At 39.5% G+C, this 576,716-nt stretch overlaps 6 protein-coding genes across 24 annotated transcripts; 1 reads left to right on the forward strand and 5 right to left on the reverse strand.

The window, feature by feature from the left end:
* Window positions 1–77,751: 77,751 nt before the first annotated feature.
* Window positions 77,752–93,558, reverse strand: GTF2A1L (general transcription factor IIA subunit 1 like). Its single transcript, XM_058164991.1, has 9 exons — window positions 93,438–93,558; window positions 90,352–90,453; window positions 89,061–89,178; window positions 87,791–87,858; window positions 86,334–86,430; window positions 83,260–83,825; window positions 82,608–82,895; window positions 79,793–79,882; window positions 77,752–77,951 (listed from the first exon to the last, which is right to left on the reverse strand). Exons 1-9 carry the CDS (start codon window positions 93,519–93,521, stop codon window positions 77,844–77,846), a joined length of 1,521 nt encoding a protein of 506 aa, XP_058020974.1. The 5' UTR covers window positions 93,522–93,558; the 3' UTR covers window positions 77,752–77,843.
* A 34,800-nt stretch (window positions 93,559–128,358) lies between these two features.
* Window positions 128,359–150,511, reverse strand: STON1 (stonin 1). Of its 9 annotated transcripts, XR_009152923.1 has the most exons (7): window positions 150,126–150,511; window positions 136,560–138,504; window positions 135,214–135,416; window positions 133,996–134,120; window positions 132,862–132,911; window positions 129,544–129,685; window positions 128,359–129,025 (listed from the first exon to the last, which is right to left on the reverse strand). XR_009152923.1 is itself a non-coding variant. In XM_058164988.1 (5 exons), exons 3-5 carry the CDS (start codon window positions 138,451–138,453, stop codon window positions 134,046–134,048), a joined length of 2,172 nt encoding a protein of 723 aa, XP_058020971.1. In that variant the 5' UTR covers window positions 138,454–138,504; window positions 139,069–139,178; window positions 150,126–150,511; the 3' UTR covers window positions 132,643–134,045. The 9 variants fall into 9 exon arrangements, 4 of the variants coding, with proteins under 4 accessions (XP_058020971.1, XP_058020973.1, XP_058020972.1 ...); XR_009152921.1 differs by having other exon boundaries at window positions 128,366–129,025; window positions 132,862–134,120; XR_009152925.1 differs by lacking the exons at window positions 128,359–129,025; window positions 129,544–129,685 and adding an exon at window positions 131,287–131,339.
* An 8,398-nt stretch (window positions 150,512–158,909) lies between these two features.
* PPP1R21 (protein phosphatase 1 regulatory subunit 21) lies at window positions 158,910–187,618 on the reverse strand. Of its 2 annotated transcripts, XM_058164985.1 has the most exons (22): window positions 187,484–187,618; window positions 186,124–186,192; window positions 185,112–185,258; window positions 184,843–184,944; window positions 183,309–183,473; window positions 182,037–182,095; window positions 179,963–180,057; window positions 179,638–179,690; window positions 178,566–178,715; window positions 176,573–176,674; window positions 176,400–176,488; window positions 174,879–175,015; window positions 174,102–174,194; window positions 173,473–173,600; window positions 172,282–172,434; window positions 169,222–169,314; window positions 167,450–167,698; window positions 166,503–166,538; window positions 165,851–165,967; window positions 162,850–162,948; window positions 162,134–162,262; window positions 158,910–160,424 (listed from the first exon to the last, which is right to left on the reverse strand). In XM_058164985.1, exons 1-22 carry the CDS (start codon window positions 187,541–187,543, stop codon window positions 160,395–160,397), a joined length of 2,355 nt encoding a protein of 784 aa, XP_058020968.1. In that variant the 5' UTR covers window positions 187,544–187,618; the 3' UTR covers window positions 158,910–160,394. The 2 variants fall into 2 exon arrangements, with proteins under 2 accessions (XP_058020968.1, XP_058020969.1); XM_058164986.1 differs by lacking the exon at window positions 178,566–178,715.
* Window positions 187,619–213,390: 25,772 nt separating this feature from the next.
* FOXN2 (forkhead box N2) lies at window positions 213,391–333,791 on the reverse strand. Of its 7 annotated transcripts, XM_058164998.1 has the most exons (7): window positions 333,334–333,791; window positions 274,431–274,500; window positions 251,738–252,288; window positions 234,558–234,682; window positions 224,367–224,431; window positions 223,574–223,642; window positions 213,391–220,996 (listed from the first exon to the last, which is right to left on the reverse strand). In XM_058164998.1, exons 3-7 carry the CDS (start codon window positions 252,272–252,274, stop codon window positions 220,470–220,472), a joined length of 1,323 nt encoding a protein of 440 aa, XP_058020981.1. In that variant the 5' UTR covers window positions 252,275–252,288; window positions 274,431–274,500; window positions 333,334–333,791; the 3' UTR covers window positions 213,391–220,469. The 7 variants fall into 7 exon arrangements, with proteins under 7 accessions (XP_058020981.1, XP_058020988.1, XP_058020983.1 ...); XM_058165005.1 differs by lacking the exon at window positions 274,431–274,500; XM_058165000.1 differs by lacking the exons at window positions 274,431–274,500; window positions 333,334–333,791 and adding an exon at window positions 268,645–268,761.
* Window positions 333,792–334,184: 393 nt separating this feature from the next.
* FBXO11 (F-box protein 11) lies at window positions 334,185–420,375 on the forward strand. 2 transcript variants are annotated; one of them, XM_058164997.1, is made up of 23 exons: window positions 334,185–334,710; window positions 393,498–393,625; window positions 393,826–393,907; window positions 396,635–396,776; window positions 398,121–398,250; window positions 401,351–401,434; window positions 401,521–401,653; window positions 405,028–405,134; window positions 405,227–405,338; window positions 405,946–406,052; window positions 406,140–406,277; window positions 410,452–410,669; window positions 411,244–411,329; window positions 411,411–411,505; window positions 412,646–412,768; window positions 412,845–412,930; window positions 415,279–415,355; window positions 415,445–415,588; window positions 416,316–416,426; window positions 417,520–417,627; window positions 418,701–418,809; window positions 418,899–418,997; window positions 419,083–420,375. In XM_058164997.1, exons 1-23 carry the CDS (start codon window positions 334,473–334,475, stop codon window positions 419,210–419,212), a joined length of 2,787 nt encoding a protein of 928 aa, XP_058020980.1. In that variant the 5' UTR covers window positions 334,185–334,472; the 3' UTR covers window positions 419,213–420,375. The 2 variants fall into 2 exon arrangements, with proteins under 2 accessions (XP_058020980.1, XP_058020979.1); XM_058164996.1 differs by having other exon boundaries at window positions 334,187–334,710; window positions 396,632–396,776.
* Window positions 420,343–448,208, reverse strand: MSH6 (mutS homolog 6). 3 transcript variants are annotated; one of them, XM_058164993.1, is made up of 10 exons: window positions 447,757–448,206; window positions 439,114–439,316; window positions 434,635–434,810; window positions 431,475–434,031; window positions 430,753–431,015; window positions 428,406–428,523; window positions 426,273–426,362; window positions 423,874–424,028; window positions 420,949–421,148; window positions 420,343–420,502 (listed from the first exon to the last, which is right to left on the reverse strand). In XM_058164993.1, exons 1-10 carry the CDS (start codon window positions 447,912–447,914, stop codon window positions 420,427–420,429), a joined length of 3,996 nt encoding a protein of 1,331 aa, XP_058020976.1. In that variant the 5' UTR covers window positions 447,915–448,206; the 3' UTR covers window positions 420,343–420,426. The 3 variants fall into 3 exon arrangements, with proteins under 3 accessions (XP_058020976.1, XP_058020977.1, XP_058020978.1); XM_058164994.1 differs by having other exon boundaries at window positions 431,475–434,028; window positions 447,757–448,205; XM_058164995.1 differs by lacking the exons at window positions 420,343–420,502; window positions 420,949–421,148; window positions 428,406–428,523 and having other exon boundaries at window positions 423,889–424,028; window positions 447,757–448,208.
* Between the last annotated feature and the right edge of the window lie 128,508 nt (window positions 448,209–576,716).

Raw genomic sequence — 576,716 nt, forward strand, 5'->3', positions numbered from 1 at the left:
ATCAGCTGAATCATGCCGGGCGTCTTCTTCAAACCCCCCCCAACATGGCCGCCGCCATTCGCTGCTCCAAAACCTCTCCGGCTCCGTACTCGGCAGCCGAGAGTTCAATGAGGCCCCGGGACCTCACTCTCGGCGGCCGAGATGATCGTAAATACGGGACCGGAGTGCAGGCAGCTAGGCAAGCGGCTGAACGGCATCACGGCCCAAGGACTTTCCGACCGCCGTCTCCATGAGTTTCAAAACGCCGCCCTAACCCGCATGCGCAGAAGAAGGAAGTTAAGGAAGCTGTAGGATGTAATATTTTATTACTTTATCAACATATACATGAGATCCAATGTGGTTTAGAGGTTAAAGTACTTAGCTTATTTCTAGCCCACCCATAGTCACAGGACTTGACAGACTGACTTTGGTCCCATCACTCTATTACCACAAATTATCTCATGGTAGAGAAAAAAGGAGGAGGGAAAATAGTATATAATATACAGCTGGCTCCACTAGTATGGATATGTCCAGAGAGCAGCACCTTCCACCATCACCAAGACTGCCTACCAACTAGAAGTTAATGGCCGGCAGGCATCCAAAACAGAGGTGGCAAGACACCATCAACAAAGATATGCAAGCCGTGAGCCTGGACTCTGGAGACATAGCTAAACCTGCAAAGTGGTGTTCAATGATCTTAACCGGCACCTGTGGAAATACATTAAGAGGAGGAGGAGGAGGAGGAGGAGGAGGAGGAGGAGGAGGAGGAGGAGGAGGAGGAGGAGGAGGAGGAGGAGGAGGAGGAGGAGGAGAAAAGAACAAGAACAAGAACAAGAAGAACAGCAACAACAACTACAACTACAACTACAACTACAACAATTACAACAACAACAACAACAACATACAATGAATTGAGCTCCTATGCAAAATAAAACGGGAGGTAAAATTAGATAAATAATAGATATTATGGATAGCCTGCAGTTAGCAAGGAGAGATTTTGTAGCAACTTAGGAAAACAGAATGAGACATGTATGAGCTTTTGTCAGCATCTTTGCTAAGCCTCCTTTTACTGCTTCCATTCTTCCTTGTTAACACTTGTAAAATTGCAAATGTTGCCTGAGGGCAAGACTGTAGAAGTAAAGAAGTAATGTTCTAATCTGATTGAATGCTCACTATTTCAGCCAACAGGGAAGGAGAGCTTAGAGTTACTCCTACCCTCCCTGTCTAGCTCTTTCTCTCTCTAGTGTATGTAAATGTACTCTGGTCGCTATAATATGATGCTGCAATGGAATCGGAAAGAAATAATAATAATAATAATAATAATAATAATAATAATAATAATAATAATAATAATAACAACAACAACAACAACAACAACAACAACAACAATAATAATAATAGATCTTGAACATGGCAATGATCCAGGGGTGGTGTGCCTCGCTCGCCCCCCCCCAACGCAGCCGGGCCCCTCTTATCTCCTGCCGGACGCTGATAGTACAGAAAAATGTCCTGGCATGCCTCCAGCCCCCAGCCCTGGCACCATGCCCAGACAAACCGAACAAACAAACCTCCCTCCGATAGCATGTGCACCTGAAGCCAGCCACAAGCTGGGATTACCAACAGCTGGAGACGAAACGATGCAATGGATAGATCCATGCTTCCGGAGAATGGAGAGGCGACGACAGCAAAAGGAAGGGAGGGGCAGGCCTGGATAAGTGCTGAGTCATGGAGCCACACCCCATGGCCTATATAAAGGATCTGCTTTCTGGCATTCTCTGAGTCAGGCAAGTCTAATCTGGATTGCTGAAGTCACACCTTGGATTCCTGCCTGCCCTGATAGGACTTTGGCAGAGCTGCAGAGGCACGCTTGATACGGACTTCCCCGACCCGGCCGTCAGAGGAGGAGTAGGACACAACAGGTGAAATCTAAAAATTTTCCCTACTGGTTCTGTGGGCATGGCTTAATTGGTGGGCATGGCTTGGTGGTCAGGTGACTGAATGAGTATGGCCAATAATAATAAATAATAAAAATAATAAAGTATACAAAACTTGGGAGCGCACTGGTCTACCGACTTTAAAAATAGAGCACTGGTCTACCAATTGCCTTTTTTTGGGAGGCACCGGTCTACCTTCTTTAAAAATAGAGGCACCGGTCTACTAGCCACCTACAGCGCTGATCAGCTGTAGTGCGGCCCTTTGAAGCGTCGCGGCTACCATTTAAGGCCGTTTGCAGATATATCACCATTGAGAGCTTCAGGGACAGAGAAGAAGAACAGCGAGGCGTGGGCGGTGGGGAGGGCAGGGATTTTTGCTACTGGTTCTCCGAACTACCCGCCCCAATCGCTACCGGATGACGCATTCCGGTCTGAACCGGGAGCATTTCACTCCTGGAATGATCTATTGTTCAAAAGTCTGAGATCCTTATTTTCCACTACTGCCACTGGAGCTGGATATTTTGGTAAAACCTTGGATTCCTGCCAAATCCAGTCTCAAACAGATTGAAATTACATCAACTTCTGTTGCAATGCCTATTGAAGCATCTTCTCCTTATAATTATAGGATTGGAAGGGACCTTAGAAATCTTATAATCCAACCCCTCACCCAAGGCTGGAGACCTTATTTCATCTTGGACAAATGGCTATCCAATCTTTTCTTGAAAATCTCTAGTGATGGCTCACCCACAACTCCATGAGGCAAGCTGTTCCATTGGTTAATTATTCTCAGTCAGTAAATATCTCCTTAGTTCGAGGTAGGATCTCTCTTTAGTAAATTTCCACCCATTGCTTCTGGTCCTGCCTTCAGATGCTTCACAGAATAAATCAGTGGTAGTCAACCCGGTCCCTACCGCCCACTAGTGGGCGTTCCAGCTTTCATGGTGGGCGGTAGGGGTTTTGTCCAATACTGAAGCACTTTCCTTTTTTTAATTTAATTGACTTTTTAAAAAAATTTCATAGCATTATTTAAAAACATTTTCATTAGGTTTTCATAAAATTCCCCATGACAATTTAAATTTCTGAAAATATACTATTTGTATTGTCCGCTCATAAGTTTAGTTCACGTTACGTAAGTGAAACTAAATGGCGCTACAGTGCGACTGCAAACAAAAGAGCCTCGTCCCAGAATAGCTCGTGCATCTCCCCCCACACCACCCAGCTGTAACAGACAAGCAGAGCTGGTAGCCGGCATTCCCGCCAAACCCAATCCATGACGCGCAAGAGGCATGCACAGACGACGATACACAGCACATTACTGTGGAACCGGTGGGTGGTTAGAAAATTTTACTACTAACAGAGATACAAAAGTGGGCAGTAGGTATAAAAAGGTTGACTACCCCTGGAATAAACCCTGTGGCTCCCGAGGACATGGACAGGTTGCTGGGTAGGCTGAATGCCACCACATGTTTACTGGACCCGTGTCCCTCCTGGTTGGTGCTGGCCGCACAGGATGTGACACGAGGCTGGCTCCAGGGGCTTACAAATGCTTCTTTGTTGGAGGGGGTCTTTCCGGCCGCCTTGAAAGAGGCGGTGGTGAGGCCTCTCCTCAAGAAGCCTTCCCTGGACCCAGCTGTGTTAGGTAATTATCGTCCGGTCTCCAACCTTCGCTTTGCGGCGAAGGTTGTAGAGAGTGTGGTGGCATGTCAGCTCCCCTGGTACCTGGAGGAAACCGTCTATCTGGACCCGTTCCAGTCCGGTTTCCGGCCCGGTTACAGCACCGAGACGGCTTTGGTTGCGTTGGTGGATCATCTCTGGAGGGCCAGGGATAGGGGTTATTCCTCTGCCTTGGTCCTATTAGACCTCTCAGCGGCTTTTGATACCATCGACCATGGTATCCTGCTGCACCGGTTGGAGGGATTGGGAGTGGGAGGCACCGTTTATCGGTGGTCCCCCCCCTATCCCCCCGATCGGTCGCAGACGGTGTTGACGGGGGGCAGAGGTCGGCCCCAAGACGCCTCACTTGTGGGGTGCCTCAGGGGTCGATTCTCTCGCCCCTCTTGTTCAACATCTATATGAAGCCGCTGGGTGAGATCATCAGTGGTTTCGGTGTGAGGTACCAGCTGTACGCTGACGACACTCAGCTGTACTTTTCCGCACCGGACCACCCCAACGAAGCAACCGAGGTGTTGTCCCGGTGTCTGGAAGCCATACGGGTCTGGATGGGGAGAAACAGGCTCAAGCGCAATCCCGCCAAGACGGAGTGGCTGTGGATGCCGGCATCCCGGCATAGTCAGCTGCAGCCTCGGCTGACTGTTGGGGCGAGTCATTGGCCCCAATGGAGAGGGTACGCAACTTGGGCGTTCTCCTGGATGGACGGCTGTCTTTGAAGATCACTTGACGGCCGCTCCAGGAGAGCCTTTACCAGGTCCGCCTGGTCCGCCAGTTGCGTCCCTTTCTGGACCGGGATGTCTTATGCACGGTCACTCATGCTCTCGTGACATCTCGCCTGGACTACTGCAATGCTCTCTACATGGGGCTTCCCTTGAGGAGCACCCGGAGACTCCAGGTAGTTCAGAATGCGGCTGCGCGGGTGATAGAGGGAGCCCCTCGTGGCTCCCATGTAACACCCTCCTGCGCAGACTGCACTGGCTACCTGTGGTTTTCCGGGTGCGCTTCAAGGTTTTGGTAATGATCTTCAAAGCGCTCCATGGCATAGGTCCGGGTTACTTACGGGACTGTCTACTGCCACCGAATGCCTCCCACCGGCCCGTGCGCCTCACAGGAGGGACTCCTCAGGGTGCCGTCGGCCAGGCAGTGCCGACTGGCGACGCCCAGGGGAAGGGCCTTTTCTGTGGGGGCTCCCACCCTCTGGAACGAGCTTCCCCCAGGACTTCGTCAACTTCCTGACCTTCGGACCTTCCGCCGCGAGCTTAAGACACATCTATTTATTTGCGCAGGACTGGACTAGATTTTTAAAAAAAATTTAAATTTTAAATGTCTAAATTTTAGATTTGGTTTTAAATTGGGTTTTATTGTTTATATGTCTATTTTAAATTTTGGCCTATATAATAGTTTTTTAGATGAATGTTTTACTTTGTATATTTATGTGTTTTTATATGGCTGTACACCGCCCTGAGTCCCTAGGGAGATAGGGCGGTATAAAAGTACAAATAAATAAATAAATAAATAAATAAAATAAATCACCCTTCTTTGTAGCAGCCTCTCAAGTACTGGAAGATAGCTATCATGTCACCCCTAATCTTTGTCTTCATTAGGCTAAACATTGATAATTTCATTAACCATTCATCATATAGTTTAGCCTCCAGACCCTTTATCATCTTTGTTGCTCTTCTCTACACACTTTCTGGGGCATCAGCATCTTTTTTGTATTGTATTGACCAGAACTGGACACAGTATTCCAAGTGATGTTTCACTAGTATAGTATAGAGTAGTACTATCACTTCGCATAAGGTTGATGCTATCCCTCTACTGATGCAGCCTAGGACTGCATTCAGGATTTTTTAGCAGCTGCAGCACACTGCTGATTCATAGTGACTCATAGCGGTGGTCCACTAGGATACCTAGATCCCTCTCACAGTTACTACTATTGGACCAGGAATCACCTGTGCATTTAGTTTTTCCTGCCTAAATACAGGACCTTACTTTGTCATCACTGAACTGCATCTTGTTGGATAATGCTCAGCGTTCAAGTCTGTCAAGATCATTCTGAACCTTCAGTCTATCTTCCAAAGTGTTGCCAATTCCCCCCATCTTGATATAATCTGCAAATTTGATGAGTTCCCCCTTGTTCCCACTCCCTTGAACCCGGAAAGGAGAATGAAAAGCCCTCTTCTTTCTAAGCTTAAAATAATCCGAATTGCTTAAAATGTATTAAGGCTGAGAGAGCAAAAGGCTGTCATTAGTTCATGGATGTCGACCATCCAAGAATAACTCTCATTACATTATTCATGTAAACCATCAAGTTTAGGGTTTTGAACATTCCCATCAATGTCCCTTCTTCCATTACTCCCAAACAACTAACTTTTACAAATTCTATTTCATTAATTTATTCAGATGTTAATAAAACTTCTTTGTACTTCGCATTCAATATTTTCCCCAACTCCCTGTAACTTGTTCCTAGTTCTCTTACAGGTTACTGATAGGACTTTTCCAGCCTGGTGTCTAATCTTAGTACTGACAAGTCTTGGCAACAATGCTGCCTTCATCTTGACTTCAGCTTTTAAATGAGATAGCATTAAATTGTCTTTTGGTGTTCCTTTTGTAAGCCATACTTGTATAAAGGCTTTGGCCAGACACCGCTTAAAATCTTTTCTCTCTCATTCTGTCTTTCATTGTCTTCCTGCATTTCTAGGCAGACACAAGGTTACATGTAGACATATCTCATTTTATTGTGTTTCGCTTTATCGCATTTGCAGATATTGTATTTTTCTTATAAGACCATCCACCAACAGAAAGATTATGACTTGCTGAAGGCCAAAATGATTAGCATTTTTTAGCAATAAAGTATATTTTAATTAAGGTATGTACGTTGGAGGTTTTGGACATAATGCTATTGCACTTTTAATAGATTACAGCATAATGTAAACATAACTTTTATAGGCACTGGGAAATCAAAAAAATTCTTATGGGTTACTTTATTGTGATATTCGCTTTATTGCAGTGATCTGGAACCGAACCTGTGATATCTTCAAGATATGCCTGTAAATTGCCTGTAAATAGTTTTATGGCAGAGAAGTATTGTTCCTGTCAATAGCGGTGTTCCCCAAGGCAGTGTTCTTGGACCAACACTCTTCATATTATACATTAATGATCTCTGTGACCATATTATAAGTAATTGTGTTCTATTTAACACTACCAACAATACCACTACTCTTCAAAAAGATCTTGACTTTGTGTCAGAATGGTCTAAAACTTGGCAATTCCAAATCTCAACCAGCAAATGCTCTGTCTTACACATTGGAAAAAAGAATCTAAACACTAAATACAAACTCGATGGACATTACCTTATTGATGACCCCCACCCTGTTAAAGACCTTGGAGTTTTCATATCCAATGATCTAAGTGCCAAAGCCCACTGCAACTACATCGCAAAAAAGGCTTTAAGAGTTGTAAACCTAATCTTATGTACTTCTTCTCCAGAAACACTACACTACTAACCAGAGCTTATAAAACATTTGCTAGACCAATTCTTGAATACAGCTCGCCTGTCTGGAACCCATACCACATTTCAGACATCAAAACAATTGAACGTGTCCAGAAATATTTTACAAAAAGCATTCTCCATTCCTCTGAATACAACAAAATACCTTATGCCACCAGATTTGAAATCTTGGGTTTAAAAAATTTAGAACTCCGCCGCCTTCGACAGGACCTGTGTTTAACTCATAGAATCATCTATTGCAATGTCCTTCCTGTTAAAGACTACCTCAGCTTCAATCACAACAATACAAGAGCAAACAATAGATTTAAACTTAATTATTTTATTTTTTTGTTTACATTTATATCCCGCCCTTCTCCGAAGACTCAGGATGGCTTACAGTGTATAAGGCAATAGTCTCATTCTATGTGTATATTTTTTACAAAGTCAACTTATTGCCCCCCCAACAATCTGGGTCCTCATTTTACCTACCTTATAAAGGATGGAAGGCTGAGTCAACCTTGGGCCGGGCTTGAACCTGCAGTAATTGCAGGCTACTGTGTTCTAATAACAGGCTCTAACAGCCTGAGCTATTCCGGCCCCTAATATTAACCGCTTCAATCTTGATTGTAGAAAATATGACTTCTGTAACAGAGTTATTAATACTTGGAACACACTACCTGACTCTGTGGTCTCTTCTCAAAATCCCCAAAGCTTTAACCAAAAACTGTCTACTATTGACCTCACCCCATTCCTAAGAGGTCTGTAAGGGGCGTGCATAAGAGCACAAACGTGCCTACCGTTCCTGCCCTATTGTTTCCTTTCATTATATCCAATTAATATAGTTATTACATACTTATGCTTATATATATATGCTTATATATTATATAGTTATTTTCATGCTTATGCTTATATATACTGTTGTGACAAAATAAATAAATAAAATTGGAAACTCAACATATGAAGAAGTGCTGGGTACAGCAACACAGAAATATATATCTCTCTCTCCCTCCCTCCTTCCCTTCCTCCCTCCTTCCCTCCCCCCACAATCCCTAATTTTAAGTGTGCATTCACTTTTTTTCTTCTGTATTTTTGGATCATTTATGGAGATGAAGCAATTTAAGATTTTTCATTAGATGTTAAGAGTCAGACTTTTCTTAATAAGAGACATAAATATTCTAAATAGCTGAGAAAATAGGGAGCAGATGTTTTATTGTCTTCAGTTAACAGTTATTCTAAAAAAGGAAAATAGCAATTTGGATGTTCTAAGACAGGAAATACCATCTTAATAGTTTTTTTTTAAGGTTGCCTTCTTAAATAAAGATATATTTTAAAATATTCAGGAGAATTCAGAATAAAACTGGTAAATATTTTATAAAACAGGCTCAATTTACCTTTATGGATATACAAACTGTATCAGCCTAAATATGCATTTTGTATGATTATCTGGAAAGAATAACCATGAGAAATGTGAAAATGAGAAGTCATTAATAATTGACTAGATCATCATCATTTTCAGTAAGTGATTATCTGATTTTCTCCATCCAAAATTTGTTGTACAATAAACCAAGATCACCAATGACTGTGATTTTATTGTCCAACTGCATACACTACAGCACTTTTTTTCTTATTCTCACAATTCATGTTTAAAGCTGAATTAAACTTTATTTTCATATTGTCAGGAAATTATTATTTGCCTAACTAGTTGGCCAGGCAATATATAAACTAACTATGTATGTTTATAGGAAGGCATGATATTGCTTTAAGGCTGTGCTGCATCATGCAAGCATCCTGATTGGTTGAGCTCTGTAGCCAATGTATAAAAGGACTAGTAAATTATGGCTTGTGGGAATCTACAGAGACGCTACAGTACTGTAACCTACTGACATGCTGCAACTGTATATGTGAGCTTTATGATCGTTGCTTAATCATAGCTAGTTACTGATTCCTCAAGATACTGACTGTTGTGTATTGAACTGTGTTTTGCTGAACTAAAAGAAGACCTTGTTTGTTTTACAAGTCTACATTGGTAAGAAGTCTGACTGACTGACTTTATATGTGTATGATCTGGAATTGTTTTTGGACTATGACTTTGCCTTTTCCCTAAAAGTAAAGGAATATCAAACCCCAGTTTGTCTGCAAGTGACTGTTATTGTATACAACCAGTCTCAGTCGTTTTCATGCATAGGGTTCTCTGCTCAACAGTCCACAAACTTAGTTGTGAACCCAGATTACTCTTAACACATATCACTAAATATTATGCAAATTATATACAGTAAATTGGTCTGACAGTTGAAATTTCTGAAGATAAAATCATTTTTTCTTCACAATGAAGTCTTAGTTGGTCAAAGTTTAGCAGGTTAATCATATGCCAATCATACTATTCCCTTTCAGTGTCCATCATCCTACCATATTCCCTTTCACAGCAAAGCTATGAAGATGTCACTAAATGTAGTGATACCAATCTTAAACCATCTGTGCTTCCACATTGTCCAAATTCTGCTTTGAATCTCCTCTTTTATTGTTCAAATTTCTCATCTTTTCCTTTTTGAGGAACTCCTCAATTGCCCCCAATCACAAATTTCTTGGTCTTCCTCTTCCTCTCAACTACAGCTATCGTGTGAGCAGATTATTTTCCTCAAGTGACTCCGCAAGGCTACAAATGTCACAATATCATACCAGAATTCGGGGAAAACAGCCTCTAAGAAAAGTGTGGCCTTTCTGCTGTAAAAAGCAAATACTAAGATTTCAATAGTAGGCAAACCCTTCCCTGCCTTAAAATGACCAAAAACTAATGACAGGTTATTTTATTAAAAATCCAAATATAAATTTAATGGAGCAGAAATCTTCCTTGCAAAATGGAGAGTAGAATAAATCAGGCTGACACTAATCTGTACATCCTGAACTAAGCGATCTGGTGACCTTTCATCTGTACAAAAGGCTTTTATAAAAAAAAATCTTACTGAGGAAAAACTCTGGAGAAAAAACAAAGAAAAAAGATAACGTATAATTAAAATGCTGATTTATTAAATAATTCAATCAAAAAAGCATAGAGAAAGAAAAGACATTCTGAAAATTATGGGAGATTGAAGATATAAGAAACAAAACATACAAGTAGAGTCAGAGTCTAACTGTATGGCCCCATTAACAAAATGTAGTTTCTATTGACAGAATGGAAGAAGACAAATATATGTCTCCCATGGCCCAAATCCTCTTCCACCCTCTTAATCGCCAAAGCAAAGACCACGTAAAGATCTTCAAGGTTGGAAGAAGGAGAGAAACTTCACTGCATGGTCACGGCTTCTCATGTAACATTTCACTTTTTGTAACACCAATGAAAATTGTTAAGTGAAATGTAAGTTAGGCAATCAAAATAATAAAATGTTAGGAAAATATTATCTAAGGAACAAGAAGAACAGTTAATACCAATGATATTTTTGATATTTTTGATATTATTATTATTATTATTATTATTATTATTATTATTATTATTATTATTATTATTATTATTATTAATCATCACACAGTCAGCCAGATGTTGTTGTTGTTGTTGTTCAGCAGTATCCACAAATTAAACAGATTAACAATTTGAGAAACTATATAAAGCAAACAAATTAAATATTTAAAAAAAGAGTTAAATTCTACCTAGACTGTTTTCCTTAAATTCTTTCAGATATTACAGCAATATTAAAGGTGTTCATTACTTTAGGATAGCTTTTCTATATTATTATTGAGGGAATGTAATAATTAGGTTTGACAATTGATTTGCTTTTTTTAAGAAATGTGAATGTTAATCACATCAGTTGTCACTTTTAAATAAAGGCATGCCTCTCCTTACTGTACCCATTGAAAGAAGTATTCTGAGAATTATTGTTCTCTTCCCCAGGAAAGAAGCTTGCATAGACCTTTTAGTGTGTTTAAAAGAATCTAAGATGGCTATTTTAAAGATTAAATGTTGATTAGGAGGGGGGATAGTCTTCTTTGCGAATATCTATAGAAATAAGGTATTAAGAGCAACTAATACGTGAATATCTGGCTGCAACTGCAAGAAAAGGTAATGATTTCAGAATGATAATTAAAAATATGAAATATTATAGTCATGTAGAAAATGAATTCTTATTTGCCAAAGGAGAGGAAATACCAGGAGAGTGTAAGTGTTGAGAAAGTTGATTTCATTTCTAACGTGTTAAATAACAGTTTCTAGGATGTTATTAACCCTTCTCAATTTTTTTCTTTTGTAAAAAGCAATTGTAATTTTCTTACGATCAGAAGGACAGAAGAAATTTAATAATTTTATTAAAACGCATAATGTTTGTGAACTACAATTCAGTCCCTCAGATATGAAATGACTAAAGTGATGTAGGCTTTATTTGAGAGGAAGCAAGGGGAAAGGAGAAGAAAGAGTGCTTACACAGACGCCGCCTACCAGTAAGACACATTACAAGTACTATATCAATTAGCACTGTATTGTATTGTATTGTATTAAAAACATTGCATTTGTTGAGAGCTTCTGAAATGGCCCAAAACTTTTGATGTATGTTTCTTCACCAATCACCATTCAGTGGTGCAAGTAAAGTTTCTTTGTTCCAAAACAGCTAGCTTATTTGAGTTTCCTGGGAGGTTAAAATATTCTAATATTATTTTGTTCTTGTTTTGAGTCCCAATGTCAAAATTTTGTCCATTAATTCTTTTACCCAAAGTGAAGTCCATTCCATTTCCCCTATATAGAATCTAGCCAGGTATTGCTATTGGATAATGGAAGCAATTATCACATGAGAGAAAGAATACACTATATGAGAAGGCCTCTATTTTTCAGTGTGAGGCCTCTATTTTTCAGTGTGTGGTTCTTGGGGTCTTTGGTGGTTAGATGGTTGTTATGGATGGGCCAGCCATCCCACAGCTGAGAAAGTAAAGTGTAATTCAGTTGTCCAGATTGTGGCTCATTAATAATGCACTTGAGTGGCCTGAGCTGTAAATTGTAGATGTAATCAACAGAATTCTGCCGTTCCTTTTTTGAAGTTTATCAAGGTCTTCCCTGGAAATGGAATTGACCATATTGATTTGACTATTAATTTACCTATTGATCTTCTTGGGTGAATAGATATCTCTAAACGCCTAGTTTAATTCCATCAGAAAGCATCTCTTTTGAGTGGGTCAGAATAAATGTGGTTCTAGCATAGAGCCTGCCTATACAGAATATATTTAATGATGTAATGGCATATGGGAATGACCATGGGAAACAGTGGGAAGAGTTAAATAAGAAGCAACATAGGAATGTGAGTGTACCAAAAATTCCAGGAGAGCCACTCCCTAGTTTCTAGGCTGTAAAGATAATGGGAGACAAATGTACTTTTAGACTTGTAAGATTCCATTAATGAAACATTACAATAATGTGAAGTAGTTCATCTGGGCATGCTTTCTGTCTGGACTACCTTACAAGGCTGTCATCATTTTTTCAAGTTTCAAATCTCAAAGATTGCATGCTTAAAAGTCTATGTATATGTTAAGTTCGGGAAGTAACGAGGCTGGAGGCTGGAGACTACCAGGGTAGTGACAACAGCTCTTTAATATATGGTGAACCCAGCCACCTGGCTGGGGAAAAACAACCCTTTATATACTGTTTAACCGGCGGCTTCAACCAATCAGCAACGTGCTTGTTTCCCGCCTAAATATTTAAAGATACATAACACTCCTCCCCTCCCAGAAAACACTTTACCACTATTTACATATTATTTACATGTTATTTTTCGACGTAGTCACGCAAATAACCTGGGCGTCTCCTAATTCTTTCAGACCTGCGGTTCAGTCCTGGTGGTGTTTTGAGCTGGTCGGAGGGGCTGTTTTCTCCTCCCAGCTCTTTCTCTAGGCCATCGGGCCCTGGATTATTGCAGACTTTTTTCTTGGCCATCCGCCTTGGATTACTTTTTGAATTTTCCTGCTGTTTCCTCGGGAACCTGATGGCGTCGCTGGACCTCCGGGACCTCAGCTAAGTCTTGCGCCTCCCGGTTATGGTCAGCTGTGGGTTCAAATAAGGAGTGGTCATGATCTGTCTCATTTAGCTCGGGTTGTTCAGCTATTCGCTTCCTTATCTGATCTATGTGGCGCCTCCATACTCGGTTGTCTTGTAACTCACCAAGTATGACTTTGGACCGTTGCTTTTATGATTTGCCCTGCGAGCCAACTTGGGCCGTCCCCATAGTTGCGGGCCCACACCGGTCGCCTATGCCCATTTCTCTGTTTTTCTAGTTCCCCTTGTAACCCTCTGGTGTGTAATGGGATTCAAACGGTCAAGTGGGCACCGGAGTTTCCGTCCCCATCAATAATTCGGCTGGGCTTCTGCCTGTAGCAGTGCTTGGGGTTCTGTGCTGAACGGCCAGAAAGAAATCTATCTTTGTTTGCCAGTCACCTGGCTTGAGCCTGACAATGCCTCCTTAGCGCCCGGACGGAACGCCTGCAAGGCCATTCGACGGGGTGGAAAGGCGCAGAGAGGGCATGTCGGATGCCCTCCTCTGCCAAGTATTCTCAAACTGGGCTGCCGTGAATTGCGGGCCGTTGTCGGACACCAGAGTGTCAGGCAACCCGTGGGTTGCGAATAGGTGGCGAGGGCTGCGATTACTGCCTCGGCCGTGGTGGATTTCATGAGTATGATCTCCAACCATTTAGAGAATGCATCGACAACCACTAGGAAGGTTTGGCCGTGGAAAGGGCCAGCAAAATCAATGTGGATTCTTGACCAGGGCCCTTGGGGTTTTCCCATTCCTGACTGGGGCCGTTGGGGTAGAGGTCTGGACTCTTGGCAAGCCTGGCATTTCCTACCCTCTCAGCAATCTCTGAGTCCATGAGTGGCCACCACACATAGCTTCTTGCTAGCCCCTTCATCCTTACGATCCCTGGGTGACCTCGTGGAGGAGGTCCAATACCTTTCCCTTAATTTATCCGGGATTACCACACGATCACCCCATAACAGGCACCCCTTGAGCCGAGAGCTCATCACGTTTTTACAAATTCCTTAAACCGTTGCCCGCAGCGGGCCACCCTCTTGTACCCAACCGAGTACAGTCCTTAACATAATGTCGGTATGATGCCCGAGCCACTTCCTTAGATGTGACTGGGCCAGAGTCCAAAGAGTCAATAGCAGGATGGGCGCCCGGAGTGGGGTCTTCGATCGCCCCTGGTAGTGGGCATCTGCTTAACGCGTCCGCATGCCCCACTTCTTTTCCTGGTCGATGCTGCAGCTTGTAAGAATAAGCGGCTAAGAAAATAGTCCATCGGGTCAAACGTGGCGAAAGTGCCACAGGCGTTGTGATCGCCAGCCAGTATTCCTAACAGCGGTCTGTTGTCAGTCACAATTTCAAAGTCTCGCCCAAAAACATATTCGTGAAATTTTTTCACCCCTGACACAATTGCTAGCGCTTCCTTATCTAACTGGCTATAGTTCCTCTCTGGGGAGGACATCGTTCTGGAGTAGAAGGCTATAGGGGCTTCTGTGCCGTTTGGAAGTCTGTGGCTGAGCACAGCCCCCACCCCGTAAGGGGAGGCATCGCAAACCAGCACTAGGGGCAATGAGCTATGATATTGGATGAGCAGGCTATCGCCGAGAGCAGGTTTTTACTGCTTGAAAGCCCTACTTTCCGACTTTCCCCAAGACCAAACAGTATTTTTCCTAGAAGCTTATGCAGCGGTTCAGCAACGGTCGCTTTGTTTTTAAAAGACCGCGTAAAATTCACTAGCCCCAGGAATGCCTGTAGCTCTGTTTTGTTTTTGGGCGCTGGAGCCTTTCTGATTGCCTTGACCTTGCTCTCAGTGGGTGAATTCCTTTCTTGTCTATCCGTAGCCCAAGAATTCGACGGATTCTACCCCTATCTGGCATTTGTTCACTTTAACCTTTAGTCCGCTGACCGGAAAATGCCCAGAACCTTTCTCAAACGCTCCCCAATTCCTCTCGTTTTCGCTGATATCAATACATCATCAAGTAGGGAACTACCCTGGGAGCCCTTGCAGAAGTCGTTCCATTAGGTTTTGGAACAGCCCTGGTGCCACACTCACCCCAAATTGTAATCGGGTACACTTGAAGGCCCCCTGTGAGTTACAATCGCTTGGGCTTCGCTGTGTTGGCGCTCACGGGCAGTTGTTGGTAGGCTTGAGCCAAGTCTAACTTTGCAAAGACTTGCCCTTGCCCCAAAGAGTGCAGCAAGTGTTGCACCACGGAACCGGGTAAGCGCTTTTCTGTAAGGCTTTGTTTAGCGTCGCCTTGTAGTCAGCGCAGATTCTAATTGACCCATCTGGTTTTACTGGGTGACGATTGGCGCCTCCCACTTTGCGTGATCGACTGGCACCAAAATCCCTGATTTATGAGCTTATCTAGCTCCTTGTCAATTTTAGGTTTAAGGGCAAAGGACTCTCCTTGCCTTTAACCTAATGGGAGCTACCTGGGGTCTAAGTTGAAGGAAATAGGGGTCCCTTGTACTTGCCCAGGCAGTCCTTGAAGACATCTTCGAACTCGCTCATGAGTATGTCTTTCAGGTTACAGTCACTTCTGTAGATGCCAGTCACCCCCATGCCCAGTGCACGAAACCAGTCTAGTCCCAACAACCAGGCAGGGTCCCTTCGACGATCGTGATGGGCAGGGTCTTCTTGTGTGGTCCGTACTCGACTCGGACGGAGGTGGTCCTCGAACAGGGATGCGATTCCCTGGTAGTCGTGGACTCGTAGCCGTTGTGTTTGCAGGTGGCGCTCGACTGATGGCAGTGACTTCGCCAAAGTGTCCCAGGACATGATGGTGATCGCTGACCCGTGTCCACTTCAGTCGGCACCGTACTCCTTCTATTTTGGGTTTGGTGAAGATCTTCTTCTCCACTCGGGTTGAGGCGCCTATGACCACAGTCGTTTGGTTGAATCCGCCTTTTTGTTTGAGCCAATCGCGGGTCGCCTTGCCGATCCGCGCCTGATTGGCCGATTTGAATTTTCGGCGGAAGGTTGGGGAGCTCGACAGACTTGAGCTAGGTGCCCTTCTTCTCGCACCGCCGACATGTTGCGTCCTTAAACTTGCAGCGTTGGCGCTGGTGTTGACCTCCGCAACTTCCGTGATTCGCCCCGGTCCTCTTTGCCGCTTTCGGTTCGGCAGACCCTTCCTCATCCTCACCGCCGGATTCGGTCTGGATCTCTTCTTGGTGCACCGCTGACTTTGTGCTCGCCTTTGGTGTGAGAGGCTTTTGCAGTGTCTCCGCCGCTTGGGTGGACATTTCATGCGCTCTGGCTTCGCCCAGAGCGCTGCCAGCCAGATTGCTTTTGATAGCAGCCGCCCGCAAACGCATGTCTCGACCCCTGATGAGTTGCTCCAGCAGCACCTCGTCCAGGTCTCGGTACCCACAGTCTTTGGAGGCTTTCCGCAGGGCGGCCATGTAGTCGCCGATGGATTCGCCCAGCTGTCGGCGCCTCCAAATTCAAAACGCCGCACGTATTTGGACGGCGTTGGCGCGAAATGGTTTTAGCAGGGTTTGCAGAGTTTGCCACGATACCGATTGTATCGGCGTTGGCTCTGCCAGGGCTTCCGCGATGTCGATGACCTCGGACCGCAGTGGCTCAAGAAGTATGCCCTTTGCGGTTGTCTGGAACTCCTTGCAGTTCGTTGGCTTCTAGAAAGCTTTCAAACGGGTCATACGCTCCCATTTCTCTAGCCGGGTCAAACGGTGCGGGCGGAGTGTAACTGGCCATCTCCGCTTTTCTGCCCTGTGTTTGCTGGGTTCGGTTCTTTCGTGCTTCAGCTCGGTTCTGGTGCTCCTTAGCCTCGAGATCCCACCTTCGTCGCCAGTGTTAAGTTCGGGAAGTAACGAGGCTGGAGACCAGGGTAGTGACAACAGCTCTTTAATATATGGTGAACCCAGCCACCTGGCTGGGGAAAAACAACCCTTTATATACTGTTTAACCGGCGGCTTCAACCAATCAGCAACGTGCTTGTTTCCCGCCTAAATATTTAAAGATACATAACAGTATATATTTCCTATATAATGTGGTCAATTATACTTATATAGTAAGTAAACTAACTATTTACTTAGTTTCTGTGTTGTATAGTTTTACCTTGACATCAATAGAAGTGGATTTGTTCTTTAGAAAGGCCAATGCTAAGGCTGAGAAGGGGTGAAAATTATTGCAATCTTGATGGAATTTGATAAGATCTTTTTTCATGGCTCCAGATAACAACAGTGTCATTAATAAAAGCATCGTTCTAAGCCAACCAAGATGTCAGCATATACTGGAGCCATTCATATACCCATGTTGATGCCATTGATTAGGATGGCACTGATTAAAGGCAAGGGTAATTTGGTTTGTAGCTATGGTTTTATGATTTGTTGTAAACCACCTAATCATTGTATAAGATAGGCAGCCATATAAATCCTGTAAATAAATAAATAAATATTATTTGTTGCCAACAGTGAAGTAATTGCAGGGAGTCCTTAACTTACAACCATTGATTTAGTGATTGTTCAAAGTTACAACAGCACTGAAAAACTGACTTATGACTGTTTTTCACACTTATGGCCATTGCAGCATCCCCATGGTAAGGTGATCAAAATTTGGATGCTTGGCAACTGGCATATATTTATGATGGGTGCAGTGTCTGCGGTCATGTGATCACTTTTTGTGACCTTCTGATAAGCAAAGTCAATGGGGAAGCCAGATTCACTTAACAACCGTGTTACTAATTTAACAACTATACTGATTCACTTAACAACTGTGACAAGAAAGGTTGTAAAAATGAGGCAAATCTTACTTAAGAACTGTCTTGCTTAGCAATGGAAATTTGGAGCTCAATTGTGGAAATAAGTTGAAGATACAAAGTCACATAAGTATGCTGTGTTGACATCAGTAATGTTCCTGATGGTTTGAAGTCATGTGTTATGAGAGGATGCTGGTGTATAATGTCTCAACATCCATAACAGTTAAAATTGTGTTGATGGGGCAGTTGCCAATGGAGTTCAGTCATCTTAGAAAATTTGTGGTATCTTTTATGCAGCTGGGAGTCCTGGTAATATAACCTGAATACAGAGTCATGGAACCTGATATTCTAACTGATATTGAATGTATGGAATATGAACCATTCCATTATCTTAGCCAATAGTTGAGACAATGGAATGGCTCATATTGCCATAGCACCATAACAGCACATCTGTAAAAGAATTTCCTGAGGATATGTAAGACTGTATCTACATGGAGATATACTAGGGGCCCTAACAAGCTGCTTTTACCTACATCTGAAATACATAAACTAGGTCATATTTTGCCATCTTCTTCAGACTGTATACTTCTGTTTTGTTATGGATGGACTTTATATTTCTCATAAGGATTGGTGAATGTTCATATGGGCAACCTCTTTTAACCAGTGAATATGTTTATACAAAGTAGTGGCATGTGAAATAAATAAAAGTATCTAATTTTTCTGAAGTTCTTATCTTTGGACAATGTTTTAAAATCAGCTTGGTCTAAAAATCTCATCTGTTTAATTTTCCATTCATTTCATTTTTTTAAAAATGCTCCTATTTAACAGATAAAGATTGTAAGCTTTATCCAATCAGTAACCAAATGAAATAATAAGGTATTAGTGGCATGTGTAATCATTTTTGTGCAAAATAAGAGCGAGCCATACATGGAGGTGAAAAGGAGGAGGATACCAGCCCAATTTTAAAATTAACTGAAGTTAAATGTAGGAAAAGGAAAAGCAACAAAATTAAACCTTGTGGCTCTTCCAACATTGTGGCAGATTCAGATGTGCTGTTTCCAACTGCTTATTATAATTTTTTTAACAAATACATAATCTTACTACTGGCTGCATTCATACTCTTAAGATAATTTTCAGAAGGTTATGCAAATACAGCAGAATGATTACTACTCAGCTGCAGAACTTCACTTGATTGTATCTGCTCTCAAACAATCAGGAAGAAGAGAAGAAAATTAATAAAATTGGCTGACACAAAACATCACATTTTGGACTCTATTCAGAAGTAACATTTTCAGCTCTGATGAACATTAGAAATCCATAACATAGATATAAAATCCTGATTAGCTTCTGAGTTTCAGATTCAAGCCCTGCCATCTTTAACTAAATTTATTTTTATTTTATTTTATTTTATTTATTTTGTCACAACAATATATATAAGTGTCATGCAAAAAATTTATATAGTATATAAACATATATATGAGTAAATATTAGGAGGTATAAGCATATTTATATATAGGAAGAAGAAAAGAAAAACAATAGGACAAAACAATAGGACTTTGTTTATTTAGACAATAAAACAAGAAAAACAATAGGACTTTGTTAATTTAGACAACAAAATAAACAAAGACACAAAGCTCAAATGTACAAGGTCAACCCAATTTCTTAATTCTGTCCACTTTGGACTGAACTGAATTTGTTTTATTGTCCAGCCTACTACTAGAATGCAGTTCTCAATAGGTTTCATGAAATATATACTTTAACCAAAAAAGTTTGTCCTCTCATAGCTTCCATAGTCTTCTTTTTCTTTTTTTTACAACTCTTGGAAGCCTACTCAGCACAGTTACTGAATAGTGATAGTTTCCTGCCATGATGAACCAAGAAAGAAATTCTCATGTAAGCTGTAAAACAAGCATAAAATCATTTCAAAATGAATAAATGCACTTAAACGTCCACCCAAATTGTCCCATGTATGTGCCACCCAGTCCTACTTACTTTGCACCTTTGCTATAACACATTGTAGCAACCTTCCCTCCCAGAATGTGAATTATGTTTCCTGGTCAGTAAAAGGTTTTTCATCCCAGAGTTAAAGGGTTTCAGTAACAAACCAAGTTCTTCACTTCTCCTATCGGATTAGGAAATCTCAAGAAATCAGAATTATTCCTCATTCCAACAGTGTTCATACTTCTTGTTTCAGATCATTTCTACACATTCCAATGCTATCCATCTCACCCTCCAAAACAGGCTAATGTGACTTGCATTCTACCATGTTTTTTTTAAAGCACCCAAAAACATTTAAATATCCTATTTCTGATACAATTTTTATATTCCAAGTGGAGAAATCCCGTCCTTGATTAATTTCCATTAAGTAATAGGTTATGGTTTCTATGTGTTCAGTTTTGCCATGGTTAATAATACAAATATGTTGTATATTCAAGGAATTATGAAATGGTGTTTATTAAATCTAATACTTTTCTTGATTTGTTTTAGTGCCTGCTCATTTCCCTGTGTTATTGTTTCAAATTCGCTGGGGATAATTTTAAACTAATATTCTCATCATATTGCAGAGAAACCATCATCAATAAGCAGCAAAAGGATGATTAAAATATCTCTCCACGTAAAACAAATGAAGTCAAAATTACTGTGGGGAATAAATTGCCCTTGCAAAGGCATAATGTCACTGCCATGTTTTAGGCAAGATTTGTTATTGAAAAACAAAACTGTCATAAGTCCTAAACAGGTACTGGTTGGAATAATTATATTGCTTTTTTTTAATTGTAAGTGTCTGATTTCCTCTCACTAAAATCTTCCAATTCCTCCACTAACTTTTTTTCTCTTCCACACCCCAAAGAATTGAGTTTAAAAGTCATCAAGCATTTTCAGCTCTTCCACACAGATTCTAGGGTGAGATTCTTGGGAAAACAAGTCCAAATCCAGAGCACAGGTTTGCTAGACTTGGTAGAGAAGGAATCCACATATTGCCTGACGGGTGATGATGAATATGCTTGCTGGCATCTTTAGCGCCTGAACTCTCCTACTGCCAAAGCCATAATGACCAGATGGCAAGGAAGAGAAGGCTCCCCAAACCAGAGCAAAAGGCCATGCCTATAGCAACTGAAAGTTGCCAACAAGAGCTGGACAAATCTGTCATTATCAGAGGTGGGTTTCAGCAGGTTCAGACCAGTTCTGGAGAACCGGTAGCGAAAATTTTGAGTAGTTCAGAGAAACGGTAGTAAAAATTCTGAGATGTGCTATGTTCTTCTTGCTTCAAATGCTCTATTATCATTCCAGTGCCGAAGAAGCCCATCATCAAGGAACTGAATGACTACAGACCAATTGCTCTAACATCTGTAGTCATGAAAACCTTTAAAAGGCTAGTGCTGTCCCACTTGAAAACCACCACGGATCCACTATTAGACACCCCCCCATCAATTTGCATATCGAGCAAATAGATAAACAGATGATGCTGTTAATATGGGTCTGCACTACATCCTACAACATCTTGAATCTCCAAAGACCTATGCAAGGGTCCTCTTTGTAGACTTTAGTTCAGCATTCAATACCATCATTCCAGACACTCTTCTAATTAAGCTAAACCAGCTAGAAGTACTTGAACACACTTGTAAGTGGATCATAAGCTTCCTAACAAACAGGAAGCAGCAGGTGAAGCTAAGCAGAATCACATTAGATATCTGTACAATTAGCACAGGGGCCCTCAAGGCTGTGTGCTCTCCCCACTTCTCTTCTCTCTATATACCAATGACTGCATCTCTAATGATCTATCTGTTAAACTACTGAAATTCGCAGATGACACAACAGTGATCGGTCTCATTCAAGACAATGATGAATCTGCATACAGACAGGAGGTTGAATGACTAGCCTCATGGTGTGACTGGAACAATCTGGAACTGAAAACTCAAAACCATAGAAATGGTGGTAGACTTTAGGAGAAATCCTTTCATACTTCCAGCTTACAATACTAAACAACACAGTATCAACAGTAGAGACCTTCAGTAGACCCCTTCAAATTTCTAGGTTCTACCATATCGCAAGATCTAAAATGCAAACTTAACATCAAAAGTGTCATCAAAAAAGCACAACAAAGAATGTTCTTTCTGCACCAACTCAGAATGCTCAAACTGCCCAAGGAGCTGCTGATCCAGTTCTACACAGGAATTATTGAGTCTGTCATCTGCACCTCTATAACTGTCTGGTTTGGTTCTGCAACCCAACAAGACAGACAGACTTCAGAGGATAATTAGAACTGCAGAAAAAACAATTGCTACCAACCTGCCTTCCATTGAAGACCTGTATACTGCATGAGTCAAAAAGAGGGCTGTGAAAATATTTACAGACCCCTCACATCCTGGACATAAACTGTTTCAACTCTTACCCTCAAAATGACACTATAGAGCACTGCACACCAGAACAACTAGACACAAGAACAGTTTTTTCCCAAATGCCATCACTCTGCTAAACAAATAATTCCCTCAACACTGTGAAGCTATTTACTAAGTCTGCACTACTATTAATCATCTCATCGTTCCCATCACCCATCTCCTTCCACTTATGACTGTATGACTGTAACTTTGTTGCTTGTATCCTTACAATTTATATTGACATTGTTTCCTGATTTGTACCCTATGACTATCATTAAGTGTTGTACCTTATGATTCTTGATGAACGTATCTTTTCTTTTATGTACACTGAGAGCATATGCACCAAGACAAATTCCTTGTGTGTCCAATCATACTTGGCCAATAAAAAATTCTATTCTATCTATTCTATAAGGAAAAACTGGAGTAGTAGGCTACTTGCAGTTTGAACTATAGGTTGCCCATCACATTAAATGAACCCACAATCTTTTTCAACTCTGCCATATCTTCTCTTTCTGCTCACCAGTCTCTAACCTCTTTTTTCTGCTTATGCCTGTTTGCTATTCTAAACAAATTTCATAACTCTGTTTTCGATCATTATCATAGTTTCCAGTGGAGAATGATTAGCATAAAGATGAGTTGTCTCTCCTGCAGTGGGAAATATAGTAAACCTTGTTTTTGATCACAGAATGTGGGGTCATGAGCCTCATCTGCTGCGGGACCAGGAAAAGTTAAAAGGAGCAGGGATAAGCCCCCCCCCCACCAGTCTCTCTTAAAAGTGCTTAAATAACTTTTCTTCTTGTAGGTCAAAATGAGCTAGCACTTTTCTGATCATTTCCTCAAGTAAGACAGTGATAATTACAGGTCTGCTCCACTTTTATCTTCCATTCCAAGAAAATAACACTTTGTAATATTCACTTATTTCATTCCAAATAATCACGCTTACTAATCACTAACGTCTAGCTATTTGCATGCCTATTTCAATTGCTCTAAATTGAATTTTGCCCCATTATGTGACATAAAAGCAACTCATAATGCATTCTTCCTTCCACCCCATCCTGCTCCATCCCAAATTACTTGAATATGTTTTCTTATGTCCTACATCATCAATTCTAAGCTAGCTAAAATGTTTTTATCACTTTTCTGCCATGGCTTCCCTATCCTTACCCCACTCTCCTGTTCAGTATCCACAGAATTTTCTAAATGCATGTTAATTGATTTTCCATTAAACTGTTACCCAGGTAATATCTTACGAAAGATTTTTTGGCAGCTCTGCTTAGCAGCACGGATACCAACAACCCAACGATTCACCATCATTGACCGCATTTGCCATCTTTGCGGATGCCTGGACGGTTTGCCGCACTTTTTGAGCGGCAATGTTATCGCCGGTTTGGATACGAACAGCTCTGGCAGGTGGAACTTTGACCTTAGTCGATGGGCGACATTATGGGCAGAATTCATCAGCCCAACTTTTATTTCATCTAACTGTTGCCCTACCGGCCTTTTGGCCGTTGTCTGTGACTGTTCCGGTCTCACCCATCGTCCGCAATACCATCTACTGACCGGGAACTTTTCCTCTCCCCGCTGTTATTTAGATCTTTATGCATGAAATATACGGCTGCCGAACTTCTTCAACTGCGAGGTTCCCCACCTCGCAGGAATGGCCATCTGGGTTATCGAGGCCGGCCTTAACGAGGGTCTGGGGACCGGGGGGGGTGGCATGGGGGGAAGAAGTGTTTGTGGGGTTTTGTGCATAGGTTTTTTAATAAGGGTTTTTTAAAGGGGGGGAGGAAAGTGAGGGGAGGGGGGGAGATCCCGTCGGGGAGGGTTGGTTCAGTCCCAGTCCCAGTTCACGGCGTTTTTTCATCTGGTTCGAGGAGGGGGTGAGGGGTTCGCCCAGAATTGGAAGTTGGTTCCATCTGTACGGTAAGTGGGAGGGGCAGATATGGCGGAAGCAAGGTCAGATTGCTGCTGGGAGCACGTGTTCGCTGTTTAAAAGCGATCGTGTGCTCCGGCCCCCTAGTCTTTGCCCGTTCCCCGGAAGGTCAGGATCCTCAGAGACCGGGCCTCCGGTTGATGTTGTGCAATGCCCGGTCCGTGGTTAACAAGGCCCCCCTGATTTGCGATCTTATCCAGGGGGAATCCACGGACTTTATGGGCATTACGGAGACCTGGCTGGGTGCAGAAGGGGGGGTGCCCCTAGTTGAACTGTGCCCGCCAGGTTTCCGAGCATTCCATCAGCCAAGGGCCCAGGGTAGGGGTGGAGGGTGGCGGTTGTAATGAGAGAGGTCTAGAGCCGAGAGACCACTGTTCCTCAGATAGCCGGCTGTGAATCCTTCTTGTGAAGTGGGGCCATAAGAATCAGATGGGTTTGTTGATCGCGTACCTGGCTCCTTGCTACGTGACTACAGCCCTGCCTGAGCTACTGGAGGTGCTTGCCGGGGTGGCTGTTGAGATCCCCAGACTTTTGGTCATGGGCGATTTCAATCTGCCATCGGCTGGCTTGTCATCAACAGTGGTTCAGGAGTTCCAGGCTTCCATGACGGCCTTGGACCTGATTCAAGTAACTGATGGCCCTACTCACACGGGGGGATCTGCGCTGGATCTGATTTATATCTCTGGACAGTGGTTTAATGATCTGGTAGTAAGAGATTTAGTGACAATACCGGTGTCATGGTCAGATCATTTTCTCCTCCGCCTAGACTTTCAGACCGCTACTCACCACTGCAGGGAGACGGAGCCAATGCGTTGGTTCCGTCCCAGGCGCCTGATGGACCCTGAGAGGTTCCAGACGGAGCTTGGGCCGTTCCCTGAGGATCTTACCCATGGCACGACTGAAGAACTAGCCGCGGCCTGGGAACAGGCCGCGGCTGGGGCTTTGGACCGTGTCGTGCCTTTGCGGCCTCTGACCCGGCGCAGATCTCGATTAGCTCCTTGGTTCTCTGAGGAGCTGAGAGAGGAACCGCCGGAGAAGACGCCTAGAGAGCACCTGGAGGACCAGCCGCTCCGAAGCTGATCGGACACTAGTTAGGTCCTTTTCAAAGACCTACCTAGTGGCACTGAGGGTGGCGAGGCGCCCCACGCCTCCTCATTGCGCCGGCAGATAACCGCCCGGCCGCCCTGTTTGGGTGACCCGTTCCCTTCTTCACCAGGGGACGGGATGACCCTTACAGGGACGTGCCGAGGAGTTTAGTGGTTATCTATACGATAAAATCGCTCAGCTCGGGATAGCTTGGACCAAGATTGCGATGATCCAGATGAGATGACTGAGGCTCGTCTTGTTGATGTGGTTTGGGATGAGTTTGATTCTGTGGCTCCGAGGACATGGACAGGTTGCTGGGGAGGCTGCATGCCACTACATGTTTACTGGACCCGTGCCCTCCTGGCTGGTGCTGGCCACTCAGGATGTGACACGAGGCTGGCTCGGGGTATTATAAATGCTTCTTTGATGGAGGGGTCTTTCCGCTGCCTTGAAAGAGGCGGTGGTGAGACCCTCCTCAAGAAGCCTTCCTGGACCCAGCTATTTTGGGTAATTATCGTCCAGTCTCCAACCTTCGCTTTGTTGCGAAGGTTGTAGAGAGTGTGGTGGCACGGCAGTTCCTCAGTACCTGGAGGAAGCTGTCTATCTAGACCTGCTCCAGTCCGGCTTCCGCCCGGTTATAGCACGGAGACAGCTTTGGTCGCGTTGGTGGATGACCTCTGGAGGGCCAGGGATAGGGGTTGTTCCTCTGCCCTGGTCCTGTTGGATCTCTCATCGGCTTTTGATACCATCGACCATGGTATCCTGCTGCGCCGGTTGGAGGGGTTGGGAGTGGGAGGCACCGTTTATCGGTGGTTCTCCTCCTACCTCCGACCGGTCGCAGTCGGTGTTGACAGGGGGCAGAGATCGCCGCGAGGCGCCTCACTTGTGGGGTGCCGCAGGGGTCGATTCTCTCGCCTCCTCCCTCATTGCGCCGGCAGATAACCGCCCGGCCGCCCTGTTTGGGTGACCCGTTCCCTTCTTCACCAGGGGACGGGATGACCTACAGGGACGTGCCGAGGAGTTTAGTGGTTATCTATACGATAAAATCGCTCAGCTCGGGATAGCTTGGACCAAGATTGCGATGATCCAGATGAGATGACTGAGGCTCGTCTTGTTGATGTGGTTTGGGATGAGTTTGATTCTGTGGCTCCGAGGACATGGACAGGTTGCTGGGAGGCTGCATGCCACTACATGTTTACTGGACCCGTGCCCTCCTGGCTGGTGCTGGCCACTCAGGATGTGACACGAGGCTGGCTCGGGGTATTATAAATGCTTCTTTGATGGAGGGGTCTTTCCGCTGCCTTGAAAGAGGCGGTGGTGAGACCCTCCTCAAGAAGCCTTCCTGGACCCAGCTATTTTGGGTAATTATCGTCCAGTCTCCAACCTTCGCTTTGTTGCGAAGGTTGTAGAGAGTGTGGTGGCACGGCAGTTCCTCAGTACCTGGAGGAAGCTGTCTATCTAGACCTGCTCCAGTCCGGCTTCCGGCCCGGTTATAGCACGGAGACAGCTTTGGTCGCGTTGGTGGATGACCTCTGGAGGGCCAGGGATAGGGGTTGTTCCTCTGCCCTGGTCCTGTTGGATCTCTCATCGGCTTTTGATACCATCGACCATGGTATCCTGCTGCGCCGGTTGGAGGGGTTGGGAGTGGGAGGCACCGTTTATCGGTGGTTCTCCTCCTACCTCCGACCGGTCGCAGTCGGTGTTGACAGGGGGCAGAGATCGCCGCGAGGCGCCTCACTTGTGGGGTGCCGCAGGGGTCGATTCTCTCGCCTCCTCCCTCATTGCGCCGGCAGATAACCGCCCGGCCGCCCTGTTTGGGTGACCCGTTCCCTTCTTCACCAGGGGACGGGATGACCTACAGGGACGTGCCGAGGAGTTTAGTGGTTATCTATACGATAAAATCGCTCAGCTCGGGATAGCTTGGACCAAGATTGCGATGATCCAGATGAGATGACTGAGGCTCGTCTTGTTGATGTGGTTTGGGATGAGTTTGATTCTGTGGCTCCGAGGACATGGACAGGTTGCTGGGAGGCTGCATGCCACTACATGTTTACTGGACCCGTGCCCTCCTGGCTGGTGCTGGCCACTCAGGATGTGACACGAGGCTGGCTCGGGGTATTATAAATGCTTCTTTGATGGAGGGGTCTTTCCGCTGCCTTGAAAGAGGCGGTGGTGAGACCCTCCTCAAGAAGCCTTCCTGGACCCAGCTATTTTGGGTAATTATCGTCCAGTCTCCAACCTTCGCTTTGTTGCGAAGGTTGTAGAGAGTGTGGTGGCACGGCAGTTCCTCAGTACCTGGAGGAAGCTGTCTATCTAGACCCGTTCCAGTCCGGCTTCCGGCCCGGTTATAGCACGGAGACAGCTTTGGTCGCGTTGGTGGATGACCTCTGGAGGGCCAGGGATAGGGGTTGTTCCTCTGCCCTGGTCCTGTTGGATCTCTCATCGGCTTTTGATACCATCGACCATGGTATCCTGCTGCGCCGGTTGGAGGGTTGGGAGTGGGAGGCACCGTTTATCGGTGGTTCTCCTCCTACCTCCGACCGGTCGCAGTCGGTGTTGACAGGGGGGCAGAGATCGGCCGCGAGGCGCCTCACTTGTGGGGTGCCGCAGGGGTCGATTCTCTCGCCTCTCCTGTTCAACATCTACATGAAGCCGTTGGGCGAGGTCATCAGTGGCTTTGGGGTGAGTTATCATCTGTACGCTGATGATACTCAGCTGTACTTTTCCACCCCAGGCCACCCCAGCGAAGCTGTCGAAGTGCTGTCCCGTTGTTTGGAGGCCGTACGGGTCTGGATGGGGAGAAACAGACTCAGACTCAATCCATCCAAGACGGAGTGGCTGTGGATGCCGGCATCCCGGTACAGTCAGCTGCAACCGCGGCTGACTGTTGGGGGCGAGTCACTGGCCCCAACGGAAAGAGTGCGCAACTTGGGCGTTCTCCTGGATGAACGGCTGTCGTTTGAAGATCACTTGACGGCCGTCTCCAGGAGAGCTTTTTACCAGGTTCGCCTGGTCCGCCAGTTGCGCCCCTTTCTTGACCGGGATGCCTTATGCACGGTCACTCATGCTCTCGTCACTTCTCGACTGGATTATTGCAATGCTCTCTACATGGGGCTACCTTTGAAGTGTACCCGGAGACTGCAGTTAGTCCAGAATGCAGCTGCGCGGGTGATTGAGGGAGCACCGCGTTGCTCCCGGGTAACACCTCTCCTGCGCAGTCTGCACTGGCTACCTGTGGTCTTCCGGGTGCGCTTCAAGGTTTTGGTTACCACCTTCAAAGCGCTCCATGGCTTAGGGCCCGGGTACTTACGGGACCGCCTGCTGTTTCCACATGCCTCCCACCGACCCGCACGCTCTCACAGAGAGGGTCTTCTCAGGGGGCCGTCCGCCAAGCAGTGTCGGCTGGCGGCCCCAGGGAAGGTCCTTCTCTGTGGGAGCACCTACTCTCTGGAACGAACTTCCCCCCGGTTTACGCCAATTGCCTGACCTTCGGACCTTCCGCCGGGAACTGAAAACTTATTTATTTATACAAGCAGGACTGGCCTGACTTTTTAAATTCTAAATTTAAATTTTAAACTTTTAATGGTAATTTTATTGGGTATTTTTATGGTCAATCGACGGTTTTAATCTGGCCTTTCATTGAATAAGCTTTTTAATGGTTATTTTAATATGTATATTTATTGTTTTAAATGAAGGCTGTACACCGCCCTGAGTCCTTCGGGAGAAGGGCGGTATAGAAGTTTGATAAATAAATAAATAAATAAATAAATAAATAAATAAATAAACGGTCAGCAGAAAATTTCAGTTTGTGCACATAAAGTCCTGAATTTCTTGATTCTGGTTTGTTCATGAGGACTATGTGAATGGATCATCACAGATCAAGTAATATTTAATTTCTGTCAGTACTTTTTGGTACCAACAAACTATGGCAATGTACAGCATAGATCTTAATACCAAGCATGTATTTAAAATACATCGAGAGGTCCAATACTGTATGCTCCAGCATGACAGAAAGTAAAACAGAGATATACCATATTTTTCAGAGAATAAGACACTGCAGACTATAAAACACACCTACCTTTTTGGGGGAGGAAAACAAGAAAAAAAACCTGCTTTTGGCCATTCTCCGCCAGAGAAACTGCTCTGCGCATACGTGCATCTGGAACCCCAGCTGTTCTTCCTCCTCACTCATATCAGTCTCCAAAGGTACCTGCCTCTCTGGTGGCTGGGAAATGTCAGATGGTCCTAGCTCAATCTCTGCATCCAAAGCCGAGCATCCATCAGAGCCTTCCCCAGACACCAGCACTGGTCCAATCTCCTCATCATCCAAGATTGCCACCAGCTCTGTTGTTAGCTGGCAGGCCACAACAAAGATGTCACACGTCTAGCAGTAACAAAAATTCCTTTACCTAAAATAAATTGCTTACACACACACACACACACACACACACACACACACACATATACACACACATGTAGAAAACTTGCCTTCAAGGGGAAAAAAACCATTCAAGCAGTTTTTAAAAAGGAGAGCTGAAAAGTCATCAAGCAAACGTTTCTCTTTGAAAGATTTGAAGTCCAGATTCAGAGGTTGGTGAGATAGAAAAAAATAGAAAATGGACAAGAGTGGTTTCAAATAGACCATAGTTGAAATAGAAATAAATATTTTGACATTACCATGTTCTGCAGCTGCTTTCAAAATTGAAAAGAATGTCCCAAGGCTGTTGAATGATCTAGTTATAATGAAGAAAGACACCCAGTTTGTTTAAGACCTTTGCTACATGTTTAGGAGACCCAAGTCATTTAGTTATCTTAGAAAATACAGAGTACAGGTTGACTTACTCCTTATTAGTGCATTCTTGGTCATCTTGATCAGTTCCTAGCCTCTTGGTTGGTTATAAAACTTATACAGTATAAACTTTCTGTTTCTGAAGTATGTTCAGTCCTTAATATCATCAGGAAAAATGAAGCCCAAGTGTTTGCTGTGTTATTCTTTCATTCTTCACTTCCTAGCCCTATGTATACTGTTTCTCTGCCTCACACTTTGTCTGTCTACACCAAGGTCCCCAAACTTGGCAGCTTTAAGACTTTTTTATTTATTTATTTATTTATTTCATTTTGTCACAACAGTATACATAAACATCGACATAAAACAACAACACATCATAAAAGAAATATATATATATAAGCAAAAGTATGCAACAACTATGTAGTTGCAGTGGGCTTTGGCACTTAGGTCATTTGATATGAAAACTCCAAGGTCTTTGACAGGGTGGGGGTCATCAGTAAGGTAATGTCCATCAAGCTTGTACTTGTTGTTAGGGTTCTTTTTTCCAATATGTAAGACTGAGCATTTGCTGGTTGAGATTTGGAGTTGCCAAGTTTTAGACCAAGCGGTTAGATGATCAAGGTCTTTTTGAAGGGTAGAAGTATTGTTAGTGGTGTTAAATAGTTTGACATCGTCAGAAAAGAGAATACAATGACTTGAGATAAGGTCACAGAGTTCATTTATGTATAGTATGAAGAGTGTTGGTCCAAGAACACTACCTTGGGGAGCGCTACTTTTGACAGGAACAGGATTTGAAAGAGCGTTGCCAATTTTGACCATTTGTTATCTGTTTGACAGGAAGGTATTTATCCAATTGTGAAGAGTTCCTGAAATGCCGTAGGATTTTAGTTTTAGGAGAAGTTTATCATGTACTACTGAGTCAAAAGCTTTGCAGAAGTCTATGTAGATTGCATCTATTGCTTTTCCTTGATCAAGGTTGGTAGTCCATATGTTTTTGCAGTGAAGAAGTTGTAAGTTACAAGACAATTTTTTTCTGAAACCAAATTGTTTATTAGAGAGAAGATTGTTTGTTTCAAGGTGGAGCATAATGGATTGGTTTATGATAGATTCCATTACCTTGCATGAGACACAACATAGAGAGATAGGTCTGTAATTTTCAACTAGGCTGGGATCTCCTTTTTTGAAGATAGGGATGACTGTGGCTAGTGACCAGAGTTTGGGAAGGGAACTAGTCGTGAAAGCTTTATTAAAGATTATGCTTAGGGGTTCTGCTATATTAATTGAAAGTTTTTTTAAGAAGTATGCACATAGTCCATCAGGTCCAATAGATAATGATGGTTTCAGGTTGCGAAGAGCTTTTTCAACATTATCTTCTGTGAAGTCTATATGTGTTAAGTCATTGTTAACATTTTTAGTATGATTGGGGAATGTCGGATATGAGCCATCGCTGTTTACAAAGACTGAGCCGAAGAATGTGTTAAAGAGGTTTGCTCTAACTGTTTCATCAGTACATTCTTTGCCGTTAGATTCTTTTAGTGGTGGAATGGATCTTGTTTCTTTAAGTTTATTGTTCACAAAATTATAAAAAGCACGATTGGAATTAGTGCGTAGAAGGTCTTCTTCTTGCTTGGTGTGGTAAATGTTACATTCAGTTTTTATTTGGTTGCAAATATTTCTGTAATGGTTTTTGAAGTTTGCTACATAGCCCTTTTTGTTTCTTCTCCAGAGGGATTTTTTTTTGGATAGAAGCTTTTTTATTGATATGTTTTTTTTAATTATTATTTTGGTGGTGATTTGTGGTACGTATATTTTGATGATTTTATTGATTTCAAATAGGAATACTTTATAGTGGTCTTCTGCAGTGATACAGGTTGAGAATAGATTTTGCCTGTCAAGAAATGAGAGATCATTGTTTATAAGGTCATAGTTGGCTTTTTTAAAATTGTAGTTTGGAGTACTATTGTTGAGACGATTTATGTGAGGGCATATATTTAGACAAAAGTCTATCATGCAGTGGTCACTGTTGGAAAAGGGTTATTTTATTTGTAGTCCATAAATTGAGTTCGTGTTATTACAAAAGATGAGGTCGAGGCAGTTCTTGAGTCTAGTATTGTTAGTTACTAGTTGCTCAAGACCTAGGTTTGTAACGGCGCTGTATAGTGTACTATGGATTGTTTCAGTTGTACATTCATTTGTTATCCAGTTTATAGAAGGTAGATTTAGGTCACCCAGGAAGATGAGAGGATATTGGCAAAAGGTAGCCCATGTTAGTAGTGAGGTTAATGTATTTGCATGAGCGATGTCATAGTCAGAGGTTCTGTAGCATTGTATGAATCTAAGTGTGGTGTTGGTGGACAGGTCACATACAATAGTTTCAGGAAGAGAAAGTTTATGTGCAACTTGAATATTGAATAGCATAGCTAAAATTAACATTCACTGTATTGCTAATTATATATGATACAATTTAAATTGTTGTTTGGAGTGCATTTTACATTGATCATAAATGTTAAATACCAGATGTGGAAATTTTATAAAAGTTTATTAAGTTTTGTTTATTACTGGCAATAGTGAACTCACAGGATAATAGTCATGGGATCTTAAATTTAAAATTGCATCATCTTTTCATACTGTCAAGAATGGATCTGGGGGGAAAAAATAGATATGGGACAAAATAAAAACAGTGAAGAAAACTGGAATGAAGACAGAATGAATGGAAGAAGGGGGAATATACAGTAAATCCTGTTTGAAAAACTATTAGAAAATGGATTAAATTCCCAGTAGTGTTAATGGAAAGTGGATATAAGGAAAGAGGACTTGAAAAGTGCTTGCAACAAAAGTTCCAAAATTATATCATTGAATGCCATAGAAGTTATTTGAAATTATACTAATGGGCAATGTGAAAAGAGAGGCTTGGTGGAATAATGAAATAAAGGAAACTGCTTGAGAGGAAAATGCACATAAGAAAATGATTGCTACAAAAAATGAGAATGAAGGTTATTTAGTAACACGTATAGTAGACCGAGAGGTTGCAGAGAATATGATATAGAGGAAATTTTGGTTAATCCCAATTAACCTCAATCCAATAGTAGAAGAGCGCCTTGAAGTTGCTTTATTGTACTATGATCACAGGATGTTCTCTCATAGATGAAGACAAACTTCACAACCAAGCAAGCATTTTTATCAAAAGAGCCGAGGTGGCACAGTGGTTAAAGTGCAGCACTGCAGGCTACTCTAGCTGACTGCTAGCTGCAGTTCAGCAGTTCAAATCCCACCAGGCTCAAGGTTGACTCAGCCTTCCATCCTTCTGAGGTCGGTAAAATGAGAACCCAGATTATTGGGGGCGATATGCTGACTCTGTAAGGGCTGTAAAAGCACTATAAAGCGGTATATAAGTCTAAGTGCTATTGCTAATTACCGATATCATATATATCTTCTTTTTCCATATCTAGATCAAACTTTAAACTGCCAGAATGAAGCCATCTTCTTAGCTTTGTCATTGGCTAAAATAAGTCATTATTATACATGATTCTGGTAGTAGTCGACATACCAGTAGATGGGCCAGGCTCTGTGTCTCTCCACATTCACATAGCATGTTGTTATCCTTTAAAAGTTTCTACTTGAGCATAACTGGTTTTACATTCAGGCCCTAAAACTCTCAACCTATTCAGGGTCCTCCAAGTAGTATAAAAAGGTCAGATCCTTTAGCCATATCTTCCTTTAATGTTATTTCTTGTTCAATGGTTTTCTTCCTCCTCAAGAATGTTTGTGCTTGCCATATATGTATAGAATAGAATAGAATAGAATTTTTATTGGCCAAGTGTGATTGGACACACAAGGAATTTGTCTTGGTGCATATGCTCTCAGTGTACATAAAAGAAAAGATACATTCATCAAGGTACAACATTTACAACACAATTGATGGTCAATATATCAATATAAATCATAAGGATTGCCAGCAACAAGTTATAGTCATACAGTCATAAATGGAAAGAGATTGGTGATGGGAACTATGAGAAGATTAATAGTAGTGCAGATTCAGTAAGTAGGATAACATTTATAATTATCATCTTCCTGCAGATTTTACATTATCTTATTCCAAACTTTATTATAGACAAACAGTTTTCAGATATGTTCAGTCTTGCCCTTGAACCTTCTAAGAAGGTTCACTGAAAGCTTTCTCTGGAAATCACTAATTAGCTTCTACATTCTAAAAATACACTTTAACATAGCTTTACTTGTATCTGTCAATATCTGGTGATTTGGGATTGCTGCCACAGTTAAAAAGTAAGAAAACAGATGTAAAATTTAAAAATTCAAATCAATTTTGAAGAATTAAAAAAAAAAACTAGTGAAAAGGACTAAGCAAGGAGATTCCAACAATAAAAATTGATGATACAGTTTTGGATGTACAATAACTGAAGTGAGATAATCCTAAAAGACATATAAATAGTTCATTTGGAAATGAAAGTGTTCTCTCTTGGAAATAAAATAGAAATGAATGTTAGAAAAATTAGCATCTAAGAAAGAATGATGATTCTGTCTGGATATTGAAAATAGAAAAGTTGAAGGTGTAAATAGTATAGCTGAATAATGTTAAAATATAAATATGGTTATGAAGTTACTGTGTAACGTGATTAACATATATGTGAAGACATCTGATTTGATAAGTGGAAGATAGTTGTTACTGTTCCTTTATACAAAGGAAAAGGTAACACAGATTAATACAAACATTGCCATGGGATGGTTTGTGACTATAAAGGTGCTTGGCAGAATTCAGACTAAAAGGGCTCAGGAGATTAAATGGGGAAGTTTTGGAAATGCAGTGCAGGGTGTGTAGAGCAGATGTTTACTCTTCAGCAGGTCATCTGCAAATGAGATAAAGGAAGTTTGTTGTAGATTCATTGGATTAGAGGAAGCATTGATAAAATACACTTGTCAATGAATATTTATTATATAATATCGAAAAAAGTTAACTGATGAAGTGATATGTTGGGCCTTGACCTTTGTACCTCAAGTTTTATTTATTTGTATTTTTTTTTATTGTCCTAGATTGAGAGCCATCCAGATAATAGACTTGGATTATGGGCCATTTTCTATGAATAGTAAATAGTTCAATATAGGTAGTCCTTTCTTAACAAACAGTGGCTTAATGACCATTCAAATTTATGATAGACCCCCAAATAGTTACTTATGACCTGTCCTTGCCACTGCCTCACACACACACACACCCCTTGCAATCACATGATCGCATCTCAGGTGCTTGGCAACTGACTGTCATTTAAGATCATTTGCTGCATTCCACAGTCATGTGATCACAATTTGCAGTTTTTTGTGGTTTTCGGCAAAAATGCCTACAATAAATTGGATTCACTTAACAACCACATGATTCACTTAATGACCATGGTGGCTCGCTTTATGACTGTTATAAAAATGTTGTAAAATCTAATCAGGTCAAGTGTTGGCCCACTTAACAATCACAAAAACATACAGTCGAAATTCTGGGCTCCATTGTGATTATTAAATGAGGACTACCTAAGCAGGACACAGAATTAAATCAAGGATGTGTGTTGTCTCTTTGGTTGTTTAATATGCATATGAGTGAATCTATAAAGAATGATTTGGGAGATGTTAGAGGCACCCTGTTTGAGGACATGAATGTATGTAGTTTTCTATATAAGCAATGTCACCTTCTGATTAAGACCAAAATTATTTCCAGAGAACATAATGTAAGCTATACAATGCAACAAGGAGATGGGTGTGAAAATTAATGTATCAAAGCCCATGATAGTTGTATTGGATGAGGAAAAAGAGTGAATGAAAGTTATAGATAAAAGGCAAATAATTAGAGCTTCAATTTGTGTGCCTTCATAGAAAGCGAGAAATTTTAAGACATGCAAATGCTATTAAAAAGGTGGGCAGTATGTGTGGTCTCTTCCAAGAAATTAATGTTCCTCAAAGGAAGCAAAAATGGCTGTGTACAAGAGTATGTTTCTTAATCTGTGGTATGAAAGTAAGAACTGGATATAAACATATAAGTGGATAAGTTAAAGAATGGGTTACTTAAGAAATATGTGTAATAAAACAGGAAGAGAAGGGATCAAGAGCAGTGGTGCTACCGGTTCGCCCTGGTTTGGGAGAACTGGTAGCGGCGGGAGGCTCTGCCCACCCGTCTGGACATCATCAAATACGTTCTGCGCATGTGCAGAAGCTTCTATGCATTCGCAGAAGTGGCACATGCACGAGTGAAGCAAGCACAAATGAGCAAACCAGTAGCAAAAGTAAGTGAAACCCACCATGGGTCAAGAGTGATTGGGTGCTGAAGGAATAGGGATTGAGTGCAAAAGTGAGTAGCCAATATAAGTACATTGAGATGATTTGGTCATATAGCAAGAAGAATAGGAACTGTATCACTTCTTGTAACATTTGTTTGTTTGTTTGTTTGGTTGGTTGGTTGGTTGGTTGTTGGAAACAAAAACGAGAACAAAAATAAGAGAGTAAAAATACAATAGGCACATTAGTGCATTTATGCACACCACCTCTACTTACACACAGTATATTTTCTTCCAAAGACCTGAACCATACAATTTTTAAAACTACAAATACCAGGGGATAAATATATTTAGGTTTGACAGTGTTCCAGATACAGTGAAAATATTAATTTTTTATCAAAATGTGTGAAGTTTGAATTTCTCTTAATCCTAACTGCCTTCGTGCTGGAACATAGCCAGAATTCCACAGAAGGTGAATCAAAGTGAAGACAGTTTGTAGTAGACAAGGATTGGAAGGTAGATTATGATCTATTTTGAGCATTCTGGTCAAAAATATCTCATGAATTAACACCAACACATGTTGAAGAGTAAGCAGTTAGATGAAAGCTAAAATAAACTCACACAAGGGTATCAATATGCAACATATGTAAATAAGAAAGCAGACTCAGTCGTGCAATAGCAAATGCTATCTTGACATTTTTAATCCCACTCCTGCTGCAGATGCTATGAATTCAAATTTTGCATTCTGAAGCATATTTTGCCAATTATTTTGTATTTGGCCGGGAGAATCCTTGAAGTTAAACCTTTTTCTATGTAAAACTTAACTATAATTCATTAAGCCAAATGCAGGCTCATTTAGAATTTAATATGTCATCTGATCTCCCTATTTATTCACTGCCATTGTACAGATGGAAAAATCACAGATCAGAAGGGGATGCTAACATACAATGCTTATCATCTTTCCTTTGAAGAAAAAAAATGACAAAGATTGACATCAATTATTAAAATTATTTTCACATACATCCTGCTGTGGGAAGCCACCCCTCCCATAAGAATGAAATAATTAAGGAAATATTAAAAAGGCAGAATATTATAGTTCCTTAGAGGAGAAATAGTGAAACATGCTCTTGGAGACAGAAAGCAGCCTCCAAATCTTTCTTAATAGCCACCAACAGATATTTTGTGCCCATTAAGAAAACTGGGCCATGCTATCTACAAAACAAAAGACCTTCAGCTCCAGGCTAATGGGATTAAGACATGACCCCTCAGGACACAATAGGTTCTACCATCTAGCAGCAGAGCTCACCACATTGCACAATCTCCTAAGGACATTGCATCAGTCAACCAAACTTAGCTCAGACAAGCATGACCCCTACAGGGTCCCACGGGAGTCTGACAATAGCCAATAGAATACATGTTCTTGCATAGGAACAAGAAGCTCAAGTTCAAAGCTCAAGAGAAGGTATAAAAACCCCTCACTCTCATCTCCATATGGTCAGCTACCCAGAAACACATGTGCTTGATCTGCTTCATCAATAAATGGACCCTCTTTCCAATCAGCCTCCAGCCTCCATTTTGTCTCCAGTGCCTTTTCCCAGCTTGGAACTGGACCTGGATATTTCTTCCAACACTGCCAACTTCTTGATCATTAGGCAGGAGGTAAAACCAACTAGAATACTGAAGACAAATGAAATTGCAACTCCTAGACCTCACTTTTCTTTTACCCCAGCTCCAGGCCATAATTTTCACACACGTATGTACAATACACACTCTCCTTCTTCCACTTGATATGGACTCTAGAATGGCATGTGCTGAGCCTCAGCAGGTTACCTGCTATTTTTTTCTAAAATATATCTGAAAAAGAAATCTACTTTAGAGACTCAGCAAAATAATTGAACTTGTTGTCAAGAAGTTTTGCAGAGTTTTTATTAGTTAGAGGAGTCCAATAAATGTTCATGGTTTGCCAAAAAATATTAGAGTTCTAAGAACTGAAGACAAGAGACTTTTGAACTACAGCAGATATGAGTATTGAGGGGTTTTTTTTTACATTGACTTTTCTTTAAGCCACATTTGGATTCATAGCCAGAAGAAATGTAGACATTAATATTATTTTATTTTTCCCACCACCCTTAATATTGGCTAAAAACAACTAATTTGATATTGGACTGATTTTAAAAGGCTACATTTCTGCCACTGGGAAATAGATTCTGCTCGAGGATAATGTTACTTTGGACTTTCCATATTCATTTATTTGACTTTCTATTTGAGATATTAAAAATAAAATTGTATTACTGTCTCTATTATTAGGGTATTGGAAGAAAAAAATCCTTCTTCTTCCCTTCCCTTCCCTTTTTATTTTTTATTTTTTATTTTATTTTTGCTTCTTCTCTGGCTTATTTTATCTTTTTCTGTAGTTAACGTATCTTATTCATGTTAACCACAGAAAAAGTTGAAATGTGAGGCAATTTTATTTGGATTATCCAGGGGATTCGGTAATGAGATGTATCATTCTGGCCTAAGTGAGTTAGGGTTCATGAGTGAGATGATATTTAAATATTGGGATTTACCATGAACAAATTCCTGAACATTTATTATATGGACTTTCTGGGAATCTCATAGTTAGTTAGCTTCAAATCCTATTGACTATATGGACAAATGCTTATCTTGACCTGTCTTGATGGCTCTTCCAAGTAATATTTTAGAACTCATTCATCCATCATCCATGGTCTTCAATATGTTCTATTTTCCTCATTCTTACCATACTTATTTTCTATTTTTCTATATTTTGTATATTTTATAGTCATTTGTCAGTCCACATCACTTGTCCAAGATATGAATTTCTGCTTGTTGATCATGTTGTAAAAGTGAGCAGTCAGTCTTTATGTGGTCCAGGATAGAGTCCTCAATTTCTCTCATGGTCCATGACACTTTTGATAACCACATCCAAAATCATAATGTGAAGGTATCTTTGCTTCAGTGTCCAAAAATTGTATTCATCCATTAACCTTGCAAAAAAATGTTTTCATTATATTCAGATTACTTTTATCAGTGAAATGTTCTCTTTCATGATCTTTTCTAAGTTTGTCATTGCCTTCTTCTCTAGGATTAATCTTTTCTTTACTTCTCCATTATATTATCCCTCTTTATCTATTTTTGACTCCAAGGAAACAAACTATATACCAGCTTCATTTCTTTGCCATAAACTATAAGTTCACAAAGCATGTAAGTTGACATTATCTTGCTCTTATCCTCTTAATATTTAACATTAGCCCAGATTTTCACATCTGTTTATTTTTTTGTAATGACTACTTCTAAGGCTTCTTTGGTTTGGGTTAAAAAAGTGGTACTGTCTGCATATTTTAGATTGCTAGTATTTGATTTTCAGTTTTAATTCCAGCTTTCATTTCTTCCAATCCTATTGTTTCTATATTTGCAATATAAGTTAAACACATGTGGGGACAATGTGGATCTTTATCTCACTCACCTCCCTATTTTCTGATTCTCCAAATTCAATTCTTACATCAGCTTCTTCTTCATTGGAAAATTCTTTAGGAGAAACAAACAGATGCCCTCTAAAGCCTATTAGTGTTAATATATTATCTACTAAAACTGAAAGTAGGTTTATGGTAGTAGTTAAAAGCACCAAACTAGAAAGTGGACAGTTGTGAATTCTACATACTGTAAGGCAGTGGTGAAATTCAATTTTTTTTACTACTGTTTCTGTGGGTGTGGCTTGGTGGGCATAGTATTGCTTGGTGGGCGTGGCAGGGGAAGCATACTGCAAAATCTCCATTCCCTCCCCACTCCTGGGGAAAGGATATTTCAAAATCACCATTCCCAATCCATTCTGGGGCCAGCCAGGGGTGGTATTTGCCGGTTCTCCGAACTATTCAAAATTTCCGCTACCGGTTCTCCGAACTACTCAAAATTTCCACTATTTGTTCTCCAGAACCTGTCAGAACTTGCTGGATTTCACCCCTGCTGTAAGGTCTAGAAAGCCACCCACAGACAAGAAGTAAATGGTGGGATTCAGTGTGGAAGAGGCAGTTAAATGTCTTTCCGCGGTTGGCTGCTGGTGGCAAGTATTGCGGAAACATTTTTCCAGCTGAGTCTGACACTCAGATCCACCCAAAATTTATGTTGCTAAGTGAGAATGTCAACTCTGAAGTGAACCTGGATGAAGCCATTTTGTGCTGCCTCATAGTTGCCACAAAGCCTGAGGAAGTGGTGGGTGGGGAAAAGTAGACAGCCATCTTACAGTCAAAATAAAAAGTTTTCCTGTGGGAACCAAGGTCATTGTAACATGTGGCTGGTGAAGGAGGAGAGGAGCCAGCCAACTATATTCATTGGACAATGTGACTGATGACACTGGGGAGGGGGGAAATTTTATTCTTTTAATTAGGTGAAAGCCATGGGAACTTTCAAAGTTGGTTTTCACTGACTGTGCCAATATGATGTATCCAATAAACATATTCTTTGAGGAATCTACCTACCTATATGATTATATATACCTATAATCTACCTATATGATGTTCTGATTTCAATGGGTGCGTTACTCGGAACACTGACAGAGGAATTTGTTGAGTTTTGCCCCATTTTATGACCTTTCTTGCCACATTGAAGAGAAGACTGTGATTATTTAGTCTCAAGTAAGTAATTACTTTATTCTGCTTCAGTTTTCAGAAAATAATTATATTACTCATGGTTCATTAACTGCTTTGAGCACACTACCTGTTTTTATTTAATTAGACCAAGTCATTAATTTACTTTCTCACCATTGTTGATTAACATTACTATCAGAAAAATGCTATGAGTTATACTTCAATAGATACTTTTAAAAAATAAGCTAACAACATTACAATGTGATCTATCGAGAATATAAACTGAAAATATGTTACTCAAATGCCATCACAGCATTCATTTTTCTACAATAGTATTTGTCCTATTGTAACCAGCAGCAGCTCTCTAAAATTTCAAGACTGAATTGTACATGACTGTTTACAGGTAGTCTTCAACATATGACCACAGTTAAGTCTGTTCTGTTCTGTTGTTAAGTGAGACAGTTGTTAAGTCAGTTTTGCCCCATTTTGTGACCTTCCTTGACACAGTTGTTAACTGAATCACTGCAATTGTTAAGTTAGTAACAAGGTTGTTAGTGAATCCGGCTTCTCCAAAGACTTTGCTTGTCAGAAGGGTGCAGAAGATTATCACATGATCCTAGGACACTGCAATGGTCATAAATATGAATCTGTTGCCAAGAGTCTGAATTTTGATCATGGGACCATGGGGATGCTGCAATGGTCATAAGTGTGAAAAATGATCATAAGTCACTTTTTTCCAGTGCTGTTGTAACTTTGAATGAACTGTTGGAAGTTGTGGACTACCTCTATTGTTTTATTATTTCATATATTTCTAATTTCTAATTATATTTCTAATTATTCAGAAATAAATTAAAAATCCACCTGAATGGATTACAATAAAATGATGATGATGATGATGATGATGTATTTTAATTTGAAAATTTGAAAACAACTGTGAGTCCTAATATGGATAAATTCTCAATTCAGAGAAGAACCCATCACAGGCATTCACAGAATTCAGCAGGTTCATCCAAATGACTAAATGAGCATTGTGACATAAGATCCACCCCTGATATATGCATCATAGCCCACTAAAAATGGTACAGAGCTTGCACTACAAGAACACAATGCCATTGACCCACCTGGGTGCCAGTGAGCTCTCTTTTGACTTTCTATTAAACAGCACCTTCCTGACAATCATTGAGAATCAAAAGTGCTAAAATGTGTAAATAGCATTTCAGAGCTGCATAAAAACTGAATTAGGAAGAAAGTCTAAATTAGTCTCCTGTCTTGCTTCTTTTCCAAACAAACACTAACCACGTTAAGCACTTCTGTTTAAATACACAATGAATATCATGCAAGGTAAATTGACTTGGAGACAATATTCTGGCTAGAAAGCATGTCTTTGTTGATGGATGTTCCAATTGTGATTTATTTTAAAGAAATACACAAAAGGAAAACTAGAGGACATCATGACACCCTCATTTCAGCTATGATTTTTTTTTAAACTGCTTTTCAACAAAAAGTCATATGCGTAAGGGAAATTAATTCTATAAAATGTGATTACATGCAGGATTACTATGAGCATTTCTCTAGATTTTGCTACGACATCGAAGGTTGGCATATTTTTAAATAATTACATACTTAGATATATAGATGTGTGTTGGTGTGTGTGTACACATGTAGACCGAATGTTCCATTTAGGCCACTCTCCCTAAGTCAACTCTACGTAATAGGCAGGATCAGGATTGTCCCTATGAGATGATCAAAAAAATCAAGATGAAGGCTGCAATGGTATCATCAAAGCTCAACCTATTTTTAGGTGTCATATGCATAAAAAAAATATAAGTGGACTTTCAATCACACTGGTGCAGTGGTTATCCTGATTCCTAACCATATTCTGCAGAGTTGCCTGGTAAGATATTTGAATTCTTTTTCGGTCTGGAAATACCCCAGGAAAAAGCACAGGAAAGTCCAACACTTCATGGATGTCAGGTCTGACTGAGGTTGCAAGTTTACTGAGCTGAATTGATGCACTTGGTGCTTTTTTCTACATAGCCAGGTCTTAAGTACAATGAGCTAAAGCTAAAAGAAACTCTAATTTTAGGTTTGCCCTTCATGTATGCTAGCAAGATAATCACATTAGAATGCAATTTACCTTTTTGTAAATGTTCCATCATTTTTTATCGAAATTAGCAAAAAACCAAATTACCCTTGGGTGCCTAATTCAGTACCTTGATAATGTTCAGGATTACAGTTCCTAAAATTATAAAGGGTTTATGAAGCCCTCAAAAAATAGACATTATCTAAATGTTCATAGCTGTATACCTTTCTTCTACATTAAGAAAATTTCTTAAATTAGCCATAAGCTTGTTATATTTTCATAACACTTCATGATACATGTAAGTGATAAGACAGTTACAAATGACAAGACAAAAAGGCTATGTATATACAGTAAATCTAGGACTTTGAAAATCTTTGTTGCTTTCCTTCCCTTTTTTAAATTTTGTAATAATATTGTAATAAAAATTGAAATATGGCAACTAAAATTATCCTCAATATTATAAATACACCATTAATTTGCATAAGCTATTACAATACTGAATACACTGATATCCCCATATTTTTATATAATATATTAAAAGTAATAGCTAGATATAAGGATTAGATGTTGAAAGATGGTGACACTATGAATGTTTTAATGATATTGCTATTGTTATTAGAATGGGGGATTAAAATGTTGAACAATTAAATAATGAAGGCCTACATTTTAATATAAATATGTAAAATAACATTACAATTATATATTATGATTTAAATAACAAATAATATTAATATTATCACTACTATTTGTATTTAAAGAAATGATACCCGGATGCCTCACTGTTCATGCATTGATATTGATGTACCATATTTAAAAAATAAAAAATATTGTATTTTTCAGAGTATAAGATGCATCTTTTGCCCCAAAAAAGAGGGTGAAAATCTGGGTGCGTCTTATACTCCAAACGTAGCCCTGTCAAAGGAAGATTTCAGAGGCTGAAAAAAGCATCAGAAACGAAGCTTCAGAAAAGAAGCCCCCAAACAGAGCTTCACAGGCTTTATTTCTGAAGCTGTTTCAGAGGCTTTCAGAGGCATAAAAAAAGGTTTTTCTGAAACAGAGTTTCAGAAGTTTCAGAGGCAGAAAAAAAAAGCAAGGTACAGAGCTCACAACCAAGGAACCTGTTGCTAAAATTCACCTCTGGAACAGCTGTTTGGGGGTATTCCGGGAGACCAATCTACCTGCCAATCAGCTTTTTTCTTATTTTCCACCCAAAAACTAAGGTGTGTCTTATACTCCGGTGTGTCTTATACTCCCAAAAATATGGTGTTTAAAAAAAGAAAGAAAGAAAGTGTTAAAAGCACATAGGAGATCAGATCTACAAGAAACCACCTTAAGATTTCACCAGTCCCCTGACACACTCAGGCCTGATGATAAAGCCAGATCTTGAGGGATTTCCAGAAAAAAAGGAGGGATGGAGATGACCTCACTTCAAGAGAGAGAATGTTCCCTAAGGAAGGCCACCATGGCAGAAAATGCCCTTCTACTCAGCTCACCCAGTGTTGGTCCCTGACAGGTAGGACTTGGAGTATGCCTACCAGACTGGTTCTAATGGGATGGGCAGATGTATTTGGGTGAAGTGGTTTCTTAAATAAATTTATGTATGCCAGACAATCCCAATGTATTACATTAGAAATGTTGTGGGATTCTCAATTTATTTTATTTATTTATTTATTTATTTATTATTCAAACTTATATACCGCCCTATCTCCCAAAGGACTCAGCGCGGTTTACAGGCATATAAAAACATCAATATACAAATTAAAATAATCATTAAAAAACTTATTATAATGCCCAATTATTAAAAAACAGAAATATAAATATTAAAATCAATTTAAAACCCCTCTCAATTTAAAATCTAAGCCAGTCCTGCACAGATGAATAAATGTGTCTTGAGCTCGCGACGGAAGGTTCGAAGATCCGGAAGTTGACGGAGTCCTGGGGGGAGTTCGTTCCAGAGGGCGGGAGCCCCCACAGAGAAGGCCCTTCCCCTGGGCGACGCCAGACGACACTGCCTAGCTGACGGCACCCTGAGGACTCCCTCTCTGTGAGAGCGCACGGGTCGGTGAGAGGTATCTGGTCGCAGTAGGCGGTCCCGTAGATAACCCGGCCCTATGCCATGGAGCGCTTTAAAGGTGGTTACCAAAACCTTGAAGCGCACCCGGAAGGCCACAGGCTATATAGTCCCAATAGATTTGGCCAAGCCAAATTGGGGAAAGTTAGTGTACGTAAAGATAATTTTTGAACAAACTCACATGTAAAAATAATGACCATTCATCCAAATCTCATCTTTAAATAATTATAACTCCATGTACAGGGCAAAATTCTAAACCCAGATTAAAATGGACTAGGGCGGTGAGCCATAAAAACTCCTTTTGGTTCTCTTTTGTCCTCTGTTGTAATACAGGAAATAATTGATTTATAACTCATACAGACCATTTGAATAAAGCCTCAGAACAGAAGTGCATTGCGCTGGGAAGGTTTCAGAGTTTACTTGCACTACTGTTCGAAGATATGGATTTTTTTATCTGTTCCATCTGCAAAATGTAATGAATTCGTGTTCCTCTTTATGAGAGCTGTCCTCCCAACTTAAATCTTCCTCAGGAAACCATTTCCTAGCATTTATTAGTCAGGCTACAGTGTCATAAATTAGTAGTATTAAGTCTGGATGTTTATACACATATATTTATACTGTATATGGGTTGGGGGTATACATGGAGATGCTAATCAAGGAAAATGCATTATAGATACAATTATTCTATACCACGGGTGTCAAACTCACCACGTTGCATTGCCATCACATGCCGTTTCATGATGTTTTTCCCATTTGCAGAGCTGGGTGGGCATGGCCTGCGTGTGACACATCCGGCCTGCAGGTTGCCAGCTTGACACTTTTGTTCTATACTATTGCATTACTATGAAACCAAAGAAAAATTGTTAACAAGCATATTGGATATGTAGTGAGAATATCTTAAGAAGACATACTTAGCATAACACCACAATCATGAGCTCAGTTTTGTTCTCAAAGTAATTTTTCACTCAGTATAAACTCATTGATTTCCATTATAATTTTCCAACCAAAGCAATTCCCAATAACTCACTGATCCCATGAACCAAATTACAATAATTGTAATAGTCATGCCAATTAAGGCTATACAATGAGGCAACTTAGGACCGGGATACCTTCGAGACCGCCTTCTGCCGCCGATTGCCTCCCAACGACCTGTGCGCTCCCACAGAGTGGGCCTCCTCAGGGTGCCGTCGACCAAACAATGCAGGTTGGCGACCCCCAGGGGGAGGGCCTTCTCTGTGGCGGCACCAGCCCTGTGGAACGAGCTTCCTCCGGGATTACGACAACTCCCCGACCTCCGGACCTTCAGACGGGAACTGAAGACTTTATTATTCCAGCGTGCGGGACTAGCCTAAGAACAAAATGTTTTAGTTAAATTTTAATGGGGGTTTTATTGGTTTTTATTGTTTTAGTGATCAGGCCAGGATAATATTTAGTTTTAACTGGGTTTTAATGGTTATTTATTATATTGAGTCCTACGGGAGATGGTGCGGTATATAAGTTTGATAAATGAATGAATGAATGAACTTCTTTCTCCTTCACTATAAACTGGAAGAAGCAATACTGGCAGCCACTAGTTGATTTCTCCAAAAAGGGGAAGGCGCAAGAATGAAATCTGCTCTGATATTACCCTTCCTGATCTCAATGGTCTTCCCCTCCCCTTCCCCCAAAACAGACCTATACAAGATTTTAATTTAATGTAATCAACTAGACTCAGTTTGACCTGCCAAAATATTATTGTTTATTCAAACACTGGGCCAAAGGTGCTTTTTCAAGAGGCAACTGGACTTTCTGGTTTTTTCTTTGAAGATGTTTCACTGCTTATCCAAGAAGATTCTTCAGCTCTGAGTTTCTTGGTTGAGAAGCAAAACGTATTCAAAGAAAAACCAGAAAGTCCAGCTGCCTCTTGAAAAAACTTCTTTGGGGCAACCATCACTTGGATGACTGAGAATCTCCATAGACATCTTTATTCAACAGGTATGTTATTTAAAGCAGGGCAAAGTAAGTAATTGTTGTTGTGTTTACTCACTACCAATACATCTTCCCCAAAATATATGTCAACGGAGATAGTCATGAAAGATGCTACATTCTTCATCCATTATATAAATCTTGCTTTCTGTCTCTCCTACATGTATACTGACCATTTTTTCCACACTCCTCCAAGCCTGCTCTATCCTTTTGTCACAACCTTTGCCAAAATCTTGTGACTGAGGAAAAGCTCAGAATGGCAATAGGAAGAAGAAAAAGACTGCAACAGTAGCAGGTCAAAATGATATTACCCCCCTGAGGTAAAAACTCATCCATTCAACAGTCCTACACAAAAAATACATTTAGAACAATTTACTGCTTTTATCTACAAAAAAGCTCATTTTATGAATCCTATTTATGAGCCAACTCCTTTGGAATCCCTAGGAATATGGGATATACCAGAGGTGGGTTTCAGCAGTTCTGACCAGTTCTGGAGAACCGGTAGCGGACATTTTGAGTAGTTCGGAGAACCGGTAGTAAAAATTCTTATAGGCCCCACCCCCATCTATTCTCTGCCTCCCAAGTCCCAGCTGATCAGGAAGAAATGGGGATTTTGCACTAACCGTCCCCTGGAGTGGGGAGGGAATGGAGATTTTACAGTATCCTTCCCCTGCCATGCCCTCCAAGCCATGCCATGCCCACCAAGCCACACCCACAGAACCGGTAGTAAAAAAATTTGAAACCCACCACTGGGATATACTATTCTTAACTATAAGTGCAAAATAATTTGAGAGGAGGATATCATAAGTCTAGCTTATTGAAGAAAAAGCGGGTGGAGATGTCAATGATAGGATTTGAAATATATACTTTCTAGTAGGATGTAGGTTTTGTGGATTGATTCACTCAAAGAATTGTAAAGGTATTGTGAGGCAGGATTCTCTTTGCAGAAACTATGGACATTTACCCTTAATAAAGTTTATTCTGTTAATGATGTGCTAAATAAGATAGCATGAATCTTTATCTTGATGCTGTGCTTCATATACCAGCAGTGATAGTGTCCATCATGATGTTCAACTTTGTGTGGCAGAGGCAATCAGCTACACTTCATGAAGTGCTGGAACAAGGCCAATTCACCTCAACTAAAAGCCTTGTCTCAAAGAAAGAAAGAAAAAAAACCCGATCATGATCACACCCATAAAATTGGGAGGTCACATAATAATTATGCTTCCAATAAGGTGCTTCATACAATCAATACAATTTATTATGCCTGTACACCGCCCTGAGTCCTTCGGGAGAAGGGCGGTATAAAAATCAAATAAAATAAATAAAATAAATAAATCAAAACTGAAAAAAACAGGTATGTTTTATAGACAGATTAACAGAATGACAGGGTTGAAAGGGACCTTCGAGGTCTTCTAGTCCAACCCACTGCTCAAGCACGAAACTGTAATCATTTCAGACAAATGGTTGTCCAATTTCTTCTTTAAAAAAACTCCAGTGTTGGAGCACCCACAAGGCAAGTTGTTCCATTGATTAATTGTTCTGTCAGGAAATTTCTCCTTAGTTCTAGGTTGCTTCTCTCCTTGATTAGTTTCCATCCATTGCTTCATGTCCTGCCTTCAGGTGCTTTGCAGAATAGGTTAACCCCCCTTTTCTTTGTGGTAGCCCCTTAGATTTATTTATTTATTTATTTATTATTTACATTTCTATACCGCCCTTCCCCGAAGACTCAGGGCGGTTTACAGCCAAGTTAAAAAGACATATACAAAAATTAAAACACAATATTTGAAATTTAAAAATCTGAAACCATAAGGCCGAATATTAAAATAACAAGAAATAAAACCACTATTGGATATTGGATATTGGAACACTGCTATCATGTCACCCCTAGTACTTCTTTTCAATAAACTGGACATACCCAATTACTGCAACCATTCTTCATATGTTTTAGCCTCCAGTCCCCTAGTCATCTTTGTTGCTCTTTCTGAATACAGGAATGAAAATTTTAAAAGCCATGATTAATGGCTGCATAACCAACACTTGGACATACCCAAAAGAGGGAAGCCCAACAATTATATAGTAAATGGTTCCTCTATCACAGTGTTTCTCAACCTTGGCAGTTTGAAGATCTGTGGACTTCAGCTCCCAGAATTCCTCAGCAAGTTATGGTGACTGGAAAATTTTGGGAGTTGAAGTCCACACATATAGCCAAGTTTGAGAAACACTGATAATTTCCCAACCATCATTTGGAATCTGTTTTCCTGTAACCTGAAACTGTTGTTTCATGTACAACATTCTGAAACAATGGAGAACATGTCCTGACATGTACAAAAACATCCTGGGGAAGTGAAGGCTGCTATTAAAAAGAAGATCATAGCTACAGACATGTGATCAAAGCTTGTCATTTTATTCATGTTTTATGTGATGAACGTAACCAAATAATACAGTTTGGTCTTTCTTATATTCTCCTCCCAAAGACACCCCTACTTCCTTACCAATCCTAAAGCTTTACTTGGCCCAATTATAGTTAACTGCATTTTCTACTTTTTCCTTTTTCTTATTTTTCATAAAATTGATTTTTAAATCACACGACTGATGCTTTTCTTTTCCACCCAACAGGAGATAAACTGCTGCTATCAGGTTCTGATAATCTCATCTCTCTTATAATCTGGTGTAAGGAGAGCAGCTTGGTCAATGAATTTGCTTCCTCCAGAACATCATTGGTGGCAGCAACACATAACTAGGGGCCGTGATAGCTCAGGCTGTAAAGAAGCCTGTTATTAGAACACAGCAGCCTGCAATTACTGCAGGTTCAAGCCCGGCCCAAGGTTGACTCAGCCTTCCATCCTTTATAAGGTAGGTAAAATGAGGACCCAGATTGTTGGGGGGGCAATAAGTTGACTTTGTAAAAATATACAAATAGAATGAGACTATTGCCTTATACACTGTAAGCCGCCCTGAGTCTTCGGAGAAGGGCGGAATATAAATGTAAACAAAAAAAAACTAAAAATCACAGCTTGCACCTGTGCAGGAAGAAGGCAGGACCAAAAGATGGAGGTGGGAAGGTCCACAACTTCTTATGCATCCACTTGTATTCATTGCTCTCCAGCCATTCTCTACAACAACCAATTTGAAGATGAAGGCCACGATAGGATGGTAAAAAGTTGGCAGAAGATTGGAAAATTCATTGTGTTAAAGCAGCTATTTCTCAGATAGGGCTGGGGTGGAAACTTTTTGTGAGTTAATGGCTGTGCTTGGCTATTGAATGCCTTGCCAGGAAATATTCTAAATGTGTGTATTTGATTTACATGTTATAAATGTTAAATATACTTTACTTAATATGATTGCTGTCTCAAATCATGCAGTCAATAATTTCCTCCTTAAAAGTAATACATTAGTATCTGCATTTGTTATTTTTTTGTTTCTCAAGTAGAATTGACCTTGTACAGTACATAACTGTACAGTACATAACAATTGCCCACCAAAATCTTCTGAAAAAGGTATTAAGATTGTTAAGTTCTGGAAGTAACGAGGCTGGAGACCAGGGTAGTGACAACAGCTCTTTAATATAGGGTGAACCCAGCAACAGGCTGGGGGAAAAACCTCTCCTTTTATACAGTTCTGCTGGAGGCTTCGTCCAATCAGCAACGTGCTGATTTCCCGCTCAAATATTTAAAGGTACAAACATGAATACATAACACTCCTCCCCTCCCAGAAAACACTTTGCCTCTATTTACATTTTATTTACATGTCCTTATTCGACGTAGTCACGCAAATAACCTGGGCGTCTCCTAGTTCTTTCAGACCTGCGCGGTTCAGTTCTGGGTGGTGTTTTGAGCTGGTCGGAGGGGCTGTTTTCTCCTCCCAGCTCTTTCTCTAGGCCAACGGGCCCTGGATTACTTGCAGACTCTTTTTCTTGGCCATCCGGCCTTGGATTACTTTTGTGATTTTCCCTGCCGATTCCCTCGGGAACCTGATGGCGTCGCTGGGCCTCTGGACCTCAGCTAAGTCTTGCGCCTCCGGGTTATGGTCAGCTGTGGGTTCAAATAAGGATTGGTCACTATCTGTCTCGTTTGGTTCGGGTTGCTCTGTTATTCGTTTCCTTATCTGATCTATGTGGCGCCTCCATACTCGGTTGTCTTGTAACTCGACCAAGTATGATTTTGGACCGGTCGCTTTTATGATTTGCCCTGCGAGCCAGCTTGGGCCGTCCCCATAGTTGCGGGCCCACACTCTGTCGCCTATACCCATTCCTCTTGTTTTTTCTATTTCCCCCTGGTAACCCTCTGGTGTGTAATGGGGATTCAAACGGTCAAGTGGGCACCGGAGCTTCCGACCCATCAAGAGTTCGGCTGGGCTTCTGCCTGTAGCAGTGCTTGGGGTTCTGTGCTGAATGGCCAGAAAGAAATCTAGCTTTGCTTGCCAGTCACCTGGCTTGAGCCTGGACAATGCCTCCTTAGCGCCCGGACGGAACGCCTGCAAGGCCATTCGGCGCAGGGTGGAAAGGCGCAGAGAGGGCATGGCGGATGCCCTCCTCTGCCAGGTATTCTTCAAACTGGGCTGCCGTGAATTGCGGGCCATTGTCGGACACCAGAGTGTCAGGCAACCCGTGGGTTGCGAATAGGTGGCGCAGGGCTGCGATTACTGCCTCGGCCGTAGTGGATTTCATAAGTATGATCTCCAACCATTTAGAGAATGCGTCGACAACCACTAGGAAGGTTTGGCCGTGGAAGGGCCAGCAAAATCAATGTGGATTCTTGACCAGGGCCCTTGGGGTTTTCCCATTCCTGACTGGGGCCGTTGGGGTAGAGGTCTGGACTCTTGGCAAGCCTGGCATTTCCCTACCCTCTCAGCAATTTCTGAATCCATGAGTGGCCACCACACATAGCTTCTTGCTAGCCCCTTCATCCTTACGATCCCTGGGTGACCTCGTGGAGGTCCAATACCTTTCCCTTAATTTATCCGGAATCACCACACGATCACCCCATAATAGGCACCCCTTGAGCCGAGAGCTCATCACGCTTTTAACAAATTCCTTAAACCTTTCGCCCGCGCAGCGGCCACCCTCTTGTACCCATCCGAGTACAGTCCTTATCACAATGTCCCGGTATGATGCCCGAGCCACCTCCTTAGAGGTGACTGGGCCTGAGTCCAAAGAGTCAATCAGCAGGACAGGCGTCCCCGGGGTGGGGTCTTCGATCGCCTCTGGTAGTGGGCATCTGCTTAAAGCGTCCGCATGCCCCACTTCTTTTCCTGGCCGATGCTGCAGCTTGTACGAATAAGCGGCTAAGAAAATAGTCCATCGAGTCAATCGTGGCGAAAGTGCCACAGGCGTTGGGCGGTCTCCTGCCAGTATTCCTAACAGCGGTCTGTGGTCAGTCACAATTTCAAAATCCCGCCCAAATACATATTCGTGGAATTTCTTCACCCTGACACAATGGCTAGTGCTTGTTTATCTAACTGACTATAGTTCCTTTCTGGGGGGGACATTGTTCTAGAGTAGAAGGCTATAGGGGCTTCTGTGCCGTTTGGAAGTCTGTGGCTGAGCACAGCCCCCACCCCGTAAGGGGAGGCATCGCAAACCAGCACTAGGGGCAATGAGTTATGATATTGGATGAGCAGGCTATCGCTTGAGAGCAGGTTTTCACTGTTTCAAAAGCCCTACTTTCCGACTTTCCCCAAGACCAAACAGTATTTTTCCTAGAAGTTTGTGCAGCGGTTCAGCAACGGTCGCTTTGTTTTTAAAAACCGCGTAAAATTCACTAGCCCCAGGAATGCCTGCAGCTCTGCTTTGTTTTTGGGCGCTGGAGCCTTTCTGATTGCCTTGACTTTGCTCTCAGTGGGGTGAATTCCTTCTTGTCTATCCGTAGCCCAAGAATCGACGGATTCGACCCCTATCTGGCATTTGTTTGCTTTTACCTTTAGTCCGCTGTCCGGAAAATGCCCAGAACCTTTCTTAATCGCTCCCCAATTCCTCCATGTTTTCCGCTGATATTAAGACATCATCAGTAGGGAACTACCCTGGGAGCCCTTGCAGAAGTCGTTCCATTAAGTTTTGGAACAGCCCTGGTGCCACACTCACCCCAAATTGCAATCGGGTGCACTTGAAGGCCCCTGTGAGTTACAATCGCTTGGGCTTCGGCTGTGTTGGCGCTCACGGGCAGTTGTTGGTAGGCTTGGGCCAAGTCTAACTTTGCAAAGACTTGCCCTTGCCCCAAAGAGTGCAGTAAGTGTTGCACCACGGAACCGGTAAGCGCTTTTCTGTAAGGCTTTGTTTAGCGTCGCCTTGTAGTCAGCGCAAATTCTAATTGACCCATCTGGTTTTATGGGTGTGACGATTGGCGCCTCCCACTTTGCGTGATCGACTGGCACCAAAATCCCTGATTTATGAGCTTATCTAGCTCCTTGTCAATTTTGGTTTTAGGGCAAAGGACTCTCCTCGCCTTTAGCCTAATGGGAGCTACCTGGGGGTCTAAGTTGAAGGAAATAGGGGTCCCCTTGTACTTGCCCAGGCAGTCCTTGAAGACATCTTCGAACTCGTTAAAGAGAATGTCTTTCAGGTTACAGTCACTTCTGTAGATGCCAGTCACTCCCATGCCCAGGGCACGAAACCAGTCTAGTCCCAACAGACTGGGCAGAGTCCTTCGACGATCGTGATGGGCAGGGTCTTCTTGTGAGGTCCGTACTCGACTCGGACGGAGGTGGTCCTCGAACAGGGATGCGATTCCCTGGTAGTCGTGGACTCGTAGCGTTGGGATTGCAGGTGGCGCCGCGACTGACGGCAGTGACTTCACCAAAGTGTCCCAGGACATGATGGTGATCGCTGATCCCGTGTCCACTTTGAGTCGGCACCTTACTCCCTCTATTTTGGTTTGGTGAAGATCTTCTTCTCCACTGGGTTGAGGCGCGCCTATAACTACAGTCGTTTGGTTGAATCGCGCTTTTTGTTTGAGCCAATCGCGGTCGCCTTTGCCGATCCGCTCTGATTGGCCGATTTGAATTTTCGGCGGAAGGTTGGGCGCTCGACAGACTTGAGCTAGGTGCCCTTCTTCCACACCGCCGACATGTTGCGTCCTTAAACTTGCAGCGTTGGCGCTGGTGTTGACCTCCGCAGCTTCCGTGATTCGCCTCGGTCCTCTTTGTCGCGCTTTCTCGGTTCGGCAGACCCTTCCTCATCCTCACCGCCGGATTCGGTCTGAATCTCCTCCTGGTGCACTGGAGCCGGCTTTGTGCTCGCCTTTGGTGGGAGGCTTTGCAGTCTCCGCCGCTTGGGTGGACATTTCATGTGCTCTGGCTTCGCCCAGAGCGTTGGCCAGCGTTAGGTTGCTCTTTGCTAGCAGCCGCCGCAAACGGATGTCTTTGACCTCGGATGAGTTGCTCGAGCAGCACCTCGCCCAGGTCTCGTATCCGCAGTCCTTGGACGCTTCTTAGGGCGGCCATGTAGTCACCGGCGGATTCGCCTCCATCTGCCTTCGCCTCCAATTCAAACCGCCGCACGATTTGGACGGTGTGGTGCGTGGTTCTTTAATAGGGTTTGCAGAGTTGGCCACGATACCGATTGTATCGGCGTTGGCTCTGCCAGGGCTTCCGCAATATCGATGACCTCCGGACCACAGTGGCTTAAGAAATAAGCCCTTTTGCGGTTATCTGGAACTCCCTGCAGTTCGTTGGCTTCTAGAAAGCTTTCGAAACGGGTCATATACGTTCCCCATTTCTCTCTGGCTGGGTCAAGCAGTGCGGGCGGTGTAACTGGCCATCTCCGCTTTTCTGCCCTGGTTTGCTGGGTTCGGGTCTATCGTGCTTCAGCTCGGTTCTGGTTCTCCTTAGCCTCGATATCCCACCTTCGTCGCCAATGTTAAGTTCTGGAAGTAACGAGGCTGGAGACCAGGGTAGTGACAACAGCTCTTTAATATAGGGTGAACCCAGCAACAGGCTGGGGGAAAAACCTCTCCTTTTATACAGTTCTGCTGGAGGCTTCGTCCAATCAGCAACGTGCTGATTTCCCGCTCAAATATTTAAAGGTACAAACATGAATACATAACAAAGATTCTCTGTTCCATTAGCCTGTTATCCCCACTTCTTCATTGCTAATGAAAAGACCTAATGCTGTATTTCACTCTACTTCCCAAGGTTGAGTCTGCTTTTAGATACTTTAAAATTGCTAAGATGCTGTTTTTGTACAATCCGCTCACATCAGAAGGTACACATTGTTTTGTTACTGCACTAAACAGAATGCTATATTTGCTGATAATTCCAATCCTTTTGGGTACATGTTCCCTCAAAAGGATATCCTGGTCAGCAAATGTTGTCTGTAACTTTAACTCTTGTCTTGTAGTTTTTGCCTGCCCATTCAATACAGAATGGCATTCCTGATGAAGTACCCCTTAATTAGACAATTCTTGTTTCCTACATGAAGAAGCATTAATTACTGGCTCTAGTTAGATTTTTTTTTCCTTGAAGAACAGCACTATTTGCTGCTTTGAAAAGAAAAGCAACAATGAGATAAAACCCAATTAAAGTCTTCCTGCTACTGGTGAGAAATAGTAGCTGCCTGATTAAGGGGCAATTTATTACTATTGTCATATAGTGTGGAAGAGAAACTAGAATACAGTTTAATTGAACGCCTGAAGAAGGAAGCTTTTAATTAAAGGCAGAATAGCACTTTGCCAGTAGCTATTGCACAGTATGGTATTAGAGATCTTGAGGTAGAATGGAATGAAACAAAAACATCCAGGTTATGAACATTTTAAAATGTGTTAGGTGTAAGCCACCTTTTTTTGGTCAAAAGTAAATCAATGATTATCAGCCATCAAGTTAGTCTAAACCAGGAAACAAAAACCAAGAATACTAATACTACCTTAATTGTAAAGTTATAATAACAGAATCTTCTCTTGTGGTCAGTTACAATAAACCAGAGGTCTTCAGACTTTGCAGCTTTAAGACTTGTGGACTTCAACTCCCAGAATTCTCTGGGACTTGACATCCACAAGTCTTAAAGCTGCCAAGTTTGAAGACCTCTGCAATAAACAGATGCCTTATTTTAAATATTTCAAATATTACCACATCCTTGCTTATCAAGATCTTTCCTAATTATATAATCACTGATATTAGACCCTTCCTAATTATATAATCACTGATATTAGACCCCAGGCCACCCCAACGAAGCTATCGAAGTACTGTCCCGGTGTCTGGAAGCTGTACGGGTCTGGATGGGGAGAAACAGACTCAAGCTCAATCCCTCCAAGACGGAGTGGCTGTGGATGCCGGCACCCTGGTACAGTCAGCTGCAGCTGCAGCTGACTGTTGGGGGCAAATCATTGGCCCCGATGGAAAGGGTGCGCAACTTGGGCGTTCTCCTGGATGGACGGCTGTCGTTTGAAGATCACTTGACGGCCGTCTCCAGGAGAGCTTTTTATCAGGTTCGCCTGATCTGCCAGTTGCGCCCCTTCCTTGACCGGGATGCCCTATGCACAGTCACTCATGCTCTTGTTACCTCTCGCTTGGATTATTGCAATGCTCTCTACATGGGGCTCCCCTTGAAGAGCACTGGAGACTCTAGTTAGTTCAGAATGCAGCTGCGCGGGTGATAGAGGGAGCCGCACGTGGCTCCCATGTAACACCACTCCTGCGCGGGCTGCACTGGCTGCCTGTGGTCTCTCAGGTGCACTTCAAGGTTTTGGTTACTACCTTTAAAGCGCTCCATGGCTTAGGGCCAGGGTACTTACGGGACCGCCTACTGCTACCGAACGCCTCCCACCGACCCGTACGCTCACACAGAGAGGGACTTCTCAGGGTGCCGTCCACCAAGCAATGTCGGCTGGCGGCCCCCAGGGGAAGGTCCTTCTCTGTGGGGGCTCCTACCCTCTGGAATGAACTTCCCCCTGGACTGCGTCAACTGCCTGACCTTCAGACCTTTCGCCGCAAGCTGAAGACGTATTTGTTTATTCGCGCAGGACTGGCTTAGGAATTTTAAATTTTAGATAGTTTTAAATTTTAATATTTATATTTGATACAAATTTTATGGGGTTTTTAATGGTATAAATGTTTTAAATTCGGCCAAATATATAATAAGTTTTTTAACCATTGTTTTTATCTGTATATTGTTTTATTGTGGCTGTGAACCGCCCTGAGTCCTTCGGGCGGTATAAAAGTCTAATAAATACTAATACTAATACTTCTATGTGTTCCTCACCTTCATAAGGCAAGCAAGTAATAATTAATTAGTAAGAGGTATCCTTTCTCTGGAGCAACAGACTGGTTATGCAACTGGCTTGGTAAATATAACAACTATTCACCACAATGAAGCTAGCTGATTTATTCTGCTATTTGCACATCTCTCACACAGTGATATATAGTGAAGAAAAAAGAAGTATCCAGCTTAAGGTCCATAAAGACAGCAGCCTTCATTGTATTCTCCCATACCAGCCATTCCTTGTCCCTTACCCTCAAAATTCCTGATCCCTCAAGAACTGATATTGTGAAGCAAATCTCCCATCTCTGATGTGCAAAATGTAGATACTAGTAAATGGCAGCAGATTTTTTTTTTAAATTGTGTATCTTTGCTGTTGTATCCAATGGTCATCTGGATTTTTACAACTGAAGTCTCAAGCCTAATAGAAGTTGCTCTAGAAAAGTGGTGCAGAAAAACAGAGCAAGTGTGGGGAAGTTGCCAGAGCTTCTGTGGCTATCATCTGCTCTTTTTCTCCTACTCCTAAATCAGCTATCACTTCCTGGATGGTAGAACTCTATCAACATAGCACGAATTAGAGGATTTAGGTAAATTAAGAAATGAGGGATAGGACTGACTTGCTGCTATTGGGAAGAAACAGCTGTGTGACCTTTCCCTCCTGTTTCCATTAACCATTTGTCTGAAAGGATATAAGGTGTTGTGCCTAAGCAGGGGGTTAGACTAGAAGACCTCCAAGGTCCCTTCCAACTCTGTTATTCTGTTTCTGTTCTTCTTTCTGCCTTCAGTTGCTACAGCTTTGGTGGGCTTCACACCTAGTTTCTTTCACCATTGAGAACCCCATCTGAGGCCCAAGAGTTTTACTTAAATCCTATTCACTCATAATTATAGTTTTGCATTATATTCAATACTGGCCTTACATGGAATATGTCCAAAAATAATCTTGGAAGGGTATTCTTCCATGTCCCTCCTTTTTTTGAATTATGAAGAAAATAAAGTAAATAAATGTAGATGACAAGCAAGAATAGCAACTAATTCCACATATCCTGGCAGTATCAGAAATTGTGTTTCAAGGAGCTCCTTCAGCTTCTTAAATGGCTAAATTAATTCATATTTCACTGCCAAAAGATTAATCCAGAATATTTGGAAGTGAGTTGCATTAACTTCCATGGAATTAGCATCTGGAGTTGCTCTGGATAGCAAGATGGACAGTATATATTAATTTAATCAATAAATTTAATAATTAAATCTGAATGAAGTATGCCAAGGAATGCAGCTGAAATGAGATTAACTCTTATTTGCTCAGTGGCCACAGAATCTCTCATCGAACTATAGATCCCATGATGTTTGTATTTTGTATATTATAAAGTTTACTAAAAATACCAAATAAGATAGACAACTGAGAGAAAGAGAGTAAAGAAACAAAAAAGTAGTGACTTCTGACCTTTTTCAATGCAGTAAGATACCCCCAAAAAAATCACAATCTCAACTTTTTGCTTTACATTTGAAAATATTCCAGGCTATTTCCATAATAAAATCATCCTAATTATCAAAACCTAAAATCAAAGTTTCATTTTTTTTTCAGTTTTGAGCAAAATGTCCAGAAGCAGTTTCCAAATACAAACAGAACTCGATAAATTCTTCTTTTTCAGAAGCAGTCTTCTTCACCATCTTCGCTAACACATCACCACAGGATGTTCACTGTTTTAATGTTGATGCTCATTCTAATTTCCTTGTTGCCAGTTACCAACAGGGTAAGACCAGTTAGTTCATTGCCTTTGCACAATATTGAATAAGCGAGGCATAAATAGTGTCAGAACCTTGCTACTTTTCACATGGGGAAGAAGTTTAGAAAGTCTTTACTCACATCTTGAACTATGCTACTTACAGCACAGTGGAAGGCAATCAGCAAAGGTTTATTTTTCATATAAGAAAAATGGGTTTAAAGAATCCATTTATTAAATAAGTGATATCACCACATAAGAACAATATAACAAGATAAATAGCCTTTAGTCAGTGTATAGGTTCATAGAGTAGTAAGCAAACCCATTTTTAGTTCTTTGGAATTGCTCATTTCAAAATAATAGTCCTGGTTTGGTAGTGTGGTTATGATAGGATTTGGGAATAAAAATCCAAGATCCTGTTTGAAAGAAGGAATAAGAAGATATGTTGGCTTACCATGCTTAGTGACTAGCTGAGTGGTATCTCTCCATCCACCTCCAAAAACTTACATATGTTATTTACACCACTGTCCCTGCTCAAAATTATTGGCTAAAGTTGGGCAGGGGAATTTTTCAATGAGAGCTTCCAAATGGAACAAGGTATGACACCTCTCATCTACAAAGGACAGTTGGTAGGGCATATCTTTGTCCTACAGATAACAGCACTTTCATACTGACTAAAATGCCTAGGATTTCAAAGGAAAAATAAAATCAATCCCGAAAGAACATGCTAAATGGAATTATATAGGACATCCATCAGATTAGTACAGCAGTAATGGGAGAAAGAGGGGAGGAGAGAAATATACCAAGCAGAACATAGAGAAAGCATTACAGTTCACAACCACTGCAAGGTCAGAAAAAAGTTAATTTCTGAACATATTAAAATAGAGTGGGTGATTTTTAAAAAAAAAAAAATTGGGGAAGAGGGGCCAAGAGAATGTAATGGGTGAAACTCAGAAGTATTGTAAAAGTTTTATATGGTCCTTTTGTTAAGACTACCCTGAGCAATTTATGACCCATCAAATGAAACACAGCTCACAGGTGGGTTCAGGAATCTCTGCCTGAAGTGCTCTGGGACAGCCATCTCGAACCTTTTTGGCTCTGCAGCTCGGCGGAGCAGCAGGGGAGGGGGGGGGATTGGTTTCGTATGTGCAACCTAATCCCACACATGCATAAATAAAGCTTTGTAAGCTTACTTGTCGCTTGCACAGCCCGGTTCCAAATGGGCTGCAGACCAGTACCAGTCTGTGGCCGGGGATTGGGGACCCCTGCTCTAGAAGGCTGTTGATCTAGATTCAGCTTGATAATCCACAAGTATTCAGGCTGGAGTTTGAAAAACAAAGCTCTAAATTTAAAGTATTTTTGGAACTTACAGTAGGAATATATTGTAGCTATCTCAATGGTAAGGGCAGTTTGATAGTGACACCAATTGTCTAGATCAGGGATGTCAAACTCCCGGATGCATCATACACTGGCCAGGCCCATACACAGTTTAGATCAGGCCCAAAGTCTGATCTATACAGCACATTTAAGTGCCTACAAAAATGTTATTCATTCAATATTCTTACAATTTGAAATTTTACCACCAGGACACAGAGGGATGCGTGGTTTATATTGTTAGAAAATGAAAGCAACAGATTTGTGCACATGAAACTACAAGAAAAAATATTGGGCATAGGACATTGGCTAGAACCACCCAGAATAAATGGCTCACATTATTTTTCTTGAGCAATTACAAGTTAAACTCATAATCATAGAAGAAGAAAAGGGTTTTTTTGTCCTGCAATACAATTTAAATGGTCATGTGGGGAGGGAGCGGAGAATCTAGAAAATTGTCTTATCAGCAAATACTTTTCTGAAGAAATTGGGAGTACCTTATATTAAGGGCCTCAGAATGCCAGTGGTTAGATCAGCATACAGTTATATTTCACTGCAAATAACCTAAAAAAAGTCATACAGTTTTTTTAACTATCAATCCATTTTCTACCCCCTCCCCCTCCCTTCCCCTTCCTCCCCCCACCCCCCAGGACTTCCGAGAACCGAGTACAGGGTATAAAACTAACAACAAAAATTAAAATCTAGCACAAATCATAATCCATAGTCGTTCCTTAAAACCTCTACTCCCCTTCCAAAGACAAAGAAGATACTTTTCTTCCACTCCATTATATATCAGACCATTCCACTCCTAGAATTCTCCAAAGTTTCCAATTGAGTTAGTGTTTATTCTTGAATAAAGTACGTAGTTTTTAATATCCAACCTTCATCAATCAATATCAAAACAACGTTCCATCTTCCAATATTCACCAAGGTTTCTTCTAAAATGTCTTTCTTCCTTAGCAGTCTCTCAAAAATAGTTCATATTTCCAACTTAGTTTCTTTAATTTTTCTGTCCAACCTTCAGGGTAAGCAATAGTCCATCTTTTCACATCTTTAACATTTATATATACAACAAATAATATTACAAATATCCAAAGTGTCAATTGTAATAATTAAAATCTTCACTTTACCTTACTTATGTCAAATAACATTGTTAAAATTACACCTATATCATCCACAATATATCTATTATAACAATTACATTCTAATTAACATTACATCCATCTCTTAAATATAATATTTAATCCAAATTCCTAAATTTTACTATCTATCCTCCAAAATTAAACAATATTCCATCTTCCTATTCCTTTATACCTTTAATATATCATATAGTACCCCTAAAATTACACATTTATATCCACAATAAATCATTTACAAAATTAACCATAATCATATTTAATAAAGTTAAACATTCTCCTCCCTTCTTCTATCTTACACATTTTCAACCATCTATTCACCATTCAACTTAACATCTGTTAACAAAGAATTCCCAATCTTTAATACATTAGTATAAAAATCTCGTGCTTTACAAATTGTATTGAGAAAATACTTTTCTTCCTTTATAATTCAGTGTTAAACCTGCTGGAACCTCCCATCTAAAATATATCTGATGTTTCTTAAGCTCATCCACCAGAAAGGCAAATTCTTTTCTCTTTCTTAACATTTTAGGAGGAATTTCCTTCATCATTATTATATCTTGTCCTAATATTTGAAATTTATTTTTATAAAATGCTTGCAAAATTCCATACCTAATCCTCTTATTTGTAAAATAAATAACCACATCTCTCGGTAAACACTTCTGCCTTGCCCACCAGGAATTAACACGATAAAATTTTTCAATATTAACTTCAAAATCTTCTGGTTCCATTCCCTCTATCTGGGCAAAGGCCTGAATAAAAATCTCTTTCAAATTTTCCTCTTTAAATTCTCTTAAACCCCTTACCCTTATAGCATATTCCATTAATTTATATTGTAATATAACCCTTTCTTCCTCTGCCTTATCAGCCTTAACCTGAATATCATCTATTTTATTTTCTAAATTCAAATTAATTTGAACTTCATCTATTTTCCTTTGCAAATCTAAATTAATTTGGTTAAATTCATTCAGTCTTTCTTCTGAAGATGATTGAAGATGTATAATTAATGTAAGATCGGACCTGCCTGGTTACTACTTTAGAATGAAGGGAAAGAAGGAGTAGAAGAGAGAAGGAGGAAAGAGAAGAGGAGGAGGAGGAAAGGAAGGAAGGAAGAGGGGAAGAGGGAGAAGAAAGGAATAGGGAGGAAAGAGGAGAGGATGTAGATAAGAGAGGGGGAGGATGGTTATGGAAAGTAGAAGAAGGTAAAGAAGGAGAGTAAAAGGAAAAGGAAGGGGGTGGTGACCAGGCAGATCCGATTAATTGTATATGAGGGTACATTAAATATGTTATTGGATATGTTATTGGATAAGAATGTCAAAATAAAACTTTTTAAAACAAAAACAAAAAAAAAGTCATACAGTTATGACTGTATGACTATAACTTGTTGCTGGCAATCCTTATGATTTATATTGATATATTGACCATCAATTGTGTTGTAAATGTTGTATCTTGATGAACGTATCTTTTCTTTTATGTACGCTGAGAGCATATGCACCAAGACAAATTCCTTGTGTGTCCAATCACACTTGGCCAATAAAAAATTCTATTCCATTCTATTCTATTTTAAAATATGTAATACATATACTTATATACCTAACACATTGGTATTTCTCTTGATTTCCTGGTATTTTCAAAACTGCTTAGTGGGAGATTTATTATCTGACTGATTGGAGTCCAACTATTGGAAGAGTTGGAAGAAATTCCAGGATTATGTCTTTAGGTTTTTACCAGAACATTTACGGTACCTCTATAACAATGAGCTCTTCCTGTTCTGCAGCATCCTTAGCACTAATTGGCTAGCAAGTTGGGGAGCAAAATAGCTACTTTCAGAGTCATTCTATCCCCTCCTGCCAACAAATGGTTCAGGGACAGATCAAATGGTGAAGTATCCTTCTGTGGATACTGTCCACCAACAGGAGATCCGTGCTGAAAACCCCTAGAAATCTTAGGAGACATACTAACAATCTTCTTGGTTTGCAATGGATACCTAATGTAATGATTTTCCTTCCACTTTTCAATAATGGAAGGAGGAGGAGATCCAGTCTTTTCACCTCTGTCCTCCAGTAAACCAGCAGGACTTTGTAAATGGCGAACCATAGGGATTAAGTTTAAACAATTATCCCCATTAGGTGCAGTTTCTGGAAAAATATTTAAAATAAAGGGAAGGTGTAAGACTGGACAAGCAGGTGGGATCAAAAAATAATTTTTTGAAGAGGGGTGAACCATGTCTTCCTTGAAAGGTAGCGGAAATGTCCCCTCCTGTAGTAAAGAATTTACCTAGGCCTTAACCCTCCTGGCAGTCACCTTCCTACAGGCTTTCATCAGCCAGGAGGGACAAGGATCTGACAGGTGGCTGCACTGACAGCACTGAGAACCCTGTCCACTTCATCAGGTCCAACAAGGACAAATTGTTTCAAGATAACCAGGTAAGACCTTTCCCCAGGCATGGGTTTCAACTGGAAATGAATCAGAACTACCTCATCAGGTGTTCCCTAAATTCCTCTGCAGAGTCCTAAAGATGAACACCCAAGCCCTCCAGTCCCAGGAGGGACCAGGTAATCCTGAACAGGGCCACCAGGCGACAGTCTGCAGATGCAATAAGGGTAGAGAAATAATGGTATTTTGCTGCTCTTACTTTCCACTTACTGCCAAGGTAAATGTTAATAGCAGCTCTTTGTTCATCCCTTTTTTTCCTCCAGTGGTGTTCTAGGTGACTCTTAGCCATTTTCAAACCCATAGCTCCACAAACCACAGGAATTGTCGGGAGTGATGGGTCAAGAGATGCTGCATAGGTGCAATCCTATCTAATGTTTCTGGTGCCCTTCAGTTCCGAGACATAACCAGAGCTTTGGCAGGACCATTCAGCAAAGCCTGCAAGATATCCCACAGCTCCCTCCGGAAGATATGTAGGTCCATTAGTCATCACCGCTCAAATGGGTCTGGCTTCCCTGCAGAGGAGGGCAGCATAAAAGAATCTGTGACACATTGTGATCTGACAATGACAGGGGGGATAATGATAGATCCCTTCTCTGCAGACAAGAAGATCCTATATGGCATGTGATCCCTGTCCTGAGTTGGGCTACAGATTATTTGGCCCACAGGTCACTTCCAAAGTCAAACCCAGGATGGCAGATTGAAGTCCCTCAGGACCACAAATCTGGGGAACTCCACTGCCACTTCCAGCAGCTTAGGTAGAGAGGTTGTACGCAGCAAATTGTTGTGAGTGTACCTACTTTTATTGAACATTAATACAAACAATAATAAACCAATGCCTATCACTTAATTAAAACTATGCTATTTAACAATGCACAAAAAATACGTTTTTTGAAGCATGACTTTTAGCTTCCTTGTTAAAAATACAAATACTTGCAGATAAAAGACATATAGTACAGTACACTCCAAGATAACACCTCAAGTCAGGAGAGAAAAACTCTGGCTGAGTGTCAAAAGGCATTACCCAAAAATCTACAATCACCAATCCAGTTCATGGACCATACAACTTGATTAAAAATGTCATATCCGGGTTACAGGTTTCCCATCCCTCAATTACATATGATTGTGACATGGAAATATTTGTGATCAGTTGAAAAATAATAAGGGATGTGTCTGTCAGAAAAAGGAAAAGATATTATTTCTTTTGATGAACAGAACATTACTCAAAAAACACATTGGAAAGTTTCATTTTCCACTTATCTGCCACCATTCCAGAAGAAAAAGAAACACAGAAATGTAAGTACTTTGTAAAAATGAATATAGACAATTAATACATCATGGAAAAAGATACATAATAAAAATGCCTTTATCTGGATAATTATATCTATTATTTTATCTACAGGGTGCATATTTGGTAAAATCCAAACATATTTTATTTGGATTAACTGATAATTAAGACTGGAAGTAAACTGGAAGGAATGACATGTCAAAATTAACCCCAGATATAACTAGCATATGGTCAGGTTCTTGCTTGCACTACAAGAACAAATAGCCTTGGTCTCATGACCTGTGTATCTTAACCATTAGGTCTATAGGGTATCATCCACAAGGTAAAAGAAAGCTCTTATACTTTTAAATCAAAATAGTCCAAAGTGAAAAGAGGTATATGCCAGATGTCTTAGAATGAAGGTTAGTGTAAGAAGAGGAACCCACCAACCAGCAAAGATAGAAACATCAATTTAAGCTCTGTCATCAAATGCAAAGTTGAAAGATGAGTTAGAATTGTTTCCACTGCTACCTGAATCTGAAGAAGATATTGCTTCATGAGAGGTTAAGTCTGAAGCAAGCCAATGAATGCATTCATGTTCATTAACAACTAGATCCAGTGGTGGGTTTCAAAAAATTTTACTACTGGTTCTGTGGATGTAGCTTGGTGGGCGCAGCATGGGTTGGTGGGCATGGTAGGGGAAGGATACTGTAAAATCTCTATTCCCTCCCCAATCCAGGGGAAGGTTACTACAAAATCCCCATTTCCTCCCAATCAGCTGGGACTTGGGAGGCAGAGAATAGATGGGGGCAGACCAGTCAGAGTTTTTACTACTGGTTCTCTGAACTACTCAAAATTTCTGCTACAGGTTCTCCAGAACTGGTCACAACCTGCTGAAACCCACCTCTGAGTGGCTCATAATTGGATTTTCTAAGGTCACAAAAACACCCAGCACCTATCCCAAAGCCCCAACAGAATTGATCCCTTGCTATTCCAAGGATTTCTTTTTTTGCTTCTGTACAGTTTTTTCCCAGGTGGCTTGTAAAGCAAAATTATATGAAAGATATTATTCTTAAAATTATCAGTCATTAAAATATATGTAAGAAATTAAAAAGCCAGCATTAAGGATAAAAATTGTAATAAAAAGGTCTTCTAAAATGGCCTATAACAGGGGTCTCCAACCTTGGTCCCTTTAAGACTTGTGGACTTCAGCAAAGCTGGCTGAGGAACTCTGGGAGTTGACGTCCACAAGTCTTAAAGGGACCAAGGTTGGAGACCCCTGGCCTATAATACTAAAAGACTATTGGCAGGAAGAAAATTCAGCAAAGTGAGATCTTCTACTCCAAAGAAAATCCTAGCAAACTGAAGATCAGTTGTGCTTTATGCATGACCAAGATGGCAACTGGCAATTCTGAGGCTGCGGAGTGTTCCCAGAGCCACCAATTTTGAAATCCTCAGGGGCCATCATAATGGTGCAAACCACCAAGCAAAAGAAGTGATTTTTCCACAACCACTTTATAAAACATATTTGTTATGAATATATGTATACCCTTAACCATTGCTTCTTTAATCCAATCCTTGTTTTCCATCCCAAACAGCAAAATCCCTGTCCTTCCCAGTTTGGTAACTTAACGCATTAGTAACCAATCTATCAGTCAATTATCAGTATTATCTCTGGAATATTGATGGTTATTGACAGAACTAAGTACCTAAAAGGTAAAAATCCCCCCTCCCAAAACCTACAGCCACTGCTAGAACTTTTCTGTTTTATGTATTTCACTGCAATTTACACTTCAAACTGCTCCATCACTACTTTTTAAAGCAGAAATAGGTGTGGGTATTTGCCTGTCTCCTGACTCAGCATTTATCTATTTAAGCCCAGCTGGACCTGAAGGTTTGCACATTATGTTAACTCATAAAATCCTTTGGTTTGGCCTTGCATGTTTTGGGAACTTGGCCAATTGTGGCTAAATTCAGTAAACATGATAAATTAATTCATACCTTCACCCAAGGTGTTAACACAGCTTAAGAGTAGTTTGATTGGAGAAAAGTAGTTTGCCAATTAAGCTCTTGTTTTGCATCCAAACAAATCCCAACTTCAGTCCACAAGATCTCCAAGTTGCCATCTGAATCCTGGAGAAAAATCATACTGCTCTAGCTCAACCATTGCTCTGACTAGACAGTTCCCCCCAAAAAATTAAAAGCTCTGCTCCATGAAAACCTTTAACTGCATATCAAATTCTCCATGAAAAGCTTCAACTGCATATCAAATTTTCAATCCCGGTCCCATCTCTTGGAAAGTCTAGGAACTTGTCCCATCCTCCATGACCATTGCATTCTTGGCTGAGGTTTGAAAATCAATGATTTATGGAGGATTGAGTGTCCCCCAAATCTGGTTACTTTTTTAGGCCAGTTGGAAATCTTAAACAAACTTCAACTTAAGTATTTTTCTATTTATTAAAAGAAAATACTGCCTACCATTTTGCAGGCTGGAAATAATAAATAAACACTTTTCTTTTTGAGAACTTGTTGGAGTTGAGGTGTTATCCCTAGGGAAATTCCTGCAATTTTTATTTCCTTGTCTTTTTCTCATTATATTATATTATTGAAAGAAATCTCTAAATGATTATACTTCAGACACATGAAGAATGATGCATTTTATATTTACCTACATTGATCACAATTCCCTTTTCTCTCTTTTGGCTCAGGTTTTTAATTTAGATGCTGCACAAGCAATTTAAAAGGTCTATTATCCTGAGAACGATTGGAAAGCATTTGGCAACAGTGAAAAACAGAAAACTTAGATGCTGTCAGGATGCCGTCAGGAAGCTCTATATCTATATTGGGTATATGTGTGTTTCTATACATAAAACAAGAGTATTCTTTTTAAAATAATTTTATTGAATTTTTTTAAAAAGTAATAAAAAACAAGACAAACTAAACACAGGAAGGAAAAGAAAACTGAATCTATATATATAAAAGCGAAATCCACTCACTCATCATGAAATCTCCAGAACGGTAAACCCTACAAACTTGAAATTTGGCATGTACGTTCCTCTTGGCTTCTAGGTCCTCACTAAGAAATGATTTTTCAAAGACCTTGGAGTTTTCATATCTAATGATCTAAGTGCCAAAGCCCACTGCAACTACATAGCAAAAAAAGCTCTAAGAGTTGTTAACCTAATCTTACGTAGCTTCTTTTCCAAAAACACCACACTACTGACCAGAGCATATAAAACATTTGCTAGGCCAATTCTTGATTACAGCTCACCTGTCTGGAACCCATACCACATTTTTGACATCAATACAGTTGAGCGTGTCCAGAGGTATTTTACGAGAAGAGTTCTCCACTCCTCCGTAACCAACAAAATACCTTATCCCACCAGACTTGAAATCCTGGGTTTAGAAAACTTGGAACTCCGTCGCCTTCGACAGGACCTGGGTTTAGCTCATAGAATCATCTATTGTAATGTCCTTCCTGTTAAAGACTACTTCAGTTTCAACTGCAATAATACAAGAGCTACCAATAGATTTAAATTTAATGTCAACCGCTCCAATTTGGATTGCAGAAAATATGATTTCTGTAACAGAATTAGTTTGGTAATCTTATTTCTCTGGAATCCATTGGATGTAGGAATAAGATTACCAAACTAATCTTATTTCTCTGGAATCTATTGGATGTAGAAATAAGATTACCAAACTAATCCAAAAAGAACCCCCCAGTAAAACCCAAGACAGAGAACAAGAAAACGGCACAGCCCTCCTCCCATATATAAAAGGCACCACAGACAGAATCAGCAAGATCCTCCACAAACATAACATCAAGACAGCATTCTGCACAAACCAAAAAATATCCACCATCCTAAGAAACCCCAAAGACAAAATTGAGTTAGAAAATCAAGGAGTATATGAAATCCCATGCACCGCCTGCCCCACCACATACATTGGACAAACCAACAGAAGAATAAGTGCACGCATTGAAGAACACAAGAACTCAGTCAAAAAAGAGGAACCAACTTCTTCCCTGGTCCAACACCTTAAAGCCACAGGACACGATATTGACTTTAAAAAGACCAGAACTATCGCCAAAACTGAACACTTTAACAACAGAGAAGCCATCGAGATAGAAAAACGCCCACACAGCATGAACAAACGAGATGATACCTCCCGCCTACCAGCCATTTGGAAACCCGCCCTTATTGACAAACGAGTCCTTAACACGAGGAATGACACCAGACCCACACTCACGAGGTCCACACAGGATGTCACCACCACACATCCACCCAGAAAGCAGACCCAAACCCACACTGATCAGGAAGCACGACCAAGGACCAGAAGCCAGACCGCAGCTGCAACATTAGCCATTTCAAACCCCTCCAATCCATACATGCAGCAGACTGACACCCACTATGAAGATGTAGCACGACCACGAACACGAAGCCAAACAGCAGCAGTGCAGCTCACCAGCTCAAATCCCCCTGCAACTCAGACTAATCTGAGCACAACCAAGCCCCCACCCAAACAGGACACACCCCCAGCCAATCAGAGCACAAAAAAAACCCCATCCAATCAGAGCACAGCCAAGCTCCCACCCAATCAGTTCAAACCCCCACTAGCAGTTAAAAAGGAAGAAACAGCTGCAATCACACATTGCTCCCAGAAGCACGAAGCTGAAGCCTGAAGATGACAAATGAGACTTCGTCGAAATGTCGCCAAGACACTTCCAATTTTATGCGGGAAAAAACCCGAATAACCAAAGACCTACATATAACTGCCACTTGCCTCACATTCCGTTACCTCAGGTCAAACTGGCAGACATTCCACTCCTTCATTCAGGAGCGGTCTGGGGTTCCTTACAGTACTAAACGTCCCTACCTGACCAAAATGTCTATGCCTTTCACCTATGGAACTGCTTCTGAACTCAAGGCAGTGAGAGAGATATTCCATTACATGTTTCAATCACTGACCACCACTGAGCCAATGGATTGTCAACCGAATTTCTCCTGCCCCAACTCACTTCTTACACTGACCTCCTCAGTTCAGACGAATCTGTTCCTTCTACTCCAGTTAAAGGGAAAAGACTGTCTTTCTGCTGCTTCATCTTTTGGAGCCAGAGAGCTGAAGGAGGGAAATTTTATGCCAACATTCAAAGTGCAGGGGCAAGTCTACCACAGGATAGGGAGTATCATGGCGGGGCCACTGCAGCAGCCTTCATTTGTCCAAATATACTTTGTTGGTAATGATGACAATGAGAGTCTGTCAAGACCATGAGGATGCTACAATGGCCGTAAGTGTGAAAAATGGTCATAAGTAGCAAAGCACAGGTATCCAGCTAGTACAGAATTAAAAGAAGAGGCAGGAATCTTTGTTAAAATCAAGCTATACTAAAGATCATTCTCCTCTTCTCCATGCAGCAGTAAAATATACGGAAAAGTCTCACATTGGAGAATATGTGTACATCTGTATCAAGGGAGGTGTATATATAGAATATGAACCTTTTCCAAGGGCTGTCAATGAATTGTTGATATTGTGCAAAGAGAACAATGGGCCGTGGGTGGCTCAGGCTGTAAGATAGCCTGTTATTAAACACAGCTGCTTGCAATTACTGCAGGCTCAAGTCCCACCAGGCCCAAGGTTGACTCAGCCTTCCATCCTTTATAAGGTAGGTAAAATGAGGACCCAGATTGTTGGGGGGGCAATAAGTTGACTTTGTATATAAATATACAAATAGGATGAGACTATTGCCTTACACAATGTAAGCCGCCCTGAGTCTTCGGAGAAGGGCGGGATATAAATGTAAATTTTTTAAAAAATGGGACTAAAAGGCAATCAGATTACAGGTAAGCAAATCAAAGGGTAAGTTCTTATTTTTCATTTTTAAAACAATATGACTAGAACTACTAGAATAAAACTAGCCTTTGTTCAGTTCATCATCTCTTGACCCTACTTGCTTGATGGACTTCTGGACCAATGTTTGGGAATGAGATGACTTTGAGTATCCTGATGGGAGTCCTGAGAAATATTCAACACCATTAATCATGGTAGCCTTCTAGCATCCTGGAATTTTGTTCTACCTGATAGTGTGAAACTAAAGATAAATGTGCCACTTCATCCAGTATACTGTGATATGGAGAATGTATGTGTTGTTTCATGGCTTATTCCTGACACACACTGCCCAAGCTAAACTTTGTCATGGCCCCATCAGATCCCGGTTCAGAGGAAGAGAAGTTGGGAACCAGGACCATCAGATAGGGATGGCACATGGCCCCTGGAATGTCTGAAGAGTCCAGGGGCTGAGGACAATGATGTCCCAGGCCCCTCTGTCATTGGGGGGAATTGGTCAGCAAGATGGGGAGCTGCCTCTCCTCACAGACACAGGGGAGAATCAGCTGCAGATAGGCAGTGATGAGAGGAAGCAGATCCCCTCTGATGAGGAATAGCTACCTCCCACTATCAATCTGAGAGAGGAGCAGAAGTTCAAAGGAAGTCTGCAAGGCTGCTGACAAGGAGGCTGCCCCACCCCCCACCCCCCTCACAAGGAACACCTGGCTTGATCTTATTTAATCAGAGGTGAGGTGTCTTTGTTGGGAACAATTGTTGTGCCTTGCCACACAATTGTGGTACAACTTACCCAGTCTTGGGGTGGGGAGGAAGCTTTGGATCGTATTTCTACCCTGGGCTCTGAATCTTGCTTGTGGACTCTGAATCTTGCTTGTGGACTCTGAACCTTGCCTTGTGGATCCTGAACCTTGTTTAGACTTATGGACCTTACCTTGTAGGCTTGCACCTTGCTTTTGGGGGAAGACTATGGACTTCCTCCCTGCCCTGTGAATTCAATAGGTCAGTAGTCTTTATTGTCATTGTACATCATGTATATAATGAAATTGGTTTAGCCTCTACTGGTGCAATCCATAACAAAAAAAAATACAATACAACAAGAATAGTATAGAGAATAATCCTTATACAAGTACTTGGGGGGGGAAAACTAGTCATAAGTTTCCATATTTTATTTATTTATTTTTGTCAATCATATATATATATAAGATAACAGGTAAAAGTATAAACATAATTTGGATACATGAAAAGAGTAAGTAAAAAGGAATATTAGGACAGGGATGGTAGGCACGCAGGTGCACTTATGCACGCCCCTTACAGACCTCTTAGGAATGGGGTGAGGTCAACAGTAGACAGTTTAAGCTTAAAGTTTTGGGGGTTTGGGGAAGAAACTACAGAGTCAGGTAGTGCATTCCAAGCATTGACCACTCTGTTACTGAAGTCATATTTTCTGCGATCAAGTTTGGAATGTTTACCTTGAGTTTGTATCTATTATTTGCTCGTGTATTGTTGTGGTTGAAGCTGAAGTAGTCACTGACAGGTAGGACACTGTGATAGATAATTTTATGTACTATCAGACTGAAGTCTGCATAGTTCTAAATTGTCTAAGCCCAAAATTTGGAGCCTGATGGCATAAGGTATTTTATTGCAAGCAGAGGAGTGGAGGAGTCTTCTTGTGAAATATCTCTGGACTCTCTCAATTCTATTTATGTACAATATGCAGTGCAGGTTCCAGACAGATGAGCTATATTCAAGAATTGGTTTTGTATGCTCTAGTTAGTAGTGCAATATTACCAGAGAAGAAGCTATGCAAGATTAGGTTAACAACTGTTAGTGCCTTTTGGCAATGTTGTTACAGTGGGCTCTGGCACTTAGATCTTTAGAAATGAGTACTCCAAGGTCCTTGACAGAGCGAGGGTCATCTATAAGGTCATGTCCATCTAATTTGTATTTTATGTTTTGATTTTTTTTTTTTGCCAATGTGCAAGACAAAGCATTTGTTGGTCGAGATTTGAAATTGCCACTTGTTAGACCAATCTGACACATAGTCAAGGTCTTTTTGAAGGGTAGTTGCATTGTCTGTAGTGTTGAATAGTTTAACATCATCAGCGAACACAGTTGCTTTTAATATGATCGCAAAGGTCATTTAGGTCAAGTACGAAGAGTGTTGGACCTAAAACACTGCCTTGGGGAACACTATTATTAACAGGTACAGGATTTGATAGAGCACTTCCTATTTTGACCACTTGTTGCCTATTTGACAGGAAGGCAGCTATGTAGGAGTCCAGAAATGCCACAGAATTTTAGTTTTAGAAGTAATTTGTCATGTACCACCGAATCAAAAGCTTTACAGAAGTTGATGTAAACTGCATTGCTTTGCCCTGATTGAGATGTGTAGTCCATATGTTTTTGCAATGTAGTAGTTGTAGATTACAGGATAATTTTTTTCTGAAACCGAATTGTTTGATAGAAAGTAGGTGGTTTGTCTCTAGGTGGAGGGTAATAGATTGGTTAATAATTGATTCCATGACTTTGCAGGTGACGCAACATAAAGAGATTGGTCTGTAATTGGAATGTACGTAGAATGATTGTGATTGTGTTTAGGAGGTAGAAGCTGTTTTTAAACCTGTTTGTCTGGCTTGCTATACTTTGGGGTCTTCTGCCAGAAATGGTGTTAGGGAGCAACCAAAGGTTTCTTATACCGAATTAATCACTCTATGTAGTGCCTTCCTGTCCACAGCTGTTAAACCGTATAGCGTACCATACTGTTATACAGTACGTGAGGACACTTTCTATCGTGGACCAATAAAAAGAAGTCATCAGCTGTTGTTCCACCTGAATTGGCTCTGGTTTTTTATTGTGGGACTATGTTGCACTGACTGTGGGTGGCTGCTTTTTGGAAAGTTTGGGGTGGAACTTTAGCGACTGTTGTAGGGCATTTGTCATGGGATACCACAGCAATAAATGACTTTATTGAAGCCTGCATCTGCCTAGGTGCCATGGTCATAACAGGCTTCCACTGTGGTTTGTATTTCTACTCAAACCCATTAAGTTGCAAGAGCAGGTAAAAAGAGAACAAATTAGGAACTGATAAAACCCACAAATGTTTTGCCCATATGTAAGATAAACATTGACTTGTTTCTGGCTTTTTCAATATACTATGGCACAGTATGATCATAGCTTAACAGTCAGTAAAGTTTGATAGTGTTTCTCATGCCCTTTTAGATCTATTCTTCAAACTGCTACTTAAATTGATGCTTTCCAATGAACTGCAAAAGTAGCATCCATGTATAAGAATGAAACTCCAACATTTGCAAATACTGTAAAATGATAAGGCCCCTTCATTGAAGGTATATTCATCGTTTATACTTTCTATAATATTTAATGATGGCTCATTGTGATTGGCTTATACTGTGGTTGATATTGGGACTCTTGGGACTGAGTTAAAGTGATTGGCCCAGCCAGCTTTCATGCCTAAGGGAAGACTAGAAACTGGCTCAGATGAGCACCTTAACCACTACATACTGGCTCTCTCATTCTCATATATACACATACAAATACATGCATGCATGTATGAATGAAAAAGCACTTAAAAAACTCAATGAGGACTTGATATACTGACTGTGGAATTATAGCTGATCTTCTTGGAAGAAGATACGGAAAACTGGGAGTAAAGGCAGGGAAAATAGAGCAGAACTTGTGGTCTTTTGCTATAGCTAGACCCCTATACTGGGAGCTCTCTGCTGGTAATAGTTTGTTGGGGGTTCCATTGTATATCCACAAACAAACCAAAAAGATAAGCTAATTTCTGTTCATTTCTCATCTAAGGAAACTAATATATCGCAGAGCTGTTCCAGAATTTGTCAACTGGAGGAATACGTAACAAGATATCTATTTCTTACAGAAATTCTAATAAAAATATAGATCTCAGTTTGTCATTTAAAAACCAAATGTGATTTGTGTTTCTAACACATCCTTCTTGTTGCCAAGCCTCAAGCTTTCTTTGTGAAATACATGTATAATCTCATTACAGTGTTATTACACTTTCAGTTTTGATTAGGAATTTTTCAGTTCAGTCGGTCTGCAAGCCTGCAAACATGCTTGTGGAAGAAATTAGCAAGCAATTTCTTTCAAATCCACAATGATGCATTGCACCAATACACTCTCAGTTTATAACTATAGAAAACGGGAAATTAGCAAGACACTTTGCATGGATTTGCTGGAGAATGAATCGACACTTCTGTAGATAACATAATGGAACATGTCCTTAATGCATGAATACAAATGCCTTTAAAACGTAAATCAGAGTTAATTATGCTTCCATTGATTTGTTAACTGGGAACTTAAAAAGTTTTAATGCCACAGTTAAAAAACTGCCAATAAGATCTGACTTTGGTTTGTGACAACCTGCTGCAACAGCAGAATGATGATACATTTGAATGCTTTGCAACTGTCCAACATAAAACATATTTGTGCTGCAACTTGAGAATATAAAAGTTCTATAGGAAAAGATCAGAAGTTCTGCTTTCAAAATTTTAAGAAAAGCTTTTTCTACTTAAATCACTGGTGCATCCCAGTTCAAAATAGGCCACCCTTACTTGGATTCAACCTTTGCATCAAACTATGATATTTTCTTAACCATGGTTTTGTAATTGAGTCACAATTATGCTAATATGTGACCTTAGACTGCCAGAAACCTTACATAGTTTTAGACAGGGCATTTCCAGTCCTACCTAAGGATGTCAAGCACTGAAATTGAATGTAGACTTATGAATTCTGTATCTCGGCAGAAATCATTTGGTTTCTATCATTCTGTGGTAGAGACCAATTCTTGGTGTTATCACCCTCTTTTATTCACCACTAAGCAGCTGCATCTGAATTAGACCATTCAAAAGTCATAGAAACTTTAGCATTCTTGCTCTGAATGGTACAGCTTTATGATGCATGTTCTCTCCCCTCCAGGCAGAGCCTTAATCTCATCATTTTTGCCACAATCTGTCTTCTTTTTTTTAACCATACCCTGCAGAAGCCCCTACTTCCCTCTCTTTCTTGTATTTCTCTACTAGCACATTTACTGGATTTTCCACAACAACGTTTCTCAACCTTGGCAACTGGCTGGGGAATTCTGGAATTTGAGGTCCATACCTGTTAAAGTTGCTGAAGAAACATGGATACAAAAATGAGTGCAAGGCATGAAAGGAATACATTGGCATGGTTTGTTTGTATAGAAAAGAGTGAATAAATGACTGAATTGCAAAACTAATATATGGAGTAAGAGTCAATAGGTCAAGAGGGAAAGAGTGAGAGAGCTTTTCTTGTATGGAGCTGAACTCTATACATTTTAAAGTTGTTAAGGTCAGGAAATACTCACTTAGAGCTCAGCTGTTTCCTATTGATCTTCCATCTTAGTTGTAACCAGATCTAATCTTGCTTAACTTCCAAGCCCAGACAAAGTCAGCTAAGAGCTACTATTTGCTGAGTTATCCCAACTGGTCTATGGGTCTAACTGTTCGAATATGGAAAGTAGTAATCCACAGTATTTTTGAACATGAAGTAAGCATTTTATCTTTGCACCAAACAATACAGATTTATAGCTACACTAAAAATGCTACTAATTTGCCCACACAGACCTATCATTTAATGCCCCAAATTTTAAAAAACAGTATTTTTCCAAAGGGAATTGCATTTATTCTGTGCTGCATCCACAATCACCGTCTATTACTTACGTAGCTTACTACGACAACTGGTCTTTTCAGCTTTGCTCCCTGTACTTCTTACCAACTAAAAAATTTGTTTACACAAAAACTGGTGATGGCTATCAACTTAAAAGTCTTCAGATGGGAGTTATGACTTTACTTTAAATGGAGCTGGGTATTACTGATGGTCACAGAACTATCTCCCAGCAATTAAGCAGATAATCATTTTAGTTCAGGGTCTATGCCATCTGAAAGTAGATTGTCTATGCTGCTTATGATGGAAGAAGCATGAAAAGTACACTTTTAAATAGCCATATATAGTATACATTACATATCTTGGGGGTGGGGTAGTGTATTTTAAAACAATATGTTTTGCCTACAATTATAAATGTGACCAATTTTTCTGTCCCACCCTCAACTGTAAATCACATTTTTAAAAAAAATGAAGGATAAATAATGAAAGATGACTATGGAATCCAAGTTCAGCCTTGTTTGACTCCGAAACTCATCAGCACAAAAGATACATGTCTGGAGTGGTATATGAAGCTGGATCACACCAGCTGTGAGAGCCGACTAATATTTTTGGAAATTTTACAAGCTGATTGAACCCAATGCTGAGCCCAGACACCCAGTGCACTATCGTCAGCTTGGCGGTTAACAGCAGCAATTGAGCTGGAAGAGCTAATAGTTAAATAGCTATCAGCACACTATTCCCATCTCTTTTTATGAGCACTCCAAGAGTCTCTGGTGAGCCACTGCAAGAAACAAAATACTTGCCTCAGACTGGCCTTGGCAGCAGGGGTATTCTTGTGTTTTTATGTGTCACCTCAATGTCCAGAGAGACATTGTCAAAGTTGCTATTTCTTGTCTTTGCCCGCTATGATTTACTAGATATGTTTTCCATTTTTGTGTCTTCAAAATGTTTTCAGTTTTTTAATATTGATTTCAATTGCTGTAAGCCCACCTGAGTGACTTATGTGCGTTTGGAGGAAGGAATAAGGGGAAGTGTGTATGTGTGTGAGAGGGAGGGAAGGTGGGAGGGAGAGTATTTACTGATTCATACAAATTAAATGGAGCTTGAACAATACACACATTAACTGTCAACACTGGATTTTTTTATAGTCACATACTTTGTTCATGTGAATTTTTTTCAGAACACAAAAAGTTCAATATTTCCTTACTGAATTTTACAAAACAGTTTTTAAAAATACTGCAGATATTTCTAAAACTTTCACCATTCTGCATCTCCAATGGCTTTGGAGAAAATGTAGTCCTTTCCCCCAAAGCACATCACACCATCTTTCAAGTAGAATTTCCATCTGTTCTTACTTCGCTGAACCTAATGAAAGACAAAGTATCAGCTCCCTCAGTCATGGCTCCAAAAACAATTGCATCCTGGTGATTAGAAAGTCCACTAAAAGAAAAGATACTTTCTTTTATAAGCGATGAGAAAGAAAGTTACAGTCTAATATTAGAACCAAAACCAGGGGGCGGGGAGTCAACAATGCAAATCTTACAGTAATTTAGAAGCAAGAAAAACACTGCAGGAAGAAACCTCCTGTTAGAATTCAAGTCATGATACCTTCTGGGATACTCTGTTAATAAATCCTCCACTTTGGTCCCTGATTATGCTCATTTAGGCTTATGGGGATGAGAAAACCCTCAAACTTTTTCACTAGGTGGCAAATCTTACAGTTCCTCTCAATTTGCTTCTCTCTCTCTCTCTCTCTCTCTCTCTCTCACACACACACACACACACACACACACACACACACACACACAATGTAAGGGACAGCACTTGTATGATTTTCACAACAGGACCTTGAAAGGTGCTGAGAAATCACATTAAAGATCCTTTCTGCCTTTCTCACAATCATCAAGCTAATATTTTCAAGATCTGGGCAACTGAAAAAAGTGTGAGATCAGTTTACCTAGGTGGTGTGCACAGATTTGTTTGAACATTACATGGGCCTTTATGAGTTACTCTTTTCCTCTCTTACTTAATCAGAATTGTCCCAAGCAAGCTTTTGGAAATAAGCCTTGCCAGCTCTGAAGCAGAGAGAAATGAAGCACCGACACCTGTTCAAACACCTGTTCATCTCCGTTATGCCAAGATCTGTTTTCCATTTATCTAATTTTTAGATTAAATTTTTTTTTATCTCCCCAGCCCCATATTATTAAAAATGTAGTGTGTCTAAAGGCACAGGCTCATGATAACCAGTTATCTAGCATTATGGGAAAAATTCACACTTAGGATGATTAGATTTCTTAATGAATCAAAAGGTCCAATTCTTTTAAAGAATGGCAACATTTAACCACATGGTTCTACTCAGTTTTCATTCTGTTTGCATGGCTTTCTGAAACCTCGCAAGCATATGAGAGATTTCAGCTGCACAATTCCATAAAAAGACAACATACGACTGAAGAGGTCATCATTCACCATAGGTTTGTTGTCACATTTTTTGTTGTAATCTTTCACTAGCTCATGGGCATGGGGATTAATAAGCATGCTATTCAATTATATAAATATAAGAGGGGATTCATATTAAAGCGGAATTAAGCAAACATGTTATTTGGTTACTTCTGTGCAGGGATGAAATCCAGCAGGTTCTGACAGGTTCTGGAGAACCGGTAGCGGAAATTTTGAGCAGTTCAGAGAACGGGTAGTGGAAATTTTGAGTAGTTTGGAGAACCAGCAAATACCACTTCTAGCTGGCCCCAGATGGGGAGAATGGAGATTTTGCAGTATCCTTCCCTGGAGTGGGGAGGGAATAGGGATTTTGCAACATCCTTCCTGTGGAGTGAGGTGGGAATGGAGATTTTGCAGTACCCTTCCCCTATCACACCCACCAAGCCACACCCACTAAGTCACAACACACCCACCAAGTCACGTCCACAGAACCATTAGTAAAAAAAATGGATTTCACCACTGCTTCTGTGTCAGTTCTTGTATACAACATATATTTGGACACAGAACCCCCAGAATTTTTAACTACATGCCTAAAAATATAAATGTATTAGGGGCCTGCCCCAATCTGACACTATGGAACTAGGTAAAAATATCTGTATCTTCTCAAATTTCTCATCACCATGCAATAAGTACTCCTGACATATTTGATATTAAGGAAGGCTGACTTGAAGTCTCAGAGGTCATTTAAAAAGAAAAATACTTAAACATACCTTGTCATATTGGCACACAATTATATTATCAGTGTCAAAAACATCAGGTGTTTCTTGTTCACTAACATCATCACCGGAATTTAAAGGATCCTGCAAAGAAACAAACACCCCAGAAGTTTAATCTAAAGAATTTTGACTAACATTTAGCTATTTTATTAAAATAGGCTGCACCTAACCGTCATTATAGTACTGTATACTATATACTGTAACACTATATATACTGCGGTACAGGAATAGAGAGCGTTATTATATAGGGCAGTGATGGCTAACTTTTCTGGATCGAGTGCCCAAAGCACACACATGTGTGAATGCGTGCGTGTGCGCCTGAACCCCCCAAATACAATGGGTGTGTGGCCCCCATGCATGCCAGCACGCCCCCCGCACACACCACACACCATGCGCCCCCTGCCCCCACACATGTGCATGCGTCCCCCCTCGCACACACCCCTCCCCCTACATATGCATAGCAGAGACCCAAAGACCAGCTGGATGGTGGGAGGCGAGCGCGCATGCGCGGCAGAGCTGAATTAGGGCAATCGCTCATGTGCCATCAGAGAGGGTGCTGCTATAGATTCGCCATCACAGATATAGCGTATTTTCAGTTCTTGCCTCTACAATAAGGATCAAACAAATTCACGGAGCTCTTTTGTCCACTTTGGTACCTGATGCAGGATCTGCAAAGCAGGGTACAGCTCAGACAGCATCACAAATGGTTGACAGACTCTACAAATGTACCTGGTGCCAAATAGAATATATTGCTTCCTCAAGGGCTCTGTTGTGCTTTTTCAAGTAAAAATTCAGGAAACTGCCCTGCATCAGTACTATACCTATAGCAGCTATGTTGCAACTTGCACCTTGCTGATGGCACATTTCTGAACATTGTATCTTTTCTTTCAACTTTACAGATATTAAACAGAGCTCTCAGACAAATACACTTCCCAAAAAGAGCTGCTGTCTGCTTTCTTTCTATAAAAAAAGAACATTCTGGAGGTTTAGCAATAAATGACTTCAGATTACTTTTTCTGCTAATACAGTTCAGCTTTCCTCACTTTCATCCTTCAAAAGATGTGTGTCCTGTCTCAATTACTTCTCCACTCCCCTTTTTTGCCTTCTGGAAGGTAAATTCTGCAAACTTCTTTTTTATTAACCAGACTTTTGCACATTTTCCCAATTAAACACTTTTCAGCACTAATACTCAATATTTTAAAAAAGAAAATGCAAAATTGTTTTGGTGGAACCAGGACAGGGAGCAGCTTCGGGATTTGCAGGGACCGAATTAATTTATGTTGTACACACACAATTGCCAGAAGTAATAAGAAACAAGTTATTTCCAGGAAGTTGCAAATCTAACTAAGAGAGCATTCAAGGTCCCTTCCAACTCTCTTGCTGTTACTGTTATACAATGAGTTAGTGTCTTGCCCAGAGATGAACACTGCAAATTTATAATCCCCCCTCAAACTAGATGATGTATAAACAATACCTGTAGATTCCCCATCATTATAACACAGGTAGTTAACTTATGACCACAACTGAGCCCAAAATTTGTTGCCCAAAATTAATGTCTCGGTTAGTTTTGCTCCATTTTATGACCTTCCTTGCCATAGTTGTTGAGTGAATTACTGCAGTTGTTATGTTAGTAACATAGTTGTTAAGTAAATCTGGCTTCCCCATTGACTTTGCTTGTCGTAAGGTCACAAAAGGTGATCACATGACCTTGGGACACTGTAGCCATTATAAATATGAGTCATATTTATGAGCCAAACATCTGAATTTTAATCACATGACTATGGGGATACTTCAATGGTCATAAGTTATGAAAAATTGTCATAAGTCACTTTTTTCAGTGCTGTTGTAACTTTGATTAGTCACTAAACAAACTGTTGTAAGTCGAGGACTATCTGCACACTACCTACACTACATGTGTATCCAATTGTGAGTGTTAATTTTGAGCAGGGAGAGCTGTGTTCTCCTCAAGTCCTTCTAGGGAACCTTGAAGGAATTATATGAATTTAATCTTCAGAATGGATGCTTTAAGATGTGACCTGATACCACGTTCAAATACTAATGAAGAACTTCACACAGATGACCTGGCAAACTAGTGTTCTATTGCTACAGAGAAAAGGCAACAATCTAGTGCTGGACTCCAACACCCATTAAGGCCCAACCAATATGGTCAATCAAGGGACCATGGAAATTATAGTCAAAAATATCTGGAGGGCTCCAGGAACTAATAGGTTTAGATTACAGAAAAGGAGATCTACACTTAACATTAAGAATGATGCCCTATTCCAGAGATGGCAAACCTTTTTGGAGCTGAGTGAGTCACAACCCAGAAGAGGAGCTGCCCAGGGCACATGCGCGCACCTGAAAATGAACTTGCAGTTTTCGACATGCACATGTCCGCTGGCCAGCTAGTCTTCTGGGTTTCTGGCATGCATGCACACATGATGATCAGCTGGCTGGCACACATGATCACACAGGAAAATGGAAGACCAGTTCTTCCAGTTTCTGGCACTGCTGCACACACAAAGGCCAGCTGATTGTTAAGTGCATATGCGTGCCAGAAACCCTGAAGAAGAACAGGCAATGCCATACGTACCAGGCGACATGGCTCTATGTGCCATAGGTTCGCCATCACAGCCCTAGTGGAAAAGAACACCTTCATTAGAGATCTTTATAGCAGAGGTAAGGATTTAGTAATCTATCAATGGAGGAGCTGGATAGCTCTAAAAGTCCACTCTAATCTGTTTTCTTAATGCAAATTAAGACTATGCTGCCAAAGTGAAAGCAAATCATTGTAAACATTAAGTTTTACCTCTTCAACAATATCAACTGAGGATTCATCAGCATCACTGGTACTGTTGAGAGACTGATTGTCTGAAGTGCTATTTTCACCTTCCTCCTCTTCCTCCTCATCCAAGACTTTTAAATCTTCAGCATCAATTATACCCACAAGCTCCTCATCTTCTCCATCTCTTGGACTTTCTATTTCTGCTTTGGGTGAGAGATCACTTGTCCCATCTAGTTGAATGATTTCTTCAAGGTCATTAGAAATATTTTTCTGGGCCAGCAGATCTGATTCCATTTGTACACTGGTATCTAACTAAAAGAAGTGGGGATCTGAAAAGCTACGGAGAAGCACGCAGTCAAGAGATAACTTCTTTTTTAAAATTCCTGACCCCACAACACATTAAAAATATCAAGACTGTTCAACTTTAGTAAAATCAATAGGTGTTTTGCTATTGCTTTTAAATGGGGATGGATGGATGGATGGTTTTATTTTTATTCATTTATTAAATTTATATGCCGCCCATCTCCCTCTGCAAAGCAACTCTGTGATGAAGCTCATTCCACATTTCTATTCAAGCTGTGCATAAATACATTCTTAAAATTATATCTACAAGCTGTCTTCAAGTAGTTATATTAAAAATCCTTTAAAATAAAATTTTAAAAAGCAGCAGAGTTACCTCTTCAACGAAAGAGAGACTGGTTTCATCAGAGAGAAGGGCAGGGTCATCCAAGTCATTGCCCATAATTATCAGCTCAATTATATCATCAGGTTCCGGAGGCTGATCAACATTCACAGACAATTGACCCTCACCAGAAGAAACGCCTTCTCTTACTTCTCTGGACCTGGGGTTTTCTACTCCAGATGACTTTGCAACAGGGACAGTCGTAACGGCTATCTGGGGAGTCTGTAAAGAACTTGAAGACTGCAGGCTTACCAGGGTCCCTATTGCAACTTCCCCCTGACTTCTGGTGACTTCTAGTGTGGCAGCAGAAGCCCCAAGCAAGTCTTTATCCCCCATCTTTAGGTGCTGGGGCACAGGCGACTTGGAGGTCAGCAAGCTACCATTGCTGGTTTCTTGAAGAGAAGACATATTTGCCTGTATAATACTGACTGGGGTTGGCTGAGACATCAAGGATTGCTTCCCAACTTGCTGAAATATTTGTTGAAGTGGATTCTGAATGGCAGTTCCTCCCCCAGTAGCTTGAGTGACAACCACAGGCATGTTAACTTTATACAAGTGCCCTACAAGAAGAAGAAGAAAAAACAGAAATTGTGGACTATGCAGCATTTTTGGATTTAATCCATAAAGTTCAAAGCATGCCCACCAACTTTTTAAAATAGCAGGTCTTTTTCCAAGACAATGTGTCAGCTACTCAGATTCAGGGAAAGACAGGTCTCCTTCAGAAAAAGTGCACTCCAGCACCTTTCAAGAATAGAACCTGAAACGCTGCACAGCCCTAATGAAATCACCTGGCCTAATGAAATTCTCTGGCAGCCAACCAGAATGTCCAATGTTTCTTTGTTTTATTCCATTTACTGTATGGCCACCTATCGTGGAAGCAAAAACGACTGAACAAATATGCAACTCTTTTGCCACTCAGACAGTTACCTCCCTCCAACCACTATTGATCAACAGTTAATTCAACTCTGTAAAGAAGCAGAAAAGGATATACAAGCAGGGATAGTTCCAGGGAGATGGAGTAAAGTGCTCCTCCAAACTAATAGTTTGCCCCCACTCCTCTGCTGAAATTAAAATGATTCTTTAATGCTGTAAAGACAAATATGGAACAAAGCTCATGTTCCGAAAAATGCATATTGCCCCTTCTGCATTCCCCATCCCATGGATTAGTTTCCATTGCAACACTACTGTACACAGACCAGTCTCTTTGCATTTGAAGGCTGCTCATCACATTATCACTGTATTTCATATACAGAGAGAAAGAGTGCATGCCAGCATAGTAGCCAAATGGATAATTTTGGCCCAGTCACTTGTTCAGTCAGCCCTACACCAATGAAGAAGCTTTCATCCTGCAGTGGACCAATTCAGGCTAATAAAGTTACATACAATTACATGCCCACAAATATTATTTCTTAGTTTGGCTACAGAGGAAGGAGAAAGAGAAGACGAATGATCCTTCTATCTGTTTTTGGATAAGTGAAAGATTGTACATTCCCCCTTCAACGAATATTCCCTTCCTTGTTTCTCACATTAGTCTTCCCCAGATTAGCGACCTATAGATGAGCTGAAATTCAGAATCTGCATCACCATGGATTCTAAAAACCTTTCTTCACTTGCACATAACTACAGCACAAATATGACACTGCCTTCATCCCATCCTCTGCCAATACGTGAAAAAGTTTTAATTCATGTTCTTGATATCAAAGTATTTGTGTCCCCCTTATTCTTACACTGCCACAATAAAATATTTTAGGCTTCATCTAGGCCAAAACAGAAAAATACTCCAACACCTCTCCATCAGTAAACAGCACTCAGATCAGCATAGATTAACTCCAAGGTTAATTTCAGACCCACAATCAAGTAAACAATAGCCCCAATCAAGAAACTGACAAAGAGCCATCAATAAACAGCCCAACCAAAGAATCTCTAAAACCGCCCCATCCACACAGACAAGCACGTCACCAGAATATAAACTGACAGCAAACAACATTCCTTACTAGCACTGATAATGTTACCTATTTAGGGTAATGAAACATCTGCAAGAAAACAAGCAAGCTCAGAGAGTACCAGGATCCGTCATTTCAACCCTGAGCTACAAATATTCCCCTTTATTGATTTTAGGCTTTGCTCCCCTTCTTTGCAAGGAAGTCAAAGAAGGGAAAAGAGGCAATAGAAGAATGGGGACAGAAAATTTCATTCCAGACTTGCTGTCTCAAGGGTGTTGGCTGGACAGCTAGCACTTCAACTTAGCACTGGGGAAGTATTTTACAATATATCCAGAGGGGGCCATGTTATAGAAAGTTCTCCTATATGATTTTCCATTGCCTTAAATGCTCTCTAAAGCAGGGGTATCAAACTTGCATTGTCACGGTGTCATCACATGATGTATTGCGATTTTTCCCCCTTCACTAAACTGGATGTGGACGTGGCCAGCCATGACGTATCCAGCCCATGGGCCGCAAGTTTGACACCCCGGTATCCAAACTACCTTTCTATTAAGCCAGAATGCACTCCCCCTCTTATCTATTGCTTCATGTTGTCCTTTTGAATTTACGACTGTAGAAAACACACTGGCCAGGATAGAGTTGCTTTCCAGCATGCAAGCTTCTTTAATTAAAATATCAGCACCAGCAATAGTCTATCAAATCATTATTATTATTTCTCCCCCGTACACACACTTGTCCACACTGCAGTTTTCCCTCTCTTCAAAGAATTGGGAAAGCTGAAGATTTTCATAAGGTGGGAGAATTTCTTAAAACGAGCACTTGAATTACAAAATTCATTAAAAGGGAACCAGAACAAATAATTAGGCATTACATTTGCAGAAGATTCAATTATTAACACTAACACTTCACTATTTCCCGGTTGCATTTGCTTGGTAAATTGTTGTTGTTGCTGCTGTTGTCATGCTTGCTGCATAAATTGTGCTCAAGGCCAATGTTTCTCAACCTCAGGACATTAAAATGGGTTGACTTCAACACCCAGAATTCCCCCAACCAGCATGAAGTCCACCCATCTTAAAAATCCTGAGGCAGAGAAACACTGATGAAGGCTATACCATTAACTCTTACCAGAGGTTGTCTGAAGAGTCACACCAGAGGGTATTTGGATAGGATAGGTAAGGCCAGAAGGCAGAGAAAGGACGGCCCCACTAGATTGGGAAGACTCCTAGATAAAAGAAAGCTTATCAGGAAAAACCATTCAATTACTATGTCCAAAGTTGTAGTATCTTACCTCAGAGCAGCCCATGTACTGTTTCATTAACATAAATTATGCTTTATCTCGTGTGGCAGGAAATCATGTTCAGTTCTTCTTTGGTGTTATATAGACTTCCTACCTCTTTTGGAGTTCCTTTTCTTATCACTGTAAGAACTAAAACCATCCAGGAGGTTCAATCCTGAAAGAGGAGGTTAATTCTGTATTTCTACACTCTGGCTATGTTTCTGTGAAAAACACTTTTTTTCTCTCTCACTCACTCATTCTCACTCTCCCTCTCTCTCTTTCAAGTGCTTCACCACACTCATGATGTTTTATGGGGAGTCTCATTTGTAATTCATTCATATTTTCTCACAGTTTCTACCATCCTTTTTCTTCGTAGAAAAATAATTCTGCTAACCCTCCACAGGAGTGTGTTAAAGTGCAAACTGTTAAAGTGCAAACAGTTTTATGCCAACAAATATACAGTTGAGCAAGATATTTTGATCTACAGGTTGGTGATCGGTGTATAACTCTTTACCCATGAGAAGTGCAAGATAGTGCATAATTACCAATTATCCTTATGCAAGCAATATTTCACTTAAAATTTTATGATGAAAAACAAAGTCATACATAAAAAGAGAAATACCAAATGAATGTGAAATGAAAGGCAGAGGAAAACAAAATCACATTATTACCAATTAATAACAGAGCAAGAAAATACCATAATGAGATTTAACTTTGTTTTATTGATTTCAGCCAGGCCTTTGACTATGTGAATCATTCGAGAATATGGAATATATTAAAGCTATGCAGGTAATTATGACCACAATTAGACCAGACTTTGTTGTTGAGCAAAGCAGTGGTTAACCAAGATGTCATGTGACCACTTCACTCAACAACTGCAATCCCAGCACTCTCGGTTGTGGTTGTTGAGTGATCTTGTAGCTGTTTAAGCAGACAATCTGCCAGGTAAGGAGAGCAGGGTAGTGTTTCAGGATAGTGGAGAAGGTCCTGGAAAGCCCTGCAGACACCGCATAGAATTTGGGGGGTGCTGAGGACAAGACTCTCCACTTTGGTGCTGAAAATCCTCCCTGAGGTGAACAGACTTGTCCACAGCACTCCCACAACTCGTGTATGGCCTGCATCAGGTCTCCCAGAGCTGCCTCCAGTCTCCTGGAGCACCCCATACTTACCTGGGGCTTTGCCCAATTTTGGCAGACGGTATTTTCCAGCACAGAGCACAGAGAATTATGTCTCCATCCATGGCTGAATTTACATTTTCGCCTTTTTTGAAATGCTAAAATTGTATGGAAATAACAAAGTTACATACTAGTTCAGCTGCTATTGCTGGTGTTGTACCGTTAGTGAACTGATGCATTCCTCTGCCTGTAGTAACACCTAAAGGGATATTATTTAAATAAAAGATTAAACATCATTAAACAATTGAATTTTTCTTGAATTGCCCTTTCATGATGTGAATTTGTAGCCTTTCCCAGCAACATTTATCTATTAACCAAATTTAAGTTGCTGCCCATCTCAATGCCCACTATTGATAATTCTAAGAACTGAATCACACACATTTAGAGATTGCCCACATAAGAAAGAGCTGCTCTTGAATGTATAAAATGCACATTTTATATACCCTTGGTGCATGCATTATAAACAAGACAGACTGACATTAGAATTTGTACTTATTGTTAAAAGAGAAAAAGCCCAGAAAAGTTTAATTTATTTGTCACACTTGACCAACATTAGAATGAGACCACTCATTGTAACTATGCTTCGTTATAAAAAGTTACTATAGGTTAAGAAGATAATGAGCCAGGTTTCCTAATTTCCCATATCATGCTGGTATTTATGATTTGGTTACTCTATTCCACAGGCAGGAGGAGTCAGCAGAAGTAAACAAGTAGTAAGCAAGGAAGACTTCAAAATTCAAGCTTAATCTGATGTGCAAATACAGCCATTATGAGTAGTTGAAAAAGGAAACACTTTCACAGAATTATTTTGCCACTAGGTTCTGGCTATATTTTTATATCTACCAGAGCATTTCTGTCCAATTCAAAATAGATCAGCTGGTCATATTCTACAGGCCAAATGCGGCTTCCAGTACCACCTTAGCCAAAATCATTGCATTGAAATTCAGTGCCAAATTTGCTTTTTTTTTTCCTTTAAAAGAAATAACTTTCCAAATATTATGTTCTACTTATCTTAATGTACATTTTTTAAATAAAATAACCCTTAAAACTCCAAACATAGAAAGCCTAAAATGGTCAGCCCCACCCCTATCAGGAACGGCACATTCCCTGCAGCCCTCCAAGCTCAAACATTTTGTTGAAGGGAAAGGTAGCTCTGCCTCCCCCCCAAAAAAACCCAAAAATTCTCCATGTTAGCAATTAGCAATGAGTTTGATTCCCATAATTTCCCCTTAAGAGACAGAGAATGATGTTGAACTTTGCCTGAAAAAGGCAAATTATTCTCTATCGCTTTCTACTCATCCCACAGCAGAAGTTGCAGGAGCTGAATTGATATCCATGCTTTTATACTGAGCAATGATTCCTCTCTAAGACAGTCTTTGCTGAAAGAAATCAGTCATCAACCTGTAGTCTGCAGGGCTTGGAAGCTGGACGGAAGATGCAAGGTGAACTGGGGCAAAACATGATTGTGGCGGAAGAAACCTTCAGTTGCTTTAGACTGCATCACTTTCATTTCCCAGCGCTGCAAGAAAAAAAAATTAAAACACAGAGACAAAAATGAAAAAAAAAGACCATCCACTTTAAAGTGCAGTGAATTTTCTTCTTTTTTCATATAATTTGTATTAAGAATGTTAAAAATGAGATAAAAATTAACAATAACCAATATAAAGTGAAGAAAAGAAATAAAGGAAAAAAGAAAACAATGAAAAAGCAAAAAGTGTTTTTATATCTTTTTTTCTAATCATCAAATCTATAAATCATAAATACTTTTTTTTTTCTGTTTCATGCAAAATGTATGTAAGGGGAAAATCTTATAGATATTATGGGAGGCAGGCAGTCACTCAAGAAACCACAGCATAAACCATGTAGGGACATAAAGGTAATAAGCAGACCTTGAATCACACTAATCTTTGCTTAGTGTTCACAATTGAGACCAGCAACACCATCACTAAATACTGCAGGCACAAAACAAAAAATCATGTAACTCCAATGTGCTTATAATCTCATTCCCATTCAGTAGTTAAATAAGATACCATGTGACCCCAACTTGAAATTTTATTGTCAGCTTTTCCAATGACTTTGCTTGTTGGAAGCTAGTTGTGATATGTTCAGATGGTGATCACGGGGACATGGGATGCTGAAACATTCTTAAATGTGAGAATTGATCACAAAGCTTTTTTTTTTACACTGTAGTAACTTTGAAAGTTTGTTAAACTTTCAAAGTTTAACTAAGTGAGGATTACCTCTATGGGGGCATACCACTCATGCCACTGCACTCTGGATCAGTGGAAGCTTCTGAGTGGCCTTCAAGAGCAACGCCATGAAAGCACATTGCAATAGTCACACCACTAGAGTTTGAATGAAGGGCACCCAATTTAGGAAAGGTGCAATTGGCGCACCAGATGAAGTTGTACAAAGGCCTTCCTGGCCACAGCTGACACCTGTTTTTCAAGCCTAGGAAGACCTTCAAACTGCATCCCAACCCTGAAAGGAAAGTGGCATCCCATCCAAGGTCAGAAATGGAATACCCAAGATCTGGGCAACTCAAATATTTTCAAATGTTCAACATGGACAAAACCAGTGGTAATTGAAGAAATGGGCACATCTACCAAGAACAGATGTGTGATTTACTTATTACCAACTAGAAAGGATAAAAAAGATAAGATAGGCAGGAGAAATGGAGTTATCAACAAACCCGCTTGAGCTCCTTCAGAATTTGTTCATCTACACCTTCTTCCAGAAAAACATCTCGGACTCCTTCAATCACATCATCAATGACCGATTTGTAGAATTTAGGCTGCACAACACATAAATTGCAGAACAAGAGGTAAGAGGGGAGCTGCTTTTGGGTCCTATATTCGATTTAGATAATACATCTAAGGAATAAGCACTGAGTGCAGAAAACAGAGAAACTCAGAATGTTGTCTTTTGTTAAAAATAAATGGATCAAGAATAAATGGGTGCTGAATGGAAATTGAATACAAAAATTCAGTGACCAGGACAATGGTCTAAATGAATAGTGCTATGTATAAATTGTTTTAGCAAGCTTTTTTTAAAATCTCAGGCCTTTAATTCTTTTTGGCTTCGTATTTAGCTTCGTAGACTGCATAATTATCCCCAAAAGGGAATAGTATATAATATAGTAATAATATATAATATATTATAGTAATAATATATAATACAGGAAAGATTCACACCCTGGTCACCACTTCTTTATCCTCCTACCATCGGGAAGGAGATATAGAAGCATAGCCAGCAGCACAAACAGGGTGAAGAGCAGTTTTTATCCGTGGGTTGTCAGACTCCTGAATGTGAAATAACATCATAACTACGTAGTACGATGGACTTGCAGGGCCAGTGCAACATGTAACATGTTCACACTGGTGCAATAGGACTGGGGGTTGTTAATATGATTGATTAGGTTAGGAATTTTCTGCCTTCACTGTGAGTTGTATTGTGTTGGGGGGGGTGCACTGAGGGAGCTCAACCAATCTCATTGTACATATGTTGTGCACTGACCATAAAGATTTGAAATTTGAAATTGACATATATGCATACAACACAATGATGCCCAGTCCCAAAGAATACACACAGTCATCTAAAGAGAAGTTCCATAAGAGAATATTAAAACTCAGGTCTCAGATTTCCTACCTGTCCCATCCCCAATTGTGATGATAACAGAGAAGACAGAACAGTTAATGTTCATCTTTTGATTGTCCTCAAAATATATCAGTGCAAATGCTGGCTTGCTAGTGCAATTCACTCAGAAAAAGAGGGAACAAGCTGAATCATGCACAGGCTGAAGTTTTAAACATTCCACCTGGCCTTATTGTATAATATGTTGTTTATCCTGTCAACAAAAGCCACACCCTCCTTAAAATATTAAGTGGGGGGGAAATCCTTTATTTTTTCCTTTCTCAAAAATGTTTCTTTAAAGTAATTGCATTATCCAAAATGAGGGGATGAGCAACAATCACCTTCCTTTTAAAGATGATCCTTTAAAGATCCTCATCAAAACCGGCATCTGAGGTGCAGAAAGGAGTTCTTGCCAAAATTCTCAATAATTCTCAGAGCAAACAGCAGGAAGAAAAGGGATCAGGAAGTGCTCAGCAGCTTTTCTTTTTTGACCAAGAAGCCAGAGAATCTTGAGTTGGCAAAATACTTTTATCTACCCTTTTCTTTCTTTCTAGAATGTGGTGCACAAATGTACACAAATGGTTTGTCCATGCTCATTTATATACACACTTCTCTTTAATATCTTCCCTGGATCCTAGATCTTTTACATTAGACAGTAAATGTTTAGGGATTTTTTTGAATGGGATGAACTACATATTAATGCCACAATAAATGAATTCTGGCATTTTATGTTAACTGTATTGCAGTTTTTAAAATTGTTCTGAAATGCAGCGCAAATCTGGACTGATTCTGTTTTGCATTTAGATCCAAACTATATTCAATTTAGATCAGAGTCATTGTGAAAGATAGCAAATTAATTTAAACATAGGCTTAGTTTGATTCCTTTAAGTACTACTCATAAAGCAGTCCTTCCGTTAACTAAAGCTTTCCAGCTACATTTCTTCTGGGTTTTTTATCATTTATTATTTGGGTGAACAGAAATACAAGGCAGGCACTAAATTATACACACACAACCTCAAACAAGTAATTTGAAGCAGATGACCTTTTAAAGAAACAATGAGCATTTTTGTGAACAGCAGGTATCTGTCTGAACTCTAGATTTACTGAATTAAAATACAAAACACTTCAGATTACCTGTTCCATGTTATTTTGGAACTGTGATAGTCTGAAGGTCAGAAGTACCAGCTGAAAATTTCAAATTTGAATTCAGCACTAAATTGTGAGGTGTTTTAAGGTAAATCATTATGGCTCAGCATACTTTGTTATAATTAGTGAAATAATGTGGCATGAAATTCTTTGATGCTCAAAACACAAAGTAAATTACATTAAATATTATTCCTCTTGTTTGACTTTCAGAATTGCTATCTAACCTAGTCAATTAAGAAGATGGCTACCCTTCAGATCAATTCTAAGAGGATTACCCTGTTATATATTTCCAAGGATATTGTTTCAAAACTCATTCTACACTTATCCCCAAACTACTTGCAAGTGATGGATGGGACTGATTTACTTCTGAATTGCAGGCCACCTGCAGCATCATTATGTGGAGATTAGATTACTCCTACTCTGATTACTCAGAGTAGGAGCCCTTGAATCAAGATCTAATACAGTTCTTTATCCTACTCAAGGGAACTTCACAGGCAGCCACTACTACTTATAGTCACCTAGGCATTCCATAATCTTACTATGTAAATAGGAATCTAGAGGCCAACTGCCCAAGTCAGAATCACTGTTGCTTATAGCCTATCTATCCCGTCACAGCCTTCTCAAACCAACTGGGCTGTGTTTCATCCTCCTGTTTTACTTAACCTGTTCAGGGATTTAGTCCTTCCTCTTCAGCAAGATGGGTTTTCCTCCCACTCACTTACCAAGGCCAGGTAAAGGATAGCAGATATATTTGCTAGTATGTTCCGTTTAGTATTAATCTTAGTTGCGATAGATTAGCCTACCAATTTAGCCCTATTTTGTACCTCCAGAAAAAGGGTTTACTCTATTCAATAGCCAGAAGACGAGTCAACGCAGCCTCCCTCTGCACTGAGCAGACCCTCCGGGGGATGGGGTCGGTTCAACCTGGGCTGCCTTTCAATCCTCTTTTTATGTTTTCCTTCTTTCAATTCTCCCCACACACACTTCTTTCACCCTCACCACAGGGTTGCCGTGAGCCATCGCTTCTCGCTCTCTCCTCTCCCTTTCTCTTGCAGCACCTCCGGCCTCCGCCGGTGGCTCCATGGGGCGCTTAAGCCGCCGCCGGGGCTCCCAACGCTCGTCCTCGCGCGCGCCCCCTGGCGGTTCCCCAGGCAACAGCCACGCCACGCCTCGCCGAAGTCTGGCGTTTTCGCGAGTAGCAAAGGAGAACTTTTCGGGGGGAAAAGTAAAGCGAGATTCAGCGAGATCCCGAAAGGAGGATCCCTGACGTGAGAATCCAATGAAAGAACAATAGACAAACATTAACTACGTTAGAGGAAAAAGGGGCGACGAGGGAAAGGCTTTAGAACAGTTGGTAGTATCAAGTTATCTCCTTCCTTTCTGCGAAGTAAAATGAGTGGCTGCATCGTCTTTGAACATATTCTGAGTGCATTGACCCGAGAGGCGACTGTCCAGGATGGATTATTTGCCCGAGATAATTTTTGGGAGTCCTACCCTAGGTATAAAGTGCCATAGTTATCTTCCTTCTCAATAGTGTATGAAATGTTGCTTTTAGATCAATTTGGAGAACAGTATTTTTTTAAAACAAGTGGCTAAAGAGGTACACAGGTGCACCTTTACCTCCATTGGGAAAGCTTCACCTGGCCAACAACCACTTTTTAGGCTAGTTTGTTGCGGAAACCCAGCTGATGTGGATCATTCATGGTTCAAGGTGTCATTGTGTCAATACAGTGGGACAAGAATAAGCCACACGCTTGTGATGGTTTTCCTGGGAGGCTGGGAATCTGAACTGAATATTTTGCATTCATCTTCTGTCCCTCTTTACTGTCATCTAGTGTCATCTGGATTTTGGCAGCCTATGTACGCTAGTCCTAATTGTTTTGGAGTTGTCAACCTGCACAATTTTGCTCAACTACAATTCCCAGCATTCCTGACTACAAAGGTTGGGCAGTTAAATCTTGGACCTCAGCAGCAGCTGGAACCTCACCTGTCACCCCCTCCTGTAAGGCATAAACTAGAAGAAATTGGGGGAGGAAATTTCTGTAAATTTTTGGAGATTTTGTAACTCTTCTGGAGAGATAGCTTTTCTTGAGATAGTAGAAACTAAAACAGCACTAATTTTGTTGTTCCCATCCTGGGACATAAACTGTTTCAACTCCTACCCTCAAAATGACGCTATAGAGCACTGCACACCGGAACAAATAGACACAAGAACAGTTTGTTCCCGAAGGCCATCACTCTGCTAAACAAATAATTCCATCAACACTGTCAAACTATTTACTGAATCTGCACTACTATTAATCTTCTCATAGTTCCCATCACCAATCTCTTTCCATTTATGACTGTATGACTATAACTTGTTGCTGGCAATCTTATGATTTATATTGATATATTGACCATCAATTGTGTTGTAAATGTTGTACCTTGATGAACGTATCTTTTCTTTTATGTACACTGAGAGCATATGCACCAAGACAAATTCCTTGTGTGTCCAATCACACTTGGCCAATAAAAATTCTATTCTATTCTATTCTATTCTATTGATCTGAGCAGCCTCAGCCTGGATTTCCAACATACCAGGCATACAAAGAAAAAAGAAAAGGTGTGCTTACTGCCTTTCGCCCTTCTCAATAGGAGGGAGGACCACTCTCCAATCACAGCATGTGGACCCACTAAGGGAACATTTAAAGGGATAAACCCTGTTCACTGATTTAGCCACATCACAACTCAATTTTCCTGCACTTGGGATAGCTAGTGGTTAACGAAAGGCTCTTCTCCCTGCTCCCATCCCAACCTTTGGGATTAGAGATTTGGGGAATTGAAGAGAGGTGGATCTCCCTCTTTCACCTGACTAATAATGGGGGAGGCTGCCTAGTACCTGGGTTGGTTCCTGGGTCTTTCAAAACCAAACTTCCAAATCAATTGGCTTGCAGCTCTGGCAATAAAGGAATTGGCCCACACCTGAAAGCATAGGAGCCAGAGGGAAAGACATGTCCCGGCCAACAGTCACTGATCCATAGGGAGTCACATGCTGCACAGAATGGTCAATGAAGCGCATCAAACTTTATCCACAGCAAAAGCTGTGTTGGAATAAGGGGGAAACCACTAAAGCCACAATAGTCAAAGATAATCTCTTAAATAACAATGTTATAAAAAAGAAGCTTGCCCAGACATTTGTACCATGGTTAAGAGCAACAAGGAATGATTGCTGGAAGTTGTTCCCTGTCCTGCCTGGATATGCCAAGCATTCAAAGTAACTTTCAATGCACTGTGTCTGCTGTGTGAGTTGCAACACTTTTGTTATATTTTCTGTAAGTGAATATCCTGAATGTCCTGAAGAGCATCACTGAGGTACTTTAATGAATCATACTTTTTTCTGTGAATGTATCGGATCCTGTTTTAAAGTATGTTAAAATACTTTAACACTTTTTATGATAATAAATTCCAGTTACACATTATGTTTCCTGGTGCAAATTTTTGACTGACCTGCAGTCGTTTTCAAAGCATGAAGAGAAGAATTGTTTCATCACAGTCCAGGTGAAGCAATCCAAAGTAACTCTGGGTTCTCACCTGGTTGCTACAGAGGGAAATACGGGATTGAAGCAGGTCAAACCTACCTGCTCTTTTGAAAGACTAGTTCCTTTGACTGCCTCTTCTGCTGTACCCTGGTGTTTATAAGGCTTGTCTAGTATATACAAAACTTCTACCAGAATGTATTTTCTTCCTCTGCTTTCTTTTTTCCCTTTCTTCTTAGACTAAACCAGGGATGAAATCCAGCAGGTTCTGACAGGTTCTGGAGAATCAGTAGCTGAAATTTTGAGTAGTTTGAAGAACCAGCAAATACCACCTCTGGCTGGCCCCAGAGTGGGGTGGGAATGGGGATTTTGCAGTATCCTTCCCCTGGAGTGGGGAAGGAATGGAGATTTTGCAATATCCTTCCCCTGGAGTGGGGTGGGAATGGGGATTTTGCAGTATCCTTCCCCTGGAGTAGGGAGGGAATGGAGATTTTGCAATATCCTTCCCCTGGAGTGGGGTGGGAATGGGGATTTTGCAGTATCCTTCCCCTGGAGTGGAGTGGGAATGGAGATTTTGCAGTATCCTTCCCCTGTCATGCCCACCAAGCCACGCCCATCAAGCCACGCCCACAGAACCGGTAGTAAAAAAAATTGGATTTCACCACTGGACTAAACCCTAATGAATTATCTTATGTGTGCTTGTACCACTACATGTTCTAAACTATAAGCCACTCTGTGAATTGATTGAATAAATTAATCAATAATGTTTTCAATAAGGATTGTGGGTGTGAATGCAACAGAAATAACACCCTGATTTCAAAAATAAAAACTGAAAATCACTCTGAATAGACTAAACCTGTGATAATGAACCTATGGGCATGCGTGCCGTTGCCAGCTGCTCTTCTGGTTTCCCCTGCATGCATATGTGCCAGCCAGCTGATATTCGCATGTGCCGGAAACCCGGAAACCCGAAGACCAGTTGACCGGTGCGCATGCACCTCCTCCTCTTTGTGGCAGCCTCTCAAATACTAGAATACTGCTTTCAAATATCCCCCCTCGTCCTTCTTTTCTCTAGACTAGCCAAACCCAAATCCTGCAACCGTTCTTCATATTTTAGCCTCCAGACCTTTAATCATCTTAGTTATTCTTCTTTGTACTTTTTCCAAAGTCTCAACATATTGTTTGTAATACGGTGACTAAAACTGGATGGAGTATTCCAGGTGTGGCCTTACCAAGGCTTTATAATGTGGGATTTTATAAATTTACTTTATAAAGGTTGAGGAGATCGGCCACGAAAGCTCATTTGATAACATTGGGCCAGTCACTATAGGTAGTCCTCAACTTACAACAGTTTAGTGCAGGGGTCTCCAATCTTAGCAACTTTAAGACTTGTGGACTCCAACTCCCAGAGCTGGCTGAGGAATTGTGGGAGTTGAAGTCCACAAGTCTTAAAGTTGCCAAGGTTGGAGACCCTTGGTTTAGTGACTGTTTGAAGTTACAACAGCACTGAAAACAGTGACTTGTTACCATGTTTCACACTTATGGCCATTGCATCCCCATAGTCATGTGATTTACATTCAGATGTTTGACAACTGGTTCATATTTTTGACTGTTGCAGTGTCCCAGGGTCATATGAACACGTTTTGTGACTGTCTGACGAGCAAAGTCAATGGAGAAGCCAGATTCACTTAACAATGCTGTTACTATTTTAGCAACTGCAATCTCTCACTTAGCAACTTAAGTTTGGGCTCAATCATGGTCGTAAGTCAAGGACTACCTGCATCTCTCCACCCCAAGATTAACTTCAGAGGACTACATTGGTATGGTGATAAACTTGGAGAAAGCACTGCAAGGCACACCCCCCCAAAGGAAAGGCACAATATAAATGTAATAACTAACCTAATTTTATCAAAGATGATGATTACAAGAATTTGGATGCGACGCTCATCTGAGAGTTGCCTTGAAACAGCTTGTGTAGCTATTTAACACATCGCCCTCCAGATACGTTGTACTTCAGCAACCTTGATTCCTAGCCAATGACAAATACCATGTGAAATACATCCATCAAACAGATTGCAAGAAGCAGCTTCAGTCAGGTTTCCTGCAATTGACCTGGGTTTCTTTCTTTGTTTTGTTTTGTTTTGTTTTTGTTTACTGGCTTCATTCTTTCATGTTATCTAAATCTGGGTCTGGATGGGGAGAAACAGGCTCAAGCTTAATCCCTCCAAGACGGAGTGGCTGTGGATGCCGGCATCCCGATTCAGTCAGCTGCAGCCGCAGCTGGCTGTCGGAGGCGAGTCATTGGCCCCAAGGATAGGGTGCGCAACTTAGGTGTCCTCCTGGATGATCGGCTGTCGTTTGAAGATCATTTGACGGCCGTCTCCAGGAGGGCCTTCCACCAGGTTCGCCTGGTTCGGCAGTTGCGCCCCTTCCTTGATCGGGATGCCTTATGCACAGTCACTCATGCGCTCGTTACCTCTCGCTTGGATTACTGTAATGCTCTCTACATGGGGCTCCCCTTGAAGTGCACTCGGAGGCTTCAGTTAGTCCAGAATGCAGCTGCGCGGGTGATAGAGGGAGCTACGCGTAGCTCCCATGTAACACCGCTCCTGCGCAGACTGCACTGGCTGCCTGTGGCCTTTCGAGTGCACTTTAAGGTGTTGGTTACGACCTTTAAAGCGCTCCATGGCTTAGGACCTGGGTACTTACGGGACCGCCTGCTGTTACCACACGCCTCCCACCGACCCGTACGCTCCCATAGAGAGGGACTTCTCAGGGTGCCGTCCGCCAAACAATGCCGGCTGGCGGCCCCCAGGGGAAGGGCCTTCTCTGTGGGGGCTCCCACACTCTGGAACGAGCTTCCCCCAGGTTTACGTCAAATACCTGACCTTCGGACATTCCGTTGTGAACTGAAGACACATCTCTTTATCCGCGCGGGGCTGGCTTAAATTGGATTTTTTTTTTTTTTTTTTGTTCAAAAAGTTTTTATTAGTCAAAAAAGGTTTATACAAATACATATCAGGTATGGTAAATTTTCATTTTTCTTATCTAAAATAAGAATTTTACTCAAATTTTTTAACACATACAACAGCCATAAGGCAAGCAGGTGACACGAAGTAGCAAAGTTTGCAAATTTTAAATACGTAATAAAGAAGAGTCAAGAATAAACAGAATATCGTACAAAAGAGAATAAGGAAAACCAACACAATCCCAAATATCTTTATCACTTCCTAGTTTTGGATCTCAGAACTCTGGGTTCAGCCTGACCCAACTCCAGGGCCGCAACAGCGCAGCCGCTCAGCCCCATGATCTATAACCTCCCTTCTTCAATTCCTGGGTCATCTGATTCCAGGAAGGCTTTGTGTTCCTCCACATAGGCCGTAGCCTCCGCAATTGTACTGATTTTTTCGTAATGCCCTCCCGGAAAATCATCAATCCTCTGGCATCAGCCATCTGAAGCCCACTCCTTCTGGTACAATTTGCTTGACAAAAATAATATTTCTTTCTTTTTCACGTACCTGTCTGGGAATCTGCCTCAGAATGGCTATCTCCTGCCCCTGTAAATCAGTGCCCCACTCCTATGTTTTCTAAGAATTTCATCTCTCGTCTCTCTTCTCACAAATTTGACATGAACCTCTCTGGGAACTGCATGCGTGCGTGCATATTGCGAATTAACTCTATAAACTCGATCCACATCCCAATTCATGAAATCAACACTTCTCCCAAGAAATTCTCCCAACAATTTAGTCACAACATCTCTCAAGTCTTCTTGGTCCACTTCTTCCAAATTTTGAAACCTAAGGAAATAAGACATTTTATCCATCTGTAGTCCAAGCACAGCATTGCCTGTCGTCTCCTCTCTTTTCTGCACTGCCCGCATTTCACCCTCCAGACCTTCCACTTTCTGCTTGTTTTCTGCTGAGACTTGTTGAGTATCCTTTAAATCCTTTTGGATAGTCACAATTTCTTCTCTTATTTCCGTTTGGCCTCTTTGCAAATCATCCAGTTTCTTGTCCATATTGGATAACTTTTCCAGAATTCTCTCCATCTCTCCAGCAGTTGGTCTCTGACCTTTGCCATTTGAAAAAAAAGAATCAAAATCCTCAGGCAAGCACAGTATCCTTGTAATTTCCTCCGGATCCACCAGGGGCACTCACAGGAGCAACGAGTCCAGAGTACAGTTAGTCAACCAGGAAAACCAAGGGAAGTGATGTCATCAAAATTCTCATAGTGAAGGCGGAAGCTGGGCGCCACCACTGTTCCCCAGAAGGAGGGGGCCTCAAACCTTCCCTCCTAAATTTCTCCATCACCTCTTCTCCAGAGCTCCACAAAACCGGTAATCTTCTTATTTTAAGTTCTCCTCTCTCCAAAATAACTCGTGCTCCTTCCAACCGCAGGGAGAAAACCCCCGCACTCCGGGCACTCCACTCACGTTTACCGATATTCCTTCCTTCTCCTCCTCAATTCTACTCCGTGCCCTGTTCACCACCAGGCTGCTGCAGTTATAAATCCAATGCCCGGTGTCACGGGCACAGCGCCCAGGCGACGACCAAAATAATGGCCGCGGCCTGTGGCCTCCGAACCCCGCCAAGCCTAGGACGCGCCAGCATCGGTCCCCACAGTCCTGTATGTCGGCTGGGAGACCCCTGGCGAGCCGTCCGTACGGCAGGTGTCCTTTTCGGAACACCTGGCCCCTGAGGGCCTCGGCGGCGGCCGGATTCGGGCGCTGGAGGCAGGAGAAACCTTCCAGACGTCCGTTGCCACTGGATACCGGAAGTCGTCTCTCAAATTGGATTTTTTTAATGTGAAATTTTATTAATTTTTAAACGGGGTTTTTAGTTTACGGTAATTTTAATTTCAGGCTAATTTAAATAAGTTTTTTAAATGGTATTTTAACCTGTATATTGTATTGTTGGTTTTATCTTGCCTGTACACCGCCCTGAGTCCTTCGGGAGAAGGGCGGTATAAAAATCAAATAAATAATAATAATAATAATAATAATAATAATAATAATCTTAAATTTCTTTTAACTTCTGCAATTTTTCAGACCTTTTAAGCTACTGTGTTTAGTTATCTCTTATTATTTGGTATTGATTGACTCATTTGTTATTCAGCCTTGTTTTGAACTGACCAACTGCATGGGTTTTTTAATGTTATCCACTCTGGAAGCATTTTATACTCAAGGGTCAGGACAGAACATCAGCTTTCTGGTTCCTCCCCCCCCACCCCCCAAGAATCAGTCAGCACCCTGTGAACTGCTAAATTATTTAACAGTGGACTCTTCGTGGAATTCTTTATAAGTCCCCACACACATTCTGTAAAATTATGCAATGTTTTAGATTTCTTTAAACCTGCATAAGCTCTCTCTTTCCGAGGCCCAGGGGCGGGGCATAAGCAAGAACACTCATAATCCAAATATCATGTCACCCTTCATGTAGACCCTGACTGCTTGTGAGCTTCTCAAAATCATCTTGTTGGACTAATGTGAGGAACAGATGTTCCATTTATCAATCTTTATCAGAGTCTATTGCAGCAAAACTCCTGTTTTCCTGTTAAAAAGTGAAATATGCTTGCACAAAACTCCTGCATTGTCAGGGCTCATTAGCAAGAAGCAATCAAGTGTCATTTCTTTCTTTTTTTTAAGACAGTCATTTCTTTACTTGGCATAGGTATTTCCTGCCACATCTGCCACTTCCTCATAATTGGAGGTGCAATGCTGCCATCTGCCAGCTGAAGAGAATTGTGTATAATTTCAGTGCATAGCACAAGCCTCGGTTTAGTTGTTGATTTCAGCTAACCAAATCTGAAAAATAAGTTTTGTTTTTTTAATCATGTAATTGCATAGCTGGCTTGTGCCCTGAGGCAACAGTAATAAGAACAGTACAACAAATTGAACCAGTGGGACAGTGGAAGGCCAGTCTTTCTGTGAAGCAGTTCTGCATTGTAGCCACATTTTCTAGATGATACTGTCCAGAATCAAATTGGATGGTGTTGCTGGTTAATTCTGGTAAAGCGTGTACTTTACATCAGTAGCCATAACCATAAGCCACAGTGCCACTGTTTTAGAATGCAGTATGGCAGATTGACTTTGCTCACCGCCAGGAGTTTGATCCTAACTGGCTCAAGGTTGACTCAGCCTTCCATCCTTCCGAGTCAGTAAAATGAGGACCCAGATTGTTGGGGTCAATATGCCAACTCTGTAAACCACTTAGTGAGTACTATACAGCACTGTGAAGCAGTATATAAGGCTAACTGCTGTTGCTGTTGCTCTACAAAGTTGAGAATACACATTGGTCCAAGCTGTGGTTTTATTTAATCATGGTTTATTGAATTAATTATGGTGGTTGATTTCACACAATTCATCATAAATTTACAACATTTACAAAATACAGTGGACAGTTTCACCTAATATCCTAAGCCACAATGAAACAATACTATATAATTTAGTATAAATCTTGTAGCACGAAACAAAACATACTAACTAAAAGATTCACCAGCTGCTATTATGAATACTGTAAACTATAATACCTAGGACCTCAGGAGAATATTTCTTTTTCTTTTTTACATGCTGCAAGAAAAGCATCCATCTCAAGGATAACCTCTAAGTCAACAACAGAGCACAAAATTGTGCAAACATGTTGGACAAATATGCCTTCTATGGCATTCTACAGATTCTTCCCCTGCTTTTTTTGATTGGCAAAATCCAACTTTCCTCAGCTTAGAGGTCCCTCCAATATAGCAGGTACCTGGTTAAATAATAGATCAGAAACTACCATGTTGGGGGAGCCTAGAGTTCACGTTTCCAAATGATACTTCAGGGCAGTGGTGGAATTCAAATTTTTTTACTACGGGTTCTGTAGTGGGTGTGGCTTGGTGGGCATGGCAGGGGAAGGATACTGCAAAATTTCCATTCTCTCCCCACTCTAGGGGAAGGATACTGCAAAATCTTCATTCCCTCCCCACTCCTGGGGGAAGGATATTGCAAAATCTCTATTCTCACCCCACTCTGGGGCCAGCCAGAGGTGGCATTTGCCAGTTCTCCAAACTACTCAAATTTTCCACTACCAGTTCTCCTGAACCGGTCAGAACCTGCTGAATAACATCCCTACTTCAGGGGCAACCTTGTTTAATCATAGCATGAAAGTTATTTGCCAAGCTTTCTTCTGTTAAATACGAAAAAGAGAAATTCCTTCAACATACAGAGTCACAGAAGTTATAACTAGCTTATTTGTACAAAATACTAATCTTGGTAGGTTTGCTTTTGGTAGATTTTGTAATTGTAATTCAAAGGTGTAGCATATACTAATCCAGTCTATTTGATTAGTTTATGGCTTAATTTACTATGAAAATATAGATATTGGGTCAATTTAGGTATCTGGTTAAATAATGCAATGGTAGACTGCACAGGGAAAAACTGCTTTAAGAAAGTATCTCATTGTTGAGATCAGAGCTCAGAAGTGAGGATATCTTGCAAGGATCTCTCCCACCATAGGAATGAATCTTTGTAAGTTTCAAGTTCCAAATTCTAGCAATCTCTTTGCAGCAAACATACATTCAATCTTTAGAGACCAGTAAACAGAACTATATTTGCACAACATACTGAACCACAAAATAGCCATTTTTAACCTAGGCTTCACGTAGACCCAACCCTTATTGTTAGTTTATGGCTCAGGGTATTATGCAAATTCCACATTGGATCAAGTAGGCCAAGCTTCAGAAAGCCAAACAGAATGCTGCCTCTGTACAAAATGGTTTTAAGTCAACAGCTCAAATATTTAGCCTGCAATCCAGTATTATTTACTTGGGGATCAACTTTATTAAACTTAAGGGGGTTTATTTCTGACTAGACACACAGCACTGAGAGACAGTATAAGCAAGAGAGCAGACTGTTTCTTATTAGTTTGGTTAACAGTTAATTAAGCAAGAAGCAAGAATGAATTGTTCCTTACTTAACTACTGTATGAGGCTGAAGTTAAAAGGTTGAAAGTAAGAATGGGATTCAGAGTGAGAAGCTTTACACATTGGTCACATCCAGGGGCTGTTCGTTTTTAATTATTTCTTGTTTACACTGTGCTTGAGAGCTAAAGATGATTTATATTTAGTGTCAGGTTTTGTTTTTAAAACGATAAATATTGCTGTTTTTGAGAGCTGTGATCCATTTAAAAAATGTAATTCTGATAGATAGCTGATGCCATCTTCTGTTTTAAAGAAGTACTGCTATAAAGTAAAATGAAGCAGCTGATTATTAAAGAAAGCCATGCCTTGCATTGCAGATTCAAAACAATTCAATCTAAGTAATTTGCACAGCCCTAAAAAAATATCTAAAAACTTAAATCAAGAGAAAACATGATATGATCTCAGCCTGTTGTCCCTCCAGTTGCGGCCCTCTTCCAAAAATGTTTCAATGTAGCCTCAAAGATTGTATATCACTCATACAGTGTAACTCTGTTACAATCTGCAGCAGTGGTTTTTTTCAAACTAGGCAACTTTTAAGATATATGGACTTTAACCCTCAGAAGGTTGAAAGGACTAAATTAAGGTTCCTCCCTGGGGAATTCTGGGAGTTGAAGTCCACACATGCTACATTTGAAAACAGTGATCTACAGTAATTAACATTCCCTAACTAGTCACAATTTTTACTGTTGCCAAACTGTACTTTAATGCCAACGCTTAAATAGCAGATTAGAAACACACTTTTTTTTTTTATTTGCATTTATATCCCGCCCTTCTCCGAAGACTCAGGGCGGCTTACACTATGTTAAGCAATAGTCTTCATCCATTTGTATATTATATACAAAGTCAACTTGTAACCATTAAGAGTTATTAGTTTGTGGCTACTGAAATAATTGTTTTTCATGCTTTGATTTATATTGCTATGAACCATAGTGATGCAGTGGTTTGAATGCAGTATTTTGATTCTGCCAGAAGTTTGATTCTGAATGACTCAAGGTTGATTCAGCCTTCCATCCTTCCAAGGTCAGTAAAATGAGAACTCAAGATTGTTATGTCCAATAAATTGACTTTGTAAACTGCTTAGAAAGGGCTATAAAGCACTATGAAGTGGTACATAAGTGTAAGTGCTATTGCTATTGTTTTATTTTGTTGGTCCCTTTAAGCCAGCATTGACTCTTGGCTATCAAATCTTATCAAATCCTATATCTATTAACAGTGGTGTCCCCCAAGGCAGCGTTTTAGGACCAACACTCTTTATACTTTACATAAATGACCTTTGCAACAATATTACAAGCAACTGTTTTTTCTTCGCTGATGATGTAAAACTATTTAAAACCACCAATAATGATGCTACCCTTCAAAAAGACCTTGACTATGTATCTGAATGGTCAAAAAATTGGCAACTCCAAATCTCAACCAACAAATGCTCTGTCTTACACATTGGCAAAAAAAAAAAAAATCAGAACACAAAATATAAGCTAGGTCCATATGACCTTGTAGATGATCCTCACTCTGTCAAGGACCTTGGAGTACTCATATCTAATGATCTAAGCACCAGAGCTCACTGTAACAACATTAAGGCATTAAGAGTTGTTAACCAAATCTTACATAGCTTCTTCTCTAGAAATACTATACTGCTAACCAGAGCATACAAAACATTTGCTAGACCAATTCTTGAATACAGCTCATCTGTCTGGAACCCACACTGCATATCGGACATTAATACAATTGAATGAGTTCAGAGATATTTCACAAGAAGAGTCCTCCACTCCTCTACTCACAACAAAATACCTTATGCCATCAGACTTGAAATTTTGGGCTTAGATAATTTAGAACTACGCCGCCTTCAATCCGACCTAAGCATAGCATATAAAATTATCTGCTATAATGTCCTACGTGTCAATGATTACTTCAACTTCAACCACAACACACGAGCACACAACAGATACAAACTTAAGGTAAACCATTCCAAACTCGATTGCAGAAAATACAACTTCAGCAATAGAGTGATCAATGTCTGGAATGCACTACCAGACTCTGTGGTTTCTTCCCCCAAAACTTTAACCTTACCCCATTCCTAAGAGATCTGTAAGGGGCGTGCATAAGCGCATCAATGTGCCTACCGTCCCTGTACTAATGTTCCCTTTTATTCCTATCCATTTCATGTATTCATATTCATGTTTTATACTTATATATGTTATCAAATACATTCTTAACTAAATAAAAATAAAAATTAAAAAAATGCCCAGACTAATCCATGCAGTTTTCTTGGCAATATCTTTTTGAAGTGGTTTGCCATTGCATTCTTCCTAGGATTGAAAGGGAATGACTAACCCAAGATCATCCAATTAGTTTTGTGACTAAGGGAGAATTAGAACTCATTGCCTCTTGGTTTCTAGGTTGATGTCCTAACCAGTACACCAGACTTGTTCTCACATTATCATGGTAACATGCTCTTAATTCTACTTTATTTTCTTGTACCTATAGTATACCTATTCAGTGGAGTTTTCTGAATATTATTCAAGAATATTCCCATAGAAACAGTAATTACTCCAAAATAAGAGGTGGCCAGGTGGGGCTTTCCTGAACCAGGAGGTTTTGCTCCTGGTAACTCCTGCTTTAGTTGCCTTCCAATCAGACAGTTGCAACAGATTGTATATGAGGCTGCATGAAGACCATCCAGAAACATTAGTTTGTCCAGAATGAAGCAGTTATGCCTGAAGCTTCTTATGCCCATGTGACACTATCCTATTTGAGCTGCATTGGTTCCCAATAGGCTTCTGGGTATGATCCAAAGTGCTGGTTATAAGCCCTATATGGCATAGGACCAGATTACCTCCTCCTGTTCCAAACATTCTCAGGGGAAGTCCATGCTCCAAGTTCCCTCTTTTAAACATTGCTGTCTCATGGGAACTAGGAAGTATGCCTGTTGAGTGGTTGACCCTGTTCTCTGGAATGATCTCCCCATATAAGATGAACCGAAACTCTGCTTGTCACTAGAAAAAATATTAAGACCTAGTATTTCCCCCAAAATGTTTAGGTCCAATTGAGTGGAGTCTTAGTTTAGTTTAGTTTAGTTTAGTTTAGTTTAGTTTAGTTTAGTTTAGAATAGAATAGAATAGAATAGAATAGAATAGAATAGAATAGAATAGAATAGAATAGAATAGAATAGAATAGAATAGAATAGAATAGAATAGTTGGAAGGGACCTTGGAGGTCTTCTAGTCCAACCGCCTGCTTAGGTAGGAAACCCTACACCACTTCAGACAAATGGTTATCCAACATCTTCTTAAAAACTTCCAATGTTGGAGCATTTACAACTTCTGGAGGCAAGTTGTCCCATTGATTAATTGTTCTAACTATCAGGAAATTCCTCCTTAGTTCTAGGTTGCTTTTCTCCTTCATTAGTTTCCATCCATTGCTTCTTGTCCTACTCTCAGGTGATTTGGAGCAGGGGTTCCCAACGTTTTAGACCTCAGGGACCACCAAGTTCATAATTTTAAATCCCGCGGACCACTAATACGAATCCAGTGTGCTGCTTGCTGAAGTGCCTAGACTTCCATTGATGGTATGGGGTCCTTCAGGCACTCTCTCCTCCATCTCTCTCTCTCTCTCTCTTTCTCTCCCTCCCCCCTCTCTCCCCCTCTCTCTTTCTCTCTCTCTCCCACTCATTCTCTCTCATTCTCTCTCATCTCTCTTTCTCTCTCTCTCTCCCCCACTCTCTCTCATTCTGATTCTCTCTCTCTCTCTCTGATTCTCTCTTTCATTCTTTTGCTCTCTCTCATTCTCTCTCTTTCAGTCTCTCTTTCTGTCTCTCATTCTCTCTCATTCTGATTCTCTCTCATTCTCTCTCTGATTCTCTCTGTCTCTTTCTCTCTCATTCTATCTCTCATTCTGTCCCTCATTGTGTCTCTTTCTCTCTCTCTCATTCTCTCTTTCATTCTCTCTCTGATTCTGTCTCTCTCTGATTCTCTTTGTCTCTCTCATCTCATGGGCCAGCCAGTGTCTTGGGGCTGAGAGGAAGTCAAGCATCTCCCTGAGAGACTGAGGTGCATGGAGCACCAACAAGGGGACTCAGAGTGGTAAATGCAACTGGTCTGGGTAGCAGCTGGATTTTGCTCTCCATTGCGGACACCAGATTGGCCTCCTGCAAGCTTTTGTCCCTTGAGGAGCACTCACTGAAGTGGCATGGGAAACTTCAGCCAGGCTCCTCGAGAGACGAGAGCTTTCAGGTGGCCAATCTGGCATCCGCAATGGAGAGCAAAATCCAGCTGCTCCCCGGACCAGTTGCCATTTACTGCTCCAAGTCCCAAGCAGAAGGAGATCAGGGCTGCTTTGCACAAATATACCGAGGCGGAATGCTGATGAGGCACAAGTGCAAGTAGTGCTTCACTCCCACAGCTTCCAGCCATTGCAATCGCTGCTTCAGCCTGCTTGCGCTGCCCCCTCCCCCGCCACGGCAACAGCACCATTATTTCATTCTGGACAGAGAGGGCTGCGCTCCTTTTTGCGTATTGCACATACCATCCCAGGGCAGAAATTTCCAGCCCCGCCACGGCCAGTCCCATATTCCAGAGCTGTAGTAATCACACTCACAAGACTGGCCCATTGGTTATCCCGGAGCAGCTCCTCCACCAGGGTGCACCGGCAAAAATACGAAGATTTCTCCATGGACCACAAAATTTTCTCGTGGACCACTGGTTGGTGACCTCTGCTTTGGATAATAGTTTTCCTCTTCTTTGTGGCAGCCCCTGAGATATTGAGGGTGAAAACAGCCACCCCAGGCTCCAGAGACCCTCTGGAACTTCCCTTCTCTGTTCTCAGTTCTCTGAAACTGGCCCTTCCTGAACTTCAGTGCGCGCCTGGGAGGGACGGGGTGGGGTGGGCGGGTCCAAACAGGAGTGGGATTTGGGGGTTCTCCGAACTGCACACAATCTTAGCTAGAACCCCTGTGAACCCCCAGCAGCCCACCCCTGCTTATGACCATTTTTCACAGTTACAGCCTTTGCAGCATCCCTGTGATCCTGTAATCAAAATTCAGATGGTTGGCAGCTGGTTCATATTTATGACCTACTGTGTCCCAAGGTCATGTGATCACTTTTTGTGACCGTCTGACAAGCAAAGCCAATGAGAAACCTGGATACACTTAACGACCGGGTTACTAACTTATCAACTGCAGTGATTCACTTAACAGTTGCAAGAAAAGTCGTAAAATGGGGCAAAACTCACTTAACAAATGTCTCACTTAACAACAGAAATTTGGGGTTTAATTGTGGTCATAAGTCGAGGACCACGTGTACTGTGATTGAAAACTCAAGAAATAGAAAGGGAACACCAGCTTTTGCATTTAAAGTTAATGGCAATTCAATCTAGATCAGGGGTCTCCAACCTTGGCAACTTTAAGCCTGGAGGACTTCAACTCCCAGAATTCCCCAGCCAGCTTTGCTAGATTTTAGCAAACTGGATGTTAAGTTCCTCTAGCTATTTCAATCAGCAGGAATCAACTCAGTGATTGCCATTATATATGTGAGGTGTCCAAGCTTTGGACATGTTTCTCTACCATTGACTGCTGACCATTCAGTTCTCAAGAGGGAAGGTTGCCCTAACTTTACTTCATTTGTATCAATTAATTTAAATTTTCTTCTCATAGTCTTTAGTTTTTTGCATACTGAATCCTGTCAGAATGACACAGTATGCAATGCAGCAAGAAACCGGAATAGAAAGATTATAGTCTTTATGCAGGATTGAATGTAAACATGCAATCTTACAGTTGCAGATGTCAGCAATAAGCATTCGTTGTGCCAGGTTTGTCAATCAGCACACAATATGCATTCACCAATCATGGTATCGACAAATAAAGGCAGAATAGTTTTTGATAAACACACTGCAGGAAAGCTAACTTCTGCCAAATGAAATCATGTCTCGATAAAGAATCAGAGGAGGAGGGAAATTGCTGATAATTCCTCATGTGATTCAAAATGTAAATATAAGACTTGGTTTTATTTTGCTCCTGGGTTCCAAGTGGTACAGTTTCATTTTTGAAAACAGGATATTAAAATCTATGGGAGGCAACAGATAATCTATTTACCCGCTATTTGAAATGTTTATATCCTATCTTTCTGCTATGAATGTAATATGTTCCCCAATAGCCACATTATTTAATTGTCAATACATTTAGGTATTCCTTGTTTAGCAATCATAATTAGCACTCTATTGCTAAGCCCCAGTTACTAAGTTGTTGTGTCTTGCCTGCTCTCACCGCAGCCGGGGTCTGCTTATCTGCTTCCGAACGCTGAAGAATGTCCTCCCGGCCCCAGCCCTGGCTCCATGCCCAGACAGGCTGAGGAGGGGGCATCTCCCGGCCCCAGCCCTGGCTCCATGCCCAAGCAGGCTGCAGAGGAGGGAGCACCCCCCCGGCCCCAGCCCTGGCTCCATGCCCAAGCAGGCTGCAGAGGAGGGAGCATCCCCCGGCCCCAGCCCTGGCTCCATGCCCAGGCAAACGGAGCAGCTAGACCCCTCCCCCTCCTCCACAGCATGTGAGCCTGAGGAAAGTTTATTTCCAACAGCTGCTGATTGGTGTGACCCTCGCATCAGAAGACTGGATAGGCGGAGGCAACAGAAGGAAGGGAGGGGCAGGCCTTAATGAGTGCTGAGTCATGGAGCCACACCCCATGGCCTATATAAAGGATCTGCTTTCTGGCAGTCTCTGAGTCAGGCAAAGTCGAACTTATCTTGCTGAAGTCACTTTCTGGTCTCCTGCCTGCTCTGAGGACTTTGCTAGGACTTTGGGCAGAGCTGCAGAGGCAAGCCTGATTCGGATTTCCCTGACCCGGCCGTCAGCGGAGGAGTGGGACACGACATAAGCATTACAGAACGGAACAGAATAACAGAGTTGGAAGCGACCTTGGAGGTCTCCTAGTCCAACCCCCTGCTTAGGCAGGAAACTCTACACTACTTCAGTGTTGCAGCATTCACAACTTCTGGAGGCAAGTTGTTCCACTGATTAATTGTTGTAACTGTCAGGAAATTTCTCCTTAGTTCTAGGCTGTTTCTCTCCTTGATAAGTTTCCACTCATTGCTTCTTGTCCTATCCTCAGGTGCTTTGGAGAATAGTTTGACTCCCTCTTCTTTGTGGCAACCCCTGAGATATTGGAACACTGCTATCATGTCTCCTCTAGTCCTTCTTTTCATTAAACTAGACATACTGAGTTCCTGCAACCATTCTTCATATGTTTTAGCCTCCATTCCCCTAATCATCTTTGTTGCTCTTCTCTGCACTCTTTCTAGAGTCTCAGCATCTTTTTTACATTGTAGCGACCGAAACTGGATACAGTATTCTAAGTGTGGCCTTACCAAGGCATTATAAAGTGGTATTAATAGTTCACGTGATCTTGATTCTCTCTATTTATGCAGCCTAGAACTGTGTTGGCTTTTGTTTGGCAGCTGCTGCACACTGCTGGCTCATATTTAAATGGTTGTCCACTAGGACTCCAAGATCCCTATCACAGTTACTATTACTGAGAGAGGTACCACATATACTGTACCTGTGTATTTTGTTTTTGTAGCCTAAATGTAGAACGTTACTTTTTTCACTGTTGAATTTCATTTTGTTAGATAGCGCCCAATGTTCAAGTCCATCAAGATTCTTCTGTATCTTAAGCCTATCTTCCGGAGTGTTGGCTATTCCTGCTACCTTGGTATCATCTGCAAATTTGATGAGTTCTCCATCTATCCCCTTGTCCAAATCATTGATGAAGATGTTGAAGAGTACTGGGCCTAAAACAGAGCCCTGGGGTACCCCACTGCATACTTCCCTCCATGTAGATGCAGTTCCATTGAAGACTGCACCTTGAGTGCGGCTGGTCAGTCAGTTACGAATCTATCTGGTGGTGATGCTGTTTAACCCACATTTTTCTATTTTATCTAGTAGTAGGTTATGGTCTACTTTATCAAATGTTTTACTGAAGTCCAAGTAAATTATATCAACAACATTCCTTTGGTCCACTAATTTTGTCACTTTGTCAAAAATGCAATAAGATTAGTCTGGCATAATCTGTTTTTGACAAACCTATGTTGGTTATTACTCTGTTTGCTTTTAGGTGTTCACTGATTCATTCCTTGATTATCTTTTCCAAAATCTTCCCTGGTATTGAGGTCAGGCTGATAGGTCTGTAGTTTCCTGGATCTGGAAAAATCCCATGACTGTGATGGACTTACTATGTCACTTCCCAGTTGGTTGTTAAGGGAGTCACCATAACATTAAATGAAACATCTTATGATTGTGACTTGCCATTTTACTTCCACATTCTCCATTAATTTTGCTTGTTGCAAGCCATTTGTTCAGCTACCGTTCAAAATTATAACAGTGCTGAATGAATTGTACTTATAATTGGTTCTTGGAGTTTCACCAATCACAGCATCCTCGTGTTCCTTGCTGGCTTCTCACAAACAAAGTCAATGGGGAAGCAGATCAAAAGTTGAATGAGGTCCTTATTTAATAACCCACACAGTCCTTGCTTAAAAACAGCAACTAGGACTGCTGGAATTGCCATCACTAAATGAGGCAGTCACATGATATCATGCTTTATGATCACCTCACTTAGTGGCATAAATTCCAGCCCAAATTGCTCTTGTAACCCAAGGACTACTTTAAATGTAAAAGGTTTAAAGAAGTTAAATTAGAGTTACATGTATATAAAATCACCCAAAAAAATGTTATAACAACAGTAATGCATAGGAGGGATGTGGTGGCTCAGTGGCTAAGATTCTGAGCTTGTTGATTGAAAGGTTGGCAGCTTAGCGGTTCGAATCTCTAGTGCCGCGTAATGTTTAGTTTAGTTTAGTTTTATTAGATTTTTATACCGCCCTTCTCCCGAAGGACTCAGGGCGGTGTACAGCCGAAATAAAATACAGAGTATATACAATTAAAAGAAATTAAAAGAAACTATTAATAAATGGCCGATAATTTAAAAATTTAAAAAATTTACAAATGTTTAAAATCTCTAAAACCCCAATTTAAAATCACTATTTATGAAAGTCCTGCTTGAATAAATAAGTATGTTTTTAGCTCACGACGGAAGGTCCGAAGATCAGGAACTTGACGTAAGCCAGGGGGGAGTTCGTTCCAGAGCGTCGGTGCTCCCACAGAGAAGGCCCTACCCCTGGGAGCCGCCAGCCGACATTGTTTGGCGGACGGCACCCTGAGAAGGCCCTCTCTGTGAGAGCGTACGGGTCGATGGGAGGCATACGGTAACAGCAGGCGGTCTCGTAAGTACCCGGGTCCTAAGCCATGGAGCGCTTTAAAGGTGGTAACCAGGATCTTGAAGCGCACCCGAAAGACCACAGGAAGCCAGTGCAAGCTACGGGGCAGAGGTGTTACGTGGGAGCCTCGAGCGGCTCCCATTACCACTCGCGCAGCTGCATTCTGACTAACTGCAGCCTCCGGTGCACCTCAAGGGCAGCCCCATGTAGAGAGCATTGCAATAATCCAGCCGAGACGTAACCAGAGCGTGAGTGACCGTGCATAAGGCATCCCGGTCAAGGAAGGGACGAACTGGCGAACCAAGCGAACTTGGTAAAGCCCTCCTGGTGACGGCTGCCAGATGTTCCTCAAAGGACAGCCGCCATCCAGGAGGACGCCCAAGTTGCGAACCACCTCCTTTGGGGCCACTAACTGCTCAACAGTCAGCTGCGGATGCAGCTGACTGTACCGGGTGCCGGAATCCACAGCCACTCCGTCTTGGAGGGATTGAGCTTGAGTCTGTTTCTCCCCATCCAGACCCGACGGCTTCCAGGCACCGGGACAGCACTTCGACCGCCTGCTGGGGTGGTCCGGGTGGAAAAGTACAGCTGAGTGTCATCAGCGACAGATGATAACTCACCCGAACCCACTGATGACCTCGCCCAGCGGCTTCATGTAGATGTTGAACAGGGTAGGCGAGAGAATCGACCCTGGGGTACCCCACAAGTGAGGCCCTCGAGGACGACCTCTGCCCCCCTGTCAACACCGACTGCGACCGGTCAGAGAGATAGGAGGAGAACCACCGATAAACGGTGCCTCCCACTCCCAATCCCTCCAACCGGCGCAGCAGGATACCATGGTCGATGGTATCAAAAGCCGCTGAAAGATCTAATAGGACCAAGGCAGAGGAACAGCCCCTGTCCCTGGCCCTCCAGAGGTCATCCACCAACGCGACCAAAGCCGTCTCCGTGCTATAACCGGGCCGGAAGCCGGACTGGAACGGGTCTAGATAGACAGCTTCCTCCAGGTGCGGGGGAAGCTGCCATGCAACCACACTCTCTACAACCTTCGCAAAAAAGCGAAGGTTGGAGACTGGACGATAATTTCCCAAAATAGCTGGGTCCAGGGAAGGCTTCTTCAGGAGAGGTCTCACCACCGCCTCCTTCAAGGCGGCGGGGAAAACCCCTTCAACTAAAGAAGCATTTATAATCCCTGAACCAGCCTCGTGTCACTTCCTGAGCAGCCAGTACTAACCAGGAAGGACACGGGTCCAGTAAACACGTGGTCGCATGCAACCTCCCCAGCAACCTGTCCACGCCTCGGAGCCACAGAATCAAACTCATCCCAAATAACCTCAACAAGACGAGTCTCTGTCACCTCAGCTGAATCATCGCAATCATGGTCCAAACCATCACGGTTGAACGATTTTATCGTATAGATAACCGTTAAACTCCTCGGCTCGACCCTGCAGGGGTCATCCCGCCTCTTGTTGAAGGAGGAACGGGTCACCAAACAGGGCGGCCGGGCGGTTATCTGCCGACGCAATGAGGGTGGAAACGAGGAGCGCGCCTCCCTCATTGCCACTAGGTAAGTCCTGGTAAAGGACCTCACTAGTGTCCGATCAGCCTCGGACCTGCTGGACCTCCAAACACTCTCTAGGCGTCTTCTCCGGCGTTTCATCTCTCTCAGCTCCCCGGGGAACCAGGGAGCCAATTGAGGTCTGCGCCGGGTCAGAGGCCGCAAAGGCACGACACAGGCCACAGCCCCCGGCCGGGCCCGGTCCCAAGCCGCAACTAGTTCTTCAGTCGTGCCGTGGGTAAGATCCTCAGGAAACGCCCAAGCTCCGCCAGAAACCTCTCCGGGTCCATCAGGCGCCTGGGACGGAACCAACGATCGGCTCCGCCTCCCGCGGTGGTGAGCAGCGGTTCGAAAGTCTAGGCGAAGGAGAAATGATCCGACCATGACAATGGTTCTTTCACTATATCTCCTAATTCCAGATCATTAACCCACTGACCAGAGATAAAAATCAAGTCTAGCGTGCCTCCCCCGATGTGTGTAGGGCCATCAGTTACTTGAATCAGGTCCAAGGCCGTCATGGAGGCCTGGAACTCCTGAACCACTGTTGATGACAAGCCGGCCGATGGCAAGTTGAAATCTCCCAAGACCAAAAGTCTGGGGATCTCAACCGCCACGCCAGCAAGCACCTCCAGTAGCTCAGGTAGGGCTGTAGTCACGCAGCAAGGAGCCAGGTACGTGATCAACAACCCCATCTGATTACGATGGCCCCACTTCACAAGGAGGGATTCACAGCCAGCTATCTGAGGAACAGTGGACCCCTTGGCTCCAGACTCTCTAATCACAACCGCCACCCCGCCACCCCTACCCTGGGCCCTCGGCTGATGGAATGCACAGAAACCCGGCGGGCACAGTTCTACCAGGGGTACACCCCCTTCTGTGCCCAACCAGGTCTCTGTAATGCCCATAAGGTCCGCGGACTCCCCCTGAATCAGATCGCAAATCAGGGGAGCCTTATTAACCACGGACCGGGCATTGCAGAGCATCAGCCGTAGGCCCGAGCTCTGAGGATCTTGACCATCCGGGGAACGAGTAGGGACTGGGGGGCCGGGGCACGTGATCGCCTTTAAACATCGACCACGTGCTCCCAAAGAACGATACGGCCCCCTGCCTCCGCCATATCTGCCCCTCCCACTTACCGTACAGATGGAATGATATTCTCTGCTCTGTTCAAACCCCTCCCCTCCTGTCTTCGGACCAGCTAAAATGATGTCGTGAGCGCGCGCTAGGACTGGACATACCCTCCCCGACGGGTAATGGGGTGAGTTCCTGTTACTTGTCCCAGCTTCTGCCAACCTAGCAGTTCAAAGCATGTAAAAAAATGCAAGTAGAAAAATAGGGACCACCTTTGGTTGGAAAGTAACAGCGTTCCGTGTGCCTTTGGCATTTAGTCATGCCAGCTACATGACTATGGAGACGTCTTCAGACAGCACTGGCTCTTTGGCTTTGAAATGGAGATGAGCATTGCCCTCTTTAGTCAGGAACGACTAGCACATATATGCGAGGGGAACCTTTACCCTTACTTTAATGCATAGAAGGAGCAAATTTACTTTCTAATACACCAGAAGGCAATATAAAAATAAATGAAAAGGACAAAAAAAGAGACTTAAACTACTTATCAGTGCTGAATAATTCAGCAGTAGCTCCAATATGAATAATCAACCAGAAAGATGAATACTGTCTGTGTCCACCCTGATACAGGTCCAAATCTGTAGTTGGTTCTGAACCAGTCTCAACAACCTTTGCTAAAAAAGAGAAGGATGGAGATGGGGTGGAGATCTACCACCTTCAGATTCAGAGGCCACCTTTTAAAGGGGGTTAAACCAATGCCTTTTAGAGCTGCCGGCATTGATCCTTCCTACAAAGAGTTTTTCATAACCTTCTGGTTCCAGAGAACAATTATCCCTCCAAGTGGCCCAAAGAAACCAGGAGAGACACGGATCCATACCAGTGGTGGGTTTCAAATTTTTTTACTACCGGTTCTGTGGGTATCGCTTGGTGGGTTTGGCACGGCTTGGTGGGCATGACAGGGAAAGGATACTATAAAAACTCCATTCCCACCCCACTCCAGGGAAAGAATACTGCAAAATCGCCATTTCCTCCTGATCAGCTGGGACTCAGGAGGCAGAGAATAGATGGGGGCGGGGCCAGTCACAGGTGGTATTTACCGATTCTGCGAACCACTCAAAATTTCCGCTACTGGTTCTCTAGAACTGGTCAGAACCTGCTGAAACCCACCTCTGATCCATACGTTAGGGATATTCTAGAGAGCACCGTATCTACTTCCTCAGAAGTAGCAAGCTAAAAAGAAACCCAAATGAGACCTACCTGACTTCTATTACCAAGACTTGATCAGGCACTGAACAGGAGCATCCCCTCTCTAAAACGTGTTCTCCCAGGTTTTAATTGTGGCATCAAGGCAGGGATGTGTGTGTGTGGTAGTTGTTATTCATGAGTCTCCCGTGGCCTCCAGGGGGTCTTCCCCACACATTACAGAATGTGAAACCGTCTTCATGAGGTTGGGTCATAAGGATCATTGGGGATTGCTGCTCACTTACCTTCCTCCCTATTGAGTTACCCCATCCCTGCCTGTCCTCCTGGATTCTGTGTCTAAGATGGAGATGGAATTTTTCAGGTTTATAATTCTGGGGGATTTTCACCTGCTACCTTTGAACCCAGAGTCTGAGACTTCACAGAAGGTCATGGCCATCATGGGAGCCAAAAAACCTGGTTCAACTCATCCATGGCCCAACTCACCAGGGGTCACACACTGGGAGCGATGTGTCTCAGGTCAGTGACATCATATCTAATTTGGGGAGATGTTAACATCAGTCCCATGCCATGAATGGACCACTCCCTGTTGGCCCTAGAGTTTTTAGCAGTTGCCCCTCACGACAGCAAGGTGGGGCATATTAGAATGGCCCAGCCCAGGCACTTTATGGGCCCTATGAAGTTTCAGAGGAATCTTAGGGTTTTCCCTGAAGCTGGGGCACAAAGTTCAGCAGATACTTCTTTGCTGCTTGGAATGAGGCGGTGGTGGTGGAGGTGTTGAACTAAATTGTGCCTGAACAGACTCTCTGTGTACATGGAACTAAAGATGAAGTGACACAAGGACATCATTGGCAGAAGACAAAGAGTGAAGCCGATAAAGCACATATAAGAGCGTGTATCAGAATAGAATAGAATAGAATAGAATAGAATAGAATAGAATAGAATAGAATAGAATAGAATAGAATAGAATAGAATAGAATTTTTATTGGCCAAGTGTGATTGGACACACAAGGAATTTGTCTTGGTGCATATGCTCTCAGTGTACATAAAAGAAAAGATACGTTCTTCAAGGTACAACATTTACAACACAATTGATGGTCAATATATCAATATAAATCATTGAGTCTTCAGAGAAGGGCGGGATATAAATGTAAATTTAAAAAAAAAAGGATTGCCAGCAACAAGTTATAGTCATACAGTCATAAATGGAAAGAGATTGGTGATGGGAACTGTGAGAAGATTAATAGTAGTGCAGATTCAGTAAATAGTTTGACAGTGTTGATGGAATTATTTGTTTAGCAGAGTGATGGCCTTCGGGAAAAAACTGTTCTTGTGTCTAGTTGTTCTGGTGTGCAGTGCTCTATAGCGTCGTTTTGAGGGTAGTGGTTGAAACAGTTTATGTCCAGGATGCGAGGGGTCTGTAAATATTTTCACGGCCCTCTTCTTGATTCATGCAGTATACAGGTCCTCAATGGAAGGCAGGTTGGTAGCAATTATTTTTTCTGCAGTTCTAATTATCCTCTGAAGTCTGTGTTTTTCTTGTTGGGTTGCAGAACCGAACCAGACAGTTATAGAGGTGCAAATGACAGACTCAATAATTCCTCTGTAGAACTGAATCAGCAGTTCCTTGGGCAGTTTGAGCTTACTGAGTTGGCGCAGAAAGAACATTCTTTGTTGTCCTTTTTTAATGATGTTTTTGATGTTAGCTGTCCATTTGAGATCTTGCGATATGATAGAACCTAGAAATTTGAAGGTTTCTACTGTTGATACTGTGTTGTCTAGTATTGTGAGAGGTGGAAGTATGGAAGGGTTTCTCCTAAAGTCTACCACCATTTCTACGGTTTTGAGTGTGTTCAGTTCCAGATTGTTTTGGTTGCACCACAAGGCTAGTCGTTCAACCTCTTGTCTATATGCGGATTCATCATTGTCTCGAATGAGACCAATCACTGTTGTGTCATTTGCGAACTTCAGTAGCTTAACAGATGGATCATTGGAGATGCAGTCATTGGTATACAGAGAGAAGTGGGGAGAGCACACAGCCTTGGGGGGCCCTTGTGCTAATTGTACAGGTATTTGATGTGATCTTGCTTAGCTTCACCTGCTGCTTCCTGTTTGTTCCTGTTTGTTTGTTAAGAAGAGCAATGAAATGCAATTACTTCTCCACTCTTATTGCATTGGTGGACACCAGCACAGCAGCCCTGGTTCAGATGAACAGGTCCCTCTAAGTTAAGAAGGAACATATGATGATCCTGTTATCTGGGAGGAAACCAAGGTAGTGATCTCAAAGAAGTGGGCAGGTTTTGTGGCTCCCAGATAACTTGGCCACTTGTATCCTGGACCTATGTCCCTCCTGGTTAGTTAAAGCCTCCAGGAGGTGGCATGTGGCAGAGCCCAAGCAGTAGCTAATGCTTCTTTGCAGGAGGGGGTACTACCATTTACCTTGAAGGAGGCATGGTATACCCCCTTCTGAAGAGGCCATCCTTGGACCCAGATGTGTTAGATAAATTTCTTCCAATCTCCCAATTTTCCCTTTGGAGAGAAGTTTGTTGAGAGGGTGGTTGGAAGCACTTTCAGAGAAGCAGATTATCTGGGCCCCTTTTCAACCTAGGTTCAGGCTGGGGAGTACATTTGCTGTTGACCTTTGAAGGGCCTGGGGTGAGTGTGATGCAACTGTCCTGGCTCTTCTGGATCTCTCAGTAGTTTTCAGTACCATCCACCATGGTATCCTTCTGATCATCCTCTGAGAGTTGAGGCGGGAGGCACCATTTTGTGGTGATTCTCTTCTTTTCTCTGTGACTGGTTCCAGTCTGTGTTGGTGGGTGAGGAGAGGTCAAGCCCGAGACCCTGCACTGTGGAATGCCTCAGGGCTTGGTCTTTCCTCTATCCTCTTTAGTATCTATATGAAACCACTGGGTGAAGTCATCTGACTGCACAGGATATGGTATCATACCTGGGGCCATGATAGCTCAGGCTGGTAAGAAGCCTATTATTAGAACACAGCAGCCTGCAATTACTACAGGTTCAAGCCCGGCCCAAGGTTGACTCAGCCTTCCATCCTTTATAAGGTAGGTAAAATGAGGGCCCAGATTGTTGGGGGGGCAATAAGTTGACTTTGTAAATATACAAATAGAATGAGACTATTGCCTTATACACTGTAAGCCGCCCTGAGTCTTTGGAGAAGGGCGGGATATAAATGTAAATTTTAAAAAAAAATCATCATATGCTAATGATACCCAATTATATACTGTATTTCTACCCCAGGCCAAGTAGGTGATGCTGTTGTGGTCTGCCCAAGTACCCGGAGGCTGTAAGGTCTAGATAGGGATGATGAACGAACTTTGGCTCAACTTGACAACATGGAGTGGCATGGGGGTTTTGGCCCCACATCCTTTCTTAAATTTATTCTGGACATAAATACATTTGCTGCTACTATCTCAAATAAACCTAGAACTCTTTGTTTAGTTTATCTCCTTTCCTGTGTTTGTGTGCGCGCGTGCTCACACACACACACACACAGTGATAGTTACTAGTCAATGGAATATTCTAACTCATTCTATTGATTTCAGAGACTCCCAGAACTAACAGGACAAGCATTTCAGAATTTATAAAGTTTGGTGGCTCCAGGAGCATATGCTATTGTGCTTCTCTATAAAAGTGATCTGGCACGGCACAGAATCCAAATAAAGAAATAAGTATATTATGTAATATGAATATTTTATGTTTTCACACATAATTATAATTTTTATAGTAATTTATCCCACCCCAACATCCTAACTCTGATTCCCACTCTATGTACCTTGGGGGGGGGGGGGACAGAAAAAGCTGCAGTTTATTTGCTCACCACCAGATGGTACTATAGCTTCAATACCAAGATTCTCAAGAGTGTTTTCTTTCTATTCTGAAAATGTGCATTTTTCTTAATTAGTAGTGGGAACTTACCAGTTTCATAATCACCTCTTTCTCATGGAATAGAGAAAGTGAGTTTTTTTTTTCTTTCAGGGCCCCTTCCCACTTTTAAAAATTATGGAGGACCCTAAGAGCTCTTCTAGGTATGGGTTATATACAGTGGCGGGATTCAAATAATTTAACAACCGGTTCTCTGCCCTAATGATTTCTTCCAACCACCAGTTCACCAAACTGCTCAGAAAGTTAACAAACGATTCTCCCAAAGTGGTGCGACCTGGCTGAATCCCACCACTGGTTATATATATATCAATGTTTACCTTACTAAGAAATTGACACTTTAGCTGCCACTACCACTTCTGATTATTGTTTGATGGGATTTTAATATTGTATTGTACTACAAAAACAAAATGGGTGCAAAATATGACGTTCAGAATTTTAATCAGGTAGGACTTCAATGTATATCACAGATTCTGATTATCTCATTCCTCTTCTACTCTCAAAGAAGATTTTAAAATATCACTTCCTAATTCACATGGAAATGATTTTGAATCCAAAAGAAAGAACATCCCTGGAACTTTTGTTGTTGTTAGTTGTGAAGTCGTGTCCGACCCATCGCGACCTCATGGACAACGTTCCTCCAGGTCTTCCTGTCCTCTACCATCCTCTGGAGTCCATTTAAACTCATGCCTACTGCTTCAGTGACTCCATCCAGCCACCTCGTTCTCTGTCGTACCCTTCTTCTTTTGCCCAGCATTAGGCTCTTCTCCAGTGAGTCCTTCCTCCTGATTAGGTGGCCAAAGTGTTTCAGTTTCATCTTCAGGATCTGGTCTTCTAAAGAGCAGTCAGGGTTGATCTCCTCTAGGACTGACTTGTTTGTTCGCCTTGCAGTCCAAGAGACTCGCAGGAGTCCTCTCCAGCACCATAGTTCAAAGGCCTCAATTCTTTGGCGCTCAGCCTTTCTTATGGTCCAACCTTCACAGCCATACATTGCAACTGGGAAAACCATAGCCTTGACTATATGCACTTTTGTTGGCAGGGTGATGTCTCTGCTTTTTAGTAAGCTGTCTAGATTTGCCATAGCTTTCCTCCCCAGGAGCAAGCGTCTTTTAATTTCTTGGCTGCAGTCCCCATCTGCGGTGATCTTGGAGTCCAGAAAAATAAAATCTGTCACTACCTCCATTTCTTCTCCATCTATCTGCCAGGAATTGAGAGGGCTAGATGCCATGATTTTAGTTTTCTTAATGTTGAGTTTCAAGCCAACTTTTGCACTCTCCTCCTTCACTCACATCAAGAGCCTCTTTAGTTCTTCTTCACTTTCTGTCATTAGAGTGGTATCATCTGCATATCTGAGGTTGTTGATATTTCTTCCGGCAATCTTAATTCCAATTTTTGATTCATCTAGCCCCGCCTTCCTCATGATGTCCTCTGCATATAAGTTAAATAGGCAGGGTGATAGTATACAGCCTTGCTGGACTCCTTTCCCAATTTTGAACCAATCAGTGGTTCCGTGTCCAGTTCTCACTGTTGCTTCTTGATCTGCATACAGGTTTCTCAAGAGACAAATAAGATGGTCTGATACTCCCATCTCTTTAAGAACTTGCCACAATTTGTTGTGATCCACACAATCAAAGGCTTTAGCATAGTAAAAGATTGAAGCTATATAACTCCTCATGTGTGAACCAAGTTGCTAATGTCAGCTCCAGTACTAAAATAATAAGCCACAAAAGGGAAGAACTTGGAGAATATCCACATGAAAGTTTAAAGGACAAAAATAATGATTTGGTAAACAGTATTAAAACATGTCTTTTAGATATGTTGGATCCAAAACTTGTATCCAATCATAACTCTAAAAAATGCAGCATCATATTTTATATATGCAGTTAATAAACTGGCTTTAGGAAACCAAAGATATTGAGTTTTCTTTTTCTTCATATTTTAACATGGTAAGCTATAATCAATTCATATCTAAATCTTGAAAAGACCTTTTTGAAAAAAAATGTTCAGGGCTACAGAAAGACCCAGCAGTGAATTGACTGATAATTGTTTCAGATCTTAAACAAGGGACCACAAAGTCATATGCTCCCACCAAAGGCATTTTGTTTTTTCCAATATTGCTGTAGATAGCACCTTGGCAGGGGTGAAATGCTACCGGTTTGGGCTGGTTTGCCTGAACAGGTAGTAATAATTGCTACCATTCACCCAAAACAATAGTAAAAAAATGCTTTAAAAATTTAAAAAAAAAAGTTCCAACAACAATCAGCTATGCCACGTGATCTTGGAAATTTTTTTTAAAGCATTTTTTTACTACCAATCAGCTGTGCCTGATTGTGAGGTTCCTGCTTGTTGTAGGGGCCATTTCGTTGGTAGTCCAGCTGCTTTTGCATTGTGTGTAAGTCAAGTGTGTAACTTTTTTGTTATTTTTGTGTAAAGTGTGATAGTTGGTTTTTGAGTTCTCTGTGACTTGGTGAGGTTCCGCTTGTTGCAGGGGCCATTTTTTGTGAAGTCCAGCTGCTTTTACACTGTGAGTCAATTGTGCAGCCACACCCACCGGTCACATTACCAAGCCACACCCACCAAGCCATACTCATAAAACCGGTGGGGAAAATTCTCGAATTTCACCACTGCACCTGGGTAATCACAGAGTTCAGTAGGATTATGTACAATAGATCTCAAGGCCATCAGGTAATTTAAAACATCTGCTGTTTCCATGTCTTCAGTGGGAAAACAAAAAAGTGTCAACATTTTTTCTTGAAGTGAAAGCCAAACTGGTAACAGGCAAGCCAATATGTTTGACAAAAAACGTTCTCTGATGAAGGAACCTTTTTCCTACTTACAGGTTTATTGAACTCGGCCTGTTGTGAGGCCTTCATTGGTTTTAAGTGGCAAAAGGTGATGTTGGCTTAAGTTATCCTGGAACGATGCTTACTTGTCTCATGGAAAAATGATGTTTTGTTCTATTTTGAAGCATCGCTGTTACTGCAAGTCATGCAATTATCAAGTTGAGAATGTGCTGATTTTGAAAAAGACTAATGACACCACTGTCTTCAAAATATGTACTGTATTTGAACTCCAGAAAGATAAGAGGCTCTGAGTTATCTTGTTATTGCAATCTGCTTTCCAGATCCTGCAATTCCTTCCGTCTGTTGTCTCTAGAACATAAGAATACCACTTTGGTTTGCCTTCCTTGAATATTGGCAGAAGTCTCTAGAGAAGAAATTGTTTGAAATTTGGAGAAATTTCTGAACAAGATATGGTCAGTATGGTAGCAAGTCCACTGCAGATCTCAAAGGTGAAACTTTGTCCAAAAAACTATATCAGTCCCAATTATCAATCCTGTCAAATAATTCTGACAGCAGCACTGAGAGGAACACATACTGAACAGCATATACAAGTATACCAACCATGCTTTTTTTTAAAAAATGAACCCCATATGTAGAAAATGCTATATTTTATTATGCTATAGTACAATGTTATATTTTATTATTTATTTAGGTTGACCAAAAGTGTGGTCTCTCCCAATTAGAGATTATTGCATTAAGAGGTTGTCCAAATAACATAACATAATAACAGAGTTGGAAGGGACCTTGGAAGTCTTCTAGTCCAACCCCCTGCCGAGGCAGGAAACCCTACACCAGGGGTGTCCAAACTTTTTTGAGTGAGGGCCAAATACAGAAAAATAAGCAAAGGCCTGGGCCAGGGGGGGGAATGGGCGTGGCTTATTTTGGGGCGTGGCTTGGTGGTCATGTGACTGGTGGGCGTGGCTAACTGCTCATGTGACTGAGTGGATGTGGCTATGGGCATAGAAACTACTCAGAGGGCTAAAAAAAGTAATTTTTGACCAGTCCTCACACTTATGACCATCCTCACATTTATGCCCATTGCAGCATTTTTAACAACCATATCACTCATTTCACAACTGCTTCTCTTCACCACGGTTACAAGATAGGGTGCAAAATGTAAAGATAGTTGTACGTGTGAGGACCTGTCAGAAATCACTTTTTTCAGCCGTCTGGGTAGTCCCTATGCACAGTTTAGGCTTAAGTATACTATATGTGTGTGAGTTATATATATGTGCATGTGTATCTCTATGTTTGTGTACGTGTGTGTTTGTGTTATGTTGATTTTTAATGTAATATTTTTAAATATAATTATTCAGAAAGGCATGCGGCCTGAAAACCTGGGACATTACAATACAGATGGATACAGTCAGTCTACTAAAAAGCAACAATATGTGGATATCATCTTCATTTAAGGGGGGAAAATGTTTCATATTCATTCATCTACTTCAACTCCCAGAGTCACTCAGCCAGCAAAGCTGGCTGAGGAACTCTGGGAACTGGAGTCCACAAGTCTTAAAGAGACCAAGCTTGGACAACCCTGATCTTGGCTTTTGTTTTGTATTTGGTATGAACTTGAAACTCCCTTCGTTATTCCCTGCCCAAGGGGTGGAGGCGCGAGGAGCCTCACCAGGCGGCCCGAGGAAGGCGAGGATAGAACTGCTGGGCCGGGCACGGCCAGCAGCCTCTTTCGCGCTTGCCGCCGCCTCCTCCCCCCCTCCCTTCGTTATTCCCTGCCCGAGGAAGGCGAGGATAGAACTGCTGGGCCGGGCACGGCCAGCAGCCTCTTTCGCGCTTGCCGCCTCCTCACCTCCTTCGTTATTCCCTGCCCGAGGAAGGCGAGGATAGAACTGCTGGGCCGGGCACGGCCAGCAGCCTCTTTCGCGCTTGCCGCCTCCTCACCTGTTTCTCGATGGCTGTCACTGCCGCCACGCGTGTCCGACATGGGGAGGCGCGAGGAGCCTCGCCAGGCGGCCCGAGGAAGGCGAGGGTAGAACTGCTGGGGGCAGGCACGGCCAGCAGCCTCTTTCCCGCTCGCCGCCTCCTCTGCCCCCTCCCTTCATTATTCCCCGCCCATGGGGAGGAGCCGCGAGCCTCTCAGCGCGAAAAGGGCCATATTAAATTATACTTCCAGAATTTGCTGCGGGCCAATAAAAACTGACCCGCGGGCCGCAGTTGGCCCGCGGGCCGTAGTTTGGACACCCCTGCCCTACACCATTTCAGACAAATGGCTATCCAGCATTTCGGATGCTGGTGGCTCAGCCTGCTAAGACAGTCTGTTATTAACACAGCTGCTTGCAATTACTGCAGGTTCAAGTCCCACCAGGCCCAAGGTTGACTCAGCCTTCCATCCTTTATAAGGTAGGTAAAATGAGGACCCAGATTGTTGTGGGCAATTAGTTGACTTTGTATATAATATACAAATGGATGAAGACTATTGCTAACATAGTGTAAGCCGCCCTGAGTCTTTGGAGAAGGGCGGGATATAAATGCAAATTTAAAAAAAAATTCTTAAAAATTTCCAGTGTTGGTGCATTCACAACTTCTGGAGGCAAGTTATTCCACTTATTGATTGTTCTAACTGTCAGGAAATTTCTCCTTAGTTCTAAGTTGCTTCTCTCCTTGATTAGTTTCCACCCATTGCTTCTTGTTCTACCCTCAGGTGCTTTGGAGAATAATTTGACTCCCAAATACATTGGTCTACAAGGAGAAACTTCGGAAATGAAAGGATCTTAATTTTACCAGAATTGGGTCACTAATAAATGAAAATTAAGTCCTGAGTATTAATTGCTCCAGTTTCCAAGATATAGCTTCAGGTCAAAATTGCATCAAAATAATTCAAAATTACGAGAGGGATGTGTGATTATGCTCCATAATTTTTCTGCAAAATGTGATATAGCAATGAGAATGGTGCCACACCAATCATCATAAAGTCAGTTTTTGCATTAAGAGGTTGTCCAAATAACATAACATAATAACAGAGTTGGAAGGACCTTGAAGTCTTCTAGTCCAACCCCTGCCGAGGCAGGAAACCCTACACCAGGGGTGTCCAAACTTTTGAGTGAGGGCCAAATACAGAAAAATAAGCAAAGGCCGGGCCACGGGGAATGGGCGTGGCTTATTTTGGGGTGTGGCTTGGTGGTCATGTGACTGGTGGGCGTGGCTAACTGCTCATGTGACTGAGTGGATGTGGCTATGGGCATAGAAACTACTCAGAGGGCTAAAAAAAGTAATTTTTGACCAGTCCTCACACTTATGACCATCCTCACATTTATGCCCATTGCAGCATTTTTAACAACCATATCACTCATTTCACAACTGCTTCTCTTCACCACCGTTACAAACTAGGGTGCAAAATGTGGACCAGTCAAAAGTGTGAGAACCTGTCAGAAATCACTTTTTCAGCCGTCTGGGTAGTCCCTATGCACAGTTTAGGCTTAAGTATACTATGTGTGTGAGTTATATATATGTGCATGTGTATCTCTATGTTTGTGTACGTGTGTATTTGTGTTATGTTGATTTTTAATGTAATATTTTTAAATATAATTATTCAGAAAGGCATGCGGCCTGAAAACCTGGGACATTACAATACAGATGGATACAGTCAGTCTACTAAAAAGCAACAATATGTGGATATCATCTTCATTTAAGGGGGGAAAATGTTTCATATTCATTCATCTTGTAGGGTGTCAAACTTGGTCCCTTAAGACTTGTGGACTTCAACTCCCAGAGTCCTCAGCCAGCAAAGCTGGCTGAGGAACTCTGGGAACTGAAGTCCACAAGTCTTAAAGAGACCAAGTTTGACACCCCGATCTTGGCTTTTGTTTTGTATTTGGTATGAACTTGAAACTCCCTTCGTTATTCCCTGCCCAAGGGGTGGAGGCGCGAGGAGCCGCACCAGGCGGCCCGAGGAAGGCGAGGATAGAACTGCTGGGCCGGGCATGGCCAGCAGCCTCTTTCGCGCTTGCCGCCTCCTCCCCCCTTCCCTTTGTTATTCCCTGCCCGAGGAAGGCGAGGATAGAACTGCTGGGCCGGGCACGGCCAGCAGCCTCTTTCGCGCTTGCCGCCTCCTCCTCCCCCCTCCCTTCGTTATTCCCTGCCCGAGGAAGGCGAGGATAGGACTGCTGGGCCGGGCACGCCAGCAGCCTCTTTCCCGCCGCCGCCTCCTCACCTGTTTCTCGATGGCTGTCACTGCCGCCACGCGTGTCCGACATGGGGAGGCGCGAGGAGCCTCGCCAGGCGGCCCGAGGAAGGCGAGGGTAGAACTGCTGGGGGCAGGCACGGCCAGCAGCCTCTTTCCCGCTCGCCGCCTCCTCTGCCCCCTCCCTTCATTATTCCCCGCCCATGGGGAGGAGCCGCGAGCCTCTCAGCGCGAAAAGGGCCATATTAAATTATACTTCCTGACCGCAGTTGGCCCGCGGGCCGTAGTTTGGACACCCCTGCCCTACACCATTTCAGACAAATGGCTATCCAGCATTTTGGATGGTGGTGGCTCAGCCTGCTAAGACAGTCTGTTATTAACACAGCTGCTTGCAATTACTGCAGGTTCAAGTCCCACCAGGCCCAAGGTTGACTCAGCCTTCCATCCTTTATAAGGTAGGTAACTTGAGGACCCAGATTGTTGTGGGCAGTAAGTTGACTTTGTATATAATATACAAATGGATGAAGACTATTGCTAACATAGTGTAAGCCGCCCTGAGTCTTTGGAGAAGGGCGGGATATAAATGCAAATTTAAAAAAAAATTCTTAAAAATTTCCAGTGTTGGTGCATTCACAACTTCTGGAGGCAAGTTATTCCACTTATTGATTGTTCTAACTGTCAGGAAATTTCTCCTTAGTTCTAAGTTGCTTCTCTCCTTGATTAGTTTACACCCATTGCTTCTTGTTCTATCCTCAGGTGCTTTGGAGAATAGTTTGACTCCCAAATACATTGGTCTACAAGGAGAAACTTCGGAAATGAAAGGATCTTAATTTTACCAGAATTGGGTCACTAATAAATGAAAATTAAGTCCTGAGTATTAATTGCTCCAGTTTCCAAGATATAGCTTCAGGTCAAAATTACATCAAAATAATTCAAAATTACGAGAGGGATGTGTGATTATGCTCCATAATTTTTCTGCAAAATGTGATATAGCAATGAGAATGGTGCCACACCAATCATCATAAAGTCAGTTTTTGCATGAAAAATTGACAAGCTCTAACATCAAATTAAGCAACAAGATTCCATCTTTATTCGGTATCTAAACTGTGCTTTTTGGCTTTTCTCATGTGAACTGCAGCAGGATCCTCCCTGGGGAGATAAAAAAAAAAATTCACTTCTATGTGGTACGATTTTCATTTTTCTACTGTACTTCTACTGTTGAGAAGTTATAAGGCATCATGATCAATACACACCTCTCTCCCTTGTAGGCAATTATATTCGCCCATGTATAAATCTTTATTGTGAAATATCTTGAAAACTTTAGCCAACCAGCACCTTTATCACCTGTTTTCTAATTCATCTAATCAAAGTATGTAAAATTAACACATTTTATCTCAGAGGGTGATAATTTCCCAAAATTTGTAGACCAGTGATATCAGAGACCATTCTTTCTCACCATTAGTCTCAGGAGGAACTTATTAGGTTTCCTGAAAAAGCTGGAAGATTGAGAGGGAGGACTGAGTGTTGGAAGTGAGCCATCTTACAATAAATTCTGAGTAATTTCCTGTGGTAATTACTTGTGGAACACACAGATATTATCAACTATTCAGGGAAGTTGATGCATGACTGATTCCATACAGAACTTGCAGTAGTATACACTAGTTTACCTTTTCACATGTAGAACTGATCTCCAGTAATTCCTCTTTTAACTATAAAGAATATTCAATAAGTACCAAACTTCATCTGATCTATAATTCAAATGTTGATAAAACTTTCAGCATCAAATCATTCTTCTGTGAGCAGCAAGGCCTGAGAGTTTATACAAAATAATGAGAAATTTGAACATAATCTATTATGCACCTCTGAGAACACATACACATATGTTTATTATTTGACTCCAAATAATAGATTTGGAGTTAAATCTGTAGATATCAGCTCTTGTGTTTTTATCAGTGATAGACAGCCAATGACAGTGAAGGGAGCAAAAAACTGAAGGCAACAGGGGAAAATCCATGACTGAGGAAACTTCCCCTCTTACAGGGCATTACAAAGAGCATGAATCAAACCCAGGTAGCCTTATTCATGTAATTCAACTGCAAAATTTGATATGATGACTGTCTGCCCAAATAAGGTTCTGTCTTCATTAATGGAAATATGTAGAAAATAATATGTGGAAACAAGGTCAATGCATGAACTACATGTTCCTTTGGTGTAGTCCACTGGTTCTGCAGTAATTACTCCTTCAGAAATGGAGAGGAGCACCCATATGGAAGGACCTTCCCGTTGGGGCTTATATTGTACAAATCTCACAGACCCTTCTCGAGTGATCTTCTGAGGCATCCAAGAACTAAGGTAGACTAAATTCCTTTCGTTCTGTTCTCCTCATCTAGACATCTACATACAAAACTAGATAGTAAGCTTCTGTCTTAGTATGGCCACCACAGTCAGGCAGAAGAGGAACAGAAGAAGGCTTCCTCCTCCAATAAGTGTATTTGGTGCAATTGTTGCTTTTATCAGAGTACATGGGAAGAACAACCCCAAGAATACTTTTCTGCACTGTGGGAACACAGAATTAGATCTGTTCATACTCATTTACATAAAAGGTGTTGCTTTTGTGATTAACAGTGTGTTCTTACTTTAAAAAATACAAAATAATTCTCTTTCACCAAAAAATCTAAATGGAACAAGCATTATATATATTGTTGTGACAAAATAAATAAATAAATAAATAAATAAATAAATAAATAAATAAAACTCGGCAACTATTGATGAAGTACACCATACCAATTTTCCTCCAAATTATTGCTTAGAGTAAATATTATTGATTTTTTTGCTCATAAGCCCATTATTCTAGTGTGCTTACTTCTTTGAAGTTTGCATCCACTTTATCATACAATTTTTAATTTTTTTTGTCTCCATGTCATATTTCGATAAAAATATATCCCCTAATATAATCCTCTTGTTTATGTTAAAATATTCTAAATGCTGCCTTTTTTCTCAAAATCCCTCCTTTCTTGAGATCAGCTTTTATTTTTCCAGTAATCAACCATGGTGAATGCCTACCTTCACAGAGCAGTTCTTACTGTGGCTTTAATCTGTTTTCCAAGTCTGAGTACAACATTTTAGCATATGTGATTAAATCCTTCTTACTGTAGTTGTCTTCAAAGTAAAAGGCATCTGACAATAATGCTAATGGTGAAATTACCAGACATATCCTTGATTTTAGATGATTCCATATTTTTAACAAACTTTGTCTTGTCATATGCTCATTCACATACTTCTCTTGTTTCTTCACACCATAAATATCTATGAAATATATTGACTAAATCAGTTCCTACTACAATTGATATTCTGCTGTTTAGGGATTTTATCTATTCTGTTATCCATAATGAACATCTCACTTGATAATTCAAATGTTGATAAAACTTTCAGCATCAAATCATTCTTCTGTGAGCAGCAAGGCCTGAGAGTTTATACAAAATAATTCTCTTTCACCAAAAAATCTAAATGGAACAAGCATTATATATATTGTTGTGACAAAATAAATAAATAAAATTAGAGCTAAAAGATATTTCTCTGGTCTATAGACTCCTATTCAGTGTCAGAAATACTCTATGTATATTTACATTGCGTACATACTAATTTTATATAATTTTATTACATAAATAATATATACATTTTAAAAGGATTATTCCTTCCACAACAGAAAAACCACACTGGCATAAATGGATTGTTCCTACAGAAAAGTGTGTATGTACACACACACAAACACACACAATATCTGAATATTTTGGTGTATATCCTTCCAATAATTTTGAATTAGCATGACTAAATGCTTAGATAAAATGTTCCTTCTTTGTTGTAGCATTTCCAATATTTGTGATTGTATAATTTTTGTCAACAATAAACTTAAAGACTCAAGATCCATCCCACCACTAAAAGATTCTAACAACAAAGAATGCAATGACGAAACAGTCAAAGCAAACCTCTTCAACATTTTCTTTGGCTCAGTTTTTGTTAACTCCGATAACACATATCCAACATTCCACAAACGAACCAGCAATGACTATGATGATTTAACTCATATAGATTTCACAGAAGACAACGTTGGTAAAGCTCTTCACAACTTAAAACCATCGCTTTCTATTGGACCTGATGGACTTTGTGCATATTTCTTAAAAACTTTCCATTAATATAGCTGAACCCCTAAGTATTATCTTTGATAAAGCTTTCACTACCAGTTCTCTCCTTTCTTGAGATCAGCTTTTATTTTTCCAGTAATCAATCATGGTGAATGCCTACCTTCACAGAACAGTTCTTACTGTGGCTTTAGTCTGTTTTCCAAGTCTGAGTACAACATTTTAGCATATGTGATTAAATCCTTCTTACTGTAGTTGTCTTCAAAGTAAAAGGCATCTGACAATAAAGCTAATGGTGAAATTACCAGACATATCCTTGATTTTAGATGATTCCATATTTTTAACAAACTTTGTCTTCTCATATGCTCATTCACATACTTCTCTTGTTTCTTCACACCATAAATATCTATGAAATATATTGACTAAATCAGTTCCTACTACAATTGATATTCTGCTGTTTAGGGATTTTATCTATTCTGTTATCCATAATGAACATCTCACTTGATAATTCAAATACACCTCCTCCTTTTGAGTTTTGTAAAATTTGAATCTTACTTATTAAGTATCTTAATATTAAATTCCATGACATGTTGAACTGGAAATAGAATATAAGAAATACAATACAAATTAACTGAGCTCAATTTAATTTTAAATAATATTCCGTATTTAGTAATCTGCAGCAAGAATAAACATGTTATGTGAAATGAAATTTATTGTTACAGTTTTATTCCAAAAAGTGTTACATGAAATAAAAATAACATGTGGAACAGTTAAAATTCATCAGAATGCAAGCAATATAAATTAAAACTGACACTTCTTAGCTTCCTAAATATTCAGTATATATACCTCAAGATTGAAAACAGTGATGAGTCCTCTTCCCAAATGTCCAAATATATCTAAATAATAAATTTTAAAAATAAGTTCAAAATAGTCCAAAGGGTAAGCTGATCATATTAGGTATAGCTGTTTTCCCTTAGAATCAGGTGCAATCCACTCCACACTCATTAAGTAAACTCTAGCTCATCTGGCAGAACAAAAGAACTTTGGTTTTGCTTTTCATATTCATATGTTGTTCTTCAGCTTTTATGAAGAACAAATGAAGCCTCTTTTTTCCAATCTAACTTATGTTCTTGTTGGAGATTCAAAATAATTTTTAACCAATGGCAAAATATAGCAATGCAAAACCATTTTCACCAAAAGCCCAAAGAAAGGAAGTTCAAATTATTGCAGTACTTCCCCTATATTAACAACTTTGGAAGGAAGCAATGGATTAGCTCTCTATTTTTGCCAACAGCACCCTGAAAAATATCTGTTATATTCTAGTAATATTCCACACATGTACATTTAGGTAGCAAAAGAACATATTGAAGTACATACAATGTAAAAGGTTCAATTTACAGTAAAACTTCTAAGCTCATCACTGAATCCACCAATAAATGTAGCTGGGCCTGCATCTTTTTTAATGAAAGTTGAAAGAATAAACAGGATTATACAGACAGATTTTTTCTATGTCTTATAATTCTAAACATCATCAAAAGTTGAAATATTTGGATGCTAACATGAAAAAGGTTTGTGATCAGCTGACTTTGAAGTCATATAAAATATGGTTATTTTCAATATAGTAAGTCCTTTGGTTTGAAAGGCAGAAGGTTGTTTAGGAATATACAAAAGTATAAATAGAATTTACTGCCGTTTGTTAACCCAAATATATTTTCCCAGCAATTACATGGCAGTTGCAGTGCATAGTTGTATTACTTCAGGAAAAGGTAAGGAATTGCAAGCTATAACTGCGTTCAGTTTCTTTCTCCACAAACTCTGAAACAGAACTAACTTATAGTATTTACCTTTATAATGTTATAGTTAATATATTAAATGTTTAGAAAATGTTTAGCAAATTATGTACCTAAACTTTTTACATGACAATTTGAAAATTATATACTGAAATCCATTGCTTTACTGCCTTTAAATTATTCTGCTTACATTAAAATATTTCTCACAACCTCAAAAGGAATCCAGATTACTTCTCTCTTCTACTGTATGTCACAATCTCCACCCTTATTGGGATCTTCTCCCTCAAGTCTAATCCATTTCTTCTCAATTTCAACCTATAGCATGAAAGCAAAAGAAATGGGATTAAGAAATGCTTATATTATTAGTGACATTCCTATCTAATAACCTTTTTATTAAAATAAAATATAAAGAGAATATTAAGAGAACAAGGGAGATACTGTAAATATACAGAATAAAAGAAAACATGTTACTGTGATACTGACTTAAAACCATCCCATCTCATTAAAAATATAAAAAATATAAATAGTAGTAAAATAATAATAGTAGTATCCATCCAATGTAACACCAGCAGAAATTTGCATGGTCCACTTCACCTGCTTTACACAATCAATAGAATGCCTATATTACAAATAAGCCCTGCTTACAGTAAATATTCAGGATAAAAATGTTGTAATGAGTTTTGAAAGCAGTCACAGAACAATATTATTAAATCTAAAACTTACAGGAAAATAAAAATGGGGTTTTCTGAACTGTAGAAGCGTCATGTTAGTTTAATGAGCCCACTGACACAATGTTTTGTGCCATAATATAGAGAGAACAAGGGTTTTGAGGCTTGTTTGGAAGAATAGACATCTTTGCTTGCTATAATTTAAAAAGCAAAGGCACACATAAAGCAAAGCTTATATTAGTCTATGTGCATGATCGTACAAACTGGCTGTTTCCTGCCATTCTATATGAATCTACCATAGTTACCACTAACTTGTTTAATACATTTTGTCTGGTCTCGGTCATCACCCACAGTAAGCAGAGAGGCAAGTCTTAAATCATGACTAGTTTCACATTTATTTTTTCTGGATGGCATAATAAAAAGTTGTAGGCAGGTCAAATGATAAACCAGTTGCTCTGGAAGATGATATGGGAAGTTTAAAGACAGAGACAACCACTGGAAAGGTTTGTGCAGCTGGAGAATTAAGGCAGTTGATAAAACAGGATGCACTGACAACTCAAGCTACATTTTATATGTTTTCCAAACACAAGCATTATGCTGCTGCTGGATAAGGTTCCACAGAATAGTAGTTACATGATCAGATGCATGCCTTAGCAAAAGACATACAATGAAATAAATTTAAATATGATTATGGTAATTGTGGGTCGGCATTTGATTAAGCAGGAACAGACAGACATTACCTGGCAATTATAACATGCTTTCTGAATCACATGTTTCTGGGGCTGTACATCCCTATCAATTCCCCATGATTTCACTTCAGTTCCTGAGGCGCATGCTTCAGACACAACGAACTGCACTACAGCAAAAGGGCACCAGTCAGAAGGGATTTCTTGATCTGAGCCAAGTTCTAGTTTGAAAGACAAACTGTGCAGATGATCTGGATCTTGGAAAGAAAGAGGGGGAAATATTATAGCAACACTTTACAAAGACAGCTGGCTGAGGGAACAATCAGGCCATTGAAGTTTTTGGAAGGACTGGATAACGCAATTCTATGGGATAGTTAAGTAGTTTGACAGGAAATAACAATAATGAAGGCCACTAAATGGGAGTCCTCTGGAATATTTGCTCCAGTCTTAAATGTTGATCTGTACCATTTTTTTTAGCCAAAACATAATATAACACTAGCAGATAGAATTCAAGTTTGTTGGGCAATCATAACAAACATAGAAGAGCCCAGCATACCAAATACTTGGTATCAAAGTATTAATTCTGGAAATACAGTATATTCAATATATTCTCTATTCAAAAATAGTTCAAAATATCAGTTGGAAAATATCTTTGCTGCATTTCCACTTCAAAATACAGAATTATCATCTTACATTAAGCTAAACATAAAACTATTCATTCTTTTGCACATATTTGAAGACATACAGTAAATGCAGTTATCCTCTGATAAGATTTCAAATGTATATAGCTACCTCAACAGGAGAGAACATTTTCTATTCTATTCTATTCTGTTCTGTTCTATTCTATTCTATGCATATTTTTGTTTTTCAAGGCTAATGCATATTTAACCACTGTATTTAGAAAATATACTTGTAACCACTCTGTAGAGAACTTGGACCCAGCTCTTAAAATATGAATACGATAATATGAATACTCCCCAAAAGACACATTGTACGTAACTCTAGAGCCCTTTAAGAAGAAATGTATAAAACAAGTTTGTCAATCAACATTGCTTTTATAAAATATACAAGATTGTAGTTTGGCAAGTTTTATGTTTTGCATAGGTGAGTAGAATAGTTCAGAATTTGAGATTAAACAAGCAGAAGCAATTATATACATTCAAATCATAGCCCTACTTACACTAAAATGGTACCTATTATATATTGTCATTACTAATAGTAATGGAAATATGCTAGCAAGAATTAAATAGGCATGGTCTTCCACTATATCATCTATTTTATTTACTTGACCATTAATTCTGCCACTAATATCTTATTTCTGTTGTATTAATAAACTTCTGAAATAATTCAATTCTCTTTCATCATTTATGTAATAAACTAATTTTATAAAAATCATTTACTTGAGTTTTTATCTGGTAGTCTGTCAATTTTCCACACAATAGCTCTATAGGCACTTTCATACTTGGCTGTTCCAATTGAGACATGAATAATGGAGTCAGATTCAAGCTCATTTAAAGAGCCAAGGCAAGTTCTTCTGTTCATTTTTGCTTTCAGGGATCTCTGTCTTTGGAGGTTCATAGTCCAAAGAGTTTTGTTCCATTGTGAGGGAACAGGAAAGTGAACCATTACATTCTCACAGTGTTTTGTAGGGTATGAATATGCTGAAGACATGTTTATGAAAGCTTGCAGTTCGACATAAGCTCCTTGAACGACTGACAAGGCTTTGACAGAAAATGGAAGATCTGATCCATTATATTGTGTCCTATAACGCATTAGTTCTACTCTACAGCCATCTGGTGGTATAAATTTAATTATTCTTGAATGCTCAAATTCTTGCTTCTTCACACATTGATGAAAGTGATAGTCATTAATTTCAATCCATTTTTTCTTATTGTCTGACTCAAAATAATGTTCATCCCTCTTTTGTAGCTCCAAGTCATTTAGTGTCATAAAGCACTCAGAATTACCATTCAAAAAGTTTAATGAATAAATATGAGTTATGACAGCAGTTTCAGCTAACCTGTCTTCTGCTTTACTAATTGTCCCCCAAAAATTATCCACTATTTCCAAGATCATTTTTTGTTCTTCATAATGTCTCTTTGGTTTTGAAAAAGCAGGAAGCTTCATTAACTCGTCCTCAACTACCATTAGGAAGTCACTGAAGTCACTGTAATCAGTTGTTCCTAATTTCAGCATCTGTTCAATCTCTGCTTCATGAACCACTTCAGTTTTAGGATACTTCTTTTTCTCTGTATATGTCACATATTCAATTTTCACCGTATGGATTTTCCCAGAGATGTTGCAGTTCTCTAACTTTGGTTCTGAAAGCCTGCAAAATTGTTGCAGCTGGAATACTTTGAAAGGATTTTCAAGACCTTTTTCATAATACATTTGTAGGATTCCTCCTGGTAAAACTTTAAGGTAAATAGGACCCCACTGCCTTGATGACATCATATTTTTCTTTTCAGGAATCCTTAGCATGAAAGGCCAGCCATCTTTTCGCTGGCTGCTAAAGAGACTGCTTGGAATAAATGAAGGAAGGCCATCTCTAGTGCACATACATGGAACTGGTCTCAAAGCTCTTTCAGTGTTTGAAGTCTCTGTTTTCAAGTGTTCAAGCCTCTCACATATATAATTGAATGAACCCTGGTTTAAGCTTTTCTGATCTGGCCAGCTTTTCTTTCCTTTAAAAGAAAAATCTCTTTCAAAATCTGACTCTTTTCCATGTCCATGAAAGCTTGGCAAAGACACAGTAGATGAACCTTCTGACCAAAATGGATTGGAGAAAGCAGATTCACTTGAAACATCCTGAAAAAAGGCTTGTGAGTCTAAGGTATTTTCCAATTTCTTTGAGTTTTCCTGATACATAACTTTTGCACCAGGTATTGGTTTCAGAGTAGAAAATTCTGAACTGTGCACAGGCTGAGATATTCCAATCAATTTTTGAGAAGGTGTTTCAATCAGTGGGAGATGATTAACGTTGGATGACAATTCTGGAATAGGACTAAGAAAATGAGTTCCTGATTTGGGAAAGCAAGGACTGATAGGATAGTCTCTGGTGGGTGTACAGAGTGGAGAATTACTGGGGGGATCAGGGCTATAGTAGTAGTCACTTATAGGAGATGAAAGAGAAGTACAGGTTATGGAGGACGATTGGTTTGAAAAATCTTGCATTTTAGGCAGTGTGAGTTTAAGCCCATTTGGTCTGCAAACGTTATCATTTTCTCTTGCTATTTGAGGAGACTGGGATTCATCTTCAAAAGTAACCCAGTTTGTGGTATTTGCAGTAAACATCTTGCTGCAGAAATCTGGGAAAACTGAGCAAAAGTTTCATTTGTAATTCATCTATTAAAAAGAAGGGAAAAAAACAAGTCAGAAAAATACATTTATTGATATATTTATTTCAATCAGTGTAATTTCAGGTTCAGAGACATGAATTATTAGAAGTGAACATTTAATGCCATTAGACAAAAAATCCACATTTTGTGTTTAAAAATACCTGTTATCAATAAATACATTCAATGTGCAATTGCTAAAGATTGGATGTCTAAGGAGATTCTCAGTCATCCAGGTCATTGTTGTCGCAAAGGTGGTTTTTTTCAAGAGACAACTGGACTTTCTGGTTTTTCTTTGAAGACATTTTGCTTCTCATCCAAGAAGCTTCTTCAGCTCTGAGCTTCTTGGATGAGAAGCGAAACATCTTCAAAGAAAAACCAGAAAGTCCAGTTGCATCTTGAAAAAAGAGCACCTTTGGAATAAAGACTGGATGGATAAAGGAACTGGAGAGCCCCATTTCATCCAAATTCTCTTAAACATCAGTATTTTTAAACATTTAAAAATGTTAAATCAGTATTTTCAATAGATCTTTGATTATAGCTTATTCAAAAGGAACAACAGAATCACACTTACTTATCCTATTGCATTTGTATAGAAAAAGAATCAGTAAATCATAATGGTTTTGGAGATGAATAGTGTTGCATTAAAAGTTACATTTTCAATTATCCTAAAGTTATTATGTTCTGGAAAAAATAAGAATATAGATTAATTTGATTTAAATACTTTTTTTAAAAAAATATGAAAATTGGGAGCTAGACAACAGAATTGGTTTCTTCCAGCTCTTTTTACTGCTAAAAGAAAAGTCTTTCAACAATGTATGGCCCAATTATTCCAAAGATTGAAGATATGTTATTTGCCACTTATTAAAAGTTGCTTATAGACATGGTTTATATATAGATTATTACAATGCAGTGAAGTTTATACACATATATTTCTTAGAGGAAATTATAAATATAAAAAGAAAAAAAGAATTATTCTCTTTATATTGGAATATTGCCTCAAGAAGCCTTATAACAGTGGCGCAGCACTTGGTTATAAAAATGAAACAATGAAAATACAATAATGTTCTACTTGGATGTTAATTAGCATGGCTCTATTAGAATTTTATATTTGTACAATTGTACAAATATAAATTTAGGAAATACAGTACAAATGAAAAACTTGATGTTTTTGTTGTTGACTTAAAAATTCCTGATTTAAATAACTCTGATAAACTCCAGTTCATTGATCTTCCGCACACATCTGAAAATATAGTTCATAAACATAATTACCATAACATTTATTTTTAATCAATGCAAACTTTCCATTTTTTGAAGACTATAGAGAGGGACTCCTCAGGGTGCCGTCAGCGAGGCAATGTCGTCTGGCGACGCCCAGGGGAAGGGCCTTCTCTGTGGGGGCTCCCACCCTCTGGAACGAACTACCCCCCGGACTCCGTCAGCTTCCGGACCTTCGGACCTTCCGCCGCGAGCTTAAAACATACTTATTTAATTGCGCAGGACTGAGCTAGATTTTAAATTTATGGGTTTTTAATTGGGTTTTATTTTTTATATTTTTTAATTATTGGGCTTTTAGAATAAGTTTTTTAATTGTTTTTTATATTGTATTTATGTGTTTTTAAGTGCCTGTAAACCGCCCTGAGTCCTTCGGGAGATAGGGCGGTATATAAATATGATCAATAAATAAATAAATAAATAAATAACATTCAAATTTACAATTGTCAAAGTCCAAGCCAGAATTTTTGGAAGGTAATTAAGGAAACAAATAAGTAGTAAAAATATTACTGAATATTTTAAACAGGATATAAATCGAATAGAAAAGAGTGCAGGATAGCTCATATTCATATGTTCATTGTCAATATTTGAGTCCTGCTCCTCTGCATACCATTAGTTTAAGAATTCACTCTAATTATGCACATATAAGTGTAATCTTACTTTTTAATGACTTTTTAATTCTATTAAACATAGCAGTATACCAGTTTCCTGCTATTTTTAATTACAGTACGAACTTATTTGTTTGCTGGTTTGCTGTAAATAAGTTTCTACTTTATGTATATTGTAATAAAATATTTTCCTTTGTTTACTATGAAGTTGGTAATCTGAATTTTCATTTTATTTCAGCTATTAGCAAAGCAAAAGTATATTTGACAGGATGATTTCATCACAAATACAACACATATTTTAATGTGCTTAACTGTTTCTTTTCTTTTCATGTTCTTCCCATATTTCTCTAAGTAGCTAATAGCAAGAGGAACATGCCTGAAAGCAGTTCAACCATAAACAACAATCCATTCAGGATTTTGGAAACACTATCAATCAATCAAACCTTCAACTACTATCAGGGAAGCTCATTTAGTGTCCAATATTATCCATCCTTCAGAAGAATGGAATCTGGTAAGAGAATGGATTTTCTTTCCCTTTCAAAAAATAATCTAGTGGTTTGGAAATTTAGCAGAGCATATCTGAGCAGACAAGGAAGGTAGGAAAGGAAATTCCCTACAAAAGCAGAAATCCACACACTCTGGAAATAGTCCTGTACTTTCAAATAATTGTGATACTGAATTTTATTATATACAGAATACTGATTACACTGCATGATCACAGTGATGAAAGAAATAGCATGTTAGTTAATTTTTCTTAATTTAAGAAAAATGTAGCAATATAAGAATGAGTTTTATAGGTTGAAGTGTACAAAAACTTGATCCAGGTGGTCTGCACTTCACATTTATTGTTCATATGCAGTCATATTTCATTTGGTTTCCTCTGGAATATACCAGATGCTTCCTCACAATTTAATGTTGAGACTTGTAGAATTATTTCATGCTCTGCTGATTGCTTTTAAATCTATGTCAGCTTCATAACATCTTTTCTTTTATACCTATGTGTTAGGATATCTTGCTATGAGTTGTTGGTAGTTCTACAGTGTTGATAGTCATTTCAAACTAGCTACTCATTCTTAATTTGAAATGCATAAAAAAGGCCAGGAGATATAATTTTAATATATGAAGGAAACCAATGTTACTGTGATAAAAAGCTGGAAATATGACTGATACTGCACAAAACCTTAAAGCAGATATTTATGTCCCAGTACAAGTAGTCCTAGATGTATGACCACAGTTGAGCCCAGTTGACTGAATCTGGCTTCCCCATTGACTTTGCTTGTCAGAAGGTTGCAAAAGATGATCACAAAAGATTATTATACCACTATTTCACAATTTTTTTACAGGTAGTCCTCAACTTACAACCATTCATTTAGTGTTTGAAGTTACAACCGCAATACAAAGAGTTACTTTTGACCATTTTTCATACTTACAACTGTTGCAACATCCTCAGATTCGGCTGCTTGGTTCATACTTATGATGGTTGCAGTGCCCTGGGATCATGTGATTACCTTTTGTAACCTTCTGACAAGCAAAGTCAATGTGGAAATCCATGTTCACTTAACCATATTATTAACTTAACTGAAATGATTCACTTAACAAATGTAAGAAAGGTCATAAAATGTGGTAAAATTCACTCAACAAATGTTTCAGCAACATACATTTTGGGCTCAATTGTAGTCATAAGTAAAGGACTATCTCTGTACAATGGTTATCTAAACTGTATTACTTATCTTTCAATTAGCAATATAGTACTGGGAATTGAAGTTAGCCAATTGTACCTGCAAATCTGTTAGAGTATTTTTTTTAGCAACAGTTTGCTTTGTTCCAAATGCTCAAGATTCAGAGGAACAGAATTCTTTTCTGTTATTAACTGAAAAAAGATTGGACGTTTATATGCATGTATTAAGTAAGAATGAAATGCCAGTCAGCTTGGAATTTCCTGTTAGTCTGATTTACATTCCAAATATTACGTTCAACCTCTGACTGCACTATGCAATGGCGGACAAACTATTTTTAATTTTTTTTTCCTTACCACAACTATTTATACAGAGAACTAATGCCATATTTTTCATAAAAAAATAAAAAGGACAAAAACATTTCTTAAAGTAGAAACGTACCAGGGATCTCTTTGACTCAATTTCCCAAACAATGCACACATTTCCATTTTTTCTCACTTTATAAATATTGTTATCCTCAAGTAACTTACTACCATCCTTAGTGTTTTGATTTCAAATAACAGTTGAGGACTACCTGTATAACTGTATAACTGCTTAAATTGTACAATACTAGCAAATAGCTTGAGGCTTTTTTTGATTCAAACACTGAAAAGAGAAAAAGAGAGGGTCCATAAATTCAGAGAACTTGCCTTAGGCTTTATCCTCATTTCTAAAAACATTTTCTTTAATACTGTATACTATACTATATTATATTAATTATATTTGTATAATTATGTGTGTGTGATTATATATAATTATATAATAATTACATTAATGTAATATAACATAAAAGTATAAGCAAACATTTTATAAACATGTTCAAGCTGGCTTCAGAAGGGATTGTGGCACTTGTGATCATACTGAAAATCTACCTTAGATCATGGAAAAAATCTCCAGAATATTAAAATAATATCTACATATATTAAAGTCTTAAATCATGACAAGCTGTGGAGAGCTGGGAGTGCCAATATATCTGTTCAGGCTGATGCAGTCGCTGTGCACAAATCAGGAAGTCCCTGTGTAAACACCATATGATGACACTGACTGGCTCAAGATAAAGGACTGTGGCAAGGTTGCATTTTTTAATGTATTTGTTTTTCAACCTATATTCTGAAGTAATCAAGATGAAACTGAAGAATCAAAAATTGGACTAAAGGATTGGAGGAAGAAACTTCAACAATAGTTGACGTGCTGATGACACAACTTTCTTCTCAGAAAACAGTAGGTCAGTAGGTCTGAAACATCTGATTACTAAAAAAAAATCTGGCCTCTTTTTGAACATCAAGAAGATCAAATTCATGACCACTGCAAGGAATAGAAATGTCAAAATAAAAATTAATGATGAAGAGATCAAATGTGTGCAAGAATTCGTTTTCCTAGGATCACATGATCAAAGCAATGAATGCAATCCAGAAATAAATCATCGAATCATGATGAGTCACACAGCAATAAGCATAGATTTAGTGGGGAAAAGCAAGGACATAACCCTGGCAACTAAATGGACAATAGTCCACATTATTGTATTAGTCTCTCTGGTTGCAAAAGCAGGACTATGAAAAAACTGGACAGCAGAAATATCAAGTTGTTCAAGTTGTGGTGTTGAAGAAGATTCCTATGCCTTCCTTGAACAGCAAAAATGACAAACCACCAAGTATTGGAGCATATAAAACCAGACATATTGCTGGAAGGCAGGATCACAAAATCCCACCTTTCTTATTTTGGCCACGTCGTGCGCTAAAAGTCACTGGAAAAGGCATTATGCTCACAATGGTCAGTGGTAAAAGGAAACAAGGCTATCAAAAAATATGATGGTTAGATACCATTAAAGCCAACCCCAGTTACAGCAGAGAATAACTAAAAAAAACCTGTACAAATTCAGAAAATGTGGAAAGAGTTGGTCCATAGAATCACTGATAAACATAAATGACTGAACGGATAGCAGCAGCAGCATCATCATCATTATAATCTATAAACATTCCTGAGGATTATTTATGAAAATATATCTGCCTAGTTCTTGCCTCATCCACAACTTGTAGGAGCTACAGGAAAAGCAATATACAGATAGTCATCAATTTATGACTGGTCACTTAGCAACTGTTTACAATACAGATTTAAAGTTCCAATGGTCACCCCACCCCTACAGTCACTTGTTTAAACTTCAGGTGTTTGGCAACGCAATCATATTTATGACCATTTACAGCAGGGATCTCCAACCTTGGCAACTTTAAGCCTGGAGGATTTCAACTCCCAGCTTTGCTGGCTGGGGAATTCTGGAAGTTGAAGTCCACCAGGCTTAAATCTGCCAAGATTGGGGACCCCTGATTTACAGCATCCTGTAGTCACATGATACTGAGCTTCTGACAAGGGCAAACTAACTGTGCCTGCCCCAAGCTGAAGAAGCTTCTTGGATGAGAAACAAAATCTTCAAAGAAAAACCAAAAAGTCCAGTTACCTCTTGAAAAAGGACCTTTGGGACAACCATGACCTGGATGACTGAGAATCTCCATAGATATTTACAATAACTGTGCCTGCATTTACCATCTAAACTTATTCAGAAACCAGACACTTCCCTTTTTCAAAATTACAATTTAAAAGATATTTTCTACACCTATTTCTCTAAAACTTCTACCTTCACAATAGTTTATATTTCATTTTATTATTATAGTTAATAAAATGAAATGTTAATGAATATTACAGGTAGTCAAAACTCTTTCTTAGATATTACACTTCTATACAGTTTACATGGACAAAAATTACATAAATTTGCTTTCATATAACTTGGCTCTTTTGTGGTTTTTGCCCAGATTCTTGCATAATAATTACTGGGAAGAAAACATAAGTTGCTAGCCATCCCAATGTTTTGCCAAGCACCACTTCAAGGCATGGTGGGCTGAAAAACATCATGTACTTGTCAGATAGCAAAGCTACCAAAAACTTTTGGGGAAGGGCTGCCACAAAGACTGAAAAGCAGAAATAAATATCAGTATGTAGTTCAAAAATCCAAACAGTACCTAATAATAAAGCTGATTTAAAAACAAGGAACTTGGCAACTGAGTAGGAATGTTGAATCTCAAGCAAAATACAGTCATTTTTTCCAACCCTTCTGACTGTTTTAACCACAAGAAATCATGTCTGACAATAGAAAATGCTGGCACTTTCAATTTCAGCAATTTGCAAAAACAAAATAAAAAAACCTTTAACCCAAGCCTTTGTCCTCTCATCAGCAAAACAAACATTCTCCATTATTATTATATCAAGAATTATCTAATATTTAAGCAATCAAGCCTATCATAATGCATCTGAAGAACATAAAATTTCCAGAACCTCTTTTTTCTGCAGCATTTTTCATAGCCACTATGTTCCTGCAAACTTTGCAATGACATCAACTACATTGTGGTTTGGTTATTTATGCCAGTTGAGAATTTAGGCCCAAGATTTGTAATTTGGTCATCAGAAATTGGCTTTGTGTATCCACAAAACTGTTTCTTCACCAGCCCAGCCCAATACCATCTTACCATTTTCTATGAGACGGAATAAAACTAAGTTTAAAAGTTTGCATACTGCAATTAGAAAAATCACTTTTAGAAAAAAATAAATCTAGGATCTCATTCAGTTCATAATGTAATCAAGAACAGTGCAATATTTCAATTAAAATTGAATTGATGTACTCTAATTGGATCTGCCTTTGCTTCACTAGAAAATTATTCATGGTATATTTAATGTTGCAACAAAAACTACTCCCACAAATGTCTTACTCTGTTCCATCAGCCCAGAATTCTTCAAAAGAAATTCCTATTATGGTTAATAAATGGAATTTACAGTGATATATTTCTAACTAGTAAATATTGGAGGGGAACAGATTGCATGCACTTCTTACCAATGGTGGGTTGCTCCCGGTTCGCTCCGGTTCTGTAGAGCCGGTAGTAAAAATCTGGCGTTCAGAGAACCGGTAGTAATGGCTGGCTGGCCACGCCCCTGAACTAGTTCCCCGATCATTAGAAGTTTTTTTTCCCTTTACCTTTAAAAGCATCTTTTCTTCAGCCAAAAAAAGGCTTTTAAGTTAAAAAAAAAACCCTCTGATGATCACGCGGCTGAGCAGGGATCATCAGAACCCTTTAAAAGTTTTTTTTCTAACAACCTCTTTGGCCGAAGAGGTTGTTAAAACAAAAGGCTCCTCTGGCGATCCCAACTGAGTTAAGAGTTCTGGGCTGCAATCAGGCAACTTCAGCTGGGATCCTCAGAGGAGCCTTTTAAATTCTTTTTTTCTTCTGGCCCACCCAATCCCCCCCCCCTCACTTACCTCATTACAGCTTCTTTCGGGCTGGCAAAGCCATGCTTTACATCAGTTGCATCACCTAGCAACTGAATCTGCCTGCCTGGAATCCATCTCCTCAGTCAGCAACTGTTTTGCTGGCTGAGGAACTCTGGGAATTGAAGTCCACAAACCTTAAAGTTACTAAGGTTGGAGACCCCTGATCTAAAAAATATAAATAAAATAAAATAATAAAATACTTGTGCAGCTTTCTGAGATTTGGTGTGTTTCTGTAGTGATTCACTCTAACTACACAAACACACAGAATCTCACAAAGCTATATGTGGCATTTTGTGTGTGTGTGTGAGTGAGTCAGTTGTGTTGTGTTGTGTGTGTGTAAAGTGTAAAAGTTGTTTTTGAGCTTTTTGTGGCTATGTGAAGTTCCTGCTTGTTGCAGGGTCCATTTTGGGACCCAAGTGCAGCTGCTTTTACATTGTGTGTGAGTCTGTTGTGTTGTGTGTGTGTGTGTGTGTGTGTGTGTGTGTATCCCTTCGCAAGGACTTGGAGGCAGCTCCTTTGAGGAAAAGAGGAGGCGGCAAAGCTCTGGCTGTCCCCTGGGAGAAATCGCCCTGTCTCTGCAGCATTGGTCATGTGACTGAGTGGGCATGGCCAACCTGTTGTCATTCACAGCAAGGTGGCGCCCCAACTTGCCCTGAGTGACTTCAAGTTGGCCACGCCCACTCAGTCACATGACCACCATGCCATGCTCACCAAATAAGCCACCCCCACAGAACCAGTAGTAAAAAAATTTGGAACCCACCCCTGCTTCTTGCCCTTGGGGCTGGAAGTAAATCTATTTTCGCAAAATTTTATTTCCCAATAGATTTTATGCTGTTTTCTATATTATTGGGTCCTGCCCGCCCCCCCAACAAAATAATTGTTTATTATGAAACAGTCTATTCTTTGAAACCTAATGAATGCATTCTCTTTAATTACCCAGATTATTCCCCTTTCAGAGGTTGGGAACTATAGCCCCTTTATGACTTATGGACTTCAGCTCCCAGAATTCCTGAGCCAGCATGGTTCCCCACCCTGATCTAGATCAAAAATACAACATGCAAAGTTAAGAGATAGACTGAGAAAGAGGTTTTCCCAATCCATCAGTATTTCTAATATCCTATCGACCTTTGAATCTATCCTTCTATCCTAAAGGAATAAATATTTATTTTATTTAAAAGACTAGTGAGACATCTTTCTTAGAAACTAAACACACACATGCACACACATGCACAAGCATCAAACAAAAGATAAAAACAGAACACAATAAAAATAGAAACCTGGCATCACAACCAATTCCCATCAATACAGCCAACACTAGCATCTTCAGGTTCCAACTCATTCTGTCTTTATAGCTTTCTAGAAGGTCACAGGTGTGAGTGGCCGCCAAATCATAAGGGGAAGAATGCCACAGGCTGCTATAGAAAAAGCATGCTTCACGGGTCCCACTAGATGGCAAAAATTGTGGAATGGGACCTGGAGCATGACTACTCTGTTTGAACTGGTGAAACAAGCAGATACCCTCAGGGAGTTTTTCAAATAACCTGGCACCATGCCGTGTAGAGCTTTAAAGATGATAACCAAGCAATGCTGCAATTCCGAACCAGTTGCTAACTTCAAGGTGGTCTTCAAGAACAGCATGCTGCAGTAGTCAGTCAAGTAGCCGAGAAATGAGTGACCATGAGCAAGACCTCCTGGTCCAGAAAAGGGAACACTTGGCTGATAAGAAGAATCTATGCAGACTACACTAGCCATGGCTGCCACCCGCTCTTTGATGAGTAGTCATGTGTGTCATCTCCCAGATTGTCCAACCCCTCAGTCCACTATCGTTTCTCCCATCCAGAGTATAAAATGACTCATCAGCAGGCCATGAAAGTCAAAGGTGCTATTGCATCTTGCCAGGGTTGAGCCAGACTCAATCCTTCCCCATCCAGACCTTCACAACTTCCAGGCACTGGGTCTGCACTGCAACAATATCAACTGCCCAGCCCAGGGTGCAGATATATAACTGAATATTATCACCATATAGCACAGATTCAGTAATTATCTGCAGGGATAACATGTGGGTGTTTCTGTGCTAATTGATGAAGTTGGAAATCAGAAATATTTTTAAAGCTGTTTGTCACAGAAGGATACTGAGGTGGGTTTTTTTTAGCCTTTTGAAAGTGGTATATTCTGCAAATGGAGTAAGTAGCTAGAGTTACCTATAACAGAAATGTGCCTTAGTGAACAGATCCTAAGCAAATCTCAAAGAAAGAGACAACAATTTGATTTTTTGAAGACATTCTTGGATTAGAAATACTAATTTCCTAATATTTTAAAAAATTCCTAGGCACCATATCAAATTCTGTTTAAATTCTTCAAAGTAGCATCTTTTTAAACCAAAAAAAATAGAAAACAAAAAGCACTCATTGGAAACACGCAGTATTTGATGTACAAGCATTTATCTATTGAAAGAACAACAAAATACGAAGAAAACCAGGAATGCTGAATGCACTTACAGAACTATATAACTTATAGACTGGCCCAGTTCCTTTTTGTGAATAGCTACATCCCCATGGCAGCCATTTTGTGAAAGCCATGCCCTTAAGGCAGTTATTTTATGTTAGTGCCACTGAAACTTTTCCAGAATTTTCCATTTTTAATACGTGGGATCAGGGTATAATTTTTCATGTTACAGTGACATTGATAAATATTATTTTTGGACCACAGCCAATTTATCTTTCTGGACTGAAACATGGAAACAAAAATCCACAAGGCAACAAGATGTCCTCCAGATGTTCTGGACTACAATTTTCAAACCCCAACTGACCAGAATGTCAATCTTATGGAACTGTTCTTCAAAACACACAAAGGGAATCAGATTGCGTAAACTCCTTCAGTTACAATATTATCTTTTTGCTCTTAGGATGAAATACTGCCAATATTAGGGCCATAGCAGGTTGGTGAATAACAAAGAGCTAGTAATGCCAGCTGTTCTGGATTTAACCATAATAAGAATGTTCAGGAACAAGAAGTTGGGAAACACAAGAAGTCAACAAGCTGGTCATTTACAGAGAAATAATTATTTAGTTAAAGTTGCATGTATCCCTCTACAAATATGACCACTCTGGTCAACAGAGAGAATTAGATGTACATAATGAAACAAGAAGAATTTAAGTCAGTATTTTCAAACTTCGCAGCTTTAAGATGTGTGGACTTCAACTCCCAGAATTCCCTCGCAAGCATGCTGGAAAACTCTTGACTTTTAAGTTAACAGGCATTTTTCCAAAGGAATCCGACGCGACCAAGCCCAGAGGAAAAGGCTACTTTGTAGCAGCAGAGCTAAGTTTCTACGAAGTTAGCCGGGAGAGCTTCAGTCCTCTTGCCCGCGGACTCTTTGAAGCGGGCTTTGCTGGGCTGCTCCCGCGGCAAGAACGGGACCGCCGCAGTTTCTGGACCTGGAGCGTATTTAATCAAGAGGCCACCAAACCCCCTTCCCAAGGCTAGCGGGCTCCGGGGATGTTAACGCGCGATACAGATGAAAAGGGGAAATATAATCTTGGGGTCAAAGCACAAGAAAAAAGGTTTCCGCTGATTGTTAACAAAACTGCCCCCCCCCACTAACTTGAAGGAGAGACACTAACCCCGCCCTTGACTTTGCCCGGTTAGTTGCCTTTCTCTCCCCGTTCAGCTCTTCCATATAGACAGACTCACAAACGGGCATCCTGCGTCCCATTCTTACCGGCCTGAGTGTTGAACCCTCTGACTTCTGCAACTTGGGTGCCGGACGGAAAATGGGAGAGCTTCTGCCGGCGAAAAAGCGAAGGAAAGGGAAGAGGAGAGAAACCAGAGGCTACCTCCTGCACTGCCTCACCATTTGGCCCGGTCCCGCGCCCGCCGACCTCCCCTCCGGCCAACCTGCCTGCGCCTCCTCCCCGCGCTTTGCAACTGACGATCGAGCTTCTCGTTGCTCCCCGGCAAAGGCGAACCGAGCGCGTTCCGCTAACTCCCGCGGGGCATCTTTAATCGACGTGGAGGAGGCCAGCCTGGGCGAAGAGGAGGGTACCAGCTAAACCCCGCCTGACGTGTTTGAGTCTCTATTCCCTGCGCAGGCGCTGTAACTTTCAGCCGCGTGGAAAGGATAACAAGCCTTGGGATAAGAATAGAATAGAATTTATTGGCCAAGTGTGATTGGACACACAAGGAATTTGTTTTGGTGCATATGCTCTCAGTGTACATAAAAGTAAAAGAAAAAAAATACCTTCATCAAGGTACAACATTTACAACACAAATGATGGTCATAGGGTACAATTTAACCCTTAATGATAGCAACAAAAAGTTACAGTCATACAGTCATAAGTGGAAAAAGATTGGTGATGGAAACGATGAGAAGATTAATAGTAGTGTAGATTTAGTAAATAGTTTGACAGTGTTGGAATTATTTGTTTAGCAGAGTGATGGCCTTCGGGGGAAAAACTGTTCTTGTGTCTAGTTGTTCTGGTGTGCAATGCTCTATAGCGTCGTTTTGATGGTAGGAGTTGAAACAGTTTATGTCCAGGATATGAGGGATCTATAAATATTTTCACGGCTCTCTTCTTGATTCATGCAGTATACAGGTCCTCAATGGAAGGCAGGTTGGTAGCAATTATTTTTTCTACAGTTCTAATTATCCTCTGAAGTCTGTGTCTTTCTTGTTGGGTTGCAGAACCGAACCAGACAGTTATAGAGGTGCAAATGACTTAGACTCAATAATTCCTCTGTAGAACTGGATCAGTAGCTCCTTGGGCAGTTTGAGCTTTCTGAGTTGGCGCAGAAAGAAGTCTTTGTTGTCCTTTTTTGATGATGTTTTTGATGTTAACTGTCCATTTTAGATCTTGCAATATGATAGAACCTAGAAATTTGAAGGTTTCTATTGTTGATACTGTGTTGTCAAGTATTGTGGAAGTATGGAAGGGTTTCTCCTAAAGTCTACCACCATTTCTACAGTTTTGAGTGTGTTCAGTTCCAGATTGTTTTGGTCGCACCACAAGGCTAGTCGTTCGACCTCACGTCTCTATGCGGATTCATCATTGTCTCGAATGAGACCAATCACTGTTGTGTCATCTGCAAACTTCAGTAGCTTAACAGATGGATTGTTGGAGATGCAGTCATTGGTATACAGAGAGAAGAGAAGTGAGGAGAGCACACAGCCTTGGGGGGCCCCTGTGCTAATTGTACAGGTATCTGATGTGATTCTGCTTAGCTTCACCTAAGGAAGCTTCCTGTTTGTTAGGAAGCTTGTGATCCACTTACAAGTCTGTTCAGGTACTTGTAGCTGGTTTAGCTTAAATGCAAGCAGAGTGAGAGTGAATAGAGGGGGAGGGGCAGAACCAGAAGGTTCTGACATGTTCTGGAGAATCAGTAGCAAAAATTTTAAGCAGTTCGGAGAACTGGCAAAAACCACGTCTGGCTTGCCCCAAAGTAGGGTAGGAGTGGAGATTTTGCAATATCCTTCCCCCAGGAGTGGGGAGGGAATGGAGATTTTGCAGTGTCCTTCCCCTGCCATGCCCACCAAGCCACACCCACAAAATCTGGATTTCACCACTGGGGAGGGGGGGTGGGCAAACAAATAACCCTGGACCAAATCATACACTGGGGCATTCAAAACAGGAGAGGGGGATGTGGTCTGTTCATGTAGAAAGGTAGCACCTCAAAGGGAAAATGTTCAGCCTTGCTTTTCATCAAATGGGCTCATTGACTGGGCAAGGAAAGATGCATTCTTAAATCTTCTTTAAATTCTTCTTAAATTAAAACACAAGCCCCTTATCTTCCTTTTTCAAGATTTTAATGATCAGAAAGCCCCATTTAACTCAAATGACCTTTATTTCCAGATGAGTAGACATAAGAGCACAGCCCGAATTATTTACAGAAACTGATAAACAGTTGGACAACTGATTTAGTCTGTTGCACTGGCAATCTTGAAAACTCAGTGAGGTTTTAGCTACGTTGTGTGTTTTAAAAGAACCAGAATTTATTTTAAAGAATTATATGCACACAACTCTTACAAAGCCTCAGGCTCCCAATACTGCAGAATTGTTTTACAGCAGTAAAACAAAGTTGGGGGAGGGGGGAATAGAAACAAAGGAGCAACATTGCCTATCTGACTGACTGAGTGACATACACAAACACACGTTGGAGCATGATTTTCTCCCTTTTTTATTTTACAGTAAACTACCACTTTCCTTGATACAGAGACCTTCTGTTAAACTTCAAAGGTTAATTGCCAGATCAGAGTGGTGGCCGGTTATAAGTCTTTAACAATTTAGCTACTTCTTACAAGGAGACCAAGTTTACAGGGTTTTTTTCCTTCCATTTAATGATCTCTCCTGCTTCCAACTTTATTTCAGAAAGGGGGACATTGGGATCATAGACATACACATACACCCTTCCCTCATAATGGAATTTCCATCTCATTGCTAGCACTCCTACTCCACCCAGCTGAGCCAACTGAAGCCAAGCCAATCCAAGGTGTTCTGGCATGAAGTGAGTATTTTCACTGAAAAATGCAAACCAATCTATGATGCATGGAAGAGGAGGTTTGAGATAAAACAGGTAGGTGGAGATCTGCTTGACCACAATTGGCTTGAGAGAGCTGCCAAGGAACTGCTTCCTTCCATCTGAGCTCTGTTTTCAGTGCCTGTTTGGCAATGTTTACCTTTTAGGTAAACTAAGAACGCAATTTCCATAGGCACTTTTTTTTTTCCTTATCTTCTCCTTTTTAAACTTAGTCAACCTAGAAGACTCTAAGCCCTGAAAATTGTGTCCAGCTTGTCCAATTACATGCATGTAACTGAAAGTACAATTTTAGCCTTCCTCAGTTCCTCTCCTGTGGGATGCTCTTGTGAAAAGGCCATTCTACCACTGGATTTAATCAGTGCAGATCTGGCTTAAGTATGCAGTCTTTTTTTCCTCTTCTATCCTTTTGGTTGACAGAGCTATAGTGTATGCTTTCATTTGCATGTTTTGATTTGGCACTTAATATACTTCGATTTGACACAAGAATTAGTGACATTATTTTTAGACCGCTCAGCAATTCATAACACTTATTGTTAGTTTGTTTTCATCAGAACTTTTACAATGTTTTAGAATGTTTATAATGCATTACAATGTTTTATAAGGTTTTATAATATTTTAATATATGGCAGTTGTGTTAATATGAAAAGAGGAAGATGTTACAACTGTTTTCATCAGAACTTTTACAAAACATTGTAAAACATTTTACAATGTTTTACAATGCTTATAAGGTTTTATAATGTCTTAATATGTGTTAGTTGTGTTAATATGAAAAGGGAAGATGTTACAGTGGTTATGTCTGCTATGTTGGCAGGATTAGTCTGAGATGTATTTCCTGCCTCTTCAGGAGTTGACTTCAGCTGCTCCTGTGAAGTATTTCCGGTTCCTATCATATGTAGATATATACTTGTAATGATGGCTTATCAGGGCATTTCGATTAAACTTCATGAAACACTTATCTAGTGGTATGGTGGCATCTGGGTTGTAAAATCTGGATCACCAGTAGATGGCAGCATAAGAGACTCTTTCCTCTCACTTAAATTTGCTGACTAGTTTTTTTTATTTTGTCACAACAATATACACAAGCATCAACATAAAATAACTACATATCATATAAGCATATATATGAGCAAAAGTATGCAATAACTATATTAATTTGATATAATGAAAGGAAACAATAGGACAGGAATGGTAGGCACTTTTGTGCTCTTATGCACGCCCCTTATAGTCCTCTTAGGAATGAGTGAGGTCCATATAGTTGATAGATCAGTCATTGTTTTGGAAACCTGTGGATGCACTTCACAGTTGAAGCATCTCACATACACCAAACTCCTAATCTGAACTCTTGACACCTATACAATGGCAGTATCTGCTGCACAAATCCAAGTGAGTCCTATATTGCAGTTAAGAGATGAACTTTTTGCTACCATCTAATGATAATTATCATACCTATTAGCCAGGATTTTGAGACAATTGATCCACTCAGTTTAATTGGTTTCTTTTTGGGAATTTTAGGCACCACTTTTTGTGCTTTTAAAATCTGGGGTTCTCCTGAATTTATGTATTGCTACTCTAATTATGTGTGGAATATAATAGCTCTGCCACCATGTAAAACAAAAACCAAAACTTATATTTTGGTTAGCTGAACTTACAGTATATTCTTTAAATCCATTTAAATAATTGATTAATTCAATTATTCAACAATAAGTAAGTAACAATGAGTAAGTAAGGTCAACAAAAGTAAAGCTTTTTCCGATCTCTGTGTTAAGGAAAACCAGTACAATGCAGTATTGTCTCAAATTAGACAGGGCTGCTAACCAAAGTCCTAGAAAACTATCATTAACATTTAGTCATTTTCAGTTTTTAGTTTTTTTCATCTCAATACAGTAACACATTACAAAAAATAATTTTTAAAATGTGTTCTTATCCCAACAGTTTAAGAATACTCTATCAGCTTGTCAACATATTTTGGTTAATTAATCTAGTCCTTAAATGTTGCAAAAATAATTTAACTGAATCCGTATACTAGTGACCAAGAATTCCTTTCATATCCAGACACAGTGGCTCTCCTTCTCATTTGCAATCTCAAATTCCAAGCTGAGATAGAAGCAAAATGGATTTCTACCAAATCATAGGAATTCTCAGTTTCTGCTTCTTTGTCCATATAAGAAAAGCAAACACTTTTGAGCCATTGCAGGACACTCAAAATGACAAGAGAGATTCAGCATTGTGAAAGAAACATTGTGCACTTTAAAATATGTAAGGTTCATATTTTCTTCCTGAATAAGGACATGGAGAACATGGGTGCTGCTCCAGTGAACTTCATTTTTTATCTTAATTCTTTATAGCACAATAGATTTAAGTGCATTAATAGTAACTTCAGGACTTGATACAGTAATAGGTTTATTGGATTGTGCTAAAAGTTATGGGATATATACGGTACATTGATATTGTGTGAATGAATATTAAGTGGTTCCAATCAGGGGTGAAATGCTCCCGGTTCGGACCAGATTGCGCAATCCGGTAGCGATGGGAGCTGGTAGTTTGGAGAACCGGTAGCAAAAATCCCTGCCCCCCTCCCACCACCCATGCCTCGCTGTTCCTCTTCTCTGTCCCTGAAGCTCTCAGTGGTGATATAGCTGCAAACAGCATTAAATGACTGCCACGGCGCTTCAAAGGGCCACATTACAGCTGATCAGTGCTGTAGACTGGTGCCTCATATTTTTAAAGAAGGTAGACCCCAAGTTTTGTATACTTTGTTTATTATTTTTATTATTTATTATTGGCCATGCCAGTTCAGTCACCTGACCACCAAGCCATGCCCACCAATTAAGCCATGCCCACAGAACCTGTAGGGAAAATTTTTAGATTTCACCCCTGGTTCCAATAGTGTTTCATACACAGTGGTGGGTTTCTACTGGTTCGAGCAAACCAGTAGTGGCGGCGGGGGGGAGGCTCCACCCACCTGCCCGGACATCACCACGGATGCCCTGCGCATGTGCAGAAGGCTCTGCGCATACGCAGAAGTGCTGCACGCAAGCAAAGTGAGCACGCATGCATGCTCCCGATTCCAAACCAGTAGCGAAGGTAAGTGGAACCCACTACTGTTCATACAGATATTAAATGTATGGGGAAAATAGGCAAGATCTGTGGTACCCCACAGAGAAGGGATTGATGGGTCTCTTCACCTGATTATCTGTCCCATGCTATGAACTAGAACTGCCCATTCAGAAAGGAGCAGAGTATAAAACAGTACCCATCCTCTCAAAGTGCTTAAGGATACTAGAATCAGTCATATTGACTGCTGCTGACAGCAAGTAGGATGAGGGAGGCCTCACTCACTCCATTTACTTGTTAAGAAAGAACATCCACTGTAATGACTACAATAATGTTCTTTTGGTTACATATCTAATCCGAACCAATACTGGAACTACATTCAGATCATCTGCTCTATTACTCATCATCTCTGCAATTGTCACCTCACTTTTTCTTCAACTATTTTTCCTCCAAAGATACTTCTTCAGGAGCAGGTGTACCATTACCTCCTCCAAGATGGCAGATACCATCTCTTTATCCAAAGAAACATTAGTCATCTGTTGAGTCCAAATGCAGACATATAGTTGCTCAAAAGAGCCAGGTGGGGCATGGATCTGGCTCTCAGGTGGCAGAGTTCTTGATGCAAAGGATGTTACCATTTCTTGAGAATTCACAAGACCAAACAAATCACAGATATCCATGCAAGACCTTCTTCAAGTCTCTTCACAGAATTATGTTCATGAGCAGTCTAGACCCGACTGAATGTAACTTTTATTGACAAAATATACAGCAAATATGCTCTGTGTGCTACAGAAAGGTTTTCCTTCTGTCCTTCATTAACTGAGTCATCTTAAACATAACACAATTTTGTCACTGAAATAAGCCCAGACAAGTAACAGCATTTTGCCACACTAAATCTGGATTGATACCTGTACTCAACTCATATTCTAATTCTTTGTCTTACACCACTGTGACTTCAGGCATCACTTCTGCTACTTGATCTCCCTGGATTCCTTGGTAAATTCAGAAATTTGATACGATCAACAGGCAATGAGATCAGGTGATGCCTTTATCTCTGAATTCCAAGGTTGAACAAAGCATATAGAAGACTTTCTGCCAAACTGATTGCAAAATCCTCAAGCAACCAACCAGATCCCTATTAGACACCTCAGGAAAACCTTGATAACTGGCTCTATCATTTGGAGAATTCACAGGTCTCACTAAGCCATAGGTTGACCAGGAAGTGATCTGGATGAAAAATGACTGAAAGACGATGTCTTCCACTTTCAGATATGCTATCTGTTACCAAGCAATACAATAGGCAACCATTTTGTTTTAAAAGCATTCAAGGGCTTTTACTTTTGAAGAACAAAACCTATCCTTGAAGAGCCAGTATGGTGTGGTGATTAAGATGTAGACTAGAAACTAGGAGACTGAATGCTAGTCCCACCTTATGCATGAAAGCCTGCTGGGTGACTTTTGGCCAGTCACTTTCACTCACTCCAACCCACTTCATGGGATTGTTGTGGAGAAAACAGGAGGACTGGGTATCATGTATTAAGGTGGGATAAAAATCAAATGAATAAATACATTTTCACCTCTTAGCATCCCCCAAAATTTTCTCCCCAAAATTTTAAAAAAATAAACAAAGTTGCTATTCCAGAAAGTTTTATGGGTGCTTGTGGTCCACAAACTTGACTTGTGGCCTCATAAGATCTGTGACCCAGCCATTGTAGAAAATAAATGAGGGATAAAACAAGCTATGGCTCACCATGATAAATAATCAGCCAATGGGAAGGTTAACTGAGCTTGGATCATTGTGACTGTACTATCCTGACCAATAATGCACCCAGAAACTAACTGAAGCAAATGAAAGATCATTCACACTAATACGGCTGTTTGTGTTTAGCCACAAAACTAGACATAAAAGTGCATCCCGGTTTAAAAAATCTACTTTTTCTAGGACATGAGCAAATAAGAGGATTGTATTCCTGCATAAATATGCATAAGAAAGGATTAAGCAAATATATGCCACAACGTGAGAAGGACTAACAATATTCCTGCTTTGTGACTGATTTGAATATAAATTTAATTATGGGGTTATTTATGCTAGTTTTACTTAACCTATTTTATATCATTCTAAATGAATTCAAAAAGGCAAAAATCAAGAAAGAAATCAACAAAGTAGCAATAGACATGACCCCCAAAAGACCTTTGGAGGTATATACTAAAATGTTTTAGAATGTTTACGTATTTTATGAATTCTTCCACTGTATTGTACTAAAACATTTGATTACAATTCTAAGCTAAAGCTTCCCATGTTCTATTCCTATATAGAAATGAACAAGAAATAAAACAAGTCAGCTGGCAATAAATAAAATAGTTCCCAAACTGCAGATGTGGATATTGTATGCCTTAATGTAAGACAAAAGATATTAAATAGGTAAGGATAGGTAAAAACAGAGATAGGGCCAATTCAGAAATTGTTGCAATGTGTACTTTTGCCCTTCAATTCCACAGTGCATATGTGGTTCATTGTATAAAAAAACCCTTGCAAATGTAAATCAGCATACTGTATATGTAAAATTGCATGCAGTTTTTTCTCTATACACGAGCTTTTCATTAATCTTCCTCTACCAGATGTTTTCTTTTTACCCAGCCCCCTTTAACAGCTGCCTTACTATCTTAAAGGCTGAGAGAGAGATAACAAAAGGATTTCAGGAATCAGCAACATAATATGAGGATAGCCAAGGTCAAATCAGCCAGTCATTTTAAAATCTATTCTCTCTTAGTTTGTATTTCAATCTAAATAAATCTTATGAATTTTCTAGACAGTTTGGAGTGATTCAAGGGTAATTTCCCTTTTACAAGTATCAGTTTAACATTTGTTTTTTTTGGGAAAAAGCATATTTTCTCCAATGCATAAAATCGTCCCGTGTTTCCATTAGTCAAGATTTTTAATATTTGTTCCAGACACTGTAGTACAGATATATTCTTAAAAAAACATAAAACATGAGATATAAACTTACTCAAGACAGTGTTCAATATTACATCAATTGTGAAATTGTGGACCACTACCACCCTTCAAAAAATTTCTAAAGGGAATATTTAACTGGCAGTGTATTTATTCTACATTCATAAAGCACATTGACGTAATTAATACAGTGGAGTAACCTGATGGTAGAACAGCTATCTCTTATAGGTTAGTAGAATTAATACAGTAGTGAATGTTTCTGTGAATTCCTAGTTTGAGGGAACTAGGAATTCCCTCAAATTCCTAGTTCCCTCAAAAAAAAAAAGTGAATAGAAATATCAGTATATTTAGATGACAATTTCAAATTCCATAGAGCAATCAACCAAGGATTGATTCAGCCTCTAATAGAGCCAAATAAGACTTTTAGAAGTCTTCTAGAATATGAAATATCTCTATGAAAGAAGTAGTGTGAATCTCAAGATTCAAGCCACCATTCTCAAGAGGACTTGAACGGGATAGAGAAAATAAACTACGATGTAAAAATGTCGGCAGAGATTCAAACAAATCCCCAAATCTCTGCATTGCACTTCTTAGGGTGTATTCTTGGTTCATCAAATTCCACAACAATCCTTCTGTACACAGCTTTACTAATTCAGTAACTTATTATATCTTAACTTATATACCAGCCTTTATCTGATGACCTTTTCAGTGTTTTTCCTCTTTGCATCTTATTCCAGCTGGCAAGAGTGATTTCTTAGTAATCGCTTTTGTGTGAAAAATATGTAAGACAAACAAAAATAAGAGAAAGGTCCATCACAATTTTACATTAACTCCTTCTCTGGCCCTCTTTTTCTCCTTCATTTCAAAAGACAACTATTTTACATATTCAATTGTTCATTACAATTAATTGGAATTTGTATTAGTCACATAGTATTGAATGTTTCAGTATAAGCATTTTTGAGGCTGCCTCTCTTAGAAAATTTAAAGTTGTTAGAAGACATACTACAATAATTTTACAGTTGGACAATGCCAAAAAAGTCTTGATGTATCTGGTTTTGTTGGTTATTTCTTGTAGACAAGAATGGATGAGCAGGAGTGAAGGAAAAGACAACTACTGCATTGATGCCCAATCTGTTCACCTAGTATGCATCAAAACATACACAACTGAAGAAGTTTGGAGATGGAAATTAAAACTTATCCAAAGTGTAGGATAAAAAATTATGGTTAAGTTGCATGCTATCCATACTGTATTCATTTTCCAGCCAAGTTCAGTTTAGATTTTGCCGGCTAACAAAGCCAGTATGGTTTCAATTTTATGCACAACATCAAAGTCTAAACTGAATTACAGCCATATCCAGGTAATAGATTATTTGACCAACTGAAATCCAGTCCCAGCATCGGTGTTTTCTCTGCAGCAGCATAATTGTAAAAACAGTTAGCCAACCAATACTATCGGCTCTTGTTCTTCTTGGAATTTCCCTAGATCAAGGAAAAAACACACATGATAATTAAAAAAATGACAGAATGCTGCTGTATAACTGCATTGGATTCTATATTTCCAGCTCAATTTTTCAGATAGCAACAATTATTCATGGCTTCTTTTAAAGTTTTTAAATGATTTTTTAAATTAATTTTACCAAGAAACTGGCCTTAGGGGAAAAATTCACCACTTACAAAAGCCACAGGTTTTATATTTTAGTTACAAGCCGGATTTTGGAACTTGGGAATGCAGCAAGAAAGTATCAGATTCCATACATTGAGAAGACAACTGATATTCCAGCTAGGCTGGATTCATACTACACATTTACTAATGCATCTTCCAGCTAATCAAATGTTGATTTATTTATTTTTTTAAAGTCACATTAATAAATGGTTGCAATTTTATTTCAAAAACAATTTAGCACAAAAGCATATTATAAACAAACATATAAATAAATATAAAGGTTGTAATTTAACACAGGAGTCTCCAACCTTGACAGCTTTAAGACTTGTGGACTTCAACTCCCAGAATTCCTCAGCCAGCAGCTGACTGAGGAATTCTGGGAGTTGAAGTCCACAAGTCTTAAAGCTGCCAAGGTTGGAGACCCCTGATTAACACATTTCAGAAATGAAGCTTTGCTCACAAAACACTCTGGCTACCTAGAAAAAAGGGAAGTCTTTTCATTAGTGAGAAATAAAATTATGGTTTGGAAGCTAAATTAATTACTTTCTTCAAGAATTTCACAGTACTGATTTTTAACAAATCAATGTATGGTTGCTGGCTTGATTTCATGTCATACTTAGTTTGAATTCATATGAATCTTGATGTAATATTTAAACTGGTATAATGGTATGTAAATTGTTAGGAAGCATTCTGTTATGGAGGCCTTTAAATAAAAGTAGTACGTAACCAGTAATTTTAAAATTAGAAGGCTGAAATTTTATTCAGACCTGAAGGGTTATAATTAGCCTTCCCATAACAGAATTGCATGCATGTTTTCTCATTCATGTCTCATCAAATTAACTCACAATATCGCCATGCCTGAGCAGACAATTGATACATTTTGGGCCAGAAAAACAGCATCAATTGTTAACAGTTCAAGGTTTAAGACAGAGACTTGGTTATCAGAATTCCTTCTAAATGGAGAGGTCAAGGAGTGAGCCTAAAATCATCTAACTGTGCTATGACTCACAATTTCAAAACTCAATAAAGTCTTTGTCCACTCATTCAAAATAGCCCCTTTCTCTATTTCTCTTATTTCACTGCTTTGCACTTGCTACTCCTAGATATAAGTCAATTTCTTCACTTATTCGTCTTCTCAAAAACTTGTATCTTTAAACTTTTCTTCAACTCATCTTAACTTAGTGGCTTGTTTGGTGTTATCCATCCTGTTACCCTTTATTCCAAAAATTGTATCTCTTTCCTGATCAATCTAAACACAATGTAGAATATGTTACTTCTGAATGAAACTTGCACCTTGGACATAATTAAACATTAAACCACAGACAATCTCTCAAAACTCTTGAGCTTATTTTGCATAATTCACAGACCAGAATCTATAGTGTACTCATCTGTGTATCTTCCTTGTGAGGCCTAAGGCATTTCCATCTATCATTAAGTTTAACACCCAGAAATGCACAGAACAATACAACACTCCAACAAATTGCACAAGAAACCAAATATCACTGGTGGCATTGAGATGACTTACTTTGTTAGCCAGTTTTAATGTATCTATCTCTTCCCGTTGTTTGGTTAAGGTTTCATTCATACTGCAAAGGTGGTCACTCATCATGCTTAACTGATCTTCGTAGCTTCTCTTGGTTGTTGTCAGTTCATCCTAAAAATCCAGAGGACAGCTTTAGGTTCTATCCAACATTACAAAACAATGACATATTGCTGCAATCAATAAGTAGCCCATAAAACAGGGCACACACAGAAAAAACAACAACAGCTTTATATTCTAACACACTTTATATTCTAACACAATATTCTTATTGTGATTTTGCATTTCCTTTGAGATGTTGATCAATTCCTGTTTTAAAGAATTACCTTGGAATTACACTTATTACTAGGGGGATGGCAAATGGCATTGAAGACCAACCACTTTACAACTGGAACTCAAGTATTTTTTTTTTCTTAAAAACACATAGCACAACAGGCTTGGAAAAGAGACTCTAACACCATCACTTTATCCTGCAAACCTTCCCCCACCTCCAGTGATGAGAAATTCAGTGCAACGAAGCATATTTTAAAAAATCCAACCAACAGAATTGGATTGTCCATTGGAGCTGGGCAGCTATTATAAATTCCGATAAAATAATTAAACTTTCACCAGTTGGATAATACTAAAAACCATAGTTAAAACTGCAAAACCATTTTTTAAAAATGGGTTACACCATTACCCGAAGTTTTTTAAAAACTTGCCTGTAACTTGCTGATGTTAAGTCTTGTTGATTTCATTTTTTCCAGTGATGATTCTTTTGCATTCTCTGCTAGAGCAAGCCGTTTTACAAGTGCTCGGCACTATTAAAAAAATAACCCACAGTAAGTTAAGTTTCCAACAACTGTAACTACAGCATATACATATGCCCCAGAAATGATGACTACTTGATCTCCTAATAATGCCTCTTATTTTCTCTGATTTTTCATGTTCATGTTGATAGTCCATCTACTGCCTCCTGTCACACTTCCTTAACTCCTTCCTCAATTTCTAGCTTTGGACACAGTCCAATACTCTTCTGTCCCCAGCCGGGTCTAATACTTTAGGCTCCCTTTTGTCTCTTCATATTTTTGTTGTAATTCAATAGCAAAAAGTTTTGATCAATGCTGGTAGTCCTCAACTTATGACAATTGATCCCAAAATTTCTGTTGCTAAGCGAGACATTGGTTAAGTGAATTTTGCCTATTTTATGACCTTTCTTGCCACTGTGGTTAAGTGAATCATTGCAGTTGTTAAGTTCGAAACATAATTGTTAAGTGAATCTGGTTTCCCCATTGACTTTGTTTGTCAGAAGGTCACAAAAGGGGATCAAATGACCCTGAGACATTGCAACCATCATAAATGTGAATCAGTTGCCAAGTGTCTAAATTTTTATAACATGACCATGGGGATGGTACAACAGTCATAAGTTAAATGGTCACAAATCACTTTTTTCAGTGTCCTTGTAACTTTGAACAGTCACTAAACAAACAGTTGTAAATCAAGGACTATTTTTTTAGCAAAAACTGTGCAATTCTTTCTATCACCAATATCTTATGTTCTACATCCTTTTCCTTCTGTAACCTCAGCCTATCAAACAATTGATTTTCTTGAAAAAAAAATTTTTTCTGTTTGCCTTATTGTCCTTATTATCAGCTCTTGACACATCTGCTGCTTTTTCTCAATGAACTCCTGGCTTCCTGCCCTAATTTTGGGTTGTTTTTCAGTCATTTCCTCATGCAGCTAAACACTGTGTTGGAATAGAAGAAGGAGTTGTGCAACTTCGTTCATGGCAAGTTCATTTTTTGCTCTTTTCCTGTACCATCAGTCTGTGTAAACAATGCCAGTTCTTTCCCACTCAACCCTCAAAATATCAAGTGTTTTGATACCCTGCTTTCCATTCTGCTGAAGAATTTGCTTCTAAAGCCAAAGGCTGAATCCACCTTTACACTTTTTGTTTTCTCTCTTTAGATACCAACTACCACTATTTTCTTGATCAAATCACTCCAAATACTTCTTTCATCTTGCCACTTTTTATTATCTATATGTTCAGTATTATCCTTTACGCTTACCGGCTCCTGTTCAGCATTCAGACATAGCCCCCTTTCGCCTATTTTCAAAAACAATGTATCACACCGTTTCTTCCTTTACATCATTATAACATTCAACCTTTTCTCACTGTCCATTTTATTATTTTTGCATTTATTTATTTATAAGATTTTTAACCCATGTTAGAACAGAAGTCTGGGCAGCTCACCACAATATTAAAAATACAAAAACATAAAACAGAAACCAAAAACTTGGAGCCTCAGTTCCATCCTCTGGACCATGTCTTAACCAAACCTGGATTATCTCTCATCTCCTATTTTCTCTCCATCTTGTACTTGTTGTACTTGCTTTAGCTTCATCACATTCACATGCATACATCGCTTCAATGATAATTACTCAGCTGTCTCATCATTTTGACAATGCAAAACCTTTCCTTTATCCCTGTTACTGGTTTTCTAACTATTCCTAATTGCATAAGCTTCCTGACTTCAAAATGGGAGTCATCTACAATATATAGTTTAAGGACTATAACAGCCACTATATAATAGCCAACAGGCAGAAGACCAACAGAGTGCATCCATGAAGACCAACTAGCAATCAGAAGACATGACGAAAATTCCTTAATTTCACAGCACATGGACAGACTCAATCAGAATTTCAACTGGGAAACTCTGAGCATCCTAGATCAAGCCAAGTCCAAAAATGCCAGAGAATTCCTGGAGTCCAGGCACTTAGACAAATTGGCTATTAACAGGCATATAGAGAGAAATAACATCTACATACCATTCAAAAGAGACAATCAAAAAGCCCAAAAGGAAATAAAAAGATCAAAACATATCCTCACCAGCAATCAATACCCAGATGAGCAGAGATAAACTCTCCTTTTTATGATCCTATAGTTCCTATGTGGGGTAGAAATAGGGCAACTGGATGGAGCTGAGCATTTACTGCCCGGATGTCCATCCTGATGCCTATGCAGAGTTTGCAGCAGATATTTTTTTCTTTCTGCCCTAGGAGAGAAAAATCTGTTGCTACCTAGGATTGAATTCTCAGCTCTCCGAGTAGGAAGCGAGTGTCTTCACCACTTGGCCACCACATCATGCATATTAACACCAAGATTAACACTAGACCAAAATCAAGTTAATATCCCAATCAAGGAACTATCAGCACAGGAAACAAGCATGGTAAGCAACAGCTAATCAAGGAAGCACAAAGAAAGAACACTCTCACCAATGGTGACAGGGCAAGCTGATATAACCCCACTCCCCTCTGTGTCCCACAATGACTTCACCTTGTAAGAGCTTCATGGTCTTCCTTCTCAACTATTTATAGCCCAATACATTTCTTCATATGACTCTACAGTTCCATTCTTTCAAATATCTAAAACATTTTCTTTTAGTTGCTTTTGCTACTGTTGATAGTTGGAATACCCATGTAGCAACTTCTCTTTTTTATATCCTGAAAATCCATCTTTTCTAGGTAATCTTTTACTTATCATCCTTGTCCTAATATTTCTTTATAGCTAAAGCAAATTTTAGCACAATTGCATCTTATTCTCCTGCTTACCAGAAATAAATGGCAAGGAATTAGCCAATGAAAAGACCTTTATAAGAAATAGAATGTTTATTGTAACACTAAAGTCTGATTTTCAGAGTAAGTAATTTATTGCTCATTTACCTCCGCATGAAAATGTACAGACTTGCTATCAGCAAGCTGCAGCTGAGATGTAAGTTCTGTTATTCTTGCCATATAGTGGTTCTTTATCAAATCTTCCCTGGTATCAGCTTCTGGAATCTTCCAAGCAAGAATGTGGGAAAAATGTAAATGTTTATTCAAGTATGAAAAACATCACAAATCAAACATTTCTTCCATTGCATTGGATGCCCGTGAAAGCCATAATTCAAACAAACAAATTGTGGAGTTGAAAAAGGGCAAACAAAATTATGAAGCGATGACAACAGCTCATTTATGAAGAAAGTTTTTCAGGGCTAAAAAAAGGCAAGGTTGAATGAGAAGAGCACTCACTGAGATTTATAAAATACATAATATACAGAAAGTAGAACCTCAAATTAACTGACTGGTGAAAGAAAAACAAAGCATTTCTTCACATTGCACATAGTTAAAATATGGAATTTACTTTCTCGCATCTTTAAATTTAGATAACAATCGAAGCTACCAGAAATGGTTGCAGAAATAGTATTAGTAAAACTAGAGCAACAAAAATAACTGTCATTCAACTACATTGAATTGTTTTCATAATCATAATGGCCCAAATAATTTGCATTATTTAATGTTCTAAATATAACATTATATAATATTAATGCTGTACCTCTTCATTTCCAGTGGTCACTGTTAGCATTCCAATCTTTAAATAAATCAGGACAAAATTAATTCAAAGTAGTAATTTATTGTTTTAAAATCATTTATATATACAGTATAAATTACTCTTTCTTACATCAGTAGAATCTTAACTAGAGTATGTTCTAAATTTTAAAAGCACAACTGTGCTTAGTTTTCATCAATTTCGAAGGACATATTGGATATACAATATGCCTAATTCCGTCCCACTAGAATCAATGGGGCTCAATGAGGTTATGAAACATTACAACCTGAGGTGCATGAATTGTTTTCCTTAATACTGTGCGTTAAAAACATTGAATCAGAATTGCAAGTGTATTATTCACCCAATAAATTCTAAAAGAAACTCTGAAACACTAATTGACATAATGCATTAGGTTACCAATTAACTAATCTCCCATTATTTATCACAGGAATGTTAAGCTGCATACAACTTGCTTAAGATAAAGATGGATTGGCAGAAACAAAATCTGAACTGATGATAGGACATTCTACTTCTATCAGAAAAATATGGGCATGCTGCCATACTATCCACTGAGCTATTTAAATTAGTTAGCTATTGTCCCTTGGTGCTCTTGATCCTCTACTGGTCTTCAACATTCTTCAAATTGTGCACCCAAACTCTTCAGAAATACAAACATGCCTTATCTAATTCAGGAACTGCTCTTCACTAAAAACAACCATCTTCAACAATCTTGCTATCTATTCCATTTCAGTTACCAAACATTTTCCAATACCAATCCAATTCTCCCCCTAGACTTTTGTTTGATCCTTTTTAAAATGTCCTTGTGGCATCCAAATGCAACTATTGTGCTAATTCCCCCAAAGTGCTAATTAATAAATCCATTGTTTCATGATAAACATCCATGGGAAACAAATAGAATATTTCACCACCTCAGTGGCATGTAATACACTTACCAAACTTGTACTTTGAACTGGCTCTCTTAGTGCTTTTTCTGCACCATCATCCTTCTCTTGTTCCACTGCATTTAACACAAAGGAATTTTCTGTGGTTGCTTCAATCAGCTGGTTGCCTACAGAGGTTCTGGCCTTTTCAGACACTTTTTTATTCTCTTTCTCTAACTTAATTTTGGCTAGCTGGGCCTCTAGCATCCAATGCTCTTTTTCTTGTTCCAATTTTGCAATTTTTTCCAAACTTTGCTGGACCTGAGAATAAGGAAAATTATCACTACGAAGCAAACTGATGCCTATTTAAGCTACAGTGAGGAAAAAAAGCTGCAGTGAATTGTTTGAAAAATAATTCACATGGAACTGTGACTTACAAAAGGAGATTGGAGGAACAGAAGATAGCAACATATAACTTCAATATGCTGTCATGTGTGCATGTCCAAGTGGTTTGCACTGAGAAGTAGCTAGCAATCAAGCTAGCAATCAATGCTTTGATTTCAGTACTGTGTGCCTTTCTATTCCCTCCTTAAAGGGAAAGGTATAGGAAACATTTTAGATAAATCACAGGCAGTCATTGACAAGACAGCCCGATTTTTATGAAGATGTAATGTTTCCTTAATTTTAAAATGTAAGCATATGATAGTTACAAGTTGCACAGCTGTGTATGTAAGCCACAGCGATTCAACTGCAGAAGAAACAGATGCTTGTAATAGCTGATTAGATAACATTTTATAAATCACAATCAAAAAGACATTATTTGTTTTAAAAACCTTGAACAGTATGATTTAATTAAGATACGAGTACATTAGTGTGATCTCTTTCCCCAACTGTAAGAAGTTTTGGTTAGTGGATTGTTCGCTTCTAGATAATGTTTTGCAGCTGGGAAAAAGTGTGTGTGAAGCCCCAACAGGAAGCACATTTTGGACTGTAAATTCCCATCTGTTTACTAATTTTCTTTTTAAAATCAACCCTTCTGATTATCTCAAACTGAATTATACTTGAAAACTAGAGTAGGATTTCATAAATAATGTTAAGTCTTTTAACTGCTGTTTACAAGTGAACTCAACACTTTTTACTTTGAAACGAATTTAACGGGCGGGCTGTACATCATATGCATAACAGTGCTATGAACTACTAGTACCCATTCATACTACAGCCTGATTTCAGTTACCCAAATACCCCAAAGAAGGAAAGTTTATCTATCTATCTATCTATCTATCTATCTATTTTATCCATACATCCATTTATCCATCCATCCAATTTATTTGCTGCCCTTCTTGTGGCTTGGGCGATTCTGATGGTTTATATCAGCTTCAATGGCATAGCTACATTTTTAAGGCCTTTCTTGAAGTGTCTCTCTCTCTCTCTCTCTCTTACATTTTATAGAATAGAATAGAATAGAATAGAATAGAATAGAATAGAATAGAATAGAATAGAATAGAATAGAATTTTATTGGCCAAGTGTGATTGGACACAATGTACAACAGCAGATAAGTAAATTGTAAATCTAAGTATTATAAAACAGTGTTACTGGGCTTTTGCAGAGAAAACTAGTTTGGGGAAGAAAAGGTTATAAAAGAACCTGTTTGCTATTCTGCATTTGGATTGAACTTATACTACAGGAAAGTTCAAAAACCAAGTTTCACTCTCCCTTTATTATGGATATCTGCATTTAGATATCTAATAGCACATGTGATAAATGAAGATGTCTCCCCAGTGCAACTCCTAAATATGGTGTATATACTGTATTTGGAAGGGGCTGCATGTCAGATCATGAGTACCTGCTGTGCAAGGCCTTCTCTGCTCTCGGTGGAACTCAGAAGAATCCTGCGATTGGCCAAAGCCTCTTCATAAGGCACTGAATCAGGACAAGTCTGGAACCACACACAAAAAAAAATAGTGAACCAGGCTAGGCAAGAATATCTTGTGTTTTTCATCATCTTTTCCCCTTGTTAACAAAAAAGACTTTCCAGATGCTTTTCCATCCTCTAGGGCAGAGGTCTGTGCCATTATTCTTAGCATTCCAGACAAAAAAGGCAAAGGAAGGCCTTGCTTCTCCTGTATATAAATCGCACTTCAACGCAATGAATTAAATCATGGATGTTATTCTGGACAAATTTTATGCTCAAAAAACGGTATTAAACTTCATGCAGTACAAAGATGGCAAAGACTGCAGGAAATGTTGGGAACAGGGAGGAAATTATGTCTGTATGGGGGGGAAAATGCAATGACAGCTGGCCAAAGTGATAAAAGTCACAGATGAGGAATGTTGTTTTTTTTCAGCTGCTTGCTACTAACAGTCACAAATGAGTGTGTTACTCTTGCCAGTTTTCTCCATCCAGCTAAAAGCAAAACATGAAAACACCGTTCATTAAATTAGTGTTTATAGCAAGTGAGCCTTCTTGTCCCTTGTAGCACTTCACAAGACAAAAACACATGAAAATTCAAGTAGAAATATTTTTAATCAACCCATTTTATCTTCTCCATGAATTTATTATAACTAATTAAAACAGGCTATCAGATACATGATTAGAGGTCTGAATCCTTCCTGGTGCCTATATATTTTGCATGTGTGAAAACTTTTCTTCCCATCAATCTCCCCGTGATATGTTATTTCTGTTTTCCTTATCCTTTTTATCATTATCTTCATATTGTAAACCCATGGGGTGGGACAGTCTTGTTTTAAATGGTCCTATTTAAGCAGCTGAGAATCTTTTTAGCTGAAGTAGTGTACTATGACCAAAGACATATTTTTTTTAAAAAAAAAACTTTTTAAATAAAAAAATGAATATCTGTTTCAGTATCCAGCACATTATATTCTAATAACGGACATAAATTTACCTATTATAAATTTAAGCATAATCCTGAAGTTAATAGTTTTTGTATAGGTACTCATCTATCACTTGGAACAGGGGTCTCCAACCTTGGCAACTTTAAGCCTGGAGGACTTCAGCTCTCAGAATTCTCCCAGGGTATTCTGGGAGTTGAAGTCCTCCAGGCTTAAAGTTGCCAAGATCGGAGACCCCTGACTTGGAAGATAAGTCTTTTCAGCTTTTTGCACTCTACTGTACAACTCTAAAAGCTTGAGGGATACTCCAGAACTTGAAAATATACAAGCAGGTCAGTGGTGGGTTTCAAAATTTTTTACTACAGGTTCTGTGGGTGTGACTTGGTGGGCATGGCATGGTTTGATGGGCGGTGGCTTGGTGGGTGTGGCAGAGGAAGGATACTGTAAAATCTCCATTCCCACCCCGCTCCAGGGGAAGGATACTATAAAATCTCCATTCCCTCCCCAATCCAGGGGAAGGTTACTGCAAAATCCCCATTTCCTCCCAATCAGCTGGGACTTGGGAGGCAGAGAATAGATGGGGGCAGGGCCAGTCAGAATTTTTACTACCGGTTCTCCGAACTACTCAAAATTTCCGCTACCGGTTCTCCAGAACTGGTCAGAACTTGCTGAAACCCACCTCTGAAGCAGGTATAATATGTGAAAGGAAGGTAAATAAATTCACACTGTGCAGGGGAAACCTGTTCATGGGGCTAATATAAATGAACACAGCTATAATTCTAGTTATCTGCAAACAGGAGAAAGCGTCTGAGAATTTTCTCATTATTTTGCAACCATTCATACTAATGTTGTATAGCTGTTAAGAAGGGTTCCACAGAGCTAAGCAGAAATTAGTAGATTGCAAATTTGTGGTTTAGCACCAACTCTGTATGCTACCTAAGAGGGAGAGGAAGAGATTTTGCCACATTACACTAAGCTTCAAAAATTTGGATGAGTTACATGTCCCTGTAGCAGTAAGCCATAAAAATATTCAGGACACAGCACAGTGCCATGTTACTTTCTCCTCCTTCCTGATGTTTGGCACAAGGTTTAGAGAAATCATGTCATGGTAAATGACAAAAATATTCTTAAGATTGTTGGCTACAGCAATTAAACAATGGACATAAACATCAGGTATAAGAAGAGATACTCATGGGCCTTATTGCTAAGATAGACAGTTCATCGCTAAGAAGTCGCTCCTTCTGCTGACAATTAAACATGCAAGGCTTATGCCAAGTGCCTCATTAACTCTCCATGGTTCTACTTAATTTAAATCCTCAAATCCTCAAATTTAAACTTAATGTCAACCGCTCCAGTTTAGATTGCAGAAAACATGATTTCTGTAACAGAATTATCTATGCTTGGAATGCATTACCTGACTCTGTGGTCTCTTCTCATAACCCCAAAAGCTTTATTCAAAATCTATCCACTGTTGACCTCACCACATTCCTAAGAGGACTCTAAGGGGCGTGCATAAGAGCACAAACGTGCCTACCGTTCCTGACCTATTGTTTCTTCCCCTATATATATATATGTTTATACTACCTTGTTTCTCCTCATATATATGTTTATATATTATATAATCTTCTATGTTATGCTTGTATATATTGTTATGACAAAAATAAATAAATAAAAAATAAAATAAAATAAAAATAATTTGTCTCAAATCCCCCTCAGCCCATATGGACATCCCAAATATATTTTCCCCCAAACAGCCATAATTTCTATCCCTCGATTTCCTACTTCTTGGAATTCCTTTCCGTTTCCCTCACAGGCTAACAGCAGGAAGCCTATTACAACTCTCCCGCTCATCCATCAATTTTCAGTCTCTGCAATCTCTGAAATGGCTTCAAACTAGCTAATACACCACTGAGTAACAAAAATGGTTCCATCTCTAACAAAGAACCTCTTCATAAGAGGAAAATATTTCAGTCCCACATGAAAGGATTTTTAAGCCCACCCAAGGAATCCAAGTTGCTGTTGGTGTATCTATTGTATGTGAACAAGCTCAAACCTTCTTCAGAAGTTTTATGTAGGCAGCTGCTTTCTTCTTATACTGAAGCATGCACTCAGCTGAGAGGGGGTTGATAAATGCCATTCCTTCTTTAGGTCCATAACTCAGTGATAGAGTGAAACTATCTAAATTATTGCAGAAGAATGAAGCAATCTAGACATAAAAAAACAAGAAACATGATATACAGCCACAGTTTAACGTAAGTTAAATAATAATCATTTAATAGATTATCATTTCAAAAAAGATGATGGTGGCTAGTCACAAAACACCCAAACCCCAGAAGGCCAATAGGTGAGATGGCCATTGTATGGCCATCAGGCCATTAAAATAATGCTTGCATGGACACAAAAAAACAGCACTGGGTTACCTACCACCATTTTTTATTTTTAAATTTCATAGGGCCTTGAACCTTTTTGCAACATCAACATCCCATTTAATTAAAAAACTGAAACTGGTAATAACAAAAGTGAGAGCTGAAGGCATGCACGTAAAGTAAATTTATAGAAGTTCCAGTCTAGATATACTGAACTTATATTCTACCTGGCTTTATTTTTTTACAGATATACCACATGAATATTATTTCTCAAAAAAATAGCCCTAGTCACAGTATGATACTGTGTTCTAAATATATCTCCAAGATGACTGACAAACTACTTTTTTTAACTTAGTTTTTTTTTTCTTGGTGCCTTCAAGTTAGTGTCGACTCCTGATGACTGTCTGAAAAAGTTACTGCAATTTTCTTGGCAAGATTTTGGAAGTAGATTGCCATTGCCTGTTTTTTAGAGTTCAGAGGAAGTGATTGGCCCATGGTGACCAAGCTGTTTTTGTGCCTAAGGTGAGACTACTACAAAAGGGCCGTGGTAGCTCAGGCTGTAAGAAGCCTGTTATTAGAACACAGCAGCCTGCAATTACTGCAGGTTCAAGCCCAGCCCAAGGTTGACTCAGCCTTCCATCCTTTATAAGGTAGGTAAAATGAGGACCCAGATGGGGGGGCAATAAGTTGACTTTGTAAATATACAAATAGAATGAGACTATTGCCTTATACACTGTAAGCCGCCCTGAGTCTTCGGAGAAGGGCAGGATATAAATGTACATAAATTAAAAAAAAAGGTCTCCTAGTTTCTAAACTGAAGCTTTCACCACTACTGGCTCTCCAGCTAAGTCACTGCTTGAGTTGAAAACAAACTTTACCTTGCCTGTTGCATTAGTTAATGCCACCAGAGAGGATAAGATACAGTCATTGGTGGTGATGAGCTTCTGAGTGGCTATAGGGAGCTCATGTTCCAATGCAGCTTTTTGACTAAAGTGCTTAGAAATATCTAAAATCAAAAGGAATTAGTATGTATTGGTTATGCAGATAAGTCACAGCACCATTACCTGTAAGATTTATATTCCATCTCAAGAGAGTTCACATGGAGATTTACCTTCATTGTATTCCCCTAAAATCCTGCCAACATTCATGACTGAAGGTGAACTGGAAATCTTCAAATTCTCAATCTTATCTGTTATATCACATGAGGTCTCCTTTCCTTTCAATCTCTCATTCTAATCCAATTTGAAAATTTATTTCTCCTTGCTATTTCTAACTTTTACTTTTTTCTACCCAAAAGAGTGTTTTTACAAGAAGATACATCTTACTTCCTGCTCACCATTATGGAGACCAATAGCTCCCATATGTTGCTGCTCAGTAATCTATTTTTTTTAAAAAAAACAAAACAGGCTTTATTGCCAGAAAAAAGAACTCGCAATGTAATTTCTTCCCTCACCACCTCATTTTCTTGAATCAGAGTGAACTACACAGCAAGTTCAAATGGTCTTACCTTTCGTAACTTCATTAAATCCATTAAGAGCTGAAGCAATGCATGTAAACACAGAGTTGAAGTTCGTTCGAACCAGGTGATCTGCTTTTGTGCCTAGATTGCATAAACAGCAGTGTATTGAAATTTGGTGTCAAATACAATATTTTAAAAAGCATGAAATGGGAAGAGAAACACAGATTAGTATTGAGTAAACAAATCAAAACACCTCTTTTGAAATAAACCACAGACTTAACTTGGTTAAACAGTGTAATCAATTAGCCCAAAAGGCAGCAACATCCAATTATAGTTTTTTCTGCTTATTACATTTGTACCAAGTTCAGATTTCCTTTTAAGCAGAATTAAGATGGCACAGAAAAGCCATCTGAAAAATAATATGTGGCATTATATTATAAAATATTCAAATTAATTGCATTTTTTTGTTTTGTTTTGTTAATAATTGTTTTGTTTTGTTAATAATTGTCAGCACACAATAAAATCACTACCATTCAGATTAGCAATTTAAACAAAATTAGAATCGCTCATCTGAGTGAGAACCCAGATTAGTGAAGTTTTAGATCAATCCTATTTTAAATAATTCAAATCATTTCATGGGCTTGATTTCAATTATTTTCCTTCATCTATTACGTGAGTTACTGCAGTGAAAGATACAAATGTATAGGACAGCTTCTTTGGGTCAGTTAAGAGAATGAATTCAGAATCTGTCTTCTTTCTTGAAGAAGTCACATTTCATACATCACACTGAATCTTGACTTGTTGTTGCCCAAAGCCCACACTTACTGGGTAAGGCTAGAAGACTAATGTATGTATGCAGCTTCTCAAAGATTGCCGTCAGCTTCTTCATATCATTTTGCAGGTTCATATTCATGGCTCTTAATGCAGCTGTGCAAAGAGAAGATTCACACTCTTCTTCCAAACTAGGAACATATGAATTTATGTTTTTGAGAGTGAGTATTATGATGGTGCTTTGATACTTTTTTCAAAAAAAAAGTAGAAAAAAAGAACATAAGAAGAGCCTGCTGGGTCAGGCTATAAAACCAATCTAGTCCTGCATTTTGCATTACACAGTGACAATTGCATAGATTTGGATAGCATAAACCCTGAAAGAGTAATAAGTCCTTTCCACTATCACTTTCCAACATAAGCATGCTCCTCCTGAGTAAACAATCATCAAAATCAGTAGTCATTGAAAGCTTGATCCTCCATCAACTTTTTCAGCCTTCATTCAAAACCACCACCCATATTGACTGCCATTATCAAAAGTCTAAGCAGTAATTTTGATGAGATATTTAAAAATCATTTTAATCCCATTGTTATTTTTATAAATAACTCAAGGTGGCAAAGATATCTAATATTCCTTCTTCTTCCAGTTAATTTATTTATCATTAAATCTATTACTAATCATAATTAATTATAAATAAATTTAATTGTGTGATGTGAAATTATTCCCTACTTGAGCCCTGAATCTTTCTGTATTAGATTCAATGAATGATTAAAAATGCTACATTGTCTAAGCCATGAATTATTTTATATAGTTCTATCTTTTTTGTCTTCCCTTTCCCACTTTCATTTAAGCTAAAGAGCCTGAGTTTTATCATCTTTCTTCATACTTCAGTCTCCTAATAATTTTGGTACCTCATTTGTACAGTTTTTTAGCTCAATAATATTGTTTTCAAGATGTGGTGGTAGCAACTATACACAATACTGTAAGGATAGTTTCATCACAGATTGCAAAAGAATAGTAATCAATGGTAACTGTTAAACATAACTGTTTCTTAATAATTCCAAACATGGAATTAGATCTTAGGACTTAGCACAGAATTTGTGACTTATGACGTGTTGGGCTCAGCCTGGTCATCTCCTACAGATCCAAATCATTGATCTGAAATGCAGCAATCCAAAGAAAGCCAGAATGCATTATTGCAGCCTTCACCAACCTGACAGTCTCCAAATGGAACTATGACTACCAGAATTCCCAATCAGTACAGATACCATTACATCTGGAGAAAACAAGTTAATGCTATTTTATTTCTTTTTAAAAATCCAATTTGATATTATAAAGCAACTTTGACGAGGCATGTTCTGACACATTAGATTTTGATGGGTATTCAAGCATCACATTTCCTGCTTAATCTTCCTTATGTCAATTAACCTCACTATAAAGGGAAAGAACACAATCAAGTTTGCTTGTTTTCCTCTTGCCCTTCTCCCCGAACTGGTGGAAAAAAGATCTGAAAAGGGTCTTGTATTCTATGTATCTGCTTTATCTAAATTGCTTAGGGGGGAAAACTCTGATAGTACCTTTTCAACTGATAAGGAAGAATCTTCCTGAGAAAGCAGACATAAGATGTTAAGTAGTCAGAAAAAGTTTTTAATTCCGTAGTTGTTTCCTTGCAAGAAAAAAAAGAAGTTTTAGATATTTAGTACCAAGAAGCTTTAAATAGGGAAGTACAGCAACAGAATAACAATATTACCAGCACTGTGATGGTATCTTCTGTGATACTCTCAAACAAATGCAGAATTCCTTCCTCCAGTGGGCGAATGTAGGATGCATTTTCATGAAGGTACTGTGAGAACTGAATGTAAAGAGATCTATTAGCTGGCACTACTGCAACATTTTAGTTATATTTACCTTCAAGGGTTAAGGTATTTCACTGAGAAAGATTTTGCAGTTGATTTTATTCTGCCACTTGGAACAGGGAGAAAGGAGAAGAAAATAAACTTTTAAAGGTATTAATGTGAACAGCTAATCTGCTCAGAAGGAATTTAAAAATTGAAGTTATTTATACAACGGAGATATTTTAGAAAAGACTTATGTTGAAAGAAAATAATTACAGTCCTTTAAATATTTCAGAGACTCGTCGTTGCCAAATGGTTTAAGGGTTCACAGATTAATTTGGTCAAACTACTGAATGACAGAGTTTAATTTTTCATCAGTTACGCAGCTTCAATAATTCCTAACTACAAATAGGCAACTCCTTCTACACACACCAGTAACTTTTCCTGATACAGAAAAAAAGCTTTGCATAGTTTGATCACTGTTTCATCAAATTCAACACTGTTTCTAGCTGAAGGGAGTTCAGAAGGCAGTTCTCTTTCCCTCTCTATAAACTTTTATTAAGTTCCTTTTAAATAACACTATTCTAAATGAAGCAAGCGCCAAATGTTTCAGTAGGAAAGCGACAAAAAGTCTTGAATATTAATAAATGCCCTTTTCTGGACCTCCATTCACTTTCTGTGCAATCAAATCTTTTATGTAGCATTCCATCAAAAACATTATTCTCAGTTATCCCCCACCAAATTGACTATTTTAGGGCAAATGCTTTCTGTAGTTATATTTATTTTTAATTCACAAGGCCAACAAACTGTCCAAGGACCTCTTAACAGTAAATTTAAAACAAAATAATAAGGGAGATATGCATTTAAAATGACAAGTGCAGGGAAAACTTATAAATAAAATTAAAAAAACAGAAGCCTTAAATCAGAAGATCCTGTACCAAAATATTATTGGAGATTGCCAAAGAAGCCACTTTTAGAAGAAAATCTCAAAAGCCAGGTTTGTGTTGGGGGGCAGGGATGGGTTTGTGTTTGTGTGTGTGTTATCACCACCAAAAAGAAAGCTCTCTTCAATTGCCCCACTCAAAAGAGGGGGGGGGCTCCAGTTATGGTTGCATTGAATAGATAAATTGATAGCTACTATATATCGGGTGAAATGCTCCCGGTTCAGACCAGATCGCCCAATCCAGTAGTGATGGCGGTGGGTGGTTCGGAGAACCGGTAGCAAAAATCCCTGGCCCCCCCCATGCCCAGCTGAGCTATGCAATCATCAGAGGTGGGTTTTTTTTACTTTTAAAAGCATTTTTTCTTCGGCCGAAAAAATGCTTTTAAAAGTTAAAAAAAAGTCTCTGATGATCGTGCGGCTCAGCTGGGATCGTTGGAGCATTTTAAAAGCATTTTTTCTACAACCTCTTCGGCCAAAGAAGTTGTAAAAAATGCTTTTAAAAGGCTCTGATGATCCCAGCTGAGTTGCCTGATCATCAGAGCCATTTAAAAGCATTTTTTACAACCTTTTCGGCTGAAAAGGTTGTAGAAAAAATGCTTTTAAAAGTAAAAAAAAAAGTTGGCCACGCCCACCCAGTCACATTACCCCCACCAAGCCATACCCACAGAACCAGTAGTAACAAATTTTACATTTCACCACTGCTATATATGAACAACTTTTTGAGAATTTAAGCAGAGTTTTCCCTACAATGTGCTGCTTTTTTTTCAGTTGAAGATGCAATATAATCTGGAATTGCCAAATTAGAAATAAAGTTATCCTAACAAGAGATTAGAACAACATATTTCAGCCAATTCTGCATACTGAGGTAAACAGTTCTACTGTACTTGTCAAGCTATAGAATGCTTAGAAGCAGCATGTATCTGTTCATTATATTTAATGGTATAAAATTCCCCCAATAATTGTACCTTCTGATTTAATGGTGAAATGGTATCTGTGGCAGAATCAATGGGGAAAATCTGAATTCGCTGCTCAGTGTAGGTGTGGAAATTAAGGAGAGCTGTCACTAAATCCTGGATAAAGGTCAGAGCTTGACCAGCAAGATCACGAAGTTTCAACTGTAAAAGTATAGAGAATCAAGATGCAACTTTATGAGAGCTTTTATCCAACAGTGCTCCCAACTGAAAAATAGAAAACGCCAGGATGATATTTAAAAGACCAGATATGCAAAAGCTCAGTAGCACATATTGGCATTTCAAATTAGACATGGAGTTAAATGTAAAAGACACACAAACAAAAAGCAGATTATATAAGTGACTTTGCTCTTCCATCCTTCCCTAGCATCCCTTCTGAAGATACTTTCCATGTAAGAGTAGATTGTGTTACATAAGTTTTCGCTGCAAAGGAATGGAGTTGTTCCCAAATGAGGTGGAATGGAAGCTGACAAAAGAGCTTTGGAATTGATTTGAGATTTGTCATACAACACAATACTCAATATCATGTTTGCAAGAGACAGTATTGATTTATTTTTCAATTAAATACAGCATCTCGCTAACCCTTGCTCTCGAAAATATAAGTAGCATAGACCTGATTAATACTTTAAGAGACCATAAGAAAAACCCAAAGATGTAGAGTAGACTGGAAAGTTGAAAAAACTTAACAGACAAGAGTAATATAAATGGACATATCAATGTGATCACCAGAAATTGAGTTCAGCTCAAGAACCTTCTATCTTTTCATGAAAATAAATCAAACCCATAAACTGCAGTTTAAAATGGGAGAACAAATTCTGGCATTAACTGCTCCTGTCCTGCAGCTGTCCTGCTTCCAATCCCTTCATTTCTCATTTAAAAGGAATCAAGCAGAGTTTCCCGTCTCTCTTCTTTTAAAAAAAAAAATTTCTACTATACCAAATATTACTCAGAATCTGAAATCATTTAAACATACTTAATGGGGAATCAGCATCACATATGCACTGATTCACAAAAGCCAAAGAAATGTACATTTCTTAATCTAAGCACCCTTAATTGTATTACTCACTTGCCTGCGTCGATTATGTAATGGCACATTCAGAGCATTATACTGGCTAGTTCCTACAAAATAATCAATTCACAGTATTAGATCAAGTGTATTTCCTCTTATCATCTTTTTAAAACTTTTTGTTAGTTCATAAATCATCCAAAAGTGGATAGTATCTTTACAACCTGCACCAGTAATTATATTTTAAAATGAAAATAATATATATAAATACATGTAGTTAAACATATATTCAGTCAGAATAAGAAAACAATCTCAGCTGTTCAATTTTCTATGATTTTTTTCCTTTATTCAACTGCAAATGCAATCAATTCAATTCAATACCTACTTGTATCATTGAAAGGTACTTTTTCACTTATAATTTGTAAAGCCTCATCCAATCTGCTACTCAGGTCTCTATGAAGATGCTGTAGCTGCTGCTGGCTAGGAGACAAAAATAAAACAACATCAATGTTTTATTTTTTGTTCATTTTCTTAAAAAACTGATAAACAAAACAAAAAAGGATACTCCCAATATTACAATTCATCAAGAAAACAAAACTTTTTATTAATATAGTACTAATTAGTACTATGCTATTAGTATGTCATGGTCCCATCGGAGGCCGGTTTGGAGGAGGAGTTGGAACTGGGATCATCCAACAGGAATGGCACATCTCCCTTGGCATGTTTGGAGAAACCAGGGGCTAAGATGATGCTGTCCCAGGCCTTTGGCACTGGGAAAGGTAGTTGACCAGATGGAGAGCTGCCTGCCCTCACAGAGTCAGAGGAGAATCGGCTGCTGACTGGCAGTGGTGCTGATAGGTAGATCCCCTCTGATGAGGGAACAGCTGCCTCCCCCACTCAATCCAAGGGCATGGAGAGCAGAGCATTGAGAAGGGCTATGAGAAGACTACTCAGGAAGATTGCCCCACCTCTCCTCATAAGGAACACCTGAAGTGGATTGACTTAAGGGGAAGCCATGGGGAGTTAAGTCTTTGCCAGGAACATCTGATTGTTTTGGCTTACACTCCCTCCCCCACCCTCCCAGGCTCTGATTCATGCCTTTCCTTGAGGACTGCCTTCTGCCTTTTGTCTTGTGCCTTGCCCTTCTTGGAGGACTGCTTTTTGCCCTTTGCTTTGCCTTGAGAAATGCCTTTTGCTTTGTACCTTATCTTTGCCCTGAGGGCTGCCATTTGTATTGTGTCTTAATTTTGCCTCCTGGATTAGTTTAGCCAGGTGATCTGGACTTGGAACTCTGGACCTTGCCCTGTAAGCATGCTACTTACACTATGGACTTCCTTTGTAATATATAGGCTGTTGTTTGGGGGACTGAGATGACTGCCTTCAGGGTAGCGTGGGGTGGAGCCTTACCGACCATTGGAAGGCTGTTTGTTGGAACACTTACTGAGAGCAATAAAGGACTTTCTAGAGGCCTACCTTGCCTTGACCGCCTGGGTCATAACATAGTATTACATTATTGATGATAGTCAGCCTCGACTTACAACAGTTCCTTTAGTGACTGTTCAAAGTTACAACAGCACTGAAAAATGTGACTTACACTTTCTCACATTTCCAACTGCTGTAGCATCCCCATGGTCTCATGATCAGATGCTTAGCAACTGACTCACAGTTATGATAGCTGCAGTGTCCCATGGTCATGGGATCACTTTTGCGACCTTCTGACAAGCAAAGTCAATGGGGAAGCCAGATTCATTTAATAACGGTATTGCCATCTTAACTGCAGTGATTCGTTTAACAACTGTTACAACAAATGGGGCAAAACTCACTTAACTGTCTCGCTTAGCAACAGAAATTTTGGGCTCAACTGTGGTTATAAGTTGAAGATTACCTGTATTAGCAGGGCAACAATACAGTGCTACAATATAAATGTTCACATCTCCCTAGCAGTTATTTATTCAAGTACATTACAGCAGTACTTTTCAATCACTTTATATTATTGTAAAACCAAAGTAAGACCTTAAATCAGAGTGATTTTTTGACCAATTTAACTGTTTGTTTTGTTTTGTTTTTATAGAGGTACAAATATTACATCCGGATCTTAATTACAATAACAAAAAAGATTCTACAGTAATTTGAGCACCCACCTGAAAGCAAAAAGCATATTAATTTTTACTAGCTCATACGCTAGTTTATTATTTTTACATACTCTATTTCACAGTAGATTTTTGGTGTGCTTCATGAAGTCAATGTATACACTCACCCACCCCAAAAATCTTATAGGACCAGAAAGCAGTAACAGTAAAAGGCATATATACAAAGTTTTAAAACTAACCCCTATATATAATTAGGTAAGCATTTAAGTTTAATGCTGGTGCTTGATAATCAATAGTACTCATTTAATTAAAAACAACTTTCTCCAAGTAGACATTAATAATATTTAATCTTTAATATCAAAAGCATACCACTCTTCTGTTCGACCTCTGCAGCCCTTGGCTTCTTTCTCTAGGCTTTGAGATTTGATCTAAAAGAAAAGGCAGAAGAAAAATCAGTATGCATTTGCACAATCAATTCTATTCCAAGATCAGAAATTAGCATTCAAGAGCATCGTATACTAAAAAAAATCTAAACTATCAACCAATTTTTTTTTAGGAAACTAGACAACTGAAAATGTTATAGAATGAGAGAAATGAAGGAGCAAAATAGCTGTATGCAAGGATCATCATCTTTTGATCAACCCCATAATCCCTTGCGGGGTGGAGTCTGGGCAACTGAATGGAGCAAGCAGATGCCCTTCCAGTTGCCAAAGCTGTGCTGTATAGTATAGTGTAGTGTAGTGTAGTGTAGTATAGTAGTAGTAATAGTAATAGTAATAGTAATAGTAATAGTAATAGTATAGTTTGCTTTATTGTCATTGCACATGGTACAACAAAATTAAATGCCGTCTTCAGTGTACATTATAATTATAGAAATAAAAACACAAAAATACATCCTTTATATTCTATATAATTGGAATTGAAAACCCAATATTGCACTATACGGTAATATTCAATATGGTTATTGCCCTGGGATAGAAGCTGTTTTTTAGCCTATCCTTGTTTTTATTGACCTGTACCATCTGCCAGATAGTAATAGTTCAAAAAAAGGGTGCCCAGGATGAGATGGATCTTTAAGAATGTTTTGAACTTTCTTAAGGCAGCAAGAGCTATAAAGCTCTTCCAAAGAGGGGAGAGGGTAACCAATGATCCTTTGGGCAATGATCTCGACCCTCTGGAGTGCTGTCCTATCTGCCACTGTGCAGTTGGCAAACCATACACAGATGAAGTAAGTTAAAATACCCTCTATGGTGCAGTGGTAGAAAGCCACCAGCAGTTTTTCATTCAGTTGTTTCTTGAGAAGTCTCAGGTAGTATAATCTCTGCTGGGCCCTTTTGACCAGCGCTGCAATGCAAGAGCCCCAGGTCAGGTCCTCTTTTATGACAACATCCAGAAACTTAAAACTAGCCACTTGCGCCACTCGTTCTCCATTGATAAGCAAGGGCTGGATGTCTGATCTATTCCTTCTATAATCCTCTATAAGCTCCTTGGTCTTATTTGTGTTAAGGACCAAGTATGCAAGGTTCATTCTGGTCTCATCTTAAATTTAAAAGATACAATTCTCAAACTGCCACTGCTTGAAGCATTTAAGCGTCAAAAGAGCAGAGTTCTACAACAGGGAAGTTACAGCTTTAAACTTACTTCTAACTTGGCTTTATCATTTTGCAGCTTTTCTATTGTATCCATGTACTTCCTAGTAAGGCCATCCACCACAGCTTGATGCTGTGCAGTCTCCATCTCTAAAAATTCAAGTCTGCTTCTCAGCTCACCTTCTAAGCGCTTATGTTGCTCATCTGCCTCAAAGAACTGAAATGAGAAGGGCAGAAAAGTTATCACACATAATATTCCATCAATAACTGCCAAGATAGACAAATTGTATAATAATAAATGTTGGAAATGCCATGAAACAGAAGGAATAGTTTAGTATATATGTTACATATATTTTTTAAAAAACGCTTTAAAGTATTGGAAAGAAATATGCAGCATCATTCAGAGAAATTTAGAAATCAAATTTAAAATGAAACCGCAATTGTTCTTACTAGGCATAATTCTAAAACCTATTAAGAGAAATGGTAATTTGCCTATTTAGTATTTCTCATAAGTTATATCTTTCTAAGATGCCCTGCTACTTCTACAGGTAGTTCTCAGTTAACCAGAACAACTGGGCTCAGAATTTCCATTGGTAAGTGACACGGTTGTAAAGTGCAACATCATGTGACCAAGCTGTTTAGCAACAGCAATTCGGGCACTTCTGGTTGGCGTTGTTAAACAAATCCCGCAATATTATTAAGCGCAATGGCATGTGGTCACCATCTGCAGCCTCCTGTCGGCATTTCCATTGATTTTGCTTGTCAGAAGCCAACAGTGAAGGTTGCTAACGATGATCACGTACCCATGAGATGCTGTGATGTCGGAATTGTAAGCTAGCTATCAGTTTGTAACTAGCTTACAAATTGGTACACAATCACACAGATTCTGATCATGTGACTGTGACCATCATAACTGCAAGCCAGTTGCCAGGCACCCAAATCACCATCTCATGACTGCAGGGACATTGCAACGATTGAAATATCAAGGAGTGGTCATAAGTGCCATTCGTTCAGCGCTTTCATAACTAAAATAGGTTCCTGAACAAATGGTTGTTAAGTGAGGATCACCTGTACTGACACAAGCCAACTCATTTCACAGCATGGTTGTAGAATTGAATCAACTGGCTATCTTTGCCTAAACTGTCCTGATGTTATATTCAGGTTTTTGTTCTAACTGCTTTATTTTAAGAATGGAGAAACACTAATCCAGAAGCCTAATCAAGTTTTCAAGATCATTTGTCCAGCTTATGGGTTAAGGTTTTTATTTATGTAATTTATACACAGCCCATCTTGCTGACGTAACTCAATTGAGGTCCTTTTTTTTTTCATCCAAATCCATTTATTTCAGAAAGATGGCCCCCAAAGATGTATTTGCTGGGCCTGGAAAAAATTATTTCTGGCAGCTTACTAAAAGCAACAAGAAGATAAATTTGGAGTTGGCCCCATCTGCAATAACATTACTCAGACCAAGTGAGAGTGACTGGGGAGGGATACAACTTTTTCACTCAACTGTGCCCCACTCTTTCCTTACTAATTTCTGTCAAGAATGTAAGTGTTTGGATGATGTATTAAACAAAGCTTCCTACCTGAATATGTAACCTCTCATTTTCTTCTATCTTTTTTTGAAGATCTTCACCAAAGACGTTTTTCTGTTCTTGACTCAACTGAGATACAGAGTCACCACTTTTCTAATCAAAACAAAACATGCTTGTTTGCTGAAGGCACTTTTCATATCATTACTTCCATGAATTTTTACAATAAAATAATTAGTTAGCTAAGAATTCTAACATGGGAGAATTCCATGTTTGTATTACTACATTTATAGAATATGCTAGAAAACCAGCTTGCTACCTACCTTGTTCTTCTTGCCTTTATATTCATTTAATGCAAGTTCATCTTGAAGGAGCTCTACTCTCTTGGCCAACTGCTGATTTCGAAATGTCAAACTATCCATTTCCTGTTGCAGCTTCCTGAGTGATTGGTCTTTCATTTTCATTTGTTCCTGTATTAAGATCAAATGTTTCATCACACTAAGTTCTAGCATGGATTGATTTTAACAATTCCTTGTCATATCCAAAGTCCTCAAAACACCAAAGAGAATCATTTTATCTAAGATTACTAAAGCTAGTTAAGTGATATATTCATCATTTCTGTATGGAAGTAAAATATCAAAATAATGTTTATTTGATAGATATAAAATATAATTATTGCATTTGAAGGCTGCCTTTCTTTTTTAAAAGCTCAATGTAACTTATATGTCTCCCTAATATCTCCATAACAACAATTCTATGAGGCAGATTGGAATAAAAGAACCTGACTGGCCAAAGGTTATTCCATAAACTCTTCAGTCAAATATGGATTTGAATCTGGGACTTCTTGCTTAAGGCTAATACTACACTACACTGACACTCTTACTACTGATACTTTGCTAGGAATTTTAAAAAATAAACTTTCAAAAGGTTTCATGTATCAATTCAAAACAAACTTCAACAAATGAAAATGATGCTTCTATATGGAAATTTAAGAGAAGATTGTTTTGACTGTTGTCAATTCTGTGATAGACCTTCAAAAAATCAAAATGTGATTTTTGTCCTTCCCAAAGTAAATGACAGCAATTCTCCCACGTGGATTAGCTTTCACTATAAACCCAATTCTGCCACAAGCAGTCCAGTGGTCTTACACAAAAGAAGTGGTGACAGATTTCACAAAGATTAAACTAAAACTCCTGTGATACAATTTATTTTTAAGCTGAAAGAATATTTCACACATTACATATCAGCTAACTCAGAATCATAGTAGACAATGGGCAGCCCTATTGAGAAATGTTCTTTTTAATCAAGCTATTATTCAGTATTTTTAAGCTATACCTTTAGAGCTGCTGAGTTTGCCTGCTCATCCATTACACCCTTTTTCAATACTTGATTTTGAGCTCGAAGCTGCAAAACAGAGAGAGAAATTATTAACTCAGTTATGAAGCAATGTGATCTTTGACATCCTTTAGGAAAATATTAAACACTTTTAGCAAAATACAGGAAAAAAAAAGAAAGAAAGAAAGAAAGAAAGAAAGAAAGAAAGAAAGAAAGAAAGAAAGAAAGAAAGAAAGAAAGAAAGAAAGAAAGAAAGAAAGAAAGAAAGAAAGAAAGAAATTCCAAAACAAATTTAAGCTTTGGAAACTTTAATTAGCAGTATGTTTCACAGCTTAGGTAAAACAGCACTTCTGCACAAACATAATTTGGACCCATAAAACTGTATACCTATAGCTAAAAAAATATTTGAAAATTATCTATATAGTGAATTGAACAGCACTGGGCCAAAGAGGGTCTCAGTAAACAAGCAATGTTGACGTAAAAGGATTCCAACCAGAGTTCTTGAAATATAACCCAAAGAGCAATGATTAATCAATGAGCAAATACATTCTTTTAATATTATTTATTATATTTATAGCCCACCTTTATTTTTTTACAACTTAAGGTGGTTAAAGTATAAAGCTCTTACCTTCTATCCCCCTCCCCCCCAAAAAAATCACCACAAGGTTGGATGGGCTGAGAGAGACTATGACTGGCACAGAATCACCAACCAGCTTTTCAGAGAGGACTAGAATTTACAGTTTCACCACCCTCTGGCCCAGTACCTTAATCACTACACCAAGTGAGCTCACAATATAAGAGACTAGATAAAAATTCTAAATTTAAAAAATTCACATATTAACATTTACATCAGTGTTGTGCCCTCAATAAAATGCTGTATTTCTTTGTCATTTTAACCCAAGTTAATCGTTGGCTCTTTTTGACAATACAGTATTATTGTTTTTCTTTCCCAATTCCCATCATGTGAACAGGTTATTTATTCCATCCCAGCCTTCCCTAAACGGGAATGAAGGTGGGATGATGGAGCTGAGGGCAGAAAGGCTGAAGCAGATATAAAGGAATTCCTCGGGCTAGAATCTTTCACACCAGTTGCTCCCTGTATTGATTTAAACATCAGGGCGTGAAGACATGCAAACGAATTCGGTAAAGAGCTGCGTTTCCTTCCTCCAGTGAAACAAGAGGCAGATGGGAGACAAAAGATATGCCAGCTCAACATTTCAAAGGGAAGGAGAATGGCACCAAGTCTTTCCTGACACCTAGACACGATAGGAGGGGACACATTATGGGGGCTGAAACGACTGGCGGCGGGCCGGCACTTTTCAGGGTCTCGGTACTTAGGGGAGTTGGCACGTGCCAGTACCTTGGAATATTCCTGCGCTAGTTTCTGGTATTTCCCTTGCAGCTCGGTCGCTGCCGCCATGACCGCCCCCGTGTACGAGAAGCCGCTACCCGGAAAGCGCCCCTTCGCCTGCTCCAACTATTGTGGGAGATGTACTTCCGGGTGTGGGCGGAGCTAACGTCAAGCATCGCCCACCCCGACCCCGCCCCGCGCAGCTCGGCTGTCCACCATCTTGAGCAGCGCTTAGCTCGGGAGCCGAGCTGACTTAGCGCGAAGGGGCGGGAACCGAAGATGGCCCCACCCCGTTTTCTCTGGAAAGGAAAACGGCACGACGGATGATGGAAGGCGGGGTGGGGTGAAACGTGCGAACGCGGGCTAGTTGCTCGTTACAATGGCGGTAGAAGGAGGAAGGGTGGGTTTTTTTGGTTTTTTTTAATCTGTTTTGGCCAGTTTCGAGGCGGTTCCCTGCAGTTCAGTTTAGCGCTTTCGTGGCAGCCGCCTTTTGTTTTTTACCCCCCCCCTCCCCCGAACAACAAAAAACGGATTACGTTCTTGTGTGTCTACAGGAGCTTTAATTAAGATAGATGGAAACATTACTTAGATTTTTTTAAAAAAATTGTTAAAAGCCACTCGTTTTAAAATGTATAAGCCTGGGAGACGAATGTAATTAATTAGAATAATGCAATTCATTTATTTTATTTATTTTTATTTATTTATTTTGTCACAACAATATATGTAGGTATCATACAAAAAGATTATATAGTAAATAAACATATATATATATGGGTAAATATAAGGAGGTATAAGCATATATATAGGAAGGAGAAAAGAAAAGAAAAAACAATAGGACAGGAACGGTAGGCATGTTTGTGCGCTTATGCACGCCCCTTATGGTCCTCTTAGGAATGGGGTGAGATCAATAGTAGAAAGTTTTTGGATAAAACTTTTAGGATTATGGGAAGAGACCACAGAGTCAGGGAATTCAGGGAAAGGAAACAGAAGCGTTGCATAGCAATGTGTATTGTGGCTCCCCTGACATCCTAGTTCTAATGCCTGGGTTGGGGGGGGGGGGAATCCGGGTTTTAGTAGCCTTCCAAAAGTACAAGAAGATTGGCACCACCCGAATCTCGGGGGGGGGGGGGCAGAGGCTGTTCCATAGGGAAGCTCCTTTGACAGAGAAGATATAGATATATACTTCTCCCTGCAAGATGGCAATATTTGAGAGAGGGATCTTGAAACATGCCTCCCAAAATCTGGTGAAATCGACAAAAACTGACCACACTGTTTGACGGTTGCACAAGTAAATTGGTGCGGCCCATGTAAGGATGTGAAAGTAAAAACTAGTATCTTAGGTTGAAGCTGAAAATATACAGGAAGCCAGTGCAACTTGTGCAGAGCAGGGGTTCTTGTGTCGGCACACTTTGGAGCACCCATAGTGGTAATACGGTACTGCTGCTTTCTGCCCCAGTTGAAGTCTCTTGAGTGCTCTTCAAGGGCAGCCACAGGTAGAGCATGTTGCAGTAATCCAACTGAGAAATGATTTAAGGCTGGGTCCAAGAATTGACACAACTGACACACAAGGTGAATCTATGCAAAGACTTCCTTAGCTGCGGCTGTGAACTGCTCTTTCAGCAGTGCGTATAAGAGGACCCCAGATTGTACACCAACTCTGTCTAGTGTAGTGCTATCCCATGTAGAGTTAAACCCAAAGTCACTTGGTATTGTCACGGTTGAACTACAACCAGTTATTCCCTGGGCCAGAAGAACTAATGCAGCCAGGGGTGGAAATATAAAGCTGCATATCAGCATATTGATGGCATTTTACCCAATGCTAAGGTATGTCCTTGTCCATATGTTTCATGTAGTTCAGGTCTGTGCAGTGTGTAGAGGGGAAAGGACCACGTTGATAATTAAAAATCATTGCAGGTTGGTATGCCAATCAGTTGTTTGGCCCCTAGCAAATATACATTGCTATGCAACACTGCATTGGAGCAGGTGATGGTGAGATCTGGAGGAGAGACGCTTGGGAGCTCATCCTTAAGGGCAGTGTCTGCAGTGGAATTTATTTATTTCTTTAAAAACCAGTGGGTCACAAATGGCTACTTGATTGGTTACAGTGTATATGTAGGGTTGATATAGATATTAAATATCAAAGGAATATTGTATCAAAATCTGCAGAGAAATAAAAAGATTTTTCAACAGTTTCCTCAGAAACTTCAACCATAATTACATAACTACTACTAGATAAAGTAGAAAAATGTGGGTTAGACAGCATCACCACCAGATGGATTCCTAACTGGCTGACCAACTGCACTTAACGGGTAGTCCACAATGGAACTGCATCTACATGGAGGGAAGTATGCAGTGGAGTAATCCAAGGCTCTGTTTTAGGTCCAGTACCCTTCAACATCTTTATCAATGACTTGCACAAGGGGATAGATGGGGAACTCATCAAATTTGCAGATGACACCAAGCTAGCAGGAATAGCCAACACTCCGGAAGATAGGCTTAAGATACAGAAGGATCTTGACAGACTTGAACATTAGGCGCTATCTAACAAAATGAAATTCAATGGTGAAAAAAGTAAAGTTCTACATTTAGGCAAAAAACCCAAAATGCACAGGTATAGTACATGTGGTACCTTGCTCAATAGCAGTAACTGTGAGGGATCTTGGAGTCCTAGTGGGCAACCATTTAAATATGAGCCAGCATGTTGAAGCAGCTGCCAAAAAAGCCAACACAGTTCTAGGCTACATAAACGGAGGGATAGAATCAAGATCACATGAAGTGTTAATACCACTTTATAATGCCTTGGTAAGGTCACACTTGGAATATTGCATTCAGTCTTGGTCACCACAATGTAAAAAAGATGTGGAGACTCTAGAAAGAGTGCAGAGAAGAGCAACAAAGATGATTAGGGGACTGGAGGCTAGAACATATGAAGAACAGTTGCAGGAACTGTCTAGTCTGACGAAAAGAAGGATTAGGGGTGACATGATAGCAGTGTTCCAATATCTCAGGGGCTGCCACAAAGAAGAGGAAGTCAAGCTATTCTTTAAAGCACCTGAGGGTAGGACAAGAATCAATGGGTGGAAACTAATTAAGGAGAGAAGAAACTTAAAACTAAGGAGAAATTTCCTCACAGTTACAACAATTAATCTGGGGAACAACTTGCCTCCAGAAGTTGTGAATGCTCCAACACTGGAAGTTTTTAAGAAGATGTTGGATAACCATTTGTCTGAAGTGGTGTAGGGTTTCCTGCCTAAGCAGGGGGTTGGACTAGAAGACCTCCAAGGTCCCTTCCAACTCTGTTATTCTATTCTATTCTATTCTACAATGGTTTGTCATCAGAAATAAAAATACGCTATGTGATAATGTAATTATATCTTCTCCATCAGAATTATTGCATCAGCAGAATGTCTCATTGGCATTTTTAGGAGTTTCACCCTCTCTTGTGGGGGGCAAGAAGCAAGAGGATCTTTGTGCAGGACTCTATGAATTCTTGGGCTAGGATTTTACAGCTAAAATTATTCAGATTCATTCTGGTAGGACATCATATGGGTGGGTTCAGAAGACCGATTGGTCTTGTGTTGTTACCGGGGTTCATTTTAACTTGTTGACTCCAAGGAATAGATAGGATGATCTGTCATGTGTGGGTTACATTCCTTTCCTATCTGGCTCCTTCAGAAGCATGAAGTACAATATAAGTAATGAGTAGTTATTATGCGTGTCCACATGAAGGAGCCAGAGGTGCATCCCTTCCTGAAGACATCCCCTATTGTAGTCAATGTAGACAGTTTCCAACTTTTCCCTTTTTAAGGAGGTTTGTTGAAAGAGAACCACAAATAGCACATTGGATGAAGCAAATAGATTCTTTCCAGTTGTAAACCAGGTATGAGAAGAACTGCCTTGGTTGCCCTGCTTGAATGATCCCTTCATTGTGAAATTAAGTTACAATGACTGGACAACACAAGTTATTAGGTGTGGAAAAGAGATTGTCCATATAGCTATTTACTTGTGTGGCACTGCAGAGCTTGTTGTGTTCCCTTTTGCCTTTTAGTATCTATATGATGCCATAGGAAGAGGTTTAGGGTAAGGTCTTTAGGGTAAGATCTTGGAGTCTTAGTGGACAACCATTTAGATATGAGCCAGCAGTGTGCAGCAGCTGCTAAAAAAAGCCAACACAGTTCTGGGCTGCATAAAAAGAGGGATAGAATCAAGATTACGTGAAGTGTTAGTGCCACTTTATAATGCCTTGGTAAGGCCACACTTGGAATGCTGCATTCAGTTTTGGTCACCACGATGTAAAAAAGATGCCGAGACTCTAGAAATAGTGCAGAGAAGAGCAACAAAGATGATTAGTGTTAAGTTCAGGAAGTAACGAGGCTGGAGACCAGGGTAGTGACAACAGCTCTTTAATATAGGGTGAACCCAGCAACTGGCTGGGAGAAAAACCTCTCCTTTTATACAGTTCTACTGGAGGCTTCGTCCAATCAGCAACGTGCTGATTTCCCGCTCAAATATTTAAAGGCACAAACATGAATACATAACACTCCTCCCCTCCCAGAAAACACTTTGCCTCTATTTACATATTTATTTACATGTTATTTTTCGACGTAGTCACGCAAATAACCTGGGCGTCTCCTAGTTCTTTCTGACCTGCGCGGTTCAGTTCTGGGTGGTGTTTTGAGCTGGTCGGAGGGGCTGTTTTCTCCTCCCAGCTCTTTCTCTGAGCCAACGGGCTCCGGATTATTGGCCGACTCTTTTTCTTGGCCATCCGCCTTGGATTATTTTGAAACTGTCCCTGCTGTTTCCCTCGGGAACCTGATGGCGTCGCTGGAACTCTGGGACCTCAGCTAAGTCTTGCGCCTCCCCCGGGTCATTGTCAGCTGTGAATTCAAATTGGTATTGGTCATGATCTGTTTCATTTGGTTCGGTTTGATCAGTTATTCGTTTCCTTATCTGATCTATGTGGCGCCCACACTCGGTTGTCTGGTAGCTCTACCACGTCGATTTTGGGCCGGATATCTTTATTATATGTCCTGCGAACCAACTAGGGCCGTCCCCATAGTTTCGCGGCCACACCCGCTCGCCTATGCTCATTTCCCTTGTCTTTTCTAGTTCCCCCTTGTAACCCTCTGGTGTGTAATGGGGATTCAAACGGTCAAGTGGGCATCGGAGTTTCCGTCCCATTAGTAATTCGGCTGGGCTTTTCCCGGTGGCCGTGCTTGGGGTTCTGTGCTGGACGGCTAGGAAAAAGTCTATCTTTGTTTGCCAGTCACCTGGCTTGAGCCTGGACAATGCCTCCTTAGCGCTCCGGACGGAACGCTCTGCAAGGCCATTCGACGCAGGGTGGAAAGGCGCAGAGGGCATGTCGGATGCCTCCTCTGCCAGGTATTCTTCAAACTGGGCTGCCGTGAATTGAGGCTCATTGTCGGACACCAGAGTGTCCGCAACCCGTGAGTTGCAAATAGGTGGCGCAGGGCTGTGATTACTGCTTCGGCCGTAGTGGATTTCATGAGTATGATCTCCAACCATTTAGAGAATGCATCAACAACCACTAGGAACGTTTGGCCGTGGAAGGGGCCAGCAAAATCAATGTGGATTCTTGACCAGGGCCCTTGGGGCTTTTCCCATTCTCTGAGTGGGGCCGTTGGGGGTAGGGGTCTGGACTCCTGGCAAGCCTGGCATCTCCCTACCCTCTCAGCAATCTCTGGGTCCATGAGTGGGCACCACACATAGCTTCTAGCTAACCCCTTCATCCTTACGATCCCTGGGTGACCCTCGTGGAGGTCCAATACCTTTCCCCTTAATTTATCAGGAATTTTTTCGCGATCACCCCATAACAGGCAACCCCCTTCAACCGAGAGCTCATCTCGTTTTTTAACAAATTCTTTGAACCCTACGCCCGGCGCAGCGGCCCACCCTCTCTGTACCCAACCGAGTACAGTCCTTGACACAATGTCGGTATGATGCCGAGCCACTTCCTTAGATGTGACTGGGCCAGAGTCCAAAGAGTCAATAAGTAGGATGGGCGTCCCGGAGTGGGGTCTTGATCGCCCCTGGTAGTGGGCATCGGCTTAACGCGTCTGCATGCCCCACTTCTTTTCCTGGTCGATGCTGCAGCTTGTACGAATAAGCGGCTAGGAATATAGTCCAACGGGTCAGTCGTGGCGAAAGTGCCACAGGCGTTGGGCGGTCGCCAGCCAGTATCCCTAGTAGTGGTCTGTGGTCAGTCACGATTTCAAAATTCCGCCCAAAGACATATTCGTGGAATTTTTTAACCCCTGACACAATGGCTAGTGCTTCTTTATCTAGCTGGCTGTAGTTTCTCTCTGGGGAGGACATCGTTCTAGAGTAAAAAGCTATAGGGGCTTCTGTGCCGTTTGGGAGTCTATGGCTGAGTACAGCTCCCACCCCATAAGGGGAGGCATCGCAAACCAACACTAGGGGTAATGAGTTGTGGTATTGGATGAGCAGGCTATCACTTGAGAGCAGGTTCTTTACTGCTTCAAAAGCCCTATTTTCCGACTTTCCCCAAGACCAAACAGTATTTTTTCCTAAGAGCCTATGCAGCGGTTCCATAGCAGTTGCTTTGTTCTTTAAAAAGACCGCGTAAAAATTCACCAATCCCAGGAATGCCTGCAGCTCTGCTTTGTTTTTGGGCGCTGGAGCCTTCCTAATTGCCTTAACCTTGCTCTCAGTGGGGTGAATTCCTTTCTTGTCTATCCGGTAGCCCAAGAAATCGACGGATTCGACCCCTATCTGGCATTTGTTTGCCTTGACTTTTAATCCGCTGTCCGGAAAATGCCCAAAACCTTTCTTAACGCTCCCCAATTCCTCCATGTTTTCCCTGAAATTAGGACATCATCAGTAGGGAACTACCCTGGGAGCCCCTGCAGTAGTCGTTCCATTAGGTTTTGGAACAGCCCTGGTGCCACACTAACCCCAAATTGCAATCGGGTGCACTTGAAGGCCCCCCTGTGCGTTACAATCGTTTGGGGTTCGGCTGTGCGGGCGTCTACGGGCAGTTGTTGGTAGGCTTGGGCCAAGTCTAACTTTGCAAAGACTTGCCCTTGCCCCAAAGAGTGCAATAAGTGTTGCACCACGGAACCGGTAAGCGCTTTTCTGTAAGGCTTTGTTAAGCGTCGCCTTGTAGTCAGCGCAAATTCTAATTGACCCGTCCGGCTTTATTGGGGTGACGATTGGCGTCTCCCACTTTGCGTGATCGACTGGCACCAAAATCCCCTGATTTATGAGCTTGTCCAGCTCCTTATCGATTTTTGGTTTTAGGGCAAAAGGGACTCTCCTCGCCTTAAGCCTAATGGGGGCTACCTGGGGTCTAAGTTGAAGGAAATAGGGTCCCCTTGTACTTGCCCAGGCAGTCCTTGAAGACATCTTCGAACTCGTTAAAGAGAATGTCTTTCAGGTTACAGTCACTCCTGTAGATGCCAGTCACTCCCATGCCCAGGGCACGAAACCAGTCTAGTCCCAACAGACTGGGCAGAGTTCCTTCGACGATCGTGATGGGCAGGGTCTTCTTGTGTGGACCGTACTCGACTCGGACGGAGGTGGTCCCTCGAACAGGGATGCGATTCCCCTGGTAGTCGTGGACTCGTAGCCGTTGTGCTTGCAGGTGGCGCTTCGCGACAGACGGCAGTGACTTCGCCAAAGTGTCCCAGGACATGATGGTGATCGCTGATCCCGTGTCTACTTCAAGCCGGCACCGTACTCCCTCTATTTTTGGCTTGGTGAAGATCTTCTTCTCCACTCGGGTCGAGGCGCGGCCTATGACCACAGTTGTTTGGTTGGAATCCGCGCCTTTTTTGTTTGAGCCAATCGCGGGTCGCCTTGCCGATTCCGCGCTCTGATTGGCCGATTTGAATTTTCGGCGGGAAGGTTGGGCCGCTCGACAAACTTGAGCTAGGTGCCCTTTCTTCCCACACCGGCAGGTCGCGTCCTTAAACTTGCAGCGTTGCCGCTGGTGTTGACCACCGCAGCTCCCGCATTCATCTCTGTCCCCTTTGTCGCGTTTCTCGGTTCGGCAGACCCCTTCCTCATCTTCACCGTCGGATTCGGTCTGAACCTCCTCCTGGTGCACCGGGGTTGCCTTCGCGCTCGCCTTTGGTGGGACAGGCTTCTGCAGTGTCTCCGCCGCTTGGGTGGACATTTCATGTGCTCTGGCTTCGTCCAGAGCGGTGGCCAGCGTTAGGTTGCTCTTTGCTAGCAGCCGTCGCCGCAAACGGATGTCTTTGACGCCTCGGATGAGTTGCTCGAGGAGCACCTCGTCTAGGTCGCGGTATCCGCAGTCCTTGGACGCTTTTCTTAGGGCGGCCATGTAGTCACCGATGGTTTCGCCCTCCATCTGCCTTCGCTCTCCGAATTCAAACCGCCGCACGTATTTGGACGGCGTTGGTGCGAAGTGGTTTTTTAGTAAAGTCTGTAGAGTTGGCCATGACACCGACTGCAACGGCGTTGGCTCTGCCAGGGCTTCCGCGATATCAATGACCTCCGGACCACAGTGGCTTAAGAAATAAGCCCTTTTTCGGTTATCTGGAACTCCTTGCAGTTCGTTGGCTTCTAGAAAGCTTTCGAAACGGGTCATATACGTTCCCCATTTCTCCTTAGCCGGGTCAAACGGTGCGGGCGGAGTGTAACTGGCCATCTCCGCTTTTCTGCCCTGAGTTTGCTGGGTTCGGGTCTATCGTGCTTCAGCTCGGTTCTGGTTCTCCTTAGCCTCGAGATCCCACCTTCGTCGCCAATGTTAAGTTCGGGAAGTAACGAGGCTGGAGACCAGGGTAGTGACAACAGCTCTTTAATATAGGGTGAACCCAGCAACTGGCTGGGAGAAAAACCTCTCCTTTTATACAGTTCTACTGGAGGCTTCGTCCAATCAGCAACGTGCTGATTTCCCGCTCAAATATTTAAAGGCACAAACATGAATACATAACAATTAGGGGACTGGAAGCTAGAACATATGAAGAACAGTTGCAGGAACTGTCTAGTCTGACGAAAAGAAGGACTGGGGAGACATGATAGCAGTGTTCCAATATCTCAGGGGCTGCCACAGAGAAGTGGGAGTCGGGCTGTTCTTCAGAGCACCTGAGGGTAGAACAAGAAGCAATGGGTGGAAACTGATCAAGGAAAGAAGCAACTTAGAACTAAGGAGAAATTTCCTGACAGTTAGAACAATTAATAAGTGGAGCGACTTGCCTGCAGAAGTTGTGAATGCTCCAACACTGGAAATTTTTAAGAAAATGTTGGATACCCATCTGTCTGAGATGGTGTAGGGTTTCCTGCCTGGGCAGGGGGTTGGACTAGAAGGCCTCCAAGGTCCCTTCCAACTCTTGTTGTTGTTGTTATTATTAAGGTGTTTTCAGTATGTGGGTGATAGATAACCTGCTGTTTGTTTGTTTGTTTGTTTGCTTGTTTGTTTGTTTTAATAATTTTTGGCAGAAAGAAAGCTAAAGTCAAGGAATATATATGGATGACTTCTGACCTTAACAGATAATTACAATCTTATCCCTTCTTGCTCTTAGATTTTATATAAATCCCTTCAACCTATTATTTAATCCATGTCTTTCTTAATTTTAAATATATAAATAATCATTTATTTCTTCTTGTCAACAAAAAGTTCATATAAGGTTTTCAGTCTTTCTGAAAAGTGGTGGTTGTTTTTTTTCTCTGACCAAACAGTTTCAATTTTGTCATTTCTGCAAATTCTGACATTTTCACAATCCATTATTTCGCTGGGAGTTTCAGGGCTTTGACGTTTGCTGTTGGTTTTACCTGTTAACTATTTTTTATATATAGAATAGAATAGAATAGAATTTTATTGGCCAAGTGTGATTGGACACACAAGGAATTTGTCTTGGTGCATATGCTCTCAGTGTACATAAAAGAAAAGATACGTTCATCAAGGTACAACATTTACAACGCAATTGATGATCAATATATCAATATAAATCATAAGGATTGCCAGCAACAAGTTATAGTCATACAGTCATAAGTGGAAAGAGATTGGTGATGGGAACTATGAAACGATTAATAGTAGTGCAGATTCAGTAAATAGTCTGACAGTGTTGATGGAATTATTTATTTAGCAGAGTGATGGCCTTCGGGAAAAAACTGTTCTTGTGTCTAGTTGTTCTGGTGTGCAGTGCTCTATAGCGTCATTTTGAGGGTAGGAGTTGAAACAGTTTATGTCCAGGATGTGAGGGATCTGTAAATATTTTCATGGCCCCCTTCTTGATTCGTGCAGTATACAGGTGCTCAATGGAAGGCAGGTTGGTAGCAATTCTTTTTTCTCAGTTCTAATTATCCTCTGAAGTCTGTGTTTTTCTTGTTGGGTTGCAGAACCGAACCAGACAGTTATAGAGGTGCAAATGACAGACTCAATAATTCCTCTGTAGAATTGGATCAGCAGCTCCTTGGGCAGTTTGAGCTTACTGAGTTGGCGCAGAAAGAACATTCTTTGTTGTCCTTTTTTAATGATGTTTTTGATATTAGCTGTCCATTTGAGATCTTGCGATATGATGGAACCTAGAAATTTGAAGGTTTCTACTGTTGATACTGTGTTGTCAAGTATTATGAGAGGTGGAAGTATGGAAGGGTTTCTCCTAAAGTCTACCACCATTTCTACGGTTTTGAGTGTGTTCAGTTCCAGATTGTTTTGGTTGCACCACAAGGCTAGTCGTTCGACCTCTCGTCTATATGCGGATTCGTCATTGTCTCGAATGAGACTAATCACTGTTGTGTCATCTGCGAACTTCAGTAGCTTAACAGATGGATCATTGGAGATGCAGTCATTGGTATACAGAGAGAAGAGAAGTGGGGAGAGCACACAGCCTTGGGGGGCCCCTGTGCTAATTGTACAGGTATTTGATGTGATCTTGCTTAGCTTCACCTGCTGCTTCCTGTTTGTTAGGAAGCTTGTGATCCACTTACAAGTCTGTTCCGGTACCTGTAGCTGGTTTAGCTTAGTTAGAAGAATGTCTGGAATGATGGTATTGAATGCTGAACTAAAGTCTACAAAAAGGACCCTTGCATAGGTCTTTGGAGACTCAAGATGTTGTAGGATGTAGTGCAGAGCCATATTAACAGCATCATCTGTTGATCTATTTGCTCGGTATGCAAATTGCAAGGGGTCTAACAGCGGATCCGTGATGGTTTTCAGGTAGGAAAGCACTAGCCTTTCAAAGGTTTTCATGACTACAGATGTTAAAGCAACTGGTCTGTAGTCATTCAGTTCCTTGATGGTGGGCTTCTTCGGGACTGGGATGATGGTAGAGCGTTTGAAGCAAGAAGGAACATAACACATCTCTAGTGATTTATTGAAAATATGGGTGAAGATGGGGGCCAATTGGTCAGCACAGACTTTTAAGCAAGAAGGAGTTATCTTGTCTGGGCCTGGAGCTTTTCCTGGCTTTTGTCTGTGAAATAGGTCCTGCACTTCCTTTTCTGTGATTACTAGGGGTTGTGAACCCAATGAAATGGGGTCAGTTGTAGGAGGCTTGGCTGTTGTTGGTGTGTCTGAGATGGGGGTTGTGGAGATAGGTGGCTGTAGTTTCCTTTCAAACCTGCAGTAAAACTCATTCAGGTCATCTGCCAGTTGTTGATTACCTTCAGCCTGGGAAGAAGGTTTGCCATAGCCGGTGATATTTTTAAGAGTTTTCCACATGTTTACTGGTTCATTTGCTGAAAACTGATTCTTTAGCTTTTCAGAGTAGCTTCTTTTTGCTGCTCTGATCTCCCTTGTTAGTGCATTTCTGGCCTGATTGTACAGCATTTTATCACCTTTTCTGTAGGCTTCCTCTTTGGAATGTCGTAGTTGCTTAAGTTTAGGTGTAAACCAAGGTTTGTTGTTACTGTGTATTCGCAATAGTAGATTGATGCTAGGTCAAATCTATGTGTATGTTTTTTTAACCACTTTTTAATGTCTTGTTTCATTTTGCTTTATTCTTGCATTTTTGCTTTCTCTTTTCTGGAGTTTCTATTTTAACTTTGTGAACAAAGTAAAACATTTATTGAAAAAAATGTTCCCGCAAGCTTTTCACATTTCCAACTCTGTTTTGAAATACTTTTGTACATTTTTGATAATTTCTCTGGTGTTGTATACCAAATTTAACCTAATAACTAATTTTATTTAAAAATAAATGATGGCCCACTGTTATTTAGTAGTACTTTAGGCCAAGCTAGGTATATAGTATAAGTCTTGACCTGATGCCTATATATGAAATGGCAAGTTGAAGTTTAAAACATTCAGGATGAAAGTGTTGTTTGTCCTAAAACCATCTGGCATTCTACCTACCCAGTAATAACTCTGAACAGGGAATAGCTCCTCCTGTAAGAAAAGACCAACAACTTGCTAGGATGCAGACAACACATATACAAATGATTAACGTCTGGTGAAAGAAACCAAGAATGACACAAGTAGTCAGAGCAGAGCAGTTTGTTGTTGCTTGCCTTTAGACAGGAATCTTGCCAGACTAAAGCACAAATCTACATAACTATTAGACAGGCCCTATGAAAGATTAGGGAGGGTCCACCCTGTCTTTTTCTATATGCCAAAGATTCCATGCTGAGCTGCCTCTTTGTTCATTAGAAAAGACTCACTTCCACTTGTGACTATACTACATTCCATCACAGGAAAGCAGTCAAAACTAAGCTCCCCCAAAGAGGGTTTTAATTAATTTTAATGAACGGGGTGTGGTTGCTTAACATGGTAAATACTGTGATAGCACGATGTTGATTTTATTTATTAATACTTTTTTTGTAAACTTCTGGGAATCCATGTGGAATTGGTGATATCTATAAGAAAATTAACCCAATGAATGTTTTTAGATCGATTTATAAACTATTTTTATCAGAAATTCATAATTCTAAAATGAATTGCCAGAAAATTTTATGCAATACAAAATTGCAGATTTCATCACATTTGATGAAAAATGTGATACAGTAAGATTGCATTGGTTATTATTTTCTTCTTGTACTTCCTTCTTCATAACAGCTCATGTCTGAGAAGATGTCAAAGAATTATTAAGCAGAATATAAAAGATAAAATGTTCAAATAAAATTTGACTCCTAGTGATTTAAATAAGTTGCAGGCAAGTACCTGCACGTTCTTGGCACGTTCAGAAGTATCTCTTCCCAATCAAATTCAGAGCATTGTACAGTCCAGATCAATACTGCTGCAATTTTCCTTATTTTTAAGTCAACATATAAGCATACTAATTTTAAATTTTAAAAAGCACTCATTAGTTCATGTTCCATGTAGAAACTATTGTTAAAAATACTGTGTCCTTCCCTTATAAATTATTTTTTTGTGATAAGAAAGAAAATAGAATGAACAGTGAGAGATTGTGACAAATGGAAGATATGTCTATAACTTACTACATTTTATGTATGAAGTAAGAAATTAATATAAAAACTTAATCAAATATTATACAGATACTGTTTATAGATAGTATTAAAAGGCAGAAAATTACAGTCTGCCCATAAAATACATTAACATGAATAACATATTATTTGAAACAATATATAGAATTAAAGCATCTAAAGTTCTGTGGAAATATAAATGCTTGATAGTTAATCAAGTTTTCATTTTCCTTCAGTGATTCTGAAAATCTAAATTGATTCCAATCCTAGACTGATTCATTAGGGTGAATTATTTCATTTAGAAATATGGAAACCCATAAGTACTACACTGTTATGTATCAGCATAATATATGTATTCATCTGCTGTAAAAAAATTAATTAGTTCAGACTTGCATACGTAATTCAGGTATGAGTTGTTTGCTTGGCCTTCGAGATTCTGAGACAGGTTTTCTTGAAATTTTAAGACTGGATATTTTTAAAAGTTTAGATTAATTGTCCTAGCAAATGTCTCTTATTAAGCAAAGTCCATTAATAAAGTAGTATACTTTATTTTGCAGTTTAGCTCCTAGGCGCAGAATAGCATTGGAGTTAACAGCTTAGGAAGTAAGTTATAGCTTAAGCATTTTAATACAATATGTTAATTCTTCAAAAGTTTTAAAAAGCTTGCTAGTAACAGATATGATAGCACGTCCAATTCTTGGATGCATGTTGAAAATGTCTAAGAAGAAGATTATGGGAAAATGACAGGATAGCAAATGAATATTAGTCAAGCACAAACCATGATTTGCTACTGCTATTGGGGGCTAAATGAGGGGCAAGTGTGATGCTAAACTTTTTCTTAATCCTGATATATGTATATCAAAACCAGTTAAAAGCAATTAAACAAAGGTAAAACAATATCACAAGGAAGAAAATACTGCATAAAACGTAGCCAACATGCCTATTACCAGGGCATCCCCAAGATTGAAAAGGTTGTAATTTTGAGGGCTTTCCAGAAGTTCATGAGGATTGGGTTAAACTGCTGCTGCATATTTAAATCTTCCTGATTAAAAGTAAAGATTTACTGTAATTTATAATTTTGTTCTTTATTTTTGATACACTAGGGGGAGCTTTTTTACTACATTTGGTTTGTAATTTCTGATTTACTTGAACAGGAGAGAAATACTGGATTTTTTGCTTAAAGCTTCATATAATTTGAAAATATAAATTATTTTTAATGAACAAAAAGCAAAATATAATAATCTTATTGTAATAAAAGTATGCTTTGGGTTTTTTTTAAAGAACTTTGGTAATTATAATTTTCCTTGAGAATATTTAGTCCAGTCATCATGAATTTTTGAGGCTTAAGCATATACTCTTCACAAATGTAGCAGAATGTATCATGGCTGTTCCAATATTGGTGAGACAGTTCTGCTGTCATTAATTATTCTATAGAAAGTTTATAACTGACTTACTTATTATGTATATTACATGTACATAGCATAGACATAGACAATGCTAAATCTTGAAACAAATGCGTGGAAACTGATATTAATGAAATGAGAGCATCTGTGCATGCGAACTGCTTTTGTAGCCTTTCCAAGAACCATCCAGTTCTATAAACATTATGCAATATGTTCTGAGTGCATGGCTGGACATGCATGAACTACATAAAGCACAACACAGGTAAAAACTGGCAAACTTAATATATATATAGGTAGTCGTCAACTTGTAGCCATTTGTTTTATGACTATTTTAAGTTGCAGTGACACTGGAATAAAGTGACTAACGACCATTTTTCGCACTTATGACTATTGCAGCATCCCTGTGGTCACGTGACCTAAATTCGTACAGTTGCCAATTGACATGTATTTATGATGGTTACAGTGTCCTAGGGGATCATGTGATCACTTTTTGCATTTTTCTGACAAGCAAAATCAATGGGGAAGCCAGATTCACTTAACAACTTTGTTACTAATTTAACAACTGTAGTGATTAATTTAAATGTGACAAGAAAGGTTGAAAAATGGGGCAACATTCACTCAACCACTGTCTTGCTTGGCAATGAAAATGTTGGGCTTAATTGTGAACCATATGTCAAGGGTTACCTGTATCAGAAGAAATTACAAAAACAGATTAACAACTGATTACTTTCATGATTATAGCTAAAAATCTGTAAGATACCCAAGTGTTTAGGAAGCAAAATCTTTGCTTTCCAGTGTTATCAGAGAGTTGTAGTATCCTTTCTTATGAAAAAAAGGGCAAAGTATTATTGTTATGTCCAGTGCCAGATAAACTTCTGCCCTGTGTCTCTATCATGGCACAGTCTATCCCCATTCAGCCATATTGTTTTTCAGATCTGAATGTATCATTTTCTACAGAAATCTAAATATATTTAATTGGATAGATTCACAGACCAGAATATTTTATGAAGAGACAAAATCAATACATTTTAGATATTCAGGAGAGAGAATGATAACTCATCCTGAATTAATGAAAAATAGAGGTAAATGGATAGGTGAAAACATTTTTCCAGTTTTTCGGGCATAAATAAAAGCTTAGAAGAAACGAGACAACAACAGGTGGAACGTGAAAATCTTGGACATTCATCATTGCATTACTCACAAAAATAATTTTCTTTTGTATATTTTAATTCATATATCTGAAATTCTGCCTTTTAAACTCATTCTGCTACTTTTACATTCATTCATATTTCTTTATTTAAATGCCACAGTTGATTAAGACTTGAAAGTTTCTGAATTAAAAACGAATGACCAAAAGGAAGGAAAAATTACTTTAGAAACAGAAGTAATTATGTAGAAAAATACAGACAGGCCATTTTTAACCAGGGAATCAAACAAAAGCAGAACCAAAACCAAGAATATTTTTTTCCTGAAGTGAAAAAAAATATATCCAGAATTCACTTCTGAATTTCTCTATTCAATTGGATCAGAATTGCAGACTGAAAAGCAGATTTAGCATAGGTGTTCAAATAATACTTCAAGGAGCAATACTTTCCTCAGAATCAAAATTTATATATAAAGTAAACCAATATCTGGATATTTATTTACTTTGAATATCTGCAGGGTTTTCTGTTTTGCCCTCTTCAAAGGAAAGTACATATCTCTCCCTAATGTCAATGTATGGTGTATTGGTCATTTTATCACAACATAAAACCCTAATCTCTCTCAGTCACTAGGCTTCCAGTTTGTGCCTGCAGCGCATGATGGTTGATCTATATTGTGAAGATCATTTTAGCAGTGTTCTCAGCCACTGCAAAGGAAGCTAGGAAGTTATCACTTCCTGTTTCATTTCCCTTTTCTTTGTAATGCGAGCTGAGACAACAAGAAAATTTATAACAGTCCACAAACAATTTCAGGAGAGGAGTGAAATTCAGTAATACAGTATATTTTTTAAATATATGATTTATTAATACATTTTTTAAAATATACATAAAAAACTCCATATCTATCTGAACAACATGTTGTCGGTACTATTAATTTTGAGCAGAGATACAACTATAATCATAATGATAATATACATATCAATATTAATCACATAGTAATAGTACGATTAGCTTATCCATCTTAAAAAAATTTCAGTATATAATTACCCTTTTAATCTTTTTAGTTTCTAACCTCTGTTTCTGTTAGTTAGCCATTGTTAAAACAAGTTCCATGTTAAGAAGTATTCTGTTTCTTCCTTTTCTTTTATTTTAAGTGTTAATCTATCCATCTCAGCACATTCTAATATTTTTTTAATAACACTTTCCTCTGTAGGGATCTTTTCATTTTTCCATTGCTGTGCAAACACAATTCTTGCTGCCATTAACACATGTAAAATTAAATATGTATTCCCTTTATTACTGTTCTAGTAAGATAGCCAACAAAAATATTTCTGGTTTCAACTCTATATGTTGCTTTATCATTTTTCATTTTCATGTAAATGCCACCTATGTATAGTTCTGTGATGCGAACCTATGGCACGTGTGCCAAGGTGGCACATGGAGCCTTATCTGTGGACACACAAGCATTGCCCTAGATCAGCTCCAGTGCACATATGTGCTGGCCAGCTGATTTTTAGGCCTTCTGGGCCCACCGGAAGTTGGGAAATGGGCCGTTTCCGGCCTCTGGGTGGGGGGAAGGCCGTTTTCGCCCTTCTCAGGCTCTAAGAAAGCCCCTGGAGCCTGGGGAAGGCGAAAAACGGGCCTACGAGGCCCACTGGTAACCTTTTTACCATTGCATGCCAAAAGTAGGGAAGCGCGGGGGGATTGTTTGTGCATGCATGGGGGGTGCAGGGTGCATTGAATTATAGGTGTGGCATGCATGCGCGCTACACCCCCCCCCCCACGCTCCCACTGCTTTTGGCACATGACAGCAAAAAGGTTAGCCATCACTGGTATAGGTGCATTTTGTATAGATTTTCCTTATATGCCGTTGACATTGTTAATTTGCAATTTCTATCCCACAATTTCTGCCATTTATGAAATGGCAGAGTAATACAGTAGATTGTTCCACAGCATTGGCCCTTACCATGGAAGCAGAGGTGGGTTTCAGCAGGTTCTGACCAGTTCTGGAGAACTGGTAGCAGAAATTTTGAGTAGTTGGGGTAGTAAAAATTCTGACTGGCCCTGCCCCCATCTATTCTCTGCCTCCCGAGTCTCAGCTAATTGGAGGAAATAGGGATTTTGCAGTAACCTTCCCCTGGATTGGGAAGGGAATGGAGATTTTACAATATCCGTCCCCTGGAGTGGGGTGGGAATGGAGATTTTACAGCATCCGTCCCCTGGAGTGGGTTGGGAATGGAGATTTTACAGTATCCTTCTACTGCCATGCCCACCAAGCCACACCCACCAAGCCATGCCATGCCCACCAAGCCACACCCACAGAACCGGTAGTAAAAAAAATTGAAACCCACCACTGCATGGAAGCCACAGAAATCCCTGATGATGTTAGATGCATCATGTGGGGTGGGAAAGAAGAATCTGGAAACAGAGGACAGATTACAGAGGAAGCCATCTAGGACAGGGGTCTCCAACCTTGGCCACTTTAAGACTTGTGGACTTCAACTCCCAGAATTGGGAGTTGAAGTCCACAAATCTTAAAGTGGCCAAGGTTGGAGACCCCTGATCTAGGAGGCAACTTGGACTCAGGGCTTTTTTTTTTACAACAAAGAAAGATTAGCTTCTTCAATGATTAACACACAAGCTTTGTTTCAAACACTGCTTTCACTCAGTTACAGCATGTTAAGATCTCTTGGCTCACTCTGCCCAAATGTGCAAAGAGACCCTGTATTTAAATATTTTCATGTGAAATAGAACTGAGCTGGTTGGTTAGTGGGCTGAATCAGTTTGTAAAGCAGAAGTGGTTTGAAAAATATTAAATAAACAAAACTCCAAACTATCCTGAATTTATGATTTAAAACCCCCCCCTTTTTTTTTTGCATCCATGTTTTTATATGTTCTCCTTGCAACTCCTGCTCAATGAGCAGATGGCAGTCATGACTAGGAGAGCTATTGCACAACTTCATTTTGTGCACCAGTTGCAGGCTTTCTTGGATCAGGAGGACCTGTGCTCAAGTCATTCATGCCTGGGTCATCTCATGTCTGGATTACTGCAATGCGTATTACGTGTGGCTACCCTTGAAGAGCATTCAGAAGCTACAACTGGTGCAGAGTGTGGCGGTACAGTCTTCGGGGCCCTTAGAATGGCCCACATTATACTGCTGTTCAGTGAGCTACACTGGCTGCTGGTTTGCTTCCAGGTGCAATTCAAGATGTTGATTATTATCTATAAAGCCCTATGTGGCATGGGTCCAGGTTATTTGCAGAACTGCCTCATCCTAATGTGACGGGACTGCCCCACCTGTGTCAACATGCTGCAGATCCCACCAATCAAGGGATTTCAGCTGGCAGAATCCAAAGGGAGAACCTTCTTTGCCATGGCCTCTGCACTTTGGAACATTTTATACATTTTAGTCCTCAGGGTAAGATCTTCTCCCACACTTCTGACCTTCCATAAGGGTCTGAAAATCAGTTGGTGTGAAACCCATGGGGGATGCCGAGCTGGACCTGGTTGATGGACTAATAACAGATCACATCTCACCTGCACATTTTTTCCTCTCCCTCCACATCTTTTACCTTAAATTATAGTTTTATTGCCACATATATTTGTACTGTTTACTGCCTTTAACTAAGCTACCCAGAGTCACCTTGTGGCTTATAAATAAAATAAATAAAAACAAATATGTGAAACACAGTTAAATTTGTATCACTAGATTAAACTGAGTATCGTATTTTTTTCCACCAAGCTTAAGTTGTTAAGAGGCTCTGGTGGTTCATAAGTTATGATTTATCTAAGCCTCTTTGTATTCAAGGATATAGTATCTGAGGACCTGAAAGCTTGGTTTAGCTATCATATCATTTCCCCTCTCTCCAATTTTGGAAGCCATCTGAGCTAAAATCCCACACCATGTGCAAACTGGACAACTTATGCATCAGTGAAAAACGTTTCTTTCTACTGCTCAGTTAGGTTTATAAGAATTTCACAAATGACAGTTTTCATCAGGCTGGGGTTGGGTAAAGCCATTTTTGGAGAAAGAGCCATTGTGAATCATCAAAGGCCATCAGCCAAAGCTGAAATCAGGCCTCTAGATGCTGATGGCACCAGGCTCTGAATTGCTGCTTTGTTTCTCTTGTCATAGCAACTGTAAGACTGGACCACTGAAATATGTGCTTTTCCTGTTGAAATTCTCACAAATCTATATAATGAGGCAATACCTTTTAGAGCTCTTTTGACCTTTTTATAATTATTTTATATAATCAGGCAGAATACTTTGGGTGGAAAAGAGAAAACAAAAGAGACACAAAGATGGTAGAATTCAAGAAATGTATATTAGGCTTTTGGCAGCAGAGAATGAGTTTGGTATAGTAGCTAAAATATCAAGCTAGAAACTAAGAGACACAGTTCTAATCCTGCCTTGGGCATGAAACCAGCTGGGTGAGCCAGTCACTTTCTCTCAGCCCTAGGAAAGAGACAATGGCAAACCACTTTTGAAAAACCTTGCCAAGGAAACTGCAGAGACTTGTCCAGGCAATCTGAAAATCAGACATGATTGACAGGAAGAAAAAAAATTGAAGAAAACTGTAATACAAAGAACCAACAATAATTTTAATAAACATTAGGCAGCAAAATATTATTTAAAAAGCGATGTCTTGCTGATAGCTGAGCTGGACAGTTATATACTGTAAATTAAATCAATCAATAAAATCTAATACAGGTAAGGTAGAAAATGTTCCCATCTCAATGCAGGAAATTCTACATACAGATTAATGCTACTAAATAGGTTTTTCCGTAATTTGACATCAGCTGTCAACATTATAATTCTGTGAATTCATCATTTAGTAATACACATAAGAGACTGTAAAATAGGAATGATTTTAATTCTACTTTGCTTGTTAATTATTTCTGATCATCTTAAGAGTGTCAGTTTACTGCATGTTCATCCCAAATGGTTGGAAGTGTATAACAGCATGTTGGCTTGCCTGATACGCTCTAGAATGATACTAGCTTGCATAGAATATCACGTGCATGCTCGGAGCAAAATGCTTAGAACATGCTGGGCTTTGGTTGTACTTATATCAGATATGCCAAAACTGACTGATACTGCCTTTACTATTAGTTGTGAATGCTGCATGTGTCACACATACAACCAAAGCTGTTAATTTAGCTTAGAACTTTTTTGGCTTAGTAAAAAGTATTAATTGAAAGCTTTGATTCACCAGCATCATGATGGACAGCAAGGTTGTGAACTTGCATAGGAAGAAGGGGAAGCAGAACTGATAAATACTTACTGGAATATTTTAAAGACATAGTGGGTGGACTCTTCCAGAAATAAAGAAGAAAAGAAATATATGGACTTGAATTCTGGTTATAAACAGATTTTAAAAAGTCTTTCTCCTTGTATTGGAAATATGGAAAATTGGGAAGAATTGTGGGAGATGCTTTTGATGATCTGAGAGTCTGTGAGACATATGGCTGGAAAAGAAATCAGTGAGGAGAATACAGATGATTATACTGCGATTGATAGTGGAAAAGTAAAAATGGAGAGAAGGAAAGATTTTAAAAAAGAGAGGGGGAAAAATGAAAAAGAAAAGATTGAGAAGGACAATTAAAAAAATGAAAAAGATAGTGAGAAAAATAGATGATTACACTGGGTTTAGCAGTGAAAGACGAAAGAGAAGAGGAAGAAATAGAGAAAAATTGAGGAGGGATATCAAAAGAGTGACAGTTAGAGAAAAGTGGGAAAGAAGGAAAAAGAAGGAGAGAAAGAAGAAAATGAAAGAAGGGAAGAAAGGGAGGAAAATATTAAGAGAAGGGATATGGGAGAGACTGAAAGAAAATGGTTAGAGGTAGGAGAAAAATGGATAAAAGAAAAAAAAGTAGTGATAGATTTGCTTCCTTATCTTTCTTTTCTTTGTGTGTGTGTGTATGTGTGTGTGTGGGTTAATGTATGGAATGAAGGAAAACTCAAGTTGATGATTAAGAAATAAATGTTAAATTTAAAAAAAAAGAATGAAAAATCCAGCAGAGGAAATTTGGAATGGTACGGTTTATAAATGAAGATAATTGAATTTTAAGATGTAAAACGGGATAAAATTGAAATGTTAGCAAATGATGCATATTGTTGGAAGAAAATATAAGTATTGAATTTTGAATAGAAATGTTAAGATAATAAGAGGTGAAAAGTTACATTAATTGATTATATGATATAAATGGAATAAGATGAAGATAATGTTAAAGTTTAAAATATAGGAGAGGAGGTTGGAAAAATATGTGTAATAAATAAGAGAATTTGGGATGTCTGGACATAGAAATTGAAAATAGATACAGCAAGAGATAGAGATAAAGAGAGAGGTTGAAGGGAGAAAGAGGGAGAGAGAAAGAAGAAAGGGAAGAGGAGGGGAGGTAAGGTGAGAGACATAAGTGTAGGAGAGAAGGTTAGATAGGGAGGAAGTAGGGTGGAGGAGGAGAAGGGAAAGGGAAATAGGGAAGGAATAGGAGAGGAGGGGAGAAGAAAGTAGGAATGAAGAAAGGAGGGAATGAAAGGTAAGAAAAGGTTGCTGTGAAAAGGAAATGGAGAAACGACAACCCCGAAAATATATAGAATAAAAATTGAAAGAGTTAAAAAAAAAAGGAATGGAAGGGAATGAATATGAATAAAAAAGGAGAAATTAGAAAACGAAGGGTGAAAAAAGATGTAATTTAATAAAACAAGCAAAGAAGTATTAGGAAAGGAATAAAAAGTTGGGGGGGGAATATTCTGGCAAAACTTGTAATTAAGAAAAATATATTTGAATAGTTTGAACGGTATAAGATAAGGTCACTACTTTATGAATTGTGTTTGTGTGGAGGGGGGGAATTAAAAGTCAATAAAAACTTGTATTAAAAAAAATGATGGATAGCAAGGTTAATATCTATGGGTACATCTGACCATATCAGATAGAAAGTAGCAACTTGTAATACGATAGCAAAAGAGCACAATTTAAAAGAAATGAAAGACGAAAATAATATGCTGTGTGTCTAGGAAACAAAGAAAAGAGAAGGCTGTAACATCTGAATTAAAGTGATCTTGTTATGTTGATCATAAAATGGAAAAAACCAAGAGAATTGGTTTCATTAACAAATAATAGTTGCAGAGAGCATCACATTGACCCAAAAGCAAATTTCCTGAGAACTTCTTCCAATATCTCCTGGCAGTAACTGTACTTTATGTCAAACCACTATGAGTCATCATCACTAGTTGAAAATCCTGGGTATTTCAGTCTCAATACATCTATGGAGTGCCCAGTGCTTTAGAAGGCAAAGAATTTTGTATGCAGATGGCAAGGATACATGAGATGGAATGGATCTATGCAGCCATCTCTTACATTTGCCTTTTCATCAGCCCAGTTACTAGTATTTTTTAGTAGTATTTCCAATATTCTTCCTCCCAACCCATGTATCAAAATTCTATCTATCATCTTTCTAGCTTTCTTTCTATCTATCTATCTATCTATCTATCTATCTATCTATCTATCTATCTATCTATCTATCTATCTATCTATCTATCTATCTATCTTACTCTAAGTGAAATGAATCCTGGTTCTTCTAGAGTTAAATCTTTAAAATTAGGTCTTGCTGAAAGAAAGCTGGCTTGGTTTCCTAGCAACCACTGCATGGGATGCTACTGTCATTCACTGGATACTTCCCTGGAGAGTCAACCTTCTGCTCATACAAAACAGGTTATGATTGGGTAGAGATGACATCACACTATTTGACAAGAGATACAAATTGTTCCAAAGGCATCTCTGAATGCAGTGACTTTCAAACTCGTTCAAGAAGAAATCTTTTTGTTTTAAATAGCTTTCCGTAATGCAATGATATCTTGAAGTTTTGGATTACAGTTGCCTCAGGGTTGAAGAAAAGCTTCTGGATTCATAAAGCAAAATTTCTGTAAAGGTATCATTCCATCCTTGAGAGCCTTCATTAGTTTAATCTTAGCAAGCGAAACTGTAGAAAAAAAGGTGAGTGAATAGTTGTGACAAGTATTATTGGTTACATAGAAGTACAGATAGTGAAATAATATTTTTCAGATATCCAATTTATTTCCACGTTTCAGGATATTTTTGAATGAATACAAGTCCTGTACAAATTTATGTTAAAGGAGGCAAAGTACTGTATATGTAGGCAAAGCCACACAAGTACAATTTACTCCTTGAACCAAGTTGTGCCTCATATGATTAGGGATTAAAATAATGCAAAACAGACATAGACACAGACTCCTCTCTTGCAAAATATAAATATTTTCCCCAACCTTTTCCCCCAACTTCTAAAACATCTTTTTTTCAATCTGAAATTTTCCAAATGTGATGAACTTTATTTCCTACAGAAAAATGCTGCTGAATTATGAGAGTTAAAGTACAACAAAACTGCAAGGCACCAGATTGAGGAAGCTTCCATATTATTTAGGATATCTGTGAACCTACCTATAAACTACCTCTCTTCTCCTAAAATGCGACTTCACTTAAATTAACAGACATTGGAGGCAAGTTGAGGTTGAGAAGCTAGTTTATACAACTTAGTTTTCATACAATGTACATTTAGTTCAGTAATTGGATGTTAAAGCCTTCTCCAGCATTCAGAGATGACTGAAGTTTGCACATTCCCAACTACTTTTTCAATTGTGGATTTGTCAGCATGCAATGAGGAGGCTGCTTAAACTCTGGATTTCTCTATTGCCCATCACAAGTTATAGTCGGGCACTCTCCTTCTGTGTGGATGTTGCAGTGTTGATCACCAGTATCTCCATTTATAAAGATCTCAAAGGAAAGGGACTAGGAAAGTATATGGCTTAAGAACAGAGATATTGCCACTGCATTACTAAAAACTTTAAATTTAGGTGGCCATCATTGCCTTTAAACATGTATTTATCTTACTCATCTTTCCTTCAGAAATTTGAAGGGTTGAATATAGATCTTAGTCCACCCATTCTAATTATTTTAGCAGCAAACTTGTACAACAGGATAAGCTAAGTGTAAATTACTGGCCCAAAAATCACTTTGCAAGGTGGATGATTGGGTTGATTTGAACTTATTTCCTAGTCCTAGACCACTACTCAAATCATTGCTCACTACTTCATGTGACTGCATACCATAACCCGAAGCAGCCAGCTGAATTAGCCATGTCAACACATGTAATAAAACTCTGAAGGCTTCTGGTATTAATCTAACTTTCCAAGGTCTCATCATTTTACTTCTCCTTATGACAATCCTGTGTTCCTCCACATGAGAAACAAAAGCAAGAAGCAGCACAAAACTTTGACTCTAATATTTGTAACGGAATTTCAGCATATTGCAGGAGAAAGTGAAGTGATCCCTTGAATGACAATTGAAACCATCAAGAAACCACCGGATGTTCTTTCAGCATGTTAACTAACTTTTATATTATTGAAATAAGTTTTAAACGGAAACACATTTCTTATATAAATGAAATTTATGTAACTTTTGTGTCTGCATGCACGTGAATAGTGGTTTTTTTAGTAACTGCAAGAACAGAGCAAAGAGAATAGAATAGACTAGAATAGATTTTTTTTTTTGACAAGAGAAAAGTGAAGGCTCAAGAAGCATGCAACCAAGAATTACCTCCCATATGGGTGTCACAGTAGCTAATATGCAAAATATGAGAAGTCCAGTCCACTTCCTCCACCCCAAATTTTTTTGGTATGGGGTTTTGGGGGGGTTGTTGTGTGTGCGCCTTTGAGTCATTGTTGACTCCTGGCAAGTGCCTAGAAAAGTCCCTGCCATTTTCTTGGCAAAATTTTAGAAGTGGTTTGCCATTGCCTTTTTCTTAGGAGAGGGAGAATGACTGGCCCAAAATCATCCAGCTGGATCCCCCAAGGAGTTCATAATCTCCTGGTTGCTAGCCTAGTACCTGAATCACCACATCAAATGGTGTTCCCTTTTTTCTATGGAAAATATAAAATGTAAGTTTTGATGTATTATCCAAAAGGCAAAAAAATCCATTACTCCAAAGTGTTATAAAACAAAGTTTATTTTGAAATACTTTATCATAATGAATTGCATCTCTTTGGTAAAAATAAACTCCATCAACATTTTAATTAATAGAGGTTAGCATACAAAAACATTTTTAAACCAGGTCAACTACTAAATGGGGATCAAGGAATTTCAGGTTAGAAAGGGGTTAATCTACTGGCAGAATTAGTCTCAGTCAATCCAAGAAGTTGCAGGGGCAGATGGTAGGGAGAAACAGCTAATGTAGATTTTTTTAAAAAAAAAGAACTTTGCTTACTTTGATCTGAAAGCATTCTTACGATTTCCATTTTTAATAAATAATAGTTACAGTGAATTGGCAATTGTAAATGGTCTATCACTACAAGATGGCAATGTAATACTTTTAAATTATACACTTTAAGTCTGAAAAAAAATACACTTCTAAAAACAAATCTTTTCTTGGCACTGGCAGTTAAACTGTGGAGAATGTGCTTTTTCAAATAAATGGCAGGTACAAGATTTTTTAAAAATACTCTATTCCTCTTTTTCAATAAATATTTTGACTACCCCATCATTAGCATTGCAGGGTGTGCTTTGCTTTTACTGTCGTATTTGCTTTAGCCAAATAAAGAAGCTGCAAACTGTTCCAATTCAAAGTTGGGCTTTTCTAAGGAAGGCTGCCTGCACTTCTCCTGGAAGCTATAATTTAGCTCCAGAATATGAAATGGAGAAAGATTTGCACAATACTGACATCAGCTTTTACCTCAAGAACAGGTGGGTCTCCCGCAGAAAGCCCTCCATGCTAATTTTTAGGAGTTGAAGAGGATCAGGTAATATTCCACTATCACCTCTTTTTTCCCTGAAGTTAAACTAATTTTCTGAAAGGAATTTGCCCTTTTAAAAAAAATTAAAGGTAAGGTTACACTTTGCATCTAAACAAAGCATGTCCATCGTATCTGCTTCTCCTGACTATGATGTATACAATCACTGGCCAAGGGCCACGATCTGCACACACTTCCTCAAAGGTAGTAGACAACATTATAGAATCCATCAATGCAGCCTGACCAAGAGCAAATGATTCCATATGTTAATAGGACAGACTGGCTGGCCTAGGGATGTTCTCTGTGCAGCAAGTATATGTCACACATATCAGTTCCACACTATTAAATCATTGCAACCATCCTTAGCCTTTTTTTTCCTCCCCAGAGATACAGCTATGCTGACAAGGACTACTACGAGTTTGTAGGACCAACATAGCTAATCTAACACATCCTGAGATGCATGTAATGGTGCTAAATCATCCTACTTCCTTTTCTTCTGAAATGTACAAAGCCATTAATATATCTGTAGCCATCCCAAATTCCCAACGTAGGTTCCTCGTTTTTAGAAGCTAATGCATCAGGAAGTATTCTAGGCTACTAGTTTTCTATGTGCAAGAATTATTCTTTCACAAAGCCAAACTTAAGAGTAGATAACTCTATTGCTGTTCTGTATTGAACATCCACAGAGGGTGCAAATACATGCTCCATCCACATCACAATAATAGATCTCTAACCTTGCTGATCAGAACCCTGGCCATTCCCATTTGTTCTGGGCTGACCCTAGAGGGCACAAACTTTAGAATGGAGAAAGATGCATGATTGCAATAAAAGCATCCCAATTTACTAATCAAATATTGTAGCACCATCTGGGTGTGTTTTAGACACGGGAGTCCCCAACCGGGTCACGTGAGTGGCGGGCCAACGTGCATGTGGCCCGAGTCCCCTTCCCCCCACCAACCGGGCCCCCAAGCTGCAAAGGTTAGGGACCACTGTTTTAAATATACTAGAGCTAGGTAACCTTAAGCAAAGAAAATGAGGACTTCCCTGCAAAGATATGGAAACATATTTGAAGATTAGATTTGAAAATTAGAACAGTAAGTTCAGCGTGGATTTTGGCCATAGGAAGACACGTATTTGTGAATACGGCTAGTAAAGGCAAAATAATAATAATAATAATGATGCAGCTTTTCCCCATATCCACAAGAACTTGGATATGGCAGTTCCCTTCTTCATGGAATTTCCACAATGAATTTAGAGATGAATCGAATCTAATGTATTACAACATCTTGTTCTACCCATTCTAGAAAAAGTACGTGTAAATTCCTGCTCGGGAACTCTTCAAAATGGGAGAACGTGGGGCAAGATGTTGTATTTTTGCAACTCAAAAAGCACCATGATGCATATAGTAAACAAGCATATAAGGAGGAAAAATCTAAACCTCTCTTCAATATGCTATTTGCTACCTGCATATATATTACTTCCCATTTATAGGCAGAAATTGTACAATTGAAGGACTTCCCAAAGTCATGCTATGTAAGGTAACTAAGATTGCAAGCATCTACAATCGTAGCACTTTAAATCTGGGCTTTCTGAAGCATCTGTTCTCACCAAATGCTTTTATTGCTCTGCCTTTGGACTTGAAGACCAACAGGGAAAGTGCTACCAATGTTAATGATCACTATACATTTTCTATCATAGAGGTGACACTAGACTTTTTCGCAATGGGAGGACATTGAAAAACAATTGTGCACACATCAACTTTTGTCTGGAAAAAAGAGACTGCAAACAAGACTTTTAACAGGTCAAATGTAAGACGACAAACCTGAGCAAAGGAGCTCTTAGGGAAAGTAGCCTCAAGCATGAAAATCTGGCCAATATGTATTGAGAACTGAACTCAACTTTTCTCAACTTTCAAGAGATAAGACCCAAAGAAACACATTTCTTTATAACCATATTACCTGCATTGCTATAGAAACAAATTTCACATCACGCAAGTTATTAAACACACATTTTGGACAAATGTTAAATGGGACATCTCTGCACAACATACAGGACTTAAAATGTGCTTCGGCACTTAATATACAGGCTTGCTTATAAATCTGTGAGTGGTGACTATATTAAATCTCCATGCTGTAGGTGCTCTCTGGATCATGTATATAGTACAATATTCTTCACTTATCCACATGTTACCACATAGAAAACCCCATTTCATAGGAAGGCTGTATGACTAGAACCATTCAAAAGGTCAGATGAGAATTTTGCTTTCTATGAATTGATGTAAAAGTCTTCAACTCTCCCGTGATTTCTAAGGTGAGATTTTTGTGAATCAATTCTACCCAGTAAATAACCTGATTACTGAGCAATTATAAAGTATTTTACTTCTTATTTACTGACTGCTTCTTTTATTTAACGTAGGTACCTTTTGGCAGAAAATACCATACTTCTCAAGCATACAAACAGCCTAAAATAACCCTGACTTAGCATGTTTGCAGGGCATTCTAGGCCACATGCTATCTTTTACAAATGTAAAACCTAGTAACACTGTGAGTTATTTTTTGTAGTAGTCATACAATGGAAGACCCTATTCAAACAGGGGCAAATATTATTTGACAGCAAATAAAAACAATATATTGAAAGCAACTTTTAATCCATAGGTCTTTTTCCAATTCTCAATCACTATGCTGTGTGGAACTCGCAATATTGATTAATGAAATAAAAAAACCAGGAAGTTATACAAAATCTATCAAACTTGGAAGTAGATCCCTACATTACTCCTTCCTTAGCAAAACCTAATCAGCAGGTTATTTCAAAAGTGATTCTGGCAAGCAGGCAGTTTTTCACCCATCCATAAGAATTTCTGGATTGAAGAGCTGAAGCAGGCAATATACAGAATGAGCACCATTTGTGTTTAAACTTGACATCAAAGAAAGTTGTTTACAAACAGGTGAGCGTGCAAACATCCATGCATTAGATTTTTGTTTCTGTCTATAAAATAACAATGTGATTACAAGGTTGACTCACTTATAGGTTGCTATCGTTTTAACAACAAAAAAATATTCTGAAATACTAAAAACTACATAATTTCTTACAAACTTAAGGCCTACACCAGGAGAATCTCTGCTGATATTATTCTAATAGCACTGTCCTGGGTGTGCTGGGACTGCAAATCTCAAAATTTCCATTGTTCATGGTGCCTAGGAATTCTGTGACTTGCAGTTACACTACAGCTGGATGTTGCCAAATTAAGGGAAGCTGTAACAGTAGCAGCATTCAACAAAGTAGGGCTGTGCAGTGCTTTGCATTCTAAGGCAAAAAAGCACATTGGAGCATATGGGGTGTGAACACTACATCTCTCTGCTTTTTTTGCTAGCTCAAAATACCTGCCAGTTGCTGGGCAATCTCAAGAAATGATAAATGTGATTTAAGGGATTGTAGAGAGGTGCTAAGTGATTGTCCCCTTAAGCTCCAAAGGACCATTTTGCCTTTGAAACTAAAACTCTACACAAGCCTACAATAAACCTCAAGGGGGAACCGCTCCTTTTAGTTCCGGAGCTCTTTTAATCAGTCCAGTTAGGATCACTGGAACCTGGCTAAGGCATTGAACTCCTACTGAACATTTAACAAAAATTACGGTGACAGAGTTTTTAGCAGATATAAAGAGACAGTATGCAAGAAAAGGCAGTGAAGTTAAGCCCCAGACATTTACATCTTTGACACTTTTGTCAAAGCAGCTCTATGTCATCAGTAGAAATGTAATGTACAACTCACAAGAATGCAGAATGCAGAGAGGTAACAGGCAGATTTGCTTAAAGGGCCACTAGTGGACTCTCTTCCCTTCATTCTCAAAAGCATGGAAAATGTGCAGATGAATTGCCATTTGTCAAGCTGCTTTCCAAACAAGTTATGCTTTTATCATTATGCAACATTCAAGACATTCACAGGACACAACAGCCCCAGCCTGTAGCATGCAAACATTTCTTCCACAAGTGACCACTGAAAAGTAATGGAATTGCATTAATAGATTGCAGCCAAAGACGGCTATGCCAGCTTGGAGATTCCTGTTTTTCTGAGTTAAGCTCATTGTTTCCAGTGCTGTTTGTTCCAATCAGGGACGCTTGCCACATGACTCCAAACTCATCAATATGGCTGATGGTAACAAAAAGATATCTGGATGATAGTTTGGCCCTGTACTTCAGACTAACTATCCCACAGGCAAATAACTGTCCCTATTCCAATTGTGTATTAGCATCCAATCAACACAGCAGTGTTAGTAGCCCTAACACTGTAGTAACCTCTCTTATGGCCCCCAGAATTGAGAAGATGCATGAAGAGAAGATGGCTAGAAGAGACAGAAGTCCCACAATTTTAAAAGTCCACATCTGGATACACTGCCAGAATTTGAATTCCTCCGTACACTGCACAGAAACAAGTAATTCTCATATTACATGGCCTGTGCATTGTAAATAGTATGGTCTGTGCAACTGTCACGCTGCATCTGGACTTATCTCAGAATTCAACAAGGGAGATTATATTATTGCTGAAATAATAAGATATAAAATATAAACAAAATCTCCAAGAAAAATGGAGGTTGCCAGGAGTGGACATATCTATCTCTAAATTTCCTCTGTTGTTTCTAGGAATGCTGGGTTAAATCAAAGCAAAACTGAAAACTGCAGGGTAGGCTAGGAAGTAGTCCGTTAGAAAGCTGCCACTGAAAGCCCTTGTTCTCACACAGAAGATAACACAGCTGAATTATACTGCTGCAAAAAAGAAGAATCTCTCATGATCATCCCATTATAATTTTTAAAAGCTTTACTCATAAAGAACCAGGGACAAGATTAGTCTAGAATTGTTCAGCCAACAATGACTTTTCAATGCACTTATTTCTGTTGCATATGGAATATAATTCCATTATGGTCTGTGAGGTGATGTGCTAGAGCCCCCAAAACAACTCTTAGCTTATGAAGAACTAGTCAAGTATCAGCTACCTTAACCTAAACAAAATTAAAGTTTTCTGTGCAATGTTCATTTGCAATTGAGCAGTCAGTCACTCTTTTGCACATAATTTAGATATCAAGACAGAAAGAAGGGCCTCGGATTTGCAAACAGATGTATACACCGTTGATCCAATATATAATTACAATTAACACAAACGCAAGAGAAAGAACCAGCTCCTTACCTTGCGTTAAAAATAAGAAGAAAATTCTAATTACCCATTCAAGATCCCACTCTCAAAAGTAGGAAGATTCACATGTTGTAACTTCTCCCCTACCCATCAATTTTATAATTGCAAACACCAGTCAACCTGCAACTGATTATCATGGCAGTTTTATACCATTCATGTAATCACAGACCCTCGGCTTGTAAGTTGAGGAAATCAGTTAACAATGGAAGCTGAAGCTGAAGGCTATAAAAACATGTCTTTTATGTGTCTTGCTCTGCATTCTATATCGCTAAAAAAGTGAAGACTCTGTGGACCCCATAAGCAGTGAAAAATGGGGATATTACCTGCTTGGTTGCCCAATTTCAGATAGGCCTCTACACCTTTAGGACTACCAGATTCATGCATATTGAGCACCAACTGGGAATTAGACATATACATTCGGTGCTTGCTTAATTTTTATCACCCCATTCTGAGGGCTAAGAATCATATAATTTACGCCTATTCTGCATAAATGAAATACATTTCATTCACTCAGTATCCAATCCTCAGAACTAAAAAAGACAGAGATTTTTCCTTAGTGTGATCAAACTCTTTGCATCTGGCCTCTTATTCTAAAGTACAACATACAAAAACCTGGTAGGTCTAGAACTGAAGAGGCATATTGGGAAACGGCAAGCAATTCTCTTCTCCACAATATACACATTTTTTTAAAGAATCCCTTGTGCATAGGACAATTCAGCCCTCCAATTATCTGTTGGACCCTACATGTCACACCTGGAGCACAAAATGACCCAGCCAATGATATGCATGTGAATCAAACATTCCCATGATAATAATGAATATTCAATTTCCTTACAATTATTGAGATGTCCTCATCTGTTTCACACAATTTCCATTGGCCCTTCAATGCACAAATTAATTGCTCTTATAATGAAAAATAAAAACAAAATTTTATGTGAAAAATGGCAAAATTATAATCTGCAAAAATTAAGAACAAACAAAAAGTCCTTTTATGGCTTTGATCTCCCTTGCAAAGGGTAAAAGGAGGAATATTGCCAGCCTAAAAAATAAAACATGTATATAGATATAGATATAGATAAGATAGATCAATTATCTTCACACTGTGTTGTCATTTTTTTTCCTTCTCTTCTGGGCATGGCTCTTTGCAGTACTTATTAGTGAGCCGAGACAAGTGCTGATCCCAGCAAGATGAAGAAGAGACCCAGCCGCCTCTTTGAGTTCGTCATCAATTTCTTGGCAGAGTTCTTCCAGGACCTTCTGATGAGGCTGGGCCTCATCTGTGATACTGACACATGGCTGTGAGGTATAACCACTGTCTGCCAGAGAATCATCATCATCTTCGTTGTCATCTGTGTCCACTTCACTCTGAAATCCTTCACTGCCGTCACTCCCTGTCCGGGTGGCCTCTGAGACAAATTTGTATACATCATCGACAGAGGACAGGGAAGACATGCTAGAAAGCGATGCGCAACGCTGTGCAGCCACACTGCTGGCACTGTAATTGTGGTCCTCCTTGGGGTCAATGTTAGGAACTGCTGGATCACTCTCTTCCTGGGTGTGGTTATGGAAGGTGCTACCATATTTCCTTTTCTTGGAGAGCTTGAGGGATGGTGGCTTTTCACCTAAGAAAAAACAAAAAACTTCTGAAAATTCAAGGGAGGCAATGAGTCCAATAAACATGTTTCCACATTTACAGCACCAAGAAGGGATTCAATTAAAACCCACCTCAAGAATACGATTGAGAGTTCTTTCCCTGTGTTTATTTCTTAGCTGAAATTTCAGATCATTCATTTCTGGAATATTTTTCATTATGTAAATCAACAAAGTATTCTCTAAGGACGTTGGACTTCTACTTCCCCAGACAGCGTGTATAATAGTTCTGCCGCCTGAAGGATTATGGAAATTGAAGTTCAATTTATGGACAGTGTCAGGTAGGGAATATGTTGCTATGTTATTTGATTGATCTTCCTCTCTCCTTCATCACACACAACCTCTTCTTTCCCATTTTCATTTTCTGCTCCTCTTTTTCTGGTTTCCAGGGCACTGACTGAATAATTTACCATCCCAACTCCCGCATCCCCTTCCTCGGTGCTCAATGAATTTTCACAAGTTCCACTACCACTTTATTTGAAAATTGAACCTAATCATAGTATTAATAGTTCTGCTGGAAGCAAGCGACTTACTAGACATGCATGTAATCTTTAAGAAAAGACCCAGTGGATCTAACTAACAAAGGGCTGGGCACCCATCTTTCTCTCGCTAACAAAATCTTATCAGGGAAAATATTTGGGGGATAATGTGCTGATTGAGACCAAAGCTTTAACTGTAAGTGGATAAGGATCTTAATCCCTTCCTCTTTAAATTGTTCTGACCCAGCTCCCCAAACGCGACAAACCCTCTGAAGTTAACTCAAAGATTCCTTTATTAGGAGCGCCAGCAGCCACAGTAAAAAGTTTCTCTCTCGCCGCAGGCTAACGAGTCCATCCAGCCAGGACATGAATGCCACATCTATTCATCTCTGCCCCCTGCCTTTTATCCCCAGAGCTAGGGTGGGGCTTCGCTAGCAGCGGTGGCTCTTCCTTCCCAAGGATCGGCCCACAGATTTTCACTGCTCTCCTCTCCTCTTCCTTCTGCGCATTTGCGCATCAGGCACTGGACCCAGCTGTTCCTCCTCTTCCTCATCAGGCACCTCCAGACCTGGGGGCTGTTGACTAAGGGCTGACGGATGGCCCAGGCTCTGCCTCTGTCTGTCTGTCTCTCTCTCTCTCTCTGCCAGCTCCATTCCCTTTTCCTCTTGGAGCTCCCAAATGGCCTTGATGCTGACCTGACTCCTAACCATCTCCTCCTTTGATTCAGCTGTTGGAAGGGCCAGCAGCCAACAGGCCATAACAGAAATTTTACACACATACACACACATCACTCTTCTAATCAATAAATTGCATGGAAATACTGTAAAACTTTATTGGCAGTATAAATGAATCTCTTGCAGATATTCTGAAATATAGGTAATCGTCAACTTACAACCACAACTAGACACTGGAATTTCTGTCATTAAGTCATTGCAGTCATAAGTCGAGTTGGATCTGACTTTATGAGAATTTTTATGGTGGTCATTAAGCAAATCCAGCTTCCCCAATAGGTGTTTATTGCCAGAAATTAGCAAAAAGTTGCAAATCATGGCCATAGGAAAGTGCAACCATTTGTAAACGTGAGCCGGTTCCCAAACACCTGAATTGCATTCACATGATTACACAGTAGTGCAACAGCCATAAGTGTGAGTACAGATCGTAACTCCCTTTTTTCCAAGGCCTTTGTAACTTTTAACCATCATTAAACAAATGGTAAGTTGAGGACTACCTGTAAAACTAAAGAGTCCATGAAATTATACCATAGGCCACATTGCCCACATCTGCAACAGAGGCATCTAATCCAGCATCCCGATTCCCAGAGAGCTTTCAACTGAAACTTGGGAGGCCTACTACCTCCACAAGCATGCTGCTAACAGAACAGTTCTCCATGAATGTTTCTAACACCCCTCTGAAATTATCAGAGGTAATGGACTTTGCATACCTTGTGGCTCCTAATTCCATAAAGTAATACAACTATGTGAGAAGGGCTTTCAGTTTCCAGGAATCTCCTGCCTATTACTTTCAGTGGATGATCCTGAGTTCTGGGTTATGATAGAAGAAAAGGAAGGGGAAGAAAACACTTCTTCCACTACCAGGAAAAATAGTAACATCAAAGCTGTAACTGGTGTAACAAAAGATGCCTTAATTCTTTCTCCATCCCCTTGTTTAGAAAATGCTACATGACTTCCATCCCATTTCCTTTAAACAATCCCAGAATTGTTTTAGTTGCCCCTTTTCAAATGATTTTAGTTGATTTCAAGAGCAGGATCACATACGGGTGAAATTACGGGCGCTTTAAGTAATCTGAGAAGTTGAAAAAAACATGATAAGGTGTTTTTGGAAAAAACCTCTGTGTAGTTGCCAAGAAAGCTTCATGGATATGTCTATACTAGGAGTCAAAGAAAACTTGAGGGAGATTTTACATCTTTAAGCAACATAGCAACTCTAAAATGTGGCTTTATCTATCAAATTGTCAACTGCTTAAGCTCAGACAGTTTTAAAAATGTATCGTTAAAATAAATTTTAAAAAACAATATTCTTTAAAAAGAAGACAGATTTTATCGTACTTACAATCTAAAATGTCTTGTTCAATGGAAGTATTCAAGAGCATCATGGCAGTAGCAGCATCGATATCTGAATCTGAAAATCAGAAAAAGAAAAAAGCACCCCATGTCAATTAACCTCAATTAAGTTTGATCTGGAACTGTATGTTTATCACAGAATAGCCAGTTGGAATTCGTTCCTAGAAATTTTGATCGGAAACAATTATCCAAAGAACAAGACTCTTAGAGCTTTGGTTAGTAATATTTATCAGAAAATGATTAATATAACCAAAACCTCAGCTGCTGTCAAATGAGAAATCCCTATATAGCATATTTAAAATGACAGTTCTGGGTTTCTTTTCTCATGCTTTTTCACTCCAAAGGCCGATTTCATATCAAGATGAGGCAGTTTCCATCTGTTGATTGCTTTTTTTTAACTGCTACCAGACTTCTTTTCATTGCAGGATGTTATTCTCACACAGTGATCTAAGGCAACAAAAACTAGCCATACTTCTGAAGGAACCCAGGTAGTTCAAATAATACAGGCAAACCACTATTGAAAATTCAAATGAAAGTTTCCAATCTTAGTACTCTTAGTTTTCCCACAAATGCTGTAACCAAAGTCTCACTTTGCAATTATGAACAAGTTTTGAGTTCAAATTCCTCCTTCTCCTCATGTGATCAAATTCCCCTTATATCAATAAAGTGCAGTTCCAGTCAGATTTATGGAATCTGTTTTCTATCTGCCTACCTTGAAGGACTGACCGATTCAGACTTTTAAACAAAGGATAGGTAAAGGGGCAACAGAAAAAAATGCTTACCTTTGATAGATCGTCCCTGACACTGTTTCCGAACTGAGGTTAAATAGCAAGGAGATGATGAACCACTGGAAGAGAAGAAAAAGAATCTCAAAATTCAGAGTCTATGCTACAGAGGACAAAATTAACATGAGCAAATCGTATTTTCAGCTATTATGATTTCAATACACATAATTAAATGTATATAACAAATTCCAGGAACTTCCAAATGGATTCTCAAATGAACCATACCAAACTGATTTCTAAACCAACTACTGTATTAGAGACAGATGCCAGTTTTCTATTCATTCCAAATCATGGTGCATCAAAAAACAGGGCCTCTGGTGGCTCAGCAGACTAAGTCTGTCTGTTATTAACACAGCTGCTTACAATTACTGCAAGTTCAAGTCCCACCAGGCCCAAGGTTGACTCAGCCTTCCATCCTTTATAAGGTAGGTAAAATGAGGACCCAGATTGTTGGGGGCAATAAAAGTTGACTTTGTATATAATATACAAATGGATGAAGACTATTGCTTAACACAGTGTAAGCCGCCCTGAGTCTTCGGAGAAGGGCGGGATATAAATTCAAATTAAAAACAAAAAACATTTTAAATATGTGATCTGTCCTTATTTTTATTAGTCATGTTTCAGTCTTATACCTAAATATTGGACTAGAGTAGGCCCACTATTTCCTCAGTAAAGCACTTAACTGGTATAGAAAAGATCCCAAAGTTTCTAACCTTTTCAATTTAAACCTTAAAGAAAGTTATCTAAATATATATTTGTCTAAAATCATAGGGATTTATCTGTCCACCAACATAGATTATGCTGAATTATGCAGATTTTATACAAGCTACTAACAGGTCTTCTGAACTATTATCTTGCTACTGCTTTCTAAAGATCTCTTAGCCTTTTGCTGTATCTTGTCTCAGGTTTTATTCCAAGTCACACATTACTGTCTGGGACAAAGCTTGAAACTTTTGTCCAGAAGTAGATGCAGTTTTGTACTGCTGAAAGGCGAATAAAGGTTGTCATCGACTTACAACCACAATTGAGCCAAACATTTCTATTGCTGAGACATTTGTGAACTGAGTTTTGCTCCATTTTACAACTTTTCAGTTGTTAAGTGAATCACATCAAGCGTTAAGTTAGTAATACAGTTGTTAAGTGAATCTAGTTTCCCCATTGATTTTGCTTTTCAGAAGGTTGCAAAAGGTGATCACATGACTCAGGAACACTGCAACTGTCCTAAATATGAGTCATTTGCCAAGTGACCAGTCATTTACCAACCAATCTCGTTGTATACATGATGTACAATGACAATAAAGGCTATACTATAAAAAAGTGTCTGAATTTTGATCACATGACCATGGAGTTGTTGCAATGGTTGCAAGTGCGAAAAAGGATCATAAGTTACTTTTTTCAGTGCAGTTGTAACTTCGAATGGTCACTAAATGAACTTTGTAAATTGAGGATTATATGTATTAAAAAATCTCTTCATACATTTAAAAGGGAAGGACGTTATTCTACCAAGACAACTTTCTTTTTTTTTTTTAATTGAAAAAGTTTAAAAAAAAACAAAAACATTTTCCCCCCTTTTTCCCCCCTCCCTCCCAGAAAGCCCCCTTCCCCCCTCCCTTCCCTCCCCCCCCGGCTTCCCGGGTCAATCACAAGGTATTGTTATACATAAACCAAACATAGAATAAAATTTTCCCTTCCAATCCAATTAACCTCATCCAAAGCTTTTCATCTCCCAACCCCCTCCCCATTACATAAAATAACTTCCTAATTATTCAAAGGCAATCTGATATTTCTTAATCTGATATCTGTTTTGTAGATAATCAATCCATTTTTTCCATTCAATTAAATATCTTTCCTGCGTATTGTCTTTTAAAAAAGCTGAGATTTTAGCCATCTCAGCCAAATTAATGACTTTCAATATCCATTCTTCTATTGTAGGTACCTCTTCTTTCTTCCAGTATTGTCCAATCAACAGTCTTGCTGCTGTTATTAAATTCAGAATCAGTTTAGTCTCAATCCCTGTACAATCCGTTATAATTCCCAAAAGGAAAAATTGTGGCAGGAACTTTATCTTCTTCTTCAGTACATTTTGAATAATCCACCAAATTCTTATCCAAAAGGCCTTAATTTTCTTGCAAGTCCACCAAATATGAAAATATGTAGCGTCATCACAATCACACCTCCAACATTTTGCTTGGATATTAGTATACATACATGATAATTTTTTAGGATCTAAGTGCCATCTATAAAACATCTTATAAAAATTTTCCCTTAAATTCTGTGCTTGTGTAAATTTAACATTTCTAACCCAGATTTTCTCCCATGTTTCCAACATTATTGGTTCCTGAATATTCTGTGCCCATTTTATCATACAGTCCTTTACCAAATCCTTTTCTGAATCTATTTCAAGCAACACATTATACAATCTCTTTATATGCTCCTGGGTCTGATTTCTAATTTGCTTTATTAAATTTTCCTCCCTTTGCATTATACCAATTTTTTGATCTTCTTTCCATCTAGCACTTATTTGCCCATATTGAAACCAAGTATAATTCCTCCCTTCTTCATTTAATACCTGTAATGATTTTAATTGCAATCTACCTCCTTCAGCATACAAAAGTTCTTTATAAGTAATCATTTCCTGTTTCTGTTCTATATTTATATTCTCTATTGCATGTCTGGGGCTCGCCCATATAGGAATCTTGTAATCTAATTTATAAGAATATTTTTTCCAGACCATAAAGAGCACTTCTCAACACATGATTCTTAAAAGCCCTATCCACTTTTTTTTCATAAAATAAATACGCATGCCATCCATATAACAAGTCATAACCTTCTATATTCAAAATTCTTTCTTCCGTTAAATTAAACCAGTCACTTATTACTGAAAGGGCTACTGCTTCATAATATAGTTTAAAATTAGGCATTTTTAAGCCACCTCTTTCCCGTGAGTCCTGTATTATTTTCATTTTAACCCTCGCCTTTTTACCCTGCCATATAAATTTATTGATCCCAATCTGCCAATCCTCCAAATTTTTATCTTTTTTAATTATTGGTATCATCTGAAAAGAAACAAAAATCTAGGTAACACATTCATTTTAATAGGAACTTTTTTTTATTAAAAAAGTTTTACAAAAATTTCCACCATACATCCCCCCCATCCTAACCCTTTTCCCTCCCCCTTCCCTCCCTCCCTCCCCCCCCCACTTCCCAGAGCAAATACAGGGTATAATGTCAACAATCACAAACTAAAATATACTAATCATCCAAAAGCTCCCACCCCTCTCTGAGCCCTTAACTCCCCTTTTCCATAAAAACGAAGAAAGGATTGTAACAATACAATTTACAATCTTTCCATTCATAAACTATTTAACTTTTTAGTCTTTCAGTCCAATTTTTAAATATCAGTCTGTCTTCTCCATTCGCATATATATCTTGCATAAACAGTCATTCAAATATGATATTTCCACGTTGCCATCTAAGTTCATAAATTTTACTGTCCATTCTTCAACAATAAGCGGTATTCCAACTTCCGATATTACACCATCAAAAGTTATTCTTCAATATAATCCATGTTTACTTTCTAAAATGTATTTGGCGATCAAAAGTCAATTAGGAAATATACCTTATAGTCCATAGTTGTATGTCCATCAAATAAACATCATCCTTTTAATTTGTTTCTAAACAATCTCGACATATATAATTCCAACATTTAAATTAATAAGCATTTTCTAAATCCTTAACCAGTTACTTTTCTTAACAATAAAATTCCAATTATATCTCTCACTCTTAATCAAATAACATTACTAAAATTACCTCTCCAACTTATATTCAAAATAAATAAATTATTAACAATTAAACCATATATAAACAAATAACATCATTACAATCACATCTCCAACATTTAAATTATTATTTTAACTTTCTTCTTTTATTATATTCAATTTTTTTTTATCCTTTCCCATAGACAGAAACACCCTTTAATTTAGAAGCTACACAAGTCTCTCTTTGTTCTTTTAATTCCCCTGTTTTCTCCAATATTTCTCCTCCCCTCCCCTTATCTTGTATTTATATTACATCCTTATCCCATTTTTTTGCCATCTCAACACCGATCAACTTAGCTTCTAGCAACAAAGAATTTCCAGCCTTTAATACATTAATATAAAAGTCTCTTGCTTTAAGAACTGTACTAAGGCAATACTTTCTTCCTTTATAATTCACTGTTAAACCAGCTGGAACATCCCATCTAAACTGTATCTGATATTTCTTAAGTTCATCCACTAAAAAGGCAAATTCTTTTCTCTTTCTTAACATTTTAGGAGGAATTTCCTTCATCATTATTATATCTTGTCCTAGTATTTGAAATTTATTTTTATAAAATGCTTGTAAGATTCCATACCTAATCTTAGTTGTAAAATAAATCACCACATCTCTTGGTAATTGCCTCTGTCTAGCCAGCCAGGAGTTAACACGATAAATTATTTCAATATTAACTTCAAAATCTTCTGGATTCTCTCCAGTTGTCTGTGCAAAAGCCTGTGTAAAAATCTTTTTTAAATTCTCCTGCTTACATTCCTTCAATCCTCTCACCCTTACGGCATACTCCATTAACCTATATTGTAATATAACCATTTCTTCATCTGCCCTATCCACCTTAACTTGTATTCCCTCTATTTTGTTTTCTAAATTCAAATTAACTTGATTAACTTGATTAAGTTCTTCCATCCTTTCATTCATCTTAATAGTATGATCTGCTAATATTTAAATGCATCCACTACACTTTCCAAATCCTTATTCTCAGTTTCCACCATATCTTTAAGATCCAGTATTTCTTTTTCCATTTCATTAAATTTTTGATCTATTACAGAAATTTGAGCCTCCCAGAGTTCTTTTAAAAAAGCCCTTAAATATTCCTTAAGATCTTCTTTTAACTTCTGTATTTGACCTAGAGAGATTTCACAGTCCTTGCTAACATTCGGCTTTGTTTGCTTAAAAGCCATTTCCTGTTAAGCTATAATATGCCAAATGGCAAAGAGAAATAAAAAAAAATGGAAAAATTCAGTAAATCTTCTCCTCTTGAACACTATAATAAAAAATAAATCAGTTCTTGTTCATTCCATTTACTTAATCTCTTCTTATATACTTCGCGTGGCTTCAACACCAACTGCTTTAACAAGCACTTCCTTAACTTTTGCTTTTAAAGAACAAAATGCCATTTCCTTTCTTCGTCTCTGATCTTTCCAACAAAGTATCCTCTGGTTAGGGAATTAGAATTTCCTTACAAATAACTACCAGTACCCCTGTTTTTGCTCCGTCTGTGTTAAAAATCCATTCACAGGTCCATATCGATCGCAGAAGTGGACGCAGCATTTTGTTCTGCCATTAAGGCAGGAGCACTCCGGATCCGCAGCTTTTCCAGGCTTGAGAAGGAGTGCTCACCCTCAAGTCTCCAGAAACTTTCCTGGGGCTTTCCGGGGAGGGCTCTACTTCAGCCCAAATGCTCATCTTTCCCTCTTTACCCGAGGGAAAGGTTTCCGAGCCACCAGATAGCTGATTTGTCAGCTGGGAGGTTGTCAGCTGGGAGGAGTTTGATCCTGTGGCTCCCGAGAACATGGACAGGATACTGAGGTGGTTGAGAGCAACCACATGTTTACTGGACCCGTGTCTCTCCTGGTTGGTACTGGCCACACAGGAGGTTACATGAGGCTGGCTCCAGGGAATTATTAACACTTCTTTGAGAGAGGGTATCTTTCCGACTGCCTTGAAAGAGGCAGTGGTGAGACCCCTCCTTAAGAAGCCTTCTCTGGACCCAGCTGTTTTAACGAACTACCGTCCGGTCTCCAACCTTCGCTTTGTGGCGAAGGTTGTTGAGAGTGTAATTGCATACCAGCTTCCTCTGTACCTGGATGAAACTGTCTATCTGGACCCGTTCCAGTCCGGTTTCCGACCTGGGTACAGCACAGAGACGGCTTTGGTCGCGTTGGTGGATGATCTCTGGAGGGCCTGGACAGGGGTTGTTCCTCTGCCCTGGTCCTATTGGATCTCTCGGCGGCTTTCGATACCATCGACCATGGTATCCTGCTGCTGCGGCTAGAGGGGTTAGGGGTGGGAGGCACCATTTTTTGGTGGTTCTCCTCCTTCCTCTCGGGCCGATCGCAGACGGTGTTGGCGGGGGGGCAAAGGTCGACCGCGAGACACTTCCTATGTGGGGTGCCACAAGGGTCGGTCCTCTCACCCCTCTTGTTCAACATCTATATGAAGCCGCTGGGCGAGATCATCCGTGGTTTTGGGGTGCAGTGTCATCTGTACGCTGATGATACGCAGCTGTACATTTCCACCCAAAACCACCCCAACATAGCCGTCGAAGTGATGTCCCGGTGTCTGGAGGCCGTGCGGGTCTGGATGGGGAGAAACAGGCTCCGGCTCAACCCTTCCAGGACCGAGTGGTTGTGGATGCCGGCATCCCAGTATAATCAGATGATTCCATCGCTGACTGTGGGAGGCGAGTCATTGGCTCCCATGGCGAAGGTACGCAATCTGGGCGTTCTTCTGGATTCACGGCTGTCATTGGAAGATCAAACAACGGCCGTTGCCAAAGGTGCTTTCTATCAGGATCGCCTGATCCGCCAGTTCCATCCCTTCTTAGGGATGCGGCCATGGTCATGTGAAAAACAGTTGTAAATCACTTTTTTTCAGTGCTATTGTAACTTCAAACTGTTACTAAATGAATTGTTATAAATCGAAGACTACCAATTCATCAAGACTATTTTGGGAAGAGGGTCTAGGAACAGCTTGTTCTTCCTGCAGTGAAGCACTTACCTCAGGAGAGACCATAATTTAAAATACCTGTGTAATTTTCAAAGCCTTTCTAAACTATAAAACAGTTCTTACATCTAATCAATGGGAAAGCTCTTGGTTTGATATTCAATTCGCTTGTATTGTAAAAAAACTATATCACCAGAAACATTGTGATATCACTAAGAAACCTGGGCCTACATCTTCAAGTTATTACATGCTAATTTAAGTTGGCACCAGCTCCTGAAAACTAAGAAGGGGGTATACCTGCACTATAATATAATATTATATGCTCCCTAGAGCAGGAGTCTCCAACCTTGGCAACTTTAAGACTTGTGGTCTATAACTCCCAGAATTCCTCAGGCAGCAAAGTTGGCTGAGGAATTCTGGAAGTTGAAGTCTACAAGTTTTAAAGCTGCCACGGTTGGAGACCCCTGCCCTAGAGCAAACCTGGACATTTTATGGTCCATGGGCCACATAACCCTTTGGCTGTCCCTGTCCAGCCCACACAAGGTCAATTGGAAATTAGAAATCAAATGTAAGTAAGCATATGCCATGTATGCAATACAACTGCATTGCTTTTATTTTGAAGATGACTGCTTTTTTTTTAAATTTACCGTAATTATATGCCAACACACCATCACAGCTGTATTGGTTCCACCCTTCACAAGAGCCCCAGTTTCTTATGTGGCCCCTTGGAAAAATTAATTGCCCCCCCCCCCTTGTTCTTGAGCAATGAGGAAACAAGCCAAGTGATGGGTTTGTGGCCTTTTAAAAAAGTTAAAAACTCTCCAACTTCAGCCCTTATGTACTTTATTCAATTTAATTTAATAGCTCTTTTTTACAACATTTCAAATATCTTCGCCAGAATTTAACAGCTAATGGACAATTATCACTGAGACATCTTTTGTAGAAAGCCCATGTTATGGACATCTTTCCCTAGACCTCTCCTTTTTCACTTTTTAGCCTCAGGCAATTTCCTAAATGTATTAACACAGGAGTTTGTTTTGTTGGTTATGAACCACTTTGCTTATGGGTAAGAAGCATCTATTGGTGAATAGATCCAGAATCAAAACAATGTGAGGCAACCTGATTTTCTTCCAGCCTTCTTTCATTCTAGCACTTCCAAAGGCTGGCACTATGGAAAGTTAGGGCAGGGTTCATCTGGGCCCCTCAAATCTATACTGACCAGGCTAACTCACTGCTCACTCCAGGAGTTCGATTCTAATCGGCTCAAGGTTGACTCAGCTTCCCGTCCTTCCGAGGTCAGTAAAATGAGGACCAAAATTGTTGGGGGCAATATGCTGACTCTGTAAACCGCTTAGAGAGGGCTGTAAAGCACTATGAAGCAGTATATAAGTCTAACTGCTATTGCTATTCTTTTAATGGACCTGTGACTCTTTTGAATTGTCTTCTGCAAGTTTTTCTAAATTGCTTTTTAAATTACTCATTTCACTTCCTAATTGGCCCAATTTTTATACCAGCTTATTTTTTTTAATCTATTGCTTTCATACATTTTACCATACTAAATCTGTTACTGTGCTTCAATGTTCTTGCAGCCACCTTAAAAATTACATTGACAGCAAAATAAAAGCATCAATGTTATTAATTTTTAAACAACATTCTATATTTAAAAGGGACCTATTTTCTAGGCTAGATATGGCACAAAACAAAGAATGCAAGATACGGCAATCTAATACTGTAAAAAATATGCGCTTTTGGTGATAGCCAAGTTGAAAAGTAGAAAAAAATTCTAAATAACGTAAGGTGATATACCACAGATTTTATTTTTGTGCCTCCCGGAATGTACAATGCTCCTAAGAACAGAAAACAAAATTCATGCATCTTTTTTTTCCCAGTTATTGCTAGGCATGAATGTAAGTCTGAATTTCAATTTCACAGACCTGTGCTTCAAAAAAATTCATCTCATCCTTAACACTTCTTCAGAAATTTCATCATTTTTAGATTTTTTTTCTTTAAAAGGTCTTATGCACTAGTACCTATTTTTAAACTGTATTTTCTTTTAATTCTTTTATTCAGTTGTAATTTTATGTGAACATGAGCTTTTCTCTCTCAGGTTATTGCCACACTACAAGTCATCATGGCCTTGAGAGGAGCTGCAAAACCTCTCTGTGCTTGCAGGTGCTTGCTACATCTCAGGGGTAGTCGGGGCTAAGACTAGGAGCAAAAGTAGCGTATTTTTTATACTGTAAGATACACCTCTTTTTGTCTCCCAAAAGGGAGTGAAAATGTCTGTGACTGACTATTGCAGAAGCCCCACCCATCTGCTGGCTGTTTTTTGGCTACGCATGCCCTGTTTTAGGGCCTTTTTTGGGCCCGTTTCCAGAGCTTTTTTTCAGCCCGTTTTGAGGCTTTTGGGGCCCATTTTGAGGCTTTTTTCCAGCCTGTTTTTGGGGCTTTTTTCAGCCCATATTTGAGGCTTTTTTGGCCCATATTCAAGGCTTTTTGGCCAGTTTTTGAGGCTTTATTCAGCCCATTTTTTCGGGGGGGAAATGAGTCAAAAGTCTCAAAAATGGACTGAAAAAAGCCCTGAAAATGGGCCAAAAAAAGGCTGGAAAGGGGCCAAAAATGGGGCATGCGGAGGCCAAAAATTTTTTGTTGTTGTTTTCCTCTTCTAAATTTAGGTGTGTCTTATTGTCCAAAAAATATGGTAGTTCTGTCCTCTTCTCCACAAGGCCGTCTGTGGTCTTTCAGGCTCATATGGTGCATTGGGATTTAAATCATGCCCCAAATCTCACTCCTGATATTACCTCTTCCAAAATGAACTATGCAACACAAAAGTTCTACCAAACAATTATTTTTCTGAATACTTAATTCCTCCAAAGCAGGCCTAACTAGAAAATATATGAGAACTGTGGAATTAGTTCATAATATGCAAACCAGGTGTGTGTGTGTTAATGGTCTCAACATATTAAGCAAGAAGCTTCATTACCTGGCTTATACAGAGTCCTGGAGATCTCTCAGATATCACAAACAATTACATTCCTTTTTTTAATCCTAGTATCAAAATCCCAGTAACTATGATAAGAGGCAGGTTACTGAGATGAAAATATAAAACTGCCTTTTCAGTACTGGTCTCCTGTATTCTGTGACTGAGGCATGCTGATTTGGGGGGGAGGAGGAAGCACACTCAATGCATTTGGGGACAGGGAATGCAGGGTCTCTTCTCTGGACACGGAAAGCATTTCTGCCTACAAAATATGGGATCTGCCATTGAATATGAGCTGTTCTCCAACTTTCAAAAAGAAAAAAAAAGATAGAAAAACAGCTTTCCATCACAGTATTGTCAAAATACAAACTGTCCCATCTTCTCTTTAGTAATATTACCTGGAAAACCTTTTCTTCCAAGGTTGTATCGCTTGGTAAAAGAAATCCTACCTTAGTGGTGACGCTGGTGGGGTATAAAATGCAAACGCAGAGGGAAATGGTTGCTTCTTCAGAGCCTGTACAAGGTTTGGTTTATATTCTGGATCCACACACCACAATGAACCTTTTCCGTTCACCTAGGAAACAACCATGCATTAGCAGTGATTACAGGCAGTTTCAATAGGAACATCAGATCTAAAAGTGTGTTACACTCCACAGGTGCTTGAATAAAACACAATGTATCACTATTTTTATGTCTAGAGATCTTAAGATGAATGTGAACACAGCTGGAGGCACACTTCTCTGAATAAGCATGGTCAACAGATCATTACTGGACCATTACTGCAATCCCACCACTTTGGCACCGTATTCATCACTGGTAACAGCAGCAGAAGACCTCACGAGGGAACTGCCATCCCTACAGCCCTGTGCCTCTCCAGAAGATTGACTGACGTCAGAAATGTGATGGGAAAAGAAGTTTGCAACTTTCCTCAAAAGTGCTTTTCTTTTCCTCATGGCAGCACTGGGGTCATGATTATGGACAAATATACAGTTAAAACCTTTTAAATCTACCGTTCACCCACTTGGAAAGTTTGGATATTTTTTTGCCACTACCAAACTTTAAAAAACAACAACAATGGATATCTTGCATGCCAAGCTTCTCCAACCTGTAACTACATTTTCATAAGACATTAAAAATGTAAAATTACTTGTGTATCAGATTTATGTCCTGCTTTTCCTTCTGGAAACCAAGGTAACATATTGTCAGCCCCACTAGGCAGACCAGACCAGGAATTCAACTCCACATGAAGGATAAAATTGATTTCATTTAGATTGGCTATAGTAATGAAATTCTGAAAGTTTGATTGTGCTGTACCTCCCCTTCCTTCATCTTCAGTGAATTAGGCAGGTTTATGTCCGAGCTGCTTCCAAACTAATTTTATCTCTTTGTTCTGGACTTCATCCCCTTTTGCTTTGGCAATACTTCCTGCAAGGTCATCTGCCTTACTTACTTACTTACAGGTTTAGCAATTTGCTTTTCAATATTTGATATTTGAAAAATGTCAAATTACTTGTATTGATTTATTGAAGTAAATAGTTCTCTAAAATATCCTTCTTTCTTTTCATAAAAAAGACCAACTGACACCATTTATTTAAAAAGACAAACTTCATATTAAACAACTACTGTGATAACAAAGTTTGAAAGCTACTTTTGTTTTCTTAGAACAATTGTTCTTAGAACAATTCATAATTTTTACTCAAATTATGAGAAATACATTTTTATTAAGGAAAGGAGAATTCTGTAGCTGGTTGCTCTACAGTGTCCCTTTTTTCTTAAGCAATCACTTTTCTACCTCCGATGTGTATAATTAACCTATAATTAATATAACACTAGACCTCTTTGACATTTAGTATTATGATGATCAAACTGGAATAAAAATATAACTTTTTTTTTTTTTTTTAGAAAAATGAGCATTTTGTTTTCACACTTTATAATGCAGGGTTTGAAATGCAACCTTCCTCAACTTGGACTCGTCCAAATGTGTTGGGTTAGAGATAGTCCTTGACTTACAATTGTAATGAAAACCAGAATTTCTGTTGCATGTTATTGACAGTTGTAACTTGAGGCACCCAATTTAACATTTTTTTGCAGCAGTTGTTAAACACTATTTTTTTTTGCCGAAAACTGGAAGTAAACACCAGTTTCCAGCAAATAAGGCATGCTGTGGTCACATCACTGTGGGACGCTGCCAACAGTCATAAATGCTGCCCAGTTGCCAAGTGACCACAATGTTATCTATTGATGTGGGGAGAGGGTTGTTGGAATTTAAAATCCCAGACTTAAGCACCTTTGGGGGGATCCATTGTAACTTTGAACAATTGCTAAGCGACCGGTCGTAAGTAGAGGACTATCTGTAATACAATGCTGATCATCTCCAGTTGAGAGTGTAAATCTAAAAAAGGTTGCCCTTCCTCAATTTTTGTCAACTAGTTAAATTTTTTGAAAGAGAACACAAGAATTCCAGGTCATAGAGAATAATCTGTCCACTCTGAATGACAATCCATATCAGATAAAAACATAGTAACCACCACAGAAAGCGATTCTATCCACTGTAATTCTGTACATATAGCAAGAAATAGCATCATATTGTTGAAGTGTGGTCTTCCTGCTCAGCATTATAACAAGGCACATGTCTTTTCCAGTATTAATTAAGACACTAGATTAGAATGTGGGAGACTGTGTGACTTCTGGTCCTGCCTTAACCATGAAAGCCAGCTGAATGACCTTGGGCCAGCCACTCTCTCAGCCCAAGTCACCTCACAAGATTGTTGTTGTGGAGAAAATAGGAGGAGATAGATGTCTTGGACATATTTGCTACCTTGAACTATTTGTAAAAATAATAAAGGCAGGATATAAATAAGTAAACAAGCAAATTAATTAATTTCCATTCCATCCTCTCTGATGCTTCTTGTCCCCAAACACCCAACAGATATTCTGTGATCACCTTTAATCCTCAACTTATTGGATTATTGAGAAAGTTTGCTCTTTTTTATTTTTTAATGGCCCTATTCAGGGAACATACCAAACATGAGACTAAGTTGTAGAATGTTACCTGTCAATTTGGAAATAGGTTTCACTTTCCTAGAAGTAAAACACTCATACATAAAATCTGGAAAAACCCAACATTTCCTTATACAGGTAGTCCTCAATTTAGGACTTCAATTGAGCCCAAAATTTCTGCTGCTGAGGCAATTGTGAGGTGAACTTTGCCCCATTTTACTGTTTTTCTTGTCACAGTTGTTAAATGAATCATTGCACTTGTTAAGCTAGTATCACTGTTGTTAAGTGAATCTGGCTTCCCCAAAGACAGAAGGATGCATATCACATAACCCTGGGACACTGCAACCACCATAAATATGAGTCAGTTACAAAGCATCTGAATTTTGATCACGTGACCATGGGGATGCCGCAACGGTTGTAAGTGTGAAAAACGGTCATAAGTCACTTCTTTCAATGCCATTGTAATTTCAAATGGTTTCCAAATGAACTGTTGTAAGTCAAGGACTGCCTATATGTATTCTGAAAAAGCTATTTTTAAAAACAAAAACAAAAGCAATGTAGCATTAGTAAAACTGACAAAAAATTGAGCCAAAGCCTGGAATAAATTCCTCAAAAAATGCATTATAAAATCATTGACTAAAAATGGCACCTACACCTTTCCTCATCAGGAATGCTTTCTGCAGATTTAAGCTGTGCTCTTTCCACCAATCTCATCCCAGGCCCTGGCAATCTAGTTTTGTCTTTGCAGACCATCCATATTTTGTGTTAACATCCTAGAATGGAAGAAAATATACTGTACCAGGCAAAGATTCAGCAGGCTGATAAATGCTGAATCAGATTTGAATCCTATTTCTGATACCTACTAGGGCCAAACCATTTCCCTCTGCTGATTTAAATATATTTATCTTGTTCTAGGCAATTTGGTTATTCAGTGTCTTTTTCACTTGGGCTTGCATGCATGTTATATTAATATTTTGTCTTCAAATGCCTGCTTGGAAGCATTAAAACTGAAGTTGAAAACATCAATAGATAGGATTAATAGAGTAATTTCTTAATAGCAGCCCTGCTTGTATTTCTAATTGGCTTTTATTTGGAGAGGCCTTTTGTAAAAGGGCGTTTAGGATGTAATGCCTGCATTCATCCTCAGCCATCTCTTTCTCTTCAGACAATGAATAAACAGGCACTATTCCAAAATAGCTATGACTTTTCCTATCGGTTCCCAATCTTCCTTTCCAAGTGCTCAAGGTGAATTAACTGGGGATGTCTTTTTTGTTTTTCTTAACAACATATCTCAAATGAGGCACATCTGGCCAAGAGATATTGCCAAAAGCATTTAAGAACTGGATTTCACTGGGGTATAGCTATATAATTGGACTTCATATTTTTTAAATATATACTTATTATCCTCCTTTTTCATAGGACTGCCAGCAATTCTTCATCCAGGGAAATCAAAGCTATTCCTGCTTCAACTTCAAACAATGATGCATCAACATGGCTCACTGGGCACCTCATTATCTATTTTAAAGCCAAGTTCTAGTGCATACACAGACATCACTGGGTGGTAAGTAATCTCATTTCAATTATTGAACCTAATGCACTTTTAATTTTAAGTCCTATAAATAAGACACTGAAAAAGTAGAAATAACTTCAATGGTCCCAATATATCCCAATATGCAGGATATTTTTATAAGTCATTGGGTTTGCCTTGTTTTTGCTATGATTTATTCTTTTGAATAGTTTTATTCCTCTTGAATAAAATAGAGAATAAGATATTTTTCAAATAATAAAATGTGCACACAGAAAGGCCCACGTCCAACTATTTCTGAGTTAATCCTTTGAATAACTTAATTAACAAATTGAGAAAAATCACTACTGCACCAACTCACTCACCATATTGGGGGGGGGGAATCCTCAAAATTTTATTTATTTAAAACATTTATATGAGCAAACCAAAATTAGGTCTCTTCCTTAGGACTGAGTGAAAAGTCTGGAGCTTAATGAGCAGGAGGCGTGGCTAAGCAGTTCAAATAAATATATTCACTCAGTCTCTGACGATTGGATAGCAGATTAACCCATTAATGGATCATCCGGAAAACACACTGGAAAATCTATCTACAATAATAAAACACCAAAACAAAAAGATTTGGCATCACAACTAAACTTTCCTATGTAACCCATAAATTCATCTCACCAATCTAAACCTCACCCAATGTTTGGAGAAAAAGACAGATCTTAAGTATTTTTCAGGAGGTTAAGTGTGGACCACTGATCCTCTGGGGCAGGGGTCTGCAACCTTAAACACTCAAAGAGCCATTTGGACCCTTTTCCCACAGAAAAGAAATCACTGGGAGCCACAAAACCTGGGTGGGCGTGGCCAACTCGACATCACTCACTCCCACCCAGTCACGCTTACCTAGGTTTTGTGGCTCCTGGTGTTTTCCATGGGAAACAGGTCTCTCTCGATGTTTTTCTTTCTTCTTTGTTGGATGTTTTTTACCATATTTAAATCAAATGTTATTTCAGGTTCCCAGATAAATGAAGTTCTTTCATCCCCCTGCTGTGGCTCTCTGTCAGCTGAACCCACCACTAGCTGGCCGCACCCTTCACCCTCCCCTCCCAGTCACTCCTTGCCTGGCCTGAGAAGGTAAGGGCAACGGCGGGCGATGGAAACTCACTCCATATTCCAGAGCGAAAGCGTACTTACCATATCTTGCAGGCGCTTCTTCCAGCCCTTGCTGGTGCTGTGCACACCTTGGTTGATCAGGGAGATGCGCAACTTGCTCTCTGCCCTGAGACACTGGCTTCGCCTGGTTGTGGCCAACGCCACTGCTGTTGCCACCTCCATAGCCTGCCCACTGCTCTCCAGCGCCTTGCACAGCACAGTTAAATTTAGCATGCTTCACAATGGGGAAGACTGTGTCCTCTCCTCCTCCTGGAGTCCATTACGATGCAGAGCATCAACCACAACTGGGATGGGCCAGTGTCTCGGGGCGGAGAGTAAGTTGTGCATCTCCCTGAGTGACCGAGGTGCGCGCAGCACCAACAAGGGCTGGAAGAAGCGCCTGTGAGATATGGCAAGTACAGGGGTGCTTCACTCCCACTCTAAAATAAGGAGCGAGTCCCCATCCCCCACTGTTGTCCTTACCTTTTCAGGCCAGGCAAGGAGTGACTGGGAGGGGAGGGAGAGGGGCAGGGCCAGCCAGTCATGGGTTCAGCCGACAGGGAGCCACAACAGAGGGACGAAAGAGCTGCATGCAGCTCTGGAGCTGCAGGTTGCCGACAACCTGTGCCACAGGTTGCCGACAACCACTCTGAGGGAATGGTGTCCCATATGACAGGTGCTGCCACAGAAATGGCATGTTTTCTAAGATAACATTTAACGGAGGGATTAGGCATGCCCATTTTATCCAATCTGAGAGGCAATCATACCAATAACCCAGTCTTATATCTTATAGGGCTTTAACTGTAATAAACAGTGATAAGTGATAAGCAATAAGTGATTATGCTTATCGGTGATAAGCATAAATGAACAGCGGTACAGGTAGTCATGAAATTGTTTGACCCCGGCCACGGCTGTCAAAGCTTCCTTGTCAATCTGCCCGTAGTTTAACTCAGCAGGTGACAATGTCCTGGAAAAATATCTGATGGGGGCTTCTGTTCAATTAGACAGCTGGTGACTCAGAATAGCCCTACTCCATGGGGCGATGCGTCACAAGCTAGTCAGTGGAAGATTGTTGTGGTATTGCATTAGGATGCTGTCAGATGTGAGCAGTGCCTTGATGGCTTGAAAGTGGCAACTTCCTTCTTACCCCAGTCCCAAGGCATTCGGCTGCCGAGGACATAGTGGAGTGGCTCTGCAATGGTGGCTTTGTGAGGCAAAAACATGTTGTAAAAGTTCAGGATACCTAGAAAAGGTTGCAGTTCTGCCTTATTTGTCAGTGCTGGGGCTTTCTGGATCACTAGCACCTTTGAAGGGGTAGGATGCAGTCCTTCAACGTCAATGAGATACCCCAAAAATTCAACTTGATGCACCCCAAGCATGCACTTGTTCTGTTTAAGTCCTGTTTGTCTAAAATGGTTAAACACAGCACGGAGGTAGATGACGAGTCTGACTTCATTAGCAGCAGATATAAATATGTCATCAAAGTATGGAATTACCCTTGACATGTCTTGTAATAGCCTCTTCATGAGACTCTGAAAGATGCCGGGGGTTACGCAAACCCCAAATTGAAGGCAACGGCATATGAAGGCACCTTGGTGGGCCACGATTGTTTGCACCTCCACAGTGTCATTGTCCACCTCGAGCTGCTGGTATGCTTGTGCCATGTCAAGCTTGGTGAAGATGTTGCCAGAGCCTAAAGAATGTAGAAGGTGCTGGACCACTGGAACAGGGTATGGATTTGACTGCAGTGCGCGGTTTAGCATTGCTTTATAATCAGCACATATCCTTATAGAACCATCAGCTTTGATTGGAATCACGATTAGCGTCTCCCATTGGAGTCCACTGGTTCTAATATACCTTGCGCCAGCAGCCTATCAATCTCCTGGTCTACTTTTGAATGAAGGGCGAAAGGAACCCTGCATGGCTTAAGCTTTATCGAAGCTACAGCGGGATCGAGGTTAAGAGATTGGTGTCCCTGTATATTTGCCAAGCTCTTTACTGAATACATCAGAGAATTCCTGTAGGAGATCAGAGAAACAGTCGGATGCAGTGGCATAGATACCGGTTACGGCCAGTCCCAAAGCATCAAACCACTCTAATCCCAGTAGACTGGGAAGTGAGCCGCTTACCACAACGAGTTTAAGGTGGCCACTGAATTTCTTGTAATTAACCCTAAACTTGCCACAGCCTAGTATAGGAATATGATTACCTTAGCCTTAGCCTAAGAGGGAGCCAACCAGTCCTTAACTATCGAGGACACTAGTCTGTCAAGTCTGCTTCACAATATAATTGACACGGAGTATCCGGTGTCAATTTCCATTTTAAATGGCTGGCCCTCAATGAGGACTAAATAAATAAATAAAAATCGAAAAATCGAATAAATAAAATCGAATAAATAAATAAATAGGATTGAGAGAAAAAAAAATTTTTTTTAAGTTTCTGCTGGCCTGACCTATCCTTGCTTCCGATAGGCAAGCTCCTTGCTAAATTGTGAAACGAACTTCCTCTTTCTTTTCTACTCTATTTCGCTGTCTGTAATCCAAGGGGGTGGGTGTCCTCGTAGGATTGCTATTTGCTACTAGAGCAGCTCGACAGTCCCTTGTGAGGTGTCCCTTTTTCCCACAACATCTACATTCGGCATTTTTAAACTTACAAGCAGAACGGCGATGGTTCCTGCTGCAACCTATGCACCGAGTCTGAGGAAAAGATTTCTTCTCCTCAGGTTCCTGGCAGGGGTGAAATGCTCCCGGTTCGGACCGGCTCGCCCAATCCAGCTGCCAAAGCCATGCTTTATATTAGTTGCATCAGCTAGCAACTGAATCTGCCTGCCTAAAATCCATCTCCTCAGTGAGCAACTGAATCTGCCTGCTTTGCTGGCTGAGGAACTCTGGGAATTGAAGTCCACAAACCTTAAACTTACTAAGGTTAGAGACCCCTGATCTAAAAAATATAAATAAAATAAAATAATAAAATAAAATATTTGTGCAGCTTTCTGAGATTTGGTGTGTTTCTATAGTGATTCACTTTAACTACACAAACACACAAAATCTCACAAAGCTGTATGTGGCATTTTGTGTGTGTGAGTCAATTGTGTTGTGCTGGGTGTGTATGTGAAGTGTGAAAGTTGGTTTTTGAGCTTTTTGTGGCTGTGTGAGGTTCCTGTTTGTTGCAGGAGCCATTTTGGGTGAAGTGCAGCTGCTTTTACATTGTATGTGAGTCAGTTGAGTTGTGTTGTGTGTGTGTAAAGTGTGAAAGTTGGTTTTTGGTACCTCTTATTGTTTTGTATACTTTGTTTATTATTTTTATTATTTATTGTTATTGGCAATGCCCACCCAGTCATCTGACCACCAAGCCATGCCCACCAATTAAGTGACGCCCACAGAACCGGTAGAGAAAATGTTTAGATTTCACCCCTAGTTCCTGGTCTTTCTGTGGAGCTGTTTTAAGACAGCTTATTTCTTCCTCCTGCTCTGACAACGGCTTAGAATCGACCACATCTTGGTGAATGATGACAGTTTTATTGGCCACCCCTGGACTAAAAGATTTTCTCATTTCTGTTGCCGACTTAGTAGACAATTCTGAGGCTACAGCCTCATCTAAGGCAGGGTTACCTCCATCTTGGCTAACAGACGGTGCTGCGAATGGTTAGCATTGACCCCAAAAATCAATTGATCCAGAAAGATATTTTCCAGATCCCTAAAATCACAGTATAGGGCAGCTGATCTTAAAGCAGCCATATACTGACTTATAGTTTCTCCATCTCTCTGGTATTGATGTCTAAACGCATGGCATCTAGCTACTCTCGATAGTAAAGGAGCATAATGGCCTCTGACCTCATCTAACAAAGTCTCCCATGGTGCATCTTGGACCTTTTTGGTGCCAATAGTGTCCGGGCTGTTTCAAACATGTCATGGCCACAGATGCTGAGAAACACAGCTAGCTTTCTATCACCAGGAAGCCCTTTGTAATCATTAGCTGCTAGGAAACAATAAAAAAGGTCCAGGAAAGAGTCCCAGGTTTCCTTTGCCTGATCGAAGGGCGCAAAAGTAGAGAGGGTGGCTATAGTCGAAGGAGGACACTTGAGGTAATTTAGTAGTGCAACATCTCATCGCCGTGGCTCAGCTCAGCGCTGCAAGCTCTCAGTGACTTCATTAGACCTCAGCTAACACATCCCACCTTCGTCGCCAATGTTCTATTCTGAACAGGCAGGCAAGGAAGGAGGCGAAGCAGGTTAACAATTAACAGCTCTTTTATTTAACAACAGTGGCTAACAGATGACTCGCTCCGTACGTTAACAAACAAGGTGAGCAAGCAACTTCTTTCCGAACCGACAGCTCTTTTATACAAGAGCTGTCAGCTTGGCGGACCAATCAGTGTGTGTGTATTCCTCAACAATCATCACCTTGAATTTCACCCAGAATATTGGGAGCCAATGCAACTCACAAAACACAGGTGTAACATGGGTGACCTTCATGACACTAAATTCTGGATCAGCTGTAATTCCAGGCGGTCTTCAAGAGCAGTCCCAAGTAGAATATATTTCAGTAATCAAAAGTTAGATAGTTGTTTTTTTTTAAATCTCCAATTTGATTTTATCCAGATAATTTGGAACTTAGCATGTCCATGTGTGATTTATATTCATGTGTCCATAGCTTAAGCAGAAATTTTCAAAGACCATACTGCAAGTCTTTTCTGGATGGAAAGAATTCATTTAGAGGAAGTCTGTGCTAATTTCTATGCCAGTTCCTATGGACAACCATCCTTTCTACACCATATATAGCCCCAGGCTGTTTTTCCAAATTGAACTGCTGAAATTCAGTAGAAAAACAAAGAAATTTGATGCACAACCTCTCAACAATTTGGAGAAGGCTGGGATAGTACTCAATGAGAGATTCCCCAAGGGATGCGTATTTATTTAGCAAATCTCATTTATCTAAGCATTGTGTACCCTAGCCTGCTTTGTTCAGAACACTTCTGTTAGTAACTTTTCTTAATGATCTGATCCCTTTTAACATTTGGATCAATATTACAAAAAAACATTTCATCAATACAGCAAAGTTTAACATCTGTGGTACATTTGGGAGATCAATCATTGCAAAAACCTCTTTCCTAACACTCTCTTTATAGAGGTACATCATTCTCACAATGAAGGTTGCAATTTTAATTCTACCATTTGAGTTCAACAAACTTGCTTTAAAAAAGGATGACTTTAGGATTAGTCTTCAAGATTCATTATGACAGGCTTCTCTAATCTAGTGACCTCCAAATATGTAGAGACCAAATCCCAGAACTCCTTGTCAGTAATATTTCTAACCTATTTAGAGGAACCTCGGAATTGCTGGATGAAACAATTCAAACTTCTACAGATAACCCTTGACTTACAATCATTTGTTCACTGTTTGAAGTTACGATGGTGTTGAATGAAGGTGGCTATAAGCTGGTTATTGGAATTCTGGCCATCCCAGCATCTTCACAGTCATATGATCTTGGAGCCAGGTCATGCTTACAATTGGTTGCAGTGCCTCATGAAATCATGATTTCTATTTGTGATCTTCCCTGCCAACTTCCTCAGAAGTCAATGAGGAAGCCATCAGGGAAGGTCACAAGTCTGAGGTAGGTTTCCCCCACATATGCTTTCTTCAAACCCCTCTGCTGCACCAGCCATTTGCACATTCCTGTATCTTCCCAAGCCTCACTGCATTTTCCCCACTTCTCACACTCCCTCCCTAAGCCTACCTCGTACCCCCTCTTCATATCCTCTTTCACCAGGCAACAGTCATTTTACCTGCCTGCCAGCCGGCTTGCAAGCCACTTTGCAAGGCTATGCAATTTCCCGCCAGCTTCCCCACTGACTAGGTTGTTGGAAGCTGGCATGAAGCTGCCTCACCTAATAACCATGGGAGTCAGTTAACAGGACTGCAGGAATATATGAAGAATGGTTGCAGGAACTCGGTATGTCTAGTTTAATGAAAAGAAGGACTAGGGGAGACATGATAGCAGTGTTCCAATATCTCAGGGGTTGCCACAAAGAAGAGGGAGTCGGGCTGTTCTCCAAAGCATCTGAGGGTAGAACAAGAAGCAATGGGTGGAAACTAATCAAGGAGAAAAGCAACTTAGAATTAAGGAGAAATTTCCTGACAGTTAGAACAATTAATAAGTGGAACAACTTGCCTACAGAAGTTGTGAATGCTCCAACACTGGAAATTTTTAAGACAATGTTGGATAACCATTTGTCTGAAATGGTGTAGGGTTTCCTGCCTGGGCAGAGAGTTGGACTAGAAGACCTCCAAGGTTCCTTCCAACTCTGTTGTTGTTGTTGTTGTTGTTGTTGTTGTTATTACTGCTGTCAATAAACAATGCAGTTTCACTTTACAACCACAGCGATGGAAATTCTGGCCCCAATTCTCTCATAAGTCAAGAACTACTCATACTCTTGTTCAGGATTTATGGGGGGTTTTTTTTGTCTCAGTGGATTAGGGAATAAAATACGCTGAGAGCATATTGGCTGAGTGTTCTGGAAACTTTAATCCAAGCATGTAGGAAGGGCACTAATAAGAGAGAGAGAGCTTCACGATTAACCTTTAATATACCAAAAACAGTAAAGCAACTGTTTAAAAAGTGAGCATTTTACCAGAAATTTGTTATGCTAAATAATGCAGACAATTGGTGATTTTACGTACATTTTTAATATCATGAAACCATTTTTATATTTCTTGTGGAGAAAATACTCCACAGGAGAAAGAGTCCACTCGATTCCAGATGGGTTTTCCATCACCTGAGTTCCTTATTTAAATTGTCATTCTGGTGGTGTACTAAAGGAAAGGGAAAAATGTGTATGACTTTAAACCTCTCCATGAAAACTGGCCTCTATGTGAGCTGCAACATTAACTCAAATGAAAAGCCTTACTATCACCATCATATCAGAGAGAGATACTTGCAATGTAACGAAACAACATTCAATACATTTGACTTGTTTCCATTGCATAAGCAGTTCCTCTTTAATTTCTACAAAACCAGTTCTGCAGAATAACTAAAAAAGCTAGCTAAGTGCCCTCAGTTGCTCTTGAGTTTATGTTACATCAAAACATACAAACACATGTGCACTTGGGATCCACCCTCACACCTGAGTTTAAAAAGACAGAGAAGAGAGATGACATCTCCCACCTCCAGCCAGGAGCACACCAGATCAGCACAGCTTCTGCCTTGCGCTACCAGTCACTCATAAGCCAGCCAAGCAAGAGGAAATGCTACCATGGCAACACAAACCAGGCTGCTTAAAGAGCTGGTACTTTACACACTAAGCTTTCCCTGCCACAACGTTACAACTTTCAAATAACCCATTTCTCCTACTTTAGGCAACAGAACTAACGCAACATACAATTTCCAGCTTTTCTAGAACAGCCACAATCCTCCTATCATGCAAACTCTGTAAGGTACTCCCCAACACTGGCAAAATTTAAGTCACCTGGACAGGTAGCAAAGGAAAATCAAGTGTGAACAAATACAGTCATTCATTCTGACAGGATGGCTTACAATGGATACAGTTGGATATATTCTTCATATTCATTTCTACTCAGCTGAATGCACGAAAAGTACTAACTAGGCAAAGAACAAATCTACACATTCATCCCATCTTTTCCCTCCCCATCCTCTATACATTCAGTTTGGAAGTCCAAAGCAGAGTTGTACTCAACTCGTGTTTGCTAGAATGAAAATACAGCTCTATAATAAAAATTGTCCAAGATTATGCAGTTATATTTATGTTCTAGCTATGTATAGGCCCCTTTTAAATCTCACAGCTGCACCCATGGAAAATCAGGAATATGAAGGTAACCTCATCTCTACTTTGAAGCCTTGCGGACTTTCCACTAAATATCTATAAAGGGCACAGGGAATGGTCTTGAAGCACAGGAAGAGCTGCTAGCACAGCAACAGCAAAGTAAGGTGGTCTTGAATCTGTAACTGAGTAATAAGAGAGTGTGTATCAAGCAAGCTCTTTCCTAGTTCACATGAAAATAAAGTGAGGAGGAAACATTCAAATTTGGAGGCCTGTCAGTATAGCTGTTACAATAAAAATAGTCCTAAAGGCACTTTTTCAAAAGGCAATTGGGGCTTTGTTTTCCCTTGAAGACATTTCTCTTCTCATCCAAGAAGCTTCTTCAGTTCTGAAGAAGTCCAATGCCTTTTGAAAAAGTATCTTTGGGACAACCATGACCTGGATGACTGAAAATTTTCATAGATAATAAAAATAGTCCATGTGGTGTTGGTTTCAGAGTCTGGTCTACTTTGCAGGGCTCCAGTCCTTCATTTTTTCAACCAAGTGTGTGGGATCCGATTGCTGCCTTGATTTGCATTCTCTTGCAATCACTTTGCATCTTCGTTTCTCTTAAACACATGTATTTCTGTACTTGCTTTTTCTAATATATCAAACTGTACAATTTTCCCTTTGTGATTTCATCATTACATGCCAGTTCCATCAATACATAAATATTTCTCCATATTTCCCACAAATATGTTTTTGCGCTTGCTGCTCATAAATAACATCACAATGTGTGTTTCGCGACTGTCATCTTAGTAAATTTTGTTTGGGGCCTTGGTTTAAAGAATGCACATTTTTGTAAATGTACAATAAAATGAGAAATTAACTGATTTGCCACCTATCTCTAGTTTAGTCAGATATAATTTATGAGTCATTAAATGAAGTGTTAAGCAATAGCAAAAAAAGGAATGGCAACCCACTATACTGGTTATTGCTTGATTCTTGTAGCTCAGCCAATGATGCCACCTAGCATACACTTCAGAAGTCCCTCTTTTACTAAAATTAATCCACATTTCTTATTAGCTATCACAAACATTGTAAAGTATACCAAAATAGTTATAAGAACAAATCCAACACATTACTTAACTTAAAAATCTCAAAAGCGGACAAGTTTTCAGTAGTTTCATCGACTAAAGTTATTAGAAAAAATAAATTATGAGAGAATAAAAATACATTTAACTACAGAGTTTAGCTCAAATGTGTGCAGTGTGAGATCCAAGTTACATGCAACTCTTGAATTCCTTGGATATAGTTTAAAGAGAACTTGAGAAGTTACTATTAAATTGTCATTTTCAGTACACTATGGAAAATACTAGATTTATGACTGGATATTAATCTTATTAACTCTATTTTATTTTAATTAAACTGAAATGTAGGATACAGAAAATCAATTTTAATTTTTAACCTGGCTTCACTCATTACTTTTTGGAAAACCACCTTGGCATGTTACTCAAAGAAGTACTGTTGAGATGTAAGCATTTATATTATACTCTACTGGTCGTTGGATACTTGGCTTATTCCCAGCCCTATTATTGTATTTCTGGGATTAAGAAATAAGCAAAACAATGACTGCTTTCCTGCTCTCAGAAGAATATAAATTCTTTTTGTAAATTATTTTTCCAGCATGAATTTTAAGCGTTCACTGTCAGACCTTACTAGTTTAGCTATGCATTTCCAGGAACAGTTTTCTACTCCTCTGCTTTTTTAAGTCTTATTTGAAATCTACCTGGCCTGCCATACCCTACTTACAGGCAAATTCAGTCACAAAGCTTGACTTAGCTGTTTTTTCCACTTATCCATTATGCTGAATGAAAGATGCCTAAGCCTTCCTCCCAACACTGAAATTGCAAATGGGGAAGGGTGGGTACAATTCCTCAACCCCAAAGATGAGTAAACACCATATTTAATTTTTCTTTAATTATAACTTTGCTTTGTACAAGTGAAACACCTTGATTCTGATCTGGCAATGTAATTCAATTACTATAAACACCCTGGATTCACAATTCACATTGTTGTGATGTGGTTGGTTTTAGCTTAGTGGGTTGTGTGAAGGAAGAAAGCTTTTGAAAACTTGGAAATGGTCCATTTGATATAAGCAAAACAAAGCAGAAGTTGGCTTCACTCAATACACTACTTCTAAACTGGCAATTTAACCTTATAAACATAATGCCTGTAATATATTAGGGCTTAACAGGATGAATTGGTTCCCACAATGCATTATAGCAATGACTGAATTCCCAAAACAGTAAACTGAATTACCGAACAATATTTTAGCTCATTGTGTGAACAAATCTAGCATGTTATGTGAACCCAGCCTTTATGTCTTCAATGCTCTTGACTACATCCAAGCTGCAGAGGGGCAGCAGAAGTATTCAGGCTTGTCCTTAATTTTCATTCTAAGAGACAGAACTCCATTCTGCTGAGTACAAAGGAAGGTATATTCAGCAATGTCACCCAAAATTTGCTGGGTCCTAATGCAGGTAGTCTCCACAACTAATTACTGTTGTCCAGAAAACTATATGGACCTTTCCTTTTAGAGCTCAAGTTGAAGTACATGGTGCGTCTTCCTCAAACCCAAAGTCACCCTGTGAATTTCCTTTGCTAAGGCTGGATTTTGACCTGTAATGCTGATCAACACATTTCCTCAATACAAAGGTATGTAAAGTCATACAATATGACTTTATAAATTATAGGCAACATACTAGATTTTGTTGTTCATCAGCCTTCACACTGATGACAACCTTTCAATATTTCTTTATGATATTAACATCAGAAGGAAAACAAATCATCCAAAATGATGGTGTATATTTAAAATTATTCCTTTTAATCTGAACTATACAAAACGTATGTCCATCATAAATAAATAAATGCAACAGCCTGTCCAATTATGGCTCTGTCTTTCTATTCTAAATCTTTCATAGTCAAAAACATTTATCACAACACACTGAATAATTTTTAACAGATTTTCACAGGTGGCTTATTGTATGGGGTTCAGTAGAGTAAGGATAGGAAAAATAGTCCTATAGATACCAGGAACTAAGTCATGTAGAACTTAAAAGTTAGCCACCAGTATCCTGAATTGGACCCAGAAGCAAACTGGTAACCAATCACATCACTGATGTTAACACTGTCCAATCAGCTACCTTGCCACAAATAAGATAGAAACTATATATATGGAAAAGATCTGCTAATGGCAGATATCAAGTTGTCTATCTAAATATATGACCCAGGATTTAAATTTTAAGACTTTTGCTTAGAGAGTTTCCATCAGTGGAAATCTGGCCATTCTGAGGCTTGGAGGCACCTGATCAATGCTTACACAACAGTTGTGTCTAGCCTGAGAACCAGCAATCTCTGCCATTCCAGTTTCAGGTCTTATAGATTGGGAAAAACCTGTACCACAAATCCTGGACAAGTTTTAACATTTAGCATTAACAGTGCTGAGTTGGGTGGAATAATGGCTGCCTGGGGAGAAGGCAGTTTCCTAGGTATAGAAGTAAGAGAGGAACTGATAGCGAAGCCGAGGATGGAACTGGAAGGCATAAGCTGATTTCCAGCTGTTCAATTCATGCAAATGTATTTGTTATCACCACTTTGTGGGTACAAATATTTATCATTTGAATTCTAACAGGAACTCAAGAGAAAATACACAGCATTTCATCCTTCCATTCCCCTCCCCCAACAATCACCTTATAACATAGACTGAACCGAGAGAGAGAAATTGCTCTAAAATTACTCTTTTACCAAATAGTTTTTTTTTAATTGGGGCAGTATAAAAACCATCGATAAATAAATACTCACCCACTGAGCTTTTACACCTTAGAACTGACCCACACACTAACTTCTGAACCACATGGGTTGTACGTGATGATTAAAAGATGTCAGGCTGTCAAAACAGAATGTAACAGCCTTATGTTTACAGTTTCCTCAACTAGGTCTCTCTGATGCATTGACACTATTAGGCTGTCTAATCAACATAATTTGAAGTCCCAGCATATCTGGTTTAGTAAAACTAGTATAAGGTAACAAAGACCTCAAACATTCCATATTTATTTATGTTCTACCAAACATTTGAATCAAGGGTTCCACAATAAGGAAAATGGGTTTACAGTCATTAAAAAGACACATGTAAACAACTCTAATCTCACCTTGCCATGGCTTCTCTCCACCTTTCGGAAACACTTATTCAGAGAAAGATTATGCCGGACGGAGTTCTTCCAGCCGGTGGGAGCCGTAGCAAAGTATGGGAAGCGTTCCAGAATCCAGCTGTAAATTTCTTTCACTGGCAGGCTTTTATTAGGAGAATGTTCAATTGCCATGTATATAAGAAGGCTGAAAGAATATGGGGGCTTAGATGTGGCAGATTTCTTCTTCGGATTAGAATAGCAGGAGGATGGATACGTTGGCACATTATCCCCCTCAATATCATACAGAGGACTAACAACTGGAAGACCTTCACTTCCCAGGCTAAAGTTCGTTAGGAGATTACTGTTTTCATGCAGCCAGTTCAAGTTGGTGAGCTCATCGTCTGCAACTTCACTATCCACAGCTGTGGCTTTTGGTCGAGCAGCATCACCTGCTTCCGGCAAGCTTCCCATTCTTTGGATATGCCTTAGACCTGCAGCTTTCTCTACTCCTGGTGTTTCAGCTTTCTTATCCGGAGTCATTCCTGTTACTGGACCCATTTAATCTTGTAGGCCTAGATATAAAAATAAAACTCTAAGCATTAAAAGGTATGTTGTTAGTGGCCCTATATTTAGTCTGATCATTGGATCATCTAGTTCATCTCTGATCTAGGTTTTCTATTTTAACAAATTTTCATCTATATTTTTACAAAATACCTGACAAAATGTGATAAGCACTCGTTTACTGATTGCTTTGCTTAGCAATATTTTGCAGTTATAACGATGATGAAAATGTACCTTTATGACAAACCCTCATTTATAACTTTTATAGGTCTGTAAAGCAAATTAAAGTTTATTTATTTATTTAGAAAATTTATATAGCTGCCTACTTACTCACAGCAACTCTAGCAGCTTACAAACAATAAAACCACAGTATAAAAAAATAACAAAAAAACAATAACCCCCCCAATCTAAGTTGAAATAAGATCACGAGCACACCGCGTCACAGTTTTACTTTGTGATCATTTTATTTAATTTCTGAGTTGCCAATCCCAATTGTGGTCACTAAATGAAGACGTAGTCTTATTAATGGTGAAGTAGTGGTTTTTTAATTTTGAATCTGTAAGCGATAGTCAGGATTCTTGGTTTTCAAAAAATGCATGTCACAGCAAAAATACCCCACATCTTTACAAGAGTGTGGGCTGCTTCTTCTCTGCTTCTGGAAACACCACGCAGCCTCATACATATTTTTATAATTTATTTATTTATTAAATTTATATGCCACCAATCTCACTAACAAAACGATAATATGATCAATATTGATTCTTTACTTGTGCATTCTAGAAAAGACAGCAAAGGAAAAATATCTACAAAGTTTTCCATACCTTAGTACTCAGAGGATATTATTGTTACAAAAAGAAAAACAAGACCCCATAGCACCCTCAAAGCAAAAGTTCCAAATGGCAAAATATGCTTATTCTGGTGATTATGATTATAACATTTACTATCCTAACAGCTTGAACATTCAAACAAAGAAGTTAATTATTTCAGCAACTAGTATGAACTTGTAAGGTACATCAGGATTATTAAAACATTAAAACAACCATAATCTAGTCCAAAATCCACACAGGCAATGCTTTTATTTAGAATAGAATAGAATAGAATAGAATTTTATTGGCCAAGTGTGATTGGACACACAAGGAATTTGTCTTGGTGCATATGCTCTCAGTGTACATAAAAGAAAAGATACGTTCATCAAGGTACAACATTTACAACACAATTGATGATCAATATATCAATATAAATCATAAGGATTGCCAGCAACAAGTTATAGTCATACAGTCATAAGTGGAAAGAGATTGGTGATGGGAACTATGAAACGATTAATAGTAGTGCAGATTCAGTAAATAGTCTGACAGTGTTGAGGGAATTATTTGTTTAGCAGAGTGATGGCCTTCGGGAAAAAACTGTTCTTGTGTCTAGTTGTTCTGGTGTGCAGTGCTCTATAGCGTCGTTTTGAGGTGCATGGGATTTCATATACTCCTTGATTTTCTAACTCAATTTTGTCTTTGGGGTTTCTTAGGATGGTGGATATTTTTCTGTTTGTGCAGAATGCTGTCTTGATGTTGTGTTTGTGGAGGATCTTGCTGATTCTGTCTGTGGTGCCTTTTATATATGGGAGGAGGGCTGTGCCGTTTTCTTGTTCTCTGTCTTGGATTTTAGTGGGGGGTTCTTTTTGGATTAGCTTGGTAATCTTATTTGTTTGGAATCCATTTGGAATCCATGCACCGCCTGCCCCACCACATACATTGGACAAACCAACAGAAGAATAAGTGCACGCATTGAAGAACACAAGAACTCATTCAAAAAAGAGGAACCAACTTCTTCTCTGGTCCAACACTTTAAAGTCACAGGACATGATATTGACTTTAAAAAGACCAGAACTATCGCCAAAACTGAACACTTTAACAACAGAATAATCAGAGAAGCCATTGAGATAGAAAAACGCCCACACAGCATGAACAAACGAGATGACACCTCCCGCCTACCAGCCATTTGGAAACCCGCCCTTACTGACAAACGAGTCCCTAACACGAGGAATGACACCAGACCCACACTCACAAGGTCCACACAGGATGTCACCACCGCACATCCACCCAGAAAGCAGACCCAAACCCACACTGATCATGAAGCACGACCAAGGACCAGAAGCCAGACCGCAGCTGCAACATTAGCCATTTCAAACCCCTCCAATCCATTCATGCAGCAGACTGACACCCACTATGAAGATGTAGCACGACCACAAAGCCAAACAACAGCTATGCAGCTCACCAGCTCAAATCCCCCTGCAGCACAGACTAGACTGAGCACAACCAAGCCCCCACCAACACAGGACACACCCCAGCCAATCAGAGCACAGAAAACCCCATCCAATCAGAGCACAGCCAAGCTCCCACCCAATCAGTTCAAACCCCACTAGCAGTTAAAAGGAAGAAACAGCTGCGATCACATTGCTCCCAGAAGCACGAAGCTGAAGCCTGAAGATGACGAATGAGACTTCGTCGAAACGTCGCCAAGACACTTCCAATTTTACGCGGGAGAAAACCCAAATAACCAAAGACCTACATACAAACACCCGCGAAAACCTCAGAAAACATATATATATATATATATATATATTCGTAGGTTTGTGGTGTTGATAGTCTTGTGAGTTATTGAAGTTGGCATGGTGTCCATTCGCCATCTTCAGGCTTCAGCTTTGTGCTTCTGGGAGCAAAGCTCTGGGAGCAAAAGCACGAAGCTGAAGCCTGAAGATGACGAATGAGACTTCGTCGAAACGTCGCCAAGACACTTCCAATTTTACGCGGGAGAAAACCCAAATAACCAAAGACCTACATATATATATATATATATATATATATATATATATATATATATATATATATATATATATATATATATATATATATATATATATAGAAAGTGAATCCGGAAATGCAAGAATTGCAATAATTTTGACGAAAACATGGTCACCAATAATAAAAGTAACTGAATGAAACAATTAAATTGCTTGAATTGTCCCATGGTGAATTGTCCCGCAATAAGTTGGATGTGGCGAATTGGCCACAGCGAGTTATCCCAGACCACTCAGAGCAGCAGTCCCCGTCCATGGGAACTGGGCTGCACAAGCAATGGGTGAGCGCACAAAGCTCCATTTGACAGCCCCCAATCCTCAGGGCCAGAAAGGTTGGGGACCGCTGTTTTAGAGGCTAATCTTTGTTTGAGCAAAATGGAGAAAAGGAAGATTCTGTTGGAAAAAGTTCAGAAAAGATGAGAGTCATTTTGAAGAACTACAGCAGAATACTGGAGATATGGGTTTGCTTGATGTGTTTTTCTAAAATATTTATGAGATCTATAATCCATTAGAAAGCAATAAAAATGCTAAAACCACACAAAAAAATGACTGAAAGGTGGTATTAGTAACAATGTTGCTCTGACTTCCTGTTATATGTTAAAGATGTTTTTGTCAGTTTAGGTTTATCTTTAGAAATTATATTTAGAGGGTTTTTTGGTTTTATTCTGTTTTCTATAACTACTCTGTGACTTTGTCAAAATATATTCAAGATGTAAATATGTTTAATTTTTTACTGTTATATTTCATTCATAAACATATAAAAACGTTTAAAATTGTTCATTGCCTATTTCCTTTGAGCTGAGACCTATCTTATTTTTCATAGAAATATCCGTCTGAGTTGTGCAAATTCAAATAATATGAGCATTTCGTAGGATTATCAGTATTAATTGACACCTACCTGTATACAGTTTATCTATTAAACTCCGTAATGTATTTAGGATGCTAGTTTAGTTAACCTTTTATAGCTGCAGATAAAAAGAAACTCCCCCCATCTTTCCATCTGTTAGTAATTCTTACAACAATTACAAGCTATTACTCTAATAATATTAAAACTGGAGGAATCTCCTAGCTAACCTTTTGGATTTAGCTGCGATTTCCCAAAAGGCACAGGTGGTGACATGACAAAAACTTATTATGCACTCCTCTGATTTTGAGGGAAATCAGAAATACAGCGAATGTAAGATAAGATGGCCTATCATTTTCATCTCAGAGTTAATGTTCAGCTTTCACTGGCAACATGCTTCCATTTAGAGCACTGAAGAGTGAAGACATCATCTGTAATACAACAGGAAGTCATTTAAAGAACTATAGTTGGCTTGATGGAAATGTACCATCACACTACATTCTGAAGAAAAAAATACTTAAAGTGCAGGGTATGAAGTAAAAGAAAAAATTGGCCATGGAAAGTGTTAACTGGCTTACGCATGAAAATACTAATGGACTAACTGTACTTGATAGTGCTACTACTCACTTGCACTGTGGTTTGGCAGTATATCTGCTTCTGTTTCAAAGCACTTAAAGATCATGCCTATGATCTTTAAGCATATTAAACTACCAAGAAACAATAATAAAAGTAGTAGATCTATCAATAACTAAATGCTGCATAACTGAGACAATGGCTAGTCACAATTTACACACCATGTTTATACAATTTCACTGCATTCAGTACTCACCACTTTGATGTCTGCAATTTAGGTATGCTTTGCTGTCAAAATCTGACTTGCCAACAGTGAAAGGAAACACCTTCTACAACCAATATACACTAAGTTTTGGGAGTCCTTGGTGTTCTCTGAGCTTGGTTATTTGCTTACAGACATTTCATTATTCAAATAGGTAGCATCACTAGTGCCTGTTGCACTGATAAATGTATTAATATTACCTAGATGGTAATGAAATTTCTGCAAGCAAACAACCAAATTTAGAGATCACCAATGACTCCACAGTTCAATCCTGAGTTAGATATATTCTCAACTATTGGATGTACCAAGCTCTTAAAAAAATAGAAGCCCTTCCAGAAAGATGGTTGGATCATAAGTAAATTTAATGCAGCATGCATTTAGTGACATTAAATTGTGAACCAAAAAAGTCTAATAAACATCAAAATTTTTGCTAACAAGCTCAGTATTGTTTGGACCTGGCCAAAGAGGCCTCCATTTGAATGTAAGGAATTATTTTTTGTATTTAAGAACACATTTCCCAATGGGAAGAATAAACTCTGTAATATACAGTTTTTCTCTAAATTAAAACACCATAAAACCTTTACCACAAATGTATTAAACTTGTAGCTTACAACAGAGCAGCAACACCATGCTTGCTGGCTTGCTGTAACCCACCTTGATTAAATTCTGCATCAAAGTTATTTGTTAACTGTAAAGCAGTGGAATTTATATTCTTTCTCTACATAAAAGAAATACTGTCTTCATTTCACAGTAGGAACCTAGAGCACATCAGTGTGAATCAAACAGAGTTATGACATCTAATCAAGTGCAGGTTTCTATAGCAATGGCACTGTGATTTCTCCAAACCTAACTGGCAGCTGATTTGTGGCAAAATACACCATACTTTACATATGTGAACATCCACAGAAGAAAAAGCATTCTGGGAGGTTGCTGTTTTTACCACTCTGTCTCTCTCCCACGTACTGAGCTGAGAGAGGACTGATTTTCTCACAATTCACAATAATGAAGGGATTTTAATTCTAGCTACCTAGTAGTGTTTCTCTCCACCTGCAATGCTATTCTTTGCCACACAGAGCTGATAAAACCATCAAGCTTCAAATGGCTTGGAAGGAATAATCTTAGCCAAAGACTGTTCCTTTTCACACCTTCTATTTACTATCTCAAATACCTAAAAATTGCCATGCAATATAAATCCAGCTGTTGCTGTTTTACAGTATTATTTTGTATATAATTTTTCAAAGTACTGATTTACATACATTTCAGAAACATTTCCACTTACACAACAGATTTATGATAAAGTATTTGATTTCAAATTTTCAAACAGTTATTGTGCATTCCTGACTTCCAAGCCCTTAAGTTTCTTTGTTAGTCATGAAGTCTGTACTAAGCAAGTAACAGTAGACCATACTGTAAATAGACTGGTAAACCTGTTCAGTCTCAACTTTTGAGGCAGGTATACAAAAAGTTGAAAGAACAAAAGAACAAGTCCCAGAATTTGTTCAAAAATATCTTCAATTTTAGCTTTTACTATGATACATTATATAGTGCAACGGATATAAAACTAAACAAAATAAAATTCAGGTTGTGTCCTGCTCATTTATTTGGTGTGTCCATTCTCTTTCTGTAGAATTTCAGTCCAACACACAAAAGTTTAAAGCATCTGCCAAATCAAAATGGTACATCTCTGCACTATGCTATGATTTCAAAACTAGCTTCAAAGTATAATCCAAGTTAGCCCTAACAACAGTTTATTCATGATGCCAGATTAGAAAATAAGCAAACTGAACAAAGAGAAACAGATTGCCAGGGGAAGGTTAGAGAGAGCCTGTGAGCTAGAATAGCCCATCTTATCACAGAACACAAAAAGACATTTGATCAGGTCAGAATCTATCCAGCCTAGTCCAGTTTTCTCCAATTAAGAATCCTCCAACTATTATGTAACATTTCTCATAATTTCCAGCTAATATGATCACACAGAGCAGAATTAGAAGACCAGTGGTCCAACTGGCAGGGCATTACAAAGGGAAGGGCTAGCGGTTCCAGTTCAAAACAAATGTTCTTGAACTAAAAATACTTTTTAGTGCCTCCAAGCAACTGAGCATTTCTCTCCCCCTGCTCCCCCCACAATAGTCACTGTGACTTTTTTTTTTCTTGAAAAGCCAATTACAGCTTTGGAACTGCTGAGCTGAACTAGTACCATAGGTAATATCAAATTCCTAATTATTTGCATTAAGCAGACATTCTAGATATCTTTTTAAAAATCCATATTGCAAAGCTTTGCCCAAGAAAATATATTTTGCTTCATGTTATATCTTAGTTGGAATTTTTCTTTCCAGTGGAAGGATCATCTCACCTCCTTGTCCATAGTATGGGCATCAGAGCCCCATCTCTGACAGAGATGGGCGGTTTAGAAATAAGAAATATAAATAAAATAAAATAAATAAAATCAGGCAGCCTGGGAAGGCTGAAGCTAGCAAGTGTGCTATATTCCGAATAGTGTCATGTTCAGCTTCCATGACTTCCTGCTTGCTCAGCATTGCACGTTCCAATCAGACTCTGAACAAATGGACTGTGCCCTCATTACCAACACTTAAACCTTTGGTATGTAATGCTAGAGTGCATTATGTTACGATGCTTTTAGGGCGTGTATGTGCAGAAGAGTGCAAGTGGAGGCAGGGAAGGAAGAGGAGGATTGTTACCAAACCTGTAATTATTAAGTGACATCACATAAAACTTGTTTTTGTTCCAAGCTGAACTGGTTTAACAAAATAAGGGAGGAATTCCATGTGATAAACAGAGACAGCTGAAACAGCACTATAAGGCAGCGAGGATTTTCATATACAGAGCAATCAAAAATCAACAGTGGAACTTTGAATACTGTTTAGCATTATGTGAACAAAGAATATGGCAAAGTTCACACGCCACTTTAGGTTATGGTTTGCTGATTGATAGAATTTTAAAATAACCTAAATCATAATTTAGAATGACTGGATTCATCCAACAAGCTAAGCTAAAATCATACAAGCACATGGTTTAGATTAGATTGACATGTGAATTCAGTCAGTATCTCTGCTTGCTGTATATATGTTTGACAATCAGTTAGACGGGTTCAAGGATATTTGAGCCTGAAACACAGAATTTTAGCTTGATCATGGAGACTGAATCTATCCTGATATTCAGCATCTTGACAGCTCATTAGAGTATTTTACCTTCCAACTTTCAAAGTAGATGCAGCTTCTTTGAAATCAATGCCCATTTCGTTCTGATACCTTAATGTTCTAGTGGAGCACAGCATGTGAACAGAGAAAAATCTAAATAAGCAACTTAAGCTTCATTTTGTTTAGCTGTCAAGCCCAAGAACAATCATTCACAGAAAGTAGGATATATTCTAGAAAAATGCAAGGTATCTAAGGCAAGAATTATATTCATTTCTTTTTCCCTTTGTTCTCGGAATTTACCACATATGTGTCAGTATATACCCCCCCATCTCACTGGAGCTGCTACTGGGATCAGAGGTCAGATTTAAATCCCAAAATGCACTGCAGAGAGCCTATACTTGATTACAATCCTACTTACACCACTATGTATCCAAGACAACTGAAACATTATGTTCTCCTCGGGGATAAAAACCTACCTCTCAGTCATAGGTTTAGGTAAGCTGGCATATCAGTCGACCAGATGAAACTGTGCATACTGGAATATTGCTCAGCATCAAAAGATCCAAGTTATTGTTGTTTCTCTGTTGCCTGATGGCAAGACCTTCTGATAGTTAAATCAGTCTTAAGATTTTAAGCACATCCAGGATGTGCACTCAGCTTTGCCATTTGCATTATTAGTGAGACAGCCAACAGTCAGCCTTTTTCCCATAAGCATCAGGTGGCTGGTCCATTTTTTAAAAATGGTTCGTATATGCTTATATGTACCCATCCTTTGTTGTAAACCTTATTTAACAATTAAAAGAAAGGACTGTTGCAAAACCAGCTATGAAAACTAGTCTTGGAAGTATAATGCTGTTAGCAAAGAACCTAGATAACTGGGATTTTCCACAATTGCTTCTCCCGCGTTCATGCCTTCATATGCTCAGCACTGAAAAAAGTAGAAGTTTGCCTTAAGAAGTGGGGGAGGGAAGTACAGGTAGTCCTCGACTTACAACAGTTCATTTAGTGATTGTTAGAAGTTACAATGGCATGAAAAAAATGACTTACGGCCATTTTTCACACTTAAACCCAATGCAGCATCCCTGTGGTCATGTGATTGAAATTCAGAGGCTTGGCAACTGACTCATACTGATGACAGTTGCAGTGTCTCAGGGTCATGCGATCAGCTTTTGCGACCTTTTATACACCAAGTCAATGGGGAAGGTAGATTCACTTCATAACCGTTACTAAATTAACAACGGAAATGATTCACTTAACAAATGTGGCAAGAAAGGTCATAAAATGGGGCAAAATTAACTTAACAAATGCCTCACTTAACAACAGAAATTTTGGGCTCCATGGTGGCCATAAGTCAAAGTCTACCTGTATATATCTGTATGGTTTTCAATGTGAACATCTGTTTTTCACTTTGAAAGGTTCTGCATAATTTGTACCTAATGATGATACAATCATGATCAGATAATATCTATTTTTTGTAGCGTCTTCATGTTGTTGCTTTCCTTTTACACCCAGATTATGAGTAAGATAGGCTTAAGTTCTTCTTAATTGCATCAGTATTAAAATAATGTTTTCCTTCTTCTTCCCTCCCCCCGCCACCATCTAAAGAAAATTCCAGGTTATATAAAACGTACAATGTTGGAGGAAAGTGAGGTAGGCAGAGCTGAAGGGGCAATCAGTTTTTCTTTCCTGCCAATTCAAGAATGGGCAGATAACACTCTATAGTGGAGAGAGGCACTGAGTGGAAATTTGGAAAAAGCTGCATCAGAATTATATGTTTCAATGTCAAAATTAACAGCTAGACTTAAAAATAGTCCCGCTAGGCTAAGAATTAGTTCAACAAATTTTTCAATAAACCATGGATATATGAATTTTTTTCATTAAGTGATTTTCAGGGGGAAAATAACAAGAAAAAAAGGAGTATTTCCGGTTGATTTTAGAGGCTCAAGTGAATCAACACCTAAACATTTCTAGTTCCTGAAACACTAGCATAAATCATGGGCCAAACTAATTACATTGCCAATTAAAATGTTAAATTAAATATCTTTCAATAGCATAAGTCTGTTTTTGTATATATGCAACTGAACACTTCCATTCATCCCACCAGCTGTAACTTTTCAGAATATCAGGCTCATATTCTAGCAAAACTTGGAAGAAAATAGTATATTCTATTTTTGGACAACTATTGAGCCTGACTATAAATGTGGCCTTCTGCCAACACACATAGCACCATTTGTTTGATAAAATGTATAACCACAGACAGGCAGTAATTTGTGATGATTTTGCTTTGCTGTATATGTACACATCTACTGGAATGGGTAGGGCAAATGCATGAGCACGAAGAACCAAAATACACCTATAACTTGATTTGCAAAGCCATAGCTCTATTTGGAAAAATTCTGTGAAGTCTGAAAGGGCTCCAAGAATGCCTATAACCACCCCATCTCAGTAGTTAGTGGCTGAACACAGAATAGGGATAGTGTTTTTGGACTGGCATGTATACCTGTAATTTTACGATTATGCTATAAATGCTCCCACAAAATGGCTGTTTTGTGTACCCATTTCGCAGAAGGCAGTAGAAAGGGAATCAACCAGAGACGCTGGGAGTTAACAGTATGCAAATATGATAAATACATAAATTAACATGATTTGGGGTTTGGGGAATTTTTTTCTGAGATGCAAATGTACAAGATTTACAAAATAAATAGATACAAGATATCCAAAAAATGTACAAGAGAACTTACTTCTCAAAATACCTACAAGGCAGAGGACTGAATCCAATGGCCAACAGTCCCTTCCAACACTTTGATTTTGTGGTGCTAATTATTCTGGTTTTTGTATCTGAGATTTTATAGACATAGTAGCCCCACAGTGAGATTAGGCGGCAAATAAATTTAACAAATAAATAAACATTTCTCCATAGCAAAAAGTCAGTATGGTGTTTTGATCAGCATGCCAGACAAATTAGAAAATCATCCGTCATTCTCAGTGATAGTCACTACAGCCCTATGTGGTTATAGTTCTGCACTCCCATCCCTCTTTATAATCTAGGGAAATGTCTGGTGACTTCTACTTCCACAGGAGCTCCTGTTTAATATCAAACTTAATAAACAGTGAACTCTGTAGTGTGCAACTATACTCTAATAGTCCTAAAATGCAAAGAGGAAATCAAGAATAGTGACCATGAGCAACTTTTCCCCATTTTCCAACCTCTTATCTAACTAGGTAAGAACAATTCCAAAAGCCTTATGTCCATTTAATTTATTATAGAGCAAATCACTGCAACTCTTTGAAGCCCCACAAAACCTACAAGCAAGGTCAAATAGCTCTGAGGGCGGACTATACCATATTTCGTTTCAGATCAAAAAAAGAACAATTACACAGGGTAATTAATTTAACTATGCAGCAGACATGGATCATTCAATATCTCATATTACAACATAAAATGGAATAAGGTTAAGACTGGTTTAAAACTACCCCTTGTATTACAGCCAACCAGATGCTTGATGCCCTCAGCTTCAAAATGGAATGAAAAAATAGTTTCTGCCTGTATTCTACAATGAGTAAACAGAATAGATACTAGGCTATTAAAAAAATGTACTGGCCCTCTGAAACTTAAATCCTTTTTTGCCCAACTATATACAGTTCTGATATAACTTTATTTAGATTTTCTGAGGCTTAGAAGGAAAACAATGTCATTTTGCCTAATAAAATATTATCTCTCTTTTAGGGAAAGATCAAGTTGACTTTGAAAATGCAAAAGATCTTGTCAAGATACTAGGAACAGTAATGTAAATATGGTAGTTCAAAATCACAGGCTCATGTGCATCAAACATATCAAGACAATGAGGAAACTGCCTGCCAGATTACTTTTGTGTCTAGATGGAGTTGGAATATTGGACCATGTAATGTATAAAGGTAAGAAAAACTCCAATACAAGGTCATGATTGCTCTCCTGGCATTTCTCATGCTCCAAATTCTAGTACTTATTAAAAACCCATTGCCTGTGCTGCACAATTGTTCATTTCCCTAGTTACAACAGGGATTTTTGTTCCCTTTGAAGAATATAGATTTTTACTATTCAAAACAGTTTGGATGTGCAGTCCTATGCATACTTAATTGCTTTTCTGAATTCAATGGAACACACTTGAATGGATACATACAGCACTGTGCAAAAAGCTTTTTGGATATTATCTACACAATTACTGTTACTTAAGTCATTTGTCCGTGTGATTTTAAAACTTTTTACCTTCAAGGAACTTTTTCCATATTAGCACTGGTGAAGCACTACGATTCAAACAGAGCAGGTAAACTATGATTGGGGAACATGGGGCTAAGTGTGTGCTGGCCCTATCCTTTACTTCTTGTATGCCCACCTAAACCTATCCATCTCATACCTCATTAGAAAACAAGATTTGGAGAGGATAATGGTTTCATTAGTCTTCATTTCAGAGCAGCAAAAGACCTTGATAAAATCTACTCCATATCACCCGGAAGGTTTGAATTTTCTAGTGAAAAAGTCAGCATATGTTTTGGCCCACATTTACTTTGCATAGCAATATACATTCTATGCTCAATAACATGTACAGAAACTTATGGTTTTCTATATGTTGCTGAATCACAACTCCTGCAGTTCCTTCAGCAAGGCTGTAAGTGAACATAGAGAATTGTAGTTTACCAATATCAAAAGGAACACTGTTCCAAACCATGGGGGTTTCTAAATGACATCAGAAATCAGGATACAGATATATAAAGGTGGAGTATGTCCTATAGCAGTGTTGGCGAACTTTTTGGCACTGAGTGCTGAAACAGGAGCGCCCATGTGCGTGCTGGGAAGCGCCACACACATGCCATCATTTTGATATAAACTCAGTTTGCAGCAAATGCCAACTCTTCCTTTAAAGATTGCCATTAATATTAATTATTATTACAACCATGGCAATCAGATAGTACAATGGGATGGAAACAACCACTATTGTAATTGATGGTACAGAACATGATAAACTTTATAGGAAAACCCTCATTCATAAGTGACATAATGCAAGCCAGCTGAAGAGGTCATCTAATAATCTGTAATGAAAGAAAGAATTTATGAATTACACAACCCCTTTTCCTTCTGATGAGCTCTGCTGGAAGTTGAGAAGGCCTCAAAAGCTTAGTAAATAACTGTATTCTTGCAAAAGTGAGTACTTATATTTAGTAACTGAACTGGAAAATGTTATTCCAAAGTTCAAGATGGCTTTCAATAATAATAATAGTGAACATCATAACAAAATGCAGTTAAAGCCAAAATTAAAACCTGTCATTATGAACAGTTGTTAAAAGGTTAGTGAAAGGTTTTCCCATCTTCCTAAACAGTGGCACCAAGTACATTGCTTTAGAAGTACATTCCATATTTCAATACTGGGAAGTCATATTCCCAGCTTTTCACTACCTAGTAAAGAAAATTAGTGCTGTGTATTTAGACTAGTTCAGCCTTCTCCCATTTGGTGCCCTTTGCACTTGTGCAAATATAATGCTGTAATTCTCAGGCACAACTGCTTTTTGAGATTACTGTATTTCAATACATGAGAGACTATAATTAATGGTTTAATATGGTCATCAATAACTATGAGGGGCACATTAAAAATATGTCACTAAGAATTCTCAACTGTATTATCTAATTCTAAATAACTGATCTCTACAAAATGCTGCAAATACAATAAAAAATAAACACAACTAAGTAAATGGTAAACTGCTTAGAACCTTATTTGGGTTGAACGACACATAAATTGTGCTACTAAATTAAAAGGAATAATGTACTTTAACATAACATGTATTTTAAAAGCGTAGATACATATACATGCAGTTCATCTGCAAAATAAAATCTTTGTGGAAGAGGGAAAAATACTAGCATCTTCTAGATAACAATGCAACAACCTCCAATTTGCAAGAAATGGCTTCAGATGGCTTACAGTAGAGTGTTTTCCCCATTCATGTTCAGGGTTATTAGAAAAGAACAATAGTAGACCATTGTTTTACTAAGTTCTCTGTTTCATACATACAAAGATGGGGTTTAAAAGTGTATTTAAAACCATGGACGTATTTTATAAATATTTCAAATATGTTTGCAATTGTGCAGTTAACAATTTTCAAGGGGAGATTGCTATCCTTTCTACCCATTTACACGATCAAAACGAAATGGGTGCAAGTTTGTTTCCTGCACTTCAATTCAGTTTTATCAATAAAGAGTTTGCATTATTTTTTTTAGCAGCCGGAAGCGAAGAAAAGCGGTAGAGGGGAGGAGGGGTTGATGCAATATTGCAGAGATTGCATGGAGGGGGTTCCTGTTCTTAAGCTCCCCTGGAGGAGGAGGAGCTCTACTCTGTGTGCCTGGCTTTGTGTTGAGCTGCTTACACAGAGCCACACGCTCCCACAGTCGCCCGTGTGACCCCATGGCCGCCTCTCCCTGCGCAAGGCTTTGCCGGCCACGTGGCTGTCACAGCCTCAAACCAAAATGGGGGAAGCAAAACTGGCGGAACTAAACAAATCGCAGCCGACGACCGACAAGGGGGGAAGGGAGAGGGGGAAGATTCTACTTTAAACTGGAAGAAACGTAACTTCCAAGCGCTAAGTTTTCTGCCATCTGCTCGGAGAGATTTTAGCCGTACAACTTGCCACGGAAGAAAACTGATAAGCTTGTCCCTTGCCTCCCTGGATTGTTCTAAGGCTTATAAACATTTTAGCGGTCGCTCAAAGCGTTTTTCTTCACCCCCCACCCCCTCTTTATTATGACCGTCCTTAGAGAGAAGGAACAGCCACATGGCAGCGGATCTCCCACGAGAGCAACGCCGAGTCCTGGGGGAGAAGAAAGGAGGTTTTTTTGCGGCAGCTGAGCAGCCCGAAGGAGTCCCCAGAGTCTTAAAGGCCAATTCCCTGATCGCGGAAAAGATGCGAGCCTTTCCTCACCGTCACGGAAACTCAGCCTCACCCCCCCTCCCCACCCGGCTGCCTACTCTCTCTCGAAGCCATAAAACTCTTCCCTCGAATAGACGCCGCAACGCCTCCGGAGTACAACTCGCAGCAGGTCCTATCACTTGCTCAGACATTACCAGTTATTTCGAGGCTATAATTGGAAGATATTCCCCGTTTGGTCTCCCCCGTTGTTCGATCAACAGGCACAAATCGTCTCCGGTAGTTCCCTTTCCATCCAAAAAAGAAGCCTTCCTAGCCTGTTCACACGCCTTTCTCGTTTCATTTCACTTCTCCCCCGCGTCCCGTTTGAACCGTCAGGCAGACACGATCGCTCCCCCAGGAAAAATGCTAACTGCCAATCAACCCAAAGTCTTTCTTTCCCCCAATCTCTGGCCTCTGCAAAACTGGCTGGAAGAAGCCCTACTTCGCGGCTTGCGGAAAGCGACCCTTCTTTCTTCAAGTCGCTCCTCTGAAATTCTTAACCTTCCTCTTCCTCTTCGGCTCCTCCTCCTCCTCGCCCCCCCTCCCCCAGCAAAGAGGCCACAAAGCTCTGGCTTGGCCGTGCAAAATGTTTTTCCTCCCAGATGAGCAAATAGAGCCTCTGGAGGTACAAACTCCAATTTACACAGATCTTCCGACGCACGCTCGACCCGATCACCTTTCCCTCTCCCCACCTCCCCCATTTGCAGCCTTTGCTCGATTCCACTCCTCGCCCGAATTAAATCTTTAGCCGGAGCGCGCTGAGAGACGCAAGCACGCCAGCGGCGCAATTTAAGCCTTCGCGTTACCCAGCTCACATTGTGCAATCGAGGGAAGAAAAGCTCAGACGGCGTCTTCCTCAGATACATCTTAGCCCCGCATCTGGAAATATTTTTTTTTTAAAAAGGAGGGAAAAGGAAAAGAGAGAAAGAGAGAGAGACTAGCTAGAACTTAGCATTTAAAGATTTGGAAGTTAAAAATAAATGAAAAGAACAGAAAATCCCAGATTTGGGGGGGGGGGGTTTGAAAGAAATGATATTTGATTCCCGCCCACTTTCCCCAGAAATAGTTAATAAAGGAAATATTCCAACTCACTGTACTCATGAAGCAGGCGCATGAGGGGGGGGAGAGAGGATGGGGGCACAATATGGCAGCAGTAGCAGCAATATGGGAAATGTGTCACAGAACAGCAGCGTCGCCGCCTCTGGCTTTCCCTGCCCTGCGAAGCAGCAACAGCAGCGGCGGAGCCACCTCCTCCCTCTGTCTCCCCATAGCAACAAGGCGTCCGAGCCATTAACTCCTCCTCCTTCTCCTCTTCCCGCATGCTAACCTTCCTTGCTCACCGCCAACTTTCGCCTCCCTTTATTGTAAATGGGCCGGCTCCTTTCCTCGCTTCTCCTGGGACAGTCACAGAAGACCCGAATCCATTCGAAAGGAAAAGGGCGGGCTGGTATTTTTTGGCGGGGTGGGGAGCGTTTAGATAATATTAATTTCTGTAAGTCTGCACACACAATCGGCACCCCGTGGTCCTCTGAAGAAAAAGAAAAAGGCATGGAGTTCCTCTAGTTCCTTCCACACCTTGACCTTGAATCGGTTCATTCAGGGAACATCCTTAAAGTTTGTCTATTATAAAAGTGGAATTATGGAATTGACTATATTATTGAGAGAAGGAGGTGGAAGAGTTCAGTTATATATAAAAGCAAAAACATGGCCAGGGACTTACAGTGGAACAGATCACAAACTGCTCACCTGCAAGTTCGAAGATAGTCAACCAATTTCCATGACATGATCTTCACTAGAACATCAGGAAGTCCAGAACCTGATCGATCAGGAAACAGAGGAACTATAAATAAGCTTAAAAAAGATGTTAAGGATAAATGTGAAAGAGAAAGCATGAAAAATGAAGAAAGCAAACTAGATGTCTAGCAAACAAACAGACATTTTGAAGAAAAGATGAGGTAGATAATTTGCTTAATACCTGATCACTTAACCATTTAAAGTTACAACAGACACACGCCCCCTGCCATATTTATGAATTTCAGAGACAGTTGTATGTGCCCCGTGATCACATAACCACATATCATGTGCATGGCAACTAGCTCACCTTTACTGCCAGTTACAGCTTTCCGCGATCAGATTATTGGAATTTACAATGTTTTTTGCCTGTTTCCAGCAAAAAACACCTATAGGAATACATAGATTTTTCTTAATGACTGCTGCATTCATTTAACGGCTGATGGGTTCACTTAATAACTGCCATATTTGCTTAACAGTTGCTGCAAAACAAAAATTAAAATCAAGTCTGGACACATGGGTGCCTTGAGTTAAGATTTACAGCCTTCATTATTTATTCCAGCCTCCATTCTAGTCTTAGGTTGAGAACTAACTGTAGTAACTGATTCAAGGAAGATCAAACAAGGACTAGAGGAGTGTAGTGAAATTATGTATACTAGAGAAGTTAACATCCAAGATACCCTAGAAAACACCCTACTTACATGAATATCTAATGCTAGAGGATGAAATTAGATCAGCATTCCACTCGTTATTCAATGAGAAAGCTATAGGAATTGATGGAATATCTAAAAATATGGCAAGCAACAGAACAAGAAACTGTAAAAGTTTTAACGGCCTATGTCATCATACACAGCTGTTTGCTCTATTATCCTGTACTTTCAGCTGTCCAACAGCATTGTATTTATTCAGGTCAATATATGGTACTGTTTGTTTACATTCTCAGGTTTCATGCATGATACAAGATTTCAGGAATATCTTTCTACATTTATACATGGGGGCAATAAAATAAAATGACAAGTGACACAATCAGTACATTTACAGCATTTGAGAACACTGTTCTATTATATACAGAAGATAATAAGGTATAGTATTTGATTAGTTTTCCAGTCAGATTATACTTAAACTTCATTTTAGTCTTTACGAGTATGGGAACCTATCATTGTTTTAGATGGGAAAAAAAACTTGATATGAACTATGTGATTAGAATTATTTGCCTGATTTTAAAAACATAAGTAGTGCTGTGGAATGCTTGTACATTAAGTTTCTGTTGACATGGCTGCTTCCAAGATACCAGGAACATGTTTCTACTAATAATGTTCCAAAATCATAATTACGTAAAAATTATATAAATTTGTGTAAACTAAATAAATAATGTTCCCTCTACTTATTTTTACAAGTATGTCAACCTTCACTGTTGACAATATGATTAAAACTAAATTAAATAGATAAATCAACACAATATAAACCATCCTAGTCATAAATAGCACAAAACCGAATGACAATCAATCTCAAAAGTGAAGTAACATTGTTTTAATAGTCTTACAAAAAACAAATCACTAACAAGTGTTGTATTCATCTTGAGGGCAAAGAATACTAAAAGAAGGGGGTTCATTCAAGAGGAATAAGTCCTTTAGCTCTGTGTCTCCTGATTTCTTTCAGGGACTACACCTTGAATGTCCCTTACCTGGAGTAAACAGCCCGTGAATTATCCTGAAGTAAAGCCATAAAGTGCTTTGAATAGAATTCTAAAATGGATACAGAAAAATAGATGCCATGTTGCAATAGTGATTCTCATCCTGGCCACAGTTTACACCATCTGAAATTTCTGGACCACTTTCAAAGGCAGTTATTTATATTGTATTTGACATTACAGGTAATCCTTGTTTAGCAAGTTCCTTGTAGAGCAGGGGTGTCAAATTCAATTTCCTTGAGGGCCGCATCAGGGTTGTGTTTGACCTCAGGGGGGTGGGGGGCCCATGACCGTGGTAGGAGTGGCCAGCTCGACATCACTCCTGTCGGGGGCACCTGTGGTGGCCCGAGCGCTCTGCCAGTGAAAATGGGCTCCCAAGCTCCATTTTCACTGCCAGAAGCACCACGGGCCAGTCCTTCACTGTTTCCAGGGCGGCCCCTTGGGCCTTGAGTTTGACACCCCTGTTTTAGAGCAACTCTTCACAGTTACAATAGTAATTACAAAGTAACCTTGTAATAGTTGTCACATTTACAACCATTGCAGGACCATAAAGCAAAGGAAACCTGAAGTACAGTAAGATCATAAGCATAGTCACTAAAAGTTGAGTGGTCAATCCAGTTGTGGTTGCTAAATGAGAACTTTCCTGTAATCAAGTCACATGGTGATGAAGGTAGGAGTTACTGTTACCAGAGTTTCATGGTCCAAATAGAATTATAAACTGGCAAATCGCTCTCAGCTGAACAAAGCCCATGGCTTCTATTTGGTGTTTCAGAGAATACCTGAGTCTAAGAAGACTCCAGATTGCAGACTTGCTTCTACATGTGGAAGGTGACCAGCGGTAAAATCCTCCCCCCGGTTCTATCCGGCTCGCCGAACTGGTAGCGCCAGCAGCGGGAGGCTCTGCCCACCCACCAGGACATTATTATGTCCCATTTTTTTACCATCTATGCATGTGCAGAAGGTTGTGTGCGTGCATAGTGCGTGCGTGCTCCTACGCACTCCCATTCCCAAATCAATAGTGAAGGTAAGTGGATTTCACCACTGAAGGTGACCCTATCTACAGCTAGCCTTGGAACTGCCTCTGAGTTACTTTCCAGATAGGCAGCAACTCAACCTTTCTAAGAATTAGTTTGAGCTGGTTTGTACCATTCCAGTCCCTCACAGCCTCTGGATACTGAATCAGAACTTCCAAAATGTCTCTACCTCAGCCTGAGAAGTTATACATAACTGGATAGCTTCAGGACTTCCTACTCCCAGTGATTGTTGCCTGTCCACTAAGATCAGAAAGAAAAGATTTTCTCAGGCCCCTTCACATGGGGAATGTCATCAATAGGGTTCATGAAGTAAGGCTTTCTCAGTTGCTGCCCCACTATCTCTGGAACAGCATTCCCCACATTCTTTAGTTTTCAAAAGGAAATAAAGACCTGATTTTTTTTTTCAACAAGACTTTGGGACTTGATAACATTATCTTGTTATTTCTTGCAGGGAATGTTTAGATGTGCATTGTATTATCAGTGTTTGAGGTATTTGGTATTGTATATTTTTATACAAATTAGAAATGGAAATTATTGAAAAATAATCCACACTAATTAAGTGCTCCATTACCAAAGTAACAACCCAAATTCCCACAAGAGAAGCTGTTAAGTTCGGGAAGTAACGAGGCTGGAGACCAGGGTAGTGACAACAGCTCTTTAATATATGGTGAACCCAGCAACCTGGCTGGGGAAAAACCTCTCCTTATATACTGTTTCACCGGCGGCTTCAACCAATCAGCAACGTGCTTGTTTCCCGCCAAAATATTTAAAGATACATAACACTCCTCCCCTCCCAGAAAACACTTTACCTATATTTACATATTATTTACATGTTATTTTTCGACGTAGTCACGCAAATAACCTGGGCGTCTCCTGATTCTTTCGGACCTGCGCGGTTCAGTCCTTGGGAGTGGATTGAGCTGGTCGGAGGGGCCGTTTGCTCCTCCCAGCTCTTTCTCTAGGCCATCCGGCCCTGGATTACTTGCAGAGTCGTCCCTGCTGTTTCCAACGGGAACCTGATGGCGTCGCTGGACCTCCGGGAACTCAGCTAAGTCTTGCGCCTCCCCCGGGTTAGGGTCAGCTGTGGGTTCAAGTAATGAGTGGTCATGATCTGTCTCATTTAGCTCGGGTTGTTCGGCTATTCGTTTTCTTATCTGATCTATGTGGCGCCTCCATACTCGGTTGTCTTTTAACTCAACTAAGTATGATTTTGGACCGGTTGCTTTTATGATTTGCCCTGCTAGCCAACTTGGGCCGTCCCCATAGTTGCGGGCCCACACTCGGTCGCCTATGCCCATTTCTCTAGTTTTCCAGTTCCCCTTGTAACCCTCTGGTGTGTAATGGGGATTTAAACGGTCAGTGGGCACCGGGCTTCCGTCCCATCAATAATTCGGCTGGGCTTCTGCCTGTAGCAGTGCTGGGGGTTCTGTGCTGAACGGCCAGAAAGAAGTCTATCTTTGTTTGCCAGTCGCCTGGCTTGAGTCTGGACAATGCCTCCTTAGCGCTCCGGACGGAACGCCTGCAAGGCCATTCGACGCAGGGTGGAAAGGCGCAGAGAGGGCATGTCGGATGCCCTCATCTGCCAAGTATTCCTCAAACGGGGTTGCCGTGAATTGCGGGCCGTTGTCGGATACTAGCGTGTCAGGCAACCCGTGGGTTGCGAATAGGTGCCGCAGAGGGCTGCGATTACTGCCTCGGCTGTCATGGATCTCATGAGAATGATTTCCAACCATTTAGAGAAAGCGTCGACTACCACTAGGAAGGTTTGGCCGTGGAAAGGGCCAGCAAAATCAATGTGGATTCTGACCAGGGCCCTTGGGGTTTTTCCCATTCGGTCTGGACTCTTGGCAAGCCTGGCATTTCCTACCCTCTCAGCAATTTCTGAGTCCATGAGTGGCCACCACACATAGCTTCTTGCTAGCCCTTCATCCTTACGATCCCTGGGTGACCTCGTGGAGGAGGTCCAATACCTTTCCTCAATTTCTCCGGGATCACCACCTATCGCCCCATAGCAGGCACCCCTTGAGCCGAGAGTTCCCCACGTTTTTTACAAATTCCTTAAAAGCTCGCCCGGTAGCTGCACCCTCTTTACCCAACCGAGTACAGTCCTCAAAGTAATGTCCCGGTATGATGCCCGAGCCACCTCCTTAGATGTGACTGGGCCAGAGTCCAAAGAGTCAATTAGCAGGATGGGCGTCCCCGGAGTGGGGTCTTCGATTGCCCCTGGTAGTGGGCATCTGCTTAAAGCGTCCGCATGCCCCACTTCTCTTCCCGGTCGATGCTGCAGCTTGTAGGAATAAGCGGCTAAGAAGATAGTCCATCGGGTCAATCGTGGCGAAAGTGCCACAGGCGTTGGGCGGTCGCCAGCCAGTATCCCTAACAGCGGTCTATGGTCAGTAACAATTTCAAAGTCTCTACCAAAAACGTATTCGTGAAACTTTTTTACCCCTGACACAATTGCTAGCGCTTCCTTATCCAACTGGCTGTAGTTCCTCTCTGAGGAGGACATCGTTCTGGAGTAGAAGGCTATAGGGGCTTCTGTGCCGTTTGGAAGTCTGTGGCTGAGCACAGCCCCCACCCCGTAAGGGGAGGCATCGCAAACCAGTAATAATGGCAATGAGCTATGATACTGAATCAGTAGGCTATCGCTTGAGAGTAGGTTTTTTACTGCTTCGAAAGCCCTAGCTTCCGACTTTCCCCAAGACCAAACAGTATTCTTTCCCAGAAGCTTATGCAGCGGCTCAGCAACGGTCGCTTTGTTTTTTAAAAAGACCCAGAAAATTCACTAGCCCCAGGAATGCCTGTAGCTCTGTTTTGTTTTTGGGCGCTGGAGCCTTTCTGATTGCCTTGACCTTGAATCGGTTCATTCAGGGAACATCCTTAAAGTTTGTCTATTATAAAAGTGGAATTATGGAATTGACTATATTATTGAGAGAAGGAGGTGGAAGAGTTCAGTTATATATAAAAGCAAAAACATGGCCAGGGACTTACAGTGGAACAGATCACAAACTGCTCACCTGCAAGTTCGAAGATAGTCAACCAATTTCCATGACATGATCTTCACTAGAACATCAGGAAGTCCAGAACCTGATCGATCAGGAAACAGAGGAACTATAAATAAGCTTAAAAAAGATGTTAAGGATAAATGTGAAAGAGAAAACATGAAAAATGAAGAAAGCAAACTAGATGTCTAGCAAACAAACAGACATTTTGAAGAAAAGATGAGGTAGATAATTTGCTTAATACCTGATCACTTAACCATTTAAAGTTACAACAGACACACGCCCCCTGCCATATTTATGAATTTCAGAGACAGTTGAATGTGCCCCATGATCACATAACCACATATCATGTGCATGGCAACTAGCTCACCTTTACGGCCAGTTGCAGCTTTCCGCGATCAGATTATTGGAATTTACAATGTTTTTTGCCTGTTTCCAGCAAAAAACACCTATAGGAATACATAGATTTTTCTTAATGACTGCTGCATTCATTTAACGGCTGATGGGTTCACTTAATAACTGCCATATTTGCTTAACAGTTGCTGCAAAACAAAAATTAAAATCAAGTCTGGACACATGGGTGCCTTGAGTTAAGATTTACAGCCTTCATTATTTATTCCAGCCTCCATTCTAGTCTTAGGTTGAGAACTAACTGTAGTAACTGATTCAAGGAAGATCAAACAAGGACTAGAGGAGTGTAGTGAAATTATGTATACTAGATGTAATGTATCTTTAAAAGTTTTGGCGGGAAAATAGCACGTTGCTGATTGGTTGAAGCCTCCGGCTAAACTGTATATAAAGAGAGGTTTTTCCCAGCACTGGCTGCTGGGTTCACCATATAGTAAAGAGCTGTTGTCACTATCCTGGTCTCCTGCCTGTTGCCCGAATCTAACACTGGCGGCGAAGGTGGGATCTCGAGGCTAAGGCGCCAGGAAAGAGCTGAACTCACCAGGAAGACGAACCCAGCAAACAAGGCGGAAAGCAGCGATGTCCGCTACACACCGCCAGTGCCATTCGACCCAGCTAAGGAAAATGGGGTCATACATGGCTCGTTTCGAGTGTTTCTCAGGCGAACAAACTTCAAGGAGTTTCAGACAACAGGAACGAGCGTATTTCCTGAGCCACTGCGTCCAGAAGTTTTGACACATGAGAATCCTGGAGCCAACGCCTACAGTCGGTACCGTGGCAAACTCTGCAGACTTTATTGAAAGCCATTATGCACCAACGCCGTCCAAGTATGTGCAACGGTTTGAATTCGGGAGCGAGACAGCAAGAGGCGAGTCTATCAGCGCATACATGGCGCCCTGAGGAAAGCCTCAAAACATTGCGAGTACGAGACTTGGATGAGGCATTGCTGGAGCAACTCATCCGGGGTCAGGGACATCCGTTTGGAGGCGGCTGCTGTCTAAAAGCAACCTAACGCTGGCAACGCCTTGGACGAAGCCAGGGCTCACGAGATGTCTACCCAAGCGGCGGAAACCCTACAAAAGCCGCTCGCACCAACGGCTGGTGCGAAATCAACCCCGGTCCACAACGAGGAGATCCAGGCTGAGTCGGACGGTGAGGAAGAGGAAGGAGTCTTCCACACCGGGAGGCCGGAGAAAGAAGACCGGGGTGACTGCGCAAGTTGCGGAGGGCAACACCAACGACAACAATGCAAATTTAAGGATGCGGTGTGTCGGCGGTGCGAAAGGAAGGGGCACATAGCACAGGCCTGTCGAGCACCCCAACCTTCCCGCCAAAAATTCAAACCGGCCAATCAGAGCGCTGAACGCGGCGGCCCGCGAGTGGTCAGTTTAAAAAAGGCGCGAAGTTGAATCAGACTGTCGTGAGAGTGGGTCACGCATCAACACGCCTAGAGAAAAAAATCTTTACAAAGGCAAAGATTGAGGGGGTGCCGTGCCGATTGGAGGTGGACACCGGCTCATCGATCACGATCATGTCCTGGGACAATCTCGTGAGAGCCTTACCCGCCATTGCAAAGCGCAAGCTGCAACCACAGAAATTAAAGGTACAAGACTACCAAGGGAATCGCATCCCTGTTCGAGGGGTAACGTCCGTCCACGTCGAGTATGGACAATACAAGAAAACTCTGCCCATCACCATCGTCGATGGGACCCTGCCAAGCTTATTGGGTCTGGACTGGTTCCGAGCATTGGGCATGGGAGTGACTGGAATCTTCAGAAACGAAGTCAACCTCAAAGACGCACTCCTGAAAGAGTTTGGGGACGTTTTCAGAGACTGCCTGGGCAAGTACACGGGGACCCCTATTTCTTTTAACTTAGACCCCCAAATTGCCCCTATCCGTCTAAAGGCTAGGAGGGTCCCGTTCACCCTAAAGCCCAGGATTGACCGGGAACTGGATAAGCTAGTAAACCAGGGAATTCTAGTGCCAGTTGACCACGCTAAGTGGGAGACCCCTATAGTCACCCCAGTCAAACCGGACGGGTCGGTCCGGATTTGCGCTGACTATAAGGCAACGCTTAACAAAGCGTTGCAAAAGAGTGCTTACCCCGTCCCGGTGGTACAGCACTTACTGCACTCAATGGGGCAAGGGCAAGTTTTTGCCAAGCTAGACTTGGCCCAAGCCTATCAACAGCTGCCCGTAGATAGCAACACAGCCGAAGCGCAGACAATTGTGACTCACAGAGGGGCTTTTAAGTGTACCCGGTTACAGTTTGGGGTTAGTGTGGCTCCAGGGTTATTTCAGAACCTAATGGAGCGGCTATTGCAGGGACTACCAGGGGTGGTACCATACTTTGACGATGTACTGGTATCCGCTGAGAATCTAGAGGAATTAGGGGTAAGGCTGCGAAAAGTTTTGGGCATTTTCCGGTCTGCCGGTCTCAAAGTTAAACTGAACAAATGCCAGATTGGGGTTGAATCTGTGGAATTCCTGGGCTACCGGATAGACAGGGAAGGGATTCACCCCACTGAAAGCAAGGTACGGGCCATCAGGAAGGCCCCGGTTCCAAAGAACAAAACGGAGTTGCAGGCATTCTTAGGTCTGGTCAATTTCTACGCGGTATTCTTAAGGAATAAGGCAACAGTAGCCGAGCCGCTTCATAAACTACTAGCAAAGACGGCTGCATGGTCTTGGGGAAAGGCGGAAGCTAGGGCATTCGAAGGGGTAAAGAATCTCCTATCGAGTGATAGCCTCCTTATTCAATACAATGGCACGCTGCCATTAGTGTTAAGCTGCGACGCATCTCCCTATGGGGTGGGGGCTGTGCTCAGCCACAGGTTGCCAAATGGCACAGAAGCCCCTATTGCATACTACTCCCGAACCATGTCATCAGCTGAAAGGAATTATAGCCAGCTTGATAAGGAAGCCTTGGCTATAGTCTCCGGAGTAAAGAAATTCCATGAATATATATTCGGTCGTGATTTCGAAATCATCACGGACCATAGACCTTTGCTAGGCCTGTTGGCAGGCGACCGCCCAACGCCCATGGCACTTTCGCCCAGACTGACCAGATGGACTATCTTTCTAGCGGTGTATTCTTACAAACTGCTACACCGGCCAGGGAAGGAATTAGGGCATGCAGACGCCCTGAGCAGATGCCCGTTACCCGAGGCTATCGAAGACCCCACTCCGGGGACACCAGTTCTGCTAATTGACTCTTTGGACTCTGGCCCAGTCACATCCAAAGAGGTGGCTCGGGCTTCGTACAAGGACATTACAATAAGGACTGTAATTGGTTGGGTACAAAGAGGTTGGCCCGCTGCACCGGGTGAGCGTTTTAAAGAATTTGTAAAGAAACGTGGGGAACTCTCAGCTCAAGGGGGGTGCCTGCTATGGGGGGATCGAGTGGTGATCCCGGAGAAATTGAGGGAAAAGGTATTGGAACTCCTTCACGAAGGCCACCCAGGGATCGTCAGAATGAAGGGTTTAGCGAGAAGCTATGTGTGGTGGCCATTGATGGACACGGAAATTGCTGAAAGGGTAGGGAGATGCCAGGCCTGCCAGGAATCCAGGCCACTACCACCAACGGCCCCGATTCAGGAGTGGGAGAGACCCCAGGGTCCTTGGTCTAGAATCCATATCGATTTTGCCGGCCCCTTCCATGGCCAAACCTTTCTGGTAGTAGTCGATGCCTACTCCAAATGGCTGGAAATCATTCTCATGAAATCCATGACAGCCGAGGCCGTGATTTCAGTCCTACGGCACCTATTTGTAACCCACGGGTTGCCCGACACCTTAGTCTCAGATAACGGCCTGCAATTCACGGCAACCCAGTTTGAGGGGTACTTGGCAGAGGAGGGCATCCGGCATGTCCTCTTGGCGCCTTTCCACCCTGCGACGAACGGCCTTGCAGAACGTTCCGTTCGGAGCGCAAAAGAAGCATTGTCCAGAATCAGGCCAGGCGACTGGCAAACAAAAATCGATACCTTCCTGGCCGTCCAACACAGAACCCCCTGTGTCACAACCGGCAGAAGCCCGGCAGAGCTATTAATGGGTCGAAAGCTCAGGTGCCCACTAGACCGTTTAAACCCAAATTACACACCAGACGGTTACAAAGGGGTACAGGGTAAAACAAGAGGGATGGCAGTAGGCGACCTAGTGTGGGCACACAACTACAGCGAGGGTCCGACCTGGGTAACAGGAAAAATTCTAGAGATAACAGGACCAAAATCATATCTAGTTGAGATAGAGGATGGCCGGGTATGGAAGTGCCACATAGACCAGATAAGGAAACGCATAACCGGTAAATCAGAAACAGACGAAACAGGCCCTGACTACCCAACGAATGAATCCACAACTGACTCAAACCCGTGGCAAACGCGAGACTTATCTGAGTTCCAGAAGGTCCAGCGACACCAACCGGCCCATCCTGAAAGCAGCGGGGACGACTCTGCAAATAATCCAGGAGGAGGAGCTGAGAGGAACAAACAGTCCCTCCGGTCAGCTCGACTCACTCCCAGAAAGTGAATTGCGCAGGTCCGAAAGAGTCAGGAGACGCCCAGTCTACCTGCGTGATTACGTAGAAAAATAAGATGCTAATTTTATGCAAATATTTGGTAAAGTGTTTTCTGGGAGGGAAGGAGTGTAATGTATCTTTAAAAGTTTTGGCGGGAAAATAGCACGTTGCTGATTGGTTGAAGCCTCCGGCTAAACTGTATATAAAGAGAGGTTTTTCCCAGCACTGGCTGCTGGGTTCACCATATAGTAAAGAGCTGTTGTCACTATCCTGGTCTCCTGCCTCGTTATTGCCCGAATCTAACACTAGAGAAGTTAACATCCAAGATACCCTAGAAAACGCCCTACTTACATGAATATCTAATGCTAGAGGATGAAATTAGATCAGCATTCCACTCATTATTCAATGAGAAAGCTATAGGAATTGATGGAATATCTAAAAATATGGCAAGCAACAGAACAAGAAACTGTAAAAGTTTTAACGGCCTATGTCATCATACACAGCTGTTTGCTCTATTATCCTGTACTTTCAGCTGTCCAACAGCATTGTATTTATTCAGGTCAATATATGGTACTGTTTGTTTACATTCTCAGGTTCCATGCATGATACAAGATTTCAGGAATATCTTTCTACATTTATACATGGGGGCAATAAAATAAAATGACAAGTGACACAATCAGTACATTTACAGCATTTGAGAACACTGTTCTATTATATACAGAAGATAATAAGGTATAGCATTTGATTAGTTTTCCAGTCAGATTATACTTAAACTTCATTTTAGTCTTTACGAGTATGGGAACCTATCATTGTTTTAGATGGAAAAAAAAACCTTGATATGAACTATGTCATTAGAATTATTTGCCTGATTTTAAAAACATAAGTAGTGCTGTGGAATGCTTGTACATTAAGTTTCTGTTGACATGGCTGCTTCCAAGATACCAGGAACATGTTTCTACTAATAATGTTCCAAAATCATAATTACGTAAAAATTATATAAATTTGTGTAAACTAAATAAATAATGTTCCCTCTACTTATTTTTACAAGTATGTCAACCTTCACTGTTGACAATATGATTAAAACTAAATTAAATAGATAAATCAACACAATATAAACCATCCTAGTCATAAATAGCACAAAACCGAATGACAATCAATCTCAAAAGTGAAGTAACATTGTTTTAATAGTCTTACAAAAAACAAATCAATAACAAGTGTTGTTTTCATCTTGAGGGCAAAGAAAACTAAAAGAAGGGGGTTCATTCAAGAGGAATAAGTCCTTTAGCTCTGTGTCTCCTGATTTCTTTCAGGGACTACACCTTGAATGTCCCTTACCTGGAGTAAACAGCCCGTGAATTATCCTGAAGTAAAGCCATAAAGTGCTTTGAATAAAATTCTAAAATGGATACAGAAAAATAGATGCCATGTTGCAATAGTGATTCTCATCCTGGCCACAGTTTACACCATCTGAAATTTCTGGACCACTTTCAAAGGCAGTTATTTATATTGTATTTGACATTACAGGTAATCCTTGTTTAGCAAGTTCCTTGTAGAGCAGGGGTGTCAAAGTCAATTTCCTTGAGGGCCGCATCAGGGTTGTGTTTGACCTCAGGGGGGTGGGGGGCCCATGACCGTGGTAGGAGTGGCCAGCTCGACATCACTCCTGTCGGGGGCACCTGTGTAGGCTCGATCTGCCAGTGAAAATGGGCTCCCAAGCTCCATTTTCACTGCCAGAAGCACCACGGGCCAGTCCTTCACTGTTTCCAGGGCGGCCCCTTGGGCCTTGAGTTTGACACCCCTGTTTTAGAGCAACTCTTCACAGTTACAATAGTAATTACAAAGTAACCTTGTAATAGTTGTCACATTTACAACCATTGCAGGACCATAAAGCAAAGGAAACCTGAAGTACAGTAAGATCATAAGCATAGTCACTAAAAGTTGAGTGGTCAATCCAGTTGTGGTTGCTAAATGAGAACTTTCCTGTAATCAAGTCACATGGTGATGAAGGTAGGAGTTACTGTTACCAGAGTTTCATGGTCCAAATAGAATTATAAACTGGCAAATCGCTCTCAGCTGAACAAAGCCCATGGCTTCTATTTGGTGTTTCAGAGAATACCTGAGTCTAAGAAGACTCCAGATTGCAGACTTGCTTCTACATGTGGAAGGTGACCAGCGGTAAAATCCTCCCCCCGGTTCTATCCGGCTCGCCGAACTGGTAGCGCCAGCAGCGGGAGGCTCTGCCCACCCACCAGGACATTATTATGTCCCGTTTTTTTACCATCTATGCATGTGCAGAAGGTTGTGTGCGTGCATAGTGCGTGCGTGCTCCTACGCACTCCCATTCCCAAATCAATAGTGAAGGTAAGTGGATTTCACCACTGAAGGTGACCCTATCTACAGCTAGCCTTGGAACTGCCTCTGAGTTACTTTCCAGATAGGCAGCAATTCAACCTTTCTAAGAATTAGTTTGAGCTGGTTTGTACCATTCCAGTCCCTCACAGCCTCTGGATACTGAATCAGAACTTCCAAAATGTCTCTACCTCAGCCTGAGAAGTTATACATAACTGGATAGCTTCAGGACTTCCTACTCCCAGTGATTGTTGCCTGTCCACTAAGATCAGAAAGAAAAGATTTTCTCAGGCCCCTTCACATGGGGAATGTCATCAATAGGGTTCATGAAGTAAGGCTTTCTCAGTTGCTGCCCCACTATCTCTGGAACAGCATTCCCCACATTCTTTAGTTTTCAAAAGGAAATAAAGACCTGATTTTTTTTTTCAACAAGACTTTGGGACTTGATAACATTATCTTGTTATTTCTTGCAGGGAATGTTTAGATGTGCATTGTATTATCAGTGTTTGAGGTATTTGGTATTGTATATTTTTATACAAATTAGAAATGGAAATTATTGAAAAATAATCCACACTAATTAAGTGCTCCATTACCAAAGTAACAACCCAAATTCCCACAAGAGAAGCTGTGTAAGAACAAGCTGTGTAAGATGAGCACTAATGCACTGCAGCAAGCTGGAGTACCAGAAAAAAGGAACAGACCACCCACTGTATACATCTTCCAACAAAGTGGGCACCCATGCAACTTTAACAATAAGTCCTGACCAGTCAATTCACTACAGCACAACAAACAGAAGCTATGAAAAGGATAATATTGCCATACATCAAAAACAACTCAGAAACAACCAACAGATTATTACAACCACATGGCATCACATACCATACAAACCAACTAAAGCCCACCAAAACATGTTAACCAAAAACCTCAGTAGCCCAAGAGGAGGAGGTGGGGTGGGGGAAGAACAGAAGTAATCTATAGTGTAAGGATTATAACAGCCACCATGTAGGACTGGCAGGCAGATAGCGCACACCCTGAACACCAACTATCAAACAGAAGACGCAATGAAAACTCTTTAACCTTGCAACACATGGACAGACTCAACTGGGAAAATTGTGATTATCCTAAACAAAGCCAAGAAGGATATCTCTCCTTTTCCAAACTTGCAAGTGATCAAACAAGAAAATACGATTGATGTTATCAACCCCCACAGATACATATAAAATTATCATTCACTAGGTCTTTTACTGAGGAATCAATATTGTTTACATCTGTGACATTCTATGTTACATCTTAAACTACAATCCATATTGAAAGTTGGATTATGATGCCAGCCTTTCCTTAGCTATTATCCCTGGGAGAGATCCAACAGGTGATACCTATAATGAGAATAGGGATTCTTTATGTGAGTGGTGGGAAAAGGGGTTACTTCTATTTTACAGGGTTTTCTTTTCTTTTTCTTTTTTTAGTTAAGCAAGATTTTTATGTTATTGTTTCACTTTTTAAAATATATTTTAGGACACAGATGCTTTTTTACCAAGTATGCATGTGGCCAGAGCCTGTACTACTTTGGGATGGATTTTCAAAGAGCATCTTGCTGAGGATTAACTCCAACCTGGACCTGGTTCTGATCAGGCACACTAATTTCTCTGAAATAAACCTTGTCCAATGAACATGCCTTAAAATAAGCACCAGCAACAAACAAGGAAAATGTCATGGAATACAGGCAATATTAAACTCTGGGTTTTTAATTTGCTTCAAGTCCCAACTTTTTTCACAAGGCATCAGAATTACCTGATGACTAAAATATGGCACTGGTAATCATAAAATGTGGGCAAAGCTTACCTACATGTACACTGCCCTTACAATCAAAACTAGTATCTGTTTTTCAGTACATTTGTCTCATGCCTCAGGCAATTCTGCTTCAAGTAAGATATACGGAATACAACCACCCTTACAGTTTCCGAAGTAGTAAACAGGCACTGGAATTCCTTTGGAAGAAAGGAGATGACGTACTTTGATTATTCAAAATCATAGTACTGCAGTATGGTGTTGGATTTCTAAGTATTCTCATCATATTCATGCAAATTTATATTGCTTTCTAATTTATTTGTATTATATTTTAAGACATGAATCAGCTTGTATTTCAGGAAAAAAATATTTGTTAATAAACTCCTCAGGATAAATGTATTCAGTAATGTCCTTCCTTGTTTCGAAAGCCACTTTGATAAAGTTGACAACTGAAATGCCTTGTCAGAGAGATTTGTTTAAAAAACCATCTGACTGCTCAGAAGTTTATCACTTACATATTCTTATCCTTCTCTAGCAACATTTGGAAGAAAAAACAAAGACTGTATGTATTCACAGGCATGGGAGTTGAGAGCCCTCAGAATGACTGCACAATATTCTAATTTAGTGGATTGGTTTCAGTGGTCAGTATGGATTTTACATTATTGGTATTTACTGTTATTCTAAGGTGTTGTTAGTTGCCCAGGAATGCTACAGTGACATGGGTGGCCATATAAATTGAGAAAATGTGAACAAATTAGCAAACAGAGTTGGCCAGAAATCTGCACCAACTGTATGCATCTCCATAGATTTCCCAGAATGCAACAGGGAGAGTTCTACATGAAATCTGCAGGGGTTCCTCTCATAACTAGAAAAGATCCCCATGAAACTCGTTTCTATAGCAACTGCTGCTAGAACCTGAACAGGCCATAAACTTCTTTCTAAACAGGCCAAGGGAGTTGGATTTTGCTGAACCTAAAAATGACAGCTGACACAACTTGCTGAATAATCTCTCTTTGGCAGAATTACTCAGATGGGTTTTATTTTTAGAAGGGTTTAGAGATTCTTCAGGTTTAATTGTCAATAAATCAACATGACCTCCATGCCTTTAAAAACAATGATCTTTTCAACCAGAGAATGGAGAGCAATTCTTAGTGTACCCAACCTGCCTATGGTAAGATAACAGCTATGACACATTCTGTTTGCTCCATGAAAGGTTTTGCTAGATAATGAAGGACTCCATTAAAAGCATGTCCTTTTTGTTTTCTGGCTTATGTCCATTTTATATTGTGATGGGCTCACACGTGGGTGCACCTATGTGCGATCATAAAAGCATCTGTTTTTAAACAATCTTCTTTTAACGTAATAATATTCCTTATTCCTTGAGGAATTATTTTGACTGCCTTTTCAAAATATGTTTTAGGAAAAAGGTATACCATTTCAAAGTTTATAGTAAATACTATAATTTTCTGCCAAAAGAAAAATGCATACTGTTAGTGTTCTACCATAGAAATAGTAAAACTTTATTTTTACAAAACAGAAATGTGCTATTCAGTGAGATTACATTAAAATGTTCTAGGATATCTTGGAATATATTTGATAGCAAGATGTAGTACACTTTAAAGAGAACAATTATAGTAAATTTAAACAACAGATTGCATCAGATTTGGCAAAATGGGAGAACTTACAATTATCATTGATTGGAAGAATATCAATGATCAAGATGAACATATTGCCTAGAATTTTATACCTGTTTCAGACCATCCCAATTAAGCTGAGGAAAACTTATTTTCAAGAACTGAATAAGATAATGTTGAAATATATCTGGCAGGGTAGAAAAGCGAGGATAAAACTAAAATTATTGCAAGATGTAAGGTTAAAAGGTGACTTTGGTTTGCCAAATTGGGAATTACACTACCAAGCTGCAAGTTTAATGCGGATAAAAGAATGGATAACTTTAAGAAATACCAGAATACTGACTCTGGAAGGACATGATTTACTGTTGGGATGGCACGCATTTCTATGGTATAGAGAAGCTAAAACACAAAGGTATTTTTGGACCTGGTTCTGATCAGGCACACTAATTTCTCTGAAATAAACCTTGTCCAATGAACATGCCTTAAAATAAGCACCAGCAACAAACAAGGAAAATGTCATGGAATACAGGCAATATTAAACTCTGGGTTTTTAATTTGCTTCAAGTCCCAACTTTTTTCACAAGGCATCAGAATTACCTGATGACTAAAATATGGCACTGGTAATCATAAAATGTGGGCAAAGCTTACCTACATGTACACTGCCCTTACAATCAAAACTAGTATCTGTTTTTCAGTACATTTGTCTCATGCCTCAGGCAATTCTGCTTCAAGTAAGATATACGGAATACAACCACCCTTACAGTTTCCGAAGTAGTAAACAGGCACTGGAATTCCTTTGGAAGAAAGGAGATGACGTACTTTGATTATTCAAAATCATAGTACTGCAGTATGGTGTTGGATTTCTAAGTATTCTCATCATATTCATGCAAATTTATATTGCTTTCTAATTTATTTGTATTATATTTTAAGACATGAATCAGCTTGTATTTCAGGAAAAAAATATTTGTTAATAAACTCCTCAGGATAAATGTATTCAGTAATGTCCTTCCTTGTTTCGAAAGCCACTTTGATAAAGTTGACAACTGAAATGCCTTGTCAGAGAGATTTGTTTAAAAAACCATCTGACTGCTCAGAAGTTTATCACTTACATATTCTTATCCTTCTCTAGCAACATTTGGAAGAAAAAAACTTCCAAAGACTGTATGTATTCACAGGCATGGGAGTTGAGAGCCCTCAGAATGACTGCACAATATTCTAATTTAGTGGATTGGTTTCAGTGGTCAGTATGGATTTTACATATTATTGGTATTTACTGTTATTCTAAGGTGTTGTTAGTTGCCCAGGAATGCTACAGTGACATGGGTGGCCATATAAATTGAGAAAATGTGAACAAATTAGCAAACAGAGTTGGCCAGAAATCTGCACCAACTGAATGCATCTCCATAGATTTCCCAGAATGCAACAGGGAGAGTTCTACATGAAATCTGCAGGGGTTCCTCTCATAACTAGAAAAGATCCCCATGAAACTCGTTTCTATAGCAACTGCTGCTAGAACCTGAACAGGCCATAAACTTCTTTCTAAACAGGCCAAGGGAGTTGGATTTTGCTGAACCTAAAAATGACAGCTGACACAACTTGCTGAATAATCTCTCTTTGGCAGAATTACTCAGATGGGTTTTATTTTTAGAAGGGTTTAGAGATTCTTCAGGTTTAATTGTCAATAAATCAACATGACCTCCATGCCTTTAAAAACAATGATCTTTTCAACCAGAGAATGGAGAGCAATTCTTAGTGTACCCAACCTGCCTATGGTAAGATAACAGCTATGACACATTCTGTTTGCTCCATGAAAGGTTTTGCTAGATAATGAAGGACTCCATTAAAAGCATGTCCTTTTTGTTTTCTGGCTTATGTCCATTTTATATTGTGATGGGCTCACACGTGGGTGCACCTATGTGCGATCATAAAAGCATCTGTTTTTAAACAATCTTCTTTTAACGTAATAATATTCCTTATTCCTTGAGGAATTATTTTGACTGCCTTTTCAAAATATGTTTTAGGAAAAAGGTATACCATTTCAAAGTTTATAGTAAATACTATAATTTTCTGCCAAAAGAAAAATGCATACTGTTAGTGTTCTACCATAGAAATAGTAAAACTTTATTTTTACAAAACAGAAATGTGCTATTCAGTGAGATTACATTAAAATGTTCTAGGATATCTTGGAATATATTTGATAGCAAGATGTAGTACACTTTAAAGAGAACAATTATAGTAAATACAATAATTTTCTGCCAAAAGAAAAATGCATACTGTTAGTGTTCTACCATAGAAATAGTAAAACTTTATTTTTACAAAACAGAAATGTGCTATTCAGTGAGATTACATTAAAATGTTCTAGGATATCTTGGAATATATTTGATAGCAAGATGTAGTACACTTTAAAGAGAACAATTATAGTAAATACTATAATTTTCTGCCAAAAGAAAAATGCATACTGTTAGTGTTCTACCATAGAAATAGTAAAACTTTATTTTTACAAAACAGAAATGTGCTATTCAGTGAGATTACATTAAAATGTTCTAGGATATCTTGGAATATATTTGATAGCAAGATGTAGTACACTTTAAAGAGAACAATTATAGTAAATACTATAATTTTCTGCCAAAAGAAAAATGCATACTGTTAGTGTTCTACCATAGAAATAGTAAAACTTTATTTTTACAAAACAGAAATGTGCTATTCAGTGAGATTACATTAAAATGTTCTAGGATATCTTGGAATATATTTGATTTTACATATACTAACTGCAGTTAGAATTGTATTTGCACAATGGAAGCATTGATACATCCTAATATTATCAATATGGAAAAAATTAAGAACAACATTATTTGAAAATATCAGTCTGGCTTTCCACAATGGAAGCATTGATACATCCTAATATTATCAATATGGAAAAATTATAAGATATAAAGATATTTTGAATGAAAAGGGTGAACTAAAAACAATTCAAGAACTAGAAGCACAAGGTGTAAAAATGAATTGGTTTTCATATTTGTTTTTATTTATTTATTTATTTATTTTGTCACAACAATATATGTAGGTATCATACAAAAAGATTATATAGTGTATAAACATATATGAATAAATATAAGGAGGTATAAGCATATATATAGGAAGAAGAAAAGAAAAACAATAGGACAGGAACGGTAGGCACATTTGTGCGCTTATGCACGCCCCTTATGGTCCTCTTAGGAATGGGGTGAGGTCAATAGTGGAAAGTTTTTGGATAAAACTTTTAGGATTATGAGAAGAGACCACAGAGTCGGACGATCGTGATGGGCAGGGTCTTCTTGTGTGGTCCGTACTCGACTCGGACGGAGGTGGTCCTCGAACAGGGATGCGATTCCCTGGTAGTCGTGGACTCGTAGCCGTTGTGCTTGCAGGTGGCGCCGCGACTGACGGCAGTGACTTCGCCAAAGTGTCCCAGGACATGATGGTGATCGCTGATCCCGTGTCTACTTCAAGCCGGCACCGTACTCCTCTATTTTTGGTTTGGTGAAGATCTTCTTCTCCACTCGGTTGGTGACCTATGACCACAGTCGTTTGGTTTGAATCCGCGCCTTTTTGTTTGAGCCAATCGCGGGTCGCCTTGCCGATTCAGCGCTCTGATGATTTGAATTTTCGGCGGGAAGGTTGGGCGCTCGACAAACTTGAGCTAGGTGCCCTTTCTTCCCGCACCGCCGACATGTCGCGTCCTTAAACTTGCAGCGTTGGCGCTGGTGTTGACCACCGCAGCTTCCGCATTCGTCTCGGTCCCCTTTGTCGCGTTTCTCGGTTCGGCAGACCCTTCCTCATCTTCACCGTCGGATTCGGTCTGAACCTCCTCCTGGTGCACTGGAGTTGGCTTTCGCTCGCCTTTGGTGGGACAGGCTTTTGCAGTGTCTCCGCCGCTTGGGTGGACATTTCATGTGCTCTGGCCGTCCAGGCGTTGGCCAGTTAGGTTGCTCTTTGCTAGCAGCCGTCGCCGCAAGCGGATGTCTCTGACCCCTCGGATGAGTTGCTCGAGGAGCACCTCGTCTGGGTCACGGTATCCGCAGTCCTTGGGCGCTTTCCTTAGGGCAGCCATGTAGTCACCGATGGATTGCCTCCATCTGCCTTCGCTCTCCGAATTCAAACCGCCGCACGATTTGGACGGCGCAGCAAATGGTTTTTAGTAAAGTCTGTAGAGTTGGCCACGACACGATTGTAACGGCGTTGGCTCTGCCAGGGCTTCCGCGATATCAATGACCTCAGGACCACAGTGGCTTAAGAAATAAGCCCTTTGCGGTTATCTGGAACTCCTTGCAGTTCGTTGGCTTCTAAGCTTTGAAGCGGGTCATATCGTTCCCCATTTCTCTTTAGCTTGGGGTCAAGCGGTGCGGGCGGAGTGTAACTGGCCATCTCCGCTTTTCTGCCCTGTGTTTGCTGGGTTCGGGTCTATCGTGCTTCAGCTCGGTTCTGGTTCTCCTTAGCCTCGAGATCCCACCTTCGTCGCCAGTGTTAAGTTCTGGAAGTAACGAGGCTGGAGACCAGGGTAGTGACAACAGCTCTTTAATATAGGGTGAACCCAGCAACAGGCTGGGGGAAAAACCTCTCCTTTTATACAGTTCTACTGGCGGCTTCGTCCAATCAGCAACGTGCTGATTTCCCGCCCAAATATTTAAAGGTACATACAAGAATACATAACACTTCTTGTAAAATATTTCTGGACACGTTCAATTGTATTGATGTCAGAGATGTGGTGAGGGTTCCAAACAGGCGAGCTGTATTCTAGAATTGGTCTAGCAAATGTTTTATATGCTCTGGTTAGTAGTGTAGTGTTTTTGGAAAAGAAGCTATGCAAAATTAGGTTTACAACTCTTAGAGCTTTTTTTGCTATGTAATTGCAGTGGGCTTTGGCACTTAGATCATTTGACATGAAAACTCCAAGGTCTTTAACGGGATGGGGGTCGTCTGTAAGGTAATTTCCATCTAGTATGTACTTAGTTTTTGGGTTCTTTTTTCCTATATGTAAGACTGAGCATTTGCTGGTTGAAATTTGGAGCTGCCAATTTTTAGACCAAGCGGTTAGATGATCAAGGTCGTTTTGAATGATAGAAGTATTGTCTGTGATGTTAAATAGTTTGACATCATCAGCAAAGAGAACACAATTACTTGAGATATGGTCACAAAGATACCATATAAAGAGTGTTGGTCCAAGAACGCTGCCTTGAGGAACGCCACTCTTGACAGGAACAGGGTTTGATAAAGCATTGCCAATTTTGACCACTTGTTGTCTGTTAGACAGAAAAGCAGATATCCATTTGTGGAGGGGTCCTGAGATGCCATAGTATTTGCAAATACACTCCAGATATGATAAAGATTTTAAAATAGAAGGAAATCCTTTCCCAATAATTTGACTAATTTAGATAAAATTTTAACAGGTACGGATGACAATTTAATTAGAAAACTATATGGATACCTATTAGAGGTTAAACTAAAAGAAGAACAGGTTAAAGAGACTGTGATTGCTTGGGGGGAAAACTTTGGGCACGGGATTGATTTAGAAATATGGCAGAAATTGTGGATGCAAAATTATAAGATGACAATATCTACTGCATATAAAGAGAATTTGTATAAGATATTTTACAGGTGGCACTTACCACCGACAAGAATAGCCAGAATGTTCAAGAACAAATCAGAAAAATGTTGGAAATGTCAACAGATACCTGGTTCCTATTACCATATGTGGTGGACATGCACAGAAGCTAAAAGATACTGGACTAAAATCCACACATGGTTGAAGAAATGATAAAAAAGCATATAGACTTTAAACCAGAAGTTTTTCTATTGGGGATCATACCTGAAACCTATAATAGAGAATTGAGATATTTGATTGTGAACGTAATAACAGCGGCTAGGATTGTATTTGCAAAGAATTGGAAAAATGAGAAATTGTCATTGCAAGATGAAATTATTAAGAAAATAATGGAATGTGCAGAAATGAGTAAATTGACGTTTGAAATTAGAGAACAGGAAGATAAGCAATATTACAAGATATGGGATTTATTTTATCAATGGTTAGAAGAGAAAATAGGATAAAGAAGATTGGAGCTTTTAACAAGGCTAAATTATTGAATGACATATTATTTTAAGATGATGGAATAAATGGGGTAAGAAGATAAAATATTGATCCAGAATAATTTATACTAAATTAGAGAATAAAATATTACAGTTAATTTAAGGATCAATTGATTAAAATATTTGAACACATGTTGGATGATAAAATGTAAGAGTAAATAAATTAATGATATGCAATTGTTGAAATTGCACAAAAGAACTGTAACTCACCCCCTGACACATTGTATTTGAATGGAAGATGCTTTTATGTTTGTATGTTCTAAAAATAAAAAAAAAATTCAAAAAAAAATAGTTCTAGGATAGCTGAATATTAATAGACAATAAACCAAGGATGAGAGCTTCCTGTTGTATTTCACCATTTTAAGGTGCAAAACATCCTTATATTCTTCCTGTGTTTGAAAATAGGTGTGTAATGAAGAACAAGTGGCACTTTTTGGAACTCAAATCATAGAGTTTTGCATTGATTTGTTCAAATTGTTAGTTGTAAACCCGGAATGGGAAAAATTTCAATGGGCAAGAATACATTTAATGTTTTGATTGCATCATACAGAGGGGAAGGGCTGAGGATTGATGGGAATATTGGAAGAACTTGTTTAATTGTTTTGTGTGTGTGTGTGTGTGTGTATACTATGTGTGTGTATATATACGCAGTGGAAAACTGTACTTTCTTACTTACTTTCTTGTAGGTACTAACAATGTCAACATAATAATGCCCTCCAATACCAAATACATATAAAAGTGAAAAGATCTAGAGAGATAAAACACAAAAACTGCAAATGCTGTGCACTTGCAAACTCCACCTTCAATTATAGCACGCTCCCTTCCTGTGCAAAATAGATCTTGACAATTTTCCTAAAACCCAAGAGAGAGGAAGTTGATGAAATCTCTGCCGAGAGGCAGTTCCAGAGTGTGGAGGCAGGTACTGAGAACATCTGTTTTAGAAGCCTGTCAGGTGGCAGTGTTATAAGGATAGGATCTGGAGAGAGCTGACCTTTTTGATCTGGTTCAGAGGAAGCTCTAAAAGTCACAGAAGAGGGTTTGAACCTTGTAAGGTTCTCTGGAATTGCAAGTTGGCAACTCTTGTCATATCATTGATCCAAGTATATATTGGTCATTGGAGCATATCAAGATATTTCATACCCCACTTTAGATCTCAAAGGACTTCCATGATGACTTGCAGAAACATGCCAAGATCAATATAGATTGGCTTAAAATGATTGTGAAAATATGCAAAACAAAATGACAGCTTAAAAAGCATGTACAAAGGAAAAAAATTCACATGCAAAATGCTTCTATATCTAGCAACTTGAATCAAGCTGAAACTAGTCTGTATCTCTTAATAATAGAATTCAAAATCACCTGAATTATTCAGAGAAGATTCAATTGTGATTTTTTTTAAAAAAAAAGATATATCATCATCTCAATAAATAAAATACATCAACAATATTTTTTATCTAATTTCAATGTGATAAATTTTCTCTGAGGCTAATTAAAAACAAAGACAGTGCATCATCCATGAATATTGGTTTCTTATTACAATTAATTTTTCAATAATTAGTAAACAGACTCTGTGCTATTAGACTCACAGTATTACAAAAACTCAAAAGAAAATTGATTTTCTGTAAGTCAGACCTAGTAGGGTATCACTGAATACCTAAGATCCTTCTGTAACTGGTTGCCTTCCACATGTGTTCCTAAACTGTGAGCCAGGATAGGTGGAAATTCTGGAAATTGTTAACCCAATACACTGGATGGGCACTGATACACTGGATGGGCACTGATACGGGAAAAATAATATAAAAATTACAGTAACCAGTTTTGGGACAAAGACCTCATATGTTTTCTCTCTTTCTTCTGACTAAAATATCCCTAACTGGTTCAGGTCTTAAGCAGTTTATGGAAAATCAGAATAAGGGGGCAATATGAATCTAACTGATCATATAGCCATGTAGTCAACTGATTGTAACCCTATATTTCCATCTTGCCCAAGAAATAATTGTATATACTTTGTGGAAAAGTTCTTCAGATGAGCTCCCAATTCTGTATTTAATGTGCTAATATTACAGGTAAAGGTAAAGGTTTCCCTCGCACATATGTGCTAGTCGTTCCCGACTCTAGGGGGTGGTGCTCATCTCTGTTTCAAAGATGAAGAGCCAGCGCTGCCCAAAGACGTCTCCGTGATCATGTGCCAGCATGACTAAATGCCAAAGGTGCATGGAACGCTGTTACCTTCCCACCAAAGATGATCCCTACTTGCATTTTTTACATGCTTTCGAACTGCTAGGTTGCAGAAGCTAGAACAAGTAATGGGAGCTCACCCCATTACGTGACACTTGGGATTTGAACCGCTGAACTGCCGACCTTTCAATCAACAAACTCGGCATCATAGCCACTGAGCCACCACGTCCCTTGTTAATATTGTGCTAATATTACTGGGCAGTTAACTCCCTGGACAGTTTTCTGCTAGGTTGCTAGCTTTCTGTACATGTTCCTCATTTGGCTGAAATGCCCTCTTGAAACAGAAACAGAACAGTTGTCAGAAGTATTGGTAGGAAATCAACATCAGGCATGGGTTGTGGAATTTGCATTGGTTGAGTCAGCTTCAATTAAGGGGAGGGGGAGACTTCGATTCTTCTAGTTGTGAGATTTTAGGCTGCTCTTCCAGTATGTCATGCATTCTTTTAGTTCTTGATTGACAATAGGCAAAAAAGACGTATTCCTGACAAATCTTTTTACTAATATAAGGGCTAGCAAAATGTAGGCACAGCTCATCTTTATATAATCTCCCTTTATCTCTGTTGTATAAACACAAACTATTCAGTGTCCACAGCTGTTCTCTGCAACATAGTAATTGGTGTGAATAGAATTAATACTCTCTTTCTTCATTGAACATGTCTGTGCTAATCCGTGCTGGTCTAATTCCCTGCATTTTGCTTAGCAAATGAATTGAGATGAAGCATTTATGGAACAAGTATGAGAAGTAACAACAGCACCAATTTATTTATTTAGGTTTTCTCCTCCCTCATTAAGTAAAGGTTGAAGAGAATAAGAGAATAAAGAATATTGCAGTCATAGCAGGTTCTTTGTTCACATCAACAAGAGATAAAAATGTATATCGGAGCAAATCAAACATTGGATTATAAATATGTTTTGCTCTTCTAAATTGTCAGTGAGATTTTAAGAAGATTGTGTATGCATCCAGAGTGGTGCGGAACATGTGATATCTACTAACTATTAAGCTTTTATATGAGCAATGCATTCAAATCAGTTTATATTGGAAACCTTTGACAACCCTAGGACTGGAAAAAATTGTACAGCTAGAAAAGGACTTAAACAGTTTTTAGCACTCTTAAATGTATTATCACAGTTGGGTGGTAGTCTGTAGCCAATGTTAACTGAACATGAAAGTTAAGCAGATCAATCCTAGTTAGTATTTGGATGGGAAACCCACTGGGTAATACTAGGGTTGAAGGCTAGACTAGAAAATAAAACAAAACCCCCAAAAGAAGGCAATATCCAACTGCTTTCACACCCATGCTAGGACAACTGTATAGATATCTCCATGAAGCCACTTAAATTCAATATGAAAGATATTTTATTTGTAATATATCTTTTAACCCAACACAAGTTCCAACTGAGCATGGAAATTGTTGCAAATCAGATTACGGATACAAGCATATAACTCAGAGTAAATTCAGAGGTGCGTAAATATGCCAGTTGTAGCCTTGATATCAGAGCAACATGGTCTTGATGTATCTGACTTACACAAATATGCACTTTGTGTGTATTTCTGTGACATTAGGCAAAGAAATTTAGGTACATAAATTTTAAGTTACTCTAAAGGTATGTTCATGCAAGCGTTGTTTGATTGGCAGTGGGGAACATCTAGTCATTTCAGATAATTTAGGTAGCCGGTAGCAATCCATTAGCAGATCAGACCGTTTGAAGACAGTGAAGACAAAACACTGGGGGGGTTACTGCAGGTGCTGTGAGTCACGAAGCAAATATCTCTTATAACTCATCATTGCTTCTGGAGAGTGGAATTATGTAATTCCCAGGCGTTCTAAGTTTAAAATCGTAGCTTTATTATGCTTTAACCTATCCATTAATTTCTCACATTGTCTGTTACCGAATTCAAGTAAGGAACTGGCATATTCCATAGATCCTTCCATAAATTGTCACTACTTTGCAATCCATTCCCTCTTTCATGAAGAATTCAATGAGAAATTGTATTGTTCATAATAGAAAATTCATGTTCATTCCTCAAGACTGCCTTATAAGAAATGGGGTAACAATAAAAGGTAGTGAGAAAAAGAACTTTCACAACTACTCTGGCTCAGATGGATAATAGCGATCTAGATAAAAATTCAGAGCTGATATAAGCCAGTTTTCTGGATTCTCTATACAATATGAGGCCATTGGGCTCAGTGTTCTCCCGTCACCTACAAGCTATGACAATCACATCTCTAGATGTACTAGTATCCTAATTCTCATTATCAACAAGTTGGGGTTCAAGGAATAGATCTTTAGCTCTATTCAGGCAGCTTTGCGATTAGTGTGCTACCAAAAACTACATGATAAAAATTCTTCTAAAATTGAAATTCTTCCTGATAGATAATCACTTTCAGAAATGCACCAAAAAAAAAAATTAGGTACAGGGGATATCTCTTGGCCTTAGGCAATAAAATGTCTGCTTTGCCTGTGGTAAGTTTCTCTCCCCAGCTTATTTATTATGACTGAACCAATAATTCAGTCAGGCAGCCTATTTAGTTGTCTCTGGGCTAGGTTTGTATGTAATTTTGAAAAAGGAATTTTACTTTCAGGAAACATAAGTTGTAATTTTTGACAAAATAATGTTTGTTGAATTTTGTTCTACAAAAACAGACAACAACTAGGAGTAAAATGGATTAGGAGTGGAGGCTTAGTTAGTTCAAACTTGGACCAATCATACCTTTGATTGGACTTTCTTCTACCTAGAAGATAGATGTTACTTTTGATGAGGAAAAAGTGGCCTCAGGTTGAAGGGAAAAAAACCTATCATTGAATTCATTATACCATATTAGAAATATAATTTTTAAAAGATGAGACCAAGATGCTTTAAAAATATTGGGGACTTGAGAATCTGAGAATTTATTTGTGGCCTGATGTGACAAAGGTCAAAAATAAAAAGGAACACCTATTTTTGGCATTCTTCAATAAAAAACATAGGACTGTTATTGGAGCTGAGTAGCATTTTGTTCTTAGAGAAACATTACATTCTTACAGTATAAGCTCACCATTTGACATCCAGAAATGAGAAACAGAAGAAATTAGATTTTATTGTATACATGTACACAGACATACACAAACTAGAAAGACAGTTTTTTTGCTCACTCCATTCAGATCTGTTCTATAAATCCAAAAGTGTGGACAACTTTACACAAAAATGTCAAAAGAAATGTTCTTTCTACAAACACAAACCTCTATTCAACATGTATAATTTTAATTTGATAATTTCAAGATACATTAGGCCTAGTTATGTTGAAAGTTTATAATATAGTTCTGCCAGAAGCGATAGTACCAAATTCATGGATGGAAGCAGATATTACTCTCATACTGAAAGACGATTCAGATTTAATACAGATAAAGAATTATAGGCCAATATCTTTATTGAATGCGGACTATAAAATAAATGCTTCAATAATAGCAGAGAGATTAAAAAGGGTTTTGAATGAATTTATACATGTAGATCAGAATAGATTGCTGCCAAAGAGGCAGAGTAAAACAATATGAGAATGATTTTAAACATATTGGAGTTTTATGAAACATCCTGGAAAACAAATGGTGTTGATCTTTCTAGATGCACAGAAAGCATTTGACAATGTTAATTGGCAATTTATGTTATTACAATTAAAATTCATGGATTTTGGGGCGAGATTAATATGATCAAAGCAACATATCATAAACAATCAGCTAAGATGGTAGCTGATTGTTTAGGTAAGAATATGGTGAAGTTGCAGGACTGAAACTAAACTAAGAAAAGACAAAGATATTAGTTAAAAATCTTACAGATACACAGAAAAGAGAGCTAATGGAAAAAATTGACATACAGATAGTTAAGAAAGTAAAGTACTTAGGGATACAACTAATAGCAAAATGTGCAACAATTAAAGATGATAATTATATGAAACTTATGCAACAAATCAAATCAGTTTTGGAAAATGGGAAAACTTGCAATTGTAGTTGACAGGAAGAATAGCTACTATAAAAATGAATATTTTACCAAAACTATTATACTTATTTCAAACAATTCCAATAAAGCTGTGGTAAAAATATTTTGAAGAATTAAATAAAACAATACTAAGATACATTTGGCTATGGAAAAAAGCTAGAATAAGCCTGAAAATGTTGCAATATTCCAAAAAAAGAGGGTGCTTTGGGTTGCCATATTGGGAATTGTATTATCAAGCCTCGGTACTTACATGGGTGAAAGAATGAATTAATTTGAGGCATAAAAGACTATTAACTTTGGAGGGACATGACCTTCAATTAGGTTGGCATGCTTTCTTATGGTATGGGAAAAATAAGATACATAGCTATTTTCAAAGATATTAAATTAGAAATGCACTACTATCAGTATGGGAAAAAATTAAGGAACAACATTATTTGAAAATATCAGTCTGGCTTTCCACAATGGAAGCATTGATACATCCTAATATTATCAATATGGAAAAAATTATAAGATATAAAGATATTTTGAATGAAAAGGGGGAATTAAAAACTAAGCAAGAACTGAGTAGTCAAGGGATAGGGTGGTGGCCAAAAATGAAGCTACAGTCTCAATATGAGAAAGATGCTAAAATGTATGGTTTTAATAAAGAATTAACAGAATTGGACCAGATATTAACTGGAGTGGATGAAAAATTAATAAAGAAAATATATAGCTATTTACTAAGCATCAAATTGGAAAGCGAGCAAGTAAAGGAGACAATGATAGCTTGGGGTAAAAACTTTGGATATGCAATAGAATTGGATAAATGGCAAAATTGTGGGATAGAAATGTTAAATTAACTATGTCAACTGCATGTAAAGAAAATCTGTTTAAAATATTTTATAGATGGTATTTCTCACCAACAATATTGGCAAAAATGTTTAAAGACAGGTCCGCTAAATGTTGGAAGTGTAACCAGATGCCTGGTTTGTATTATCATATGAGATGGACATGCCCAAAAGCAAAAAATATTGGACAAAAATACATACTTGGTTGGAAAAAATGATAAAGCAGCATATAGATTTGAAACCAGAAATATTTTTGTTGGGCATCCTACCAGGAAAGTATAACAAAAGGAATATATATTTGATTTTACATATACTGACTGCAGTTAGAATTGTATTCCCGACAGATGAGAGTGTAATTAAAAAAATATTAGAATGTGCAGAAATGGACAGATTAACACTTACAATTAAGGAAAAAGAAGAAACTGAATATTTCTTGACATGGGACTTATTCTATCAATGGTTAGATAATAAAAACAGAAGTTAGAAATATGGGGACACAAAAAGGACTAATGTTATAAAGGAGATTTGTTAAAGTAGACAAGTAAATAGAGTCGGCAACGACTAGCACGTATGTGCGAGGGGAATCTTTACCTTTACCTTAAATATCATTATTGTAGAATGATATTGTAGATATCATTAATATCATTGTGATGAATATTATCGTAAATGTTTTGATTATGATTTCCTAAAAATAATTGTACCCAGACAATACACTGTTTGATTGAAATTGAATTTTTACATGTTACATAAATAAAACAAATTTAAAAAATGATTTTTTTTAAATTTGATAATTTCAGCACTATGCTCTTAATAGGAAGCTCTTTTGTATACTCTTTGCCTCCCCAGGACTTAAAGGATTTGTTGTGTGAGCAGCTTGTTTTGGGTCCAGGGCAGCCATTTGCATTCATTTTTGTCATTGTTTTAAAAAGTACAACAAAAGTTGAGATGATAAAATGGTTTTTATTCATATTGTTAGAGTTTGCAGCAATCCAGCCAGCACACAAGTAAATAATTCAGCGGGATTCATGTATAAAAGAAACTTCTTTATATACAGTAAGATAAAGCATGATGCAGCAGAATCCAGAATCCAGAAGCACTAGTAGTGGGTTGCTATCGGTTTGCCCCGGTTCGGACGAATCAGTAGCAGCTGCGGCGGGAAGCTTCACCCGCCTGCCTGGACGTCATCAAATACGATCTGTGCATGCGCAGATGGGGTGCATGCACAAACCGGTAGCAAAGGTAAGTGAAACCCATCCCTGAGAAGCACAGAATCAATATTACAAGGACAAACCAACTCGGCTCCAAGCCTTCTTCCCTGGCTCACAACAGATCCTGTTTCTTAGTCAGTTCCCATTGGCTGACTTATTGTTATGGCTATCCCAACTCATAATTTCTTACACACTGACACATATTAAAAAATTGATAAGCAATTAATTGTAATCAGTTGGAATATAAATATTCTCAGTCATTGTATTCTATTGTTGTCTTTGGTCTCTGATCAAAAAGGAACAGCAAATATTCAACACAATATTTTGTGGTTTGATGAAGCTATATATGGATGATCGTTCTTGGGGTCAATTACTTTTAAGGAAAATCAATTACCTGTTGATTCTGTAACATGAATGACTGCAATGGTGCAGATAATATTTCTACTTTCTGTTTGGGGCAGGACTATTTTAATCAATTTTATCTTCTATTGCCTTCAGAATATTACAGTAGATATACTCATTCCTGAGATGGTGATACCTCAAATTCCAACATCTATAAAGCAGAGAAAAGAAATGTCTGGCCTATGAGTTCAACTTTCTTGCAAGATGTCTACATTTAGCCAGCAGAGGCTCCTTCTTTATATTTTCCATCCTATATAAAAGTAGTTAATAAGAAGGTAGCTTCATATGGTTTCGAAAACAAGTCCCAGAGTTAACTGTTAAAACTAAGTATAACTCCCTGTAATGACCACGCTAGCACTTTATTTTATTTTATTTTATTTATTTATTTATTTGTCACAACAATATATGTAGGTATCATACAAAAAGATTATATAGTATATAAACACATATATGAGTAAATATAAGGAGGTATAAGCATATATATAGGAAGAAGAAAAGAAAAACAATAGGACAGGAACGGTAGGCACGTTTGTGCGCTTATGCATGCCCCTTATGGTCCTCTTAGGAATGGGGTGAAGTCAAAAGTAGAAAGTTTTTGGTTAAAGCTTTTAGGATTATGGGAAGAGACCACAGAGTCAGGTAAAGTATTCCAAGCACTGATGATTCTGTTACAGAAGTCATATTTTCTGCAATCTAGATTAAAGCGGTTGACATTAAGTTTAAATCTATTGGTTGCTCTAGTATTATTGCAATTAAAGCTGAAGTAGTCTTTAACAGGAAGGACATTACAATAGATGTTTATTACAACTTCTGTTCCATTGCCATTATAAATATCCAAAACTGACAACTCAATTAAACTAGCACCCTGTTTCAATTTCTTAGTCACAGCTGCCAACTACTTGGTTATGCCTGGCTGTGCACACCCATCAACAACACCAAGAGCAACACAGACAGTAGCCCATTTATGGTAATCAGCCATCTGGCAGACTGGCAAGATCTATAGAGAATAATGGCAAATATAAGCCCAAAACTCAGGATTGGCAAATGAAAAGCAACACCATTTCTAAGTATAAACCTAAGCTAGATGGTTCGACATTTGGAAGCTACTGACAGCTATAAAACATATTAAGGCAGCTGTCCTGGATGTGGTTATTTAAATTCACCAAAACTCTTCCTAACTAAAATAGGTTTACGGGAATTTGCATCCAAACAGAAGAATACTAGTATCTTGGCTACTCTGCAAATTATCCTGGAAAATTACAAATTTTGTTTGTAAACAACTCAAGATTCTCTCTCTCTCTCAATAGAGGCTTTATATAGCCAGAACTGACCAAGAATTCCTAAACAAAAAAGTCAGAAGAAATTCAAAATCAATAATCTAATCTGATTCCCTCCAAATGATTAAAAAAATAAATCCCATAATCCCAATCTTCTCCTGTTTTTATCAGATGCTGGGAGCCTTTACCTTAAACATCTGGAATGACATTCAGTTGCCTCCCATCAGCAGTAAGGCTACTACAAAAAAATCAATTCCATTAGTGAACTAAAGCATCCAGACTTCCCTGAAGTCTACTAAATGGTATGTAGTGATTTAAATCAAGAGAGGATCTAGATATAGTTCTTCCAGGGTTGATTTTCTAAAGATTTAAAATGTCATTGTATAAGAATGAAAAATATTGGATGGCTAACAACGCAAAGCAACCATTCAGTATGGCATTACCAAAATAATACAAAACTAGAGTAATTCAATATTCTTGCAATTGGAGTCAAGAACTTCAAAATGCTTTCCATGAAATAAGCTTTTACTGGCAAGTCTGAAATCATTGAGTTAAGTGCCATTCAGCTGAGTGCATTGATTTCCCCCCCTCGTCCCCTCCCCTCTTCTTACCTTGCTTTTAATGGCTTCCATTTACTATTTATTGAAAGAACCAGAGAGTACAGTAAAGACATTATCTGGCAGATGAAAAACTAAAGCAGGGGTCTCTATGGGTTCAGAGAGGAAAATTGCATATACTTCCGGGAAATACTCAGCAACAAAATATATCTTGTCAAAAAGTTCCAGATACTGAACATTTGACCAAGCATTTCTGTCTCTTGCCTTCATAACATCTCCATTTTGAAAGGCCAAGCAAGAAAAAGTAATTTTAAAGGATGCAGCATTTATGCAAATAGTTGCCCTAATTTTGGACAGCAATTGTTTACAGTGTTGATGCTTTAGTGTATAGTAATAATTGGTATAGGCAAACTAGAACAATTGGAACTGGGCTGCAAAATCTCCAGAGGATTACAACATGGTAACGAAGAGATACAAAACTAATTCTTTATTGAGATCTAGTTGCTGTCCATATTTGTAGAACCCAGATCCGATAGCCCTAGAGCAAACAGTCCTCAGGTTCCAGGAGAACTGGCAAATTGTGCTCTGCTCCTGCAGATCAAAATATCTCTCCCTAAAGGCTCCCAACTTAGTTCTGAAAACCACATTTCTTTGCATCCCCATTTATACAACAATGAAAAAATTATTTAGGTCATGCAGTTTCCAAAGGGCCTGACATCCATATCAGAGATTCTGAACAACTATATTTTCCAGATTTTTTGGGGCCTCAAATGTTGCTATGGCACCACTCACAATGCTGGTACAGGAGGCTAGTTTTGCAGGACTTGTTGAATCACAAATTAGCCAATCACAAATTAGTTTAGCAATAGCAATAGCACTTAGACTTATATACCGCTTCATGGTGCTTTACAGCCCTCCCTAAGCTCTAAGTTTACCGAGTCAGGATATTGCCCTCAACAATCTGGGTCCTCATTTTGGAAGGATAGAAGCCTGAGTCAACCTTGAGCCAGTCAGGATCGAACTGCTGGCAGTCAGCAGAATTAGCCTGCAATACTGCATTCTAATCACTGTGCCACCACGGCATTAGCTTAGCATGTTATATGTATATAATCTATGTGATTAGTTTATAGTTCATTGTGTATTCAGAAGATGGGATTAACTGAGTAAATGCCTTTACATAAGGCTGCCCTTGAAGAATATCTGTAAACTTAACCTAGTATTTGAATGCAGTAACATAGGAGTTATGTGTGCTTCTACAGTAGCACGTTACACCTGTGCTCCACAAGTTATATTGGTTGCCAGTTTGCTTCTGGGTCCAATTCAAGGTGCTGGTTTTAACCTTTAGGCCCTTCTTAGGTAACATGGGTTGTCTGATGGACTACCTTTGCCCAGCCCACTAGATCTGGCAGATAGGCATATTGCAGGTAGCATCAGCCAGGCACCATCATTTGATGGCTCCCATAGAGATGTGTCTTCTATGCTGAGACACTCACTTTTTGGAACATGCTTTGCCCTGAAATTAGAGTAGCTCCATTCCTTTTGGTACTCCAAACAACCCTAAAGTCTTGGCGAAGTTGTCAGAGATCACAGGTGACTAGAGACCTGTTCAAATGGCTGCATTGATAAGGTAGCTATTTTAATCTTCCCTCTCCTGTGCGTTATATTTTTTATGGTATTTATTAAAAGAGGTTTTATAATGTATATTTTTGTTTTAAATTTATTGTTCTGATTGATTCTTATTCATCTTTGGTGAGATGCACAGTCATAAAAATGTGATTAATAAATAAAAAATAAGATTAAATTAAAACACATATAAACATATGTGTAGCCAACCTTTTAGAGTATACCAGTGGAAAATTCCTTCTCTTATCCAACCTGGTCAAGAAAATTTGGGAACAGCAGAACTTGCTCTGTAGTACAAATAAGATTTATTGGATAAATCTATATTTCATCCAAGTAAGGATTAATAATAAGTTAACATTCCAGACAAATTCTTTTTCCTTATCTCTGATGATTTTGTTCCGCTTTAAGATCTGGTTTACACTTCATATGAAAGCAAGGTTTATTGAAGCAACTATAAATGGATGGATTTACAAATCATTCAATATAATAAATTTTGATTTACATAATGCTGTCAAGCCTTAGGGACTGAGTAAGAGGGCTGTACAGAATTTCCAAAATGAAGATTTTTCTGCCTCTGACCTGAAGAGGAAGACATATCAATGGGATTGAAGCAGCTTTCTGTCAGCTGGATAGCTTTCAGGAGAAGTGTGCTGCTTATTTGGGGCACACATCTTGGATGTGACAGAGAGACTTCAAAGACTCTTTAAGTCTGCTGACAAATATCCTTTCCTTTGATCATGTAGGAACAAATCGCATAGCCAGATATAACCTTGAAGACACTGCAAGGGACAATAAAGTGCTAGGCAGGAGAGTGAAGGAGTTGAGAACATAGGGGTATTTTCTTTTGTCAAAGGACACAGCCCAAGAAGAGAAAAAATGCTGGAAATGAACATGTAGCTATACAGAAAGTGCCTATGGGACTGGTTGCAATTCTTTGTTCATAGGATATGTTTCTGAGATCAGAGATTTAGGCAAGAGATGGATGTTGCTTATGAGATCTGAGAAGAACATGTCTGAAAGACACATTGCCAATTTGATCTAGTCTTTAAAATGAATTGTGTGGGAAGAAAGACGAAAGGCGAGAAATTAATCTGATTTGTAGTACTGGGACGTTCTACATACTCTACAGATATGCAGAATATGGAGGAACCCAATAAGGAGCATGGGAAAAGGAGTATGTACAGCATGATAGGTTAACATATCCTGAAGATTCCACTGTCTATACAAATGCATATGACAAACTCTTAATGCGGGAAAGAAAATACTATACAATTTATTACTGCATATATTACTGAAATTTGATTGAACAAAACTCATGACTGAATGCAAGAACTAAAGAGTAAAACTTACCCCAAAGGGGTTCTTATCAAAGGTAAGAACTTTATTCTTAGGGATCCGGATTCTACAGAAACAAGAGAAACTAGAGTAGGGAAGAACTGTACACTAACAAACAGCTACACAAAGAAGCAGACAAAGCACCAAAAAAACCTTATAAGGGAAGCTAATTTTTTTTTTAAAAGTCACTATTAAAAAGAAAAGAAAGGAAGAGGTGGTTCTGTGCCGAGAGAAGATGTTAGGACAATAACAGGCAAGGGCATAGCCCCCTTCTATTTTATTTTGGTCTTCTTTCTGGAGGGAAACTATCTTCAAATATAGTACTGAAGCAGTACTACAATAGAGAGAAGCATATGAGTTATGAAAAGAGCATCTGAATTTTAAGATTCCAAGATCCTACTAATTACAGCTAAGAGTTTATGGATACCTTTCTGTAATGTTTGAGAAAATATGGAGGGGCTGTATACTGTCAAAGGCACATATTATTATTATAAGCCAGGTTTGCTGTAATACTGAGGAAATTATTGAACAGGTAGAAGCAGGTAAAGGTTTGCTGGGGGAAACATTTTAGGTACTTGAAATCTGAGTGCCCACACTTAGTAATTAGCATGATGTAAGAAAGAGGATGGGGGAAAATAGGAAAATGCAGCTGTAGTGGATTCAAGAGAGGACCATTGGGAGGCAAGTTTTACTTAAACTTTCATTCGGAAAGAAGATTGAGAAGTTTGCTACATGTGATAGTTGGGCAAGTGGACTGTGACTGGACAAAACAACGAGCAGTCTTCCCAGATATGCGTTGCTGCCAGTAAGAAGAGATGCAAAAGGAACCAGAACAGCATAGTGGAGAAAGGAGGGGAAGATGCTCCATAAGATGGTTGTAAAACAAATAAGATACAAAATACAAAATACCTTATGCCACCAGACTTGAAATCCTGGGTTTAGAAAATTTAGAACTCTGCTGCCTTCGACATGACCTGAGTTTAACTCATAGAATCATCAGTTACAACGTCCTTCCTGCTGAAGACTACTTCAGCTTCAATCACAACAATACACGAGCACACAATAGATTTAAGCTTAATGTGAACCGCTCTAATCTCGATTGCAGAAAATATGACTTCTGCAACAGAGTTGTTAATGCCTGGAATGCACTACTAGACTCTGTGGTTTCTTCCCAAAACCCCCAAAGCTTTAACCAAAAACTATCTACTATTGACCTCACACCATTCTTAAGAGGTCTGTAAGGGGCGTACATAAGAGCACCTACGTGCCTACCGTTCCTGTCCTAACGTTCCCTTTGATTGTATCCAATTTCATATAGTTATTGCATACTTATGATTATATATATGCTTATATATCGTATAGTTATCTCATGCTTATGCTTATATATACTGTTGTGACAAATAAAATAAATAAATAAATAAAATAAATTGAATGGTGGACTGCATGTTGGACTTTAAAATACTCTGGGATTTAACAATCCTCACTGTTGGCTGATGCTGAGACTGCTTCTTCAAGAAAGCATCCCAGGATTCGGGATTCAGTCCCACTGAGCTCCATCTGTTAAGCTACTGAAGTTCACAGATGACACAACAGTGATTGGTCTCATTCGAGACAATGACGAATCCGCATATAGACGAGAGGTCGAACGACTAGCCTTGTGGTGCAACCAAAACAATCTGGAACTGAACACACTCAAAACCATAGATATGATGGTAGACTTTAGGAGAAACCCTTCCATACTTCCACCTCTCACAATACTAGAAAACACAGTATCAACAGTAGAAACCTTTAAAAACCGTTATTTACGGGACCGCCTACTGCTACCGAATACCTCTCACCGACCCGTGCGCTCTCACAGAGAGGGACTCCTCAGGGTGCCGTCAGCTAGGCAGTGTTGTCTGGCGACGCCCAGGGGAAGGGCCTTCTCTGTGGGGGCTCCCACCCTCTGGAACGAACTCCCCCCAGGACTCCGTCAACTTCCGGACCTCCGAACCTTCCGTCGCGAGCTCAAGACACATTTATTCATCTGTGCAGGACTGGCTTAGATTTTAAATTTATAGGGGTTTTTAAATTGGTTTTTTAATATTCATATTTAGATCTTTTAATAATTGGGCATTAGAATAAGTTTTTTAATGATTATCTTAATTTGTATATAAATGTTTTTATGTGCCTGTGAACCGCCCTGAGTCCTTCGGGAGATAGGGCGGTATACAAATTTGAATAATAAATAAAATAAATAAATAAATTTCTAGGTTCTATCATATTGCAAGATCTAAAATGGACAGTTAACATAAAAAACATCATCAAAAAAGGACAACAAAGAATGTTCTTTCTGCGCCAATTCAGTAAGCTCAAACTGCCCAAGGAGCTGCTGATTCAGTTCTATAGAGGAATTATTGAGTCTGTCATTTGTACCTCTATAACTGTCTGGTTCGGTTCTGCAACCCAACAAGAAAGACACAGACTTCAGAGGATAATTAGAACTGCAGAAAAAATAATTGCTACCAACCTGCCTTCCATTGAGGACCTGTATACTGCACGAATCAAGAAGAGGGCCGTGAAAATATTTACAGATCCCTCACATCCTGGACATAAACTGTTTCAACTCCTACCCTCAAAACGACGCTATAGAGCACTGCACACCAGAACAACTAGACACAAGAACAGTTTTTTCCCGAAGGCCATCACTCTGCTAAACAAATAATTCCCTCAACACTGTCAAACTATTTACTAAATCTGCACTACTATTAATCTTCTCATAGTTCCCATCACCAATCTCTTTCCACTTATGACTGTATGACTGTAACTTTGTTGCTGGCAATCCTTATGATTTATATTGATATATTGACCATCATTTGTGTTGTAAATGTTGTACCTTGATGAACGTATCTTTTCTTTTATGTATACTGAGAGCATATGCACCAAGACAAATTCCTTGTGTGTCCAATCACACTTGGCCAATAAAAAATTCTATTCTATTCTCAACAGCTACTGTTGTGCAAAGTTATTATTTTGTTCTTCTGAGTAAATAGATTTGTAAATCTATGTAGTCATTGTTTGAATGCAAAGAGTAAAATAGAGTTCACAATATTTTGATTCTGAGTGTCAAATATTAAAGCAAAAGTTGTTTATCCTTAATCAGAAGTGTACATTGGGTTGCACTGGATTAATGCAGAAACTGTTGTTACTCCTTAGGGGTGGCTGGAAGTGACAGGTTTGATGAAACAAAATGTTATGGAATCCAGAAGAAATTCCATTTGGCATACCTCTTGGGTGAGATTCATTTTTTGAATACAGACTGGTTCATGTGTTGTGACACAAGCTGCCAATCTATTGATTGATTCAAGTCAGGGACAACTTTTAGCTACCACATAGATAGATTTTCTCCATGATGATCTATGCCTAATCTTGTGTTTTCAGATCTTCAAACAGTGTACTCATCAATACTGTAAGTTAGTCCATTCATCTCACTTCTTGTTGTCCTCTTCTGTTTCCTTCTCTTTCCCAGCATTAAAGTCTTCTTCAGAGAGTTAGGTCTTAACGTAATGTGTTGCAAGGATAATTTGATGCTGGTCATTTATGCCTTAAGTGAGAACACTGTGTTGATTTGCTAAATTGGACAAAAGCCTAAATATGTTTTCTATCCTGCTTCTTCAAAATCTAACATCCAGAGAGCATCTTCTCTGCTTTTTTGTTTTGTTTTGTTTTTAGAGTAGGTAAAACTACTCATGTAACCACAGGCCAGTCAGTCTGATGTCAATATTAGACAAAACTATTTAGTGTGTCAACATCATATAGGAAGGAACCATCTCCAACTCAATATTACCAATATCAAATGGCTGTGGGTATTTGGGCCATCCTGATATTAGGATACTCCATCTTGGAACTTGGATGAGATAGTATTTAATCCTTTAAGGAGTACATCAGAATAGGAAAAATCAAAGGATAACCCATACTGAGTTAACCCATATGGGGCACCAATACATATTAAAAGGATCTGGTATTTGTCCCAAGCTGAATGAGAAACAACAGTGTGACACAGTTATATAAAAAAAGCAAATGCAACCATCAGTTTCATCAGCCAAAGCATGCCAAACTCAAGAAAAGTCATTGTTTCTTCCTATTCTGCATTCACCTGACCAAAGCTAGAGAACTCTGTTCAGTTGGAGGTGTTAGGTGGGATTAGTTTACAAACAGATTGCAAGAAGACTGAAGGGTCTGAAGAGTTGTTATTTACAAGACAGAATCATTCAGAGGTTTCTCAGAAGACACAGCAAGAAATTTTGGGTTTAAATTCCAGGGAAGTTAATTTCAGATAGATACCATTTTTTTTGCAAAAATAAGAGCTGTCCAACAGACTGCCTCACGACTGTAGTTCTCTGAAAGCATTTAAATAAAGGCTGGATGATCATCTGTTGAAGATGCTTTCCTGGGCAGGCAGTTGGTGTAGATCAGGGGTCTCCAACCTTGACAACTTTAAGACTTGTGGACTTCAACTCCCAGAATTCTTCAGCCAGCAAAGCTGGCTGAGGTATTCTGGGAGTTGAAGTTCACAAGTCTTAAAGTTGCCAAGGTTGGAAGACCCCTGGTGTAGATGATCTCCAAAGTTAATTCAAACCCTACATTCTGTTATTCCAACCCACACTACATGTGACATGTAGAGACATGTGTACCCAGCTACTTCATCATGTGTACTTTGTGATATCTCAGCCAAAAACCTTTGTTTAACAAACTCAACTATTTTCACGTACGACATTTGTTGTTAATTTTTATTTCTTCTGTTTTCTCTCCTTGTTTTAAAATCTCCCTTTTTGAAATTTAGATATTTTTTTTGTTTGTTTCTTAAGGACACATACCTTGTTTTATACTTTGTAAACTGCTGTATATTCTAACTGTGGTAACTGTGTCATTATCCCCTTCCAGTAGTATACAGGGAAATAACTTACAGTATATGAATTTATTTTCCTTCCAAGATGCCATTATCACATCCATAGCCAACTTTGACTGAATTCAGCCTGTCACAAATATGAGAAAGGATAGTCTGTCCTAACCTTCACCTAACAGCATCAGCCAGTTCCATCCTCCCTCATTCCCACTCACCTTATATTAAGGAGCAAGGTCGAAGATACAGGATAGCATTGTATTTTACTGTTCTATCACTGGGCTTTTAAAGTAACTAGCACATCACTAAGCTATACTGCTGTATTTTCTACGTGAGGGAATCTTTTACCAGCAAGGATTGGAGCAAATTAATTTGCTGGTTGTTTTGTCCAAGACTCTTTTGCTTTCATTTACATCAGCAACCATAATTTATGAACAGGGTGGTGGTAAAAAACCTAAATCAGCTTAATGTGCTATAAGTAGGACATTGTCATGGCAACAAGATGCTGAAGGTTTGCTACTATTTATGTACAGTTGGGGTTATTCCACCCCCACCGCTGAACCTTGACATAAATAGATTTTAAAGTATCTTGTTAGGAACATGATTCCCCTCATCCTAACTTTCAATACATTTTTAGATATATATGTGTATGTGCACATGTACAAGTGCTTAAATAAGCTTGACAGTTTGCAAACATTGCCACAAAAATAGCTAACTAGTTGCTATTTAAACCAACTGCACAGAAATCAAAGGTTTTGATTCAGATTTCTTCCTATTTATTTATTTATCAGCATGTATCCTCCTGACTATTTTATGAAAAGGAACGCAAAGCAGGAAAATTAACAATGCTTACAACAATCCTTAAAACGTCAATTAAACATTGATTAGTTTGTTTTCAAATTCAGTTAACTATAAAAGCTACCCACTCAAGATCTATTCACTTTTAATCCATAGGTAGGCTACTCAAATCTAGAAATCTCTGTTTCAAAGACCTCAGACCCTTCCTCAAGATCAGGTTGCTGAAATTTAGCAACAAGGTACCAATTTTCAGTAAAATGTGTTTGGGGGTGGATGTTTGAGAGGAGGAGTGTTGCATTCTTTTCAGTGAAAATAAGAATAGAAAAAATGTTTCATTAGCTTTCTAATGACCTTGTTTAAAATACTGATTTTTTTAATCAACAGCCTACAAACTCCTCAAAAAGAGCCATTTTGTCTGTCCGGCCTTCTCTGGTGACAGTATAATGTCAGACAATATCACTTCATGGATCCTTAATGGTTGCCATTTTTAAGTATGTATCTAGTCAAAAGAGAGATGCCCATCTCTATTTTAATCAAGTATATTAATTACATTTTTGAACTTTGCTTAAAACAGTACAAAACTACATCTGAATGTATCTTAGTTTTACTTCATACTTGCTTCATGCATGTAGGATCATGAGGCCAGGGAATATGAAGCAATCTCTCAGAATGAATTAAATTCTGCCTGTGAATTGAATTATACCAAAATATATTATTTCTGTTTATTATTAATTTTTTTAAACTTAGAAGTCACATAATGCAAGGGAATGATCAAAAGATTTTTCATATCTGAAAAATCTAGTATCTTCTATTAAAATACAATTACCCATGGTGAGAGGAAGATCTATAACATAGTAATGAGCCATCTTTAAGGGCAAGGGTGAAAAAAAAGTCAAAATGGTAATCATGACCATACAACTAAATACCTACCCCTTTTATATGTGCATTGTGACACACAGAAAAAAGATTTTGGTTGTCTAGTCACAACGGTCATATGGACTTTCTCGACCGCACCTCATAGTAAGGTATAATTATAATTATAATAATAAGGGGCGTGCATAAGAGCACAAAAGTGCCTACCGTTCCTGTCCTATTGTTCCCTTCATTATATCAAATTAATATAGTTGATGCCTATTTTTTTTTACTTATATATATATATATATTTTCTTCAAGATATGTTGTTTTATCTATGACAATTGTTTGTGTATACTGTTGTGACAAAAAGAAAAAGAAAAAAAAAGGAAATAGTGATCCATAAGACAGCCAAATCTTAAAATGATCAAGTGGACCACTGTGAAGATCTTAGTTCAGTGGCGGACTCAGGATTGCACCCCAAAAGACAGGCCAATCTGAAACTATGGAATAGATGGGGTTTGAACAAAATATCAGTTTACATTTTGGACAAATTAACATTAAAAAAACCCTGTTCATATATAGTTATATAATTCTCTCAATTGGTCAGTTCCAACTTTTGGATGGCTTGGAGATCCTGAGTCAAAACTTTGGGTGGCTGCAAGACACCTGAGATTTCTAGTTTTGCCTGTCTGTTCTTGCATGTGGCCTGTTCTGAAAATCTGACTATGGTTCAGTCCTTTGTTCAAGACCATAAAATCATTTATTCCAACTGCAGTTAAGATTGGGCACGCCCCAGAGGTGAAATCCAGCAGGTTCTGACAGGTTCTGGAGAACCGGTAGCAGAAATTTTGAGCAGTTCAGAGAACCGGCAAATACCACCTCTGGATGTCCCCAGAGTGGGGTGGGAATGGAGATTCTGCAATATCCTTCTCACAGAAGTGGGGAAGGAATGAGGATTTTGCAGTATCCTTCCTCTGCCAGGCCCTCCAAGCCACACCCACCAAGCCGCACCATGCCCACCAAGCCATGTCCATAGAACTGTTATTTAAAAAAATTTGATTTCACCACTAGGCACCCCTATTATTGTTAGTGTGGGACATGTACTCTGAGTGTTCTTGCCTTACAGGGTAACATCATAGATAACTGAAACAGAACCATCAGCCCTTCTACTGAATACACATATATTGTTTTAATTCCTGGATTCCCAAAGTGATCTCCATAATGCTTGGTTAAAATATTTTTGGAATCCACTTAAATTTGCACCAACCAATTTTTTTTAAAAAGTGTTCAATACTAGTAATCATATTACAGTATAGTCGACTCATGACAACTCTGTGCATAGTATCCTGAACTGCGTTTGCTCTTATCATTGCTGGAGTGATACTCATGACTGTTATTGCATCAGTCCATCATATTTCTTTGCCATGCCAAAGTTCAAAATCATTTCTTTTCTTCCTGCTTCTTTCTTCACCATCCAACTTAGCCTGAACAAGTTGGAACTTAGCATCTCTGCAGTTAAAAATCTTCTATAGGTCCTTCAGGAAAATATGCAGCTTTGTTTTATGTCTTTCCGTTCTTTTTTTACCTCATTCTTTTTGATCAACCTCATTACCTCATTCTTTTTGCTTCTTGATCAACATGAAGTTTGTGATCCCTAGTGGTGCAGTGATGAGAATGCACTATTGCAGGCAAACTCTGCCCATAGCCTGGAGTTTGATCCTGATGGGGCTCAAAGTTGTCTCAGCCTTCCATTCTTCCAGGGATGGAGCAATAAGCTGGGATTGTAAAGCACCCAGAGAGTGCTGTAAAGCAGGGGTCTCCAACCTTAGTAACTTTAAGGTTTGTGGACTTCAACTCCCAGAGTTCCTCAGCCAGCAAAGCTGGCTGAGGAACTCTGGGAGTTGAAGTCCACAACCTTAAAGTTACTAAGGTTGGAGACCCTTGCTGTAACGCACTATGGGGTGGGTGGGGTGGGGGTATATAAATCTAAGTGCTATTGGAAGGTTTCCAAGAGAGATCTTTCAGTCAGTCTTGCAGAATCTGAACTTGAACTCATTGGCATATGAGGACAAGCTATTTTTTAAAGTATTGATTTTTGGGATGCTTGAAATACTAGGGCAAACCACCATTAATTTTTTTCACTGCCTCATCAACAGATATCAGAAACTGTGAGAATATTGTTGTGTGTTTTTTCAGTGAATTATCTTGGGAGTTCTACTGTGACTTGGCATTACAGATAAGTGATTTTCGAAGGAAAGAATATAAGAAAACTTCCTTCCACCTTAACCAGACTGAGTAAAACACCTTCAGCTTTCTAGGTAGTCTGAATTCTGGGCTCTGGATTCGCAGTTGTTTCTTAGTCTGTCTCCTAGTTTGTCCTATGATAAGCACTTGCTCCGAAATCCTGATTACTGACACATCCCACAAAGCGTGGCTCCTGATTAACTGTAGGTGACTGCCTTGACCAGGGTCTGAGAAGACTGTTGATTTGTGCGTCAACACTAGCACTAAAAGGTGGCTGAAATGTGACATTGCTGCTCTTAGCTAATATGAAGTAGTCTCAAGGGGACAATCTGCTTCTGTGAAGCTTCTCATACATCTCCTAATCTAAGAAATAAAGAACAGATTCTAAATCTGTGAGTTAAGAACATATTCCAAAATGTATGAATTGGCTATCCACTCAGTGGCTTAACCACCAGAATGATTAATCAGTAGCAGCTAATCTGAAAGGATCTATATCTGTTTGATCTGATCATATTATCATTTGCACAATGCCTGAGAATTGTCTTTGCTTCTGACAGCAACCTAGAGTCAAAATAGAATCATTTTAAAATAGATGGTTGCCATCTACTGGCCATATAGACAAAATACATGGCAAGAAGAAACTAAGCACTGTGTTAGATAATGGAGCCAATTTTCCAATTTAACCAAACTGTAATGATGATAATGTTATCCATTCAGTTGTGTCTGACTTGGGAATTTTATGGGCTAGGTCTCTCCACATCTTCCAATGTTGTACTTCTTGAATTTTTCTATGCTCTGGCTGGTGTCATCTTTGATAATGTCCAGCCACTGTGTTCTTTGGTGGCCAAGTTTCCTTTTACCACTAACTGCAATCTAACATTTTCTTTTAGCTCAGTCACATTTAAAAGAATAGGAGATAACTTTTCAGCCAATGCTGACAGAGAATCTTGAAAAATCTTCCAGTTATAGTTTGTTGCATTAATATTTGGTCTATATTTTTAGTTACAATAAATAGTAACGTCTAATATATTTCCACCTATGCAAATATCTTTTGGGGTAGAAATATTAAATATGGATATTCAAAATGTTTTAGTTCTGCTTAAGATAATATACTTTTATATATGACCTAATTTTGCATTTTTTTAAAAAAAATCCAGTTTTTATTTGATTTAGTGTTGTGTTCTTTTATTATTTGCTAAACTTAGATCCCACTTCTCCTCCAAACCTTAAGGTGACATATATAACACTCCAATTTTCACCCTCTGGCCTTCCTTCTAACAGCCTTCCAGGAGCTAAATAAAAACCTGGCTTTTCTGGAAGGCCTTTGGAGATTGCACCTGTGGGTAAATATATATAATGATAATAAATATTTTATTTTTTATATTACTTATTTTTTTTCTTACTGAAATGTTTTAAATATAATTGTTATTGCTATTTTAATCTCTGTAAACCACTTTGAATCCATAAGGATTGAGCTAATAGATAAACTGCACAAAAAACCAACCAGCCTCTGAATTTTCCGCACATCAATAAACCTGAGGTAGGGTGTGATGAGAGAGAACAGCTGGCACCAAAATCACACAGTAACCTTGTATGGCTAAGAGTGGAGTACCATAGCTTTTTAAAATTAATGTCTCACTCTGTCAGGAATTCATCATTTTGCATATAAATGCCAGGGTCACAATTGTGGTCTTAGTAATGAGCGGATTGAGAATGATAGGCACTGTAGTTCAAGTCATCTGAAGAAACACAAGCAGCTGTATTCCCAGCCTTGGATTTTTTATTTAACCGAAGGGGAAATGTGTACTGGCTGCAATAGCTGACAATAAGATCTAGTTCTCCTTTCACTGTCACAGGAAATTAGATTAGAATTTCTCAGGGTAAATAACAAGGCAGGAAGATTCCTGCATGTAGAGAAGCTCCACCCTCAGGTTAAAAATTTATAATAGTATTAATGCAATAATCACCATAATAAAGCATATAAATTCAGACTGCATCTCAAAAAAGGCTAAGCTATTCTTAAAAAAATTATATGATACTGTATGGGGTTAATAAGAAAACAAACAAACACCTTCCATTTTCTTCAGCACCTTGATTGTTAGGAAAGATAGAGGAGTTTCACTCTCTGTGTAATGTTATTTTCTCTCCAATAGATGGCAGTAGTGACTTCTCTTATTTTACTTTCTCAGTGCCAAAAACAGTTTTAAGCCAGTGCTCTGATAGTTTCGATTTCAATTTTAGAATTAGTTTTAGAAGGTACCTCAAAAAACACCTTGTCAGCACACGAAATACTCTGCTAGGTAAAAGTTATGGAGCCCTGATGTAAAGCTGTATTTTAAACTTTATTAACAGTTCATTGGTACAAGTGTAGCATATGGCATCTTGACAGCAGGATGCAAGCAAGTTCTGTAAAAGTCCTGCAGATTTGAAGTGTATTATTGTGCCTAAAACCTTAAACATGCCTAAATGAAAAACAAAATGGTCCTTGGGAAAATGAGCAAAGCTCCTGAGAAAAGTTTTTGACATGAAATACATATTTTTTTAAACTGCTATTTTATCCAACTTTGCTTTTAAAAACAAAACAGTAAAATCAATCTAAGCTATTTGTTTATGCCAAATTGCTGAATGATAAGATGATAAGTCATCTATATGGGGAATAGAATAGAACAGATTTTTTTATTAGCCAAGTGTGATTGGACACACAAGGAATTTGTCTTGGTGCATATGCTCTCAGTGTATATAAAAGAAAAGAAACATGGGGAAATTAAAATACTTCATATTAAATAAAAAGTCCTTTTCAAATCACTGATAAAATGAGTAATATTTTACAGGGAAACTATTTCTTCCTTCAGGTGTTCTCCTTTACAATATATAAAATACAGATCTATGTCTATAGAGCAATCCCAGGGATTGTATTAAGGTTTTTCTGAATGTATTATATGCTCTAGCACTGAGCATCTTTATGGAGTATGGATTTCCCCAACCTGGTGCACATTTTTAGGCAGAAATGTGGTTAATCATTACAAGGATTGCAGCTCAAACTTCTTTAAGTTGGAAAAGCATGAATAATTTTTAAGATTCATTTACCAAAGCTGATTCAAAGTCTGTCTTTTAAATTACAATCCAGTAATAAAAATTTGAATGATAGCTACTCAGATGAAAATTGTAACTTTTATGAAAAGTATTCATCCCCTTTTGGATTTTCTGAATTTTTGCATATCTTTCTCATTGATCATTATCAAAGCTTAATGTGGGTCTTACTTGATACATAAAAGGAAGTGTGAGAAAACAAATACCAAAGTTTGATGCTTGTTTATTTCATAATCAATGTAACCTAAAATTCAGTACGATACTTTGGAAAAACAGTTATACATATGCAGGCACATAGTTCAATCAATTCAATTAAAATGTTAATAAACAAGTTGTATAAATACTCTATTCAGTACAAAAAGGACTGATCCTGCCCAGCTCACCCCACTATATATCCCACTGACTTTGACAACTCTCAGTACAGTGATGTTCTCACTACACAGATTCTAGAGGTATCTTCTGCCACATCACAAGAAATTTGTGAAAACTTCTGTAAAGAAAATATATTCTGGAAAAGACTACATTAACTATTTTTAAAGTTCTGAGTTTTCATTGATCTATTTCGAAGAAACAGTCTTGAAATACTGAAAATCTGGGACAATAATAAATCTTCCAAATAATTATTCTCTTTTGAAAAACGCTTCAATAGCATAGCATAAAATCATCCAGAAACTCACAAACAGAAGAATATCACTGAAGGAACTGCAGATCTCACTTGCCTTGGCCAAAGTCAATGTTCACGAGTCTACTATTAAAAAAATGAAGACAATGGAAATTATGGACAGTAGGAAAGTGGCTCATTAAGACAAAACAATGATCACGTTCTGAACACGAACTCCCACAATAACTTTCCATAAGTCTAGGGACAGATGTATCAAACATGGTCCTTTTTTTGGCTACTTGGTGGTGTTATGTCTGTTGGAAACCAAAAACTGCATTCCACAGTAAGAACCTCATATTGACTGTCAAGGATGGAGGTAGTAGTGCCATGGGTTGGCAGAGGCTTTGCTGCCTCAGTGGCTTGTTTACTTGCCTTCACTGAAGGAAATATGAATTCTACTTCGGGAATGCTATAGGAGAATGTTAGGCCATAAACTAAAGTGCAAGAAGGCAACAATATCAAACATGTAAGTAGTTATGTAAAGGAAGAACAAATTCAATATTTCGAGATAACTAAGTCAAAGTCCAGACCTAAACCTCACAGAAATATTGTGTTGGGATCCAAAATGGGCTGTTTATATTGGAAAGCTCTCAAATGTTTCTGAGTGAAACTGTTTGCCATGGAAGAATATGCCATAATTCTTACATAGCGATATGAGACTGATCAAGAATTACCAAAAACGTTTTATTGCAATTACTGTAACTAAATGAACCAGTTTTTGAATCCAAGGGACTATTACTTTTTCACGCTGGCAAACTGCCCATTGGTGATTCTATTTGTTTTCTTTTGCTTTCTTTTTCCTCTCATGTTTTTGTATATTAAATAAATAAAAAGAGCGGTGTTATCTATTCACTTAAACTCCCTTTATATAGAACACCCCATGAAGTTCTGCTAACATTTGATATCAAAGTTATATAAAAATCCAAGAAGGAATGAACACTTTTTCATTAAACTAAACACAACTATTTTGAGATGTTTGTACAGATAAATGTGAACAGTTCTAGAATATAAATGAATTTCACAGCAACTTGGGTGTGTGGTTCCTATTCATAAACTGTAATCACAGTCACAAATAAAGGCGAATATACGTGTCCCAGGATAATGTTTCAGGATCTAATCTGGGTCGGTCACCTCCGGTCCTGGATTGGATCCTGCAGTAATCAGTCTTTGAAATAAACTCTGGAATCTAACTGAGGACAAGAAATAGATACAGATATAGAAACGCTTCTCCTTGTAGTCTTCTTTTATATACGTAATGTAGAAAAAATCATGAAAACATATACAAATGGAGATCCAGTTTCACACACCCCCCACCGCAACAGCTATCCTGCTTTTATTTATATTTTGTCACGTATATATTAGATTATATATACATATACATATACATACATACATATATGTATGTATGTATGTATGTATGTATGTATAAGCATTAAATGAATACATAAAATGAATACAATTAATGGGAACATTAGGACAGGGACGGTAGGCACACTGGTGCTCTTACAGATGCCGCTTACAGACCTCTTAGGAATGGGGTGAGGTCAACAGTAGACAGTCTTAGGTTAAAGTTTTTGGGGTTTTGGGATGAGACCACAGAGTTTGGTAGTGCATTCCAGGCATTAACAACTCTGTTACTGAAGTCGTATTTTCTGCGAGTTTGGAGCTGTTCACTTTACGTATGTTATCTATTATGTGCTCGTATATTGTTGTGGTTGAAGCTGAAGTAGTCATTGACAGATAGGACATTGTAGCAGATAATTTTATGAGCTATGCTCAGGTCATACAGAAGGCGGCGTAGTTCTAAATTTTCTAAACCCAGAATTTCAAGTCTGGTGGCATAAAGTATTTTGTTGCGAGCAGAGGAATGGAGGACTCTTATTGTGAAATATTTCTGGACGTGCTCAATTGTATTAATGTCCGATATGCAGTGCAGGTTCCAGACAGATGAATAGTTTTTGAGAATTGGACGTTGAGCTTGTCAATCGAAAGGTCGGCAGTTCAGCGGTTCAAATCCCTAGTGCTGTTGTGTAACGGGGTGAGCTCCCGTTACTTGTCCCAGTTTCTGCCACCCTAGCAGTTTCGAAAGCACGTAAAAATGCAAGTAGAAAAAATAGGGACCACCTTTGGTGGGAAGGTAACAGCGTTCCGTGCGCCTTTGGCATTGAGTCATGCCGGCCACATGACCATGGAGACGACTTCGGACAGCGCTGGCTCTTCGGCTTTGAAACTGAGATGAGCACCGGCCCCTAGAGTCGGCAACGATTAGCACGTTTGTGCGAGGGGAACCTTTACCTTTTTATGTATTTATTAAAACAACATGAGAAGACGTGCAGATTAATAATAATAATAATAATAATAATATTTTTATTTATAGACCGCCCTTCTCCCAAAGGACTCAGGGCGGTGTACAGCCACAAATAAAATACAAAAAGAAGACAACAATACAAAACTAAAAACAACCCTTAAAAAACCTATTTAATTTGGCTACTTATAAATAAAAATATTCCCTCTAAAATTTACTAAAAAATTTAAAAACCCAAAAATCAATTTAATAATATAAAATTTAAGCGAGTCCAGCAAGACGAAATAAGTAGGTTTTAAGTTCGCGGTGGAAGGTCCTAAGGTCAGATATTTATCGGAGTCCAGGGGGAAGCTCGTTCCATAGGGTAGGAGCCCCCACAGAGAAGGCCCTCCCCCTGGGGGCCGCCAGCCGACATTGCTTGGCTGACGGCACCCTGAGGAGCCCCTCTCTGTGAGAGCGCACCGGTCGTTGGAAGATAGACGTTGGCAGTAGACGGTCCCGTAGATATCCCGGTCCTAAGCCATGGAGCGCTTTAAAGGTAGTAACTAACACCTTGAAGCGCACCTGGAAGGCAACAGGCAGCCAGTGCAGTCTGCACAGGATAGGTGTTACATGGGAGCTCCGAACGGCTCCCTCAATAACCTGCGCAGCCGCATTCTGGACTAGCTGGAGTCTCCGGGTGCTCTTCAAGGGGAGCCCATGTAGAGAGCATTGCAATAGTCCAGACGAGAGGTAACGAGAGTATGAGTGACCGTGCATAGGGCATCCCGGTCCAGGAAGGGGCGCAACTGGTGGATCAGGCGAACCTGATAGAAAGCTCTCCTGGAGACAGCTGTCAAATGGTCTTCGAAAGACAGCTGCCCATCCAGGAGCACGCCCAAGTTGCGCATCCTCTCCATTGGGGCCAATGACTCGCCCCCAACAGACAGCCGCAGCTGCAGCTGACTGTACCGGGGTGCCGGCATCCACAGCCACTCCGTCTTGGAGGGATTAAGTTTGAGCCTGTTCCTCCCTATCCAGACCCGTACGGCCTCCAGACACTGGGACAGTACTTCGATAGCTTCGTTGGGGTGGCCTGGGTTGGAAAAGTACAGCTGCGTGTCATCAGCGTACAGTTGGTATCTCACCCCAAAACTACTGATGATCTCACCCAGTGGCTTCATGTAGATGTTGAACAGGAGAGGCGAGAGAATCGATCCCTGCGGCACCCCACACATGAGGCGCCTCGGAGTCGATCTCTGCCCCCCTGTCAACACCGTCTGCGTCCGGTCAGAGAGGTAGGAGGAGAACTACCGATAAACGGTGCCTCCCATTCCCAACCCCTCTAACCGGCGCAGCAAGATACCATGGTCGATGGTATCAGCCGCTGGTATCAGCCGCTGAGAGGTCTAATAGGACCAGGGCAGAGGAGTAACCCTTATCCCTGGCCCTCCAGAGATCATCCACCAACACGACCAAAGCCGTCTCCGTACTGTATCCGGGCCGGAAGCCGGACTGGAACGGGTCTAGATAGACGGTTTCATCCAGGTACTGGGGTAGCTGACGTGCCACCACACTCTCTACAACCTTCGCCGTGAAGCGAAGGTTGGAGACCGGACGATAATTTCCTAAAACAGCCGGGTCCAGGGAAGGCTTCTTGAGGAGAGGTCTCACCACCGCCTCTTTCAAGGCAGCGGGAAAGATCCCCTCCCGCAGAGAAGCATTAATAATCCCCTGGAGCCAGCCTCGTGTCACCTCCTGTGTGGCCAGCACCAACCAGGAGGGGCACGGGTCCAGTAAACATGTGGTGGCATTCAGTCTTCCCAGCAACCTGTCCATGTCCTCGGGAGTCACAGGGTCAAAATCATCCCAAACCACCTCAACAAGACGGTTCTCGAACTCGTCTGGATCTACCCAATTTTGATCCAATCCGTCCCGAAGCTGAACGATTTTATCGTATAGATAACCGTTAAACTCCTCGGCACGCCCTTGTAGGGGGTCCTCCCGCCCCTCCTGTTGAAGGAGAGAACGGGTCACCCGAAACAGGGCGGCCGGGCGGTTATCTGCCGACGCAATGAGGGAGGAAACGTAGGAACGTTTCGCATCCCTCAGTGCCACTAGGTAGGTCCTGCTATAGGACCTAACTAGTGTCCGGTCAGCCTCAGAACGGCTGGATCTCCAGACACTCTCTAGGCGTCTTCTCCGGCGTTTCATCTCCCTCAGCTCCTCGGAGAACCAAGGAGCTGGTTGAGATCGACGCCGGGTCAGAGGCCGCAAAGGCACGACACGGTCCAAAGCTCCAGCCGCGGCCTGTTCCCAGGCCGCGACTAGCTCTTCAGTCGTGCCGTGGGCCAGGTTCTCGGGAAACGGCCCAAGCTCCGTCAGGAACCTCTCAGGGTCCATCAGGCGCCTGGGACGGAACCAACGCATTGGTTCCGTCTCCCTGCGGCGGTGGGTAGCGGTCTGAAAGTCCAGACGAAGGGGAAAATGATCTGACCATGACAAAGGCTCAATACGTAAATCATTTAAAATCAGATCATTCAACCACTGGCCAGAGATAAAAACCAAGTCTAGGGTGCCACCCCCAATGTGAGTAGGGCCATCAATTAATTGAGTTAGGTCCATGGCCGTCATGGAAGCCATGAACTCCCGAGCGATCGAGGATGCCGCACCAGTTGATGGCAAGTTGAAATCCCCCATGACCAACAGTCTAGGGGTTTCAACTGCCAACCCGGCCAACAACTCCAACAGCTCGGGCAGGGCTGTTGTCACGCAGCAAGGAGCCAGGTACATGATCAACAAGCCCACCTGAGTCCTACGACCCCACTTCACATAGAGGGTTTCACACCCAGCTATCTGAGGCACAGTGGTCTCCCTCGGTTCCAGACTCTCCCTAATAATAACCGCCACCCCGCCACCCCTACCTTGGGCCCTCGGCTGATGGAATGCTCGGAAACCTGATGGGCACATCTCTACTAGGGGAACCCCCCTTCAGTGCCCAACCAGGTTTCCGTAATGCCCATAACGTCCGCGGTCCCTTCCTGAATTAGATCTGAAATCAGGGGGGCTTTATTAACCACGGATCTTGCATTGCATAACATCAGCCGAAGGCCCAAGTCCCGGGTACTCTGGCCACTCGGGGAACGGGAAAATTCTGGGGGGCCGGAGCACGCGATCGCTCTTAAATAGTGAGGGCGTACCCCCAAAACCTGATGTGGCCCCCCCTTCTGCCATATCTGCCTCTCCCACATACCATATTGATAACAGAACCCGGATAAACTGGAACGAGGCCCTCCCCCGCCACCCTCGGACCTAATAAATTGCCGCCGCGAATACTAGCTGGACTCGTCTCCCCCCTGATGGGTTCCCCCCCCTCCCCACCACCACCCCCGCCCCAAACCCGTCAATTTCCACCCTCCCCTTAAAATTCCCATTAAAACTCCCCTTAAAAAAACGATTAAAACAGTTAATTAAAAATCCCCTAAGTCTCCTATTTTTGGCATGCCACCTCTCGGGGTTCCAAAACCCGTCCTCAAGATGGGCCTTCGATAGTGTAGGGGGCCAAACCCGCGAGAGAGGGGAATCTCGCAAGGCAAGAAGGTCAGCCGCTGTGAATGTCCGCATAGTAAGAGTCCGGCAAGCAGGCCCATACTGGACCAGTCAAGATGGTAACTGACAATACCAGCAATTCCGGGTGAGCCACAGTTGAGGAATAGTTCTTGGGCAGTAGATGGATAACACCGCCATGATTCAGTCAGTTCACCAACCCCTCATTATACAGTCCCGAGGGGTGGCTAAAAGAGGAAGGGGGAGGCCGTCACACCGCTAGGCCAGGGGCATCCACTAGGTCAGGCCGCTCAACCGCCAAGCCATCTCTCTCCCAAAGTCCGGGGGGGGGAAAGCAGGATCTTAAAAAGGTCTTAAAAAGGTCCCCCCCCCAACAGGCGGCCAGCACCATTCTGGAAGGAAATGCTGCCATTCATCTTCAGATTCAGGACAGGAAGGAGTCTCCATTCTTAAGACTTCTTCACATGCAGACACACTCTGAAGAAAGCAAGCTCAGTATTGTATAGGGAGGAACTCTATGTATATGCATCAGGAAGGGTTTCCAGTCAGTAATGTAACAGAATTATTAATTAAGTGGGGAATAATCACATTAATATAATTTAATTTTAATTAAATATTTTTTCTCTTGCACCCATGCAATATTTGTAAAAAATGTAATTTGTAATGACAGCCAGTTTGATCTAGGCAGCAGGCTAGAGAGCAGGAAATTGTGAGTTCAAGTCCCATCTTAGCCATGAACACCAGCTGACTTTCATCCAGCCACTCTCTCTGTCAGCCCAATTCACCTCAGAGGACTGTTGTTGTGGAGAAAATAGGAGGAAGGTAAGGCAGATATGTTTGCGGCTTTGAGTTATTTGTAAAAATAATAAAGGCGGGATACAAATAAATAAAATAAGAATCCTCTCCTCATAGCATCACAATATTAAAAGGTGACTCTCTGACCAAAACAACATATGCATCCTTTTGAATAAAATAGGACTTTCCCTGATGGAATGCAATAAATTTCTAGCTGAGAAGATCTGAAATACAGGTTGTCCTTGACTAATGACCAAAATTTCTGTTGCTAAGCAAGGTGGTTAATAAGTGTGTCATGCCCAGTTTTACTTTTGCCACAGTTATTAAGCTTGGAAGGTTGCAAATGGAAATTACATAACTCTAGGATGCTGTAACCATTGTAAATATATGCTGGTTGTCAAACATCTGAATTTTGAACATGGGGAATTCTGCATTTGTCATAAGTGGTGAGGATCAGTTGTAAATCGCTTTTTTCAGTGATGTTGTAACTTTGAATGGTTGTTAAATGTTCAGAACCACTGTAAGAACTTAGTCTGTCATTTCATATGTCACTGCCAGGATGTAGATGAATATTTTTTAGAGATGGCAAGATAACTCCACCCTACCAGGTAAAAAACGAAGCCACCTTTGGGTGCCAGCTCCATTGCTCTGGATCCCACATTCTCTTTTCCACCCCTCATCACAGCCTGATCCACTTACCTCTTCCATAGACCTCCTTTGGAAAGCAGCCACTCCACCACATGGCCTTCCTACATGGAGGCCATGTGGCACCATGCCAGAAGCGGGAAAGTATTATAGGCCTCTGTACCATATAAAGAAGGCGAGGAATGGATTGGATCCAAATCCAGGGCCATACTGCCTCACCTTCCCAGCTCACACCTGGCACCTTGCTTAATGACAATTACGACTTGCAGCCATAATGGACAAGCTCCATTATAGTTTTAAGTCAAAGACTACCAGTATAGGGAAATCCTGTGTGTTGAAAGTTTAGATAGCAGGAAGAAAAGTTTTTGACCAGCTTAAGACCTGGCATGCTGATTTATGCAGCTATAATTCCACTTGCCGCTTCAAACGGGATGCACCAGTGAAGTTCACTGACCAGAATACTTTCCCGTCAAACATACCAAAGAACAAGTGACATTTAAAATGTTTAAGCCATGATACTTCTTAAAAAGAAAAAGCAAGCTATGGACAAATTAAAAAGCAAAGTTCCAATACTGATCTCAGGAGGATCTCCCAATTTATGTCATCAGTTGTGAGAAATGGTCATAAACTCCTATCTTTTTTCTGTTCTTTCACAGTTATTGGTTCACTCCCTAAATGCCAATGATGATTCTTTTAAATAAACTTGTATACAGAGTCTTTAAATATCCAAATAATAAGGCTGTCCACAATCTTTTAAATAGGTGCTGTTGAACAGCTTTTGAGGATTTATTTTGCAACCTCTTTTGACAACACTGCCATCCAATGATTCAATGTTTTTGTAGCCACTTTCTTATTTGTGATGTTCATTGGCTTTATATTATAAGCAACGTGCAGGAATGCAGCATCTTGCTTATTCTTTTTATTTCATAACACACATAGCCTGGTGTAGAAAAGGAAAAAAAAAGATTTCATTCATTATTGTTAGCTGCTAAGTTTGGTATTGAAATTGCTGGAAAACCAAACTACATCATTATATTTTAATTATGGTTATATCATCCCTCCAGCAAGAAATGAATTGTATGTAAGAAGGTTAATCTTGGATACACAATTGATGTATTTTGCTGTGTAAATGTTTTCATGTGCCAAAGGGAAAAAAAGAAATAAAAGATCCATATAAATGATTATTCTCAGAATCAATTTATATTGTCAGTATAATTAAATTGAGACTGTCAAGGTGATGCAAAGTGCAATCTAGCTTTTGATTCACAATGAATACCTGTATAAGATCTTTAATGGAAAGTTATTTGCTTTACAAACTTGCTTTCCAACTGATATGAGAGGAAACAGAAGAGCTCTAGTAGTGGTTTTTAAAATCTTAGCAATGGATCATATAGAATTATTTACAATAACTAACTTGAACAGCTGCTTTACCCACTCTCTAATGGGACTCATTAAAATCCTGTTTGACACTCCAGTAACTCTGTGTGTTTGGTGGTGAGAAAGAAAAGTATGTATACTTTAAAGAAATTACAGGATCTGGAAATTAAGATCAAAGGTACAGAATGATGTTGAAGTTGCTCATGCTCCCCATGCTTTCCTGACGGATTAAAGAATGATGAGGATAAGAGAAGAGCTTTTTCCCTGCATATCCAAAAATGGCACACAGGAGCTGCAGACTTTCTGCAATCTGATTCTATGGAATAGAATGGAATAAAAAAAGATTCATTCAGAGATTGATTTAGGAAGGTACTTATGACGTACTTTTTTGTATTTGGGATTCTGGAAAGCAGAGAATTAGTAGCCCTGACATATCATGTTAAGGCAAAATAGGAATCTGACTTTCCATATTTTATGAACTCAACTATTAACTCAACTGAAAAGTTATCTACAGACCCCTCACATCCCGGACATAAACTGTTTCATCTCCTTCCCTCAGGACAGCGCTATAGGGAATTGTATGGCAAAACAACTAGATAAACAACAACTTTTTCCCTCATGGAATCAATCTGCTGCGCACCTAATTCTCACACTACTGTCTGATGTTTATATTTTTTCCCATATAATATGACTGTAATATTATTTATCCTTATCTTCTTTACTCCCCCCTTATCGGTGTTATTGTTATTATTCTGTACACTGACAGCTTGTGCACCAGAGACAAATTCCTTGCATGTCGAATCACACACAGTATTCTATTCTATTCTATTCTATTCTATTCTATTCTATTCTATTCTATTCTATTCTATTCCATTCCATTCCATTCCATTCCAAATTCCATATCTTATGTCTTAGCATGTTGTGCAAACCCAGCCAGCTTTGCTTTATTAAACCATAGTTAAATCATGGTTAAAATTAGGTTTAACATAGTGTGAGAGCCCAACCAGTGTAAGACTGAAGGGAGTATGGGAACAGTTTTATGTATAGCTGCATGTGGACAAAATCTTCATATCACCCTTGATTCCCAAAATAGTTATAATATTTAACCATGATGTCACTCCAAAATTGAAGAAAACATGGCTCAAAAGAAAGTCTAGAATGCATAAGGGAATCAGAACTTGTAAGGACAGGAATATTGCTTTTGATCCTATATCAACTTGATTCTTTTAAATAAAATTGTATACAGAGTCTTTAAATATCCAAATAATAAGGCTGTCCACAATCTTTTAAATAGGTGCTGCTGAACAGCTTTTGAGGATTTATTTTGCAATCTCTTTTGACAACACTGCCATCCAATGATCCAATGTTTTTGTAGCCATTTTCTTATTTGTGATGTTCATTGGTTTTATATTATAAGCAACGTGCAGGAATGCAGCATCTTGCTTATTCTTTTTATTTCCTAACACACATAGCCTGATGTAGAAAAGGAAAACAAAAAGATTTCATTCATTATTGTTAGCTGCTAAGTTTGGTATTGAAATTGCTGGAAAACCAAACTACATCATTATATTTTAATTATGGTTATATTATCCCTCCAGCAAGAAATGAATTGTATGTAAGAAGGTTAATCTTGAATACACAATTGATGTAGTGTGAGAGCCCAACCAGTGTAAGACTGAAGGGAGTATGAGAACAGTTTTATGTATAGCTGCATGTGGACAAAATCTTCATATCACCCTTGATTCCCAAAATAGTTGTAATATTTAACTATTATGTCACTCCAAAATTGAAGAAAACATGGCTCAAAAGAAAGTCTAGGATGCATAAGGGAATCAGAATTTGTGAGGACAGGAATATTGCTTTTGCTCCTATATCAACTTGACAAATGAAAGCCTGAGCATATGCATTAATTGAGGCACTACATGATGCCATTTTAATTACAATTAAATAAAGACAGAATTAGCAATTATTTATCAAATAATACATTTCATTTTAGATATCTCTTAATTGTTCTAGAAGTAAGCATCCAATTTCCTTGGCTAGATTATTTTCTGTCAACTCTGTTTCTGATAGAAAATAATATTTATAGCTCAGGATTGAACTGTGGGGTTCATGGTGATTTCTGAGCTTGTTTTCTTTGGTTATTTCATTACCAAATGAAGATACATAATTAGTGCAAGAAGAACTAGGGTTTTACTCTTATACCAGTGACTTGGCCTGTCAGTATTGATGGGAGTGGTCTTTGTAATTCCTTGATTGTTTACTATTAGCTTGCTGGTCTAAGTTGATAGTTCCTTGATCAGGGCATTGTTTATTTCTTGACTGTTGATCTAATGTTAATTTTAGGTGTTAATCTCTGCTCATCTGGGCGTTGATTGCTGGTTTTGGTTTTTTTACTGAATGTTGTGTAGATGTTCTTTATTTCTATGTGCTTGTTGATAGCTGATCTGCCGGGCTTTCAGGAATTCTTTTGAGTTTTTGGACTTGGCTTGGTCTAGGATCCTCACAATTTCCCAGTTGAAACCTGGTTAAATCTGTCCATGTGTTGTGAAATTAAGGAATTTTCATCATGTCTTCTCACTGCTAGTTGGTGTCCATGGATGTGCTCAGTTAGTTTTCTGTCTGTTTGTTTTACATAGTGGCTATTGCAGTCCTTATATTATATGTTGTAGGTGACTCTTGTTTTTTCTTCCGGTACTGTTGGGTATTTGGTTTACTTAAGTTGTTTTGGAGGGCTTTAGTTGGTTTGTGTGTTTCAGTGATGCCATATAGTTGTTATCGATAGATAATACCTTTTTATTTTTTTATTGTGCTGAATTTTTAAAATGTTTTATGAATTTAAACCACAAGGAATTAGTGGATTCCAGCAGAAATATAAATACAGATTGTTTCTAAATTCATAGATATTAAATGTTTAATTTGAAATAAATAAAAATAAATGTAATTTTATAATTTATTTCATTATTTGACAATTTTTTCCTAGTATTTGTTATTCTCATGAGATTGTGTTCGGATATATTTTCATTTCAGGCCAAATATGAAAACTTTGTGTTATTGACTTCAGGAACATAATATAAGTTGAAGGAATTTTTGGAAGCATTTTCTTTATAACAGTTTTCATACTTTTCTTTTTTTCAGAAGCTATTGGTCTAAACTGGACTACTGAATTTGTTAAAGACACTGGAAAAATTACCAAGAAGTTTGTTTTAATTTATATACTACTAAAATTCTTGTTCCCATATCCTTTAACTGGACAAAATGGTGCATCATGGGGCAACAATTTCTGAACCCAGGTACTTCAAATGGGTCAACTTATAAAATGCATCCAAAACCTGGGACCTATGACTTCCATGGAATTGAAATTTGGCAACTTTTATAAGACAGTTTAGGATATAAAATATTATCATAAAACAGTTTATGACCTAATGCCAAATGTCATAAAACATTCCTTGTACTGATGTTTGACTATGTTCAACATGGGTTATTTTCAAGGTAGATACAGTGAAGGCAATACATTAGAAGCTCCTTCACTGTTGAATGCTTTGAGGAATCTGGTAAGGAAATATCTCTGAAAGTATGAGCCAATGGCTCATGGGTTGTCTAGCTATTTGTGATTAGTTACAAATATTGAACAACTTTGGTACTTCATTTAAAGGTTCAGAACAGTAAGTAAGCATTATTTTTCTTAGTTTTTTTAATATGTTGTTTAACTTTTCACAATTCATTCCAGCATTTTTGAATATTAGAACTCAAATTGTCATTTTCTTATTCAGCAGCAGTTACTGACAAACAACGTCTACCCTATACTCCATTTCTGTCTTGAATTCTTGTATACTTCAATGACTAGCACAGATCATTTGAAAAGAAAAATCCCACCTACAAGGCAACTGACCCATAAACTCCCTGCTCATCTTTTGAAATTATTACTATAAGTAGTAATAAAGAACTGCATACTAAATACAGGACTGTAAGTGGTAATAAAGTTTTACAATCTATTTTGATCAGATTGGGAAGGAAATCTGTTCATTCAGAATTGCAAAATTCTGTTAATGTAGCCTTGCAATAGTGTAGAATTAGCTCCTCTAGTTATGTTTCCTGTCTAGTTTACCTGGGAGGGCTGACAAAATAGGATAGACAAACAGTTAGATAGACTGATACTAATGGAGGATCCCCAACCTAGCATTCAACAGGCATACTGAATTGCAAACATTATCATGCCCAGTCAACAGGACCATTGTCTATTGTTATTGTCTTTTTAATGACCTATGGCAACTCTCAAGTCATTCAATACAATTTCTTCTTAAGTATAGAAATTTGATCTCTGAATTACTTTTTTAACAAAGCTTTGCTCAGTCCCAAATTTCTTTAATTTTAGTCATGGAACTGTATTGTACTTGTGCTTTAATAATATTTTTTAACTATTTAGTTCAGAATAGTCATCATTATGGCTTAGGTTTACATGTGCTAATTTTTTACTTTATTGAATACTTTTTACACATTTTCTTATTATGTATTAAATAAAGTATTTCCTGTAGTTTAATACCACTGTGTTTTTTTAAAGAATCACTGTATATTTGTCAAGGTTCAATGTACTTGCCAATTCTTATTGTCCATCCTCACAATCAGCCAGGCTATGGGAAATCTTTATTATTCCTAAACAGGAACAGGACAGGAACTAAACTGCATAATTGGCAGAGAATATCATCTCTTTAGCCCAACATTCCATCTCCAGCATTTGCCAACCAACTATTGCCAGAGTGGGATGGTGGTTCTTGTTTATACACAGTAGTTGGTTGGAGAGTTACTTTTTGCTTCCTTAACATCAATTTACTCATGACAACTGCCCTCCATTGTCAGCTGTTATTCTTGGGATCTTGAATGGCATTCTGCTGAATTAATATTGTTGTATCAGGAGAATACATAATTGTGGCTTGGGCTTATTAGCAATAGCTTTCAATGTAGAAATCTAACAGTGCAATATCCATCTGGGAATATCTGTGCAGTATTTTTAAAAACATAGTTGGGTTTGGTATGAACTATGGTTGTTTATTGTCCCAGGATATGATGTGTTAGAAATAGTATGTGTGTTCTAGATAGTAACTTGAGAGTATAGGAAGTCCTTGAATTATGATTATAATTGGGACCAGGATTTTCATCAAGTGAAGAGGTCATGCAATACACATGACTGCGTTGCTTAGCAAAGCAGTTTCCATAGTCCTAGTTGTGCTCATGTGATCATGGGATGCTGTAACTGATCATAAATATGGGTTGTCACCAAGCACCTAAATTTTGACCGCATTACCAAGAGGATGTTGAAATGGCCAGAATTTTAAGGACTGGTTGTAACTACCATTCATTCAGCAACATCATAACTTTGAAAGATCACTAAATGAATGGATGTAGTTTGAGGACAAATAGTTGTGTTTTTTTTTGTATTTATATCCCGCCCTTCTCCGGAGACTCAGGGCGGCTTACACTATGTCAAGCAATAGTCTTCATCCATTTGTATATTATATACAAAGTCAACTTATTGCCCCCAACAATCTGGGTCCTCATTTTACCTACCTTATAAAGGATGGAAGGCTGAGTCAACCTTGGGCCTGGTGGGACTAGAACCTGCAGTAATTGCAGACAGCTGCTGTTAACAACAGACTGCATTAGCAGCCTGAGCCACAGAGGCCCTTTTATATAGTAAATAGTATTCTTAATTAGTATTCTTCAAGTGAAAAAAAGTGTTTCATCTAAGTTGTAGATTAAGCGTGGATTTAGTGGGTCAAAGGATACACCTCATGAAAGGATGGACAATTCTCCTTGGCTGAATGGCTGCATAGGTTCACAGTATTTTGGAGAATCTATGAGCCCTCCACACTGTGGTAAGTGGATAGGTGCAGCAGCTTAAATATGAAGCATAGTCAGTTGGTAAATATAAACCATACATCCATGTAACAAAACCATTGCCAAGGCTATTACTGTCAGACCTCCAGGCACAATGGCATATCCAAGTCTTCAGGCCCCACCAGAAGGATAGGTGTCAATCTAAGTTCTGGGGGAATGAAGGCAAACATCATGGCAGAAAACATTCTCTTCCTAGAACTTGTAAGATTACATTTCTTAATAGATAGGACCTGTAACATGCCTCTCCTGCTGGATCTGACAGGATGGGTAGATGTAACTGGGAAGAGGAGGTCCCTCAACAAATACATTGACAGTAAAGAATTTTTTACCTTTACTCTTTTAAGAATGATGGCATGTTGCTTGCTTCTGGTTAGGAAGATAGTGTTGGATTGTACCTATGCCAGTTTCTTGGTAAGTTTTATGGATTTTTATATATGCAAAAAATCAAAATGGAAGAGGAAGAGAACTTTTAACATAACAGAATTTGGTGGCACTAAGAGAGAGTTTACCTCCCATAGACACACATACTGTTGGAAGGATATGGTTGAAATTATTAGGGTTAAGAGCATCAAATAGGATGTGCAAAACCAAAATAATTTAGTAAGAAATGTCAAACATATGACCAAGATGCTGAAGATGATTTTGAGATGGGGAATAAAATTAAATAGCCATCTAAAGAAAGACCTACTATAGTAATTTGTGATATTAATTTGTTTTAGTTGTAACATAAATGTAATAATAATAATAATAATAATAATAATAATAATAATAATAATAATAATAATAATAATAATAATAGATTGGATTTTTACAAATTCTAAATTGTTTCCAGACTAATAGGTCATAGAAAAAATCTGAGGGATAACTTTTGATATAAATCTATTGGTACACCCATGTAGTTTCTGTAGTCCTAGAAAATCTATTGCAAATTTGTTAGCCTTTATAATAATCTTTGTGTTTTTTTATGCAATGGAGTAACATAGTTAACCTTGCAGAGGTGTGGGGGGGAGTTATAATTATATGCATTAAAACAAATACATTATCATGAAAATAGATATAAAGGCAATAAGAATTAAAACCAAATGTTGTAGTCATAAAAGCAATTTGGAAAGGCTAAAAATGATCAGGAAAATAAAAAGGGCATTTGCCAAAGACACATTAATATAAGCAGCAAGCAAATTTCTAATTCAAGACCACAAAAACTGAGAAGGCTCTCTAGCACAGAGGGTGAAGGAGGATCTAACAGATAAATATGTTAAGAACTTCAATGCTATGTGTGCAACTTTTAGAGGGGACATTTTTAAATTGTCTAGACAAACTCAACTGACTGATGCACTCCACAAAAAATTTCCAATGCTGTTATTTTAAAACAGAAGACATAGCTTTTAAGAAAAGGGACTGAATCCACAAAATATGTCATATTGGCCCCTCACCTGAGAAAGGCTATGCTCTCGTACTCCAGAATACTGTAGTATCCAAACAGAAGGAAAGAAAGCCACCCAGAAAGAAACATCAAGAATCCCCCCCTCACAAATGGAGACCATTTTCCAAAAAGTATTTCATACCTACCCTTTTATTTTACGTTCCTTGATATATTTTCAGCCTCCCTGAAAACCGAAGGGTCCCAGATGAACCAAGCTGTCAAACCAAACCCCGTTTCAGAACTAAACCACCCTTTCTTTTCTGCTTCACCAGATCCTCCACTCAGGAACTGATTAATCATTTTTTTGGAGCCGAGCTAATCATTTATAATAACTACATTACTATCATCTCATGCTCCTTCACTTCCATTCTTTCTCGAAAACCGAAATGCTTCTGTTTCCTCTGGCAGGAAGACAATTTTTGAACTCTGTGTACCTCTGACCCAGTTCTAAGACGGAACCCCATTTGCTCCCTCCCTTTCCTGAATCTAGAATTCAGCAAATTAAGGGGCTTTTCTGCCCTGAGCCACCCTCCAAAGCCTTCCCCGCACTTCGTTGGCCTCCCGCTTCTCAGCTTTTTATACAGCCCCCTTTCTCTGCGGCCTCCTCCTGCCACCCCACCCCGCAGTCTCTCCTCCCACTAGTTTTCTCGGTTTCCTCCCTCCCTCCCTCTCCGCTCCTTTTTTTTCTCCACCTCCTCAATACCAGCCGCCCCTCGGCCTGAACATGCAAGCCTCGCCACCATTGGCCAAGCAGCCTCATCCTTTCCATGCGGGATGCGCGGATTGGGTGAGCCGAGGCTTGTCGCCTTGCCCGTTGTGAGAGTGTAGAGAGGGGACGGGGAGAGGGAGGGCCCTTTTTCCTCCTCCCCCTCTCTCTCCCTCGCTCTGTCTCTCTCTCTGGCAGTGTCCATGGCTCCTCCTGCCACGGAGAGGCGACGGGCTTAAGCCGAAGCCGGGCCGGCTGTGGGTGACTCCCTTGAGAGAGACCTTCTTGGGGGGGCTGGGGAGGGGTGGGAGGGAAAAGCGCGAGCTCCAGAGCAGGGGGAAGGGGGTCACTAGCGGCACGAGCATCCCCCTCGTTAACCGCCGGCGGCGGAGGAGAGACCCGGGCGGCAACGGAGGCATAGGAGGAGGCGCCTTCCTTTTCTCTGAGCGAGCTCCTCTGGGCCGGTCTCCTCAGCCAGGAAACCTTCCTCCCCCCCCTCCTCCTCCTCCCCCACCTCCCCTCCTCAAGTCTCGTTGCCGGAGGAGCGACCCCCTCTCCTCCCCCCGCCCGAACCGGCAAATGAACTCGGTCCGAGCCGCCAACAGGAGACCCAGGCGAGTGTCCAGGCCGCGCCCGGTGCAGCAGCCGCCGCCACCGCCGCCACCGCCTCCTCCTGTTCAGCCGCCTCAGCAACAGCAGCAGCAGCAGCAACCACTGCAACTGCCGCCGCCACCTCCACCGCCACCGCCGCCGGAGAGGAACAACAACAACGCCGTAGCTGCCGCCGCCGCAGCCGCTATCGCCGCTGGGGAACGGGGTAAGTAAGAGAAGGAGGGAGAGGGAGGGGCGGCAAGGACAAGGGCGGCAAAGGGGCGCGGGCAGAGGAGAGACGGCCAAGCGGGTGGGGTTCCTTCCCCCCCACCACCTCTGCCAGCCCTAGATACGCTCTCCCCGTTCCGCGGACCTGTTAGGGACATAGGCCGCGCTTTGTTTGGCTCGGGCCCTCCTTGAGCTTTGGATTGCCAATAAACTATGGGTTCCTCTCAGGTACTTTTGGGTGGGTGGGTGTGGGGAGGGAGTGTTGAATAGAAAGCACCGAGCCTCTTCTCGGTTCCCCAAGGAAAGAGGAAAAAGGGAGAGTAAGAGGACGGAAGAGGCCCGGGTCCTTTCCACCTTCTCCCCGGTGGTTTATTTTAGCCGTGGGAGGAAAAAGCTTCCCCCTGTGTCCGGGACACGGTGTGTATCCCAGTAACTTGTGTTGACACATTTCCTTTTATTCTCTTTAATCATCATCTCCTCCTCCTCGGCGGCTCTCTCCCTCCCTCTCCCCCCCCCCGGTTTTCTCTCTTTTTGTAATGGTGTCTCATGGAGACAAGAACTGCTCTCTCACCCCCTCCCCTTTCTCTTCCTCCCTCTCTCTCTCTCTCTCCCTCCTCCCTCGCCCTGCCCCAGTGTTTTTGCTGCGCAGTTTGCATGGCTTTGGTTACCCGGACCCCGAAGGAAAAAATGATCCGAGATAGGGAGGGATTCGGAGGGTGGCATGAAAGAAAGGAATTGCAGACCCCTCATCCCTACATAGGCGGCGTTTTTGTCGGGGTAGATCATCGGCCATTTATTTATCTGCTTCCTTCTCTTTCCCCTTCTCGCCCCCTTCAGTCTGTCGCACCACTCTCGCACACTGGCCTAAATAAAAACCCACAAATATTTGTCAGGCTGCTGCGGGTGGCGGTAGAGAAACCTTCGTCGTTTTTCCGCGCGTGTGAAGGTTTCAGTTCCCTGCTTGTCGGTCGGGGCCTAGCATAAAAATATTAAGATTTGAGACCAATTAGACAAGCACTATTGTTTGAAAGAATTGGAAATGTAACCATGAAAGGGATTCCGGTTTTCCGTCCTTCTCTAATAGAAGATTTACATGATCGCCGGAAAAATGAAATAAAACCCAGATCTGGGTGTCTGGGGGCGGGGGAAAGTGTTGGAAAAGGAGGAGGAGGAGGGCGATCATTTTCTCACTAGGCTGCGTAACTGTTGCCATATTAATTGGCTAGGTTTCTCTCCCTGTGTTGGTGTGCTGTCGTCGCAGGGTTATTTTCTAAAGGAGAAGAACAGGGGTGGGATCGTAGGAGACATTTTGCATGTATTATCCATTGGGTTGGATTTTAATTTTTTATACACTGGGTGTCGCACCTTTCTCATGATAAAAGGAAAATGACCTATGAATTTGGTCGGTTAATAAAACACTTTTAGCTGCTGTTGTTAGAGGAATGTCTTTTGTTTGAGTATGTAAGAATAATTTACTAGGGATAAAATGCTAAATTTCAGAAGTACTGGTGATATAGTATTTTTTTAAAAAAAAAAAGATGTGAGGGATTGTTAACTCGGAACTTGTTCATAAAGAATCCCAGGATGCTTTTAATTCAGCTCTGTCTATTCCTCACATTCATCCAATCAAACAAGAATGTTGCAGGAACCAGATTACTTTTAGAAGATGTGGGGTTTTTTGCCTATAGAATTTGTGTAAAACTTAAAAATAATTTTGATATCAATTACATAATTATTAATGTTCTAATGTATCATTTGAAACAAAATCATTTCCTTCTTTTGAATATCATGTAGACTTTTTTGCTTTTGGATTTATGTAATAATAGTTTCTAAATAGTTTAGCAAATTTTGTGAATAGTGAAAAATACAACTAAAGTAACATTGCATTTCATTTGCTTACTGCTTGACTGAGAATTATAACATAAATGAAGTAGATACTAGATTTCAGAAGTAGCATTCAAAGCAGTACTGATTAGCTCCTTCTAGAAATTATTTTTCCTGTAACACATTAAAATTGGATAATATCCTTGTGTTTATGTCAAACATAAATATTCATGCTGCAACTAAGAAAAAGGAGTACATCTAGTTAATCATAGCAGGTCAGATGAAGGAGATTTTATGAAGCTAGATCAATGATTAACACATAGAAGTGCTATACATTAAGACATTTAATTCACTGATTGAAAAAGTCTTAGAGTAGGGAATTTATAAAAATATAACTTTAAAGTGCTTCTTCAATAAGATGTTAATCTGTCATCATTAAAAGTCTTTAAGCTAATAGCATGCTTTCCCTAAGTTTTGATTTTCTGGTATTTTAAATTCCTACTTAAAATCTTTAAGGCTTTTGGCGTATGTATGTATGTATGTAGATATTTATCAATTGCTTGCTTGATTGGTTGGTTGGTTGGTTGTCCATCTTGCTGTTCAGCCATGAATAAGATTCTTAATGAATGAGACTTGAGTTGTAAAAATGTTACAAATTCAATTTGTTCCCTAAATCTGTTTAACAGAATACCTATCAAGGGAATGGTTGACAGGAATTTTAAGAGAAACCAATCAAGTGAAAGAGTAAATGTAAGATACAGTTATAAACATATAATAAGATAAAAAGGTCAATTATACCCCATGTTAAGAAATTAACAAATTTTAGATCTACATCATAGCCCAGAATCAATAATTTATTCATGAAAGTTTAAAAAACTTGAATTTGGCCTGGTATTTGTGTCTAAAATTTAGATCTGTTTTTCAGTTTGTTTGAACTGTTGTATTAGCTTGGTTTGAATGTTCAAATGACAATGATAATTTCATCAGATAAACCATTTAGTTGATAGGATTTGAGTGAAAGTATTCCTTGCTCAAAGCATTGTAAAAATAGTAATGATTTAGATTCAGGATGAACATATTCAATCTTGGTAACTTGCAGATATACTAAAAAAAATGAAGGTATGTGTATGAGCATTGTCCAAAGCATAGGTGAATTATCTAGTACTGAATTGATGGTTCTGACTTTTGCTTATTTATTCCAAATTAATTGCTATCTTCCAAATACCCTGAACCAGTAATTTTGAAATAAGGAAGGATGATAATAGAGAAGTAGTTTTTTTAAAAAAATTGAGATAAATGTAAAAAAGTTGCTTTGATGGTATTTTGAAGTGGTTTATTTTTGAGATTTAGAGTGCTAAATAAGCAACAGTTGTTTAATTTCGCAAAAGAATGTCCACACAACCTAATTTCTCTAAAACTACCGTGTTTTCCCGAAAATAAGACCCTGTCTAATATTTGTTTGAACCTTGAAATAAGCGCTTGGCCTTATTGCCATGTGCTCAAAAGCCCGATTGGGCTTATTATCAGGGGATGTCTTATTTTGGGGGGAAACAGGGTATTAAAAAGTAAGTTACTTTTATTAGCTTCTGGACAACATTTTTATTGATTTATTTATCTTTTAATATAAATTATGTGTAACCAGTCAAAAACAGTACTGCTAAAGAAGTGTTGGTTGATGACCTCCATGTTTCAATACACGTTCTAGCATGCATTCTTGATACTCATATGAATAGTTTTTATTTTAGTAAATAATATACATCTGCAAATGTAGCTCTCTAGGTCAGTTGTGATGATAGTGAGAATAAAATCTGGATTGTTTTTTAATCAGCCATGAATATAATTTTTTTAAAATGTAGTTAGCTCTTCATAAATAAATAATATGTCAAGATAATTTGTGTGAATTATGTAGCTCAATATAGTCTATGTATTATTAAAAAAATTTAGCCGAGTGCATTTTTTCATTTTTGTTTGTATGATACAGTATGGTTCATGTGAGTTAATCTGTAGGTGACTATAGAACAATACGATAGAATTCGCTACAGATAAATTAGCATTTCATACATACCTGATAAATCAAAAGCAAATCCAGATTTAATTTATGCAAAATGTTTCATATTCAGTATGTGATATATTTTCAGTATTAAAAATATTTCTGCAGATACTTACATAAGAATATATGCTGACAGGAGGGTGGAGCGCCGACACCTCTGATAGTGATTGATGTAGCCTTTGACTTTATATTAAGATATATTGGCAGTGGTACATAGGAGGAAATTCTCTTTCACAGTGTACCAGATATGATGCTCATTTCACAATGCTAAAATAAAAGTGAAATAATTAGAAGATGGCTTCATGAAGCCAGATATGTACAGATTGAAAAGTATCTGCACTAAATAAAGTTTTAAGATTGTTAATTCAGACCAAATGCATACTATAATGAGTTGTGTTTTTCATATTATCTAATAGCTATAACCTATTTGTATATATTTGTCAGAATCTTCACTTAAAAATAAATTTCTGTTTGTGTCGTCTATCCTTTCATGGAAGACGGATTTCCTGAATATATTAAAAAAAGTTAGAATTAAGCAGTATTTTAACAAGTTCTGTCTGTCTGTCTTTTTCTGTCTCTCTCTGTCACACACACACACACACACTGATTAAAATGGAAGTAAAAGTTGTGATATAAAGCTTTGGTTGTATATATTTTATTGTACTGTACATGAATCTATAAAAATAGGCTGTTTTAACAAAGTAATTTGTGAAACTCAGACACATTTCTGTTTTTAGATGCTTTGAGAAACTAGCTGGCAGAAAGGTTAGTAATGTCTGTTATATTTTTAGATTTATGCCAGTCTAGTAGATTCTGTGTAATCTTCTATGCATTTCAATTCCTTGTTCTCATTAAAACCAACATTCAAATATTTCAAATAATTTTGAGATCAGTGAATGTTTTATTAATTGTTGCAGAATAATTGTTGCTGAATTGTTTTACTAATTATTCCTTGAGTTACTTCACATTATTTTAATATAGACATAAATTGAATATATAGAAGGGAAACTGAAATTTATAGAATGCTCTGTTTTCATGTATGCATTTCATTCACTCAAGGGCCTACCTATCTATTTCTAGCACTAGCTCTAAATCCTATGTCCTGATGATCTTAAGTACCTGTACTAGATTTGGAATGAGTATTGAATGTGATAAATTTACTGACTGCTGTCTATTCTCTGTGCCTACATGGACTATGAAATGCACTGTTTTTCAATGGCTTATGATTGTCATAATTTTATGAATATAATAGATGAATATTAATGTATCGTATGACATTGAGGCATCTCTTAAGCCATATAGACTGTATAAAGTGACCATAGACATATAAACACACAAATATATGCATTTGGCTTCAGGTAATGAAATTTTCCATCCCTGTATTCCACAATGATATAGTTACATTTTCAGTTGATTTTACACTTCAAGGATGGATAATACATATCCTCATCATAATGGCCATTTTTACATGTTTTTTTTAAATATTTGCTTAATTAGATAGTTACAGTCTGTTTTTATTTATTTTTAAAAAATCACACCTATTTAATTTAAAAATTATCTCTTGTAAATATAAATATCATCCAACATACAATTAGCACAGTGAATAAATACAGGAATAAAAAAATAAAGTGCAAGCTAGGCTCACACTTCATATTGAGACATAATGCAGTTTTTAGGTTCAGATTAGTGTAGTATACAATATGTCACGTGTTAGAATGATCTGTAAATATGCAACTTTGTATGTTGTACAACTTAACCAATCATGCTTTATTCAATAAACCATACTCAAATAACTTACTGCTTAATGTAATTGTATGCTTCCTTCTACCAACAGATGGGGAGAATTTTCTCTAATATAAAGATAAAGGAGAAGTTACTGTTTCTGCTGAAATGTTGCCACTTTCATAAGTGTATGTGTTGTTTGATGTGGAGTGCCCATTATACCTGGTATGTTAGAAAATAAATGTTTAAAATGCAAGGTAAAGGTTTCCTCTATCCAGTTTTGAGGGCAGTGCTCATCTCCATTACTAAGCTGAAGAGCCAATATTGTGCGAAGACTCTTCCGTGGTCATGTGGCAGCATGCCTATACAACAAGGCACACAGAATGCTATTAGCTTCCTACCGCAGTGGTACTTATTTAGCTACTCACACTTGCATGCTTTCAAACCGTTAGATGGGCAGGAGCTGAGGCAAGCAAAAGGAGCTCATCCTATCACACAGTGCTTGGGTCTCGAACCTGGGCTGTCAGTTTTCCAGCTGACCAGCTCAGCATCTTTAACCGCTGAGCCACCTGTAGAAGGTCACTTACGTTAATACAAAATTTAAAACAACAAAGTTATTGTTGGAGTTATAGAGCCAGTTTTCAGTATTTTGATGTGGCAGATCATTTCCCCCAGTTTCTGTGGTTTGGGGTAACAAAAGTAATAAAAGGCTTTTATTTATTTCATTTAAATAAACATTTAGTTTATGATCCATAATCTCATGCAGTTTAACTACAGCAGTAAAGACAGCAAAAACATAACTATCATAAAAACTCCCAATATCACTGGAAAAAACACACTCCCACATATCAACAAACAGGTTTACTGGGCTCCAGCCTCAGTCACTTCTACTCCAACATTGGGTTGGGTTTCCTAGAAAGCAAGAAGGATAGGTACCTGCCAGATCACAGGGGAAAAGGTGTACCAAAGAGCAGGAGCAATTGTCAAGAAGGCACACTGCCTAGATACCACTAGATGACAACATTTAATGAAAGGGACCTGAAGTATGCCCATCATGTCTGACCTGCTAGGGCAAATACCTTGAGGGAGGGGAGTCAAGAAAAACCTGCATTGTTCACTGAAAATCTTTCATTTTTGCTTTCAACAAATTCCAGAATATATAATTTGGCTCACCTGAAACTGAGTGCCCAACAGCTATAGTTCTCCAGGGAAATTTTATGCCATTAGTGATTTTACAGTGGAACCTTCTTTGTAATATGTAAGGGTTCTTTATTAACCAGTTAAATTAATTGATCATAAAGTTTTAATAAAATGTACTCTGAATTAGAAAATGAATATTTGATAAAGAAACTAATTTTAAAGATTATATGAATACATATGTTTTATCTGCTTTTATTGCTTTCCTTAACTCTAGAGAGTAAAAGATACAACTTTGGAAGAGAGTCTGTTGAAAAACATTTAGTACTTGAATTTGTGGTTTTTAAAAATGAACTCTTAAGCAATTGTTTTGACGTCATTACTTAAGGAGTCAAAGAAGCATGCACTGTATTTCTATTCCAGATGCTGTGAGAATACAGCAATATATAAAACCAACTAGGTCTGATGAACACAAAGTGAAGGATTTACTGAATATGAAAAGAAAAACTGTTGTAGTCATAAAGTCTATTAACATCTTTTAATAATTATAGTATAATATAGTACGTTAAATTCCACTTGCAACTCTAGATGTGTGTTGAATACACTGAAATTTACTTCAGTTAATGTGTAGGATTGCAGATGGTGCTCACTCATAATTGCCTTTTTAAGAAACATTTGGGTACTTGTTTGAAATATTGTATAACTTTTGGTTAGTCCTTACTTCTTCCAATTATGTATAGCTTGCACTGATTCTAAGAAAGCTGAAAGAGTGTATGGAATGGAAGATACGTGATAGAAGCATAAATTATGCCTGATTTGGAACACACATAAAACTTTTTTCAACATATTCTAGAATGTAACACATAGATAAGTAATAAGAATGTATTAGTAAATAAACTCCTGTATAAGACATCTGTTTGTTAAGCTTCTGGCTAGGCTACTGTTGTACCCTTGGGCCTTTGGCTCCATTTCTATGGTAAGACATAGAACAGCAAGTCTACTAATGTAACTCCCATGAAACAAAAGGCTTTACCAAAGTAGCATTAAGAATATATGTGAAAAATGCACAATACTATCTGGCAACAGTGCAAAAGTACTGTGCTTAGGAGATGATGGCAGGTGATATAGCTTTATAAATTGAAATCTGGATTTTATATCCTATACAATTAAGAAAAAATATAGCCTACTTTTCTAGAACCAATATGTCACTCAGGCAGATAAAAATTAGAGTTAACCGTATTCATAAAATGCTTTTTTTAAATATATTTGGTAAACAGAATGCTGATTCCCGGCAAGTAATACTTAAGAAGCCATTAGAATCCAAGATTACGAGGGGTGTCAAAGTAATGAAAGCAGTATTATAATGCAAGCCCCATGTCTTTTTTGTGTGCATTATGTTGTAGACACACCCCAAAAGGCGAACTGCTTTCATTGTTTTGACAAAAGTAGCAGAAGATTGCAGATACCACTATTAAAGGCTATTGATTTCCAGAGTAATATTTACAGCAAGATTGCATAAATGAAACCCATGTTTGTCTTTATTAAATTTAGTTATTTTTCCCCAATCTGGCAACTTTCTAAAATGTTGAGTTTAATGACGTTAGCTAAGGATAAACTTTAATATATGTGAAAGGTACTGGATTTAGAAACTTTGCCTGCTTACCTTTGGGACCTTCATAAATACCTGTGCAGACCAAATTTAGGGATATATGAAACCATATATTTATAGTCTTCGTCACTTTCCCATATTTTCCATTTTGTTTTTATTTTCATCTCCAGGGAAAAAATAACATTTTAAAATGTAAACTGGTACTGTGCTGGAATGTTTGGGTAGAAAGGAAAATGTATCCATGTGCTGATTGTACGTGTGTATACATATAAACATACATACATGTATGAATATGAATAAAAGCGATACAGATGATATACCTCCATAAGCAATCTAGCTCATATCAAATGTAACAATGTGATAGATGCATTTAAAATAAATAAGATGCAAGATTTGTATTAGTATTTAATTTCCCACTCCTGACTAGTATAAATAGGATCACAATTTTGTTGGTCAAAATTGTACAATGGAGAACATTAAGATGGCATGCCAAGAGGCTCAGGAAGCTCAGAACTATATAATTTGAGATTTCAGTGGTACTTGTTAAGTATGTTGATTCAATATGTATTGCTTTTAAGTTAACAATTGTATGAGAAATGAACTAAAACTTGGTTATCCAAATTATGATATTATTAATTTAGGTTATTACATTACTGACAACTAATGTAATTAGTTAGGCTTTTTCATATGGTTATAGTTTTTGTATAATTCTCTATGCTATCTTTTATTGTGTTCCAACAGAATTATGTTTTGAAATGGGTGGTGGATTGTTTGGAATAAATCTATATAATTACTTTGAGTAGATCAGGGCTGACATATAGCTAATAAATTAACTTAGGAACAGTAGTTGTTTAAAATTCTAGGTCTTTCTGAATAAAAAATGCACACACCAAATTTCAATTAATTTTAACTCTTTAGAAACAATAACATGTCTGAAATGTTAACCGAGGCATATTATGCTAAAAACGGAAATCTGCTTAAAGTTTAGATTTTTAATCAAGTAATTAAACTCTTTTATAGAGTTTTTTTTTTAATTGAACAAACTCTTAAAATAAATTTGATACGATGTACAATGTTTGTGTCTTAAAATTCATGGCTGTAGTATAGAACTTTTGTAGGCATAAATGAGACAGGAAATAATATTCCTTGGCTTTTTTTGCCACCGATGCTGCTTCAAGTGGTGTAATTGAGAAAAGATATTTACAAAAAATGGAGCAGAACAGCCTTTTTTGAAGTAGGATTGAAGAAACATCAGTGTTTGCTTGAAGTATTCCAGATACATTTTTAGTTTCCAACCCAACTCTTAAATTGATCTGAAACATAACTAAAATGAAAATAGCTAATCCTGTTTCATTTAAATATCCTTCTTGCCTTTAGAGTACTTACGAGCATTGTACTGTGCATTCTCCAAAAATATAAATATATTATTGGATATGAAGATTGTGGTATCAACACATAGGGATATCCGTGTGGCTATAGTGAATTAGTAAGTCATTTGGGATTGCCAGCTGGCTCTTGTCAGCATTTCTGGAGGAGTTGGTGCTGGGGTCCTCCATTCTGTACAGCACTGATTGCTTGTGAATCCACCTGCTTTGCCTGTATCGCCAGTTACCCACTGCACCAAGCCAATTTTGTCCTGATGTTTCTTCTCTCACCTGTATCCTTCTCTTTTTCTGCTCTGCTGCACAACTTCATTGCAAGCTCTCATCTCAACATTCATGCCTTATGTGCCAAAAGTATTCTCTACTTTCAGTTAAGTACAAGTGTGGCCCAGCTATTACTGGCTTCAATTCTCACAGGAGGGAAAAGGGAAAGGAAGGAATAAGTCTCTTCTTCTACCTGACCTGAGGACTACCTGTATTACATAGAGGCTCTAATGCTTGCTATGAAGAAAAGTAATATATAGGTTGGAAGTAATGGTTTTTAATATTTGTAATTCATAAGGTCCAGTGCTTTTAGCTTTTTAGATTGTTTCCATTTTGATTAAAAATGCTAGCACTTTGATAAAGAAAGATTACTTAAATCCAACTGTTTGAAGTCTCGGTATGTTAACTGACTAGGGGTGAATTTTGCATTAAAATCTGTTTTTATTTGTTTGATACAGAATTTTGAACAACTAGTACAAGGTTCATTATGAATATAGTAGTTTTCTTTAAGTTTTCAGTTGTAATTCTGAATGTTCTGGGTTTGTTTGTTTTTTTGTTGAAATCTAGAAGTTAAATGAAATATTTTAGTAATAGGTACAAGATTGGTAAGATTTGAAGAGAAAGCAGAGTACATTAAAGAGCAAGTAGTTTACTGTTTAGTGATTTTATCCCCCAAGTCGTAGAACTTCAATATTGGAAGGAGCTGTCCTAGTTTCTACTTGCCAGTAGTATAGGGTCACGTATTGTAAGTGTACTATAGTGTACTGTAAGTTCTATAAGGCAAAAGTTGATAAAAATCATGTGACTGCCTGTTAGGCACTTGGCAACCAGCTTGTGTTTATAGAACTTTTGAGCATCCTTTGAATATGTGATCACATTTTACAATGCTTTCCCCAAAGACTGGCATTTATTTCAAGCTTTTGGCCTATAGTGAACAATGCATTTACTTTACAACTGCAGTGTTCACTTTACAGCTGCAGCATTCACTTTATGACTGCCATCAAAAAGATTGTAAAATTGAGCGGACCATGTGGATGACCCATTTTTATGACAACTTAAACCATGATGAGCAGGATCCATTAGTCAAAAGTCGAGGACTGCTATATGCCAGTAGCATTATATATTCACAATGGATGACTATATACAACGAGGGCTTCCATGTCTGTCTGTCTATATCTATTGCAAATTTAAATAGAGTATGATTTCATGGGGAAAATAATTAAAGAACTGAGTTTAGAAATATTAAAATATGAGATCTTTATCAGTTAGTGCAATGAAAGGGATGTAAGAAAGTAGTGTTATTAGTTGATTTTTTTTCTCTTTTTCTGTTAGGTGATTTATGTTTAAATAATAAAACGTATTAGTGGAATTGGCATTCAGCTCAAGAGTTTTAAAAAACTTCAAAACCCTTTCCTTTCTCTTTTTTTTGTTAAAAATAAATCAGTATATTCTGCTTTTTAAGATTAATCCTTCCTCAGTGATATAATGAGCAGTAACTACAACTTTTTCAATTTCTCTGTCTACCTACTGATGCTATATCTTTACATTAACTTTTTAATTTTTCTTCTTTTTAAAAAACAGTTTTTATGTAAAATGTTTAATTAAAAAAGGAAGAAAAGGGAAATAATATTTTAAAACTATGGCAGTGATTTAAAAACCATACTATTGGAACAAGCAAATTTTAAAACTATATACAATTTCTAAAAAGCTTAATGACGGGCAAAGGACAGATTCTAGCTTGATTGTGTAGAATTGGTCTACTGTTTAGATAGGTGCTATGTACTCTACCAAAATATAATTTTTTGTTATTCAGTATTTTTTTCCTAATTATAAACATATAGTAAATTTAATGTAACTTCCAAAATTTATAACTTTTTGCTAGGTATTATAAAATATGCCCACATATCTTTAAAATTTGTGACAATTTTACTGACACTTAAAATATGCAATATCAATATTAGAAGCAATTGATAGAATAATACATAAGTTCATTCTTTTATGAAGACTTTGTAAAATGGCTGAATATAAAATATTGCCATGGAACAAGAACAAAACACTGGAATGTGTCACTTTTAATTTTTCAAGCCTTTTCCTAATTTTTGAAAATTACACCATTTGAAATTTCGAATTTGGATGGTGCTAGGTTAGAAAATCATACAGAAACAGCTAGGGAAATGTGGACAGTGCAGTGTTCTGGACTGTATGCAGTTTGGTAAACTTAAGATACTAGTCTTATATGATCAATCAGTCTATTTATATAATGCAGGTAATCCTTGCAGTGATTGCAGTGGTGCTGAACAAGAGATACTCATGACCAGTCCTCTAAAGTTCCAGGTGTTGCAACAACCCCACAGACACTTGATTGTTATTTTGGCACTTACTTTTGTTACATTCCCTGCCACCTTCCCATAAGAAAAGTCAGTTGCCATTGTAATCTAAGGACCCACCTCTCTATGCTCCATTGTGTCTTTAACATTTGTGTATTCTGTTTAACAATACCAAGTTTGAGTTTACATGATTTGCAGAAAGTATCGTATCTGCCTTTTTCTACAGTTAATAAAATTCTGTATGCACTAATTGCCAAGGGCTGAATTTGAATATTCTCAGAATTGATCCATTTAAGGACTTCTTTATTTTACCTGTCTTCAGTAAACTAGTGGTAGATTGATATTACCCTTTTTCCTTAAGAGAGAAATCAAAAATCTTTGGAGCTTGCTGTTAAATGCAGCATATGCTCAGTAGAACATATGTGGAAAATAACTCTTCAGTTATTTAATAGGTTTTAAGTTTGCATAAATTATAGAAGTGTGGTTAAATAATTTAATACTTTTCTTGAAGTCTTAAAGAGCAGTGTGGTGGCCTAGTGATGGAGATGCTTGCTCCCACTCAGAAAGTTGAGAGTTCAATGCTAGGTAGCCACAGATGCTTCTCTTCTAGGGCACAATGAAAAAAATATGCTGCAAACTCCACATGGTGTCAGGAAGGGCCACCAGCCAGTAAATGGTCAGCTCCATCCAGACACCCTGACACTACCCTGAATTAAGGGATTACAGGATTGTAAAAAAGGAGTTTTTGAAGACTTGAAAAGTGTTATTAGTAATATTACTACTGATGCACTATAATAAATCCTAATGAAGAAACATTAGTCCATTTATGTTGCTGTAAATTAGAATACCTTTTAGGGCTGTGATGGCGAACCTATGGCATGCGTGCCAGAGGTGGCACACAGAGCCCTCTCTGTGGGCAGGCATGCCATCTCCAGCTGCTCTTCTGGTTTCTGGTGCGTGCATGCACACCGGCCAGTTGGTCTTTGTGTGCACCGGAGCACCGGTAACCGGAAGACCAGCTGGTCAGTGCGCATGTGCGCACTGCAAACCAGAAGAGCAGCTGGTCTTCCAGTTTCTGGCACTCTGCATGTTCCTGTCTGGGCACTCGGTGCTGAAAAGGTTCACCATCACTGTTTTAGGGGATACTTCAGAGTAAAGATTTAACTATCAGTCTCTTCCATTTCTTCCATCAGTGCTTCCATCTAATACTTGTTAGCATCTCCTTAAGCCAGTTGCGTATGGCTGCCCTCCACAGCTGCCACTTGATTCTCTGAAAATCACGCATGTGCACTCCAAAGCATGTTTAACTCCTTTGAATCCAAAGTCCAGTACAGTCCTAGTATTTTGAGTAATTAGAGCGATGCAACACTGCTGCTTTAAGAAACAGTGTTAGTTTAAAACAGTAACAACAGCACTGAGAATTTATAGAATGTACAAAATTGTCTTGAGTTTTAAAAGCCCTTTCTGATGTTCCCCACTCAAGAAAAATACAATATTCATCTTGAGTTTTGTCCCAAATTTGAAACAAAATGAAATTTCATTTTATATTGTTTCAAAGATTTCACCATTCAGATATTGATGTCATTTTACTTCAAGGCACAGTAATTTAAAGCCAATAAAGCTGCAGGAATGAGCTCTGGTTTTTTTTTTCCCCTAACGTGGCTGGAGTTTATTGAAGGGAGAAAGAAGTAGTGAGATTTAGGAATAATTTGTTATGTATATATTGCTGCCAACTAGTAGGTAGGGCTAACTGCTGTTTTTTAATTCTGAAAAAGAGTTTATGCTTTCCTTTTCAGAGAGGTTGCCAAAAGCAAAAGTTGGTATATGCAGTACTTAGAACCCAGTCAAAGCCACAGAAATGTGTTTTACTGAGGTGGTGTTGGTTAATTGTAGGTATTAAGACTTAAATTGAAAAAAAAATTGTTGCTATTCGTTTGCTGAAATCTTAGTTATGCAAACAAGCTGCAAGAAAGGCCTATTTAGCTGTTCTTTCATTGTTTATTATAAAAATTCCTAACATATTTAAGTTTTTAAAAGAAAATCGTTCTGTGCTATAGTTTGGGAAAGGGGTTATTAATATTGAACATAAATTACTGCTTACTTTTAGGCCATTGTCTGAACTAATTATTTAATGATTTAATATATTGGTGTACCTGTCACTGGCTTGAAAAAATTAGAAATGAAAGGATGAGGTACAAATAATATTTTCCAGTCAAAGTTGGAGTTTAACAACTATATTGAATATTAATTGCATAATATGATCATTATTCTGTATTTGTACATTTAACAAGCTGCTGCTTTACTTTTTAATGTATAAATTATTGATATTGTGGAACTGTGTTAAAAATAATTTATACATGACATAGACATTGGATATTTTCTGTTGTGATGAATTTCTAGCATATGTATATACTAGCATTTGTTCAGTATTTAAAATCTACACTCTTGGTATTAGGTGTATTATTAATTTCTCTCTGCCATTATGGAATCAGATATTGGAAGGCATGTTCATCATGAGGCCTTGTCCTGTAAAATGTTTAGACTATATGTAAAAAGTCAGTGTCATGAGTAGCTCAAACTGTACAGTATATTGGCTAGATTGTTTTTATTTTCTGTTTCTATTTTCTATTTCTTACTTAGAGATGTACAGAATTGGGGCTGGAATTTTCATTGTTTATGATGTGGTCGCTAGGTGAAACATCACATGATCAAATGGCATAGCAGTGGCAACTTGGTAGGTCATTAGACTAGGACTATACTATTGTTAGATGAGGGTCTCATGCTTTTCTGACCAGCTGTGCTTGCCTCTACTATAACTGTCCCCACCTATCTTCACCAATCTCTGCTCTTTTGGCCATCTGAACTCTGCTGCCCTGCTAGATTGCACTCTGTTGCTATCTCTATAGCAGAGATACACACACACACCAAAAGGACAGAGATTTCGTATGTATGTATGTATGTATGTATGTATGTATGTATGTGATCTCTGCCCTTTTGGGAGGCATGTATGTGTGTATCTCGCAATATCGATCTGTCTGTCTGTCCCTCCCTCCCTCCCTCCGTCCCTCCCTCCCTCCCTCCATCTATCTATCTATTTGCAACTGCCTGGAAAGGGCAAGCTTCATCAATGGGGGGAAAAACATGGAGATCAATTGGCGTTGGGGAGGAGCACAGGAGGGGTGTAGGGAGAAAAGTGGTGAGGGGCAGAGCACAATGCAGCAGGATGGGGTAGCAGAGAACAGAGCGGCAGGACAGCAGAGTGAGTATATCTTGCTTTTTATAGCTTTTGAAGTTTCTATACTATCACCTAGAAGTGAAAAGGCCAAACAGTGAACATGGGAATTTAAAACAGTGCAACTGACTGAACTTATATATATATCAGTTTGAGAATTACTGTTGTAAATATATAGAAAATACAAATAGATACTTTGTTATTTCAGTTTCCCTACCTAAACATGAATTTGAATTTGTTGGTTATATAAATGTAGTAAATCATTTTAATGTCTGATATTTTAAAGAAAAAATGGTTATTTAAAACACTATAAATATAACTTTGATATTGTTGTTCAACAGTAATAAGTCATATCCGACTCTTTGCAACCCCATGCACACACCAGGCCCCCCTGTCCTTAACTGACTCCCAGAGTTTGCCCAAATTCATGTTCATTGCATTGATAATGCTATCTAAACATCTCATCCTCTGTTATACACTAATCCTTTTGCCTTCAATCTTTCCCAACATAAGAGTCTTTTCCAATGAATAATTTTGATAGATGTGAATGTTGGAATGTATGATTTTCATTTTCTTAAACTTCAGATTTATTAAATATTGCCTCTGGTTTATCTGTTTTGTAGATTTCTACAGACAGAGGGAGATACTAACTGTTCAGATTAGCTTTAGAAAAGGCCAAGGAACAACAGACATTATTAACAAGGCTTGCTGGATAACTTGGAAAATCAAAGAAATATTAAAAAAGAAGTCAATTTATGTACTTGATTATGAGAAGGCTTTCGATTTTATCTAGCCAAGAAAACAAATAAATGAAATTTTAAGCAAATCAACTCAGAATTCTCACTCAAAGCACAAATGACCAGACTCAAATTATCAATCTTCAGACATTTTATATAAAGATGTAGCTCTCTGGAGAAGCTTTAATGCTGGGAAAGGTAGAAGGAAACAGAAAAAGACATTGACCAACAGATAGGTAGCTCAAATTACCATATTTTGGACAAAAAATGGGGGTTATTTATTTCAGAAAACTTTTGAAGAATCAAGAGTATAATTATGTATCTAAGACCCAAAATCCATTTCTGGAAATTCTTCTTCACTGTAGCTTAAAATGAAATTTTAAGTTATTGCATGAACATTTCTGCCACCCCCAATTTTTTTATCCTCCATAGGATTTCACAATTTTACTGAATTCTTGGTAATTAAAATATTAGTAATTATTTTATAAACCTTCCATTCACCTACTTCATAATATCAAAGAAATATATTATCACGGTAACTAAGTATCACTGAAATGAACATCAGCAATCTTAGAAGTAGTATCAAAGCAAAAAAAAAATATTTCTAGCAACTTTTATCTATATAACATACATGAAAGTGCTTTTAAAAGCTGAGGCTCTGTCCATTCCTTTGTTAACTGAGAATGAGAAGTAATCTGTTTTGGATGACTCTAAACATTATTTTATTAGTGTATCAAATTAAGAATACAGTACAATATTTTGCATATTCTACCGGTATTAAGTTTAATTTTTTTGTAATTATCCATAGATTGACCTCTTCTAATCTGTCGGCTGCTGGCTCATTCTCCAGATTTGTTGGCATAGTTTAGCTACAATTTCTATTGATTCTTTTTCCTTTGCCTGTCATGGTTTTGTAAATATTTCAACAAATCCTATATCAGCCATCCAAGGCAGAGCAGGCTAGGAATCCAATGTCATGTAGGTCAGTACTATTTTTATTGAAAAGCTGTACCAGTAACATCTGGATGTTATCTTGCAGCTCTTCCTCTTGTCCCTCAAAGCCATTTTCCTTCTCTCTACAAAAGCTTTTAGTCTTGGTAAAGAACAGACTGCTGATCCCACTTCATCTTACTGGAGTTAGAGGTTTTTGTAAAATCTTCTATTATATCTGGGATGTGGATATGTTTACTGCGAAGAATTTCAATAAACTCCTTCCATCTGTGTTTCATCTTTTATGAATCAGTTATTATTTGTTGCTAATAACTATACAATCCCTGGGCATTTTTTCACATTCAGTTTGAGATTGGAACTTTCTTCTGAGGTGATAAGTTCTTTCTATCTTCATTGTCTTTATAGATGTGATTGTAATACAACCTTGTCTTGTTCCTTTGCAAACTTGGAGCTAGTCTCATTGTCTCTTCTAAAACTCTGACATTTTTTTGCTAAGTTCTTTCCTGTGATATTTATTTTTTGTAACTTTGATTTCTCTTTTCTTCTCGGCAATTTCCACAATCTCCTTTCTTATACCGTATTTCTTGGCCTTTAGCAGTCCCTTTTTGTGCTCAGTGTTAACAGTGTTCATTTCATTCCATAATTCCTTTGATTTCTTATGAGTTTCAGGACTTCAGAGTAATTCAGTTTTTCTTGGAAGACAAAAGGTACATGCTCAAGTTTATATTGGGGAAGCTGGTTAGCTTTGTTGTTCTGCTTTAGCTTGATTTGAATTTGTAGATGAGTTGTTGTTTGTTTTGAACACTGTGTTGGCAATGAAAAAACAACAGATTGGCAGAAATAGATAAGCCATTCTGCTTTATTTCTGTTTCCTAAGCCATATAGTCCAGCTGTTTTCTTCCTTACTGTTTTCAGCTTTGAAATTCCTGTCTCCAACCATAAGCAGCATATTAATCAGCCTCTTTTTCTGCCTCAGTGGTTGAGCCATAAACTTGGATAAAGGTAAAGGTTTCCCCTGTTCAATTGAATCCAACTCTAGGGAGCAGAGCTCATCTCCATTTCTTAGCCAAGGGAGCCAGCATTGTCCGAAAACATTTTTGTGGTCATGTGGCCAGCATGACTATATGCCAAGACACATGGAACGCTGTAATCTTTCCACCAAAGTGATACCTATTTATGTAATCACATTTGCATGTTTTTGAACTGCTAGGTGGGCAGGAGTTGGGGCAAGTATGGGTGCCAGAGGTGGTATTCAGCAGGTTCTGACCAATTCTGGAAAACAGCAGAAATTTTGAGTAGTTCGGAGAAATGGTAAATACCACCTCTGACTGCCCCCCCATCTATTCTCTGCCTCCTGAGTCCCAGCTGATTGGGAGGAAATGGGGATTTTGCAGTAACCTTCCCCTGGAGTGGGGTGGGAATGGAGATTTTACAGTATCCTTCCCCTGCCATGCCCACCAAGCTACGCCCACAGAAGTGGTAGTAAAAAAAATTGAATCCTACCACTGATAGGGGTGCTCACCCTGTTGTGCGGTGTTCGGGTCTCAAACCCAGTCTGTCAGCTTTCTAGTTGAGAACTTATTGTCTAAGCACTGAGCCATTGTGCCCCCATAAACTTGGATAACTATCATATTAAAAAATTATCCATGAAGTCTAGTTGATATTATATATGCATGTAAGTTCTCTGCTGTGTGAGCTGCACTGGATGCTTGTTTAATTCCAGGTCTGTTTCCAGGCGTTGGTTAATACCTTTAAAGCTTTTTATGGCATGAGGCCATGTTACCTGAGGAACTATCTTGTCCCAAATATATCAACTAATTGACCATGTTACAGATCCTGTTAGCTAAAAATTTCAGTGGCAGAATCAAGGAAGAGAGCCTTTTTTGCCATCTTGGTGGCACAATGGTTAGTATGCAGTACTGCAGGCTACTTCTGCTGACTGCCAGCTGCTAGCAGTTCGGCAGGTCGATTCTCACAGGTTCAAGGTTGACTCAGCCTTCCATCCTTCCGAGGTCGGTAAAATGAGGACCCAGCTTGTTGGGGGCAATATGCTGACTCTATAAACTGCTTAGAAGAGTGGCTGTAAAGCACTGTGAACTGGTGTATAAGTCTAAATGCTATTCTTTCCACCTGAGGTAAGGCAGACCACCATTTTTCTGGCTTTCCAGAGGACCCTTAAAACCTGACTTAAGTCAATTAGCATGGGGATCCAGTAGTGGTATGCAACTGGGATGGTTGATGGCTTGAGGGTGCCCCTTAGCCTTTTTAACTTTGTCTGCTTTTGTATGAATTTTATGATGTGAGATGAGCGATGTGTACATTTGATAAATAAAAAAGTGTGGTCATTGACTGTATGACCAACTATTGTGTATGTTACAACCTTCCAGTTTATTAAAGTAATGTTGTTCCTTCTTTTTTCTGTGTGTTTGTGTATTCTGAATAGTAAACAGTATAATCTTTTAACTGAAAGTGTTCAGTTCCAGGCCATGTTTAAAATGTCAGTATATCATTGATTCATTTTATCTTCCATCATGATAAGCTTTCCCACGTTCATGCTTATTACATTCCATATTCCTGCTGTAAGCTGTGGATGGATTTTGTTTTCCTGCATGGAATTACCAACAACTAGATGTTTGGAAGGTATAATCTACTGTATTATAAGCAGGATCAGTAGTGTACATCATCAATTGTTCCTTATAGCATGCTGAGTTCTATCCAACCTGAAGGTCTCATCATGTGACACTATATCATTAATCACTTTATCCTGCCTCTGTAGACTTCTTGGTAAAATAAACAAGTAATTTATTATTTCTTTCTTCTGTGTAGTATGAAATGATGCCTTTGTTGTTGCCCCTAAAATGATCGATCATCTCTAGCATTACTCCTGCCTGATACAGTATTGGTGCTTGTTTGTTTAACTGTGCAGCCAGGACAACCGTAATGCCTTGGTTACAGTATGCCAAGTAGCATTCTTGCTTCATCCCTCCCAGGAACCAACCCTCTATCATAAGGAAGTAGTATAGCAGAACTTGAAGAGGAAAGAAAAAAAATTGAACATGACTCCATATAATTGTTAATAAAAGAGTTCTAATGGAGCAAGACCTTGCTTATAACCATCATAGGGAATAGCTAACACTTTAAAAGATAGACTCAAAATTCAGAAGGATCGTGAACACTGAGCCATATACAACAAAGTTCAATCCAATGGTGAGAAAGGTAAGGTCCTACAGGAAAGCTGTAAAGGAAAGGGGCATGCATAAGTGCACAAAAGTGCCTACCGTTCCTGTCCTATTTCCTTTCAATATATGTGCTTATATATAATGTTGTGACAAAAATAAATTTTAAAAAAGCTATTTGCACTTGTATAAAATAGATGGAATCTGGCTTAACAAGAACTGCAAGAGGAATCTTAAGTGTTCTAATAGACCACCACTTAAGGATAAGTCAGCAGTGTGCTGTATCTGCCAAAAAAGCTAATGCATCCTAGGTTGCATCAACAGGTTAGTTTCAAGATCACATGAAGTGATAGTACAGCTTTATAGGGAGACCACACTTGGAATACTGGGTCCAATTCTAGTCACCATGATACAAAAAAGATGTTGAGCCCGTAGAAAGAATGCAGAGAACAACAACAAAGATGTTAAGGGATCTGTAGGCTAAACCATATAATGAACGATTGAGGGAACTAGGTATCTCTAGTCTAATGAAGAGAAGGGCTGGGCATGGTACAACAGCACTGTTTCAGTACTTGAGATGCTGTCACAAAGAAGAAGGGGATTCTCCAAAGCACTTGAGGTAAGGACAAGAAGTAGTGGATAGAATATCATTAAAGAGTGTTCCAACTTAGAACTAAGGTGAAATTTCCTATGTGAATAATAAATCTGTGGAATGGATCTTACCTCTGGAAGTTGTGGGTATTCCACCACTGGAGGTTTTTAAGAAGAGATGGGACAGCCATTTGTCCAAAATAGTATAGGGTCTCCTGCTTCAGCAGGGGGTTGGACTGGAAGACCTCTAAAATCACTTCTAAATCTATTCTATGTACTTGATAATAAACCTGTAATAAATATACTGTGTAAAGAATTTTCTTCTATCTACCCCTGAATTTCTTGCAGTTCAGCCTCATTGTATTAAACAGTATTCTTGTATTATGAGAGATTATATACATTTATTAAATTCATACTCCATTCAGGAGCAAAGGTGACATATAAAGCACTTTTATGCTATTTTTCCCCATAGCAGTCGCCTGCAAGGAAGGTTGCCTTGAAGGAGAGTAGTTGGCTCAAGGCTATGTAAGGAGTTTACATGGCTGAAGTAGAATAGAACTGGATCTCACAGTTCCTAGTCCTGCACTTTAATAACTGTACAACTGTCTTTATAGAAGAAGAAAACCCTCTGCCTACCCTCTGTCTCTACATCTTTGAATATTACCTCCTTTCTTATATTAGTCAATACTACATATTCTTTATATTGTGAAAATTAGTAGAAAGAATACATAGAGCCAATTTGGTATAGTGGTTAAAGTTCTAGTCTAAAAAATCAGGAGATTTAAATTGTATGCCTCCCTTAAGCATGAAGGATGATTGAGTGATTTTGAGCCGCGCTCTCTCAGTCCAACCCACCACACAGACTTATTGTGAAGAAAATAGGATTTTCTTGTGGGTTGTGGATTGCAGGTAGACATCACTCAGCAACCACTTACTCGGTGACTATGCATAGTTACAGTGGTGCTGAATGAGAAGACTAAAAACCAGTCCTTGAAGTTCTGGCCATTGCATTTAGTCACACGATTGTGATTTAGGCACTTGGCAATTGGCATGCAATTATGATAGCCACAGCATCCTGTGATCATGTATTCACTATGACCTACACCTCCAAATTCTGACAAGCAAAGCCAATGGGGAAAGCTGATAGGAAACTGATATTATGGTGAACAAAAGTGCATGTGGTTAACAACTGTGTCATAATTTGTCACAGTCACATAATGCTTTGCTTTACTCATCACTTAGTGATGAGTTGCCAGTCCCAATTTCATTTCTAAACTGAGGACTACCTGTATTAGGTATGTTGCCTTCAGTTGATTCTGTCTTTCATCTATATATATCTATTGTCCTCAACTTACAATCACAATTTGGACTAGAATTTCCATTGCTAAGCAAGATCGTTATGTGAGTTGTGCCCAATTTTATGATCTTTTTGACATGGTTGTTAAGCAATCACTATAGTTTAAGTGAATGATTCAGTTATCAAGTGAATCTGGCTTTCCTCATTGACTTTGCTTGTGGAATGGTTGCAGATGGCGGGCCTCCGGTTGATGTTGTGCAATGCCTGGTCCGTGGTCAATAAGGCCCCCCTGATCTGCGATCTTATTCAGGGGGAGTCCACGGACTTTATGGGCATTACGGAGACCTGGCTGGGCACAGAAGGGGGTGTACCCCTGGTCGAACTGTGCCCTCCGGGATTCTGAGCATTCCATCAACCGAGGGCCCAGGGTAGGGGTGGAGGGGTGGCGGTTGTGATGAGGGAAGGTCTGGAGCCGAGAGAGTCCACTGTGCCTCAGATAGCCGGTTGTGAATCCCTCCTTGTGAAGTGGGGCCATAGGAATCAGATGGGTCTGTTGATCGCGTACCTGGCTCCTTGCTGCGTGACTACAGCCCTGCCTGAGCTACTGGAGGTGCTTGCCGGAGTGGCGGTTGAGATTCCCAGACTTTTGGTCATGGGGGATTTCAACTTGCCATCGGCCGGCTTGTCATCAACGGTGGTCCAGGAGTTCCAGGCTTCCATGACGGCCTTGGACCTGATTCAAGTAACTGATGGCCCTACACACACTGGGGGGTCCACACTGGACATGATTTATATCTCTGGACAGTGGTTTAATGATCTGGTATTAAGAGATTTAGTGACGGAACCTGTGTCATGGTCAGATCATTTTCTCCTCCGCCTAGACTTTCAGACCGCCACTCACCATTGCAGGGAGATGGAACCAATGCGTTGGTTCCGTCCCAGGTGCCTGATGGACCCCGAGAGGTTCCTGACGGAGCTTGGGCCGTTCCCTGAGGATCTTGCCCACGGCACGACCGAAGAACTAGTTGCAGCCTGGGAACAGGCCGCGGCTGGGGCTTTGGACCGTGTCGTGCCTTTGCGGCCTCTGACCCGGCGCAGATCTCAATTGGCTCCTTGGTTTTCTGAGGAGCTGAGAGAGATGAAACGCCGGAGAAGACGCCTAGAGAGTACCTGGAGGTCCAGCCATTCCGAGGCTGATCGGACACTAGTTAGGTCTTTCTCGAAGACCTACCTAGTGGCACTGAGGGAGGCGAAATGTTCCTACGTTTCCACCCTCATTGCATCGGCAGATAACCGCCCGGCCGCCCTGTTTTGGGTGACTCACACTCTCCTACATCAGGAGGGGCGGGATGACCCCTTGCAGGGACGTGCCAAGGAGTTTAGTGGTTATCTATACGATAAAATCTCTCAGCTCCGGGATAGTTTGGACCAAAATTGTGATGATCCAGGTGAGATGACGGAGAAGTTGTTTGGGATGAGTTTGATTCTGTGGCTCTCGAGGACGTGGACAGGCTACTGGGGAGGTTACATGCCACTACATGTTTACTGGACCCGTGTCCCTCCTGGCTGGTGCTGGCCACTCAGGAGGTGATACGAGGCTGGCTCCAGGGAATTATAAATGCTTCATTGTTGGAGGGGGTTTTCCCCACCGCCTTGAAAGAGGCGGTGGTGAGATCCCTCCTCAAGAAGCCTTCCCTGGACCCAGTTATTTTGGGAAATTATCGTCCAGTCTCCAACCTTCGCTTTGTGGCGAAGGTTGTAGAGAGTGTGGTGGCATGGCAGCTTCCCCAGTACCTGGATGAAGCTGTCTATCTAGACCCGTTCCAGTCCAGCTTCCGGTCCGGATATAGTACGGAGACAGCTTTGGTCGCGTTGGTGGATGACCTCTGGAGGGCCAGGGATAGGGGTTGTTCCTCTGCCCTGGTCCTGTTAGATCTCTCAGTGGCTTTTGATACCATCGACCATGGTATCCTGCTGCACCGGTTGGAGAGTTTGGGAGTGGGAGGCACTGTTCATCGGTGGTTCTCCTCCTATCTCTCTGACCGGTCGCAGACGGTGTTGACAGGAGGGCAGAGATCGACCGCGAGGCGCCTTACTTGTGGGGTGCCTCGGGTCGATTCTCTCGCCTCTCCTGTTCAACATATATATGAAGCCATTGGGCGAGGTCGTCAGTGGCTTTGGGGTGAGTTACCAGCTGTACGCTGACGATACGCAGCTGTACTTTTCCACCCCGGGCCACCCCAACGAAGCTGTCGAAGTGCTATCCGGGTGCCTGGAAGCCGTAAGGGTCTGGATGGGGAGAAACGGACTCAAGCTCAATCCCTCCAAGACAGAGTGGCTGTGGATGCCGGCACCCCGGTACAGTCAGCTGCAACCGCAGCTGACTGTTGGGGGCGAGTCATTGGCCCCAACAGAAAGGGTGCGCAACTTTGGCGTTCTCCTGGATGGACGGCTGTCGTTTGAAGACCATTTGGCGGCCGTCTCCAGGAGAGCTTTTTACCAGGTCCGCCTGGTTCACCAGTTGCGCCCCTTCCTTGACCGGGATGCCTTATGCACGGTCACTCACGCTCTTGTCACTTCTCGTCTGGATTATTGCAATGCTCTCTACATGGGGCTACCCCTGAAGTGCACTCGGAGGCTTCAGTTAGTTCAGAATGCAGCTGCGCGGGTGATTGAGGGAGCCACACGTTGCTCCCGTGTAACACCGCTCCTGCGCAGTCTGCACTGGCTACCTGTGGTCTTTCGGGTGCGCTTCAAGGTGTTGGTTACCACCTTTAAAGCGCTCCATGGCTTAGGGCCCGGGTACTTACGGGACCGCCTGCTGTTACTTTGTGCTTCCCACCGACCCGTACGCTCACACAGAGACGGTCTTCTCAGGGTGCCGTCCGCCAAACAATGTCGGCTGGCGGCCCCCAGGGGAAGGGTCTTCTCTGTCGGAGCACCTATCCTCTGGAACGAACTTCCCCCTGGTTTGCGTCAATTACCTGACCTTTGGACCTTTCGCCGTGAATGGAAAACGCACTTGTTTATCCAAGCGGGCCTGGCTTAATTTTTAAACTTTTTGAATTTTAATAATTTTAATTGGGGTATTTTTATGAATTTTATGGATCAAATTTGACGGTTTTAAATTTTCGGCCATTTATAGAATATGTTATTTTAACTTTTGTCTTAATTTGTGTATTGTACTGTTTTTATTCTGGCTGTACACCGCCCTGAGTACTTCGGGAGAAGGGCGGTATAAAAATCTAAATAATAAATAAATAAATAAATAAATAATAAATAAACATGACCCCAGGGTAGTGCAACTATTGAAAATGTGTGCTGTTTGCCAAATGCCAAATTTTTGATCACATGACCATGGGGATGCTGCTATGGTTGTAAGTGTGAGTATGGTTGTAATTCATTTTTTCAGTGCTGTTGTAACTTCGAACATTCGGTGGGCACGCAAGCGTTGCCCTAATTCAGCTCTGGTGTGCATGCACACACCGGGGAGCTGGTTTTCGGGCCTTCCAGGCACACTGAAAGTCAGGAAACAGGCTGTTTCTGGCCTCTGGAAGGTCTCCGGAGGTGTGCTGAAGGCCTGTTTTTTGCTCTCCCCAGGCTCCAGAGCTTTTCTAGGAGCCTGGGGAGGATGAAAACGGCGCCCCCCCCCCCCCCGTGAGGCCCTCCGGAGGCCGGAAACGGCCTGTTCGCTAACTTCTAGTGGGACTGGAAGGCCCGTTTTTTGCTTTCCTCAGGCTCCGGACCCTTTCTAGGAGCCTGGGGATGGTGAAAACGGGCTTCCCCATCTCCCTGGAGGCCCTCTGGAGGCCGGAAACGGCCCGTTTGCCAACTTCTGGGCCCACCGTTTCCAGCCTCCGGAGGGGTGGGGAAGGCCGTTTTTGCCATCTCCAGGCTCCTAGAAAGCCTCTGGAGTCTGGGGAGGGCAAAAAATGAGCCTACCGTGCCCACCGTGCCATTGTGTGTTAAAAGCAGGGGGTTGCGCGTGCATGTGCGGGGGACCGGGGTGTGGGCATGCGCATGTGCGATTCCCCCCCTGTGCGACTCCCCCCCCTGCGCAATGGCAAAAAGTTTCGCCATCACTGCTCTATACCATTCTGGAGAAATGTCTGTTCAGCCCTTTCCTAAAAGTCTCCATTGATGGTGCACCCACAACTAAAGGCAACCTGTTCCACGGATTAATTGTTCTTACTGTCAGAAAATTTCTTCTTAGTTTTAAGTTGGATCTCTCTTTGATAAATTTCCATCTGTTACATGTTGCCTAGCCTTCAGGTGTTTTAGAGTATAGGTTGCAATTGTTCATCATGTTTTAGCCTCCAGTCCTCTAATCATCTTCGTTGATTTTCTCTGCACTTTTTCTAGAGTCTCAATATATTTTTTATATCATGGTGACCAAAAGTGGATTCAGTATTCCAAGTGTGGTCTTACTAAAGCAGTATATAATGCTATTAATACATTGCTCAAAAAAATAAAGGGAACACTTAAACAACACAATGTAACTCCAAGTCAGTCACACTTCTGTGAAATCAAACTGTCTACTTAGGTACCAACATTGACAATCAATTCCACATGCTGTTGCGCACATGGAATAGACAACAGGTGGAAAGCATAGGCAGTTAGCAAGACATCCCCAATAAAGGAGTGGTTCTGCAGGTGGTGACCACAGAACACTTCTCAGTTCCTATGCTTTCTGGCTGATGGTTTGGTCACTTTTGAATGCTGGCGGTGCTGTCACTCTAGTGGTAGCATGAGACAGAGTCTACAACCCCCACAAGTGGCTCAGGTAGTGCAGCTCATCCAGGATGGCACATCAATGCGAGCTGTGGCAAGAAGGTTTGCTGTGTCTGTCAGCGTAGTGTCCAGAGCATGGAGGCGCCACCAGGAGACAGGCTGATTACATCAGGAGATGTGGAGGAGGCCGTAGGATGGCAAAAACCCAGCAGCAGGACCACTACCTCCGCCTTTGTGCAAGGTGGGACAGGAGGAGCACTGCCAGAGCCCTGCAAAATGACCTCCAGCGGGCCACAAATATGCATGTGGCTGCTCAAATGGTCAGCAATATATTCCATGAGGGCTCGACGTCCACAGGTGGGGGTTGTGCTTACAGCCCAACACCATTTGCCAGAGAACACCAAGATTGGCAACTTCGCCACTGGCACCCTGTGCTCTTCACAAATGAAAACAGGTTCACACTGAGCACATGTGACAGACATGACAGGGTCTAGAGGTGCCGTGGAGAATGTTTTGCTGCCTGCAACATCCTCCAGCATGATGGTTTGGCAGTGGGTCAGTAATGGTGTGGGGTGGCATTTCTTTAGGGGGCCGCACAGCTTTCCATGTGCTCACCAGAGGTAGCCTGACTGCCATTAAGTACCGGGATGAGATCCTCAGACCCCTTGTGAGACCATATGCTGGTGCGGTTGGCCCTGGGTTCCTCTTAATACAAGACAATGCTAGACCTCATGTGGCTGGAGTGTGTCAGCAGTTCCTGCAAGATGAAGGCATTGATGCAATGGACTGGCCCGCCCATTCCCCAGACCTGAATCCAATTGAGCATATCTGGGACATAATGTCTCGCTCCATCCACCAATGCCACGTTGCACCATAGACTGTCCAGGAGTTGGGGGATGTTTTAGTCCAGGTATGGGAGGAGATCCCTCAGGAGACCATCCGCCACCTCATCAGGAGCATGCCCAGGCATTGTAGGTAGGTCATACTGGCACGTGGAGACCACATGCGCTACTGAGCCTCATTTTGACTTGTTTTAAGGATATTACATCAAAGTTGGATCCGCCTGTAGTGTTGTTTTTCACTTTAATTTTGAGTGTAACTCCAAATCCAGACCTCCATGGATTGCTCAATTTGATTTCCATTGATAATTTTTGTGTGATTGTATTGTCAGCACATTCAACTACTGTACATTGTGTTGTTTAAGTGTTCCCTTTGGTTTTTTGAGCAGCTTATTTCACATGATCTTGATATTTTCCTCTGTTGATGCAACCTAGGACTGCATTGGCTTTTTTGGCAGCTGCAACACACTGCTAGCTCATATTTAAGTGGTTGTCCATTAGGCCCCTGGTCCATGGACCGGCACTAGGCCACAGCATGCCAAAAAACCAGGCCACACAAACAAGAAAAGTCCCATCTGTGGGAAGCAGAACCATGCCCCCTTTGTTTCTCAGAAAAACCTTTCTCCATGGAACTAGTCCCTGATGGCAAAAAGGTTTGGGGGCCACTGCACTAAGACTCTTAGAACATTCTCAAAGTTGCTGTTATTGAGCCAGATACCATTTATTCTATTCCTGGGCATTTGGTTTTCCTTGCCTAAGTGTAAAACTACTATTCTCACCATTGAATTGTATTTTATTGGATAGGACCCAGCATACAGTTTGGTTGAGATCCTTCTGGATCTTGAACTTATTTTGTAAACCGTTAGCTATTCCTCCTTGCTTGGTGTCATCTGCAAATTTGATGAATTCCCCTTCTGTGCCCTTACCTAAATCTTTCATGAAGATGTTGGAGAGTACCGGGCCTAAAACAGAACCTTGGGGTACCCCCCTGCATATTTCTTTCCATATATTGTAGGTCTAGTTTCATTGAGGACTATATGTTGAGTGTGATTTGTCAACCAGTTACGAATCCATCTGATGGTGATGCTGTTTATCCCATGTTTTTCTATCTTAACAAGAAGTTGTTTGTGGTCTACTTCAATAGACTTCTGAAGTCCCAGTATTCTATGTCTACAGCATTTTGCTGGTCCCCTAATTTCGTCACTTTGCCAAAGATTGCAATGATCTGCTTTTAACAAACCCCTGTTGACTTCTAGTAATAGCTTTGCTTGTTTCTACCCTGTTTTCCCAAAATAAGACATCCCCTGGTAATAAGCCCAAATCAGCTCTTTTAAACTCTAAGACACTAGTTTGTTTTGGTTGTATAGTTTGTGCTTGCAAATTTAGCAGTAATGTTGAGTAATTTATATAAGGTGGTTAGAATAAACAAAAACACTTTTATCTGTATTGGACAAATCCTGCATCCAGTACAGCTACCAGGTACTCCCATAATCAGCTTAATGAATACTTATATTTAGTCTGATTACTGAAGATGTTAAGTTTGCAGATTGCTTTAAGTCCCCCTTTCTTTCCAAATTCAGCATTACTTAATCTGTATTTGTTGTTATTTCTTTATATAATGATATTTGTCCTGCCTGTCTTATTTTTCTTGTTTGAAATGGAGTTGAAATGGAGTGTGGTGTTCAAGTTTTACTTCAACTAGGGACTCTTCGGGTAGCTCAAAACCAACCAATGTCTTTATAAATAAATTACATTTTATATAATAGAATATATACTAAACAAACATAGCATTGGTTCTTTGTGAACATTTATAAAAACTCAAAGCTTTTGTACACTGATGTACATAGAAACATATTACAAAATGCTTCATTTATTTAACTTTGAATTTGCTTGGACTCCTGGCAATTTATAAACTATAAATTAAAACAGCCACAGGCCATCTATCATAAGCAAATAAATAAATATTCATATATATTTAATAGGTACTGTAATACAAAACCAGCAATAACAACAACAGTATTTAGCTTTCAAACATAAATGGACTCTTTCACTCTACAAGGACTCCCTGAAAGGACTATTTTTAGCAGTTTCTGAAAAACATATGAAGATGTGGTGAGCTTGATCTTCTCAGAAAGACTAGTCCAGAAGACAGAATCCAGTATTGAAAATAAGTGCTTCTGGGCTTCACCCCTCTCATGTAACAGAAATAGAAAATTATAGAAACTTTTCCCAATAAGTTTTAATTGGATGGATTGACTCTGGTTACAGTTGGAATTTTTAGATACCCAGGTGTCAAGTCATATAAGGTTTATAGGTTAACCTTCAAGGTGAGATCCATACTAATCCTTTTGACCCACAAATGGCCTGAAAACCTGGTTCTGCCAATTGGCCTGCAACCTCATACTGGAGCAGGAAAGGCAAATGTCCTTTTGGGTCATTTTGAGATAATTGCAGTCCCCTCTGTTCCAGTTGGTTTCCAAGTAAATTTTTGCTCCTCATGACCCATTGTCAGGAACAAAAGGAATTCAGCTGCGAGATGCCTCTAGCCTTATGGATCTGTGGGGGTATTTTCTGCACCAAATATTTCTATAAACTCTACAAAGTTTTGTATGGAACTTTATGTAGGGAGATAACTCATGCATGAATTTGCAGTTAACTTTCAGAACCCTGAAATTATAGATAGATAAGCAGTTCATCTGAATAAAGACAGAATCTAATACTTTATACTGCCTGGAGATGCAGGACATCACAATGCTAAATAAATAGTCTAAAAATTCTAAATGGGAGGAGGGGGTTCCATTCCTTCTTCCATGCTTATAAACAATTGATTATTTAGATCTTTTTCAGTCAGGATTCAGGCTGGATTGTGACCAAGATTGAATCAGAGGGCTCAGGATAGGAAAAGGTTCCTTCAACTTCATCCTCCTGAAACTTTTGGGTATTTCTGATACCGCTGATCATGGTATTAAGGTGATAGGAGTAGAGGTGGAAACCCCTCCTCCTTCCATGGTAGTTCTACTTGGTATTAGTTAGGGAGGAGAGTTCTAGTCCCAGATTTCTCTTGTATGGGTGTCAGCGTTTCTCTCTTTCCTCACTGCTGGGTGAGGTCAGTCATCAGCAGGGGGTGAAATATCAGTATGCTGGTCCTCAGTTACACATCTCTACTCCTATCTATACAAGCAATGCTGTCAATATTAGTATTCATTGCCTGGAGGCTGTGAGAGTAAGGATGTAAAAGAACAGTCTGCAACACAGTCACAGCAAGACCAAGTGGCTTTGGAGTTTTGGACTTACCCCCTTCATCTGGAGTTTTTTTAGCTTTAATTCTTAGCATGGTATCACTCTGTCAGCCCTACAAAGTAGACCAGACCAGGAAATGTGACTCTACAAGAAAATTAAAGCTATATATTATTTAGACAGGCTATAGTAATAGAATCTACCTGTCGGCTCTTCAATGTAGACTAGACTAGAAAGCCAAATTTATGAATGCTAATACAATAATATTTTATTATAACATTATAGTAAAAGAACCTTGCAAGACTAAATGTGCCTCCCCATTCCCTCCCTTTATCTATAAGAGAACTGGAGAGAGTCAGGCATAAAATGCTTTCTCAGATTACATTTTTTTTCTCAGACACAAATTTCTTTTATCTGACTTGGTTGTGGCTCTTCCTCTGGTTCCTCAAGGTTACTGTTACAGCCCCATTACAATATTCCATCCCAATGCATCAGGAAACCTCTTCCAAATACTATTTTGTTTCCCAACTCTTAAGGAATATTTTAATCTGCTTTGATTATTTAATGGTTTAACTTCTCTCAGAATCATCTCCCTGACTCTCTACACCACCTCCCTCTTTAGCCTTAACCTCCTCTATCCCATATGCACAGAATATCCCAGGCCAGAGTGATAGAAATGAGCAGGAAATTTGAGGTCATCTCTAATTGTCTACATACTTCCCCATACAGAGTTGATGGGCACCCTGGGAGTCCTGAAGAGCATGTGGCAGCTATGGCTAGGATGACTTATTCCAAGTGTATCTTGTGGATCAGCCCATTGTTGGATTGGGAAGCTCTGCTTATTGTCATTCATGCTTTAGTCACTTCCCAATTGGATTACTGCAGTATACTCTCCATGGTTTGTGCTGTGATTTTGTTATATAGCACTGGAGTCATTATAATTGTTTTAATGGTGCTTTCTCTTTTTTCTAGAGATTGTTTTTCTTGTGAACTGTTATTAGCCAACCAGAGTTATATATGCAAGATATGTGGTCATATACATTTTGTAAAATGCTTAACTAGGAAGTGATAAATCATTTCAAATGTGAATATGTTTGTTTACTCTTTTAATTGAAAGTTAATAAATTACACATCTTTTCAAAAGAATCTCTAAAATCAAACGCCAGCATTAATAATAACTCTGTAGGACTCTTATTTTTAAGTATATAGTTTCTAAAAGACAAGTCATGTATTTATAGTTGTGCATTCTTTCATAACCTACAGGTGCAACTATATTAAAGAAATAATGCTTCTGGGGATTTCTGGTGAGGAAAATGGCGGTTTAGAGAGCTCCAACGTGCTCAGAAATGACATCACAGTCTATTTTGCCCCTTGAACAACAGGGAGACCATATTTTTCCTCTGGGTTAAAAGAAGGAACTAGAAATCAACCTACTTGACCCCCACTAGATGGTTCCTCCTCACAACTAAATTACTGAAATGGTAGTTTCCCCAATTGGCTTATTAGTTCAACAATGGGGAGGGGGAGACAGATTTTCATGAATTTAACAGCTTTGACATGGCCAATTTTATGGACACTAGAACCACCCTTCTGGGTTTCTGAATCAGTTTTTAAATGTATTCATCTTTGTAGATAAATAGAGACTTTATCTAAATTTTGATCTCATGACTACTGGGATGCTGCAATGGTTGTAAGTGTGAAAAATAGTCATGTCACTTTTTTTAGTGATGTAACTTTGAACGGTCATTAAATGAACTGTTGTAAGTCAAGGACTATCTGTATGATATATCAGATTAAACTTCAACAATAAAAATCTATGCTAACTATAAGAGAAATAGTGACAACATTGCAATATGTGAAGCAGAAGAATTTTGAATTCTCCTGTGCGCTGCTTAGAGAGTCCAAGCAATGGGTGTTAATTTCATCTGATTGGCCAGAGTTAAGATTTATTTAGTCATACCTCCTGCTCGTGGCTGGGCTCCAGTTAACTCAGTCAGCCAAAAGAAACGTATATTTTCAACACCCGTTGCTTGGATTTTGCTCTAACATTGCATTTCTAAATTAAAAATAAGGACCTTCCTACTACTGCGGTGGCTCGTGGGCTTTTGCCAGTGAGCACCGATCAGCTAAGCTGCCCGGCATTGCTGTGATGGCTTTTTGCTTCTTCATTCCGGTGGGCCAGGAGGCCACATGCAAATCCAGGGACAAAGGAGTGGGATCACGTGAGTTTGGCGGGCGGAATTGTGCTTTTAGAGCCGTGGTGTCGGTTCTGCGCTGCCAGGGTGTTCGTGACTCGTCCTCCCTCCTCTCCTCAGCCAGGCCCCTCCTGTCTCCAACCGGGCCTGTTATCAGACTCCGAGTCTGATAATGAAAATGAACACCTGTCATGCCTCCAGCCCCTGGCCCTGGCCCCATGCCCAGAGACGATTCCAGGAGTGAAAGGACAAGCCCAATAAATCTCACTCATACAGTGTCTGTTCCTTTGGCTCCTGCCGTCAGAGCAGGAAGCCAGCCAGGTATTGGAATTGCTCAGGCCTACTCCTTCTGACCCCTCCCTTTCCCAGACAGCAGATCCAGCTGAAGACAATTCAAAGTGGGAGGATCCTCGCTTCCGGAGATCTGAGAGGCGACACCAGCAGAAAGAAGGGAGGGGCAGGCCTGGATAAATGCTGAGTCATGGAGCCACACCCCACAGCCTATATAAAGGACCTGCTTTTGGCATTCCAACCTTGAGTCAAGCAAAGTCTTATCGAGTTTGCTGATACCGGACCCTATCGCTGAAGTCACAACTTGGACTCCTGCCTGCCCTGATAAACCTCGAAGGAACTTGGCAAGCTGCAGAGGCTTTGTTGCCAAGTTTGTTACGGACTTCCTTGACTCGTTCGTCGGAGTGGGGGGTGGGACACGACACAGGGATTGAAAGTTGTGGCCGTTTTGCTGGTCCACATGGTTCTCCCTGAAGGACTCTGTGGATTGAAAGGCGCGTTGAAGTCATGGTGTCAGCTTCACGCCATTGTTTACCACTGTCCGCAGCAGTTATTAGCGCTCCCAAGCCATGTTGTCGGCTTAGTGCTGTCTGGGCCTATTGATTGATATTTGGGCACATCGGTGGAGTTTTTTCTGAGGAATTAGCCTATTATATCAAGGAGGGAGGCACTGTTTGGGTTCTGTCCCATTCCAAGCTTCATAGTGATCCCACATAAGAACTATTCAACGTTCTCCATTATGTCGGGGAAGATCATCCAGGAATGGTAATACTCTGCTTCTCTACTTGGAGACCGAGTCAATCTTTCTTGGCCACGCCTCCTCTGCCCAGGTCCTCCAGTTCGACTCGGTCTTCCAAGACTTGAGACTAAGACTTCACTCTGACTTCAAAGCAGACAAAGCAAAGACAGGAGTGCTGGCAATTACAAGTACTATACCTTAACTCTGCGTTTATATTGTTCCCTGTTGAAACAATTTAAGAAGAAAAGAGCAAAGGAAATGGCGCCTGTGCTTTAAGATGGCGTGAAAGCGAAAGTGAAGAAAGTTTTTTGTTAACGTTATTAGCGCCCTTTGCACTGTTTAAGGCTGTTGGAAAGCTGTGTTCTATATCTATGCGAAGAGACTTAAAAGTGAAAAGTGAAAGGACTATAGAATCTAAAGATTTAAGAAGAATTGGATTTATTGAATTTATTGCTGCAAGGTATAAACTTAAAGCAAGAAATGGCCCCTAAACAAATTAAACCTGGTGTTCTCAAAAGTGCTGGAGGTTTACCAGCTCAAACACACAAGCCACAACTTCTGGCTGATCCACAAGTACTGAATTTGGAAGTTTTACAAGAATCTTTGAAGGATTTTTTAAAAGAATCGTTAAAGGAAGCTTTAGAGTTGCAAACTGTTGGTGTGGAGGGAAAATTTAGGCAAATTGTAGAAGAGATTTTGGAAATTAAAGATGTTGTTGAAGCTCGAAACAAGGATATAAGAGAAGACATGGTGTTAGCATTTCAAAGTTTGGCAAAAAATATGATTCAGCTCGATGAAAGGGTGGAAGAAATTAATCAATCTAATTTGAATTTAGAAAATAAAATGGAGGAGAAAAAGACTTAGCTGGAGAAGGCAGACGAAAAAGTTGTCTTATTACAATATAGATTGATGGAATTTGCTTTGAGAGTGAGAGGATTGAAAGAAAATAATTGAGAGAACTTAAAAGAGATTCTTGTAGAGGCTTTTGCACAGATGATTGGAGAGCAACCAGCAGATCTTGTAATTTAAATTGATAAAATTTATCAAGTTAACTCCTGGGTTGCCAGACAGAGACAATTGCCAAGAGATGTTGTGATTTAGGAGGAGGATCAGGAGGATCAGAAATGAAATTTTACAAGAATCCTATAAAAATGAAATCCAAATAGAAGGACAAGAGATATTAGTGTTGAAAGAAATTCCTCCTAAAATGTTAAGAAACAGAGAGGAGTTTGCCTTCTTGGTGGATGAACTTAAAAACCAACAGATACAGTTTAGATGGGATGTTCCAGCTGGACTAATAGTGACTTATACAGGAAAAAGATATTGTCTTAACACAATTTGGAAGGCAAGATATTTTTATACTGATGTATTAAAGGCTGGGAATCTACCATCACCAGAAGCCAGGTGGAGAAGAGAAGGGGAGATGGCAAGAAAGTGGCAGAAGGAAGGAAAGCAGTCACAAGTTCAAGTAGGGGTTGTAATTATTGAAGAAGATTCACTGTAACTTCTAGATACTTTCCAAAACCAAGAACCACTGGAAAAAACAGGAGATGTAAAGGAACAAAGAATGACTCGAGCAGCCATTAAACGTAAAGAACAAGAAGTAAAGATGCAACAATCACAAGTGATAATTCGAGAAATTAATAAAGTAGAAGCTGGGAGGGGGTTAGGCCGAAGAGGAAGAAATGGTAAGTAGATTCTCAACTTGGAATGTTAATGGCTTAAACTCACCACAGAAGAGAATGAAGATATTTTATTATTTGTAATTCAAGAATGATGTGATTTGTTCGCAGGAAACATATTTTAGAATATTAGATTAAAAATATGATTCTCTTTCCAGGTTAGGAAAAGAAAGTTTAGAGATTTTGGAGGTTAAATGGAAATTTGTTTAGACATGAAGAGATTGTAAAAGAATGTAAAAGACAAATGAAAGAATTTTCTGTTATGAATATGTATAGGGGTACATCTAGAGAATTGGTTTGGGATGTAAGCAAAATATATATGAGGGAAATTTTAATATAAATAAATAATAAATATGGACTTAGACAGTAGAAGAAGCGGATGGGAAGCTTGGGAAAAAAATTGGGCTAGAAATGTTAAATTTATATAAGTATAAAAAGTATGGTAATAGAGAGTAAATTATTCACAAGAAAGATACATATTGGAATGGAGAAGATGGTTTGATTATATTCAAAAAGTATCAGACTAAGGAGTATCAAATAGTTTATAAATGAATAGAATGTAAGAATTGTATTAGTAATTCTTTTCATGTAAAAAGGGAGTTAAGGTTCTAGGAGTGTTGGGAGCTTATGGATAGTTAGCTTAGTTTAGCTTATTTTTGTTAGATGTTATGCCCTATATTTTGCTTTGGGAAGTCTGGGGGGGTGAGGGGATGGGTGAAGATGGGTGGGGTGGAGGGGGTGGAGGGAGGAGGGGAATTATTTGTAAAAAACTTTCTTTTTGTAAAACTTTTTAATAAAAAAAAAAGACTTGTGACTGAGAAAAGACAGGCTTATCTGAATTAGAGAAATAAACCAAATTACAGAAGAATTTTTACCGAGCAAGGCTCAGCGGTCACTGGACTCTGCTCTGGGGAGTTACCAGTCCACTGGTAACCCTTCCTACCGGTTTGGATTTCAGCCAAGATCCAGACCACTCCTGCGCTCAGCGGAGCGGGAATTGCCTTCTAACAGGCTGCCCCAGTGCTAGTCTGTGATTGCAGACAGGAGTTCAGTCTCTGCCTGGTTATCAAGGCACACTAATAGCGGCAGTGCCTTAGGCGCCTCAGGAGCCACAGCAGGAGTGGTCATGGCGAGCCAGTTTCCCTGAATATACAACATGGCAAGCGGCCGCAATTTCAGTCACCATTATGGCTGCGGCAGGCAGACTGTTTTGTAACCAAGCTGCCGTTTTCACATGCCGATGCGGCGCAGTTACAGCTGTGGCAGGAGCGCTTGGTCAAGCCAGTCGGCATGGTGGCTGTGGCTGGAGTATTTTGGAGACTCGGTTGGCTCTGTCTGAGAGGTAACATGGCTGCACCAACAACATTGTGACAGTGGCAGGATAAAGCTTTGCTGTTCAAACTGACAGCTCCTGTTGGGTTACTTAGTGAGCCTTGCATTGAGCTGCAGGCGCTCCAGACAGGCGTGAGTGGAGTCCAGCGCTCCCACTTGACATCAAGGGCCAATAAAAGCAGAGGAGGTTTGCGCTCCCAAAGTATAGATAAAGGGAAGCGCTCTCGGAGGAGTCTTGCGCTCCCACTGTGGGTGGGTTGGGCGGCCATTGTTATTGTGTCACTAGCAAGCTGCCCAATGCTATTATAATATAATTGGAGCTTTGCGCTCCTGAGTGGCCAGCCTACAATTGGCCTTCGCCCTGCGCTTACCCCATGGTGGATAGACCGCCTTGCAGCTTTCAGCCTCTATGCACTGTTCCTTCTGGTCTCCAGCCTTGCACCGCTGACAGGCTCTAGTGAAGCAGACGGGAGCCAAGAAACGCTTGACTGATAGGTACCCGCAGATCGGAGATCCTGGTACATTGACAGGAGAGCCACGAAGAAGGCTTCAGCTGTTGGAGGTATTAGTGCCTGTTTGTGAGTACAATTTCTGACTTTGGCTGCTGCCGCACCTCATCTAATTGGACATTTACTTTGCCCACTGTGCTGTTAGAACCGCATGCACATGGGAAGTTTGTGTCACACGACTTTGGTCTCACCTTAGTTCAGTGCAGCAAACCACATCTGTGTGGGCTCCAGTCACTTTGGTGTGAAAAATGGGGAGAAATGAGTTCGCCCTTGTCAAACTGGGGAGGACCTGGGCAGAGGAGGCATGGCCAAGAAAGATTGACTTGATCTCCAAGTAGAGAAGCAGAGTATTACCATTCTTGGATGATCTTCCCGAACCCTGAGGAGGAGCGTATCGGGTAGGACCAACGCTGTTTCCAAGATGGTGGATTGCAGCAGATCGCAGTCTAGAGAGTAGTCCTCCTCTTCCCCCAGAAATCAGGCATCAGAAGCCCTGCCTCCCAAGAGAGGCAAATCAACTTCTAAGGGCCCCTCCACCAGATCCAAGACCTAAGCTCCAAGGCCTAGTTCATCGGCCTCTGACAAGGATGCCAGACAGAGCCAAAAAGCTTTAGAAAAGCACTTTGCCAAGGCCCAAAAAATGGCTGTCGCTAACAGGGAGCTTGCCTCTGACAGCAGTAGAGAATCTCCCTCAGGCCTTTCAGGAGTATTATTGCCCCCTGCTCATCAGGCAGATCGACTAGCATTGTCTCCCTACCTTACAGTGGAGAGACCAGTGCCCCACACATATGACCAGGCAGGAGATGCAGAGTTTTCTCGTCACGATTCCAACTTGCCTCAAAGGTCCATATCTGGACATAGGTCTTCTCGGGCCTCTGCTACCTTCACTCCTACTGTGGTGGTACTCCGCCCGAAGGAAGATAACCCAACTCCATTGTCACAGGAAATGTATGACATGATTGCACAATCTATTTCCAGGGAAATTGATGCAGCCCTTACTCAGAGTGATATCTTGGGCCCATTACAACTCACCGAACCTTGTCAACAGGTTCTGCAACCTTCGGTCAGCCTGACAGAGATTATTATTCAGATACACAGTGCCAGCAACCATAACACTATATCGACCTGTCACTCATGGGTGACGAGGACATGGCAGAGGACAATCTTTCCAAGGATGAAAGTGTCATCCCAGACAGACCTGTGGTTACGGGACTATTTTGTCACAATCTATTTAAAACCCTATTGTTCAAGGCAAAAACAATGGCCAATATGGGGCTGATTGAGCATTCCGAGGGATCCATGGACCCTCAAGATCCCTACTCTCTTCTTTTCACCAAACTGGTGGCAGAGCAAAAAGTCATACCTTCTCCTAAGCTCTTTGTCGATGTTATACGGTGACAGTGGACAGGGACCGCTTCGGCTCCTAGTGGGTTGGATAAGAAACTGTACACTGCAGAACAGGAGTTAGAAGAGCTCTTAAACTTGCCAACCGTGGACATTCCACTGGCCAGCCTTGCCATCTTCAACATCCTTCCTTCAGTAGTCCCAGGCATCTCCCGCATACACTCGGTTACAGCACAACATAAATAAGCTCATTGCCGCAGCAGAATTTTCTGCAGATGCAACCCTCAATTCGGCAAAGTTTGCTTTCCGTGCTCTGGCTTCTAACATCATAGCCAGACGCCTCTTATGGCTGAGGCATTGACAAGCCGATATGAAAACTAAGTGGAGACTGGCATCGGCCCCCTTTAAGGGAGGTTCCTTTTTTGGCGAGGCCTTGGAACCTATTTTAGTGGAAGGCAAGGATAAGAGAAAAACCCTTTCCAATGTATACAGACAGGCAGATAGGAGATTTTCCTTTCCATTCCATAGACAGCCCTTTCAGCCTCCTGACACCGGGTTCCAGGCCCCAGCCTATCATAGATCTTTTACACAGGGCACAGATCAGAACCAGGACAGACAGTCCTTTCAGGACTGCACCAGACAACCACAGAACAGATGTCCCTTTTGGGGAGCCGGCTACTGACCTTACCGTTGGATCCAGTGACTGTTTGGATACAGGTTCCATAGGCGGTTGTCTTGGGAGATTCGCCAGTTATTGGCAGAGCATGACCACTAATTCCTGGGCATTACAAACTGTAACTCTAGGCCTCACTCTAGAATTCAAATCTGCACCTCCCCGGTGCTTTATTCAATGCTCGGTGTCTATGGACACCACCAAGAGATCTCTGATGGAAGCCGAAATTCAGCATTTACTGACCATTCAGGCAATCGAACCAGTCCCCATCCAGCATCAGGGTTTCAGTTACTATTCAATTCTTTTCTTGGACCAAAAAACGTTGGGAGAAACCAGGGCTATCCTAGATTTGAAAAAACTCAATGTACACATCAAATACAGATGTTTCAAGATGCAAACTCTGCATTCCATCCTGGGTTGCATCAGACAGGGAGATTTCTTAACGTTGATCGAACTTGAGGCATACCGCCACATTCCAATCAAACCATCTCACAGGTGATTCCTCAGGTTCTGCTATGCAGGAACCCACTTCAAATACAAGGCCCTGCCCTTCGGCCTCTCTTCGACCCCACAGACCTTTACTGAACTGTTAGGAGTTGTGGCAGCTCACCTGTGGGCGAAGCCCTTCAGGATTCAATATTACCTAGATGACATTTTTTTTATTTTATTTTTTTTTATTTTTTTTATTTGCATTTTTTTATTTGCCCTTCTCCGAAGACTCAGGGTGGCTTACACTATGTTAAGCAATAATTAATATAGTTGGCATCTCCTCAACAAGCAGATGAGACCTTCACATTACACTCCAAACCCTTCAGAAACATGGCTTCACCGTGAATCTGTAGAAGAGCCGCATGACTCCTTCCACCAATCTGATCCATCCGGGAGCAAGAATCAATACTCTGAGATGTTAGGTCTTTCTCTCTCCAGACCACTTAACTAGCATTCGGTCCACTGTGAAACAAGTGCCACTGCTGCTCCTTTCCCAACTACTGGGAAAAATGATCTCCTGCCTCGCAATAGTACCTTGGGTGAGGTTACATTCTTGATCCCTTCAGTGGCTCTTTCTACTATCTCAAAAAGCCGGTCTCAGCAACTCCCAGATCATGGTACCTCAAAAGGTAATCAGGTCCTTGTGCTGGTGGACATCAACTGCCATGAAGAAGGGGTGCCTCTTTACGGAGCCATCCTGGGTAGTTCTGACTGCGGGTGCCAGCCTCTTTGGCTGGTGTGCTCATCTGCATTCCAGTGTGATCTAGGGTCGTTGGACTGCAGAGGACCTATTGAAACAACATCAATTGGCTGGAATTGAGAGCAGCACATCTGGCACTTCAGCACTCCCAACAGCCGTTGTTGGGTAACTATATGCTCTTATTGACATACAACGTTACCACCAAAGTGCACGTGAACTGTCGGGGGCACCCGCTCCAGGGCTCTGATGCACAAAGCTGCAGACCTGGGACTGTGGGAGGAGAAAATCTCTCTCTCCTAGCCAAACACATCTCTGGGGTCTCCCAACACCATGGCAGACTGGTTAAGCAGGTCCACCATCGATACGCCAGACTTCTTCTAACTGTGAACAATATTCGGACTTCCTTAGGTGGACTTATTTGCCAGTCCACAGAACTCACAGCTTCCAAGGTTCTGTACCCGGTTGCAGACATCAGGAGCTGAAGGGACCAACACGCTCCGCTGCCATTGGCCCCAGGGACATCCCATGTCTTAGATAATATGAGAAACCAGTATATTTTTATTGTTATAATACCAAGGAGTTATATAGGTTTATTCTGAGCAAATATGCCAAATTAAAATTTAATTATCTTGCTTTTGAACTTCTTATTCTGGAATTTTCAGTCTTCTGTATAAGCCCACATTTTATTAGCCTACTTCCAGTATGCTATATGTAGAATTAACTTTTATCAAATGTTTCTTAATATGGTAGCTAAAAAAAGGTAGCTATACAAGTACAGTGATTGATTATGTAACTATGGGTATAACAAATTGAATTTATTAATTCTAGCATTATTTTTGTTACAAAATTACTATATATGCTTGCCACAAAGTGGTTATTAAGTGACACATCATGTGATTGCTTTACTCAACAACTGCAATTCTGGCATTCCTGGATGTGGATGTAAAGCAGTTGTATAGATCATTAAGTGGATGGAGTTCTAGGTATGGAGCACGAGGTAGTTCGGCGGGAACGGGCGGACCCCATGAGGCTCCACATAAGAGCTGAAAATCTTCCCTGGTGAAATCCAAGCAGGATTTTAAACCCCTGAGCAGAAAGGCACTTGTGCGCACCCTGTGGCTGGCCTCCCAGGGCCTCTCTCTCTTTCCTTTTTTTTTTTTTTCATAAAGTTTTATTTTTACAATCATATCAAACAGCTCATCCAATGTACAGTTATATACAATTAGTCGGGCTTGCCCAGTCACCCCCCCTTTTTAACACTCTTCCCTCTTCTACCTTCTTCTACTTTCCAGACCTACGTCTCCTTCTCTTATCTACATCCTCTCCTCCCTCCACCCTACACCTTCCTTCTCCCTCTTCTACCCCTCTTCCTTGCCTCTCTCTCTTTCCTGAGGCACTCCTCTGTATCTGTATCTTACCACATTGACTGTCCACTATATTTCTTGGATTTTGGCTCCCTCTTACTGGTGACTGACTGAAAGAACTGCCTGCCAAAAGAGATCAGCTCTCCTCTATGCACAGAAGGGAACTTCTTTAGTGGAGTGCAGGAACATGAGTGAAATCTTTTTTTTTAATTGAAAAAGTTTTACAAGATTTTTTCCCCATACATCTCCCCCTCCCCCCAACCCTAACCCTTCCCCTCCCTCCTCCCTCCTTCCTCCATCCCCTCTCCCCCCCCACGACTTCCCAGAGCAAATACAGGGTATTGTATCTAACAATCATAAACTAAAATATGCTAATTAACATAAACTCCCATCCCTCTTCTTGAACCTCAACTCCCCTTTTCCATAAAAAAAGAGAAAAAAGGAAAATATTAATACTAATACAATTACCTTCTATTCATTTAAAAGCTATTTAGTATTTTGTTATTTCAATCTCCATTATATATATCTTTCAAAAATAATCTTTCAAATATGGTGATAATTCTACCTTCTCATCTAAGTCCATTAAATTTAAAGTCCAATCTTCTATAATAAACAATATCCCATCTTCCAATGTTGTAATATCAAAAATTATTCTCGGTATACCTTATAATCCATCATATTATCTCCATCATACTTAATAATAAACATCATCTTTCCTTATATGAATTTAACATTTACCTCATATTTCTCCCCATATTCCCCATACCATAACTTTCTAAACAATGTACACCCTATTTATCATACAATCCATAACTTCTTTCTATTTTTTCTATTCAGTAATATCGCTTATAATTTACCCTATCCCATGAAAGGAAAGTCTTCTCATTTGAAAATATTACTTCTTTACTCCTTGCTGTTTACATTTAGTAGTTGCAGTCATACTTTGATTCTTCCCTATGGCTTTCTGTGTTTCTTCTCCCAGATTTACAGCCCCAATTTTAGGTTGTATTTGCTTTACTTCCTTTTTCCCTTTTTTAAGCATTCCCACCTCTCCTTTCATCTTGACTTCTAACAATGGCAAACTTCTAACCTTCAATACTTTAGTATAAAAATCCCTTGCTTTAAAAATTGTATTAAGACAATATCTCCATCCCTTATAGTTTACTGTTAATCCAGCTGGTACATTCCATCTATACTGTATCTGGAGATTTGTAAGATGATCCACCAAAAAACATATTCTTTTCTATTTCTTAACATTTTAGGAGGAATTTCTTTCAGTACCAATACCTCTTGTCCCAATATTTGAATTTTATTTTTACAAGAAACTTGTGAAATTTTATTCCTAATCTTCCTAGATCTAAAATAAATTACTACTTCTCTTGGCAAATATCTCTGCTTTGCAACCCATGAATTAACACGGTAATTTTTTTCAATTTGGATTTCCAAGTCCACTGGTTTCTGTCCGATCAGCTATGCAAAAGCCTCTGCAAAAATCTTTTTCAAGTCCTCTCGTTTATTTTCTTTCAAACCTCTTACTCTCAATGCAAATTCCATAACTCTGTATTGCAATAGAACCTGCTCTTCTTCTGCTCTCGCCGCCTTAATCTGGAGAACCTCTATTTTATTTTTTAAGTGCAAATTAACTTGATTAATTTCTTCAACTCTATCATCCAACTGCTTTATATTCTCTGCCTTGGTCTGAAACTCCTCTATTTTGCTTTTTAAATTCAAATTAACTTGATCCATCTCTTCCACTTTTTCACCCAATTGTTTTGTGTATTCAACCAAAGTCTTAAATGCTACCAGCACTACTTCTCGTATCTCTTCATCCTCAGCTGCAACAAAGTCTTTAATTTTCAATATTTTCTCCTCAATTTCCTTAATTTTTTTATCCCGAACAGAAATTTGAGCCTTCAGAAATTCCTTCAGCTCCTCTTGTAGTTCATATAGTTGAATTAACGGCGCTCCAACTTCCTTGAAAACAGCAGGCTGTATTTGTACAGAAGCCATCTTACTTTAATTTTATAATTTGAAACAAAGTCAAAGTCTTTCCATAAACACAGTATTTAAGATAAATTAGGTCAGTTGTATAATCCTTTCAGCTTTCACTTTATAGTTTCTTCATATAAACGTATAATCCAGCAAGTTTAAGCAAAGTTACAAGCGGTAACAATGTTAATAAGCACCTCTTTGTCTTTCACTTTCACACCCTTTATACTCAGACGCCATTTCCTTTCTTCTCAAACAAAATCCACACAGGGGGTTGATGTCTGGAACTTACATCTACCTTGCCTCCTGACATTGCTCTGTCTGGTTAAGTCAAAAATCTATTTAAACTCAATATTGATTGCAGATGTGGACGCGGCGTTTTGCTCTGCCAAAAAAAAGACAGAGGCGTCCTGGATCCAGAGCTCTTAGGGCTACCAAGGGAGCTCTTCCCTTCAAGCCTCCAGGATCATTCCTGGAGCTTTGGGGGGAGCTCTACCTCCACCCGATTGCTCACATTTCCCTCTTCACCTGAGGGAAAGGTTTTAAAGCCGCTAGACAGCTTATTTTCGCTGTCTTAGCGGCTCTACGCGATCCAGGGCTGGCGGTCTAAAAAGACCATTCTCAATGACCAGCGGACCCACAGGAAGTCATGAGTGAAATCTTCAGGGGTTTGGCCCCGATTCTGCACCCACAAAAGGAGTTCAACTTCCCTCTGTGCCTGGAAGGAAACTCCTTTGGTGGGGTGCTGGAAGACAGCTGTAATCATCAGGATTTTGGCTGTTTCTGCACCTTTTTGAAGGAGATCAGTTCCTCTTGGGAGGCAGCTCTTTCAACGAGCCCTTTTTGGCTTCAGATTTGAAGCTGTCTCTGGGGCCCTACTTGGTGAAATCTTCATAATATAAAATAGCTGTGTCAGCATTCTTGAGGTGTACTGAATTTAGTATTCATATGTTAAAAATAAAAAGGTAAAACAAGATACTAATTTATTGTATAAGTAATACAAGAAAATTATTGTTTTCTTAAATACGTAGCAATGAATATGGATGTAAATCACAGAGTGCATTTTCTTAAAATTATAGAAAGATTGTACAGGTGGGACTAGCTGTAAATAAAATAATTTTACAGTTGTTGCCAGAATGGCAAAGTATTAGCAAATATAAAGTGAAGGTTTAAACATTTCCTAGCTGGTGTTTGTCTGTATATTTATAACAATCTTTATATGCTGAGTCAGTTGGACAAATTTAGCTCTAAAATCCTTATTCCCCAGTCCAATTATGATACAGGATTTACTTAACTCATTTAGTTAGTAGCAAATTTTCATTCTGTTTGGCCTATCTTTCATGCACTGCTTTGCCAAATCTAAAGAAATTAAATAGGTATAACTTTCCATTAAAGTCATTTAACTACTATAACCTAGTCTACAAAAGTGTATTTTGGCTTTATACAGAAAATATTCTAAATGTAAAGAGAGTTTATGAAAACATACTGAAAGATTTTAAAGCCCAGTTTTTCCCAGGAACTGAAGCTTCGTTTCTGATGCTTTTTTCAGCCTCTGAAACTTCCTTTTGAGAAGCTAGGCAGGGCTACATTCGGAATATAAGATGCATCCAGATTTTCACCTTCTTTTTTGGGGGAAAAGGGTGTGTCATACTCTGAAAAATACGGTAGATATTTCACAGCAGTGCATCATAGTAGCATTGTTATAGTCAGTTCATATGCATATGGATATGTATATACACATATATACGTGTGTGTGTGTGTGTGTGTGTGTGTGTGTTAATGTTGGTGATGATTTATTTGTTTGTTTGTGTATTGAATTTATTTGACTGTCCACTCAGCACACAATTTGGAATGCTATTGCCCTTTGACTGGCTACTTTCAAACAGAATTCAGATCATTTTCATAACTATGATATCGGAGTATAAGATAGAAATGTACTATATGTAGCCCTCTGGTTATGACAAGAATTGAACCTGGAAATTCCATTGCTAAGTAATGCAGTTGTAAAGTGTGATGATACATGACCACATTATTTATTGGTGGCAGTCCTGGTCATCTCCATTTCTATAGTTAATCAAAGGCCAACAGGTTGTTAAATAAGGACTTCACATGACTGTGACATGAGAAGAGGTGCTAAAACCATATCCCAGAGTAAATAAGCCAGTGGGTGATTGCTGTGGGTAGGTGTTAGGGAGTACAGCTGAGCAGGGAGATGTCATGGATGCAATGGAGTATGTGTAGATGAGTGGCTGTCATGGGTGTGGTAGAGTGTGGGCAGGGGCTGTGGGGGGCATTGAAGTGTAGGCTGAAGAGCGCTAAGGAGTATGTGATTTCCATGCTGTATTGCAGCTCCTAAGGAAAAAAAGCAGTAAGAGCTACTTGCAGGAGTGGCTTGTGACTTCCTGCCAGCTTCCCCCTTGACTTTGCTTGTGGAAAACCAGCAGGGAAGGATGCAGATAGTGATCACATAACTGTGGGATGCTGCAATAGTTGTGAGGGCCAGTTGCCAAGCACCTGAACCACAGTCGTGTGACCATAGGGATGCTGACATGGCTACAATTTCTGAGGATGGGTCATGGTCCCCCTTCTTCAGTGTAATTATATTTTTGAATAGTCACTGGGCAACTGGTTGCAACCCATGGACAATCTGTAATCATATTTATTTCCTGTTTTTCCTGAATTCCTTGTGTATGAAGTAAACACTGCCTTTTTTCAATTCATATAAACATTTTATTTTTCAGAATCTAAGAAGTGCAAAGTGAGAGTTGAGTATAAATTTCAATCCATCAAATAATACTTTTTTCTTTTTGATAAAATTAATTCTGGTATTTATTTCCATTTAAAGTAGAGATAAATATGGGTTTAGAAAATGAAATTCATTAATGTTTTGTTATTAACGATGTAATAAACAGTTCATTTATCAGTTAGTATGCTACATTTTGTTGGAAGAAGGTAGATGTAATCTATTCAAATTCAGTTCTGTAATTCAATTCAAATTATACTGTATAACTGCGAAACCTGGCATGCAACGCCTTCTCTGTGGGCATGTGAGCCATCACCCCAGTTCATCTCTGTTGCACATGTGCGTCCCCCTCCTGCTGGCCAGCTGGTCTTTGGGTCTCTGCCATGAATGTGCGAGGGTGGGGTGCATGCGTGGGGCGCATGTATGCAGGGTGGAGTGCATGCAGGGGGGCACATGCAGGGGGGCACACGAATGTGCGGTGCATACTGGGGAGTGGGCATGCATTGCATTTTGGGGGTTTGGGCATGTGGACCCGCATTTGTGCACTTTGGGCACTTGGAGGAAGGCTGCTTCACAGATCAGGTGTACCAACTGTTTAAGAGAAAATACCAGCCCTAACAAAGCATCTTGCTACAGAAACAGCAACTCCTATCTTGCTTGAGTTCAATTATAACCTGCTTCATCCCAGCTCTATGACAGTGATGGCTAACCTTTTCCAGACTGAGTGTCCAAAGTGTCCCCAAAACCCCAAAATGAAAAGCGCACATGCCCCCCCGCATGTCCCCTGCCCCTGCATGTGACCCCCATGCATGCGCGGGCTCCTGTATCTGCCCTGCCCCGCACATGTGCGGCAGAGACCCGAAGACCAGCTGGCTGGCGGGAGGCGCCCCCACATGCACGGCAGACCTGAACTGGGTCGAAAGCGCATGTGCTCACAGAGAGGCACTATGTGCCACCTCTGGCATGCGTGCCATAGGTTCGCCATCACGGCTCTATAAGATGTTCTATGTCCTAGTTATAGAAAAGTATTTTTCTCATGTTTTTGAAAAAGCCTTTCTTCTATGTTGGTAACATTCTCTCCATTTCCTCCTTTCATTTTGAATCCTTTGTTCCAGATGTTTTACTATATTTACAGAAAGTCTTTCACTAGAACTTGGGTGAACAAAAACAACTGGGAAGGAGATGTTTAAGGAATGCAGAAGGACTTGAGAGATAATATGTACATAATATTTTTAATATTTACATAAAGTTGCTGGAGAAGGCTATCTGAGAGTAGGGTATGATACCATCAGTGTACATTACTACCTGAGGCTGTGCAAGAGATGTTTTATCTGTTTCTGGAAACTGTCAGAGATGGGATGAAGCAGGTTATAATTGAACCCAAACAAGATAAGAGTTGCTGTTTCTGTAGCAAGATGCTTTGTTAGGGCTGATATTTTCTCTTAAACAGTTGGTACACCTGATCTGTGAAGCAGCCTTCCTCCAGAGATTAGACATTCCCCCATGTTGTTGTCTTTCTAGAAGTTAATGAAAACTGATATTTTCAGACATAGTATGGAGGTGGAGATGCTACCTCTGTTGCTACTGATTACAGATACATAATATATATTATCCTGATATTATTTGCTCATTTATATGTTATTTATTATTATTATTTTAGTTTTAATTTAATAATTTTTATTGTAGACATTTTGTTCATATTACAGATAGTCTTTGACTTACAACAAGTCACTTAGTGATGTTTGGAAGTTAGGACAGATCTACCTAGGACTACTTACAACCTGGTTCCAGCTTTACAATGGCACCCCCACCCCCCACTCCCCAATCCCATGACTGCATGCTGGGCACTCGGCAATCAGTCCTCATTTATATATCCAACCTTTTTGCTTAACTGCAGTGTTTGCTTAATTACTTTATAACCATGTCAGTCACTTAACGACCACCGGGCAAAAATGATATAATCAGGTCAGTCATGTTGATGATCCATTTTATAACCAGCAGGCTCTATTACAGTTATAGGTCGGCCACTACCTGTACTGTGGATTATATTGTTCTCTTGTGCATGGCTTAGAGAGTTCAAGCAAAGGGTATTAGCTTCATCTGATTGGCCAGAGACTGAATTGGAATTTGTTTAGCTGCACCTCCTTCTTCCTGTTGAGCTCCAGTTTATTCATTCAGTTGGCCTAGAGAGACTACAACATTGTTAGCTCCATTGCTTGGACTTTAATTAACAGCATATTTGAGGAAAACTACAAATTAATTTAAACAATTTTCCTTGCCGCTCCAAAAGTGGCTCCTTGCCTCGTGCCCAGATGGGCGCTGATCAACTGAGCTATGGAGCAGAGCGGCGGTGATTCTTTCGTTACAGCAGGACTGTGCAGCAGTGCAGAGTTGCCGGCCGATTTCAACAGGCCCAGCAGTCATCTAACCACGAGTTCGGCTTCGAGCACTCTAGGCAATGGGGATCAAGTTCATGGTCTCGGAATCTCATTTTAACCCCAGTCTCACTGTGAAGTCATAGGCACCTTTGGAGCCATGGTGCTGGCTGATTTCAACAGGCCCAGCGATCATCTAACTGTGAGTTTGCGACCGCAATAGTGCTGGGGTAGCCGTGGTGTAAGCTTTGAGTGCTCTGGGCAGTGGGGATCAATTCTGTGGTGTTGGACTCCCATTTTAATCCCGGGCACACTGCAGAGTCGTAGGCGCCTTTGGAACTGTGGTGCTAGCTTCGCACCAATTTTCTTGCCCCCCTCTCCCCGCAGTGATTTTTTGTGCTCACAAGCCATGGTGTCAGCTTGGCGCAACTGGAAGCCCTAAGCCGTTAAACATTTCAGAGGATAGCCCACCTCTGTGAGGCATATTGGGGAGAACAGAGCAGAGGGCATACAATGCAGGCCTCAATTTTTAATCTGCACAAGGCCTCCTCTTTGGATTTCAAAATGGCGAATCATAACCGGTTTCCCTCTCGTACCTCTGGTTCCTCATCCCTCAGACAGGTTCCAGCCCCTAAAAGAGGGAATTTAAGATCCAAAGGACCTTTCACTAGGTCCCAGCTCTCTGCCCCAGTCCTTACTTCCTCTGCATCAGAAAAGGATGCCAAGAGACGTCAGCATTTGACAAGGCCCAAAAAAGGGCCTTGCAGAATTTCTGCCATTCCTGAATGCAGCAGGGAGACAAACATTGCCTGGGAGGAAGAAATCTTAACTCAGGATCCCCATCCAGAACAGCTAGGCTGGTTTCCTAATGATTCACATGGTAGACAGGAATTTCAGGCACCAGACCTTTGGAGGCAACCAATCCAGAACTGGGACCCTCCCATTGCCATGGGTCTTCCCGCGCTCTTGCCACTTTTACTCCTACCGTGGAAGGGCTCCGCTCGGAGGAGGGGCACCAATCTGCATTGTCACATGAACTATGGGACATAATTGCAATGACTGTTTCAAAGGGCATTGATGCTGCCCTAACTCAAAGAGGCATTTTGGCCCCAGTACCGGCTGAATCGGGTCTACAGGTCTTTCACCCAATAGGGCATATTGACAGAGAGTATATACAGGAGCCTCACTCTCCTTCACCTTCACAATTTAGCGACATGTCGCCTATGGGTGAGGAAGAAATGGCAGATTATAATCTTTCTGAGGATGAGAGAGTCCTCCCGGACAGACCTGTTGTCACGGGGCTCTTTCGTTATGACCTATTTAAAACCTTATTGTACACGGCAAAAACAATGGCCAATATGGGGGCACTTATTGGGCACTCTGAGGGAACTGCAGACCCTCCAGATTCCACTGCTCTTCTCTTCACCAAACCAGTCACAGAGCAAAGGAGGCTATTCCATCACCTAAGCTCTTTGTTGACGTTATACAATGACAGTGGAATCAGCCAGGGTCCATTTCTGCCCCCAGTGGTATGGATAGGAAAATGTATATGGTGGAGAAAGAGCTGGAGGAGCTCCTAAAACTTCAAACTGTTGATGTTCCAATGGCCAACTTGGCCTCATCTAACATCCTCCTTTCCAACTTGGCTGATGGTTTGAGAACCGAGGACAGGAGGGCGGAGCTCTCTGCTCATAAGACCCATCAAGTAGTTGCCTGGGCTATTCAATCTGCCACAGCAGCGTCCTTCTTCACTAGAACCTCCTTAATTTAGCTTTGTCAAATGCAGTGCATCACCAGATGATTCCCGTATGCATCAGGACATAAACAAGCTCATTGCTGCAGCTGAATATTCTGCAGATGCAATCTCAGTGTGGCAAAGTTTGCCTCTCGGGCCCTAGCATCCAATGTTACCTCTTATGGCTGAGGCACTGGGAAGGGAGGTTCCCTCTTCAGGGAGGCCCTGGACCCTATTTTAGTGGAGGGTAAGGACAAGAGGAAGGTCCTTCCCCATGTTTACAGAAGGACGACAGAAGGTTTCCGTACTGCAGACAGCCTTTTCAGGCGCATGATACCAGGTTTTAGGCCCCGGTCTACCAAAGGTCCTTCCCGCAAGCCACGAACAGGTCTAATGTCAGACAACCCTTTTGCGACCGTACCGGACAACCACAGGCCAGGCATCCCTTTTGAGGAGCCAGCTACCAACCCTACCGTTGGACCAAGTGACTGCTCCAACAGGAGCCCCATTGGCCGTCGCCTGGGCAGGTTTGCCAGTTGATGAAAAAGCATGACCTCCAATGCTGGGCCTTACAAACAGTTTTGCTAGGGCTCACCCTAGAGTCCTGCTCCAAGCCTCCATGGAGGTTCGTCCAATGCTCAATGTCAAAGAATGCCACCAAGAGGTCTCTGATGGAAGCCAAAATCCATCATCTGCTGGCCATTCGGGCCATAGAACCAGTACCTCTACTTTTGTATGTGTGTGTGTGCAAAAGAAATTGGGTGGAAGCAGAGCTGTCCTAGACCTGAAGAAACTGAAACTTCAAAATCCCTGCATACTATTTTGGGTTGCATCAGACAGGGAGATCTCTTAACAGCAGTAGATCTATGGGAAGCTTATCTTCACGTACCCATTAGACCATCTTAAAGGAGATTTCTCAGATTTTGCTATGCAGGGGCCCACTTCCAATACAGGGCTCTGCCCTTAGGGCTCTCCTCCGCCCCCAGAACATTCACCAAACTACTGGACGTGGTGGCTACTCATCTACAGGCGAGACCCATCCGTATACAAGGCTATCTTGATGATATATTAGTCCTGTCGTCCTCCCATCAGCAGGCGAAGATGGATCTCCAGGTCACGGTCCAAACCCTCCAAGACCACGGGTTTTCCATGAATTTAGTGAAGAGTCACATGACTTCCTCCACCAACCTGGTCCATCTGGGAGCAAGAATCAATGCTCAGACCTGCTAGGCCTTCCTCTCCCGAAAAATCTCTCCAGCATTTGTACCACTGTGGCTCAGGTCAAGGCACTCAGAAAGGTACCATTGGTGCTTCTTTCCCAATTGCTAGGCATAATGATATCCTGCCTGGCGACTGTGCCTTGGGTGAGATTGCATTTCCGGCCTCTTCAGTGGCTTCTATTACCAAGCCAAAAAGCCAGTCTCAGCAACACCAATGCACGGGTTCTCATAAAGGTACTCAGATCCTTGGAGTGGTGGACATCAGCAGCCATGGAGAAGGGATGTTCCTTCAAAAAACACCCCCGACTAGTCCTGATCACGGATGCCAGCCTCTTTGGTTGGGGTTCTCATCTACAATGTCGAATGAACCAGGGTCGATGGTCGTCAACTGACCTCCTCAATGACATCAATTGGCTGGAACTGAGAGCTGCACACCTGGTGCTCTATCATTTCCAAACACAACTGTCAGGTCACCACGTACTGTTGTTGACAGACAACGTCACTGCCAAGATGCACGTGAACCATTGGGGGAACATGCTCCAGGGCACTGGTGCACGAAGGAACGGCGATAGGTCTGTGGGTGGAGAAGCATCTACTCTCCTTGCACACAGAACACATCTCCGGGGTTTCCAACACTCAGACAGGCTGGTTGAGCAGAACAGCCTTCGATCAGGCAGAATGGCAATTTCACCCAGATCTGTTCCTTCAGCTGTCAGCCAAGTTCAGTCAACCCCAGGTAGACCTTTTCGCCAGCCCAGTGAATGCACAATTACCTTGGTTTTACACTAGATTCCAGATGCCAGGGGCCGAAGGGACCAATACCCTCTGCTGCCTGTGGTCTCAGGGCCTTCCCTCCGACCCCTTTAATATTGAGGGTCATCAGGAAGATCCTAGAGGAGAATGCAGAGGTCCTTCTTGTAGCTCCTCACCAGCCCAGACGGACCTGGTTCACAGACCTCATATTTCTCTCAATTCTGCATCCCTGGAGGATCCCTCCAGACAGGATCTCCCTCAGCCAGGAGGCCATTATCCATCTGGAACCTCAATGGCTCCAACTGGCTGTCTGGCACTTGAAAGGGAGATTCTGTAGATTTTCTAATTTTCTAGAAAAATAATTTCTACCATCCTAGCTTCTCAACGTCCATCTACAACCCAAATTTATGGTGCCATGTGGACTTCATTTTGTTGCTGGTGAATCAGGAACGAGATAGCCCCAACATCACCATCTGTCTCTCAGGTTCTAGACTTCCTTCAGAAGGGTCTAGATACCAGATTAACCACAAACACCCTCTGCAGACAGGTAGTTGCCTTAGCAACTATCTTGACCTGCGAGGGAGCTACAACCGTGTCTCAACATCCAAGGGTTCGTAGCTTCCTGAAAGGGGCATCCAATCTACGACCTCTTCCAGGACACAGATACCTCTTCTAGTGTTACAGGCACTTACTTCCTCTCCATTCGAACCTTTTAAGTTCCACCAGTCTCAAGCTTATGACCTTCAAGGTTGCCTTTGTTATAGCTATAACATCTGCTTGGAGAATATCCAAGCTGGTGGCTCTCTCCGTCAGAAAGGACTTATGTATCTTTTATCCAGACAGAGTTATTCTCTGCCTGGATCCTACGTTCATGCCAAAAATTAATACCTGGTCATCTTACCTGATTTTTGTCTAAACCCCAGGCATCCCAGGGAACGTTGCTGGCACTTCTTGGATGTCAACAGAGCCCTGTGCAAATAAATTGCCAGGACAGCACCGTTCAGGAAGATGGAATCGTTATTCGTCTCATTTCAACCCGGGTCAGTGGGTACAAAGGTAACTCCATCCACCATTGGTCGCTGGCTCAAAGTTTGTGTCTCCCTGGCCTACGATATTCACACCCTGGTCACATTATGGCCCCTCTCCACATGAAGCGTAGCCACGACAGCGGCTTGGGCCACTCAAGCTTCCATACTAGAAATTTGTAGGGAGGCCACCTGGACTTCGCCCTTGCCCTTCATTATGAACTACAACCTGGACAAGTTTGCTTCAGCCTAGGCAGCTTTTGGGAAACAGGTCCTGCAGCAGGTTCTTCCATTCAAAGGGACCCTGGATGCCTCCGCTTTCCGGCCTATGGATAATTAGCTTCGGTATATCCCATTGCTTGGACTCTAAGCAGCGTACAGGAGAAGGAAGGTTGGACTTACCTGAACATTAGTTCTATGTGCGCTGTGTGAGAGTCCAACCCTCCCAAATTCCGTTGGGGTCCAGAGTCCTGGAATGATTATGTTTCATTATAGATTACGTCTTCTCCAGATCCAGACCCTCGTTAACAAACTGAAGCTCAACAGGAAGGAGGAGGCGTGGCTAAACAAATTCCAACTCAGTCTCTGGCCAATCAGATGTAGTTAATACCCATTGCTTGGACTCTCATGCAACGCACATAGAACGAACGTTCAGGTAAGTCCAATGCTCCTTCAGATAATTCTCAACTTACAATCATTTATTGACCATTCAAAATTGCAATGGCACTGAAAAAAGTGATTTATGACAGGTTTTCACACATATGACCATTCCCATGGTCACATGATCAAAATTGGGGCACTTGCCATCTGGCATGATCTTGAAGTTATGGGATCACTATTTGTAAACTTCCCAGCTGGCTTCTAACAAGCAAAGTCAATGGGGGAAACCAGATTCACTTAAAGACCACATGATTCACTTAACAACTGCCTTGTTTTACAATGAAAATTTTGGACTCAATTGTGATTGCACACCTGTATTTTTACCAGGCCATTTTATGCCTGCATTGTTGAGTTAAATGCTTGGTAATACTTAGCTTCCTTTCTAGCTGTAACATCATGATAATGGAGTTCTTACCTTCAGGAAAATAGATGCGATGACTTATATTATTAGTAATACAGAAGACATTGCATTCCTTTTTTTATTCTGAATAGCAGACAAATCAAGATTATAAACTCCTTTTGTATAGTCTATCAGTAACAAGTCCTGGACTTCAAAATATAGAATTTCTTTGTTTTTGCGTTAGCATTATTGTAGTAGTTAATAACAGAACAACAGAGTTGGAAGGGACCTTGGAGTTCTTCTGGTCCAACCCCCTGCTCAGGCAGGAAACATCATTTCAGACAAATCGTTGTCCAGTTTCTTCTCTTCTTAAAAACTTCCACTGTTGGAGCATTCACAACTTCTGAAGGCAAGTTGTTCCAATGATTAATTGTTCTAACTGTCAGGAAATTTCTCCTTAGTTCTAGATTGCTTCTCTCCTTGATTAGTTTCCATCCACTGCTTCTTATCCTGCCTTCAACTGCTATGGAGAATAGGTTGACTCTCTCTTCTTTATGGCAACCCTTGAGATATTGGAATACTGCTATCATGTTACCCCTAGTCCTTCTTTTCATTAAACTAAACATACCCAATTCCAGCAACCATTCTTTATATGTTTTATCTTCCAGTCCCCTAATCATCTTGGTTGTTCTTCTTTGCAATTTTTCTAGCATCTCAACATCTTTTTACATTATGGCGATCAAAGCTGGATACAGTATTTTTTTTTTTTAATTTGAATTTATATCCCGCCCTTCTCCAAAGACTCAGGGCGGCTTACATTGTGTAAGGCAATAGTCTCATCCTATTTGTATATTTATATACAAAGTCAACTTATTGCCCCCCCAACAATTTGGGTCCTCATTTTACCTACCTTATAAAGGATGGAAGGCTGAGTCAACCTTGGGCCTGGTGGGACTCGAGCCTGCAGTAATTGTAATTGCAGGCAGCTGTGTGTTAATAACAGGCTGCATTAGCAGCCTGAGCCACTTCCCAGGCCTTCCCAGTATTCCAAGTACATTATAAAATGGTATTAAAACTTCATGTGATCTTGATTCTATCCTCTTTTAATGCAGCCTAGAAGTGTGTTGGCTTTTTTGGCAGCTACAGCACACTGTAGGTGATTGCCCACCTGGACTCCAAGATCCCTCTCACAGTTACTATTATTCAGCCAGGTACTACCTATACTATACCTGTGTACCTATACCTTGGTTTTTATTGCCTAAATGTAGAACTGTACTTTTTTCACCATTAAATTTCATTTTGTGAGATAGCTCCCAGTGTTCAAGTCTGTCAAGATCCTTCTGCATCTTAAGCTTATATTCTGCAGTTTTGGCCATTCCTGCCAACTTGGTGTGATCTGCAAATTTGATGAGTTCCCCATCTATTTCCTCATCCAAAATCATTGATGAAGATGTTAAAGAGTACAGGGCCTAAAGCAGAGCCTTGGGGTACCCCACTGCATACTTTCCTCCATGTAGATGTAGTTCCATTGAGGATTACATATTGAGTGCAGTTGCTCAGCCAGTTACGAATCCATCTGGTGATGATGCTTTTCTAACCCACATTTTTATGTCATATCAAGTTGTGGTCTACTTTATCAAATGTCTTACTGAAGTCCAAGTAAATTATATCCACAGCATTCCTCTGGTGCACTAATTTTGTCAAAGAATGCAAAAAGATTTGTCTGGCATAATTTGTTTTTGACAAACCCATGTTGGCTTTTGGCTATGACTTTGTTTGCCTCTAAATGTTCGTGATTTGTTGCTTGATTATCTTTTCCAAAATCTTCCTAGATATTGAGGTCAGACTGATAGGTCTGTAGTTTCCTGGACCTATTTTTTCCCCGTTTTGAAGATGGGAACTATATTAGCTCTTTTCCAGTCCTCTGGTAGTTTCCTGGTGCTCCAGGATTTCTGAAAGATAATTCAGTGGTTCTGAGATCACTTCTGCCAGTTTCTTCAGAACCTTGGGATGTAATCTAGCTGGTCCTGGTGATTTGAACTCATATAGGGTGCTGACTTACCATTTTCTTGCCTATTTTAACTTAATAGTTAATAGTGAAAGGTGCATAATTCAAAGTAGATATTGTGTTCAGAAATATAGACTGATTCACCAATTAATAATAAGTTGCATTTTAAACCAACATACAGATTTGCATATGGAAAGTAATCAGCTTTTTTGAAACCTTAAGTGTACAATATACATTCAACACTTCTTTGAATTAAAATTAATGTTTAAAGTAATTGCAAAAAATTGTGAGTCATGAATCAAGGCAAATATATTGGTCCAGGATAATGTTACAAGATCCAATCTGGGTTGGTCACCAGCGGTTTAATCTTCCGAACTTTCAAACTCGGGTTGATGCATATCCTCAGGGAACTTCTCTCTCACTAAACTGCTAGTCCTGGTGACTGACCCAGATTGGATCCTTTGAGAATGCCATCTGTTTCACTGTAGATTGCATAAAAGACTAGTAGACTACAATGCTCTCTGGGGAAAATTTAGTTTTAATACATATTTGTGAATTAAGAACAGGAACGTCTTGTGCTCCCAACTTTTGTATTGCCTTTTTTGTGTGCTCAATAGATCAGTAAACTTGAGGTATATCACCGTGTATATTCTATTGTAAACTGCTGCAGGGCAATGCTCAGCTTGAAATGTTAGATCACTGATTTAACAACTCAGAGACATTTCTTTGTATCAGAATTATTCATTTATTTCATAATTTCTGGCTTTTCAAGAAAAAGTTAAGGCTAGCAGAGTAGCATTTACATATCTATTTTTGGGTTTAGGTAGTCTAAAGAAAAGAAGAATTGGGGCAAATGATAGCAGTATTCCAGTATTTGAGGGGCTGCCACAAAGAAGAGGGGATCAAATTATTCTACAAAGCATCAGAGGACAGGAAGCAACCTGGAATTAAGAGAAACTTCGTAACAGTGAGGACAATTAACCAGTGGAGCAGTTTGCCTTCAGAAATCATGGGCACTCCATCACTGGAGGTTTTTAAGAAAAGTCTAGACAGTCACTTATCTGAAATAGTATAGGTTCTTCTCCTTGAGTAGGGGGCTGGACTAGAAGACCTCCAAGGTCCCTTCTATTCTATTCAACTACTGCAACAAAATCGTTTTTGTGGTATCTGAAGGGTTCTGAAGAGTTAACAAATATTTTATTACTGCAATTGAAACGTTCTATAGTTTATTTGCAGGGTGTACTTCTCTGTTAATATAAGAATTTTAAAAGTTTAAAATATATGAATACAGTGCAATTATGTTTAATATTAAATATAAATATGCAGCATAATATTTAACTGACATAGACATGTGACTGATAACTGCATTAATATATCAGCTTTGACTTCCTATAATTTAATTACAAACAGAAAAGTCTTTCCTATTGTGACAAAATAATATGTTATTTTTGTGTGACAATCTGTGTATTTTGTTTCTGATAAAATAATATAAGTTATTTTTGTTTCTTGGTAGATGATGATGTACCTGCAGATATGGTTGCAGAAGAATCGGGTCCTGGTGCACAAAATAGTCCATACCAACTTCGCAGAAAAACTCTTTTACCTAAAAGAACAGCTTGTCCTGCAAAGAGCAATATGGAGGTATTTTTTTTTAAAAAAAGAAACTTTTTAGAGTAGATAAATAACAACTGTGGGCATAATCTAGTCCAGAGAGTGTTGTGAAGGGAGCATATGTAAGAATACCAATACCAATAAAATTTTGAAGAAGATTGGTTGGGATGCTTGATTGAATCTAGTAGCTAGAAGAGCTGCTTAAAATGTTTTTACTTTTTTCTTGTCAGGGTGCTTCTACTTCAGCTACAGAAAATTTCGGCCATCGAGCAAAACGTGCTAGAGTATCTGGAAAATTACAGGATTTATCAGGTAATCCCTGTTGTATGGGATGGAGTGCTGTATAGAAATTTTTAGTCTTCCATGTTTCCTTTGAATTTTTTAAATGGAACACAATTAGGATGTTGACTTTAGACCTTTTTGTTTTAAGTAATCTGATTTTAATGTCAAACAAAATAGCAATAAGGTCTATGCATAGCAAGTAGTTCTGTTTGCCATGTAGATGAGAAAGAATTTTAATTGATAGATGCAATTAATAGCACTTCTGAACAGTGCAATTATATGAGCCATTTTAGAAGGAAGTAGAAAAATCTCAGCCTCTAGAGATATAGTAAAGATTATAGCCAGTGGTGCAATTCAATTTTTTTTACTACAGGTTCTGTGGGCGTGGCTTGGTAGGCATGGCAGGGGAAGGATACTACAAAATCTCCATTCCCGCCCTGAGTCTTCGGAGAAGGGTGGTATAAAAATGTGAACAATACAATACAAATACAATCCCCACTTGGGGATGTATTTGCCGGTTCTCCGAACTACTCAAAATTTCTGCTACCAGTTCTCCAGAACCCGCTGAATTTTACGCCTGATTATAGCACTGTAACCTTGAAATGTTTCAACCTCAAAACACCTGTTTTTGAGTGTTCTGAGCATGTATTGTGTTTTCTAAAGTTATGTTCCAAGCATGAGACAACTTAGTTTTAAGAGGTGTCATTTTGAGGCTGTTGCAAGCACTCCAGTTGAGCTGATATTCCTTAGCTTGTGACTGGCCCTGCTTGTTTCCTCAAATTTATTGTAGCTTAGCCAGATTGCAACTAAAACCAGCAGCATGTTCTTGCTATTATCCTTAGACGGGATGACATTATATGGAGAAAGGAAACAGTTAAACATAGTGGACAGAAGATTTTAACAATTGCATGTTGCTAGCTAGTTTGTCTGTTACTGCTGTGGTTCTTCTGAGGAAGTTAGAGTTCATGTAGATTACTATTTTCATGAATGGTGCTTTATTTTGCAGGTTGTTAATGCAAAGATGTAGGTTTACACTAATTTACTTCGCAGAGAAGTATTCTCCAGTGTGATAGTGGGAGGGTCCAAGAATGGGTTCTATGATGTCCTTTCTGCTCAGAAACTGAGTGAAAACTTGAAGCCACACCCAGGTGCCTCTCTCTCTGGCTTCAGTTTCAACTCAGTCTTGCCCTAGAGAGATGTCTTTGGACAGTTGGGACATCTAGAATAACCATTCTTGGACCTGGAGCAAGTTTCTTTCTTCTTTTGCCTAAAATCTGACTTTGACAGCTTGTGGAAGCAGCAGCTTTCACCTTGTGTTCCTGCCACCGGGGATTAGTTCCCTGCTAATCAGTCGTGCGCAAAGATGTAGGTGTACACTAATTTACTTTGCATAGAAGTATTTCCAGTGCTTTTGAATAAATGTCTAGCATAATGTTAGTTCAGTTGATGTGTATCTTATACATTGTCTTTATAGTAATGCTAATGTTTATGCGGTTTATTTTATTCATTAAATTTATATGCTGTTCATCTCACTATAAAAGTGCCTCTGTGCAACTTAAGTAGCAACAAGAGTCCCGCCTATCATCCCCCTTTTCAGTCAGTTGCCAACTATATGTGCAAATAACTACAATAGCCTGGAAGAGAAACTGGAAGAAATAAAACCCATAAATCCTGCCTATAATAAATTGGACACAGAGATTTTTTTTATTCTCAGAACTTTAAGCAAACCATTTTAATATAGAAGTATTAATATCAATATAAATTATCAATAATTAATATCAATATAAATATTAAAAATTTAGTTGCTCTCTTGGTCTGTAATCTCTTGACTGAGTGTTACAAATATATTTATTTGAAGAATAATATATGTTCTTTGTTATTTAATGTGCCTTTTCTTCTTCCCATTACAGTTGTACCAGTGTGCCCTTATTTATTATTTTTATTGTATTTAAGCAGCTTGAGCAAATGGTATAAAATATATGAAGCCATTACATTAGATGACTGTTTTTGAGGAGGGCATTCCATTTGGAATGAAGAATTCCTTTAGGAACTTCTGGGCATTGTAATTGGGAACTTTTTATCCCCGTCGCTATCTATATTTTCCTATCATCCAGACAGCTGAACTCCACACCAGTCTGTATTCCTTTGTTCTTCATCAACAAAGATGGCTATCTACTCTGTGGCTCAACTTTTGTAGGATAAGGTTTTGCTTACATATTGTCAGTCCCCATGTGTAGAAGTCTGTTGTTGAAGTTGTTCACTAAATTAGGAGTTAAACTAGAAGCTAGTTTCTCCTATCGCAAAATCTGTTGAAGATCCCCACCTGCCATGGGTATCTTTGAGTGTTATGAATATACAGGAATGTGGAGACTGGATTTTAGAATATGAGCTTGCCTTCCTTGATGGCTCCTTACTTGAAATTATGAGATATCCAAATCTTTTGAGTGATTTCTGTCTACTCTGTGCAAGTATCAGGAAGATTTAAAAAAAAACCCAGAAATTCATTGTTGTTCACTTCCTGTCCATATTGATTGCTAAGCATAATTTACTCAAAATTTATCATCATTTTTATAGTTTATAAAGGTGGATGCATACCTATGTTTTATGCTTTGATAAATAACCCACAGGCTGTTTCTTATAATATCTTTTCAGTCATATCATGAATATAAGAAAGATACAAGATGTCCATGATCTTTCTTGATGAAAATAATCCAGACAATTCAATCCTGTTATTCACATTTTGTATTTTAATAGCAGCACCTGCAGAACAGTATCTTCAAGAAAAATTACCTGATGAAGTGGTTCTGAAAATCTTTTCATACTTGCTGGAGCAAGATCTTTGTAGAGCAGCGTGTGTATGTAAACGCTTCAGTGAGCTAGCTAATGATCCAATTTTGTGGTAAGTGAACAGATAATTCTTAATTATTCTGAAATATGCTACATGTTATCAAGCACCATAAGAAAAATGAATTCCTAGTTAGTTGTTCTTATTACCTTGAATGAAAATAGATATTTGAATTGCAAGAAATTTTGTTTGGCACATACGTCAAACTGTATGCCTACTCTTCTTTAATGCATCCTGTCAGTCTAATTTGGCTGATCATGGAGATTTTGCTATTTTTAAAATAGAAACTTATTTCTATACTCAGATTAAAAAAATCCAGAAAAAAATTCTGAATTCTAGTCAGTAGGATTTTTGCTTTTTTCTAGTTTTGTCTTCACCATTGTAAAATTATGCTAATAATGTTCTGATTATCTCCATATCAATATATATTGAATACTGACTGTTAAATAAACTCCTTAAGTCAAATTTTACTACTAATGACTTTAGGGACAGATCCACGTAGCTTTACAGTCCTACTTAGTTTCCAAGCTTAAATAAGATTGGCCAGATGCTGCCACCTGTTGAGATGTAAAGACTAGGTTTTTTAATGATGTTTTTAAACAAATACAAACAAAGATTTGTAAAATAGAAAAAAATCAGCAATAGGAAAAAAATAAAACAAGCCATTAAAACAAAATTATAATAAAAATATTTAGCAGACTCTAAATATTTAAAAGGGCAGTTCATTTGTCATAAAAAACTTAATTTTTTATTGCCTGATAGTGTAAGCCGCCCTGAGTCTTCGGAGAAGGGCGGGATATAAATGCAAATAAAAAATAAAAAAATAAAAAATAATTTAAGCTACCACCTAAAAAAATAAATAAAAGTTCTGGCTCTAAATGTTAATGAATTTGAATACAGAATAAATCATGAATCAGTGCTAAAATGTGTTAGTTCTTTCACCTCTTCAGACATTGATCTAAGAAAGGACTATTTTATAACAGGGGTAATATATATCTTCATTAGCAGAATGCATTGTTTCATATACTATTCATCATGTAGTTCTATGAATGTTACTCAGAATATGATTGATCTGTTGCTTGATTTAATTTTCAATTTAGAATTCCAGGAAAAACCAACACATTTTGCTTTTATATAAGAACCTTTAGTAGAAAGAGATAATTAATTTGTGAAGGAAAAAGAGAAAAAAAGTTGATGAAAAATTATGTCTGTTTAACCAGATGCTTCTGTAGTCCCATAAACTTAATCCCTTGTTCATGTTTGTCCTTGTATTCAAGGAAATTCATATGAAAATTATTCTTAATGACTATAATTTCATATAATTTTAATCTGTATAGTTTATATCTGTGTTCTCCTAAAATTTATTCACAATTTTCTATTCATAATGTCTTTATTCAGGAAGCGATTATATATGGAAGTATTTGAATATACACGTCCGATGATGCATCCTGAACCTGGTAAATTTTATCAAATAAATCCAGAAGAATATGAACATCCAAATCCATGGAAAGAAAGCTTTCAGCAACTGGTATATATATATTGTTATGTTGCATTTTTACAATGGTTGAAATCCTGAAGAACAGTCAAGGATAGCATTACTTAACATTTATTAATCTGCTTTCTTTCCCACTTCAATCACTTTATAGTTTTGAGATCTTGATTCACTCTTACGTGCATGATAGCTTTATTTCTTAAGTCCCTCGTTCAGTTCATTACATTAGAATAAAATCACATTAAAATTCCTCATGAAATATAATTCTTAAGATGTTATTTGGTGCATTCAATATACAGTTCGTTGGGCTAATGCAATGAAAGAGTGCCTTTTATTTTGAGAAGAATATTCTATTAGGAACATATTAATAGAAAAACTTAAAAACTGTAGAAGGAACTGATCAAAGTGTTTGGAAGAATAAAGAGAGACTGGTTTTTTTTTAAAGAAAATAAATGTGTGTTTATATTGTAGTATATAGGTAGTCTTCGTTTAGCAACCACATTTGGTTCCAGGCACTATTGTTCAGCAAAGTGATAACTAAGTAAATCTACGACTTAGGACCTTATTGCAGCTTTCCTTTGCTTTACAGACCTGCATAGGTTGTAAATACAAAGATTGGTCATAACATTACTTTTTCATCACCATTCATAACTATGAACGGTCGCTAAATGAGGCAGTCTATAAATAAGGACTATCTGTAATACTAATGAAATATAAATAACATGAGAACTCAAGCATTTAAATAAAAAATGATTGCAAAAATGGGAACCTTTGGTACTCTACACGCATACTTTCTGTACTCACATAATTTGTGAAATCAAGAAAAGTGTTATAGGTAAAGCAAATGAATAGTTTATTTATTTTATTTATTTATTAATCATATTTATATACCGCCCTATCTCCCGAAGGACTCAGGGCGGTTTACAGGCACTTAAAAAAACACATAGATACATAAATACACTATAAAAACAATTAAAAAACTTATTCTATAAGCCCGTATTTTAAAATATAAAAAATAAAACCCAGTTAAAACCCATAAATTTAAAATCTAGCTCAGTCCTGCACAATTAAATAGGTATGTTTTGAGCCCGCGGCGGAAGGTCTGAAAGCTGACGAAGGCCGGAGGGTAGTTCGTTCCAGAGGGTGGGAGCCCCCACAGAGAAGGCCCTTCCCCTGGGCGTCGCCAGGCAACATTGCCTCGCTGACGGCACCCTGAGGAGACCCTCTCTATGAGAGCGCACGGGTCGGTGAGAGGCATTCGGTAGCAGTAGGCGGTCCCGTAAATAACCCGGCCCAATGCCATGAAGCGCTTTAAAGGTGGTCACCAAAACCTTGAAGCACACCCGGAAGGCCACAGGTAGCCAGTGCAGTCTGCGCAGGATGGGTGTCATGCGGGAGCCACGAGGGGCTCCATCTATCACCCGCGCAGCCGCATTCTGGACTAACTGCAGCCTCCGGATGCCCTTCAAGGGGAGCCCCATGTAGAGAGCATTGCAGTAATCCAGGCGAGACGTCACGAGTGCGTGGGTGACCGTGCATAGGGCATCCCGGTCCAGAAAGGGGCGCAACTGGCGTACCAGGCGAACCTGGTAGAACGCTCTCCTGGGGGCGGCCGCCAAATGACCTTCTAGAGACAGCCGTCCACCCAGGAGGACGCCTAAGTTGCGAACCCCCTCCATCGGGGCCACTGACTCGCCACCGATGGTCAGCCGCGGATTTAGCTGACTGTACCGGGATGCCGGCATCCACAGCCACTCTGTCTTGGCGGGATTGAGCTTGAGCCTGTTTCTCCCCATCCAGACCCGTCGGCCTCCAGACACGGGACAGCACTTCAATAACCGTTGGGGTGGTCCGGTGTAGAAAAATACAGCTGGGTGTCATCCGCATACAGCTGGTACTTCACACGAAACCACTGATGATCTCACCCAGCGGCTTCATGTAGATGTTAAACAGTAGGCGAGAGGATCGACCCTGCGGCACCCACAAGTGAGGCGCCTCGGGGCGACCTCTGCCCCTGTCAACACCGACTGCGACGGTCGGAGAGATAGGAGGAGAACCACCGATAACGGTGCCTCCACTCCCAATCCCTCCAACCGGCGCAGCAGGATACCATGGTCGATGGTATCGAAAGCCGCTGAGAGGTCTAATAGGACCAGGGCGGAGGAACAACCCTATCCTGGCCCTCAGAGATCATCCACCAACGCGACCAAAGCCGTCTCCGTGCTGTAACCGGGCCGGAAACCGGACTGGAGCAGGTCTAGATAGACAGTTTCATCCAGGTGTAAGAAACTGATATGCCACCATACTCTCTACAACCTTCGCGAGCGGGTTGGAGACCGACGATAATTACCTAAAACAGCGGGTCAGGAAGGCTTCTTAAGGAGGGGCCTCACCACCGCCTCTTTCAAGGCGGCCGGGAAGACGCCCTCCACCAAAGAAGCAATCGTAATCGCCTGGAGCCAGCCTCGTGTCACCTCCCGAGTGGCCAGCACCAGCCAAGAGGGGCACGGGTCCAGTAAACACGTGGTGGCATTCAGCCTACCCAACAACCTGTCCATGTCCTCGGGAGCCACAGGGTCAAACTCATTACTCAAAAATAGTAATTAATATGACATTCAAGAGGTTGAGAATTCTTAGAAAATCTTTTTATTCATGGTCTATTTTATTCAGTCTTCTTTCTCATTTTTTGCTGTCTTATGGCAGTGGCAGTGTGTGTGTATGTAAAGCAAGCAGTAACACAGCTTAGGCAATGTATAACAACAAAATGCATTATTTCTTTTGCATTCTTCATACATTATTGAGCAGTTTTATGGCAAATTCCAGTAAGTTCATTGCTTTTTAAGAATGAAGTTCATGTATTTCAGACCAAGGACACATTCCTAGTGTTGCCTGTTAAAGTTGGAAGCATCTTAATAAGATTCTAATTAGGTTTATTTCCTAATTCCTACCAAATTCTTTTCATATCTGTTCTTGAACTAAACAAGGCTAAAATTTCAATTAATGATGTAATTTAAATGATGGGAATTATGTCCAGCAGTTTTGCAATGCAGTCTGTGTTATTAACCTCTCTCTTTCTCTGGCATAGATGAAAAAGTACAGTTTACCATAACTTAACATTTTTTTCCTCAAATTTTAGTATAAAGGAGCCCATGTAAAGCCAGGATTTGCTGAACATTTCTATAGCAACCCAGCAAGATACAAAGGAAGAGAAAACATGCTGGTACATTTTAAAATCACCCTAATTGATTGCTACTATACTTTTTCAATAGCTATTTATCTCTAAACAGTTCCTTTGTCTTCTTTTAGTATTATGACACCATTGAAGATGCATTAGGTGGTGTACAAGAAGCTCACTTTGATGGACTTATCTTTGTTCACTCGGGCATATACACAGATGAATGGATATACATTGAATCACCTATAACGATGATTGGTGCAGGTATTCAATTTGAAAAACATCTTAATATCACTTGCTTTAATTGGCTGTTCTATTTAACTTTCATAAATAGAGCCCTTGCTTAACGGTCATGTGAGAAATACCAAGACAATAAACTACAAAACTAATAAGTTATTTTTACTACACCAAGTTCCTACAGCACTCTTTATTTCAGTTCATTTCATATTGTTTTGTTTTTGTTTCTGAGAAAACATTAAAAACTTGAACAAGCTCCCCCATTCTTCTCTTTCCTAATAAAGTCCAGCCTCATTAGATTTCTTTCTTAGAAAGAGACCAGCGTTTAAGTTGTTTACCTCCTTCCTTTTAATCCAGTAATTCAAATAAACCAACTTATTTTGCAATAGATAATTTCTAAGCAAGCCAGGATTTTGATAAATATAATGGCATATAAAAAAATAAGCAATGGTTTCCTTTTGGAACATGCTGCCATGTTTCCCTGAAAATACGACCTACTCAGAAAGTAAGTCCTAGCTTGATTTTTACATGTATGCCCAATATAAGCCCTACCCCCAAAATAAGCCCTAATTAAGACCCTGCCCACTCCAGGGTGCACAGGTAAAAATTAAACTAGGGTGGGGATGGAGGGGTAGAATTGCCCTAATACTTACCTTGGATATTTGCAGCCAGGCCTTGCATACCTCAGCCCATTTCTTCTGTAGCTGGTAAGGTTTTCCTGAAGGCCTCTATAGCTGATAACAGAGCTTCGGATAGATCTGGAGCTCTGTTATCAGCTGCAGAGGCCTTCAGGAAAGGGTGAAGAAGAAATGGGCTGAGATGTGCGAGGCCTGGCTGCAACTATCTGAAGCCAAAGAAGTTCCTGAAGGCCTCTGAGAGCGAAAAGGAGGCCGGGGCGACACCCCTCCCCCTCGAAAATAAGACCTGGTGCCTTTTTTGGTGGCAAAAAATATATAAGACAGGATCTTATTTTCGGGGAAACGCGGTAATACATTGTACTAAACAGAAAACAAATTACATTATGATGTAGTATTAAATGCCAAAAATAGAGGAGTGCAGTAGCTCACATAGTTAGGATGCTAGGTTGACTAATAGCAATAATGGGGTGAGCTCCCATCATTCACTCCAGGTCCTACCAACCTCACAGTTTGAAAACAAGTTATCACAAGTATATAGTTAAGTACCATGTCAGGGTTAGTTGAACTGCAGATATCTTCATTCATTTGCAACTGAATCAACTCATGCCCAAGCTAACTATTGTATGAAAGACGTAAACTGTTATCCCGGTATCACAGCACCTGCAGAAGTCAAATTGTTTTGTTAAGTATGTGTTGGTTGGAGATAGGAAGATATAACCTTTTTCATAGCACAATTTACCATTCAAAATTTATGAAATCTGCTTTCCACTTTTCTGAAGGAGAGAGTGGGAAGGTTATATCTCTTCCCCAAATAGCTTATAATAAGTCAGAGTTATATTTGTGGATAGGAAAATACGATGGGAGAAAGAATAATAATTTCCAAGTGCTGTTTTCCTAATCTAATACCAATGTAATGTAGTGATTAAGGAGCAGTAAAATTGGGGTTCTAGACTCTCAGCCACAGAAACTCAGATGTGGCTTTGGGCCAGTCACTGACCCTCAGTCCAAAATGTGTCATGGGATTAAAATCAGGGGAGGAAATACAATATAAGCCACCTTGAACTTCTGTTTCAAAAAACAAATAAATATAAATCTAATGAATAAACATGTATTTATATGTATATGCATATTCCAGTCTTGTAATCAAAGACATTAGCCAGCAAAAATATTTAATCACCTGCTTGGCCTCCTCCAAATCAAAGTCTTCTAGTACACTTCTGAATCCATTTAGTTCCCATGGACATTAACGGATCTTTTGGATTGTATTCCATTTTCATTGATCATTGCACACAGAAGAAAATAATATTTGCTGCAAAAAAAAAAGAGAGAATGCCTTTAGAAGAGATTATTTGATTAATGATACTGTTTCTGTAACACTCTTCTGTTTGTTACATGTTCATATGTGCTTGCTTACAATTCCTTCTCTACTACCTACTGGGAAAGTGACAGTTAGGAGAATGAACAGTGATCACACCTCTGTAGCAGAGCAAAGGAAAAGGAATGGAGCCACTTGCCCTCAATGGTTCTCAGTGAAAAGACCAACCACACTCAATGTGTAGTCCTCAATGGAACTATATCTACATGGAAGGAAGTGTGCAGTGGGGTACTGTATCTTAAGTCTATCTTCTGAAGTGTTGGCTGTTCCTGCCAGCTTGGTGTTGTCTGCGACACCAGTTTGATGAGTTCCCCATCTGTCCCCTCATTCAAATAATTAATAAAGATGTTGAAGAATACTGAGGCTAAACAGAGCTTTAGGGTACCCCGCTGCATACTTCCCTCCATGTAGATGCAGTTCCATTGAGGACTACACATTGAGTGCAGTTGGTCAGCCAGTTACAAATCCATTTGGTGGTGATACTGTCTAACCCAAATTTTTCTATCTTATGAAGTAGTAGGTGATGGTCTACTTTATCAAATGCCTTACTAAAGTCCAAGTAAATTATATCCACAGCATTCCTCTGCTCCACTAATTTTGCCCCATTGTCAAAGAATGCAATAAAATTTGTCTGGCATGATCTGTTTTTGACAAAATTAGCACTGCTGAGATTAAAATTAAAATGATTAATTATAACTTTGTGCTCCTTCTGGTGGTTTTTCAAATAGATACTCATTTGATTAAATATAGTGCAGATGTAAGTACCATTATAACTTATTTTGGTTTTAAGAGCTCTACAATAATATATAACAACCTGAACTGTTTAATACTTTACAATCAGTTCTGTGTTCTGTTTCTCTGCCCTGAATGAGATTATGTTGTGAAGTCAATATTGGCTCATGGCAACTCTATGAATAGTTGTTCTCAACTGAATTCTCTCTACAGTTAGGTGACTAATCATTATTAGAATAGCAACTATAACTGTTGTAATCATATTAATCCATTGAATTGCTGGTTTTCTTTTATCTGTATATTTTCTTAAATCTTGCTGAGCACAAAGATTTTCTCTTTGCTTGTCATGTCCAGAGTATGAAAATCATTGTTTGTCATTTGAATTTTGATTGATGATATAGTTCCTTCTATTGAAACTAAAATTAATGCTGACTTAATCTGAGGAAAAACAGTTTTTTAATTTTTATAAAATAAAATTATTGGGCTGAATGTAGACTTAAAACAATTCAAACTGCCATCTGAATGTTCCATATAAAGTTTGATTTTGAAAAAAACATGATGGCAGATCTTGTGTTACTACTTTTTAAAGGAACTAGAAACTATGGTTTGTAATTTTCATCTAGTAATTTATTTTAAAAAATTATATTTTTGTAAAGCTCCTGGGAAAGTAGCCGATAAAGTCATTATTGAAAACACAAGAGATTCAACCTTTGTCTTCATGGAGGGATCAGAGGATGCTTATGTTGGTTACATGACAATCAGGGTAAGAAGAAACATGGGCAAATACTTGCCTTGGACATATTCCATTGAAAGAAATGAATAGCTAATAAAGGGATTTATTGTATGTTATTTCAGTTTAATCCTGATGACAAATCTGCACAACATCACAATGCTCACCATTGCTTAGAGATTACAGTCAACTGCAGTCCAATAATAGATCATTGTATTATCCGAAGTACTTGTACAGGTATGTAATTTCTTTGTAAAATAATTTAAACATAGAAAAGGTTATTTGTAGATAATTTCTAAACTGTGTTTATGTGTGTAATGAAACCTTGCTTTCCTAGGTGATGAAATTTCATGTGTAAATATGAATTTTCCACCTAATGAGAGCCTTTGGCTTCTTGGAGCTTTACTTTTTTAAATGTTTGTTCACTTGTTCCCAGGTATCCCTAACTGATAATTTATGGTAGGGATGTGCAAAAGTTCCATTCTGGGGAATACTTGAAAGTGTTATGCTTCTTACAGCTCATCCCAATCCAGCTCTTCTAGGAGTGATCTGGCAGACTTCCAGAACAGGAGGTGGTTTGTTATATTCCTACTCCACAGAGCTCAAAGCAGAATATTATATATATCCTTAATTAAATATTATATAAATTGCTATATTGCTCTTTATCTTCTATAAGATGTAATTTATTTAGTTTAGTATTGTATTTTGAAAGGCGAAAATTACAAAATTGGCAAAAATGATTCAAGTTAATTCCAATTGCAAAAATGTAACTGGTGGTATTTGTTTCATATATAATAGAAAGACAAACATATCTCATTTTTATATGTACAAACTTCATTTTCAGTTGGTTCTGCAGTTTGCGTTAGTGGCCAAGGGGCTTGTCCCACTATCAAGCATTGTAACATAAGTGACTGTGAAAACGTTGGACTCTACATCACAGATCATGCACAGGTAATACTTCTTCCATATTTCTTTTTTCTTGTTTTCTTTGTTAACTATTATAACTCATTCTAAAGCCATTCTTTTCTAACCTTTTAGGGGATATATGAGGATAATGAGATTTCTAATAATGCATTAGCTGGGATTTGGGTTAAAAACCACGGAAACCCTATTATAAGACGAAATCACATTCATCACGGGCGAGATGTTGGTGTTTTTACATTTGATCATGGCATGGTAATGTATATTTCTCTATGTGCATAAATACACAAGCAAATATAGATAGGTGTATTTTGCAGACAGATTTTTATGTGTATGTATGTCTCTTGGGAAATGAAGCTTTTGTGAACATTCAAGATGTCTTTGTTAATTCATTAGTCTCCATTACCAAAGTAATGAAATCTCTTGCATCTATAGAACAAGTATATAATATGGTTAGCAGGGAAAATTGAAGTCAAGAACCTTGGGAGACAATTACCTTTGTGAGGTCCTTACATTCCATAACTCTTACTCTATTTAAGAGACATAATCAATTACCACTTAAAAACATTAACTCTTCTAAAACTATTTTCAGTCCTTCAATTATTTGCTCAGAATTGTTTCTGTATAGATACTTATATATTAGTGTGGCAGGGTTTTTTTCCTATTGTATCAACTTAATAATATAACTGCAAATTCTCTTACCTTTTTTTTCTTTCCAAGCATGGTTATAAAGCACTGTTGTTTTATATTCCAGCAAGACATAAAGTGGGAACTGCAAGCAGTGGAAAGTTTGAAATGAATGCGTTTTTTCTCTTAATTTTATATTTGGATATGTAGTTGCAGTTGGGACCATGTTTGCATAAATCCTTTATCACAATATCTTAATTTTGCTATTTTTAGAATAGAATAGAATAGAATTTTATTGGCCAAGTGTGATTGGACACACAAGGAATTTGTCTTGGTGCATATGCTCTCAGTGTACATAAAAGAAAAGATACGTTCATCAAGGTACAACATTTACAACACAATTGATGATCAATATATCAATATAAATCATAAGGATTGCCAGCAACAAGTTATAGTCATACAGTCATAAGTGGAAAGAGATTGGTGATGGGAACTATGAAACGATTAATAGTAGTGCAGATTCAGTAAATAGTCTGACAGTGTTGAGGGAATTATTTGTTTAGCAGAGTGATGGCCTTCGGGAAAAAACTGTTCTTGTGTCTAGTTGTTCTGGTGTGCAGTGCTCTATAGCGTCGTTTTGAGGGTAGGAGTTGAAACAGTTTATGTCCAGGATGCGAGGGATCTGCAAATATTTTCACGGCCCTCTTCTTGATTAGTGCAGTATACAGGTCCTCAATGGAAGGCAAGTTGGTAGCAATTATTTTTCTGCAGTTCTAATTATCCTCTGAAGTCTGTGTTTTCTTGTTGGGTTGCAGAACCGAACCAGACAGTTATAGAGGTGCAAATGACAGACTCAATAATTCCTCTGTAGAACTGGATCAGCAGCTCCTTGGGCAGTTTGAGCTTACTGAGTTGGCGCAGAAAGAACATTCTTTGTTGTCCTTTTTAATGATGTTTTGATGTTAGCTGTCCATTTGAGATCTTGCGATATGATAGAACCCAGAAATTTGAAGGTTTCTACTGTTGATACTGTGTTGTCAAGTATTGTGAGAGGTGGAAGTATGGAAGGGTTTTCCTAAAGTCTACCACCATTTCTACGGTTTTAGTGTGTTCAGTTCCAGATTGTTTTGGTTGCACCACAAGGCTAGTCGTTGACCTCTCGTCTATATGCGGATTCGTCATTGTCTCGAATGAGACCAATCACTGTTGTGTCATCTGCGAACTTCAGTAGCTTAACAGATGGATCATTGGAGATGCAGTCATTGGTATACAGAGAGAAGAGAAGTGGGGAGAGCACACAGCCTTGGGGGGCCCCTGTGCTAATTGTACAGGTATTTTGATGTGATCTTGCTTAGCTTCACCTGCTGCTTCCTGTTTGTTAGGAAGCTTGTGATCCACTTACAAGTCTGTTCCGGTACCTGTAGCTGGTTTAGCTTAGTTAGGAGAATGTCTGGAATGATGGTATTGAATGCTGAACTAAAGTCTACAAAAGGGACCCTTGCATAGGTCTTTGGAGACTCAAGATGTTGTAGGATGTAGTGCAGAGCCATATTAACAGCATCATCTGTTGATCTATTTGCTCGGTATGCAAATTGCAAGGGGTCTAAAAGCGGATTCGTGATGGTTTTCAGGTAGGAAAGCACTAGCCTTTCAAAGGTTTTCATGACTACAGATGTTAGAGCAACTGGTCTGTAGTCATTCAGTTCCTTGATGGTGGGCTTCTTGGCACTGGGATGATGGTAGGCGTTTGAAGCAAGAAGGAACATAGCACATCTCTAGTGATTTATTGAAAATATGGGTGAAGATGGGGGCCAATTGGTCAGCACAGACTTTTAAGCAAGAAGGAGTTATCTTGTCTGGGCCTGGCGCTTTTCCTGGCTTTTGTCTGTGAAATAGGTCCTGCACTTCCTTTTCTGTGATCACTAGGGGTTGTGAACCCAATGAAATGGGGTCAGTTGTAGGAGGCTTGGCTGTTGTTGCTGTGTCTGAGATGGGGGTTGTGGAGATAGGTGGCTGTAGTTTCCTTTCAAACCTGCAGTAAAACTCATTCAGGTCATCTGCCAGTTGTTGATTACCTTCAGCCTGGGAAGGAGGTTTGCCATAGCCGGTGATATTTTTAATAGTTTTCCACATGTTTGCTGGTTCATTTGCTGAAAATTGATTCTTGAAATTGATTTTACCATTACATCTGGGAAACTATCATATTTTACTTATGTACTGAATTGGAATTGTCCACAGTTCCAATTCAGAAATATTTAGTATTTTGATGGGTGTGGCATTGTTTGAATTTCTGCTTGTTGGTGCTTCAACAACACAAGACTTTATGTGTTACAAGTTGCCGTTTTTACAATATCCTGTTAGTTTAACACTAGTTGGAACTGTTTCTTGGTTGCCAGTATAAGTAGTTACTTCGTGTTTCCATGTTGGTTGTTTCATTTCAGACATTGGACATTATTGCCAAGGACCTGACTTGAGCTCCCATATTTCTGACATAAATTATATTTATTATATTCCCTGAGTGCCAGAAACAATATTTATTTACTAACCTTATGTCACTGCAAAGCTTTGATGCTGCTTCTTGCAAAATATTATTGCTAGACAGAATGTATGACTTCAGAAAAAGAGCAGCAGACTGTGACAAGTCATGTTGTGATTTTACCTAATTTTAATTTAAAGTCAATGTAAAATCCTTTTGTTCCAAATTAATAATCAAGAGCTACATTGACACTTTCCTCTAAAATAAAATCTGATAAAAGTCAGTTTATTAAAGTCATATTTCATTACAGATCTGGAGAAAGTTTGGATGTTATGATTTAAGATTTAAAATTTTGTTTCAAAATACATACGTTCTCTATTTGAATGGATTTCCTGCATTTTAAAAATTCAATGTTCAAAATATACTAGCATCCCCCAAAGATCTTTTGAAACAAGCTCAGGTATATGCAGGCTAAGGATAGAAATATTTCACATTTTTTTGTGCACTATTGAGCTCATGTATCCTTTAGAGATCACAACTCTTGGTGATGACATGGGGACTTCTCTGGAAGAGTCAGAAAATGTTGGCCTTTTGTTTCAGAAGTTAAACTTAATAATGTATCTACATTAATCTTAATGTTAAAAATTAAAATAGCATACCAAAAAATCTGCAATGTATTGTAGAATTCAATCAGCAGAATTGAGAGAGAAGTTCAAAGTATTGCAAAAACAGGATTGGAAGTTGCATGTAGTTTGTAAGACAAGGTTATATAGCCCTGCTACAAAATGTAATTTTTGCTATATGAACCTTTCTTGAGAAAATAAACTAGGGTTGGTTATGTTGAATTAAATTAAATTGCTATATAGAAAACTCTTTTTCTCAACTGAAAAAGGACGTAATACATTCTGCTGTTGTTAAGGGTCCAACAGATGGTGTGAAAGAATATATCATTTTTCTTAATATTATTTTGATGCCATAGAAATAAATAATAGGCAGATTAGCATAGCGGTTAAAGCACCAGGCTATATAAACTGGGAAACTGAATTCTAGGCTTGCCTTCGGCACAAAGCTGGCTGAGCCAATCCTTCTCTCTGGGACTTAGAAAGAAAACAAAAGCAAGCCACTTCTCAAAATGTTGCCTAGAAAACTGCAGGGACTAAAAAGTACCATAAATAAATAATTTTAATAGTATTACATATTCTTCTGTACAGACATGTTTCATTACAACCATTAATTAGTCAGAAGATAATTTCTTCCTATTGTTTCTCCTTGCCTCCCAACATTCTCTCTCCCCTTCCTCTTCTTCTCCCCCGGTCTTATGTTTAGGGTTATTTTGAAAGTTGCAACATACATAGAAATAGAATAGCTGGTTTTGAAGTGAAAGCATATGCAAATCCTACTGTAGTTCGTTGTGAAATCCACCATGGGCAAACTGGAGGAATCTATGTTCATGAAAAAGGAAGAGGACAATTTATAGAAAATAAAATCTATGCAAACAATTTTGCTGGTGTATGGATTACTTCAAATAGCGATCCAACCATAAGGTACTATCTTTATTTTAACTTACAGAGATTTACCCTAGGAAGTATTGCAAAAAAAATTTCCATGTATTATATTAGTCATTTGGGAATCATCTACTCTTTAAATTAGCATTTGAACTCAGAAGTTATCTGGATGTGAAACCTTGTATAAACTATTCTAAGCTCTCTAAATTAAGACCACATTATACCTGCCATTATAACATTTGAAAAGTAAGTTTAGATGAGAGATGGATAATCTTTTACTGTGTAGAAGACTATATTGTATTATGTAATTTATTGACAAATATATGGACATACAAACTAAAGCAAACTATTGGTGGGTCCATGGCTAAAAATGTTTGACTTTTTTTCTTCAATGATATCCTGTTCTCTTGCTTTCTCTGTCCTTTCCCTGTCCCTCTTTCCCTAAGCAGCAGACTGCAAAAAGCAGAAAGATGGTTTGAACTAGAAGTTTGGAGCTATCTTGGGGAGAGGCAGAGGAGGGAGAGATCAGGTTGAAGCATTTGGAATTAATTTGATGACCCAGTTTAAAAAAGATGATACCTGACAATGTTATTTTCTGGTTTTAAACCTTTAGGGGCAATGCAATTTTTAATGGAAATCAAGGTGGAGTCTACATATTTGGTGATGGAAGAGGTCTTATTGAAGGAAATGACATTTATGGTAAACAAATATTTGCTCAGTTGCATTTAATATTCTTTGTGACCTATATGCCACATTTTCTTACACTTCTTATTTCAACAGGGAATGCATTAGCAGGAATACAAATTCGGACTAACAGCTGTCCTATTGTTCGGCACAATAAGATTCACGATGGCCAACATGGTGGTATATATGTGGTAAGCATAGTTTTGGAGTAAACATTGGAAGATCCACTATTTAGCTTTATTTTCAATATTAATTGTGTAGATAATTTAGAAAATCATAGTATGAACATGAACTCCTGGAACTATAGGAGTTCTAAAATTCATGAAAAGGAGGGATGAGTTTGCCGTCAACATGTGCTCCTCCTTTATTCCAATCCGTATACACATCTTGAAATGCTGACAAAATGAGTTGTAGTTTGATTTAACAGTAGATGGAAAATTCCATATTCGGGAAGCAGTAATGCAAAACAATGTTTATTAACACACACACACACACACACACACACACACACACACACACAATCTATCCATCTATCTCAGGGGTGTCAAACTTGCAGCATCACGGCAGTGTCACGTGATGTATCGGGACTTTTTTCCCTTTCACTAATTTGGGCAGGGGCAATGCCTGACGCATCCAGCCCATGGGCCGGGAGTTTGACACCCCTGATCTATCTGGTTTTCATGTACTCGACTTCCGGGGACTCTGGGCAGATGAGACAGCAGAATAGTGCTATTCTCAGAAAGCTGGTTGATTGGAGGAATGGACAATATATTTCATGTATGAGAGCATGAAGTTTTATCTGATTGTGACCATCAGACCAAAATATACGTTTAATTTAAGCAGTGGTAGTTTAGTGTGTGGAAAATAAGTAAGGAAGCAGCAGCACTAAAGTGAGGTGAAAGAGGGGAAGACACTGACAAACTTGGGAGAGATGAGTCAGTGTGGCATCTGAGAGGAAAGTTAAGGGAAAAGAGAGCTATGAAGGTCAGTAGTTTGACTGCTGGCCCACCGGCCGTGCAAAGGTGTGGTGGAATGACAGATGAGGTACACCAATCTTGCTTTACCTGCCATACAGAACTTATCTGGATTTTTGCTTCAGCCAAATGCTGACAACCAAAATGCTTAATTTTGGTTTGGTTAGATCATGGCCTATCTTGATCCTGAAATATTTGCTTCAGGTTTTAACCAAACACATTTTTCACTTTGTAAATACTCCTTCCCCACACACACACACATTTACTTATAACCCAAAACAGAAAAAAAACCTTGGAAGAAATTGACCAAATTGATTGCAGTTTGCACTTGATTTGCATATTTTTGTTTTGTTTCAGCATGAAAAAGGCCAAGGTGTGATTGAAGAAAATGAAGTTTACAGTAATACCTTGGCTGGAGTCTGGGTTACAACAGGAAGCACTCCAGTTTTAAGAAGAAATAGAATACATAGTGGTAAACAGGTATGTTGCTTACTATTGTGAAAGTTACAGCAACACTAGTTTCAAATTTTTTACTATTTTTATGTTTATGCTTTAGGTTGGTGTCTATTTCTATGACAATGGGCATGGAGTATTAGAAGACAATGATATCTATAACCATATGTACTCAGGAGTTCAAATCAGGTAAAATATACTTTTATTTACTTCCTTAAAAGAGGTTTAATGTATATTGTTTTCATTCAGTGACTTCTCTTCCTTTTCCTTTAAAATGATCCACACATGGAATTGTGTCTGTCTGTGTTTGTAGGTCTTATTGCCTTCTTCTTCTGTTTAATGAGAGTGATTTTTCAAATGATAATCCATTTACAAATAGGGAAGGACAGTTGTCATTCATTAAGCATAATTGGGATTTAGGACTTAAGTGGTTTACTTCGAATGATTAACTTATATCTAGCTATATGAATAGTCTATCATGAAACATGCTTACCTTGTCAGCACACTGTGGCTTTCTTGAGAATTTTTTTTTCTTCAAGTTAGCACATTGGGGGTCTGTCACAGATACATTTGATACAGTGAAAGTGATAAATCCTTAAACGGGGGGTGGGAGGAAATGCTAAGATTTTATTACCACTGGGGGGGAAAACTATATTTTTGGAAGCAAAATCATAATGACATGGGAGATTCAGATAAAACAAATTCAATCTAGTCATATCTAAGTCCTATTAAAAAAGTGAACTTTATTACACTGTTTAGGAATTCTGCTTGTAGTCAGATGATAGGTATTCAAAGCTGAGCCAGAGAGGATGTGGTTATGTTCTTTAATGCTTTTGTTTTCTTTTCAGTCTTTATTTCAAAATAAGATTGTTTTATCTGGAAGCATCCTCTGCGCTTACTTTACTAAATGAGATTAGCTTGACTAATAATATTTGCATGAGAAGGAATTGATTTACTGTGTGATGCCATGATATCCACTACCAACCACAAAGAGGATAAACCTGCTGCCCATCAATTACATAGCTTCAACTTGCCCACTGCCTGTGCTTTTGTCCCAATGTCTTGCCCAAACGAATCAGTTTGTTCAATGGCTGTTTGATAACATGCAGTTAAAAAGAGCTGTAGCAGAATTATTGGAAGCGGAATGGGACAACTTGCCATAGCCAACTTGCTGCAGCCAAATCACCATGGGACAATTTGCCACGGCCAATTCACTGCGGGACCACTTATCGCAGGACAATTTAACAATTATTTAAAATAATTTAAAAAGCGTTTTAATTTTTGTCTTTAACATTTCATTTTGTCCCTCCTTTTGCATCCTTTCTTTAATATTTCTATTCCACCATTTCTTATTTATTTATTTATTTATTTATTTATTTGATTTGATTTTTATACCGCCCTTCTCCCGAAGGACTCAGGGCGGTGTACAGGCATAATAAAACCGACAATACAATATATAAGTTTAAAATACGATTTAAAAAACTTATTTTAAATTAGCCCAATGATTAAAATTTCCCATACTAAAAACCCCGTTTAAAATAAATAAATTTAAACATTAAAATCCCAATTTAAGCCAGCCCCGCGCGGATAAAAAGATGAGTCTTGAGTTCGCGACGAAATGTCCGAAGGTCGGGTATTTGGCGTAAACCCGGGGGAAGCTCGTTCCAGAGTGTGGGAGCCCCCACAGAGAAGGCCCTTCCCCTGGGGGCCGCCAGCCGACATTGTTTGGCGGACGGCACCCTGAGAAGTCCCTCTCTATGGGAGCGTACGGGTCGGTGGGAGGCGTGTGGTAACAGCAGGCAGTCCCGTAAGTGCCCAAGTCCTAAGCCATGGAGCGATTTAAAGGTCATAACCAACTCATTTCTTCAATATGAGTTTAACTCTTCTCCCACAGCAAATTGTCTTGCAGCAAATTGGCCATGACAAGTTTTGTCTGCGGCGAATTGTCATAGATCCTATTGAAAGGAGATTTTTTTTCCTTTCTGCAACAATCCTTCCCTAAGATAGCTACTTCCCCACAGCTGTTGGTAGTGATTTGGAACAGGGCCATTGGAGGAAGGGGAATGAAGCAACTCTTGGACTGAAAAGAGTGCATTACCCTGTTATCTGTGACAAAAATCATTTAAAGATAGAATAGAAAAAAAAAGTCCTACATAGAGAAAGTGCAAGAAAAAGAAAGCAATATGCACAAATCAAGTTTAAATATGCTAAATAATGCTATGAAGTGAGTAGTATGTATGCATATGCTGTTTGCCCTAAATAAATAAATTTCCTGTCTAGCTGAATGCATTTCCTTCAGAGGCCAATCTCAGAGTATTCAAGATTTGGCATTGAGATAAATGCAAATAAATTATTTTTATGTGTGCCAGGATGATGTGAGAAGAGAGATTAACGTTCCAGTTCTGGTCTAATCTCATTAGACATATGTAACCGAAATGTTAACATTGCCAGCGGTGCCCTCCCTCTTACAAGTGAATTTTATTTTATCAGTAATAAATTATAAGTACATTTTGAGTAACATCTTTGCTTATCCACAGAACTGGAAGTAACCCCAAAATTAGGCGCAACAAGATTTGGGGAGGCCAGAATGGTGGAATTCTTGTGTATAATTCGGGTAAATTCAACTTTACTTTGCTTAATTTTAAAAACTGCAAAGTTTTTCCACATTGCTGAGGTCTTAAATTTCGCTTTTATCTTATAAAGGACTTGGTTTTATAGAAGACAATGAAATTTTTGACAATGCAATGGCTGGAGTATGGATTAAGACAGATAGTAATCCTACATTAAGAAGAAACAAAATCCATGATGGCAGAGATGGGGGAATCTGCATATTTAATGGAGGCAGAGGTTAGTGTCTTATCATTTTTACCATATTTATATTTTAATTTTATTTTCTAATAGTCTGGTGCCGATAAAAATAAAAATTGAATTCCAGATTTAGAATGTGATCAGAATCTTCACTTGTGTGGAACTGAAAATGCTAGCCCAAAATTGGCTGATTATTGCTTTCCATAGCATTTCCAGGCAATGGGATTAATGTTAATTTACCATTCACCTTTAAACTAGTCTTTGTAAGAAGATGGATGATATGTGTTCTTTTCTACCCTTGAATGACAATAAATTTTTTACTTTCACCAGAGAAATAAGTTCAAATATTTGTGGTTCTACTGGTTTGGCCAAGCAACCATCTTAAGAACAACTGAAAATTTAATTGTTTCGTTTGGCTAAGAAACTAACTCTTTCCACTTACTGTAAAAATGGAACTGTAGCTCTCTTGAGCCATCCAAAATAGTTTGGTGTGCAATATTCAAAATTTGTAATTGTAGCCTTTTTTATTATTATTATGAAATCGATTGAAGAATACAGTATGCAACATTAGCTCATGTAGGTCTCTGATTTAAGGGTCATAGGAATTCAGCTATGCTAGCTTTCAACATAAAATGCTTATTAATATTATTGTACTATTATTGTAATATTGTACTAATATTAGCATATTATAGGAGATGTGTGCATCCTTTTTCTTTTTAAAAAAAGGAATTTCAGACTGAAATTAATGTTCTTGTTTTGGTGTTAGGCCTTCTTGAAGAAAATGATATCTTCAGGAATGCACAAGCTGGAGTTCTTATCAGCACAAATAGTCATCCGGTGTTACGGAAAAATAGAATATTTGATGGATTTGCGGCAGGTTTGTGTTTGATTTGTATTGATTTTAGCTCAGAAGAGTGGCAGTTTTAAGCAGCTTAGTAATGGTGCCAGGGCCTTGCCAGTATTGAACATATATTCTGGGGGACACATGCTGACATTTTAATACATTTCAAAAACAGTAATTTTGCTATTATATCAAAGTTGTGGTTTTCCTCCGTTTTGTCTTTTAGGTAAAGGCATAGCCAGAGCACCATGTTTCAAACAGCTTAGCATTCTTGACATTTGCAATTACTTTTTCCCAAATGTTAGTGGTAGCTATGTTAATTTCTTTAGGAAAAAAAATTAATTTATTCTGGCACCATCCCAAGGCAACATTGCCATTGTGAATAGCAGCTAAATTGCTTTATATTGAAATCAAAAGATCTGTAATTTTTCATGAAATGTAGTTATCTGCCCAGTCCCCAATTGTATTTACTACCCTGTATAAATATGTCTCTTGGGGAATGTTCAAAGAATAGCCTTAATTACTGAGATTTACCAAAGTTTAAACAGCACTTTGCTTTTGTTGAATATCTTGGCATACGATGTCATATTACTCTTAAAGAACAAACTTGTACATAAACATACCAGGCTGTAATACTAGAGCATTTCAAAGAGTATGGCAGGCTACACATAATAAATAAACATGTAGAATTCCCAAGTAAAAGCTCCAATGCTATTGACACAGTTAACTTTTAAAAAGTACACTTTGTGTACAGCAGTGTTATAGGTTGAATAAAAATAAATGCACAGTAACTCATGCATTGAGTTGCTATTTTTAGGAAAATTTGAAAATACATCAAATGAAGCCCATTATGTAATCTCAAAACTCAGTTCTTGCCCTGCCCCGTTCCCTTGTATTCATAGGATTGAACCAAACCATCTGTTTCCTGAAGCAATGCTCCAATGTTTAATAAATATTACAAAATGTTGATACTGAAATGAATTCTGAAAGCTGTAATCAGCTTCAGCATGAATGCATCTAATGAGTGCTTTTTCCTAGTTGGCATTATTTTTAAACGATGTAGAGATTATGTAACTAGTAAAATACAAGTTTTGTGTTTGTTAAAATATTTTTTTCTTTTTAACCTGAGGTATTGAAATAACAAATCATGCAACTGCAACTTTAGAAGGCAATCAGATTTTCAATAATCGGTTTGGAGGTTTATTTCTAGCCTCTGGGGTCAATGTGACAATGAAAGGTATGTAAATTATGCATTTTCCAGTAAACTCTTAAATCTACTTTGGAGGGTTGGGTTAAAAGATTTCAAAAGGGCAGAATGGGAACATTTCTTCATGCTTCAGAATAGTTTGTTGAATGAGCAAAAATATACTGGTGTAAGAGATATATCTAAGCTTTTGTAATGAGTACTGTGATAATTTGATGTAAAGAAAAATCTTCCATTTGAAGCTAGTTCATGTCCTGACTGCTACGGATTGTGAACATAAAATAATTTCACTCTCTAGGTATGTCTGGCTCCACTTCACTAATTAAAGCTTTAGGAATATTTTTCTATAGTTGTATATATTTGCATGAACTTTTCTCTGGAGTAGGCTTTTTCCTTCCTTCCATAAAAGGTTGTGATTTTTTATATTCGTAACCTCTTGTCTTTGTTATTTTGTTGATCTCTTTATTGCTTTTTTAGGCATATATATCTCCTTGCTCTTGCTTCCCTGGCACTTGTCAGGCTTCCCGGCCTCTTTTTCACTTAAAAAAAAATTGGCGGTAATTCTGCTCAAAAGTGTTCAGTATTATGTTCAAGAATGTGTTTGCCTCTCTAAGCTTTCTTGCAAAATAAACAGGATAGGCAGCTTCAGCTCTTTGATTTGTATTCATGCCTAAAAAAAAGTGTGAGAGAGAAAGGTATGCAGGAGTTGATTGCATTCTGATCATTCAGAACTTCGTAACATCTCTGAAGGCAGTCATGTTGTGAAGAGTCTAGGCTTGAGAGTTTTTGAGTGTTGACCATTCCCAAACATTGGGGACAACATAATATTCAGTATTTAATACACTCTCAGGACCTCAGAAAAATGAACAGATAGACTATACAAGCCAAAGACAGATGGGACAACTGTTGACAAGGAATGAGGTGCTTCTGAATAGTTCTAATGCATTTAAGAAATAAGGCATGTATTAAGACTTGTATTACTAAATTCCTTTGAAATTGTAATTAAAATCTGAAGGAATATTTTAAGGTTTTCAATTCAGACTATTTTAGTGTTATCAAACATCAATATGGTAAACTAATACTGTGAAATCTGCCATTTAATATAGATAATAAAATAATGAACAATCAAGACGCCATTGAAAAAGCTGTTAGTAGAGGCCAGTGTCTATATAAAATATCAAGTTACACCAGCTATCCGATGCATGATTTCTACAGGTAAGCAACTAAACATGATACATCCTTCTGTCCTGTAGATTTGGATTTTGCAAGGAAAGTCTATTTATTTCCTTTATTTTTTGTTGTAGATGTCATACATGTAATACCACGGATCGCAATGCTATATGTGTAAATTGTATTAAGAAGTGCCATCAAGGACATGATGTTGAATTTATTAGACACGATAGGTATGTTGCATAGCTTTTGACTGAAAAACTGTAAAATATAAGTTGAACTTTTTCAATAAATATTTAAAAGATTTCTCTCTTTCAGGTTTTTTTGCGACTGTGGTGCTGGAACACTGTCCAATCCATGTACACTAGCTGGAGAACCGACACATGATACAGATACACTATATGACTCTGCTCCTCCTATAGAATCTAATACACTGCAGCACAACTGAGTTACTTTTGAGGAAAAAAAGTCCTGCCATTCTATTGTAACTGTTATTTTGGTTTTCGTTTTTTTTTGAGGAAGTTATACTTGCCCATTTCTGCAGAAACTTTAAAATGGATAATAAATGGTGACACTATGGAGCTCAACCTACCAAAAAGAAAGTGGCAATATGTTGACTCAGGATAACAGAACTGGGCGTTTCAGCATTACTGTGTAAAGACTAAGGGACAGGCGTGAAGAAAGTGAGCCGCGTATTTGTACAGATGGCAACTTCCAAAAGACTGGTGTTTCTACAAGTAGCATTGAAACGCAGTCCCATTTGCAGTAGTCCTATTCTATAGACGAGCAGCAGTCTTTGTTGCTGCCTTTATGGACATGGGTACCAATTGCTTTTTGTAATATGGTAAAAATGTGAGCTAGCACTTCCGCATTTATTTTGGTTTTTTAACATTTATTCAGATTGAGATGATTTTAATGCTTTAATCTCATGTAGTTTTTAATTTCAAGCAAATCTTTATTGTACTTGAATGTGTCCTGTTTTGTTAGCACACCTAGACTTGCTGTAACTGTACTCATGTCCCAGTATGTATGTTCTTTCTATGAAAGAGAACACTAATCTTAAATTATATCCAGCAATTTTTCTGGTATCCTTTGCAGTTAGAATCTCCCCTTCCTTTTTTTCCAATCCTCATGATTTACATCACCTCACAAAACAATGTTTTAATGAGACTTTTTGGGAGATAATGCACTATAAAACAAAGTACACAGGTGACAGTTTGCAAGAGGAGGTTTTACTGTGTTTTAAAGTACACTGTAAGAATTTCCCTAAAAACAATCCTGTATTTTACTCTGTTCACAGTTTTATTGAACAGTCTAGATATTACTCTTATGAACTGCTGACAATTGTAATTTCCTGCTCCAATGAAGATGAGAAAAAGTATATAGACGCCCTATACAGTTTCATAGCTTTTTTCCATTTATGTGTATTGGTGACAGTGGGTAATCAACAGCCTGAAAGTGTATGCATGTACCATAACATCTAGACTTAATATATTGTGGAGTATTCAATAATCATTATGTAGAGGGTAGCTAAGAATTAAAAGGGTTTAATTTCCTAGGAAAGACAATGGAAAATGGTCATTTTTAAAAAATAAAGTTTATTAGATCATTGTGTTGTTTACATACTGCCTTTGAAAACTGCTGGAAAAACTATACAGGGTCTCAAACATGAAGCAGAGTTAGTTTGTCAAGATAGTCTCTGGCTGCTAATGCTCCTTCAGCTATCCAACAAAGATTCCTGCAAAAGCAAACATGCAATTATTCCAGCACAACTACTCAATCCTCAACCCATTTCAATATGCAGAAAACGTGTAGCTTTGGATTTACTGATCCAGATGGTGCATACATTTTTCCACTGATCCCATTGGAGCCTTAACACAAATCTGACATTGTACTTCAGGTCCAAAGCACTATTTTTAAAATTAGTTGAGAAATGGGTCCTCTAATTAGTTATGAATTACAACTCTCTGTAATTCTAGCCAATGGTTAGATATACTGCAGGTTGTAGTTCAGCAAAAATTGGAAACTAGGGTTACTTCCCCCTACATTCCCTGTCAACATCTCCCCCCCCTCAATTTATTTTAAGCCTTCCCTTGGGTTGCAGAGGTATTTTAAGGAATAATTATGACCACTTTTCTATTAAAAAAAAGTATAGTTGAATAATTGAAAAATGATGGAACTTGCCTAAATACTTTCATTGAAAGAACAGCTTTTTCAAACTCTTTTGCCTTTTTGTGGCCTTTCTGAATCACTTCTTCTGGAATGTCAGCAAGCCTTGCAGCATTAAATCCATAACTTTTAGGGCAAGCCCCCTTAACAAATTTATAAAGGAATGTGATTGTTTCTTGACTAGGATCTTCACACTCATTTTCTACCATACAAGCCTGGAAAGAACAAGACATTAGCAATTTAAGTGTTTTTAAAAAACAGCCACTAATGTAGCAATGTAGTTAAGATCGGCCACCCAATATTTTTTAAAAAATAAATTCCAAACATGCAGAATCTAAGCAATCAAAACTAGAAGACATGCCTGACAATCACAATGGCTGGGGTGTTCTAGGAATTGAAATCCACACATCCAGCAATTGCAAAGGTTTGAAAACATTACCCTACATAGAAACATTTAATACTCAAATGACCCTCAACATAGGCATTTCATTTCTCATGATAAATATCAGTACAGTCCATGATGACAAACCATACTTATTTCAAGAATGAAAGAAAAAGAGAAACCAATCACTTTAAAAAAGTCACTTTGTCCTTAGAAGTGTTTCAAGGTTGATATAGGATCATTTCAACATTGGAATATATCTTGTCACTGAATAGTGAACAGAATGTAATTTTGCACCCTTTTAAGTAAGTACATTTCATAGCGGTGCTTAAAAGTTTGTAAATAATTTTAAATATTTCTGCATAAATGTGTCTAAAACATGATCTGTTCTGTATTACAAGCTCTAAAACTAGATTAGATCTTGTTTAATTAAACAAATATCAAAAACATTGTTCATTTATTTGAGGAAAATTATCCAAAATTACATACTTGTGTCCCAAAGATGCTTGTTCAAAAGGCAACTGGACTTCGTTTTTCCTTCAAGAAGTTTTACTTCTCATCCAAGAAGTTTCTTCAGAACTGAAGAAACGAAGTCCAGTTACCATTTGAAAAAGCACTTTTGGGACAACCATGACCTGGATGACTGAGAATCTCCATAGATATTTACATGTATGTGTGCATGAAAATATGTGAACCTTTGCTTTTAGTAACTAGTGTTCCTGCTTTGGCAGCAATAACTATAATGAAACAAGTCTTGCACATCAGCTTGAAGGAATTTTAGCCCAATCCTCCTTACAGAACAGCTTCAATTCAAGGAGGTTAGTGGGTGTCTTCTGTTTCAGGTTGTTCTACAATGTTTTTATAGGAATAAAATCAGCATCCTAACTTTTCTATTCCAAAATGTATTCTGTTTTAACCATTCTTGTACAACGTATGGGTTAGGCCACTGTCTTATTACACATTCTCTTGAGTTTAGTTCATGACAGGAACCTTGATATTTTCTGGCAGAATTTGCTGATACAATTCAGTCAATGATGGCAAGCCATTCTGGGCCAGAGGCAGCAAAGCAGGCCCAGACCCTGATATTCCCACTATGTTCCATAGATGGGATAAGGTTCTCCTGCTGGAATGCACTGTTTGCCTTTCATCAAACAACACTTTTTATTCAAGCCACAGTAGCCATGGTGGCACAGCGGCTAGAATGCAGTATTGCAGGCTACTTCTGACTGGGCTGCCAGCAGTTTGAGTCTCACTGGCTCAAGATTGACTCAGCCTTCTATCCTTCCGAGGTCAGTCAAAGGAGGACCCAGATTGTTGGGGGCAATATGCGGACACTCTAAAACCGCTTAGAGAGGGCTGTAAAGCACTGAAGCAATATATAAGTCTTAAGTGCTATTTCTATTTTGGTCTCATTCACAGACCGTTTTCCAATAGTGCTTGGAGTCTTTCACAAAGAGTAAATGGACAGCAATGCTCTTTTTGGAATAGTGGCTTTCTCTTTGCAACCTTACCATGCACAGCATTATTCAGTGTTTTTGTGATCATAATCTCATGAATACTGACATCTGCTAAAGTAAGAGAAGCTTTTAGTTCCATAGAGGTTACCTAGGCTTTGAAGAGTCCTGGAATGATATATGACTTGCTCTTTCTGTGATCTTGGTTGGTTGTCTCTCTTGGGTGGATAATAGAATAGAATAGAATAGAATAGAATAGAATAGAATTTTTATTGGCCAAGTGTGATTGGACACACAAGGGATTTGTCTTGGTGCATATGCTCTCAGTGTACATAAAAGATGTTGAACTGCCTTTATTTATACATGATCTGCCTAAGTGTGGACTGGTGGAATCCAAACTCTTTAGAAATAGTTTGTAAACTTTTCCAGCCTGGTGAGCATCAACAGCTGATTTTTTTGGAGGTACTCAGGAATGTCCTTTGTTTGAACCATGACACACTTTCACCGACCTGTGTTGTGAAGATCTGACTCTGGTAGTGAATACCCAGAATTCTGTTCTTTAAATAATGCAGCACCTCCCATACTCACACCAAACTGATCAAAACACCTGGCTCTTAATTTCTCCTTCAGATGAACTGATATTCCTACAGGTTTACATACTTTTGCCATACAGAAAGAAACATGTTGCTTTGGCTCCCTTTCCTCAATAAATAAATGAATAAGTATAATGTTTTTAACTCATTTGTTTAACTGAGTTCTCTTTGTTTAGTTTTAGGACTTGTGCGGAGAACAGTTCATATTTTAAGTCCTATTTCTGCACAAATATTGAAAATTTAAAAGAATTCACAAATGTTTAAACATCATTGAATTTGCACCGCATTTGATGCAAATTAAGGATAAAGATCAGAAATTTGCCACTATTTAGGAAATGAAGGGGAAAAAAATTATATATTTTTTTGCTAATTTCAATTCTTGTTAATCTATTCTTGTAAACAAGGGTGGTTTTCATTTAGCAGTAATCTTTTAACAAAAAACATTTTTAAACATTTAATATATCTAATAAAATTGCTGAAGCTACCATTACAAGCATAGACTATTACATACCATGTGTCCCAATCGTACAGAGAGACTGTGAGAATAATCTTCTACTAAAGAATGGTAATGTGTTGAAAACATTGTACGGCACTTAATATTCTCTGAAAGTTCTTTGACAACTGCACTAGCAATAGCAGTTCCATCAAAAGTCGCTGTTCCTCTCCCTGGAAAATTGAGAGACAAAACTGTAGCAAACTTATTACAACAGATAACTACATGTCTTGACTTAACCTTAGCCTAGAATTTTGGTCATAAGTCTTTGCAGTCGTAAGTTGAGTCATTTCATGACAGAACTTCTTTATAATTGATGGTCATTAAGTGAGTCACTATGATCATTAAGCGAATAATGGTGGTTAAGTTGAATCCAGCTTATTCAATGGGTGGTGCAGCAATTCTAACTTTGAGGACAGATTGTAAGTAGCCATTTTTCAGTCTGTCATAACTTCAACTGGTCCTTAACCATAAGGCAAGGTCTTTATCCCACAGTTTGGATTTAAGAACTCTCGGCTGTTAATTTCCAGGAAGCCAACCCAAACACCTACTGCATGTACGAAGCCTGTAATACCTGGCCGTTTTACAGTTGGATAATATCAGTCATGGATATTGTACAACCTTTCTTGCCACAGTTGTTCAGTGAATCATTGCAGTTGCTGAGTTAGTAACACGATTATGTGAATCTGACTTTGTCATCAACTTTGTCAGAAGGTTGCAAAAAGTGATCATATAATCCCAGGACACTGTAACCATAATACATGCCAGCTGCCAAGCATCCAAATTTTGACCACATGGGGATGCTGAAATGGTCATGTGAAAAGCAGTCCGTCATAAGTCACTTTTTCCAGTGCTGCTGTTAACTTCAAAATGTCCCTAAACGAATGATTATTAGCCACCAAGGACTATTCTTCAACAATATTTTAATATTTAGCAACAAGGTCTGCCTAACCCAAGCCCTTGGGAAGGACTCAACAGATAGATAAAAATGTTGATCCAATCTAAACATTGGCTGACTGTGCAACCAACCATAATAAATAATAAACTGGGTGTGGTGGTCTTGGTTAGAGGCATACCATGTGCCATATAAAAAATATCTTGGTTTGCACTTAGAAAATCTGTGCATTGACAAAATTTCCATCTGTCAGTTGCAAAAGGCACACTGTTTCGATCTGCAGATATACTATGCCAATACATTATGTCAGTTTAAGTTCTTTAAGAGCCTGATGCGTATGAAGCCAAAACTGGCTAAAGAACTGGCAGGGTGACTTCACATTGTTGTGAATAAATAATAATCTTACATTTTAATTCTAGGTTTATTCAAGTATTTGCTAAATTAAAAGTATTTAGAAAATCTTGTTCTAAAACAACTGTAGTAAAACTCAGTCATGAAAAACAAAGATAGAAACCAAAGATTCTATAGGAAAAGGTTTGTTTCTACATATGGAATCAAGAATGGGCCCAAACTACTTTTTACTTTGCTTTTTAAAAAAATCATTTTGCCCTACCTGCAAGCCCCACCTTGTAAACAGAAGTTGGAAGTTTACAAATTGGAGGTTTGGGATAAGAAAATGTATTGCTTATCTCGATGTCTGGGCCAAATATTTTTGAACAATTAAATAAAACTGTTGGTTCATGAGACCCTAGTCAATGATGGAGGTCCTACTTGCCAATTAAAGCTTTGACTATCAGTATTCAGATCAGATAATTTCAGAAGCATTAATTATGTTTTTTTAGTTTGTATGGAACTTACTTCCAGCCTATTAATTACCTGTTATCTTAAATAAAAATGAGATATACTGTGTTCCAAAATGTTTGGGATTCTCGAAGGAAAATACAGAATAAGCAGGCAAGACCTTCATTAAAATGTTTAAGCACAAACTGGGCAGTCACATTGTTCTAATAATCTTGCCTTTGGCTTTATATGCTTGACTTTACATGCATGTTAATATGTTTATGATTTAGCAACTCTGTATATGGTTTTAGTTGCCTCTTAATTTACTCATTCACTGTCCTTGCAAACCATCTCAATTTTGATGAATTAATTTATTAGTAACATTTTATTTACCCAGTGTTATATATATATTTGGAAAAATGGGTCTGACTTTTAGATATGGCTGGGCAAGAAAAACCCACCATTAAGCATTGCAAGCATTTATTGTTTAATTTAAATTGGACTCGGGGTCTTTGATATAACCTGCAAGTATTATTAGATGTTTGCATTATTATTGCCCAGGCAGTAGCAAAGAGACTTTCATTTAAAGGAAAATGCATTATCATATTACACATTACTTTGCCTTTCCAAGCCACAATGAAATCAGCAAATATATGGGTAACAGAAATCTGATTTTGAACCAGCGGGTTTCAGGAAGCATTAAAATCCAATTATGACACTCTTAACCCACCAACATACATACCTAGCTCGTCCATAAGAACAAGGGAATGCTCTGTTGCATGTTGCAGTATACTCGAAGTCTCACTAAGCTCAACAAAGAATGTACTCTCTCCTAATGGAAAACATATTAAGATATTAACAAAATATAGCCAGAGGCAGGAACATCACATGCAACAAATGTAAACTTTCCCCAATTATTGGTTGCACATCTGTGTAATACACAAGTACAATTCCTTTTTACTGCAGTACCAACAACTCATAAAATATTATTTCAGCTTGATTTATTTCCATGGTTGGCTAGACCAGCCCCATAGAGAAAGATCTACAAACTGCACAAGATGAGAAGAACTACACTCCAATACATGTGGAGAAAACTATACAGGTAATCCTCAAGGTACAACAGTTCACTTAGCAACCGTTCGAAGTTATGACATAACCCCCCCCCAAAGTACTTACGACATAGTCCCAAGGTTATGAATGTTGCAGCACCATGGCAGTCAATCATCCTTACGAACAACTGCAGAGACACTGCAATATTCACCCTGTCTATCCCCCCCTGCCATCCCCAGGATCTCACAAGCACTGGGCCTGTGGAGACCCACTTACCTTGCAAAGATCTAGCGAGCTGTCTTCTTTCCAGCCTCTCTGCCACTGTTTCTTTGCCTGCCTCCATGCTTCAGGCCTTCTGTGCATTTGCAGAGAATTTGCTAGTGATCTCACATGATTTCGTGCTGCTTCAGATTTCCATTCTTTGCATATGGAGGCCTGAACGAGATCTGCGCCAAAAGGCCTGGCAAACAGACAGGAGGCTTCAGTGCTTGAGGCCTTCTGTCTGTTTGCCATTTCCTCGCCAAAGCCTGCAGGAGCAAAAGATTGTGTCCCTACAGGCTTTGGTTGTCTTTGCAAAAAGCTTTTGCCACCAAGAATGGAGGCCAGGTGTCCTCTGTTTTTGGCAGCAAAAGCCTTGAGCAAAGGCTTGCCAAAGCCTATAGGGGCAAGAGATTGCATCTCTGCAGGCTTCGGTTGTCTTTGCAGAAAGCTGTTGCTGCCAAGAACGGAGGCCAGGAGGGGCATGCACGTTGCCCCCAGCCTCTGCTCTTCGTGCCAAAAGCTTTTTCCAAAGATAACTGGAGCCTGCAGGAACGCAGGCAAAGAAACTATGGCAGAGGCTGGAGAGGACACAGCTCACTTGATCATCGAGATCTTCAAAAGATTAAGTGAATCGCCACAGGCCCTGTAGAGACCCGGTGGGGCACTAGCCCCCCATGGTCTTCCCAATGCTGATACCTCATGTGCACTTAATGACCATTCGATTAGTGAATGCATTGGGTAAATCAGGGAAATCATTAAAGAATTCCTCAGTTTACGAATGTAATTGGCAGGCATTCTATTAATTTGTTAGTCGATGACTACCTATAAGAATTTCTAATTTTCTTATTTAATTCAAGTCTTGGTTTAAGGCAGGGGTGTCAAACTCAAGGCCTGGGAGCTGAATCCAGCCCCGGAGTGTTAGATCTGGCTGGCGGGGCCGCTCTGGAAACGGCAAAGGACTGGCCTGCGGTGCCTCTGTCAGCAAAAACGGAACTCCGGAGGGCTCTCTCGAGCTCTGTTTTCTCTGGCAGAGTTGCAGGAGGCCATCACAGCCAAAAATGGAGCTCAGGAACCCGTTTTCACTGGCAGAGCGCTCAGGCCACCACAGGCGCCGACATGAGTGACGTTGAGCTGGCCATGCCCCCCCCCACACCCGAGGTCAAACAGAACCGTGATGTGACCCTCAATGAAATAGTTTGCCACCCCTGGTTTAAGGCAACATTCAACTCTGCAGGTTTTTCATGCTTCTCTTCACTATAATGCTGATATTTTATCAATTTACTAGGAATGCTCTAAATGTTCAACCAGAATATAATAGTATCTTAAAACAATATACTTTCAATTGCCAGACAATTGAAAACATGGTGCATATTTAAACCCTGTTATTTTCTAGTAATTAATAGAGGAATTGGAATTGATTTGTACTTTCTAGGTTTGGCATGAGACTTTTTTAGCTCAGACTGAACATGGAGGTAGTTTAGAAAGAAATCCTTCAATTTGATCATTACATAGTGTTGAGAAGGCAATTAGTCTTTTAGCATTTACAAAAACATGTGAAACCCACCTGACATAATTCTATCTGAAGCTCCTAGTCTAGTGAACACTCTATCAACAGGAGTAAGCCTGCAAGATTCAGCAGGTACAAAGCATCCCAACTGAGCCATTATTACCAAGAGACCAGCCTGCAAAGCAACAAAGGCAAAAGCAAATAACTCTCTTTATTAACTTGTTCTGCAACCAGAGAAATTTCTCTTCATCTGCTCCTCCATCTATGTTGCCACTAAAGTTCAAGTGATTCCACTGAGATCAGACAGCCAATCTGGTGTAATGGTAAAGGCACCAGGCTAGAAACCGGGAAACCATGAGTTGTAATCCTGCCTTAGGCACAAAGCCAGCTGAGTGACCATGGGCCAATCACGTCTATGGAGATTCTCAGTCATCCAAGTTATGGTTATCCCAAAAGTGCTTTTTTGTACCCACAAGAGGCACCTGGACTTTCTGTTTTTCCTTTGTCGACGTTTTGCTTCTCATCCAAGATGATTATTCAGAGCTGAATAATGGCTCTTGGATGAGAAGCAAAATGTCTTCAAAGAAAAAACAGAAAATCCAGTTGTCTCTTTAAATAAATAAATAAATAAAACTGTTGGGACATGGGCCAATCACTCTTTTTCGGTCTTATGATAGGACCAATGGCAAACTGCTTCTGAAAAACTGCAGGGACTTGTCCAGGCAGTTGCCAAGACATTTAAATTGTACGGAAGAGAACCATCCTTTTTTGTTGCAGATAGTCCTTACTTAAAGGCCACTCACTTAACAACCATCTGAAATTGCAATGGGCCTCCCAGAAGTTATTTATGAGCCAGTTCCAATGGCTGCATACACATCCCCAGTCACATGACTAAATTTCAGGTGATTGGCAATCAGCTCACCTGTATGATTGGTTGCAGTGTTCTGTGGTCACATAACCATGATTTAAAACTTTCCTGCTGACTTCCAGCAAAAAATGCCCTTAGAAATAGAATGATTTGCTTAATGATCACTGCATTCATTTAATGACTGCATTGTTCTCTTAGTGACCACTGCAAAAACAGTAAAATCAGATCACATAGGTGCCTTGACGACCATCATGACCTATGATGGATATGCCAAGCTTATGGCATTATGGTCGTAAATTGAGGACTAACTATATTAAAGGCCCTAAATTGAGGGCCAACTGCATCAGCCCTAAGAACTGATGGCAATGGGGCACTTTTTCCCAATGTTCAAATTTAATACCAAATTATTTTATTTATTTTAGTCACTCTGTGAAGTCAAATTCTAACAGGCTAACTAGTGAGATTTAAAAATAAAAGATATTTTGAAAATCTTCAGTAGATAACTTTAAAAAGGGCATGTGAAACTAAAGGTAGTCTTCATTTAATGACCACCCCTCCAGCGACCATTTGAAGTTACAACAGAGCTGAACAAGGGGTACTTACGTCCTTGTAGCTGTTGCTTGGAAACTGGCTTAAAATTAAGACAGTCACAGCATCCCATGATCACAATTGCCCTGTAACCATCTCCATTGGTTTCCCACAAGCCAAGTCAATGAGGAAGCCAATGGGGGTTGCAAATGCCAATATGACCCCAGGACACTGCAACTGCATGGAATTTGCCTAAGGACAGCAACCAGGACAGTCAGAATTGCCATCATAAGTTGGCATGGTTACATGTTGTCATGCTTTATGAGTGTGTTGCTTGGCAATGGAGTTCCCAGTCCCAATTATCTAATCAAGCTTTGGATTTAGCCATTTAATACAGAACTGTTTCTATACAGCATACATGGGGACTCACAAGGCTATTTGCAATTTATCCCCCATTCTCCAAAAGGAGATATCAATATTCTGGCAAACAATTTCATTTTATTGTTTCGGCATCTTTAAAAAGAAAATGGAACATATACAAGGCATGTTCAAATGGTGTGCTTCTTTCCTATGTCTGGCACAGTACCATCTGGACGATAGGGAAATAGTTTATATAAATTCAGAGATTTCTATGAAAAGTTAAGCAAATTAAATTCCAACGAAGCTAAATTCATTATTCCAGTAACAGAATCTGGATCGGGGGAAAAAAACCATCACTGAGTTCAGTCCTCTTTTGAAAAGTGTCCTATTTTGGAGCAGTTGTTTTCATCTGAAATATCCTTGTATGATAACATGCAACATACTTACATAAGAAGATGGGGGGGGGGGAGAGAAGAGACTATCCAACTTGTTATCTTCAACACAATTCTGTTTGCACAAATTATATTAGCAGCTCAGCAAACTAATATTGGAAATACCACAAAGAACTATAAAGTCACTGTAAATACATATAAGATTAAAAAATGAAGGGTGTTAAAGCCAGACTATAAGGTGCCTATCTCTAATCACCTGTCTCATGAGTGTAGATTTTCCTCCCATGTTTGGACCAGTCACAAGGACACAAGTAGCTCTACTGTTTGTTTTTTCATCCTCTAAGCCTATTACAATATCATTAGGGATGAAATCATCTCCAAAGAATGTTTTTGTAATGCATGGATGACGTGAACTTTTGAGCTCCAGAAAAGGTGAGGTGTTCTCTGGCAACAAGATTTCTGGGCGGCACAATGGTCCATCACATCCCTGACTATAGTGTGCAAGGCATAACAAAACATCTAGAAAATAAAACAAAAGTAAGAGTTAATTTTCCTCCTTCAAGTATTTCTTGCGAGAATTTCCTATTTAGCTATATATTTGGAATTATCATTTTGATTGCAGTACAGATCTCTCAAATGACAAGGCACAGTGCCAATCTATGCTCAGCCAAGGAATTTCCCCTTTCTGTACCATATATACAAATTCTTTCCGGTAAGTATAGGTCTTTGATGAAAATTTCTGTCATATAGCTTAAACTTTTGTATCTGAGACTCTACAGCTGAAGTAGAGTCAAAGCTATGCAGAACATAACACTTACTTTGAGGGCTGAGATATTACAATAAAAAAACAAAAAAAAATATCGTAATTGTAAAATTATTTTTTTCTTAATAAAGAATCCTGTGAGCACTTTTAGATAGTCCCAATCAGTTACATAGATCTGCCAATGTGATTCTACTTCTATGCAGAAGACAACTTACCTAGAACAGCAATGCATTCCACCGCAGCTTGCCAATCTTTTCTGGTTTTATCGAAGTCATAGAATAATCTTTTCATACAATCTTTTTGTGCTGCATCTCTCCGTTCTTCAGCATTGATAATATCATTTAACATCTTTTCTATGTCTTTTGTCCAGTAACGTTTATAGCCCTTTCTACTGGACTTCATGATATATTCATCAGGCAAATCCCGAGGCACAGCAGTTTCTGCAATCTCCATTTGGTAACGGTTTTTGCCTGCTCCCCAATACATCACAGCTCTGACACCAAGTCTTTTGCGTTGTACTTCCAAATACTGACGAAGATTTTCCTCAATTTCACTGATATCTGCTAAAGCTTTATCGTAATCGGAATCAAAACCAGTTCTTGGATTAACCACACCTGTCCTCCGTGCTACATTATGATCAAAGGCAGAATCCCATCTTTCAAGTTCTGCTTTCAAGTCTGGGAAGCAGCCTGCCGGATTTTTTGATTTCACTGTTGCTATTTGTTTTAGTATTTTAGACTTAAAGCCATCAACAGTACCTTCCAAAATTGAGAGAATTTCAATTATTATGTTAAATCCTTCCAGTGCAGACAAGAAATCTATAATCCTTTTCTTGCTGTACCTAGCCTCCTCATATAAAATAGCCTTATTGTCTGGATGGTTCTGGTTCTTAAGAGAAGATCCAATACTGTGAATTTTGCTCAAAAGCCTTTCAAGATCTGGGAGCTTTTTGAGACGATCACGGATATCAGACATTTTAGCAGCCTCAGCTAGAAGATCTTCAACTGCATCCAGGCGATCGTTAATGGCACAAGGATTACATAATGGTGCACAGAGCCATTGCTTCAGGAGTCTTCTTCCAAAAGGTGTACAACAAGTATCAATTTTTTCCAATAATGTGCCCTCTATTGAACTCCTGGTTGCATTCTGCAGTATTTCCAGGTTTGCCAGTGTTACCCCATCTAGTACCATTCGCTGGTTTGTTTTCTCACACACACTACTTGATCTGGTTTTGTTAACTATATCAATATCTACAGGAATGTATTCTTCAAAATTTGCCATTGATATAAGTTCCTTGTCAATAATACATTTTTTAAGGTAAAATACACAACTGCCTAGAGCAGAGAGAGCAAGTTCACCGTTTTCTGCAGGAGTAAGTCCCAGTGAATCATTTTCTGCAGTCATGGATCTGATTACTGGGGGCAGAGTGATTCCACTATTTGTATTCTCATTGTTCTGAAAATAACCTTCTTCAATGAGAGTTTTTAAAGTTTTAGATGCATTCCAGAACTGAGAACCAGGAGTCAAGCTTTCTTGAATAGTAAAAGAGATTAAGCCTTTAAGTATCTTTTGTGTTTCTGCAGAGGGGTTTCCTTTCTCAAAAAGTATCTGTACAGGAATATAATGAGCCAGAAGTGTTCTAAACCTAGAACAATGACGGTCATCCGGAAACTGGCCAATAAAAAACTTTCCAACTGTTGTATCAACAAAGCAAACTCCATAAGTACGATACAGGCCAGCAGAATCATCTGTTTTTTCTTTTACGCAAAGAAGGTATTTGTTGTGGGTCTCTGTATAGTCACCATCAAGAATATTGTAGGTCTGTGTTCCTTTGGAAATTATTCTGCATACTTCTCGGCGCACAACTCTGTCAAATCTTGTTGGGTGAGCCAAAGACTTACACCGTGCTTCCATCATCTCGGGAGTCTCCATCTGCTCGACTCGTACAACTTTATAACCTTTTTGGACCAGGACATTGGAGAATCTATCAAATGCCATTTCTGGAAAACCTGAATGAGCCCAAGTGCCTTTCATAAATACCAATCCAAGCTTATTTACACCAACAACAGCATCCATATGATACAATTCATAAAATTTTCCAACTTTATAAAAAATCACAGCATCAAAATTTTGACTCTTCAACTCCCACCATTTCCGCATTCCTGGAGTGCAGTTTTTAAGATAATCCTCTGGCACAAATAAAGTACTTTGGTCATAATCTGGATCATTTTGTCGTCTTCTATGACCATCCTTCCTTTTACCATCCTGAAGCCAATCTATTTTTTCATGCTCCCATACGGTTGGATTACCATCTCCTCCTCCCCCTCCGGCTGCTCCTCCATTAATGCTTGGTCGAAAATCAAAACTTTCAGGAGCTGCATAAGATGCTAATTTATGCATGAAATCAGGAAAGATTTCCCTACTGGGTGTTTCAGAGAGGTTGTTTTTAAGATTAACTTCTTGGGGGGGTTTACATGCCTTTTCCTGCATTTGTTTAGGAGAATGTTTAGTGAGTACTTTAACGGAACGCTTCTTTTCAGGGACAGTTTCAGATTCAGAAATTTCATTGTCATACATTTCAATACTATTTTCATCACTGCTAACTTCATCCGGCTGGAATTCCATATCGGAACCCTCATTATCTGTATCTGAATCCATGAAAACCTTTCTCTTTTTGGCTTTTCCATCAGAATGCTTTCGTCTAATTATCCTTTTATTTCTACTTTTGACTTCCTTTACTGTGTCGAAATCATCGCCTTCATCACTCACCTGCTTAAGGGAAAAAACAAGAAATATAAAAAATGGACATTTTAAAGACAAGTTGATAATTAGCAGTCTAATACTGCAACTTGCAAAAACTTGATCCTTTTTCCAATTTCCTATTTGTAAGCAAATGAGCGGATCAATGTTCTTTAGCTTAGACATACTTGCTAAGAGAAATATGTAATAAAGGAAAACTATACAGCTTTATTTAAGATAACAGCCCACATTTTTCTACATTAACCAATCAATCACATCCAACCTCAACTTAAATAATAAAAGCAAATATGAAGCTCAAAAGATAAAAGAATTTATCTACCTGACTTTCTTCAAGAGACATGTTTTCATACAGAGGCCTAATTGGAGCCCAAACAAGTGTATGGGATGTATTGATATTTTCACAGGGAATTCAATTTGGTTCTTTTAACTGATTTAATTAGATATTATGTTTTATATTTTGTTTGGAAAGGAAGTCAGAGTTTCACTGATAGCTGACTTTGTGAAAAAAATTTTTTAAAAAAGACAAAGGTGCATTCACATATAAATGTATCCTGAGAAATAAAGAAAAACATTTCTCCTAGTATTTCTGAAAGCAACAATTTAAACAAAAAATACCTCCATTTCTTCTTCCTCCTCTTCTTCACTTTCTGAAGGTTTGTCACACACAGCTAGACCTAGTCGTTCACTTTTATCCTTTCTCATAGCAGCATCTGCCAGTTCCATTGCTCTTAAAATTTCAGGTCTTGAACTGTAAAACATACCTCCCCTCTGGGTGTCTCTTCCTGAAGAACCTTTAAAATAAAGGGGATAGAAAGAGTGGTTATTCAGATCTCTTTTTTTCTAAGTCCATCCTATGTTTTTTACTTTCATTATCTTCATTTAATACCACTGAATCTAAGCTATTTGAAATCTCTTTTTGAAATTACTGAACACCATAACCAGGAGAAACTCTGGTTTGAATCCCTAATTCAATCATTTATCTCTCTGGCAAGGCTCCTGCTTTCTATATAGCATACATTAAAACTACTATAGAACACAAGTGCAGCTTTAAAAATTCAGAGGGTTTTATCAAATTTATACAGTAACTGAACTATGCAAATGCAGTGTTCTTTACACTCCAGAAGATGCAAATATAAAGCCAGTAGAATCTACAAGCTGAAAGGGAAGAGTAGATAACAGCAGTAAAAGAAAAATGGCTTTGAATCAATAATAAGTCTCTTCTACCAGCTGACCACGAAGAGCATGCATTAAGATTATGAGACATTTTGATCACATTTTAAGATATACCATCATTTTTTCTGCTTGAAGATGAGAGAGTAGGAGAAAGCAAAACAAAGGAAGCCTAATTTGTCTGGATTACATTTTGTTAGTCTACTTAAGTCTGGACAAGTCTTCTCTTTTGAAGGCTAGCTAACATGTTTCCCTGAAAATAAGACCCAGTCTTATACTTTTTTTGCCTCCAAAAGAGGCACCAAGTCTTATTTTTTGGGGGGATGTCTTACCCGCTTACCTTAGGACTATCACAGCCAGGCCTCCTACACTCTAACACCTGTTGCGCTGCTGCCTGAGTTCTGCAGCTTGCTGCCAGATGCCATGTGGCACACCGTGCTGGTGGCGCCGCTCGTGGCAGGATGCTGCACAGCTCATTGTGCCAGTGCCACTGCTCACAGGCCGCATGACGCAACACACCATTGCGTGCACTCACTGCAGCACCAGCGTGACGAACCATGCGGCTTCCTGCTGTGCAATGCACAAGGCATCCTAACACAAGCGGTGGGACCAGTACGATGCATCACATGACATCCAGCCACGAGCAGCGGCAACATCGTGATGTGCCACGTGGCGTCTGGCTGCAGGTCAGGCAGCAGCGCGACAGATTTTGGGCATAGTTCTGGCTGAAGTAGTCCTAAAGTAAGCGGGTGTGGGGCATGTGAAGAAGCTCCACTCTCCAACTCTTATTCATTTTTACATATGCGCCTCGCACCCCACCCCCACAACCAGACAGTGGGACAGAATGGGCAGGGTCTTAATTAAGGTTTATTTTTGGAGTAGGGATTATATTAGGTGCACATGTAAAAATCAAACTAGGCCTTATTTTCAGGATAGGTCTTATTTTTGGGAAAACATGGTAGGACTGACTCTGCCTGACACTTCATCTAGATCTCAAGTTCTGTAATATAGTAGGAACATTCTCTATTCTTCTTTGTTTTTTCGGAAGGGACAGATGGTTATGGTCATGATTTTCTCACTTTATTCCTAGAAATGGCTTGAAATAATTCTGGAAGACCCTTTCTTTCATGTCTAACTATAAAATCCATTCAAATTACCGTATATACTCGAGTATAAGCCGAGTTTTTCAGCACGTTTTTTGTGCTGGCTTATACTCAGTTTTTTTTTAAGCCCTCGCTTATACTCGAGTATATACGGCTTATACTCGAGTTTTTTTTCTTTTTCACATTTCGGGAAGCCCTGCGGTGCAGTGAGAGGGCGGGCGGGAGCCGCCAGCCTTCTCAGCTGAGGGAGGAGGTTTCAACCGGTAGGTGCCTCATTTCCACCTCGGCTTATACTCGAGTCCCCAGTTTACCCCAGTTTTTGGGGTAAAATTGGGGACCTCGGCTTATACTCGGATCGGCTTATATTCGAGTATATACGGTAGATATTTTTTTTACCTCTATAAAAAGAAAGTTCTCTGCATGTTCCTATATAAGCCAACATTTTGTTTCAAACAATCATATGGGAATTAGTTTGTGCAATTTATACCCTTTCTTCTGATCATATTAGAATGCTTTCAAACCAGTCTTCCATCAGATGGCCATAAAAGAAAAAAATCCCTGGAGTCAATCATGACAACATGGTTATTAGATAACACGATCTCTCCATCCCACTACCTTGCCCACACTCTTGCTTTTCTTCTTTTAAAGTATCAACCACAAAAATCTGCAAGGGGGATCACATGACAGAAGCAGTGTCATGCCACAAGGCCCTCCTTTTTGTACAAGCACTATGATACTCTACAAATGTACAAAAGGGGTTGAGCCTTTGTCATAACAGTACAGTATTACTTTTATCATTTTGAAGAAAATGATCCTCCCACCCTATAAATGCCTCCAGTACTATCCAGATACAAACCAGCTTAGAATTTTTAAATAGACATTATAGGGTAGATGATGCCACATAATGTAATCATGCTATCTCAGAATTATGAACGTTACAATCCCAACATACGGACAATACTTTTATTCATTATTATTCACATCCTGTGCTAAGCATATTGGGTTACCAGGATACTCCATAGTTCTCAATCAGCAGCTAGTCTCCACATCCTTTCATTTAAGATTAATGTTTTTCAGGTCTTCCTGAAATGTTTGGCACCAGGTTTTCTTTGGCCTTCTTCTTTTTCTCCATCTGTTAATATCTAATTATTAGAGTCTTTGCTAGACATTACTCATTCATGTGGAGCACGTGTCCAGCAAAGCCCATTCTTCATTCTGTCACTATCTCAAAGTCTTCAGGAATTGCTTCTTTTTAGAATTTTCTCATTTGGTCCCAATACGAGATATGAAGAAATCTTCTGAGGCAATTGAACTTATGAATAATTCTTGTTGTAGATTTCCAGGTCTCACTGGTATATAGGGCAGTACGTGTAACAATGGCATTAAATAGTCTGATCTTAGTTGCTGTGTTTATGATAGATGTGATCCATACTGAGTGCATTTGCTGGAAGGCAGCAGTTGCTTTGCCTATTCAGCATTTCACATCTGCTTCTGTTCCCCCATCTGTATCCATGATGCTACCAAATCAGTTGAATTGTTCCACAAATTTTAAGGCCTGTCCTCTTAATGTTATTGGGGTGTTGTCTTGAACACTGCCAACTTGCATCAGCTTGGTCTTGTCTTCACCAAGTTTTAAGCCCACTTTATTTGCCTCTTCTTCAAGTGCCATGATACATATACAACATTTAGGAAAATTGTTTTAAACCAGGCTATTTTTCTGTATTAGTTGCAAACAGATGTGCAGAAATCTATGTAAGAAAACCAGATGTCAGTTGAATGAAATCTTGTTCAAATAACAGCTGTTTTTCTACTTTAATGGAAAAGCAAAATCAGTTTAATATTTTCTGTCATACCTTTTTCCTTTTTTAAAAAATATTTTTTTATTTAAGTTTAAAAATACAAGTATAAAAACTAACACAAACTAAGAAAAATACAAAAAAGAAAAATGCAGAGAAAAAAGAAGGGGAGAGGAAAAAAACGTTTTAAAAAAGGAAATATATATACACAAAAAATAACTTCTCCCTTCACCAAGACAAGTACAATTTCAATAACTTCAAGGTCTCCTTCTATATTTTGCTCTAATCCACATTCTCCCAGAGAAAAATTTTTCATACATAAATTCAAAGTCTGCATATATTTTAACAGGATTTTAAACAAGCCAAGAAGAACAAGAAGTGTTCTTATAATTATTTCAAAATCTTATTTCTAGTCAATCTAACCTCTTAATCTGTTTAAAAACTTTCTAAAATCAATGTTCTAATAACTCTGTTGCTGCTTATTTCCAAATTTTTTTTAAAAATCTTAAAATTACATGAAACTTTTTCACTGAGGATTGAAAGAAAATAACTGAATGTAATAAAACTTGTCTTCTGAAGGTCCTTAATGTTCAAAAAGCACTGTACAATCTATTTCTAGAGAAAGTAATTAAGAAATTTCCAAGTGTCCCTTTGGAAAACTCCTTAAGCAGCTTGAGCAAAACTGATTCTACCAGCTTCCAAAGCTCTAAAACCTGCTCATTTCTGGTGTATCACTGGAAATATCTACATGAAGCACTATGGGTGATCCCAGGTCCTCTCTTTAATCCAGACTGTTCAGGCAGCCGACTCATTCAGTGGCTCCTTTTTCCGCCACGGTTGTTGGCTCTACTCCAGAGACATCTTCAGTTTGCCATCTTCCCAGAAAATCTATTATACCTTTTTCCCAAATAAAGAACAAAGGTGTTTTTTTTCTTTGTCTGTTATCTATTAAGATGAAGCAATAACAGCATTAAATATAAAGATATCTAACTTCAGCAGTAATATTCTGTTACTGCATCTCTTACCTTTATATGGTCTTATGTATCTAATGCTAACCCAGCCCCTTGAAGGGTCATCCTCAAAAAACTGTACATGGATACGTGATGCTCTTCCTCTCCCCCTTAAAAGGGATCCTTCTGTTGGGTGCGCATACACAAGGCATGGCCACCATGGGTAGCCTTCAAGTTTGGCCCAAACTAAATCACCAGGTGAAAAGTCACTGAAGTCACTGCAAAAAAGAAGAAAAATAAGTGTAATTTTAACATTAGCTTGCAATTCTTTGAAGCATTTGAATGTTCTTTTCTAGGATCCCCCAACTGCTCTCTGCCAATGCTACATGATTCTGGGAAAATACATGGCTCCTTTAAAGATTTGCAGAGAAATGTGTCTTTCACATTCAATTTTTCTTTTTCATGATTATGACCCCCAAATGAAAGAATTCTGTTAGGTCCTCAGCATTCATAACCTAGGAGCAAAGATCCCTTTTAGTTATTTTCAGACCTGTTTTTTGCTTCTTTTTCTCCTAGAGTGGGTTTTTGCATTTAGTGTAAGGTCATGCTAATACATCTCAAAACAACATTCACCTTTTTAGGAGCTGCATTGTGCTGCTAGCACATGTTCAACTTATTATCTAGTAGAACACCCAGCTCTGCAAAGCTAGGCCTCTCTATCTTATATTTGTTTCATTTTTCCTATCCAGATGTCAAACACTAAATTGTTCCATTTAAATTTTATTTCAGTTAAGTACTCAAGTCTAGATCTTTTTGAATTCCCTTTCTCTTCTAAAGTGTTTGCCACTTCTCCTAGTCTGTATTGTATTATATGTAAGTTTGGTAATTATCCCCTCAGTCTCATCCACTTCATTAATAAAAACGTTGAATAGCACAGAATCCAGGATATTGCTGTGGTACTCCACAATAGAGAAATTTATGAACATTCTCATTCAGGCAATTATGAATCAGTCTAACAGTTTTATCGTACAACACATACTTTATCAACAGATCAGATTAAAGATTTATCAAGCCTTACTGAAATATAACGAAGGCCTGGTACTTTAATTTCAGCTTATAAAGCGCTCCAGTCAGAGCTATGCCACAAGTAACTCCACAGTGAATTAATACTAGATAAACTGAAGCTTGCCAGCAGAAGCCGATAATGTAACCACGCAAAAGCTGTGGGCAAAGGATCCAAAGGTGAACAAACTATTATTAGCATATTAAAACACTATCTCTAAATAATCACACAATATAGAGATCATGCTAAGATGATGGGATGGAACATGCTACAGGCAATTGTACATGCAGTAAGTAAACCCAGGAAGTGGCAAATAACCAATGAATGAAATTGTAACCTTGTGCTTCCTTGTGAAAACAGTATAAAAGCCTAATGTAAGCCCGATTCAGGACTCTCTTTTTTTCTGCTGAAACGTCAGCAGAGATGCCCCTTTTCTGTTGCACAGAAAAAGTGTTTGAATTTCTCTTTCAAGCTGTCAGCCATAATCATCAAAATTATGACAAATCAAGGCATAAACAATCTTGCTTTGCATGTAATGAGTCTATCTCATATATTAGTTTCACCTTTTAAGTTGCATTACTGAAATAAATGAACTTTTGCACGATATGCTAATTTTTTGAGTTTCACCTGCAAGGTAGTTCTCTCTGAAACTTAGTTCACAGTTTTGTTTTGTTCTATTTCAGTTTATAATGTTTTGCTGAATCCATTTAACTCAAAAGGTTGAAGATAAATACAATAAAGCCTTAGTTGCCATACTGATGGTAATGAGGTACAAGAGCGGGTGCGGGGGGGTGTGTGTGCAGAAAAAAATCTTGCATATTGAAGAATGGAGTTGAAAGAGCATCACATGTCTCTCCATCTTGAAAAATGCATCATGCAAAAAAAGTGCAATTTGAAAAAAACTGAACACTTCCAAAACTCAAGAGTTACCCAAAAAAAATCTTGAAACATCCAATGAAGTTGCTTATTAATTGAGACAAATAAGAATTCCTACATAATTGGAGAGCTTTTAGTAAATTCATGTGCACAGGAAATGCTTGAGCATTCTTCTATGGACTTGAACAAAGAAAACCATTTTTTTTCAAATGATGTAATATGTTCTAAGACAGCTTATATTTCTTTTAACAGTTTGGAACAGTATCATCAGAAGGCAGTTCAGTATGCAACCAAATGAAACTTCAGACACATCTCAATGAAGCCAACTCCTGTTTTATTTGTTATGTGCAAGCTGATGTCATCAAAAAAATAACTCCTATTTTGAAAGTTCCTTCTGAAAACTACAAAGACCATCAACGTTTCATTTTAGAAACTATTTTAAAAAAAGGGGGGGATACCATCTGATTAAGTAGAACACAAAGTACCAAAGGAGACAGAATAGTAAAATAAACAATCAACTATGGAAATAAGGTCAGCAAAGTAAGTCACTAGAGAGAAAAAGACCTCTAGTTGCTTTTAGAAAGTGTCACAGCCAGAAAGGAACCAAGGACCTTAACCCTACTTCCTCCAATAACCTGCATGCATATTCATTTGGCAGAGACTGGCAGTGGCGTAAGCTTAAATGGACTGGCGGGGTGAGGTGGGGTGTAGAGGACAGGAAGGCCTGGAGGAACATTGTCCATGGGGTAACGATGGATCGGAAATGACTTCGCAACTAACAACAATTTTCTTATTCAAACGTAACATATTTCATATTGAAATATGAATAAATTAATTTTAACTTGTCTATCTTTTACATGTCTTTATTTTGCTATTGATTAGTTTATTTCAATCATATATCATAATTAGATTTTAAAGTTTTCCTTTATGTTGTAGGAAGCATAAGAACTTCATGTGCAGAAAATGAGAGCCTAAGGGAAGGGGGGAAAACTATGTACCTCTAAACAGTAAGAAAAATAAACTACTTGAGCATACATTCTTATGCTAATAATAGTATTAAAACAGATGACTTTCCCTTTTTTTGTTTATTCTGCAGCTGAACCTAAAATAATAGGAAAGCTTACTAGAAGATGTAAGCTATAAAACATATTGCCTTCTGATCTGGGTTCTTCCCCATGTGCTATGCTGAGCCTAACAGCACTAATAGTCAGACAAAGATTATCACCAAATCACTTGACCAGCAGGGAGAGTGCTGGAAACGAAACATGCAACTGTCTGGACCTATCACTTCCTTACTTGAGTGCATTGTGGAATTGAGCCCAAAATTTCTGTTGCTAAGTGAAACATTTCTTAAGTGAATTTTGTCCCATTCTACAAACTTGCCACAGGTGTTAAGTGAATCACTGCAGTTGTTGAGTTAGTAACAGTTAAGTGAATCCGGCTTCCCCATTGACTTTGCTTAAAAGGTGGTCACAAAAATCGATTGCATGACCCCAGGACACTGGAACCATCATAAATATGAGTCAATTGCCAAATGTCTGAATTTTGATCACGTGACCATGGGGATGCTGAAATGGTCATAAGTGTGAAAAACGGTAATGTCCCTTTTTTTCAGTGCTGTTGTACTTTGAATGGTCACCAAATGAACTACTGGAAGTCAAGGAGTACCTGTATAATAGCTTGGTCCTATGCTGGAATGGGTAGGTAAAGCATACCGCTTACCTAAAAGAGAAGTATTTCAGTAAGATTTATGTCTAGGCCTAGCATAGTATCACATTTTTTTCATTGTCCATTCTTTATTCATTTCTGTCGCAAAAATAAAGGAATCAAATTTTTGTGCCCCACTGAATATAGTAGAAAATGCTTCAAATCATACTTGCAGAGGACACTTGCAATTCAAAATGAATGAATATCCTAATCACATGGTCTACAGCGTGGACAAAGAGATTTGAAGCAACTATCATGATCTAGATAATTTCAAATGGAAAAAATATTCATTAAATTCCACTTCAAGTACAAAAGTTCCAAAAAAAAAATGTTCCTATCTTGGCTCTGCCTCCCCAACCTATTGTGACACGTTGGAGGACTTGGCTGGATGCAGCTATGTATTATTTCACAAATTATGCTTCCTTGCAGCAGATAGTTAAAGAATTTGACGGTTGTAAATTTTCCTTCATCAAGATTGTGCAAGACTCCTTCTCTGAAACCTTGACTAGAAACTTAACACACACAGGATTTAACTACAGCGGATTATCAAGAGCAATAACTGGACTTGAAACTGTAGAAATGGAATTTAGTGGATGCACTGTAAACATTGACAGTGACTTAAAAGCAAGCAAAGGGGAAAGTGGCTGAAAAACATTAGTGATAAGCCGCAAAAAGTGCTGCAACTCAATCTGGATTATTCAACACTTTGCAAAATAAGTAATGTTCTAAAGGTGCTCGAAGCAAAATGTGAAGGCTTTGAGCCAGAATTTTCTCGATATCTTTTTTCCAAATTTGTTTCTATAACTTCTTATGATGTCAAACAGTTTCTCCAGATACAAGAACATACTGGGTTAGAAGGAGTTTTGAGTCTGCACATGGTCATCCAATGCAATTCTGCTGTTAATGAAAACTAATCCAGTTTACTCTCAAAATGTTTGATTCCTTCAATACTAGCATGTCTACACTGGAAATGTAATAGAAGAAAAAAATCTTTTAATTTGTTTGTGGGAATGTAAGTAGAGATTTTTAAAAATTGGGTGCTTATTTCAGAAAAACTGTATTTACATTTTTGTTTTAAAAGTCGTATTTTTGGTTTTAATTGGTCATATTTAACTGATTTTAAGGTCATAAATCCTTGCATATTTCTAACATTTTAGAAATATGCAATAGAAATCCTTGCCCTAATCATGACAATACCTTTATTCACTTTCCCTCCCACTACTTCCCACATTAAGTTTGCATAAGTTTCCCCCTCCCCCCAGTTTATTATCTTCTTGCACAGCAAGCCCAAAAAATGTGAGTTTCTATTTCTGACATCTTAAGCAAATGGTTCAGGACTGGTTTCTCTTAAAGAGTCCATGTTACTCTGTAAACACTTTCAGATGCATATTTTTTTAGAATTTCGTTAAATTATTTAGCTTAATAGCCGATCATGTAATTATATTTATTGGCAACAGAATTATTTTGTAACAGAGAAAAATATGATTTATATCATTTATAATATGTATATTATAAAATGTAAAATGATCTACATTTTAAAATTCAGCATTTCAGGAAGTCTGTTTAAAAAAAACAGATTTTTTTAGCCACTCAGAACAGATCTTCCTATCCTGTTTTGCATCTTTAATAGTCACTTAAGGAAAAGAGGCAGATACCTCTTGATTGACTAAAGCAGTACAGTATAACAAACTATCAAATAAGCACTGAAGCTGTCCAGAAACAGAACTGCCAATATTTGTTGGTGACTACAGAGTGAATTCCTAGAGATAGTATTTCTACGTGAAGAGCAGGGAAGGATTGAAGAAAGAAAAAAATTACTATCCTCTTTGTCTAGTTTCTATAGTCTTTAGATAAATAGGAAACCCAAGGCCCAATTTTCTGGAATCAACAGGACAAATTTTTAAACATCCTGAATAATTGTTCTGAAACTTAGGTAATGACCAAATGACTAAAACTAGCATCTTGCTTTTGCATAAGATGACATTTCTGTTGGCACACGAACAATAAAATACAAAAGGATATAATTCCGCGCTCAAAAAACTTTATATTCTAAAAAAAGAACAGATTTTTTTCATTTCATAGCAAATAGCTTTTAAATTACAATGAATTTTTAACCTTCGATTTCTGTTAATTCAGTGCTAGGCAGATGATTTGAAAAACTTTAATCATGCAAATTACACTACAATCATGCAAATTATTGGCAACATTTTTGGCAATGGCTTCTACAGTTTCTGCCTAGAGATGAGTGACTGGCCCAAAGTCGTCCAGTTAGCTTAGTTCTTAAACTAGAATTGAATCTCCTGATTTCTAGCTCAATGCCTATAAGCACATCATCAAATTGGCTCTTAGGCTAGATCAGGCAATTGAAAAGGCTCTAAACCAGGGATGTCCAAACTTGGCCCTTTGAAGAGTGGTGGACTTCAACTCCCAGAATTCCCCAGCCAGCAACTTGCTCGTATTTATAGCTCATGCTGGCTGGGGAATTCTGGGAGTTGAAGTCCATCACTCTTCAAGGGGCCAAGTTTGGACACCCCTGCTGTAAACACTAATAGTTCCAAAGCATGTATTGTTAACTACGATAGTTAATTGTTATGCGTATTCATGATTGAAGATGAGTAGAGCAGACAAAATGAAGAGTGGAGAAACATACCCAAGAGAAAAAAATGGAACTGACTAACATTTTAGCCATACTTTTTCCCTATGCTTCCATTTTACAAAATCTTATATATTCGTTTCCAGTAGCTCACTTTATATCACACTTTTCCATTTGTGGCAGTATGGAAAAATACCATAAAAGTATTAACAGAATTAACAGAAGTTATCTTGCTTAGGAAAGTACAGAGAACTTGCTAAATGTAATGATGAGCTGTGGCATTTCTCGCGGCCAACGGTCTCACCACGAGAGGGTCCGGGCAGCCCCGCGCTGGACGGAGTGAGAATGAAGACACGGAGTCAAATTCTCCTCAGAGTGAGCGAGCCCCAAGCTAGCTCGAGACAAACTCTTTTATTGGGGTTTGTTAGGGGTGGGTTACAGAGTTTCAGAAGGCAAGCCTGTGATCCTGATTAACCACACATAAATTGACACATTGGGTTGGATATACATATATGGCAATTATGTTTGCAAGCACAGCTGAGTAGGATGGATATTCATATCTAGGTGTCAGCAGGTGTTCTCTATGTGTGCAAAGCAGTTTTCATATCATGTCCAGCGTTATCCGGACAGGCTCTGTGGTTAGCGTTTCCGAGCAGTTTGCAACAGCAGGTGTGTCGTGTCCCACTCCTCCGCTGACGGCCGGGTCAGGGAAATCCGAATCAGGCTTGCCTCTGCAGCTCTGCCCAAAGTCCTAGCAAAGTCCTCAGAGCAGGCAGGAGACCAGTAAGTGACTTCAGCAAGATAAGTTCGACTTTGCCTGACTCAGAGACTGCCAAAAAGCAGATCCTTTATATAGGCCATGGGGTGTGGCTCCATGACTCAGCACTCATTAAGGCCTGCCCCTCCCTTCCTTCTGTTGCCTCCGCCTATCCAATCTTCTGATGCGAGGGTCACTCCAATCAGCTGTTGTTGGAAGTAAACTTTCCTCAGGCTCACATGCTGTGGAGGAGGGGGAGGGGTCTAGCTGCTCCGTTTGCCTGGGCATGGGGCCAGGGCTGGGGCCGGGGGATGCTCCCTCCTCTGCAGCCTGCTTGGGCATGGAGCCAGGGCTGGGACCGGGAGGTGCCCCCTCCTCTGCAGCTTGTCTGGGCATGGAGCCAGAACTGGGGCCGGGAGGCATACATTCCTCCATGTTCGGGAGCAGATAAGCAGACCCCGGCTGCGGTGAGAGCGGACAAGACACAACAAGGTGTGGGCACATTTCTACAGAACTTTTCCTGATACAGAATGTTCAGGTGCAGCGAGGCATGGAAACATCACAGCTAGTGGTTATGTGGTTGGAACAGGACATACAGAAATACAATGCAGCTACATTTTCTGCTTGCTAATTTTCTTGTACATGGTCCGATTCTGACAAGAATCTACATCTACAGGTTTATATTGCTTATCCAAAAGATTATATGGCTAATGCAAAGCAAAATTACCTGACCATTGCAGTAATGATTCTCAACAATGAGCTTAATGACTTATGTGTTAGATGATTCCTGTAACAGAAAATATTGCAAGAAATGTCTACCAAAAGTAAAAGATGGTGTAAGATATCGCCCATATATGGAAATATAATAAGATAACCAATTATGTAACTTCTCTTTTTTATGTTTTTCTCTGTAATAGCTAGATAAGAGTAAGGCCTCAGGGAAGGCTGGGGTTACAAAATGAATAAAAGGCACACCTTGGGCATAGCCCGGGGTTCAGAATTTGCCATGCTAATGCTCTGAACCTTTGCGCAAATAAACCTGTTTCCCCAACCCTTCGTGGTCTTGTGTCCAGAACTGGTAACAAGATTTGCTGCAACACATTTACTTTTAAAGCAACTCACGTGGCCATAAAAAAATAGTAAATCTGTACAAGACCACTCGTCTCAAAAGCTACAGACAATCTTTTCATTACCACGGTCTTTTATTCCCATGAAATGCACCCAATCGGCGTGCATCACCAATAATGCCAGGTCAATGCATTCACTTCGTGGACGAATTGCAAGTTTGTCCTTTGCAGGTGTGATCTGAAGCATTTTCTACCGAATTCAACGGGGCACGAGAATCCCGATTCCTTGCTTTATTTCCACCACGTAAATAAACGGGAGAACGAAATAAAACACGAAACTTTGCTGGGCCTAGACATCAATCTCACTGATTTAGGTAAGCGGTGCACCCTACGTGGGGCCAAGCGATCGCCGCGATGCCCTCAAGCAACGAAGAAACGGCTCCGAAGAGTTGCAAGTTAGGTGTCAACTTATTAAGGGCCTAGCAAGAGCAGCTGCGGATCAAGGCCCCTCCCCTCCGTCCCCAAACTCCATTGTGGGCTCCCTCGAGAAGGAAGCTGCATAAGGCCTAAGGTGGGAAAGCCCGGGAAAAGAAACCGCCTCCCAGAGGGCCTCGGCTGCCTTTTCCCCCCTCCCCCCACCGGGACCACGGCTCACCAATCCGCCGGCAGCGTCGGCGTCCTGCCCTGGCTGCTACTAGGGGCACTGGCCGAAACCTGGGGGCGGTCCTCGGTGTCTCTAGCGGGGCTGCCGCTGTCATGATTCTTCTCCGCAGGCTTTGAGAAAAACGTGAGGAGGCTGCTTTGGCGGGACATGGCGGCGGCGGCGGCGGCGGCTGCAAAAAGAAAGAAAAAAACGAGCAGCCGCAACCAAAGCACAGGCAAAAAGACGAGGCGAGCGGTTCTCCGCCTCCTCCTCTTCCTCCGTCACGCCGGCTGGGCGACGCGCGAAATCTGCCACCCCGCCCCGTCAGCTCCGAGGAGATCCTCCCAGCGCAGTTCCGGCCTAAGAAAGAGCCCGCCTTTTGCCCTACTTAGAAACGCAGCGCCGCGGCTGAAGGCCGAGCGAGCGGGAAGCGCTCCCATTGGGGGCTCCTCGCCAAAAGAACCTTCTCTAGCTATGCTGGAATCCCAGGGCTCGCTTAGAAACGGAGAGCCGGGAAGAACGACTCCTTCCGGGTTAGCAATAATTAGCTTAATCGGGAGTACCCTTCTCTTAATAGCACTTCTCGTTGGATTGGTCTGCAATTCCCATAATCTGCCTTTCCCCTTGCATGGGCCTGAATGGCGACCGTTGCAGGAAAACAGCGCAGCGGCAAAACGCATTCCGGGCCCCTATTTTTACTGCAGGAATGAAACAGAAATAGGGGTTCTGTCCTCAAGCAGCGAAGTGGGGAGGGAGCTCCTTTGGTGCCAGTTGCTGGTCTTTTTATAGTTATTTTGAAGACAGTTTATTGCCTCCGCACAGAGTTCTCATATTAAATGACCTTAATGCCAAAGCCCACTGCAACTACATAGCAAAAAAGGCTCTAAAAGTTGTAAACCTAATTTTACGCAGCTTCTTTTCCAAAAACTCTACACTACTAACTAGAGCATACAAAACATTTGCCAGACCTATTCTTGAATACAGCTCATCCGTCTGGAACCCATACCACATCTCTGACATAAATACAATAGAACGCGTCCAGAAATATTTTACTAGAAGAGTTCTTCGCTCCTCCGAAAACAACAAAATACCTTATACCAACAGGCTTGAAATCCTGGGATTAGAAAACTTACAACTCCTTCGACTTCGACATGACCTGTGTTTAACACACAAAATCATCTATTGCAATATTCTTCCTGTAAAAGACTACTTCAGCTTCAATCGCAATATTACAAGAGCAAAAAATAGATTCAAGCTTAATGTCAACTGCTTCAAACTTGATTGCAGAAAATATGACTTCTGTAACAGAGTTGTTAATGCTTGGAACTCATTACCTGACTCCATAGTCTACTCAAAATCCCAAAATCTTCAACCAAAAACTGTCTACTATTGACCTCACCCCATTCCTAAGAAGACTATAATGGGCGTGCATAAGAGCACAAAAGTGCCTACCGTACCTGTCCTATTGTTCCCTTCATTATATCAAACTGATGCATATTCTTTACTTATATATATATATATTTTCTTCATGATATGTTTTTTTATGACAATTGTTTGTGTATACTGTTGTGACAAAATAAAATTAATAATAATAATAATAATAAAAAAGAAAGTAGCCAAGAGTACGCAACTAACGTTTGCACTTAAAACGTTGGAATGTGTATTTAAGCGCACACATCAAGCACACAAGTTTCATTTTACCCTCAAGTCCTGCTTGCTTTTAACAGTCTTATACATTAACATACATGAAATCCAGCTTTCCCAAAAGAATCTTAAAATAAAAACACCATTATATTATCTTCCAGATAGGCAAAGGTTGCATGGCAAAATATTTTAGCGTCATTGGAACCCAACTCCAGGGCTGTGGAAAACATTGCCATTGTTCTTCATCCAAGGAGCTGTTGGGAGAAAAATCTACAAGGGAACTCTTGTAATTCCTTTTTTATTTTTACTATTTACTGTTGTTGGAAGAAATATCCCTCTGGTTCAATTCCAAGCTGGGAGAAAGAAGCTGGAAACAACATGGAAGCTGAAGACATATTTATTCATCCGCGCAGGACTGGCATAGGGTTTTAGATTTTATTTGGTTTTAATTTTAGTGGGTTTTATCGTTTTAAAGATATTTTAATTCGGACCAAATTGAATAAGTTTTTTAAATATTATTTTATTCTGTATTTATATTGTTGTCTTTTTTATCTGGCTGTAAACCGCCCTGAGTCCTTCAAGAGAAGGGCAATATAAAAATTTGATTAAATAAATAATAAATAAATAATAAATAAACAAATAAATAAATAATTGGAAAGAGGGTTTATTGATAAAGCAAAACCATCAACCATGTGCAATTCTGGGCAGCTGACAAAATGGAGTTGAGAATGGGGCATTTTATATCTTATTTGGGCTTTGTATCTTTGGGCTGTGTAGGCTTCCTGTTCCTGTGCAAGAACGTGTCGTTTAATATTCTATTGACTGTTGTCAGATTAATATGAGCTCATGTAGGGGTTATGTAGCGGTCATAGCTGACTCTATAGGCAAAAGAGGAAATGCAAGTCCTAGGTGTTTAAGCTAATTTGGTTGAATGAAGGGGCTCTTTTCTTCTGAAAGAGAATTGGGCAATTCATATTGTATCTTAATGACTTTCATCCTGTTGTGGATCTTGCCTCTTGGAACTGAACCTAGATGGACATTTCTTCCAAAAGTAGGGAAATAGAAAATAAGAGGAGATGGCTTGGATAGGAAATAAGTGCAAATATATACGGGTAAAGTTCATTTAACAACCATAATTGGGACCAATAACTTAAAAAAACACCGTCATTAAGTGAAATATCGTGTGACTACACCTGAGTTATGGTGTCAGCTTCATTGCAGTCATTAAGGGAATCACACTTTCCCCATTGTTTTTGCTGATTGGACTAGCTGTGAAGCTCACACAGGGTGATTGTGTAACTGCAGGACTCTTTCATAAAGGCATGCTGGTTGAAAAGAGGCCAAATCATGATCATGTGACTGAGGGGATACTAGAACAGTTGTAAATTTGAGGACCAGTCATAAACCTATTTTTTTCAGCACTATCACAAATTTGAATGGTCACTTAGCAGGGCAATTATTAAGCAAGGACTACTGTGTTTAACTCTGAACACAACTTAATCCATATCTCGTGTAGATGCATGCAACCCAGCAGAATCACACAAAGGTGTTTGTAAGGAAAATGCCAGCCAGCCATGGTATGTGGTTCTATACTGTTAAGTGCTGAAATGGCTTAAGTGACTAGACCTCCTCAGGCAGTCTTCCCAAGACTTTGCGCTTGCTAAAGATATGAAAGAAACTCCAGGTAAAGTCACCTTTCTCCCAGCTTTATGGGAACCCGTTGTTGGGCAACATGAGGACACAAAAATCATACAGGCCTTAAAATGGAGACTGTTAGGAAGACAGTCTCTAAGAGGTTATTGTGTTGTATGTGGACCCACAGTTCATAAGCAGTTGGCCCAAGGATGGAAAGGAATCTGAAGGATCAGATGATGTACAGATGAGGTCCAGGGGGTCAGAGGAAGGGTCATATATGGAGATAGGCCCCAGGTGTAATGAACATGAGAGTGAGGAATATGAATTCTGAAAAACATTTACTTCTTGTCTTCATTTTGCAGATCCCTCGCATCCTGGACATAAACTGTTTCAACTCCTACCCTCAAAACGACGCTATAGAGCACTGCACACCAGAACAACTAGACACAAGAACAGTTTTTTCCCGAAGGCCATCACTCTGCTAAACAAATAATTCCCTCAACACTGTCAGACTATTTACTGAATCTGCACTACTATTAATCGTTTCATAGTTCCCATCACCAATCTCTTTCCACTTATGACTGTATGACTATAACTTGTTGCTGGCAATCCTTATGATTTATATTGATATATTGATCATCAATTGTGTTGTAAATGTTGTACCTTGATGAAGGTATCTTTTCTTTTATGTACACTGAGAGCATATGCACCAAGACAAATTCCTTGTGTGTCCAATCACACTTGGCCAATAAAATTCTATTCTATTCTATTCTATTCTATTCTATTCTATTCTATTCTATTCTATTCTATTCTATTTCTTTGCCTTAAAACAGACAATTAAACTCCTTTTAGTCTTCTCTGTTTGTCTGCAATAGTACTGGGGGGTTATGGAGAATGGGGGGGCTGCCTTGAGACAATTAAATGATTTTATTATTCACTGTTTCTATGAAATTGTATGAGGGGAAGGAGGAATCGGGTGGCGGGTGGCTGCACAGTCATAGCGAAGTAGAATCAAGCAACCTACCTGTCAAACCACTAAGACAGGATATTGGAAACAAAAATAACTCACTAATAAGAAAAACCCCAAAACCACATACCTAAGACATGAAACTAGGACACTTTGCAAGATCTTCTCAGGGTGTCCTCCGCCAAGCAATGTCGGCTGGCGGCCCCCAGGGGAAGGGCCTTCTCTGTAGGAGCACCTACCCTCTGGAACGAACTTCCCCCTGGTTTGCGTCAACTACCTGACCTTCGGACCTTTCGCCGTGAATGGAAAACGCACTTATTTATTCAAGCGGGACTGGCCTAAATTTTTTAAACTTTTTGAATTTTAAATAATTTTAATTGGGGTATTTGTATGAATTTTATGGGTTAAATTTGATGGTTTTATATTTTCGGCCAATTATAGAATATGTTATTTTAAGTCTCTGTTTTAATTTGTATATTGTATTGTTTTTTATAATCTGGCTGTACACCGCCCTGAGTCCTTTGGGAGAAGGGCGGTATAAAAATCTAAATAATAAATAAATAATAATAAATAATAAGATACCTGTGACCTGGGATGACTGACAGGTGATGTGACATTTAGCTATTTAGCATAGCAAGTCTTGGGGAGCTGTAATCCAGATAACCAATATTATGCATGCATTATTAGGGAGAGGGTGAATGGGGTTCCACCCTTGATTATAAGAATTGCTGTAAGATTGTAATAGGGGCCTTGGCAGCTTTCAAAGCCAGGGTCCTTATATCTTGGTACCAAAATAAAAGTATAATTTTGTATCACACTTTGTGTTTGGTGACTCATTGGCTTTGACACCAAGCTATTATTTTGGGGACAACAATCTGCTCTGTGGCCTGCTTGTGGCCTTGTTGTAAAAATTATTCTGCAAAGCTGACCAGCACCAGAATTTCTTTTAGTGGTTAAAGTTTTTTTCCTTGACAACCAAATTTCTGTTAACTTTCTAAACCACAAGATCAAAGGTTTCCTTTGGTGTGCATACAAGCTTTATCAAACAAACAAAATTTTAAGATTATATGCCACCCAGAGTTACTCTGTGATAAGATGAGCAGCCAATAAATGTAATCTATCAATCAATGGCTCTTTCAAGTGTAAATACTCGAAGTTACAACTGGCTGAAATTATATCTTTCTACAACAACTCTATGGTGCAATGTAGACTAGCCTCGTGGTATACCCAGTGGTGGGATTTAAATAATTTAACAACCAGTTCTCTGCCCTAATGATTTCTTCCAACAACCAGTTCACCAAACTGCTCAGAAAGTTAACAAACGGTTCTCCCGAAGTGGTGCAAACTGGCTGAATCCCACCACTGGGTGTACCCCAAGCAACGGGGCTTTGTCACAACTAAATAGTCTACATATTCTGGCTACTGGATTTCACAAGGATCTCCCAGAAAGAAGCAGCAGCATGAGCACTGAAAATAAAAACAATGGTTAATGTATATCTTGTTATACCATATAAAATAAATAACAGTTCTGTGTGACTGTGTGACACCTTTTTCCATGCTAATGTTTTTTTTAAAAAAATACTTTTAATACAATGATCATTTCAATGGCCATGCTTATATTATGGGATATTTAACTAACTGTCCATGTCTTTGATGTAACTGGGCAGAATGGTTTCTTCCATCCAAGCAACTGTTCTTTTGTACTTTTTTGTGTTGTACTGTCCTGTCCTGGGTTCCCTCTTTTCATGAAGATAAATCTTTTTGCTAGAGTACTCTACTAAATCATATAATGATCTTCCAACTTGGTTACTAATTTGAGAGAGTATGCTAAGGTAGAATCTTAAGGCCAATTTAGCCATTAGTAATTAGCCCTTCAATTCAAATACCAAACCCTCAAGCTTACTGGTGCCATCAGTAGATTTATTGCATATAGCTTGGGATGCAGGAAGCACCCGTCCTCCAACCCAGATGCTTGTACTGATATGAAGGCAGAAATGTCAGTTTCATGATCAATCATCCTGGCATCATTTCCTGGTAAAGAGAAGAGAGGAGAGGGCAAGATTATAAACCTAGATGCTAACAAACACACTATGATGAAGTGCTTCCCCCATCTCTATTATGGTCGATCAGAGTGAGAGCTTCGTTGTATGTTGTTTCTTGTAGAGTAGATGGTCACCAAGCTGGCCATCCTGACCAATGTCATAATTCTATTAAAACTTGCTTCAGTAATAGATCAAGAGATTATGGGATACTACCCTTGACACTCCACTGCACATCAGCATAATAACTATATTTTTAGCTGTTTCATTCCTCTTTCCTACATACCCTATACTTTTGGTCACACCTGGGGGTCTGAAAGAGGGTTCAGCCTAAGTTCATGTCTCACATCTGTGACAACAGCCCTTTCCATTACACTATATGAATTTTCCCTACGTACCATGTTATACAAATGCTTCATGTATAAAAGAGGAAGAATAAAAATGTGTGAAAGCACTTGCTCGCATGCTTGCAACCATCTCAAGTCTCGTGTGCAATTATTGAAACCAAACAGTTTCTATTATTTAACGAGGTTGTTTCTATGTTACTGTAGTCCTGGCATCTGTTGTCCATTGTGTCTCCAAGATCTTGGGTTAGGGTGGCAATAGTCCTGTAGTTAAGTTACAAAGGACCATTTTGGAGAGTGTAGAGATATAAACTTAAGGAAGAATCTAATGCAGTGTAAGGGAGTTTGACCAGTTTAATATGTTTAACCAGAATACCCACTATATGATATGAGAGGAAGCCTTATCCAGGGTGAGGAGTATGAACCAGGGGTGAAATGCTCCCAGTTCGGACCGGATCATCCAATCCCGTAGCGATAGCAGCGGCTGGTTCACCGAACCAGTAGCAAAAATCTCTGGTCCCGCTCCCCCGCTCATCCCCCGTGCTCATCTTCCCCGCTCATCCCCCCCCAATTGCCTGGTCACCTGCTTGCCCGTTTGTCACTTCTTTCCATCACTCGGAGCTTCTGCCAGTCGTTTTTCTTGCCACTCAGCGCTTCCGGCCCACCCACCCACCTCTGGCCTATATAAGTTCCCCTTTCTATGTGGCCCAGCTACTTTGCTGATGCCTGGCCACTCGGACCTCACCTCACCTGGATGCCTCGCCGTCTCGCCTGGATGTCTCACTGCCTCGCCTGGATGCCTTGCCAAAAAAGGTAAGGATTGCCAGTTGTGGCCTAGCGTGCCGCCCCCCCAATCCTCGGGCTCTTGTAGTTTTCACAGCCACTGGGGATCATTTGCGGGCCATGTGCTCCCCCCCGGTCCCCGTGTCCCTGTGCTTGCCTGCCTAGTCGGCAAACCACCCACCTTTCCCTCCAGCCTCCAGCTTGCTTCACTTCGCCTCGCCTCGCCTCACCTCGCCTTGCCTGGACGCCTCGCCGACTGCTACTCGCTGAAAAAAGGTAAGGATCGCTGGTTGCGGCCTAGCGTGCTGCCCCCCCAATCCCCGGGCTCGCATAGTTCGCACAGCTGCCGGGGATCATTTGTGGGCCATGTGCTACCACCTCTGGTCCCTGGGTCCCCGTGCTTGCCTGCCTGGCCTGGCTAACCATCCACCTTTCCCCCCAGCCTCCAGTTTGCATACCTTTGCTCTTCAGACCGAACCCTGGGCTGCTGGTTGCAACACTTTCCTTCCTTCGCTTGCTGCAATCCCTGCAATCGATTGCATCCACTAACAACTGAATCTGCCTGCCTGCAATTGATCTCATCAGTGAGCAACTGAATCTGCTTGCCCTGTCCCTTCAGCTGGGTAAGTTTTTTTTAATTTTTTTGGGAGCTGTAAAAAAATAGTTAATTGGGGTTTTTTTTAGAGGTTTTTTTTTTCATTTGTAGTTTAGGAATTAAATTTAAAATAGTTTTATTTTTAGCTGGTTTTATCTAAAAATAAAAATAAAATAATAGAATAAATATTTGTGCAGCTTTCTGAGATTTGGTGTGTTTTTGTAGTGTTTCACTCTAACTACACAAACACACAAAATCTCACAAAGCTGTTTTTTGTGTGTGTAAAGTGTAAAAATTGTTTTTGGGGGCTTTTTGTGGATGTGTGCTGTTCCTGCTTGTTGCAGGGACCATTTTGGGTCAAGCACAGCTGCTTTTACATTGTGGGTGAGTCTGTGGTGTTGTGTTGTGTGTGTGTACAGTATAAAAGTTGTTGTGTGTAAAGTGTAAAAGGGCAAAGAAATGATGTCGATTTGGCCATGCCCATTAGTCACCTGACCACCAAGCCACACGTACCTGGTCACCAAGTCGCGCCCACAGAGCCGGTAGCGAAAATGTTTAGATTTCACCCCTGGTATGAACCCCTTAAAATGGGCTAAGTTGGGATAGCAGTAGTAGGACACATGTTTAATTGCAGACTTTGTTAGAAATTTTAATAGATAAAAATTCTAAGTCTCTAAAGATGCTGGCACAAGAACAGCAAGAGGTCGGACATAGGATACTGCAAAAACTGAATGGCTCTAGATTATCTATTATTTACTTGGTGAGGCATGCAGGAGATAAATGGCATTTGACAGTATGGATATCACAGATAATTATGTGACATGAAAAATCCATTTGATTAAGAAATACTGATCTCTGGAGGGCCAGGGATAGGGGTTATTCCTCTGCCTTGGTCCTATTAGACCTCTCAGCGGCTTTTGATACCATCGACCATGGTATCTTGCTGCACCGGTTGGAGGGATTGGGAGTGGGAGGCACCGTTTATCAGTGGTTCTCCTCCTATCTCTCTGATCGGTCGCAGACGGTGTTGACGGGAGGGCAGAGGTCGACCCCGAGGTGCCTCACTTGTGGGGTACCACAGGGGTTGATTCTCTCGCCCCTCCTGTTCAACATCTATATGAAGCCGCTGGGTGAGATCATCAGTGGTTTCGGTGTGAGGTACCAACTGTACGCTGATGATACTCAGCTGTACTTTTCCACACCGGGCCACCCCAACGAAGCTATTGAAGTGCTGTCCCGGTGTCTGGAGGCCGTACGGGTCTGGATGGGGAGAAACAGGCTCGAGCTCAATCCCTCCAAGACAGAGTGGCTGTGGATGCCGGCACCCCGGTATAGTCAGCAGCAGCCGCGGCTGACTGTTGGGGGCGAGTCATTGGCCCCAATGGAGAGGGTGCGCAACTTGGGTGTTCTCCTGGATGGACGGCTGTCTTTTGAAGACCATTTGACGGCCGTCTCCAGGAGAGCTTTTTACCAGGTTCGCCTGGTTCGCCAGTTGCGCCCCATTCTAGACCGGGATGCCCTATGCACGGTCACTCATGCTCTCGTGACATCTCATCTGGATTACTGCAATGCTCTCTACATGGGGCTCCCCTTGAAGAGCACCCGGAGGCTCCAGTTGGTCCAGAATGCGGCTGCGCGGGTGATAGAGGGAGCCCCTTGTGGCTCCCATGTGACACCTATCCTGCGCAGACTGCACTGGCTACCTGTGGCCTTTCGGGTGCGCTTCAAGGTTTTGGTAACTATCTTCAAAGCGCTCCATGGCATAGGGCCGGGTTACCTACGGGACCGTCTGCTGCCACCGATTGCCTCCCACCGACCCGTGCGGTCTCACAGGGAGGGACTCCTCAGGGTGCCGTCAGCCAGGCAGTGCCGACTGGTGACACCCAGGGGAAGGGCCTTTTCTGTGGGGGCTCCCACCCTCTGGAACGAACTTCCCCCAGGACTTCGCCAACTTCCTGACCTTCGAACCTTTCGCCGTGAGCTTAAGACACATCTATTTATTTGCGCAGGACTGGACTAGAATTTTAAATTTTAAATTTGGTTTTAACGGGGTTTTATTATTTTTATCGCAATTTTTTAATATTCGGCCTTATTTAATAAGTTTTTTAATTGTTTTATTTTGTATTTATACGTATGTTTTTATTAGGCTGTAAACCGCCCTGAGTCCCCCGGGAGATAGGGCGGTATAAAAATGCGATTAAATAAATAAATAAATAAATAAATAAATAAATAAATAAATAAATAAATAAATAAATAGGAAGGTCTGGATCTGAGAACTGGTGGTCTGGGCTCACATCATGGATGCCCAATCTTGGGTTCCAAGTAAAGGAAACAATATTGGCACTGGTCCTAGCCAGCCCTGTTTTTAAATATATGGTCATTGCAGCGGTAGTGGCCCTAAATCAAGTGTATCGTAGCCTAAGTGATAGGAACATCAACTTTTCTATGATTAGAAAAACTGCAGATGGGAAGAGAAAATGGTAATGCAGCAATATGAAGGATAACATTTATAGGTGATCCCTACAAAATTAGAAAATGGAAAATTTTGGAGCAGGGAAAGGCAAGGACAGCAGGAGCAATTATCATGGTTTGGGTGTGGTAGAAAAAGGAAAAGGTAGGAAAATTGCCAAGGGACACATGGATTGGTTGAGCACATTGCACTCTAATTCAATTACAGCAGATAATGAAGGGAAAATCTGTGAAGATTGGTGATGGCAAGGTACAGTACTTAGTTTCCTATGTGCTTTATGAGTTCCCCTCCAGATTTTGTCTCAAACAAAGCCAAACAACTGAAATATACCAATTTTGGTTCAGCTGGGCAGAGATACACCTGGGAGAGTCTTCTGAACTTTGAAGCTACAATATGTTTATTTAATTCAAGGAACAAAGCACTTGCTCTGTTTTCTGCCTACCTCTTTAAATAAGGATAGATTGGAAATAAACTTTTTTTTAAAAAAAAATAGTGTTCAGTAAAACATATGTCTTACAATAGTTATATTTAATTTCATATCTCTTTATCCCTGAAAATAAAACAAGTCAATTTTTGTTTACATTTATTTAGCAACAAACTTTTTTCCAGTTAGTAAGGAAGTCAATAGAATCTGATTTATCAGCTATATATTTTTCTGTTATTTTAGTATACGGACAAAGATGAAACAAAAAATGAAATAAAATGAATCAAACTATTTCCATTTCATTTGTATTGAATTGTGCTTTTTATTTATCCCTTTTCAATTAAAATCAGTACTGTATATGCAAAATAGGCTATTATATTTATACAGGTAATTCTCAAATTATGACCATAATGGAGCCTCCCATTTGGTTCGTAGTTAGGAGGATAGTAAGTTAATCGCATTAAATGAATGAGCCCCCATTCCAGTTCTCCCCAATGCATTCGTTAAATGAATGTGAGGGTCATTAAATGTTCATGGGGTGCCTCAGGGATGGGAAAGACCATGGAGGGCAAAGTGCAGGAACCTGCCTCCAGTCTCCAGATATCCCATGTTCTGCTTTCCACTCCTTGAAGTCCACACAGTTGCTTGGGCATCCTCTGCACCCATCCTTCCCCCTATCACCAATTGCTCACTTACCTTTCAAAGATCTCTAGAGTTCAGGATGTTGGGGTAGGAAAGGACAGGTTGCTCCATAGCTGAGCCAGATGGCAGAAAAACTTCCATCTTTTTCTGAGATGCTGGATAAACTTCTCTGTTTTCCTTTCATCCCTAGATGCTAGCCTTCCCTTCCCCAGCGAAGGCAAAGTGTGAGGGAGAGAACGCTTCCTTCCCTTTCTTGATGTTTGTCTTCGGTCCCTTATTAATGGTGGATGGAGGGAAAACATGGCCAGCAAACCAGTAAACCTTTCCTGTAGAATAAACTTCCTTTAGAGGCTTGACTCTCTCTGCAAACACATGCACAGCTAAGTGCACTAAATAAGGTAGTTTCTTGTTTAGAGTTTCTTGTTTTATGCTTAACTTATTTGTCTGGTTTAATCCCTGCTTATCTGGGTATTGAGCAACGGAGGAAATATATTCTGGTCTTTTGGGTTCCTTCTTAGCTTTTTGTTGATGATTTTGAATGGTGTGTAATATGGTTTATTTTTATGTGTCTATTGATGGCTGATTCATCAGAATATCAAGGTTCCAGGAATTGCCTAGAATTTTTGGATTTGGCTTGGTCCAGGATGCTCACAAGTTGGAATTGTGGGTGAGCCTGTCCATGTCTTGTGTGGTTGAGCGTCAGCTTTGGAAACCATATTAGGCTGGAAGCTTCTGTGCTGCCACTTTCTCATGTGTGGGAAAGTAGGAGGGGAGATTTAGTAGAAGGGTTGCCTTTAGACGTAATAGCATTCTTCCTGTCGGTCAAGGTCAGGCTGATCCTGCATCTGGAGAAGGAGTGGTCAGAATGCTGCCTCGAGATGGCGATTGGAGCTTGTGATCGACTGAGGAGTGAGGGGATGGTTTTGGTGGTTTTGATTGACTGAGATCAATCAATCTGACCCAGATCTCTCAGATTCGGGTTTTCCCAGATGTGCCAGTTTACCTATCCTAGTAAATAGAACTTTTGAAGGATGCTTACTTCAGAGTTTTTACTTGGAGTTGCGGTTTTTTTCTGGAATGCTGACATTGAGGAGATTTCATCATGTCTTCTGACTGCTAATTGGTGTTCATGGATGTAATCTACTAGTCTTCTGTCTGTCTGTCTTACATAGTGGCTGTTGCAGTCCTTACATTGTATGTTGCAGATGGCTTCTACGGTTTCTTCTTGGGCTCTCGGGTCTTTTGGTTTACATAAGATATTTTGGAGGGCTTTAGTTGATTTGTATGTTATGATTATGCTGTATGGTTGTAATTGTGTGTTACTTGTTTTTGAGATGTTTTTGAGATATGATGGTGTTGCCCTTTTCATAGCTTGTTTTGATTATGCTGTAGTGGGTTTGATAAAATGTAGTGGGTTTGATAAAATTGCATGGGTATCCATTTTGTTGGAAATTGTTTTATAGGCAGTCTGTTTCCATTTTCTGATGTTTGAGGTTGGTGCAGTGCATTTCTATTGTATTTGTCAGACTAATGTTCTTACAGAACTGTTTTTGTGGGAGGTTGGACTGTTACTTTGGTAATGCATTACTTGAGTAACGTGGGTTGTTGTTTTTTAATGTACTTGCAATTCTAATTTGTTGTCATATCCATTGCTGATATCTAGAAATGGTTGGGTAATGTTGTTTTCTTCTTCTTTTATAAATTTTATTCCTTTGATGATGTTGATAGTTTCATATCAGATAGTGTGTGCTCTAACTGTTCCTTTTTTATTTCGACAAAAGTGTCATCTAGATATTGGATCCATACTCTTGGTTGTGTAAGTGGGAGTGCCATAGTTTGTAGACTTTGTGTAACAGTCTTTGTTCTAAGTTCTGAGACTGATCCTATGTATGTTTCTCTGGTTTATTGGTATATCTGCCCATCAGATTGAAAGTAAGTAGTGAGGCAGAGGTTGATGAGGTCCATGATATAGGATATTTTGATCATACTGTATTTAGTTAGGTTAGATTTGTAGAAAGTTAGCACCCCTCTCCTAGAAGAATGAAATATTTTGAGAAATATTAAAAAGGCTGAATATTATATTTCCCTGGATGAGAAATGGAGAAACATGCTCTTGAAAAGCAGCCACCCCCACCTTCCTTAATAGCCCACAGCAGATGTCAGCACTTAAGAGATAAAGAGATAGCTAGCTCTATTCATAAGCAAATTCCCTGAAGCAAGATCTGAACAAAGGTAGGATTAGCCCTCATGCACAATAGGAATTGCCCAACAAATCCCTTCATTGCATCAGTTAAACTTCAACTAAACCTGGGAGCTGAGACAACCTACAGACCCAACTATGATCCCTACAACAGCCAATAGAATATAGTTCTTGCACAGGAACAAGAAGCTCAAGTTCAAAGCCAAAGAGAAGGTATAAAAAACCCTCATTCTCAACTCCATGTGGTCAGCTTCCCAGAACCCACCATTAAACCATCTTTCCAATCAAGCCTCCATGTTTCCAGTTTCTTTCTCCTGGCTTGGAACTGAACCAGATGGATATTTCTTCCAACAGATTTGTTATGTAGTACTGTTGCCACAGATTCTTTCACTAGTTATGGATCAATGGATGGGAAGAGTGCTGTGAAATTGAATAAAAACATAATTCACCTATTTTTAAGTCTTTGATTTTTTGGGGAGGCACTCTAATGGGAAGTTGATAGAACATTCACAGCCATGTGAAGTGTCAAAGCTTTATTTTTATACGTTCTTCGTCTGTGTTGCATTTTGGGTTCCCTGGCAACAAAAAATTGGATGAAGACATATGCTGAGCTTCTCTGTTTTGGGGTACCTGTAAATAGTGCACAGGCCCACTGTTTTTCATCTGTCACTGTTCTTCTTTTGAATTTGACCTTTCTTGGTTAGGTTGTTGATAGTTCTCTTGATTAGTTTATCCAGTTTTATATTGGGTTGGTGTTTACTGGGATGTAGGTTTATTTTTTGGCTTTTTTAGTATTATATTCTGTCTATGATAACCCTAGTTTGGCCTTTGTCTGCTGGGAGAATGATGATGGTTTGGTCCTTCTTTAAAAGTTTTTAGATGGTTCTGTCCTCTGCTTTGAGTTGATCCTGTTTTTGTGTTCTTTTGTTCTATGTGTGATTATCTGTCTTATGTTTTCTTGTGTCTCTACGGCAAGTCCAATGGTTTTAAATACTGCTTCTAACACTGCAAATAATTCTCATTGATTCTGCATTTGTATATATGTATATAAACCCTACGTAGTTGCTTATAACTGCATCTATCTATCCTGTTTTGGAGACTGGAACTAGAACAAAATGCCAGGTGAAAGTAATTTTATTATAATCCAGCAGAGGGAGATAGAAGCCTTTGAGTTGAAGCCTTAAATCATTTGTTATTTAAAAATGAAACCAAACCTCTATCCTTTTCAGGATACTTAATTTAAAGATCTGAAATTATATTTCTCAATTCAGAAGAAAAAGCCTAATGACTAGATCATATTTGGAAATGATCATTTCATTGTCTGGATATTTTTTTTTGTACACTTGATTTTATAATTTGCATGTGCATTCACTCTTTCATCCTAAAAAAATGATTTTTTTGCAGATTTTTAACACCATGAAATGTTATTTAATGCCCAACCTAAGAGAAAGTTCTATAAAAATCAGAAGGTTGCTTATGAATTATAATTGTAAGCTGAAAAGGCTAGTCCTCCTGCAGCAAAAAGCACTATATGTATTGTGCTGTTCAATGGTCTCTGAACTGCTGTACGCATTAAGTATCTTCCAGTTAATATTTTGAGACTGTAGGAGAGGTCCAGATGGATTCATTCTTATTGGATGCACATTAATTCTGCCAGTACCCTGTGGAGTTCGGCTGACTGTTTTTCCCCTGCTGGCAATGTGAGGGAACCTGAATCTTGATGAGATTGATCCCAAGTGGCCTCTCTCTGCACACCAATCCAGATGGCACCTTAATTTACTAAGGGACTCTGGAACAGAGGTCTCCAACCTTGGTCCCTTTAAGACTTGTGGACTTCAACTCCCAGAGACCCCTGCTCTGGAAGATGAAACAACACCTAGAGAACTGGTGGATAAAGATGAGAAGAGAATTTGTTTAAGTTCATTATAAACTCAGGTCTGACCTTATACCATAGCAACAAAAAAAGGAAGACTGCTTCTACTTTATGCTTACTGCAACAGTGGACTGCAGGTTAATGGCTTTTTTTTAGGAAAACCAGCTTTCTGCCCATTAGGTAGACCTTTTGCCTGGCTACTGTGAGAGGTAACACAGCTGATAACTGTTAAGTTCGGGTATTGACGAGGCAGGAGACCAGGTTAGTGACAACAGCTCTTTAATATAGTGTGACCCAGCAAAACTCTGGAGAAAAACCTCTCCTTATATACACTTCAGCCAGAGGCTGCATCCAATCAGGAACGAGATGTTTCCCGCCTAAAACTCCCGCCAAAACTTACAGTAATACATTACACTCCTTCCCTCCCAGAAGGCACTTTGCCAATATTTGCATATTACTTCTCTACGTAGTCCTGCAGGTACGTGGGGCGTCTCCTGACTCTCCCGGACCTGCGCAGTTCACTTTCTGGAGTTGAGTCGAGCTGGCCGGAGGGATCTTTCGTTCCTCTCAGCTCCTCCTCCTGGCCATCCGGCCCTGGATTATTCGCCGGCTCGGACCTGCTGTCCTCTAGAGGGGCCTGAGGGTGTCGCTGGACCTCGCCTGGCTCAGATAAGTCTCTGTTTGGTTCTATGCTTTCTGTTTGTTCTCGGTTCCAGTCAGCTGTGGGGTTAATTAAATCATAGTCAGGGCTCGTCTCGCCTAATTCTGCCTTATCGCTCAATCTGTTTCTTAGCTGATCTATGTGGCGCCTCCAAACTCTGCCATCGTCTATTTCCACTAGATAAGATTTGGGGCCCGTTTGTCTATGACTATCCCCTCTTCCAGTTTGGGCCGTCGCTGTAATTATGTGCCCACACTGAGTCTCCTATGTTTAATTCTCGGATTCTATCTGGTTTTGTTTTGAACCCGTCCTGTCGTAGTTGGTGTAGCCGGTCTAGCGGGCACCGTAGCTTCCGCCCCATTAATAGCTCGGCTGGGCTGCGGCGGTGGCCACACAGGGGTCCTGTGTTGACGGTTAGGAATCGTCGATTTGTGCCTGCCAATCGCCGGGCCGCTTCGTGATAGCGCTTCTTCGCACTCCGAACAAAGCGTTCAGCAAGGCCGTTCGACGCAGGGTGGAACGGCGCTGAGAGGGCATGTCGGATGCCCTCTTCAGCCAGGTACCCTTCAAATAATGCTGCGGTGAACTGTGGGCGTTATCGGACACGAGGGTGTCCGGTAGCCCGTGCGTGGCGAAAAGGTGTTTTAGTGCTGAAATGACAGCTCCAGCGGTTGTGGATTTCATTAGGATGATCTCCAGCCATTTGGAGAATGCATCCACCACAATTAGAAATGTTTGGCCGTGGAAGGGCCGGCAAAATCAATGTGAATGCGGGACCAAGGGCCTTGGGGTTTCTCCCACTCCAACACTGGGGCCGTGGGTGGTAGTGGTCTGGATTCCTGACATACCTGGCATCGGCCAACCCTGTCACTGATTTCCTGTCCATTAGGGGCCACCAGACATAGCTCCTGGCTAGCCCTTCATCCTTACAATTCCTGGGTGACCCTCATGCAGTAGTTCCAGGACTTTTTCTCAGCTTCTCTGGAACTACCACCCTATCCCCCAGAGCAGGCACCCCTTGCACAGACAATTCCCTCTTTTCTTTACAAATTCTCTAAAACGTCGCCCGCGCAGCGGGCCATCCCTTGAACCCAACCGATTACAGTTCTTAAAACAACGTCCGGTAGGAGGCCCGAGCCACTTCCTGCGATGTGACTGGGCCAGAGTCCAAGAGTCAATTAGTAGAACGGGGTGCCCGGAGTAGGGTCCTCGATTTCCCTGGCAATGGGCATCTGCTCAGTGCGTCCGCATGCCCCAGCTCTTTCCAGGTCGATGCTGTAGTTTGTAAGAGTAGGCGGCCAAAAAATAGTCCATCTGGTCAGCCGGGTGATAGTGCCACTGGCGTTGGGCGGTCGCCAGCCAGTAACCCCAATAGCGGTCTGTGGTCAGTGATAATTTCAAAGTCTCTCCCAAAACGATTCGTGAAATTTTTCACCCTGACACTATTGCGAGAGCCTCCTATCTAGCTGGCTGTAATTCCTCTCAGCCGGGGACATCGTTCGTGAATAGAACGCTATAGGGGCTTCAGTGCCGTTTGGGAGTCTGTGGCTAAGTACAGCTCCTACTCCATAGGGGACGCATCACAAACCAATACTAACGGCAGTCTGTTGTTGTATTGTATTAACAGGCTATCGCTTGATAGCAAACTTTTACTGCCTCAAATGCCCTATTCTCTGACTTCCCCACGACCAAACAGTGTTTTTCCAAGCAATTTATGCAGCGGTTCAGCAACGGTTGCCTTGTCTTTTAAAAACACGGCGTAAAGTTTACCAGACCCAGGAAAGCCTGGAGTTCTGTCTTGTTTTTGGGTGCTGGGGCTCTTTATCGCCTTGACTTTGCTCTCAGTGGGTGAATCCTTTTTGTCTATTCTATAGCCCAAAATTCAACAGATTCGACCCCTATCTGACACTTGCTTGCTTTGACTTTTAATCCTGCCGACCTAAAATGGCCAAAACTTTCCTTAATCGCTTCCCCAGTTCTCTTAAATCTTCCCTGATACCAACACATCATCGAAATAGGGCACGACTCGGTAACCCTTGTAGGAGCCGCCCATCAAATTTTGAATAGCCCGGGGCCACACTCACCCCAAACTGTAACCGGGTGCACTTAAAGGCACCCGTGCGTTACAATGGTCTGGGCTTCAGCTGTGCTAGCATCTACGGGTAGCTGTTGGTACGCTTGTGCCAAGTCTAATTTGGCGAAAACTTGTCCGTGCCTAGTGAGTGCAATAAGTGTTGCACTACTGGAACTGGGTAGGCGCTCTTTTGCAATGCTTTGTTCAAGGTAGCCTTGTAATCAGCGCAAATTCTTATGGACCCGTCTGGTTTTATAGGGGTGACGATTACGCCTCCCATTTGGCATGGTCAACTGGCACTAGTATCCCTGGCTGACTAATTTATCTAACTCTTTGTCGATTTTAGGTTTGAGTGCAAAAGGAACCCTCCTTGCCTTTAACCTAATGGGAGCTATTTGGGGTCTAAATTGAAGGAGATAGGGGTCCCTTGTACTTGCCTAAACGGTCCTCGAATACGCCTGCGAATTCCTCCATTAGGCGTTTTGCAGGTTGCATCCGCTCCGTGGACGCCAGTCACCCCATTCCCAACGCCTGAACCAGTCTAGCCCCAGCAAGCTTGGCAAGGTTCCCTCGACTAACGTGATGGGCAGGGTCTTTTCGTATGTCCCATACTTGACCTCGACGGTCGTTGTCCCTCGAACAGGGATGCGGTTGCCCTGGTAATCCTGCACCCGGAGCCGTTGTTTCTGTAGCTTGCGCTTTGCGATGTGCGGCAAGGCTTTCACAAAAGTGTCCCAGGACATGATTGTGATAGCCGATCCTGTGTCTACTTCCAGTCGGCACGGTACGCCTTCAATTGTTGGGTTAGTGAAGATCTTTTCTTCGATGCGGTAGCTGCGTGGTCTATGGTAACAGTCATTCGGTTTGACTTCGCGCTCTTTCTTTCCTGGCCAATCGCGGGTCGCCTTGCCGATCTCGCTCTGATTAGCTGGTTTGAAATTCGGCGGAATGTGGGGTTTGCATCTCTGACTCAGAGCCGCTCTGATTGGCCGATTTGAATTTTCGGCGGGAAGGTTGGGGTGCTCGGCAGACTTGGGCCAGGTGCCCTTCCTTTCACACCGCCGCAAATGGCGCCCTGAACTTACATCTTTGGCGCTGATGTCGCCCGCAACTTCCGCATTCCTCCGGGTCTTCCTTGTCGATTTTCCGGTGTAGTGGACTTCTTCCTCCTCTTCGCTGGTTGACTCACGATAGGTTTCTTCGTGGTGGACTGTGCTCGCTTTGCGCCCGCCATCGGCGTGAGTCGCTTTGCAAGGTGTCTGCTGCATGGTTGGACATCTCATGGGCTCTGGCTTCGTCCAGAGCGTTTGCCAATGTCAGGTTGCTCTTGGCTAGCAACCGTCTCCTCAAACGGATGTCCCTGACCCCCCGTATAAGTTGTTCCAGCAGCTCTTCGTCCAGATCGCGGTACTGCAATGCTTGGAGGCTTGTCTCAGGGCTGCCATGTAGTCGCTGATAGACTCGCCTTCTTGTTGCCTGCGCCCCAAACTCGCACTGCCGAACGATTTGGACGGGCTGGTGCGAGTGATTCTTCAGGAGGGTCTGAAGGGTCTGCCACGACACGGAGTGTAGCGGTGTTGGCTCCGCCAGGGCTTCTGCGACGGCGATGACTGCGGACCCACAGTGGCTTATGAAGTAAGCCCGTTTGCGGTTGTCGGAGACTCCCTGTAACTCGTTTGCCTCCAGGAAACTTTCGAAACGGGTCATGTATATTCCCCATGTTTCCTGGGCAGGGTCAAACGGAGTGGGTGGCGTGTAGCCGGTCATCGCTGCAATCGCTATCACCTTGCTGGGTTTGATTCTCGTAGTGAGTTCAGCTCTGTTCTGGTGCTCAGCCTCAAAATCCCACCTTCGTCGCCAATGTTAAGTTCGGGTATTGACGAGGCAGGAGACCAGGTTAGTGACAACAGCTCTTTAATATAGTGTGACCCAGCAAAACTCTGGAGAAAAACCTCTCCTTATATACACTTCAGCCAGAGGCTGCATCCAATCAGGAACGAGATGTTTCCCGCCTAAAACTCCCGCCAAAACTTACAGTAATACATTACAATAACATTTATCAATTTAAGGATATTCTCTGTACCTGTTCAAGCTATGGCAAATGAGGAAAAGATGAAGATTTCAGCCTTGTCTCTTAGGTGAGGCCTCAGTCTGTCAGTTATGGAATCTTGGAAACACAACTGACAAAGACTTGAGCTTAATACCGTTAATATTGTTTTCTTACTTAATTTTCAAGATTCTGTAAGCCTTTTATCTGAGCATTCAACCTGAGTAATGGGACTGTACATTTTGCTTCTTTGGTCTGATATGGATTTGACATTAAAATTTTCCAGAAATCTTAATTCTTTTTGACTGGAGCCTGAATAATTGGCAAGATCTTACCATGTTATGTGGAACTCATTTGGCCCTGTGGGCTACGAGGAGATGGACAGGAGGCTCCTTGGCTATTTGAGTTCTGCATAACTGGCCCTCTTGGTTTCTGCATAGAGTAAGTATCTGTGTGTGTGTTTGTGTGTGTTACTAATGCCTTATTTCAGGAAGAGATGGTCCTTACAACCTTGAAAGAGACTGTGCTTTCCCTTCTTAAAAAGCCCTCCATGGGTACAGTCCTCCTTGACAAATGTTGTCCACTGTCCAACATTCACTTTAGAGAGAAGGTTACTGAGACTATGGCCACAAGGCCACTACTGATCTTTATAGGAAAATAAAAAATTTGGATCCATTTCAGTTATTGTTCGAACCTTGGCATGAGATGACATTGGTTGCTCTTATCAATGACCTTTGTCAGAATCTGGATGTAAGCAGTGCATCCCTTTTGTCTTTTTTCAGTCTCTTGGTGTCTTTCAATACCAACAACCGGGGTGAAATGCTCCCAGTTCGGACCAGATTGCGCAGTCCGTTAGTGATGGGGGTGGGTAGTTTGGAGAGCTGGTAGCAAAAATCCCTGCCCACCCCCCCACCCATGCCCACCCAATTGCCCGGTCCCCACTTGCCTATTTGCTGCTTCTTTCTTGCTTTGCTTCGGCTGCTGCAATCAATTGCATCAGCTAGCAACTGAATCTGCCTGCCTGCAATCCATTTCATCAGTAAGCAACTCAATCTGCCTGCCTTGTCCCTTGAATTGGGTAAATAACTGGGGGGGGGGAGTTTTAAAAAATAGTTAATTGGGTTTTTTTAAAAGAGTTTTATTTTTTTTAGACATAGCAATTAACTTTAAATTGCTACGTCTAAATTTAAAGGAAGTTTTAAATTTAACTGCTTTTATCGAAAAATATAAATAAAATAAAATAAAATAAAATAATAAAATATTTGTGCAGCTTTCTGAGATTTGGTGTGTTTCTGTAGTGATTCACTGTAACTACACAAACACACAAAATCTCACAAAGCTGTGGCATTTTGTGTGTGTCAGTTGTGTTGTGTTGTGTTGTGTGTGTGTGTGTGTAAAGTGTGAAAGTTGGTTTTTGAGCTTTTTGTGGCTGTGTGAGGTTCCTGATTGTTGCAGGGGCCATTTTGGGTGAGGTGCAGCTGCTTTTACATTGTGTGAGAATCAGTTGTGTTGTATTGTGTTGCGTATGTGTAAAGTGTGAAAGTTGGTTTTTGGTACCTCTTATTGTTTTGTATACTTTGTTTATTATTTTTATTATTTATTGTTATTGGCCACGCCCACCCAGTCATCTGACCACCAAGCCATGCCCACCAATTAAGCCACTCCCACAGAACTGGTAGGGAAAATTTTTAGATTTCACCCCTGACCAACAACTATGTTATTCTGCAAGACTTAAGAATTGGAAGGATTGTTCTACAGTGGCTCCTCTTCTTCCTTAGTGAACCATTCCAATTAGGAGGTTGTTTGGGTAGAAAGATCAACCAAGCAGTCACTTTCACACAGAGTGCTCCTTTTCCTGCTTTTTACTATGTACATGAACCTCTGAGTGAGGCCATCTATCAATTTAGGATGCAGAAGCCGTGTAAGATAGAGTTGCTCTTTGTTCATCATGGCATTCTGATGACTGTAGCATTGCCTTATGAGGAGGTGTGCTAGCCTTGAAAGAGTCATTTGTGGTCCTTACTACTGGTTCAGGACTTGTACTTGCATCCTACTTAGGAGAAGAGGACCTTGCAACCATAACTCATGACTTCATTGCAACCTGGGTGAACAAGGGCAACGCATCCTGTGTGGGATTCATTTAGTAGCTGGCATTAGCTACCACGAACACCCTTGCTCTGAATATCACACTGCCTTTTGATATGTCTCTGAATGCATTTCTGATGACCTGGCACTGAAGTATCTTCAGAACTGCCTTTGTCAACTAGAATTCATTCATCCTATTTGTTTATCCCAGGAAAAATTATACTTTCCCTCAATTTCTGCAAAATATATACTATGGAAGCATGGAAACACTACTTTATTGTGCCTATATTTTGGAATAGTCCGCACTTGAGTATTGCAGGCAATCTTTGCCCATACTCTGGACTTCAATCCTGAAAAGGCTCAAAGTTGACTCAGCTTTCCATCTTTTTGGAGGTGGGTAAAATGAGGACCCAGTTTGTTGGGGCAATATGCTGATACTGTAAACCAGGAGTGTCAAACTCGATTTCATTGAGGGCTGCATCGGGTGGGGGGGTATATGTGGCCAGCTCACTGTCACTTGTTTCGGGGGTTCCTGTGGTGGCTCCAGTGCTCTGCTAGTGAAAACGGGTTCCCAATCTCCATTTTCACCTGCAATGATCTCCTGCAACCCTCTGCCAGTAAAAACGGAGCTTGGGAGGGCCCTTGTGAGCTCCATTTTCACTGGCAGAGGCACTGTGGATCATTGTTTCCAGATCCAGTCCCCGGGCCTTGAGTTTGACACCCCTTTTTTAAACCATCCAAAGAGTGCTGTAAAGCACTATGGGGTGATGTGGGGTCTATTGTGACTGAGAATGAAGTTGCTCTGATGGATGATTATACTACCACTTCTTTTGACTTTATGTTTTTTATAAAGTTTTTTATAAAACTGCATAATGTTTTATTTTTCATTACTAAAATCAGCAAGAGTCTTAAGACTGCAGCAACTAATAAACCTAATATGTAAAGAAATAAAGTACCATTAGACAGGTCTGAAATGCTGTGTGCTCCCTTACAATCAGTATGCTATCATTTAATTTTTTCCAGCCACTAGACTACTAGAAATCGTATGTAGTAATGAGACTGCTGTGTGTGGATGTGCCTAATATTAAAATGCCTGAATTCCTCAGTTTAGTTCCTCCAGATGATCTGAACTGAAATTCTTCCTATCCTGCAAAAGCCATGCACCCTGTAACCATAAGAATTGTAGAAGTTAGAAATACCCATTGAAACTTGCTAACCTTAAGGGGCAAAAAGTGTATGATCAGGTTCCCTTTTCTGCCTCTGATCAGAGACATATACTGTACATATGGAGCTCTTATTCTCTGACTCTCCTCTTAGTAATATATAGCTACTAGATGTTTTGTCAATTCCGATCATGTATTTCCCTTCTGTTCTAGTTATAAAACCTGCTTGACTCTGGTCAGATGAGATTCTTACTCTCAAGAACATTCATTCACATTCACAGACATTTTCTTTCCCACAGCAATCAGATGCCTAGAGAATATCAACTTGGATAAGAACAGTGTATTGTAACTTCCTACTTCACTAAGGTTTTAACAGCACTGAAGCTCAAAGACTGAGTGCTTATATAAGGGAAGCAAAAAACTGTAAAGATATTATAGTGATTAAAATAAATTTAATACAACCAAACCCTTTAATTAACAGAAAAAAAATCCATATATGTACAGATATAATATAAAATTAATTCATTAAGCTTATCATTAAATCTATACCATATAGCAACATGCTGTGGCCATATTTTTAGAACATAGAGATGTTTAAAAAGGGTAACAAACATTCCTTAAAATCATAATTTTCCAATTATGTAAAATTCCGTGCCATACCTCTTGCTCAATAAAGCCAAATCTCTTAGGAATATAATTCAATACTCCTTTGATATAATTAACTACAATATTTCTTTCTCAAAGTTACATTAACATACGTAATTATTTGAAATATAAGTTGAAGTATAAGTAATAATATAATAATAGCAACAGAGTTGGAAGGGACCTTGGAGGCCTTCTAGTCCAACCCCCTGCCCAGGCAGGAAACCCTACACCATCTCAGACAGATGGTTATCCAACATTTTCTTAAAAATTTCCAGTGTTGGAGCATTCACAACTTCTGCAGGCAAGTCGTTCCACTTATTAATTGTTCTAACTCAGGAAATTTCTCCTTAGTTCTAAGTTGCTTCTTTCCTTGATCAGTTTTCACCCATAGCTTCTTGTTCTACCCTCAGGTGCTTTGGAGAACAGCCGGACTCCCTCTTCTTTGTGGCAACTCCTGAGATACTGGAACACTGCTATCATGTCTCCCCTAGTCCTTCTTTTTATTAAACTAGACATACCCAGTTCCTGCAACCGTTCTTCATATGTTTTAGCCTCCAGTTCCCTAATCATCTTTGTTGCTCTTCTCTGCACTCTTTCTAGAGTCTCAGCATCTTTTTTACATCGCTTTTTGCATCGATTACAAGTAATCCAATGTACATTATTTGTGAACATTGACCCACTGAATATTGGTTTTACATGACTTGTACTGCCCTTTGAATTAATGACAAATTTGATGTTCAGTTCTAAGAAAACCTTCTATTTACTCCATGGATGGACAACTTGGAAAGTTTTTAACATTTTTCTTCACTAGAGACATGCCATAAATGCTAAGCTTCAAAACTTTAGGTGTTCACAATGATACAGTCAGGAAAATAACTGTTTCCAACCTCAAATAATTATATTTGAAGTGGGAGGTCATTTTACAGTTGCAGGATAGAAGAGAGAGTAAAGGTAAAGTAAAGGAATCCCTGTGGATTTTACTTCACTAGTCATTGCTATAAAAGGTCGTGCTCTTCTCCATTTCAAAGGTCGTTGAACCAGTACTGTCCAAAGATGTTTCCACAGTCATGTGGCCAGCATGATGTCACGGAACACTGTTACCTTCCCACTGAAGTGGTACCTAGTTATCTAGTTGCATTTGCATATTTTTGAACTGCTAAGGAGCTTTTCCTGTCGCGCAATACTTGGGTCTCGAACCTGGACTGTTGGCTCTAGTGATTAGGAAAAGCCACAGTCCCTAAGTGGGCTCTATATGTGTGACAGAATGAGCTCTGCATACAGCCAAAGGGGAATCTGTTAATTTTGCAAGTAGGATATCTTATTGTATAAACCAGAGGGGTCAAATTTGCATCATCACATTGTCGTCACTTGATGTATCACAACTTCTTGTCCCTTCACTAAAATATGGAGTGGCCAGTGCATGACACATCTGGCCTGTGGGCTGCGAATTTGACGCCCCTGGTATACACACTGGTCAGAAGCCACCCTTCATAAAAGGTATTAATTTAATTAATATACACAACAGAGCATATATATTTCTTCTTCCTCTGACTTTTTATTTATACTGTGGTTGGTCAATGCACATATTCACACACACACTTATATACACAGGTGGAATTGGCAAATCTTTGGTGGCACAATAGCAAAGTCAAACACTATGCGTGATTTGGGGGGAATTATTTCTAATTTTCCCTTCTTTAAGGTCATATTAAATTCTGTCATACTCTTTTCAGATAAATATTCTGTGTGTGTATTAGGAAACTTTTCTCACTCATCCGTTGCCATGGCCATTTTTTCAGTCATCACTTTTATAATTGATTAATCTTAAAGATTAACATCTGGAGGACCATATCTCACTCACTCTTACTGTACCACTTTCACTTAATAACCATGAAGTATATTATACATCAATTAACCGTGAGTCAGCAGTTGAACTGGGAAGAAACTATATAACAACCCAGTTGTGACAATATAGTAACATCATACCAGTGATGAAATCCATTTTTTTACTACCAGTTCTGTGGGCGTGGCTTGGTAGGCATGGCAGGGGAAGGATACTGCAAAATCTTCATTCCCACCCCACTCTGGGTCCAGCCAGAAGTGGTATTTACCAGTTCTCCGAACTGCTCAAAATTTCACCCTTGGTTCAAACCTTAAGTCAGGGGTGTTAAACTAGCAGCCCATGGGCCGAATGTGTCACGCACTGGATACGCACACACCCATTTTAGCAAAGGGGGAAAATGTCACGATATGTCACGTGACGTGATGACACGAGTTTGACACCCTTGCCTTAAGTGATTTTTTGCACTTGCATTAACACCTATCTCAACAATTTATACCCAGCAATTAAAAAAGAAAAACACTGAACATAAAATTAGGATGTTACCTGGGGAAAATGAGATGGAAAATATTACATAATAGCATCATGGCATCATATACATTGCATACCATGTTTCCCTGAAAAAAGACCCTGTCTCATATTTTTTTGAACCCTGAAATAAATGCTTGGCTTTATTGCCATGCGCTCAAAAGCCGGATTGGGTTTATTATCAGGGAATGTCTTATTTTGGGAGAAACAGGATAATAGTAGGGACCAATTAAAATCATAGCAGCTGTAATATATTCAGTTGATAAACAATTTTATGATAAATTGAGCTCAAACTATCAAATGTTTAAATATGCTTACATATTATCATCCTGCTTGAACTTTAAAAAAAAATTTAATTGCATGGGCCATAATTTAATTTATGCACTTTCCTTTGTACATTTTTGTAAATGTTGCCCTGTACATTTTATAAAGAATATTTCTTGTAAATTCATGTATACAAGATAGCTTATCAATGAAGAGACTGGAATTCAGTCATGTTCATTTTGTGATATTTTAAGAAGTCATTCTGGAAACAATCTGCTGGATTGTTTCATTGAACCAGCGTGTGCCAGGATTGCTAAATAATTGTGTTCTCTCAAAATAACATGAATTTTCTGGAATCATAAAGGAAAATATGGCTTAGTTAGCATATTTTTTTAGACAGGCAGCTGATCGATGAACAGCTTCTGAACTTGAGAACTTGAAAGATCAAAGCTGAATGAATTGCTGTCTAATGAATTGACTGCCTCTATTAATCAATGTTTCACAGTGACCCTGCATTCTGCTTTTTAAACCCTCCCCCAACTTCCTGAAAGCTTTAATATTTAATCATCCAAAATTTGGTAGAACTACTTTGCAAAAAAACTATTTAATGTATTCTATAAGTTAAGAACCCACTCAGCACCTTCTGTATTAGAGAATTTTCCACTAATGACTTACGATGCCTTTCAACCAATCATCAGTCAATCATAACAGCAATGAGGACAGGCTTTTTCTCATCTCAGTTATGACTAAGCTATGATAAAAGATGTTTTGAGTCACTGGTTGGAAAAGCCTTTTGGATGACATGCTAATTGGAAAATATATTCTTGCAGCTAACATTTGAATCTTATGTGTTAAGTAAATTGCTGATCGATATCCCAAAATGGTTGATTTGCAATTTCTCAGTGGAAGCCACTTGGGAGATAGTTGTCAATCACACTTGTTGGGCTGGGGGGTGGGGGAAGGAGAGCTACCCAGCTGGCATTGTTTGAAAAAGATTGAGATGAAACTAAGGATATTTCCTTACTGTTCTCAAATGGTATTTATCTGTTCTTCAGTCATTACATACACACATGCACAAATGACAGCAAAAAAAAAAAAAAAGAAAGAATTTTTTTTGGTTTTTTTTGTTTACATTTATACCCCGCCCTTCTCCAAAGACTCAGGGCGGCTTACAATGTATAAGGCAATAATCTCATTCTATTTGTATTTTTTTTTTACAAAGTCAACTTATTGCCCCCCCAACAATCTGGGTCCTCATTTTACCTACCTTATAAAGGGTGGAAGGCTGAGTCAACCTTGGGCCGGGCTCGAACCTGCAGTAATTGCAGGCTCTGTGTTTTTTTTTTAATAACAGGCTTCTCTATTGCCTGAGCTATCCCGGCCCCTTGAAATTCCCTTTACCGGTCTCTCCTATCCTTTGGTTGCCTCTGTTCTGAGTCCTTACCAAATGATGTTCTCCTGGTTGGTGAGTATGCCATTTTTGTAGGAAAGATCATTGATTTCCTTTTCTGGTTTGTTTGATTCACTCTCCTTTCGGCTTGTCATCAGCAAGTGAGAAAAGTATCTAGCAATCAAGGTATTGCAGCCGGAAGGACTTTTGTATGACTTCTTAGGTTGGTTTGTCTGCCTGCCCGCCCTCCACCATGCTCTTTAGCTATCTCCCTAGTTAAAATAATATGAAATAAAGAAACCATAGAAACCTTTCAGGACAAAAATAGCCCAGAGAAGAAGCAAGTAGAACATCATAGCTAGTTAGGTCCCTTACAACAACTGCTTTCTTCCTTTAAGAGGAAAAGAGGAAGTGTTTGAAACTGACAAATACCAGGAAAGTAAACAAAAAAAGCAACAAAACCCCATTATTCTCTGGATACTGCATTGAAAAAGGTGAAATAATAGAATTTTAAAGATATATATCAGAATACTTTTAAAACGAATGGAGAAACATATACATATCCTTTCCCAGATAAAACAAAGGAATGCCATTCTGCTTTGCTGGCAGTCTGGAGAAAAGGTAGATCAACTACAGAGGAAAAGGTAGATAATGGATATGAATTTAGAAAACCAAGCCACTACACTAAGCCAGGGCTGGGAATCATGGAATTGGTCCAACATTATGAAGAACTTTATGATGTTTGGACTGCACTTCTCACCAGTTGAAGCCAATAAAGTATCTAGCAAAAAACAGAGCTGTACCCCCATATAGCTCAATCCACTAATCTGGTGCTCCAGTGGTGGGTTTCCCCCGGTTTGAACCGGTTGTATAGAACTGGTAGTAAAACTGCCAGGAAGCTCTGCCCACTGACCCAAACATCATCAAAAGGGATCTGTGCATGCGCAGAAACTTCTGCGGGCACGAAGCGAACCAGTAGTAAAGGTAAGTAGAACCCACCCCTGTGGTGCTCTCCAGAGATTTCAGAGTACAATTCAATTCTACTTCCTAGCTAGCATGCCCATATGGTCTTGGAAGTGATGGAGCTGTAGACAAAAATATCTACTGCTAGATTGGAGAAGCCTCAGTTAAGGTTCATTTTCTCTCAGCATGGCTAATTCCATCTGATTCCCTGAATTAGAATGCCACAACAACAGTCCATCTCATCCTTGATTGGATGCTTGATCATTAGAAGTAGAGAAATCAGGGTGCTGATCTTTTGGGGGATGTTCTGTTTTCAAAGTACACATCACAATTCTGCTTCTGTTAGTTCCATGGCAGTTAATTTTTCAAAGAAAAATATTTCATAGTTTATTCAGGTAGCAACATTTCAGCAACCTGAAGACCTTTCTGCTGGTCTATTATCCATTTCCTATCATACCCAAGATAAAAAAGATAAGAGTACTTCAACCAGGGAAAACATAATGTAAGTCAGCTTCAGCAAGTGGCAAGAATCCTTGCTATAGAGCATTGGCAGGGCAGGGCTGGGCAGAGAGAAGCAGGAGATTTTCCAGCAGGCAGGACAAAACGTGGCAAAATTGCTGCATGGCAATACTTATAATTGTATTTTAAAAAGTATGATAGCAATTCTGTTAGAGTTTGCTTTCCTGTCTATAGATTTGAGAAATGGCGGAAATGAATAGAATAGAATAGAATAGAATAGAATAGAATAGAATAGAATAGAATAGAATAGAATTTTTTATTGGCCAAGTGTGATTGGACACACAAGGAGTTTGTCTTGGTGCATATACTCTCAGTGTACATAAAAGAAAAGATACGTTCATCAAGAATCATAAGGTACAACACTTAATGATAGTCATAGGGTACAAATAAGCAATTAGGAAACAATATCAATATAAATCATAAGGATACAAGCAACAAAGTTACAGTCATACAGTCATAAGTGGAAGGAGATGGGTGATGGGAACAATGAGAAGATTAATAGTAGTGCAGACTTAGTAAATAGTTTGACAGTGTTGAGGGAATTATTTGTTTAGCAGAGTGATGGCGTTTGGGAAAAAACTGTTCTTGTGTCTAGTTGTTCTGTTGTGCAGTGCTCTGTAGCATTGTTTGGAGGGTAGGAATTGAAAGTTTATGTCCAGGATGTGAGGGGTCTGTAAATATTTTCCTCTTTTTGACTTATGCAGTATACAGGTCCTCAATGGAAGGTTGGTAGCAATTGTTTTTTCAATTGTTTAGCAATAGCACTTAGACTTATATACCACTTCACAATGCTTTACAGCCGTCTCTAAGTGGTTTACAGAGTCAACATATTGCCCCCAACAATCTGTGTGTGTGTGTGTGTGTGTATTGTGTTTCACATTCAAGACAGATAAAAGGACGTGTTTCTTCACATTATTCATAGTTAAAGTAAAAAATTCAGTACTACAGACGTGCTGGTGGCCACTAATGTATGTGACTTTCAGAAATGATTAGATAAATTCATAGAAGATAAAACTCTTGATGGATACTAGCCTTGACATCCACAATGTTCCTCTTAATGCTGGTTACTAGGTAACAATAGTGAGATGGCTCTTGTGTTGTTTGTGGATCTCCTATTAAAAAGCCAAAGTACTGTGTAGTTTACTGCAGACATTAAAAAAAATAGCCTCCCCCACCTTCAGTTCTCCTGAGCCAAAGCAGCTTCTACTGAAGTCTGTTTTCAGGAGAATAATACTAATTGCATTGTCTATGAAAAAAGGAGTATACAGATAGTACTCGGTTTACAACCGTTCATTTATTGACTATTCAAAACTACAACAGCCCTAAAAAGTGATTTACAACCAATCCTTGCATTTATGATTATTTATTTATTTATTTATTTTTCGTATTTTTATACCGCCCTATCTCCCTAGGGACTCAGGGCGGTTCACAGCCAGATAAAAATATACATATAAATACAAATAAAACATCCATTAAAAAACTTATTACAAATGGCCGAATAATTAAAAATGACAATAAAAATAATAAAATCCCCATTAAAACCAATTCGAATTTAAAATCTAGTCCAGTCCTGCGCAAATAAATAGATGTGTCTTAAGCTCGCGGCGAAAGGTTCAAAGGTTGGGAAGTTGGCGAAGTCCTGGGGGAAGCTCGTTCCAGAGGGTGGGGGCCCCCACAGAGAAGGCCCTTCCCCTGGGTGTCGCCAGCCGGCACTGTCTGGCCGACGGCACCCTGAGGAGTCCCTCTCTGTGAGAGCGCACGGGTCGGTGAGAGGTATTCGGTAGCAGTAGACGGTCCCGTAAGTATCCCGGCCCTATGCCATGGAGCGCTTTGAAGATAGTCACCAGAACCTTGAAGCACACCCGGAAGGCCACAGGTAGCCAGTGCAGTCTGCGCAGGAGAGGTGTCACATGGGAGCCACGAGGAGCTCCCTCTATCACCCGCGCAGCCGCATTCTGAACTAACTGGAGCCTCCGGGTGCTCCTCAAGGGGAGCCCCATGTAGAGAGCATTGCAATAATCCAGACGAGACTGTAATCCAGATGATCATTGCAGCATCCTTGTGGATATGCGATTGTGATTCAGACTCTTGGCAACTGGCATGTATATACAATGATTGCAGCATCCCGCAATCATGAGATCATCATTTGTGACCTTCTTAGCCAGCTTCTAACAAGCAGGTCTATGGGGGAAACTGAATTTGTTTCATGGCCACGTAATTTGCTGAATGAGCATGATGTTTCATTTAACAACCATACCAAAAAAGGTCATAAAATTGGCCACAGTCACAAAATGGCTTGCTTAACAACCACACCATTTAGCAATGGAAGATCTGTTCCCAATTGAGGTCATAAATTGAGGACTACCAGTAGTACTGTAGTTAAACCTTATCCTTTTTGTTAACCTTTCTGTACCTTTCTGTACCCTATTAGTCTTATAACTTTTTGAGCTATTGAAATTACTATAGGCATATTTTTTTCTTTTGGCTAGGAAATAAGAAATTTAAGAAGATGCTCCATTGGTGGCATGGCTTCCAAGCTGGGAATGACAGCCAACTGTAGCATAATGTTGGATAGTGCTCAGAAATACAGTGACAGCTCAGAAAACACTGGCTTCTTTAAACAAAGCTCTCAAAAGTGGAATTATTTATAGACCTTTGGCAGCAAGATTAGAAAAAAGGGTATTTTCCAAGGTCAGTCACACAACTATATGGAGAAAACCATTATTTCTTGGGTTCAAAAGATCTCATATGATGAAATTCTAGAATATGGCTGGCAAGAGGAACAGAAGTACTGTACTGCAAACTTTTGCAGGTCATTCCTAGAAGAACATAAAAATATGACTGCTCATGTAGGCTCATTCAGTCCAAACTTCTGTTCTAATTTCTACAGTTAGGAATTATTTATTTATTTCTTAAATTTATATGCCACATCTCTCACCTATAAAGAATTCTGAACTTTTTACTTTTTTTAAAGGCAATCTTAATTGCTTTTACATTATAAATTGTATAATTTCCATAGTATAAAATAAATTCTTGGTCAAAAACTGCCTGGACTAAAGAAAAATTCTCAGCTGGGCTTCAAGTAACCCAATATATTTCAATAACAATGTTGTGGCCTAACAAATATTTACATAATCCACAGAGTTATTCTATGCTTGATATTGGACAAGCAGTTAGATTGCCAAGCAGTGTATCAGCCACAATGTATGGCTCTTTAGGGAAAGTACTGAATATCAAAATGATACAATTCACAACATTTCTTTACTTCTGTGATGCAGTTTCCTTGTCATCGGTTATTCATAAAAGGCTGCAGGACAGCTTACAAATATGAATATTGAAATGGTCCATATCCCAGCCTTACATTCTAAAAGAAATGACCCCTACAAGAAAAAGGGCTAGAAGTTTCAAAAATTAACTCACAGCTATCTGGTGCCTCACAACTATTAGGTTTTAGAGAAAAAACAAAAATCATTAGTATTAAAGAGAAAAAATCTTTTAGTCCAGAACCTGAAGATCAACAGAGAAATTTTGGATCCCTGAAACAAAGCCATCTAGGGCAGCAGTCACCAATTGGTGTTCCGTGGACCACTGGTGGTCCATGAGAAAATTTTGGTGGTCCCCATAGAAATTATTTGCATTTTTTATATTGCACTAAATCAGGGGTCTTCAAATTATGGCCCCTGGGCCAGATACGTGCAATGAACATTTGTGTTGCTGCAGAGAGTCTTTTTGTGAAGGTTGGAGGGAGGCAGAAATTCTGACTTGGGGTCTGCTTTGGCCTCCTGGAGTGGGGCTTTGGGCGAAGGGTGGAGGAAAGTGCTGCTGGTGACGAAGAGCCAGAGGACCTTGTTCCAGTGGGACTGCATCATAGCCTGGAACTGTCTGACCATGCCAGGCCACTGAGTCTCCAGGTGCCGGTACCTGGCCTTGCACTCCCGCAGGTCTTTCCTCTGCTTGGAAAGTCTATGCTTTTAGTCCTCAGTGAGGTGCTTCTGCTGAGCCTCCTTCTTGGTCAGATCCAATTTGAACTGAGCCAGCTGTTTTGTGAACTCTTTCTCATGGTGGCTGCTTAGCTCCAGCAACTAAGGAGCCTGGGCGGGGAGGCGAGGAGTGGCTGGCAGGGGAGAGGTATGTAGATGTGGGCGAGGCGTTCCTTGATATGAGTGACAGATTGTTTTGGTTGCACCACAAGGCTAGTCGTTTGACCTCTTGTCTATATGCGGATTCGTCATTGTCTCGAATGAGACCAATCACTGTTGTGTCATCTGCAAACTTCAGTAGATGGATCATTGGAGATGCAGTCATTGGTATACAGAGAGAAGAGAAGTGGGGAGAGCACACAGCCTTGGGGGGCCCCTGTGCTAATTGTACAGATATTTGATGTGATCTTGCTTAGCTTCACCTGCTGCTTCCTGTTTGTTAGGAAACTTGTGATCCACTTACAAGACTGTTCCGGTACCTGTAGCTGGTTTAGCTTAGTTAGAAGAATGTCTGGAATGATGGTATTGAATGCTGAACTAAAGTCTACAAAAAGGACCCTTGCATAGGTCTTTGGAGACTCAAGATGTTGTAGGATGTAGTGCAGAGCCATATTAACAGCATCATCTGTTGATCTATTTGCTCGGTATGCAAATTGCAAGGGGTCTAACAGCAGATCCGTGATGGTTTTCAGGTAGGAAAGCACTAGCCTTTCAAAGGTTTTCAAAACCACTGACACCAAATATAATTTCTGTTGAGAATGTGACTATTAGTAGATTGCACTGATACTTCCAGTCTGCTAATTAGAAAGTGTTCAGAGAGGCGGATAGTTAAGATTTTCCTTTTTGTATCTCCTAATCTGCCTGCTTTTTAAGAGAGAGGGAATTCTAAAACTCAAAGAACTCTCTTTCTGATTAGCATATAGACACACTTGCTTAGTTATCTCTTTGAAAAAATATAGGTAGCCAGAGTTAGGCTTGTCTCTATCCTTCATGTATTTCCTGCAGTAACTCTTATTTCTGTTAGCATTATAAACTGTTTCAAAAGTTTTGCTGAGAATAGAGATCACTGCTCTCAGGAATACAAATCACCTCCTCCAATAATTTCAAATTATGAAATGTTGCTTTAGGTCTTTCTCAATAAAAATATTACAAATTTATAGGACAACAGATCCTCTGACATGCTGTCATTGTGATCTTTGTAAAATGTCACAAAGACATCAAAATGTGCAAATTCATTACTAGTCCTTTGGTTTGTCAGTTTTGTGTGTACTAACAAGTTTGGCTGCAGATGAGCAGAGCTGGGAAGCATTTGCTCTAGAACAGGGGTCTCCAAGCTTGACAACTTTAAGTCTTGTGGACTTCCAGAATTAAAGTTGTCAAGCTTGGCGACCCCTGTTCTAGAAGATGAAGGAATCCAAATTGTTAATGCAGCTATTCTGGTACTTAAGGACAGAAATGAGAGGATCAACAACTGGAATGTAACTTTCTGTGTAAAATTTGTCCCTGTGTGTCATACAGTCTGTTTTACCATATATTGGATTAGACATTAATGGGTTAGAGCCAGGTGAAGCAAGTTCAGCAATGTCCTACTGTTGTTATAGGATACTGCTTTTAACTTTGTGTTGTAAATCACAGAGACTCACATGATTGCTTTATCCCTTTAAATTTAATCTTTCAGCCTCGGGTTTTCCAACCCAACAGAGAAATAATTAATTAGTACACAGACTTTTCCTCCACTTATGACTGTATGACTATAACTTGTTGCTGGCAATCCTTATGATTTATATATATATTTTTTTTTCCCCGCCCTTCTCCGAAGACTCAGGGCGGCTTACAATGTATAGGGCAATAGTCTCATTCTATTTGTATATATTTACAAAGTCAACTTATTGCCCCCCCAACAATCTGGGTCCTCATTTTACCTACCTTATAAAGGATGGAAGGCTGAGTCAACCTTGGGCCGGGCTCGAACCTGCAGTAATTGCAGGCTTTGTGTTCTTAATAACAGGCCTTACCAGGCAGAGCTAAACCGGCTAGTTATTGATATTGATATCAATATTATTATTGATATATATTGATATATATTGATATATATTGATATATTGATATTGATATATATTGATATATATCAATATTGATATATTGATCATCAATTGTGTTGTAAATGTTGTACCTTGATGAAGGTATCTTTTCTTTTATGTACACTGAGAGCATATGCACCAAGACAAATTCCTTGTGTGTCCAATCACACTTGGCCAATAAAATTCTATTCATTCATTCATTCATTCTAATAATCTCCAATTGATCATAATTTTCATAACCTTATTTAGTAAAGATATTGCCTTTATGGTTTTTTTTTTGTATTTTTCAGCTGCTTATTATAACATTCTACATGCTGAAAACTAGAATTCAAATTGGAATCCAATTCTGGGACTTATCTGATCATTTCACAGGGTTTAAATTAACTTCTGAATGAAAGGAACTGGGTTTTCTCTATCAAATTTGAGCTTATACCTGGAACAATTCACAAATAGCCCAGAACAGAGAAATGATAGAGATACTGATGATTTGGAATAGCAAAAGGAGTTATGCATCTTGAAAGTATAATGTGAGGATCGTAAGTATAGAAAATGAAAAAGTGTTGATAAAAATACTGTATAGTGTCTCAAAGTTCATACAGCATTTTATAGCCTTCTTCGGCTTTAACAGGCACCAATAAATAAGATTCCCCTTGAAAAAGGTATACTTGTGACGATTTTCTAGCACATTATCACGGAAAATGGAACTGAGGCTAATGAGGCTTTCAGTCTATGGGAATGAGGCTATGGGAATTGGTTTTTGGAGAATGGCCAAGAAGCAGAAAAAAACAAACAACCCACAGATAAACAGCAATGGAATAATAAAAAGAAAAGAAAAGGCAAGAATATTCTTCCCTGTCCACCTCAAATCTTCTGTTTTGCCATTCTATTTTACCCAAAAGGAGAAAAAAAGAGCAGCTTCGAATATTATATATATTTTAATTAAAATCAAACAATATCTAATGTAGCATAAATAAGCAGCTCCTTCAGTCCACTGCTGGTGCTAGCTGCATCTCATCATCTGACCTTCTCTGTCCTACACAGCAAAAATAAAATAAGAAAGTAGAAGACCACTGATCTTTCCCCCAAAGCACAGAAAGTGCCAATATTACTTTCTGATGACTTTACAGCTATAGTGGATATACTGTGTTTGCATAATGTCTGATGATAGTGCTTTCACTGGTTTTGCTGTTTAAGTGTCCTAGCATAAAGAGTTATATGCTATACTCCAGTGATGGCTAACCTTTTTGCCATCGCATGTCAGGAGCAGGGGGTGGGGTGGGGGTGTCCCACCAGAAGTTGGCAAACCGGCTTCCGGGTGGGGGGGAGGCCGTTTCACCCTCCCCAGGCTCCTAGAAAGGCTCTGGAGGCTGGCTAGAGCAAAAAATGGGCCTTTCCCCCCCAAGCCCTCCTGAGGCAGGACACAGGCTGTTTCCCTACTTCCAGTGGGCCCAGAAGGCCCAAAAATGAGCTGGCGGCGTGCACATGCGTAATGGAGCTGAGCTTGTGTGCCCAACGATATGGCTACTTGTGCCACCTGTGGCACGCTTGTGCCATAGGTTCGCCATACTCCATAAGAAGTCAGTTCAAACACTTCGTTTGCAAAGGTGCTCACAAGCTGAGGGGAGACCCCTGATGAAGGATTCAGGGGATGTCTCTTTTTCTCTCTGGACTTTCCTGAATGAAAAGTCAAATTTGTATGTGGCTCACTGTCTTCCAGATCTTCCTCGTTATAACATTAGAAGATCCGTATCTCCTGGCCAAAGCAGTAAAAATGGGGCTTTTCCAGATAGTCTTTCAAGAGGACTATCTGGAAAAGATGATTGGTCATGACAATGTACATACTTTACAAAGACTAAGTAGTTTTTCTCCCTCCCCTAATACAATTGTCTTTTAATATTTTTATTTATGATCCCAGTAAATCATTGAGATTTATTGGGATTAGTGAATTAGATCAGGGGCCATCAACCTTTCGGACCTCAGAGACCACTAAATTCATAATTTTAAATACTGCGGATTACTAATATGATCTGCCTAATGACTGGGTGGGTGTGGCTTGGTGGTCATGTACCTGGGTGGGCGTGGCCAACTCGATGTCACTCACATCAAGCGGTGCTTCACCAGCCTCTACTTGCCCCTCCCCTGCTGTCACTCCTCGCCTCCCTACCTGGGCTTCTTAGGGCCCCAATAGGAAGTAGTTGTTGGAGCTAAGCAACCACCACAAGAAAGAGTTGGCAAAACAGCTGGATGAGTTCAAACTGGATCTGGCCGGGAAGGAGGCTCAGCATAAGCACCTCACTGAGGACTATGAGCATAGGCTTTCCAAGCAGACGGAAGAGTGCAAGGCCAGGTACCGACACCTGGAGGCTCAGTGGGCTGAGATGGTCAGCCAGTTCCAGGCCATGATGCTGTCCCATTGGAACAAGGTCCTCTGGCTCTTCGCCACCAGCGCACTTTCCTCCAGCCTTTGCCCAAAGCCCCACACCAGGAGGCTGAAGCAGACCCCAAGTCAGAATTTCTGCCCCTCCAACCCGCAAAAATAGACACTGAAGGGGAAACTCTGCAGCAACACAAACATTCATTGCATGTATTCGCCCAGGGGCCGTAGTTCGAGGACCCCTGATTTAGTGCAATATAAAAATGCAAATAATTTTTCTGAACCACCAAAATTTTCTCATGGGCCACCAGTGGTCCACGGACCACCTGTTGGTGACTGCTGAATTAGATGATTCCAGAAATTTAAATTATAAATAAATAAGTAGTAATTAGAGAATTTATGGGTTGAAAAATCAGAGAAATTATGTATCAATTTGTCCTGACATACTATGAATTTATGTTTGTTTTTATATTGCACGCTCATTTTGTCGTAAATTGTCTTGAGTTTTTAGTATGAACAGCATAAAATCAGGTAAATCAAATAAATAATAAAGGTGAAGCTTTGTGTAAACATTTGCCACTTTCCTCAGCAAAGCAATCCACTCTGTCCTTGCTTGTTTTTACTATGGAGGAAGTAGCATACGGGTCAATGAATGCCACACAAACTCAGAAGGTTGAAGTGGCTGGCTTTGCTTAGAAAATGTGAGGAAGAAGGCCAAAAGCAAGCTTCTGTGTATGTGCAAAACAGTAGATGGATTAGAACTATGTGATAAAATCGTGTCCCATGACTGGATATGTGGATTCATTTACTATGGGTAATGAATTTTAATGTTTTTATTTATGATCCCAGTAAATCATTGAGATTTATTGGGATTAGTGAATTAGATCAGGGGCCATCAACCTTTCGGACCTCAGGGACCACTAAATTCATAATTTTAAATACTGCGGATTACTAATATGATCTGCCTAATGACTGGGTGGGTGTGGCTTGGTGGTCATGTACCTGGGTGGGCGTGGCCAACTCGATGTCACTCACATCGAGCGGTGCTTCACCAGCCTCTACTTGCCCCTCCCCTGCTGTCACTCCTCGCCTCCCTACCTGGGCTCCTTAGGGCCCCAATAGGAAGTAGTTGTTGGAGCTAAGCAACCACCACAAGAAAGAGTTGGCAAAACAGCTGGATGAGTTCAAACTGGATCTGGCCGGGAAGGAGGCTCAGCATAAGCACCTCACTGAGGACTATGAGCATAGGCTTTCCAAGCAGACGGAAGAGTGCAAGGCCAGGTACCGACACCTGGAGGCTCAGTGGGCTGAGATGGTCAGCCAGTTCCAGGCCATGATGCTGTCCCATTGGAACAAGGTCCTCTGGCTCTTCGCCACCAGCGGCACTTTCCTCCAGCCTTTGCCCAAAGCCCCACACCAGGAGGCTGAAGCAGACCCCAAGTCAGAATTTCTGCCCCCCTCCAACCCGCAAAAATAGACACTGAAGGGGGAAATTCTCTGCAGCAACACAAACATTCATTGCATGCATTCGGCCCAGGGGCCGTAGTTCGAGGACCCCTGATTTAGTGCAATATAAAAAATGCAAATAATTTTTTCTGCGAACCACCAAAATTTTTTCATGGGCCACCAGTGGTCCATGGACCACCTGTTGGTGACTGCTGAATTAGATGATTCCAGAAATTTAAATTATAAATAAATAAGTAGTAATTAGAGAATTTATGGGTTGAAAAATCAGAGAAATTATGTATCAATTTGTCCTGACATACTATGAATTTATGTTTGTTTTTATATTGCACGCTCATTTTGTCGTAAATTGTCTTGAGTTTTTAGTATGAACAGCATAAAATCAGGTAAATCAAATAAATAATAAAGGTGAAGCTTTGTGTAAACATTTGCCACTTTCCTCAGCAAAGCAATCCACTCTGTCCTTGCTTGTTTTTACTATGGAGGAAGTAGCATACGGGTCAATGAATGCCACACAAACTCAGAAGGTTGAAGTGGCTGGCTTTGCTTAGAAAATGTGAGGAAGAAGGCCAAAAGCAAGCTTCTGTGTATGTGCAAAACAGTAGATGGATTAGAACTATGTGATAAAATCGTGTCCCATGACTGGATATGTGGATTCATTTACTATGGGTAATGAATTTTAATGTTTGTTTATCAGTCACTGATACCCAGAATTGCAGATAACAAATTTATAGATAATGAGGTCCACCTCTATTGTTAATTAGCAAAGAAATCTAAAATCTGATATCAAAAGCTCCATTTCCCAACTGAAGAAGGCAGAGGAAAGAGAATTATTTCTGTCTTACTGTTCATCAAATCAGGTCACACAACATTTTAGATTTCAGAAAGTCTCCCGGGGAATCAATTTAATTCTGTTACAAGATATTGTCACTATATTCAGGAGAGGGACTGGATTTTAATTATTTTTTTAAATCTGCATTATCAAACTAGAAGAATACTGATGCTAGCAAGTGCTCTGAAGTCAGGCATTATTTGTTTATTTGTTTAATGAAATAAAGAATTTTTAGGTGATGGCAAAAACTCTGCCAACATTTGAAGTGCAACAGAATGCCATCACAGTTCTTTTAATAGAAACCACAGATGCATTGCCAAAACGATAATTAAAATGGTTTAAGAAAAGACAAAGATTTTTAAAAGGCAAGTTATATACTTAGACTAAATTAAATAGCATTACAAAGCACCTCACAATAACAAGAAAGATTATGAGTCAATGACTTAGGAATTTATTTTTGCTCAGTTCATTGTCCAGGTACTGACTGAAGAAGAACAGTTACATGGTCCTGTTCTGCCTTCAGTAGAGAAATATAGGCCACCCAGAGACACTGAGAATTGGGTGGTACATGAATTTAATAAATTATTATTTTAAATACAAAACTGAAATCACAGCTGCCACTTATTAAGCTGTTGGTCTTCATACCAACACTATGAACATGGCAAGATGGCTGCCTAGAAACCACAGTATATCACAAGTGTGGGTTTCAAAAATGTTTACTACCGGTTCTATGGATGTGGCTTGGTGGGCGTGGCGTGGCTTGGTGGGCATGGCAGGGGAAGGATGTAAAATCTCCATTCCCACCCCACTCTAGGGGAAGGATACTGTAAAATTTCCATTCCCTCCCCAATCCAGGGGAAGGTTACTGCAAAATCCCCATTTCCTCCTGATCAGCTGGGACTTGGGAGGCAGAGAATAGATAGGGGCGGGGCCAGTCAGAATTTTTACTACTGGTTCTCTGAACTACTCAAAAGTTCTGCTACCATTTCTCCAGAACTGGTCAGAACCTGCTGAAACACTCCACACATTCGGAGAGGTTGCTATGGGTAGGGCTGGGCCGCTCGGGATAGGGATAGTGATAGAAGAAGTGTAAATGAATAGATCTAAAATTCATAGTTTTAATGCCTCAATAAAATTTTACTGAATTTGCAAATCTTATAATATTTAATACTAAACAGTTGTTAGGCATAATTTATAAATTACTAATGAAATATGACTCACAAAGAACAAAGAATGTATGATTAAACGGATGCAGAATATGGCCATAGAGATGCAACAGTGGGAATTTCAACAGAAATTTAATTTGAAATAAATTTGAATTTAGTTCAGACACTATATTTATAGAGAATTAGCATAAGACGTTTTATTAATATATCATTTGAGTTTATACCACTAAAATGAGTACAATAATTCTTTTGTTCCAAAAAATGTTGGAAATGTAACAAATAAGTTAGATTTTTTTTTCATATGTTGTGGCAGTGTTTTTTTTTTTTAAAAAAAACACCTAACAATACTACAAAATGAATCAATGTGGGTTAGAAGACATTCTGAAAGTTGTAATCCTAACTTGATATATTAGTACTAAATTTTAATAAGTCATCTCTCCCTTCAAAATACACTGAGTTGACACTGAATATGTCAATGGCTGCAAGGATTCTATATGCCTTTTATTGGAAAAAGAATATTGATTCCCTCTTCAAAAGAAACGGAGTTGAGCACCACCACTTAAAGTAAGCTACGGAGTAAAATCAGCAGGGATTCCTTTACATTTCCAAAGAATAGCTAATTAAAACCCAAATTTTGAATATGGTATCATTCCATGTGTAAAACTGTAGTCCAAACATGGTTTCCAATTCGAATGAAATTCTACATCAAGGCATACTCCCACAATTTAGAGTTCATGTCTTAATATAATGCATATTTTACCATATTAGTCTTTTTTAAAACAACTTGAACTGTGTTAACTAAACATTTTTAGGGGCGTGTGAGTTTTAATTAGAAAGCATATATGAAATATCTTATATTGTAATATCATGATGATCCATTAGAATATATGAGTTTTATAATATTTCAGATTTGTTGCTTATTCACCTGTATTTCACTATGTTTACCTTTCCTTTGTTATATCATTGATTGCTTATATTCTTTCAAAATATATAATAAAATCTAATAAAAGGAAAAAATGAGAATTACATCTTAATGAAAACAGTTTCCCTCATTGGTAATAACAGGAAAGGGAAATTTCCTTTCTCCAGGAGAGGGAAGACATTACAGATGGAGTGGCTGATGATTTAAACCAGTACATTAGGCATTCTGAAGGACCTCTGGAAGTATCATTGGTCTTTATAGTATCTATATTGCTTATTTGTAGCCTATGACTATCATTAAGTGTTGTATCATTAAGTGTTAAATTTTTACCCTATGACTATTATTAAGTGTTGTAAGTGTGTACCTTGATGAAGGTATCTTTTCTTTTATGTACACCGAGAGCATATGCACCAAGACAAATTACTTGTGTGTCCAATCACATTTGGCCAATAAAAAATTCTATTCTATTCTATTCTATCATCTCAGTTGGAAAGAGCTAATGCAGACATGAAAGTCTTACTATATGAGCTTCCACCAAGAAGGTTTTCTATGAAAAACAGATTTTATGCTATTGAGGTATATTTTCAGATGTTTATCTAAAGCATGAGATAAATGTTATGATAAATTAACTGTATCTGAATGCGACAATGAAAAATATCCTAGTTGGAGGCTTCAATCCCTTTTTATTTACGCTGCCTTTATTTTAGCTCCTCAAATCCAAACCCAATAGGAGCTTCAGAGGTTTTATTGGCATTTCAGTTTACCCCTCCCTAATACCAGCAAACCCAAAGACCTAATATGAAAGTGACTAGATTTAAGCCAAGGATTCAGCACCAATTCATATTCATCCTGTTGGATTAAAGATGTTAAGGAAAGACAAAGAACTGAAAGCTCTGCGTGCACAAGGGTGAACTGTAGAATCAGGTCACCTCTGTTGAGTCAGTGAAGCAAATCCTATCTTTTCCACTCAAGTTTCATTTTCTACAGATTTACTTGTTCCTCAGAAATTCCCAAATTTTATCTTGAGCATGGGTGTCAAACCTGATTTCATTGAGGAAAATGTCAGGGTTGTGTTTGACCTTGCGGGGGCAGGGGGCATGGCGAGGGTGGACATGGCCAGCTTGACATCACTTGTGTAGGGAGCACCTGTGGTAGCCTGAGCGCTCTGCCACCAAAAACAGAGCTCAGGGAGGGTGCCCAGAGCCTTTGCGAGCTACGTTTTTGGCTATAACGGCCTCATGAAACCCTCTGCCAGCGAAGTGTCCCCCCATCTCCCTTTTTGCTGGCAGTTGCACCACAGGCCAGTCCTTTACTGTTTCCAGCGTGGCCCCACCAGCCAGTTCTAAGTATCTCATGGGCCGGATCCAGCCCGCGGGTCTTGAGTTTGACACCCCTGATCTAGAGCATGTGATATAGGAAAGCAAGAAAACATACACTGTATAAAAAGTATCTTGCTATATAATGTACCAGATTGAATCTTCCATTTGGTGTGCTCGGTCATTTTTTTAAATCAATACAGCAATTAGGAAAGCATAGAAAATCGTGACTTGTTCAACTTTGTTAGCTGCAGTATAATTTGCTTATACTTATTCATCTTAACTACAGGCAGCCACCTATAGCTGAAGCTAATTGAAGCCTATGAGCATTATGTTTGGAAACTTACTATAATTATTGTAATACATTTCTTCTCTATACAACTTCACTCTTACTGATTACTTTAAAATAAAAAGAAGGGAAAATCCAGATTATTGTTTGACCACAAGAATGTACTGCCTCCTTTCACTTTACTGAAAATACAACACAGCAAAGCTCAAGATAAACTCAAAGCAGCATGTGGAGATAGACACTAGCTTGCATTTAAAAAATAGGTTAAACATCTTATCACTACAGATTAGTGATATCAAGAGCAGGGGTGAAATCTAAAAATATTACCTACTGGTTGTGTGGGCTTGGCTTAATTGGTAGGCGTGGCCAATAACAATAAATAATAAAAATAATAAAAGTATACAAAACAATAAGAGATACCAAAAACCAACTTTCACACTTTACACACACGCAGCACAATACAGTTGACTCACACACAATCTAAAAGCAGCTGCACTTCACCCAAAATGGCCCCTGCAACAAGCAGGAACCTCACACAGCCACAAAAAGCTCAAAAACCACTTTCAAACTTTATGCACGCATGAAATGCAACACAAGTGACTCACACACACAAAATGCCACATACAGCTTTGTGAGATTTTGTGTGTTTGTGTAGTTAGAGTGAAACACTACAGAAACATACCAAATCTCAGAAAGCTGCACAAATATTTTATTTTATTATTTTATTTTATTTATTTATTATTTATTTTATTATTTTATATTTTTAGATAAAAGCAGCTAAATTTAAAACTTCCTTAACTTTAAATTGCTATATCTAAAAAAAAAATAAAACTCCTAAAAGTACCCCAATTAACTATTTTTTTAAAGCCCCCCCCTCAGTTACTTACCCAATTGAAGGGACAAGGCAGGCAGTTGCTCACAGATGAGATGGATTGCAGGCAGGCAGATTGAGTTGCTAGCTAATGCAATTGATTGCAGTAGCCGAAGCAAGGCAGGAGCGAGCCCGAAAGAAGCAGCAAGCTGTCAAGTAGGCAAGTAGGAACCGGGCGATTGGGTGGGCATGGGCGGGAGGGGCAGGGATTTTTGCTACTGGTTCTCTGAACTACCTGCTCCCATCACTACCGGTTCACCCGATTCAGTCCAAACCGGGAGCATTTCACCCCTGATCAAGAGTGATATTCAGATACAAAGGTAACTGAGCCTGACCCAGTGAAATTAACAGATTAGCTACATAAGGAGGCTGTGGAGAACCTTATCATGATGATCTTTTCTGACTTTTCTCCATCTAATGTTAATTCTGGGAGCTTTAGTCGCAACATTTGAGGCCATCAAGTTGGAAAAGGCAAGTGTGTTCCAGAAGTAAGAATCTGATGGATTCAGATAAAATGTTGGGAGCATGTCAGATATTCTCATAAAATAGCTACCATGAGAGGTACTGTTTATCACAAACTCTTAGGTGATAAAATGATTCCTAGCGTTCTCTTTGCAAATAGTGACTATATGCTCAAGATCATATTTTGGATACAGGTTGGCTTGTTCTGCTTTAGCTTGACTTGGAATTTGCACTTGAGCATTTCATGATCTGTTCTACAGTCAGCCCCAGGCCACATATTTGTTGTTATAATTGAGCTCTTCCTCCTCCCTTGTACCAATAATATAGCGTATTTAATTTTTCTCTGTCCCTTTCTGGTGATGTCCACATGTATAGAAGTCTTTTTGGTTCTATGAACAATGTGTCAACAATGAAGAAGTTGTTGGTTTGGCAGAAACTGATAAATCATTTGCTTGTTAATTTCCATTTCTTAACTCCAGATACATATTTCTCCTTACAGTTTCCAATTTGGGGGTTTCAATCTCTGGCCACAAGCAGCATATCTCACCTGCATGTTCTGTCAATTTCAGATTGAATTTGGACAATAAATCACCAACTTTCCCTTCTTCTGCATCAGCAGTTGGAGCATGAAGTTGGATAACAATCTAACTGAAGAGTTGTCCATTAAATGTAATTGAATTTATTCTGTCACAGATTGCATCATGCCGAAAAAAAATTGCTATATTTTTCTTCCAAAAACAACTCCATTTCTTCTTTCTTTTCTGTGTCTTGAGTAGTAAAGAATATGATCATCTGACTGAAAGTGTCCAATTCCAGTTTTTCATTGTATTCATCTTTTTTATGTTCCAAATTCTAACTTTAATTTTGAACTTTTCTTGTATGGCAGCATCAGCATCTAGATGTCTGGAAAGGTTTAATTTAGTTGGATCATACACACTGTTGTGGTCCACCAACAGCCTGCATACCTGGCAGTGGAGTCGGACAGTGAGGAGGCTGGGGAGGACAATGAGCCAGTCCTGGAGTCAGGGGAAGGCCAGGGCCATCTGGGAGTGATGTGTGAACTCCGGAGCCTCCAGAGGTGGAAAGCAGAGAGGCAGAGGAACAGGAGGAGCCTGTTCCTAGTGTGCACATGAGAAGAGCTGCTAGAAGGCAAGAGCAGCTGAAGCAAAAAGAACAACTCGGGAGTAAGGAGAGAAGATGATTGGCCACTCCCATAAGGCTTAAAAGAGCAGCAACGAGCTGTTGGGTTCTTTGTGGAAAAGCAACGTTGAATTCCATTGCTTGTTGTCAGCATCTCTTGAACTTTGTGGGGGGGTTGCCAAGAAAAGCCTTTGGCAGGTTGCGAAAGACAACAAAGGTTGGTGATAAGGCTGCAGGACTGTTTATTAAGAATTTGTTTTGGAGTAAGTTGAGAATGGATTAATTCTCAGCTGTTTTAATAAAATAAGTTTGTTCAGGCCTGTATTGTGTTTGGTAATCACTATTTGAGCCTCAGTCACAACACACACCATTAGTGCTCCAAAAAATCCACAGCTCTTCCTCAGTAGCATGTTGAGTACTATTTGACTTGAGGGGTCATCATCCAGCATTATACTATCAATCACTTTATCTTGTCTATCCAAGGGGCTTTCTTGGTAAACTGTGTGGGTGGTTTACTACTACTTTCTCCACACAATATTGAATTGATGCCTCTGCGCTTGACACTGAAATAGTCATCTGTCTCCAGCATCTTTCTTTAACATCACTTCCAAAATAGGAGTATGCATACTTTAGCTGGACAGCTGGGATGACCTTCACGCTTTGGGTGATCCTGCTAAGAACTTTTACTCTTTTTGTATGCTCCTGACATTCTTTGTTGATCACTCTCAGGAATACCTTATGCTGCAGTGAGAGTACATTCAGGGTGGGGGTGGCGAGTGAGAATAACAGCTCTTCAGTGTCCACCTATTCTTTGACTCTGGTAGTGCCTTGGTGTTTTGTTTTGTTTTTAATTCATTGAACTCCTACAGAAAATTCTCATTTTCTCCCAGGAAACATAGCACCTGTCTGCATGATTCAAAGGTCTGATTTTGCAGGACAGAATAACACAATACATTCCAGAGTTGAGTCAGTTTGTAGGACAATTTTAGAGAACAATTCCTTTTGATTGCACATCTACTGATGGATTGGAGGAAAGGGATTATTTCAGTCATACTGCAGGTCAGGTTATATTATGGTGACACCATTGATTGAGGAATTCTTGGTGCTCCTTGAGCTTGGTTATTTTCTTGCGGATGTTTCATTACTCAAGAGAGCACCAAGGACTTCTCAATTCGACCCTGAGCTACAAATACTCTCCTTTATTGGCACCATTGATTGTACTTGTTGATTATCTTGAGCCACAGTGGCGCAGTGGGTTAGAGTGCAGTACTGCAGGTTACTTCTGCTGACTGCTGGTTGTCTGCAATTTGGCAGTTCAAATCTCACCAGGCTCAAGGTTGACTCATCCTTCCATCCTTCCAAGGTGGGTAAAATGAGGACCAAAATTGTTGGGGGCGATATGCTGACTCTGTAAACCGCTTAGAGAGGGCCATAAAGCACTGTAAAGCAGTATATAAGTCTAAGTGCTATTGCTATTGCTGTCTTTAACTGCTTAACTCAGGATGGGGATATCCATTCTCGTGCTCCTTGATTTCTCAGCACTTTGGATACTAACTATCACAGTATCCCTCTGATCTGCCTATGGGGGTTGGGAGCAAGAAATACTGTATTGCAGAGGTTCACTGTATTTGTATTTTATTGTAATGGATATGGTTCATTTTTAGACTGGGTTGTCTCTTTGGTTTTATGTTTTTAACTGTTTAAGTTCTTATTTAGATTTTGTAAGTCACCTAGGGTCAGCATGAGTGGTTGGTCATAACTCTTTTAAGCCAACAAATTCCTTGTGTGCAGTCTTACAGAAAAAAATTTCACTTATTTGCTCACATTGTAAATCACATATTCTAGTGATTCTATATGATGAGATCAAAAAACGGAAAACATGGGGGTGGAGTAGGGAAGGAAGATTGAAATTGATCTCCTGACAAGCTGAATGCTGAAAAAAAAATCAATTGTTCATAAAATTGCTGAAGGGTTAACATTTTTTTAAAAAAGAAAAGAGAATCATAATGCTGTCTGATTCAAGAGGGATTTCATATTTTCACAAGAAAACCTGGCTATTTCTAATAAAAAATAAAATTGTCTGCACACCAAATGCATGGTTAGTAGTTACATACTCTTTCTGGAAATGTGCCTCAATTAATATGTCACTGAAATTAAAAATTGTTAATTAGTTCATTAAAGGCAACCTTCCAGCAATAGTAAAAAAACACAAAAGCACAGTTCAAAGTGAATGGTCTAAGGCAGGGGTGTCCAAACTTGGTCCCTTTAAGACTTTTGGACTTCAACTCCCAGAGTCCCTCAGCCAGCAAAGCTGGCTGAGGAACTCTGGGAGTTGAAGTCCAAAAGTCTTAAAGGGACCAAGTTTGGACACCCCTGGTCTAAGGTATGGTAACTTGTTAAATAGGATAATAGGTTTCATTTACACTTAGATTATTTCTTCATTAGAAACTTTTAATGCTGCTGAGGCATGGCTTTTCCACAATCAATTGGAAGCAGAATTATAATAGAGGTTATAATAGAACACTAGCTTAGATTTGATCCAGCACAAAATACTTCTGTTACATATTTAATGGGATGTTTTCGCTGACTCCTCCCTCTAATTTATTCTTATAAAATGGATATTTATTTGGATAATAGATAAAACTTTAACATGCAATATGAAAAAATAATAATATTAAAACTAAAAATACAGTTAAAATCAAGTAAGGATTTCCTTGTCAGAAATGATTCTGCCTCCTTCTCCACATCCCGTCTGTAGCTTAATGATTGATGTGTTTTGGGACTCTCAGTTGATGCAATAGTCCTCTCAGATTCTTCTGCCATAATTTCTGTCTCTTTGCTCAAGCAGTTAAACACGTGTCTCCTTTCATGCAAAGCTTGTTAAAAGGATGGATGACTTCTCTTCCCATTTATTTTCTTTGTGGCAGTGTGTACATTCATCTTGTCATTTGTGGATTCTAGGCAATTTAATGAAGAGCTCACTAAAGGGGCCCAGGGACTGCTTATATTATCAAAACCATTCGGAACCCTTCCATTTTAAGGCAAGGTCATTTGATATTTAATAAAACATATCTCATTAAGAGACAGGCATGGCTTCTGCTGCAGAAGAATGCACTCATTTGCCCCTTTTAAAGATAGATAAATCAAGGTTCCAGATTCAAACAGTCTTCCTCCTATACTGAAAGTAATAATTGGAAAGCCTCAATGGATGAAGCATGTTGGTGCCAGGTTTAAAACTCATTGCATTTTGGTTGGTGGCAATGGAATTTTTTAATGTAAAGTTTATTGTATAAAACAATGTATAAAAGAGTATAAAACAATGTATAAAAGAGTATAAAATAATATTGTGTATTATTGTGTATAATCTTCTTCTCTGGTAGTAATATTATACTACTAACTAGAGCATACAAAACATTTGCTAGACCAATTCTTGATTATAGCTCATCTGTCTGGAACCCAAACTGCATATCGGACATTAATACAATTGAATGAGTTCAGAGATATTTCACAAGAGTCCTCCACTCCTCTGCTTGCAATAAAATGCCTTATGCCACCAGACTCTAAATTTTGGGCTTAGACCACTTAGAACTATGCAGACTTCAGTCTGATCTAAGCATAGTACATAAAATTATCTACCACAATGTCCTACCTGTCAATGACTACTTCAGCTTCAACCACAATAAACGAGCAAATAATAGATACAAACTTAAGGTAAACCATTCCAAACTTGAGAAAATATGACTTCAGTAAGAGTGATCAATGCCTGGAATGCACTACCTGACTCTGTAGTTTCTTCCCCAAACCCCCAAAACTTTAAGCTTAAACTGTCTACTGTTGACCTCACCCCATTCCTAAGAGGTCTGTAAGGGCATGCATAAGTGTACCTGCATGCCCACTGTCCCTGTCCTAATATTCCTTTTTACTTACTCTTTTCATGTATCCAAATTATCTTTATACTTTTACCTGTTATCTTATATACCATTGACAGATAAATAAATAAATAAATAAATGTTAATTGTCCACTATGATTGACTGGAGGAAAATATTCCAATATTCTTTTAATCAGATTATATTTTCTTCTCTAATTTGGATTTCCAGCCACCATTTTCCTCCCCTTTCTGCTGTTGCCCTCTTATTTATTTATTTTTCTGTTTAATCAGTCAAGAGTTCCAGACACTGAGGTGTAGGTTTTTTTTGTCTTGTAACAAATAAAATAAATATTTCCTATTATAATGACCATGAGTTGGGTCTATTAAGTTAGTATTTGGACATAGGAATATTGTGGGGGGAGGGAATAGGTAATATTTGCCTGAATCCAAGTCTAGCAAGATGTTGTGTCTTGCCCGCTCTCACCGCAGCCGGGGTCTGCTTATCTGCTTCTGAACGCTGAAGAATGTCCTCCTGGCCCCAGCCCTGGCTCCATGCCCAGACAGGCTGAGGAGGGGGCATCTCCCGGCCCCAGCCTTGGCTCCATGCTTAAGCAGGCTGCAGAGGAGGGAGCACCCCCCCGGCCCCAGCCCTGGCTCCATGCCCAGGCAAACGGAGCAGCTAGACCCCTCCCCCTCCTCCACAGCATGTGAGCCTGAGGAAAGTTTATTTCCAACAGCTGCTGATTGGTGTGACCCTCGCATCAGAAGACTGGATAGGCGGAGGCAACAGAAGGAAGGGAGGGGCAGGCCTTAATGAATGCTGAGTCATGGAGCCACACCCCATGGCCTATATAAAGGATCTGCTTTCTGGCAGTCTCTGAGTCAGGCAAAGTCGAACTTATCTTGCTGAAGTCACTTTCTGGTCTCCTGCCTGCTCTGAGGACTTTGCTAGGACTTTGGGCAGAGCTGCAGAGGCAAGCCTGATTTGGATTTCCCTGACCCGGCCGTCAGCGGAGGAGTGGGACACGACACAAGAACACAGGGTTTTCATTATTAACAAGGATGTCCCTGGGGAGGGGGGAGAGTCAGAAAGTCTTAACGGTGGCACAATTGTGCGGCTTTTAAATATGTACTCCACATGCAATACATGTTAAAAGGGGGCAAGGCTTCCATTCGGTCCCAGCTGCTATATCAAACTTATGTATGCCACCACCTCTGTGGACATTTCTGAATGTGAACACTGAATAAGACTTATACAGTGTATGTGGTTTGTGTAGCAAAAAGAAAACAATTGTTACTTTTTAAAAGGCAACCTTTTGTGGTTCAAGAAGACAGTTGTGCTGAGTAGGTAGAAAGCTCTGTTTATTAGATTAAAATGCAAATCTCATTGGAGCAGCCACACAAAAGAGCTTGACCAACTGCCACAAAATTACTTTTCAGCTGAAAGCACAAAGTGCTTCTCCTATGTTCTGTGTTTGGAAACCTAGTTTATTAATATTAAAGCCACTTTTTTACTGGAACTGAAACCTTGCTAAATATAGCTTTCCTCTCCCTCAATATTGAGTTTGCAAAAGGTGATAAGAGGTGAAACGGAAACATGAGATTATTACAAATAGGGGGAATATTTAAAGCAGTTTGTTCTTCTAGTGACCTTTAAGCAGACTTCTTAGAGAAATTTTTCTGTCTGCAGAAATCCCCAAATGAAGCTGAATAATGTTCTTGGAGAAAACAGTTTGTTCCAAGTAAAAAAATATTTCCTCATGAAGACCACATAACTTAGTTTTCTAACTAAATGCATTCGGTTGTTCTGAGAAAGTGCTTCAAGGATTTGTTTTCTGTGTATTTTGGAGCTTGATTCATAAAACACAGCACAAAGTCATACTTATAATTTAGTTGTTACATGACTGTATCTGTCAGTCTCCCCGAAAATATTAAAACACATGTGCAGCCGGTCTCCGCTATTTCCTCTGGTTTCCTCCACATGCTCCAAAATAATAAGATCTCCCTGAAAATAAGGCCAAGCACTTATTTTGGGGTTCAAAAAAATATAAGACAGGGTCTTATTTTTGGGGAAACACGGTATTGCTTATGATTCCACACACTTTGGTTATATTCCTATTCTATCAGTATACATACTAATCAATAGAATTTCAAAGAAGAAAGTGATGTTTCAGAAACAGAACATATATTTTCTTATACTTGAAGAAGAGTATTCCATTACAGAAGTGCTGCTTCTTCTACTGCCTAGAATCCCATCATAGGTTAGTTTAGTCCAGCAGTGAAATCCAATTTTTTTTACTACTGGTTCTATGGGCATGGCTTAGTGGGCATGGCAGGGGAAGGATACTGCAAAATCCCCCTTCCCTCTCAACTCCTGGGGGAAGGATATTGCAAAATCTCCATTCCAATCCCACTCTGGACCAGCCAGAGGTGGTATTTGCCAGTGCTCTGAACTACTCAAAATTTCCGCTACCGGTACTCCGAACTATTCAAAATTTCCACTACCGGTTCTCCAGAACCTGTCAGAATCTGCTAGATTTCACCCCTGGTTTAGTCCCACTATCAATTGGGTTAGGCTCAAATACAAGAAGTAATATGCCAGAATTAAGTGATTTGAAGGAAATGAAATTTATTCTGTGCGTACCTTTGTGTGACAGGAAAAAGTCATTGAAGTAGGTTATGCATCTTTCAAATATTTATTTGAAATGTATTTAAGACTGAGTTGCTATGTAAATCTCTTAAACACCAAATAAAAACCTTATCTTAGAGTAAGAATGCCTTACTTTAAAACAAGGATAAAAAAAAAAAGACAAGAGAGAGGCCCTATCCTTTTCTTTCACAGAAGATAGCTTGAAAAAATAATTTAAAAACAGAGCAAATTAAAGGAATTGAATCATATATAAAAGATAGTATCTACATTTCCCAGCTGAAATTACTCTACCTCCTTTGGCTTAAGAGAGTGAAGCCTGTCTCTCATTCTAGCAACAACTTTTTAAAATAATTAAAAGAGGATCTTTTTCTTAACTTCAATTATTTCTTCTAAGTTATTCTTTCCTAATAGGTAATCTGCACAGGTAATGTAAGGGACTATCAGCACGGCATTTTTCTTTTCTTCCTCACAGTTGGAACTAGTTGTTCTCTTTCTATTTTCTATCCTATTTCTTAGATAAGCTATAATAACTTTTGACTTTCACAATCAAACTGGCCTATCTATTATGAATAGCAGACCCTTAATACCACAGAAGCAGAGTCTACTGGTCCTATTTTTGTCTGTCAACATTTCAGTGAATAGATCACATGCAGTTTCAATATCTTGCTAACGTCTTTTCTACTTAGGGTGAGGACACTAACAAAAAAAATGCTCTCGCTTATCCATTGTTGCTTTTCCTGTTCTGTGACAACCAAGTCTTGAAAAAAACTGAATAAGACAGGGGGCTTCAGTCACCCTCAACAAAGCCTGGGTAAAGATAGCAGCAAGTTCATTCAAATTCCTGAAGAAATCTCAAGCAAAATTGTCATGACTTATTTGATTCCCCCATCATATTAGGAAATACGGATGTTATTTGGGTATTGTGATGCTGAATTTACTAGTAGAAAACAGTCATGTAGCTATCTGGTTCTTAAGCCATTTAGGGGTTTTTTCTAGCCCTCAGCCCAGAAGAGAAACCAATGAAAAAAAACCACAACATAAAAGGCAAACAATCCTGACCTTTGGCTCCATTCAAAAAATTTCAAGTTTCATTCTGCAACAAAAGAAATTTCTGAATCATTTTCAAAGTTACCACCATATACTGGTATTTCATGATTTTATTTTTTGTCAATAAAAGGCACATCAATCTTTTTTTCCTAGGCAACATCATTTCAGATCTATATAAACTCTGGCATCAGATCCACAATTTAGATATTAAGACGTATTGATTCTTATGTGATGGCATTTACAATCCTGGGGAAAATGTTCCAAAGAGAGACAAAAAAGGCAAAGATGATGACCACCAAAGAAAGGGTTGAAGGGTACTCAGTGGACTTCTCCCACGTAATTGTAGGGATTGTCATTTGGAAAAACAAGATATAGCTGACTACAGTCCTCCAATCAATCAGTCAAACAACCAGTTGGCTCCTTTATTAGCAAGTTTGATTATGTACATTATGTGATTATGCTTTCAGTCCCACAAAATGGGGGAGGGGAAAGTATGTGGCCCATTCTCCAAGAGTTATGCACTGGGTTGTAAGAATGGTGTGGTCAAAATACTTGCAGGAACAACCTGTGATTTTTGCTATTGCACCACTGAAATGCCATGTTTCCTTGTGTTTTCTTAGCTTTTTAAATTTTTTCTGCCTTTTCTTAAGAGTTAAAGAAAAGTTTGATATGCTTTCTGGACAAGCGGCCCATTAATCAGGTTCCAGCCATTTAACTTCATGCTACAAGTGAAAAATCGTCAATGCAGAAGCCTTTCTGAACTTGGAAAGAAAACTTCATTATTTTTTCACACTGCTTGCAATGTAACATTCATATTACTCTTCACGGAAATGTCAACGCTCTCTCCCCTTGCTTCTTTTCTTTTATTAACAAGCAAAGTTCAGATAGTCAATACACTACATATACTTTGTACCAGTGGTGGGTTTCAAATTTTTTTACTACCGGTTCTGTGGGTGTGGCTTGGTGGGCATGGTAGGGGAAGGTTACTGCAAAATCTCCATCTCTTCCCCATCAGCTGGGACTCAGGAGGCAGAGAATAGATGGGGGCGGGGCCAGTCAGAATTTTTACTACCGGTTCTCCGAACTACTCAAAATTTCCGCTACTAGTTCTCCAGAACTGGTCAGAACCTGCTGAAACCCACTTCTGCTTTGTACCTAATAGGATGCATCCATATGTGCTAGAACAGCCTGATACCACCCTTACAGTTATGCTGCATATGGCAGAGTGCAACTAAGGCTAATAATCTAATCTGCATTTTATCTTATTAAAAAGCATAATATGAAAAACTCAGTTGATCTAAATTATCTATTTTTAAATTAGTATCCCATCTTTACTATTTTTATGAATAACTCAGGGCAGCAAACATACCTAATATTCCTTCCTCTTATTTTCCCCACAACAACAACCTTGTGAGGTGAGTTAGGCTGATAGAGAACGACTGGCCCAAAGTCTCCCAGTTGGGAGACGTAGGACTAAAACTCATGATCTTGTGGTTTCTAGCCTGATGCCTTAAGCACTAGACTAAACTGGCGTAGTTCCATCTGATGCTTCCATCTGATGATGACCATGCCTAGAAAAGATTAGAGTGTAAGAAAAGACACCTGGATCTCTTCAGGATTGCTTTCTCCACCCAGTTGCAACCTGACTGATTAGATGTAAACAAAAATACTAAACATATTTAATATGTTTATTTATTAAACATATTAAATATGTTTAATACATAAATAGTAAAGGACATGAATTAAAACATGAAATTAAAAATATTAAATTCAAAAAGAGATCTGAATTAGATTTGAGTGAGTGAATGAATGAATGAGTGAGTGAATGAATGCAGAAAATTAACGTAAAGGTTTAATTATAATGAAAGAAGCTAAAATGGAAGTATGAATTGGTGTCATTTAGATTGTGATGCTTATAAAAGACTGGCTATAGTTGCATATTAGGCTTTAATTCATTATAATGGAGTAATCTGAGATGAATTTGTGGGAAAACTGTACAGCATTCTGAAAAAATATTCTGCCAGATGGTATGAATAAGTGCGTAGGAAGAAGATAAGAATATAGAAAAAGTGACTGAGCTGTTCAGAAACCCAAGAATGAATATTTTTAAAAATATTGCTTAGCAAAAGGTCTGTCAAATGCAGTTTGGAAAGAAATGGGCATAGAATGTATAAAGGTATACAGGAAAAAACAGAGAGTGAATGTAGAAAGGCTAGAAGGAGAGAAAATGTAATCCTATATGAAGACATATTTATTAATCTTTCAACAGAATGAGAGGGAGGTAGACATAAGGAAAGAGAATATGAAGCTGATCTCAATAAAGCATTCCCTACTGCATGTGAATATGCTTTCCTCCCAACCTTTGAGCTGGGAAGATATTGTATTGACATAAATCTCTTTCCCTTACAGTCTATCTTTATCATGTCTCAGAAATAAGACTAGGCAGGGTTGTTGTCTTCACACAACTTAATGTGAGGCAGTTTCAGAGCAACTGGTGGATACCCTACTTCTTCTGATAAGACAATTGATAGTCCTATGAAGTGATTTCCTAGATGCTGCCATATAGAGGTTGTTTTGGGTATATAAAATGGAAGCAGCAAAGATCTCTCAGTGCTATTGTGTCTCTAAATCTTTCTTTCCTTTTCTCACCTGAAGCCAAGTTCCATCCTCCCAAACTATTTGTGATTAGACAAAGAGCCTATCCAATTTCCCATCCCTCCATCCTACATTTGTTGTCTGCATGTGTCTCACGTTTCCTTTTCTTTAAGATTTCCCTAGAACACATTCACATGCAGATATTTGTCTCATGGCCAAAGCCAAAACAGCCATAGAGGCACACTGTTCAGTGAGTAAACAGGGAGAAGCATTTCCTAGGTCAGTTGGAGGTGAACAAATCACAAATCCTGACTGAATCATTCTCAGACTTATCCTCAAAGTGCCTTAGATTATCACAAATGAAAATATGTCTGCACAGCCACTCTTTCTAATGAAAGAGAACAACCTTTCATTCTCCTCACTCTTTGTCTTGCATCACAATAGTCTACCTGTTGTTTACTGTAAAAAAAAAATCAATGTCAACCTTTTGTTATGAAATCTGTACAGGTGGGAGGGGAAAAATGAATGTATAGAATGTGGCTAGAGTTCTAAAGCTGACGTTTGAAAGGGCAAGGAGAGAAACAAAAATAGAAGAATGTCTTCCTGCCATAATAGGATGGTGGAAGGCAGGAATGAAAATGGGAAATTGCAAGGCTCTTTTTGGAACCTTTAAAAATGAACTACGAAATGAAATTACATGCCAAGGAAACTGAAGTAGAATGATGGAAGTGTGCACCGTGAGTGCATGCCAAGAAAGGAAATATGGCATGAGAAAAACACTTCAGATTAGTGTTCTGAGAACTAATCAAGATGAGTCCAGAAGTGCGATATAAGATGCACAAAGAATATGGGAATATGGCAGGATTGTTTTAACAACCCTAACTTTTTCAGGATCAGATAAATCCATGCCACAGAAGTTTCTGTCACAGTTTATAAATTCCTTGGGGACTATATCATGTGAGTCACTTTCCAAACAAGGTCAACAACACACTACAGCGGTTACTGGAAGCCTCTTGTGTGGAAATGGCTTCAACTTAATGGCTAAGATGGCATTTACCCCCAACAAGAATAGCTAAAATGTTTAAGAACAAATCTGGAAAATGTTGGAAGTGTCATCAGATTCCTGGTTCATATTACCATATGTGGTGGACATGTGTAGAGGCTAAAAGATATTGGTCTAAAATCCACACATGGTTGGAAAAGATGATAAAGAAACATATTGATCTTAAATCAGAGGTCTTTTTATTGGGAATCATAGCCGAAATATATAGTAGAGAATTGAGATACTTGATTGTAAATGTTTTGACAGCAGCAAGGATCGTGTTTGCTAAAAATTGGAAAAATGAAAAATTACTATCACAAGATGAAATTATTAGGAAAATGATGGAGTGCGCAGAAATGAGTAAATTGACCTTAGAAATTAGAGAACAAGAGGATAAACAATTCTATAAGATATGGGATCTCTTTTATCAATGGTTAGAAGGGGAATTATGTTAAAAGGAATTAAGAAAGGTTAGAATATAGGGAAATGTTTAAACTATATAATTGTTTTTAGGGAATGGACTTGAAGATGTGTAATATTAATTTGGAAAGTTGATTTTAAAGGAGAAATTGAAATGTTATAATTAATTAGAAATTATTTGATTATAGTTGAGATACATATCATACTGATAAAATGTAAGTTTAGATAAATTAATTGGAATGTATATGGGCACACAGGATTGGGGATCAACCCATCGACACAATGTATTTGGATTGATGATGATTTTATATATGTCTGTTTGTTAAAAATAAAAAAAAAATCCTAAAAAAACCCCTTAATGGCTAAACAATCACCCACATTTAAAAAATTTTTTATCTGCCTGATCAAGAATTGTACTGAAATATTTCTATCCCATTCTATTATCTTTGCTTAAGAACAATTAAGCAACAGCCATTAAAATAAACACACAAAAGCCCTGATTTTAAAAAAATTGAAATGTATTAAAGTGAATTCAGCATGATCCAAACATTTGTGTACATTTGCCCATTGCCCATTCTTATTCTGTCTGAATAGAAACGAAGTTAATACAGGGGTGAAATGCTTCCGGTTCGGACCGGATCACGCGATCCGGTAGCGATTGGGGCAGGTAGTTTGGAGAACCGGTAGCAAAAATCCCTGCCCCCTCCCACAATGTCCACACCTCGCTGTTCCTCTTCTCTGTCCCTGAAGCTCTCAGTGGTGATATAGCTGCAAACAGCCTTAAATGACTGCCACGGCACTTCAAAGGGCTGCACTACAGCTGATCAGCGCTGTAGTCAGCTAGTAGACCAGTGCCTCTATTTTTAAAGAAGGTAGACCAGTGCCTGCCAAAAAAAGGCACTTGGTAGACCGGGGCCTCTCAGTAAAAGGCACTTGGTAGACTGGGGCTTCTCAGTAAAAGGCAATTGGTAGACTGGGGCTTCTCAGTAAAAGGCAATTGGTAGACCAGGGCCTCCCAAGTTTTGTATACTTTATTATTTTTATTATTTATTATTATTGACCATGCCCATTCAGTCGCCTGACCACCAAGCCTTCCCCCCAATTAAGCCATGCCCACAGAACCGGTAGGGAAAATTTTTAGATTTCACCCTTGAGTTAACATCATCGGTACCAACAGAAGCTCAAGAAGTACAGTATCTCATCACGCAATACTATAGCCAAGAAAGTGCTCTTAAAGATTCTGCAGGATCCCCAATTCACAGCTATAGAGAAGGGCTTGAAAATATAGCACCTGAAATGCCACCACTAACACTAACCTTGATTCAGACTTTAAGGAGCCCCTATGAGCTTCTTTTACAATTAGTGCAATATGCGTTTCTCCACATATTCCAAAGCACTATCTAGCAGACTGTAGCTAACCTCAAAAAGTCTAAATAGAACCAAACATGTTTATTACGTAGATGGGAGATTACTCAGAATTCCCAAGCTGTAAGTTAGACCAGCAGCTGAAAACATCCCACAAGAAGGCAGTGACAAACCACTGCCATATGGCTGCTAACAGTGTGACATTGTCAAAACTGAGCAACGTGGTATATGCAGTACAATACAGTGAGACCTGTGCAGATCTGTACATTGGGGAAACAAAACAACCACTTCATAAATGCATGGCACAACATAGGAGAACAAACCCACCAGGACAAGATTCAGCAGTCCATCTGCATTTAAAAGACAGAGGTCACTCTTTTGAAGGCAGCAAAGTCCACATTTTGGGCAGAAAGGACTATTGGTTTGAAAGAAAGGTCAAAAAAGCCATCTATGTCAAAATGGAAAAGCCCTCCCTCAACACAGGGGGAGGGATACAACATCATTTATCTGAGTCCTTCGGGAGAAGGGCGGTATAGAAATTAAATTATTCAAATTAAATTATTCCAGTCTACAACACAGTCCTTCCAGCAGTTCCAAGAAGGCTCCACACCCATTTACACTACTCGGGTGACCCTGAGGACACAGATAATCCAGGTGGCCTCAATGTCTCTCTAAAAGAATGCAAACAACCATCTATCTGCAAGGAATATAAATCCTTCCATTCCCCACCATCCAGTCAGAGCTGAAGAAGCTTCTTGTATGAGAAGCAAAATGTATCCAGCTGCCACTTGAAAAAAGCACCTTTGGGATAACCATGACCTGGATGATTGAGAATCTCCATAGACACTCTGTCATCCATGTCCTGGCCAATAGATTGGACTGACTGGGGAATTTTAGGAGTTGAACTCCATACATCTTAAAGTTGCCAAGTTTGAAAAATACTGTTTTTGAGTCTCAGCTACAATGTTGAATTTATAGTCTATGGTACTTGCTCAGCTTCATCCATTGGAATTACAAACACAGATTTATATCACTTCATGGACATTGTTACTGAAAAGATTGACAATACTCTCCAAGAGTGTGAGTAACTTGAAGACAGCCACTATGTATTAAACATCTTGTTTTTTAAAGCACACCATGGCACTCCCATTTCACCATCGGCTCTTTGCAGAGCAAAGACAAGTTATTCATGTGGCAATATCCATCTGTGACAGTTGGCAGGACAATGACAAAGCCGTATGCTTTTCCTCCCCATCTTGATGTCTTTTCTAGTTTTTTTCTCCTTGTGCATTTCAGTTGGTATTATTATCCATATGCCCTGTGTTTGAAAACACCTCTATGGATCTCAGCGTAAGAAGTATTTTATAAAAGAGAAACAGCAGGCAATGAAAAATGGTTAATGTATCAGAATTACTTGAAAATCACCAAGAGAAACTAATAGCAGAAGGATTTACTTATCAACAGTTTTCCTATTTATAGTTATCAGAAAGATTTAAAATGGATTTAATAAGTTGTGATATGGAACAAAATATAACAGAATTTCAATTGTAATTGTGTACCAGTAATAAGGGGGACGCGGTGGCTCAGGGGCTAGGACATTTGAGCTTGTCGATCGAAAGGTTGGCAGTTCAGCGTTCGAATCCCTAGTGCTGCTGTGTAACGGGGTGAGCTCCCGTTACTTGTCCCAGCTTCTCCAACCTAGCAGTTTCGAAAGCACATAAAAATGCAAGTAGAAAAAATAGGGACCACCTTGGTGGGAAGGTAACAGTGTTCCATGCATCTTTGGCGTTGAGTCATGCCGGCCACATGACCACGGAGAGGTCTTCGGACAGCACTGGCTCTTCGGCTTTGAAACGGAGATGAACACTGCCCCCTAGAGTCGGCAATGACTAGCACGTATGTGCGAGGGAAACCTTTACCTTTACCAGTAATAAACATGCAATTGCTAAATATATCAGCTTTTGCTGAAATTTGAAATAGGTTAATTAATGTATTATAAAATGGGCTAAGAATTTTGGTTCTAATATGCAGATGGATCAATGGAAAATATGTTTTAAAAAGATTGAAATTTACCTTATGTTATAATCTTAAAGATAATTTTTATGAAATGATGTGTTGTTGGTGCATGACACCAGAAAAAGTATTTAGAATGTATAAAGCATTTCAAATACAGTGGTGGGATTCAAGTAATTTAACAACCGGTTCTCTGCCCTAATGATTTCTTCCAACCAGTTTACCAAACTGCTCAGAAAGTTAACAACCGGTTCTCCCGAAGTGATGCGAACTGGCTGAATCCCACCACTGTTCAAATATATATTGGAAATATAAATAACTCAAAGTTTTGGATTCAAATACATACATCAATAAAGAGTATTTTAAAGATTAATATTCAGTTGAAGCCAGACCTTTTTCCTTTTAGGATTGGAAAATAAACAGTTAGAAAAGAGCCATGCAAAATTATCTCAATATACGAGTACTGTGGTAAGATTACAATATGCACAAAGGTGGAAAAATTCAGCAATACCCACAATGCTTTGTGAAACTGACAGACCTTCCTTAGCTGGAGAAACTTGACTTCTTTTATTAGAAAAATATCATTATTGACATTATCATGTTTTTGTTGATTAGAAAGAATAGGTTATAAAAAGAAGAGAGTTATAATGTAATCTTAGAGAGAAAGAGAGGTATATAACAGAATGGTGTAACAGAACACAGCATTAATGCATAAATATTATCTTGGATTACAGTATCTCATTTTCAAGGTTTTCCCAATAACTAACACTGAGAGGCAAACAGTCTCTAACACCAGCAATAGAATTTAGAATTTAGAATTTATTGGCTAAGTGTGATTGGACACACAAGGAATTTGTTTTGGTGCATATGGTCTCAGTGTACAGAAAAGAAAAGAAAAAGAAAAAGAAAAAAAAACCTTCATGAAAGGTACAACATTTACAACACAAATGATGGTCATAGGTTGCAATTTAACCCTTAGTGATAGCAACAAAAAGTTATAGTGATACAGTCATAAGTGGAAAGAGATTGGTGATGAAAACGATGAGAAGATTAATAGTAGTGTAGATTTAGTAAATAGTTTGACATTGTTGAGGGAATTATTTGTTTAGCAGAGTGATGGCCTTCGGGAAAAAACTGTTCTTGTGTCTAGTTGTTCTGGTGTGCAATGCTCTATAGCGTCGTTTTGAGGGTAGGAGTTGAAACAGTTTATGTCCAGGATGTGAGGGATCTGTAAATATTTTCACAGCCCTCTTCTTGATTCGTGCAGTATACAGGTCTTCAATGGAAGGCAGGTTGGTAGCAATTATTTTTTCTGCAGTTCTAATTATCCTCTGAAGTCTGTGTCTTTCTTGTTGGGTTGCAGAACCAAACCAGACAGTTATAGAGGTGCAAATGACAGACTCAATAATTCCTCTGTAGAACTGGATCAGTAGCTCCTTGGGCAGTTTGAACTTTCTGAGTTGGCGCAGAAAGAACATTCTTTGTTTCCTTTTTTGATGATGTTTTTGATGTTAGCTGTCCATTTGAGATCTTGCGATATGATAGAACCTAGAAATTTAAAGGTTTCTACTGTTGATACTATGTTTTCTAGTATTGTGAGAGGTGAAAGTATGGAAGGGTTTCTCCTAAAGTCTACCACCATTTCTACAGTTTTGAGTGTGTTCAGTTCCAGATTGTTACGGTCGCACCACAAAGCTAGTCGTTCGACCTCACGACTTTATGCAGATTCGTCATTGTCTCAAATGAGACCAATCACTGTTGTGTCATCTGCGAACTTCAGTAGTTTAACAGATGGATCGTTGGAGATGCAGTCATTGGTATACAGAGAGAAGAGAAGTGGGGAGAGCACACAGCCTTGGGGGGGCCCTGTGCTAATTGTACAGGTATCTGAAGTGATCCCGCTTAGCTTTACCTGCTGCTTCCTGTTTGTTAGGAAGCTTGTGATCCACTTACAAGTCTGTTCAGGTACTTGTAGCTGGTTTAGCTTAGTTAGAAGAGTGTCTGGAATGATGGTATTGAATGCTGAACTAAAGTCTACAAAGAGGACCCTTACATAGGTCTTTGGAGATTCAAGATGTTGTAAGATGTAGTGCAGAGCCATATTAACAGCATCATCTGTTGATCTATTTGCTCGGTATGCAAATTGCAAGGGGTCTAACAGCGGATCCGTGATGGTTTTCAAGTAGGAAAGCAGTAGCCTTTCAATATTTATGACTAGTAGCCACTGATAATCTTGTCTTCTATGAAAATGGCTAATTCCATTTTAAGGTTGGGTCAATTATAACAGTGTTCTCTACTGTTCAAGAACATATGATGTGAAGAACCTACTTTGATGAGGAAAGGAGAAGTAATAATGAGAAAGATAAGATGTATGGAATATTAAGAAGATTAGGTGGGGCTAATAATTCATCAGAAATACAAATGCAATCAGCTTTTGTTCAGGAATTCCTCTGTATAAAGAATCTGAACTCATGAAATCTCATGTTTCCTATATACTGTTGGGCTTCTAAGACACTCAATGAAGTAGAAATGGAGCAAAGGAATAATAATTATAACAAAACTTTCAGCCACTCCAATCTTAAAAACGAACCCCAATGAATATTATTTCATTCCTAGGGAGGAAAAAGTGGTTCTATGAATCATCTGTTGATTTTACAGTTTGGGTACTGATTTGATACAAATTCTCAAGGCTACCTTGCTAGAGTAGAACTAAAAAAATTCTAGAAAGGCTGGAAGACTCTGTGGTCTTCCAGGTTCTGTTGAACCCCTCCCAATATGTCATAGGCTGGGTTTAATGAGAAAGGTAGTCTAGCAATATCTAGATCAGGGGTCTCCAACCTTGGCAACTTTAAGACTTTCAGCCAGCAAAGCTGAGGAAAGCTGGCTGAGGAATTCTGGGAGTTGAAGTCCACAAGTCTTAAAGTTGCCAAGGTTGGAGACCCCTGATCTAGATGATCACAGGTTCCACTACTTGATCATTCAGAGTTATTTCTTCTTGAGGATTTGACTCATGAACTCCATATTATTTGTAGGACTGCAGCCCATCTTGGAATTTAACTCTGCTTTTAACAGTGTCCTAGTGTCCTTGGTTCAACTGTATCGGGTGATTAATAAATTAAATTAAAAGCATTCATTTCTTCCTCTCACAGGTGGCCTATCTGCTTAAGTGTGGGCTTAATATTTTGACACTGATCTCTTGGTCAAAGGCCTCACCTTTTGTGCTCATAGAACTGAATTCCCTTGGAAGCTTGCCTTGCTATTATATTTCTGGCCACCTTCCCACATCTTTTGTTTTAATGCTTTGTCAGCAGAGATTGCCTTCCATGTGCTTCTCAAGATTTCTTGATGGAAGTGATGAACCTACTCTAAGAATGCTATTGCTGGTGCTTCTTTCTGTTCAGCTTGCCACCTTCTGCTAGCTTCCTTCCTTTCACCTTCCAGCTGAAAAAGTCCAAGAAATTCTCTCTTGAGGTCTTCCTGAAGATTTAATTGAAGCACAGGAAGCTAGGCAGGATTGAGAGCACTCAGAGGATGATTGTAAATAAAAGGGTATCCCTTGGCAACTTCTCATTAAATAAGTGCAAGAAAGATATCTTCCCTCTGTAAACACTTCACCAACATTCTTTTTGGTCACATGAGAACTGGTAAGAAAAGCAAAGGAACAAACCACCAGACGATTTATTTCTGTAACTCTAATGTAGGCAGAGAATCCATAGGCAACAAGAGTATGGCTGGCAGTTAAGAGTCTTTTGCATGAAACTGAATCTTCTATTCCACAGTAATACAAACTACTTTCCCTTTCCCCCTCTCAGCAGCCTCAAAAGGCTTAGAGATGAGCAGTGCAAACTGAAAGAAGAATGAGTAAGGAAGAGAAGACTAACCAAAGCACCTGAAGGCAGGATAAGAAGTAATGGAAGGAAAATAATTAAGGAAAGAAGCAATCTAGACCTAAAGAGAAATTTCCTGACAGTGAGAACAATTCAACAGTGGGATAGTTTGCCTCTAGAAGTTGTGGGTGCTCCATCACTGGCATTTTTAAGAGATTGGACAGCCATTTGTCTGGAATAGTATAGGGTCTCTTGGCTGAGCAAGGGGTTGGATTAGAAGACCTCCATCATCTCTTCCAATTCTGTTACTCTGTTATTTGCCTGATAACAGAGACCTACAAGATGAAAAAAATGGAAGATATGCTTTAGAGCAGGGGTATCAAACTCATCTCGTCATGGCAGCATCACATGACATATCAGGATTTTTTCCCCTTTTGCTAAACCAGGCGTAGCTGTGGCCAGTGCATGATTCATTTGGCCCATAGGCCCGGAGTTTGACAGCCCTGACCTAGAGTCAGCCCCTGAACTTTAGTATTTTAAATTCTACCCTCAAATGTCTTCAATTCATGCTTTCCTTTGGAGTAGTAGTAGGACCTGGCCTCAAATAAAGAAGCCAAGTAAATGGGCTACCATGCTAGTTATAAGGAGGAGAAAGATGGCCCCTGTCATTATTATTAGCAATAACACTTAGACTTATATACCACTTCATATTACTTTACAGCCCTCTCTAAGCAGTTTACAGAGTCAGCATATTGCCCTCCAACAATCTGGGTCCTCATTTTACTGACTTCTGAAAGATGGAAGGCTGAGTCAACTTTGAGCCATTCAACTTTTGCAATAGATGATTTTGTGTGTTAAACACAGATCATGCTGAAGTCGACGGAGTTGTAAATTTTCTAATCCCAGGATTTCAAGCCTGGTGGTATAAGGTATTTTGTTGTTTTCGGAGGAGCGAAGAACTCTTCTAGTAAAATATTTCTGGACGCGTTCTATTGTATTTATGTCAGAGATGTGGTATGGGTTCCAGACTGATGAGATATGTTTTTTTACTTATGACAATGTTTGTGTATACTGTTGTGACAAAATGAAATTAAAAAACAACAACTTTGCTCCTTCTTGGCAGTGAGCAATGAGTTAGCCTGCAATACTACATTCTAACCACTGGACCACCTCAGCTCTAATATATAATTTAATACAACTATATACATCTTTAAATAAATAAGTACATTTTAATGTTGAACATTTAAGGTGACAGAAATTAACATTATTAAATAGTGGAAAGAAAATATGTCTATGAGTTATATATTATTCTATAATAGTATTATACAATCTCAGAAGAAGTTTAGGATGGCAGGGCAAATGATTTAAGGGATGGTACAATTCCCTATGAAAGTTGGGTGCAGTAGTTGGCATTATTATAGCTTAGAATATGTAGATATATTATAGAAGTATTGTGTAGTATAGAGAAACTACCTAGGGAAAAGTCTCTGTTGTTCAAAGTGCTTTCCCATTCTGACACTGTCTGGGGAATCCTGTGAGTTGCAAGGGGTGAACCAGTTTATGAGATTCAGGACAGGAAAAAGATAACTATCAATCTGGACATGTTTAAAGGTAGAACAAAAGAGCCAGAGGCTATAACTCATGAGAACTGAACTATATTTACAGAAGGAGCAACCCTACCCTTGTACTATTGCAGAAGAACACGAGCAGAGACCTACCCCTCCATTTTCCATTGGATCCCCAAAGCTTTAACCAAAAACTATCTACTATTGACCTCACCCCATTCCTAAGAGGTCTGTAAGGGGCATGCATAAGAGCACCAGCGTGCCTACCGTTCCTGTCCTAATGTTCCCTTTGATTGTATCCAATTTCATATAGTTATTACATACTTATGATTATATTTATGCTTATATATCATATAGTTATTTCATGCTTATGCTTATATATACTGTTGTGACAAATAAATAAAAATAAAAAAAATAGATTGGCAAGCATTTTCAAGCTATTGCCAAGAAAAATGTTAATATAGTCCTTGTGGATCTCAAAAGCAGAAAGTTTTGTTCCGCATTGCACTTTCCAGATAAGCAAGGCATATGGTAGGGAGTCAGCTTCTCAATCTAGAGACAAAGAACTGGAGGCAGCAAAGAAAAACATTGTCCTCCCAGCGCAGAGGGAAGTGAGAAGAAACTAATTGCATTTCCAACTTGTAAGCAGCCAGAATACACATAAAAACAATAAGATGCCTTCAGGAGAACACTGTTTTTCTTGTTTATGATTAGAGCTATTATTGTGTGCATGCTTTGCTTATGGTCTTCTGTAGTTATGCTTGGCCTTTATTCTGACCCAGAGGGGCTTGCCTCTATTTTTGCCAGAAGTTCAGGAATTAGAGGTGTGGGTGTGAGTGCAAAAGAGGAGGGAGAACATGCAAATGAGAAGGGTTCATTTGCATGGAGAAATTCAGGAACTTTGGAAAGGTCAGAATTTCAAAGAGCTGACATGCTACGTTGTCTTAAGGAACAATCATATTTATATCTACCACAATCAACTGGATTTTTTGATAATTTACAATAATTAAGAACAAACAAAGACCAGGCACTCAACACTAAAACAGTCATGCTAGCACTATCTTGGCTGTACACCGCCCTGAGTCCTTCGGGAGAAGGGCGGTATAAAAGTTTAATTAATAAATAAATAAATAAATAATAAATAAAATAAAGACTAAAAACCAGGCCATAAAATACATTGAATTATCTTGGGCATTCTATCATTCCATATAAATTCCATATAAATTTGTCAAAATAAGTAAGCTGTTACAAGTTCTTGGAAGGCTAACATATAAAAGGATACATTTCTTCATTTACCTCCCTCTGTAGTAATTTTGAACTAAACTTGATTAGAAGTCTAGGAGAGATTAGGTTAAAAATAGCCACTCCATGGAACTTCTTACTACTTAAAATGGCATCTTAATCTTTCCTTATTAGCATAATTAGATTGCTGACTAAAATAATTGACCACATTTAAGCAGTGAAAGGCAGGACAATTTATTCTCTTCAAAGACATATGCCAGGTAGATTGGGAAGACAAATGCAAGTAATAAGCAAATTGCCAGGTAGCTATTTTCCCTGTGATATATAGTACTGCTTTGTTTTTCTTAATCTCTATGTACCCTCTTATCAATAAAAACTAATCTTATGTTAAAAACAAGAAAAAAAAATCAACAATTGGTCCATTGCTGGGAGAAAGTGGCAAGAAGGTGACAGGCAACAGGGAGAAAGCAGAACTACTTAACTCGCTTTTTGCATCTGTCTTTACACAAAGGGAAAATACAGCCCAACCTATCAAAAACAGCACCACAAAAAACAGATTAGGAACACAAGTTAAAATACAGAAGAAAATGGTAATCGAGCACCTGTCTACCCTAGACAAGTTCAAATCACCAGGACCAGATGGGTTACACCCAAGGTTCTGAAGGAACTGGCAGATGTGATCTCAGAACCACTGAACTGTATCTTTCAAAAATCCTGGAGCACCAGGGAACTGCCAGAGGACTGGAAAACAGCTGATGTAATTTTCATATTCAAAAAAGGGGGAAAAAATAGATCCAGGAAACTACAGACTCATCAGCCTGACCTCAATATCAGGGAAGATTCTGGAAAAGATAATCAAGCAACGAAACAGCAAACACCTAGAAGCAAGCAAAGTAATAATCAGAAGCCAACATGGGTTTGTCAAAAATAGATCATGCCAGACTAATCTTACTGCATTCTTTGATAAAGTGATAAAACTAGTGGACCAGAGGAATGCTGTCGATATAATTTACTTGGACTTCAGTAAGGCATTTGACAAAGTAGAACATAACCTACTACTAGATAAAGTAGAAAAATGTGAGTTAGACAGCATCACCACCAGATGGATTCGTAACTGGCTGACCCAATCACACTCAATGTGCAGTCCTAATGGAACTGCATCTAAATGGAGGGAGGTATACAATGGGGTACCCCAGGGCTCTGTTTTAGGCCCAGTACTCTTCAACATCTTCATCAATGACTTGGACGAGGGGATAGATGGGGAACTCATCAAATTTGCAGATGACACCAAGCTAGCAGGAATAGCCAACACTCCGGAAGATAAGCTTAAGATACAGAAGGATCTTGACAGACTTGAACATTAGGTGCTATCTAACAAAATGAAATTCAATGGTGGAAAAAAGTAAGGTTCTATATTTAGGCAAGAAAAACAAAATGCATAGGTACAGTATATTTGGTAACTTGCTCAATAGTAGTAACTGTGAGAGGGATCATGGAGTCCTAGTGGACAATCACTTAAATATGAGCCAGCAATGTGCTGCAGCTGCCAAAAAAGCCTACACAATTCTAGGCTGCATATACAGAGGGATAGATAGAATCAAGATCACGTGAAGTGTTAATACCATTTTATAATGCCTTGGTAAGGCCACACTTGGAATACTGCATCCAATTTTGGTTGCCATGATGTAAAAAAGACATTGAGACTTTAGAAAGAGTGCAGAGAAGAGCAATGAAGATGATTAGGGGATTCGAGGATAAAACATATAAAGAATGGTTGCTGGAACTGGATATGTCTAGTCTTACGAAAAGAAGGACTAGGGGTGACTTGATAGCAGTGTTCCGTTATCTCAGGGGTTGCCACAAAGAAGAGGGAATCAAAGTACTCTCCAAAACACCTGAGGGTAAAACAAGAAGCAATGGGTAGAAACTAATCAAGGAGTGAAGCAACATAGAACTAAGGAGAAATTTCCTGAGAGTTAGAAACATTAATCAACGGAACAACTTGCCTCAAGAAGTTGTGAATGCTCCAACACTGGAAGTTTTTAAGAAGAGATTAGATAACCATTTGTCTGAAGTTGGGGTGAAATTTACTTACCTTCCCTACTGGTTCACAAATATGCGTGTGCCGTCATCCACGCATGCGCACTGCACATGCACAGAGGCTTAAAATCGCAAAAAAGCGACATCATGATGTCTGCGTTGGTGGGCGGTGCCTCCTGCCGCCTCCTCCTGCAGTTTGCCTGAGCCGGATATAACCGGCTGAATTTCACCCCTGGTCTGAAGTGGTGTCGGATTTCCTGCCTAAGCAGGAGGTTGGACTACAAGACCTCCAAGGTCCCTTCCAACTCTGCTATTCTAATCACTGCAAAAATATGCATATGTAAATGTGACTTAATTTTGATTTGTTGATGTAATATTGCAAAATCACTTCATCAAGGAAGAAATAAAAACAGAAGATATAAAATCAGTCCTAAAGTCTAGTTGATCTAGTACCTTTAATTTGTTTTTAAAAAAACCTGATTAAATATATGAGTCACCAAAACTCATATGTGGATTTCAAAGTTGAGGTCAAGCAGCTTCCTTGGTAAGTCAACCATGTTAACCTTGATGATTGAAGGGTAACAAGTTATAATAAAATCATGTTTTTTCTTTTTTAAATGTAGTCTTGGCCACTTCTGAATTAGATGAGAATTTCTTTGCACATTCTAAACTCTTCTGCTCTTTTGCTAAGTGTGCAACAAAGTGTGACATAATCATTTACAGCACATTCCATTCAATTAACAACTTTTGCCCACTGAATTCTAATTGAATTGAAGAGTTCCTTTCCTCCGTCTACAATGTTGGCAAATAACACACTTCTGTTTTTACAGAGTATAGGGTGTATTAAGGACAGGGACTGGTGAACTTCCTGGCTTCCCTCTGACTAAACATTGCCACTGCCAGCAAATTAATATTCACCAATCATTCTCCTTAATGTGGGTGGGATTGGGGCTGGGGAGGAGGGAAGTTGCTGAAATGTGAGTTCCTATGAGATGAAGACAAAATCATGAGGTCCTGAGGTGGTAACCAGCATCTTCATGCTTTGGGTATAGGGGTGAAATCCAGCATATTCTGACAGGTTCTGGAGAACCCCTGAGGGCCGTGGTGTGGCTCAGGCTGTAAGAAGCCTGTTATTAAACACAGCTGCTTGCAATTACTGTAGGCTCGAGTCCCACCAGGCCCAAGGTTGACTCAGCCTTCCATCCTTTATAAGGTAGGTAAAATGAGGACCCAGATTGTTGGGGGGGCAATAAGTTGACTTTGTATATAAATATACAAATAGGATGAGACTATTGCCTTACACAATGTAAGCCGCCCTGAGTCTTCGGAGAAGGGTGGGATATAAATGTAAATAAATAAAAAATAAAAAATAAAAAAAAACGGTAGTGGAAATTTTGAGTAGTTTGGAGAACCAGCAAATACCACTCTGGCTGGTCCCAGAGTGCGGTGGGAGTGGAGATTTTGCAATATCCTTCCCCTGGAGTGGGGTGGAAATGGAGATTTTGTGTATCCTTCCCCTGCCATGCCCACCAAGCCACCCTCACCAAGCCACGCCACACCCACCAAGCCACGCCCACAGAACCAGTAGTAAAAAAATGTGAATTGTGCAATCCTCAGATAAAGTCCCTAATTCTTATGACCAGGAAGTACCCTGTAACAGATTTCTACCATATCAAAATTCAATCTCATTTTATTATGTCTCCCTCATCCAGGGGTGAAATGCTACCAGTTTGCTCTGGTTCGGACGAACCGGTAGTGATAAAAATTACTGGTTCGGGCAAACCAGTAGTAAAAAAACCCTGCTGGTTCAGGCAAACCGGTAGTTAGCTACCAGCTTGGTTGAACCAGCAGTTTAAAAAGCTAGGTGAAAAGGTAGTTTAAAAAAACTACCGGTTCCTTCGAACCGGTATTTCTGATGATCACCTGTGCCGCGGGGTTTAGCTTTGCTAGAAAGCAGGAAATCCTGCTTTCTAGCAAAGCTAAACCCCGCGGCACAGCTGATTTCCCCCCCCCACTGTTCTACTTACCTTCCTAAGCCTCCTTTTGGCACATACTGCACATGCGTGTGTACACAGCATGCATTTGGTGCACAATGCGCATGCACACGCAGCACATGTTTGGCACACAGCACGCATGTGCGGCCAGCAAACTAGTAGCAAACCGGTCCGTATTTCACCATTGGCCTCATCCACCCCACCACTGTATCCAGACTCCCATTCATAACACATAGAGCCTCTCCTGATTCAGATTACAGACAAGTACTGTAGTTATTCTGATTTATTTTAATTGCTTTTTCTTTAAAAAATGTTTTTAAATTGCTCTGTGCTACCTAGCCTGGAAGTTTACAGGTGGGGAAAATTGCACAACTACACAGCAATGTCATCATTCAAATGCCACTCCTGATATACTTGCATCAGGAGTTCTGGGAATAAGCATATGATGTCTGGATCTGCACCATCATTCACCATCATCAATTTGTATCATCATTGTGCTGGAATCATGACTTGATGCAGATCCTGGCACTACTTGGGAGTCAAGTTGGAATAGTGATTGTTTCCCTGAAAGATAAGAGATATATGACATATATGAATAAACATGAGACATTATTTACATGAATAAACATGGGAAAAGGTACATTACTTTCATTAAATGCCATTAGTGTGGCAGCACTATTAACTGAGAACAGGAGGAGAGATGCGTTTAGCCACTCGCAGCAGGTGTGTGTATGCATCAATTCAAAAGGTACAAAACTCTGGCATGCTGGCATGACTGAACCAGTCTTTTTGGACTTTTCCAAAAGGTAATTTACATATTCAAATTAAAGATGTTTATCTTCAATAACGTCTTTGGGCCTCCAATTCTTGGAGCAGCCACATTTCCTCCAGACTTGGCTTATGTCTTGGCAAAAACTATCCTACTAGGAAAACTGCAGGTTAAGTTTATTTTTAAAAATATGCTTTCAAAAACTCTCCCCAAAGCCCCATATGCTAATTAATCTGCAACAGAAGACAGGAAAATATGTTCTGACATTTCAGGAGAGGCAAGTCTTGCCATATGCTGTCTCCAGTAAAGATTTGTAAAAGATGTAAGGAATGTATACATAACAACCAAAAAGGCTCTTGGATACCATTTCTAACACACTGGTCTTAAAATGTGGGCCAAATGCTAATAGAATTAATACCTGCTCTGCTTTAATCAAGGGTTTGTTTGTTTGTTTGTTTGTTTGTTTGTTTGTTTGTTCGTTACACCATAGCTGTTTATTTGCTTTGGAATAACATATAAAGTGAATACAGGATTTGGATTTTATCTAAAATGTTGAGCTCTCAGAGGTAAGGCCAGGCATGACTGTAATCTCTACTCTTCCAGAAATGCAACTCAGTTATATTATCACCAACTAGATAAGAGCAGAAACTTCAAGGGGGTGAACCTAAAAGAAAGGTTGCTTTAAAACAAACTAAAAAGAAGAAATATCTGCTGTATAACTTCCCTCCTCTCCCCACCCTTCCCTTCCCTTCCCCTCTCATCCCATCCCATCCCATCCCATAAAACTAGAATATATGTAGCTCATAGTGGAACTGTGAATTTCTTGGTGGTCTCTGTGCTTGATTGTTTGCTTGTGCACATTTCAACAACAGAATGTTGGATGTTCTATGTTGAATGTTGCACTGATGTTCCAGTTGGGTAATAAAACTTCTACAAGCAAACAAGCAAACTGAGAAAGCAACACAAATTCCACCTTCCCTTCAATTTCCTGAAAGGATTTCTGAATTCAGCTGCTTCCAAGTACTGCGTAACTGAAAATTATGTTTTGAGTTCTTGTCCTCCAGGATGGTATTTTCTTTGCCTTTTGCTCAAGAATTTGATCAATTTCTGAACATCATTTTGAATATCACAGTTCTGGAAAATTCTTTTTAAAATACTTTCATATGGTAATATTAATATAAGTCAGGGCATTTAAGAAATAAAGACCACTGTTGATCTGGGCACAGCCAGGAATCTCATGATTGTTTAAACGTATGTATGTAATACAGACTTGTTTTACATTTATTAATATATCAGTAACATATTCCAGTTATTTCTTGTCCTCGTTACTACTGATCAGTTGTTTGGAATATACAGTCTTCCCAAGGGGTGGGATCCTATTGGTTTAAGAACCAGTTTGCTGATTTGCATGGACGTGCATGCGCAGTTTGCAAAATATTAAACTTCTGTGTTGCTGAGAGCAAGGAAAACAGCTGAGGAGTGGCAATCCACTCTGCCACCCCGATCAGCTGGGCTTCAGAAGCAGAAATATAGGTGAGTATAATGCAGGGGTGGGTGGCCAGGCCCACTTCAAAGAAAGAGAGAACCGGTTCGCTCACAGCTGAAAGTCGGAGCTGACGGTTTGCCCGAACCAGTCAGAACTGGTAGAATCCCAACACTGATCCCATATGATTTTGCTGATTGTATGATTGAATACTTTTCTACTTGGGCTGGCAGTGGCCATAGACATTACTGATTCAACCTATTAGAAGGCAAAAGGTAGTACACATGCAGATGTAATTCTTGTGCACAGAAGAGCCATTGTAGAGAGAATCCCAACATGTTACATGTTACAAAGAATCCTTTGTAACATACAAGCACTGTTTTTCATTAGCACAGATTTAGACAGCCATCAATCATCAAATGTATTGTGAGAGAAGAAATTGTTTTGAAAATATTTCCACATTGGTAGGCATCCTGCAGGAGAAAATTATCCAATCGCGTCATTTGTTATTCCAGACAAGGATCTGCCATATCTCTACTGTGCTCTGATTTGCTTTATATTATACTTATGTATACTATCGCCCTGCCTATTTAACTTATATGCAGAGCACATCATGAGAAAGGCGGGGCTGGATGAATCAAAAATTGGAATTAAGATTGCCGGAAGAAATATCAACAACTTCAGATATGCAGATGATACCACTCTAATGGCAGAAAGCGAAGAGGAACTAAAAAACCTCTTGATGCGGGTAAAGGAGGAGAGTGCAAAAGTTGTCTTGAAACTCAACATTAAGAAAACTAAGATCATGGCATCCAGCCCTCTCAATTCCTGGCAGATAGATGGGAAAGAAATGGAGGTAGTGACAGATTTTATTTTCCTGGGCTCCAAGATCACCGCAGATGGGGACTGCAGCCAAGAAATTAAAAGACGCTTGCTCCTGGGGAAGGAAAGCTATGGCAAATCTAGACAGCATAGTAAAAAGCATAGACATCACCCTGCCAACAAAAGTGTGTATAGTCAAGGCTATGGTTTTCCCAGTTGCAATGTATGGCTGTAAAAGTTGGACCATAAGAAAGGCTGAGTGCCAAAAAATTGAGGCCTTTGAACTCTGGCGCTGGAGAAGACTCCTGTAAGTCCCTTGGACTGCAAGGTGAACAAACAAGTCAGTCCTAGAGGAGGTCAACCCTGACTGCTCTTTAGAAGGCCAGATCCTGAAGAGGAAACTGAAATTTGGCCACCTAATGAGAAGGAAGGACTCACTGGAGAAGAGCCTAATGCTGGGAAAGATTGAGGGCAAAAGGAGAAAGGGACGACAGAGAACGAGGTGGCTGGATGGAGTCACTGAAGCAGTCAGTGAGAGCTAAAAGGGACTCCAGAGGATAGTAGAGGATAGGAAGGCCTGGAGGAACATTGTTCATGAGGTTGCGATGGGTCGGACACAATTTCGCAACTAACAACAAAATACTTATGCCAGTTTTGCACATAAAACTGAAGTATCTTCAAAAACCATCCAATAATGGCATGATTTCAAAATATATAATTGCAAGTTTCAATTAATTTGTGACATATACTAAAAATACAGGGCAATACGATGGTGTATGATGTTCCAAACATATTAAGTTGAACCCTCTCCTCCCTTTCTATACGATTACTTTTTCAGAGACCATTCTGACTAGTGAGCCGAGAAAGATCTAAAAACTGCAGTAATTTGTGAGATTAAAAAAAGAAAAGAAAACAGAAACAATTATTTTCAAAAAAAATTTTAGACATCAAAGAATAAAAGACAGCAGGAATTACTCTATTTCCAATGTGTTTCCTTTTAAAGATAAGCATTTGTTGATTAGCATTTCTCTGCACTTATTTGGCAGAGCTTTCCTGTTATTAAAGTCTTTAAACTATTGGCATTAATTTCTTCTTTGGGTAGGGGAGATGACATTTTATCTGAGTTCTTGTGTAACAAATTGTCATTACTCAGCTGAGGATGATGAGAATTGTATTCTGGTACCTGAGTTGGGGAAAACTTAGAAGAAAAAGTACTGTAGATAGAAAAATATACATTGCATAAATTTGTATGGGAAAATTTGTTCATTGCTAGTTGCAACTTGCTGATAAGTACTTCTCTTGAACTACAGACAAGAGAGATATAGCTTGGCAATAGAAAATAGCTAGCATAAGAATGAAAAGTTCAGCATTTTAAAGTGGAAGTCAAGGAAATAGTATCTCAGTAGAACAATCCTTTTAGACTCTTCCTAGCAGAACGCAAAGAAAAGTCATCTGATGCCAATTTGTTTTAAATCAAAAGGCAGGCTGTTGTATTTCATATACCTATTCTTCATAATGAGTATTTTCCATAAACAACCTCCAGCTTCTTCAAACAATTCTTTCAGCAAATATTGGCGAAGAGTTCTTGCACTGTGTCAACAAATCACCACCCAACCAGCCTTGTTTCCTTCAGTAAGCTTCATTAGTTCATGCCTGGGTGAAAACCAAGGAATTCCAGGGCTATGTACATTGAGAGCTTATGCACCGAAGACAAATTCCTTGTGTGTCTAATTACACATGACCAATAAAGAATTCTATTCTATTCTATTCTATTCTATTCTATTCTATTCTATTCTATTCTATTCTATTCTATTCTATTATACGGTACTCTTAATATATCAGGAAGTCAAGTCAAACAGTATCAGAAAAAGGCAATGGTAAAACCATTTCTATGCTATTTCAATCCTAACTGGCTCAAAGTTGACTCAGCCTTCCATTCTTCTGAGGTCAGTAAGATGAGGACCCAGATTGTTGAGGGTAATACACTTACTCTGTAAACCACTTAAAGAGACTGTAAAGCATCATGAACCAGTATATAAGTCTAAGTGCTATTCCTATTACTACTTTGGACTATTATTTTTACTAAAAGCTTACACCTTTCTCCTCCTCATCTGCATCCACCAGAATAAGCAGGAAGGATAAGAGAAAGAGGAGTCGTAGGCTGTCATGTGGATTGTGTAGATACTGTATCTATTTTAATAGAGTTGGAACTTAGCCAGCTATTCTTAGAAGATTTTTGGTGGTAAAGTCTTTCACTTCTCTAACAGCTGATTCACAGGGCTTGGTCCATCCACCCATCACTATTTGTGTGTAAGATGTGTGTGCATGTATATGTACACTCACACGCAAACATATACACAAATACCAACATACTGTATCTTTGTGTCAGTGCTGCCTGGACAGGTTCTTACAGTTTTCTTGGCAAAGACTTTTAGAAGTGGTTTGTCATGGCCTCCTTTCTAGGACTGAAAGAAAGTGATTGACCCAAGGTCACCTAGCTGGGTGCCTAAGACGCCCAGCTAGAACTCAGAGTCTCTCAGTTTCTATCCTGGTGCCTTTAACCATCACACCAAACTGGCATAAGCATATACACATACACATAATAAGGCAAGTGATGATGATGTAACAGTTCTTGGTCCATATACGAAGACAAGCTAGGAATCTACTAAAGAGAAACTGAGTCTTGGTATATATCTTCCCATAGCACAGGAAGAGGAATGGGAAAAGAGGAGAGTTGAAACTTTGCACTGACTCCTTTCTGTTTAATGGCAATTTAAACTATTTGTGAATGCAATCAATGACTCTATGATGTAGCTGGTTTGAAAACATACACATATATATGTACACATACACATGTACCCTGTTTCCCTGAAAATAAGACCCTGTCTTCTATTTTTTTGAACCCTGAAATAAGCACTTGACCTTATTGCCATGCACTTAAAAAACCCAATAGGGCTTATTATCAGGGGATGTCTTATTTTTGGGGAAACACTGTACATGCTCACACACATGCATACACACACATAGATAAAAGGACTACAGCAATCCAAGCCAGGTGCTACACTATGGGACCCCGCATACCACAAGAATTGCACCCACCATGACATGCTGAGTTGATTAACTTTTGATTTGCCTTCTTTTTTTTTTTTACAGGAAATGCTGCAAAATATTTCTCCTGGAATTGTTGGGCAATGGATTTCCCTTTGGTAGGACCTCTTTCCTCCTTTTATCCCTCAGCTCCTCAGAGTTCCCACTCTTGAAATCAAGACTATTTGGGGCCATATCACTTCATCACTTGCCTAGCCCAATGTGAGGGTCCTAGCCCAATGTGAGGGTAAGTGATAGTCTGAAGGGTAGCTTTCCTGCTTTCCTGGTCAGTGTCTCATTTCCCTTTCTACAAAAACAAATCTTTAGAGGAAAACAATGATTTGGGGGGGCTGGGCCCTCTCTTTTTATCCTCCTCCAATGAGCAGCTAGCAGGAATACTGGTTAGGCAATGACCCTAGATGGGCAATGTGAGTGAACTAAGAGGGTTTGAGAGGCAAAATATTTGCTGCATAGAAGTGCACTTGCATCAGCTCTGTGGCCCTTGAGCATTGACTTTTTAAAAAAATTCTCATGGAAAATTCAGCTGAGCTAGGATTTAAGAGACTTTAGGCTTTCTTTCATGATAACATAGGTCAAGGTTGGATTCTATTTCATCAGTCTCTAATTAGCATTAGATCTTGTGCATAGGCTTAAAATGCTAAATTTTTCTCTTCAAATGCACAACATAAAGCCAGTACATCATAAAAAAGATACCGTCCATTTATACGACATATTCCAACAAAATGGTTACTTACATGAGTTTATCAAAAAATGCTTGATTACTACCTCACAATCAACACACATTATGAAAAGGAACACTACAATACATAAAAACATCAGAAACAAGCCACAGACTATTACAACCACATGGCATCCCCATAGCACACAAACCAACTATAGTCCTCCATTTGAGCCAGTTGCTTTCTCTCAACCCAACCCATCTCACAGGGTAGTCATGGGGAAAATTAGAAGGAAGAAGGAATAATAGGTATACTTCCAACTTTGAGTTATTTATAAAAATAATAAATGCAAAATATAAATAAAATTAAAAGAAAATATATTAAGTAAACCAGAAAACCCAAGCTGAAGAAGAAAAAAATAAGGAGCCATCTACAACATACAGTGTAAAGACTATAACAACCACTGTGTAAGACAGGCAGGCAGAAGACTAGCAGAGTGCTTCCTAACACCAAATAGCAGTCAGAAGACATGATGAAAACTCCTTAATTTCACAACACATGATCATATGAAATCATAATTTGAAGTGAAAACTATCCTAGACCAAGCTAAATCCAAAAATGGTAGGTAATTTCTAGAAGCATTCAACAAATCAGCCATCAACTGGCACATGGAGTTAAATAACATTTACACATCATTCAAAAGAGAAAATAAAAAGCTAAAAAAGCAAACAAAAAAACCAAACAAACCAGCAGCCAATACCCTGATAAACTGGGATTAATACCAGACAAAATATCAAACCAAAAACAATACCAAAAACAATATAAACAAGGAGAAACCGCTACTCACTATCACTGATGATATTACCTAGTAAGGTAATGAAACATCTGCAACCAAACAACCAAGCTCAAAAGGCACCAAAACCTCATTTTTTAAACTATTGCAGCAAATAGAATTCTAACTATTCTGGGGGGAAATTATTTTGCCATCTTGCTCCCCTGGGGGGAACTGATTAAGTTTCAAGTTAACTAATTTGTTAATGTAACAAATTCAGTTAAGTGCCTGATATACCGTATGATATACAGCATACCTCTTTGCTTACATGTTGACTTTATCTAAGCTCACACATTAAGAAAGGTTCGGTTAAAGACAAAAGTACATCATGGAAAAGCACTTCTGTATTGTTTGCCAGCAAAACAGCATGGCCATATCTCTATAGCCTCATGGCCAACAAGAATCAACTTGAGGGAATTTTTATCTTTTTTACTTTTTTACAGCAGTTCTGTTAGCAAAATATTACAGCAATCATGTTCATATCCATTAAATGCTAGGAAAGTACAAGCTATTGGGCCTTAATTATGCTAACAGCTCTGACTAAATGTTATGCTTCAACAGTTTCTCTCTTTTTGAAATATATTCTTCTAATTAAATATCTTTCATAAGAGAATGACCTTCCAAATGAACTATGATTCTTTGAAACTCATTATACTTGACTGGAATAAAAGACAATTCACACTATTTGCCTTTAAATCCAACAATCAGAGAGATGCACGAGGGTAATGGCACCGTGTCTTTCACCATTTCCTCCATCCAATGTGTTCCCCCCCCCCAAATTAGGCCCATACACTTCATTTAACAATTATTTTTCTAATCATTATTCTTTTATATTCTTTCCTACTTCTATGCCTAACCCAGTATCTCCCCTGTTAGAGTCTTATTTAAAAGTAAATAAACATTTTGATCGTCAGGAACAAGTAGGTATGTCTTTTGTTAAGAAAAGAACAGTAACTACTTATTACCTGATTCAAATCGGTCCTCACTGACCTAGTAATTACCATATATCATGTGGCAGTTTGCTCTTGTCATTTCTTACCCACTAGGATATAAGGACAAAAACATGAGTCTATCTCATCTCATTGAATGTGATCTGGACAAATGTGCAAGGAATGTATATATGGATGAGAATCTCTAGGAATGCTATCAAGAGATGGGAAGTTGTCTCGGTTCAGGAGTGCAAGTTAATTTGGTAATTTGGCTCATATCTAAGACTGAATGTATTTTGAGCTTCCTGAAAGCTGATGCTTCCTCAATGATTATAAGCAGGAGATCATTTTTTTTCTGTTCCTTGGCAAAAATAGGTAGGCAAGCACTGTGAAATATGGAACATTTCAGTCCAACAAGTGTTCAATATAGGGAGATTTGTTTTCAGTGTCTCTTTCTATTAAAAAAATCCTTGCTAATAGAAAAACCAGCAGACAAGAAAGTAAAAGGCTGGATATCTCTGTTCATGTTCTATGGGTTTTGTTACCAGAGAATGTGTTGTATTATACAGATATCTCATTTCAAAATGTACTTTGAAATGGAGCATTTCACTCTGCCCAGATGATTTTAGAATAAGGTAATTTGGAATTTTAAAGACAGGTTCAAAAGAAAGATTTGAGCATCCATGGGTTTAGATGAAGCCTGGAAATTTATGTCAGTAAAAAGAGCCTTATCTTGGACTGAAACTTCTGAGCAAACATCATCCCTTCGATTGCAGGATTTGGGTTTGGCTAGTCCATAGAAAAAAAGGACTAGGAGGGACATAACATAACGTAACAACAGAGTTGGAAGGGACCTTGGAGGCCTTCTAGTCCAACCCCCTGCCCAGGCAGGAAACCCTACACCATCTCAGTCAGATGGTTATCCAACATTTTCTTAAAAATTTCCAGTGTTGGAGCATTCACAACTTCTGCAGGCAAGTCGTTCCACTTATTAATTGTTCTAACTGTCAGGAAATTTCTCCTTAGTTCTAAGTTGCTTTTTTCTTTGATCAGTTTCCACCCATTGCTTCTTGTTCTACCCTCAGGTGCTTTGGAGAACAGCCCGACTCCCTCTTCTTTCAATACCCCTGAGATATTGGAACACTGCTATCGTGTCTCTCCTAGTCCTTCTTTTCATTAAACTAGACATACCCAGTTCCTGCAACCGTTCTTCATATGTTTTAGCCTCCAGTCCCCTAATCATCTTTGTTGCTCTTCTCTGCACTCTTTCTAGAGTCTCAACATCTTTTTTACATCGTGGCAACCAAAACTGAATGCAGTATTCCAAGTGTGGCCTTACCAAGGTATTATAAAGTGGCACTAACACTTCACGTGATCTTGATTCTATCCCTCTGTTTATGCAGCCCAGAACTGTGTTGGCTTTTTTAGCAGCTGCTGCACACTGCTGGCTCATATCTAAATGGTTATCCACCAGGATTCCAAGATCCCTCTTACAGGTACTACTATTGAGCAAGGTACCACATATACGGTACCTGTGCATTTTGGTTTTTTTGCCTAAATGTAGAACCTTACTTTTTTCACTGTTGAATTTCATTTTGTTAGATAGCGCCCAATGTTCAAGTCTGTCAAGATCTTTCTGTAACTTGAGCCTATCTTCTGGAGTGTTGGCTATTCCTGCCAGCTTGGTGTCATCTGCAAATTTGATGAGTTCCCCATCTATCCCCTCGTCCAAGTGATTGATGAAGATGTTGAAGAGTATTGGGCCTAAGACAGAGCCTTGGGGTACTCCACTGCATACTTCCCTCCATGTGGATGTAGTTCCGTTGAGGACTACATGTTGAATGCGGTTGGTCAGCCAGTTACGAATCCATCTGGTGATGGTGCTGTCTAACTCACATTTTTCTACTTTATCTAGTAGTAGGTTATGGTCTATTTTACCAAATGCTTTACTGAAGTCCAAGTAAATTATATCGACAGCATTCCTCTGGTCTACTGATTTTGTTATTTTGTCAAAGAATGCAATGAGATTAGTCTGGCATGATCTGTTTTTGGCAAACCCATGTTGGCTTTTGGTTATTACTTTGTTTGCTTCTAGGTGTTCGGTGATTCATTGCTTGATTATCTTTTCCAGAATCTTCCCCGGTATTGAGGTCAGGCTGATAGGTCTGTAGTTTCCTGGATCTGTTTTTTTTTCTTTTTTGAAGATGGGAACTACATCAGCTCTTTTCCAGTCTTCTGGCAGCTCCCCTGTGCTCCAGGATCTTTGAAAGATATAGTTCAGTGGTTCTGAGATTTCGTCTGCCAGTTCCTTCAGAACTTTGGGGTGTAATCCATCCGGCCCTGGTGATTTGAACTCGTCTAGGGTAGACAGGTGTTCACTTACCATTTTCTTCCCTATTTTAACTTGTGTTTCTAATCTGTTTTTTGTAGTGCTATTTTTGATAGGTTGGAATGTTTTTTCCTTTTGTGTAAAGACAGATGCAAAAAATGAGTTAAGTAGATCTGCTTTCTCCCTGTTGCTTGTCATCTTCTTGCCACTTTCTCCCAGCAATGGGCCAATTGTTTCCTTGACTTTTTTCTTGTTTTTAACATGTTGGAAGAAGCTTTTTTTGTTATTTTTTACTTTTGTCGCTAGCCTTTGTTCATTGTGAGCCTTAGCTTTCCTCACTTCATCTTTACAGGCTCGGGCTATTTGCTGATATTCTGCCTTAATTATTTGCCCCTCTTTCCACTTTTTATATTTGTCCTTTTTGTCTTTCAATTTGTCAGATATTTCTTAATGCATCCATGCTGGTTTCTTTTGAGATCTATTATTTTTCTTCTTCATTGGTATTGTGTTAGACTGCGCTTTTATAATCTCACTTTTCAAAATTTCCCAAGCTTCTTGAGTTGTTTTCCCCCTGAGGATTCTCATCCATTGAATCCTTCTCAAGCTCTCTCTAAGTTTATTGAAATTAGCTCTCTTAAAGTCCAAGACTCTAGTTTGACTTTGTTCTACTACTTGTATTTGCTTAATGTCGAATTCCAATATTGCGTGGTCACTTGCCCCCAAGGTTCCTGTAGCTTCAACACCTTCTATCATTTCATCTCTGTTAGTGAGAATTAAGTCCAGTATGGCTGATCCCCTTGTTGCTTTCTCTATACATGATAGCAGTATTCTCTATACATGATAGCAGTATTCCAGTATTTGAGAGGCTGTCACAAAGAGGAGGTCAATTTAGTTTCCAAAGCATCAGAGGGCAGGACAAGAAACAATGGATGGAAACTAATCAAGGAGAGAAGCCACCTGGACTTAAGGAGAAACTTCCTAACAGTGACGAAAATCTATCAGTGGAACAGCTTGTGGTGAGAAGTTGGGCGTGCTCATCACTGGAGGTTTTTAAGAAGAGATTAGACAGTCATTTGTCTGAAATGGTATAGGGTCTCTGTTTGAGCAGGGGGCTGGACTAGAAGACCTCCAAGGTCCCTTCCAGCTCTATTCTGATTGATATCTCTCCCTTTCCCACACTACCTTCCCCAACATGGAATCCTGCTGCTGGTGATTATGGGAACTGTAGTGATACCACGTTTGTATGGAGAAGGCTGATGCAACATCACCTGGAAAAGCATTCAACCCAATTTTATGCAGATTTTGGAGCTCATTATTCATTAACCTTCAGATTAACTACCAATAATCTTTTGCTTAAAGGATATATAATTCTTAACATTCTTAAGAACTTTTCTTAATAAAGCACCATTTGACTAACTTGTAAGGAAAAGAAATAGCATGATTAGCAGCATCATTTAATGTCAGTACCAGTTTAAACCTCTAAGATAAAAAGAATGGTCACAAAGACAGAACAGGTTTTTTTTTAACATAGTTTGGGGAAGAAAAGGAAGAGGGGAATTCTCAGCACAGCTTCTTTATATCTGCAACTCAGTCTGCAAAGGCATACAATCCCCACTGAACTATCTCCTTTTATATGAAATTACTGAATTATCTTTTTAGTCTTTATCCCAAGTGAGGTTTGATTCTCATAAATAACAGATGGTGATAAACTGATTTGGGCTCACATCCTTCTGTTTGCAGCTCTGGGCGAGATGACGGAAAGCCCTATTGTCCAAAAAGTATCTTTGTAGACAGAATAGCAGCAAGCTGGGAAGAGAACTCTACAAAAACCTCTCTCAATAAAGGAGAATATTTGTAGCTCAGGGTTGAAATGAAGGGTCCTTGGCGCTCTCTGAGCTTGCTTGTTTTCTTGCAAATGTTTCATCCCCTAACTAGGTAGCATCATCAGTGCTAGTCTGATGATGTTACCTAGTTAGGGTAATGAAATGTTTGCAAGAAAACAAGCAAGCTCAGAGAGCACCAAGGACCCCTCAAAAACCTCTCTCGTCTCCCATATCTAATTTTTATATGAAGGGAATCTGTATCATGCAACAGGACACCTTTTCAGTAGTAAAAGCAATGTGAAATATTGCCATTTTTTACTTGATTATTTTGAAAACGACACACCCTCGAACATCGCTTTACAATACCCTTATATAAATCCCCCCTCCTCTTCCAGAGGCTCAATAAATCAGTTTTGGGGTGTTTCTCTGCCTCTCTAAAAACAGAGTGAAATTCAATTTGGCCCAAGGTGTGATGATGGCAGAGAAACAACACAGTCAGCTGATAGTTCAACCCCTCCCCCTTTATTGCTCCAACTTTCCCCCAAATGCTCCCACATTTCTGGCAAATCCCAGAGCAAAGTGATCACACACACACACACACACACACACACACCTCCAGCAGCCTCTGGCTGCAAGTCCAGCACAACACTGTGAGCACAACAGCTGCAAAGCAAGAAATCTAGCAGGACAAGGGAATAAGTCAATGAGTCCAGGAAGCAAAGGAACAAGGCAATTAATCCAGGAAGCAAGAAGTCCAGGAAACTTCAAATGTTGGCAATGGCACAACACTCCATGAATTCAGCACTCCATGAATTCAGCAAATACCCTTCCCTACAGAGTCTCCTTAAGTCTGAGTCCCCTGGTGTGCCTTGTGAAGAGGGGTGGGCGCTCTTCTCCTGAGTTGTCGGTTCAGCCTGTGCTGTTTCTGCCTTCCCTCCACTCTCTGTGCTCGAGGATCAGGAGGGGGTGATCCTTGCTCATTGCTTGAGCTCTGTCTCTCACGTTCACTGCTTCATCTCTCTTGGTCATTCTGCCCAAGTTTCTTCCTGCATATAAGCCGTCCCAATCCTGAAAGGCCCTAGCCTGACTTGGCCTGCTCCTCACCATTTTCCTCTGAAGCCAACAAAGGCACTCCCTTGATCTCCATCAGCTCCAGTTCCGGTTCATCTTCCTCCGCAGATTCAGGCTCCAACAAGGGCATGACACAAGGGTTCAACTTGGTGGCTCTGCAAACTAACCAAAATATATGTACACGTAAACCTCAGTTTACAACCACAGTTGAGACCAGAATCTCTGTTACTAAGCAATGAGTTGTTAAGTGAGTTGTGTCTGATTTTAATGACCTTTTTTCTGTGATGATTAAGCAAATCACTGCAGTTAAGTAAATCGTGCCATTGTTCAGTGAATCCAGCTTCCCCTACTGACTTCGTTTATCAGAAGCTGGTTGGGAAGATCACAACTGGCAATCATTTGACCCTGGTAAGCTGTTGGTTTCCAAGGGCCCAAATTTTGTTGGTTTCCAAGGGCCCAAATTTTGAACACATGACCATGGATAGGCTGCAATGATTGTGAGAGAACGGGTCATAGGTCACTTCTTTCAGCATCGTTATAAGTTCAAATCAATGGTGAATTTCAAATTTTTTACTACTGGTTCTGTGGGCATGGCTTGGTAGGTGTGGTGTAGCTTGGTGGGCATGGGCTGGTGGATGTGGCAGGGGAAGGATACTGCAAAATCTCCATTCCCATCCCACTCTGGGGCCAGCCAGAGGTGGCATTTGCCGGATCTCTGAACTACTCAAAATTTCTGCTACCGGTTCTCCAGAACCTGTCAGAACCTGCTGGATTTCACCCCTGCTTCAAATGGCTGTAAAACAAATAGTTGTAAGTCAAAGATTAACTGTAATTGCACCACAGTATGCCTCCTCTGTGATCTCTCCATCTTTATTTCTCATTCCACCATGATTTATTAGCTTTCCCCTACCCTTCACCTTCACTAAATTTAAATTTGGCATTCAGAGGCTTAACTTTTGTTCACTTCTATCAAGTAAAATGATGGATGATGCCATATAAATATTCACTATCTTTGCTGCTATCAATCAATATGACAAATGCTTTGGAGAGGGTGGGAGGTTCGAGGTTGTACTATATTGTGAAATAGAAGACAATACTTCGGATTGGTCATGAAAATTTATAGTTACAGGATATTTTTCATTCATGGTTCCAGTTAGCCAGCTAGGTAGTAATCCAGGCAGGTTTTGTTCTGTGGTATGAGAAAACATAGGATATAGTAGGCTATCTGATGTTATCCAGAAATATTTATATGGGAAGTCCATATATGTTAGTACAGGTAGTTCTCAATTTACAGCCATTTGATAGTGACTTTTCAACATTACAACAGCATTGAAAAAAGTGACTTATGGCCATTTTTCACACTTACAGCCAATGCAGCATTCCCATGGTCACATGATCAAAATTGGGACATTTGGCAACCAGTATGTATTTATGATAGTTGCAGTTCCCGGGATTGTATGATCACTTTTTGTGACCTTTTGACAAGCAAGGTCAATGAGGCAGGGGTGAAATCCAGTCGGTTCTATCCGGCTTGGGTGAACTGGTAGCGGTGGATGCGGGAGGCTCCGCCCTTCCATACGGACATCATGCCGTTGCTTTTTTGTGACATTTTAAGCCTCTGCGCATGCGCAGAAGGCGTTGTGCATGCATAGATGACTGTGTGCGCACATTGGCAAACTGGTAGGGAAGGTAAGTAAATTTCACCCCTGCAATGAAAAAGCCTGATTCGCTTACCAACCGTGTTACTAACTTAACAACTACAGTGATTGCAAAAAACTACTGTGGCAAAAAAGGTTGTAATATGGGGCAAAATTTATCTAATAATCATCTTGCTTAGCAATGGAAATTTTGGGCTCAATTGTGGTCATAAATCAAGGACTACCTGTAACGATCAGTATTTTAATTGCTAGGTTATTGTTGTTGGATATATCATCCCTGTCCATTGAATTGTTTCAGGTTGCAGAATAGAGGAAGGATTGCCTACTTTCCATAAAGGAATTAGAACTGGAAGAACCAAAATTATTTGGGACTATAGAGACAAGGGGTATTGCTTGAAGTGCGACACAGTGATAAGTTGTTTTTGAAAGAACATTTGTAGGGTGGAGATCCCACTTCCTCATTCTATTCCATAAAATGGCAGTGACAAAAGAAGACTTGTATGCAAAACTCATGATGGCTGTCCCCTCAGCCATGAAGTCATTTATCAATCAGCAGATTGTAAACCCTCAATTTAAATTAATAGTTTAATGTTAGTTAAAGTGAAGGTTTACGTCTATGGGAGTAGCCTGTTTTTAGTGCTAAAATAGGGAAATCATGACTTTTCAAATATAGTACATTTCTCATTGATCATAGAGAGCAAATCTGGTAGTCGTCTGAGAGAATTGAACTGTGGTTCAACAACTTTTGGAGGTCTTTGAGTTTCCCACATCTATTTTAGGAATTTAGGTAAGATGAATATAATCAGACATACTATGAAAAAGTGGTGATGAAGGTGATACAAATCCATTTACATTTCACTAATGTTCAAGTTCCTGAGCACAGAAATTATATTTTCTTGCTCTTTTAGCATGACATAATCCATCAGATATATTAACTCATCTCAGCTATTCTTGTGCAAGAGAGTATTTGTACTGTATGAATAAAATTTATCAAGTTATGTCACTTGACAGCATTGCGATTCTCATTCATTAAAAGGAGAACTTTTCCAGGAAAATGGAGGACATAATGGAAACATATTCATTTGAACCTGAATATTCAGTAACTAAAGCCTCATTATTAAGAAACCATTTGATTGCCATATTGGTCAAGAGGGTAGCTTGCATTATAATTAAAGTTAAATTATAAAATGCTAATTTGTTCATTATTATTATGAAAAATGAATTGAAATTGGGTTTTTTTTATTTGGATCATGCTGAGCAACATGTACTTAACTTCATGTGTGGTTATTTCTGAAGTCCTTCATCTTGGCTGCTTCATCAACAGTAGAGACCAGAATGTCACCATTAGATTTGATGTCATTGAAATAACTGCTTGCAAAGTGAGTCTTAACATAAAGCTGCTTTGTCCATCTTCATTAACAAGAAAAAAACAACAACCTGATCACTTAACATAACAGGCATAACATGTGCTTGTGGGAAACTCAAAGATCTCCATAACACAACTCACTTTGGAAAACTTTCTTGTGAAAGAACTTGTAGAAGTCCACAGTACCAATAGTCATATATCTCTGTTTCAGAATAACTTGTCTGAAGCTCCACTCCTCTATATGCGGTTCTTTTGAAATGCTATCAATTTTCATAACAAATGGAAAAGTTTGATTTCAAGAGCTTCGTAGTCTTTAAAACCGGTTAGGCAGATTATTAAGGATATGCATATTCTTTTCAGCACTGTGGTTCAGCCATTCCTAATGACTTAGGTCTGAGAAATTAGCCAAGTTGCCAATTGAAAGTCTGAACGTGGTATATGCAGTACAACGCAGTGGGAAATGTGCAGATCTATACATTGGGAAAACAAAACAACCACTTCATAAGTGCATGGCACAACATAGGAGAACAAACCCATCAGGACAAGATTCAGCCGTCCACCTACATTTAAAAGACAAAGGCCACTCTTTTGAAGACAGCAAAGTCCACATTTTGAACAGAGAGGACCGCTGGTTTGAAAGAGGGATCAGGTCAAAGAAGCTGTCTATTTCAAAATTACAGCTCTCTTTCAACAGAGGGGTAGGGATATGACGTCATCTATCTCCAGTCTGCAACACAGTCTTTTCAACAGTTTCAAGAAGGCTCCACACCCATTTGCACCAGATGACCTTGACAACACAGATAAAACCCCAGGTGGCCTTAATGACTCACTAAAAGAATTCAAATGACCAGCTATCTGCAAGGAGTATAAATCCTTCCTTTCCCCACCATCTAGTCAGAGTTAAAGAAGCTTCTTGGCTGAGAAGCAAAATTCAAAGAAAAAAAAAGAAAGTCCAGTTGTCTCTTGAAAAAGAATCCTTGGGACAACCAAGACCTGGATGATTGAGAATCTCCACAGACATTTTGCCAACTGAAAGTAATTGTGCCCACAAAGAAAGCTTAGTTTGACACTAGTTCTTTATAACTTGCATGAGTTAAATGCCTTAGGTGACCTTAAAAATCTAAAAAACATAAACGATAAATGGTGCCCTCCAGACATACTGAAGGGTGTTTTCATCAACTATATCTGGAAGTCTCCATATTAGGGAAGACGTTGTCATTATTGCTATTATGATTGGTCACAAAGTCAGCCAGATGTTTAGACTGGTGTTGGCATTATTGTCTACCAATAAAGTCCTTTCTAAGGACCTAGGATAGGCAGATGTTGATTGATAGTGTTAAAGGTATCATCACAAGAAGCAAGTTGTTCCAAGCAAAGCTGAGTTTTGAAGTTGACTGATGATAATTTTGTTAATGCTGATGGTGTTCAAATGGTGCTCCAGTTGTTTTGGGATGGCATCCAAGGCACCTATTATTATTGGTACTATCTTTGCTTTCTATTTGTTTTATTTCTATTTGCAGGTTTTTGTATTTCCCACCCGACTCTTTCCCTTCTATTCTGCTATTTCCAGACAAGTATTGCCATGTCCACTATCCAGACATTTTTATCTTTCTTATTGATAATTGTTAAGTCTTGGGTATTATGTAGCACATATTTTTCTGTTTAAATTCTAAAGTCCCAGACCACTTGAGCTTCTTCATTTTCTATTACTTTCCCTACTTTGTGGTCCCATCAGTTCCTGCTTGCAGATTTTTCCAATGCACTATTGCTGCTACTTTGTCAGGCCATTGTTTGTAATCTATCTGTATGATCTTCTTGCAGAAGCTGACTAGGTGGTCTACTGTTTCTTCAGTTTCTTTGCAGAGGCAGCATATTCTGTCTTTTGCTGTCTTCTCGATTCTGGCTTTGTATGTATTTTTCTTAAGGCTTAATCTTATCCACCCAGAATTAACCCCTCTGTCTTTTTCTTCAATTTTCTTGCTCTTAGCCATCACCAGGGCTTGTTATCTGCTTTTCCCATTCTATTAACTTATCCATACTAGGTATTATCCAACTATAAAATGCCCAGATAACTTGTAGGTTTCATCCCAAATGGCTTCTGGTGCCATTGAAATGCCATTACTGCTTATACCTAAAGGGATATCTAAATTGGTAGCCTCTTCACCCAGACTTTTGCTAAAACTTCCTTGTGAAAAAAATATGCAGCAATATTTTATTCAGGAAATAGTCTGTTCATTTTGCCAAGACAGACAGCTTCTAACTATAAACATCCCATAGCTCAATCACTTTTTCTCTACCCACTCACCTTGTTCTCTCCCTCCTATTCATGTCACCTCAAGAACAAATGTCTCCAATGGGTCATATGCATTCAGAATGTTGCAGAATATTTCCTCAAATTTCCTTGATTCTCTTGTTAATCATTATTCACTGGAGCACAACATGCAACTATCACTAATATATGAATTCCTGTTTTCATATATGCTCATAACCTTCTAGATGATGCCAACTCATACTTTCTGACACACATCTTGCTCATTCATTGTTACAGTAAATTGACACCTTCACTTCCTTGCATATGTTCAGTAACTCCACTCCACAAAGTCAGGTCTATTTTATTTTTTCCTTTCTCCTGTTTTCAATCCACCTTCTATTATCTATTTTGCTTTTTAAAATGCCATTCATAAATTCATCCTTTTTAGCATTTCCTTCTTTTACATTTCAAGCTGAAATCTTCCATGCATTGTGTCTGTCAACAGATGGGTCAATTATGCCTTTAGTTGGCTGAGGCTTTCACATTATGTTTTAATTTAATTTAATTTCTTTATTTACAATAAAGAAAAAGTAGATTAGTTTAACAATTTTGGATAAAACTGGATATATTGGATATATTTTTTATAGACTTGCATTTCTAGTTTGCTGTCGTTTCCTCTGCTGGATATTCAGGATATTCAGAAAGGATAGTATTTTGTTTTCTTCTTCCCTTGTGACTTTTATTTCTGGTGATGATATTGATAGTTTCACATGTCTTTTCTTGTTGCTCCTTTTTTATTATGACAAGGATATTATCTACATACAGGATTCATACTTTTGGTTGTATGTGTGAGAGTGCCATAATTTCTGGTGGCTGCATTATTGTCTTTCGATGAGTCTGGAAAGTGCTGATTTCATGGGTTTTCTTCTGATCTGCCAGTGTATTCATCTATCAAACTGAAAGTAGGTTGTGAGGTAGAGATTAATGAGATCCCTGATTCTGGGTATTTTGATCTTAAGATATTTGACTAGGTTGAGTGTGTTGTGTAATACGTGGATTCTTTCATTAGTTCTGGAGCTATGGATGTGAAGAGTGTTGCAACATTAATGAAACCATAATTTTATATCCATTTATAGTTCTTTGATTTTCAGGTTGTGCTGTACTGCAGAGTTGATAGAATATTCATTCCCCTGTTATAAATTGTCCACATTTTTTTGAATAAATTCGTTGGCTGTGTTGTAAGTTGGAGACTCTGGTAGTGATACACCTGGATGAACAGGAATGTTGAGGCTTATCTCCACTGCTTTTCATCTGCTAGTATCCTTCTTATGTGATTTGATCTTTCTTGGGTTGTCTGCATCATTAAGGGTTCTCTGTATCAGGTTGTCCAGTTTCTGTATTAGGTTCTTGTTTACTGGAATGTACATTTGTTTGTCCTCCAGTAATTCTTTGGCTTTCAGTATTATTGTGGTCTGTCTGTAATAACCATGGACTGATCTTTGTCTGCTGCAAACGTGTTATTGGTTCGGTTCTTTTTTAGGCTTTCTAGGGCTGCTGTGTTCTCTGCTTTGAGTTGGTTCTTTTTCTATGTTCATCTGGTCTAAGATATGATTGTCTACTTGTCTTTCCTGTGGTTTTAAATGCTGCTTTCAAATCTGCAAAGTATTTTAAATGATGTGCTAATGTTATATTTGAGATCTTTCTGAAGGATAATCTGTTTTGCAGTGGATAGTACGTGGCAGGACATGTTGACTGCCCATCCAGATTCAGGTGCCTCTTTACTTCTAAAGTTTTGTTTTAGTTTTCCAACTTGTCTTAGAGATATAGTCTTGATGGTGGTTGTCAGCATTTTGTATGTTCTATGTAACAGTCACTATATTGGGCAAGCAGGCAGGAGACTAGCAGAGTGCATTCATGAATACCAACTAGCAGTCAGAAGGCATGATGCAAAATTTTTAATATCACAACATATGGGCAGACTGAACACAATTTCAAATAGGGAAACTGTGAACATCCTAGACCAAGCCAAATCCAAAAATGCTAGGGAATTCCTGAAAGCCTGACGTTCAACCAAGTTAGGCATCAATAAAGGTAAAGGTAAAGGTTCCCCTCGCACAGACCAGAGGAATGCTGTTGATATAATTTACTTGGACTTCAGTAAAGCATTTGATAAAGTAGACCATAACCTACTACTAGATAAAGTAGAAAAATGTGGGTTAGACAGCACCACCACCAGATGGATTCGTAACTGGCTGACCAACCGCACTCAACGTGTAGTCCTCAACGGAACTACATCCACATGGAGGGAAGTATGCAGTGGAGTACCCCAAGGCTCTGTTTTAGGCCCAGTACTCTTCAACATCTTCATCAATGACTTGGACGAGGGGATAGATGGGGAACTCATCAAATTTGCAGATGACACCAAGCTGGCAGGAATAGCCAACACTCCAGAAGATAGGCTCAAGTTACAGAAAGATCTTGACAGACTTGAACATTGGGCGCTATCTAACAAAATGAAATTCAACAGTGAAAAAAGTAAGGTTCTACATTTAGGCCAAAAAAGCAAAATGCACCAGTACCGTATATGTGGTACCTTGCTCAATAGTAGTACCTGTGAGAGGGATCTTGGAGTCCTAGTGGATAACCATTTAGATATGAGCCAGCAGTGTGCAGCAGCTGTTAAAAAAGCCAACACAGTTCTGGGCTGCATAAACAGAGGATAGAATCAAGATCACGTGAAGTGCTAGTACCACTTTATAATGCCTTGGTAAGGCCACACTTGGAATATTGCATCCAGTTTTGGTCGCCACGATGTAAAAAGATGTTGAGACTCTAGAAAGAGTGCAGAGAAGAGCAACAAAGATGATTAGGGACTGGAGGATAAAACATATGAAGAACGGTTGCAGGAACTGGGTATGTCTAGTTTAACAAAAAGAAGGACCAGGGGAGACATGATAGCAGTGTTCCAATATCTCAGGGGCTGCCACAGAGAAGTGGGAGTTGGGCTGTTCTCCAGAGCACCTGAGGGTAGAACAAGAAGCAATGGGTGGAAACTGATCAAGGAAAGAAGCAACTTAGAACTAAGGAGAAATTTCCTGACAGTTAGAACAATTAATAAGTGGAACGACTTGCCTTCAGAAGTTGTGAATGCTCCAACACTGGAAATTTTTAAGAAAATGTTGGATAACCATCTGACTGAGATGGTGTAGGGTTTCCTGCCTGGGCAGGGGGTTGGACTAGAAGGCCTCCAAGGTCCCTTCCAACTCTGATGTTATGTTATGTTATGTTACATACGTGCTAGTTGTTGCTGACTCTAGGGGGCAGTGCTCATCTCCATTTCAAAGCCGAAGAGCCAGCGCTGCCCGAAGATGTCTCCATGGTCATGTGGCCAGCATGACTCAACGCCAAAGGCACATAGAACGCTGTTACCTTCCCACCAAAGGTGGTCCCTATTTTTTCTACTTGCATTTTTACGTGCTTTAGAAACTGCTAGGTTGGCAGAAGCTGGGACTAGTAACGGGAGTTCACCCTGTTACTAATAGTTACATGGAAATAAATGATATTTACATACCATTCCAAAGAGACGACAAAAACTTAAGAAGGATACAAAGAGACCAGAATACATCCTCTCCAGCAACCAACACTCAGAGATAAACAGGGATTAACACCAGACAAACAATCAAGCAAAAAACAATATCCTACTCAAGGAACTACCAAGGAGAAGACCTCACCTCCACCAACACCGGCAGGGCAAGCTCCTAAAATCCACACTCACTAGCAGATGGGTAATGAAATATCTGTGAGCAAACAATCATGCTCAATAAGCACCAAGTACTCCACCACTAAACATCCTTTTCCCATCTGACTCAGAGGCAAATAGTTAGCAGCCCAAAGACATATCAAATCAAGTTCCACATTTAAAATGTTTTCATTTCTACAGGGAATAATAATTCTGAGTCCAGATATTGTTTCTGTTCCAATGGGTACTGGAAATTCAATTATCAATGGGTGCTGGAGGAGAAGCTTATTCCTCTGTGGCACATGGCTTCTTGCTTCTCTCTATCACCCAGAAATTTGGCTCTGATCTCCCCAATGAAGACATCTCTATCTTTCTAAATAGGCAGAAAAGAATTGGGGGGATTGATCCTGTAATCTGATAAAGTTCCCTGTTTATGTTGATGCTATATCCCTGTTATTTAGACTGGTTGGCTATGAAGTCAGGTTTGAAACCTGCCCTTAAAATTAGGTGTGTTCTACTATCACAATGTGGAAATTCAGGGGTGCAATGTTTACAAAAAAAATTATTCCTTATGCAAGAAGGATCGCTGGAAATTTTATATTAAAATATTTGCGGAGATAGCTAAACATTCACCACAATTGCATAGCTAAACATCTCAACAAAGCAAGTCAATTGATACAAGAACAAGCCTCTGGGAAGAGGTAACTTCCAGGGTTAGTATTCTATTTTTTTAAATACATAAACAGCTAGTGCAATATGTCTCCTTTCCATCTGAAAAGCTTATAAGGTGAAAAAGGAAGAAAAGGTGACAGTCAGCTTGAGATCTCTGCTTTTAGAGCATCTTCTAGCTCTGCCATTAATGCTATGGGATCAAGGTTTGAAAAATAGCAGCCAAAAGGCACCCTCATTCTGATCATACCAAACAGTCTGTAATGATAGCACTTGATAGGTGCTTTTTCTGTTGCTATGGTTCTCAATTGAATCTCAATTGTTCATTTTCAGCAACATTTAGTATAATCTTCATAGTTTCACCAGCCATTCTGATGTTTTAAGGTAATGGGTTCTTTAGGTCAGGAAATAATGGAATACAGACCTAGAAACTAGGACAAAAAGAAGACAATCATAAAGTTACCACATTCTTAAGTTGGTGTGAAAATAAAATAATAAACAATGATATTTCATCTCTATCCTGGGTGACCCAAATATGTTGTGACTGCCATTTTGTGGTGCGTGGAAATTGTGGGGGGTTGGATGGGGGACAACAGGCTTCAGTTCAACCCTGGTGAATCTGAGTGGCTGGTAAGTCCCCGAGGCTTCGGGATCTAGGATTTCAACATCTTTAGGTCTAGATGGATCTGCACTGCCCTAGAAAGACTTGAAAACACAATTGGGGGTTCTCATATACTCACAACCCCTGCTAACAGAGCAGATGGCAGTTGTAGTAAGCAGAGTTTCTCTTCTCCCCTCCCCTCTCCTCCTCTCCTCTTCCATCTCACCCTGCCCTGCCTGCCCTGCCCTGCCCTGCCCTCCCCTATCCTATCCTATCCTATCCTATCCTTGTATACATTGACATTGGAAGTAGTGCCAAATACGATTATGATGACCTATTGTAAAATAGAAGGATAGGTATATACCTAATAAAATCCTTTGGAATGCTAGTATATTTTTGTTTATTGCTCGAACTGGTGCAATATATATGAACATGACAAGAAAGTAGTTTTACACTCCATCAGGTTGAACTGGAAGTTGAACTGGAAAGTAATTTTAGACTCAAAAACACTGCTCCAACTATATAGTTTATCAAAGATTTTGATCATACCATAGAAGGAGAGGGGAGTTCTGAAGGCCAAAACCTGCCAGTCACTCACAACATTAAACAGTTATTTAACATCATAGCTAAACATAGTCCAGCATAGTTGGGAAAATAGAAAGAAATCATAATTGTTTAGAAAAATTAGGTGCCTAATAGGCTAATGTAATCATATATAGGAATGACTGTGGGAGACAAGTAGAAGAGCTGCAGACTAAACAATGGTCTGGAAATGGCAGATAAATGGCAGCTGAGTCTGCAAAAGGAATATGGGTGGGACCCTCCATAGAGTCTTGGACTACAAATGTGAGGAGGGAGAGATGTACTTTCAGAAGTGCAAGATTCTGTTAATATAATTTTATAATAAAGTTCTTGCCTGGATTACTGTGTAAGGTTGACATCAATCTTGCAAGTCTTATCTTTACAGCTAAAGGAGTTTCTTCAATGGACTAATTCCACAGATATTTATTTTCCCTGAAGCATCTTCAAATGATCAAGAGATCATTACTAAATCACTCATTTCCTTATGGAATAGAGTGTACTCATTCAAGTACCTGTACATGCTGGAACATTGCTAATCTGACACAGTGGCTAAAACTGAATTTTAAAATTCCTAGTTTGAAATTCAGTAAATTGCCTTAGACAAGGCACTGTAGCTCAGCTTGTTTTCATTTTGCAGTACAAGATATGCAATACAGCTCTTTCTTTCAGAGCTATTGTTAAGTATAAATTTGTATGTATATAGTAATTCTCAATACTGTAATGTTTTCATTCATAACAGCTGAAATGTAGAATAATTATAATTAAGAGTTCGATCCATTTTAGCTATGCTTGGATTGAATCTGTTGAAATAAATTGGGTTTAAGTTTATTTTATTTATGTGGCCATCTATCTCATACAAGTGACTCTGGGCCCCCAATAGAAATAAAAACATCGTAATTCCCAACAAAAGCAGAAATAAATAAAACGGTCACAAAGAAATTGAGCTCAATAAGCTTCAATAACAAATCCCTAGTTTTATGGTCTATTTTGGGCATAGGTGTTTTCAACTCAAACTCAGTTCCAATGTAAACATGATAACAATCCCTTTCTAATTAGAAAGACAAAATATTTGAGATATTCAAAATCTGATATGTACAAATGCTATTTCATTATTTTCCTGACATCTTTAACTCGGAGGCAATTGTATTTCAAAGATATTCCTTTTAATAAGGAAAAAAATGTGAACATGTCTGGCAGCCCATGCTCACAGTTTCTCAGACCTTTGCTGGTTGCTTCAAGAATGGATGATTTTTCACTAAATTAATATACCTCAATGTTGGTATGCTCTTATTTATTTATGTATTTATTCATCTTGGACATGCCGGACTCCTACTAACACTGGAAAGCTCAGAGCATAAACAACGATATATTGTTAGATAAAATTAAACAATGATGATGACAAATCCAGCCAACAGCAACACGCACCCAGCAAGAGGTTCTAACCTTCCTAGCCTAAAGCCAGAACTTCAAAGCCTTGCAGATCACCAACAGGGTGGAAGGGACCCAGATTTCAGGGGGAACCTCATTTCAGAGGGTGAGCACTGTGACAGAAAGCGCATACTTATTATGGGGTCTTGATTGGTGGCACTGCTTGATCGAAGAAACCCGGAGTGTGCCAACCCTGTCAGATGAACAGGTCAGGCTGACACCACAAGAAATAGGCAGTCCCTATGCCATGTAGAGCAATATAGGTCTTAACGAGCACCTGGAGTTGCATTTTGAAGCAAACAGATAATGGGAGCAGCTTAAGAAGCAGGTGCATGACATGGGCATACTGGGCATGACCATTATTGCCTCAATTATATATTATCACATAATTACTGTACATAAAAGGTGTGCAGATGCTAGCTCAGGGTCCACAGCTAGAGCACTAGGATGGTTTGCAGTTCATCAACAAGGATTGCTGATGCTCAGCTATGAATTCCCTGCTGGTAAATAATTTTCACATACAACTTGACAATTGCATGCAGGAATTGGGAAAAAATCCCAGGAGTGATATTGGACTTGGTTTTGTTAGAAGAACGATGAAATTATTCGGCTATCACTCTGCTTTTCTTTGTGGTTAGTCATTTTTGCTGCTGTAGCTGGCAAGAAGAGACAGGCAGGGTCAGCATACCCGAGCCCTCTGTGGAATAATAATAGCCCAGGATTGCCTTGACTTTTTCCTTGCTTGTTCTGGGCAAATCTGGCTGTATGCTTGGTAAATAAGAATTCACATTTCATTTGATTATAAGAATTAACCTTTCATCATAGTTCAGTAATATCTAGAGAGACCATTTATTGCCCATCCCTAATTTATACAAATTCCTTGGAGATTAGAAGCTCGCCTTGGGAGAAATGCAGTAATGAAGGACCACTATACTGTAGAAAGAAGCTTTTGGACAGAACCTGCTTTCTATGAAGATGCTCCCAGATATCATTCATACCAAGCCCTGTTTGGAGGGAACGTAGGTGGCACGGCACGGAAGAATTCCAGTAGGGAAAGGAAACAGTATTGAGGTAGAAAGATCATTGATTTGCTAAGGCATTATATGCTTACATCATCAAAGACTATTTCACAATCTACGACAATAAATGCAGTTTGTTTAATTCCCCCCCCCACTAAAATGAGTATTCCTAACTGTTAAAAATGGGCTATGTGATTCTTGACATAGTTGGTCAATTAATCAATCCATAGGCAGCTTCCTCATTTATATTAAATTGCAAAGTATCATTGCCAGAAATAACAAAGCAAACATGGAATTAATTTTAACTATTCATTTACATCTCCCTACAAGTCAACCACATACAGGGAGACAATAATAAATAAATTCTGGTTGTCCAGTGAAGCCAAACACTTCCTCCACCCAAAGGTAGGTTATGATCTTCCTCCAGTTTCCAATACTGTACATATTGTGTGCGTTTGTCTGCTTACCTGCTATAATATTTCAACAGTTACTATAAAGAGATAGCTGCAATTGTGCCAAGCCACCATTCCTTTTTTTATACTGAAAAGCCTTAGGTTAGGTGGAAAGACAGCATGAAAGCAAATTTGTAACCAGGCAATTTTCCTAATAGTTGCTGTCATGGTTACATTGTGCAGCACCCATCAGAATGGAGAAGAAGTTGAAGATTGTTCTATGTATGTGGAGTGTATGTGTGTAAGTTGTGTGAGAGAGATGGCCCCGGAGAAACAAAAATAAAACAAGAGACCTGATACTGTGCACAAGACTGCCAAATACTAGAGAGCATCAATTTCATTATTCTTCTTCTCTCTTTCTCTGTCAATCTTTGGGAATAATAGAAGGAGCTGCAAACAGTCAAAGCAATCCAAATCAACTCCAGTTGTGTTGCAAAGTACAATCCATAGGGTGATATGTATTTGCCAGGTTATTTTTCAAGCAATCAGCATACAGTAGTGGCCAAAATTGTGGAAACCTTTTGGGAAAAGTGTATTTTTGAGGTTTGATAATAACACCACTTTTTGGGGGAGTTTCAAGATAATCATATTCCACTGCTAGAATGGCCTAGGACATAGCCCAGACTTTAACCCAATTGAAAATCTATGGAGCCGACTAAAGAAACTTGTTAGGCAGAAGCAACCCAGCAATAAAACGCAGTTAATAGAAGTAATCATTCAATCTTGGTTTCACATTATAACAGCTGCAGAACTAAAAGACTTGGTTCACTCCATGGGAAGATGTTGTAAGGCTGTAATTCATGCTAAAGGTTACCCAACTAAGTATTAACTGACATGGTGATAATTTTTGTATCTCTCATTTTTTCTATGCATTTCATTTTTCTTCTTATACTGTAACTACTATTCTAATAGCAAATCCTTCATAAAAGTTATTGCATTATATTCTTGATTAAATTATCTTTCCATTGATATATAATTTTATGGTACTACTCAAAAAAAGTGTTGTTATTAGCTAGCTTTAGAAAATACACTTTTCCCAAAAGGTTTCCACAATTTTGGCCACTACTGTAGTTGCTATTTGGGTTGGGAAGTGGCTATATCCAACTCTCCTGCCACCTTTGATTTTTAAGGATCCAAAAACAAAATGCCTACTTAGCTGAAGCCCAGGAGCTAGGTGGCAGATGGAGCAAACATTGTTTACAGTGGGAAAACAAACCCCTCAAGAAATTCTGCGGAGCTTCAGAGATGGGTAGAGGAAAATCAATTTACGTTAAACCTTAGCTGAGCCAGAAATAAATTCACACAGCTACTAAGAGAAAACAGTGAAAGGGAGCTGATTCTAGATCAATGCAGAGACCTTGAGGAAAAGTGCTCTCAGTCAAAGAGTTGAATTCATTTACAGCTAGCTAGATCAGATGAGCAAGGGGTGAAGGTAGCTTTGCCTAAAGTAGGTTAAGGAAAAATCAAATGATATGCAAAGGAGCATGTGCAGAGCCATATAACATAACATCAGAGTTGGAAGGGACCTTGGAGGCCTTCTAGTCCAACCCCCTGCCCAGGCAGGAAACCATTGGTTATCCAATATTTTCTTAAAAATTTCCAGTGTTGGAGCATTTACAACTTCTGCAGGCAAGTTCCACTGATTAATTGTTCTAACTGTCAAGAAATTTCTCCTTAGTTCTAAGTTGCTTCTCTCCTTGATTAGTTTCCACCCATTGCTTCTTGTTCTACCCTCAGGTGCTTTGGAGAATAGTTTGACTCCCTCTTCTTTGTGGCAACCCCTGAGATATTGGAACACTGCTATCATGTCTCCCCTAGTCCTTCTTTTCATTAAACTAGGCATACCGAGTTCCTGCAACCATTCTTCATATGTTTAGCCTCCAGTCCCCTAATCATCTTTGTTGCTCTTCTCTGCACTCTTTCTAGAGTCTCAACATCTTTTTTACATCGTGGTGACCAAAACTGAATGCAATATTCCAAGTGTGGCCTTACCAAGGCATTATAAAGTGGCACTAACACTTCACGTGATCTTGATTCTATCCCTCTGTTTATGCAGCCCAGAACTGTGTTGGCTTTTTTAACAGCTGCTGCACACTGCTGGCTCATATCTAAATGGTTATCCACTAGGACTCCAAGATCCCTCTCACAGGTACTACTATTGAGCAAGGTACCACATATACGGTACTGGTGCATTTTGTTTTTTTGGCCTAAATGTAGAACCTTACTTTTTTCACTGTTGAATTTCATTTTGTTAGATATGTCCAATGTGGTTTTATACATTCAACTCGATCAGAAATAGAAAGTATCCACTAATATGATAGAAGAAATATTGTAATGTCAAGTGGAAAAATGCAAACAAAGTATCTGTTTCAATGTAATTTGTAACACCATGCTAAGAAGTTCTCCTGCCAAGACATTTAATACAGTACCACAGTTTTTGCCAGGCACTAGCTGTTATATTTCGCCTAGAAGAGACTTCTACTCGACGTTACTTAGCTACTCATGTTTCCCCCCAATTTTGTGCCCTGCTGATGAATTCTGGGAACTGAAGTCTACATATGTGGAGGGCATTCTGATTAGGGAAGTTTGGATTGCTTCCGGCTGCTGCCTGATTCCTCTGTCAGTTCAAGAGAATAACATCAACAACAACAACAACAACAACAACAAAGAACCATCATCATCATTGCACAGTCAGCTAGATGTTCAGACTGGGGATTGGCATTTTTGTCTATCAAGTCCTTTCCATGGACCTGGGATAGGAAAATCTGGATGTTTGATGGTGTTTCAGATATCATTGCAGGATGGAAGCAGTTCTGAGTAAAGCCACCTTCTGCAATTGACTGATGGCAAATTTGTCAATGCTTATGGTGTTCAAATGGTGCTCCAATTGTTTTGGGACTGCAAGGTGCCTATTACTATTGATACTACCCTTGCTTGCCTTTGCCAAATATTTCTATTTGTAGGTCTTTGTATTTTATTACCTTCTCCAGTTCTTTCTCTTCTGTTCTTCTGCCTCCAGGCACTGCCACATCCACTATCCAGACTTATTTGTCTTTCTTATCAACAGCTGTTAAGTCCGGGATGTTATGTGGCAGGTGCCTGTCTGTCTGGATTTTGATGTCCCAGAGCAATTTAACTTATTCATTTTCTATGACTTTTTCTATTTTATGGTCCCATCAGTTCTTGTTTACAGGCAAATGATATTTCTTGCAGATCTTCCAATGCACCATTGCTGCTACTTTGTCATGCCGCTGCTTGTAGTCAGTTTGTGCAATCTTCTTGCAGCAGCTTACCAGGTGGTCCACTGTTTCTTCAGCTTCTTTGCATAGGCGGCACTTACTGTCTGTTGCTGTCTTTTCAATTCTGGCTTTGTATACATTTGTCCTTAAAGCTTGGTCTTGTACAGCCAAAATTAATCCCTCAGTCTCTTTTTTTAACTTTCTTGCTCTTAGCCATTGCCAGGTCTTGTTATTATCTGCTTTCCCTGCTATTTTTTTTTTTTTTTAATGTATTGGCCATGTAGATGCCTGTAGTGCATCTTCCCATGGCTCCGTTCTGTTCTTCATTTGGTCTTTCTTGTAGGTCAATTTGGTCTCTGTAGTAATCAGCAAGCCTTCCTAGCGTACTAACTTCAATGCATCTTCATTGCATATTATTATTGTTGTTGTTGTTATTTTCCATGAAGGTGATTCTTTGGGTTTCCGCACAGGAAGCTTTTTTTAGAAAAGAAATGGTGATGAGGCTGAACTGGTGGACTTACGGTAAAATAATATCTTTTTTAATTTAGGGGACCCTACCCTCAAATCTAAGAAGGAGCTAGAATCAGAAGGTCATGTTTGTCATTGGTTTACATATTTAAAACTGAAAGAAAGATTTAAATTAGATAAAAAGAATCATGGGTTTAATTTTGTTAAAAATGAATTGGAAACCCTACTGCGTGGTACTGATGAACATATTATTACTAAAGTCTATAAAGCAGGGGTGAAATCCAGCAGGTTCTGACAGGTTCTGGAGAACTAGTAGTAGAAATTTTTAGCAGTTTGGAGAACCAGCAAATATCACCTCCGGCTGGTCCCAGAGTGGGATGGGAATGGAGATTTTGCAATATCCTTCTCCCAGGAATAGGGAGGGAATGGGGATTTTGCAGTATCCTTCCCTTGGAATGGGGTGGGAATGGAGATTTTGCAGTAACCTTCCCCTGCCATGCCCGCCAAGCCATACCCACAGAACCAAAGTAAAAAAAATTGGATTTCACCACAGCTATAAGGTGTAATTGAATTTAAATCTGGAAAATGAACAAATAAAGTATTATATGATTCAGTAGGCAAGGAATTTTGGATATAATGTAATGCTTGAATAGTGGGAGAATATGTGGAATAAAGGTTTCAAGTTTATATTAAACTATAATTTTTTAAAAAATTTCTATATGATGATGTATTCTTGGTATTTAACTCCAGATAAATTGTCAAGAATGTATAAAGGCACTTCAAATGAATGTTGGAAATGTAAATGTAAAGAAGGGACTTTTTATCATTTATGGTGGACATGTGATAAAGCAAAGAAATATTGGAGTAGGATTCATATCTTGATACAGAAAATTCTTTAAGTGAACATAGAAAGAAAACCAAAGACTTTTCCTTTGGGTTTAGTGGAACAAGACTTGGGAAAAAAATTCAGAACTCTGATGTTATATATGCAGAGGCAGAAAGACTACTTTACCCGCAGAAATGGAAGGTCACCTCGATCCCCACAATGGATGAATGGCTGCAAAAACTGATGGATTTGGCAGAGATGACTAAACTGACTGTTTTGATTAAAGAAAAAAACACAAATACCTTTATTTATACTTGGAAACCGCTTCTGAAATTGGTGCTTGAGGTGGAAAAAAATGAAACATTGATTTTGGGTTTCACCAGTTAGATTTGTTGTTGTAGAAATGGCTAGTTTATATTATTATGAAAAAGTAAAAGGTTGAGGGTAGATGTTAATGCCTTATTTTACTGCACCAAAGGAGTCGGAAGTCAATGCCTTTTTTCCCCTTGCTTTCCCCCACTATCCATTCCCTTTTTCCTTCCCTAATTGCCCTAATATTTACTTTTGTATTCTCTTTGTATGCCATATTACAAACTAATAAAAAACTAAATAATAATAATAATAATAATAATAATAATAATAATAGTAGCTGATAGGAAAACAAGAAAACTGATGACCATACACTATGTGCTGCACCCACATAGTGACATTGACAGGCTATATTTGCCCAGAAAGGTAGGCGGCAGAGGACTTTTGCAAGTGAAGCAGACAGTTGAAGAAGAGAAACATGCTCTGGCAGATTATGTGAAAGACAGTGTTGAACCAGCTTTGATGGAAGTCAACAAGAGAAGGTGCCAGAAGTACGGCAAACCAAGTATCAATATAGAAAAACAACGATGCAAGCTTGAGCTGACAGCTGGTATAACAAAGCACTGCATGGACAATTCCTTGAAAAGATCCAAGAAAAAGTAGATAAGGAAAAGACCTGGTTATGGCTGACCAACGGAACATTGAAGAAAGAAACAGAAGGCCTAATTCTTGCGGCCCAAGAACAAGCCATTAGAACAAATGTAATCAAAGCCAGAATAGAAAAATCTGCTGATGATCCCAAATGCAGACTCTGCAAAGAAGCAGATGAAACCATTGATCACATACTGAGCTGTTGTAAGACAATAGCTCAGACTGACTACAAACAACGTCACAACACAGTTGCTCAGATGGTCCACTGGAACTTGTGTCACAACTACCATCTGCCTGTAGCAAAGAACTGGTGGGATCATAAGCCTGAAAAAGTGATCGAAAATGAGCATGCAAAACTACTGTGGGATTTCCGAATGCAGACTGATAAAGTTTTGGAACACAATACCCCGGATATCACAATTGTGGAAAAGAAAAAAGTGTGGATCGTCGACATTGCCATACCTGGTGACAGCAGAATCGATGAGAAACAACTTGAAAAACTCACCAGATATCAAGATTTGAGAATCGAATTGCAGAGACTCTGGCATAAACCAGTGCAGGTGGTTCCAGTAGTACTCGGCACACTGGGTGCTGTGCCTAAAGACCTAGGCAAGCACTTAAAAACAATTGGCACTTACATGATCACCATTGGTCAGCTGCAGAAGGCCATCTTACTGGGATCTGCTCGCATAATTCGCCGATACATCACGCAGTCCTAAACGCTTGGGAAGTGTTCGACTAGTGATCTGTGATACGAAATCCAGCATAGTTATCTCATTTGCTGTGTATACTGTCATCATCATCATCATCATCATCATCATCATCATCATCATCATCATCATCTATCATTAAATAATAATAAGGCAGCTTTACTTGGAACTGCTTACATCCTGCAATACTATCTGTAACACTATCAAACATTCAGATCTGCCTATCCCAGGTCCTTGGAAAGGACTCAATAGGTGGATGGAAATGCCAAATCCAGTCTGAACATTTGGCTGACTGTGTGATGAACCAATAATGATAATAGTAGTAATATTTCTGTATCTCTTAATCAATCTAGCTCACAGAGTTTAAAGTTATGAGGAAATAATGGAGGAAGAAATGCTATATAGGCTTCCTTGAGCTCCTGGTGGTAAGGCAGGCTATCAACTGAATTTTCATTCTTAGCATTTGATGAATGCATGTGAATATATGCACAGCTTAGTTAGACCATTGGAAATCAAATTATCAACAGTTTGCCAATCACGCAGTTCTATAGAAAATAAAAAGTAGCCCACAGATCTACTTCTGTCCTCATTAGCTTGTTAGTGAAAATGTATATGGCATTAATAGCCATTTATATATATAAAAAATGAAATCCAGTATTGCTGTTTAGTTAATAAGGCTGTTATCTCTCCCAGTGGGTACAGCCACTTTCATGATGTCTCTCATTAGGAGTCATATTTGAAGATGAAATCTTGACCTTACTGGTTCAGCCCCCCTCATTAAAAAGCCCAGCTGTTTCATCTTCTTTCACGTGGTACCTCCTCTTTTTAAACATTGGTATGAATATTAAAGGATCATTTCACAATATTTTCTATCTGACTCCTTGCTAGCTTCTGTTTCCAACATTCAGAAGTTTAAGTTTCATACTTGAAATTCATAGCATCCATCTTCTCTATCATAAAGCCCAGGTTTGATGCTATATCTTAGAAGCATCAAACGATATAATTTCCTTTCATAGGGTAGCTTCTTTCTGAAGTCCACTGGGCTTAGTAGGAATCATTGCCAATCAAGAGATGAAGTGGAGGGCTTCAGTATATCTACCTTCAGATTTATGATTTATCTGCCTTCTATTCTCCACTATTGAGTCAGAACTGAAAAAGCTTCTTAGTTTGGACCAGTTCTATAGAACTGGTAGTAAAACCGGTGGGAGGCTCTGCCCACTGACCCAAATGTTCACATGTGCAGAAGCTTCTGCTGGTTCGCATCAGGTGCAGGCACGATGCAAACCAATAGTAAAGGTAAGTAGAACTCTCCCCTGAGCAAAATGTTTTTAAGGAAGTGGAAACGTAGAGTGACAAGGTGGATTTTGCATCTGATGAGCTGGCTGAAAGACTGTTAGGCCACATTTTTACATGGCCATCTAAATGTGGCCTCGATCAACAAGAGAACAAGTTATCATAATGCCATGGGATCAGAGGAGCATGGCACCATTTAAAGGGCAGTACAGCTTGACCTGTGGAAGCACTCTTAAGTAAACTTTCCATAAACTGGATGCCTTCCAGCATGCCTTAGGGTGATAGTAGTCTTCCAATATCTAAGGACTGCCACAAAGAAGAGCAAGTCAACTTATTTTCCAAAAGCACCTGAAGAAAGAACAATAAGCAATAGAAATAGAAATTAAGCAAGAAATTGGTATTAATGGATAGAAATTAAAAATAGGAAATGTATAGAACAAAATAAGATATAAATTGTGTTTACATATGTTTGATTAAGTAGGAATATTTGGTAATATATGAACAAAGTTAAGAATTGTGTACTATCAGATTGACGTTGGATTGTATAATTATTACGGATGTATTTTTGTCATAGATGTATTTTTACTTGTATTTTAATATTTTAAACGTTAATGAAGGTTTTTCAAAAATTAAAAAAGGCCATAAAACTTGATTGACCTGTTTTATGACTGTCGTAAACTGACCATGATGGACAGGCCTACATTGCAATCATAAGTCAAGGAATACCTACAATGTCTATCTTAGCATTAAATTATGTGGCACCTGAATTTCAGGCAGATTGGTTTAAAGACAAAAAGAAAGAAAGAAATTAAGCAAGAAGCAACCTAGAACTAAGGAGAACTTTCCTGACAGTTACAATAGAACAATTGATCAGTGGAACAACTTGTTTCCAGAAGTTGTGGGTGCTCCAACACTGAAGCTTTTTAAGAAGAGATTGGACAACCATTTGTCTGAAATTGAATAGGGTTTCCTGCTTGAGCAACCTTCCAACTCTGTTATTCTGTTATTCTCAGAGACCCATGAATCTTGGGCCAACTCCAGTTTTTGTGGCTCCTAACCATAAGAAAAATAAGAAAAAAATCCTTGAAAAGATAATCAGGCATCAAAGATGAAAAAGAGAAAAAAGTGGATATTTTTGAGTAAACACAAATGAAAAAAGGAAGTGTCTAAGTTAGAGGGTCTCTCTGAGCTCACAAGCCTGACCAAGTGATTTCCCTCCTGCTCTTCTTCTCTGACTGATCCTCCAGATTAGGGGTGAAATGTAAAATTTGTTACTACTGGTTCTGTGGGCATGGCTTGGGTGGTGGTGGTAATGTGACTGGGTGGGCGTGGCCAACTTTTTTTTAACTTTTAAAAGCATTTTTTCTACAACCTCTTCAGCCGAAGAGGTTGTAAAAAATGCCTTTAAAAGGCTCTGACGATCCCAGCTGAGTTGCCTGATCGTCAGAGGCTTTTGTTTTCTTTTAAAAGCATTTTTTTTGCCTTTGAAAGAAAAAAAGCCTCTCGGTCGAAGAGGTTGTAAAAAAAATGCTTTTAAAAGGCTCTGACGATCCCAGGTGAGCCGCGTGGTCATCAGATTTTTTTTTTACTTTTAAAAGCATTTTTTCAGCTGAAGAAAGAATGCTTTTAAAAGTAAAAAAAAAAATCTCTGACGATCACGTGGCTCAGCTGGGCATGGGGGGGGGCAGGGATTTTTGCTACCGGTTCTCCGAACCACCTGCCGCTATAGCTACCAGATAAGGCAATCCAGTCCGAACCGGGAGCATTTCACCCCTGCTCCAGATGAATAGATTTGAACTCCCAGGATTTTTAGTAAAGCTCATTCTTAACAGAATAACAGAATTGGAAGGGACCTTCGAGGTCTTCTAGTCCAACCCCCTGCTCAGGCAGGAAGCTGTATACCATTTCAGACAAATGGTTATCCTCTCTCTTATTTAAAATATCCAATGTTGAAGCATTCAAAACTTCTGGAGGCAAATTGTTCCACTGATTAATTGTTCTGTCAGGAAATTTCTCCGTTATCCTGCCTTCAGGTGCTTTGGAGAATTTTGATTCCCTCTTCTTTGTGGATATTGTATATTAAATATTGGAACACTGCTATCATGTCATCCTAGTACTTCTTTCATTCTTACTAGTAAAGTTCACATTATAGGGAATTTAAAATAATATCTGAGCATATTGTGGAGGAAGAAGTATAATGTAGAGGTATTCATTAAAATGAAATAGGCCATTTGTCTTTCAGACATAGTTGGGACAAAGCTTGTTATCTCAAGATCCAGTGATGTTTTGCACATTTTCCTTCTGTATTAAAATATATTTCTAGAGCCACCTCTTTACAAGAGCACATTGAACAAGCTTTGTTGTATAGGAAAAGAAAGGTTCATAGGTCTTTGTATGTATGGTAGTTGGGCCAGAGTGACCTCTGTCTGTCCCCTTTGCAACTGGCACAGCAGTTCAGCTCAGCAACCAGCATAAACTTTCCCCTTGTGTTGTGTTTCACTGCAACACAACACAAGGCCTCTTTCAAAGCAGCACTTTGTTTTCTGTTTGCAGGATGGAAGGGGGAAGGCTTCTCTCATAGTGTCTTCCCTACACATCTATCCTCCTCAACACGTGTGCCAAGAAAATATTCTGCTATGTTTGTGGAAGAGGGCAATATAATATTAGCTACTTGCATAGGAATATAGAGCTGCCTAATGATCTACCAAACTTCACTTTAAACAATTTGTTAGTTTTAATACAGTTCTGATGAATATTGAAGAGACATAAAAGTGAAATTTGGTGAATTCATGAATATGTGACCAGGCATTTTCAGCCTCGGAGTCCAATGTTTTCCAAGTATTCTAGTCTAGGGTTGCTTCTATATCTTTAGAAGAACAAACGATGTGGAAATTTATTCATGGAGTCATTAATATAAACCGTATAGTTATTGCCTCTCCGTCATTTTATTGCTTACAACTATCTTTGCTACAGTCTCTTACCAAAATTAGTCCTAACTCCTTATATCTGCAGTTTTAAAAAAAAAATCTCTGACGATCACGTGGCTCAGCTGGGCATGGGGGGGGGCAGGGATTTTTGCTACCGGTTCTCCGAACCACCTGCCGCTATAGCTACCAGATAAGGCAATCCAGTCCGAACCGGGAGCATTTCACCCCTGCTCCAGATGAATAGATTTGAACTCCCAGGATTTTTAGTAAAGCTCATTCTTAACAGAATAACAGAATTGGAAGGGACCTTCGAGGTCTTCTAGTCCAACCCCCTGCTCAGGCAGGAAGCTGTATACCATTTCAGACAAATGGTTATCCTCTCTTATTTAAAATATCCAATGTTGAAGCATTCAAAACTTCTGGAGGCAAATTGTTCCACTGATTAATTGTTCTGTCAGGAAATTTCTCCGTTATCCTGCCTTCAGGTGCTTTGGAGAATTTTGATTCCCTCTTCTTTGTGGATATTGTATATTAAATATTGGAACACTGCTATCATGTCATCCTAGTACTTCTTTCATTCTTACTAGTAAAGTTCACATTATAGGGAATTTAAAATAATATCTGAGCATATTGTGGAGGAAGAAGTATAATGTAGAGGTATTCATTAAAATGAAATAGGCCATTTGTCTTTCAGACATAGTTGGGACAAAGCTTGTTATCTCAAGATCCAGTGATGTTTTGCACATTTTCCTTCTGTATTAAAATATATTTCTAGAGCCACCTCTTTACAAGAGCACATTGAACAAGCTTTGTTGTATAGGAAAAGAAAGGTTCATAGGTCTTTGTATGTATGGTAGTTGGGCCAGAGTGACCTCTGTCTGTCCCCTTTGCAACTGGCACAGCAGTTCAGCTCAGCAACCAGCATAAACTTTCCCCTTGTGTTGTGTTTCACTGCAACACAACACAAGGCCTCTTTCATAGCAGCACTTTGTTTTTCTGTTTGCAGGATGGAAGGGGGAAGGCTTCTCTCATAGTGTCTTCCCTACACATCTATCCTCCTCAACACGTGTGCCAAGAAAATATTCTGCTATGTTTGTGGAAGAGGGCAATATAATATTAGCTACTTGCATAGGAATATAGAGCTGCCTAATGATCTACCAAACTTCACTTTAAACAATTTGTTAGTTTTAATACAGTTCTGATGAATATTGAAGAGACATAAAAGTGAAATTTGGTGAATTCATGAATATGTGACCAGGCATTTTCAGCCTCGGAGTCCAATGTTTTCCAAGTATTCTAGTCTAGGGTTGCTTCTATATCTTTAGAAGAACAAACGATGTGGGAAATTTATTCATGGAGTCATTAATATAAACCGTATAGTTATTGCCTCTCCGTCATTTTATTGCTTACAACTATCTTTGCTACAGTCTCTTACCAAAATTAGTCCTAACTCCTTATATCTGCAGTTTTAAAAAAACGAAGACAAAATTAATACCAGGGAAATGAAATGCTTTTGCTAAGTAACTCTCAGTTTTCAGTAATACACCATGAAGGTAGTTGAATGCAATTCTAGGGAAATGGATAGAATAGAATAGAATAGAATAGAATAGAATAGAATAGAATAGAATAGAATAGAATAGAATAGAATAGAATTTTATTGGCCAAGTGTGATTGGACACACAAGGAATTTGTCTTGGTGCATATGCTCTCAGTGTACATAAAAGAAAAGATACGTTCATCAAGGTACAACATTTACAACACAATTGATGGTCAATATATCAATATAAATCATAAGGATAGAAGATATTTGTTGATTTATTTATATTTAGTTTGGAATATTCCAGAAAAATTACTAAACCGATATGCCATGAAGCAACAAAGAGATTTCTGATTTAGGGATCAGCTTGAATATCTGGAGGATACACAGGGACAACCTCGTCTGATTCTCCTGCTGACTAAACAAAGTGATACTTGAAGTCAGTGTGCAGACAGAGGAGGGAGAGCTACCTTTTCACCAACCTAAAGTGGATAGCACTTAGCAATACCACTTAGACTTATATGCCGCTTCATAGTGCTTTACAGCCCACTCTAAGCAGTTTACAAGTCATCATATTGCCCCCAACAATCTGGGTCTTCATTTTACTGACCTCAGAAGGATGGAAGGCTGAGTCAGCCTTGAGCCATTGAGACTCGAACTGCCAAATTGCTGGCAGCTGGCAGTCAGCAGAAGTAGCCTGCATAGTACTGCATTCTAACCACTGCACCACCATGGATAGTATGTGCTAGTCTGTGATACTACAAATAACACTGGAGATGTCATACATACCCACCTCGTAACAAAGATAGAAATAATCTACTTTGCTATGCAAGAAAGCCAGAGCAGATTTTAACATCTGGCAATTTAGCTAGGCGTCTCTCTCTCTATGATTTTAATAAAGACTGCCTGTCAGCCTCCGCTTTATTTAACTGTATTTCACCTACTAGACTGTTTTACTGTTTTATTACTTTGTTAAAGGTTTTCTTCTTACTGAATGTCTTACACGATTTATGGAGGAGGGGGGAGATTTGTACTGTTGCCAGCATTCAGCTGACATTGCATGTGGGGGGGGGGAGAGACAGTCTTTCAAACAGATGTTTGAACTGATTTGGCGCGTGAATGTAACGGGAGTTGCCTGCTTCGCATTCCATCCAGAAGATTGACAGAGGGAGAATATCGGAAGTGAAACTACATGTGGCCAAGGAAGAAGACGACATTGGATATTGACTGTTTGAACTCTAGTGGGAGGAGGGTTCAGGAGAGGATATGACGTCTGTGTTTTTAGTATTCTTTCAGTTCTGGCTTAGCTTTGTTTGCAATCTGACGTGTTTAGTAAAAATTACCAATCTCTTCAAAATGATGGAGTTGAGTCTTTATTTTCTTAAACATTGATCTGAGGCAAGCTGACATTAAGCTGACTTGGACCAAATATGTGGGACCATTCCCCATTGTGAAAATCATTAATCCAGTGACTGTCCAACTAGAACTGCCAAAATCTTTGAGAAGAATTCACCCACGTTAGCTTGGTGAAACCTGAACACACATCTCCCCTTAGGGCTAATCCTACTAAGCCCCCTGTACCGATTCTCATAGAAGGTGAAGAACATTTTGAAGTTAAGGAAATCCTAGACTCTAGAAAATATAGAAATAAAATCCAATATTTGGTAGCTTGGAAACACTTTCCTCTATCACAAGCAGAATGGGTTAACAAAGAAGATGTCCGTGCCCCCAAAAAGCTAGCACAATTTTATGACAAATATCCTGATAAACCCTAACATTTCTCTTTTCTTTTCCAAGACTAACGTCCTTTTTCGAAGGAGGGCCGAATGTCAGCCTCCACTTTATTTAAGTGTATTTCACCTACTAGACTGTTTTACTGTTTTATTACTTCGTTAAAGGTTTTCTTCTTATTGAATGTCTTACATGATTTATGGAGGAGTGGGGAGGTTTGTACTGTTGCCAGCATTCAGCTGACATTGCACATGTGGGGGGGAGATAGTTTTTCTAACAGACGTTTGAACTGATTTGGCGCGTGAATGTAATGGGAGTTGCCTGCTTCGCATTCCATCCAGAAGATTGACAGAGGGAGAATATCAGAAGTGAAACTACACGTGGCCAAGGAGAAAGACAACATTGGATATTGACTGTTTGAACTCTAGTGGGAGGAGGGTTCAGGAGAGGATATGATGTCTGTGTTTTTAGTATACTTTCAGTTCTGGCTTAGCTTTGTTTGCAATCTGACGTGTTTAGTAAAAATTACCAATCTCTTCAAAATGATGGAATTGTGTCTTTATTTTCTTAAATATTGATCTGAGGCAAGCTGACACTGCCTTTGTCGTGTGAAGGAGACTGCAGAAAAAGATGTGGCACAGTGCAGCCCAGAAATATCTACACTAATTGTTCTAGGTCTCTCATTTTGTGTGCTATACAGGAAGTCCTCGACTTACAACAATTCATTTAGTGACTGTTCAAAGATACAATAGCACTGAAAAAAGTGACTTATGACCATTTTTCACAGTTACAACCTTTGCAGGATCCCCATGGTCATGTGATCAAAATCCAGATGTTTAGCGACTAAGTTCATACTTACGATAGTTGCTGGGGTCATGTGATCACCTTTTCTGACTTTTTGATAAGCGAAGTTAACGGGGTAGCCAGATTCACTTAACAACCGGGTTACTAACTTAACAACTGCAATGATTCACTTAACAACTGTGGCAAGAAATGTTGTAAAATGGAGCAAAACTCACTTAACAAATGTCTCACTTCACAACAGAAATTTGGGGCTCAACTGTGGTCATAAATGGAGGACTACCCGCAATTCAAAATTCTGACATGCAGAATGAGACAGACATTGAGGAATGTAGGCTTCCATCTTTCAACCTTGGCAGTTGCTATGAGGCAGCAGGGAATACTTGCTGCATCCGAGCTTGAAGCAGGGCCTCCTCGTTCACAGTTTTGTTTTGGCTATGATGCTGCAGTTGCTTTGCATGTCTCTGCGTTCATATTCATAGCTTTAAAATAGAATCTGGAGCATAAGCATCAGCAAGAGAACATCTGCATTTCAAATAGCTACTAGCCTCTTGTCAGGATTCCTGCAGCTCTTGGATATAAATGAACAACTAGGAAAAGTCAGTTAAAGGATTTTGCTGACTGATAGGTATAGGAGCTTTTTTTTGGCAAGCAGCTGGGGGTGACATGAAAAATTGCAGCTTTTTACAGCTCCCCTTGTTTTCCATCTTTCTAAATATTTAATTTAATTCCAAGTTTCTCCGTTGCGCAAGGTTAAAATGTTCTAGTTTGAGACACATCTTTTGTCCACCACATAATCCTTTTTCCCACCCCACCACCACGGATAAAATATTAATATGTGACGTTAATAAAAAATACAGAAGCAAAGACTTGGATGAAAGCTTGTCTTTCCCTTTTTAGCTACATTGCGTGAAACTATGTCTTTGTGAGAGGACTGCCTGCTAGGCCAGGGAGATCTCACCTGTTCTGGAACATGGCACAGAAGGAGCCGTTGCTACATTGCTACTGCCAGCAAATCTCTTCTACTGGGTGATGGGCTTGATAGGCATTCTCAGGCTGAATTCCAAAGCACAATAGAAATTAAAAAACAGAACAAAACCCAGGATGTATGAAAATATCAGAAGCACAAGTTCTGAAAACAATGGCAAGAAAAATGCCTAATTATATTCAGTTAGGTTCAGTGATATTCAGACATTGTGCAAGACCTGACCTACTTATTCAATTGAGCGCAACATTCTTCTACTTGATAACAATTCAGGCAGAAAGTTGAAAGTAGCCCACCTGTAACTGGAACAAAAATATTGGTCCATTGGTGAAAAATCTTAGTCCATGGAGAAACAACAGCAAGAGCATAAATTTCCTCTTCATTCTGAATTCGGCAGCTAGGGAAACGCAGAAAAAAATGAAAGGTGTCCATCAGTGGAATTAAGAATTTCCTCTAAGTCATGGAAGAGGACTGTGCTGTGCTTTGGATTCCAAGGCAAACAGGTTCTAAAGAGAAAGCAGTGGAACTTCTGTAAGCTTCATCTGCAACTTCTTAAAATAGCAGCATCTTTTCCTGAGAATGTCTCATTGCCCACTACAGCAGATTCTCAGATTTCCTCTACAATGTTGCATTTGGCTTAAGAACTGGCAGGCAGGTGTTACATGTGCACCCCTGTCCATTCTGAAGCATCTTTTCACCTTTCAATCTGAAGTCCTTTGCAGTCCTTGGAAAACACTCCCATAACGTATTCTTTTCAGGTAGAGTATCTAAAGGCAAACATTACAAAGGTTAAGAAAGAATTAGAAGCTGTTTATAGAGCTAGGAAATGGAAGGCAGTAAGAAACGAAGTTGAGTAGTAGATATATTGAGTAATTTCTAGAAAAGCATATAGTGCAATACTGGGGCTGGTACCCCAGCTCTGCTGATGGTGGTCTAGACGCATCATATTATTCTTCCTTTTACAATCTATCCTGTTCTAATCTTCAGAACCATAAATCACATTCATTTTTTTCATTTTTAAGCAAAAAAAATCCATAAGAGGCTTCCAGATACCAATAACATAATTTATTTTCTCTAATCAAAGAAATTGATTTATCCATTTCAGAAAAATCTGTAAACTTCACCAACTATTTTCCCATAGTGGGTAATATTGAATCTTTCCATCTTTGTGCATATAGTAATTTCACCACAGAATCATAAATAATTTCCATGGCTTTTTCTAACTATCCATTAATCCTAAAAGGAAAGGTTCTTGCTTCAACTGAATATCAATCTTTAAAATCCTCTGTATCAAACTAGGTATCTAAATCCATTTTTAAAAGCTTTTTGACAAGTCTGCCAAGCAAGATATAATGTCCCTTCATGTTGTTCGTATTTCCAACATACATGTCAAGTGCCTTTATACATTTGAGATAATTTTTCTGATATCATACACCACCCATACACATTTTATACTTCTTTTTGAGATCATAACACAATGTAAATTTCAGCTCCTTTAATCATAGATTTTCCCACTGATACATAAACCCACTTTAACCTGTTCTTCCTGTTTAAAATTTCAACAAAAAGTTGTACATTTTAGCAATTGTATGTTCAACATCAATATTTCAAATTCTGATTTACTTTATACAACACAGGGATGCTATTCAACAGGTTCTGACAGGTTCTGGAGAACCGGTAGCAGAAATTTTGAGTAGTTCAGAGAGCTGGCAAATACCACCTCTGGCTGGCCCCACAGTGAGGTGGGAATGGGGATTTTGCAGTATCCTTCCCCTGCCAAACCCACCAAGCCAGGCCCACAGAACTGGTAGTAAAAAAAAATTAATTCCACCACTGGTACAATACCACAAGTCTTTTTATTCATGTTAAAACTTTCATATAACAGTAAATGGGAAAGCCATCCACAACTATATCCTTCTGCTATTAATTGTTCTCTTGATTTGATTTTAAATTCCCCTGGAAATTTTCCAATATGTTCCAGCACCTCAACCATTTATCTTTATTTGCCACTTCTGTTCTATAATACGCTTCTTGAGCTGAGATCCATAATAGTGATTTCTGGCACAACCTGGGTTTATAATCTATTCCACATTCTCAATATGACACATATAATAACATTATTTTTAAAGTCCACGTTAAGTTGAACTTATCATACCATAAATATTCATGCCATCCAAACCTGAGGTCATTACTTTCTAACAGGTATTATGCATTTTAAGTCTGAACATTTGATAACTATTAAAACTCCTGCCAAAACAGATTCTTCCATTCTATGGAAGCTGGGACTTTTAAAACACAAATTGTTGAACTGCTAAATCTTAGTTGTTGCTGTCTGATATGTATGGACTGAGCTTCTCAACCTTGATATGTGGACTTCAACTCCCCAAATTCCCTAGTTAATATGCTGACTGAGGAATTCTATGAGTTAAGTCCACATATCTTAAAGTTGTCAAGGGTGAGAAATTGATCTTGATATTTCTCTGGTGCCACTGGCTAGTTGTTCGCTAAAAAAACCAATTAATTACACCATTAAAGGCAGTGGAGAGCTAGCTCTGGTTACATAGAAGGACAGTTACATATTCCCACCATTTCCATACTTCAGATCTTACAAAGCAGATCTTACAACCTATGATTGCCTTATTTTGTCTTTACTCCAGGGAGAGGCAGAAAGAATTGGGACAGGAGTAAAGACAAGGCAAGAGTTCCCATCAGTGCTTACAATCTCTGCAGAGCTGTAGTGCTTTCAGCAAAAAGACCAGCTTTATGGAGATTCCGGATATACTAAAAATGAATGACAATCAATCCACACAGCTTCTGGGCAAATCTTAGATATATACATAAATATAATCTTAGATATATACATAAATATATGCACAGGAGAGAAAGAAGATACATTTAGCCTGAAAGCAGAGCAAGCAAAAGAGTAAAGCAAATTGCTAGCTGAGAGAGAAAGGAAACACTGTAAATCAAAGCTTTAAATTATCAGAGGCAGTAGATTACCTGTTAGTAAGAGAGAAAAGAATAAAGCACTAGATTTTCTGCTTGGTGAATTATGTCCAGCTTCCCTGTATTTATCAAGGGAAGTGAGCAGTCCACTTAACATAGGTAGAAAGGGTGGCAAACTTTGTCAGCAAGGGCATTGCCCAGCTGATTAGGATGAATGGAGAGGAGAATGATAGCTTATATGGCGAAGAGAAATAAAGCAGACTGAATCCAAACAGGCCTGGATGGAAGTGGTTTGACCTACAAAAGAGAGATCAAATTGCCAGAAAGGAAATTGGAGAAAAGTAACTCCACGAAACTCTGTGCAGTGATTGTGGTCTTTTTGCAAGAAAAGGAAAGAGTTGGTTTGGTCTGTTACGTACTGTTCTTTTGAAATGTCCTGCTCTTTTAAGGACACTGCTCATTGTATTACATGTGTGCCAGCTCTTAGCAGTCCTTTCAAAGCACAGAAAGGAATCCACTCCCACTGGGTTCAATAAGGAAATTTGTTTAAAGTTATTTTTAATCCTGTATATTATAGTACTGGTTCAATGTACTTTCCAGTACAAATGAATACTGTCTGTCTCAATAGTTATTGCTTTGCTAATTCTGATAGGAAATAGGTAACTCTCTGGTCATAATGAGAGGGTTAAATCTCTTACTGGATCTATGAGGAGGGAGAAGGAAATCCCACGCTGCTATTCACAATAGTGGCAAATATCTGTAACTCGGATGTAAGATAAGAGTGAAGGTTCATTCTGCAAGCTTGTGGGTTGGTTTCCGAATCTTTCTGAATGCCAAAGCCTTAATCTCTACCCACATCAATACCAAACAGCCCCAGTTCAATTGGAGCAACACAAAAATCATTGGCCAAGCTATCACCCACTATGCTCATGAGTTCATCAAACCCTGGCACTTCACAAGCAATTCCATCAACAGATACATTGACCTGCAACCAGCCTACAAACCCCTCAAAATCCAAATCAAATGCACAACCAACCAGAGACAGCACCGACCCTCAACCAACCCATGCAAGCCCCCACCCCAACCAGCACTTCATCTCCCAATGACCCTCACCTGATGTAAACTCTCCATCACAAGACTTTCACTGGTGATTCACACCTGACCCAACACAGGACCCTCACTTGACAAACCCACACCTGACCCATCACAAGACTCTGATCTGATGGGACCCCCACCTGACCTCACCATCACAAGACCTACTGACCACATGAAGCCCTTATAAACAGAAGAACATGGACATCCCCTAAACTCTGCTGAAGATGTCACATAGCCTGCTAATGAAATGTTTGGAAACCAACCCACAAGCTTGGAGAATGAACCTTCACCCTCAGCCCTGTTATTCATTGGAGACATGACAACAAGCTTGTTTATAATGATTTGGATAGAAATGGAAGGGATCTAATTGAGAGATCCAGTGGGGAGACAATTTCCCCAAACCCAAGCAGACTGAATAAACTTGGTGTTACATACAGTTGAAAGATGTCACCCTATAGGGGGTTGAGCAGGGGGTTGGACTATAAGACCTCCGAGGTCTCTTTCAACTCTGTTGTATTGTTATTGTTACACTTATAGTTCAGATGCAATATTTGGAAAGATTCTAGTGTTGCATCCAACACTTTGGAAGGCTACGTAATATCAAGACACAACTTTATAAGTCCCCAAACATAGGGTTAGGGTTAGACAACTGGAGAAATGAGTAGGAGAAAACAGTAAAAGCCTATGACAGCTGCAGTGTTTTAAAAGTAAGAAACAATTCCATTCATATGACACTGATGTTTGAAGCATATGTTGATATTGTGCAGTTTTAAAAAAAACCAAATGAATGTTTGCATTGTCTGGAGTTACTTGAGTCCTTCCCAGCTGACATTTTCCTTAGCATCTTGACTTTATTTTCAGTTTTCAAATAGTATATTTTTAAAAAGGAACACTTTGCTTGTGAATTCTAACAGACATGCTCCATCAAGAATTAATGCGCTCTACTGTTCATTTAAAAATAGTGTCATGAATTATACAAGCTACACTTATACACAATTATATAATGAATAAGATTTATTCAAACTCATAACATTCTGATATGTTATGAAACAAGAGCTGATTTGATCTAATGCTTAAGGCTTCAGGCTAGAAACTAATGGTTGACTGACTTTGGGCCAGTCACTGTTAGCCGGACCTACCTGATAGGGTTGGTGTTATGGAGGAAACAGGAAGAGGAAATAGTATTAGGTATGACTGCCATGTTGAGTTATTTATAAAAACAATAGGCAGAAAATACATACATGCATACATACATACATACAATTTAAAGATAAATATTGTAATTTGTTAGATATTAATAAAGCTAAGGTTGCACTTACCTAGGAGTAGCTGCCATTGAATTGAATGGGACTTTATTTTGGTAGTAGACCAAAATAGGATTGTCCTGTAAATCACTGTGGAATAAAAACTTTTGTTCTAACATTATAAGAAGGAGTATTTCTGCTGCCCTCTATCACCCTCTGCTGTATTCCACATTACTGAAACGAATGGAGGGAATTGAAGCTGCTGTTTTCATACCTCATGTATTTTTCAGTGTGCTAATCTGCAGACAATAAAATATCCCCATTGTTTGGGTTTTCATCAAAGAATAATGTACAACTGAAAAGACTATGTCAGGCATTTTTTCAGCAAATGTTTCTAAAAAGAATATTATCATCTCCTTTGATCTCTCTGTCCCTTCCTAGGAATCAAGACAACAAACAGCATAGTTGGAGAATGTATATCTTGGGAGAAAAAAAACACAGCTCTTGTGGAAAACTTTATTATAACTTTCTTATAAACACCAGCAATGGAGGTGCCTATTAGCAACTGGAATATCTGTGACACCATAGATATCATTTGGGGACCTCTAAAATCAACAGTGTCCTCAAGAAAGGATTAAACATATCAAAATTAACTTTATCCATGGGTCAAAGTGGGTCGAGTGTTAAAAAAAAGTCAAGAATAGCAGCTTCTAGCCATGTAACGGGAGCCTGCCCCCCCTTTTTTTACATGCATTGTGACTTACATAAAACAAGGGAGGGAATCTGACCACTGTATTACGGCTGCCATTTTGACTTTTTGACCCTTCCCTGAAGATATCTCTGTTTAAAATTCAATAACCTTTTAAAAAATGTTTTTTTTTAAAAAAAAAAATCAGAGGATCTGAAACCTGAAGTGATTCTCAAATCTCATGAGTTTCATTATTTTAGCATAAGATCTTAGTCAATAATTTATTTATTCATTTACTTACCAGATTTCTACACTACCTATTTCACTTAAGTGACTTTGGGTGTCTTACAATAAAATACCAGAATTGATCAAGATTTCAGATAAGAATGGAGCTTTGTTCGCATTCTGGCATGCAAGATCTGTGAGGTTTTAGGAGACGAGAATGCACTCATGCTAGGTTGACAATATACACAGGCAGTGGTAGTTACATTGCCAAGTCCTGCTTTATAAAGTGAGTTTAATTTTCGCTTTGTTCCTTTTGTTAGCTATCTTTTTCATTCTGTTCTAGTCACTCCAATTTAAGTGATTTGAACTTTAACTTTTGTGAATGAAACAAAAAAATGACTGGTAATTAATGACATCATCCTTCTGATTTCCCTTGCCGAAAACATTGCAGGAATTTTTATATAATTGGCACTTATCAGTTGAAAAGCAAGGCAGTTGCTTTTACCTGATTGCTGACAGACTGTGAAATATTTCCATCTGTCTCATTTGACATTGTGCTTCCTCTGTAATACTCCAATGAAAAACTGCTCTTCCTACAGCAATGCTGAAGCCTTGAGACAAGTTATAGTTCCTTGTGAATGGTTCTACAAGAAACTAGAATAAATAACGCTGCACGGATCCTTTCTGGATTTGCAAAATGAATTCTTCTTTAGTCTTACAAGCTATTTGAAGACTAGCTTGTAAGACAAAAAGGTTTGATGGAAAGTGGCTACTAGCTCTCTGCTGAGTGTGCTCCCCCATCTTGAGTAAGGCTGAAATAAAGTCCTGGATAAATATCTATGGAGATTCTTAGTCACTCAGGTCATGGTTGTCCCAAAGGTGGGTTTTCCCCACCATCCAGTCACAGCTGAAGAAGCTTCTTAGATGAGAAGCGAAATGCCTTCAAAGAAAAACCAGAAAGTCCAGTTGCCTCTTGAAAAAGTAGCTCCTGAACAAATGGAATGGTGATAGAGAATCTAAGCAGAACTAATGCAGCTCCTTGAATAGAATAAGCACTTGCAAAGGTGTCTGGGTTTGTTGCTGCTTGAAAGGACTATAGGCTCCTCTTCACAATCCTCTAACAACTGGACATGCCCAGTAACTGTTGTTTTTATGCTGCATCCTCATGGCAAGATTCAAATCATGTTTAGGTCAGGGGTGAAATCCAGCAGGTTCTGACAGGTTCTGGAGAACCGGTAGTGAAAATTTTGAGCAGTTCGGAGAACCGGTAGCGGACATTTTGAGTAGTTCGGAGAACCAGCAAATACCACCTCTGGCTGGCCCCAGAGAGAGGTGGGAATGGAGATTTTGTAATATCCTTCTCCCAGGAGTGGGGAGGGAATGGGGATTTTGCAATATCCTTCCCCTGGAGTGGAGTGGGAATGGAGATTTTGCAGTATCCTTCCCCTGCCACACCCAAGCCATGCCCACCAAGCTACACCATGCCCACCAAGCCACGTCCACAGAACTGGTAGTAAAAAAATTTCGATTTCACCACTAGTTTAGGTGATCAAGAGCTGAGATCTATCCACTTAAAAGAGAAGAGTTCTTCTTCCCATGTTCTGTCTTCTCCATATGTTGTATTCTGATCTGTTTATAGCTTTAAATACATGATTTGTTTTAGAGGAGATTGTCATATTCCAGCAGTGCAAACTTTGTCTTTGTGATTTAGTTAACTCCCAAGTTGGGCTGTTAAATTCTTTTTTTTTTATTTCTTTTTGTCACAACAGTATACACAAACAATTGTCATAGATAAAACAACATATTTTGAAGAAAATATACATATATGTATAAAATATGCATCAACTATATCAATTTGATATGATGAAGGGAACAATAGGACAGGAACGGTAGGCACTTTTGTGCTCTTATGCACGCCCCTTATAGCCCTCTTAGGAATGGGGTGAGGTCAATAGTAGACAGTTTTTGGTTGAAGATTTTGGGATTTTGAGTAGAGACTATGGAGTCAGGTAATTTTATTTATTTATTTATTTATTTATTTAATCATATTTATATACCGCCCTATCTCCCGAAGGACTCAGGGCGGTTCACAGGCACTATAAAAACATATAAATACAATATAAAAGTAATAAAAAGTAATAAAAAACTTATTCTAATAGCCCGTTAATTAAAATATAAAAATAAAACCCAATTAAAACCCATAAGTTTAAAATCTAGCTCAGTCCTGCACAATTAAATAAGTATGTTTTAAGCCCGCGGCGGAAGGTCCGAAGGTCCAGAAGCTGACGAAGTCCGGGGGGTAGTTCGTTCCAGAGGGTGGGAGCCCCCACAGAGAAGGCCCTTCCCCTGGGCGTCGCCAGACGACATTGCCTCGCTGACGGCACCCTGAGGAGACCCTCTCTATGAGAGCGCACGGGTCGGTGAGAGATATTCGATAGCAGTAGGCGGTCCCGTAAATAACCCGGCCCAATGCCATGGAGCGCTTTAAAGGTGGTCACCAAAATGAGTTCCAAGCATTAACAACTCTGTTACAGAAGTTATATTTTCTGCAATCAAGTTTGAAGCGGTTGACATTTAGCTTGAATCTATTTTTTGCTCTTGTAATATTGTGACTGAAGCTGAAGTAGTCTTTTATAAGAAGGATTTTGTGTGTTAAACACAGGTCATGTCGAAGTCGACGGAGTTGTAAGTTTTCTAATCCCAGGATTTCAAGTCTGTTGGTATAAAGTATTTTGTTGTTTTCGGAGGAGTGAAGAACTCTTCTAGTAAAATATTTCTGGACTCGTTCTATTGTATTTATGTCAGAGATGTGGTATGGGTTCCAGACAGATGAGCTGTGTTCAAGAATAGGTCTGGCAAATGTTTTGTATGCTCTGGTTAGTAGTGTAGAGTTTTTAGAAAAGAAGCTGCGTAGAATTAGGTTTACAACTCTTAGGGCCTTTTTTGCTATGTAGTTGCAGTGGGCTTTGGCATTAAGGTCATTAGATATGAGAACTCCAAGATCTTTGACAGGGTGGGGGTCATCAGTTAGGTAATACTGCTTATATATACTTGCTTATGCTTATATATACTGTTGTGACAAATAAAATAAATTAGATTACAACTTTTGTAACTTACAACTCAGGATTAAATGGAGAGCTATTTCATTCTGTCTCCCCACCTTCCCCTTTAAATGACTGTGGATTTATCTGCACTGCAGCAGGAAACGAACCATAATTGAAACCTTTCCAAAAGTTAAGTTGGAAAAAAAAAACCCAGAGAAGAAGCAGTTGTTGTGTTTATTTATCAAAGTAGTAGTAGAAGCTGATGAGGGGAAGATGAATGGATGATAGTGCAGAAAAGGAGGAAGCACTTTACAGATAAGTCTGCTTGTTTAGATGATTTCCTTAGAATGAAAATTATTTATTGTGGGTTTAAAAAAAACCTTGTTCAAATTGGCAATAGTGCAGACACCTCCAGTTCCCATAATTCCAAGTCAGCCTAGCCAATTTAGATAAATCTGCCATGGTAAGCATTTTTATTTTTATTTTGTCACAACAGTATACACAAACAATTGTCATAGATAAAACAACATGTATTGAAGAAAATATATAAGTAAAAATATGCATCAATAATATTAATTTGATATAATGAAGGGAACAATAGGACAGGAACGGTAGGCACTATTGTGCTCTTATGCACGCCCCTTATAGTCCTTTTAGGAATGGGGTGAGGTCAATAGTAGACAGTTTTTGGTTGAAGATTTTGGGATTTTGAGTAGAGACTATGGAGTCAGGTAGTGAGTTCCAAGCATTAACAACTCTGTTACAGAAGTCATATTTTCTGCAATCAAGTTTGAAGCGGTTGACATTTAGCTTGAATCTATTTTTTGCTCTTGTAATATTGCGATTGAAGCTGAAGTAGTCTTTTATAGGAAGGATATTGCTATAGATGATTTTGTGTGTTAAACACAGGTCATGTCGGAGTCGACGGAGTTGTAAGTTTTCTAATCCCAGGATTTCAAGTCTGTTGGTATAAGGTATTTTGTTGTTTTCGGAGGAGTGAAGAACTCTTCTAGTGAAATATTTCTGGACTCGTTCTATTGTATTTATGTCAGAGATGAGGTATGGGTTCCAGACGGATGAGCTGTATTCAAGAATAGGTCTGGCAAATGTTTTGTATGCTCTGGTTAGTAGTGTAGAGTTTTTAGAAAAGAAGCTGCGTAGAATTAGGTTTACAACTCTTAGGGCCTTTTTTGCTATGTAGTTGCAGTGGGCTTTGGCATTAAGGTCATTAGATATGAGAACTCCAAGATCTTTGACAGGGTGGGGGTCATCAGTTAGGTAATGTCCATTAAGTTTGTACTTGATGTTAGGGTTCTTTTTTCCAATATGTAAGACTGAGCATTTGCTGGTTGAGATTTGGAATTGCCAAGTTTTAGACCAATCGGAAATTAAGTCGAGATCTTCTTGAAGGGTAGAAGTATTATTAGTGGTATTAAATAGTTTGACATCATCAGCAAAGAGAACACAATAACTTGAGATGAGGTCATAGAGATCATTTATGTATAGTATGAAGAGTGTTGGTCCAAGAACACTACCTTGGGGAACGCCACTTTTGACAGGAACAGGATTTGATAGAGCGTTGCCAATTTTGACCACTTGTTGTCTATTTGACAGGAAGGCATTTATTCAATTGTGAAGAGGTCCCGAAATGCCGTAGGATTTTAGTTTGAGGAGTAGTTTATCATGTACTACTGAATCAAAAGCTTTGCAGAAGTCTATGTAGATTGCATCTATTGTTTTTCCTTGATCAAGGTTGGTAGTCCATATGTTTTTGCAGTGGAGGAGTTGTAGGTTACAAGACAATTTTTTTCTGAAACCAAATTGTTTATTAGAGAGAAGGTTGTTTGTTTCGAGATGGAGTGTAATGGATTGGTTTATGATGGATTCCATTACTTTGCAAGAGACACAACATAGAGAGCTAGGTCTGTAATTTTCAACAAGGCTTGGATCTCCTTTTTTGAAGATAGGGATGACTGTGGCTAGAGACCAGAGTTTTGGAAGGGAACTAGTTTTGAAGGCTATATTGAAGATTATGCTTAGGGGTTCATTATTATTATAATTATTATTATAATTATATATTATTATTATAATTATTATAATAAATTATCCTCATTTATTAATTGATTAGATTTTGAATCCATCTAATTGCTGATTTTTTTCTGGATGTTATGCAAAATGCCATCAACTGAACATATACACTACAAAACAACAAGAACAGCTACAGTAATGAGAATACATGCTCAATCAGGCTATATTGGGGCACGCTTTCAGAAGAGCCACTACAAATATGTTCAGTAGTAATTTGATGATAGGTCCCAGCTGAAGAGTATCCCTGTCCTCACCAGCAGCATTTCAGTTCAAAAAATTCTTTCAAAAGAGTAATTAAACCCTCTGTTCCAGGCACCTACTTACACTAGCACAACCCTGTCCCAACACACAGCAGGTGGTGGCATTTTTTTTTCCACAGAAAGGTCACATTGTGAAAAGAGAAATGCACCCAGGAAATGTACCAGTTACCATCCTGAACTTGTCCTGCATTAATACTACAATAGCTCCTACTCACTGGCCGTGTTACTGAGAAAGATTGGAGCTGAGTTAGAGGGAAACACAATTTATGCCATCATACTTTTCTACTGTGTCAAAGACTTGAGGCACACAGGTTAACATGGCCAGGAAGAAAAGTTTATCTTTGGTTAATCTGAAGTAATACAAGAATTAGGCCGGCAGCCTAAAAATACACATTAGCACAATTTACTAGAATCTACCGTATATACTCGAGTATAAGCCGATCCGAATATAAGCCGAGGCACCTAATTTTACCACAAAAAACTGGGAAAAACTATTGACTCGAGTATAAGCCGAGGGTGGGAAATGAGGCAGCTACTGGTCAATGTAAAAAATAAAGATAGAGCCAAGTAAAATAACATGAATATTTATTTGAACGAAAAACAATAAAAGTGCAAAAGGGGGAAGGAGGATTCCCAGCTTTAGAAAATTTAGAACTACGCCGCCTTTGGTATGACCTGAGCATAGCTCATAAAATTATCTGCTACAATGTACTTCCTATCAATGACTACTTCAGCTTCAACCACAACAATACACGAGAACACAATAGATTCAAACTTAAAAGTGAACCTCTCCAATCTAGATTGCAGAAAATGTGACTTCAGTAACAGAGTTGTTAATGCCTGGAATGTGCTACCTGACTCTGGTCTCTTCCCAAAATCCCCAAAGCCTTAACCAAAGACTATCTAGTATTGACCTCACCCCATTCCTAAGAGGTCTGTAAGGGGCGTGCATAAGAGCACCAGCGTGCCTACCGTCCCTGTCCTAATGTTCCCTTTAGTTGTATTCCTTTTATGTATTCAATTCATGCTTATATTTATATAATTATTTAATATGTATTTGACAAAATAAAATGAATGAATGAATGAATAGAATAGAATAGAATAGAATAGAATTTTTATTGGCTAAGTGTGATTGGACACACAAGGAATGAATGAATGAATGAATGAGTGAGTGAGTTACTTCAACAACATTGTCTCACAGAAATTGACAATACAACTGCAAGCATGAAAATGAGTCCTCCTTTAGCTTCCAAGGGACCAGGGTGCCTCTGAAGGTCAGTGCTCTAAGCACTAAGAACCCAGCACAAATCTAAGCCTGTATGCACACCAATAGTGAAAATACCCTGCACAGTGTCTCTTGGCAGAGAAGGTTAATTTTCATAGATGTTGGGGTGGCTCTTTTTCTTTTTTTTTTTGGCAGGGCAATAAGGGTCTCTAATATCATTAAACCCAAGTGTGAGGAAAAAGACAGCAGCTAAAATGTTAAGGCCAGTTGTGTGACCTTCTCCAATACAGTTGGCCTGGCTGTTTGCCAAAACTTAAAACACCCTCCCATCCCCCTCCTGCTAAAGCTTCTTTCTTAAAACAATTGTGGTCTTTGCCTTTCATGTCGCTCAACCTGTCACCTGCCAGGTTCCTAGCCCTTCACCCTTGACCCACTGCTGTGTTTGCTTAGCATTGTGCCAATCGACTTTAGAACTCTGTGTGTGTGTGTGTGTGTGAGAGAGAGAGAGAGAGAGAGGAGGGAGGAGGGAGTGCAAAGGGGAAGGAGGATTCCCAGCTCTAAACAAAGGAAATCCCGGAATGCCAGCGAAGGCGGTGCTCGCGTTCCTCCTCCCTTGCTCAAAAGCCCCAATAACCTTCACCAGCAAGGCAGACCCCACGGAAGGAAGGACGGGCTGACTCACCGAGCATCTGGCTGAAGAGCAGCTGCTCCAGGTCGCCCAGCACGGTG

Source organism: Ahaetulla prasina, chromosome 1 (assembly GCF_028640845.1).
Source record: "Ahaetulla prasina isolate Xishuangbanna chromosome 1, ASM2864084v1, whole genome shotgun sequence".
Classification (NCBI taxonomy): domain Eukaryota; kingdom Metazoa; phylum Chordata; class Lepidosauria; order Squamata; family Colubridae; genus Ahaetulla; species Ahaetulla prasina.

What these genes read in the sequence shown, in the direction of transcription:
- GTF2A1L (XM_058164991.1), bottom strand. Translation starts at nt 93,521, where the DNA reads ATGGAGCCACCGGCGGAGGCCGGAGGTGCTGCAAGAGAAAGGGAGAGG. An exon ending in CAGCAATAGCAGCTGAACTA is followed by an intron (nt 86,431 to 87,790) that starts GTATGTAACTTT and finishes TCTTTTATCTAG; the next exon opens with GAGTCTTCCCAATCTAGTGG. An exon ending in CAGTTGATATTGTTGAAGAG is followed by an intron (nt 79,883 to 82,607) that starts GTAAAACTTAAT and finishes GTTTCTTTGCAG; the next exon opens with GATCCTTTAAATTCCGGTGA.
- STON1 (XM_058164990.1), bottom strand. Translation starts at nt 138,453, where the DNA reads ATGTTTACTGCAAATACCACAAACTGGGTTACTTTTGAAGATGAATCC. An exon ending in ACTACCAGATAAAAACTCAA is followed by an intron (nt 135,417 to 136,559) that starts GTAAATGATTTT and finishes TTTCTTTCCAAG; the next exon opens with ATCCAGATCATCTGCACAGT. An exon ending in AAGCATGTTATAATTGCCAG is followed by an intron (nt 134,121 to 135,213) that starts GTAATGTCTGTC and finishes TTCATGCTATAG; the next exon opens with GTTGAAATTGAGAAGAAATG.
- PPP1R21 (XM_058164985.1), bottom strand. Translation starts at nt 187,543, where the DNA reads ATGGCGGCAGCGACCGAGCTGCAAGGGAAATACCAGAAACTAGCGCAG. An exon ending in ATGATAAAGCCAAGTTAGAA is followed by an intron (nt 182,096 to 183,308) that starts GTAAGTTTAAAG and finishes CTTTTCTTTTAG; the next exon opens with ATCAAATCTCAAAGCCTAGA. An exon ending in AGAGGTCGAACAGAAGAGTG is followed by an intron (nt 180,058 to 182,036) that starts GTATGCTTTTGA and finishes TTTGTCTCCTAG; the next exon opens with CCAGCAGCAGCTACAGCATC.
- FOXN2 (XM_058165005.1), bottom strand. Translation starts at nt 252,274, where the DNA reads ATGGGTCCAGTAACAGGAATGACTCCGGATAAGAAAGCTGAAACACCA. An exon ending in TCAGGGACGATCTATCAAAG is followed by an intron (nt 223,643 to 224,366) that starts GTAAGCATTTTT and finishes TCTGATTTTCAG; the next exon opens with ATTCAGATATCGATGCTGCT. An exon ending in TGAACAAGACATTTTAGATT is followed by an intron (nt 220,997 to 223,573) that starts GTAAGTACGATA and finishes GTTTTTTCTTAG; the next exon opens with GTGAAAAGCCACCATCCCTC.
- FBXO11 (XM_058164996.1), top strand. Translation starts at nt 334,473, where the DNA reads ATGAACTCGGTCCGAGCCGCCAACAGGAGACCCAGGCGAGTGTCCAGG. An exon ending in TTACATTTGATCATGGCATG is followed by an intron (nt 406,278 to 410,451) that starts GTAATGTATATT and finishes TCTTATGTTTAG; the next exon opens with GGTTATTTTGAAAGTTGCAA. An exon ending in AACATGGTGGTATATATGTG is followed by an intron (nt 411,506 to 412,645) that starts GTAAGCATAGTT and finishes GTTTTGTTTCAG; the next exon opens with CATGAAAAAGGCCAAGGTGT.
- MSH6 (XM_058164993.1), bottom strand. Translation starts at nt 447,914, where the DNA reads ATGTCCCGCCAAAGCAGCCTCCTCACGTTTTTCTCAAAGCCTGCGGAG. An exon ending in AATCTACACTCATGAGACAG is followed by an intron (nt 428,524 to 430,752) that starts GTGATTAGAGAT and finishes GTTGCTTTGCAG; the next exon opens with GCTGGTCTCTTGGTAATAAT. An exon ending in CTGTACGATTGGGACACATG is followed by an intron (nt 421,149 to 423,873) that starts GTATGTAATAGT and finishes TGTTCTTTCCAG; the next exon opens with GCTTGTATGGTAGAAAATGA.